The 576,716-nt window shown below is 38.9% G+C and overlaps 4 protein-coding genes across 42 annotated transcripts; 1 reads left to right on the top strand and 3 right to left on the bottom strand.

Annotated features, from left to right (window-relative positions):
* Positions 1-8,932: 8,932 nt before the first annotated feature.
* KIAA1586 (KIAA1586 ortholog) lies at positions 8,933-12,735 on the bottom strand. The gene is made up of 3 exons (XM_039326680.1): positions 12,513-12,735; positions 12,008-12,157; positions 8,933-10,449 (listed from the first exon to the last, which is right to left on the bottom strand). Exon 3 carries the CDS (start codon positions 10,433-10,435, stop codon positions 9,074-9,076), a length of 1,362 nt encoding a protein of 453 aa, XP_039182614.1. The 5' UTR covers positions 10,436-10,449; positions 12,008-12,157; positions 12,513-12,735; the 3' UTR covers positions 8,933-9,073.
* A 98-nt stretch (positions 12,736-12,833) lies between these two features.
* CUNH3orf14 (chromosome unknown C3orf14 homolog) lies at positions 12,834-39,841 on the top strand. Of its 5 annotated transcripts, XR_005554675.1 has the most exons (7): positions 12,834-13,010; positions 14,394-14,475; positions 17,619-17,742; positions 19,181-19,245; positions 36,186-36,272; positions 37,079-37,153; positions 39,237-39,266. XR_005554675.1 is itself a non-coding variant. In XM_039326656.1 (5 exons), the coding sequence occupies exons 2-5, from the start codon at positions 14,423-14,425 to the stop codon at positions 39,369-39,371; spliced, it is 387 nt and encodes a 128-aa protein (XP_039182590.1). In that variant the 5' UTR covers positions 12,834-13,010; positions 14,394-14,422; the 3' UTR covers positions 39,372-39,841. The 5 variants fall into 5 exon arrangements, 3 of the variants coding, with proteins under 3 accessions (XP_039182590.1, XP_039182591.1, XP_039182592.1); XR_005554676.1 differs by lacking the exon at positions 36,186-36,272 and having other exon boundaries at positions 39,237-39,310; XM_039326656.1 differs by lacking the exons at positions 19,181-19,245; positions 36,186-36,272 and having other exon boundaries at positions 39,237-39,841.
* Positions 39,842-71,313: 31,472 nt separating this feature from the next.
* Positions 71,314-76,023, bottom strand: FEZF2 (FEZ family zinc finger 2). 2 transcript variants are annotated; one of them, XM_039326654.1, is made up of 5 exons: positions 75,855-76,023; positions 74,273-75,189; positions 73,611-73,745; positions 73,286-73,418; positions 71,314-71,764 (listed from the first exon to the last, which is right to left on the bottom strand). In XM_039326654.1, the coding sequence occupies exons 2-5, from the start codon at positions 75,185-75,187 to the stop codon at positions 71,502-71,504; spliced, it is 1,446 nt and encodes a 481-aa protein (XP_039182588.1). In that variant the 5' UTR covers positions 75,188-75,189; positions 75,855-76,023; the 3' UTR covers positions 71,314-71,501. The 2 variants fall into 2 exon arrangements, with proteins under 2 accessions (XP_039182588.1, XP_039182587.1); XM_039326653.1 differs by lacking the exon at positions 75,855-76,023 and having other exon boundaries at positions 74,273-75,362.
* Positions 76,024-105,305: 29,282 nt separating this feature from the next.
* Positions 105,306-554,182, bottom strand: CADPS (calcium dependent secretion activator). 34 transcript variants are annotated; one of them, XM_039326616.1, is made up of 35 exons: positions 553,173-554,182; positions 456,459-456,572; positions 442,740-443,072; positions 355,593-355,673; positions 346,238-346,474; positions 345,170-345,291; positions 327,554-327,665; positions 324,608-324,747; positions 317,598-317,664; positions 303,361-303,469; positions 301,508-301,720; positions 296,022-296,033; positions 287,245-287,381; positions 278,420-278,607; positions 276,540-276,683; positions 257,489-257,590; positions 255,439-255,502; positions 253,739-253,862; positions 251,357-251,425; positions 250,469-250,486; positions 239,475-239,579; positions 236,443-236,549; positions 233,495-233,503; positions 227,862-228,018; positions 225,538-225,679; positions 211,090-211,236; positions 206,116-206,271; positions 203,929-204,076; positions 194,775-194,789; positions 193,252-193,326; positions 188,696-188,779; positions 176,658-176,690; positions 171,028-171,135; positions 113,706-113,810; positions 105,306-106,695 (listed from the first exon to the last, which is right to left on the bottom strand). In XM_039326616.1, the coding sequence occupies exons 1-35, from the start codon at positions 553,539-553,541 to the stop codon at positions 106,516-106,518; spliced, it is 4,326 nt and encodes a 1,441-aa protein (XP_039182550.1). In that variant the 5' UTR covers positions 553,542-554,182; the 3' UTR covers positions 105,306-106,515. The 34 variants fall into 34 exon arrangements, with proteins under 34 accessions (XP_039182550.1, XP_039182553.1, XP_039182564.1 ...); XM_039326619.1 differs by lacking the exon at positions 194,775-194,789; XM_039326627.1 differs by lacking the exon at positions 211,090-211,236 and having other exon boundaries at positions 106,516-106,695.
* Between the last annotated feature and the right edge of the window lie 22,534 nt (positions 554,183-576,716).

Below are 576,716 nucleotides of genomic sequence, written 5' to 3'. Positions count from 1 at the left end.
TGTTCCCTCGCCTGAGGAGAGTTGAGCCTAATGTCAGAAAGCCTGCCAAACTACAGTATTCTATTGGGAAACGCTGTATAGGTTATGGGGTGGGAATTTTAACTTCGTAATACAGTTGCTTTTGGAGGGAACTTCAGTCTTGGTTTCACTTTTGACCGTGCCAATACTTTGTAACCAATAAACTCATTTGCAAAGAGAGAAAGAGAGATGCACTTGTGCTTCCCTGCTTCTCTCTCTGTCTCTCTTTGTGTTTGTGTTTTGTGTTGTATGTGTGTGTGTGTGTGTGTGTGTGTGTGTGTGTGTGTGTGTGTGTGTGTAAAAGAGAGTAGACTCACAGTGTTCTCCGAAAAGCTGAAAAGCTTTTTGGGTGGGGCTCCTCCCTTTGCTGCATCTCTGCAGGAAGCAGGAAAGGCAGGAGAGAGCTAGTTAGCCCAGCTATGTGGACTCAGGAATTCTGGGAGTTGAAATCCATGAGTCATAAAACAGGTGAGGTTGCCTACCTCTGAGCTTGTTGGAGAACAGCTTGAAGCCAGCTTGCCAGGTGAGCAGAAGATCAGAGAGAGGGGGGAAGAGAAAGAGAGAGAGAAAGAGAGAGGGAGGGAGGGAGAGAGGAAAAAGAGAGGGGGGGAGAGGACTGGCAGACCAAGGGCAGAAACAGAGAGAGGGAGAGAGAGAGGGAGGGAGGGAGACAGAGAGAGACAGAGAGAGAGAAAGATCCTTTTGACATCTAAAATGAAGATAACACTGCTCCCAGTGTTTTGTTTTCGGTGGGAAATGGGTCCAAGTGGCTCTTTGAGTGTTTTCGGTTGCCTACCCCTGCTCTACCTAGAAATACACCACAATGGTCACGTAAGTTTTTGTTTTTTTCACCTTCCAGTCGGGGGCTGACAGTTATGCCCTGGTTCATAATTCCCCAGCTAGCTTCTGCCTCAAGTTAGGTCTAAAATCTAGGTCTTCTTGCTCCTAGTTCAGCACCTTAACCACTATACCACAGTATCTCTCCTAGGTCTTGATTAGTGACCTACAATGAAGCCTATAAAATGGTCGCATTATTTGAATTCACACTATTTGAAGTGATATTTCTCTATAAAATAAGGGAACTAGTTCCAGTTCAATGTAAAAAGGCAATGAAAATTTTTAAATGTAATTTTTATATGCATATTTATTTGTATCTGACCATTATAAAAGACAGGCGATAAGCAACTCAAAGGTTGGAAAGGAGAAACACATGCCTATTTCAGTAGCAGAGTTTTTGTAATAGGTTAAGATGGAAGCAGTTCAGGAAAAAGAAGGGTTAAAAGACTGGATACTCATCGAAATGGCCATTACTTTGATTTGGCAACTTGAAAGAAAGGCAATATCTGCAGTGCAAAGACAATTCAGAACAATTCATATAAGATGCTAAAACAAACCCAATAGCATTCAAGCCAATCTATGCTTTATAATTTAATAGAAAAACCATTGCAGTTATCTCATGAATAGGCAAGACCTCCAGTACCAGTATTTAGAAAGCACTTGTGAATTATTCTCAAAATTACATATGTGTTCACAAGCTCAAAAATGTTAGGCAGCCTTGTCTAGGCCAAACTTTCTATTTATCCACACTAGCCATACAACCTTAAAAGAAGAAGACAATAGATCTAACACCCCCTCTTGTTCAGACACATCAGCAAAATGTTCTTTCAATGTTAAATGTTGCCATATATTGTATTGGTTTTGCTTTTAATTATGCTTTTTTAAAATCTTTGCAGTTTTATCTTGTTACATAAACCTACCATTTGGTAATAAAATAACATTTAATAGGTACAGTACATATCCCAATGAAAGCAAAAGACATAAGCAAGCAATATGCTCAAGTTCAATTAATTTAAGTAGCACTTAGAATTTGGCAAGAAGTCATTCTACAATTATACCTGTTCAAGCTCCATACATTTAAATGTGCTGAAATGCCCATAACTCTATGGGGTTATTACTATTACATGCATATATCTGATTGCAATAATGCATTTAAATTAATATAAAACAAATGTATTGGAGATAGATGACCTTTAATATGAAATATTCATGTGCAAATTATTGATTATATGTTTTTCCAATACTCTTCAAATAGATTTAACAGTGGAACAGCATCCTATCTTAAGTTACGATCTTCTGCATATCTTACAGTCAAGTTTAAATAACATTAACTGGGATTAATAAATACAAGTCTCAGGCATGCATTTTCTTTCCTCCTTGTATAAGTCTTCTGCTACCATTCTATACAAACTAGCTTTACATTATACACAAATGCGGAAAGAGTAAATGTGATTTTTCCTGACTACAAATAGTTCAAACCAAGATTATATTGTAGTTCAGACATTTCATAACTGTGGTTTTGATAAACTGCAATTCTTAGCATAATTGGAAACTGCAGTTTGCTCAAAATAACTGGGCAACTTAAACCCCTTTATATATGAAAGATAGGATGTCGTATTTACATTTTTACTGCATTTTTACTTACCTCTCAAAGCTGTTCAGATATAAATACCTTGCCAGGTTCAAAATCTTAAAAATGCAAGGCATGGAGAAGATCTGGAGAAATTCAGAGTTTATTCACAGCCCAGGATTCCCTTCCTGTTCCGGCCTATTCACCTGATCGCTTGAAACAATCTTACCATAGACCAGGGGGTCTTCAATCTTGGTCCTTTTATGACTTGTGGACTTCAACTCCCAGAATTCTTCAGCCAGGCATGCTGGCTGCGGAATTCTGGGAATTGAAGTCCACAAGTCATAAACGGGCCAAGTTTGAAGACCCCCGCCATAGACCATAAATACAAGAAGTCTTAGTGTTATAGTTTCAAGGCAATTGGCAGTAGAAGATGAATGTTCTATCAGTGGGAGTACTAATCATCCTGCCCACAGCTGCTGCTTCTCAGAATGATTGGCATGAAATTCATCCTGAAAAGCAACTTTGCAGTAGCCTCCAATTCCTACAACTTCCCATTAGCAAGCTCCTTTGAAAAATGAGTGCCTTTTCTCTTTATTTCTAAGAAATAGCTCATAACTACCTATACAAAACTTCAGCACCCTTAAAGATACACCAAATAGCACTTGGTCAAAGATGTAAAACGGTCCAAATAATAAAATGCTTTTAAATATTAGCAAAAAATTAAAAATTCACAATCGCTATAAAGAATGGTAAATTCCAGATCCAACATTCCAAAAAGGTTGTGCATTATATACTTAAATATTTATTTCATTTTCTTATAAAGGTAGTCCACAATTTATAACCATTCATTTGACCAAAGTTACAGTGGCCCTGTAAAAATTGACTTGTGACCAGTTCTCACACTTATGACCGTTGCCGCATTCCCCATGGTCACATGATCAGACTTTGGGTGTTTGGCAATTGATATATATTTGTGATGGTTCTGGGATCTTGGGATTGTCTTGTGCAACCTTCCTGGGGAGCTTCTGACAAGCAAAATCAATGGGGGAAGTCAGAGTTGATTAACGACTGCATGGTTCACGTAACAACCTGTAGTGATTTGCTTAACAACCATGGCAAAAAGTCATAAAATGAAGGACTCACTTAACGAATGTCTTGCTTAGCAACAGAAATGTTGGGCTCAGTTATGGTTTTAAGTCAAGAACTACCTGTACTTTATTTCTATAATCTGAAAATATCAGGCCATGACATCTTTCAAAGAATACAATTAATAGCAAATTAAATGAGAGCATTTCACTGTTCTGTTACAGCAATTTTTTTTTAAATTGACTTGTATTCAACTAGCTGGATTCAACATTCAGTAGTGTTCAACTGCCCTCTAGTGTTAAAATTAAGCAATGGCTCTGTATTTCTTTTATTTTTTCCTTCTTTTTCTTGAATTCACTTGACTTTCCCTTTCTTCAGAGGTTGAATTACAGTACAGGAAGTCCTTGAATTACATTCATTTGTTCAGCTACCATTAAAAGTTACACTGCAGAACAAGAAGAACTTATGGCAGATCCTCAGAGTTCCAGCCTTCACAGCATCGTCCGGATGCTCAATGCCCAACTCATAATTACAATATCACAGCAAGCTGTGTTCACGTGATTATGCTTGTCAACATTCCTTGATGGCTTCCTACAAGCAACATCAGTGGGAAGCCAGCAGAAAGTTGGAACTGCCTGCATAGTCCTCATTTAATGGTGGCAACAGAGACTTCCAGAAGAGCCATCACTAAGCAATGCAGCCATGTGATGTCATGCTTTTACAACTGTATTGCTTAGTGATGGAGTTCCCAGTCCCAACTGCTATTGTAACATGAAGGTCACTTGTACCTCTACTCCTCTTGGGCAGTGTATGTGTGTATGTATGCATGTACGTATGTATGTATGTACACACACACACACACACACACACACACACACACACACACACACATACACATATAGTGAAAATGTTCCACTTTTCTACCTACTGGACATCCCTCTGGACAAACAACCCTCTAGACCTTAGCTGCCCTACTTTACAATGCCTTGGTAAGGCCACACTTGGAATACTGCATCCAGTTTTGGTCACCACGATGTAAAAAAGATGTTGAGACTCTAGAAAGAGTACAGAGAAGAGCAACAAAGATGATTAGGGGACTGGAGGCTAAAACATATAAAAAACGGTTGCTGGAATTGGGTATGTCTAGTTTAATGAAGAGATGGACGAGGGGGGACATGATAGCAGTGTTCCAATACCTCAGGGGTTGCCACAAAGAAGAGGGAGTCAAGCTATTCTCCAAAGCGCCTGAGGGCATGACAAGAAGCAACGGATGCAAACTAATCAAGGAGAGATGCAACCTAGAACTAAAACTTCCTGACAGTTGGAACAATTAATCAGTGGAACAACCTGCCTCCAGAAGTTGTGAATGCTCCAATACTGGAAGTTTTTAAGATGAGATTGGACAGCCATTTGTCTGAAATGATATAGGGTTTCTGCCTGAGCAGGGGATTGGACTAAATGACTCCAAGGTCCCTTCCAACTTTATTATTATTGTTATTATTCATTCAATCTTCTAAAATGACCCCAATTTATCAGGTTATTTAACTTTTTCAGCACCATACCCAACTGACAAAAATACTACATCATCATCATCATCATCATCATCATTATCATCAATTTACTAAACCTGATCATGAGGTTCTATTTCAGAATCATTTTTGAGACAGGCACAAGTATATACAAACCTTTTTTCAAACATTTTATCTTTTCCTATCTACTGCTTTCAATAATGTCATGATTAGATCTTGCAAAAGAACAATCATACTTTCTGCTAGTTGTCCCAGATTGTCAAAATTCTCTTGAATCTTCACAATGTTCTTGAAAGTGTTTCTATCACCCACATCTCTGAATTGTAGAAAATTTGGTAAATGTGATTTCTAATCCCTCATCAGTCATTTTAAAATATATAGAGAAGACTAGAATAGTACTCTTTACTATGGCATTCATTATTTCCTTCCAGCTTGATATGGAATCCTTGATATATGCAGTATTCACTGGACAAAATTATTGAATCAAGTCTGTATCCAACTAGTGATAATTTATTCACATTTTGCCATGCTCTCCAGTTGGATCTCATCAGACACTAAAGCAGTGGTTCTCAACCTTTTTAATGCTGTGACCTCCAACCGGTCGTAAGTTGAGGACTACTCAACCGGTCGTAAGTTGAGGACTACTCAATTGGTGCTGCAGCACCGTTTGCAGAATGGGACTTTTGGCGGGCTCAGCAGGACAGAGACAGCCTGGACAATTCCTACTGGCTTTTGAAAGCCAATAGAATTAGACTCTATTCAAGAGAGTCTATTCTATTGCCTTTCAAAAGCCAATAGAATAAAAGGGAGTAGCATAGCTGAGGAAAAGGGGAAAAAAATGGCGGACTGCGTTGTTTGGTGACCCCCGTGAAATGGTCGTTCGACCCCAAATGGGGTCCCGACCCACAGGTTGAGAACCACTGCACTAAAGAAAGGATTCATTAAGTCTACTACATGTCTAATCAACTTTTCAGGTTCATTTGATATGACTTGTTTTTGATAAACTAAAGCTGGCTCCCACCAAGCATTATATGCTTTTCTAGATACTTAACAGACTAATTATTTTTCCTAGTTCTTGTCTGGTAGTAATATAGGTCTAACTTGGTGATGGTTGACCAAATCTTTTTTCTCCTTTTCTTGAAGATAGAAATATTTGCTCTTCTGTAGATCTCTGGTCACATCTGACTTTCGTGGATTCTCAAATGTCTTGGAAAGGGGCTTCAAAATGACATCTGTATTTTTCTTCAAGATTTCAAAATATTCCTGGTAACCAGGCATTCCTATCATACCACTTACCAGGTCCCACCCTGCTTACTTTTAAGATTAGCCAAGCTCGGTTTAAGTGACTCAGCATCCAACACTGATCTGTGAAATAAATATAGGTAGTCCTCAAGTTACGAGTTTAGTGGAGCCTGCCCATTCCACTTGTAACTCGAAAACTCATGGGAGTGAATCTTGTACTTCAAACAAGATCACTCCCTTGCTCGTTAAGATGCAAACAAGATCACTCCCTTGCTCGTTAAGATGCACGCAGCTCATTAAGTCAGTGATTCTCAACCTGTGGGTCGGGACCCCATTTGGGGTCGAACAACCATTTCACGGGGGTCACCAAACAATGCAGTCCGCCATTTTTTTCCCCCTTTCCTTAGCTGTGCTACTCCCTTTTATTCTATTGGCTTTTGAAAGCCAATAGAATAGACTCTCTTGAATAGAGTCTAATTCTATTGGCTTTCAAAAGCCAATAGGAATTGTCCAGGCTGTCTCTGCCCTGCTGAGCCCGCCAAAAGTCCCATTCTGCAAACGGTGCTGCACCAGTTGAGTAGTCCTCGACTTACGACCGGTTGGGGGTCGCGGCATTAAAAAGGTTGAGAACCACTGCATTAAGTGAACATGAGGTATCTCAGGGTGGGAAAGGCCATAAAGGAACAGGCTCCTAAGACCATCCCGAACGATACCTCACGCTTCCTCCTCCCTTCCTGTTGTGCCAGACTCACCTGGAAAAGATCTGTCTCCTCTTTGCCGTGGTTCCTGCTGCCACCCAGATCTGAGGCTGGGGGACACTTCCACTGCACTCCAGCCAGCCTTCTCCAGGCTGCTGCTGCCCGGATTTGAGGCCGGGGGATGCTTCCACAGCCCTCCGGCAGCCTGTTTTCGGGCAGCAGCAGCCTGGAAAAGGCATCCGGCACCCGGATCGGGCCACCAGAGGGCTGTGGAAGCATCCCCCGGCTTTGCAGCGAACAGAAACCTTGAGATCATGCAAGATCAGTAGCGTGAGATCTCACCCCACTGATCTCACACGATCTTGCAATACTTTAGGCCTCCATTCTCTGCAAATGCACCGAAGGCCTGGAGCAGCCAAGAAAGCAAAAGATCTTGATCTTCGCAGGGTATTGAAGGCCTGGTGCCTAGGTAGACCCAAGGCGGGGGTGGAATAACCAGGATGAATGTTGCAGTGCCACTGCGGTTGTTCATAAGGGCAAACAACTTCTATGGTGCTGCAATATTCATAATTTCAGGACTTGCTCATAAGCACTTGTTGTTAGTTGTGAAGTCATGTCCGACCCATCGCGACCCCATGGACGTTCCTCCAGGTCTTCCTGTCCTCTACCATCTTCTGGAGTCCATTTAAGCTCACGCCTACTGCTTCAGTGACTCCATCCAGCCACCTCATTCTCTGTCGTCCCCTTCTATTGCCCTCCATCTTTCCCAGCGTTAGGCCCTTCTCCAGTGAGTCCTTCCTTCTCATTAGGTGGCCAAAGTATTTGAGTTTCAACTTCAGGATCTGGCCTTCTAAAGAGCAGTCGTGGTTGATCTCTTCTAGGACTGACTTGTTTGAATGCCTTGCAGTCCAAGGGACTCGCAGGAGTCTTCTCTAGTACCATAGTTCAAAGGCCTCAATTCTTTTGTCGCTCAGCCTTTCTTATGGTCCAACAGCCATACATTGCAACTGGGAAAACCGTGGCCTTGACTATACGTACTTTTGTTGGCAGGGTGACATCTCTGCTTTTTAGTATGCTGTCTAGATTTGACATAGCTTTCCTCCCCAGGAGCGTCTTTTAATTTCTAGGCTGCAGTCCCCATCATAAGCATTAGGGGCGCTTATTGTGTAACTTCTAATGAGCTTTAAGTGAACGCTGGTAAGTTGGGGATTACTTGTAAGGGAAGTTGTAAACAGGACATGGAGGGGGAATATAATGGAAAAAGAGGTGGCAAGCTAGGAGAGTCACGTTTTGCACAGGACTAACCCTCTACAAATTTACCTTCATTTTGGAGTCTTTTGAAACATAAGCTTTTGACAAAGGAAGCACACAAACCTTTTCCAGCACTTTTCTTTACCATCCATTTTCTAAGGTAAAGTGTTACATAGAATTTTAGGGTTAGCATTTTAATAAAGGTGATATTGGCACTACAGCTCCCTTTGTAGTTTATATCTATGGCTCCTTTTGTAGTTGATGAAACCATGGTTTTCCTTGGAGTGGAAGCCATTTCCTTTGATTTACAAAAACTAGCCCTTTCAGGGACCCTCAAATGGGAAGACTGCATTCTGAAGTCCTCCAGCATTGTAAATTACAAGAAAATAGTTTTTATTTTGAAAAGGCAACTGGACTGATTTTATTGAGAAAAAATGCAACATTTCGCTTCCTATCCTGGAAACTTCATTGGTTATTTCAGTTACAAGAAACAAATCCGAGTGGGAAATGAACAGATGCACCGTATTTTACGGGCATTTGTCTTTTCTAATCAATTGTCTTACTTGATTATCTGACACATCACTTTATCAAATGGATGTTTTGTTTGTTTCTGTATCCTACAGGACAGTGGTAGGATTCAAATAATTTAACAACTGGTTCTCTGCCCCAATGACTGCTTTAAGTATAAAATAACGATATGCCGAAAGGTAGTTTATTATTTCATGCATTTAATACTTAAATAAGAACAATAAAAGAGGTACACAAAACTAGATTGTTATAAGTTTTAAAATACTAATGAAAAATATTAAAAAATACTCGACAAAAAAACTATAAAACTGTTATTTAAGATATTTCCATATTGCTTCTTGATTGGCATCCTCACTTGCAATTTTCTTGACTTTTATCCGAGCATCATCGGCTGTGTGGTTTATCCTTAACCATCTTTTCACTGTAGGAGTAGGATCCCATTCCTTTAGAGGCAGGCCGATTAGACTAATAGTCATTGTGTTTGATATATTAGAAACAGTTAGGCAACTTCTCTTGGTAAGTTCAATTTGGTTCTTATTGGATTGATGAAAAATGGTATATATCTTATTAATACATATTTTAAAATGATTTACTTGCTTTATTTCTTTTATCGAATCATCTAAAACAAGAGGGAGGCGATGGTTTAAACAGTGCCATATTATGATGTTTGGAAACTCTTCTGCTATCCTAGTGCTCACTCCAGATTTTCTCCCAAGCATAATGCTGCCACCATTGGAGCAAAATCCTATTAAATTCTTTTCTAGGTAGTTCTTGGTAAGCCCAACATTATTTAAACTTTCCATAACTGAAGAACATATTGTCTCTGCATCTTGTTTTTCCAATTCAACTAGCTCAACAAAAATTGTTGGTGATGTAACTGAATCCTCAACTTTTAAGAAAAGTATAATAACTGGTTTGCAAGATATCGTTGAGGCTTCGTCAATAATCAAACATATTTTCAGATTCTTTTCAACAATTTTAGTAAATATTTCTTTTTTAATTTCCTTTGCAATGAAATCAACTATTTTCACAGCAGTTTTACGTGAATGTAATCCTATTCCCATATCTAATCCATTTTTAATTTGCACTTCTATCTCAGCTTCTATGTCTGAAAACGGTTTACATCTTTTTGCCAGGCTGTAAACTGTATTAAATACTCTACAAGTGGTACGTAAATATTTTTCATCCATCGTATCTATTACTTTTGTTACCGAATCCTGCTCACATTGTTTTAAATTCTCTTCACAAATGTTATGAGCTTTTGATGAAAAATGTTCTTTCATTTTTTTTCTTAGAGAAGCTTGTTGTACCTGTTTATTTTTTCCTGATGCCTCAATCTGAAAGCATTTCCATTCTTTTGACACATGAACACTTTTCTCTTTTGTGAAGTCATATTTTGCACAATACTCGCAACCTAACTTTTTGTTAGAAATTACCAGTCCGTCATATTTTTCTTTAAAATTGTTATATTGTTGCACTGTCCAGCATTCAGGAAGACTATTTTCAATTTTGAAGTTATCGTTTTTTATTTCAATAATTGACGTGCTGCTTCCTTCAAGATGGAGTGGTTGTGCTCGTGACTGTTTTGTACAATCTAAGGCCAATTCTGATACAACTGGTTCTGATTTTGGTTTCTTATTGAACGAATCTGTCAAACTCTGTTGTCTTTTCATCCTTTTAAGGGTTACTGCAAAAAAATTAAAAAAAATGTTTTAATATATTATAATAATATTTATTTATGGACATTAATACTCTTTATCAAAGATAAAGATATTGTACAAAACCTATTAAAAAGTGTATGCATCAATAACCAGGCAAGGACATGTAACGAAGAATGCAAAGTTTATAACATATTACTACAATCACCAGAGAAAATTATAGAATAAAGAGTAGCCAATAAATAGAATTGAAAGAAAAAGAAAAAATCATAAAAGATAAGCCAATCGCTGGGACAAGATAAAAATATCACAAAAATAAGCTGGTATTGCGCAAGTAGAAAAAATATGATTCAAACAATATGTATAAACTATATCAGTATCAGTATTTAGAAATAAGGTATTTCAAGAATAAAGAACAAATATATAAGGGAACAAAAGACTATATAATCACAGAGCGTGGAAAAAAAATATAAAGTACCAACAATGAAAGTTACATGCCAACACATCACAACTATGAAAAATGGTCATAACTTTTTTCAATGCTGGTTATTAAATGAACAGTTGTAAGTTGAGGACTACCTGTATAGAAGTGATCTGACTAAATCAGTGTTTAGCATATGCCAGTGATGGCGAACCTTTTAGAGACCGAGTGCCCAAACTGCAACCCAAAACCCACTTATGTATCGTCGGGTGCCGGGTGGGTGTGGCCAATTGGGTGGGCGTGGCTGCAGTGGTAACGGCAGACTGGGTGGGACTAAAAAGTTCAATCAATAAATTCCAACTTTGCAAGATCTTTTTTTTCCTGCGAGGTTGAAATTGATTTTTTTTTTTTTGCACACGGTGGCGGAGGCCTAAAGCGAAAAGGTTTTATAAAACCCAGCTGAAGGCCTAGGACTGGGGCGATGGCGCACATGCCCATAGAGAGGGTTCTGCGTGCCACCTGTGGCATACGTGCCATAGGTTTGCCACCACAGGTATATGCAATTACCTATCTCTGGGCTAAAACCAATGTTTCTGGAATAACAGCTCATGAAATCTTTGCTACCTATAAATTTACTCCACAAAATGACAAAATTGCTTAACTAAGCATTTGCTATATGAAATCACAGGTTGATGCCACTGAACTGCTATTTGCCATCTGAAATAGCACCTGTCACTTAAACAGTGCTTATTATATTAAAAGACTAAATCAGGGGTGTCAAACTGCCAGCCCATAGGCCGGATGCATAATAGTGAAACTGCGCCCACCCCATTGCTGGCAATGGAAAAAAAGTCGGGACATATCACGACACATTACGAGTTTAACACCCCTGCACTAAACTAAGGTTTGATATATGAAATTGAAATTCTGCTATTTAAACTTAACTCATAGGCCTTGGTATAAAATAGGAAAGCCCATCCTGCTACAAAGAACTACATTAGAGTTTAATGCACAAAATCACAGAATCCTTTAAGAGCTTTCCTGTTCATCATTAGTTGCACTCTCTTATATAGCTAGACAGGAAAAAGTTCCAGAGCCTCGCCCCCCTTTCCCATATGCAGCAATCAGGGAAATTAGAGAGATGAAGCATCTATTTCTGAAATTACCTTCAAGAAGCACCACCTAGTTTTCACCTGAGTGACCTGATTGAAGACACCGCGTCTCCTGTTTGGTTTCTGTAGCTTCTCTCTTGGACTTTTGGGGAGGATTTCTCCCCCCCTCCCACTGCCTGGAAGGAAGTTGAATGAAAACCAGACCTGTTTTGGAAAAACACAGATTTATCATGACGGGTTCACCGAACTCAACAAAAAATTAGATATCAGTTCTGCTGAAACCAGTGCTAACCGGCTGAATCCTCAATTTTTTTTTAAAAAAAATGTGAGTATAGGGCGGCCCGCACAGGCCATGCCCACCGTGCTCCGCAAAAGCAAACAACAACAACACATCACGATACATCACATGACGCAAAACGAGTTGGACACCCATGGTATATAGGGGTACAGAAAGTGGGAAAGGCTTGACCCCCCCCCCCTTAATAAAAGCCCTTCCACTTCGCCTGAAGTGCTTGTGATTCGTATAGGAGCGGCGGGGAGACGAAAACAATCACTTTACCAAGGTATGAAGTATTTCTCAAATTCAGGAACTAGGCTTTTTCCGGCTCCACCCTAACTCAGGAGTTTCTCTTCCCACACAGTCCGGAGAAGCCCTTAACAATTCCGTTACTGAGCATCCGACGCTTTCCTTTCAAAATAACAAGCGGGAAGCCCCGCCCTCCTTACGTCGTTCCGTTACCACACCAGGCGAGCAGATTCCTAAACTATTCCCCCCCCACACTCCAGAACGTACACCAATCAGAAAGCAGCGATGGTTCGGTTTCTGCCACTCGTCTCTCTCTCTCTCTCTCTCTCTCTCTTTTCCCCCCCCCCTCTTCCCCGCCCCATCCCCGTTTATGGTACCGCGATAACAAGTTGCCGGGAGTGAAAACGTTGGGTTAGCTTAATGGCGGTAGTGAGCTAAAGACGAGGCCGTTGAGATTGAAAAGCCGTTCCTAACTGTGGCAGGGTCCTAGCAAAGGTAGTTTCACCACCTAAATTCGCAGCTCGCAGAAATGTACGTCTGGCTCCTGTTGTTTTTTCTTTTTCTGTTTACCACCCCCCCATCCGTCCCGGAATAGTACGTTCCTATTTCCCGATTTCCTGAATGGGGTCTCCCGCGCGTCTTTTCAAAATACTTCCATTCCCCCCTTCCCGTTTGTTAAGTTGGAAGCTCCCGAGCTGTCGGGAGAGCCGACCATTCTATTCGCGGTGTTTTGGAGAGGGGGGGAAGAGGAGGTACTAAAAAAGTAGGGTGATACAGCCAGCCTGGGTGTTTTTTCGGGAGCTCAGATGCAAATGGAAAAATCTGTTTTGTGCGATCCATGTTTCGTACAAAGGAACGCTGTACTAACCGGACATACTTAAAACCGTTGGCTCAACTCGCTTTCCGCCGAGTTTTCCTTCATGAGCGCCAGATCCTCACAGTAGAGATGTAAGAGCCAAGAGACTTTTGGGCTTATGCGCGTGTGCAAGAAACGTGAGAAGGAGAAGCAAGCTCGTAGCATCCCTGAACTGCTCTTCCCAATTGCCTTTCAAGCGAGCTGCGTTCTGCAAAGTAATTTGGCAGGACTGTTACGTGGCATAAATCAATGCAAGTAACATAAAAATAGCTATTGTGGAGTTATGCAAATGATACAAGTGTGGGATATTATTACTGTTTACAGAAAGAACTGACTTTTCCATTATTTCAGGGATGACATCCACGTTCTCTGATCTGGCCCCATTGCATCATAAGCCCATTAGACTTTGTTCGATCAAAGGTTCATTGTATGTGTTGCTTTTTCAAGTTCTACAAATAACCTGCACAGAGTTTGCTCTCCAAAGACTAATTATGTCCTTGAAAAGACTTTTGCATTAGTAAAGAGTTATTTAACAACAACAAACAATCTGAATCTTTAGGCATCTGAACATTTTTTCTAATATCGAAAAGATAAGGGTAGATGTTAGCACTTGTTATGATGAATGTGGCAAGTCACACCTTTATATATATTCATTTTTCTATCTTTTTTAGTTGTATTCTTAATTACAGTATTTAATAAAATTATTATAAAAAAGGTTTGCAGATACTTTTTTTATTTTATTGGACAATTAAAAACTGACCGACCAAAGCTAAAAATTGTAGAATTAAGAAAGAAAATAAACCAAGTGCAAAAATAAAACTAAGCAAGAATGAAGAAGAAATATCTACAGGTGGATGCAGTACTGAACTTTTGTCTTAAATATTATTAAGATGTACTCTAATGCTGTTAACATTGTTAAAAGATTTCATCTTTTTTACAGCAAAATGTTCCCATCACTAATTCAACATTTATATTTAGGATTATTTCTTAATAAATATCATAAAAATATATATATCTTTCTGAAAGATCCATATTTTACCTTTTTTTCCCTTTCATAGAGTAATTGAAATTATTAATATGATCAAATATGGCATCCTATTTGGCACAAGAAATTCAGCTTGCTAAGCAGCATGAAGAAATGTAAGTAGTTTTGAAGATGTCCTGTTTTTGGATGTTAGAAAAATACAGTAAAATATATTATGAATGCTTAGGAATTTGAAGCACTATTCCCAAATCTATGAACTGATTTATCAAACTGAAAACAACTGATTATTCTAAATTTAAGATAACCATCTTTTAGAAAAATAATAAATATTAATAACAGAAAAATACCATACTATGTTGCCTTTTCTTAAGAAGTGCCATATTTTGCCTCTAGGGGGAGCTGTCCACCAGTGCTGTTTTTCAAATAAACCATAATGTGAAAGTCCTTTTCAACCTTGAATTTTCTGATTTAATTCCAGCCACAGCTTAATGATTTGATACGCCTTTTCTAAATTCAGTATAATGTCCCGTTTCATTGAATTTCTCTCAGTCTTGCAGCTAACACTTCAGATTCTATCCAGATTACTAAAACATTTTTTAAAAAATGATCATTTAGAGTTACTGCAATATCCTAGCTTTGTTTTAAACATCTCAATTTTCTTGTTCAAAAGGCAGTTGCAGAATTTTGATATGTAGTCCAAAGTCAACCTATTCTAGCTTCTTGCTTCCGTAGTTAACAATCTGTAGGAAACATGCTGACTGGATTTGAAGAAAATAGTTGTATCCTATAATAGTTTCTCAGTGACTAATAGCATAACGTACTATCTGTATATGTGTACAAATAAATATGTTATTGGTAACTTATCATTCACACCCTATGAACCCTACCTTGACATTTACTTTTTAACAGGGATTGCATATCAGCAAATTTCTGATCAGTTGTTGTACATGCATACACTAATCAATGTATGCTTTCTGTGGGTTAAATTTCTAGCATTAATACACACATTTTCAAACTATCCTAGGATGAACCTCAACTTGCCATTTTGTTCTATTCTCTCACTTTGAGGAGATCTTTTTTGTGTGCATCTCTGTATTTAATAATTTGATCTCATCCAGATGTGATCCCTCACTATTCAGAGCTGAATCCAGATCATTTGTGGAGATATTAAATAGGCTGTCCCAATTTATATCCTAATGTGAAATTATTTATTTATTTATTTATTTTATGAGACTTATATACCGCTTTAAGTGCAAGCACTCTCTAAGCGGTGTACACCAGTAAGCAATGTGTATGTGTGTGTGTGTGTGTGTATATATATATATATATATATATATATATATATATATATATATATATACATTGCCCCCAACAAACTGGGTCCTCATTTTACCTACCTCGGAAGGATGGAAGGCTGAGTCAACCTTGAGCCGGTGAGATTTGAACCGCTGACCTGCTGAACACAGTCAGCTAAAGTGGCCTGCAGTACTGCACTCTAACTGCTGCGCCACCTCGACTCCAAATCTGTGGTACTAGGCCCTCCTAGAGCTCCTCAAATGATCTCATGTGCATTTCCAATCTTTCAGTCTGGTCGGAGAAAAATTATTAAATATATGGAAGTAATTAGAATAGATTTCTAAGGGCAAATATTCCATCTCCATTTGTTTCTGTGGTTGAAAAAAAAAATTATTTATTCTTGGGGGGAAAAGCTTTTGAAAAGTGCCGAAATTGTAGTAAGTGTAATGCCCAGATCTGTGAAGAATCTATTTCTGCTTCTGGATTTTTTCTTCTCAAAATGGAAATAGTAGAGCTAATATAACAATGCAATCTAAATTGATGAAGGTTTAAAAAATGAAATAATGACATAATATGTGGAAATAATGTAGAAAGTAATAGGGTGACAGTGTTATTTAATATAATCTCTGAATAGTTTACATAAATCTGAATGTAGCTGATATTTCTTTAACTTCAGTTGAACGGGTATGTTTGATGGAGGGAATATAGCCCAATAGTGGAGCCTCTACTTTGGATGTGTTACTTTTTAGATGTAATCTCAGATTTTAACCATTTTTTATGAAGATGATACAACGGGTAGTAGTAAAGATTTCTCCCTAAGACTGTAGTCATTTGCCACACAGCAATTAATAAAGAAAATGAAAAGAACAGCTTGTGTACAAATCTATGCACATACTAAGTCCAAGTTCATAATACTTCTGTGCCAAAATAAGCAAAAACAGTCTCCCCTCTTTATTATTGGTTTAATATATACCAGTATTCATTGCACAGAGAACTGACCCAGCAACCCCCCCAAAATTGATGAAAGTCTTGTTTTACTTTGGCATTAGTCTATTAAGAGTAATAAGCGCCTTATTTCTTTTGCATATTGTATACTAATATAGTTTTCTTCATCTCTCTGAGACTATTAAGATAAGATAATCTTTATTGTCATTTTTTTTTACTGTGGGCACAACAGCACACATCAAAAATGAAACACATACATGACACACACCTAAACATACTATATACAACGTATTCTTCCAACTCCTTTCTAAAGAAACTCTTCCCCACATGTAAGATTAAAAGGCTGCTGAGCCCCATTTTATACCCTCAGTTTACAATTTTCAATTTGTGTATGTAGTGTATATACAGAATCCCATTTCTCGGCAAACTGCAGTCTATTGCTCCCTCCCAGGGGAGTTTTCTTGAAATCACTGAATATTTTTTCCCAAAAGCCTTTTTAAAAATCTATGTAGAGAACAGAATAGAACCTCATTACTATAGGAAAGGTTTGGAAAGATAGGTTGTTGGTTTTTTTTTGAGAGGAAAAAAAAACTATTTTCAACGAATCTGGTTTGGGAGGAAAAGTCGAATCTTTTTTTTTTTTTTTAATTGTGCAGAGGGATGTATAACCAGGATGAGAAACATGACTGTTTTTCTGCTGAACGCAGCATCTTTAAAATGTGAAGAATTACCCCTAGTAACAGAATGCAACTAACTCCTAACTAGTGCCCTAAGAGAGCTAACTGAGCCTTGCAGGCCCATCTCGTTTGAGGTGTTCTGTGCCGATTGTCTCATTTATGCAGAGACTGCTTGTTGTACAACATGATGGTTACTTTCTCCCTGGGAGCACAGCACGAAAGGGACTTTCTGTGCTTTCCCCCCCCTTTTTTGTTCTCCCACGCTGTGTTCAACATAATTAGAGAAAAATTGGGTGAGGGTAAAAGGTTGTTGTTTTTCTAGGTGGTTGTGCAAGAAAAAAAAATGCCTGCCCACTTATCATAATGTTTCCCTTTTGTAGACTCTCTCGGAGATTGGTGTTGCTTCAGCAGATGGAGAGTCATCTAAGAGACAAAGACGCTGAGCAGGCATGGCACACGCAAGAAGCTGATGCAGCTCATAAAAGAAATGTATCACTTTTAAACGTAAGTTTTCATGGCTTTGAAGTGGTAACTTTGCTGCAAAATAACCGTGTAATCCATCTCTTCTGGATGAATTCTAAAAATAGTGATTAACGCTTTCAATTGGATCCAGCCAAAAGTGGAGAAGCATAGTCCCGCAACATGTCAAGCATATACATTTCTAACCAAAATAAAAAGATTATAGAGATTCTAGGGTCAGGAGAATCAGCTTTCTCTGAATCAGAATTCTGTTTCATTGCACCCAATGGGGACTGTTCCTGAAAAGCCTTTTTCCCATTATTTTGATGATTGTCCTTAGGAATATGCTGATCTGAACCTATCATCTCAGCTGTTCTGTGTAATCATAACCAATAGCCCTTTTCTTAATGTGTTCATTGGGTCATAGACAAACGCCACAAAAATGCTCACTAAGTAGGCTATTTCACAAATGGTCTCTTAAATTGCCTAGTACAGGGATTGAACGAGGCAATAAAGTATTTCCTTCTGCTTTCAGCTATAGGTTTGAATTGGCCAGAACTTGACATACTGCTAAAAATATTGTTCCTAAGACAGTGTGCTGGCTGTTCTTAGAATTACTGAATTGCCATCATTTTTTATTAAGATGTCAACTAAGGCTTTGTTGCATTATTATTGCTATCAGTTAAATTTAATATCTGCATTGTTGGCACCTTAATTAAAGCAACAACTTTCTCTCTATTCTTTCATTAGCTCCCGAATTCATATATTTAGCATTTGGCTTAAAACAATTGTCTTTGTTGTTCTAACAACATAGCTCCCATTGTTTACACATTTTTTTTCAGTTTGCTTTTAGATCCTGCATACATTCATCTTTACATTCAGTGCTGCTTCTGATTTTGACCTCTCTTCCTCTCTCCATTCTTACAAGTTAATCTTGTGATTTTTTTATGCAGTTCCACTTCTCAGCTATGCAACAACCTCTTACTTTTCCGAGATGATGCCTTTTCATCCTTGTTGCTCCTTTCACCTAACTCCATCTGTGGGTTTCTTATTTTTAATTTATTTTATTGTGCCAAGCCAATCAACAGAATAAAAATGCAAATGCATACAGTAATATTAAAGGATTCATATAATTTAAACATACCAATTAACAAGGTTGGGGGGGAGGGAGATCCTATTTGTTTGTCAAAAAAAGACTAATTCAAATGTTGATGAATAGTACATATTCTTTGCTGCATCTCAGATGCAGATTTATCCTTCCACTATTGCATAATAATTCTATTAACCAATTCCCATGCTAAGAAAATTCACAGAAATGTAATACGTGTTGCCTAATTTTTATGTGTTATTTTTTTATTGTAATTTCTTTTATTATTGTGACCCACCTAGAGTCATTATTTCTCTAAGCCAAGTGTAGTGGATGATTTTTATGATAGTCATAATTGTATTTTAAAAAAATAAATGTTTCACATTTTCTTTATAGAAAATGAAGGAACTTTCTTCTTCGCAGTTTGCAGTTCATTTATTTATACACAAGAAAGCAAAAAGGTACACTTGTGGTATTAATGGGATAAGAGCTAAGCCTATTTGATACATCTGTGCAAATAGGACTATCTGTTTTCCAGTATGGAGAATGAAACCAGCTACTTGGGAGACATAACTTCATTCTAGATGATGTTTGTTAATTTGACATAATAAGACAATAATTCCATAGAGCATGGATATTGTGTTATATTGATCATGAATATATCACATATTTTAAGTCCCAAATTCCTCTTATAATTAAATCTATAAATATGATGGGATCCCATTGATTTTGTGATTTGCAGTCCCACAAAACTATTGTGTTTGACTCCTAGCCATTAAAGATTACCTACTACAGTATGTGGAGAACTTTAAAGCCTTTTGCTTTATCCAAGCTATTTTTTTAAAGCACTCAAAAAGTCTAAGGTAGGATATGCGCAAAATGTACTGTTCCTGCCCTGAAATAGATATCTTTTATTGGGTTACAGTACAATGAATTTTCACTTGGAAAATTAATTTCTGAAAAATCACAGACTATCCTCAGAATGATTAAATAATAGCACTAGCACTTAGACTTGTATATGGCTCCACAGTGCTTTACAGCACCCTGTGGGTAGTTTACAGTGTCACAATATTGCCCCCAACAATCTGGGTCCTCATTTTAACGAGCTAGGAAGGATGGAAGACTGAGTCAACCTTGAGTCCTGTCAGGATCAAACTCCAAGCTGTGGGCAGAGTTTGCCTACAATACAGGTAGTCCTTGACTTACAACCACAATGGAGCCCAAAATTTCTATTATTAAGTGAGACATTTGATAAGTGATTTTTGCCTCATTTATGACCTTTCTTGCCACAGTTGTTAAATATCACTGCAGTTGATAAGTTAGTAACATGGTTTTTAAGTGAATCTGGCTTCCCCATTGATTTTGCTTGTCAGAAGGTAGCAAAAGGGATCACATGACCTTGGGACACAACAACGGTCATAAATATGAACCAATTGCAAAGCCCCTGAATTCTGATCACATGATCATGGGGATGCTGCAAAGGTCATAACTTTGAACAGTTATTAAACGAATCTAGAATAAAATGGCTAAGGAGAAGTATGATGCAATTCTTAACTTCTTTTTTTAAAAAAATATTTTTTTGCCATTGGAAATTACTACAATGTGCAGATTTACTGCCATTATATTTTAGTCTACAGTACTGAGACAAATCACCTTAAGTTTCTACACTCCAAATACAAAGCAATCCTTACGTGCTTCTACGGGCCTTTCAGAGAAAGTTTGATGGGCTCATTATATCGCTTTCACACTTGTTCACCCGTGCCAGTAAAGGCTATCTCCGTAAATTTTATGACCAAACATTTTTCTAGGAGCAAGCCAAGTCATAAGAAATCTTATCATGTCTTCTTTTTCTTCTGGCTCAAAGTCAGCAAGTTTTACTGTCTCTAAGGAAACCATTTCCAAATGGGTGATTACTGACTTAGTTGAGCATAAACACACTGATCTTTTCAGATAGAAAGGGTTTTTCTTATGTTATGGCAGGTTAATCTTTTTATTCTTCCAGCAAGATGCTTACTTGTCAACTGCCTTATAGTCTGTCATGCACTCATGAATCACTCTGTGTCTTGCTCTAACTCTTTAGAGCAACTTGGATTTTGCAAGAAAATTCTCCCCCATCTGGTTTTAAAACATGGACGTACTGTATGTACTTTATCTTTCTAAGTATTATTTTTTTCCCAATTATGCCTTAATTTTCATGTTGTCTTTCCATTGGAGGTTCAGTGTGTTGTTTGTATAGTGGCAGTTATCATTATTTAATTGTTCTAGAGCAGGTGTCCCCAACCCCCGGTCCGTGGACCAGTACTGGACCACGGCATGCCATCAACCGGTCCACACAAACAGGCAAAGCTCTATCCGTGGGATGCAGGCAGCACACAAAACCACGTACCCTCTGGTCTGTGGAAAAACCTCTCTCCATGGAACCGGTTCCTGGTGCCCAAAAGATTGGGGACCTCTGTTCTAGAGTTATCCCATGGGGCAGTATGGCTTTGAAGAACTAGAAATGTGTTACTTTTTCATTTGGAAAAAAAAATGGGAAATTGCTTCCCTTTAATTGATTTGTTCCAAACATGTTATGACAGATCACCCACTCACCCACTCTGCTCTTTTTGGAGCTGAGGGTTCTATAACCTTCTTGTGCATATTTCAGTAGACTGCATTTGAGATTATTTCTGGCTGGATCAGAAAAGAAAATTTGCACATAGTGGGACTCGGAGTTCTTCACAGGAACTGGGATTTGGCTACATTTGGCAGAATGAGCAGTTAAAAGCCTGGAGAAATTTCACTGTGATCTTTAAAAAGAAATAATTGCAAAGAAGGAAGAAATGATGACCATCCTTTTCTTAATCATTTGTCGATCTATTTTATAGCGAAGCTAGCTAATTAATGGAGACCAATGGTTCATTGATATATAGATAATTTACCTTATACTGTATATTCTTCTTACGTTCCAATTAAGTCCTGCATTGTTTCTATCTTACTGGGGAAAACTGAGAACCTATGGGAGAAAGATTCAAGTTTTATAGGCTATTTCTGCCATTGTATTGTGTTCTGAGTCTGAATTCCAGAACTATCAGAAAATTCATGAAAGAAACAGAAGACCATGAAAACAAATTGTCTGGCAGGAAAGAACAGCATTACTGATTTTAGATATATTTGTTCTATTCTGGTTTTAACAGGCAGGCAGCACTACAGATGCTTTCTTATAACAAAATAAAACAGGAATGAGATCTATGCAGAACACTATATTAGAACCTTGAAAATAAGGTTCAGATTTATGTGCCAACTTTAGAAAATTGTTCCCAATAACAGGCATTGTACATTTCACAGTTACCATGTGGAGGGTTGTTGATTTGGTTTTCTTGGAAAAACACCGATGCCATGATGAGGTGTCATTGTATTTGCCTCTATTTAAATTAAATTGAGTAAAATCATTTCAGTTTTGCTTCAGAGCTATAAAAAGAGCTGTTTTTCCTCTCTCCGTTGTAATTGAAACACACTTCCAAAACAGAAAAATGGCTGAAATTTCAATCCATGGAATCTTGTTGTTTGCTTTTATTAAGCAAAGGATAATACCTCAAAATTTGAAGGAGTTGATTCTTTGAAATTTGCAGTTATTTTGGCAGCAGTGCTATGTTTACTTACTTTGGAGCAAGCAGCACTAACTTCAGTTAAGTCCTGTTTCTGAGTAACGATGAAGCATTTAATCCAACGTTTTCTTTATACGATTTCTAGAAAGGGTTACTATTGGAATGTAATAAAAAAACTACTGACACATTCTTATTTTATCCCCTCCCCTCATTTTACTAAAACTAATAATCCCCTACTCTACAACCCACCTTTCATTGATAATGAATAAATAATGTGTAATGATTAAAAAAATGAAATGTAGTCATTTTGGCACCTCATGCTCTCTAAACTGGGGTACAAATAGCATCAAAACAATTAAGTTTCATAATACCAGATTGTTACAGAAATTGAAATCCTTAACCATTCTTGAAAAGATCAAGACAAGTAACATGATTGAAGAAACTGGTTGTATGCATGAAAAGCCACACATACCAACTGCAGATTTACATGTTAAAATCCTATTAAGTTATACCTTTTTAAGACTAACTTTATTTAAAAATCATAACCCCTGATAGGTTTTGTGCATCACTCCCTATAATTTGCGTATTTTCCCAGAAAGAAAGGACATAGCATTTCCTCTAAATAATTTTCAGCTAGACAATGCTGTGTTATCTTTGAATATTTACTGTCATGCCACCAGTACAGTTAGTCCTCAACTTACAACAGTTCATTTAGTGACCATTTAAAGTTACAAAGGCACTGGAAAAAATGACTAATGACCATTTTTTACACTAATAACCATTGCAGCATCCCCATGGTCACATGGTCAAAATTCAGACGCTTGGCAACTAATATTTATTAGTTGCAGTGTCCCACGGATATGTGATCACCTTTTGTGACCTGCTGAAAAACCAATCAACGGGGAAGCCAGATTCACTTAAGAACCGTGTTACTAATTTAACAACTGCAGTGATTCACTTAAGAACTGTGGCAAGAACGGTCGTAAAATGGGATAAAATTCACTTACCTGTCTTGGTTAGGAACAAAAATTGTAGGCTTAGTTGTGGTCATAAGTGGAGGACTTCCTGTAGTAGAATGGATTTTTTTTTCATTTATTAAGTTTAAATGTTGATGGCAGAAGACTTTGCTGTTCTCTGCTGCATTCTTATCCCATTGCAGACTTTAATATTGTTTCCCACAAAGATGAGGTAAAATCTTGTGCAATGTTTGCTATCTAATGGCTGAATAACATTTGATCCAAGAGGTGATTACAATAATGGTTGATGCTTTGACACTTTGGTATTCAGATGGAGTGGGAAGATGCTGGGCAACATTAGGCCTGTCATTTCTCTCACCAAACAACTACTTGGAGACAAACAAGAGGAAAGAGTTACACCATTTTGAACTCTTGTACAAAAGGCAGCATACACTTCTAATAAATAGATAAGTTCTGCAGCTATAAAGATTTGTATTTTTAATTCTCATCATAGCTGGGTAACTATAGGTGGTCCTCAGGACCACAGCTGAGCTCAACATTTCTATTGTTAAGCAAGACAGTTGTTAAATGAGTTGCTTGTCATTTTTACCACAGTTGTTAAGCGAGTCACTGCGGTTGTTAAGTGAATCATGCAGTTGTTAAGCCACTCTAACTTCCCCCATTGACTTTGCTGGGAAGCCGGCGGGGAAGGTGACAAACGATGATCACGGGGGTCACCAGGACAGTGCAACTGTTATAAATACATGCCAGTTTCCAAGTGCCTGAATTTTGATCATGTGACCATGGGGATACTGGAATGGTCATGTGAAAAACGGTCATATGTCACTTTTTTCAATGCTATTGTAATTTTGAACAGTCACTAAATTGAGGATTATCAGTATTCAGGAGTCCTGGTAGTGCAGTGGTTAAAGTGTAGTATTCCAGGCTAACTCTGCCCACAGACTGGAATTCGATCCTGACGGGGCTCAAGATTGACTCAGCCTTCCATCCTTCTGAGGTTAGTATAATAAGGACCCAGATTGTTGGGGGCAATATGCAATATGTAAACTGTCTATAGAGCAGGGCTTTTCAACCTTTTCACCCATTGTACCACTTTTAGGATATGGCAACATCTGAGTACCACCAGTCGCCTAGCAAGGTGTCAAAAACATGATGACCCCAAAAAAAAAAAGGGAACAAAGTGATAAAGTACAGGTAGTCCTCGACTTACAACAGTTCACTTTATGACTGTTGGAGGTTACAATGGCACTGAAAAAAGTGCTCCCCAAGCCACAGCTGAGCAAGACACCTGCCTGCCCGCCTGGCGGCGCTCTTCCTCCTGTCCAAGGTTTTCATTGTTATGAGCATTTCTGTTGAGGATTGGTGGGGGGGGGGTGTTTGGTTTTTATTCCATCTGCTGGGTGGTTGCAGCAGGTTTTGGTCACTTCACATGACCCTGGGACACTGTGACCGTCATAAATATGAATCAGTTGCCAAGCATCTGAATGTAAATCACAAGACCCTGGAGATGCTGCAACATTCCAGCTGATCGGGGCTTCGTCTGGGCTCAGCAGAAGCGCCAGGATCAGCTCCGAGATCCAGCTGGAGCCTGGCGCTGATCCTGGCGCTTCTGCTGAGCCCTGCAGCTCCAGCCGTCTCTCGCTCAGGCTTGTGTGGTGCTGCCACTGGTTCAGCTCATTCCCCTCCCCCACTACCACTTTTCTAGGATGGTCGCATGCCACCCATCAGGTGCCAATGTATTACAGGTGGTACCCATACCACTGGTTAAAAAGCCCTGCTATAGAGAGTGCAATAAATTGCTATGGGCAGTAATTCTAAATGCAGTTGCTATTGCTATTCAATTTTTCAGATTCAGCATTAGATGAGGTGAAAACAGGCTGCTTATTGGAAACATTAAGAACAAAGATAAAGCTTAAATATTTGAGGCACACAAAATTTTATTGATTGGTTGATTAGATTTTTTTTTACCCTGCCTTTATTTCTCTGTAAGTAACTAAAGGTGATGGGCATACCTAATATTCTCCCTATTTTCCTGACAAGAATCCTGTGAGGTGGTTAAGCTGAAAGAGAGTGAGTGGGAAAGTTAACAGCCAGTGAAGAAGATCTTGATGCCTAAAAATAGAAAAAGAGGGTGTCAGAAGTAAAAGTGGCTTGATAGTATCACAATTATATAAGCATGAGTTTTGAAGAACTCAGAAAAGTACTTACAGACATATTACTGACAGACAGATGTAGCAAAATAAATTGAACATGAAGTAAATTAAAAGAAAGAGGAAGGAAGGAAGGAAGGAAGGAAGGAAAGAAAGAAAGAAAGAAAGAAAGAAAGAAAGAAAGAAAGAAAGAAAGAAAGAAAGAAAGAAAGAAAGAAAGAAAGAAAGATCCAGTTGGTCCCAGTGAGTAGGGAGTGACTGAATGAATAAATAACTTTCTGTGGGAATCTCAAAAGTCACCTTTGAGTGCCTTTGTTGCTCTCTTACTCTAGCTGTCTTTGATATTTTTATAAATCCCCAATGCCTTAGATTAATATACAAAGAGCCACTGCCACCTATCTGAATTTGCAGTTAATATGCTAAAGGTGTTTGTCCAATTGACCATTATGGATTAAAAAGTGTTGCCAAAAGTAAACCTTGTCATTGAACCTCAAAGGAAAACTAAAACCGGCATGGCTGCCTCCAGCTATTAGCAGTATACAAAAAAAATGCCATCAAATCTCAGTGACATCATTTTCCTCCCTTAAGGCACCTTTCAGCTTCCAGCAACAATTTTTGTCAGTTGGCTGTCATTAAATCAGTATTCTGGATGACAATAGACTTCGGAATATGCTCTAACTAGAGAGGAGCAACAAAAAGACACATCTGGTATGTAGGCCTTGCCAAAGTGTCCTTCTCAACTAAAATCAATGCAAGGCAGCGCTTTTTTCCCCCCCTCTTGCCCTAAAGTATTTTTCTTTCCTATTATTATAAACAACATTTTGAAGGGGGGTAAAAAAAACAGGCAGTCATTGAAATGATGTGAGCTGGAATGTTCCTAAAGGGATAATATATAGACATAAAATGCTGGGATGAAAATAAGTTTCATCAACCAGATGAAACTCTAGTAAACTAGGAATGAATTGGACCAGAGAACAACTTTTTCTGTTCAGGCTGCAGCAGAACTTTTATTTTGAACTCCAGCTGCCCTGTCATGTTGTTTCTGGACTTCACAATGCCTATTGTTGCAAACCATCTTCTTAAAGCAGACATGTCAAACTCGTGACGTTGTGCAACGTATTGGAGCTTTTTCGCCATTGCCGCCAATGGGGTGGGTGTGGTTTCCCGATGACGTGTCCAGCCCATGGGCTGACAGTGTGACACCCCTGCCTTAAAGAAATACCAGGAGCTCAATATTGCTCTGATTATATTATGTGGGAAAGAGAACTTTTAAATTCCTCCCATTCCAGTCCCTCCTCCCATCTCTGTACATTGAAAAATCTCCCTGAGAGTCATCTTTCATTCCCAGCCAGCTTTTGATAAGCAAAATGGGGGAAGCCAGATTCTCTTAATGACCGGGTGATTCACTTAACCACAGTGATCTGCTTAATAACCATGGCATTAAAAAAAAAGATCATAGAATCAGGTGTGACTCCATTAACAACCGCCTTGCTTAGCAATGGAAATTCTGGTCCCAATAGTTGTTGTAAGTCGAGGACTATCGGTAGATGAGAAGGAGGAACATTAGGAGAAACATTAAATAGAGGGGTCCTTGGTGCCCTCTGAGCTTGCTTGTTTTCTTGCAGACGTTTCATTACCCAAATTAGATAGATAGATAGATAGATAGATAGATAGATAGACAGACAGACAGACAGACAGACAGACAGACAGACAGACAGACAGACAGACAACCTTTATTGTCATTTTTTACTGCGGGCACAATGGCACACATTAAAAATGAAATTTAGTTGCTTGCTCTCAAAGTGTACACATACATAACACATTTAAACATACTATATACAACATACGTATAGATCTACATCCTTACATATAAGTAATATATAAATATTAATCACTATCTATCTTGAATACATAATGGAAGGAGGAAGCTTTAGTGTTCACAAGGTTAATACTGTAACTAGGTAACATGATCAGTGCTACCGGTAGTATGGAGTGCTGTTTGCTGTTGGTTTATATTCTGGTGTCTTGCCTGCCTGTGTGGGTGGGGAGAGTCTTAGGGATTCTTTGGTTGGGCTGTTTACTAATGGCTCTTCGGCAGTTTCTTGACTGGGCTGTTGCTTACTTGATTGTTGGTTTGAAGTTGACCGTGCTGATCTGAGTGCTGATTGCTGGTGGAGAGGTGCTGGAGTCTTTTTCTCTTTTGGGCTGGTTGATTGTCTCTTTTGCATAGTCTATAGATGTTGTTAATTTCTAAGTGTCTATTGATGGCTGATTTGTCAGAGTGCCAGGCTTCTAGAAATTCCCTGGCAGTTTTGGATTTGGCATGGTGTAGGATTGTCACATTTTCCCAATTAAACATTACATTTCCCCCACTCCTGCCCCCTCCCTCTGCACACTGAAAAACTCTCTGACAGACCCATTCTTTCATTCCCACCTGTAATAAATTTTCTCCACATCCCTAACCTGTATTTACATTAGAGTAGCTTTTCTTTCTAACAGTGCTCCAAGTTGCCCTATTTGTTGTAAGAATCCCACTTTTGTACTATTTCTTTTTTTAAAAAAAAAAAATGTCTGAGGATCTGTATTCTTTGGCACTGCCCTGGTTTGGAAATTATAGGAAGTCCCTTTGGGAATTTCTTCTTTCTGGTTTCTCTTTTTTTTCCCCCCTTTAAATGCCTTATTCTTCACACTCACTCTCTGCTCTTGATGATGCCATCTGCTATATTCCCCTCTTCCATTTCTGTTCAGTTTTGGCTTCTTCACACCCCACTCCCACACCCCTTTCCGCGCGCGCTCATTTTGCCCAAAAGGCCTGCGCTTGAAGCTTGGTGTTTGTGTATGAAAGCCCACAGAAAAAGGCAGGGTTGTCACCGCTTCGGGGAGCGACAGCTCCCCCCTTTTCTTAAATCTAGTCTAGTTCTCTCTAAACAGAGCACATGGAAGTGGGGAGCCCATGTGCCGATTTCCTAAGAAAAGTGAACAGAGGTGAGTTTGCATTGAAGTTCCGAATGTCTGGTGAACAGCTTGCTGTGTTTCTTCATCTTTGTGCACATGTTATGAATGCATTATTAGCAAGTCATCTTTGTCTTGAGCAGGGAAGAGCTTCAAGACTGCTGCCTCTCTTGTAGCTGTGCTACTTTGGTAGCTGGCTTTACGAGGGAGTATTGGCTTCATCACGTATGCACAGCGAATGCTTTCACTCCAAGCTGTGAATCGGCTTCACTGTAGCTTATCCCAAATTCAAAGCCTGCGGTTCGGATTTCCAGAAGAAAGTACTGCATCTCAGTAAGAATAAGGAAAGGGATTTATCAGACTACAACGGTTCATTTAAATTCCTCCATTGGGTTAATCTTATTCCTAACATTTTCTTCATGAAGATTTTGCCTTGTAAAGTCAATGAGGGTACTCACCTTTGGGTACCTTTGTAGATTCAGGTATTTTCTGGAAAGTAAAGACACCCTGTTTATTGGGTTTGGCAGACTTCTTGAGGGGATTTTGTTGGCTACGTAATGCAGCCCCTTTGCTTGTGGCAAAACATTTAAAGCTACTGTATCATTCCCAGAATTGTCCAATTCCCCCAGCAAGGGAGATTCCTCCTTTTTTTTTCTTCTGGGTACAGCAATTGGCTCCATTACTGAACAAGGCCTCCTGTCAGGACGTGTCTCCTAATACAGGTGGTTCTTGGCTTTTGACCACAGTTGAGCCCAAAGTTTCTGTTGCTAAGTGAAACATTTGTTAAGTGAATTTTGCCCCATTTTCTTACCACAGTTGCTAAGCGAATTATTGCAGTTGTTCGGTTAGTAACACGGTTGTTAAGTGAATCTGACTTCCCCATTGGCTTTGTTTTTCGGAAGGTCACAAAAGGTGATCACGTAATTCTGGGACACGGCAACTGTCATAAATGTGAACCAGTTGCCAAGCATCTGAATTTTGATCACGTGATCATAGGAATGCTGCAACGGTTGCAAGTGTGAAAAACTGTCATAAGTCACTTTTTCCAGTGCTGTTGTAACTTCGAACAACCACTAAACAAACTGTTTTAAGGACTACTTGTATTCAGCTGAAATCTAGACTCCTGTGATTTGTCTATTAAATCTAGGCCTGTCTTATGTTGCAGAAGAGAAATCTATTGTATAATAACCTTGAGGTGTTAAAACAGCTCTGCCATGTGATGTTTCTCCTCTATCAGTTCCTTTATAATTTCTTTGACCAGGGGTAGGCAACCTCGGCTCTTTTATGACTTATGGACATAACTAAGCTGACTCGGGAATTCTGGGAGTTGAAGTCCATGAGTCATAAAAGAGCCGAGGTTGCCTACCCCTGTCTTTGACAATGGAATGTCTATGGAGATTCTTAGTCATCCAGGTTATAGTTATCTCAAAGGTGCTTTTTTTTATAAGGCAACTGGACTTCCTTTTTTTTTCTTTGAAGATGTTTCGCTTCTCATCCAAGAAGCTTCTTCAGCTCTGCCTGGATGGTGGGGAATGGAAGGAATGCAAATGACCAGCTGTCTGCAAGGAGTATAAATCCTTCCATTCCACACCATCCAGGCAGAGAAGCGAAACATCTTCAAAGAAAAACAAGGAGGTCCAGTTGCCTCCTGAAAAAGCACCTTTGAGATTTGACAGTGGAACTTGTTTTCCATTATGATGGCTACTATTCTCCTCTGTATTGTAGTGTATAATCATCCCAGATTTAGATTATTGCAGTGATGCAAATAAGGCCCATTTTTCTATATAGCATGGTATAAACACAACCTTTCCAAAGGTACGTATTTGGTGTAATGTTGCAATTGTTCCCCGGAAAAGGCATTTACATAATGCTGACAAGAGATCATATGAAGCACACCCAAGCAGAGCTGCCTTCTGGCCACCATTATATACAGACAGATTGCAGCTTTTGTCTTGCAGTTATGAAATTAGCTTCTAGAGCAGTGTTTCTCAACCTCTGCAACTTTTAAGATGGCTAGAATTCATCTCCCAGGGTTCCCTAACCAGCATACTGGTTGGGGGATTCTCAGGGTTGAAATCCAGACTTCTTAAAGTTGCCTAGGTTCAGACACATTGTTCTAGAGCAGGAGTAGGCAACCTTGGCTCTTTTATGATTCGTGAACTTCAACTCCCAGAATTCCTGAGCCAGCCATGCTTCAATTCTGGGAGTTGAAGTCCACGAATCATAAAAGAGCCAAGATTGCCTACCCCTGCTCTAGAGTTTGACCCTTAACTACATCACTGACATAGTAATGTAGTAACTTAATGCATATCATTGCAAACCCTCCCCTTTTAAGAGATACCTTAAGCCCAATGTGGGTTGAATTGTATTAAAAGGTAGTCCTTGACTTACAACCATTCATTTAACATTCAAAGTTACAACAGCATTGAAAAAAGTGACTTATGGCCTGTCCTTGCACTTATCATTTATCCCAGCATCCCTACAATCACTTGCTCAAAAGGGCAATGGAAATATATTTACAATGGTTGCTGCACCCTGTGGTCATGTGATCACTATTTGCGACCTTCCTAGCCAGCTTCCAACAGGCCAAGTCAATGCAGGAAGCTGGATTCACTTAATGAACACACAAATCATTTAACCACTGCAGTGATTTGTTTAACAGCCATGGCAAAAAGGTCTTAAAATTGGCCTCTTAACAACTGGCTTGCTTAGCAATGGAAATTATGGTCCCAATGGTGTCATAAGTCAAGGACTACCTGTATATGGGAAGGAGGAAATCAGTTTGCATTTCTCCCACTCCTGTCCCCTTCCCCCACAAACTGAAAATCTCTCTGGCAGGGCGGTGTTGTTGTTTTTTTTTTTTTTTTCCATTTCCACCTGCAGTAAATTTGTTCCACATTCAACGTCTTTACATTAGAGTAGATTTTCCTTCTAACTTCCAAGAAGTTACCCTATTTGTTATAAGCATCCCAGTTTTGTACTTTTAATATCTGTATCAGTATCTATATTCTTTGACACCACTATAGTTTGGGAATTATAGGAAGTCCCTTTGAGAATTCTCTGAATTATTGTGACATTCTCCTGGTGACACCCCATTATTAAGCACCTGTTCATTAGATCAGCATAGCCATCAAATCCAATAAAGTTACCATTTATAATTAAACGTTCTATTTTTTCCCTCTTCTGATTCTGTGCTCTTTTCCAACTGTACTAATTCTCTTGTTGACAGAAGAGATCTGAACTCTGAAACATGTAATTATTACATTTGAGGTTTAGATCAGCTGTATGAAATCTCCAAAGTCCATTTTTCCTACCACCGGAACACCGTTTGACTGCCCTGCTAAATTTTGATTTCCCACCAGTAAGAGATTTATGAAAACTATGGTGGAAGTTTAACCTATTTTTAAAAAGTTGGTTTTAACTTTGTTGGATGAGCAAATCCACCGTTGAATTAGAGCAAAAAATTGCTGCTTGTACACTTAATGATGTGTTTCTGAAGCTGCATTAAACTGCAGGGAGTTCAGAATTACATAATTATAGCTGAATTTGTTCTCATTTATTTTCTGTAGATATTTTATTTCTTAGCATTTATATTTTCACTCTTCTGAGGCGGTTTGTTTATTTAATTGCCTTATATGCCCCCTCAGTTGCGGAGGCATCATTACTTAATTATCCAATAGAAGAATTCAAAACAAAATAAATTTCTTAACAAAAGCATAAATACAGGATACAAGATGAAAAGAATTTGACAACAAACATTGCAAGTGCTTCTCCATGCAGCCTCTCAATGGAATTAGTTTCAGATTGTAAAGGTGCCTGCAAACCTAGGTTGAAACAGGGATTAGATAGGAATACCAGATTTTTATTTTTTAAAAAAAACTCTTTTTTTTTAAAGTGGGAAACTAGTAAATTATTTATATATTTATGTTATGCCAACGGCGTTTTAATTTTTTATAAGCATCTTTATGGGGTTAGTGTCATGTAAATTCAAGAAATAATTAAAAGGACCAGCCTCAAGCCTAATAGTTAGTTCCAAGAATTCTTTTCATGCTACATATATTTCAGCAACATTTTCGGAAAGCAAAAATGAAAGGGGACTATAGCCCTGTGTTTTGTTGTGTGTGTGTGTGTGTGTGTGTGTGTGTGTGTGAGAGAGAGAGAGAGAGAGAGAGAGAGAGAGAGAGAGAGAGGGAGGGAAAGAGAGAGATTCCTTGGCAACCCATGTGCTTTGTGTCTTATGTTATGACTTGTGTTTCAAGTAAATGTTTACTTACTTACAGGTGGTTTGTGGGGAATGGCCAAGATAAGAAGTGTTTTGTGAGAATACATGTAATGTGTAATATTTCCTATGGGTGTGCTGATTCCAATAGATTAGGCACCCTCGAATAGCTTATTTTGTTTATTATTGTCATACCTGCTGTAAAATTGCTTTGCTTTGCAAGATGTCAGTCTGCCATAGGCAATGGGGAGAGCTGCTGGGTGGGATAAAAAAGAGGAGGCTAGCATAAAGGGAATCGAAATTAAACTTTGTACCATCCCAGGCACCAGCAGATCCATGGCATGCACCACCAATTTGCCCGCCGAGCAAGGGACTGTTCCCAAAACCTGGTGGGCAGTTTAGTTGAAGATTAAATCACATTGTGGAATGAATTTATGGTGGAGTTCTTTAAACCATGTTGCTTTCATTTAGCCTTCCAACCCCTGGGGGCACCTTGATTCCCTGAAGAACTAACAGAGATGAAGCTTTGGACAGAAAGGTTTGAAAGAGGGGTCAATGAGGCCATCTACTGTATGTCAAAACTGAACAGCCTTCTCTCAATAGAGAGAGGGATATGACATCATCTATCTTCAGTCTATAATACAGTCCTTTCAACAGTTCTAAGAAGGCTCCACACCCATTTGCACTACTCAGGTGGCAGATAAATCTCCAGGTGGCCTCAATGACTCTCTAAAAGAATACAAATGACCAGCTGTCTGCAAGGAGTATAAATCCTTCCATTTCCCCATCATCTAGTCCAGGGGTTCAAACTCGTGATGTCATGTGACGTTGCGCAATGTATCAGGATGGTTTTGGGGTGGGCAATGGGGTGGGCGCAGCTTCAGTACAATGAAACCGGCCCGCGGGCCAGCAGTTTGACAGCCCTGATCTAGTCAGAGCTAAAGAAGCTTCTTGGATGAGAATCAAAATGTCTTCAAAGGAAAAATAAGGAAGTCCAGTTGCCTCATGAAAAAGCATCTTTGGGAGAACTATGACCTGCATGACTGAGGATCTCCATAGACATCTGGGAGATGAAGTGACAGAAGAGGCCCTTGGAGCACCATTGGAAGCAGATAATCTGGTTGAACATGATTGGGATTACCTTGTGGCAATAAGAGCATTTTAATGTTATTTCTCTGCCTTTATCACATCTGCAAACAGCTGTAAAGGAGTCTTGTTTAGGGTGACCTGCTCTTTGCTGGAACTTCAGGAAAGGCCACTGTGAAGAATATTTGAGCTAGCTGGCAGATAAAGATTGATTGGCAGGTCTAACTGAGGTTTCTAGAACACCATCTTTGGGTTGCCTGTACTGAGTTTGACTTCCAAATGCAATTTAGGTTATCACCTATTAATACCTTTCATGGCATAGGGCCTGGTTATTTGAAAGATCGATTATCTCAGATAGTTTCTGCTCTCTCTGTAAAGTTGGGCAGAATAGAAATATTCCTGGTCCCTTCAATTGAAAAATGTCATCTATCAGACCTCAGAGACTCACCTTCTCTATTGCAATGCATGTCCTTTGGAACAGTATCCTCCCACAAAATGGGATGGTGTAGGGCAGGGGTCTTCAAACTTGGTCCTTTTATGACTTGTGGGCTTCAACTGGCTGAGGAATTCTGGGACTTGAAGTCCACAAGTCATAAAAGGGCCAAATTTGAAGACCCCTGGTGTAGGGCTTCCATCTTGAAGGTGTTCTATCTTTGAAACCTTGGCTTTGCCTCCAGGCCCAGAGGAAGGGCGGTTGCTGTGTTATTCCAGACTTCATCATTTTTGTTGCTCTGTTTTGTTTTGTTTCTATTTGTGACTTTTAATATATAAGCCACCAGAATTAATTGGAATTGAAGGGCCTCTAGATCTAATAAAATAATGAACGGATATGTCCTATTGCAGATAATTTATGCTAAAAACATATATTGAAAATTCAAAAACACTGTGTAGCTCAAATGTAAAATAAATTACAAAATGCACATCCCATATTGTCATTATGCAATACCAAAGTCCAGCAGAGCTGGGGTACAGCTATTAACACATGCTTTTTGTTTACGCCTGCCATTTTCAGAAGAGGCTCATTTTAAAGGAAGCAATCCATTCAACCTTTTCTACATTAACTGCTGAGAGTTGTACTGATGACAGAGACATAGCACTATGCTTCATAAGTTAATACATTTAATAAATATACTGGTCCTAAATCATGGGGGGGGGGTAAAGACTTAGAAACTTACTGAAAGGCTTTGGAACTGATCTAATAAATATCATGCTGATGAACCAGGAAGGAGAGGATTTTACCCATTTTTTTCCCTCTTTAGCTTGTAAGGAACTTGGAACTGTGAGAGGGATCTTGGAGTCCTAATGGACAATCACTTAAATATGAGCCAGCAGTGTGCTGCAGCTGCCAAAAAAGCCCACACAATTCTAGGCTGCATTAACAGAGGGATAGAATCAAGATCAGGTGAAGTGTTAATACCACATTATAACGCCTTGGTAAGCCCACACTTGGAATACTGCATCCAGTTTTGGTCACCAGGATGTAAAACAATGTTGAGACTCTAGAAAGAGTGCAGAGAACAGCAATAAAGATAATTAGGGGCTGGAGGCTAAAAGATATAAGGAACGGTTGCTGGAATTGGTATGTCTAGTGTAATGAAGAGAAGGACTAGGGGTGACATGATAGCAGTGTTCCAATTTCTCAGGGGTTGCCACAAAGAAGAGGGACAACCTATTTTCCAAAGCACCTGAAGGCAGGACAAGAAGCAATGGGTGGAAACTAATCAAAGAGAGAAGCAACCTAGAACTAAGGAGAAATTTCTTGACAGTTAGAACAATTAATCAATGGAATAACTTGCCTCCAGAATTTGTGGATGCTCTAACACTGGAAGTTTTTAAGAAGAGACTGGACAGCCATTTGTCTGAAATGTTATAGGGTTTCCTACCTGAGCAGGAGGCTGGACTAGAACAAATTGTACCACTTTTAGGATATGACAATATTCAAGTACCATCAGTGCTTAGCAAGATGTCAAAAATCTGATGACTAAAAAAGAGGAGGGGGGAATTTTGAGTTTTACTGATTAGATTGAGTTGTTTTTATTGAAGTGGCTAGTTTATTATCGAAAAGTAAAAAGTTGAGGTTTGATGTTAATGCTTCATTCTACTGCAGCAGAGGAAGTTGGAAGTCAATGCCTTTTCTTTTCCCCTTCTCCCCCTCACTTTTCTTTCCCTTTTTCCTTCCCACTATGTCATACTGTTTGCGTTTGTATTTTTGTATTTTATTGTATAATCTAATAAAATGTTACAAACCATTAAAAAAAAGGAAAAAAGTACCGGTTTTAATTTCTTCATTGGCAGTTCCTTTGCTGAATCACTTTCCCTTTGCACTGACGAATGTATGATGAATTTATCCATATTTATTAATATTCACCACTACCTTGGTGCTCTTCCTTTTATATCATCTCCTCTGTCTCCCTCCTCCTCCTTTTCCAGGTGCACTGGAAGCGCTGATCAGCTGGAACTGCGTGCACCAATCCAGGGCTTTTAGGAGAGCCCCTGCAAAACCGCACACAGCTCCAGGTGAATCTCACACAGGCCTGTGCGGCGCTGCCACCGGTTTACCTCATCCACTTTTAAACTTTTTTTTACACTTTTTACAGTGCTTTTCAACCCATCATACGCGTACCATTTGCCAGCTGCCAAAGTATCACCAGTTGTCAATGCTGCAAATATTGTATATTCTTGCTTTTGACAATATGCAGAATTGTCTGGTAAATATGGGATTAATAAAGAGCAGAAGGGGTGTTGGGGGTAAAGCCCGGGAAAGAAAGAGGAAGAAAACATTTGACCTTCACACTAATTTGATAGTGTGAGATATGACAGCTAATTTAGGGAGGGAACATGCTGATAATTTAACTGCTCAGAGGAAGAGAACTTAGATCCTAGCATCCCTCCGTTGTGCCTGTGCCGACATTTTGTAACAATAAAAGACTTTTAGGAAAATAAATGCCTGGAAGTTCTTTGGAATGTTTCATTAGCCAGAACCACAACACCAATGGTACGCATACCGCGGATTGAAAAGCCCTGGACTAGAAGACCTCCAAGGTCCCTTCCAACTCTGTTATTCTATTCTATTCTATTCTATTCTATTCTATTCTATTCTATTCTATTCTATTCCATTCCATTCCATTCCATTCCACTCCACTCCACTCCACTCCACTCCATTCCATTCCATTCATAGGTCTGTCTCTTTTTGTCTATGTTTGCTGGTGTGACTTATATCAGTTGCAACTTGCATGGCTAGAATTATTACTTCTATTTCCATAGTTGCGAAAAAGAAAAATGAATTCCTGAAGTCTTTTCAAAAGATTCTGTGTATGTTGCAGGATATAGAGGCAGAAGCCAAAAAGCTACAATCCAGAGACCACTTGCTTCTCCACCCTGAAATTGTTAACCTTGAAGTAAGTCTAAAACAATTTCTCAAGTATGGCTTGAATGCTGATATTTCAGCTCTTTTCTTCATCTTGCTGTTAAATGAAATCTGTCTTTAAAAATGCAATGATTATTGTGCCTTCAGTATACTTTAAGGTCCCTTTTATCAAAATAAAGGCTGTTATCCAGTTTCAGTTTAATATCGGATTCTATCATTTCAGTGTAATGTAGTACAATGTTCATTTCATTATGAGAACTGAAAGCTTCCAAGCTGTTTTTCCATTCCCTCATTTTAGATACAGGTAGTCCTCATCATATGACCACAATTGGGATCAGAATTGTTCTTGCTAAGGAAGGAGATTCTTAAGCAAATCACACTTGATTTTATAACCTTTTCTGCCATGGTTGTTAAGCGAATCACTGCAGCTATTAAGTGAATCATGGGGTCACTGAGAGAATTCGGTGTCCTCCATTGACTTTGCTTGTCAGACGCCGGCTGGGAAGATCCCAAATGGTGATCACATGACCCTGGGATCCTGCAATCATTAACTACACGCCAGTCGCCAAGCGCCTAAACTTGGATCACCTGACCATAAGGATGCTGTGACAGTCATAAGTGTGAGGACTGATTGTAAGTGACTTCTTTCATTGCCATTGTACCTTCAAATGGTCACTATATGAATGGTTATAAGTCAAGGACTACCTGTACTGGGACTTTTTTCACCCAAATAAAGAAAATACATTCTTTAAAAAAAACTTATACCATAGTAAAATGGCTACGATATTTGTTTCAGCTTTGGCCTCTCATGAAGGTCCTCAAAATTGTCCCAAAGTATCATATGAAAGTGGTACAATTCTCTGCCCTCTCCCACATTTCCAAGTTTAGAAACAGTGCTAAAATTCAATCATACCATACTAAGCAAATCTGAATAAAAAATAAATAAAAAGAGATGGATCAGTTCCGTGTTTCCTCTGAAATTCAGAGCTATAGAGAGTAGAGGAACATCATCCCGGCCCACCAGCTCTAAATACTTCAAAAGCTAAAGGCAATATTTGAAGATGAATCAGCATTTTCACAACTGCAAACATTGGGTGGGTTTTGCACAAGAAGTATGAGAGCAACAATGACGGACAGGAAGAAAATGGAATCAGAATGATTGACAATGGAGACAGTTTAGAAATGGGAATGCAGGTAAACAATTTTTTAAAAAAACAAGTTATTGAGAGAGGAAGGATGAGACCGATGGCTTGGGTAATTCTTCAAGGAAGAAATATTTATTAGGTAAAACATTAGGCTATTGAACATTTGTTTGGGCTACTTCCACAAATAATTATTAAGCAGAAATCTGAATTAAGCAAGATTTTTTCCACCAGTGCCAATGCTCTGGTTTTGAGATTTATATATAACTGAGATTATTTTATTGCCCTCTGAGAATGAAAGAAGAAAAAAGTGAGGTAAATAGGTAATAATAACTTAATTCAGGGGATAGTAGGGCAAGTCTGAATTTATTGGACAATGGGACCTATTCTTTAATATCAAGATCTGCATTTTAACAGTGAATCCCAGAATATCACAGTTTTTAATGCCAGAAAACCTCATGGAACCTTGAACAGATTTCTGAATTTGTTCTATTCCCTTGACATTGTAGATTTAAAGAACAAAAACATTCTTTAAACCAGTAGAATTCATGGTTGTGCTTATGTAAATGTCAAGCCATTTTTAGCCTCCGAATGTTTTGGACAAGGTTTTTAAAAATGAAAATGTTCGCGAATAACACCGTGGTTAAGAAAAGAAACTATCTGTTTCAAAGAAATAATTATGAAATTGAAGGATTACCTTTCTAATACATTATTCACCACAAGAGGGCACATCCAATTACTGCATATTTACTTTAGTAGTGAGATCCTTCCGATCTCCATTATATTGTATAATTGAGGGATTTAAGATTTAGCCACTAAGTAGTTTGGCCTTCTCTAAATTACTTCAAACATAAAGCAAGCTGTAATAATGTTTCATATATTCAGATCCTTTCGCTATTGTGCTGATAAATAATAGGTTTTATTGTGAAGCAGTTAAACTGCATGTCATGTTTTATTTTATTTTTTTTCCAGACTCTTTACTGGGCCAAATTAGAAGAATCCATTCCTAAATGGGAGCCATTTTTTTTAGGAAGAACACAAGTCCCAATTGGTTTTAAAAAAAATATCACATCATCAATAAAGCACATAAGATCAGCACCAAGATAAACTGGAAACAAAGATGGAAGCATGTCCATGGGGGAATTTATTCAAGCTTCAGATTGGTGGATTGTTAAATATTTTTTAAAAATATTTGTTGGATAAGATATTCAATTCTAAATCTGCATTGAAGAGTTCTTCCCTAAAGGCCTGTTAGCTACATGGAAGTGACTTTGATCTCAAATATGAACAACACAGTGCAGGATGTACATTCTGCTGTTCAGTTACTTTATTAAGATGAGAAATAATGTAATCTGTTACTCGTCCTTCATTTTTGCTATGGTGAGATGCCTTTTTCCCCAATAAAAATGTAGAAAGTATCGTTTTGGCTTATTGTCCCATAAAAGGATTTTCTTGTGGGATTAATTGCACAAATATGTCCATGGGCATTCTCCCACAAGGTCCTTGAGATAACAAATGGACTGCTCCAGACACAGGATACATTCATCAGCCATTTGGACAGAGTCCGATAAGAACACCTGCGTAGCCTTGCACCTGGAGAGTGTCTGTTATTTGATACATTGTAACCACCCCTATATACGTCTTTTGATTACTCTGTGTGATGTAAAAACGTTAGTAACAATAAAATAGGGTGTTGGAGTCAGCTCTGGGCTCCCATCCTGAGATACCTGCGTGCGTGTCTCATTCTCCATGGGAGACCACCACATCTGGTGACCCCAACGTGATCCACTGAGGGATACGTCCCTGCTGACCCTTTACTTATCGCCTGGAATAGGCTTGATGCACCCAACGAAGTTGCTGGCAACTGACTCCTCTTCGTAAGTATGGGGGGTGGAATGTCTCACGTTCAAAAGCAGCATGTGGAAGAGCTGAGGCTACTTGGCAGGAAAAAATATCTTACTGATCAGGAACAGAAATTAACCCGTCACCTTTCTAAATCTGAGGCTGTTAAATTGCTTGCTTACGTATGGGCTAACTGCTCATCCTATCCAGAGTCTGGATCTTTAAAAGTAGATACATGGAGGAAAATCGGCACCGTTCTCCAAGAGCCCCCCCCCCCAGAGATTTTGTGCCTTTGGAAAATTGCCTATACCCTGATTCAAACCCATGCTGACTTGCCTCATCAGCCTTTATTAGACCCTCCACCGTACAAAAGTCCGTCTGTTATGTTGGCCACTCCCTTGCCCCCTGGAGCTGGTTTCAACCCTCCTTCTGCCCCTGCAAATTTTATGGATCCTGATAAACAACAAACAGCCTCTCCTGTTCCTGCCACGTTGCCGCCTGTCTCCCAGCCCGGAATCATCCGTGGTGCTTTTCAAAAGGCTTTAAACAATGGTGATTTAAGCGTTTCTGAACTATCCGAGACAGAGTTGTTCCCTGTTACTTACCAAAAGACTGCAGCAGGCATAGTGGTTGATTGGGAAGCACTTCCCCTGGCTATGATCCGAGAATTGAAAAAGGCTACAAAAGATTATGGCATAACCAGTCCCTATACTAGAGGACTGATACATTCAATTGCTAGTGCATATCGAATGTTGCCTCAAGATTGGAAAGATCTGTTCCGCATGCTTTTTAACGGAACGCAATACGTAGTTTTTGAATATAAAAGAGAGGCACAAAACAGAGCTAATCACCCAGGTTCACAATGGACAGCAGAACAACTCTTCGGAGAAGGCAATTTTGCTACCCTTAATGCTCAGGCTCAAACTTTTACTCCCTTTGCATTTCCAATTATTAATACTTGTGTTCTTTCTGCCATGGCTCGTGTTGATGAGTCTGGCACCCCGATTCAATCTTTTTCTGCCATTCGCCAAACTGCAACTGAATCCTATGCAGACTTTGTGAATCGCCTGCAAGTTGCCATTGAGCGTCAAATTTCAAACAGAGATGCAGCAAATGAAATCCTCATAAAATTGGCTTATGGACATGCAAATGCAGACTGCCAGTCCATTCTTAAACCACTTGTTTCCAGTCCCACGGCCACCCTAGCAGACTTTCTTAAAGCCTGCCGCATTGTGGGAACCAGTGCTTTTCAAATGGACACTCTTGCAGCTGCAATCCAAAAGGGGAATCAACCCCAAGGCATTTGCTTCAATTGTAAAAAACCTGGTCATTTTAAAAAACAATGCAGAGCCCCAGGAGGTGGCGTGGCTGGACCCGCTGCCATCCCCGGAGCCAAGCCCAAAACTGTGTGCCCAAAATGTAAAAAGGGTTTTCATTGGCCAATCAGTGCCGTTCCTCTCAGTCCAATCGGGGAAACTAACAGAGGGGTCTGCAGCTAACCCATCTCCAAAGGCTGCATCCTTTTCAGACCTTACTTCTTCTGCTTCGCAATATTTTTCTGGCATAGATTTAAAATTGGCTTCTGATCTTTCTGTTACTTTTCCTAACCTACTCACGGTTGCTGAAACCCTTTATTCTGGACCCTTGCCTCCGGAAACGGAGGGAATAATTCTTCCCACACCTGTTGCTCGGGAACAAGGAGTGTTTGTGCTTCCAGGTATGATAGATCCCACGTATAGAGACACCCTAAAAGTCCAATTTTATACCAATCTCCCTGTCACAATGAATCGGGGGGATACGGTGGCACGCTTGGTCTTATTACCACGTGCAGCACCATCCATTCCAGAGGCTGCATATGCACCTCACTTTGGGAATTCTTCCTCTGATTTATTGGCACTAACAAAGCAAATTACTCCCCAAAAACTGGTGATGCCTTTTTTAATCAATGGCATTCTCTTTTCTGGTCTTGTAGACTCTGGTGCGGATGTCTCAGTCATAAGAACAGCTGAATGGCCCTCTAACTGGCCCCTCGAATCCTCACCAGCAGTCAGGGGAGTGGGAGGACTTCAACAAGCAAACTCCAGTAAAAATTGGCTTACTGCACAACGAATCACAAAAGGCATTTCTGCTAAATTTAAACCTGTCATCCTGCCTCTTCACACAAATTTATGGGGCAGAGACTTACTCTCTCAATTTAATGCGAAGTTAACTCTGGAAGACTAACAATGCCTCCTTCACCCATGAAGCTTACGCTCCTTTCTGACACCCCCGTGTGGGTGGACCAATGGCCACTCACTTTAGAAAAACAAGAAGCATTGCAGAAACTGGTATATCAGCAAAGACAATCTGGCCATTTGGAACCAACTACCAGTCCTTATAACACCCCAGTATTTGTAGTCAAGAAAAAATCAGGCAACTGGAGAATTATTCATGATTTACGCCTCATTAACATAATAATTAAACCCATGGGTCCGCTACAGTGCGGAATGCCCAACCCAAATATGATCCCCAAAGACTATGATTTGGCAATTATTGATTTAAAAGACTTTTTTTACCATTCCTTTACACCCTGATAACAAACAACTTTTTTCCTTTTCTTTGCCTCAAACTAACATGTCCCGCCCTACTCCTCGCTATCAATGGACTGTTCTTCCCCAAGGCATGCTTAACAGCCCCACCATATGTCAAGCTTTTGTGGACGCTGCCTTGTTGCCTTTTTGCAAATCCTATCCTAACTTTTTGCTTTATCACTATATGGATGACATTCTCCTAGCTACCCTGGGTCCTCCTGGCACAGTACAAACTGTCCTTCCCCAACTCATTCAGCTTTTAGCTTCTTATGGCTTTATTGTCGCCCCGGAAAAAGTTCAAACCCAATCCCCCTTTTTATATCTGGGACACAAAGTCCTAGCCTCTCATTCTGTTCCAGTACTCCCTGCCATCCACCTTCCTTCTCCTCTCACTTTAGTTGCTTTACAACAAATCTTGGGCACCATAAATTTTGTGCGTCCATTTCTTGCGCTCACCACTGCCCAATTGGCACCCTTGTTTTTGGCTTTGCGAGGCCACACTTCCCCCTCCTCTGTTGCTGTTCTTAACCCTACTCAAAAACATGTTTTTGCCTTAATCAATAGTGCCCTTTCCACCCGATGGGTGGACCGAGCCATTCCCAATGACCCTTTGTCTTTGGCCATATTTAATACTCCTTCTATTCCTACAGCTGCCCTTCTCCAAGATCAAAAGGGGAGGGTCTCCATTGTTGAATGGATTCACCTCCCCAATACACCTCGCAAATCTATCAGTCCACTGCCATATATGTTTGCTCTTTTAATTACAAAGGGCCGTTTTCGAGCAAAATGTTTAATTGGATTTGATATTGTTTTTTTATATGTCCCCATGTCTCTTACTATATGGGAACCTTTATTTGCCTCTTCAGATGTATTGCAACTTTCTCTTGCTGACTGGGCAGGATCTGTTTCCTGTCATATTCCCTCTGACCCTCGCTTCCAACTCCTTAATAATGTTTCAATTTCTCTGCATTCTCCCATTTCCTCCTCTCCCATTCCTAACGCTGTAACCCTGTATGTTGATGGCAGCAAGACTTATGTTTCATGTGTATGGAAGGAGGGTGAACAATGGCACACAAAAATTACTCCTCCTCAAACTTCTGCTCAGCGTGCTAAACTTGCCGCTACAATTCTGGCCTTACAAACTTTTTCTTCTGAACCTTTTAATCTTATTTTAGATAGTCTTTATGTATATAAAGTTCTCACTTCTTTATCTGATTCATATGTGTCACCCTCATTGGATGACTCTCTCCTCAGTCTATTTCTCACACTCCGATCCCTTCTTCATTCCCGCTCTCTACTTGTTTTTTTCCTGCTCATATTAGAAGTCACCAACCTTTCCCTGATATTATCTCTGAAGGCAATGCCAAGGCGGATGCTGCCGCTTCGGCCGCCTCCACTCACCAGAACGTTTCTGTCCTTGTTTTATCTCCCATAACCCCATGGGACAGCCATTCATATTTTCATCAAAATAAGAAGGCTTTAATGAAACAATTTTCTTTAACAGCTACGGAGGCTGCGGCTATCATACAACAATGTCCCACCTGCACCCTCCAAGCACACTCTGTTCCTCAAGGGGTCAACCCAAGAGGGACGCAGAGCTGTCAACTTTGGCAAATGGATGTTACGCAATATTTGCCATTTGCCCCCTGGAAATATTTGCATGTTTCCATTGACACCTATTCAGGTTTTATTATGGCCACCCCTCAAAGGGGTGAGTCTGCTAAACATGTTATTAATCATTGTATTCGTACCTTTTCTACCCTGGGCAATCCAAAAGAAATTAAAACTGACAATGCTCCTGCTTATACCAGCACCTCCTTTGCACAGTTTTGCTCTCGCTGGTCTATTGTTCATAAATTTGGCATTCCATATAACTCCACTGGTCAAGCGATCGTGGAACGAGCCAATCAGACCGTAAAAAGGGCTCTAGACATGCATGCAAAAAAGAAAGGGGAAAATACCCCCGGCTTGCCTGGGATACAAAACACTCTTAATCTTGTACTTTTTACCTTAAACTTTTTGAATGTTTCTGGCACCCCTGGCTCAACTGCCGCAAGCAGGCATTTTTCTGCTTCTTCCACAGATTCTTCACGCCCCCAGGTATACTATCGACGTTTGCCTGATCCCACCTGGAAAGGGCCTGCCTCCTCATTACCTGGGGTCGAGGCTACGCTGCAATAGATGACCATGGCGAGATCATTTGGACTCCAGCTCGTTGTGTTCGTCCTTATATGGCTCAACGTACACCACCTCAGCCAGGCATATAAGGATCAGGGACTGTGGGCTTTTAATGCTTTTGTACAGGATGCCAGGCGCACTGCTCTTACACTTAACATCACGAACCTGTTGGATCTGCATGCAAATTCCTGGTGACAGTCGTGGTGGCCTTATTTTCCATGCCATCCCGTTCAATGAAACAGGATGGAAGCAGCTGTGGGGCATAACTACAGAGACATTGAATATGACATATGCTGTGGGCGTTCGTATAATGGAACCTGCCAGATTTTGTTTTTATAGCACAGGACTATTCCGTACTGCCATTTATTTGGGAACTTATAGTAATTGTCAACAAGTTATTATATGGAATTCAGCAAAGAAATGCAAATCCATCAAAAGCAACCTTACTAAGATAAATGACACTTATCAAAGCAATCAATGGACAAACATCAGTACCTACATGGCTTGCCTTGACATGGAATCCATAATAACATTTGCTAATGAGTCTCACCAGGGTTATTATGAGTTACCCGATATGTGGCTACTATGTGGCCGTAGAGCCTATCGCCAGGTGCCTAAGGATTGGAAAGGCACCTGTACACTGGGCCTTTTGACCCCTGCTGTATATGCCTTGCCTCATCTCCCTGATGGACGCCTGCGGAACAAACGTGATACTGGTTCCTCGGATCCACCCCTAACATTGGGTGGTAGTTTAGAGACTCAAATCAGCAGAGGAATTCTACCCAATCTAGGAGTTGCCATGTACTATAGGGACCTTCATTTGCTTAACAATTGGACTGTTCATATGTTTAATGAAACAATCAACAGCATTAAAATGATTAATCAAGAAATGGGGGAAATAAGGGAAGTAATTTTGCAAAATCGGTATGCTTTAGATATTATTTTAGCAGCAAAAAGCGGTGTATGTGCCTTAATTCATTCTCATTGTTGTATGTATGTACATGATTTTCAACCTAATATTTCTGCTACAGCCAGGAAAATGGAATTTATGCTACAAAATAATCCCTTACGCAGTGATGGATCAGGCACCGTGGATATCTGGGGTGCCCTTTGGTCCTGGCTACCGGATGGATCCTGGCTACGATCTTTGATTTCTATTATAGTAACCATTTTGATATTATTTGTATTGCTATGTTGTTGCATTCAATGTATTCCCTCCCTCCTGCAAATGTGCAAAAAATGTTACGCCCTCCACTAGGAAGGACGCCTTAATCAGTGAATCAAGATCCCTTCTGGAACTGGAAGTGAGTAACATTAAAAAAACACAAAACGAGGAGATGTGGGATTAATTGCACAAATATGTCCATGGGCATTCTCCCACAAGGTCCTTGAGATAACAAACGGACTGCTCCAGACACAGGATACATTCATCAGCCATTTGGACAGAGTCCGATAAGAACACCTGCGTAGCCTTGCACCTGGAGAGTGTCTGTTATTTGATACATTGTAACCATCCCTATATACGTCTTTTGATTACGCTGTGTGATGTAAAAACGTTAGTAACAATAAAATAGGGTGTTGGAGTCAGCTCTGGGCTCCCATCCTGAGATACCTGCGTGCGTGTCTCATTCTCCATGGTAGACCACCACCTTTTCTCAATGAGGGGGCATGACATTTATAGATTATTGATATATAGCATAGGCTTAACGGCTCAGTAGGAAATCAGGTGATGAAGACTCAAATAGGACCCATTGAATTTGCACATCCTGTGTCAGATCTGAATGGAAATATAAATTCTATGACTAAAGATTTGAGTGCTTTCTTAGAATATTTCAGGTTGAATCCAGCTTACAATTTGATTTTGTAGGCTTGTTAGGAATTAATTATTAATCATACAACAAAAGTTTTCATATCAGATTGTGGAGTTATTTTCTCAAATTAAATATTTAGAGCAAATGAATCTTGAAATTATTCACAAGCCCTTCATTTTATACACTTTTCTATAGAAGACAGCAAGGGAATATACTTAACAAATTACTATGTGTTTACTCTTTCTATACTGTGATGTTAGGGACACAAGATTTCTGGTTGTCAGGTGAGCATCTTAAAAATAATACCTGGTAGGTGGGAAGCACGGAGCTCCTTAGAGCTAAAATTTAAGGGAAAGATCGGATTCCTTTTTATTTAGTGCTAGAGACTTAATCTGTACCGTAAATACTACCAATAACAGAACTGCGTAATTAAGCAGCACATTGACACTTTGAAACTTTGTTGTTGAAGAAGATTCCAGAGAATACCATAGACAGCCAAGAAAATCAATGGATCAGCAAACAAAGCAATCCAGAGTTCTCACTTGAGGCACACATTACCAGGTTCATACTATTCTAAGTTGGACCTATTATGCAAAGATCTATCTCTCTGGAAAAGGCCCTCATGCTAGGAATGGAGGAAGAGAAGAAGAGGACAACCAGAAGCAAAATGGATGGACTCAGTTGCAGTGGTGGAATGAAAGACCAGGTTAGGGATAGATCATCATGGAGAAAATCTTCTGTTGTTGCTAAGAGTTGCAAATGATTTGATGGAACATAATCAGTACATTCCTATGTTTTTATTAGTAGTAGTAATGTGAGCTTTTTAGCATTGCTGATACATCACCAATCACTATAATGGGAGCTAGATACCAGACTTTGAGAAGATTTGGAACCTATTTCCAAGAAATAAATAAATACCTTTGAATTTTATTGTATTAGAGGTGTATTACTTCAGAGATATGGTAAGCATTTACTGGGGTGTTTAATGTTTTACCATAATATGGATGAATTTGTTTCTAATCAATATGCTTGGTTTGGTCCTTGTATTTTGATGAAATGGGCATTTTCCTTTAGCTCATTGTCTGAGAAAGACAAAAGGGGGCATATGAGCAGCTAAGCATGAGATTGTAATAAGCAGATAACAGTTCCCCTGAAGACAGCAATGGGGATAAGATAGGAGTAAATTGTCTAGAGTAGACAGACAAGTTAATGACCAGCAGAGGGAGCAGGCGGACTATTGCCACTTTTCTTCAAAAGATTTGAGGAGAACAAATTTAACCTTCAGACATTTCAAGGCCTCAACATTTATGGTGGTTACTGTTTCCTGACTATGTGAATTTCAATTCTAAAACGTGTTAACCAAAAATCCCCATTAAACTGCTATTACACCAAATATTTTCATTTTGAAAGATAATTGCTAGAAGTTGCTATCAACTTCTTTTTCTTCACTGCTAAAGTGTCCATTAAACAAATCAGGTTTTCTCTCTCTCTCTCTCTCTTTTTTTTTTAACAGAAACTGCCATCTTAGAACTATCCTGTTGAGTGGGTGTTGGTGTTTGTAACAATAACGTTGTTTTCATAATATGTGATGGCAGATTAGCACGCTTCTCTGCAGTGTTGTTAACAGTTCTAATTAAGTAATAAACAGTAAAGGGTGTCAGTCCGATGACAATTTCATCTATAGTGTCACAATACAAAATGTCACAAAATATTACTGTTATATAACTACAAAAATATCAAATTAAGCTTTTATCTTAGAAGCAGGGAAGATTTTTAAAAACAAAACAAAACAAAACCTGGCATAGAGACCATTGCAATTTTATACCTACTCAATGTTCTGTCACGAAGACAAGTTGGTAATGTTTTCTTCTGTAAAGATTTGGTTCTTTGCCACCCAGTTGAATTAAAAGAAAGGAGGAAGAGCTGCATGTCTTGAGAGTTACATACATCGTTGCTCGCATGAGCTTGGAGACAGTGCGGCATGTTCCTATGTCAGCTTGCTCCAGCACATAGGAACACAACATGCTATCTTTACAGAATCTAGATTATTAGTCCATGTTGCCAGCATTTTCAGTGCTGAGTAGTAACAGTAGTAAGCTTTCAGTAAATATTTTCCCTTCCTGAAGTTCCTGGGGATTGAACTTTGAATCCACATACAAAGTGTGCACTTTTCCATCGAGTGTTTTTGTTGCCAGAATTCTGTAACAATGCAGATTCCTTTCCCCATGGCACCCATTTTATGAGAGTCTCTTGCAGCATACGTTCACCTTCCAATTATGGCCCTTGGCCTAAAATGATTGCCTATTTTGTCCTAGGAGAAATTCATTTATTTATATCTTGCCTTTACAGGTATACCTCGACTTAACAGTCATTTGTTTAGTGAGCGTTCAGTTACAACGGCATTGAAAAAAGTAACTTGCGACCATTTTTCATACAACCATTGCAGCATCCCCAGGGTCATGTGATCAGATTTGGATGCTTGGGAAGTGGCTCATTTATGACGGTTGCACTGTCCCAGGGTCATGTGATCCCTTTTAAGACCTTCTGACAAGCAAAGTCAATGGAGAAGCCAGATTCACTTAACAACTGTGTTACTAACATAACTACAGTGATTCACTTAACAATTGTGGCAAGAAAGGTTGCAAAATGGGGCAAATTTACTTAACAACTATCTCATTTAGTAGCAGAAATTTTGGGCTCAGTTGTGGTCGTAAGTCGAGGATTACATCTATTAATTTTTATAAACAAGGCAGTGAACATATCTAATACTCTTTCCTCCTCACGTTCCTGATAAAAACAACCCTATGATATGAGTTGGGCTAAGAAAGAGTGTCTAGCCCAAGGTCACCCAGCTGGTTTTCATGCCTAAGGCCGAACTAGAACTCACAGTCTCCTGTTTACTAGGCCAGCACTTTAATCACTACAAAACTGGCTATGAGTAATAGGTAAAAGTAAGAAGAAAAAGAAAATAGGAAGTCATGAAAAACAAAGGGAAGAAAGGAAATTGGTATAATTATTATTGTTTATACTATTATAGGTGCACCTAAATAGCTTACCTTTATTGCATACACATCCTGTACACACCTCTCCCTGACCCATATTCTACATCACAATTCTACTATGGGAAAGGGAGACTTAAGTGTGATTTCATAAATATATATATGCATTTAAAATTACAAAAATAAGCTGGTGATACTCTTATTTACTTCTAACTAATCTTATAGATGCGTTTGGCTATAACAATAAACTATAGTTTATCATAGCAAGAACAAGCTTAGGCTTACATATACCTTCTCTTGTCTCTCATGGCAGCAAAGATTGGAAGCTTTTGTTTCTATTCTTTGCTTAATAATAAAAATTAGTTAATTTGAAGTATCATCACTGAAATCCAGCACATTCATTAGGAGATCCAAGGCAAAGCTTGGTTCATTTGCATGCCAGTCCATGCTTTAGCAAGTTACAAGTCAAAACCAGATACATTTGGTCTTTTGCACATGTATGAATTTAGCTACTTGCTATAGCTCCAGAACCAAAATAAACTTGAATTGCTTACATTATTCTCTTCTACTTAGTTAGCCCTCAAAGTCTAGGAACCGTATTCCCCCAGCCCATAGCAAATTTGCTTCCTTCTCACTTTAGTCAGATTTTTCTGCAGTTTGTGTTGACTAAACAACTATTTAGCAGTAGGAAAACAACCTGGAGTGTATTGCATGAATAATAATAAAAGGTGTGCATCACTTCTATTCAAGAGTGTTCTCCACACGGAGCATTCTTTCACAGCCATCAGTTATGAATAAAAAAACAGAACAAGGAAAATACAGATAGCCCACTCTGCCCAAGGAGTTAAAAAAATAGTTGCTCCACCAACGTCATCACCATCATTACAGAATCCTCTCAACCAAATGAATGATGAATCTAATTAATTGTGTATTTCGAATGCAGGTATGTACCAAATAAATGCATTTATTTTGAATATGAGCATGACATCAACTTATAAAGAGGCAACATACAGGTAATCCTCGGCTTACAACCATTCATTTACTGATTGAAGTTACATGACTGCTGCAGCACCCCCATGGTCACATGATCAAAATTCAGATGCTTGGTGACCGACTCATATTTACAACAATTGCAGTATCCCAGGGTCATGTGATCACCTCTGATGACCTTCTGACAAGTGAAGTCAATGGGGAAGCCAGATTCACTTAATAAGTGTGTCATTAACAACTACTGGGATTCACTTAACGGTGGCAAGAAAGGTCGTAAAGCAGGGCAAAATTCCCTTAATAACTGCCTCACTTAGCAACATAAATTTGGGGCTCAGTTGTGGTTATACGTTGAGGACTACATGTATAACAAAGACAATGGATGGATTGTACCACCATCCACCCATCCTCGACTCAATGGAAAATTACATAGGTATAGAATGTGTCACTCCTTATTATCAATCCCTCTTTTGGGGGTCACTGTAGTTCCCTGATTTTCCTTCAAGGTCACTGAAGCTGCTCTATGACTCTTAAGCCAGCGTCATGGGAAAATACTACTCTTATACCAAAACAGCAAAGGATAACTTAAGCCTGCTTCACAAATTGCACAAAGCAATGCCATGTGGTCATGAAGGGGAGCTAATTGTCATAATATCTTTATGCTACCATAGTTTGGTGGCAATGGAAAAAGGCTCATCTATTCAGCCAGCCCTCGGGATGTTTTGATTTTCAGATATCTATCTGTGGGGCACTGATTGTGTCTTCTCTAAAAGTAGCCTTTTTCGCTTTTTCACCCATGCTTAGCTGCACCGTTCAACCTTTTCCTCAGGTTTTAGCAGACATTAACCTGAAACACTACGTCAATTAATAAGAGAGAAAGCTAAGCATTTTAAGAGGCATTGCACATTCTTAATCACTTAATAATCTAAAGGAAACGAGCTCAACTTTAGGCTTTAGGTTTCCTTTAAGAACAAAAACTAGAATAGGAAAAAATGGGGAGACCTAATGTCCTCAAACTGGTTTGGTCCCTGACTGAAATGAAGTCTGTCGTGGTTCTTCTGTGTCGTCTATGAACTGTGTTTAAAGCGTGTCTGAAGAGTAAGCTTTGCCCTACCATGTGCCGTTTTCTCAATGCTTCCTTTCCCCCCCTCACATACTCTGTTTTCTGGCTACTGAGCCATTCTTGGGTGCAATTTGGCTATTTTGCCTGAGTCAGCCTCCGCTTTGCCTGTTGTCTGAATGTCTTCTGCGATGGCACCATCCAAGGTAATGACATCCTTGGTTTGTTAACAGAATGAATCAGAAGGAAGAGGCTGTTGCATACGTAAAAAGCTTCCATTTCTGCAGAACTACTTGGCAAATGCCAGAAACAAACAGGGAAGGAAGCAAGGAAGAATCATCTTGGCAATTCAAAGACTTTTGAGGAATATTGTATCAAAAGGTCTTGGGCATTCTTCCTCCTGTTTAGTTGGCCCTTAGAATTGCTGGTTCTCCCATCTCTGATTGCTACTAAAATCACTTACAAATAATCCTCAGCTTATGGCCATTTGTTTAGTGACGGTTCAAAGTTACAATAGCACTGAAAAAAGTGACTTATGACCATTTTTCACATGACCATTGCAGGTCACATGATCAAAATTTGGATGCTGGGCAACTGGCTCATATTAACGATGATTGCATTGTCCCAAGGTCATGTGAACTTCTGACAAGCAAAGTCAACAGGGAAGCCCAATTCACTTAACAACCCTATTACTAACTGCAGTGAGGGAAGCCTAAAGTCTACTTGAGCTCACTTAATAACTGGCAAGAAAAGTTATAAAATTGGGCAAAACTCATTTAACAACTGTCTTGTGCTTAGCAACAGAAATTTTGGGCTCACCTATGATTGTAAGTCAAGGACTAGCTGCATTCTATTTTTCTAAAGAAAGTGCATCTGCTCATCACCATGGATATAGAGTAGAGGTCCCCAACCTTTTGAGCACTAGGGACCAGTTCCGTGGAGAGAGTTTTTCCACAGACCGGAGAGTGCGTGGTTTTGTGTGCTGCCTGTATCTCACAGATGGGGCTTTGCTTATTTGTGTGGACTGGTTGCTGGCATGCCACGGCCCGGTACTGGTCCACGGACCGGGGGTTCGGGACCCCCAATATAGAGGATGAAGAGGAAAGACATAATCCTAATATTAATAAATATCAATACCCAAACCCACTGTGCTGCTTGTTTCTAATTATCGGATACTGCCAAAGCGGGGGGGGGGGGAGAGAAGGAAACTGACATGGTGCAAAGCATCATGCTAGCTTGTAGCTTTATTTTTACCCTTCAGAGGTTTCCAGAGCCTTGCCAAGGAACCAAGATGATAGAAGTCACTTCTTAAGGAAAACTATTTGGGATTCAGATTACTGAAGAATGGGAAGTAATTCTCTGTGGAAGCTTCTAATCAGGATTTAGCTTTTGGCTCCCATGTTTCACATGTACAGGTACAGAGAAAATTTCAGTGTTTCCATGCGCTCCAAATGACATCAAAAGGTTGGTATCACCATTATAGTAACGATGTGCTGTTCCATCTCTTACTCCATAATCTCATCCAAGAACTTCATGGAAATATTAAAAGGTATAATCAAAATGATGGTGCTTTGAAGGAAGTTCTATGGGATCAAGTAGAAGCCCTAGTTCTGTTTCTGAATCTATCCCTGCTGATAGAAACAAAACTATAATATCTTTGTGCCTTCCTCACCTTTAGTTTTGGCTAAGGATGGCAACAGAAACCACCAGCTAGTCAAATAAAATAAACAGAATCTCCATCTTTTTCCTTTTAAGTTCCTTAATCAAGGTGATCACAAGGAAGCTGTGTCTAAATGTAGATTGGATTTGCGTTATATAATCCACACAAACATGCCTGGAGTTGAACTACCATAGCCTTCTCTAAGAATTTGTTCCTACCAGTTCTTTTATCACTGCAATATGGTTGTTAGGATCTCCTGGGTCTAAAAAGGGTTTTTGTGAAGTAGGGTAATGAAGAGGAGCTACTTCTTAATTGCCACACTCTGCCTTGTACCATGGTGTCCCCAGTAGAATGCCTAATATTTGCAATGGATCTTGTGTGGCAAAGTACCTATTCTCCAAAGCACCTGAGGGCAGGACAAGAAGTAATGGATGGAAACTTATCAAAGAAAGATCCCCTTTAAAATTAAGGATATATTTCCTATCAGTGAGAACAATTAACCAGTGGGATGGCCTGCCTCCAGAAGTTGTGGATACTCTATCACTGGAGGTTTTAAAGAAGAGATTGGATGGTCAGACCTCCGAAGTTCCTTCCAACTCTATTAAATATTCCATTATTCTGTTACAGCTAATAGAGGATTTTACCTCAGAATCTGAAAATTGGTCCATTAAAGTAGAACTAATAGACCCAACAGATAAAATTGTTAATTCAGTTGAGTTATAAGCAATTCTCATCTACCTGTTAATGATTTAAACAGCTGAATGGAGAGACAGACAGACAGACAGACTGATTTGTAGATTCTTTGTTGGATTTTTTTAAATTCTCCCCTTCTTTTGCTTTCTGCTTCCTCTTGTCAACTTCCTGTGTTTTCATTCCATGCTACCCAGTCTGCATGTCTGGGAAAAGAAAAAATGCTTCAGGGTAGATTTTGTTATCTCTAGGAGAAAGGATTGACTAGTAAAGAAACTGAAGCTCACCCTCTTCTCACTATCTATTAATCCAAGGACCAATTTCCACAATAGAAAGACATACTTCAAAACTGATAAATATATTACTTTCAGGGATAAATGAATCAACAATATAATCCACCATTGCTTGATTAAGGAAATTGTAGGAAACCAATAAAAGATAATAGAATGAATGATTGAATGATCAAGTACATCCAGAGAATTATTCTATTTTTTTCAGTACCGATATAAATAAATGTCAATCTGGGATCATTCTCCAGAGAACTAGTAAGCATTCTTCAATTACCAAGTCTTCTGTTGCAAAAAGCACTCCTGACCTCTTAATAGTACGTATTATGTTATGGTCACGATAGGAGATGAAATAGCTGCTTCTGGACTGTGGTTCAGTTGTTACATGTAAGTTTTCTACTATAAGAATGTGAAGATGAAATCTTGCTTGTTTATTGGACTGATAGGAAGACATTACTGTTTTTCCTACCAGATTGATTAGATTAACTGATACCTTAAGATATTTCATATCCTTTATGGCATTAATACGGCTTCTTACTTCAGTGCACAATCCTCATCATCATGGAAGGACAACAATAGATCCCATGGAAATAATGTCATGGCTGGTCTGATGTCTCATCTTGTTGAGAAAAACACCATTCCTCTCTCATCATCTTCATTGTGCCTTACATCTTTCTTCTCCTCAAAGTTCCAATGCAATTAGTTATCATTCTCTGTTGACAGGCAAGCAAAGAACTTCTGTTCAAAGCTGCCATTCAGTCATGTTATGGTTATCATATCTTACTTTTGCAAACATGCCTTGATATTTCCCCCAACTTCAATTAATGGCTTTTTCTTTCTCTCTCTCTCCACTTTTATTGGAATTTTATTTTAATAATTATTGACTGATTAAGTGTCACTAAGACGGTGTTAACTTATGACCATATGTATAGATTTTCTCCATGACAATCTGTCTCTAACCAGGTCTTTCAGGTTTTTCAAATGTACACTCATTGCTAGTGTAGTTGAATCCATCTACTTTGCTATTGGTTGTCCTCTTCCTCTCTTTCCTTCCATTTTTCTGTCCATTAGAGTCTTCTCCAAAGAGCTAGGCCTTTTCATAATCTGTCCGGAATAGGATAATTTGAGCCTGGTCATTTATGCTTCAAGTGAGAATTCTGGGTTGATTTGTCTGTTGATCCATTTGTTTATTGGTCCATGATATTCTCATGAGTTTTTTCCAAAACAAAAATTCAAAAGCATTAAACACTCTTCCTATCCTACTTCTTTAAAGTCCATCTTTCACTTCCATAGAGCATCATAGGAAATATCATGGCTTGCAAAGGGCATCACAGGGATTTACATAATTAGCATGATGGTTTCATCTCAAAATTACACCAATTACATCATTTGTGTTGATTTATATTATTAGCGTGTTGAAGTCATCACCCAAAACTAGTAAATTGACTAAAATTATGGCATGTATGTTATTTGTGTAATGAATTTACCATGCAAATCACAGAGGAAATACGGCTAGTGGTATGTGAGGTCTGTTTACATTGAAGTTCATTAAGCATATATTTCACAGAATGCAAAATTTCAGAATTTATTTATGTGTATACGCTCATCTCAAAATAGTCTCAGATTTCATCAACTCTCTAAATTCTTTTTTTGACTCCTTCTAAGTATACCCTGGACTAATGTATTGTTACAACAGGTCCTAAATACCTGCAAATTTTGGAAATGTATAAAAATAGCTATCAGATTTGACAGATATCATCCATCTCTGTTCTTTCATCAGGCATCACAAGTCAGCCCAGCATGAAGATCTCTTCAAAAGTTGGCATCCTTGTGTGCATCATCATGTATCTTTGTGTGATTAGTTTCTCAAGCAACAGATATAAGACAGCAGTGCAGAAGGAGAGAATTTGAAGAGCAGGAAGAAATTCCAATTGTGATGATGCCATCAGGCCATGATTGTATTAAGTCAGTTTCATCTCATATGATTGTAGATGCTGTTTACCCGAGCAATAGAGTACAGCCTCCTGATGTGATAAATACAGCTTTTCTAACATGGGGAGAAGGTGCCACCACTCCTGATGATTCCCAGTAGAAAATATAGGAGAACTCTCTAGACTCCATGTCAGCATACATTTTGTCTCTTCCATAAGGACTTCAAAGAGTTGCAGACCCAGACAATCTCCTTTGGAGGAGAACTCAAGCAAAGCTGTCATCAGAAGCCTGGGAAAAGCTCTACAGGGTTCTTAAAAACTTCCAACTTTTCCTTCTGTAGAAATTCTACACAGCAAGTAGGACTACAGTTATAGCTAATAAGCATAAACCAGAGATGCACAACCTTTTTCACACTGAAAGTTAAAGTGCATAAGTGCAAGCCAGTAAGGAGACAGTGCCCTGACGAATTAAGTGCTCTAGGGCAGAAATTGGAACTGATTTTATTTTATTTTGATGTAAAGGTGATACCCATAACTTGAATTAAATGTTATTCACCAAAGTGTTGTTACTGTCCCATCGCTAAATGATGTCTCACTCTTAGTGAACCTATGGACCATAGCATGCCAGCCCCCCTACCAATGGTGGGATTCAAATATGTGAACAATTGGTTCTCTGTGTGGATGCCGCTTCTGGAAGTCCATTCTGGGCCTGGGCAACAAAAAAATTAGCTTCTGGTTCTGCCAAAATGGTGCAAACCGGCTGAATCCCACCCTCTATTGTCTCCTGGAGTTTGCCCAAACCTACACCCACTGATTCGATGACACTATCTAATTGTCACACCCTCTGTTGTCCCCTTCTCCTTTTGCCTTCTATCTTTCCTAACATCAGGATCTTTTCCAGTGAATCCTCTGTTCTCATTTGGTGGCCAAAGTATTTGACCTCCAGCTTCAGTATCTGTCCTTTCAAGGAACAGTCAGGGTTGACTTGATTTGTCCTCCTTGCAGTCCAGCTGACCAAAAGACTTCCTCTCATTTAATAAGCCCCCCTTCTCCTACCTTTCATTGAACACTTTGGGATTTGGTGTACCTCCTGCTCACCTGATTTCTCATTTTGAGAATCCCCACTTTGCCAGCTCAAACCTGCTATCAGAACAAAGGAGTGAGCGGTGGTTATTGATTGATTGATTGACTGACTGACTGACTGATTAAATATGTTTTCTACAATTTTCAGTTACATGTCTGGTGTTCACAGGAGAGATTTTATACATTGCCCAATACACTTTACAAACAGGGAACACAGTTGGCCCTTATATGCTCAGTCTGCAACTATTCATATTGACTGAGCAATGCGCACAACCTTACACATACTTAATCTACTTCTGGCTGTCCTTTGTCATGCCTTGATGGGGATGGATGCAATTATTCACCTATAGCTAGAGATTCACCAAATGTACATAATGAATTCACATTTGCCCACTCCTGTACACATACGTGAGCATGCATGTTTATGTACATGTAAAATATGTATTTCTCTGACGGATAAACAAACACTACACACAAACATTCCACGTTTTCCTGGGAAAACCTTACACTTCACAAATTTGATAGAAGCTCTTCCCTGAATTGCAGCCAACACTGTCTGAAGCCAGAGATGGATCCTGTTACCTTTTGGGCTGCTTCCAAATTGAGGCTTTCCTACTGCTATCGTTACCCTTCTTCTCTTAGCAAATATTTTATGGAAAGGAAAAAGATAGAAGAAGCGATGGGAAAATGAGGCAGGGTTAAAAATGGGGACCAGTAACATCTGGAGCCCCCCCCCTCTCCCCCCCAATGGGCTAGGACTATTTCTTGATCAAAGCAACCAGCTAAAATTGCTCTGGCTGCAACCGAGAGCTGAAAAGTATTTTCACCCATGTCAACAAAGTGTTGTACAATTGCTGAGTTGTTCTATTATTATTTGGCAGATTTAACTCCACTGCCCCCATACCAAAATCTGGATGCTTGAATATCTATCTACCTATCTGTCCTCTAGGAAATGATAGAACAAACATCAGGTCCAGCCAGGGGAAGATGGCCGTTTTGGCTGATCTGTCCTGGAGCTCTTGAAATAAGGACCCATCCCTTAATCCAGCTTACTCAGCCTGAGATTAACCTAGATTAAGGTGACCTCCCAGTTGGTCCTGCCCCTTGACCCTGCCATGCTTAAGAGAACCCAGCAGCCCTAAATGATGGGAGGCCTCCCAGAGGCCTCCTTCTAATCTCCAACACTTAAGAACAGTTTGAAACACCCATGTATGAATTTTATTATCTCTCCCCTCCCCAAATGTAGTGGGTCTGTAAATCCCCATTCATCGCCTAATTGGGAAGCTTTGCAGTGTAGCTTGCCGGGAGGGAGGAGCGGGAGGAGTGTAAGGATTGGCCATTCGGCAGGGGGGGGGGGCAGGGGGCGGGAGGGGAGGGGAGGTGGATGAGATGCCAAGGCATTTCCCATTCTGATCGGGGCAGTTGAGGGCTCCACTCCATCCCCGCAGCGGGGGCCTTTCTTTTCTTTCTCCCCACCAGCTTTGAGCAGGCCTGTTTCAGATTGGCCTTTTTATGTTTGATCTAAAGAAAAGTTGTTGGCCAATTCCATCTTTTCATCACTCTTCTGCCAAGCCTAGATCCAAGCGGCTTGTCAGATGCTCATTAACTCCCCTTTTGGCTCTTTGCAGTGTGTCTCCTAAGCTCATTGTGCCAAGAACCCGCGCTTCTTTCTCTCCCTTTCTCTGCTCCATCAGGGAGACAAATTACTTTCCAAAAAGGGGATCGCCAGGGATGGTTTAATGAGAATTTCTCCAGGGCTGGCTGTGGAAAGCGATGTAGTTAACATTCGGTGGACTTAATTGGACTTTTCTCTTCTGCCTCCTTCAAAAAAACTCTGAAGCTATCCTGTTAATCTCTCATTTGTAATCAATTGTGTTGACTCAACAAAAGTCTAGGTCGTCCTTTCTTCCTGTCCCAGACAATCCTTTGTTGCCTCTAAATGCCTCATTCTTGAGTGCTCCTGGTCTTGTAGATGGGCTCAGTTGTTGACAGTTCATTATTGCGCTTTTGTCCATTTAATCTCCCTTGCTGTGTTTTGCATGTGCATGCCTTAATGAGCTCTGTTGGCAATTAACATGTTTCTAGCAGCAAACTGGTTGCTCAGACATTTGGAGAGTGAAGTGCAGGAAAAGGGCAACGCACGTTGCCTTGAAGGTTCCCTGCTTCCCAGCCCAGCAAGTTAAAAAGCATCTCCTTCGGATTCCCTTAGGATGCACCTGGGATAAGCCTTCCTCCCATCCAGGCACGCACACACCCCGCACCCCAGATACTGGTCTCTGGCTCCCTCCGCAAAGGAAAGAGAGACAGGAACATTTGGCTGGTTGGGAGGGGACGCTTGGAAGTCTCAGCCAGGCAAATGGATATTATACCCAAAGGGATTTCATTTATTATTTTAGGATTCCAACCCTCCTCTCCCCCTCCCCCCCTTTTTTAAAAAAAAAATCCAAACGCCTGCAAATGCTGGCAAGTTTTAAGTGTCATTCTTTACATAAAGGAACCTCTAACCCCCCCTTAGGCACTAGGCCTGTTCAAGCTGTTCATGTTCATGACTACGGCTTTGGAAGAGAATTCCCCCCCCTTCTTCTCCTTATTTTTTGGGGGGAGGGGTGGGGGAAATTACATTATTTGAAGCTTGCTGGCAAGATTGCTGAAGTGTGAGCAGTCATGGACAGAAGAAACATCTTGAGAGGGAAAAGATAATTGGAGCCTTTTGTGCGTGTGTGCCTGTGTGTGCCTGTGTATATGTGCAACAGAATTGCTATCCCCCCTTGACTGAAGCATTTTTAATATTTACAAGAGTTGCACGGGAGGAAATAATGAATCGATGGAAGAACCCAGTTTGTTGCTGGGAAAAGCTGAGAAGCAAGACATTGGTTACAAAAATGTAAGCCTTGCGTCTACAGGAGAAGAACAGCTGCTGTGTCCCCCATCTATGGTGCCCCCCTATCCCTTTAGGGGGTGTCCCCAAGGAAGGGATCAAAAATCCAAGATTTGGTCATGTAATAAAATCCTGCTTTTTTTATTGCACAAAGAAAGGGATATGTTGTGGCCACCAATCTTCACTTTTTTATCCCTCTCCCGATGCAAATGCACCTGAACCTATGTACCCAGTTGATAAAAGACTACCGCTTAATAAATTCCTTCTTGTTTCCCCCTCTAGCTGGAGTTGTGCCCTTTCATAAAAATTTGCAGAACCTTGATTGTGTTGTTTTATAATTTTTTTGGGGGGGTGGGAGGGTAGAAAGTTCTGGTTAAACCACTCGCCATCAATCCCACCATTCTATCATGTTAGAAGAAACAGCGTAGGATCTGCAACCAAATGCAGTCCTGTTTTCCTTGGGTTGTGGTGGGATTGGGGGACACTTGGAATAACAAATCTAGGTAGGCCAGGTTGAAATCCAGAGAGGGATCCAAATGTGGCAGAGTTAGTCATTATAAAGAGTGCCTCCAACTCGGCTGAGATTCTTCCAGTTCACATAGAGAGTGTCCCCCAAAATTAAAAAGCAATATAATCTTCCAGTGCATGTATTGGGGGCTACAATTCTCAACCAACAGAATCAGAAACTAATTTCAAGACTTTGGAGAATCCCAGGATGAGGAATGCTGGTCTAGAGCAGGGGTAGGCATACTGACTCAGGAATTCTGGGAGTTGAAGTCCACTGAGTCATAAAAGAGCCAAGGTTGCCTACCCCTGCTAGAGTAATGCAAGCAGTGTAGCTCAGGAGCACATACCTACTGCAATAAACTAGAGTAGCATGAAGTTTAGATGTTGCTTTGGGGAATTCCCAGCATATCTCAATTGACTTTAAGCCTCTTACTTGCAGGACCACTTATCCGTGAGAGTTTCTCCCCATTCCACCAGATCCCAAGGTGTATTCTAGGCACCTCTATTAACCAACATCATCTTCTGGGAGTGAGGATCAACATCATCTTCTGGGATCTTCTCTGTCATGGCGCCTTCTTTTCCTCCTGCTGGCTTCCAGAAGGTTTTGAAGACTTGGCTTTTCTGTGAGATGCTGGGCCAGGAAGTTAGGGGAGCCTAATATAGGTGTGATTAAGTTTGGTTATTATCGTACTTTAAGTTCTGCTGGGTGGATTTTCTTGGTTTTTTTTTTGTTGTTGTTATTGATCTGTAGAATTTTTTATTAGTTTGTTCTTATTCATTGTCACTGCAGAGAATTCCAGTGTAATATGAGCAGCTACGTTAACATTTCTAAACAAATAAATAAATCTTGGTAGGCACTAGAGGCAAAAAACCTTTTGTACAGCAGCTCTTATATTGCAGAAACTTTCCCCAAACAATTTTCAGTTATACTCCTTGTGTGCAAATTTGTTCTGAACAGCACTAATGGTAGTATTTTATTTGCTATATTGTTTAGGAGATGCAGCTCTAGAAGATGTTTTATATATATACAAATGTGCTAAATTATACGTTACATTAATACAAAGGCTTGGTCAGTAATATACTTTGTGTAGAATAATGTTCAATAATAAGAAATGAGTGGATGAAAATATGGTAAGATCTTTGGATTTAGACTGATATAATCTTGGCTCATAACACACCAGGTTTAACTGCGGCTGAAAAGAAGAAAATGTGAATAACTGATGTGGCAATACCGGGCGGGCGATAGTAGCAAAGAGGACAAAGAATTAGGGAAGATCACAAAAGTACCAAATTCTGAAAATCAAAATGGAAAGATTAGGGCATAAACCAGGCAGGGTGGTCCCAGCGGTTATCCGGTTATCCACACACTGCTTGGCATACCAAAAAATCCTGGATCCCAATTAGAAAATATGCGCATTGACAAAATTTCCATCTGTCAATAACAAAAGGCCACACGGCTTGGATCTGCACATATACCCTGCCGATACATCTAGGCATCCTAGGTTCTTGGAACAACTTGATGCAAATAAAGACCAAAACCAATTAAAGAACTGGCAGCTGTGATTTCATATTTTTATCTGGATAAGAATAATGCAAATCCAGTCTAAACATCTGACCAAATGTGTATAATAATCCATTGCATTTTGTTCACCACTTTGAGTAAACCTGGTTCAAAGCGATCATTTATAAATTCAGATGAAAGCTACATACAATTCAAAACTGCACTGCTGTAGTTCATGGAAAGTTGCACCTCGATTGTGACCTTTAGTTCCTTGTTGAGTTGATCATAACCTTGAGTTCTTTGTAAAAAAAAAATAAAGGCGGGATACAAATAAATAAATAAATAAAATAAAACAGCAACAACATTAAATATTTCCTTTGTCTGTAGTGTTCAGGATGAACTTTGGCTAACCGTTCTACAGTATGTACAGGTTAGCATAACACACTTAATTTAGTTACCAGTTTTCTGCTTTTCACAATGCACGAAAGGATAAACTAAGCAAATGGGCTGCATATGCACATTAAGCCACAATACACAAGCCAAAGAACAACCTAATAAAAATTGTTGTGAGTGTAGCTGCTGGGTCTTTCACAAGTTAAGTGTGTTGTGAATTCAGCCTTTGTATGCCTTTTTTTCTTCCCAATCTATTTTAAAGGGCCGTTGTCTATATAAAGGAGGCAATTTGCATACGTGTAGGGGAAAATATGCCAATCAGCACAGGCAGTGAAAAAAGAAAGAACTGCAAATATAGCAACCTGTAACTAATAATATTCTTTAAGTAAGAGAGTGTCTACAGCCAGGTCCTCCACTTACAACTTGAATACCTATTTATGAAGGTGCTGGATAATGATGACCAGTGTATACCAGTTCCACCCCCCCACACACTGCTCAATACTGTTAACTTTACACTGCTACAGTGTAGGTTTATGGATAGTTTTTTCAGGAATAGCGTATAGGTTTGGGACATTTCACTGTTCTTCATTCAGTAGCTTCTGACTCTTGGTGATCTCCTGAACAATAGTTCTCCAAGTTTGTCTATCAATAATTGTTTCTTGAGATCCTTTTTAGATTCCCCTTGAGTTGTCAATGACCACATCTAATCATGCTTTGTTCAGCTGGTTTCTTTTTCAATTACTCTTGATTTTTCAGCGTCCCCTCCCTGACTTTTACATTTTGTGTTCACAGAACCTAAGCCTTAGCTTCATTCGTAGTGCTTTCAGTAAGGAGTCTAGTTTTTACTTTGTTTAGTACCTAAGAACTTCTTCTGTTTGTAATCCAAGATAAAACCTCAGAAACCTGGAGTTTTCCTTATAGACCAGGGGCTAATGACCCCTTCCTTAATGCTGTATAGGTTGCCCCACAGATATGCACCCTTGTGAAGTGAAAGGGGCTTATTTCAGAATAAGCATGTAAGGTTTCAGCAGCATGTTCCTCAATAGTGTCATCTTTTAAATTTTCTATAGATTTTGAGCTAAAAAAAGGGAAGAGAAATGGTGTGAGTACTGTTTTGAAATCCTGATTCAAAGTCAATGTAAATTTCAGAATCTAGATATACACATGTAGAAACACATCCTGTTCAAGCAGAGTGTAGTCTAGCCTTGTTTTCACATCTAAGAAAGCACTTAGGTCTAAATCTCTTATTGCTCTGTATATAAATGGGTTCAGATTTCCATTGGAGAAACTAGGAAATAGTTATGTCTGTATCATGCTATTATTAGCCATTTGCTAAATTTGGCCTTATAGAGTGATACGGAAAACACAAGGGATGGATTATCCATGTTTGCTTTGTCTTCCCTCTGTATGCTGTGGCCCATGTTGTACTATTGACATACACAACATCTCATTCATCTGGATGTCTTAAGGTCCAGTTATCTGAGATAAGATGTAATCAAGCCAGAAGGAGCTGGAGGACTTCTGAAAGCAACAGGAAGGGCATAATAAACAAGACAGTCTAAGGTGATGCATTAATATTACTTGTATGTAACCTGTATGCAATGAAATTTCATTTTAATGTATGCCAATTAGTGTACATTCGAAGTGACAATAAAGTATTCTGTTCTATCCTATCCTATCCTATCCTATCCTATCCTATCCTATCCTATCCTATCCTATCCTATCCTATCCTATTCTATTCTATTCCACTGTACTCCACTCTACCCTACCCTACCTTATCCTATCCTATCCTATCCTACCCTGCCCTGCCCTACCCTATCCTATCCTATCCTATCCTATCCTATCCTATCCTATCCTATTCTCCCTTAAGACCCTACTTGCAGAATTCAAAACCTACCCAATCTCACATGGACTGAGAATAAGCTACTTCCACTAAGCAGCTCAGCCTAAAATGGCATAAAATGTTTCTTCAGTTCTCTAGGAGATTGCTTATGTTCCTGACAATGGAGAGCTGGATAACTATACCAGAGGTCAAATTTGGTAAAAGGCAGTTTTGTATGTTCAATGTAAAGCCTTTGGGCATTTCTGTGGCACAGTCTATGGGAAGAATGTAAAAGGAATAACCTGTGAATCAGATGAAGACCTCACTTTGGTTTACAAAAAGTTGCTGATTGCCTTTTTGGGAACATATGACGGGTACACTCTTAGAATGGTGACTAGGGACGACTTCCTTGTTCTTAAAATGATTGACCAAGTGAGTATGGGGAATCATAAAATACTAAACACCAGTCCCACTGCAGGGATGATCTCAACCATTTCCATAGAATTTGGAAACAGAGACAAGGGCATTGCTGTAAATCTGGTGTTTTGCTTTTTGGATGCCAGGTTTCTACTTAATTTTAAAGTTAATATTCAAAGAACCTTCTCAAAAGAAGTCATCTGGAACAGCAATCTGGGAGCCAAATGAAGGCATCTGAGGGTAGATTAAGAGCTATTAAAAATATCTAGTTTTGCGTGATCTTCAATCCCCTTTGCCAGGTTTATACATGTTGGGGTTGGCTCTACCCAAGCTTTCAACTCAGGTTCTTTTATCTCCATTCCAGATTCCAACCAGTCTCAGCCATGGACCAGATGCAGAAGAAAAGAAACCTTGCCCATCCCTAGCTTAGAAGAAGAATATCTGAGAGGATGTATGAGCCATGAACTCATTTTGGAGAGGTCTCCTCTATGTGAAATTGCATTGTGCTCACACTAGTATATGCATGATTGAAATACCCCATTTTTCCAGTACTTTGTTCAGTGTGATGAGATATAGGCACTTTTGCCTGATCTCTCCTATTGTGATTGAAGTGTCGGCATTCAGTTTGAGTTCCTGCAATTACAGCCCCATGTGAAATATCACCTTACCAGGTGTAAGGGAGACAAGAACTTGGTGTTAAAAAAAACACCATGGAATGAGTTATCCTTTTTCAGACCCTCACGAGGCAGAAAATGCTGTAGTAGCACCTCTGGGAAGTCTAAAAAGTTTCCAAATGGAAGCTTCCAAATTGCCAGCCAACTTTCCAGATGCAATATTCTGGCTTTATTGCACTTAATGGGAATTTTGCCACTGAGCTAAGCTTGTTGTTCTGATAAAAATCCATATTTTTATACAGAGGACTGCCTAGAAACTGGCACTTTATCCTTTAAAATAATCCAGGGGATCATGAGAGTTCCTTTTGCAGAGTGAAAAATACTCACAGGACGATGTTTTCTAAAAGCATTTTACACACAAAAACATTTCCAAATATGTATATGCACATATAGATAGATATATGATGCACTGACCAACACGTTTGTTGGAGAAGGTTTTACTGCGAAATCAAAATCTTTCCAAATTTGAAGGTAATTCTAGAGCTGTCAAACTTGAACTGCTGCATCTTTTTAAAAATAGTTGTTTAGCAGCACTGATAATTGTTTTCCAGAAGGCTACCCTAATATGGCCCCAATCTAATATGAACTGTGAAAGTTGCCCTTGTACAAAACAGCATGGCTCTTTACATGTTGTCCAACTAAAGGTATATTGCTGGGTTGCAAAAACCTAGATAACCACTAGAGGGTATCAATGAAACAGAATATTCCAACTCTTTACTGCCATCTGCTGGTCATCTGAGGTTTTGTAACCCAGATACTGTAGCTAACCCCACTGTAGGTAAACTACAATTCTTAGCAGCCCAGCCAGCTTTATTAAGGGTGAAGAATATCATTCACTAACATTTAGAGGGTCACAGGGATTTTGTTCCAATGTAAAAAACTGAACACATTTCTCCAGGAATCAAAGGAGAAATATATAGAAGCTGTACTCCTAGATGAACACCCTGAAAGCTTCCAATTCGTATTTTGCCTGATAGTGTAAATTTCAATCTTTCTGGATGGGTGCATGTGACTTTGTGCGGCTCTTTCTCTATTTAAAATTAGCACTTTTGGAAAGATATAGTAACTTGGATTCTGATTATGACGAATAAGAAGTTACTGATTCTTATGATACTACCTGCTGTAAGGAACAGTTGGAGAACAGCTCCCTGTACACTTGAGAAAGAACAAGTCTCATTAAATAAAATACAATTTACTTTAGAATAAATATATTCATAACAGCAAGATAGTTAATAAAAACAATATTTTGGATGGATAGATCCTTCAATTCCACAATTCCAAAAGCTTAATCTATCAAATAAAACTTCAGGTTTTTTTTTCCTTTTGGAAAACAAAAGTAATTCCTTTTTCTCATTTACTTGACAGGCAGGCAGGGTAACGAATACCAGAGATTTGAACCGGTAGAAGGAATGAGTTGCAAGGTTCTAAAGCCATTCTTATGAAGAGGTGAAAGGATGCTTTGAACAGGAATTATTTTTTATTTTTTGTTCCAGAAGTAAATAGAATAGAATAGAGCTGGAAGGGACCTTGGAGGTCTTCTAGTCCAGTCCCCTGGTCAAACAGGAGGACCTATACATCTCAGACAAATGACTGTCCAGTCTCTTCTTAAAAATCTCCAGTAATGGAGTGCCCACAATCTCTGTGGGTAAGCTGTTCCACTGGTTGGTTATCCTCACTGAAAGGAAGTCTGTTAACAACACAGTCATTTTGGATGGTGAGTTAGGCAGCATATAAATGGAAGAAACAAATCCCATCAACAAATAAATGTCCTTAAGAAATACGTGGTGCAGGGTGCGTATAATGTTTTCTCTTTCTGCCCTGCTCCTTGTGGCAGCCTGTTTTATTTGATCGCATCTCAGGGCACCACATATTCTTAAATTATCTCTCAAATTTACCCTTGTTGACCATTTGATCAAGAAGCAGATGTAGAAGAGTTACCTAGGTAGGAACACCATCATTATATGCTGCCCAAAACAATCTTGAACAGCCTTTTAGAAAACTGGTCCTTAAAGAACAAGGAAAACATCCGGAGAAAAGGAGGAGAGCTTGTAGTTTTCTGAAAGATGGACTTCTTGTTTTTGATAGATAGAATTCTGAGGTCCATCAAGTGGAACCAGGGGCAAAGACAGAATCCCAGCAGCAAAGCAACAGAACCTTATGAATCAGACTGGGATGCTCTCTATATACCCGTTACTTGTTTTTCTTTGGGTTATTACTGGATTTTAACATGCCATTTAGCTCTAACTCTGCCATTCTTCAACATTTTCCAAGATGGAGAGCCCTACTAATTTTACGGTTCTTGTTGTCCACCCTTAATCTATCATTGTTGCCATTATTTTTTCCTATACTTTCAGAGCTCTGTTGCCCACTGCTACACCAAGCCCAGTTTCTAGCAAGATCACATAATATGGATGGAATATATTATGGAATATATGGAAGCAACATGGAGAGGAGTCTGAGAACAGGGAACGCAAATCCAGTTTAAAGTTTTATTTACATATTCTAACTTTAAATGTATTTATTTATTATTAAATGTATATGCCACTCATTTCACTATTGAGTGACTTTCTGTTAGATTTTCTCCTCTCTCCTGAGAAGACCAGGCAAAAGCAAATGTTTGAGGAGGGAAATCTTGCCATTTTGCTTCCTTGACCAGGCTGAATACGGATCAGTTATCTATTATGCAACCCATCAAAGTGAGCAATTTATCCATTTGCAAAGTGAGCAAATTATCCCTCCCTCCAGCCAAATCCCTCCATCCCTCCAACCAACCATCCATCCCTAAAACTTGGAAATATTGACATCCACCTGGATGTTTGATTCAGGCCACATCAATGCGCATCCCCGTGGAAGCGTGCAAAAGATCATTTCCACCCTTCTAAATAAAGCTGAGGAGATTGCACTGCACACACACACAAACCCAGTTTACATAGCCGGATGACATAGCTAGCAAACCAGGGGTGGAAATGGCTGTCCCTTTTCCCTTCCCCCCTCCCCGAAAGATTTTCTTCATCTCTGGTGGGAGGCTGGCTCTGACGAGCTGGAGGGAAAGTTTTGAAAATTGTGATTGCCTGCAAAGGATGGTGGCCAATAAACGAGGCCCGAGGGAGAAGTGAAGGTGAGTGAGATTAGCCAGCGAAGGAGGAAGCGATACTGGGAAGGTTTATGGTGGAAACGAGGTATGGGTGGGAACACCAAGCTGCAATAAAAGAGAAATAATAAGTAAGAGCAGAAGGAGAAAAAAACCCTGTTGCAGGACCTGAGGCTTTGCAGCGGTGCTTTTTTTTTATCTTGAAAAAGGGAACGTAAATCAAAGGCCTGGAAAGGAAGGAAGAGGCAGAGATAAAGACAGGCAGAGATACTTCCGCGTTATTTCCCTGGTGGGCATTTTCGTTCAAAAGTGGTGGGTTTCCCCTTTCTTTAATCAAACTTTTTAACTAGGATTGGGTTTGTTTTTCTCTAACCTGGTTGAGTGTGTGTGCGCGCGCGCGTGTGTGTTGTCGTCATTGGTGTTCCTTTTCAGTGGTGCTAACTTGGACTTATCGGCCTGCCTACTTTTGCATCAGCTGAACAGACCTGCACAACTTATTTTGTGACTCTCACACAGCCGCCGAAGGAAGGAGCCGGATCGAAGCGGCCTTGCCCGCTGCTAGCTAGGAGACCGCCCTGCGTTCAACTCGGTCGCTTCTGAGCATTCAAGCACTCAATTAAGCAGAGGAAAGCTGAACAGTCCCGAGGACGTTGTCCCCAGACGCCGGGGTGTCCGGCTTAATTCCCGCTTTCCTTGGCCGCTGGGCAGAGGCGACGGGAACTGCGTGGGCAACCGCTGCCTGATCTTGTGGGCGGAATAGACATCAGCGCATTAGGAGGAGAACCAGGAGCAGCCAAGCATCCTTCTTCCCTTAATCCCAGCCCTTGAATTTTTTTTTTTAATGAACATTTCTGGAGCCTGCTGTGGATGATTACATGATTAATATAATAGGTTTGGAGGGTCTGTGTTTCCCCTCTTAATTTGGGTCATTACTCGGAAAGCAAGCATGAGGTCGTTTCCTTGGCGTCCGGGGATTAGAAGACGGGCGAGGATGAGGAGGATGATAACAAACCACCCGCCACATTTGGGGAAATCGCTTTTTAGGGGAGGGAAGGGGGGAAAAAAAGAGAATTTAATTGAGGGAGACCAGAAGGTGGCATATTATAGCTTCCAATTTCGAGATGAATATCCACTTTAAAGAATAATCGTCACACACACACACACACACCACCCACTCCCGAGTCTCTCCCTCCCCAAGCAAGGATGGAAAGATGCCACCGAGCGGAGAAGCTGTTTTCTTTTCTAACCCGCCGACGAGAAAATAAAAACAAAAACACAGTCCTCCCCGCAACCCACTCACCCACCCACCCAGGAAGGAAGTAGCGGTGGGTGTTAGTGGCAGACGCCTGTAAAGGGGGGGGGGAGAAAGGGAGGGCCCCGGTTTTGCGCTCGCAGGTTGCCGTCGGTGATCTGCTGGAAGCCAGAACGTCTGCCTTCCTCTGTAACTGGAACAAATAAATACGTAATTAAATCTGAGCTGTTCATATTTCCCCTAGTTAAGAAGGGGAAGAAGCAAAGCCTGGGGAGGCTGCAAAAATCTCTCTCTTTCTCTCTACCAACGGGCCTCCCCATCCCCAAAGGTTGGTTTATCGGAATAGCTAGCGGGGGGGGGGGGAGGTGAGAAGGGAGTGGGGAGGCTGGCCACCGCTGGGCTGCCCAGGGCAAGGAGAGAGGCCCGGCCTGGCCCGACCAGGGGCTTTTGAGAGACGAGAGCAGCGGTCCTTTGGCTCGTCCTTTCTCGCCAGCCTCGATTCGCCGACTCCCCCTTTCTTCGGCTTCTTTAAGATGCGTTCCCATTCAATAGAACAGCCGGGAAGCGGGGGGGGGGGGAGAGAAATCATTGGAGTAAAGGCTGGAAGTAGCCCTCCCCCTCCCCTTCCTCAAAAGTCCCCGATGGAGGTGGGGGAGGGAGGAGGCTTCTCCTAGTGGTCCCACCCTCTGCTGGGAGCCCCCTGACCCGGCCTGGCCCGGCCGCTGCACTTTTAGCCTTTTGCTCCGAATCGCTCTGGGTTTACACAGGAGCTCGGCGTCACGCGACCCGCTTCGGAATCTCCACTCCTGTTTAGCTCAGACGCTTCTTGGGGCAACCATTTCTACTGAAATTGTTGGTGGGGGGAGAAATTGTTGGGATGGGATGGGGTGGGGGGAGAAAGCCCCGTACCCACAAAAGGGAAGGTTTTTCTTTTCCAGGCCTTGGAGGTGGGAGGCAGTAGCCTTGGGGTTCTTCTGCTATTTACTACGAATAGAATATATGTCGCCGAGGGTTGAATGGTGGAGCCCACCACAAGTATTACTTAATAAGTTGGACCGGAATTGTATTATTTCTTTTAAAAATGTAGCTCCGGGGGGGGGGGCAACCTGGACATACGACTCACATTAAGCGATTTTTATTGCCTGCGAGATGATATATTCCTTAATTAATCGAGTGGACATTAAAATTTAATTTTACAGTCCTCTATATACATATTTTATTAACCAATCTGCGGGTGTATTTTGTTTTTACAGTCCTGGAAACACTCATAAGAATCGGTAGCAGCAACAGAGAATTAAATTGGTTTTTTTTCCCCTTCCTTCCTTCCTTCCTTCCTTTCCTTTCCTTTCCTTTCCTTTCTTCTCACAAGGATATGTATACATACATACATATATACATATATGTCTGCATGTATGTGTGTATCCCTTTTTAAAAATTTTTTGACACGCATACCCCAAAAAAACAAAAACAAAAAACCCACCCCTCGGTCGTTTTCTCGGCTTTGTTTCGGGCCTTTCTCGGCCTTTCAATCTCTCCCAAGTCTGGCCGAACAAGACCTCCGCTCCGACGGCCGTGCCTAGCGCGGGCGCTGCGCTGGGCCACTTTTAGCTGGGTCCGGTCCTGGACAGCTCTTTGGAGGAAGGCACGGCGGCGGCGGCGGCCGGGTCGTGCAGCTTCCGCACGTGTTTCTTTAAGTCAAAGTTCCGGCAGAAGCCTTTGCCGCAGGTGAGGCACGTGAAGGGCTTCTTGTCGTTGTGCGTGTGCATGTGGAAGGTGAGGTTGTAGATCTGGTGGAAGGCTTTGCTGCAGACGCTGCACTTGTACTGCTTCTCGCCGCTATGGGTCAGCTTGTGGTTTTTGTAGTTCCCTGCCGGAGGAAGCAGGAAAGGGGGGCGCAGAGAGAGAGGGGGGTGGGGGGGTCAGCAAAAGAGAGAGGAAGATCGGAAAGCCGCGCAATCGCCCGGCCTTTCCCCGAGAAAGACTTTTGCAGTGCTTGGGTCTGGAGTTGGCCCTGAACCAAGGGACTCGGCCGCGCCACAAAGCGAGCGAGCGAGCGAGCCAGCAAAAGCCCAAGTTCAAACAAGCCAAGTTCAACCCCCCCCAGGTTTTTGACATCTCAAGAAATGTCCGTGGCTCTTGTTGACTGAAGGGGGGCTGCGGGCTCGGCGTCGGATGCCAGCGTCAGCGGCAGCTTTCTAGCCCCCCCCCCGCCCCGCTTTCTTGGGCCAGGTTTTTCCCCGGCGTTGCAGGCAACCGCCTCTTTTGCGCGGCTTCATTAAGAAAGTGTCCTGCAAGGGACAGTCGAGAAGTTGTCAAACTCAATCTGCGTCACGGCCACGCCGCGATGCCAACTAACGAATTAAAAAATTAAGAGGCCGGGGTCAGCGTCCTGACCCGGAGCAAATGGGAGAACCTGGATGGGGATCGGCCGGAGAGGTGGGGGTGGGGGTGGGAGAGGAGGGAGAGGCCCGGGACGCCAGACGCCTTAACACAACTTACAAATTGTGGGTCGCTGAAAGCGAGAGGAATTCCTAGCCAGTCAGGGAGAAACCGTGCTGTGCTCGCTTGAAAAGTTGTTATTTCCCCAAACTCTTCCCCAGTTTATGAGAGTTTGGAGAATGGCGAAAGCAAGCAAGCAAGCAAGCAAACAAACAAACAAAAACTACAAAGACACCGGCGAGCAATTCTTCCCGCGGCGCCCTTCGGAAAAAGTCACTCTCTGCCGATTCAATTTCAGGCAAAGAAAAACGATTCAGTCCCGGTTCAGCACTTTCTCCTTCGCTTGATTAAACTGGGATGCGCGGAAAACTCTCCCACTGACGCCAAAGGAGTTATTATTTTTGAAAGTGCTTTCGTTCTGCTGGATCGTGCCCTAAGAGGACCGAATTTACTTCCCCAGCTTTAATGACAAACGATAGGACTGAACTAGTCCTTCGTTGCAGCCCAGGCTAAGCTCTCCCTCCCCCCCCCGGACGTTTGAGAGGGGTCACCTTCTGGTAACCTCAAAATCCGCTCAATTCCGCCGCTACATTTTGGCATTGGCAGAAACTCCCAAGATTCTATGCCGAACGTTCGCCACGTTCTATTAAGAACGTTCGTCCCGGCTGGAAGCCGAAATTTGATCGGGCGCTTAAAAATCGGCGGGAAATTATTTCCCCAAACCTCCTTCTCTTCTCCCCCACATGCATCCACGCCGACCTCCCTTGGCGTTCTCCCAGAACGAATTTGTTTCTTCCAATATATGTATGTATGTATGTATGTATGTATGTATGTATGTATGTATGTATGTAATAATTCTTAAGAACGTTTCTATCCTCTTCCAACTCCCATCCCCAGTTAGCTCTTCGGCGATTCAAATGAATAGGTGCGCGCACAAAGGTCTAAATACCTTTTTGATGAAACCCTTTGCCACAAAATTCACAGACGAACGGTTTGTAGCCGGCGTGGATCCTAATGTGTGTGTTCAGCGTGGAACTCCTATTGAAGGCTTTCCCACATTGGTTACACTTGTGGGGCTTTTCCTGTTGGTGGAAAGGACAGTTAAGCCGCTGCTCTGAAATTACTCACCGCGCTTTTGCCATCCATCCAAGACCGTCGCCCGAAAAAGCGTGGCGCTTACTCAGTTTCTCCCCTTCCTTTTTTGTTTTTGCTTTTTTTAAGGCAACGGAAATACACACCAATCGGACGGGTATCTCTTCTGAGGCCCGGCGTACCTGCGTGTGGATGATTTTATGCCTACAGAGCGTGCTGGCCTGGCGGAAACCTTTCCCACAAACTTTGCACACGAAGGGCCTGGCTCCGGTGTGAACAGGCATGTGCCGGGTTAGGTTATAATGGGCGTTGAACACCTACGAAGAAAGACAAGGCAGGGAACTTTTTAGGCCGAAGTACCGGAGTTCTCGCCACGTTTAGCCTCTTTAAGCCGGCCAGTCCGAAGGGAGCTAAAAGGCTGGGTCTGCGGTTTCGTTTGAATGAACCTCCCCCCCCCCACGACCAGGCTCTTTCCCCCTTAACCTCGGGGCCGCCTCTCACCCTTTGTAAAACGGAACCACGCATGTTGTTGCGGAGCCGGGGGTGCCAGTGTTAGGCGACCCAACTATGAGCTTTCTGGCGGCTTACAAACCGCCGGCCCGCCGAAGATTGCAAGGCGGCCAGAACGACCAGCCAGAGTGGGTTGGGGGGGGGACGGGGTTGAGTTTGCAACCTTCTTTTTGCACAGGATGGCCTGGCAGACCAATGCAGGAGGCATTGCCCCCCCCGCCCCCAATTCAGTCCTCAGCACCACCGCGTAATAATTAGAGAGCTATTGTGGGTCTCGCAGGAGTGATGGAGAAGCCCAAGGGTGGCCCTCTCTTCCCGTTAAGCGCCTCCGTACCTTGCCGCAGACTTCGCAGGTGAAGTTTTTGGGCTTCCCGTCGGCCGAGGTGCCGCCGCCTCCTCCTCCTCCTCCTCCGCCTCCGCCTGCGCCTGATCCCCCGCCCAGCTTGGCGTGGTGGGCTTTCCCGCTGGGCCTCTCGCCGGCCAGGCTGGAGTTCTCCTTCATCACCTGGTCCAGCTGTCCCGGGAGGCGCTCCTTCTGGGGGTACTGGGGGTTGGGGAACTTCTCCGGCGGGGCCAAAGCGGCCAGCTTGGCATTTTCCAGCAGGAAGAGTTTCTGATGCGCTGACAGGGCGGCGGCGGCCGCGGCAGCCACCGGGCTCGGCGAATGCAAGAGGCCGGAGGCGAAGAGTTGGCCCTGTAGGATCTCCGACGGGTGATAGGAGGAAGAGTCCAGGCAGTTGAAGTAGTAGAGGCTAGATCCGTTGGCCGGCAGGGCCAGAGTCTGGTGGATGACCTGGGGCTTAATCACCCGGCCGGCGGCCGGCAAGGCGGCTTGGCCCAGGGGCGGCGGAGGCGGGAGCTCCCCTTTGAAGCAAGCGCCGCAGTTGCTCTTGCAGAAAGCGCCCGTCGAGCTGCCCAGCGCCGCGGCGGCGCCGCAGTGCCGCAGGCTCCCTTTCCAGAGCTCCGAGTAGTTGAGCAGCGCCTTGGAGGGCACCTCGTAGGCCGGCAGCGGCTGGACCGGGATCACGCCGGGCAGAGGCGAGCAGAGGCTCAGCAGCTTCTTGGCCGGAGACTCGCTCGGCCTGGCCTCGAAGGCGGCGGCGGCGGCGGCGGCGGGTTTGTGATGGGTCTCCGAGCCCTTGGCCATGATCCTCTCGATGGAGAAGGCCAGGCTCTTGGCGGGGTTGGCGGCTCCGGTCCGGATGCAGGCGGAAGGCATGACCGTCTCCAGCGAAGCCGACGAGGCCATCTCTGCGCGGAGAGCAGGGAAGGGAAGGGCGGCAAAGGTGGGGATCCGCAGCCGGAGGTCGCCCATAAAATTGACACAGCCAAGAAGACGAAGAACCGGCAAGAAGAAAAAGAAGAAGAAGAAGCGGAGAAGTCAAGCCCAATTACTTCGGCTCGGTCCTGAGCTCAGGAGAGGAGACAAATCCATTTAATCAGCGTTTCCTTCCTTCCTTCCTTCCTTCCTTCCTTCCTTCCTTCCTTCCTTCCTTCCTTCCTTCCTTCCTTCCTTCCTTCCTTCCTTCCTTCCTTCCTTCCTTTTTCTCCCTCGCTCGTTTTCCCTCATCCCCGCATCTCCTCCTCCCCTTTACATTCAAAGGAACCGGCTGAGCGCAGGGGGAACCAGACCGCTGCTCATTCATTCAGGAGCAGAACGCGCGCCAGAAAAAGTCGCCGGAAAACTCCGAATGCCTTTCCGTGCGCGGAGCCGAGACGGCCTGGCCTGGGATATTTTGCGCGGAGGAGGCGGAGGGGGGGGGGAAGAAAAGGCAGGGAGGCAGGCTACCCACCCCAGCCTACCCCGCGACCTCTTTTCGCTCAAGAGTGACGGCGTGACCCCCGAGAGGCGGTGGGGCGGAGAGGGAAAATGGGGGGGGAGGGAAGAAGCCCGGCCTGGGGGGGGAGTGAGTTACCTTTGCCCGACGCATCCGAGCCCCGCCGTGTAGCCGCCGCCCGGTCAGACCCGGATAGCGAGCACCTTCCCAAACGTCCCTGGCATTTCAAGCTGACATCACATGAAGTCACTTCAAGCCGAGCGACGCGGGATTTTGGGCCACCGTGCGGGCAGGCGGGAAAGCGAGAGGGCGGCAAAAAAGCGAGCGAAGCTTTTTCGTTTTCTCAGCCAAACGTTCAGCCCAGGTCTGGAGGGATGGGAGGGGTGAGCAGAATAAAGGAACTCCCCCCCCTCCCTTTCCAATTTAAGGCACACCCTGGATTTCTTCGGGCGAGAGCCTTTCCAAAGGGAAGAAGGGGGTGGGGGGAGGGGGGAGTCGGAGAGAGGCGGGCGGCGGCGGGGGGGGGGGGGAATGGAGAGCAACTTGCAAACGCCGAAGAGTCGTTTTGCATGTGGCAAATTAAGACGGAAAGTGCTATTCGCAAGTTGGGCGCCAAACAAATCGCGCAGAGGGGAGAAAAAAAAGAAAGAAAGAAAGAAAGAAAAAAGCCGCCCAGGAGAGGCGAGCGGAGCTTGTATTTATTTTAACCAAAAGTGGGAAAAGGAGGAGAGGAGAGGAACGAGGGTTCGGGAGCTGAGTTCTCTCGCTCCTCGTTCAATCGGGACAGCAGCGCGTCTTTCCAATCAGATCTTTTTGCAAAAAAGAAGAAAGAAAGAAAGAAAGAAAGAAAGAAAGAAAGAAAGAAAGAAAGAAAGAAAGAAAGAAAGAAAGAAAGAAACCCAGTCTCAATTTAAGGCCGGCCGGCCCGCCTCCCAGCTTTTGGAGCTCGCCTCGGCCGAAAGCAGCTCTTTTAATTAGGTCCTGGAGGCGTAAATACGAATTAAACGCCGTTGAAGGCTGGCGCCCAAAGTCTTGCGTTTCTATAGGCCGGCCACCTGCTTTTGCCAAAAGACGAACGGATCCAGTCAAACCAGCGAACAAACAAGCAAACAGTAAACAAACAAACACACGCCCAAGATCTTTCCAAGGGCGAGGTGGGTTCCCCCCCCCTTTTCACAAAATGCAGGTCTAAAGTGACACTGGTCCCTCGCTCTCTCTCTTTTAAAATTTCTTTCTTGAATTCTTTGTGCGCGTCGTTGCATATTTGTTTCCTTTTTTAAAAAAAAAAAAAATCCTAATAACGCACCAGAGGTTTATTATTATTATTATTATTCTTTTCCTTTCTCAACTTCAAATAGGGAAATTTACAATTATCAAAGGGTGTGGGGAAAAAAAAAGAAACCGAGAAGGAAGGGAACAGAGAGAACTAGAAACTTGAATATGTTTGTGTGTGGGGAGGGGGAGGTGCGAAGAAATTGTCCACGTTCCACCTAGCGGGGGGGGGGGAGGAAGGGGAGACTGCCCCGTTTTTCGGGGATTCGCCCCCCCTCCCCGCGATTGGGAGCTGCCTCAAAACTCCTTCAATAGGCGAGACTCTAAAGCGCTGCAAGACACCTGATTTTTCCTTTTCAGCAATACAGAGACGGATTATTGGGAAGGGAAGGAGGGAGAGAGAAAGGAAGGGGGGGGGAGAAGAGAGCCTTCCGCAGTAGGTAAAGTAAGGCCTGAGTACCCTTCTTTTAATTTTTCCATGTTTTTTTTTTTTAAAGGGAAGGGTACTTCGAAGGAATCTCGCTTTTATTGTAGCGTTCACAAAAAGGTGTCCAAGGGACGCCCAGCCATCCGAATCCGAGCGGCTGTTTGCCCTCTCTCGCTTTCACCTGAGGAACACAACGAGCCCCCCCTTCCCCAAAGAGCCACAACGCCAACTTCAGGGGGGGGGAGAGAAGAGAAAGGAGCAAGTTCCCCCTTCCACCCCCCCAGCCCCGTTTTGTTCCCGGGTCCTAGACACCTTCCAAAAGGGCGGCGGACGCCTCGGGCGAATTAGAAACTGCCCGAAGTTTTTAAAAAAGCGGAGGGACTTTAATAGTTCGAGCAGGCGTCTAGCTTACTTCAGCAGGTTTGCTCCCCTTCGGCTCCCTCCCCGGGTGTTAGAAGGGAGGAACAGCTGTCTGGTTCTCTTAGGCTTCGTCGGGATACAACATCAGCCTTCTCCTCTCTTCCCCCCCCCTTTCCAAGCAACAACCCCCCTCCCCAATTTGTGCTGCTAGTGCAGCGAGCGTTTGATTGCTCTCTTTTTAAAGCCACGTTTCTAGCCCTTATGGTTGAGGCTTGAAAGAAGCGGTCGAGCTTTCCCCCAACAAGCATGCTGGGCGACAGCCGCAATCTCGGGTTAGCGCTTTGCAAGTCTCCAGTCCCGAGTCTTGGGTAAGGCTTGTGGTGTGCAGGAAATTCGGCTTTACTCGCGAGAAAAACCCTTTTCGGACGAATGGCTTTGGAGCCCGGTGTCAAAATAAGCCGCCGGAGGTCCTCCGGATGGGCCAGACCCCGAACAGTGTGGTCGGTGAGACCCAGTTTCTAGTGAAACATCTCAAGTCTAAAGTGACTTTTAGAGGTCACATCTCAGCCTCTTGGCCAAAAGATCTGGGACGGGGGGGGGGGGGCAAAGAACGGCCAGAATCTTTCCATAAGGCCTTCGGCTACTCTGCAACGGATCTCCGTTGCTTTCTCCCCTCATTTCTAGAGCCGAAGCTTCTCTGAGCGGTGCTGAGGATTGAGGTGGCCTTCCTCATTCGCTAGTAACGCAGACCACAACTCCCAGAATCCCCAGCCACGGCTGAAAGGAATTGAAGGTGTATTATTACAGTCCATTTCCTCAGAGGCATGGATGCTGAGATCCAGCGTGCAGGGGAGATGATCTATGCTAGATCCCACCGCAGAAGGAGTGAGCTGCATACCGCAAAGGCTTCCTGCTCGTGGGGAAGAGCAGCCAAGCGCGGATCTTGAGTGTCCGAAGCCTTGCGAGTTTAAATTCAGTTCAGGGCCTGAAAAGACCTTCAGGGCGAAGAGTTCAAGCCCCGGAGGTGGCACTTTTAATTATGGTCGGCCAAAAAAAAAAAAAAGACCTCCAATTGCGGGGCCTCTTTTGGGAATGTTTCCTTCGAGCTGCCGGGAGAGTAAGATTGGGGGGGGGGCTAGTAGCTCCGGGCCAGGAGCAACCGAAGCGGAAGGACCCTTCCCACTGAAGGCGGCCAAGCAATACTTGTTAAAGTTGGGGGCAGCGCCTGGTCCCGGTGTGGCCGCGAAAAGGTGCGAACGGCCCCTACCGAATCTAAGTCTCGGAGAACCGAGTTGAGGGCTACGATGAAGAGTTGGAGAGGGGGTGGGAAGGGGATCCCGGGCACGGGGGCGCCAATCGCAGGGCCTCCTCGGCCGGGTCAATTGGAAGAAGCTGGTGCAGTGGGCGAGGCCCGCTCTAGGGCCCGCAACCCAGGAGGGCCCGAAACCCAGATCGGGGACGGGGGGGTCAAGGGGGCCAGACCAGCAAGACCCGACCCCCTCGGGTCCGGCACCCCAAGAAAAGTCTGCCGCGCCCCGGGCCTCTGCCGCCGCCTGGTCCGAGACCCAGACTAGCTAGGCGGGCCTCAGCCGGTCGGCCCCTTCCAAGACCCTCTTTCTCCGTGTCACTCCCGTTGTCCGGTCCGCGTCTGCTCCCGAGGCGGCCCGTTGGCGAGCGCCCCCGTCTCCGTCTCGGCGCCTGCGGGGCGGGCAAGCGAGCGAACCGGCGGCGGCTTCGGGCTTCGGCAAGAGAAGATCTGCGCGTTTCATCAGCCGCCGCGGAGCTCTTCTCCCCCGCCTCCGCCGCTTATCCCGAGTGGAGGGTTGAGACCCCTTTTACACCTCGGCGCTCGTACGTTAATTAATCTCCATCTAACCCTAATTGCAGCTTCGCCGAGCGCCGCTCAACAAGCTCCCCCACGCAATAAACAACGGCGCGGACTTCTTCTCCCGATTACTCCCCGCTAACACGTTTGAGTCATTAACTTCAGGCCCAGCGAAGGAGGCGAGCAAATATTTGCTGTAAACGAAGGGGAAAGCGAAGCAAAGGGAAGGGCGGGCCAGGCTAGCGAGCCCGGTCCCCGGCGCTGAGTCCCCCGCAGGGCCTCCTGAAACCTCTCCGTTGCGCTCGGGGGGGGGATGGGAAAGGAGCTCTCCTCCCTCGGCCTGCCCCCCGCGCCAGTCAGACCCCGGTTTGGCTTGGCTTTCTTTCCAACCGGCGGCCCCTCTACGCCCCCTTTCCCCATTCGCGTCGCTTAGGTCCGCGTTGCGGCGGGTTCAGCCTTTTCCTTCGCCAAGGAAGGGAAGGGAAGGGGCTGAAAAAGGGACTTGATGTCAGTCCTGGCCTAATCCGGATTCCCCTTCCTGTTATGTACGCTGAAATTTGGTTAGGGCACCAATAATCCAGTACAGCAATCGAAGCTCTTTTAACCGGATTCGGTCGAGACTAGAGGATCTTCTTGGTCTCTTCCGGCTCCTTGATTCCTTGACTGGTTCCTAGTCTCTCTCCCGGAGCGCCCCGCAGCTCTGATCTACTAACAGCAAACAACGCGCAATTCTTTCCCTCACCGGCTGACGCTGCCTGCCTGGAAAGTCGTATCTAGCACTGATGATGTTACCTAGTTTGGGTAACGAAACGTCTGCAAAAAAAAAAAAAAAAAAAAAAACCCAACCGACCTCAGAGAACACCAAGAACCCCCTCAAACCGTATCTTCTCCAGCGTGGAGACACCCACCCGGAAGCCCGCTCCTCCGGGGCGCCTTAGTATCCACCTTAACTTTGTCTGGACCCACTGCTGGGGACCGCTCGCTCCCTGGCAAAGGATCCCCCCGCTCTCAGAGATCTGGTGGGCTCCCAAGAGTCATTTCGGGCCCTTTCACACGATCAGGTCGGAACACGATTGAAAAGTTTGGGAAAGGTTGTGAATCACTACTCCCCAGTAATGAATGGTGCCCGCGGGGGGGGGGGGAGAATCCGGACAGTACAATGTTTGGGAGAGAAAGTGGGATTAAGTGGGTCGTTGCGTTGGAACCCGTGTTCTTTTGGGGGATGTTTGAAGTGCTGGCATCCTATAGGCTGGATCACAGGGGACGAGAAAGCAAGGGATGTCGCGCGTGAGAATCCTCGTTAAGTATCCGAAAGGGGTTTAAAACAAACCACCCTCGGAAAAAACAAACCGCAATTAAATTTGCGCCGGTTTACGTCGACTTGAAGGTAACCTCCGTCTCTTTCTCGCGAAATACACTTTCGTCCTTTTACTGTCTCGTCGGGGTGAGTTCTGCCGTCCCTCACACGTGAAGCACACACGACGTTTTGGTAAAAAGGTCGACGTCTCCTAATAAAGGTTCCTGCCCCGCAAAGAATATTTACAAACGGTGCTGTAGGTTGGGGTTGTGGGGCAGAAGCGACTTTCAGAGATTGCCGTTTTGTCACTGGATGGAAGGGGGGGGGAACAGAGGCGGGGGTGTGGGGAGGCGCAACAGCAGACTGGAAAGAAAGTAAGGGGGGGGGGGGAGAAAGCGAAGTCCGATGCCTCCAGGCGGGAGAAGCAAACGCCCCTGAACGCAGCAGGAGTTATTCGGGCTATAAAGTAAATGAATGCCGGGACAAGGGGACATCTAAAAAGGAACAGGAGACGCTAAAAAGGGGAGAAGGAGAAGACAAACGAAGGGGGGGGGGGTCGAAAAAAAACGGGACGGGGGAGACCCGCGATTGATTTGGGTGGGCAGACTGGGAGCCTCCCTTTTGGCTTCTTTTTGGGGAAGCAAGCAAAAGAGTTTTCCTTGCCTGTGGACTTGCGCAAAGAGTGGGTTTGATCCCGCAGTGGGGCCTTCAGGGGGGTCTTACACCAGCTCTCCGCGCTTATTCTTGATTGGCCCGATCCAATCCGAATTGGGCGGAGGATGCCTGTGCGCCTGCCCTTTGCTGCCAGGTCGCGTTTTGTCTTTCCTTCTCCTCCTCCTCGCCCCCCCCCCGCGTCTGATGGAGAAGGTGGGGAAGGGGGACCTCTTCGCTGCCATCATCCAGCAGGCCCCCAGCAGGGCAGAGAGGGAACCCCGCCTCCTTCTGATCTCTTCCTATTGTTTGCATACGGCCTCCCTCGTCCCTCCTCCCCCGCCTCTCCTCGACTTCTTAAAACCCCATTCAGAAATAACAACAACAACAACAACAACAGAGAAGATAACAAAATACAAAGACCTACAAATAGAAATAGAAAGACTGTGGCAAAAGCAAGCAAGGGTAGTACCAATAGTCATAGGCTCCTTGGGTGCAATCCCAAAACAACTGGAGCACCACTTGAACACCATTGGCATTGACAAATTCGCTATTAGTCAATTGCAAAAGGCGGCCTTACTAGGAACTGCTTCCATCCTGCGACGATACCTGTAATACCATCAAACATCCACATCTGCCTATCCCAGGTCCTGGGTAGACAAAATGCCAAATCCAGTCTGAACATCTGGCTGACTGTGTGATGATCATCATCAACAAGAACACGAACAAGAACAACAACAACAACAACAACAATAATAATAAAAAAGTTGGAAGGGACCTTGGAAGAAGAAGAAGAACAACAACAACAACAACAACAACAACAATAATAATAATAATAATAATAATAATAATAATAATAATAATAAAGTTGGAAGGGACCTTGGAGGTAATCGAGTCCAACCTCCTGCTCAGGCAGGAAACCCTACACCATTTCGGACAGATGGTTGTCCAGTCTCTTCTTAAAAACTTCCAGTGTTGGAGCATTCACCGCTTCTGGAGGCAGGTTGTTCCACTGGTTAATTGTTCTAACTGTCAGGAAGTTTCTCCTTAGTTCTAGGTTGCTTCTCTCCTTGATTAGTTTCCATCTGTTGCTTCTTGTCCTGCCTTCAGGCGATTTGGAGAATGCTTGCCTCTCCTCCACTAAACGCTTAGGGTCCCCCGGTCCCCCGAACTTGTCGCACCCTTCACTTTCTAACAGGATTGCTCGCGAGGAATCCAGGGAAGGGGACAACCGGACCAGAAGAGCCCCGGTTTAGCATCTCCAGCCCTCGAGCGAGGCCCAAAGAGATCAGCTGGCCAACATTTAAGAGGAGGGCCGGGAGCAGGCCAAAGTTAGCAACAAAGATGATTAGGGGACTGGAGGCTAAAACATATGAAAGATGGTTGCAGGAACTGGGCATGGCTAGTCTAGTGAAGCGAGAAGGACCAGGGGAGATGTGATAGCATTGTTCCAATATCTGAGGGGCTGTCACAGAGAGAGGAGGGGATCAACCTATTTTCCAAAGCACCTGAAGGCCGGACAAAGAATAACGGATGGAAACTGATCAAGAGAGATACAACCTAGATTCAACCTAGCAATAAGGAGAAATTTTCTGACAGTGAGAACAATCAATCAAAGGAACAGCTTGCCTTCGGAAGTTGTGGGTGCTTCTCCTCCGGAAGCTTTCAAGAGGAGACTGGACAGCCACCTGTCCGGGATAGTAAAGGGCAGGGGCAGGCAACCTTGGCTCTTTTATGACTCGTGGACTTCAACTCCCAGAATTCCTGAGCCAGCCATGCTGGCTCAGGAATTCTGGGAGTTGAAGTCCACGAGTCATAAAAGAGCCAAGGTTGCCTACCCCTGGATAGGGTCTCCTGCTTGGGCCGGGGAGGAGGGGTTGGACTAGATGACCTACCAGGTCCCTTCCAACTCATTTGCTATTCTGCTATTCTGTCATTCTGTTATTAACTCCAAAGGGATTTCAGCCTTCTAGTGAGACCTGCAAACTTTCCGCTAAAGGATCAGGCCCTTTATCTGTCGTCTCCAGGTTCCCGCTGAGAAGGAGAGATTGCCCGGAGAGCAAGAGCTTAAGAGGCAAGATCTGAGGCATTTCGGGCCCCGATCCCCCTGCCCGCCTCCCACCCAGCGTGGGGCGCTTTCCTCCACGGCTTACCTGGGTGCGAACTGCGGGCGAGACCTAAAGCTACCCATCTCCGTCTTGGAACGCTCTTGGGATGAATCCGTCGCGTTCCTGAAAGTGGTTCTTTTATGGCCCGTTTAAGTCAGACCTAGACAGGCGCTTGGCTCGGGCCAGGAGAAGGAGCGCTGGGTAGCCACTTCAAGGAAAGCTGGGGGAGAAAGAGCTTCCTTCCTTATGGATTGCGGGAAAGGGCTTGGGAAAGAAGGGGAGAAAGTGGCACACCTCTCCCCATCTGTTGTCGTCAAGGTGGGCTGGATTCGCTTTTCATTTATCCATACTCTCTACGAGTTGAGTCGTGGCGAGTGGATTATTTCTTTGTAGTCCAGTCGCCGCGGCTCAACTTCCGTCTGGGTGACTGAGAATCTTCCTCGACATATTTCTCCCAAACTATAAATTGTCATTCTAGCCGGAGGATGATGAGATGCAAATCTGTTGACAAATCTGGCTAGCAAAACTCATTTTAGCCTAACTTGCCTATCATCTCTCTATCACTTCCTCAGCTCTCTCTTGGATCACCAAGCTGATCTCAGCAAATCTTTTTAATGCAGTGTTTTGAGAGTGTGCATTGCACCCTCCCCTAGAGAATCCAAAGGTGTTCACATAAACCCTTCTCTTTTAGAGTCTGCTTTCTATGGAATACCTTTACTCTCATAGCCTCTCTCTCTCTCTCTCTCTCTCTCTCTCTCTCTCTCTCTCTCTCTCTCTCACACACACACACACACACACACACAAACTGTACATACAGAGTGAGAGGGGGGAGGGAAAGAGGGAGGGAGGGAGAGGGGGAAATATACATACATACATATTTTAATTAAGTTTTGTCATCATGCATTAACTAACATAACAGGGAAAGAGAATGACAAAAGAATAACATGACAAAAGTACATCAAACAAACATAACAAAAGTGACTTCCACCTTTTAAAACTAGATATATACAATAAAACTACTTTTTATATTTTTATTGTTTATCTATGTTTTTAATCTCTGTACAGTTTTATTTTTTTATGATTGTAAGCCACCTAGAGTTACCCCAGGTAAGATGGACAGCCAATTAATTTTATAAACAAACAAACAAAGTTTTGACACTTATTTATTTATTTATTTATGAGACTTATATACCGCTTTAAGTGCAAGCACTCTCTAAGCGGTGTACACTAGTAAGCAATGTATATGTATATTTACATTGCCCCCAACAATCTGGGTCCTCATTTTACCTACCTTGGAAGGATGGAAGGCTGAGTCAACCTTGAGCCGGTGAGATTTGAACCGCTGACCTGCTGAACAGTCAGCTAAAGTGGCCTGCAGTACTGCACTCTAACTGCTGCGCCACCTCGGCTCATCATACACTAACTAACACAGCAGGGAAAGGGAATGACAAAACAATTACATGACAAAAAGTGCATCAAACAAACATAACAAAAATGACTTCCAACTTTTTTTTACTAGATATATACAATAAAACTACCTTTTATATTTTTATTGTTTATTTATGTTTTTATCTCTGTACAGTTTTATTTTTTTATGATTGTAAGCCACCTAGAGTTAAGAGGTAAGATGGACAGCCAATAAATTTTATAAACAAAGTTTTGACATCATACATTAACTAACATAAAAGGGAAAGGGAATGACAAAACAATTAGATGACAAAAAGTGCATCAAACAAACATAACAAAAATGACTTCCAACTTTTTTTTACTAGATATATACAATAAAACTACCTTTTATATTTTTTATTGTTTATTTATGTTTTTATCTCTGTACAGTTTTATGATTGTGAGCCACCCAGAATTACCCTGAGGTAAGATGGACAGCCAATAAAATTTATAAACAAACAAACAAAATAAAATTCTTCTCTCTAGGTTTAAAGAAATAGTACCATCTATATAATATCTTAAAATACAATCTACACACTAAAAATCAGTGTTTGTTAAATGTTCTCTTAATTTCCATTTAAAAGTCAATAAGATATCAAATGTAAATAATCTTATATTTAAAAAGTTGCAATATTTCTGTAGCCAAGTCAAATTCATGAGTTTTCTTGGCAAAGTTTTTGTCCTTGCTTCCTTCCTAGGGCTGAGAGTGTGGGACTGGCCCAAGATCACCTAGCTGGCTTCTGGTCCAAGGTGCGACTAGAACTCACAGTCTCCTGGTTTTTAACCTGGTGCCTTAACCCAGAGGTCACCAAGCTTTTCATGCTGGAAGCCCAGAGGGAAAGGGAGCAGCTGGGAAATTTTCACATGCGGATGCGCATACGTGCAAAAACGGGGTCGCGCACACCCACATGGCACTACAGGCCCGATTTACATAGGCACACAGGAGCTAGCCACTGCTGCTAGCCCTAGAGTAGACAGCTTATTTTACGTAATACATTTAAATTTAATTAAATATTAAAATGATTAATTGCATTTGGGGCTATTCTATTCTATTCTATTCTATTCTATTCTATTCTATTCTATTCTATTCTATTCTATTCCCCTGCCCTCTCCTGTCCTGTCCTGTCCTATCCTATCCTATCCTATCCTATCCTATCCTATCCTATCCTATACTATCCTATATTATCCTATTCTATCCTATCTTCTTATTGAAAAATTCAAATTATTTTGTAGGGCTTTCTGGGCTAAGTTTAAGGTCTTCATAGCCTTTAAGTGGTTCAGTCCTCTAACCCCCCCCCAGATTATTAGAATCATGTTATACTTCATTTTGGTGAGCTGCATCTAACATTCTGTATTTCTTTTACTTATGCTCCATCTTTTCTTCATCAGATGTTCTTGCTCTTTTGCAGGCTGCTTCCATTACAAATTACCTTAATGATACCACATGTAGCACACTTGTTCATGCATTCAGTTATTTTACAATTTTATTTTTTTTAAAAAATTATCCATTGAGAAGACTGGGCAGTGGACAACATAAGACATAAAATCATCTCAATGTAACTAACCTCTCAAAACTTGTAAAAATCAGCTTGAAGTGTAGTTAAAGGATGGCTGCCCAGTGACCATCAATTTAGTTATCAAAACCCCATTGAAAAAAACACACTGTTCAGTCGTTTTCAGAATGCCAAGACCAAAAGACCCAGATGTGTCCCTGATGGGGTGTGTGTGTCTTCATAGGATTGTGGAAAAGCACAAAAAAGATCTACTTACTGGTCCATTTTTTCTTGACCTCTCAAGGTCTGATGCTTTAAGCAGACCTTCCTTAGCTGACCTCACAAGAGAAGCGATCCTTAGCCTATCTTAATAGCAAGCCATATAGCAGCGGTTCTCAATCTATGGGTCGCGACCCCATTTGGGGTCGATTGACCATTTTTCGGGGGTCGCCAAAGAAGGCGATCCGCCATTTTCTCCCCTCAGGGGGCGCCACCGCGCATGCGCGGCCCTGCCCCCATGCGTGCGGCGCCGCGCATGCGCAGAACGTTTGTGTGACAGGGGTCGCCGTCACACAAACGTTGAGAACCACTGCCATATAGGGCTTTGCAAGTTATACCCCCCACTTTGAATTGGGTCCAAAGCCAACAAGTGGTCAGTGCAGTAATTGAAGTGTGTGAGATTGTCTTTCAGAAGTGTTCTGAAAGTCAAGATTTTTGACCACCTCTTCTCCGCAATGCCCGTGATAAAGTAGCTGTTATTCTGCAAGATGGTTTCCTGTGCTTGTAATCTGGCTATGCATTCTCTACCAGCTGTAGCTTCTGCATCATCTTCAAAGGAAGTGGTGTGCAGCGCCTGTTGCGGTAATCAGCCATGTCATGATAATACAGCTGTGTGCAGAAATCTAACCAGGACTTCCTGCCCTTGATGTAGTCTGTGGTGTTATTTTTTTTTCTGGATATACATGTGTAGACTGGAATGGTAACCACCATTATTAGCATGCAATGGTCTCTACAGGATTCCGGAGGAAGTAGTTAGTCTGAAGACTCCATCCTCTTATGAATGTACTGCAAATTCAGCAATACACTTTGTGTGTTATAAAAAGCAACCTTCTTGTCAATCTGATTCCATCCAACCACCTGGCTTGTCTTCCAGGCAGAAAAAAAATAAATCATAACATGTTTGTTTATTTCAGTGACTGTCTCTCTTGCATTGCAAATGAGCCAATGTGTCTATGATGGGCACAGCAAAATAATCTTGCCTTTTGCAATGCTTGCCCATCTCTCAGCTTTCGGCGTCTTCCCATTCAACCACTCTTATTTTTGTACTTCTGGCACCTGTTGTTGACTTAATCTTCTGACATGTTCAGATTAAAGTTTTCTCATCCCACTGTTGTGTGTATTTAATCAGTTTGATCTACATATTAGCCTGCTGCCTCTGTCTAATTTGTTGCTGAGTGTTTTTCTTTGTTTTGACCCAAAAGCCACTTCCATTCTGGCAGAGGGCTTCTGCAACATTGTATGTAATCCCTGCATTTCATTTCCCAGAAAATTTCGGTTATTGCAGCAAATACAGATTTAGAGTCTCAAATCACAAAAAGAGTAAGGATGGAGGATGAGACTCACTACTACTGCTTATTTGGAAGATGAATTAAAATGAATTAAAATTAAATTGAATTAAAAATATAACACCCTAAATGATAAAATTAAGACTGGGGAAAAATATTTATATAGGCAAATATATATAGGAGATCACCAGGCTGAATCCAAGGGAGGGGTGAAATGCGTCATAAGTCACGAGTCCCTGTGCACTTGCAAGAGATCTAAGTTCAGCCCACTTTGAATGTCTCTCTGATCTCCTGTGCATTTCCCTTAAGCTTAAGCCTGTAATAAATTTTTATATTCATTTGAACTGCACAAATCTCCTGATTTTCCCAGCGCTTGACAATATAGGCATTTATATTTGATTCTGAGAGTTTACTTATGGCCCAAAGAACTGAAAACTTCAGTTCATAAATTCATCAGCATTTTAACCTTGTAGACTTGCCTTAAATAATTTTCTAATTTTGTTCTCAAGAGAAATCAAAACCTTTTACTATTTATTGTGGGCATGCTAGGAATCATGGGACCTTAAATGCAAAAGAAAAAAGAAAATTGGGGTTATGCCATCACATCCCTTTCTATACACTTCTGTCAGGTGCAAATAATCAGGAGAATTCACTGAGTTCAAAGCACAGAAAAGTTTATTTTTGCTACCTGTACACAAGATTTTGGTCAACTAAGGGTCAAAGCTACCTTAGCAATAGATAAGGGTCAATGGAATTCATGGGGGTGGGAGTTATGTCTGTTGTGGGAATGCAAAGATTTCAAACTGATGACACATTTAACCCCACCCTCCTGTTCAACCTTCTATTCTCCCACAATTTCCCTTCAAATATTTAATTGACATCTACTTTCAAATATGCGACCAACCTGCATACCAGTTTGCTGCTAAAGCAGTAACAATTTATCCCCAGAATTTAAATAGCAAAGGCAATAAATTCATCTCAGCCCACGGGAAAACATCTAAGAGAGCTTCTAGATAGTTTGATTGGGTTAATACCCAAGGCCAAATTATTACCCAATGAAGACAGAATACATATTCTCAGTATCAAATGTTACATTGGATTTCTTCCCAAGAAGAGGCTGCTAGACAAATTGCTCCTTTGCAAAATTTCATTTTGGCTGGGCTACCTGCTTCTTGGAAGTAAGTATTTATTTTCTGAATGAAGTTCATTGATCCAAACATGCTATATCAGAGTTTCTCAATCTTGTCAACTAAGATATGTGGACTTCAACTTCCAGAATTCCTCAACCAGGGGAGTCTGGGAATTGAAGTCCACATATCATAAGGTTGCCAAAGTTGAGAAACACTGTGCTAGATCAGGGGTGTCAAACTCGCAACGTCACATGACATGTTGTGATGTATCGCGGCTTTTTTTTCAATTGCCGGCAATGGGGTGGGCACGGTTTTGCTATGATGCATCTGGCCTGCGGGCCTGCAGTTTGACCCCCCTGTGCTAGATGGTAGTGCTTGGCCAATAAATTTTGTTTCAGATGAGCAAATCATTCCTTGACACCATTATTTTAACCTGTTAGGAGGGTGATAATTCATGAATGGTCTATCCTTTTGATCAGAGCTTTGGATTAGCTACTTCAAAGATTCTTCTCAGCTTTACTGGCAGGGCCAAGATTTGAAATTATATCAATATTGTCAGGTCATGGAATCTTTGGAAAAATATCTTTTAGTTTAAATTTTTAGTTTAATTTACATGGCCTGTTATGAGTCACAGGTATAGTAACATCAAGCTTTGTTCCTTCATCCTGTAATGAGAAAAAGTAGGCACAGGTTGAAAGCACAATTAAACTTATAATAAATTATGGCATTGTTTTTCTATTGTTTCTCTCTGCAGGAAAAGATACATGCATGGAACTGTCTTGGCACTTTTTTTAATTCATAGCAAGAGTTGTCTGCTGTCTTCTCTTAACTTCAGGGAGGATTGCTTCTAGCTTTTCTGGCACAATAGAGAGATGGTATGCCATTGTCATTTTCTGGGATAAAGCAATGTGTTTAAAAATAACTTCAGAGCACAGTGTTAACAATAAGAGAATGTCAGAAAAATAACTTCTCCATGGCTTATACATTGTTAGCATTCACAGGGATGAATGAATGAATGAATGTTAGCATTTACCTTATTCTGTAGATTCCAACAGAGTAACTATAGATCCAATCAGTGTCTTAAACTTTAAAAGAGCTGATTTTAACAAACCCAGAGAGAGGCGGTGAAAAATTTCATGGATAAAAATCCAAAAGGGGAAAAGAACTCAAGAAGCGTGGGAAACACTAAAAAATATGATCATAAAAGCCCGGTCCAACACAATACCACTGAAAAAGAAAATCAAGAAACCCAAGAAGAAACCAGCATGGTTGGACAAAGAGCTCTCTGATAAACTGAAAGACAAAAAAGGATAAGTATAAAAAAATGGAAAGAACACACAACTAAGGTAGAATATCAGCAGAAAGCCCAAACCTGCAAAGATGAAGTCAGGAAAGCAAAGGCTCAGAATAAACAAAGACTTGCAACAAAAGTCAAGGATAATAATAAAAAAAAGTTTCTTTCAATATATAAATAACAAGAAAAAAGTCAAGGAAACAGTTGACAACAGAGAGAAGATGTCAAGGAAGTAACAGGCAGTAGAAAGAAGGCAGAGCTGCTTAATTCATTCTTTGCATCAATTTTCACACAAAAAGAAACCATAGCCCAACCTATCAAAAACAAAACTGTAAAAGACAGACTAGAAATAAAAATTAAAATAACCAAGCAAATGGTAAAAGAATACCTGTCTGACCTTGATGAATATAAATCACTGGGATCTGATGGATTACATCCCAGAGTTCTGAAGGAGCTGGCAGATGCTATCTCAAAACCATTGTACCATATCTTTAAAAACTACTGGAGCACCGGGGAACTACCAGAGGATTGGAAAAGGGCTGATGTGGTTCCCATCTTCAAGAAAGGGAAAAAAATAGACCCAGGAAACTACAGACCAATCAGTTTAACATTAATACCTGGGAAGATCCTAAAAAAGATGATCAAAAAAGAGATCTGCGAACAACTTGTTGTTGTTGTTAATTGCGAAGTCATGTCCCACCCATCGCGACCCCACGGACAATGTTCCTCCAGGTCTTCCTATCCTCTACCATCTTCTGGAGTCCATTTAAGTTCAGACCTACTGCTTCAGTGATTCCATCCAGCCATCTCATTCTCTGTCATCCCATTCTTCTATTGCCCTCAATCTTTCCCAGCATTAGGCCCTTCTCCAGTGAGTCCTTCCTTCTCATTAGGTGGCCAAAGTATTTGAGTTTCAACTTCAGGATCTGGCCTTCTAAAGAGCAATTGGGGTTGATCTCTTCTAGGACTGACGGTTTGAACGCCTTGCAATCCAAGGGACTTGCAGAAGTCTTCTCCAGCACCATAGTTCAAAGGCCTCAATTCTTTGGCGCTCAGCCTTTCTTATGGTCCAACTTTCACAGCCATACATTGCAACTGGGAAAACCATGGCCTGGACTCTACGCATTTTTGTTGGCAGGGTGATGTCTCTGCTTTTTAGTATGCTGTCTAGATTTGCCATAGCTTTCCTCCCCAGGAGCAAGCGTCTTTTAATTTCTTGGCTGCAGTCCCCACCTGAGATGATCTTGGAACCCAGAAAAATAAAATCTGTCACTACCTCTATTTCTTCCCCAACTATTTGCCAGGAATTGAGAGGGCCGGATGCCATGAGTTTGGTTTTCTTAATGTTGAGTTTCAAGCCAACTTTTGCACTCTCCTTCTTCACCCACATCAAGAGGCTCTTTAGTTCCTCTTCATTTTCTGCCATTAGAGTGGTATCATCTGCATATCTTAGGTTGTTGATATTTCTCCCGGCAATCTTAATTCCAACTTTTGATTCATCTAGCCCTACCTTTCTCATGATGTGCTCTGCATATAAGTTAAATAGGCAGGGCGACAGTATACACCTTGCCGGACTCCTTTTCCAATTTTGAACCAATCAGTGGTTCCGTGTCCAGTTCTCACTGTTGCTTCTTGACCCTCATATAGGTTTCTCAAGAGACAAATGAGATGGTCTGGTACTCCCATCTCTTTAAGAACTTGCCACAATTTGTTGTGATCCACACAATCAAAGGCTTTTGCATAGTCAATGAAGCAGAAGTAGATGTTTTTCTGGAACTCCCTAGCTTTCCCCATGATCCAGCGTATGTTGGCAATTTGATCTCTAGTTCCTCTGCCTCTTCGAAATCCTGCCTATACTTCTGGTAGTTCTCGATCTACATACTGCTGGAGTCTAGCTTGTAGGATTTTAAGCATAACTTTACTAGCATGTGAAATGAGTGCAATGGTGCGATAGTTTGCACATTCTTTGGCATTGCCTTTCTTTGGAATTGGAATGTAAACTGACCTTTTCCAATCCTGTGGCCACTGTTGAGTTTTCCAAATTTGCTGGCAAATTGAGTGTAGCACTTTTACTGCATCGTTTTTTAAGATTTTGAATAGCTCAGCTGGAATACTGTCACCTCCACTAGCGTTGTTGTTGCTCAGATTTTCTAAGGCCCATTTCACTTCACATTCTAGGATGTCTGGTTCGAGGTCAGTGACCATCTCAGTGTGGTTATCTGGGATGTTAAGCTCATTCTTGTATAGTTCTTCTGTGTAGTTTTGCCATCTCTTCTTAATCTCTTCTGCCTCTGTTAGGTCTCTGCCATTTTGGTCCTTTATCATGCCCATCGTTGCATGAAACGTTCCCTTCATATCTCCAATTTTCTTGAAGAGATCTCTGGTCCTCCCAATTCTGTTGTTTTCTTCTATTTCTTTGCACTGTTCATTTAAGAAGGCATTCTTATCTCTTCTAGCTACTCTCTGGAATTCTGCATTCAATTGGGTGTATCTTTCTCTTTCTCCTTTGTCTTTAGCTTCCCTTCTTTCCTCAGCTATTTGCAAAGCTTCCTGAGACAGCCATTTTGCTTTCTTGCATTTCTTTTTCTTTGGGATGGTTTTAGTTGCTACCTGTTGTACAATGTTGCGAACTTCCATCCATAGTTCTTCAGGCACTCTGTCTATCAAATCTAATTCCTTAAATCTATTTGTCACCTCTACTGTATATTCATTAGGAATATGATTTAGTTCATACCTGAGTGGCCTAGTACTTTTCCCTACTTTTTTCAATTTAAGCCTAAATTTTGCAACGAGAAGCTCATGATCTGAGCCACAGTCAGCTCCTGGTCTTGTTTTTACTGACTGTATAGAGCTTCTCCATCTTTGGCTGCAGAGCACATAGTCAATCTGATTGCTGTGTTGACTGTCTGGTGATGTCCATGTGCAGAGCCATCTCTTGGGTTGTTGAAAAAGAGTGTTTGTTATGACCATCGTATTCTCTTGACAAAATTCTATCAGCCTGTGCCCTGCTTTATTTTGTACTCCAAGGCCAAACTTGCCTGTTATTCTGGTTATCTTTTGGCTTCCTACCTTAGCATTCCAATCCCCCATGATGATAAGGACATCATTTTTTTGTGTTAATTCTATAAGGTGCTGTAGGGCTTCATAGAACCGGTCAATTTCATCCTCTTCAGCACCAGTGGTTGGGGCATAGATTTGGACTACTGTGATATTGAATGGTTTGCCTTGGATTCGAATTGAGATCATTCTGTCATTTTTGGGATTGTATCCCAGTATTGCTTTTCCTATTCTTTTATTGACTATGAAGGCTACTCCATTTCTTCTGAGGGATTCTTGCCCACAGTAGTATACCTGATATTCATCTGAGTTAAATTCACCCATTCCTGTCCATTTTAGTTTGCTGATTCCTAAGATGTCGATGTTCAGTCTTGTCATCTCTTTTTTGACTACGTCTAGCTTGCCTTGATTCATGGATCTTACATTCCAGGTTCCTATGGAGAAAAACTCTTTACAGCATCGGACTTTCCTTTCACCACCAGATATATCCACAGCTGAGCGTCCTTTCGGCTTTGGCCCAGTCGCTTCATTCTTTCTGGCGCTACTAGTACTAGCCCTCTGCTCTTCCCCAGTAACATATTGGACACCTTCCGACCTGAGGGGCTCATCTTCCAGCATCATATCTTTTTTCCTTTTAGTACTGTCCATGGGGTTTTCATGGCAAAGATACTGGAGTGGTTTGCCATTTCCTTCTCCAGTGGATCACATTTTGTCAGAACTCTCTGCTATGACCTGTCCGTCTTGGGTGGCCCTGCACGGCATAGCTTATAGCTTCATTGAGTTACACAAGCCCCTTCGCCACGACAAGACAGTAATCCATAAAGGGGGGCAGTAATCCATAAAGGGGTGCGAACAACTAGAAGCAAACAAAGTTATAACCAGTAGCCAGCATGGGTTTGTTAAAAACAGATCATGCCAAACCAATCTTATTTCATTCTTTGACAAAGTGACTAAATTAGTAGATCAGCAAAATGCTTTTGACATAGTATACTTAGACTTCAGCAAGGCATTGGACAAATTAGACCACAACCTACTTCTTGGTAAACTAGAAAAATGTGAGATAGACAGTATCACCACCAGATGGATTTGTAACTGGCTGACAAACTGTACTCAACAAGTAGTCCTTATAGTACTATATCTACAGGGAGGGAAGTAAGTAGTGGGGTACCACAAGGTTTGTGGACTTCAGCTCCCAAAATTTGCCAGGCTGCATGCTGCCTGGGGAATTCTGGGAGTTGTAGTCCACATATCTTAAAGTTGCCAAGCTTGAGAAACCTTGTTGTAGTCCATAGTGTTTGACCAATAAATGTTATTTCATTCCTTGACACAATTACTGCCTCTGAGTCTGTGAACCTGTCCTGATTCATTTCTCAAACAGTCGTGGAAGCAATAAGTCCATACCACTTTGAACTGAAAATAAGGAGCATAAAATTCTAATTTTAAATGGGGCTAGGGGTGGGGGTGGAATTAAGTGTATATTTGTGTCACTAAGCCTCCTACACTACCCAGATCCTACACTACCCACTTTGTGCAACAGAGAGCAGGGGAACTGCTGGGACTTTTGAAACAAATTGGACTAATAAATGGTGACATGTGTCAATTTGCTTGCATTTCCAATCTCCATGCCCCATGAATTAACACTGTTGCAGAAAGAAAGCCTAATGCAACTTTCAGAAGATGAAAGAGATTTTGACAGAGCGAGGCATGGTGCTACTGCCATTTGTGTGAGGCTGGATTCTTTTCCAAGTGATGCTGTTGCTCAGCAGGATTTCAGAGTGGAAGTCTCTGATGCCAGCAGTGGAAGAGAGAACCAGAGGCTGTTTAAAAAAAAAATAAAATCCAATTTTTCTACCCTCCAGATTCTGCAACCTGAAAAAAGCAAACATTTTGCACCAAAAGGGGCAATATCCGCATTCCGAGTGTACCAAACTAACTAGTGTGATTTCCTTAATTTATCTGAGGATAGTCAAAACTTCCGTGTTCTCTGGAATATTTTTTGTAAAGGAGGAAGAGAAACAGCCAGGCAATTGGGAAGCAGGCTCGATGTATATTTTTTTAAAACTTATATGAAGCCAGACAACACACTGTACACGAAGCACTAAAGATTGTTATTGTAAAAAATTATATATATATATATATATATATATATATATATATATATATATATATATATATATATAAAATTAATTTTTTACAATAACAATCTTTAGTGCTTTGTGAACAGTGTGTTGTCTGGCTTCATATATTTAAAACAGTCAACGATAATTAATTTTTACAATGAATCAATATGTTGGTAATATATTTCTTGATCCTCTCTTCTTCCAGTAATATTCTCCCTTTGTCTATATTAAACAAATATAATTCTTAATATTTTCAATATATACCAAGTTGAATGTAAACATTTTTTTAGTATTTATGCATATAATAACATCAACATATAACATGTTTTTTTAATCTGCTTGTGTTTCCATTGTATTTATAAAAGTCATCTTATTAAGTCATTGTATGTCCTGTTTTCAAGATTCTCATTGAAGCTTCGTTTCCCCTCAGTATTCAGACTACTCTTATCAGTCATAATTTTCTCAAAATTCATTACCTTTAAATGAAAAAAATTTCATTTAAATAGACCCTCTCAATGTTTTAATATTTCATATATTCTTAAAGTATTATACTACTTATATACTTTTTTAACTTTTAATGTTCAATGTTTGAATGTTTGAATATTTTATATTTCCATTTTTATGATGTTGTAAGCAGTCCAGAAAACTCAAGTACTTTGGCCATCTAATGAGAAGGAAGGACTCACTGGAGAAGAGCCTAATGTTGGGAAAGATTGAGGGCACTAGAAGAAAGGGACGACAGAGAATGAGGTGGCTGGATGGAGTCACTGAAGCAGTAGGTGTGAATTTAAATGGACTCCAGAAGATGGTAGAGGACAGGAAGACCTGGAGGAACGTTGTCCATGGAGTTGCGATGGGTCAGACATGACTTTGCAACTAACAACAACAACAACAAAGCAGTCCAGAGTCACTTGTCTGAAACGGGTGGCCTATAAATTTAATAAATAAATAAAAATGTAAAATTAGACACCACATATTTACCTATTGCACCTCTCTACTGGAGGAACATCAGACTACATAGTCCTTACTGAGAGCTGTAGTTTGGTCTTTGAGTAATGGCCCAGCAGCCACATTCTCCCCTGAAAAGAATTAGAATAGTAGAATAATTTTAGCTATACAGTAAATGAAGGGTCTGTCCAATCAAATCCAATTAATTCAATGTGATTCACTTTTCATTTGCCAGTTTACAACTGTAACTAATTGGCAGCCTTTGAAGGGATTCTAGGAGAGGGTTAGGGTATGATCAGCTTGTAAGAAATGAATTGGAACCAAATAATTGTTCTTTTGTTGCATGCACAAGAACACATGCTCAGTCCTGAATCCTGCTGACCCAATTCATTTTGAGGAATGACCATTATGAGATTATTGGGGGGGGGGAGATTGGTCACTTGCAGTTCTTATTTCTGCCCAGGGGCTAAACCTAAAGATCAGGCTGGCTGGCGATGATGGCAAATATCTGTAGCTTGGGTGAAGGATGAGGGTGGAGGTTCATTCTCTGAGCTTGTGGGCTGGTTTTCAAACATTTCCTCACCAGGCTAGGTAAATTTTCATTTGAGTTTAGTGTCAGTGTTCCTCTATTTATAAGTGCTTGGTGTGGTCAGTAGGTCTTGTGATGGGGAGGTCATGTCAGATGAGGGTCTTGTGATGAGCCAGGGGTCGAGCCTAATGATAGGGCTGGCTGTTGCTGGATGTCTCCTGATGAAACGAGCAGATAGAAATTGATGGAGAAGGTTAAGAAGCATCAAGCCCCACATAGATAATAAAGAAGCCAGGATCACACAGATTTCAGAAAAGTCTCTTTAATGCTAGCTTAATGCTAAAATACAATCTTGAAACCTCTGAAGAATAAATTCCCAGCCAGAATTAATTCAGCTCCCTTTGATATTGTTCTTACATCTATGCTGTGCTGCTTCTTTACACCTCCTCTGCTTTCTTCCTACAGTCTCTCTCAAGAGCTATGGGCAGTCAGAACCATGTTAGATGGGCAAGTGGACATATATTTGTACCTGCTTCAAGTAGCGCTTCACACTGCCAGGTGTGACAAATACAAAATAAAAATGGGTGGAACTTTGATCAGACTATTGTGGCTCCCACCTTGACTTTTTAAAATCATACCCTGTGGACACTCCTGTCCCATTCCTTGATTTGTAGGAATTGCATCTGAGACCTCTTTTGGTTTCCTGAGTTTCTCTATATCCTATTGTCAAGCTGAAAATATTGCACTACTATTTTAAAGCCAACAATGGTTTAAGGGTCTGAAAAATGGCAGTTCTTATAGCCACTACATTTGATGACTGATTTCCAATTCAACACTGGGCATGGAAAATACTAAATGCCAGCCACGCTTAAAGAAAATCACTGGTATATAATGTCTATTAATGTTTAGTTGACTCCTAGCCTCTTAGCATCCAATCAGCCCATTAACCCATGCCAGTTAATGCAAACTAATTGATGCTGCCGTTTCCTTAATAGGTTTAAGGAAATTATGAAAAATGGAACTGTTTAAGAGGGCCTTTGATTCTTAGCCTCTGTTTTATTTTTTATTGCTTACTTATTAGGATTTTTAAAATGATTTTTGTTTTAATGGGTTGACATTTTTTTGTAATTATTTGGATGCATGATTGCACCACAGAAATCTTATAAGCGATATAATAGTACCTTACTAAGAGTCTGTTGTCTGTAGTTGGTTAAAAAATGGAATCAATCAATTAACCAATCAGAGCCCTGACTATGAAAAGGATTGAGGGCATCTGGCATATTTGTAGGGGCAGTGCCAGAATCTGATAGGGAATATATATCCAGATGTGATCAGAGAGGTTGCAAATTGTCACAAGTGAGTCCTCCAAAACTAAAAGGAGGATAGCCTTTTAATGCTATACTCCCAGAGTACATGGGAAGCAGCCTCTAACTTTCTCTAATTTTAGAAAAAGCAAAGCAAAGCAAAACAAAACAAAACTTAACTCCTAAAGCTCTTATACTAGCACTACCAGATCATAGATGCAATGGTATGGAAGATGATCAGTGGACAGTATCTTCACAGGGACAATTTTAAATTTATTTTTAATTACACGAGAAGAGAACAGAGATCTCTGCCAGTTCCTGGCCTGATCAAGCACTAGTTTGGGGCATATCTAGGATTCAGAAAGCCTGTGAACATGTTGCCATTCCTGGAACCTCTAGTGTCCACTGCTCCTTTCCCACATACTTCCTTTCCCTACTTTCTAGGGTTCTTGTGCTCTGGCTGTGGAAAAGAATTGTGGCAGATGTTTCATAAATATTCAAAGCAGTTAAGGAGGTTGAACATTTCCCCTTGCCAATGGGTTTCTCTCTCCCATTGCAGAGGAGGAAACTCAAAGCCTCTCATAGGCTTTGGAAGAATAGGGATTATAAGTTTGCTGTCTTGTTTTAGTTATCAAAGTCTTAACCCTATATGTTTGTTTATTAAATTTATGTCCGTCCATCTCATCCGAGATGACTCTGGGCAGCTGACAAACATTGAAACTAGTATACATTAACATAATGAAACAATAAATAACAACAATAAATGCTGCTAAAAGAAGGGGAGGAAGGAAACACGAGGTCAACATGGGGAGAGGTGTGCTTGGGCGGGTCTTTCCTAATCCAATAGCCATCTTCTGTTGGGGCACCAGGCCAACCGACAGAGCCAATTCTTCAGGCCAAAAGATTGGGTCTGGATTTCACCTTACAATTATGTTTTTAATATTTTTTAAAATAACGCAACACTTGTTTCAACTTGAAAATTAGTATTTATGGTGAATTGTATTGCACGAGGTTCCGTTGCAATGCAAGGGAACAGCAGAGGAAAAGAAAAACAGATTAGGTCTTTGAGTTTGATTTCTTCTGATTTTCTGGTTCTCTTCCAGCTCTGGTTTTGAATGCTTTGGACATGAGTGAGGAGGGGTAGAGCTGGGTCTGATTGCTAGTATGGGTGCAAGGCCATATTTGCCTTAGGTGGAGAGTGAAATTTAATAATATCACTCTGTTAAATGAACATTCACTTTTTCAGAGATGAGAATAAAAGCAGTCCTCTGGGTCCCTAGGCTTCACCTTCCTTAGAATGCTTTATCCAGTAAACCGGGGGTAGGCAACCTTGGCTCTTTTATGATTCATGGACTTCAACTCCCAGCATTCCTGAGCCAGCCAGCTCAGGAATTCTGGGAGTTGAAGTCCATGAGTCATAAAAGAGCCAAGGTTGCCTACCCCTGCAGTAAACCCATCCCAATGAGGAAGCCACAAGCTGGATGAACTAGCTGAAGCAGAATCACCTTAAGGTGACCTGGGTGGGTGTGGGGGAACATTCCTGCATCCCATTTGTCCATGATGAACTTCTCAGCAGAAAAGATAATGCACTGGGTCAGTGATGGTGAACCTTTTAGAGACTTAGTGCCCAAACTGTAACCCAAAACCCACTTATGCATTGTCGGGTGCTGGGTGGGTGTGGCCCATTGGCTGGGCATGACCCATTGGCTGGGCATAGCTGCGGTGATAATGGCAGACTGGGTGGGACTAAAAAGTTCAATCAATCAATTCCAACTTTGCAAGATTTTTTTTCCCGCGAGAAGTTGAAATTGACTGAAACTTTTTTTTTTGCACACGGCGGCAGAGGCCTAAAGCGAAAAGGTTTTATAAAACCCAGCTGAAGGCCTAGGAGTGGGGCGTCGGCATATGTGCCCACAGAGAGGACTCTGTGCCATAGATTCGCCATCACTGCACTGGGGGAACCAACCCAGTGAGGATTCCAGTTCCAATAAGGGAACAAAAATACAGAACAATGTAGCTCCAAAAGAAGCTTAACAAAGATGCGCAACCCCCCCCCCCATAAGCAATAAATTAAAGATTCCCCCGTTCAATTGTGTCCAGTTCTAGGTGACACTGCTGATCTCTGTTTCTTAGCCAGGAGCCATCATTGTTTGAAGATACTTCGGTGGTCATATGGCCAGCATGACTATACATTGAAGCACACAGAATGCTGTTACCTTATTTATCTATTCACATTTACATACTTTTGAACTGCTAGGTGGGCAGGAGCTTGGGCAAGTAATGGGAGCTCACCCCAATGAGGCCAGTAAAGTAAACATAAGCTATAACAATAATGAGGCTATTAGGAAAATTAAAGCAAGAATGAGCACTGATTAGTGAAGGAAACTAGGAAAAATGAGAAGGGCTTTTTAAAATGTTTCCCAAAAAAAGACAAAAATAATCAGTGTGTGAGCTGTTCAATTATGGTTCCCAAATGCCAACAGGTAACAATGAAAAGTCAGCAAACAGTATTTCTGTTTTGGTTTAGCCTCGTCCATCGAGAGTTGTGTTCCACCAAGCAATTGTGTAGACCAAGATAAAGGGACAAAATTGAAATACTGGATTGACTTTGAGGTTAGGTCTCCAGGGCCAGAGCAATGGCATCTCAAGACATTAAAGTCTGACTGAATCCTATGAATTAACTGAGAAGTCTGGAGATGAAGTGTCATAGGATGGGAAGAGAGGAAATGTCTCTATCTTCAAAAGGGAAGCCAGAAGATCCAGTAAACTGAAGACTGTAAATCTGACATTGGTACTTGGGAGGATTCTAGAGCAAATCATTAAAAAAAATTGATTGGTATGATTTTGAAGCAATGCAATAATTACTAGAAGTCAGTATGGAATTGCTAAATTAACCTTACCTAATTTTTGGATTGGAAAATTTCCCTAATAGATTGTGAGACCACAATACCTGTAGAGGTAATTAATTGATTATGAAAAAGAAGAGAACTAGATGATATGTTTATTAGCAAGTTAGTTAAGCATGGGTTAGATTGCATGACAATTACAAGTGCATTAGCTTACATCAATTAAAATTTACCACAGCATTGAAAAAAATGGACTTACAATCAGTTCTGGCTATTGCAGTGTCTCCTCAATGACATGATTGCGAAGTTGACATTTTGATAGTTGATGCAACTTCCCTTGCTAGCTTCCCACAAGCAAAATCAATGGAGAAACCAGTAGGGAAGGTTGTAGGTTGACCTTATCAGTCACTTCCACTGCTTTTTCTCCTGAGGAGCCTTTTATTGTTACCCTACCGCAATCTGTAGCACATGCCTACCCTCCTGCTGCACCCTCCTGACTCACCCACCCTCCCTAGCACTAATGGTAGGATTCAAATATGTGAACAACTGGTTCTCTGTGTGGATGCCACTTCCGGAAGTCCATTCTGGGCCTGGGCAACAAAAAGGTAGCCACTGTTTCTGCCGAAGTGGTGCAAACTGGCTGAATCCCACCACTGCCTAGCACCCACTTGTGGCACCATCCCACCCATTTCTGCAGCCCCCCCATGTATACCCAGGCAGTTCTTGGCTTCTACTGTTTGGATGGAAGAGTACTGTGGATATCTAGGGCTACAGGCAAGATCAAAAAGATGAGGATCTTGATGATTATTTCCAGATTGAGACAATGGCTTATATATCACATGAGGTATCCATGTTTCTATCGGGTGCTGAGCTTGGTTTGGGTACATCTTTATGCTTGCCCAGCAAAATGACACCACCAAAGATGTCTTAGAAAGCTAAGCAGGGACAGAGGTCACTGGTGCTTGTATGGGAGGCTATCAGGCTTTAGGTTGGACTGGGAAGTAAAAAAAGAAAAACACTGTGCAACAAGGCACTGGCAAACCACTTCCATTTTGTTGCCAAGAAAATCATTTGAGCATATCCAGTAAGTCCACAGAAACTGAGCTTCATAGGAAAGTGCATGAACTAGAGTGTTGCATTGAATGTCATGGGTTTCTTGTCGTTTCTGTTTTTCTTGTTTGCATTATTTTTGGTTTTACTATTGTGGTGAGCTGCCCAGAGTTGTCTTCTACAAGGTAGGCAGCCATATAATGATGATGATGATAGTGATGATGACGACGATGAAGATGGTGATATAACAAAAACAAAGCAGTTGACTGCTCAGTCAAATGGCTAGTACGAACAAACATTTCATGGCTTTTCATACTAGCCATTTGACTGAGCAGTGAATTGCTTTGTTTTTGTTATATCACCACTATCATCTTCATCGTCATCATCATCTCATCACCCTCACCATCATCTTTTATGTTTTAGATTGCCCTATAAGTGTCCCTGAAATATTAACGTATATATGAATATTCTCTGTAAATTAAAACACAACACTGTCTGAATTTCCATTAAACTCCTGGAGCGTGTCATCGGCCCCAGCTGATCGAGTTGAGTCCCAAGCACACGCCCCACATCAGCACCTATCCTCTTTCCATTGCTAATTTGCATTCTGTCATACGTTACTCTGTTAGCTGTTTCAGGGTTGGTCAGGTTGGGGGTCAGGATCTTTTCTCCTCCCCTGCTCATAACTCCCCCACCATCCCATACATGGCTTCCCTTAGGGAGCGGGGGTGGGCAATTATTTAAATTGCTTCCAATATCCCTGCAAGCCCCAAGACTACTTTGATCTTGTTTATCTATCCCTCGGGGTTGTAACGCAGGCTCATAGTCACAGCCCATGCTATTCCTCCTCCCCTCCTCCTTCCCGTGAGTTCTCCTGAATGATCTACTGTTCGTTTCCACGCTCTCTCCCTTGCGCACACTCAAGATGTTTTCTGCCATTGTCCCATTGTCAGTGCCTTGTTGTTCCGTCCAAAGTCAGCTAGATGACGACAGCAAAGGTGTCGTCAACATACCGTGCCCAAAACTTGGGCTGTTGACGGGTCATGGCCTCATGTTCTAATTGTTGGAGAACCGCTTCTGCCACCACGCTGGATATTGGGGAGCCCATCGGTGTGCCCTTGACTTGCTCATATATACTGCCTTGAAAGGAGAAATAAGGTCTATCGGAAGCCCACTCATACGGATCGAATCCTCCACTACCATAGCAACCATCCGGCCTCCCATAAAGCCAGTCGAGCAGAGGAAGGCACCCCCCTCTGACATTCTCAACACAAAGCTGCGCAGTGAAACAGTGACTGCAATTAAAGGGGAAGAGCCCTGTACGGAGTGAGAATGGAGAATTGGGGATGAGTGGGAATGGTGCTTACCGACAATGGACGGAACAACAAGGCACTGACAATGGGACAATGGCAGAAAACATCTTGAGTGTGCGCAAGGGAGAGAGCGTGGAAACGAACAGTAGATCATTCAGGAGAACTCACGGGAAGGAGGAGGGGAGGAGGAATAGCATGGGCTGTGACTATGAGCCTGCGTTACGACCCCGAGGGATAGATAAACAAGATCAAAGTGGTCTTGGGGCTTGCAGGGATATTGGAAGCAATTTAAATAATTGCCCACCCCCGCTCCCTAAGGGAAGCCGTGTGTGGGATGATGGGGGAGTTATGAGGAGGGGAGGAGAAAAGATCCTGACCCCCAACCTGACCAACCCTGAAACAGCTAACGGAGTAACGTATGACAGAATGCAAATTAGCAACGGAAAGAGGATAGGTGCTGATGTGGGGCGTGTGCTTGGGACTCAACTCGATCAGCTGGGGCCGATGACACGCTCCAGGAGCCGGAAACAGGCATTAAACAACTGTATATAAGACTTCCCCTGGCGTTTGCCTTTTAACCCTGACGATGTCAAATGTATTTGACGAAAGCTTGGTGGATTAAATTCTATTTTTGATAGATATTCTCTTGGTGATCATTATTTTGACAATATGAATACTCCCAAGGGTCGCATTTTTGTTTTTATTTCTAATTATATATATATATATATATATATAGGTCTTTGGTTGTTCGGGTTTTCTCCCGCGTAAAATTGGAAGTGTCTTGGCAACGTTTCGACGAAGTCACATTCGTCATCTTCAGGCTGGTGTTTTTAGCTTCTTGCTTTGAGCAGCAAGGTGTGGTTTTAGCTGTTTCTTCCTTTTAACTGCCAGTGAGGGTATGAACTGAAAACACACACACATATATATATATATATATATTATATATATATATATATATATATATATATATATATATATATAGCAGTGGTTCTCAACCTTTTTAATGCCGCGACCCCCAACCGGTCGTAAGTCGAGCACTACTCAAGTGGTGCAGCACCGTTTGCAGAATGGGACTTTTGGTCAGCTCAGCAGGGCAGAGACAGCCTGGACAATTCCTATTGGCTTTTGAAAGCCAATAGAATTAGACTCTATTCAAGAGAGTCTATTCTATTGGCTTTCAAAAGCCAATAGAATAAAAGGGAGTAGCACAGCTAAGGAAAAGGGGAAAAAAAATGGCAGACTGCGTTGTTTGGTGACCCTCGTGAAATGGTCGTTCGACCCCAAATGGGATCCCGACCCACAGGTTGAGAACCACTGATATATAGAGAGAGCACAGAGAATCCATTAAGAAAGGTTGAAGAGGGCCTTCTGACTGGTAGCACTGGAGAACCATCTGTCTGAGAACATCCTCCCCAGCCAGGCTTCCTGAGTTCAGCGGTGCTTCTTTGGAAGGTGGTGGGCCTTGATGTTTTCATCTGCTTCAGACAGCAAATTGGAAAAAGAGCCCCTAAATTCACAAACTAATTTTTTTTTTTGTCAAAAAAAACACCCAGGTGAAAAGAAAATTCCTTTATTCTAGAAGATAGAGCTCTTACATGGATTCTTGTTAAATTGACTAATCTTTTTGTTTGTTTGTTTATGTTTTTTTTTCTTCTTCTTCTTCCTAAGGCAGACATAAAAAGACTCCAGTGTTTTATTAGCAGGACATCTGAACAGTTATTTATTGAAAAGCCACAGTCCCCACACTTTTACAACTGTCGGCTTGTATAAGGCAAAAAAGCAAGATGAATCCACTATATTACACAAAAAATAAAAGCTCCTGGAAAGGATTTGGGGGGGGAAACGCAAGGACATGCACGTTACTGATCCAAATACAATGTACATGACAAGATATAAAAACCATTATGAAAACAAAAGGAGATTTAAATGATGGATACAGTCTACGAAAAGAAATGGTCGTTCGTTATCATTATTGTTATTATAGCATCCTCATTATTATAAACACATCTGTATAGTCTAAGGTTGGAATTAAAGTCCTTTTTACAAACACAGTTATTGGAACTCTGAACAAAATGTAACATTGAGAGGGGCAAGACGCTGACATAAAGCAACTGCTCAGAATCATAAGGAGGACAACGTGATCAAGGTCAGCCCAAGGTCAACCCATTCTGCAGATGGATGACTAAGATTCCAGTGGTCAGTCACTTCTACAAAGTTAGCTGTATACTTTGGAAGAAAAGTGCTTGGGTACAATAAACAGGAATCATCCCAGCTTCTGGTTTATATTCCTCCTCCCCCAAATGTACAAAATAGGTGTCTTGTAGTAGCCTTACTCTGTTTCGAAGCAGTTGGCATCCATAGAAGAGAAACAAACATATGAAAGTACTTGTTTCAATTGTCTTCACAACAATTTACCATCAATGTATATACGTACATTAATGAAACGTCATTTATACTTTAATTATCATAGGGACACACCTAGTATGTTTTCTATGCAGATTTATTTTCCATTAACTGTTTTAAACAATGGTGCTCCATATTGCTTATAAACATAGAGATATGAAATCAGGAAACTCAATGAATCGAAACAGAGATGCTAAGTCTTAAGAACCACACAGCTAAAATGGGAGTTGTATTGGTAGACTTTTCATGGGCGTTTAGAGCAGACAGAAAATTTCCTAATGTGGCTAATTGAATAACCGACTAGATTACATGCACTGGTTTCCAGGCTACATCCAGGTTGGGGGACTCTAAATTTGGAGATCTAATCATCCTCTTCATCTTCTTCATCGCTGTCTTTCATGGTGATCCCTTGGAGTCCTCCACCTTCGCTTACTGAAGCTGTGGCTTCTTCTACAGTCAGCCGGTTTCGAACTGTGTCATAGGTTTTACTATTCAAGGTAGAATCCAGAACTCCTTGCAATCGGAAATCTCTGTATGTTTTCTAGGAGGAAGAAGTTGGCATTGTGAAAAACATGACCAAACATCCAAACCAAACCATCCCAGAAATAGCAGGAATTAGATTTCGTGCTTCCAAATATGTTTCAAGCATTTTTGCTTTTAATAGGAATAGATACTATCCTATAGTATTTATTCCCCAGTATTTCTCAACTTATTTCTGCAGAAATAGAGAAGTTGAAGTAAAATGATTTGATAGTGCTGGATGTCTAATTATGAATACACATTGAGACCAAGAGAAAGAGGTTTGGTTTCTTAATTTTAAACTGATGTATACTGTACAATATATTACTTTTAATATTACATCCTTAATATTAAATTAAGGAACCAAACAATTGTTCAATGATGTGCAATTGTTCAATGATGTGCTATTGAGATACTGATAATGGGCTTGTTAAACCTTTGTAGAGTTTTGTGAAATGGCACAAAGAAAAAATGAAAAGAAATCAAGTTCCAGGAAATTATTTGAAGGGGCTAAAGATCAACATTGTTAAAAGTATAAAGAAGGAATATAAAGTTGGTTTATTTGATCAAATTTAAAATAGATATGTCTACTTTGGTTGATCAGGACTAAAGCAACAAGGCTTTAGGGATTTGTTTATAGATAAGAAATGGGATATGGGAAGAAGAGGTCATTTGTTATATTTTAAGAGAAGGTGATAAGTTACTAAAACGGTTGATACTTGTGACGAAGATGGAAGTCATTATATATATATATATATATATATATATATATATATATATATATATATATTTGTTTTCTGAGGTTTTCGCGGGTATTTGTATATAGGTCTTTGGTTGTTCGGGTTTTCTCCCGCGTAAAATTGGAAGTGTCTTGGCAACGTTTCGACGAAGTCACATTCGTCATCTTCAGGCTGGTGTTTTTAGCTTCTTGCTTGAGCAGCAATGTGTGGTCTTAGCTGTTTCTTCCTTTTAACTGCCAGTGGGGGTATGAACTGATTGGGTGGGAGCTTGGCTGTGTTCTGATTGGGTGGAGGTGTGTTCTGAATGGTTAGGGGCTTGGCTGTGCTCTGATTGGCTGGGGGAGTGTTCTGTTTGGTTGTGCTCAGGTTAATCTGAGTTGCAGAGGGGTTTAAGATTTTGGGGTTAGGGAGTCGTTTGTCAATAAGGGCAGGTTTCCAAATGGCTGGTAGGCGGGAGGTATCATCTCGCTTGTTCATGCTGTGTGGGCGTTTTTCTATCTCGATGGCTTCTCTGATTATTCTGTTATTAAAATGTTCACTTTTGGCAATGGTTCTGGTATTTTTAAAGTCAATTTCATGTCCTGTGGCTTTAAGGTGTTGGACCAGGGAAGATGTTGGTTCCTCTTTTTTGACTGAGTTCTTATGTTCTTCAATGCGTGCACTTATTCTTCTGTTGGTTTGTCCGATGTATGTGGTGGGACAAGTGGTGCATGGGATTTCGTATACTCCTTGATTTTCTAATTCAATTTTATCTTTGGGGTTTCTAAGGATGGTGGATATTTTTCTGTTTGTGCAGAATGCTGTTTTGATGTTGTGTTTATGGAGGATCTTACTGATTCTGTCTGTGGTGCCTTTTATGTATGGGAGGAGGGCTTTGCCGTTTTCTTGTTCTTTGTCTTGGATTTTAGTGGGGGTTTCTTTTTGGATTAGGTTTGTAATCTTATTTCTTTGGAATCCATTGGATGTTAGTACATTGGTGAGAGTGTGTAGTTCGGTTTTAGGTGTTGTTCGTCAGCTAAGCGTTTTGTTCTGGAGATGAGTGTCTTGGCTACAGAGTTGATCTGTGCTGGGTGGTGGTGTGAGAGAGCGTGCAGATAGCGGTTTGTGTGTGTTTTCTTCTGGTAGATGGTGTGTCCTAGGGAGCCATTGGATTTCTTGTAGACTAAGACATCCAGGAAGGGAAGTTGGTTGTTAGCTTCTGTTTCCACGGTGAACTGTATTTTGGGGTGTAGGCTGTTGAGGTGTGTGAGGAAGTTGTCCAGTTTTTCTTTCCCATGTGGCCAGATTATGAAGGTGTCGTCTACATATCTGAGCCAGAGTTTGGGTTTGTGATCCGATTTTTCTAGAGCTTGGGTTTCAAAGTGTTCCATGTAGAGGTTGGCAGAGGTGGGACAAGTGGTGATGGGATTTGTATACTCCTTGATTTTCTAATTCAATTTTATCTTTGGGGTTTCTAAGGGATCTGCCAACCTCTACATGGAACACTTTGAAACCCAAGCTCTAGAAAAATCGGATCACAAACCCAAACTCTGGCTCAGATATGTAGACGACACCTTCATAATCTGGCCACATGGGAAAGAAAAACTGGACAACTTCCTCACACACCTCAACAGCCTACACCCCAAAATACAGTTCACCATGGAAACAGAAGCTAACAACCAACTTCCCTTCCTGGATGTCTTAGTCTACAAGAAATCCAATGGCTCCCTAGGACACACCATCTACCAGAAGAAAACACACACAAACCGCTATCTGCACGCTCTCTCACACCACCACCCAGCACAGATCAACTCTGTAGCCAAGACACTCATCTCCAGAACAAAACGCTTAGCTGACGAACAACACCTAAAACCCGAACTACACACTCTCACCAATGTACTAACATCCAATGGATTCCATAGAAATAAGATTACAAACCTAATCCAAAAAGAAACCCCCACCAAAATCCAAGACAAAGAACAAGAAAACGGCAAAGCCCTCCTCCCATACATAAAAGGCACCACAGACAGAATCAGTAAGATCCTCCATAAACACAACATCAAAACAGCATTCTGCACAAACAGAAAAATATCCACCATCCTTAGAAACCCCAAAGATAAAATTGAATTAGAAAATCAAGGAGTATACGAAATCCCATGCACCACTTGTCCCACCACATACATCGGACAAACCAACAGAAGAATAAGTGCACGCATTGAAGAACATAAGAACTCAGTCAAAAAAGAGGAACCAACATCTTCCCTGGTCCAACACCTTAAAGCCACAGGACACGAAATTGACTTTAAAAATACCAGAACCATTGCCAAAAGTGAACATTTTAATAACAGAATAATCAGAGAAGCCATCGAGATAGAAAAACGCCCACACAGCATGAACAAGCGAGATGATACCTCCCGCCTACCAGCCATTTGGAAACCTGCCCTTATTGACAAACGACTCCCTAACCCCAAAATCTTAAACCCCTCTGCAACTCAGACTAACCTGAGCACAACCAAACAGAACACTCCCCCAGCCAATCAGAGCACAGCCAAGCCCCTAACCATTCAGAACACACCTCCACCCAATCAGAACACAGCCAAGCTCCCATCCAATCAGTTCATACCCCCACTGGCAGTTAAAAGGAAGAAACAGCTAAAACCACACATTGCTGCTCAAAGCAAGAAGCTAAAAACACCAGCCTGAAGATGACGAATGTGACTTCGTCGAAACGTTGCCAAGACACTTCAAATTTTACGCGGGAGAAAACCCGAACAACCAAAGACCTATATATATATATATATATATATATATATATATATATATATATATATATATATATTCTTTTTCTTTATTATATTCTTATTTTTCTTTCTTTACTATTTTTCTTTCAATTTTTTCCTTTTCTGCATGTTCTATTTTTTCTTTTTACGCATTTATATTTTAAACATTTGTATCGCTATTGAGAGAACAGCTAATGGTAAATCTGTAGATATGCTAGAACAAGGTATGTGACAAAGAGAAGCCAATTGATAGTCTTCTCTTGCAAAATGAAATGAAAATTAGGCTTTGGCTGATAATCTGATTAAAGCTATATGCACAAAGCTTCATTTGCTACAAGAGATCACAGATTGATTGTATCTGTACCCATTTTGAGAAGAATTATTTGGACTGATAAAGCTGGACTAGCAGACGCCTGTTCTCATGCATGCATGCTCTTAACTGGATCAGGTTGGAAGCCATTGTGATTGATGAAATAGGACAGAGGTGTCAAACTCGCAACGTCACTTGATGTGTCGTGACGTATCACAACTTTTTGCCATTGCCGGCAAAGGGGTGGGTGAGGTTTCGCTATGATGCATCAGTTTTGCTATGATGCATCCAGCCTGTGGGCCAGCAGTTTGGCACTCCTGAAATAGGAGGTCATATGGGTGCTGTTGTTCAATGTGTCTGACTTCCTTCCATGAGGTAAATCTTAAAGAAGGATGTTGAGCCTTTCCTTTTCATGCATCTTTGATTTTAACAGTTATCTAGAGTTTGTATTCTACAGTAGGGGTCCCCAGCCCCTGGTCCTGGGACCAGTACTGGGCCACAGCATGCCAACAAAAACAAGCAAAGCTGTGGGAGGCAGCTTTGTGGGAGGCAGGCAGCACACAAAACCATACACCTTCCAGTCCATGGAAAAATCTTTCTCCACGGAACCGGTCGGGTGCCTCAAAGGTTGGGGACCTCTGTTCTACAGAATACAGTCTTCCTTCTGAAAGAATGGGACCTATGACAGTATCTTAAACCAGCATTATAGCAATTATTCTGACTTCTTATTGCCTAGGATTTTCTAAAAACAGTTTTCATAATGGGGGAAAAGCAACTGGAGGACTGAACAAGGCTTTTTAGAAGATTGTATTTTATGACACAGCACAGAATATTTCAGAATAATAATTATGGAGTAAAAATTGTGGAAATGCATATGGGAACGGGGAAGGCTGTTCCCATGTCACACATGAAAACTGGAAGTGAACCAAACAAAGGGAGGTCTAGAGTAGCAAACGTTTGTATAAAAATGTCATAGACATGGCAGGGATAGCTGCAGGGCAGGGCAAAGGGCAGAGGAAGGTGTGCTATGAAATCACGACACAACTGTCTCCCTTTCACACTTGTGTCGTAGTATCAAGTAGGTAAGGAACAAAATTTGCTTCATGATATTGTGATGCATATTTCATCACTCTGATAAAATTGTGGCTGCCTCCGAGTTGTTGGGGGGGGGAGCAATGGCCCCATCTTTCCATTTAAATAAAACTTCTTTGAGTATTATGAGAATAAATGGGGCTGTGAACTGTCTTAGGTGTCAAGAGCCATTTGTTTATCAAAATTTTGTCTAAGTTTGTGAAGTTTTTTGGTTTTGTTGGTTTCACAGAATTCAATGACATCCTAAAAATACAAGTATTAGTTAGATTCACGTACTATTTAACATTGTGTTTTGCATGTCTCTTATGTCTAGAGAAACTGTTATTTTTTTTTTTAAAAAGAGGCTTTTCTGTAGTCTAATAGTACAAAAGACACTTCCCGTGTTTTTCGGTGTTCCCAAGCTAACACATAATAATAACGTGCTAATACCTATTGCTTTTATTTTGAAAATTAAAAACCATGTTAGTAATTTATTCATGACTTCTTTTCTAAAGTATATAATTTTCCTCTTCTGCAAAATATATCACATGGAACCAAAAATGATCAAATATGTATTTACCTCCTCCTGAGATCTTATTATTTTACGTAAGCCACTGAGATTTCACACTGAAATAATTATCATCCATCCATCCATCCAACACATACACGCACTCGTACACACACACACACACACACACACACACACACAGAGTTATATTAAGGAGATCTTCTTGTTTTGTGTATAACCCCTTTTTAAATGTTGTCAGCATCTATTGTAAGAGAAATTGTTTTAATTATGTGTGCTGTTCTGATACGGCATGTGTTTTTAAGGATCTTTCAAGTCCCTGAAAGTGAAAATCAGTAGTGAAGTTTGTTACCCAACAATTTTGGGTAGTATCTTTTGCTCCCTTTCTACATATAGAAGGGGGCAGATTAAGAGATCCTTCTAGCTCTGCTAGAGAAGATTGCGCAGAGACTCACGGTAATCGTTTATCCTCATATGGTTCCCTGCCTTTGTCTAGGTTGGCTCCTGTTTCATTTGATGAAATGGAAGGAACTAGAGCAGTGATGGTGAACCTATGACACTTGTGCCAAAGCTGACCCATCATGATGTTTTGGGTGACATGGCAGCATTTATGCCAGTGTTCACCAACACCCAAGAACTATTCTTGAAAGCACGCCTTGTTCCCACTGAAGTTTTTGGAGACTGTGCAAGAATGAGGTATGCTCTTGTCTCTGAAGTGGCAAAAGTCATATGAGAAGGAGGCATGCTTTCATGCAGGTTTTGGAGGCTGCAGAGGCTACAAAAGAGCATATTTTGAAGCCATTTCAAGAAGGAAGGCCTTGTGTGACCCAGAGCAGTGTTCGGTAGGCTGCAGGGCCCTGTCAACACTTGAATGTTAGCAATGAATGGAAGATCCTGGGGCGATCCCAGCATTTCCTAAGGATCATGTGCTTTGGGGAATGGCAACAGCCAGTCTTTTTAAGTGGCAGTGGGGCTGCTAGGACTGAGTCAGGGCCTTGACCTCTACTTCACGTGAGCCTCAACACTGTTGCCAAATGCCACTGTTCAGAATGGTCTAAGTGGGAGGAGAGGGGAGATAGAGAATTGTTTCTTGTCTGTCTGTCTGTCTGTCTGTCTGTCTGTCTGTCTGTCTGTCTCTCTGTGTGTGTGTGTGTGAGAGAGAGAGATGCCAGCAGAGTCAAGTTAGTCTTTTTACAAATTTTTGACCTGCCAAGCTCAAAAGGTTTGCCATCACTGAACTAGAATAATGTTAGTGTGAGAGATATTACCCTTCTGGGTAATCAGGACTCCTGCCTTGGGCAGGGGGTTGGACTAGAAGACCTCCAAGGTCCCAAACCTAGTATTAGAAATATCCCAGTGTGACTGATTTCAGAGTTGTACAGAACATGAAGAATAAATGACGCTGATTCATGGACAAATTGCTACAATTGCCTGCTATGTTTCCTCCATCTTCACTCTCTTGGATGAATATTTTGTCAATATCGTTTTGACTTTGTTCAATATGGCAGATGGAGAGTAAGGTCCATATCTACAAATGGGCCTCATGCTTTGATTTAATTGGCACTTCCTTTCTGACTGAGAGCAGAATCTATTTCCAAGTAACACAACTACATTAGGCAAGCTTACCTTTACTATTCTAATAAGGGTTTTTAGTTGATAGATGTGAAGCTGAAGGTCCATGCGGTCTGTTAGCCAAGTGCAAACGATGTTCATGGAGCTGGTGTACCATTGCTGCAAAACAAGCAAGAGCTCTCCAGGGACATGTCAAGCAATACAAATTGTATATACTTATAAACACATTTTGATAACTATCAGGTCTTATTAGGTTTGATCTCTTCACTGTAAACATTCAGACCCAAAATTAGAACGCACACTTAAAGACAAAAGAAACATTTGGATCATTGATGTTTAACAATTCTCAGCATATGGCCCAATAGGTTTCCGTATCCATCCAATCTGGAATTAGGGTTTGATTTTTTTTCCTCCTTAAAATACATTCCCAAATACTAATGGTGCCTTTGCCTTATATGATACCATTTAAAATAACTTTGCTGTTTAATATTGACATGCTTCAGATGAATGGAGAGGCATGGATGTTTAATACCTTCTTTAGACTGGCTGCATCTGCATTTACTGTGGTTTTTGCTTCCAAATATTTAAAGAGTAGAAGTGGGTTATAAACATTAATCATAGCTGATTTTCATCTATTAGTTTCCCTTGTGGCTGTGCCACCTTTGAGATGGCCAAGTGGGCAGGGCAGAAAGTCACTAGTGCACACGTCCACATTTCAAGTTGCTCACACCAAGTTTTCCAACCAGAATATCTGCTCCTACAATTCATGCAGCCATAAATAACACTTGAAAAGATGGAAGCAACAATATCCAAATGTTGATCAGAAAAAGAAGAGGAATCACAGAAACTATTTCAGCTCGCCATTCTGTCCATTTTGCCCTAATCTTTTAAAATTGCTATGAAAATAAAGATGTCATAAAAATCAAGGCTCTCATAAACCTTGGTCCAAGAACTACCATGTATTTGGAATTCATGTGCTCTTTATCCCTGCTAATATTACTGTTTTTTCCCCAGCCTGGAGTTAAATCAGATTCTCGATGGCATCTCTGGATGAGGGAACTAGGTCTCTAATGATGTAATTTGGAGAAGAGCAGCTGTAGGCAGCGGAAGGGAAGAGCTTGACTTGGTGTTCATATCTAGTTAACCATGCTAGATGGGTGAGAGAAAAGTAGGCCTAAAAAGAGCATGCAAGGGAAGAACTTAACTTCTCTATCTACTGCTTTATCCTTCTCTCTTATATTATTATTTCAAACTCCAAATCTTTGGCATATGTGAGCTTGGCCTTACTAAGACTATACTTTTAAAGAAAGTCAGGGAAGTACATAGTAGCCATTTCTATTCAAGTCACTTTTTATTAAGGTATCCCAACATATTTTCTAGCAGAGTATCTGCACCCTGGGAAAAGCTTCACCTCCCACACTTCATCTAGTGAGTCATCTGTCGAAGATAAGAAAGCAGTCTTAAATCAATACTGAATAATGAGCTTGAGGTAGTTCTCTATATTAATGGAGCTGTGAATGGAAATATCTTCCCTGGCATGGATGAATGTTGAGGCAGGTCTGGTGGGGAAGCAGAGTTAGCATTTTCTTTGTGGATGGAGGGGTGCCAAATTCTCCATGAGATCCCTGGGGCAGAGGAGGAGGGGTGTGACAGCTTACGTTGTGAGGCAATCCCCCCACTTTTCTTATTTGTCTTGCACACCAATTCAAGAGGGTAAGTTTTTCACTCTGTAACTTACTCTAAATTACTCAGCTCTGCCTTTTTTTTTTGACCATCACAAATAAAACACTCCTCTTATCTTCAGGCTTTTGGACAGAAGCTACCTCATAAATATTTATCACTTCAGCTTTGCAGGGTAATGAGGGATTGCTTGTTTAATAGCTACTCATTCTTTTCCACCCATGTAACCTCATCACTTTTTCAATCTCAGTGACAGCTAATGGGTTGCAATTTAGGGTTAGACATAAAGATTTTCAGGAATTTGGTGACAACTCTGTTTGCTGTTAACATTTACTTTAAATAAGTTCAGATCAATGTGCTACTCTTTCCCCCCCAAAAAAAATATGTTTCTCTCTTAAACAACAATATTAGTAGTATTTATCTTACTCCCACTACCTGACACTTTTTTGTGAAAACAATTGTTCTCTGTCCAAATTAATGTATTCACGAAATAAAGCAATTAAGGCTGGAATCCTACACAGATTTAACTCAGCTCCAGTGGACACAGTGGGACTTCAGAATAATGTTAAAAGAAATAAGTTGCGCTGAAAATATGGTAAATTAAAATGTGTAGCTGGCAATGCAAGCCTAAATGTTTTTATATGGAAATAAGTTCTATTGCATAGATCTGAGTGAAGTGCATGTAGTATTGTAGCTTTAATGACAAAAGTTGAATACGGAATGCACTATTATACTCCACTTAACAGTAGAAAAGCTAGTTGCTGAGTGCTATTAATGTCAATTATCAAGGTCACCATCCTTAATAGACAATAGCTCTCACAGAATTCAGGAAAATATCTTCATGCACGTGCTTGGCATTTGTTTGCAAAGACTATTGATTTTGGGTGGATTATCTTTATTAACAAAATATATCCAACCACAGGACAATTTCCCTTTGGATACTTTGCCTCCTCTTAATTTTAAAGAGGTCAAATTTGGAGCCTTATGACCAAGGTGGTATCAATTTTTCTGCCAAGATAGAAAATTATCCCTTAATAAAATTTCAACAGATTTTAATGGTCATCCTTATCAAGGAATTGCCAATCTGAAAGAAAACAGGGAATTTTGCTAGTATAAATGGTGATAAAAGATTATTAAGTGCAAACAGAAATACGTATTATTTCAACAGCCAGGAAGATAAAGCAGTAATGGTTTAATTGGCTGTTCTATTCAAAGAGGAGAATATATTTACATTTTTTATTTCACAAGCACTTCTGGATTTTGTGCTTGTGATGAAAAAAGTATATGAAACTTTGACTTTGGTTTTGCCAATTAGATAGATTTGTTGTTATAGAAATGGCTAGTTACATACTAATGTGTAAAAGTAAAAAAATGAGGTTTAATGTTGTTATCTTATACTTAAAAAGTGTCAGAAGTCAACGTGTTTTCTTTCTTTCCTCGTATATCATATTTTCTTTCCCCCTTTCTTTTTTCTTTTCTTAATTTCCTATTTTTATTTTTCTTTGTATTTTAAAAATTGATAAAACAATAAAAGTTATAACAACAACAACAAAAAAAGAAATTGTCAATCAAAGGAGAACATGACTTCAGAGCCATTTTTTTTCAGAATGCACATTTCAAATGGCCCAGCGATATATCAGTGTAACACATAAAAAGGATAAAAGCCAGTTTACATAGAAGCTTATATGAATGAATAAAAAATAATATATTGCTTAAAGGAGATAGTATTGTCCATCAGCTTTTGTCTGTGAAGAAACACAGCAGCAGTTAAGATACTGTATATCTGCTGCCCTAAGTTTATAAAAAGAATTGGCAGTGAAGGCCAATATTATTTATACTGTACTTTTCCTTCCATACTCCAGTGACATTAATTAGCACTAAACTTGTATCCAAAGCATTATCCAGGTAACACCTTTCACCTTTTATTGTACACAGCCAATATCACACCTATACTGGTATTCAGTTTGGTTCAAGGACAATGTGGACAGATTATTGCCATATTCTGGATCCTGAAAACTCCTGCATGCATTCTCCAAGAGCTCAGGGCAGTTTATAAACCAGTGGTTCTCAACGTTTGTGTGACGGCGCCCCCCATCACACAAACGTTCTGTGCATGCGTGGCGCCGCCCCATGCATGGCGCGCATGTGTGGCGCGCCCCCATGCATGGCGCGCATGTGTGGTGGCGCCCCCATGCGTGGCGCGTATGCGCGGCGGTGCCCCCTGAGGGGAGAAAATGGCGGATCGCCTTCTTTGGCGACCCCCCAAAAATGGTCGATCGACCCCAAATGGGGTCGCGACCCATAGGTTGAGAACCGCTGTTATAAGGGGAATATGCCTACATTTTATACCCATTCTGAAATCCAACAATGAAGGTAGGGTTAAAAAAGAATAATTGACCTAAAGTCTCTCAGTGAATTTCTATGGCAATTTAAATATAGATTTCTCCAGTCCTGTTTCCATATCTTAGCTGTTCTATCATCTTGCATCTCAGATAGGAATGGCACAAAGCAATCTGAACCACTGATTTCTTATGCTATTTATTTGGGAGAATTGTTGGAATGAAGGGGTCTAAAACTGAAAGTGTACAAGTTATGCTTTTGTAACCATTTTAGAGGTGCCTTCTTTCCATTTGCCCATATATTATGACAAATAATTTTGATAAAATTTGATAAGACTCACAAGTTTGGTTGGATGGTTAAGGCACCAGGTTAGAAACTGGGAGACTGTGAGTTCTAGTTCAGCCTTAGGTAGGAAGGCAGCTGGGTGACTTTGGGCCAGTAACTTTCTTTCAGCCCAACCTATCTCATAGAGTTATGGTATGTTCACCATGTTGAGTTATGTATATATAAAAAAATAAAGAATGGATAACAATTATATTCTTTACTAGAATATAGGTTTCTAAAAATGACATTTTCCCAGTTCTCAGAATAATTCACTTGTTTACCATTTCTAACTAATTAACAATGTCGCTATGGGTGCTCATGGATCCCTAATATAATTATACCGAAAATATTCTAGTTTTACTATGAGTGATTAGTTCCCTTAGAACAGCTTTTTCCTCATTGGAGGCTCCCATTGGATTTTAGCTCACATAATTCTCAACCAACATGAACATGGTTGGAAAGAATAACTTTAACAGAATGTCACACACTTTTCTTTCTAGTAATAATATACAATGGTATATGACTTTTTCAACTTATGTCATGGATAAAATTCTGAGCAGCTTTTAAAACTCATAACTTTTGTTGTTTTCATTTTTAAAAGCTGTTCTGCCTTCCCTTGTGATAATGTAAAAAAGAACTCTACTTTATCTGAACTCATTCCTTATTCTTAGCAGTGGGAGTTATTTCTATCAACAACAGCACTGAAGCTTTAAATATAGTGACAGGCCTTTCAGAATTTACACATTCTTGGTACTACCTGATCCTTCAAAATGGTTTGAAGCAGGCGTTATAATTGCGTTCATTCCTGCCAAAGTTGGAAAGCTAAGAAAAGGTAGGAAACACACCATGAACCAATCTGTGCCCCCACCAATCAATCGACTGAAGAGCGCAAAACCTGAATTTATGTCTGTGCCATGCCACCTGAGCCGTAAAGTAACTTTTGGAATAATCAAAATCTCACACTCTAGGTCCCCAAACTTTGGGCACCAGGGACCGGTTCTGTGGAGAAAGATTTTTCCACAGACCAGCTCTTCCCAAACTAGCAGTTCGAAAGTGTATAATTGCAAGTAGATAGACAGGTACCATTTGATGGGCACATTAACGGGCAAATGAAAGGAGCTCCTAACTGGGCATCCACTGAGCAACAGTGATGTCACTGGTAAATCTTTTCAACTGGGAAGCATCTTAGGTGCTTCCGGCATGAACAAAAGCAAGTTTGTCTCCCATTCTTCTTTTGAATGCTTATAGCTGGTTTCGCCTGGCAAGTTTTAATAGAGCAGAGTCTCTTTCTTCTTGTTATTTTCATCCACTGGTTTCCTCCTCCTGTCTTCCTTAGGAAGAGTTGCTTGCCCCATTTCTGATGCACAGCTTTTCTTTGAACTGATAATTCCTTTCTTTTGTCATTGGCCAAAATATGGCCAAGTATTAGTCCAATGTTTTTACTTCTTCTTCAAGGACTGCTGCGAACTTTAATCTGCTGGAAATGTATGCTAGATTATTTTCAGCTAGGAAGGCAAACATGTTACAAGCACTACTGGTCACAGATTTAGATTCCTATTTCTTTTTGTTCCCTCCTCAAGTTCTTATGGTCGCCCAATACAAACACTTAACTGAAAATTTGTCGCAGATAACGATTTAAATTTATCTAGTAAGTGCAATATTAGGGGCAGCACAAGGGTGAATAGAGTGTGAAGGATGTGTGTATATAATGTAGGTTCTTATTTGTGGTTTTTACTTGTGTGTAGTGTGCACTATGGACAGCACTTAATTTTGTTGTGAGTTACACAATGACAATAATTCTATTCTATTCTATTCTATTCTATTCTATTCTATTCTATTCTATTCTATTCTATTCTATTCTATTCTATTCTATTCCATTCCATTCCATTCCATTCCTGATTACTGTTTCCAGTTCAGTTGCTTAGTGAGGTCCATTGCTGGAATTTGGTGTCTTATATTCCTCTTTATTTATGACAATAAAGGTTATCTTATCTTATCTTATCTTATCTTATCTTATCTTATCTTATCTTATCTTATCTTTCACACTCTACTTACTCGAAAGCAATTCCTCAATCACCAGCACCAAGCAACCAGCAGGATACAGATCTTGCAACCTGCAGCCATTCAATATATGTTTTTCCCAGCTTAGCATCACAGCTTAGCATGCCCTCTTTCAGAACACATGGTTTCTCTGATCTGTCCCTTCTCATCCTCCTGTTGAACTCTTCTGGCAAACTCCTGTTGGCTCTCTCTGTTTGCTTACGCAGAAAACCAGCCAATCAGAACTTTCTATGAAGTGTAGACAGGATGAAAGAGGCTTTTCTGTTTAATCTACATTCAGCTGGCAAATTCAGCACATTTAGCACAATGTGATTGTATTCTGAGATTAAGGTCTGTCTTCTTAGACTCTTTTTACTATTTGGTGAGGTGAAGGGAACATCTCTTCCTTGAGAGTAAGTTACGTCAACAGGGAATGCATTCCCCCCCCCCCAACTTAATGCTTGATGAGTTAAAAGACTGAGAGAAGAGGGCTGCTGAGGAGGGAAGGAAAGGAAGGACAAAGGGGACTCAAGAGGATAGTTGGGAATATGCAAAAGCCAAAGGAACTGCTGCTGGACTTCCTTACTCTGACTGGTAGAACACCCCAACTCTTGAAACAGCTCCCTTCCCTGGTGGAGAATTGAATGGGTCCTTCAATCAGGATGGCCAAGTGGAAAGAAAATGAGCTGGTTTCACTAAATTTTCAGGCATGCCTGTTAGAGCAAGAAAAGGCTATGCAGGCAGTCCTTGCCTTACAATAGTTCCTTTAGTGACTGTTCAAAATTATAGCAGCATTGTAAAAAATTAACATGACTGTTTTTCACACTTACGACCATTGCAGCCTCCCCATGGCCATGTGATCAAAATTTGGTGTCCTGAGGTCATGTGATCGGCTTTTGCGACCTTCTGACAAGCAAAGTCAATGGGGAAGCCAGATTCATGTGCTGCTAACTTCATAACTATAGTGATTTACCTAACAATCATGACAAGAAAGGTTGCAAAATCGGGCAAAATTCCCTTAACAACTGTCTTACTTAGCAATGGAAATTTTGGGCTCAGTTGTGGTCATAAGTTGAGGACTACCAGTAAACTACTTCTGCCATGTTATCTCATCACTTTCATTGGACATAACAGAATAGCATAGAATAGAGCTGGAAGGGACCTTGGAGGTCTTCTAGTCCAGCCCCCTGTTCAAGCAGGAGAACCTATGCCATCTCAGACAGATGATTGTCTAATCTCTTCTTAAAAACCTCCAGTGATGGAGTGCCCACGATTTCTGGAGGTAAGCCATTCCACTGGTTGATTGTCCTCACTGTCAGGAAGTTTCTCCTTAATACCAGGTTGCTTCTCTCTTTGATCAGTTTCCAACCATTGTTTCTCATCCTTCCCTCTGGTGCTCTGGTGAACAAAGTGACCCCCTCTTCCTTGGGGCAGCCCCTCAGATACTGGAACACTGCTATCACATCTCCCCTATTTGTTCTTTTCTTTAGACTAGCTAAACCCAAGTCCCGTAGCTGTTCTTCGTAAGTTTTAGTCTCTAGGCCTTTGATCATGTTAGTTGCTCTTTTCTGAATTGTTTCCAAATTCTCGACATCTATTTTGTGATATGGTGACCAAAATTGGCTGCAGTATTCCAGGTGTGGTCTTACTGGTGGTGTAATACTTCATGTGATCTTGGATTTAATTGTTTAAAAACTGAAGGTTCAAAGGAATAAAACTTTCTACTCCTTTGCTGGGTCCCAGCGTTTGCAGCTGCTTGTCTGCTCACCACTTCTCTATCTTATGGGGTCATGGTGACCTCCAAGGGCAATTGCCTTTTTTCTATTGGTAAAAGTAGCTTTTGCAATGTCTAGACTCCTAGTTGATATTACAGTAGTTGCTATCATGCTTTGAAAAATGGCTTTGGTACAACCCTGCATATCAATTGATAAATTCAAGGCCCATTGAAAAGTTTGGGCAGATTGACAGTTAGAAACAACAACAATACCAAACCATCCATCAAAGTAACTCAAGCATGCAGAATTGTCTCTCTCTGTCGATCTGTCCACCTATCCATCAATCCATCCATCCAGGTTTACTTCACTGTGTGTGTTATAGATGACAGAGATCAGAAAAGCCATACTGAAGATTAGCTTAAGTTCATAATTAAACAGAATATCTCTTATATCCTGGACTAGGCAATAAAGGTTTCAAATCCCAGGTTGGTTGGGTTGATAAAGCAAAAATGAACCCAGAAATCACCAACAAAGCCACAGCTACAGAGACTGTTTGGAAACTTACTAACACCCCCCCCCCCTTCCTATCATTGTGACATTGCTGTAGACCTCTGTGGTATGAAAGAAGCTAATACTAGTCTATTCGTATGTAGGCAAAGACAACTGCAGATAATAGCTAGAGCCATGTGGAGACATTTTATTGCCAGAGTTAAAGCTGTATTAATCTAGCCCCTATCCCAATGGCAGATTATGTAAGGTAGTTTGGTGTATGAGGCAGAAAATCTCATAAGCAGCTCTCTGGGTAATCAAAGTACAAAAACAATACATTAAATAAGAATCAGGTTGCTTCCCTCTCACGATACTCGGAATGAGCTCTGTGAGACAGTCATTCCATCTCTGGGAATGGAAGGGCAAGCTTTGTAATCTGGGAAAATCACCAACAAATGATTTTAAACCATCCAAAAGGTTGTTTAAAAAGTACACCAGTAATGCATGATCATCACAGCTTCTATCGCAGCCCAGATCGTTTGAGTTTTGGAACGTCACTTTCACTGGCCTGCGGTCTTATTGAAGTCCTAAATGTGCCTCCGAATTTACAAGGAAAAAAAATATGATATGAATAAATCTGCAAAGTAACACCCACTGATGGCAGGGCGGCACATTTTTTGAAAAGCTGTGCTGGGTTCTTGCACTCCAAGGGAGGTGGTGTCATTACACATCCACCAGAACATCTGCAAACTCCGGTTTCCTTTTCATAGATTTGAATGGAAGCCTGACCTCCTGTTCCTTGCTATGAACCTTGAGTTCACACTCACATTTTTACATGCTACAGGAAGCCAGAGCTCCCTCCAGGGGTTCTGCAAACAGAATCTCATAAGCCAGATGCAGCCCAGCTCCTTAATGCACCTGAAGGAGCTGTATTCTTCCTTGGGGGTGCCGATGGTGGGATGGACAGAAGCGGCTCACTCACACATTAGAAGCTTAAGGTCACTCCAGCTTTTGTAAAGAAGCGAACAAAACCAGGAATGCTTATGGGGCTGAATTGTCAGCAGGGTAGCAGAAGGATTACAAGAAACCTGTGACTCTGCCTCTTTCTGCCTTTGCTGGTAGCTTTTGTGTGTGTGTTTCTGTCTCTGTCTCTCTCTCTCTCTCTCTCTCTGTGTGTGTGTGTGTGTGTGAACAAGTGCCATACAACAGATTGAGGCTGGTATAAAGGCCTGGGACTGTGCAAGGAGTCCCCCGCTGGGCCTCAGCTGTGCTTGCAATTAGCAATAAGCATGAAATGATTATTGTTGTGGTGGCTGATGGCAATCTGAAGTGACAAGTTTTATGGGGGGAAGTTAAAGTAAATGTGTGTGCATGTGTGTATGTGTGTAAGACATAGAGAGAGAGAGAGAGAGAGAGAGAGAGAGAGAGAGAGAGAGAGAGAGAGAGAGAGAGAGAGAGAGAGAGAGAGAGAGAGAGAGAGAGAATATCAGACTCCTTCTTGCTCACAAACCATTAAGCAAAAGCCCCAATGCAGTTTAGTCAGACCTATTTTCCGCCATTCACAAAGGTCTTACAAAAGTTGGCTGAAAGAATATTTTTCTTCTCCCTGCCTCGGAATGGAGTTTTTCTAGGTCATGGATTCTCTGCTGCCCTATTTAGTGTCAGAAAAAAAAAATACCCATTTGCCTCAAATTAGCCAAAAGCTGGTAGGGAAGGGTGAGAGATTAAACATACAAAATTACTCAGCAGGCGGCTGCTCGGGTGGATTTGGGGGAAGCGAGGAGCCTTTAAAACGGACCAGAAGACATTATAGACTTCTGACAAAAGAACATAGTAATCCTACCTGCTCGCTTTAACCACTGCCGTTTGCCCATTAGGATGCGCTCTAATGCCCACGAGAGCTAAACTTTGGGTGATGCTGCTCCATAACCATAGTAACTCACACCCACGACCCTTGAGTTCAGTTTTGGGCTTTCCAACTAGAATGAATCCAGGCTGTTCAAACCTATTAAGCATCACCGAGGTAGACTCTCTGCCCTGGGAAATTGCAGCGATGAGATGGCCTAACCCTAACCCTTCTCCCTGGCCCAGGCTGCAGAATCTCTTTTTGAAAGGCTGAGAGGGGGGCTCTGTGACAGACTTTTGAATTAAAGGTGTTTTGAAGGTAAGGCATTCAGTGGAATGAAAGAACCTGGCATCCCGCTGAGAAAAGGAACAGAGGAGACATTTCTTCGTGAATGGTAGGCTTTCTGGGATGTTATAGAAAGCTCTCAGTTTTGACAGATCGGTGAAATATAAATCTCAGGCACATGCATGACCTATGTTTTCCCCATAATCCATCCATTAGGCTCTCAGCGGTTGCAGATATACTGTAAATATGAAAACGGCAGATATCCATCAGGATTTCATGTTAAGATCTTGAGATCTGCTGATCTTATGTATTTCTACCGCTGAGATTCTTGGGCACAGACGCTCAAAAAAGGGCTACAATGAATGGACCTGAGAGCTGAAGGATCTCTCTCCGTTGCTCCATTTCTATAAACCTCAACTTATTAAAGCCTCTAATTTTAAAGGTTGTCCAATGCATAATGGGGATGAAAGTGTAACATAACATTCTTAATCTCTCTGTCTCTGTCTCTCTGTCTTTCTGTCTCTGTCTCTGTCTCTCTCTCTCTCTCTCTCTCTCTCTCTCTCTCTGTCTCTCTCCCTCTCCCTCTCTCTCTCTCTCTCTCTCTCTGTCTCTCTCTGTCTCTCTCCCTCTCTCTGTCTCTCTCCCTCTCTCTCTCTCTCTCTCTCTCTCTCTCATTTATCTACCTATCATCATGATCAGGATCATCATCAATCTATGTCCAGGAAAGAAATCACTCCCACTCCCTTAACCACCCCATTCTCCAAAATTGCTGAATTATTTTGCATCCCTAGATGGGTTCCTGGAACCCTTAGAAGCTCAGGAATATTTTATAGCCAACCAGGTTCTCAAAGGATACCTAGCCTAGCAATAAGCTAATAAACTGTCCTATGTATTACATAGATCAGATTAATTGACTGAGCACATGAAAGCAATATTTTCAGTGCTGGTGTGAATAAAAATCACAGAAAGCAAACAGTGTCTTAGAAGATATATTCTCCAACTATTGGAACAGAAAAAGCAAAATCCTCTTCCACCATAACCCTCGTAAAGCAACATCTACATCCACTATTGGTGTCTGTTAAAAGCTACAGTTATGTCTCATGCATGATGCATGTTACTTAATCATGCCATTTCCATGATAATGAATTGCCTGAATCACTTGCTCTTTCCTTCCTTCCTTCCTTCCTTCCTTCCTTCCTTCCTTCCTTCCTTCCTTCCTTCCTTCCTTCCTTCCCTCCCTCCCTCCCATTTCTTTACCAAATTCAGAAGTTATATAGTAACATTTTAGAAGTTATACACTAAGATTTCTTTAATTGGGTAACCTCACCATAAATTACGAAAGCCTAGCAAATATATGTTTAAAATACACTTTTGAGCAATTTATCAATGCTTTCAAAGAAGATGTCCAGTCTGGTACGCACACCTGGACAGTGCCCTAAATCTCATATTGATCCTTGAAAGAGTAGTGTCTTTGAAATTAATAAGCACCCAACCTCTTCACATGCTAAATATATTTATCCCCATTAATGAATTATGAAATAGCCTTCCAACTTTTTCTTGTTTGAAATATAGTGGCTATCATAGCAAGAGTTTCTTATTTGAATTCATCTGAGTTTGGAACTAAAGGAATTTTAGAATCTTGGGGAAATTCCGATCACAACAAAGAGAAATAGCAAAGACAAATGATCACATTCTTGTTGATTCTAGTAAAGAAACAGCTCCAACTGAGTGTCGTTTGATTTCCTGCAACTGTCAGTCCTGATGACCTATTTTCTTTAGGGCTAAATATTTATAATTAGGCCAGAGGATAACAAAATGGCAGTTTCTGGGCATTAATTTATCCTAATTAATTTATTAATATTTATGCCATTTCTGTATGCAACTATCTTGGATGCTATATCATAACTGGCAGTACTGTTCAAGATCAAAGACAGAGATTAGCAATAAGACAATCAGTTTCTGGGCATTATCTGATGCTTTCAGCAGATACACTACTGGGTCAATGAATTCATAAAATCAATATCTAAATGAAAATGACAGCCCTTTGGAGTCTCTTCCTCTTTCCACCATAGTGTCTTCAAGTTCTATGCACTTTTGCACTTGTTTTCAGTATTGGTTACAGGGAGAGACGTTCACAATTGACAATCAAGAGAATCCTTCAAATATGTCTTAAGAGAATGCATTTTTACTAAAGAAATGCCAACTTTGCTAACATTACATCTCTCTGAACCCTTTGCTTTCTACCTTTGACCCAATGCGACAACATGTGCATTTTTTTAAAGAAAAAACACCATGCATAATGTTTGCATTTCAAAAGCTGGCACTGATGTCCAAGACTTGTTTTATCTTTGGAAAGACTCACATATGTTTGAATTCTCTCAGCAAAGCCTTGCAATCAAATCAAGACAGAGTCTATTGCCTTTTCCTTTTTTCTAAAATGTGGTCTGGAGATATGTCACTCATTTGCAGAAAACATTGTTTAACTCAGGCTTCTTATCCTAGCATATTAAAGAATATGCTGAGCACAAATTACTTTGTCACCTGTTCTCTGCTTCTCATTCTGTGGAGTCTAAGCAGCCTGCCCAAGATGGAAAGAAGGAAATTTAATAGAATTGCTTGATACTCATATTCTTATCTAGTTCATCTTTCCTCCCTATTATTATCAAACAACCTTCACATGTAGGAAGAAAAAGGTGTGTGTGAGCATCATCACAGGTGACAGTAGCTTCCCCAAATTTTATTTATTTGAAAAAGCATCTCCATCGGAAGATTTTTTCAGAGCTCTGGGATAAATAAAGTTCCTTATTGCTGATTGGTATTCTTCTGACTGTAAAACTGAATGTAATTTTGGGATAATTCAAATTGCTGCTGGTCAACAAATAATTGTGGGTCACTTTTCAGTTTTAAAGGAAAGCATTTTTTGTTCTTCTGGATTCCTTATTAGAAAGTATACATTTTCATGAATATTTTCATTTTTTTAAAAAAACAAGTTCTTATTGTGTTCATTAGCTCAACTTACTCTATTCAAGTTGCTGTCAGTAAATGACAGCTTTTGGATGCTGTTGGCATCAGTTATATCAGGAGGAATAAACAGATATCAGAATATATATATTAAACTGTGTTGTTTTATCTCCTGGTGAGTGTCTCTTTTATCAAAATGTATGTACCCAGGAATCGTTATTCTTCGATTTTTAATATTATTTTTATTATATATATATATGTAGGTCTTTGGTTATTCGGGTTTTGTAAAGAAACACGGGAGAAAACCTGAATAACCAAAGACCTACATACAAACACCCGCGAAAACCTCAGAATATATATATATATATATATATATATATATATATATATATATATATATATATATGTATATATATATATTAAATAATAAAATATACGAACACCAGGAAGTTACAAAACTATAAAAAGTTTTAATAGAATAAAACCAGAATAAAACCAAGCTGCTGATGATGCTGGCAGAAGCCAGCGAAAGCTTGGTTTTATTCTGGTTTCATTCTATTAAAACTTTTTATAGTTTTGTAACTTCCTGGTGTTCGTATATTTTATTATTTAACATGAGTCTACCCAGGAATCACCGTTTTGTTTTTAACATTTTTAAATATATATATATATATATATATATATATATATATATATATATATATATATTCTGTGTGTGTATACAGAATATGTATATTCTGATATACTATATATATATATATATATATATATATATATATATATATATATATATATATAATAAATATCATACAGAATAATAACTGACAGCATCTGAATAGGTCTGTGCTATATATATTTCATAGACATGTGTAAGAATATGTCTGGGATCTGGATTTTGTTATCTTTTACAGGAATTAAAGTCAGGATAAGGATATAAGGATATGGAGAGTGTTTTTTTTTCCCAGTAATGCCACTGAATTCAACACTCCAGTAAATTGAAAGCACATTGGTATTTAGCAATCTGACAATTTCTGTTTTCTGCCAAATGTTTGGGTCAATTGTATCTCAGGCAGAATAACCTCAGAGTGTTCATAACTTTGGATGCCGCCTGCTTACTTCGCCTCTTTTATCATTCAAATGGCCTCCTTTAAAATTTGTATGTTATTATAATTATTGTTACTACCAACTACCCTATCAGTCCCTACCATTTACAAGGCTCCTTTCATTTTTGCATTTGTGCTTCATAATGGGTATAACAGGAATCCACTTGCTTGTGTCAGTTGAAGGGGAAGCAGAGTGGTACAAGAGATTATTAAGATGCTCTAAATCCTCCTGGACCAGAACTTTAAAAATAGTCTTCTCTGTCCATGGAATAAATGTAATAAAGACACTTTCTATCCCAAAGGTGATTTTTCACAAGGCAACTGGACTTTCCTGTTTTTCTTTGAAGACGTTTCGCTTCTCATCTACTTTCTACCTTTAATGAAGACACCCACGTTTGTCTGATTACTTCTTACAACAGCATCCTGGACATGATTCCTCAAAAATGAATCTGGCTCCAAAATATTTGGACTTTTTCCCTTGGAGAGGAATATAAATGCCATTTCACCCAGGGAATTCTTGTCTTGAGGGTGATCTGGGATTCTTAAAATTCAATAACAACGCAACAATCCATGACAAATCTAGGGCCTTATTAAATTGCAGCAGCTCTTTTTGGCCTTTATCTTTCCAAGATAGAGAAGAGAAATTTCCACCTTTAGAATGGAAAACAAATCTTAAACAATCACTGAGAAGCTGACTTTGCTGCAGAGTCTTCTATTATTCCATTACTGTGTATGAAAAACCGACGAATGAGTTAATGCTGTGGATACTGATCAGCAAATCTGAACAATTAATGATAGTAATAATAATAATAATAATAATAATAATAATAATAATAATAATATAGTTTTGGTGTGTGTGTGTATGTGTATGTGTGTGTGTTTAAAAAAATCCAGGCTCCCTTCAACCTTTTATTCACAAGCATAAGAAATTAAACACTCGTTCTAAAGAGTGAATGAAATTGAATAAGCTACCAAGTACTTGAGTTTCACAGCAAGTGCTTGAATAGAGCAAACCTCCTATGTTGAATAGGTTGCCTTTTGGGACCAATTTGCCTCTTTTCACTCTTTAGTATTCCTTTTTTGCTGACAGATGTACAAAGGCGGAACTGCGCTGTGCGGCTTATCTACATACACCCTCAGCAGCTGTCACTTTTGTCGAGCAAGTTAATCAGCAAATGCCACCATATCCCACTTTCTATAAGGAACAACATGTTATAGACAGGAGTATCAGGAGAGAGGGAGAGGGGGGAAAAGGCTTTATTTTAACTTTGATTAGCTTGATTTTTTCCCCTTATTTCTTTTCAAAGCAAAGGCTCCTTTTCCTTCCATGTAACTTTTAAGTTTTTCTCTCTTTTTCTTTTCTTTCTCCCCCCCCCTTTTTTTTTTAAAAAAAACAACAGCTCAGTATCTCAAAGCCTGTTTTGGTTACCAATGAGGGTGAGGATTAAAAAAAGTTTCTAGACCTCATCAAAATATCAAAAAAAGAAATTGCAATGACCCATAAAGAGAAAATGAGAAAAAAAATCTGCTTGGGGAGAGAGAGGGAGGGAGGGAGGGAGGGAGGGAGGGAGGGAGGGAGGGAGGGAGGGAGGGAGAGAGAGAGAGAGAGAGAGAGAGAGAGAGAGAGAGAGAGAGAGAGAGAGAGAGGGAGAAGAGCTAAGTATCCACAGGAATAATTAAAAACAGAAGGCACCTTTCTAATGAAAGAGGAAAGCAGTTTGTGAATATTTAAAGTCCTCCAAGTTAAAAAAAAAATTGTTTTCTGCTTGGAAAGGTCTCTGTGCTTAGAAAGGTTTTATAACATTTACAAAAATGCACTGTTAGAACAGTGGACTTCCATTGTTAATTTTTCTGATTACAAGGTATTGATTGTCAGTTGCGTTCAAGGTAAGGGCAGCTAAGATGAGCTTCTGCACAGCACAAGGGAGAGGATCTTGCTTGTCTCTCCCTGTGACTTCCTTGTAATGGAATCAGAAGTACTGGATTTTACTCATATAGATAGTCCTTGACTTATGACTGGTCACTTAATGACTGTTCAAAGTTAGGACAGACTCAAAAAAAGTTACTCACAACCTGTCCCCAAAGTTATGACTGCCACACCAGCCTTGATAAACGTGATTGAACTTTGGGTGTTTAGCAACCAGCTTGCATTTATGACTGGTTGCAACGTGATCGAATTTTGTGAAGATTTTTTCTGTTTTCTGACCAAAAAAAAAAAGCGCATTGAATGAAATGGATCCACACTTACCACCACCACTTAACCACTATGGTAACTGGCTTAACAATTGTTCTACAAACAATCATAAAATCAAGTCTGATCACATGGCGACTTGGCTTATGACTACAACAATTGATGACTGCAATTTTGGTCTCAACTGTGGCTGTAATTCAAGGACCTAATTGTACCTGCTCTTTGAGAAACTCAACTTGTGTGACTTGTTCTTGTTCTTCTGTTGAAGATGTTTCCAAACTTCCAACATGTGGAATCAAATTAATCAAGAGGAAGTTGTGGTACAAATAATAACCTTTCACTGCTAATCAAAGATTAGTAATAAATACTTTGCTGTTGCAACAGAGCCACACTACCAAAATCAGCACATGGATTCCAATCTCTGAATTAAATAGAGCTAATATGGTTCTAATATTTTTCTCAAGAGACTGACTGACTTGTTTCTAAAGATCTTGGCCAGAGACAAGATCAAATTCTGCCATTTGAAGCACCACTTTCTAATACAGTACATAAAAATAGTTCACTAGAAGTTGTGATTTAGGTTACCTTGCTAAAAAGTACATTTCAAGAAGAAGAAACTCTATAGTTTCCTCTTATTCTCCTAGTACACACACACACACACAAAGATTTTTTTTAAAATGGAGATAAAAACTAATACAAAGTAATATAAAGTAACAAAAAAAAATAAAAAAAATTAAAACTAAGAAAGAGAAAGAAAAATAGAAAAGAAAGCAAAAAGGAATAAGTAGCTTTCAATCTTCTTTATAGCAATCATAAATACAATGATAAATTTGCCTCTTATTTATGGTTAAAAGTTAACTCTCTTCTTTCTATAACCTATTTTGTTTAATTATCAAATGCATAAATCATAACTTCATTTTTTTAATGTTTCATGCAAAAAGCCTGTAAGAGGTACACTATTTCCTTAAAAGATAACAGCTGTTAATTGATCTTTCAGGATTCAGATGGTGTTTGCCTTCATATATCATAAGAACTTTGATTTGATTGTGGCTCCAAACAAATCAGAAATATTAGGGGGTTGAGAACTGCATAACAGAAATTAAGGACCCAATTTAGCTAATTGCTTAATGATAAAGTATTTCTATCTTCAAACAAGTTAGAAATATCTACATTTATTTTTACTAAAACATACGTTCCACATTAATTCAGTGATTTAAAAGGTTTTCTTAACATTATCTTATAGGATCAAGCAACAGATAATAGGGATGGGTGATGACATTAAAATCCATTTTAATATTTAACATCTACATTGTAGTTCTCAAAAAAACTATTCCATAAACCCATTAGTATAGACTTTCACCCTATTAAGAGTGCCCACATATATTTAAGTGGGTTTTTAAAGCAATGATTCTGTTACCTTGACAATAACCTTTTATGCATCAATTCTGCACTAAGAATTTGTACACACACTGTGGTGTAATATTCATTACCAGCAAAATCTTAATCACCCTGAAAGTGCACCAATGTAGGTAGGTTAGATAAACAATGAGCTTTAAATTTAAAATCTTTTGCACTGTTATTTAATAAGGCTGCCATGTTGGTGTTACATAATAAAGCTAAGCCGCCATCCTTAACTATTAATAATCTCTCTAGTCATTGAATTACATCACCGCTCCCTTTTTTTCAGTGGCTAAAATAAACCATCAAAACATTATTGGAATTGTGCAAAAACTTTGATCTAGACAAAACAAGGAAGCAGGCTAAGAAGGAAGCTCAGATTTGCAAACACAGTTTTGTGCCTGTGTAATGCAAGGTTTTTTTTTTTTTTTGCAGTACATATGGTCTATAAGATCACCCACTGTTTAGGGACTTCTGTGATAGAGTGAGTTAAGGATGGAGTTTCATCCTTAATTGGGATTAAGTTTGACTCGAAGCAGTTGTATTGCATAGTGTTCCCTTCACTGCTAATGAAAGTTATGGGCTGAATGAAGTCCCATGGGTTTTAACAAGCCGGACTCCTTGAGCATAAATTTTCAGTGCTGAAATTATGGAGAGATTATTTCCAGCTCCTAAGGTTTTAACTGGGGAATGAAGGTTTATTAACTCACATGCAAAAATCTGTCCTCTGCATTTGTCTGTTCTACATTTATTATCTGTTTTACCAATAATGGCTGTTGTAACGTATTTTTTAATCCTTTTTGTTCTAAACAGTTAGAAGAAACTCCTGCTATTGACATAGAGGCTAATGACTGGGAAATCAGAATTATGGAATTTGTTTCTGGCAATGTAAACACGAAAACCCTGACTTTTGGGGGTCTTGCTAGCAGAAACTCCCTCCCAGATTCTTAAGCTTTGCATAGGACTGAACAGCAATAAGCTTATCGACCAAGAGCATTCAATGTAAGAGCACACAACAGAACTGTAAAAACACAAAGAGTAAGCAGAATTTTGGCACAGCTCAGTTTTATCTGGGATGTGTGTATGTGTGTAATAAGAGGTTACTGAGGGAGCAGTGCCTAGAGCTTCCCTTGAAGTAGTTATTTCTATGCGATATTTTGAGCCCAAAGCAAATCTTTGATTTGACTAAATTATTGTTTTCAGAAAATGGACTTTTTTCGGATTTGGCAAATGATTCCCCAAAGAAGGGCTTTTTTGTGGAGTCAAACTAAATGATACACAATTTGTATATTGTGTTGCCTTATTCCTGCTTTGTTTTCTCTGATGTAAATAGATGATGGTTTGACCCAGAATGGGAAGAGAAACAAGCTCCCCAGATCCCACTTTTCAAAGAAAAAAAAAATCAAGCTCTACAGCTGGATAGCTTTAAAACATTTCCATGGGTAACATTTTTTTTTTAAAAAGAAAACTTATTGAGTGTGTGTGTGTGTGTGTGTGTGTGTGTTTCATACAAAGGGGTAAAAAGAAAGTTGTTCTCCCCTTTCCCCACACCAAGTGGTCCCAATCCAGAGTTACAAAGCAAAGAAAATAAAATTAGTAAAGAAAGCAGCAGAATGAAATATTTATAACTCATTTAGTTTAGCTGATTCTTCCAAGAACAAAAGAACAATAAGTAAGCAAATAAATAGATATTTTCTAAATCACCCACTGAACATTGATATGAAGAAAAATGAGTTTTTTTAGGGGGAAACATCAATTTGACATCCCCAGAGTTTTTAATATGAACTGTAGATCCCCAAAGCTCTTTCAGTTTAACTGCTAATATCTGAATTATTTCAAAGTATACATTTAAATTTTCTTTTATACCATAATGTTTAATGACATTGACTCATGGGAAAAGTCTGATTGTATTTTTTTTTTTAGAAATACTTCTTGGTATTGTATTTTCTGTGGAATTAGAATTTATGGGAGTTTTAGTCTCTCTCACTTCTAAATTTATTCTGAATTTAATAGGTACCCAAATTGTATTTTAGTTGCAGGGCTGCTTTCTTATATAAAATGCAGGGCTGCTCTTTTTAGATAAAAATCTGGGGGACATACAACTCTTTCCCCCTTCCTCATCCCTTATTGCCCCTTTGGTGCCAGTCTCCATCAATAGATACATTGCACTATATCCTCCAAACTTCTTACGATTAGATGGGGATTATAGTCTGGACCTCTGCAGTTCTCTTTAGTTTTTCAAACAAAGAGATGAGAATTGTAGAGGAACAGGTAGGAAATTGTATAAAGCAATGGAGGACATTGGAATAAAAGAAAGGCAAATAGCTGCTCTTACATAAAATATCTCATAAACAAACTTATTCTGATAAGGCTTTTAATTTAATGAAAATAGGATCAACGTATGAGGAAAATGCCATCATATGTAGCTAGGAACTAGAATAGAGCTTGGTATGGCACAGTGCAAGAGGCAGCATCTGTGTGCCAGATTCTATATCTCATAGCTTCATCAGAGTGTATATGAACCTTAAGCATCCTTGGGAATTGCTACAGCCCAAGTCTCTGGCAGAATATACTGCTAGTGTCTGCCATCCTTATTGCCTTCCTTGATATGCCATCCTGAATAGTAACATGGAAGTTCATAACAGAATAACAGAGTTGGAAGGGATCTTGGAGGTTTTCTAGTCCAACCCCCTGCACAAGCAAGAAACCCTATACCATTTCAGACAAATAGCTGTTCAATCTTTTCTTAAAAATCTCCAGTAATGGGGCTCTCCCCACTTCTAAAGGCAAGTTGTTCCACTGGTTAATTTTTCTCTCTGTCAGGAAATTTCTCCATTGTTCTAGATTGCTTCTCTCCTTGAAGCAACCCCTCAAATATTGGATGACTGCTATCATGTCACCCTAGTCCTTCTTTTCACTAAACTAGATATATCTACTTTCTGCAAATGTTCTTCATGTGTTTTAACCTACATTTTTGTTGCTCTTTTCTGCACTCTTTCTAGAGCAGTGGTTCTCAACCTTTTTAATGCCGTGACCCCCAACCGGTCGTAAGTCGAGGACTACTCAACCGGTTGTAAGTCGAAGACTACTCAACTGGTGCAGCACCATTTGCAGAATGGGACTTTTGGCAGGCTCAGCAGGGCAGAGACAGCCTGGACAATTCCGATTGGCTTTTGAAAGCCAATAGAATTAGACTCTATTCAAGAGAGTCTATTCTATTGGCTTTCAAAAGCCAATAGAATAAAAGGGAGTAGCACAGCTAAGGAAAAGGGGGAAAAAATGGCAGACTGCGTTGTTTGGCGACCCCCGTGAAATGGTCATTTGACCCCAAATGGGGTCCCGACTATATATAGGTATAGATAGATATAGATATAGATATATCTTGTGGTGACTAAAACTGGATACAATATCCCAGGTCTGGTCTTACCAAGCATTATATCGTATTTTCATCTTTTAATTTATCACAATATCTAATACATTGTTCTTGGACATTAGGGGAAATTAAAAGGCTAAGTGGATCCAGGTGCTTGAAATGCTGCCATTTAACTAATAGATAGAAAAGGATACTTTCCCAGAGCTCTTCAATAACATTGAAGCTATCTAATGCAAAAGGGCATTTTGCTTTATTCTACAGATGAGCCACTTTCACCAAGACAGAGAAATGGATTGGGCATATTGGGAAATATTGTTTGAAGATCAACAAGGAGTACTGCCAAATGGAAATGTTAACCCGGGTCTTCTGAATTTTGCTATGACTCTTTGGCCATTGCCAGCAGAGTATAAATTAAGATCTCAAGATCACAACCAATTTAAAATAAGACCAATGCCAACTTTTGCATGAGTTTCTTGGCAGTCACATAACCACCGTTTTCTTACAGAGTAACTTTTGCAACTTCTCAGTCTCCGATCAATCTTTTTCAAACTGGGTAGCTTTAAGATGTGTGGACTTTGAAGCTGGCTGGAGGAATCCGGGAGTTGAAGTCCATGCATCTTAAAGTTGTCCAATTTGAAAAACATTGATCTAGATCAGGGGTCTTCAAACTTGGCCCTTTTACAACTTGTGGGCTTCAGCTCCCAGAATTCCTCAGCCAGGCATGCTGAGGTGATGTCCTCCTTCTATGATCAGGGCCTTGTGCGGATAAATGAAATTGTGGGCTATGTCGTCAGACATGTATATGTTCAGAAGGATCTCCCATGGCAAATAGGCTATGATAGATATCCCAGACTAACACTGATCACATCTGCCAATCTGCATTGGACCACCGTGACAGATTATGGTCTATTCCTTTCACATGCCAATCAGATGTGAGAATGAGTCAATCCACTATAGAGTGTTGACAGTAATTTGGGAGATCTGCATTTAAATTCCACCTCTGCTTACACCTTAGCAATATCGGAAAATCACTAACATTAACCTGAATTTCCTTACTTTAAAACAGGGGTGTTAAACTGCCAGCCAGTGGGCCGGATGCGTCACGACGAAACTGCGCCCACCCCATTGCCGGCAATGGGGAAAAGGCTCTGATATATAACGCAACATCAAGGGACGTCGCGAGTTTGACATGTCTGCTCTAAAATAAAAAAAGCTATTTTTTCTACGCTCTCTTGTTTCCATTCCCCTCCATCACATACATATAAAAAGCTTTTAGTGCTTTAAGGTTTTCTTTAATACCATAAATATAATTTAATACTATTATTTGTCTTTGAACCAGAAGCTACTGCAAAGAGCAGATTTGTTGTCAGTTTTATTTGAAAAGAAAATCTCATTAACACAAAAAGTCTTTATATCAACATAGATCTTTGAGACTGTTGCTAATATGTGTAATGCTCCCTCTAGTGGCTGGTAAATAAGCAGGAATTAATTATTTGCACCGGGAAGAGAGCAGCACTATGTCAGGAAAAGCAAATACATAATTTTGAGTATCTCTTTTACTACATACCCACAGGAAAGTGAAGGTAAGATCAACTACGTCTTCTCAGTGAGGTCACAGATAGCAAAAACATGCTTGCAATAAGCTGCATACAATTATTAGATGCTGTAGAGATAAAGAAATCTTGTACATTTGGTTGCTGAAGTTCCTTAATCTATATATTAATGTATTTTTTAAAACAACAACAACAATATTGTAGTTAGTTTTCCCATTGTATCTGTTTTGCCTTGGAGCTCAGTTTGATTAGCAGTTATTAAAGTTCATGTGCTAATGTCATCGATCCAACTTGTTTTAGGTCTCTTTCATGGACGCTTTTTATCGAGTGGGATCCATTCTATGACTGCCTGAGTCCACTTGCCATCAATTCTTCTTGCTATGTGACCTGCCCATTTCTATTTCAATTCTTTTACTCTCTCGATGATGTCATACACTTTCGTTTGTTCTCTAATCCATGTGCAAGTCTTTCCCTCTAGTTTTCCAATGCTGAGCATGTATCTTTCTATGGCTCTTTGCGCCACTTGTAGCTTTTGTATCGATTGTGAGGTTAGTGTCCATGTTTCACTGACATATGTTAGAGCGGTAACACACACTGATGGAAACTTTTCTCTTCAGGCATAGGGAAAATTATGCTTAGCTTGCCGAATATCTGCCAACCACATTTAAAATGTCGTTCAATTCCCTTTATTGTATCACCTTCCACTGAGATCCATTGGCCAAAGTGTATGTAGTGGTTTACTATGTCTAGTTCTTCTCCAGATCTAATTTTTTTTATTTGTTTGGTGAATTTATTAAACACAACCTGGCTCTTTTTCAGGTTTATTTTTAAACTAAATGGTTCTCCTGCTTTATTGGAATTAATTAATTATTGGAATTGGAACCTTGATTAAATATTGCAGCAACACCTCACAGGGTTTAGTTTGCCCAAAGTTCATCCCAAGATTTATGCACAATAGCGCTTGGTCCAACTGTGCAATTTTGTGGTGTGAAATTTAGACTTTCCATAATACGTGGACGCTTTTGTGCTGAGGATCCATGCAATTGGATACATGGAACCACAAGTTTTTAATTGTTTAAATTATTTTAATCGGCTTACAGTACTTGAGTACTTAATAATTTGTCACATTGGATGGATCCAGAAACCATAATGGCTTACTTTCAGACTGATTAATATTACTATGAATTTTACAGCAGCTCTTCAAAAATGCTCATATTATGAGAGAAACCTATGGTTTTTGCAAGTCTAACAACCAAAAGGAGCCTAAAGTTGAGAGATGCTTTCCTCATTGTCATCTCTTGGACTTTTCCTTTCAGAATACCTTTTCTGGCCTTCTCTCACTTCAGTTTAATCCCAAATCATTTCATCACTCTTGTTTTTCATTCATTTACCGTGTTGGAGGCTTCATGCTTTGTCCATTTTACTCCCTTCCAGCATATTTTGTGATTTCCATCAAATTGCCCTTTAGTTTCTTCCCCAAATTTATTCTTAACTAGTCCTTGTTCTGTTTGACTACACTCTTTGCAATTGTTTTTGATGTACATTATATACGTTCATTCTCATTTTTCTGGATGATGCTTTTTTTTTTTTACTTTTAGCATTAAGAAATCTTGTACATATTTCTCATTAGTGTAATTCCTCCGAGTCTTATGACACTCTGTAACATAGTCTTTTCATCCTATTCCAAATAGTTTCTATGCCCACTATTTTGTGCCTAGTTTCATTTTATTCCTTAGAAAGATTATCTTCTAATACGTTTTCATAACAAAGCTTGTAGATTCTTTTCCTGCAGTTTGATCTGCGTTCCCTCTTGGTTTCTCACTTTCCTTCTGTCCCCGTATCTGTTTTCCCCAAGAGACACTCTTGACACTAACAAAAATGTCTCTCTGGCAGTGGTGTCCTTCACTAATCGTTCATCAAAAACAACCAATCAATGATGTGTTCTAAATGTACATTCATCCCTTTGCTATTTATATTCTGACTGATTAACCTATGTATTGGTACTGTCCTATGTAACCACAATAACTTGATGAACCACAACTCATTCTGTCTGGCATATATTTTTACCTTTTCATACCTTTGCCTAATACCATACTTTTACTTCACCCCACCAAACAAAGCAATTTTTATTCTAATCAATTACCTCCTTCCCCATTTTCATAATTTCACGGAAACATAACATATGCATTTTTCTTTCACTGACTGTGTTTGTCAATTCATGTCCTTTACCATTTACTCTCTTATGTTCGAACTTCCAAACCTCCATACGGTATGCCCTGCTCTTCTTCAATGCCCACCAAAACTTTGATCAACTGAAGCTTTCACAGAACACTTTTTTATGAGATAAAGAAGCAGATGGGGTTACCAGTTTTAGGAGTACCCATGCAACTGGATTGCATTTACAATGGTTGCAACATCATGGGGGTGACGTGATAGCCATTTGTAGCCTTCCCAGCCAGCTTCCAAGAAGCAACATCAATGGGGTTAAGTCAGACTTGCTTAATGACTGCCTGAATCTCTTAACCCGGAGTTGCTTTTCAGAGTGAAGTAGGAGGCCTATAAATTTAATAAATAATTGCACCGATTCACTTAACAGCCATGGGGGAAAAAAGATTGTAAAATTGGGGGTGACTCACTTGACAATCAGCTGGCTTAGCAATGGAAATTTTGTTCTTGATTGTGGTCATAAGTCGTGGCCTACCTATAGTTCTGACGATTTTCTACTTTTAGAGGAATTGGAACCTGCCTACCTGCAAGGAGGTCCTGGTTATTTCAGGTGACCATGGAGCCAGTTCCATCCTAGCCAATTTAATCAGTTAAGCAGGGCTAGCAAAAAGAGATAGTCTTTCTTTTCCAATGCATCCATGAGATCCATAAGTTTCAAAGCAATAGCACAGGTATTCCCCAGAGTTATAGGTACTCCTTGACTTAAGACCAAAATTGAGTTCAAAATTTCTGCTGCTAAATGAGACAGTTGCTAAGTGAATTTTGCCCCATTTTACGACTTTTCTTGCCATGGTTGATTATTGAATCACTGCAGTAGTAACAGGGCTGTTAGGAGAATGTGGCTTCCCCATTGACTTTACTTGTCAGGAGATTTCAAAAGGTGATTGCATGTCGCCTGGGATATTGCAGCCAAACTGCCAAGCGTCATGTGATCACATGACCAGAGGGATGCTGCAATGGCCATAAGTGTGAAAAGCGATCATAAATCACTTTTTTTCAGGGCCATTGCAACTTTGAATGGTCACTAAATGAACTCTTGTAAGATGAGGACTACCTGTACATTTTTTCCCTCTATTCCAATATTGGAATCCAGATCGAGGCTCCTTGCTTATTGTCATTAAACCTGAGAGTCCCCCTGCTTGTGTCCCAGATGATGTTGCATTCTTTACTAAGAATAGTTCTCATAGATTATGACAATGGCTATTGGTTTTGAATCATCTACTTCTGGAGACACTTTGTCTTAAATGGTGAGAATGTCTTTTGTCAAATATTTCCCATGCCAACAAAGGAAAATATTTGTAGCTCAGGGTTGACATGAGGGATCCTTGGTGCTCTCTGAGCTTGGTTGTTTCTTTGCAGATGTTTCATTACCCAAACTAGGTAACAACATCAGTGTTAATGCTGATGATGTTACCTAATTTGCAAAATGAAACATCTGCAAAAAAAAAAAAAAAAACCCAATCAAGCTCAGAGAGCACCAAGGATCCCTCATATTCCTCATGATTAGTATCTCCAGATATGTTACATGGCAGCACAGTAATTAGATTTGGTGTCTGGTAAACATGGGAGTTGTAGTCCACCCAGTTAGAAAAGGTAACAGTGAGGCAATTGCATTTTAACGAGAGGGCATGGGAAAAAGAAAATCTACAGAGCTTGAGGCATGAATGGGAAAACCATTTGATTACTCTTCAAAAAGGTACCTAGCTTGATTATGAAACAGCAGTCCCCCCCCCATGCTTACCAATAATCAAGCAATTTATGAATTGCTACAGATTGCCCACTCTAGCATTTAGTGTAAATTAGAATTCTTAAAAGAAGAAACAAGATCATTGAATAGAATTGTGTGACTGATAAGACATAATGGAGGGCATATGAGTGGGCATGATAGGCTGCAGATTTTTTTTCCTTATAAGATGACAAGTTATTCATTATTTTAATGTTTCATCCCTAATTTCTCAGCAAGGAACTCCTAAGAATAACTTAACAAAATGTATTGAAGAGCAGGCTCGAGGCAACAATATTCTCTTCAGTGAATCTAAGGGGGTTGTCACTGAAACACTGCAGGTTACATCCAGGTTATTATCTAAATTAAGCAAACACCATTTTCAACAATCATTCATCATGCTAGCCCTTCAAAAGAAGAAATACCAAAATAATGAATAGCCAGAACATACTGACATATCTTAAAAATCTGTAGAACTTTATAAAGTTTTGGAAACAGAGTGAATCAGAAGAAATTCAGGGTCCTCAAACTTTGTGATGCTATGAACTATGACAATTTGTAAAAGGATTTACTTGTCCTATCACCTTGCTATCACACATTCATGAATCTCTTCTAAACAATACAATTTAACTAAGAAAATTTGCCAATAAATGTTTCAACCAGCAAATGGCAAAATCCTCACCTATAAATTCATTTAAAGGTGAGAAAATGTTTTCACTGTAGAAGTAGAACAGATCAGTATCAGTATGTAGGTTGCGATTTATCTGTCCATCCGTCCATCCATCCATCCATCCATCCATCCATCCATCCATCCAACCACATCTACATAGAGCTGTACTTCCTAAACCTGGGGTAAAGTAGCCAAAATTGAGTAGAAGTGATTCTTCTTGGAGTAATGACACATGGATCCATTCATGGTTTTCCAGTGCAAATGATTGAGCTTAAGTCAAATAATCAGTGCAAAATGTTACTTGAAAAAAAAGGACTGTTTGAGACTTTCTGCTTAACAAGTCACGATGAATATCCTGTGGTAACTGGGGATGCAATTATTGCTGCAATTATTGCTGTTTCCAAACACCCACATGTGTGAAGTAGGATTTCCCACATTTCCCTCCATAAAGAACACAAAATGAACCCCAAAAACAGTTTTGGTTATTGAAGGAAAATGTTTGTGAAGCACTGACATAGTATAAATAATCTGTATGTAAGATATGGTCACATTTGAATGTTTGATAGCTGGTTGCTTATTAATGGATGGTGCCTGCTTAAAAATCTGGACTATTTAAAATGCAAATTTAATTTTCCTGCAAAAGGAATTAACTCTTGAGAACATGGAAGCTGATACCTATTGTGGAAAAAAAAACCTTTAACGTGAGAGGATCAACACTGATCTGAGATACTGGCACCCCTACCTTATCACAATGAATATGGGCTGCTGGGATTGACAGCTGTGATCATACAGTACTTTGAGAGGAAGTGCAGGAGACGGATGGATCTTTGTGAAAGCCGGGAATGGCATAATAGGCATGTAGCTATCAAGACTTCAGGATATAATCTAGTTTTTGTAACCCTGCATAAACTCCACATTATTTAAGCCTTTTAAAAAAGACACCTGAAACAGTGAACTCTAGAAGGTTCTCAAAGGAAATGTATAGCCCTCCTATTTTAAGGCCTCATTTTGAATACAGTATTCTTGTTTGTTCACTTAAAAAAAAAGGAATGTTGATATTTTACACTCATTTTTTTTTTCTATAAAGGGCCTTAACTAAACAGACTACCTACATAGCAATTTTGTAAAGGGCCATGCCCTTTCCTAGTCAATGGATTGCAATTCAGTACCGGTATAATTGGGACGTAATGTTATTTTGCACATTGCAATAGAATAATGCCAGACATACAATACTTTAATTGTACGGGTATTTATGCTCCGAGACTAGAAGTGGAATCAAAAGACGTCACAAACTGGACTCAGTAACCTTAATTGAGTCCTTTTGGGTAGCTTTCACATTGTAAAATGAGCGTTTCAGAGCAGCCTACGTATTCACGAATAGTTGAATAAGCCCCTCCAATGCTTTACATGGGGTTGCAAATGGATCTACTGGCAATTTGGAAGTATTTTTGTAGGTTGATATCATAAGCGGAAGGGAGGTTTCCAAGGGTTAGTGGTTGGAAAAAATAAAGCAATGCGCTACAGTTCAAAAGGAAGAAGTGACATATAATTCTTTACCTAATAGGCTCTGCTAGTTTTCTTGCTGCTACTGTGCAACTGGGCAGTGGGCAAAGAGAGGGGCGTCGAGCACCGAGAAGGATATAGAAAACTGAATCATAACCTTTGCAGTTATTGACTAAAATCTGCAGACTAAAATCCTTGCTTTACAGCAAGGCTGTGTTCTTAATTGCATATGTATGGAGATATCTGCATGTGTTTCTGCGTGTTTTAGCATTTTGCCTTGCTTGAGAAATACAGGTAGCCCTTGACTTTTAGTGATCGTTTGACATTACAACAGCACTGAAAAAATGTGACTTATGACCATTTTCACACCAACAACCTTTGCAGCATCTCCATGGTCAGGAATTCGGATGCTTGGCAACTGGCATTTCTCCGGGGGTCACCTTTTGTGACTTTCTGACAAGCAAAGTCAAGCCAGATCCATTTAACTAACTTAACTGCAGTGATTCAACTTAACAATGGTGGCAAGAAAGGTCGTAAAATGGGGCAAAACTCACTTAACTGCCTTACTTAGCAATGGGAATTTGAGGCTCAGCTGTGGCCATCAAGGACTACCTGTGGCTTCTCCTCTCTCTAGGTGGTGATCAAGTCAGTGATGTCCACAGGAATCCATCAGTGACATGATGTTGCATTGCAAATGCTTTCTCTTTCGGTGACTGTAGCAATGCAATGCACACAGAAAAGAGATGTGGGTTTGTGTTGCAATGCTGTGATTCTTCTGATGTCAGTCTGATCCCATGAGCACTGCTGGAACCAATAGATTTATGTTATAGCGTAACTATCTAGTGCTCTGATTTAATTGTCCCTATCATACACATTGGATGTGACATTAATGGATACAATTAATGTAGATTTTTAAATTCCATAAATAGCATGCTCCTTTTAACTTTATGCTATATTGTGGGACTAAAAAAAAATGCATCTCTTTTTTTCCATTTCAAGGGAAACATCATTAATAGAAACTAACTTTGATGTGCTTATGGCTGCGTTGGAGAAGAGATATTGATTTGGGACCATGGCAGAATTATATTTGTTGTGAAGGGTTGTTGGTGCTCTCTAAACTTCGTTGTTTTATTGCAGACAAACTAGGTGACACCATTAGTGCTAGCAATAACAGCACCTAATTTGGGTAATGGAAAGTCTGCAAGAAAACAACCAAGCTCAGAGAGAACCCAGGACCCCTCATTTTAATTCTGAGCCATAAATATTTTCCCTATAATTGTTGTCCTTTTCTGTGTTTTCTCATGGCGAGAATTGTGTGAAAGACACCCAATGTACATAAATGGCCCATACTTTGGAAGCAAAGGGTGCCTGGTCCTCACAAATAATGTACCTTCCTTCTTTCCCAACCTGTTCTGAGATTCCTGAATAGGCTCTTTTCTATGCATGCATATGGGGAAAGCAGATAATTACAATGCTTTGTAATGATATCTGTGAATCATTCCTAAGAAGATCTATCTCACTATGCACTATGCTGAACTAAATCCAAACTTATACAAGCACCACATCAACTGGAAAGCTAGAACAATGGAAGATAAACAGTGAGATGATAGAAGTAGTTGAGAGTCATAATTTTCTAGGTTCCAGAATTGAAAAAAAAAATGGTGGATGTACCAAGGAGAATCATAGAAGAACAGCAATGGGCAAAAAGGCATTGAGGCATCTAGACAAGGGAAAGACGGAGACATTTCAGTCAAGCTTAATTCAGTGATATTTCCTGTTAAAATATACGGTATGGAGGGGAAGGATGGACTCTGTGCATGAGCAAGAGAAAGAAGAAAGACATCTCTGAGCCATTGCATTGAAAAAGGCTACTCTTTTCAGTACTTTAAGGAAATCAAACCAGAACATTCACTGGAAGAAAGGATCATCAAACAAAAATTGGACACATCATGAGTAATGCACCATCTGTGGAAATGTTGGGCAAGATGAGTGGAAGGAGAAGAAGAGATTGACAATGCAGGAGGTAGATAGCTGGAGGGTTGGAAGCCACAGAAAGGCATCCACAAAAATTGTATAATGCATCAAGAGATAGGACAAATTAGAGAGCTTTCCTCTAAGAAATCCCTAGAGTCAGCCCAAACAAACAAACAAACAAACAAGCTAATGTAACTCCTTAAATCATGATGTGGATCCACAACCCATGGTCTTTAAACCCAAGCCTTTGTTTGTTGCATATAAGCCTATTTTGAATAAGAGGTAAGATTCGATGAATTTATTTTAAGGAGACTGCAAAATGCACGTAGCAACTGTTATTACTAGAATAACTGTCAACCTTATACAGAAGATTCTTGAGCATTCTTAATAGTTCAATGGGCCAGATTTTTTTTATATTGTACAGCATCAAGTATTCATCATGTAATTGTCCATGATACATTTATCTACTTATTGTAATAATGGTGGAAAATATATTTATATTTCCTCAAGGAAGGGCTATATCTAGCAAGACCCTAGGAGCAATGCTGGAAAAGTGTCTTCTCAGCCTGGGGAAAGAAGTTTAAGAAAAAGTGTAAGAAAGATATGTGGGATAACTGATATTCCTGTAATTTAATAGTTCCGTATGTTAACAGACTATTTTACGGAAGGATGTATTAACCCCATTGTGGACCTAACTAAGTCACTTAAGGTCATAGACTAGGGATTTCTGGCAGTGGAAACAAGATGCCAATGGCTATTATTACCATTGTACTTTCTAGCAGCAGGACCTAACCACAGGAACCAATAGAATGTCATCTGCTTCTATACAGAATTTAACTCTGCCCAGATGTCTCAAGATAAGCAACTTGTCACTCAGACAGGAACTGAGCCCCCCCCCCCCCAAATAGTTCTTCTTGTTTTTCCCTTTGCTTCTCTGCTTGAGGCCTATCTGCAATCTGTCTTCCAGGAGTACCTGGTTCCTTGCAGCTTTATATTTCCTACCTTGACTTTATTATGCATGTTTTAGTCACTGTTTAGGACTGAATCACATGACATTTGATTAAAGCAGCCATTGGTCAGCAATGACCAAATACATTTGTGAAATATAATAGTCAGGAAATTGAGCAAGCAGGCAGGAGAGTATGCCACCATTTAACCAACACAAAATTGATCAAACAACTGTACCCAATAAATATTTACCAACACTTGATTCCATTTCATATCAGAAGGAAGTGTTGAGATTTTGGGATCTGTGCTTTTCAACATATTTATAAATGACTTTAATGAGAGGGTTAGAAAATATGGTTATCAAATTTGAAGATGTCTCAAAGATTGAGTGATAGCAAAGAAGTTAGAGGACAGTATCAAGATGTAGTAGGATCTTAACAAAATGGGCTGAAATCAGCAATATGAATTTCAGCAGAGACAAATGCATTTATTTGGATAGGAAAGAATCAAAGGCATGAATATAGGGAGAAGGAGACCATATTAGGCAGCAGCAGATGTGAAAAGGATTTGGAATGTCTTGGTGATTTACAAGCTGAACATGATCCAACAGCGTGATGCAAAACCAAAAGTGAATGCAATTTGAAGTCACATCAACAGAAATACAATGTCAAGATCAAGAGAAGTTATTATTCCTGGTCCTTAAGTAGATACTACCTGGAAAGAACCTTATGAGAATTAGTTAGAGACATTGAATATGGTTAATTTGGAGTAGAGGAGAATGCAGGGAGACATGATAGCTCTCTTAAATATTAGGGATATTATGTAAATGTTAGAGCAGAATTATTCTGAATTGAGATAGGACAAGAAATAGTGTGCTTTAATAGTGGAAGTAGATATTGATTAGCCATTAAGGAATAATTCATAATGGTAAAAGCTATTCAACATGGGAATACATTGTTTTGGGAGGTGATAAATTCTCCCTTGCTGGAAATGTTTAAATACAGACTGGATCTGTTGGGTATTCCATAATTGTTGGTTCCTGCACAAAGCAGGAAGTTGCACTAGATGATCTTCAAGGATCTTTCAAATTTTGCATTCTATTTTCCAGTAAACCCTCCTTCCATGGGGGAAGATACTCAGAAATGCCTGATACTGTCAGTTTCCCATTAAAAATAACCCAATTATTCCATGTAGAAAACATAAAATACGTCAGCAGGACATCGAGTAACAGTAATCTGTCAAATTTCTTAGGATGCACTTCAATTACAGCACTGTTTACAGTGGTCCCATTGACATATGAGAGTCTGCATCAAGGTAGAATGATTAGTGGAACAATCTTCTCTGGAAAGAAAACCAATTAACTGCCTTCACCAAATGTCTGCTGAAACATGAAAAGCTGTTCCAATAAAGATCTTTAGGAACAAGCAAAGCCAAGTGATAAATCTAGGACTTATTTTATTAAGGGTCGATCTAAAATAAATTAGACTAAATCCTGCTTAAATTAATACTTCAGGAGGGAATAAACCTCCTGACAAATTATAGATGTCAATTCTTTATATACATGTGATTCTTCCATAGAAATGGGGAAAGCATTTCCATTGTTAATCAGATCTTATTTTGCCCTTTTCTTGATACTAGAAATGCAGTTAAGTATAAGCTTAGAAAAAAAATGCCTTGTGAGTTGCACTAGATTCTGATGCTTGCAATGCTTCTCACTAATTCCACAGAACTCTTCTATTTCTCCCAACATTCTGTATGACCAAAGTGATAATTTATAGTGTTGGATTTGGGGAATCTTTAATGAAGCCCCAACACATCTGATCCATAAGGATTTAGTCCAATCATTACCATTTTGTAGCATTTTACCTAAATAGGACTTACTTTGCCTGCCTATATTTTGCTTACTAGAGTTTCCAAATATGTTCCATCTTAAATGACATTTTCCCTTTTGAACACATAGGGGTAAAGTCTGGGTAAAGGCAAAGGTTTTCCCAGTCCAGTCAGGTGTGAATCTGGGGAGTGGTTCTCATTTTTGTTTATTAGCCAAGGGAGTCAGTGTCATCCAAAGACATGTCCATGGTTATGTGGCCAGAATAACTACATGACGAGGTGCACAGAACACTGCTACCTTCCCACTGAAGTGGTACCTATTTATCTACGCATATTTGCATGCTTTCAAACTGTTAGGTTGGCAGATGCAGGGGTAAGAACAGGAGCTCACCCCATTGCCCGGTGCTCGGGTTACCAGCTTTCCAGCTGACAAGGTCAGATTCTTTAAATCTTGATATCTGGGTACAATTTTAATTCCTATTGCAAGTGTAAATAATAAATATAAGAGAAATACACCTCACACTAGTCGGGAACAACTGATTTGATAATTAATTTCTCTGTTAAGTCTATTACTTAGCTGTTTATTATCGATGGGTAACCTCAAATCCACTACCTCCCTCAATTTTTAATAGTTCTTTATTGTCTTTCAAATTAGGAACATCTTTAAATTAGTAGCATCTTTAAATAACAACTCTCTAGAAAAAAGATGATCACTCCTAACGTAGGAAACATGGCCTACCCTCTTGGTCTGTCCTGCAGTTTGGTCAGATGGGAAGCCATATTTGTTAGGTTGAGACTGAGACGAACTAGGAGTGTTGCTGTTGTTCTACATTACCACCTAGCTTCCCTTCACACTATGGTGTTACTTATGTTAGTTAGTTATGGATTAAATTAATGCTGGGCAACTTTATCCTTCATTTTCTGGGGCTAGAGGCGGTTTTGGAATTCATGGATGTTATTACAACTATAGAGCTGTCCCAGATATGATCTAGTACCATTGGGCTTTTCCACCAGTTTTTTTGACATGGATAGATCACTTATTATTGTCATTTGGAGTTACTAATCTTAGCAGAGGAAGGGTCAATTAAGATGGCTTGCCTGATGAACCCAGAGGGCTCTGTGTGACACCTAGGAAAATCCCCAGAGATCAGGAAGACAGTTTTGTTGGATGACTTGCTGGCCTCTGGAATATAGAGGAACCTAGGACTTGAGATATGATTGCTTTCAGTGGTTGCTCGTTGCTCACTGATCTTTGATAGCTTTTTTGGTCCTCTGTAGATCTTGGGAAGATGGAATAAAGAGATACCTGGAGCCACACCGGAGTAGGAAAACAAGAAATTTTATATGTGTGAGCTCAAATTCAAGCCTATGTCAGGGAGCTAATGACAGCAAAGCAGGTTTTTTCCCCCAACCCTTATTTCATCTATGGAATGTTAGTTAGTTACATTACTTATGAGAGACTCAAGCACCTTTTTATGGCAGAGTCTGATTATTTGGCTGAGCATTCCATGAATTAAATTGCTTATATTTGCTATTACACCTTCTGAAGGCTAGTGAAAACTCGGTTCTTTCAGAAGTCCTTTGGAGATTGATGGTGTGGAATCATTAATCTAAGAATGATCAAACTGTTTTCTATTGCTGTTATATTCATTCATCTTGTTTATTCTGTTTGGTATTTGTAAACTGCTTAGGGTTAAAGCTGTCAATCAGTCAATCAATTAATCAAATGCCCACTGTAAACTGAAGAAAAATGGGGACCTGACAATCTAGTCTTCTTTAACCTGGCACCCTTTAATTGCATTATACTACAATAGACAACATTCCCAGGGAATTAATAGTATGGTCAATTACCCAGTTGGGGAAGATTCAAAAAGCTATTTTTTTTTTTTTTGCAGAACAGCTTAATTGCATCTAAATATAGCCCTTTATTTTCTGTACTTTCATTAACTATGTCAGACTTTAGCAAGGTGTTTAGTTTTTTTATTTTACTTTATTTTGATCATGACCAAATTAAAACAAAATTTAACAAAATCCAGCCATGGAAGCATAACATATTGAGGTGTAAATAAAATAAGGCACACACTATTAACACTAAGACTAAAAATCAGAAGTTAAGATTAGATTTTATCATAAAATTAATTGCCAGCTCAGTCTAAAACTAGATACTGAGTGAACAGCACAATAAATGAATAGTATAGAAATAAATCATACAGTAAGGTCTAATAATCCAAAATACCTTTATTTTGGGGCATTAATTACAGTTGATTAATTAATTTATTTGTATCCCGCCTTTATTATTTTCACGATTAACATAATCACATTCCTCCTCCTATTTTCCCCACAATAACAATTGTATGAGGTGAGAAGGGCTGAGAGAGAATGACTTGCCCAAGATCACCCAGCTGGATTTCACACCTAAGACAGGACTAGAAGTCACAGTCTCCCAGATTCTAGCCTGGTGCCTTATCTCCTAGACCAAACTGGCTCTCTGATGCACAGTTTGCTAATAGCTCAAGCACTATATTTAGGCAAGAAAAACCAAATGCATAGGTACAGTTTAGGTAATACCTTGCTCAATATTAGTAGTTGTGAGAGGGATCTAGGAGTCCTAGTGGACTTATATATGAGCCAGCGGTGTGCTGCAGCTGCCAAGAAAGCCAACACAGTGCTAAGCTGCATTAACAGAGGGATAGAATCAAGATCACGAGAAGTATTAATACCACTTTACAATGCCTAGGTAAGGCCACATGTGGACTACTGCATCCAGTTTTGGTCACCACAATGCAAAAAAGATGTTGAGACCTTAGAAAGAGTACAGAGAAGAGCAACAAAGATGATTAGGGGACTGGAGGCTAAAACATATAAGGAATGGGTGCTAATGAAGAGAAGGACTAGGGGTGACATGATAGCAGTCTTCCAACATCTGAAGGGCTGCCACAAAGAACAGGGGATCAAGCACCTGAAGGCAGGACAAGAAGCAACGGATGGAAACTAACCAAGTAGAGAAGCAACCTAGAAATAAGGAAAACTTTTCTGACAGTTAGAACAATTAATCAGTGGAACAAGCTGCCTCCAGAAGTTGTGAATGTTCCAACACTGGAAGTTTTTAAGAGACTAGACAACCATTTGTCTGAAATGATATAGGGTTTCCTGCCTGAGCAGGGGATTCGACTAGAAGACCTCCAAGGTCCCTTCCAACTGTATTATTATTATTATTATTATCGATCATCGCACAGTCAGCCATGTTCAGACTGGATTTGGCATTTTGTCTACCTATCGAGTCCTTACCCAGGACCTGGGATAGGCAGATGTGGATGTTTGATGGTATTACAGATATCGTCGCAGGATGGAAGCAGTTCCTAATAAGGCTGCCTTTTGCAATTGACTAATAGCGAATTTGTCAATGCCAATGGTGTTCAAGTGGTGCTCCAGTTGTTTTGGGATTGCACCCAAGGAGCCTATTACTATTGGTACTACCCTTGCTTGCTTTTGCCACAGTCTTTCTATTTCTATTTGTAGGTCTTTGTATTTTGTTATCTTCTCCAGTTCTTTCTCTTCTATTCTGCTGTCTCCAGGCACTGCCACGTCCACTATCCAGACTTTTTTGTCTTTCTTATCGACAATTGTTAAGTCTGGGGTGTTATGTTGCAGGTGCTTGTCTGTTTGAATTCTGAAGTCCCAGAGCAGTTTAATTTTATCATTTTCTATGACTTGCTCTATTTTATGATCCCATCAGTTTTTGCTTACAGGCAAATGATATTTTTTGCAGATCTTCCAATGCACCATTGTTGCTATTATTATTATTATTATTATTATTATTATTATTATTATTATTATTATTACTACTACTACTACTACTACTACTACTACTACTACTACTACTACTAGAGTTGATAAAACTTTTTATACAAAACTGAACTTTACAAATTATAGGCAAGGAAAGTGATCGAATTAAACCATAGACCCAGTTCATAACTATTGTATATTGCTCCATCTTGCCATTTATGCACTTAGAAAAAATAAAGTCTCCTCTGAGTTGAGGTTAACTTGTTCTGATTTCACAGAAACATCCATATTATCTTGGAAAGATAATAAGAGAACAGGAGTCATTTGCTACTGCTTTGTCTCAGGACTTTTTTTCTTTTATTTCAGAGCCCTGATATTGAGTCATTCTGAGGGATGGGAGCTACATAATTTTGTCAAGCAAACAAACAAATAAACAAACAAAATACTTCCTAGTGGCCTCCAATCCAATTATTATTTAGGTTTGACTTTAAAAAAAACCACTAGCCATTGATTGAATACATGCCAGTATCAAACCAGATATAGCAAATATAATTTACTGATCCTAAACACTGAAGAACACTCAACACACAGTCATTTTGTTAGAATCAAAACTATGAAGCAATTCCAATAATGGTAGATAACATGACTCTGTAAAACAACTGTAGTCTGTAATTATAAAAGGGAAAGTGATCCTTGTGCATTTATTTACAAATAAATTTTGAAAGTCCTCACAAAATAGTCCTCACAAATAGCTTTCAGTATATAAAATGAAAAACATGAATAATCAACATATTTACTCATAAATCAATAAAGCAGCACATCGCTATTAATCACAATACCCCTCCCACAAATGTATGATGAAACCAATTAATATTGATTATTAATAATAATATTCTTGTCATTATTGATGAAATTAATAATTCAAATTATTTCGGGATCGAAACAAAAGCGCAGCAAAAAAGTCGAGCCAAACCAACACCTATAGAAGAAATAACATATCTCATGTCCTGTTGAGTTCTTCTGACTCCTAGTTTTGTACTTTAAAGTTCTACATTGATCTTAATCAACCAGACTTGGAATACTGCATCCAGTTTTGGTTGCCACAATATAAAAAAAGATGTTGAGACTCTAGAAAGAATGCAGAGAAGAGCAAGAAAGATGATTAAGGGACTGGAGGCTAAAACATATGAAGAACAGTTGCAGGAGTTGGGTATGTCTAGTTTAATGAAGTGAAGGATGAGGGGTGACATGATAGCCATGTTCCAATATCTCAGGGGCTGCCACAAAGAAGAGGGAGTCAAGCTATTCTCCAAAGCACCTGAAGGCAGGACAAGAAGCAACAGATGGAAACCAATCAAGGAGAGAAGCAACCTAGAACTAAGGAGAAACTTCCTGACAGTTAGAACAATTAACCAGTGGAAAAACCTGCCTCCAGAAGTGGTGAGTGCTCCAACACTGGAAGGTTTTAAGAAGAGGCAGGACAGCCATTTGTTTGAAATGGTATATGGTTTCCTGCCTGAGCAGGTGGTTGGACAGGTAGATGACCTCCAAGGTCCCTTCCAACTGTATTATTATTATTATTATGGATCATCGCACAGTCAGCCAGATGTTCAGACTGGATTTGGCATTTTGTCTACCTATCGAGTCCTTACCCAGGACCTGGGATAGGCAGATGTGGATGTTTGATGGTATTACAGGTATCATCGCAGGATGGAAGCAGTTCCTAATAAGGCCGCCTTTTGCAATTGACTAATAGCAAATTTGTCAATGCCAATGGTGTTCAAGTGGTGCTCCAGTTGTTTTGGGATTGCACCCAAGGAGCCTATCACTATTGGTACTACCCTTGCTTGCTTTTGCCACAGTCTTTCTATTTCTATTTGTAGGTCTTTGTATTTTGTTATCTTCTCCAGTTCTTTCTCTTCTATTCTGCTATCTCCAGGCACTGCCACGTCCACTATCCAGACTTTTTTGTCTTTCTTATCGACAATTGTTAAGTCTGGGGTGTTATGTTGCAAGTGCTTGTCTATTTGAATTCTGAAGTCCCAGAGCAGTTTAATTTTATCATTTTCTATGACTTTCTCTATTTTATGATCCCACCAGTTTTTGCTTACAGGCAAATGATATTTTTTGCAGATCTTCCAATGCACCATTGTTGCTACTTTGTCATGCCGCTGCTTGTAGCCAGTCTGTGCAATCTTCTTGCAACAGCTTACCAAGTGGTCCACTGTTTCTTCAGCTTCTTTGCATAGGCGGCACTTACTGTCTGTTGCTGTCTTCTCAACTTTGACTTTGTATGCATTTGTCCTTAAGGCTTGGTCTTGTGCAGCCAGAATTAGTCCCTCGGTCTCTTTCTTCAATTTTCCTGCTTTTAGCCATTGCCAGGTCTTGTTATTATCTGCTTTCCCAGCTATTTTTTTAATGTATTGGCCATGTAGTGCTTTGTCTTCCCATGCCTTTATTCTGTTCTTCATTTGGTCTTTCTTGTAGGCCAGTTTGGTCTCTCCAGTAGTCAGTAAGCCTTCCTGATATACTAATTTCAGTGCATCTTCATCATTGTTTTTCAGATATTCTTCCAAAGCCATTTTTTCTTCTTCAACCATCTGATGTACTTGTAGCATTCCACACCCACCTATTTGCCTTGGTAGATAAGGTCTGTCAATGTCACTGCGTGGATGAAGGGCATGATTCATTGTCATTATTTTTCTGGTCTTCCTATCCATTGCTTTTAGTTCTGCTTGAGTCCAGTCCACTATTCCAGCTGTGTATCTAATGACTGGAATTGCCCAGGTGTTGATTGCCTTTATGGTATTTCCTCCATTGAGTTTGGACTTTAAGATCTTCTTCACTCTCTTGATGTATTCACCTCTAATCTTTTTCTTGACTTCAGTGTGCTTGATGTTGTCAGCTTGAAGGATACCCAAATATTTGTAGTAATCTTCCTCATCCAGACTCTTAATGTTATTTTCGTGGGGCATCTTGATTCCTTCAGTTTTCACTACTTTTTCTTGTTTGATAGTAAGTGTGGCACATTTGTACAAGCCAAACTCCATAACAATATCTTGGCTATATATACGGACAGTGTTGAGCAGCGATTCTATTTCAGATGATGTTTTTCCATACAGCTTCAGATCATCCATGTAAAGGAGATGGGAAAGTCTGGTAGAAGTTTTTGATGTTTGATAGCCATGTCCTGAGTTATTCAGTATTGTTGACAGAGGAAACAGTGCAATAACAAATAGTAATGGTGACAATGAATCTCCTTGAAATATTCTTCTTTTGATATTAACCTCTCCCAGTCTCTGCAACTGTGTCTTCCATTGTGCCATCGATCTTTGCACAAATTTTCTGATGTTTCTACTGACTCCTGTTATTTCTAGGCACTTGATTATCCAGTCATGTGGCAGAGAGTCAAATGTCTTTTTGTAGTCAATCCATGCCACATTCAGTTTGGTCTTCCTTTTCCTGCAGTTTTCCAAGATCATTTTGTCTATTAGGAGTTGATCTTTTGTTCCTCTGCTATTGGGGCGGTTTCCTTTCTGCTCAGGTGGAAAGAGATTGTTCTCAACTAGATGCTGTTGTACTGCATCAGCTACCACACCAGTTAGTAATTTGAAAGTTGTTGGTAAGCAGGTAATTGGCCTGTAGTTGCCTGGTGTTGCCCCTTTTGCTGGATTTTTCATTATTAGGTAGGTTTTCCCAGTTGTTAGCCACTTTTCAATTTCTCCTCCTTGTAGTATATTGTTCAACTGCTTGGCAATGAGTGGGTGTATAACAGTTAGATGTTTCAACCAAAACCCATGCAGTTCATCTTCACCTGGTGCTGACCAATTTTTGATTTTCCTTGCTCTTTTTTCTACCATTTTTGTTGTTATTACTAGTTCTTTCATTTCAACTTCTGTTTTATTTGCATCCACCTCTTTTAACCAAGCCGCATCCTTGTTGTATTTCTTTGGGTTATCCCATATCTGCTTCCAGAACTGCACTGTTTCTTCCTTGTCAGGTACTGACTGATTCCTTGCAGTTTCTCCATTGATGGATTGGTAGAAACGTTTCTGATTGGATTGAAATTGGAGGTTCTGCCTATAGTTTGCAATTCAAATTTCGTATCTACTGATTTTCCTGGCTATAGCTGTTATTTGTTGCTTTATTATTTCCAGTGCTTCCTTGATCTTAATAATAATAATAGTAGTAAAGTTGGAAGGGACCTTGGAGGTCATCTAGTTCAACCCCCTGCTCGGGCAGGAAACCCTACACCATTTCGGACAAATGGCTGTCCAGTCTCTTCTTAAAAACTTCCAGTGTTGAGCATTTACTGCTTCTGGAGGCAAGCTGTTCCACTGATTAATTGTTCTCACTGTCAGGAAGTTTCTCCTTAGTTCTAGGTTGCTTCTCTCCTTGATTAGTTTCCACCCGTTGCTTCTTGTCCTGCCTTCAGGTGCTTTGGAAAATAGCTTAATTCCCTCTTCTTTATGGCAGCCCCTGAGATATTGGAATACTGCTATCATGTCCCCCCTTGTCCTTCTCTTCGTTAAACTAGACATACCCAATTCTAGCAACCGTTCCTTATATGTTTTAGCCTCCAGTCCCCTAATCATCTTTGTTGCTCTTCTCTGTACTCTTTCTAGAGTCTCAACATCTTTTTTACATCGTGGTGACCAAAACTGGATGCAGTATTCCAAGTGTGGCCTTACCAAGGCATTGAAGAGTGGTATTAATACTTCACGTGATCTTGATTCTATCCCTCTGTTAATGCAGCCTAGCACTGTGTTGGCCTTTTTGGCAGCTGCAGCACACTGCTGGCTCATATTTAGGTGATTGTCTACTAGGACTCCGAGGTCCCTCTCACAGTTACTACTATTGAGCATGGTGCCACCTATGCTGTACTTGTGCATTTGGTTTTTCTTGCCTAAATGTAGAACCTTGCTTTTTTCACCATTGAATTTCATTTTGTTAGTTAGTGCCCAGTGTTCAAGTCTGTCCAGATCCTTCTGTATCTTAAGCTATCTTCTGATTTTCCTGGCTATAGCTGTTATTTGTTGCTTTATTATTTCCAGTGCTTCCTTGATCTTCCTTGTTTCTAAGTGGTATTTCTTGATTAGGTATTCTTTGGTCTTCTTGTTCTTCAGCTTCTTTTCTTTCATCTGTTCTAGCTTGCTTGCATGTGATCTTAACTTGCTGATCTTATTTTCTAGTCTAACCTTCCATTTTTGTGGTGCACTGTTTGTTTGTTTTTCTTCTTGGTTGATTTTGCATCCCAGGTATTCAGTTATAACTGCAGCTGTGCTGTACATTAGTTGGTTTGTTTCTTGCAGTGAATTGGTGCTTATACTTGATATTGCAGTATTTGTATCTTTTAATGCTTGTGCTAGCTGTTTCTTTGGAACAAGCTTTAATGCAGGCAGCCTTATGCTGTTGTTTTTGTGCTGTTCTAGATGTTCAGTTATTCTTTGTTTCAATTCTTTTATTTCTTTAGTTAGAGGGTTTTGTTCTTCCTGAGGAAGAGGTGCCTGGTTTCCAAATGAGAACAGTTGTATATCTCTGCTGGATTCCTTCACTGCCAACTCCCCCTGGTTTGCCTCTACATTCTGAATTACTTCTGGTAAGGCTTTTATTTCTTTGCCCTGGGTAAACCTTTGCAGTTCGTCCAATTCTGTTTCTGTGAATACTTTATTTTGTATTATAAATCTGCGCTGATCTGCTAGTCTCTGTTCTGTTATTTCTGATTCTGGATGTTGTTCTTTCCAGAACTGGTGCATTCATTTTAGATATCCTCTTCTTGTTGGACTTGATCTGTAGTAACAGATCATTATTTCTTTGTTTTCAATCACTGTGTATCTGCGACGGGTAAACATCTTTTCTTCCAGTAGTTCTGCAGCTGCTGGCCATGGTTGCTCAGCCAACAGTCCTGAGTCCTGTAACCCATTTTTCACCAGATATCCAGGAACTCCAATATCTAGCGCGGACCTTGTTAACCCGGGCGACATCCGAGCCGGTATGGCATTCTGAAATTTACGTCTCACCATATTTTTTTATGGGAGAGACACTCTTTGTCTGACTCCTCTGATGAGACCTGTCCAGTATGGTTGAACCTCTGGCATAGCTCTCATCTTCCTCAGAGTACACAAGCCCCACAACCACATCAAGATATTATTATTATCATCATCATCATCATCATCATCATCATCATCATCATCATCATCATCATCCCCTGCTCAAGCAGGAGACCCTATATCATTTCAGACAAATGGTTGTCTAGTCTCTTTTTAAAACCTTCCAGTGTTGGAGCATTCACCACTTCTGGAGGCAGGTTTTTCCACTGGTTAATTGTCAGGAAGTTTCTCCTTAGTTCTAGGTTGCTTCTCTCTTTAATTAGTTTCCATCCATTGCTTCTTGTCCTGTCTTCAGGTGCTTTGGAGAATAGCTTGATTCTCTCTTCTTTGTGACAGCCCCTGAGATATTGGAACATGGCTATCATGTCACCTTTATCCTTCTCTTCATTAAACTAGACATACCCAATTCCAGCAACCGTTCTTTACATGTTTTAGCCTCCAGTCCCCTAATCATCTTTGTTGATCTTCTCTGTACTCTTTCTAAGGTCTCAATATATTTTTTACATCATGGTGACCATGGGGCTGGATCAGAAGACCTTCAAGGACCCTTCCAACTCTGTTATTCTATTAGTCAATTATACTTCCCCACCCCCCAGATGTTCAAGACTACAATCTCTTTTTGCACTGTTTGGAGATCATTGAGTTGTAATACAAAATATATTGATAACACTAAGTTGAGGGACATTGTTCTAAAAATTGCATTCAGCTCATTGACTTTTCAAATGCAGTTTTTATTTGATACCCTTGGCATGCTGATACTCTCCTTTTCCTTCTACATCTCTTTTGTTTTGCTAATGTGTAGAGATATAAAGGAAGGGAAACATTAATCTGCCTGAGCAAATAACAGGAGGGCAGAAGGTAAATCTCCAATTTGAATAGTATCTCTGGCAGGACAATGTCCTTTTATGCACAAAACAAGAATATTCTAAGCTTGGAACAAAACAGTCTCACTTGGTATGTTTTTTTTGGAACAATTCAAGCTGGCTGGGTTCTGACAAACTAAACTTAAGACAGTTCAAAGGTTTTGTATTCTAGTAGTATAACATTTGAAATGCTTTCAGTGTTGAGGTCATGGAAAACAATGACAATTTAAAACAGGTCTCTTGTCCTTTGTTTTGCAAGGATCACCAGAATAAAAGGGAGGCAATCTTTATTGACTACTATTTGCCACCCAATTTACAGAAAAATTGACTAAGAAAATTACCTCAATATTTTAAATATCCTTTTAGGAAACAATTGCTTACATTTCCTGCAGGGGAAAAAAAAACACAGAATACAAAACACTCATGCAATTTCATTACATAAACTCCAATTTCTGCACAGTAAAGAATAAAAAAGAATCTAACTTACCTATTAGATAGAGAGGAATACAGGTGAGAGCGGTCTTCTCTGCACAAAAAAAAGCAGCACAGAACAGCCCAATATGGCTTTTTAGCCCTGAGTCAATAACTAACACTCCACATATCACCCATCCTAAGTCAGTAGCAGCAATAATATGATCAGGCCCTGTGATTCTACTACCTAAGTGACATTTTTTGAAGCCAAAACAAACTAATTACCAGGCACAAAGCAAAATTCTAATGGCCATGCTTGGCATAATCTGAAATCCTCAAAACCATGCCTGCCAATCCTGAATTTGTTCCAAGTATGGGAAAAAAAAATCATGTATTTTTATGATCTCGCAAAAAACTTTCAGGACAAGCACATTTTTATCCTGAATTTGGAATACAGGATAAACATTTCAGATCAAGAACAATTTGTATACTCCTAGTTCCTAGAGTGCATTAAATGATAATATGTAGAGAAAAATGGTACAAACTGTGTTAAAGACATCCAGAACAAACAGAATATATGGCAAAGATATACTTCATCTGCCAAGCTAGTATTTAACAAGAAAATAAATAGAGCACAAGATTTAAATCTGACATTAATCCTTATTTTACATTTCCTATACAATATCTAAAGTTTACATGCTCACCTAGCAGACAATTCTTTTCCAGCAGGGGAGTTGTGCATACATGAATAAAAAAATTGGTATGTCCCATCTTGTCAACAAGTGAACGCCAGAGAGAATATATAATCACTAGAAATAATAAGCCTGCCCCCACCCTGTGGACTATAAATGTGGCAACCACTGGGCTGTCCTAATGTTTTACTGGTCCAGCACATGAAGCAAACCATACTCAATCTCAACCAATACTCAATGATGAAGAAAGCAGCCAGAGACTGAAAGAAGTTGTCACAGTCTGCCCACTTTTTGATGAGAGTTGACCATTTTAAGCTGTCTATAAGTGTGGGAGAACCATTAAGATAGCTTGTTCTCAAGAAGTATGACATCCAAAGGGTTTCATGAACTTCCACAGATAGTGGTGGCGATTCTATTGAAGCTCTAGTTTTCTTTCACATTGTGATAGAAATTATTGATAAAGTTATCACTAAGTTGCCTCTCCAGAAATGCAGAACCTGGAATCTGAAAGCCTTCTTGCCCTCAGAGGACCAATGGGACATGAAGCAGCTGGACATGGCTGACGTTTAGATGGTAGAAACCTTGCTCCAAAGATGATCAAACACAGACTAAAGCACATAACTGATTTTTTTTTGTTCCCCCTAAAAGAACTACCTAATCAATTTGTGCTGTTGAACGGCTTCTAAATTATACTCCCACAAGTGGAATGTTTAAGACTACAGATTCATGTCCAAGGCTCCTTAGAAATATGTCTACTGGCCACAGCTGATGCACAAATGAAGTATCCTTTGTCTTGTTTGGTTCAATTTTTGGGGATCAATTATAGCTTATTGTTGGACAACCACCTATCTGAAATGGTATAGGCTTTCCTGCTTGAGCAGGGGGTTGGACTAGAAGACCTCCGAGGTTCCTTCCAGCTCTATTCTGACTGATTGATTGATATCTCCATTAATTATACTTTATTTCTAGCGTAATTGGGTGGTGATGTTACCTAGTTTGTGTAATCAAATGTCTGCAAGAAAACAAGCAAGCTCAGAGAGCACCAAGGACCCTTCATGTCAACACTGAGCTGCAAATATTCTCCTTTAAAGTGAAGATTTTCAACAGCTCTGGATGAGAGTAGACTTGAATTTGGGTCAGATCCAACCTCTTAGCAATAAATATCTTCTCTTACAAATGTGAACCCAAAGGAATACTTCACTTTAGTCAAGTTGTTGTGAAGCATTGTTTCTACATATCTCTAGACAGCACTGTTTCTAGACACTGTTGGTTCCTTTACCACCTTCTGAGGGCTTCTGAGCATGCATTTATTTTTGTTAAAGGGAAGTAGTTTGGCAAAGAAAAACAGGCCACCTTGTTGTGGTACAATTTCTTTCTACTAATCCATAAAGCAGCCCCATTTTGTGCAGCCAGAAAAAAAATTCATTTCTGAAATAATAGCACATATACAACAAGATATCACTGTCACACTAAATTATCCCTTCCTTAAACACAGGAAACAGCTTTATCATCTAGGAAGGCTTTTGAACCAACTCATCCTCTCTATTGGACTGGTTATAGCTCTATCCTTTGTCTCATCCTCCTTTTGCTCGGTAAGGTGTTTTCCAAGCAACTCTTTCAAAAAAGAGAATGTATGAGTGTGCAAACACACACACATGGCACACACATTAATGGGAATACATAGCAGGTATGTCTAATTTAATGAAAAGAAGGACTAGGGATGACATGATAGCACTGTTCCAATTTCGAAGGGGCTGTCACAAAGAAGATGTGGTCAACCTATTCTCCAAAGCACCCTGAAGGCAGGACAAGAAGCAATGGACGGAAATTAATCAAGGTGACAACCAACCTAGAACTAAGGAGAAATTTCTTGATAGTTAGAACAATTATTCAGTAGAACAGCTTACCTCCAGAAGTTGTGGGTGCTTCAACATTGGAGGTTTTTAAGAAGAAATTGGACAACCATTTGTCTGTAATGGTATAGGGTTTCATGCTTGAGCAGGGCATTGGACTACTAGAAGATCTTCAATGTCCCTTCCAGCTTTGTTATTCTGTATGCATATCTAGGCCCATGTTATACAACTGTTTCTAGGAAGCAGCAGTGAAATGGTAAATCTATCCTTCTTTGGAAGCACAGAGCAGTTGGTTTCCTTGTATCAGCAGCCTATCATTGCATGATTAAGTTCTTACCAGACTTTTCAGTAAGGGCAACCTTCCTGATCTGGTAACTACTCAGAACAAGCCAAATACATGGAGTCAATCTATGAAAATTTAATCTCTGTAGAGAAGGCAGATTAAGGGTATAATTGACCCATATAATCCGCCTATCATCTCCAGTCAAATGCTTCCTATTTCCGGTTTAGGCAGACGGGCTGGGTGGGGGCTGTTAAAGAAAACAATCAGGGAGTGCATATTATGGGGACTGCAGATCTCATCAAAGTTCGAGATGGTTTTTTAATCACTGATCTCAGAGACTGCCAGATTTAAGCAGATGAGCTAGCTGGTAAGCACATCTGCCTTAATCCTGATCTTCTGCTTGGACAGGCTTGTGTCTTCAAGGAATATAAGAAGGGGTGGGGGAAATAAATTAATTTTTGTTTAGATCTTTGCATTCTTAGGAGCTTCAGTGGATGATTTGATTTCTCATATCAAAAAACATGCTCTTTTTTCTTTTAAGAAGTATGTTTGAGCAAGGGACAGGCTAGAGAATTAATCGTCTGTGCTGAGGAGTTAGAAAGACCATCTGCACCATTTGTGGATTCTGTAATCAATAACCTATGAAACCTAGGGGCTCGGCTTCATGACTTATTTCCCTGCACTTTGTTGTCTGTTTTCCATATTCATAATGCTATATATTCTGCAGTACTGATATTAGAGCACTGCAAATCGTTTGAAATAGGTGCTTTAGAACCTGTGAGAGTGCAGATCAAGTTTTCTTTTGTGAACGGTTAAAGATGTGTCTTTCTGGCTACCTCAGAAGCTCTCCTGGATTTCTCCAGTGTGTCCACGCATAGCTACTTCTCTTGGGGAGATAGTTAAGAGCACCGTTGGAAGCAGGTGTGTGAACCTGGCCAAAGATGTGGCTGCTTTAATGATTCAAATGCAGATGCTTTGCATGTAGTCAAAGGATTTACACTGCTCTAATGAACACAGTGGTTTTCAAGACAGGATTAGTGGTGATTGAGATTTCACAGAGTCAGGGGTGGTGCAAAGGCAAACTAAATGTGACAGTAATTGTACGGTTGGCCTTTAACCGTTAATTTTTCTTTCGTGAAAGAAAGGGGAAAGAGAGCAAACTGAATTAAGGAAACTCTGAATTGTAATGGTCTATGTTCAGAAAGGAAGCCTTGTAGCTGCTATTTGCAATGGGAAATGAACTTCTCTGGATGCTATAGCACTGCACTGTTCACCTACTCTTGGATTCTCCTAGTGCAGCATTGCTGGCTCAGGAATTCTGGGAGTTGAAGTCCACAAGTCTTAAAGTTGTCAAGGTTGCAGATCCCTGTCCTAGTGATTCTGTTCTACATTATGCATTAAAGCATAATGTAGCAATACACTTGTACTGGTATATGTATATGTGTAAGTATATACATCTGCATCATTGTTAGCATGCAGTAGCATCTGCAAAGCTATATTCTTTTGGTTCCCTCTATATAAACATAGGGAGATGCAATCTTGGTTTTTTTTAAAGATAAATTTTCTTTAGTGCCTTTGAGTCAGTATTGACTCTTGGCAGATGTCTGGACTAGTCCCTGTAGTTTTCTTGGCAAGATTTTTGGTAGGGGTCTGCCATTGCCTTCTTCCTGGAGCTGAGAGAGAGGGACTGGCCCAAGGTCACCCAGCTGGCTTTGTGCCCAGGGCAGTTTCTAGCCTGATGCCTTAACCACAACACAAAATTGGTTATAATATGATCTGTTATTAAATATGTGGCATGAGTCCAGGGTATCTGAGAAATCGTCTTACCCCAATGGGCCTGCCTGCTAAGGATTCCAGAGGATGAGGTCAAGGAGAAGAGCCCTTTCTGCTGTAGCCCTGATCCTGTGGAACTCCGTACTACTGGAGGTGAAAACTGCTCCCACAATTTTGACCTGCCAGAAGGTTATTAAAACTTGATCTTGCCTATTGGTTTGTGGACTCGAAGAGGTTGTTCATTGCTGGAGGTAGTTGATGGGGTGAGAAGACCTCTTCCCCGTGCTGTCCATCTCCTTGGTTCTTTTTTTTTTTTGCATAGTTTTAAAATTTTAATTTTCATAGTTCTAATTGTTTTTCTAATTACCTTTTTATGATCTGTAAGCTGCCCAATGTCACTTTATGGGGGATATGGGCGACATATAAATTTAATAAGTGAATAAATAAATTATGATTTATTTATAAAAACATATAAGCAGTCCACATTGGTTTATTCATGTGTGAATAAGAGATTAACATAAGCAGCTTCTGCATCTTACCACTGTGTGGTTTGGAGCTTGTTTGAAAACAACCTAGAGAATTACTGGGTCAGGAATTTGTGGTTTAAGCTTTGCCTTACCAATCAGGGTTGTCAAACAGAGTTCAATTTCACTTCCAAAGTAGGATTGTAGACCAGTGGTCCCCAAACTTTCTGGCTTGGTGGCCTGGCGGGCGGGGGGAGAGGGGATAGTTCAATAGTGGGATTCAAATACATGACAACAGGTTCTCTGTGTGGATGCCGCTTCCGGAAGTCCATTCTGGGCTTGGGCAACAAAAAATTAGCTACCGGTTCTGCCGAAGTGGTGTGAACTAGCTGAATCCCACCACTGGGATAGTTCCTTGTGAGTGGTAGGCAGGTGTTCTTGAGCATGCACAGCTCCATTTGTGTGAAGGAAAGTTTCACGTGTGAGCACAAGATGGCCATCATTCGTGCGAAGGGAGCTTCATGTGTGAGGGCAAGTGACTGCTGTTCACCCAAGGGAAGCTTTGCACATGAGGGCAAGTGGCCACCATGAGTTCAACATGGCCACTGCTTGTGTAAGGGGAGCTCTGTGTGCGAACGCAAGAAGCTGCTGCACATATGAAGGGAAGTTCACATGAGTGGAGGCATTGGTCTGCTGCTTGCATGGCCCTCTTCTGAACAGGCTGCGGCCTGGTAATGAGGCCCAGGGGTTGGAGACCCCCGTTATAGACAATTTCCTTGGTTTCTTTTTTTTTTCAAAAATAAAGTCTATACTGAATCTCCCTGGTTGATAGAAAGAAGGAAAGGAAATGGGAAGGGGGAAAACCAATGCTTGATGGATATTAGAGAGCAGGATGAACAAATATGATTTCAATGCTTAGAATTTAGTTTATACTGATAAAGTATATTAGGCTCCCAGTCTTGATGTTCAACTAAAATCAAAGATAGATAACATGATTATAGTTTTCTCCTCAATCTCTAGGTTTCATCAGTAGATGCCAAAATTCCTAATGGACCACAGAGAAACTGCAGCTCTATCAAATTCTGATTTCTTAACCACTTATGTAAAGTTATAGGATCTGATTTAAGATGAGTTCTTGTTAAGATAGTGGGATTCATTCTGTCTAGATAATGGAAGATGTTAAACTACCTTACAGAACTTAAATCATCAGGGAATACATTGAAAATACATCCACAAGGCAGCTTCAGAAGTAGCATAAAAATATGTGGGTGGACATATCTGGCACTAAACCATTAACTGTATATTATAAATGATCCTTTCTTTCTCATTACTCCTTCACTGTGGCTAGAATTTAATAGAATTTTAAAAATGGTTGTATTTCAATAAACAGTTCTTGGAGAATAAAATGACCCTTATTAGATGCTGATTGTAGACCTTCACAATGTCCTCCAGTAATCTGAACCAAAATTTTGATGGCTTTTTTTCCACAATAAATTTAAGTTACAGAACAAATGTCATTCAAGAGTGGAGTACAGTAATAGTTAGATACTTTCCTGCAGATGCTAATATTTATCAAGGAAAATAACCCTGCTATTCTAACCCATAGGAACAAGGCTTTATAAAGGAAATGAGTATTAAGCAGTATAAAGTGGATGATTTTAGGAATAGAAGAAAGAAAATAAAATTAATAGTTCAGTAAATGTATTAACAATAATATTAATAAAATGCCATTTAAAAAATATTCCAGGCAAGGAAGGGAAAGAATCAAATGGAAAGCGAAGAGAGAATAAACTTTTTTTTGTTGCTTTAGCATTTATGATTTGAATGCAAGCCAAGACAATTTTGTCAATTGGTCAGGTTCATAGGCATTAAAATAGCTTGATCCAACCTGACCCCTTCCAAGTCTTTGATCACTCAGTATGCCTTAGCAATAGCAATAACACTTCTTATTATATACCACTTCACAGTGCTTTACAGCCCTCTCTAAGCGATTTACAGAGTCAGCATATTTTCCCCATCAATCTGGGTCCCCATGTTACTGAAGAATGGAAGACTGAATCAACCTTGAGCCGGTCAGCATTGAACTCCTGGCAGTCGGCAGAATTAGCCTGCAATACTGCCTTCTAACCACTGGGCCACCACGGCTCATTGGTGAAACTTGTGAGCCAAATATCTGGACAGTCTGTTTTAGGATATCAAGAGAAGGATAAATTCTTGTATTGTGAAAGCTGAAGATGAAAATGCTTATGTCATCTTAAATAGTAACAGCCCAAATCTGTATGAAACCAATTTACCACTATATAAAGAATTTGATGATTAATTGTGCTTTCTCAAAAAGATGGTGACTGGGAAATGATGAGACCACTGGGATTTATTGTATTTACTATATTTCTGTGGAACAGACATCACCATGTGGTGTATGTGGGTTAAAAACTAAGGGCTTTGGGCAAAAAAGACCTCATCGTTTTTGCAGGAAAATGGTTTCTCTCTAATGAAGGCTTGTGTATATAATGCAGACATGTCAAACACAAGACCCGGGGGCCAGATGCGGCCCGTGAAGTGGTTTCATGTGGCCTGCGAAGCCATCCTGGAAACAGTGAGGGAACGGCCCCCACTGCCTTGGCCCTGGCCCAGGCTGGCTGGGAGCCAATGTACAATTTTGTGGTGGCCATCTATGCTGAAACACATTCAGTCTTAGCTCCAAAAGGCCGTTTGGAAACAGCAAGGAACCAGCCCCTGCCACATCGACCCAGCCCCCTGGGTGCATGCTGGGGAAGTGTCACCCTTTGTGAGGAATGAAGAAATGCACCATCGCCTGGAAATGGCCAGGAATCACCTACTTCACATATCTGGCTTGGTGGGCTCTGGGGGAGGGGTTTCGGCAGGCAGCGGGGCACTCTTCTCACAGCACTGAGAGGCTGAACCGGGGAGCACGAATCCAGAAAGAAGCGCAAGGCCACCCAGCTCCCAGCCTGCCTGGTTTTGGCAGGCAGCGGGAGCTCTCCTCATAATGCCAAGAACTGAGCCAGGTGGCACGAATCTGATGAGAAGTGCAATGCTGCCTAGCCCCTAGCCTGCCCAGTTTCAGCAGGCAGCAAGGTGTAAAGCTGGCAAGCTTTGCACCACCTGGCGCAACCTCTTGGTGCTGTGAAGAAAGTGCCCCGCTGCCTGCTGAGACCGGGCAGGCTGGAGGGTGGGCAGCATTGCACAGGTAACGTTGACTCTCATGCTGCTCATAGCATCCCTCTCTCAGAGCCCACCAAGCCAGATATGTGAAGTAGGTGAGGGCCATTTGCTGGCCACTTCCAGGTGTATTTATTCATTCCTCATGAAGGGTGACACCTCCCCAGCTGCATTTCTTGCCTGTTTTTCTCCCTCCCTCATCTCAAATATTTCCCCACCACTCTGTACTTAGGAAGGAAGGAAGGAAGGAAAGAAGGAAAGAAGGAGAGGGAGGATCTGAGGGAAGTCCTGCCTTAGTTCTACCCTGCTGCCCTTTCACCATCCCCTTGCCCCCTCCTCCTGGCCTATCCTGGGGGTCTCCCATCCTATTGCTAAGGAAGCTTTGGATACAAAGCCGAGTATCCTCCCATGGAGAGGGAATGGGCCTCCCTCTGACTTTGCCCTTGTACCCATCATGAGCAACCTGGCTAAGGAGAGCAAGCACAGCAGCAGCAGCCTTGAGGATGAGGTAAGTGCAGCTGGGTACCCCCTTGGGGAAGTGGGGCTGGGCTTAGTGCCACAGGTGCTCGAGGGCCAGGCTGGGCATTTGACCTATGTTGCCCAGGCTCCGGGCAGCCTGCACCACCATCCAGTCCCCCCAACATGGCCTGAGAAGAACAGTGAGGGTCCTCCAGTGGACCATGCCTTGGCACTTGCCCTGGTCCCACCCCCTTCTGCAGAGACCCTCAGATCTATCCCACTCCTGCCCAGGCCCCCACAGGCACCCTTGACGCAAATGATGTAGAGCTGGCCATGCCCACCCAATAGGCCACATCCACTCCATCCACATCCACCCAGTAGGCTGCATCCACCCTGGCCACACCCACTCGGCCCCCGAGGGAAACCACAATGCTGATGCGGCCCTCAATGAAATTGAGTTTGACACCCCTGAAATAATGGATGTTTTGGGGTTTTACAAAAACAAGGACCTGAATGGCCGAGGTGTTTATTCCCAAAAGGGAACATCAAGAATATTATAGGCATGGTTCTTAGTACAATCAATCCCTTACAATAGAGCTTCAAACAAAGCTCTCAGTGATCCTCACCATTGCCATAATGGGACACTTGGGAGTTTTCATTCAACCACATTCAGAGATGTCCACAGGATGGGAACAAAAACATCAAGATGGTCATCCCAACCATGTGATCAAAACTCCTTCCTTCCTTTTTTTTTTTACAATGTATGAAAAAAAAAAGATTGGGGCTCTGATTGCATGGTTGAGGCTTCCATTTTGACTTTATTTGACTCCCTCCCTGCAGACACCTCTAAAAACATTTCAAGAGCCACAGGTTCCCTTTTCTATGCCTTACCACTTTTTGGAAATGTTCCTCCAAAGTTGTGGCTCGAGCCCAGGTGTTGTCCAGTGTATACAGACCTCCTATGGGGTCTGTATGGTTTATAGATGTGCTTCAAACTGCTTTTTGTTATACAGTTCCTGTTCTGCCAAGAGGGTGTTAAAACTCATTTATTAATAAATTTATTAATATTTTTAAGAAGAGATTGGATAGCCATTTGTCTGAAATGGTATAGGGCAGTGGTGGCAAACCTATGGCACAGGTGCCAGAGGCGGCACTCAGAGCCCTCTCTGTGGGCACGCATACCGTTGCCCCAGTCCTAGGCTTTCAGCTGGGTTTTATAAAACCTTTTTGCTTTAGGCCTCCACCGCCATGTGCAAAAAAAAAAAAAAAGGTTCAATCAATCAGTCAATTTCAACTTCTCACGGGGAAAAAAGGATCTTGCAAAGTTGGAATTGATTGATTGAACTCTTTAGTCCCACCCAGTTTGCCATTACCACCACAGCCATGCCCACCCAATAGGCCATGCCCACCCAATGGGCCCCACCCAGCCAATGGGCCACACCCACCCGGCACCCGACGATGCATAAGTGGGTTTTGGGTTGCAGTTTGGGCACTTGGTCTCTAAAAGGTTCACCATCACTGGTATAGGTTTTCTTGCTCGAGCAGGAGCTTGCACTAGAAGCCCTCCAACGTCCCTTCCAACTCTATTATTATGTTATTATGCCCCTTCCAACTATTCTATTCTATTCTATTCTATTCTGTTCTGTTCTGTTCTGTTCTGTTCCGTTCCATTCTTGATAGTGATATGATTGTGATACTTATTCCATTTGAGGGGTTCAGGGCAATTGGCTGAGATACACACTGGAAAATGTTCAGTGCAAAGGCTACCCCTGAAAAGAACAATCCCTGGAGATATATTGCTAACTGGAGAATTTTTACAGTGATGGAGAGAGTGCTAACAAATGTATAACCAAGAGAAAAGGGCTGCCTCAAGTGGAAAGGTGATTTGCGTCTCACATTTAAATTCTCTTAAGAGGAAAGGAATCTCTGGAGGGCTTTATGCATGAATGAGGCATTCTCGGTGGATATGGGTCATGCTAGTAGATATACACAGGAAGATTATTTGACTCCAACTCATGCCACTTGATATAATGTGATAAAACATTTGACATGGGAGATAAGTTCCATTTTAATCTCATGGGGAAAGGAGGACTGAAGAAAGAGAATTGCGCAGTTGGAAGAGGCTTCAGTGGGAAGGAAAATGGGAATAAAGATGAGACTCAATCATAAGAGGAATTTGGAAAATTTTGGGACATGGCAGACACACAGCTTTTCAATCCAATGTAAGCAAGAAAAGAGGTAAAACAAACCTGCAGAGAATCTGAAGGTGTTCAAATTGGGATACCAGAACACAGAGGAGGGTAGAGAACTTAGAGCATGGAGAGGTAGGAGAGCAAAGACAAAGGCAGCTGTTGTACAATTTGCACAAACACATACACAAAGAAACATGCATTCCTAACAAGTGACGGGAGCAAGAATATTTAACCACCTGCCGTAAGTTGAAATGCTAGGCTATACAATTACTGCCAGGACAAAAAAAAAAAAAAAAGTATTCTAGAGAAAAAAAGCATCAGAAAGACAAAGAAACTAAAAAATGCATGACATTCAAATAAAATCTTAGATAACCCTTTAAAATAACTGGGTGCTACAGTCCTCTTTCACAGCTGGAATCGCATCCAACCTCAAAATTAACCTTACATATTCAGATTGGAAAATGGATACAGAAACATTCCAATATTTTCAAACTAATTTTTAATCGAAAGCCATACAACTATATTCAAAATCACAATTGTATCTATTAATAAGAATATTACTACTACTACTACTACTACTACTACTACTACTACTACTACTACTACTACTATTACTACTATTACTACTACTACTACTACTGATGTATGTTCATTTTTAATTTTTGAAAAAAATGGGTCGAATCATGGGTAAAGCTGCTGGTCCTTCAGAAAAAAGTTTTACTTGCAATCAGATCACAAATGCACTTTTTCTGAGTGTTCGCTTTCTCTCCCAGTTGGGAAACAAGACTTTAAGGCTAAGAAAAATGATGGATACATTCTTATGTCAGAGTGATAAAAATTGATTTAATGCGCTCTTATGTTAAAATCTAAACAGAGGGAAAGTAAGTCAGAGAAGCTTGGAGAAAGGCATTAGAGCAGACAAGTAGCAGATAGGTTGAGTATCACTCAAACAAGAAAAAAAGAAAAAAAAACAGAAATTTCCTTCAAAATTAAAGAGAAAACAACAAAAAAGAAAAAAAGAGACTATTATCATTCATCATTTCTCTCAAAATGTGACTTATCCTCCTGTCTCATTTTGTCACATTTTGCCGGTCTCCCTCTTGTTATCTCCAAGATGGAGGGGGCATTTACTTACATCAAATAACCTTTCTATATACATCTCCTCATTGACCTTATCACGCAGAATGTCCTGAGAATGGCGAACGAAGGTCACGTAGGCGTCAGCAACATCCATCCCTGGTTTCTGTATGGAGAAAAAGAGTGAGATGGAAAGGAAATTAAAAAGGAAAAAGGGAAGGAAGAAGCATGAACAAGACAGTCGGCTTATTCAGTGGTAAGCATCCTTCGCTGTATTCTCCTTTTTCTAATTCCCTTCACATTATGGCTGAGGGACCTATTCTAGTTGACACATTAAGACTTATTTGGGAATCAATAAAATCTTTCTGCTGTGTGTAGCAGGTAGCTAAAGCACCTAAGTATTGGCTTGCATAGTTCAAATCTTTTTTTCTGTCTCTCTCACGCCTTCCTTCTCTTCCTGACCTAATTAGCACAACAACAACCCATGTGGCTTCATTGTCACCTCTTTAGAATCATCTTCTCCAAGAAAAATCCTCTCTACTCTAACATTAAAAAGGGAACCTTCAGGCCTATTCAAATCTAATGTGCCAAAGTCCCAAAGGTGCCTTTTCAAGAGGCAACTGGACTGTCTTGTTTCTCTTTGAAGACGTTTTGAGAATCTCCATAGACATTTAATGTGCCAAAGGTTTTGGTTTTTTTTGTAAAAGATTTTTTATTTTCAATTTTTCATTACATTCATAAAGAATACTTCAGATAAAGAATAAAGTAAATTTATACAGACAACTTTCGGTATTGCTCACCCATTTCCCCCCAAACCGCATCCACCCTCTAGCCTCTTCTCTCACTTCCCTCTTTCCCTCTTCTTTCTCACTCTCCCCCTCTCCTCCTTCTCCTCAACCTTCCTACTTACTTCTCCCCTTCCTCCTATCTTCTCACTCCGGATGCGGTCCAGGGGAAATGCCAGAGCAATTCCTCTCTCCAGGTTAAAACATCAATATTATATACAAAAAAACCCAACTATTTCTACTTATCTGACCTATTTAACCTCCAACAAGGTTTTTGATAATATTTATATTCAGTTTTGAGTATCCAATCAAACATATATATTTAAAAATAAAATATTGTTTGGAGTTATCGCTATATTTTATTTCCCCCCCAAATCTATTTCCCACCTGTTAAAATCAGCAAAAACATTCAAGTGATAGATATAGGTTGCCAATGTATTGTTGCTGATGGAAATGTGATACTTTACATTAGCCCAATGAAGGTAACAAACCTTTAATTCTAGCTAATTTGGGTCAGATTGTACCATAAATGTATTTCTAGTGCATTTGCAACCTTCCATGTGGGAATAAGTCCGATTGAAAACAGCAAGATTGCCTTTTGAGTAAGCAAATATAAAACTGCTCCATTCATCTCCTGCCATCCCTGTGGCGCTGCCACACACCAAAGTCCCTTAAATCTGAATTTACAGTTTGCAAGATATGTGACGATTATGACAGTTTGTATTACGCTCACCAAAAGCTAATAAGGGAAATAATTTGGGGGGGGAAAAAAACCAATCACTAAGTAAGTTACACGCTTTGATATAATGGAATCAAACTCATCTCAAAGGAAACCCATTAAAATGCTAAAATAAGAGTCATTATAAATGCAGCCACACAAACCTTAAATGCTGGTGGTGCATGGGAAGTTTCTTAATAACGGGTGTCATTACTTTTATTACTGTGTTTTACTGCAGATCACAAAGTATCATTTCTCTATGAAATGTGATTGTCATCCACTGTAAATTGAAGTTAGTTAACACCCATTTCCTGGGTGAAAATTAGGAAGTTTGAGAAGCAGAAGAAGGTGTGTGCATATCTTGGTGTGCGTGTGCGTATGCACATTTTTGCATCTCTCTCTCTCTCTCTCTCTCTCTCTCTCTCTCTCTCTCTCTCTCTCTCTCTCTCTCTCTCTCTCTCTCTGTGTGTGTGTGTGTGTGTGTGTGTGTGTACATGTTTGTGTATATAACAGAAATACAATTATCAAGCAAAGGGCAATGATTGGCTCTAAAATGTCAGTAACATTTTTAACACCTATTGAAACATGACAAGGTATTAATTTAAAAAACAGCAACAACAATGAGAACAATATACAGTACAATATGATGGTGATATTTGTTTCAAGGCAATTTTCAGCAAGTGAACTGCTTGTTGTAAGGTTGTAATGCAATAAAATGGATTAGTGCTACAACTATTTAATTCCAAACAACCAACTTTCCAGAATTAGACAGGAGGATAGTTGGTTGGTTGGTATAAGAGAGCAAAGCTTTTGACTAAATTGTAACGGCCCAATTTTGGCTGCAGCGTGCTTCTTTCTGCAAAGAGTTTTGTTTGTGTGTGTTGGTATGTATGTTGGTAGGGTGGGGGAGAGTTTCTCTTTAATAATATTGGCAATTCAAAAGGTAAAATGTCAGGGCAGATGGAATGGTATAGCTAACCTAAAGATTGCTGTAAATCCAAGGAGTAATGATAAACTGTCTAGACTCATCTTGTAAGGGAGATGGATGGTATTAAAAATAAAATAAAATAAATCTAGCGGTGATTCTCTACTACTTTCTTCTTGTTTTCCTCTTTAGGGAAAAGATTTCTGCATCTATGCATACATAAAGGGGAGGATTTTTGATATTACAGGAAGAGAAGTCTTTATTGTCATTTTAAAAAATCTGCTGATCTAGAAAAATGGCAATATTGGAAATGTGATTTTAACATGCCTAAGCCATGGTGTTCTGGTATTTTTCATTCTACCTTCCTTCCTTGTATGCAAAGCAATTATTAATATTAGTTAATTGATAAGTTAAGATGTTTTTCCCCCCCTGCAAGATGTATCCCACCCAGTACTATTGTATTGCACCAGGGGAAAAAAATGAGATTGAATTAGAGGAAAATGGCTGCCAAACTTTGCTTCTTTGTAATGTTCAGTGGAGGGGCTTCCATCTCACATTACTTTAAAGAGTGGTTGTGAAGCTAAAATAGGATAATATCAAGAATATCTCACTGGGCTTTATGAGTCTGCAGGACATATTTTAGATGAACAAATATGTAATATTATACAATAAAAATCAACATTTAGGACAAGTGAAAATATAAAATAAAGGCATATAAAATATGTGTAACTTTTTTCCTGTCTTTTTTCCGTAAAGATATATTGAAGGAACTTTTACACTCAGCCACTGTCTATATAATTTATCTTAATAAACACAGATAAATATATATACACACAATTTGGAAATGAAAATTTAGAGCAGGGGCTCTTATCTGTAAATCCTCAAAATCAAATGCCTGCAATTGTCTCCTGCTTTAACCATTATAATCCCCGACTCCAACTTAAACTTAATTTAACTTGCACTTTAACTTAATTTAAATGTTAATTTCAGATATGTAAAGTGCTTTGCTTGAGATCTTCGAGGACTCTTTTCATTCTAATCCAAGCTCTAAATAAAGGGCTGCAGCACCTTTTTTTTAAAAAAAAGGAATAATAAAGTTTTTTTCTGTAGAAAAGTCTTCAACATGGTCTTTAATATATATATATACTATATAGTGTATATACCGCTTATCTACCATTTGCCATATTCCCCTCAAAAATTATTTTTGCCTTAAAGTTAAAAGGCTGGCCAACTTTTAGGAAAATAAATATTAAAATGACAGTTAACATGTTCAAGACTGGGCTGTAAAGGAGACAGAGAGAAATTCATACTTGCATGATTCTATCAATGTAGCTTTTCAAGAAAGTAGAATTAGCTCATGTGGTTGTGATTCCTATCTGGTTTACCCTGTGTGGTTGACATCACTCTTGTAAGCATGAAAGTACACTCCTCCATACACATCTGCTTTACAGTCTGAGAAACTAGGAAAGGTCTTTTCTGAGCTTCTTGCCCTATCTACTATCCATCTGTGGGCTATGCTATCTCTTATTTGTCTGTTCCCTTGGCAGTGTCTCTTTGCCCAGGCTCCCAAGGTCTTTCTTACATACCGTTACAGTCCCCCCTTATTCACTCCCTACAATATGCTTGTTCCTCACATTTCTCTAGGCACCATTGTCTTTCTTTCCTCATTCCCCAAGTCTTTGGAGATGGCCCAGCAACTCTGAAATCAGCTCCCTCTTCTACTTTACCTCTGGGAAAGTTGGATGGCCTTTGAAAAAGTTATTTTATTCTACTCTTACTAAGGTAGGTAGCTTTTAGGATATATTGGCTTTGGATTGAATATAGAGTCTGCTGTATTGTAGAGTGTTCCTTTCAGTATGTATGGATGTTGTGCTTGTCTTAGTTGTAAATATTTAATTTATTGGATTGGTGATTAAGTTGTTCATTAATTAATGCTTTCCTTTTGATCTGTACCAAGACTTTGCAACAGTTCAGAAATTCCTCCTCTTCCTCTTCCTTCTTTTCCTCCTCCTCCTCCTCCTCTTCCTCCTCTTCCTCCTCCTCTTCTTCCTCCTCCTCCTCCTCCCTTGTATGGAAACTTATAGCTAAGAGTTGTTTTTTGAAAATGATGGGATAGCAATGTGATTGATAAATAAATAATACTAATATAGTAATAATATAGTGGTATAATATATTAATAATAATAGTAACCGTGATAATTATTTCATTGTGCAACAGTAAAACAAGCTGTTGGAACTGTTTGCTGTGGAATGTAAAACAAACATAATTCCATTTCAGCCCACTCATTCTAGCTTTGTTTGTCTACTTTAAACATCTGAGCACCTGCTCATTCTGAATTCTGATGCAGAGCTTTTATTCAATCCAAACAATGTTATGTCAGGCTTTACTGTATTTCAGGGCCTCTCCAATTACTTGGTCACTCCTTGGAGAAAGGGCACAAAACCCAAGGCAAAGAAAGAGGCCCATCAGATTTGTACCCAGTAATAACAATGAGAATCGATCTAGTGCCAGTTTCTCTGGTTTTGAAAGACTAATTGAGTTGCTGTTCCTTGTTAGGAACTTGAGGATTCCCACATCTGCATTCTTACCCTCTGCCTAGATTTTTACACAGGAATGTTCTTTCCATCCAAAATGAAGAATTACCTTCCTCTTTCCTTCTTTGACCTCACATGCCTTTTCCTCTATGGCCTATGCTGATCCCATAATTAGCCTGCCTCCATGTCAACCTTGGAAATCTTCACTACTTCAAGATGTTGAGAATGACAATATGATTCAGCAGGAACTTCCTAGAGTCTCTGACACTGCATTATAAACTCTGCTTATTCTGATCTCCTTCCTGAGGTCTCTGTTCAGCAAAAAGGCCAGGTTACAGCCAATTTGTACTGGTCCTTATAAGTTATTCCACATCTCAAAGAGGAGTGATCATGTTTTGTGATCTGGGACAGATAATTTACAAAGTGACTGTGTCTATATAGCTATAATGAAAGACATTGCAAATTTTCATAATCTTTGTTCCATATTTTCACCGCATAACACTTATTTTTAACATATGCTTTATTTGACAGATAACCAGACTTTACAAAGATCACTGAGAAAGATCCAGAAAGGATAAGCTCTCATAAACGTTTGATTAAAATGCCCCATTATGATCACTGATTAAGAGAACAGCCAATCACTGTAATCATTGTAAAGAGGCATCACTTCTATTACAAAGAGGGTGGGAGAAAAAAAAAAGAGTGCTATATTTAAATAAAGCTTACAGGCACATCCACGTATTTGGAAGCTGCTTTCACCTAAAATAGAAACACAGCAGACATTAAAATTTGTTACTTTTACACTATAAAATAATATAGGAAACAAATTATGGTACTTGCAGCATTGTTAGAAAATAACAAATGACAAGTTTAATTTATATGGTAGGCACATATACACATATATATCCAACATGTGATTCCCTTTTGAAGTAAGCTGCCTTGTGCAAAGTTCAGAAATGGAGTAAGAATTTATGAATTGAAGGGATAAAGGCATTAAGAGAGGAAAAGGAAATACAATTGTATCTAATTTACACCAACACCATTAACTATACCACTCCAGATACAGGTAATCCTTGAGTTAGAATCACAATTGAGCCCAAAATTTATGTTGCTTAGTGAAACATTGGTTAAATGAGTTTTGCCCACAATTTATGACTTTTCTTGTCACATTTGTTAAGTGAGTCACTGGAGTTGTAAAATTAGTAAGACGGTTGTTAAGTGAATCTGGTTTCCCAGATTCTGACTTTGCTTGTCAGAAGGTTGCAAAAAGTGATCACATGACCCCAGGACACTGCAACTGTCATAAATGTAAGTCAGTCGTCAAGCATCTGAATGTAAATCACATGACCATGGGGAAGTTGCAATGGTCATAAGTGTGAAATATGGTCATAAGTCACTTTTTTCAGTGCCATTGTAACTTCAAATGGTCACTAAGCAAATTGTTGTAAGTTGAGGACTACCTGTATTTCTACCATGGGTGCCTGCAGTGTTGAGATTTTATTGAGATGATGAAATGTGCATTGTGACAACATAATGCAGTGGTGGCAAACCTATGGCACAGGTGCCAAAGGTGGCACTCAGAGCCCTCTCTGTGGGCACGCGCACCATCGTCCCAATCCTAGGCCTTCAGTTGGGTTTTATAAAACCTTTTCGCTTTAGGCCTCTGCCGCCGTGTGCAAAAAAAAAGAGGTTCAATCAATCAGTCAATTTCAACTTCTCATGGGGAAAAAAAAGATCTTGCAAAGTTGGAATTGGTTGATTGAACTTTTTAATCCCACCCAGTCTGCTGTTACCACTGCAGCCATGCCCACCCAGTGGGCCACGGCCACCCAATGGGCCACACCCACCCAATGGATCATGCCCACCCAATGGGCCACACCCACCCAGCACCCGACGATTCATAAGTGGGTTTTGGGTTGCAGTTTGGGCACTCGGTCTCTAAAAGGTTCGCCATCACTGTCATAATGCAAGCTCCACCCCTCATGTACCTATATATGAAAATTTGATGCAAGTACAAAAGTTGATATAATGATACACTTTTTTGTCATTTACCCTCTTTGCCCAACCTTCCATGACATCCATGCTTTTTATTCTTGCCAACCATCCTTGTTTCTACTATTTTTATCCACCATTGGTTGCATTCTATCCAACCAGCATTTCCCCAATCTTCCTGTTCCTCTCTTTTCCTATTCACGTACTTTCACATATTTATTCCATAATTCAATCCTCATTAATTTTCTAGATACGATCAAACTGCCCAAGTGTAATTCTTTCATACCATTCACTTACTTTTATGATCAACCCACATCCATTCATTTTACCCTGTCTCTGTTCCAGATACAAATCTGAAGCATCTATTCTCACCACACTCATCTTACTATTATGTTTCTCTTGACATACTGTACATCAAAATTGGTCTGTATTTTCATGCTTGTTTCTTAACTTTTGATGATATTCCTTGCACCTATCTTTTTCTCTCTAAACATATCTTTTTCTAATTCTAATTTTTGAAGCAAGCATTCTCTTTAATGCATTTTTTACAATTCTGCTACCCTTTATTTTTCCCAACACATGTCATTTTTCTAATTTCCAGTTCATATAACTGAACTTTCTCTGGGACACATACTTTTTTAAAAACTCTGTTCCAAGCAGCTCCCATTTCACCTTAGAGTCTGTTAAATGTATTCTGTTGGGAGATTAATCTACTTACTAATAATATGCCCACTCAAGATTCATCCTTTCTTTTCCTCCAGTTGCTCACCATTGTCTTCTATATCCATTTTTCTCTCAAGCTCTTAACTTTACCAAAACATGGACTGTCAGAATCTGTCAACATCCCTTTTCCTTCCTTAATTCAATCTTCCATCAGTTTAATTGTGCTTTTAGATACATATTCATACTCTCACCTGAAGAGATTTATGCTTAATTCACATGTTCAAAACAAACTGATCTTTTTCTAAGCAGATACAGTATGTATCTGTCACTATTCTCTAGTGCAGTGGTTCTCAACCTTTCTAATGCCGCGACCCCATAATACAGTTCCCCATGTTGTGGTGACCCCCAACCACTTATACATCACCGGGTGCCAGGGGCGTGGCCAAAGAAAAGGGGAAAAAATGGCGGACAGCCTTGTTTGGCAACCCCCGTGAAATGGTTGCCAAACAAGGCACAGGTTGAGAACCACTGCACTAGTGACTATAAATGGCTGGATCACTTTTTTTTGCATTTTCTTGTTTTGTTCCCACCCATTCAACCAGGTTATGCATGAGAATAATTTCTGAATCCCATTCATTCAGAAAGTTTACAATTCCCCCCTAAAATTCATATGTGGTTCTTCCATTCACCAAAGTGCTACTTGCATCTATCAATGGATATCCACAACAACTTAGATAACACCAGTTCATACTTTCTGCAAAATTTGTTGTTCATAATCAAAATAATATCTTCACTTCCCTGTATGTATTTATCAACTAAATCACATGTTCAGACAACCTTCACTGCATGACAAATTAGAATCTTCTGCATTCCATGGTCATCACCAGATGATCACCCCAAATGATCTTCACCCCATGGCCATCATGAGATGGGCCCCACATATATTCACCTCTGCCACCTATCACAAGTCTTAGTCAACCAAGACTTTTGTTTAATGCTTTTTAGGAAGATGTAAAGGGCTATCCTAAAATACTAGCCTTAGTCATACCTCTGCTAGATGCAGCATTTTCTACTATTGGTAAGGACTATGTTGATGAGATTGGGCTCATTTTGGCCAGTATGTCACCAGTGCAACCAAAGCCAGTTTTGGTCCATGCATGTTCATTCTGTTCAATGTAGCATCTGCAATCTAGAGGCTACCTCACAAACCAATTATGGACAATAAACTATTGTTCATATCCCATCAATCTGAAGGCATCTGCAGTGTTTGACATATGCTTGGGATGCATTGAGAAATAAATGTTAATTAAAGAAAATGAAATTATTCACAGGGAAAAAAAATACAAAACAGCACATGCATTAAGCATGCCTTTAAACCAATCAAAGGATAGGTTAGTAAATGAAAGAACACCAATTTATTATATGGCCTTTGCAATGTTAGATGAATGACGTCCCTATTATTTGTTATAATGGGAATCAGAGCTCCTGACAAAAGAAATACTAGGCTTTACAATATTCCAAATAGGCTGCAAAGAAGATGTGGAGCCCTTAAGAAACATTCCAGATTGTATACAAATTTGCAGTGATTACATTGCCTATTTCATTTGTAAAGAACACCATCGCTATTTCCTAAACGCAGGACTTAAATAAAACTAAATCAATGCAACACGGCATAAGCGGTATCTCACTTGAGCTGAGCTGGGATTTATACCTGAGAACTGGATGCTTTTTATTTACCTCCTTATCACCCACAAAATTACGCCGAGAAACAGTATGTGAAAAACAGTTGTGAAAGAATCCTACTTGTCAGTACCACACTGGGATTTCTGTGAGCCGTGTGGCTTCAAAAAGGGCAGCTGTGATTGTGAAAATAGCAGCAGCAAAAGCATCTGTGTAGCGAGTGATGCTTTACTGGGGTTTTGCACATCGGATTCTTCCATGCGAATGCATGCCATGAGACATTCAGGACGATTATCTGGAGTAAGGGAGCATCTGATTATATGTGAGAATTAGTCTTGGCATGCCCAGTATCCCAGGAGCTCTGAGGTATATGGCTCCCCCCCCATCTAATGCACCTTTCTGAAAGCAAGGAGCAAAACTGCCTGTGCTAACTTGTCCATTTTTGGGGTGTGTGTGTGTGTGTGTGTGTGTGTGTGTGTGTGTCTGACAATGCCAAAAGCTGTTTCTGCTCCTTTCCCTGTTAAGTAATATATACAACTGGGCTATTTCTGCAGCTGGCATCCAAATATATGTGTGTGTATGTGTTTGTGTGTTTGTGTGTGTGTGTGTGTGTAGATTTCAATGCAATTCTGAATGAACACAGTTAACTGAACAGCTTCCAGATGGACAGAGAGGCCCTTTGATGAGGGTACCAGAATGCATTCCATCTGCAAGGCTGTGAATTTCTGAAACAAATATGCATTTAATTAGAATACATCACTGAACACGACCCTTGTTTGGGTTTTAAAATACTCACCTGCTTCTAAATATTTCTAAAACTCCAGGTAAAATTGTTTAAAGACAACACAGATGCCTGGCTCCTCTCACAGATCCACCTCTTCATGTGAGGATTACATTATCCATTCAAGTTGAAAGAATAAAGACTTCAGCCCAAGTGTGAGCAAACTGACATTGTTTACAAAAACTTACTGGCATAGTGGCAAAAATTTACACAGAACTATACGTTTGCTGCTGTCGAGATTAGGCTCAGTAGTACAATTCCATTTGGGCAAAAGACAGGTTGTTGACTGCCATAATCTGCACTTTAACCTCAGATATTCATGGAAAGTCCATAGGCAAGTTTAGATGTTTGTAATTCTCTAAGTAAGCACCTCATGATTGACTTAACAAGTGCAAAAAATCATTCCAACATCCTAAAAGATCCTGCAGTCAGGATTTCCATTCACACTATTCAGCTGATTTTCATTAATTAGCTATTTAATATTTTGCCCTTTCTGCACCATCCAATTCGTCAGCAAAAATCATCAAACAAAATGGAAAAGAGGGCTAAGAAGAGGAGACAGGACCCAAAGAGATAAAGCTGGTGAACTTGGTGAAAGTTTCTTGATCCTAAGTACAAATTAGATATCCTAGTAATAGAATGAACTAAATTATGTCATCAATGCATGTACAGTACTGTATTAGCTATTGTAGTGGTCATAAGAATGCACTGCTTATTCCTTAGTTAAAATAAAGTCAGAAGATACTATAAATTGGTTAATGAATAACCCTGACCTGAAATAACAGCAAAATGAAATAAATATTTGTCATGATAAATATGGATAAAAGATAAAATACAGCAATAATTTAGTATGTGCTCCATATTCCCTTGTCAATTGCCTCTACAAACTTTAAAACAACAACAACAACCAATCAACCACAACTGCTTGTTTTTCTTCAACGCAAACTTTGGTTAGATGGATGGCAGTTTCCACATGCCAGGTGTCGTGTGATTTCCATTTTTTTTTTTGGCTAGGCTGCAGCACTTTGGGAACAATGTGATTTCTTTCCCATGAAATTTCTCAGTTTATGGCAACAATTTGTACAGCACAAAAATAAGATTGCTTGTACCCTCTCCCAAGGGTAAAATCCATTCTCTGGTTTAATTAATGTAGGAAATCATTTTTTTCCCTCTTCAAATAGAAAAGACTCTTCAGATTAAATGGATCCTTGGCAGGTGTCATAAGCTTGGTGTAATTCATTTTGTAGGCAAAGATACCTATTTAATAACTGGACTGCTTGATCCAAGGAACATCACTGACTTTAAAAAGCATCTTTCTTCAGCTATCAACCAAATATGGAATGATGTCTCATACAGAAAGGAGAAAAAAAAACACCCAGGAAGTACTTTATAATGATGTGGTTAGTGCGAATGCTATTAGGAAAACTGATGTATTAATTTTAAGATAGATTTCACAGCAAGGATTGAAAATGAAGGTATCCTACTAGGTGATAAAACGACTTGTCATAAGAGCCCTGGTGACATGTCATTTTCTAAGAAACTGAACAATGTTTGATGAAAGAACTTGGTAGAAAGCTGCTTGTTTTGAATTTTTTTAAAAAAATGCTCTAGCTACATTTTCCCTCCATTATCAAATTATATATTTACCTTTATAATAGAAGACTGACTAGATAGCAGTAGCATAATTTCTGATTATTTGCCAAGATAACTATGAGAATTAAGCTAACACGTTCAGCTTTTTTTAGGAATAATATCATCAATGTATGGGATATTTCTCAATAACATCTTTTTGGGGGGACCCATTCAATGGTTCAGTGCTAAATCATAGTTTAGTGGGTGTTAAAAAAGTTGTAAGACCACATGCCTCATCCCCCCCCCTCTCTCTTTCTCTTATTTCTGGATAAATTAAAACAAGCTACCCATTCCAACTCAACAGGGTAAATAGTCTAATGTAAATATATTAACCAATATCTCATTCAGTGTTCAATTCTGGTTCTGGACCCTGTTTATTAACATTTATGTTCTGGTTTACAAAATGTGCTTGCAGCAGAGGCAACACTTCTCTTAATGAGGCAACTAAATTGGAATGGCTATTTTCACAAGTGTCTTCATGTTGTAGGATGTGGTCTCTTTGTTTGCAATGAAATCTATCAAAATTAGTGTTTAGTGTTCAAGTGTCGCACGATATCTGGAGAGAAGCTCCACATGTCGTGCATTAAAACTAAAACTGCTACTCACAAGGTTCAGCAGACATATTTTGCTTCTGTAAAATGCTTTCCAGAAGTGCTGAAACATCCAGCTTGAAGGTTAAAAGAAAAGATTAGAAAGTTCATTGGGACATGATTTTTTTTTTAGTACGTGGGATATATGTGCCTATTGCAAGGCACAAAATAAAGTAAGAGCTGAAAATCTTATGCTATTGACGTCTGCATACATTTTCTGTGACTTTCATATTAGATTAATTAATATACTGGACAATAAAAGAGATGGTTTGATGACCTTTGAGGATGATGATTGCTATTTCTATTTCTACTATTGCTATTGTGTCTTTTCTACCAATTAAACAAAAGATGCTTGATTCATGGGTAGATGTAGCTTACTTTACTGAAACTTCTATAAGAACTAACTCTGATGAATTTGGAAAAAATACAAAATATACAGGCAAACCAACATAATTAATTAGCTGTCACAGGCATACTTATTAAGAAAGACTCAGTCCCTACACCTTTCTCTGCCAAGATGCAATCTACACAATGTAGTGGTTTTTATATATAAATTGGGTAAGGTTTGTTATCACGAACAAGAATGTTTGGTGTGTCCAAAGCTACTGGTGACTCTGGAGCAGGGGTCTTCAAACTTGGCCTTTTTATGACTTGTGGACTTCAACTCCCAGAATTCCTCAACCAGGCATGTTGAAGTCCATGAGTCATAAAAGGGCCAAGTTTGAAGACCCCTGCTCTGGAGCAACTATCACTTGTATGTCTCTCTAGATTGATTCTGCAAACTATTATTTCTTATCTCTAGCTCATCAATATGTGTCTCCATATATTATGAGGAGCAGTTTCTATGATACAAGAGAGAAGACCATTTGTTTTTTTTTTATCAGTCTGGTTCTTCTTTATAGTCTTTTGCCAACCCAATAGAAATTGTTATCTTTCTGCCTGAGAGGATTGCTGAACTTGCTGCATGACAAACTTGCTTGCTTGTCCTGAATGCTTCTTCTTGAATTAGGCTTCAGAAGGCACAGCCTGGAATGTAAGGTTTAACTAAAGCAATATTGTTGGTGCTTTGTGTGTTGGATACACTGTGTTGCAATAGAAAGAACAAGAAGTCTGAAAAGTTTTGATTCAATATGACATTTTCTCCAAACGTCTGTTGCAAAGCAATCTTGAAAATCTGAACAATTTTTTGGGTCATCCTATTATAGTTTGCTGATACACTGCTGATGTTATAGGTTGGATTTCATTCCTTTTCAGAAGTCTTTGAACTCTTCAGTTACACATTATTGTGTAAGTTATATAGTCATCAATTGTCATGGTGCAGCTGTTCTCATGGGCATATATTGCAATGGATCTATAATATGTGGGTGTTGTTGAAGTCATTAGAAATATCTGTGGCTATTCTGAACATGCATCCATAATTAAGAAACCCTTAAATGGTCCTACAGAGTTTATATGAAACATACCTCACTCAGGAGAAGTGCATTTTCTGCTGCTTGCTTTATGGGATCTTCCAGAAAAATGAACCCCACTGGATCTACAAGAGTTACAACATCTACAGGCAATCCAAGAATGCTGGATTATAGCCACGCTTAGTCACTCAGTAGTCCTAGTAACCCGATCTACTCTCATTACTATTTGTTAGCATTCATATACTGTTTCCTGGTGGAAAGATGAGGTACTGTATGTTGTTGTAAGAGTCACTTCAACAAACTTAAAATGTTGGTCAATGACGTTATTTCGATTCTGAAGTATGGGATAGAACTGCCTCTAAAATTACAGTGATTTTCAATGACTAGGGTATCAAGGACTTGCATACGACAACTCCCAACTTCTATAGGCATGTCTGCCAGCAGTGTTTTAAGTTCTTGGTTTGGCATCACATGTAGGCTTAAAAAAAATATCTTTCATAATGCCTAGATGTAGAAATTGAAGGTCAGGCTGTGCAACTCACACTAATTGGTAGTTGCTGTGTTGATCAGCAAAGGCCAAAGCATCCTAGGTTTTTGGATTATCTCCCTGAATTAAGAACTGGTTTGATGGTCTCCAAATTCATTGACCCAGGGCTTTTTTTTGTCATAGAACGACCAGAATGGAGTTCCGGCACCTTTTTTGGATGGAACCTTGTAGGGTAGGCAAGGCAGGTTGTATGATGTGTGTGAGTTCCGGCACCTTTTTTTTTTTTTTTTTTACACTGCACTGCATTGACCCATCTGCGCCACACTGGGATATCCCTTTATCACCATTCAGAAAATATTATGGGATACCAGAGAGGAAGAAACTGGATCCAGAGAAAATAGTTTAGTAGAGATGATGCTGTTAATTCCAAACTTTCAAAAGGAGCACTTCTATATCTCTTGCTGCTAATTATCTCCAAGAAAAAGCAAGCTTAACCATCCAATACCTTATTTTTTAACTCAGATTGAAATCGGACGTTGAAATTGGAGAAATGAAATTGCTGGCTGACGTTCATTAGGTTTTCTCTCGGTGTTTCTTTCCTTAACACACAAAGATATTTTCATCTCAGTGACCTTTCAGTAGGTTATGTCTCTAATTTTAAGTGGCAATATCTTTTCCTTCAGCTGCATTCTTTATTGCTTTTAGTTCTGTGGAAATGTCTCCTAATTCTGATATGCAGTTTTATGATTATGTGAAATGCAGCAAGGGCGGCTTTCAGTGACAGTAGTAGAATATCTATTCCTCTTCTGATGTCGATATTTTTATTTCGTTGTGCCACGGAACAGAACAGAGGGACCAGAAGCGGAGAATGGGCATGCAAGCTATACGTCTCGAACTTGAAAAATTAGACTCTACTCTTTTCTTTGGACTTGAGAAAGAAAACATTCAATAGCCATTTTATTCTCTTAATCAATCTTAACCTGGCATGCAGGGAAGGAAATGGCAGCAGATGCTCTTCCTAAGACCACTTGGATTAGTTTCAAAAATTAAGTTGCAATTTTCCCTTGGTGGGGGCAGAAATTCTAAGATAATGGCTGGATTAATTTGAAATTAGTTTGAATGAGCTTATGTGGCTCTATTTTTTCTCTCTGCAAAATTCTCCACGATAGTATGCAGCAATAAAGAAACGTTGGTTTTGCCAGATTTAATGGAGTTTTATTTTTCATCTTGATTGCTTCTTTTAGTTATATTTTAAAGCCATTTAACATGTACCTTGAAAGGCAGTGAATAAAGAATCCAAATTAATTAGACTATAACGTAAGGTAAAATAATGCAGACCCACAGTACAGTGGCTTAAGTGACAACCATTCGCTCAGTGACTGTTCAAAGTTACAACAGTATTGAAAAAAGTGAGTTATGACTGGTTTTCACACTTGTGACCATTGCAGCATCCCATGGTCACATGATCTAAATTCGGGTGCTTGGCAACTAGCATATATTTATGATAGTTGCACTGCTTTGAGATCCTGTGATTACCATTTGTAACCTTCCTAGTTGGCCTTCGACAATGGGGAAAGCCAGGTTCATTTAATAACTGCAGCAATTTGCTTAACAACTGTGGGGAAAAAGGTTGCAAAATGAGGTGCAACTCACTTAAGAACTGCCTCACTTAGTAATGGAAATTTTGAGCTCAATTGTAGTGGTAAGTCAAGGACTACCTGTACATCACCCAACTATATCCATACACCACATAAAGCCCCATTTACAGCACTTGAATTCTTGGTGCTCTCTGAACTTGGATCTTTCCCCCATGATTTTCAATCAGTTCTTCTTGTATTCTACTTTCTTGCCCATCCCAGATTCCCCTCTGCCCAGTTTTTTAAACTTCTCCAAGTCACATAAGAGGTGTGATGGCACAGTGGTTAGAATGCAGTACTGCAGGCTAATCCTGCCAATTGCCAGCAGTTCAATTCTCACCGGCTCAAGGTTGACTCAGCCATCCATCTTTCCGAGGTGGGTAAAATGAGGACCCAGATTGTTGGGGGCAATAGGCTGATTCTGTAAACTGCTTAGAGAGGGTTGTAAAGCACTGTGAAGTGGTATATAAATCTAAGTGCTATTGCTATTGCTATCCTTCCAAGGTTGGTAAAATGAGGACTCAGATTGTTGGGGGCAATATGATGACTGTATAAACTGTTTATAGAGGGTTATAAAGCACTATCAAGTGGTATATAAGTCTAAGTGCTCTTGCTATTATTATAAGCACTCCAAATATTTTCGTTCTGCCAACTATGCTCTACTTTGCTCTGCTCTACTATGAGGCACCTCCTCCAGATGGTAGCTGTTGGAGATCAACAATGACTACCCTCCAACTTCACCCAAGCTCCCTAAGCCTTCTTCTCTGCAGCATAAAGGTATTCCTCAACTTACAACCATTAGTTTAATGACTGTTCGAAGTTACAATGGTACTGAAAGAGGTAACATGAATATTTTTCACACATACAATTGTTGCAGCCTTCCCATGATCACATGAGCAACCGGTTCTTATTTATGAAGTTTGCAGTGTCCTGGGGTCACGTGACCACCTTTTGTGACCTTCTGACCAGCAGAGTCAATGGTGAAGCCGGATTCACTTAAGGACCGTGTTACTAACTTAACAACTGCAGTGATTCACTTACAACTGTGGCAAAGAAAGGTCGTAAAATGCAATAAAGCTCACTTAACAACTCTTTTGCTTAGCAACAGAAATTTGGAACTCAATTCTGGTCATAAGTTGAAGTCTACTTGTATGCTATGTGATCTTTCTTAAGCCAGTCAAACATCTCAAAAATGGAAGATGCTATTACATCAGCTATTATTCCAGTCACATTCTTGAATAGGGAAAGAATGCCACCTAGACTTTTGCTCCAAGCATGAAAATATCACCAGTTGGCCCTGGTAATAGAGCCATCCTGTCTTGCCTCCCCCCCCTCCTTTTTTTTTTTAAACCAGGTAATCATAAGTAGCTGAAAGCAAATGTTGACCTCCAATGATCTTCTAATTCTTATTTTCTGAGCACAACAGTTAGTCCTCGACGTACAATAGTAACCGTTCAAAGTTACAACGGCATTGAAAATGGGACTTGTGACCGTTTTTCACACTTACGACCATTGTAGCATCCCTGAGGTCATGTGATCAAAATTTGGACACCGGGCAACTGGTTCATATTTAGGGCAGTTGCCATGTCCCAGAGTCCTGTGATCACCTTTTCCCAACCTTCTGACAAACAAAGTCAACGGGGAAGTCAGATTCAATTAAAACTGTGTCAATGGCTTGGCAACTGCAGTGATTCACTTAACAGCCAGAAAGTTCATGAAAGGAGGTAAAACTCATTTAACAACTGTCTCACTTAGCAACAGAAATTTTGGGCTCCATTGTGGCCATAAGTCGAGGACTACCTACATATTCAGAGACGTGTCAGGGAATAACAAGGAAAGATTGCCAGAGTACTCCAGCTTATTCCAACTCCAAGTGTCAGCAAACCAACTTACAGTAAATGAGAGGAAAGAAGAAAACAAGGTCCCTTCATCATATCTTGATAGCTTGGCCAGCACACCTTCCAGGATGGTGACAAACTGAAAAAAAGAAAGAAAGAAAGAGAAATTTCAACCAGAGATAAAAGAAATAAATCCTAAATCTCTCATGTTGCATGTGCGCGCGTGCACACACACACACACACACACACACACACACACACACACACGACAAGAAGCTCTTCTTCATCAAATCATGACAACTGAGGAAGCCAGCAGTCTATTGGTGTAAATGGGATTTTATAAATCTATCCTCAGTTTTCTAAGTAGGACAATTGCTCAAATGGGTGTTAACTGATACCCTTAGATTAAAAAAATACTCATTCTCTAATTAATAGAGTAATCAATTGCAAAAGAGAAGCCAATATGTCCTTATTAAAGGAACGTATTGATTATTATGGGTTTTTCTGGCATTTAATGCTATTATTGCATAAGATTATTTAATTGACCTTTAATAATAGTTCCATATAATTGGAATGACTTCATAAAACAAAGGACAGTCAACCCTGTTTTTTTGGCATCAGTTCAAGTGCACATAGATTAACTGTTACTATAAACAGACTTTGAAGAAGACAATGTGGGGCATTTGTAACACCTATTAGTTTATGAGATTAATAATTATAAACAAAGTAAATAACTTTTTTTTTACCTTTAAAGCAAAACACTGATGAAATTAAATGGCTTGTCATGACCTGATTATACTTGCCAGTATAAGAATTTTTTCAAGCAATGGTTTTTCCCAGTAACAATTCCTGATTGGAATTAGAATTAGTATACGAGGGGTCTTTGCTGTTCTCTGAGTTTGGTTATTTCCTTGTAGACATTTCATTATCCAAACTTGATAACATCATCAGTGCAATAGTTTGGGTAATGAAATGTCGGCAAGAAAACAACCAAACCCAGAGAGTATCAAGGACCTCACAGTTCAACTCTGAGCTATAAATATTCTTCTTTATTGGTAGAATTAGTATATGCCATTACTGATATAAAAACTGCCTTCTGCTCTACAGATGGTTGTAGAAGCCTTACATTTATTGATTTCCTAGAACCCTTTTACCTTTTTCTCCCACATGACTTTCATTAAGTTCAGCCACATTATTCCAATGTAATGGCAGAATTTATAAACTTCTACTAATGTGGTAGACATGGCAAATGGCTAGATCTGAATTATGGGGGTGTTCATCAAGCATTCCTCTTTGATGGCTTTAAAATAAATGTATTAAAGATTCACAAGGAGCATAAAGAATGCATTGTTTTAGAACAATGATGACGAACCTTTTAGAGACCGAGTGCCCAAACTGCAACCCAAAACCCATTTATGCAGCGTTGGGTGCTGGGTGGGTGTGGCCCATTGGCTGGGCGTGGCCCATTGGCTGGGCGTGGCTGCTGTGGTAACGGCAGACTGGGTGGGACTAAAAAGTTCAATCAATCAATTCCAACTTTGCAAGATCTTTTTTTTCCCACAAGAAGTTGAAATTGATTGATTGATTGAAACTTTTTATTTTTTGCACACGGCGGTGGAGGCCTAAAGTGAAAAGGTTTTATAAAACCCAGCTAGGACTGGACTGGGGCAATGGTGTGCGTGCCCACAGAGAGGGCTCTGAGTGCCGCCTCTGGCACCCGTGCCACAGGTTCGCCACCACTGTTTTAGAACATCTTAGTATTTACACCAGGCCCATTTCCTCTTGTGACAGGGTGAAATTACTGAGGGAATTACCAAGTACTGGGGAATGAATAAGTAAGAGGAACAAAAATTATACATATATCACAAAATGGTCCAAGCCTACAAAACATACATACACTGCAGTACACTAGAATATATACTTTAAATCCAATCAATAAAAGGATACACTAAATCTTAAAAGTCATAAATAATATTTTATAAACCACTGGTAGTGGATTTTGAGGACATGGACGAGATGCCCAAAGAGGTGAGATCTACAACTTGTCAAATTTATTTATTTACTATTTCAATTTATATACCTCCCCATTTCAAATATATGACTCTCTCTGGCTCGCAATTTCTATTGATTTTTTCTGGCTGACTAAATCAGTCTAAGTGGCTCTATGATTAACGAATGTCTTCCTATGGGAAGGGATTTTTTCCCCCATCTTGCTTAAAGGAAGCAGTAAAGAAAGCAAAGTTCCTTAAGCAAATACTTTTGCTAAAGTTTTTGAAAAGAGACATCACAACTGCAGAATGTAAGTATAAAACTACTGAAAGTAAAAGTGAATAAAGTCAGCCACACTGCCTCAAGAACTACAGTATTTGGGGGGGGGGGGGGAATCCCAAATAAAACTTCTTCCAGAATTGTAAAATGTCTTGCTTCATTATCTTGGCTGCGAACCTTGCTTCCCCTAAACATGGTAATTGGAATGAGCTGATAGTTCATGAGTTTTGGGGACCCAAAGAGATTTGTATGGATTTATATGGAAAATTCAGTGTGTGTTCAAGTGAGAAGGTAGAGAGAAGTGGTAGTTTGAGTTGGAGAAAAAAATTGTGCAGTTTTGTGTATTGGGAAGTTTAGGGGAACACCCAAAGATCAGGGATGTCCACTCAGAGGTCAGGTTCTCCACAGCAACCTCAGCATTTTAAGACTGTCAAGGACCAGTGAAGAACAAACAACCAGCAATCTTGAAGATATAATCTAAAACTACAAGTTACATCTATATTGTGATCCATTAACTGTAATTGAACACAGTTAGTCCTTGACTTATAAACAGTCACTTAGCCCCCCCCCAAAAAGGCATAACTTGGATTCAAAGTTCCGATGGCCAGCACCCACATAACACCATGGTCACATGATCACATTTTGGCAACCAGCCCACACTTATAGCCATTTGCAGCATGACTGTCATTTATGCATTTTTTTTTTGCCGGAAACCTATATCTATATCCAGTTTCCAGAAAAAAAAGCACCCATGGTGGACAATGGATTCCTTTAAGAATTGGTAATATTAATATATATATATATATAGAATAGAAATAAGATTACAAACCTAATCCAAAAAGAAACCCCCACTAAAATCCAAGACAAAGAACAAGAAAACGGCAAAGCCCTCCTCCCATACATAAAAGGCACCACAGACAGAATCAGTAAGATCCTCCATAAACACAACATCAAAACAGCATTCTGCACAAACAGAAAAATATCCACCATCCTTATAAACCCCAAAGATAAAATTGAATTAGAAAATCAAGGAGTATACGAAATCCCATGCACCACTTGTCCCACCACATACATCGGACAAACCAACAGAAGAATAAGTGCACGCATTGAAAAACATAAGAACTCAGTCAAAAAAGAGGACCCAACATCTTCCCTGGTCCAACACCTTAAAGCCACAGGACATGAAATTGACTTTAAAAATACCAGAACCATTGCCAAAAGTGAACATTTTAATAACAGAATAATCAGAGAAGCCATCGAGATAGAAAAACGCCCACACAGCATGAACACGTGAGATGATACCTCCCGCCTACCAGCCATTTGGAAACCCGCCCTTATTGACAAACGACTCCCTAACACAAAAAATGATACCAGACCCACACTCACAAAAACCACACAGGAGGTCACCACCACACATCCACGCAAAAAGCAAACCCAAAGCCACACCAATGATGAGGCACAACCACAAACCAGAAGCCAGACCACAGCTGCATCATTAGCCACTTTAAACCCCTCCAATCCATACATGAAGCAAACTGACACCCTCCATGAAGATGAAGCACGACCACGAACGCGAAGCCAAAAAATAGCAAGGCAGCCCAAAATCTTAACCCCCCCTGCAACTCAGACTAACCTGAGCACAACCAAACAGAACACTCCCCCAGCCAATCAGAGCACAGCCAACCCCCCAGCCAATCAAAGCACAGCCAACCCCCCAGCCAATCAGAGCACAGCCAAGCCCCTAACCAATCAGAACACACCTCCACCCAATCAGAACACAGCCAAGCTCCCACCCAATCAGTTCATACCCCCCACTGGCAGTTAAAAGGAAGAAACAGCTAAGACCACACATTGCTGCTTGAAGCACGAAGCTGAAAACACCAGCCTGAAGATGACGAATGGGACTTCGTCGAAACATCGCCAAGACACTTCCAATTTTATGCGGGAGAAAATCCGAACAACCAAAGACCTATATACAAATACCCGCGAAAACCTCAGAATATATATATATATATATATATATATATATATATATATATATATATATATATGCAGGTCTTGGCGTATTCGGGTAATGACTGGCATGACTTTCAGTCATAATTCTGGATTCAATTATCATAACAAGTTGAGGACTACCTGTACCTTTTTCCTGCTCCATTTTAAGCACATGACAATCATGAGACATTCAATCTATCAAGACTAAGTAGAGTTAGATTTCTTTCATGACAAACAACAAATCACCTATTTGTCTTAAATGTGTCACATTTGTATGGGAATGCGTGTGCATTCCCTTTAAAGGATAATTATTAACCATGAATCCCTTCACCTGAGGTTGAATGTTACCTTTGCTACAAGAAGTGTTATCATTTCTTTGACGGTTTCTTCAATTAGTTCATCTATTTTTGAATGGTACTGGTGCTACGGATGGAAGAAGAATGGAAGTAAAATATTATTAGTGTAAATCAATTGCAATACACATAGCTATTTACTTTTATGGCAGATATTGACTATGGTACTTCAATGTTGATTAACATGTGTTCTAATGTAGTGGCCAGTAATGAATTAACATATACACAATGCCTTTGACTAAGGAGCCTCTGACAGGAATTTGTGAATGTTGGTCAAATCCTAATTTTGATTTCGTGCATGCAGCTGAGCCAACATTAAGGAGAATCAAATGCATGCAGGATAAACATCTAGCATCTCTTTGCTATACGAAAATCATGAAAATAAGGAAGCGCCAGTGGAAAAACAGCATATTACATCTGCTGTTCACAGTTTACGGTCGAGATGCTCGTTCTTTAAGTCTGAAATAACAACTTGAAATACAGCTCAACACTGGCTAGCACACGGCAGCTATTTTGGGGCACAGAGCAAAGCTGTTGTGTCAGAGGAAACCTATAGATGAGTGACACTGAAGCAGAGAAGCTTCAGTATATGGAGCCATCGAGTATGAACTACTGGAAGCAGAACATCAGTTTTAGAATCCACCTTTGGAAAGGAAATTAGATAGGTACGTAGCATTCCAATTCAGGTGCTGGTTAAGCACTCGAGAAAATTGGGGCCTTTATGACCAAGTGTAACAATGATTGAGACATGGGTGTTCTGAGTCATGCAAAAGATGGCAAATGCAAGTACTGGGACCCCTCCAGTTAGGTCATGCTGGGGCCTTCGGTCAATGCCAACTCATAGAAAAGATTGACACCAACAAAACATCCACGTCACTTTCTACACAGAGTTCCTCCCCCCCCACACCCACCATGTTCCTCCACCCAAATACTGACCAGATCAAACTTACTTTGTTCTGAGTTGTTTTCAAGGAAGATAAGAACATTTTCAGCTAATTTGCAATAAACATACTTCCTTTTTCTTAAAAAAAGTAAAGTCTTTGGGTGACTAAACAAACACTATGTCGTATTCTTTTGTTTTGCCAAAAACAGACAAAATATTTAATATATGATGATTTTCTTCCACATCGCCTCTCCCCCACATTAAATAAAACATTGAAAGTGCTGATCTTAGTCACTGTATTTATTGCCACTTGTTTGTGCTAATGTTATTTTAAAATGTTAATATACAAGCAAAAAGAAATCTAAAATACGAAAAGAAAAAAAAATCAAACCAAAACAAAAAAGCATTAGAATAATAGATCTGCGGTAAATACTAAATTGTGCTTTAGGGAACAAAGGAGTGTGAGGGGCAATTAGAAGTGTCAGACCTTGGTCCCTTAGCATTGACTAAAGTTCCTTTGCTAGTTTGAGCTGCTCAGTGTTTGCTTTTTTTTTTTTTTTTTCCTTAATGGAACAGTCACATTCTACAACAGGAAGTTGGAAGAAAAAAAAAACAAAACGTAAGGACACACTTACCCACTCTTTAGCAAACTTTCAGATGATTGGGGACAGAAATAAAGAGGAAGGTGCAGAAGACAGGAAAAAGAACATATGAAGGTAAACAATAAATAAAAACAAAACCTTCAAAAGAATGGGACCGTATAAACAGGGGGCTATGAAAATGCAGCGGCATGCACAGAAACAATAAGCAACAGGAAATGAAATTATGAATAAATTCCCTTTTTTTCCTGAAATACCAGAGAGATTGCTACTGGAGAGAATCACGCAGAAATTCAAAAAGGGTTTTTGAAAAGGGAACAGGACACATACATAGAACATCCTAGTGAGACAGAGAAATATCATTTTGTTACAACTGAAAACAAAACAAAAAAAAGACCATATGAACAGTGCAGTGGCGTGGCAGCTGCTTTTTTTTTTTTTTTGGAGTTTCAACGGGCAGACTTATTAAGCTCTCTTGCTCACTGGATTTTATGATAATGACACTTGGAAACAGAGATGCTCCCAAAATGAAAGGAGCTTTCCTGACTCACTTTGTACTTCAAAATCAAATCGGTTCTTGGCTGTTCTAGTTACCAGCTGTAATTAACATTTAAGTCACCATCATAGCGTAATCTTACACCAATTGAGTTCACTAATGGCTTAGTTGTTTTTAGGGATTTGGTGGCTTATCTGATGCATAATCTCCAGATCTGAGATATGGCTAAAGGAAAGATAAAACTTTCTGTTCAAATGGGATGCAGAGCACCCAATGCCATACTTTCACTGATGGCCCCTTCATGCTTTGTAGAACTACACAATTGGGATGAAAAAGAGGAGAGATGTGTCAAGAGTCCAAGACTACCTTTTAGGCTGTATCTATAGCAGGGCTGTCCAAACTTGGCAACATGTGGACTTGTGGTCTTCAACTCTCAGAATTCTGGGAGTTGAAGTCCACAGGTCTTAAAATTGCCAAGGTTGGATACCTTCATCTACACATTCAATAGAATCAGATGGTAGAGATCCAGATAATAGAGCAACCAACACCACCTTACTCTGAAGGGGTTTTTATATGTCTGCCTAATGAAATAAAAGAAAAACCTGCAGGTAGAGAACCAACTGAACTGATCAAGAACCTTTGCTCAATAACAGAACAGATACATTTTATGCAAAAGCTTCCAGGTTTTAGTCTTTAAATTTCCAGTAAAAGGAGAACCAGAAACCCTGGGAAAATCCCTGCCAAAAGGAAATGAGCGGAAAGAAAGGCTCCGTGTCTGAGTTCCTCTCAGCTGCCACCAAACAAAATGGCAAACTATGTGATTGGCATAAGGTGCTTTCCTGTCTATCTTTTCTCCCAATAAGGTGAAGCAAAGATCTCTTTTACTTACAGGTTAAAGCTGTAGAGCTCGTTCTACCATGGTAGGACTCTACCACCCCATTCAATTGGCTGTGTACATTTGGACTAAACTGCACAGGTGTGTTCTAGATGCATTGGGGCATGGAAGTGTGTGTAGAAATGGGTGGGGAGAAGCAAGTCAGCATTATTTAAAGTGTGCCTGGGCACGCATGCACCAATAATGGCACAGAAGTGCTGGAGAGGTTAGGAAAGACAGTGCTTACAACCTACAGCAAGGTGGGGAAATCAACAAAGGATGCAAGGAAAAGCAGCAGCAATTTGAAATCCCACCTAGTGCTTGCTTCTGCCTCCTTTCTTTATATCAAGGCCTAAAGACAGAGACTTGGGGATTGTTCCCATCCATTCTTTGAAGAAAGCTGCTAGGTTGGTCCAAATTAGCTGGGAAGCACCGACAGACCTCCTTTGGCACAGGAGCGGTGAGGACAGTCAGGAAGCAGCCTTGCTAGAAAGGTACTTTCCCAATTTGTGCTAGGATTAGAAGCCCACATACATCCTCCTTGGACCCCCATCTTCTAAACAGGTTATTTCACGTGCAACCCCCTCCTCCTCTTTCTCTAGCAGCCACAGCCACTTTTGCAGATATTTCCCCTGGAAGGTGGGATGCGGGCAGTGCTGCTGGGAAGTCACATGCCACATCATGAAGAACGTGCTCAACAGAACAATTGCTGAGACCCACAAAGCCATATATGTGTTCTGCCGAATGGGATCCTTTGAGAGACTGAGACGTACTACCCACTAAGTACAGAATGAAGCTTGCAACTGGACATCATGCACACTAGGGGAGCTAGGTTGGCCAATTCACCATTTAGAAAGCACACCAAGGCAAAACTATCTTTTTGGGGTACAATACTGTATACACCCAAATCTGGCACAGTCTGCCCCTAATGCATGCACGGGAATGGGCTCCTTTTACATGCATGGTAGGCTGAGCAGAAAGACATCCAAGAACGTGCAAGTTGGACATTTCCAAAAATGCACCAATGCTTTTGAAAATGCAGTCCATGAGAAATGGTGGCAAAGTGTAGAATTTAAAAGAAAATATTCTCTCAACTGGTTCCTAGCCCCCTCCCCATCGGGTTTTGCATATAAGTCCAAAGACATGCTTAATTTGCCACATTATCATATTGTTTTAATCAAGAACTTTTGTTTGTTGGAGATGAGGAAGGGTGACAATTCTCATGCTAGTGTTCATTTTTGTTGGATAAATTATGAGTTTTAACTAAAATGATGGCCAGGTGTGTGCAAAATAATACAGTGTGAAATGTATTGACAAATATATTTTCAATTAAAATCTTGTTTACAGTGCAAATAAGAATGGCAGCAGGCACAGCAGCACTAGAATGGAGCCAGAAAGATTAAACCTCAAAGTTCCTCATCCTGGCAAGTACTATTGAAACAAACAGAACTTATGCTGGTGGAATTGAACAGGAAGATTAAATCTTTAGGGAGAGAAATAGCTCTGACCTTCGGAAAGCAAAGCAAGCACTACATCTTGTCTCCAAATATTTCTTCTGAATTAATTGAGAAGATGGGCCAACAAGTTCATGTTCACTGAAGTTAAATTTTACTCAGAATTAATAATAATTAATCAGAATTATTATTAGAATAAAATAGAGCTGGAAGGGACCTTGGAGGTCTTCTAGTCCAGCCCCCTGCTCAAGCAGGAGAATCTATACTATTTCAGACAAGTGACTGTCTAGTCTCTTCTTAAAACTTCCATGATGGAGCGCCCACGATTTCTGGAGGCAAGCTCTTCCACTGGTTAATTGTCCTCACTGTTAGGAAGTTTCTCCTTAATTCCAGGTTGCTTCCCTCTTTGGACAGTTTCAGATTCTATCGTGTTATAGAACAAGATTACTGTCTTCCATATGTTTCTTTACACTCACTTATAAATCAATATTTAAATCAGTGCTGTGTCCTTTCGATTTATGGGATTGTAGTATAAAGATATTGGGTTTCTGGCTAATCTTACAGCAAAAGATATCTTAAAAGAACTTTGACATCTTATTCCCTCTCTAGTTTCATCACAGTTTAATGTGGATGATAGGGATTAATGTATGGTGTGGATGTGGATTAATAAATGGAAGATTTTGTTGTTGGCAGACATTGAAATGGTGAATGCCTAATGATTGCTTTTCAGGTTCCCATTGACAGAGATTTTATGGCTGTTCAAACATTCCTGCAACTAAGCATCTATTGCTTCATTTGGCATTAGTACACGCTCCCATCATATTGAGCACATAACAAGTCAGCTTCTTCACACGTGTTGGAGAGGTGGCCTGCAAAACTCTCATTCCAATATATTGTGACTATTTTGGCTAGACTTTGATAGGAACTGGGAAATGTCACAAGAAAAGGGGAAAGCTGTGGCAAGGCAGACGGACTCTAACTTGCATATGCTAAACTAACTTGGTTGTCAACAAATCCATAGAATTCACAGTGGGGAATTCAGACACGTTAAGAACATGACTGGTTCTTGTGTTTTGTTTATTGAAAACAGTGAAGGAGGAAATAAGGAAACTATTTAGTTTGACTGAAGACAAAGGGGTTAAACTTGTCTTAATCTGAAAACCTCCTCTTTTATAAGACACCGCCATGAAAAGGACAATCATTTAATGCCATATCTATTTTGATTCTTAGATTATTTGTCCAGCTCCATGTGGTCTATTTGTCGCTCCTAACTTGGCATCCTCCAGATGTATTGTGACAACTTCCAAACTGTGCAAGTCCCAACATATCTAGGAATTGGGGAATTAGGGAAGGTTACTCTGGCCTTAAAATATCTCCTTCAGAATCTTTCCATCATATACCATCTGATCACTGTCTCTAGATGGAGCAGGGATTGAATTTGGGATCTCTGAATGGCAAGCATCTGCTCCACCCTTAAGCTATAGATAAGCTCTAAGCTTCCTAAGTCTGGATGACAGTATTTTAATTAGAGTAAGAACATCCTTTTCCATGAGTGATTTTCAAAGATACATTAATGGCAACCCTGCAGCAGAGAGTTATATAACATACTTGTCTCTGTGGAATCAAAGTCTCCAGTGAAAATATGGAACAAGTCATTCAGGAGAGGTGGGGAACCTAAGAGTTGTGCAGTGAATTGGTAAATGCTAATACTACCTTCTGCTGTGTTCACCTAAGAGCACCCACACAAGAAACAGCATAAGATGGGAGAAAGTCAACAAGCATAGCCGTAGGTTGTCCATGACCCTGCCACTCCTACATTGCTATTTTACTCCAGATATCTGAAAATGAATTTGTTGAGTTTGCTCTGAATTGTGGGATCCTTGGTGCTTCCGAGCTTGATTGTTTTCTTGCAGATGTTTCATTATCCAAACTAGATGACATCATCACTGCTGACTAGGTAATGAAACATCTGCAAGAAAACAATGAAGCTCGGAGAGCACCAAGGATCCCCCATTTTAACCCTGAGCTACAAGTATTCTCCTTTAGCATTGGTGCTGCCATCTGCTTCAGAATTGGTGACCTCGTATGCTGATGTTTCCCATTGTGCAGGCTAGCTTAAACAGCCAAGCATTAACCATACTGAGCCATCAATAGCATTAATTTCTTGGAATACTTTCTCTTTCCAGCATTTCAAAAGTTTCCTTCTACTATAACCTTATAGTTGCCTTGTAGATTTGTTTCTTCATTCATTCACATTTCTCTGTGTGAATTCTATTCTCCCCCTGCTTTTATACTAACTCCTAATGTTTTTGCAACTTTGTTTTCAATTCAACATTTTCTTTACTTTAGGGTGATTCTATTTACACAAAAATATAGTACAAAAAAACAAATGAGTAAATTAATATGGAAAACTGGACTCAGAAGGTACACTGTACCATGATAGGCCCTTGCATTAGCTAAAGCTAAACTGCTTTGCAGGAGTGGCTTGCTCTTTCAAATTATCCCAAATTATTGGAAACTTTAGCCTTATTTGTTGATAGATGAAGTTTCCTAGGCAGATTCCATCTGATTTGAGTAACTGTATGTGAGAGACACTATAGAACTGCTAACAGATTGTGTATATGCTGCATTTTCATCAGTGACCAAATCTGACCTTGGAAATGAAATGAAAACATACCAGATCAAACTCAACATGTTTTAAACATACATTTCTGCCTGTCCATACATTAAAAATTCAGAGGAAAAATATTTAAGGGGTAAATTATGTCTGCCAAATGTCTGAACAGCTGCCTTTAAATACAAGGACACAGGAGAATATGGGCATATGTGTTCAGCATAATATTTTCCCTAAAATGTATTTAATTATTCTATTTCTGATCAAACAAAAAAAAACCTGCAACAAAGTTTGTGGGATCATTATGGTGGAAAAGCCTTACGGTGTAATACTTATATTTTTCTCAACTTAAAGAAACTGTGAATATTTCAGAAACAAAGCGATCATATGAAATGAACTCTTTCTGCTCTCAAATTGTTTTGGAAGTAAGGAAATTTTGTTTAACCTTATTAATCAAATTTCTTTGTTTGACCAGCCAATTCCATTACCTGCTGAGAAGAGAAACTACTGCAAATTGATTGTTGCCATGTAGGGTAAACATTTGGATCAGCTTTATGATGAGTAAAGAGGGGAGATATTTATTAAAAAGAAGAACTGAAAAATGTGAGAACCACTGAGGAATTCCACTGAAAAGAGACTGGGGTATTCAGGACACCCTGGGAGTGATAAAATCAATCCTTAGATTGGGAACTAACAAAACATCCCCACTGCACCCAACATGGATGGCAGGAGGTTAAAATGCAGTAAAAACAAGCATATCTTTTTCTTTTGAATTACAGATGGACCTAGTACAATAGTTAAAATACAGTATTGCCCTTCTTATTTTGAGGAAGGAATAGGAAGAAAATCTAATATAATTGGCAGGAGTTATTCTTCACACACAGCTGTTGATTTAAGTGTGAATTTTTTATCTTGAAGAACAGGGAAAACAAATCAAAGAGAAAAGGGGCATGAGTAACTGAAATTAATAAAAGAGCAAACAAAAGAGAGTAAAAAACAGAAACATATATGAAACAGTAACATATGCATTGATAATTCACATCTGATCCATGGGTCTATTAGATTTTGCTATTTGTTTAAAATATTTCACTACAGCAAATGCTACTTTATGTAATCACTGTGGCATCTCTGCATATGTTCTCTACGAAGCGGACATGGATGTACTAAAATGTACTAAGGCTAATTCTTTGTACAACTCAATTTTTGTCATCAGTTTATCACCATGATGGTTATAGCTTTGCAAACATGAATAACAAATCATATTGGCTATTGGGTATGGCAAAGTAGTTGATGTGACTTTTGTCTATGTTGTACCTAGTGAGAAATAAATTTGATAGCTAGTTAAAATTAAAGACTATCGTATAAAATTTGTGAGTCAAGCCTACTTTTAGTTGTAGTATAAGGATAACGCTATACAGATAGCGCTGAGCATTAGTTAATAGCTTTACTTACTGATGGGAATTATGAAATACAAACTAGGAGTACTGAAAAACAGGTACCAAATGTTTCAAGAGAAAACGTTTTAAAAATAAACTGTGTTAACAGAAAATCAAATGATTATGGACAACCAAATCATCTTTTTTTCTGGGGGATCATATTCTCCAAAGCTTGTTTTGTAGCTTTTCACATGTCTGTAAACTTTTTTGCTAACCCAAAGTGCTTTTTCAAAAGACAACTGGACTTTGTTTTTTCTTGAAGATGTTTCGCTTCTCATCCAAGAAGCTTCTTTAGCTGTATGTGAAGCGAAGCATCTTCAAGAAAAAAACAAGTCTGGTTATCTTTTGAAAAAGCACTTTTGGGGCAACCATGATTGGGATGACTGAGAATCTCCATCGGCTTTTTTGCTAACCTTTTTTTAACCTGCTTTAGTACTTTCAGAAGCTTAGTTTAACTACTACAGTGATCATAACAGACGTTGGGTGAGGAGATGCAACATTGAGAAGGAGATGGAAGGGAAGTGGCTGTTCTTTGTGGTTCTAAATATCAAGGATTATCACGGAAGCATTTTTTTATTTTCCTCCCAACTTACAGTGAATGGAGTGAAGATGGCATGTGCATGTTGGATGAGAGTTTGTGATAGTGGTTTGTAGCATGAGGGGTTGGTGTGAGTTGTGTGAATGGTGTATATGAACAACTATGAGAATGTGGTCCATGTGTATTGTGAATGGTGTATTTTATTTATTTGTTACCTGCCATAACTGAATAATCCTCGGGCACTATCAACATAGATGTGTTTGCGTATGTATGAAATGTGTGTATATGTTGGCCTCTTGTTCTCTGAGCTTCTCAACTCAGAATATTCTCTGGGTTGCCCACATTCCTCATTAACTTGCAGTAAATCATACAAAACTCTAGCAACTGTTTGGCCAAAGGTTTTTTTGCTATAGTGATTGGAACTTTATCATGCTAAATCTTTAAAAGAGCTTTCTGCAGGGCTCACATCTTTTCTTCTGCCCTCTTCTCAGATCAAGAAAAATCACTGAAAGTTTATGGTTAGTTCTTATCCCTCTCTCTCTCTTCCTTTCATACATATGGATTTAAAGGCAGAACTTGGAATGATCTTGGAATGGGAGAAGCCTAGTCTGATATTTTTCATGGGGTATTATCTGCAAAAGCAGAATGAAAAGCTGCACAAATTGAGATGATGTAAGAGAAAGCTTGAGATTCTTGGTATTGAAACTATTTATGGACCAAAAAGCATAGGGGGTTTGTTACAAATTAAATTTGGATTTTGATGAGGGAAATGTTTTAGTACCCACAACAGTCAATTTGCATCTTGGAATAAATCACAAAAAGATAGCTAAAACAAAAGAAACATAAAGAAATGATAGATTAAAGCAAAAAAAAAAAAAAAAAAGAAATGTGAACAAAAGGAACTGACTGGTTAGATGGTGAGTCCAATCTCACCCTGCATCCAGTCCCTCTTTCTGGACCTTTAAAGTATCCAGATTAGATATATATTCAACAAAACAAAACAAAATTGAATTGGAACACATAGGAAATAAATTCTGCACATGAAACATTCAATAGCTTGCTTTACTGAAAATGTGATAGAAAAATCCAAGCCCTGGATTGGTCTTAAATGAAGATGAAAAATGTTGAACATTGTTTAAAGTCTTCTGAGCAAAACTGATTCAGATGATACATTTCATCAAGCTCAATTCAGCATGTCTTTCTACTTCTTCATATTATATTAGAATTAGAAAACCTCAGGTTATAATGGTGTCTCTTGAGAAGGAAAACAAATTAGACCAGCAGATGATAAAACTGGACCAGTTTGGAGCAGTTGAGTCATTAAGGACCTTGAAGTATGTTAAAACATAACATCCGGAGATTGCCTTTTTTAAAGCAACAGATTAGTTGAATAATTTATTTCCCTTTAAAGACTTTAGTTTCACTATTTATGTTTTTTTTTTTAAGGATAATCAAAATAATGTCTTCTTTTCAACTTGGACAGATTAACATTTTGAGGAAAAAAGATTCCAAAGTTGAGTTAATGACTCAATATTGCATACTGTCAAGCATAAATAGGCTATGTTGTAGGTATGTTGTGCACATCAGTCTTTGCCAAAAGTCACCACTAGATGACCATGGACCACTATGTAGACTGATTTGATAGAGTAATCCAGGATTTTCATCTGCACAGCTTCTATAAGACTAAATCCACAACAGTTAGAACGTTTCTGAATCTAGCAAAAATAAGCAGATCATTCTTCTCTCAAAAATTACATTTTTTTCATAATGCATTTTACCTCTTGGCCCATTTCCATACTGCAAAGTTTTATTGATTGAGCTTTGGCATCAACCATAACATTAAACATGGTGCATATTGACTGAGGAACTCGGAAATCTGTTGATCGGCTTGTTTTCTGTAGCTTTACTTCAAATGCAATCCGGGTTCTATGAAGCATGATTAAAAAAAAAGGAAGATGTTTGACTATGGTATAAATATACTGCATTAAATAATCCTTGTGATCAATGCAACACAATGTGAAGGCTTCAGAGCAAAGGACACCGCAGGCTGATGTGAAGGTCAGAAGAAAAAAGAGATGTTGGTCTGGCCAAGACTGTCCACAGGGTGTGATTAAAAAAAAAAGTTAAGATGGCAGCCATGGTGGTGTGGCCAAACTTTCACCTGTTTTCACTCATTAAAAAGGTGGAGCTTCAATTGAATCATAGTGATTGCTATCTTGACTTTTTGACCCACAGTTTGAGAAATGCATTGATATCCTGAGTGTCCTTCATAATGTTTCTTAAACATTATGTTTATGCAATTGTTTATTTATTGATTGATTACATTTATATGCCACCAATCTTACTGATAAAGTGACTCTGGGCTACTTGTGAAATAGCAAAAAGGTAAATATAAAACCAGTTAACATTAATAAGATTTAAATAAGAACTAAAAACAAGGAGATGGATGGCATGAGGGTGAGATCTTTTCTCCTATCCTGTCAACCACCTCCAGCCAGCAAAACCATATTTTTAAGGTCTTTCTGGAGCACCAGAAGAGTGGGGGCAGATCTCCCCTCCTGTGGCAGAATGTTCTAATTGGGGGCGGGGGGAGAACACTATGGAAAAGGCTCTTCTTGACTCCATCAGCCAAAATTCATCAATGGACACAGTTAGCACTGGAGCGAGCTGGGCAGGCCAATCCCACTGGGGCAAGATGGCTCCTCAAATAACAGCCAACACCTTGTGTTTGGTGGTATCAAGGAAATTGATTAGAGGGACATTTTACTTGGCTTCCACCTGTTTTGAAATCAATTTGGCGAACAATTTTTGTCACTTTTTTAGTCATACTCCTCAGACTGTTTCTAGTTCTATATCAAGAGACAAGAAAATCAGTAACTACCTTCCCATATTAATTAAACAGTGTGATGATGTTATCACGGCAAGCGATAAAAATGCATTCCTATAATATGATTGGTATTACCTAATCTGTAGCTGAAATATAGCAGGGACCACAAAAGAAAACCCACAGAATGAAAGGAAGCTGAGGAATGCTCTGTTTTAAGCACAACTTAAACAAGTCTATTAATTGGTTGACTGCACAGTGACTTTATATTTAATATTTTTCCCACAATGTTTCCTTGCCTGTTCTCTTCATAATTGTCACATAAGCAATTGTAAAACAGATTTTTTGCGCACAGACACACCAGCTCCATGGCAAAACATAAAAATGATGCAGAGCTCCACCAACCCTAATAAAGTTGCTCAGTTTAAATTTCATTTTCAAACATGACAAAATCGTGCGGCGAAGACAGAGTTTGTATAATTAGGAGCTCCCTGTTTATACTTTGGTTCTTCCTTGTAATCCCATCTTCTCTAGCAGTAACCCAAGAGACACAATGAAGTAAGGTAAACCCAGTCTCTTGCAAGTGGCTTAAGTGCATCAGATAACATGTGATGAAAGGTGAAAATGAGAAAAAGCACTCTTATTTGGGCAGTAAACTCATGTTTTCCATTTTGTGTAGTTCTGTTTGGAAGCAGAGTTAGGATTTGGAAAAGGCTGTCTGACAGAGAAGGTAGCCACCATTACTGATCTTTTCACAATAAAATTTATTTTTAATTCCACCTTTATTATTTTTATAAATAACTCAAGGGGATGAATATAATACTCCTTTCTCCTCCTATTTTTCCAACACAACAAGGGAATTGGGAGGAGAGAGAATGACTGGCCCAAGGTCACCCAGCCAGCTTTCATGGCTAAAGTGGGATTAGAACTCACAGCCTCCTGGTTTCTAGCCTAGTGTCTTAACCATTAGACCAAACTAATTTCTGAAAACTCTGTATCCCCCTAATCCAAAATGTAGTAAGAACTGGTATTTAATTTAGAGTTGGGCTTGTTCAAGCCTTAAAAAGATGGCCAAAGAACAATGTGTAAGTTCTAGCTACTAGGATCATTTCCATAAAGCTATTTTCATATTTCAACCCACCTCTTTACACAGGATTCAATCATATCACTAGCCATAAGTTTTAGTCGTTGTTCTAAGTGTTTCCCAAATTCTTCCTCAGGCCAGTGTAGATCCCTGATGAAGGTCTGTAAGGCATCTAATTTCCAAAACAGATCTTCTGATGTTCCTGATCCATTGCTGCCAGGATAAAATGAAAAATAAGAAACAATCAGGTTACAGCAGGCTCACTGATTTTGGAATCCTGATGTGGAGATTGTTCTTGCACACATGGAACGGAGTGTAACAGTGACCGAAGACACAGAACAATGCCATGGGGAATCTCCATCATCAGGCTTGTAGTGTTTTCTAGTCTACCTATCTCTTACAAGTCTTTCCAGATCAGACGGAGAAGACAAGTCATGTAAGAAATGGACATTCATCTGGAAACACTGCGTATGGGAAAAAGAACTCAGCCCTTTTCAATAACCACATTTCCTTCTGTAGTTGTTGAACTGAAGGCTCTACAAAGTAAAGGGACATCTCTATTTGATAATAACCGCACTACACAATTGCGTGCGGTTATTTTTAAGTTCCATGCATTCTATTTTCACAGATTGCCAGATCTGTTCTCTTTCCTTTTCTCCCCCACTTCCTTTATCGCAAGGGTTTCGAGGGAGAAAAAAAATAGTGCTAACAAGTGGTGAGCGAGGACATGATTTTTGAACAGCTGGAAATAAATCAGGGCAAGGCAATTAAATTATTCACAACGAGACATTTTTAAAAACTTAGCTCAGAAAGGGTTGAATTTACTAACCAGTTGACCTATTTTTGTTTTTGAAAAAAAATATTTTGGAGAAGAAGGGATCAATATACTTCACCAGGTTTCTGTAAGGTTTTTGTTTTGCTCCGTTTTGTTTTTTTATTCAGATTTTTTTCATATATTTGGAGCTATCCTGTCTCGCTGCTGTTAGACTTCTGTTCAGCTAAAATTATGCCTAACGCCTCCACTCACAAGGTAAGTTTTACATTATGTTTTACGCTGAGAAATTTATATATCTATTTATTACCTTTCTTCCTTCCTTTTCTTATTTTTTTTCCCATAATGGTTATGACCAAGGAAGCTTCAAGACATTATTCCCACTCCTCGCATACCACTAATGCTAACACAGTGATTGATATTTGACACACCATGCATTGTCATGTCACGCTGATATCGTCTATAGAAACAAATGAGGAAGAGTGTTTCTATTGTAACCGATGCCAGCTGCATTGAATTAATGCTACAGAAGGGAAGATAAAGCTAAACGCACACGTGGAAACCATATTCCCAACATGCCAAGGGGCACTTTGAATCCTAGGCCAACAAAGGTAATTATTCAAACAATGCACTGACTTAGTTGTAGAAAACAGACATATCCATATAAAGGTGGGTGGGTGGGTGAAAATACCGAAGCATGTTCCTAAATGGGTAGAAAGGAACTGGAATCAATGAAAAGATAGAGAATCAGGCATTTTCTTGAAGAACTGACCATCAAAGAAATACTATCGCATACAGATAGTCCTCAACTTGTGACCAAAATTGAGCCCAAAATTTACGTTGCTAAGCAAGAAATTTGTTAAGTGATTTTTGCCCCATTTTATGATTTTTCTTGCCACATTTGTTAAGGGAATTGCTCTAGTTGTTAAATTAGTAACATGGTTGTTAAGGGAATCTGTTTTCCCCATTGGCTTTGCTTGTCAAAAGTTTGCAAAAGGGGATCACATAACCCTAGGACACTGCAACCGTCATAAATGTGAGCCAGTTGTCAAGCATCAAAACGTAAGTCAGGTGACCATGGGGATGCTGCAACGGTTGTAAGTGTGAAAAAGGGTCATAAATATTTTTTTTCCAGTGCCGTTGTAACTTCGAATGGTTACTAAACAAACTGTTGTAAGTTGAGGACTACCTGCAGATAGCAGTCAGAAACTATCATTGGTTTGGGTTAGTTTCAGCTTCTTCTGCTTCAGATATACATTTGAAAATGTTTAGCTTTTTTCTTTTTAAAATCCATTCTAATCCTCCTTTTGGAAACAGAGTGCTTTTGTTTGAAGCAATTAGGTAGCCAGGAATGCAATAACGGTTACTTATTATTACGACAGGATGATACCCCTCTGCTTCTAGAAATTTCAAATAAAAAAAAGAATGCTAGGTTGTTTTTGGATTTTCCTTTTCAAGAGCTCCTTGGATTTTTAAAAGAACAATGAGAAAAGCCTGATTTCAGACTGGGAAGTTTAGTGGCGTATTCAGCAGCGTTCAGCTTCACATGGCTGCTCCATTGCAATGGCTGGGGCTGTGAGCTCAAATATCTGTCCTCATGAGTATGTGTCATTTTCAGTGAGACTTACTTTGAGGGAGCATGTCTAAGATTAAAGCCTTGATTCTTATCTTTTCAAAAATAAAGTAAAATGGAACAATATCACACAGCATGCACAGAGCAAAGTAGGTTTTTTTTCAATTTACATAGACTGCCTAATCTAATCTAACCTTTCATAAATCAGCTTAACATGAATATGAATTGCAAACATTTTTTTTGAACAGCTACTCATTTCATTTGCAATTTAAAATCATTGTGGTTTGAAAAAAAAATCTCAAGTTGGAAGTTTAAAAATGGATTCCTGTTCCTGAATGATTGTTAAAAAAGAAGAAGCAATCTTTTTCAAAGTAACATTCTTATTATAATTTGACTTTATTATCATTTATTGCCACATGGGGAAATTTGATTATGATCAGAATATGTTGTAAGTTTTAAAAAAATATTAACAAAAGATAGAGTGATGGTGATTGACTAGATTGAGTTTGAAAATGTCAGTTGAAAAGATACATTTCCTCTGAGCAACATTAAATGTCCCAGTCGGGACATCATAATCACTTTGTGATTTTTCTGAACCATAGCTTGTTGTTGTTGTACATAATACAAAGACATAAGCTTGGTTTGATGTCACAAGGGTGCACTTCTACATCATCTTAATTTAAACACTGAATAAACCATGGTTTGTTATTCCAGCCATTATTTGCCTGCAAGAGAATACATATGCACGATGGCTACCTTGTGACTGAAAACAATAATAATAAAATAATAATATACAGCTGTTATTAACTTTATTTCTGAACTGGGGGATTCTTATTTCTAGCATTATATTTCTGCTGGTCCTTACAAATGAACAAATACACTGACACAGATATGCCACCAAAAGCAACTTTAAAATGTGCCAGATACCTCTGTCATGATGCATGACAAGAAGGGATCCAGAAAATGACATTTCATTACCATGCATGTAAAAATAAAACAAATTGTTTACAAAATTGTCATCCTGTATCCCTATTTCCTTTTGTGTGCATTTGTCTGGTGAAAGAAAGAAAGAAAGAAAGAAAGAAAGAAAGAAAGGAAGAAAGAATGAAAGAAGAAAGGAAGGAAGACACAAAGAAAGGAAGGAAGAGGGAAAGAAAGAAGGAAGAAAGGAAGAAAAGAAAGGAAGAAGAAAGGAAAGAAGGAAGGAAGGAGAAAAAAAGAAAGAAAAGAAAAGAAAGGAAAGACAGAAAATCTTAGCATTTCCTACTTGGAAGAACAAAGATTTCCTGCAAATGAGGAAATGTATTGTGGCAACATTAAAAAAAACAACAACAGAACTTTGATATCCAATATTTGTCCAGAAATAATTGGCTCCATTGTTAAACAAAGCTGATGTTTGTAATCACAGAAATTCAAAACTCTTTTTAGTAGCAGATGCAGAGATTTCCAAGGAAATGTCCTGAGTAGACTATGTAGAATATGCTGATACAGATGTCAGTAACGCTAGTGGCGTAGTTTGAAAATAATCATTTATGTTATAATCTGTAGGGTCCATGGGCAAGTAAACCGTTGTGACATCTTTTCTGGATTCCATCTTTTTTTTAAAAAGTGCATGGAAGAACAGTATTTTAACAATAATAGAGGCAGCAGGACTGGGGAGAGATGGTTTTAATCTCAGGCTATTTAAAATACAAAAATGTTCTCCATATTGAGATAATCTCTTCCCTTTTGCCAAGATGAACTATAATTTCCACAGCCAGAGATGAGGAGTTACCCTCTTGGGTCAGTTTGCTCACCCACAGAATAAAGGTTAATTAACTATGTTATTGGAATCATTAGGACCCCATGGCAATTCAACATAGGCCACACGTGTCAAACTCGCGACGTCATGTGACGTTGCACGATGTATCAGAACTTTTTCTCCATTGCCAGCGGTTTTGTCATGACACATGTGGCCCGCAGGCCGGCAGTTTGACACACCTGACATAGGCCATCGGTTTGCTCTCCAGATGTACAGGACTTCAATTCCCACTATTTCAAGCCAGAGTGAACTTTGACAGTTGAGGTTCAACACAGAGAAGGCTGTGATCATTTTGTTTCCCATGTAGCTATAGGACTAATGTGACTGATTATTATCCAAGATAACCTGGGAAAATTAACTAAACAAGAATAATTGGGCTAAATTTATATTTTCTAGAGGCCTCCCTTCCAAAAATGAGAAGATTTTTATTATTCTGGACAATCATTCAGAAAATTAGGAACGAAACAAACAAAAACAGATTTTAGATTCTGAAGTAGTTAGTGAGAACCATCTCTCTCTTTTTGAATGCATAATGTTTTGTTTTTTTTAGACCCCCCCAATACATATTTCTTGCCTCACATTTAGAAATATATACGACCGTGGGATCCTGGAAAGACCAATTTTAACCAGAAAACAGAATTTTTTTAAAAAAAGATCTTTCAGTTTCGTTCAGTTTTGTCAAATAATACGAAAATGCCCATTCTGCCCAATTTCAAGGCCTGCTGTCCACCTTTCGGGAGATTTGCAGTAGGCACATGTCAATTAAGGCAGCTCCTGCAATATTTCTCTTTTCAGATCTGTTGATTCGAAATGAACAATTCATATTCATGCCAAGATTTATTTATTTATTTGCTTGAAATGAGATCTCTTGAACTGAATACACACTCAGCATCATAGATAGCCGCCATCCATGACGGTGCAGAAAAGGCAGGCATTTGAGGAATGCCTAGTGGGATGTTAACTGGTAGATTTGGAACTTTGGGGAGGTTCACATTTGGTAGGTTCACATTGGGCAGATTACTTGTTAAGCTCCTGTGGAAGAAACAGACAGAAAGGAAAAAAATACCATCACGGTGACGATGCTGATGCGGCAGAAGCACAGTGGAACTCAGAAAGAAATCTGCAAAGTTCACAGCAAGACAACAATAAAAAAAAAACCCAAACCAAAAACATTTCAGAGAGAAGCATGAGTATGGAAGGCTTTAAGTGTGGGGATTAAGGGCTTTGCGTTATTTCAGCACTCTGCAATCACAAGTTGCTAAAACAAAAAGAGAGAGAAAAGAGACTGCAAGGACAAAAACAAAAGAAGGGACATTTATAAAAGAGCAACTTAAAACATTGATACAGAAAGACAGAACTTAACTGTTACCACATTTTAAAAACTGTAGAGTTTAACTAGGTCTTAGATGAAAGACAAGGAACACAACTCAAATGATTTTAAATGATCGGCATGTAGACTTGAAAGACAAAATGGCACAGCTATGCTAAAAAAAAAGTCTAATAGGACTATTTTGTAGATTTGGTTTAGCAAGTGAATATATGGCCAGGATTTTTCTCTATGTAGGCATTTTATTCCCAACACCATACATTTTATATGCCATAGGCAGGTCCCATCCACGTGAGGTGGGTGGCCATATAAAATCTATTTAATAAAACAAACACATAATAGAGTGGCAACATATGGGATAGGGACCTGCCTATGACATATCCCATATCCATACAGGGAAGGCCTTCCCAATAAAAAATGGGATTCCCTGTTTTTCAGTTCAAAGCTTTCTTTTCCATTCAAACAAACAGAAAATGTACATATGCAGGTGATCTTGGGCCTCCCTAAGCAATTGCTATGAACAATTTATTGGCAAAGCTATAGGACTCCGCTGAAGGGCAAAATTGGTCTCACTCACATTGGAACTGAGCAACTATGAATCTGGAATCGACAATGACTTGGTGGCACATGAACAAACCAATAAATCAAATCTTTCTAGATATTATGGGCCTCATAATATAGCACTGTACAGAGACTTTGGAGAAATTGTACAATTTTAAGAACCTAGAGGAGTGTGTAACTTTTATAACAAAATTGCAGATTCAAAATCCATGTTGGATGAAGTACATGAGGAATTTGATGGGCTTCCATAATTTGCAAATGGAAGCATGCAGTCTAATCTTGTGCATATTGACTCAGAAATATTTTGCTTTGAGTTGAATCACAATTATGTCCAAGTACGTTGACAGGAGAATGGGCTGCACAGAGAATATTATATATGTTTGTTCAGATCAAAGGAGTATCTACTATTCATAAATAAATATACAAAATATTTAACTTATTTTCAAATGTACAGCAAAATAGCATGAAATTGACATTGCCATGAAATCTAGACTCTGTGCAACAAATCCTGATACCAACAGAAGAAAATATTTATTTCTTTGCTTCTGCTTCCCCACAGCTCTATTCTGATCTTCAGAAGATTATGCAAACATTGTTTCTCTGTAGTTGTTGACAAAAACTTGGTGAATGCATCTAATATCTTATAGGAGCTCACTTTGATTAAGTGAGCGATTATTGAACATATATACCACTTCAATCAGGATGACTCTACAGTGTACAGCAGTGTTCATCAAGTTTAAGATGTGTGGATTTCAACTTCCAATATTCCTCAAGCTACATGCTGGCTGGATAATTCACACATGCTGAGGTTGACAAACACTGGTGAACAGTATACTGTACATTCCCCCAAAACACCACTATGCAAAATAAAATAGATTGAAAATCTCTGCACATAATACTCTAAATGCTGAGACGAATAGTCTGCTGAGTTCTAGTCTTCTGGACATATCTAGCGCTAATGAATTAACTCTTTGTTTCTCTTCAACATCAAGTCTTCACTTGTAGTGTGTAGACTGGCTCACAAATTGGATACAACTTGCAAAGAAGCTGTCATTCCTTAGTTTTGCCCAACATAGCAGTTAAGCTTAGAAGGAAGGCAGAAAGAAAGAAAGAAAGAAAGAAAGAAAGAAAGAAAGAAAGAAAGAAAGAAAGAGGAAGGAAGGAAGGAAGGAAGGAAGGAAGGAAGGAAGGAAGGAAGGAAGGAAGGAAGGAAGGAAGGAAGGAAGGAAAAAGGGAAAGAAAGGAATAAAAATAGAACTAATTATATGAATATGAAAGAAAGTGTGAGAGGACCTGGGATAATTTGTATTATGCTGACTGATTATGCTGAGATAATTCTGATTATATTCTCACTTTCCTCCCAGACCAGCAAATTTTACCAAAGGATTTTTTTTCCCCTCAAGGAATGGGAAACTTGGGAGAAAGGGATTGCCTATTCCTATAGAAAATTGCAAATATATGTGAATGTTCATCTTTAGGGTGAACACTAAGTCCATAATCTTAGGTTATCGATGTTTTCTGCAATAAGATTTGATTGATTTTCCCTTTGAACATATTATGATTTAATTAAGGTGAAATTAAATTACAATTAACCTACACATTATAGACTAGGCTCACTACTTCAAAAGATGCCACAGACATAGCCACAAAACAATAACCTTGTAAAAAGGAAATTTTCATGTGGTATTGATATCTAGAAATACATTCTCTGAGCATTATTACTATGCTAACAGGAAACAAACATTTGAAGACATAAACAGTGCTCACTGAGGACAGCTGGCTACAGCAGACATATTCCAGCAAAGACAGTAAAAAAATCACATATCATCCATCTCTTATATGAAATAAAATGATTTAAGTACCATCTGCCCAGTTTAAGAGAAGCAAAACTCCTATCTATCTTGCTATATTTATATATTATCTGTCATACTATGTCATTAAGAAATTAGTTTTAACTTCATTCTGAAAGCCAGTCTAGACAGAATCATATTCCAAATTATTAATCTATGTTTATGTACTTTATAATTATTTCAGAGTAGCAAACACTTCGCAAGCTTGGTTTATTTTCCTCTTTAATTGCATCAGTTTCCTGTCCCTATGTTAAAAAAAAATAGTAATTTGACACTGGAGAGACATTATAAATTCTGCATTTCGCCTGAAATGGCACATTGGGAGGGAAGGGGCAACAATACATAGTGACACAAAGAAACAATTCCCATGTGCAAAAAAGAAACATATTCTACATTGAAATTAAAAATAAAACAACTCTGGCCGAACATACCATTTTTCCCACTGATTTTCAGGGATCCCAACCATTGTATGGAAACAGATATAAATTGGTTTAGCATCAGAATTTACTACAGTGAACCTTTTAAAAAGACTGCTTCAAATCATGTTTGTCCTAGAATGTTGTCTTTAACGCCTTCAACTTTTTGTGCTATAAATTGGATATATCATAGTTGGACCATTTTTTTTCAGTTTTCTTATATGTAATACAAAATAGTCATCATTAAGTGGAAATCTCCTACTCCTACCATAATCACAGTTAAAGGCCTTAAACTTGACCCTGGTGGCTGATAATGACAGTAACTGAGAAAATGCAGGCTACTCTGAAGAGTCTTCCGCAGCAACAACATTTTCAAAAATCTTTTTAGCTCCTTCTACCTAGTTCAGTGTTTTGCAATCTATGTAACTTTAAGATATGTGGACTTCAACTCCCAGAAGTCCCCAGTCAGCTTGCTGGCTAGGGAATTCTGGGACTTGACATCCACCCATCTTAAGGTTACTCAGGTTGGGAAACACTGATCTTGTTTATCCATTGCTTTTCATTTCTACTTCCTACAATTTTGTTAAGTATAATATTTTTTAGTCCATTACCTGCTCATTACACATTTCCCAAGTATGTGAGTTACTGCTCGCTGATGATCACATCAAGGAAATAATCTTTATTTCATCCAGGATTGATTTTATCTTTTTAGAGTCCATGATACTTACGATAATTGGCTCCAAATCTATAAGATCTATCTTCTTTCTCTTCCTCTTTCTCAGAATCCAACTTTCAAGACCTACTACATCACTAAAAAAAGTCCTATTTTTATATACTGTTATCCTTCATGGTCTTGCCGAAGTATACTCTTTATCTAGAAGAGCATTAAAGCATGGTTATATACTGTATAATCTTCACTTTTGACCATCAATGAAGAATGCAGACTGATGTTACTTTTGCCTACCGGTACTTCCAAATTTACATTAATCCAGTTTTTTAAAAAACTTTTGAGTTCTTACTTTAAATCTTCACTGCTACATAATGATGCTGCCTGCTTTTCTCAACTTGTTCATATTTCAACCTCTGACATCGATTCCCATTGTGATATTTTCCAATCCTGCCATTCTTATACTTTAGTCACTGTTTAAGTTAAATGGATATGGGGACCACATGCATCTTTGCCTCATTTCCTTCCCTAACAGGAACATCTCTGTTCCTCCAAATTCAATTTTTATAACGGATTCCTATTTACTGTTCACATCCCTTAGGGGAAAAAAAAAATCAAGTCTTCTGGTATGGCCAATGAGACTTAATATATATCACACCCTGGCAATATCTTCATAACGAGCTGGTACAACCAGTGAAGGGAGGATGAACTTGCTTTTATTTGCTCTCTCTATTCATCCTCTATTACCCCCTGTTCTGCTGCCCCTTTGCTTTCTCTAAAACAGGTCCATTGATTTGGCATTTCTCTTTCCACTGATGGTCCTATTCTTCCATTGTTAGATATTAAGTAAACTTTGTTTGAATAAAGAATAAGGGCAATGCGTCATTCATTTGTATCTCACTTCTTTGTTATTGGCCTAGACCAGGGGTGTCAAACTGCCGGCCTGTGGGCTGGATGCATCATAGCGAAACTACGCCCACTCCATTGCCGCCAATGGCAAAAAAATCACAATATGTCGTGACACGTCATGTGACGTTGCAAGTTTGACACCCCTGGCCTAGACAATGATGTTTCCCAGGCCACAGAAATTTGTTACATATTGTGTTCCTCTTTTAATTAAGGTCACAATATAAAACTACAGAAAAGATTCAGGAGTAAGAATTAAAGCATTAAAATTGATGAAAAACTAGATAAAACTTGCTGTTCCTTTGTTGATATTTCTGGCCACTTTCTTTTTCTTTAAAAACTAAGGCTACAACCTAGAATATGGTTATGGGCTTTGGGTCTGAACATTTCCTTCCTTTTTTGCCACTTAAAATATCTCTAATATTTTAACAGGAGTGGCTTAGCAATCTAAATTGGAAATCATGACACGCTTTATATTACAATTGAGAAGCTGTTAAAGTTTTCAAGAACCTTGCACTCATTAATGAAAAATAAAGACACATACATCTTGACATAAAACAATCAGATGTAATATATCAAGTACTTATTATAATATTCATTGTTATTTACTTTGTTTACCATTCTGTTTTTAATCTAATAAAGATTAAATCTAATAAAGATTCTTTATTTATTTTTTTCAGAATCAGACAAGATAAATACTGGACTAAAATAACACAATGCAGATTTAAAAAATGATTTTGACTTTTATGTTTTTGCTGGGTAAACTGATCTTATTTATGTGAATTGCTTTTGGCCACTTGTATGAAATAAATAGCACCTTGTCATTACTGTAGAGCATTGCAGAACAGGAAAAAAAAGCTTCTCTATATAGTACTCTGTAGTTTCCTTGGCAGGATTTTTGGGAAGTGACTTGCCATTGCCTTCTTCCTAGGGCTGAGAGAAAGAGAGTGGCCTAAGATCACCCAGATAGCTTCATGCCTAAGGCAGGATTAGAACTCTCAGCCTTTTGGTTTCTAGCCTGATGCTTTATCCAATACACCAAACTAGTTTACTTCTTCTAAATATTACTCTGTTTACCTGTACATGAAACAGTAAAACTCTATCCCTTTAGTGGAATTCATATTTGAGTAAGATAGTATAGAATATTGCTATGGGTTCTGTATTACCTTATACACTGCTAATCAGTAAAGCTCACTAATGTTTTACACACAGTCAATATTATCTGAGACTTTATGGAACAAAGTTCCATTCTGCATTTGTTCTTGAGCTGAGGGGCCCTACTCATAGTCACTTGGCTGTAGTCATCTCTTGAATGGATTACTGCAATGTGCTCTACATGGGGCTGCCCTTAAAGAATACTGAGAAGCTTCAGCTGGTGTAAAATTCACTGGTGTGAGCAGTTAAGGGTGTCTGTGGCTTGGCACATGTAACACTACTGCTCTATTAACTGCATTGGTTGTTTGTATGCTTTGAGGTACTTCAAGGTGCTGGCAGATACCTTTAAAGCCCTTCAGCCAGTGTCATCTGTCCTTCTTCTTAGGTCTGGCAGGAGAGGCATTCTCTAGTTCAGTGTTTCCCAAACTTGACAATTTTAAGGCATGTGGACTTCAACTCCCAGAATTCCACAGCCAGCAATGCTGGCTGTGGAATTCTGGGAGTTGAAGTCCACATGCCTTAAAATTGTCAAGTTTGGGAAACACTGCTCTAGTTCATGTCAGTATGGAAGTGCCATCCGGAGGGACCCAGGACGAGAGACATTCTGTTGTGCTGCCTATCCTCTGAATATCACCTTCCCCAGACATCAGACTCACCCTGACCTTACTGGCTTTTCACAAGGTCTTAAAGACCAGGCTGCATTATTCATCCTAGGGCCCTGATGGTATTGATGAGCCCATTAGTTGACAGCATTAATTGTAGTTATTATTAGCATTGCTCTGGGTTGTTGTTTTCAGCTACTATTCGTATGATTTATACTATTGTTATATTGTTTTTATTCTGTTTTGGTAGCTGCCCAGAGTCATGGATTCGAGATGGGTGGTCATACAAACAAAGAAATAATTTCTTTTCTATATCTAGTCTTTCTATGGTTGGGATGCATCTCTCCTCACTCTTATTACCTACATGAAACTATTGGCCATCTATCTTATGGAGCATTATCCATTTCCCATCATCGTTTAGATGGCTCTGATTCAGATGGCTCCGATCTTACTGGCCTTCTCTTGAAGACCTGGATTTTCCCCTCAGGTATTGGGCCAGGAGGGTAGCTGAGCTTGGTATATAACAGTGTTTCCCAAACTTGACAATTTTAAGGCATGAGGACTTCAACTCCCAGAATTCCACAGCCAGCAACGCTGGCTGTGGAATTCTGGGAGTTGAAGTCCACATGCCTTAAAATTGTCAAGTTTGGGAAACACTGGTGTATAATATTGATTGGCTGCTTTTTTAACTGGATTATTAGAAAATTGAGGAGTCCTTGGTGCTCTCTGAGGTTGGTTGGTTGGTTTTTTGCAGATATTTTGTTATATAACTAGGATGACATCTTCAGTGTTGGGAAGAGAGTGAGGTTTACTCTCTATTTATATACAGGGAATCACCTTGTCAGTACTGGTGGGACTGTTCTTTTTGGTTCCTTGATTAGGCTGTTATTTACTGTTTGATTGCTTGTATCAAAATCAGAAAAAACCCAGCAAATTCCACAGCTCAACCCCGAGTTACACATATTCTCTTCTATCAGTATTAGGAACCTCTGTCACATTACACAGTGTATGTATGCATTATTATGGAGGTGGGAGGGATTGGTTACAGATATGTAACTTGTTGCTTTTATTCAGATATTGTCATGCTTTTATATATTGTTAGCCAGCCACAATCACTATGTTCAGATGGGTGACTATGTACAGTAAATCGTTTAAATAAATACAACCTACATTGAATTGATGTGGAATATTAGTCTGAGCTGAGCTTTCCTTATGCACATTCTATGTCACGGGTGTCATGTGACGTGTCACGAAGTATCGTGACTTTTTTTCCCACTGCCGGCAATGGGGTGGGCATGGTTTTGGCGTGATGCATCCGGCTGTGGCAGTTTGACACCCCTGTTCTATGTCATATAGCTTAAAATCAGATTGGTGCTCTATTAAATATATATACCACTATAGCTAGACTTATTCCAAGATCTATCTTTTCAAAAGCCTGTTACAATAATCTGAAAACCTTATTCTTCCAAGAAAATCAAACTAACTGTAGAGACCATCAGTCTAGAACTGAATGAGAATCCCAGATAGCCTTCTTCAGAATGAATGGCCTGCAATGAGCTTTGCTGGCTGAGGAATTCTGGGAGTTGAAGTCCACAAGTCTTAAAGTTGCCAAGGTTGAGAACCCCTGATCTACAGTATCTTCCTAGGAAATTATTTGGAAGAAATATCTTGATCCTTGGGCAAAACCAGTGCTTCTCTGCTATTCCTTAAAGCAATCCAATATTTTTCCCCTTTCGGTTTCCATGTGTAATTAAAAAACAAAACAAAACACTGAGCTGATTTGTAAAAATGGCAGCATTTTTTTTCCAGCTCACACAGAATCATTTTTGAAGTGTTTTGAGGAACACGTCTACCCTACTACTAATACAGGTAGTCCCCGGCTTACGACCACAATTGAGCCCCAAATTTCTATTGTTAACTGACACATTTGTTAAGTCAGTTTTGGCCCGTTTTTATGACTCTTTTTTGCCACCGTTGTTAAGTGTATCACTGCAGTTGTTAGTAGCAAGGTTGCTAAATAAATCTGGCTTCCACATTGATTTTGCTTGTCAGAAGGTTGCAAAAGGGGATCCTGTGACTCCGGGATGCTGCAACCGTCACAAATATGAATCAGTTGCCAAGCATCTGAATTTTGATCACGTGACCACAGGGATGCTGCAAAGATCATGAATGTGAAAAATTGTCGTAATTCCCTGTTTTCAGTGCCATTGTAAACTTTGAACGGTCATTAAATAAACTAGTGTAAGTTGAGGATCACCTGTATTTGCTGCAATTGTATCTTTGAAGCCTGACCAGCAGCCAAGCTGGAAACTAAAAGCTTGGCTTCTTTATCTTTGGCCTTATTGTAGCTCTAAACTTTCTTTCCTTTTTCCTTTCTTTTTCTTATCCTTGGGTCCATAAAACTCTGAATGCTTGTACGTTACTCTTACACTTGAATTCTCCTTAAGTCTACACACAATAGCTTTGCATTTGAACGTGAAGTTGCTGGATTTTAACTTTTCTAAGTTCTGTATAAAACGAAGCCATGACTTTTTGCAATTGAACTTCAATCTAATTTGGAATTGCGGTTATTTGTTCAAAAGATGGTGAAAATATACATAATTGAGAACTATTCATGCATTACTGTGGAGGAAAAATATGTTAAAATGCATACGTTACACAAAGCAAGAGTCAGTTTGGCAGAGTAGTTAAGGCACCAAGCTAGACTGCGAATGCTACAGTAATTCTGCCTGAGACACAAAGCCAGTCACCCTCTCTCAGCCCTAGGAAGAAAGCAGGGGCAAAACTTCCAAACAAATCCAGATAATTGACATGAGTCAAGAATGACTTGAAGCCCCCACACCCAAAAAACCTGGGAATAATTTTATTTAGAAGCAATATATACAAAAACATATGGAAAAGCACTTGGAAAAACCACATTAAATCATATCACAGTGTTTTGCAAATCTAAATTGGATTTATTTTTCCCCAGTGATTCCTGCAAAGAGGAATAGAAGAAATCCCGAAAAATGCCTGATACTGACTCAGAGTGTTTCTCTCTCTAGCTCAGGAACGTTTATTTTTGAGGATATGGGATAGGTCATCACACTTTATTCATTTTTTAAAAATGTTCTCCAAGGAATGCGAAAGTCATTGCCAACAAAAAGTTAACATCTTTGGAATTAGGAATGGTTAATTCCTATATATTTTGAAAACAGAAAAATATAATTACTTTATAGCTGAAATCGTTTTAAAAAAAGAGAAAGAAATATGCCTGAAAATCACTAGATATATGGATTTTTGTTTAAAATTACTCATCAGCCTACTGAAAACGGATATGTTGCCAAGAAATTTCGACAAGTGCAACTTCGGCAGTTTCTGGCCTGCAAGTGTCTCGCAGGCTGTTCGCCCAATCTAGTTATGTCTTGTCAAAGCTGATTTCAACCCTAAATTCCTGTAGGTTTGAGGCAGAAATGTTTCTACTCGGAGATGCCAGGGACTGAATCCAGGACCTGGATGCAAAACCAGATAGGGTGCAATTGAACTATCTTGTCTCCCTCATCTTTTGAGGGCCCCTGTTTTACAATCTTGTGACATTTCTGTGAATCTGACACTCTTCTTCAAGATGAGCTGCATTCTGCCATCAGTGTTCTTTAGCGCATCGAGATCTCAATGGCGTAGAATTGATTGAGCACGGAATGCAAAGGCGACGCTGGCATGATCTCTTCTTTCATGCGCCTGTGTATATTCAATCAGCCTAGGAACAGATTTAACTTGCATATTCAGTGTTTTGGAAAATTGTGTTAGGGCTGCTGTCTTGCTTTGATTCATTTTCCCTGCACAGTTTTGCCCACACTTACCAGCTGTGTAACCTTTTGAAGAGCAAGTTAACTCATTTGGGTGAGTTTTACAGCTCTTGCCGAGCGAGCGAAAAATAAAATAAAACAAAAAAGAGAACATATTTGTTCGGCATTTGTGAAAATCTTCAAGGCTTGCAATGTTTATCTGCTTGCGTGTCTCACATTATTCCTTAGGTGATGCTCAGCATCTAGCAAAGAAAATACATCTTTTTTTTTTTTAAAAAAAAAGTATGTTCTAGTAGACAGCCATCTGGTAGTTCAGGAAAAGACCTTATATTTCAACCTTGATTTTCAGGCAGGCATCGTGGAAGGTCTGTTTTCAAATTTGTATATTGTGACAGAACATCCTGTGTACACAAGATAATGCACTTTCATCCACTTGACTTGACTTAATGATTTCAAGTGAGATAGGATCACCCATTTTCTGCCTGCTATCTCCAGGTAGTTGAAGAAAAGACAATGTTGAAAGTGTCCACCCCCCCCCTTCCCAGAAATAAAAAATGTTTATGGTGATGTCTTACTTGTTTTTACCCTGTGCAGAGATCATGTTAATAAATATGTGGCTTAGTGAAACGATATATCAACAGGATTTGGTGTCCAGGAATTTCCTCCAACAGTTTATAGAACCATATTGTACCTTGTAGTGGGATCCTGAGTTTTTGACTGCATAATAAGGGGGAAGAAAATCACAATAGCGATAAAACTGCTCTCTGTGCTGTGTTGAAGGATAATAACCGAGGCTGTGGAGTGCTGTGAATGTGAAGGGGGAAAAAAAATGCTATGGGGCATATTTGAAGGGTTTGTTCTTTTTTTTTCTTTTGGCCTTTGAATGAGTTCTGACTATAGGAGAAGTCCATATAATTTTCTAGGCAAGATTTCGGAAGTGGTTTGCCCTTGATTTTTCTTCCTGGTCCAGGGAGAGAACACAATTCCTTGGTTTCCATGCCTAAGACAGGACTGGAATTCAGATTTCCCTGCTCCTAGTCCAACTCCTTAAGCACTAGACCAAATGGGCTTTTGTGTAGTGCCTGTTCTGTGGGCAATTTCTTAAAGCAGACTGAGATCATGCTTTTGGAAACATCCCTTTGAATCCAATATGCTGCACAGACCTAATAAAAACATAAGGAAAGCATGGCTGAATCAGACTAGATTTTTATCTGGCCAATTTCTTGTTTCCCATCCATCCAAGAATCTGGTTTTGCAAAATATCTCTAGGAGGTGTTTGCAGATTCATCATGAAGATAGTACATAATCCTCACAATCAGTTTCCTTTAAAGTCTTGTTACTGACACCACAGCTATCCTCAGGCTTAAATGACTGCATTCTATATTTGAGTGTTACATTATTCAAAGTTTTCATGAAATTATATAAATTAGAGAGAATGTGATGGCACAACTATTGGAGGTTGAAGAAATGCTGGCAACCCACCAAGAATATTGTGATCTCAAGCAAATGTGTGAGCTTTTATGCTAGTTATATGATCAAGCCAGTAGCAAATAGTTAAAAATTGAGTAAGAATTCAGGGTTTTTTGTGAAATTGTCATACAGTAGCATGATGACAAGAAGCTATACTGTAGGTAGATATTAAAAACTTATCTAAGATGAATAGAGTCCTTAAATGCCAATTCTGCCTTGAACGTCCTTCCTTGAAATATAGGAAGAACTTGGAAACTTCAGTCTTCAATTTCCAATCTTAATATGCAGATGAAATATGCTTGTTTATATGTACATTCACTATATGAGATAGACAAAAAGCCACCTACATTTGCTTAGAAACAGAAATTGCTATTCAAAAGACATAAATCAGTACTGGAGTGAATTCTTGTAAAGAAGAGAAAAGTGATGGCAATCTATACCTTTCATTCCTATGAAGACAATGGGACTACTTTGGAATATACACATTATATAAACTAGCATGGAACTATTTTACCAGGTACCACATTAACAAAGTTTTAATTAATTTAAAATTAATAAGTGTACACACAATTGATTAAATATACATTTAGTATCGTATTTAGCCACAATATAATATAAAACAAGACATTATTTAGATTTTTTTTCCCTAGCATTTTTCTCGCAAATGCTAAATTTGCCTTTTTCTGACCAATCAAGTGTTGATCCATTGGTTACCACAGGAATTGACTGGCCAGCTTGTTGCATGAGTCTGGCTAAGAGAGAGAGTGGCTGGCCCAAAGTCACCTAGCTGGCTTTCATGCCTAAGGCAGGACTAGAATGCACAGTCTCCTGGTTTTTGTCTTAGTGCCTTAAGTACTCGATACAGTATATCAAATAAGTGGCATTTTATCTTTTCCCCTCCTACTTTTAGCTGCAGATCTTTCTAACCTTTGTTCGCGTATATCTAGATCCATCGGAAGAGAACCAATGTGGAAAAATGGCAGCAAAATGGTGACCAATGGGAAAGGAAAGGAATAAGAGATTTCACCCTTTTCCTGGTCCCAATACTCTCCTTTTGAAATAAATTTGCCACTGGAAGTGACTGCTGAGATTTTATTTTATGATTTGGAAAATAATATTCCAAAATATTCTCTTTTGGAAGTCTCTTTGTCCAGATGTGTTTTGCTTATGGAGATTTTTATAGAACTTCCTTTTGAAATGAAGTTCAGTATTAAATTCCATGAAAACTAAAAGCAAGATAGCTTGTGGAACACCTTTCACTGAAATTGCAGAATTATGATGTCACATCTTGTTGCTATTATTATTCAACCACAGCCTCAGCCAGTAGTTATTACTCAGGCACAAGAACTGACTGAATAATAGCTACAAGATTTTTATTCTTTGTCAGAAAAATGGTTGAATTTCAGACTTGGGTTGGATGAAGCCTTGGGATCATAGTGTTGGGATAGACCAGGGGTAAGCAACCTTGGCTCTTTTATGAGTCGTGGACTTCAACTTCTAGAATTCCTGAGCCAGCATGGCTGGCTTAGGAATTCTGGGAGTTGAAGTCCATGAGTCATAAAAGAGCCAAAGTTGGGATAGACGGATCTTGCATTCCTACGAAGAGTAACAATTTATTCTATTAATTATTCTATTAACACTTTCTGAACCCAAATATAAACCAAAACTGCAGGCTGAAAATTTCACTTTTTATATTTTGCCATTTTAAAAGAGGGCACAACTATGTATGTATGCTTAGAGGAAAATGTGCACTCATGCCTACTCCTCAAAGGATGGAAAACTATTATAAGAAAATGTATACCATTACGTATATGATGAAATTCTGCAGAATTGTATGCAGGTTTTTTTTTGTGCAGATTAGTTCCTAACCAGTTTGATAACTGAAATGTTGAGAAATGGGATGAACTGAAAAGAAAAGGTTAGAAAAATTAGAAACAGAGGAAATTTGCTATTCTCTAGTTATATGGGTTGGGCCTAAGACCAAAGAAGCAAAAATATTTGTCAGTAATATGGAACCTGCTTCCAGTGCCCCCCCCCTCTCTTAGACAACTGAGTAATACAATTTTTGAAACCTGAGCTGAAAGGCAAAACAATAAAAAGAAATACTTTTGGAACCATCTCTGAACTAACAAGATGATCCTTTGGGAGATAAGATTTTCATACTTGAATGATTTGTCCCAAAGTTGCTTTTCCAAAAGGCAACTGGACTTTCTTAGCTCTGGAGCACAAAAGACAAGAAAGTCCAGTTAACTTTTGGAAAAGCACCTTTGGGACAACCATGACCTGGATGTTTGAGAATCTCCATAGACACTTGAGTGACTTGTTCATTTTTATCATGCTACCAAGTGGAAAATGTGTCATCTACTGCGTTCTAGATACCTCTATATCAGCTGGGTAGAAGATGGACAGACTCCTAAGGTCAGAACATGGCTTATGATGATAACCTTATGAATGCCAACAATATGGCTATAGAGTCTATTAAAAGTTGACTTAGATTAGCAGAGGAACAATATACCTAATATTCTCCTAACTCATCTGTGCACGATTGTTCTTGTACCCCAAAACTCCAATTGTATCAAAGGAGATTTTCTTACTTTACTGGCTCCCATGATTCCCGCTCAAAGCCCCTGTGAATGGACTGGGCAATAGAGGACTCCATGAGATCGACATATCTAACCACAAGTGGAGCAAAGAGATCTTGGAGGTGTTTGTGGTATTTTCCATTGCACAAATTATCTAGAAGAAACAAACAAAAGCACAATAAGACACTTTTAGCAGCATTCCACAATTACCCAGTGTAATTTTTTAAAGGTCACTTTTATTAGGACAAAAGAACTAAAATCGAAGGCCCTGCCAATGAAAGAATCTCATGTCAATTTATTTATTCTAGAAACATTTTAATATAATCAAGGAAATAATACAACCCTGGCACTGATTGTTTTTGACCAATACTTAAGAATCACTTGAGTAGAATTTTGGCTACTCCATCTAAAAAATTAATATGCTTTTTAACATTTTACATTAAAAATAAATGTTAACATAAATGTATGTATTTAGTTTCAAGAAGCTCATCCATTACAAAGATATTTAGTTCCAAGTAGCTCATCTATTACAAATATAAATAAATAAATATAAACCATAAATATATGGTTTCATTTAGAATTCTAAGACCTCTTGGAAACTTTAATTTTTTTTAAAAAATGAAACTTTTACATCAATATGGAAAACTAAAGAAGAAAGCCCAAACTTATCAGAAACATCCTTTCTGAATCTTTCTGAATAAGAATGCTTGGATACATGCAGTATAGTCTTGTGCAAACTTATTTGGGGGTAAATCCCAGCATATTCAATAGGAGTTAATTTCTATCAGTTGAATCTATTACTGAAGATTTAAACTAGTTTAAATTATTATTGCCAACCCACCCATAATCCCAAGAGATGATCTTAGGAAATCAAGCAAGTATTTTTAGGCAGACTGACATCTGTGCAAGGTAATGCTTCAATTTTCTCACAAGTCTATTTGTCACATTGTGTTCCATACCGTTTGCTTCCGAAACCGTGAGAACAGTGAAAGAAGCCATAGTGAATAAAATTAACAATCCAACTAATCCAATAATCCAAAAGAAACTTCTGGGCCATTTTTTTCAATAAAAAACTGCTCTTTGCCTTAAATTGTCAAACAATACTTCATGTCCACAGTGAAAACATTGCCTTCAAAAGTACATTGTAATATATTCCTTTAAGGAGATGGTGGTAGATAAGGAAAACTAAAGTGTTTGTGTGAATCCAACACATCAAGAGCACTTAAGGGGACCCTTTTGAATAAATCCATGTCATTTAGTTTGGCTCAAAACTTATCTTGATTGCACCTTTTCAGAAAAGTTCCATTACTTTTTTTTAATTTGGTTCTCAGAAAACTTCCAAAAGTGACAATAGTGCTGCTTTTGTTATTCTTTTATATTATTATTTTTAGATATCTATGACATTTTAATAGTTTTTATTTATTTGTTATTGTTTAGGATACTTCAGATATTAGGGTATTTTTTCCTTTTTTTTAATTCATCTTTCTATGTGTGTTTGAATTCTATTCTTAAACAACAAAGAAAGCTCTGCTTCACTTAAACTTAAATCTTTTTACGTAGACTTCTCAGTGAGGAAAAATATGTCTTTCTAATCTGCATGTTTCCCAAGTTATTATGGCTCTCGCCTATCTTTAAAAAAAAAAGACAAAATTTTTGTTTTACTGTATATAATGCTAAAAAAACCAACAATTTGTTCCTAATGCAAATCTCCCCATTTGCACACAGATGAGTAAAGCTTTGTATATGCCACAAGTAAGTACCAGAAGCGGCTGGCACAGTCTTTTCTTTGGTCCCCTGGCTTTTCTGATTTTTGAGGTAACGGAAGGAGGTAGATTCTCTTCACAAGTCTGCAACCATTTCTGCAGTCTCCCCAAATGGGTTTCATGCAATTAACATGACCTATCAGCTGATTGAAGGAGAAATTACAAAGCTGGTTGGTATTGCTTGTTTATAAATTGAAGAACAAGGACTGGACATCTTTTTGCAGGAGTATGCATATGCTCTGAGGTATGGTTGTGGGGTGCTTTTGTGTGTGTGTGTGTGTGTGTGTGTGTGTGTGTATCTGAATATACAATAAAAGTTTTCTTTCATAAACATTCAGAAAAATGAGGGCTCCTTGGTACTCTCCGAGCTTGGTTGTTTTCTTTCATTACCCAAACTAAGTAACATCTTCAGTGCTAGTCCATTCAGAAAACCTCAGCAATTTGTGAAGTCACTTTAAGTGACTTACCTAAAAGATTAAGTGAGGAAGAACTAGAAATCAGTCAAAAACAGCATTAGCCCAACCCTTTTATCTTCACAGAGAATAAATTAAATGGCCAAAGTGCAATACATACAGTCACTTCGAAGGGAATCATTTAGAAGCTGAAACAGTGGAAAGCTGTCCCAGGTATCTGGAGGCTGGACCTCCAGCGCAGCATCCATGTCTACCGCAAACAATGAGAGGAAGGTTTCCGCGTGTTCAACCATTAAGTCTGACCACCAAGCAAAGGCCTTGAAAAGTTGTAAAACAAAACACAATTTAAAGAAAATAAACAGAAGTGTTATCAAATTAGATTTCACCTTTGGGAGGCCTTAAATAGTAAACCTAGTGGATATCTTATATAAATCGAGCTTTATTGTAAAGCAAACAGTAGTACAAATGCTAGCATGTTGCAGTCATAATGCAACTAGGGTGCAACACAGCATCTGCTTCTCAAGAAGTAACTTGTCAAGGAGCAAAAGAGATGTACAACCTTCCATGTCTGCACTTCTAATAATGGAAGTGCACCTGTTCGGCTTACAATAAATCACTTAATTCCTTGTGGATCATGCTCTTTCTTAAGAGTTCCTTGTATAAAATATATCACATTTGGGAGTTTCTTCACTGTGTTTGTAGGTTTTATGCTTATTTTTCCCAAGGAACCCTCGATAATTATTACTGTAAATTACCAAGTATGAACATTAGGGATTTAATGGCCACAAAATACCCCACATTTCCCATTCAAACTCAGCTAGTGGGTTAGTTTTCAACATAAATTAGTAAATCACAATGAAAAAACCTCCCGCATGATATTAGAAGAGCTATCTAAAGTCAAGCTATGATAAAATGACTAATAAATAAATAAAGTTGAAAACCAAGAAATATCAGTGAAGTAACTCATGGTCATGCGCACGGTCCTCAAGAAGTCACTGTAGAGCTTCTCTGAAATGACATTCACATCATACATGTCTCAGATGTGAATGTGCTAGGAACACATGCACGCGTGTTTAAAATCACTTCTGGCTTAGGAACATGCAACATGAGTGGTGTTTTCAATAGGACCTTGTGCAGCAATGACTAAGCAATAAAAAAATTACTAAGAGCTCAATGCCTATGTACAGTTAAAAAAAATCATTGTTATTTTCTAAAGAGGTAGAGTATTCTGACAGTCGAGGCAAGGGCGAAGAATATCTGGTTAAATATATATCACTGAAACCCTGCTCCATAATCCATGTTCTTGCAGGTAATCTTCCTGGTGATTACCTCTGAAATATAGAAAATACTCTCTTGAAAACATATATGTATTAGTCTTGTTTAGCCTCTTTTCGGAGACAGATGAAGACTTCTTAATTTTTCCGGGCACTGTAATCTTAGCTGGAAATGATTAATTCTATTTTTCTAAAATTTTTATTAGTTTACAAGAGAAGCACAAATGAATAAACTTTGCATATCCATTCCCTAGAACAGGAGTAGGCAACCTTGGCTCTTTTATGACTCGTGGACTTCAACTCCCAGAATTCCTGAGCCAGCCTGTTGGCTCAGGAATTCTGGGAGTTGAAGTCCACGAGTCATAAAAGAACCAAGGTTGTCTACCTCTGCCCTAGAATGAAAAGGACAAATCAGTACATAGGTAACATAAATTCTTCTGATCTCAAGGAGACTGAGGTATATATCTTTCTCTGAATCTTGCTAACGTTTCATTGGCAGAACATATTTCCAAGAAGAGAGTTTTGTCTTTCATGTTCCCTAGTAAATAGGACAGGGGTCTCTTGAACACAGTAGACAGAGGACTAGAGGACTTACTTGTAGAAGGGGAAGGGGGATACTCCACATTATTCAGTGGAATTCCCATATGGGTCAGATGGCACTATGTAATGTTAGGGGGATCTCCTTAATTCTCCATTCTAGAGACCATTCCTCTCATTTGGGAGCTTTCTGCAGCTTGTCAGGTGAAGAAAGCATTGAAGAAGTTAGCGTTTCAGAATTCCATTCTGCCAGCATGACATTGGAATTTGATGCTTGTGAACATTTTGGGGTTGGTTTGTTTAAAGTACTTGAGATATTTGGAACATAATATGAGCTTTTAAACTGAAACTGAATTATTAGTTATTTATATTTAATATCAAGAAAGAAGACGGTGAGAAAAATAAAAGAAGATTCAACAGAAATGAATGAATAGGCATTATAATAATAATGATGATAAAATTGCAAGGGACCTTGGAGGTCATCTAGTCCAACCCCCTGCTCAGGGAGGAAACCCTATACCATTTCAGACAAATGGCTGTCCAGTTTCTTCTTAAAAACTTCCAGTGTTGGCGCATTCACCGCTTCTGGAGGCAGGTTGTTCCACTGGTTAATTGTTCTAACTGTCAGGAAGTTTCCCCTTAGTTCTAGGTTGCTTCTCTCTTTGGTTAGTTTCCACCCATTGCTTCTTGTTCTGCCTTCAGGCACTTTGGAAAATAGCTTGACTCCCTCTTCTTTGTGGCAGCCCCTGAGATATTGGAACACTGCTATCATGTCCCCCCTCGTCCTTCTCTTTGTTTGTTTCTAAAACTGTTTTAAGTGAAATCTAGCCATGGATATTAATTTTAAATGTCAGTTAAAAGATATAACTGACATTATAAATATATCAATTCCCTTTTATAGAACAATTCCTTGTCAAGTAACTGTCTTCTATTAAACCAATACTATTTTGGTAATTTAAGAACTTTATTCAAGAAGTAATTATAATATGGATGAGATTCATTACCAACACCATATTTTGACAAACACAGGCAAAGGCATATTAGAAGCAATGAACTGAGACATCCTATATCCTACATCTTTATTTAAATAATGCTTTTGGTCCTTCTGTTTTCACTGGCAAATGTTGTCGGTACGGATCAAAAATGAGAACAATTCTAGTATAATTGAATAAATGCCATCAAACTGTAGATTCCCTCAAGAATTCTGGTATAGCTAATGTTTTCCTAAAAGCAGGAAAGCATTTTTATCTATACTGGTCATTTATATATAGCTCCTAAAGATTAATATTAATGTCATAAAATGTATATATTATAGGGAACTGTATAATATATACATTTTATGACATTAATATTAACTTTTAGGAACTATATCAATGGCGATAGAATTACTTTCCTACTTTCTATAACGTCACCTTTATACATTACAATGAATGATTCCTATAAGGTCTAAGTTTTAAGAGAAAAATTCTTCTATACTATTGAAAGTTATATAAATTCCATAAGAAATGAGGGGAAAATTGCTATTCGACAGTTTTATTTTGTCTAGGAACCTTGTTTCCATAATAGCCAGTATTAGAGTTTCATGAGACTTCTAGAGATTCAATCCAAATAATTCTGCATGTTCTCCAACTAAAAAGTTTCCAACAAAGGTTATTAATAATTCTGCCTTTATACATTGCATAAATCCAGTCTAGCGGAAGAGCAATGTAATTGCATTGGCATTTTGAGACAACACGAACACATTTATTGCAATCCTCTATAATGTTAACTGTTATATCAAAACCAATAAAAAATCTTGTGGCATCTAATGATTAACTTTTTAAATCTTTTAACATTAGTTGTGGATTCTAGATTGCAAAATCTCACCGTGTAATAACTTTATGCTGCTCAGAATCTTTTTTGAGATAATTAGTCTAGAATTCAACCATTATATACCATTTTCATAAGTGAGAAAAAGAGCCAGTGCTTTTGAAATTCAAAGAAAGAAAAATGGTCTGGATTATTTTATTGTTTTATGACTGTTTTTAACCTTGTACGCCGCCCTGAGTCCTTTGGGATTGGGCGGCATATAAATATTTGTAAATAAATAAATAAAATAAATGGTCATTTATGTAAAAATGTTTTTTTTTAAATTTTGTAAATAGCACTGAATTTGCATCTAATAATAAATCTGCTTTCTCAGGTCCAAGCTATCATCCTGAAATCTCTTTCTGAAAACGAGAAAAATCACATTGCTATTCAAGAATATCATTTCCCAATAATAAAATTTACTTTGCCTTGACTTACCTTCTTTATAATAAACATATGAAGGAAATGAAAATCCTACATCACGAAACCTATGATTTATTTGACCATACCCATGAAAATTCATGTATATATGCAAGTTTTCAAGAGATAAGTACATATATACATATTCATACATATATACATATGGAGAGAGAATGATAGTTTCAAAAGCCTGCAGTAAATAATGGTTTAAGGGTCCCTGTATGTGATTTGCAAAATAGATCCCCCTTCCCATTTTGAAAAAAAAGGAAAGTCAAAGGTTATAGAGCTAAAAGGCTATCTGCTATATTATTCAAAACTGCTTAGATCATAGCATGTCCCACAGACTCATTTAGAATTATTTTAAACAGCAGATTTTTACAAAGTGTTTTCATGACTCAGGCTTTTTTGGAATTAATTTCATATATCTTTGTATGTCATATATATGCATACTAAGCAGCTTCTTAATTGTTTTCTGGTAATGCTTATTATTTTTGACAAACTGACTTTAAACTAACTTAAGATAACATTTTTCCTGGTAATTTTTTGGTGCCCCCTTCCCCTTTTTTCTGATTACTTCTTTTTGAATGCTGTTCCAAATGCTCCTAAGGTATTTTACATAATGTGCCTGTTGCCTGTATATTTTCATTAATAATTTCAGCCTTCCAATGGCAAATCATTTTGGGGAAGATCTTTAAGGTCTGAGAATGACTTATATAAATACTTATAAAAAATAAGCACACCAATGTGTCTCATAAGGTACAAAGCCAGTGACTTCCCCCCTACAAAGTTTGGTTATTTTCCCCATCAACCTTGAAGGATAAAATGAACAGGGGTTTACTTCCCAATTGTGTTTGTTTCCTATCAGAAGATTACTGACCCCAGGGGTCTCTCCTAAGCTTTTCAGATAATGTTACCGCAAATGAGGTTGTGTGAATGTATTGGAGATGGCAGGAATTTCCTTTGTTAAGATTCTTGCAGCAATTCAGGATCTGCATTTTAGGTCTCATGGCCATTAGCCATGGAATGTGCACTTTGAAGTCATCACCACTTGCCTTTCCAAAAGAGTAATGATAGAATAAGACTTTTCTTATCTTAACACAAGATGATTTGTACCAAAGTGATCGTGTAGTTGGAAACAACATGGTTTCCCTCAAATAGCCTATTTCCAGAAAAATGCCCTTTCGGAGTTACACTGCTATTCTCTACCCACAGCCATCTGAGAACAGATCTTGCTACCTCCTCAAACCTGTATAATCTCTCTCCATATATAAATATTGTATATACTAAAACAATACACACAATGAAAAAAAAAAACCAGAGGGCAAAGTGCTGTACTCCTAGCTACTTCTTTCCCATTCATAGATATTATCAGCAAGGTGAATTATAAATCAGGTGTGTGCTGAGCAACAGGGGTAAACAACAGGCTGAGGAAAGAGCCCAGGCAGGTAAGACAGGTGTTGGGATGTAACTGCAGTGCTTGTAAAAGTATACCCATTGCTACATGCAGGGCTGGAGAGCCTCCCCAATGTTGACCTGCGATGTAGGGCTACAGTTCCACAAGCAATTGAAACTGAAGTTGCTGTTACATTCCTTGAATCCAAAGTTACAAAGCAAGGATTACCCAGGGGAGATCCCATTAGGAAACATGGCACTGAGAGGGCATGCACGAAATATGACAGGAGGCAACTCAGTTCATTCAGGTTGAGTGACATACCTCTTTCCCCTGCCAGGATCATCCAAGATTGAATAAACAGTAGAAAAACAGGGAGGAAATTTAAATAGGCAATCAGGCATTAGTTGGGACTGATGGTGTGCTACGCGCTAGAAATAAATTAATTTTACATTGTTTTTATTAGAGAGTTATTGTAGGTTTTATTTTAAATGTGAAATTATTTTCCAAAGGTTTTTTTAATGCAAGATAAAAAAAACCCATCAGTGATAAGGAAAGCAGAAAAGAGGGAATTAATATTATAGGATTAAAATGTATAAACAAAGGTTCATTTTTTTGGAATAATTGGTTCAATTATTTTAAAACGGTGATTTATAAAAGCTATATCAAATCACTGCAATTTCACTGAACCCTGGAATTAATTTATGTAGAATTATGTCAACCTATGCACTCAGTATATGCAGCATGCACTGTGTGTTACATGGGTGCCATATAATAGCAAATCCATTCTAATCACAAAGCGGTCAGAATGTTATATATGGATTTGTTTAGGCTGAAACAGGATTGTTCTTAAGCTACAATTACCATTAAGAAAAAGGGTTGCCTGCCACTTTATGTAATCATACAGACCACCCTTCATCCACTTGTGTTCTCCAGATGTATGAGGTCTACAATTTTCAGAATTGATGACTAATATTACCAAGAAATTTTGGGAGATGTAGGGACAGTATATCTGAAGGGCATCATGTTTGGGAAGGGCATGATACACCTTTAGATGTAAAGTACAACTAGGAATGATTCAGTATCTGCCATATGAAACATGTCATCTCAAACTTTATCCTGGTCTGCTAAGTTATTTTCTCACTGTTTACCTCTAGGAATGGCCATCACGGGTTTGTCTAGCATGTTGCTAGGCTCTACAGCTGATATGAAAATGAACTGGAGGAGTATGATGCTACTCCTGGCCTACAAGAATCCAGAATGGACTAACCTAAGGGTCAGGTTGCTCCTCCAATTACTATAAATCAAACAGTGTGAATAAGCTAGTACCTAAATCTGTGATCTGAGATTATGAGAAACCTTAGTACTTGTATTTTATGATATTAAATTAACCATCTCCTTCCTGAATGGCTTACACCTAAAATTTATGTTGTTCAAGATTTCTAGCACCCCTAACTCATTACAAAGCTGCATACTCATGAAGTATGCTTCATTTCACAAGGCATAAGAAATGTTTAACTTCCTAAAATGTCTCAAAAGTTGGATTTCCAGAAAACCAGCAGTAGAAGATGACATGGGAGAGAGAAAGGAGTTATAGCAATATTTGCAAATTCATTTCAATAATATCCATGGCTTTATATTTATTGGCTGTCACAGCTATCTTCCTCTGAGCAATGGCTTGTTAATGACACAGTCTCATCACCTTATTATGTCTTCTTAGGCAGATTCACATCCCTGTTTGTAAAGCATATGGAAATTGTGCTGCTGGCAATTGTTCACGGAAGCCATCTTGCAAGGAAAATATTATTTCTCGCAGATCTGGACAACATCTTTTCTTCCATGATTTTACCTCCCTAATCTTCATCAGAGTGAAAAGGTGATGGAGGAAGAACTGTGCCTAACGTGAATTAAAACTATTACATTGGTTCTCAATATAGTTGTTTGTAGTTATGGTGTATTGTGGGCTCCTGGGTACAAGTAGAGCTACAGATCAAATTTCTCTTGCATTTACCTCATGAGGCAAGTGACAATCTTATCTGTTTCTGAAACTCAGATTAATCCACAGAACTCCACCTCATCTGTACAATCCACAGAACTCCACCTCATCTGTACAATAATTTCATGATGCTGGGGCGATTTTAAAATGGTCTTCCTGAAGCTTTCACTGTCCTCTATACCTTTTAGTGATGATCTCCTTAGAGAAGGCAGAGAAGTGGTTCAAGGTGGAGATTCTCAATCATCCAGGTCATTATTGTCCCAAAGGTGCTTTTCCAAAAGGCAACTGGGCTCCCTTTGTTTTTTCCTTGAAAATGTTTTGCTTCTCATCCAAGAAGTTTCTTCATTTCGGATGAGAAGTGAAAAGCTTTCAAGGGAAACAAAAACCAAGAAAGTCCAGTCACCTTCTGGAAAAGCACCTTGGGATGCCTTGAAGTAGTAGCTCTCTGATGCTTTGCTCCCTTATTTCTTTGGGCGGGTTCTAACTTCCCTTTTCACATGTTAACATCTTAATATATGACTTTACCATCTCCTGCAAAATCCCCTCTGAAATTAAAAGAAAAATATCAAACTTGACTCCTATGACTTCCATGTAGACCTTTTGGCAGCAACATGGACATATTTTACCCCTGCCTTCTTTCTTTTTCAACTTCCCGATCTAGCCTACAGCTCTGGGACTTCTGACTTTGCTTAGCTTTTTCGAGATACAAGCTATCTGGAGGTTTGGTATCTTTTATGTTGTAATTATTCAGCTCTTAAAAGCACATGGCCCAAATCTGCCTCATTATCAGTCACGGATAAGTGCATACAACTATCATGGAAAGCTGAATCTAGAAATGATGATTATTCAAGATGACAATCTCCGTCATAGAATAAGGTTGTGGGACTTTTGTATAAAACCAAGAAGACATTGCATTCTAGCACAACGTATTTACACAAATGTTTTCATTAGCCATCTTCTGTGAAAGTTGATATTGAAGCAGTCCTCAGGAACACAGTTTTTGTAGGGACCCACACAAGAGGAATTTTCTTGATAAAATCATAAAATCACACAAAAAAAAGTGAGCTTGCATTGTGCCCCTGTTACTTGATGACATTTTTCAAATATATTTCCACGCAAAGTTGTATTTATTGAAATTCAGAGATATTTTGGGGAGAGAATGGATTGTCTTACTTAAGATTCACCTAGGACATAAAGCATTATGTCTGCAGTTTGCAGAGGTACACCCTTGCTTTAATAGTTCTTGATTGGAAAATTTTAGCTGACTGCTGCTCACCTCTGCGTGATGTTCTTCATTTTGCTGCAGAACTTCAATCACCAATTCCGCCAAACGAATTGTATCTTCTAGCTTTTTGGCAGGCGTAATTAACCGACCTACATTTTCTGCAGTACAAGAACTTGAATTAAAATGGAGTGAGACAGAAGAAGCTCAATATAAGGCCAATCAATTAGGTAGTTAATTAAAAATTGTAATAATTGCAATCTGAAAGAAATCTACATCATGCAAGGATTAAAATGCTATATAGTTAGTACTGAGCAAACTATGAAGCAACATTTGTTGTTATATTAAGAAAACAGCGCTCCAACATTGAATTTAAAAGATATATAAAGATTGCTTTCCTTTGTACTGATAGCCAGTATTTAACTTGAAACTGAGAAATGTAGAGAAATTTCCTAGAGACAGCATCTTTCTGGTATCTACATTAGGACTATTTAATTTCACAGTTGATACATACATATATCTGTGCTCTAGATTTGAAATTTTCACAATTTGTGTATTGTATAAAATAATCTAAGAATTAGTAATGTTGAAGTGGCAGATTAAAATGAACTCACCCTATTTTGCATGAATGAATTTATATTCTTTGAACTTTAGACTGGCAAAAACAGAAGAAGTCTCTCATGTTTATTTTTGAGAAATCTAAGGAGCTGGGAAAGGGGGTGGAAAAGAGAAAATGCTGACCAGCGACAAGTTAGATGGATTCAATTACAATGGTGATAGTATATTATTAGAATACTTAATGGGTCCGGTTTGGGACAGATCACCCTTCTAACTATGTAATCTCTTAAATCTGATACCAGACAGATGGCACGTAATCAAACCACATCTAAGCCAAATCATTTAACTGAAATGGTTGTTCCTGTATCTTGATATAATGTTTGAATATGGCATGACTGTGTACAAAAGTATTGTTACATGTAATGTAAAAAAATCCCTTCCTAGTTCATGTACAATTGTCCAGAATATTTTCATGAGAGTCCAAAGAACAGAGGGTGGTTTTTTTTTGACATTCTCCAAAAGCCAGATCAATTATACATTAGGGATAGCTGAATCATATTATTTTCCTTCCTTCCTTCCTTCCTTCCTTCCTTCCTTCCTTCCTTCCTTCCTTCCTTCCTTCCTTCCTTCCTTCCTTCCTTCCTTCCTTCTTTTAAATATTTATAGTTGCCCACCTTATATCAAACTCTGGGCAAGTCCCAATCAAAAATTAAAACAATATCCATATTAAAACAACACAATGCCATATTCAATATATTAACCCTTTAAACATTAAATTCTTATTGTGTGTTTAGTCCATAGGGAGATTCGTGGGAGTCCTATTTCAATTTTCTGGTTTTCTAAAAAAAAGAGCTCTGCTTAAAGTCACATGTAAATATAAGTTTAATATTTAATAAATATAATTGTTTATTCAATGTGGCTTTTTTTAGAGAAGAAAAGTGTAAGCAGACAACCTTTTCATTCTACATTCCACTCCAAGGTCTCTGTCTCCCTCTTCTAGATTTTCAGGAACCTGGCCATATGATTGTGTAATAAGCTTCCTCCTATCCTTGACCTTTGTGAAAACTTCATGGTCTTTAAAAGACATTAACACAGTGTTTCTCAACCTTGACAATTTTAAGGCATGTGGACTTCAACTCCCAGAATTGGAGTGGAATTCTGGGAGTTGAAGTCCACATGCCTTAAAATTGTCAAGGTTGCAGATTTCTCCCCCCCCCTTTTTTTTTACTAGTAGGTGATTGTGTGGTCTCTTTCACCTGTTTAATTCTTAGCAATGTTGTCAATTCCTTAGTTTGATTCCTATTTTATATATGCCCTTAAAATTTTATTGAATGGAAGTTTGTAATTATTGCATTTCCTTGAATTGTAATATAGCTGTTAAAGATACTTCATAAATACAAATTATTATTTTTGCTATTGTTGAAATTTGTTAAAGCAGTCCACTTCAGCTATTTCAGACATGTGAGATTGCTTGTATATCTCCTTCCTCATGTCATATTGAAGTCTTCCATGACTTGTAACCAAGCTGAGAAAGTATTGCAGAATTGCTGCTTATTAGAATAAGAAACCAAGAACTGATCATGTGCACCCAAATTAATCAAAGTTTGCTGGCTTAGTCAATCAGAAACTGATTGACTGAATCACAACTTAAATGTCAAATTCAGGCACTTGACAAAAGAGCACAGAATCACAATTGTCTAGCAATTGGTAGTTTATTAGATCCAAGTGATTTTATCTGAATCCAACTAAAAAGGATCAATGCATTTAACCATTCTTCCTGCATAGATTTGATTCAAGAGCAATAGTCCATTTGTGAATCCTTCCTTCATCTCTTCTAAAAAAACCAACAAGGAGAAAATGAAAAGCACTCTGTTCTTATTATGTAGATTGTGCAAGTTTTCCAACAGACAACATTTTTCTATGAGGAAGAAATAAAAAAAAGGAAAGGTGCAAGAAAGAAACAGTTCTGACAACAATCTTCCAATACGTTTTGGCTTGCTACCCAATTTGTGATATGCTAATTACTAGACTTTGGACACCCTTTAACTTGTGGAGGGAATATGTAGTAAATATTTTATAACAAGTGATTTGCAAGATTCTGTCTCTAGGTAAAATGTAAATCCATCTCATACTTGATTTTCTTTTTAATAACTTTTTTGAGATGACTCCTTCAATTTATTGCATTGTATAAAAATAGTGGAGCGCTGCTCAATGAAACAACAGAGTTTTCAATAACTTCATACATCATTAAAATCATACAAATTCACAGGTCTCATGCAAAATGTTATGCAACAACAATGTTATTTTGTGCTGACGTTGATATTTGAAAATGTTGCTTATGTCAGACATTGCTAGACAGAAAATGTAGACATTTTGAAACCAAAGCTATTTCTAAAAGCATTGCACTAGCCATTTCTGGATAAAAGCTTATGGTGGGAATTAGCTTCATAGAATCTACGGTAAATTAAATGGGAAATGACTAAGCTAGCAGTTCATTGAATTAAAAAAAAAGAATTTTTTTACAGTACTTGATTCTTGCTTAGGTATGCCTTTCAGCATCAGATTGATCATGTTAGCTTGTGTATTAATAGATGGAGTGGGCCCAACTGGGGCTTTGGGCACTGATGATCGAGCTGTTTGCGAATGATGTTGAAAGACAGCAAAAATAAAGACACACGTGATTTCATAAACAGTGACAAAAAAAGATGGTAACTTTGAAGGAAAAGTAAGCAGAAAATGATAAAAGTACACATGGAAGAGCTGCTGTTTTGCTTATCGTCAACTCAAGTACTACACAATTATGACAACAAACATTTTTATCTCAAGTTGACAGATTCCACTATGCGAGGAGAGTTCACAATCTAAGATCCTTAAAATTCAGTGTGAATGCTAATTGTTATTTCATGTAGCCAAGTGCAAAAAGCAAGATTTTAGTAGAATCAATTAGGTTTTTTTTTTAAATCTGCATGTGTCAAATGTGAAATAGCATTGCCAGCCTTTTGCATCCATATAGGGAGAAATATTCTCTCTATAGATTGCTCCCAGACATAGTCAGTATTATTAGTTGAAAAAAGAAGGAAGTTCCCCAAATAAATTATTTTGCAGACACCAAGTTTTTTTTAAAATAACAACACAAATTTGGGCTGAAGACAAAGCTAAAAAATTCTTAGTGCAATTTAAATATGTACTCAGATCTCTCACTCCCCCCCTCCCAAATGTGTGGTATCTGATAGTTTCCAGCTTGTTATTTTCTACTTGGAATTCTAGTGTCTTTTATACTCTGGGTTGAATCATATATAAAAATTTGCCAGTTCTATCAAATATGTTACTTTGCCATTCCAAATGTTAGAATACTACAGATCAGGACTTGACCCATCTGTCATATAGTTTGTGATATCAGTCTAAGGGATATATATATATATATATATATATATATATATATATATATATATATATATATATATATATATATATATATATAATGTATAATATATATTATATATGTATATAATGTAATATATGCATTTTATATTATATATATATGTATATAATGTATAATATATATTATATATGTATATAATGTAATATATGCATTTTATATATATAAAGGATTCGCATTTTTAGCATAATTAGGCATCAGTATATATATATATATATATATATATATATATATATATATATATATATACTGATGACTAATTATGCTAAAAATGCGAATCCTTTATTTCTACGATATACATACTATATATATCTATATGTAAAATATTCTTCTGTATTAACACACAACATTCTATATGATGAATGTATTTGTCCTATATTTTATGTTATATTTAATTCAATATTTTAATAGCCAAAGCACTTTTCTAAACAATTCTGTCTCTAAAGATTTGGCATATTTATCTGGATGAATTACTTCCAGAAGTAAGTCTCTCTCTCTCTCTCTCTCTCTCTCTCTCTCTCTCTCTCTCTCTCTCTCTCTCTCTCTCTCTCTCCCTCCCTCCCTCCCTCCCTCCCTCCCTCCTTGCATTTCCAAGAAATAGAAACCCAGGTTTGGTCATTTATTTTAAAAAGCATTAATTTTAAGTGTTATAAAAAGAATAAAGGGAATACAAGTTCAAGATGGTACAGATACTTATCTATATAAGACAGGATGTCATTTTCCCATGCTATTCTTAATTAATTCTTAAGTTAAGAAGTTACGTTTTTTGGGGATTCTTAATTAAGAATTAATTAAAAATCCCAATATTCTTAATTAAGAATCCCAATAAACTTCACCAGTTTAAACTCCATTTAAATCCAATGTCTGTGTTCTGGATTGTAATCTTATTTTAATTTAACTACCAATCCCATTGTGACATACAATTGAAATGTTTCGAGTTGAATTTAGCTTGGCTGGCCAACCAAAATGTAATGGAACATGTAACTAGAGATTGGATAATGGATGCTTTTAATCATGCTTGTTTTCATTTTATTGATTTATCACACTACTTTTTCTAAGGTGAATTTACAGGATTTCTTTTGCAGTATTGAAAACTAAATGAACTTTCTGGGAAGGGGAGGGCGAAGATATAATGTGGGGAACATGTAATGCTTGTGTCTTAGGTTCAATTCTTGCCATTGTGGTGACATATCTGAGCAAATCCTCTGCACAATGCAGATTTTTGAGCCCCTATTCAAACTGCCACATAAACAAGGATGCCCTTTCTATTCCAAGATATTATTTTATTTAAATTTATTTAGGGTATTAGGGTTTTGAAGGTAGAATGCGTCATTCTACCGTTCTATCTCCTTCCTTACCATTCTCTTAGGTTCATATTTGCAAATGAGTAAACATCTGAAAAATCTATTGTAAAACAGAGATGAAACTAGTGGTGGGGGGAGCTTTCTGGAGTACAATGGAGGCAAATTTCTTTTTGAGCAGGAGAAGGTTGTCACCCACTCTTTTGAATTCTTTTCATCAAGTTCAGATTAGAATGATTCGGCTGGAGCAGGGTTAGGCAACCTTGGCTCTTTTATGACTCAGGAATTCTGGGAGTTGAAGTCCAAGAGTCATAAAAGAGCCAAGGTTGCCTACCCTTGGGCTGGAGCAATTGCTCTGGAGGTTAAAAGAACTGTAGGGTTCCCTGACAATTTACTTAAGAACAAAGCCTTCCAACAAGCAATCTGTACACTGCATATTCATAAAAAAGGTAAGTGAACCACAAAACAAAGATACAACTTATTCTCTTTGGAGCTATGAACAAACAACTGAATGGCACATCTACTATAAGAACAAACAAACAGCAGATTCTAGTTTTCCAATTCAGGTTATTCTTTAACTGGGAGTAAATCTTTGGATGCCTATGGGCATATCTTTGTGCAGATATTGCTGCAAATATTCTGACAACCTCTACTATTCAAGATAACTATTATGCCTCTATTGCAGAACAACGTTCAAGTCTCAATATTCCCATGTGTTTAGATTGTGATGAACGTTTCAAATACATATTTTCTATGCAACATATGCATTAAAGTTAATGACAGGTTTTGTAGCTTAACCTATTTTTTCTTCTTTTTTTGCAGCAAAAATAAGCTTATATTCCAAATAAAGGAAATCTCATTTTTCACTGACTAAAGAAAGAACAGTGAAAAAGTTAAACACTATTTCTACTTCAAAACAATCCCCATAAAAACTTTAGCAATTCAGTCTTTTGGGCTTCTTCTCCATAATATTGCTTGAGCCATAAAACAAAAGGCACACCCAGGTTATAAGCAGGAACTTGATTTAGCAAAGTTTTCCTACGCTTGACTAGGCAACTGGAAGTTTGTTAAAACCTATTTCACAAGAAACTAAGATTGATAAACCAGCATCCCTGGCCTCCTAACATTCCATTTCATTTAGTAAAAGAAGAAATGAAAAGCTGCAGAATCAAATAGGTCAAGGTAGGCCTTTAGCTGTAGAAGGCAGTTCACATTTATTCTGCCTTTATTTGATATAATGGGAGTTGTAGTCTTTTCTACTTTATAGTATATTAATTATGATCAAATAGGATAGATGACTGCCATAACTATCTAGTAATCTGTATAACTTCTAAGAAAAGAACATGTTGAGATAAAAGTTTTCTATCTCCTCCATTCTGCCATTCTGGAATCTGCAAAATTTGGCAAGGAGGTTGACCAAGTTCACTAAGCAATATTAAAATTAAGCGGCCCACTGCTAGTTTTACATTGGTCTCTATAAGTCATCATAAGAAAAACAGGTTTGCAGATTTAAACAGCACTGAAACAGGGCACCTGATCTCTGCTCTTTGACAATCCTTTTAACAATGACAAAGCACAGTTTCCATTTTGCTCTCATAATCTCCCTGCTGAATCAGGTCAAAAACCCATCTCACACTGTTATTTTCTAATAACTGCTATTCAGAGGAAAAATGCCTCTAATCCTGGAAAGAGCATACTAGCATGACTAATAGCTACTCTTATCCTCCATGATCTCCTTTGGAATTCACCTAAATTAATGGCCAAACTCTATCTTCTTGTTGAAGACTTCCTGTTGCTTCAGGAGTCGGCAAGTAGCGCTGTATTTGCAGACTCTTTTCCTGGACAAATTGACTGAATTGCAATAGCAACATTTCATTTGAACATGGAAGTGAAAGTCATAGGAATCATAGAATTACAGGGCTGGAAGAGACCTTGGAGGTCTTCTAATCCAACCCCCTGCTCCCATGGCAGGAGACCTTGAATCGTCCCAGACAGATGACTTCCAATTCTTTCTTGAAAACCTCCAGCAATGGAGAACCCACAACTCAAGGAGGAAAATTGTTCCATTTTGTTCTCACCTTCAGGAAGATTCTGCCCCACCTCTCTCTGGCAGCCCCTCATGTACCAGAAGACAGCTATTATGTCACCCCTAATTCTTTCCTTCATTAGGTTAGACATACCTAGTTCCCTTTACCTTTCTTTGTATGATTTATCCTGCAGACCCCTTATCATCTTAGTTGCTTTTCTCTGCACTCTTTCTAGAGTCTCAACATCCTTTTTGTATTGTGGTAACCTGTGGTGGGATTCAAATATGTGAACAACCAGAGTTGGGTGCAGTTTCTGGAAGTCCATTCTGGGCCTGGGCAACAAAAAATTAGCTACTGGTTCTGCCGAAGTGGTGCAAACCAGCTGAATCCCACCACTGGTGGTGACCAGAATTGGATGCAATATTCAAAGTGTGGCCTCACTAGTGCCATATTAAGTGGTACTATCACTTCTCTTGATGCTATCCCTCTGTTGATGCAACCTGGAACTGCTCTGGCTTTTGGGGCAGCTGCAGCACACTGCTGATTCATACTCAGAGGTCCCTCTCACAGGTAGTACTGTTGATCCAAGTACTATCTATCCACTATCTGTGCATTTGATTGTTTCCTCCCTAGGTGCAGGCCCTTACTTTTCTCACCACTAAACTGCATCTTGTTATCTAGGGCCCAGTGTTCAAATTTGTCATCATCTTTCTGAATCTTTAGAATCCTTCTGAATCCTCCAAAGTGGTAGCAATTCTCCCCAACCTGGTGTTGTCAACAAGTTTAACAAGCTCTCCTTTTATCCCCTCATCAAGATCATTGATGAAGATGTCTGAAGAGCACTGGTCCCAGAACAGAGCCTTGTGGTAGCCCACTGCATGCTTCAACCCTCCCCCCCACATAGTTGTAGTTCCATTGAGGACTGCAATGGTTGGACAGCCAACTGCGAATCCATCTGGTGGTGATGCTGTTTGCTACATTGTTCTGTCTTATCAAGAAGGAGGTTTTGGTCTACTTTGACCAATGCCTTACTGAAGTCTAAGTATGCTATATCCACAGCATTTCCCTGACTAATTTACTCACTTTATCAAAGAAGGCAATAAAGTTTGTCTGGCATGATCTGTTTTTAACATGCTGGCATTTGGTAATTGCTTTCTATATGCAACAATGCTGATTTTACTTGGGATCTCTTATTTTTCTTTCTCTGTGCTATTGTGGGCCATTGGGCTTTTATGATTTCATTTTTCAGTTTCCTAAGCACCTTGAATTGTTTTTCCAATTCAAGTCAACCTAAAGTATCTAGAAAGTCAATCCAGACCTTAATTAATACTTTAAAATTGGCTTGAAAAAAACAATTAAGGGTATTTTGTAAGCTTTTGAAAGAGTTTTAAGGGTAGGGAGGGACCATTTGCTCTGCTCTTTCTGCTGAATTCCCCCTGAAGGACAGGAGACCAATTGCCCACCCCTTGAACTACTGATATTTACTGGAGGAGATTAAAAAGATCAAGATGGCAGATGAACACATGACCAAGGCCTCATGCTTTTGTATGTCTACAAAATGATGTATGTAACAAAGGGCTGGAGCTTTGGCCGCACAGTTGCAACTTCCCTCTTGACTTTTTTGAGTGCCTCCCACAGATGTCCCTGTTGAAATATTCAGCTATCTCTGCTGCAAAGCAAAAGTATGCAGAGGAATACTTTTTGTCTATCTCGGTCTCTCCTTATTCAAGACTCAGGCTTGACCCAAAATCTGAGTATAACTAGAAATGGAGGACAATCTCTCTCTAGTCACCTTCTGTATAATATGGATAAGAAAAGGACAGGTTGGAAAGAGTGATTCTCCTTGACTTTTGTGGTAAGATCTATGCCTTTTTAGAAACACAAGCTTTGTGAAAATTGTTATCAATACACATCCCACACTCACCCAAACAAGTTATGGATATTGAAACCTACTGAGGGTTCCAGTGCACATAAATGGAACCCTCAGTTGGTGTATTAGTAACTATGGAATCCTTCTTAGGAGAGCATTTCTTTGAGTGAGTCCCAGGTGATTGGTATTCCACAAAGAGACATTTTTCCGAGGGTGCCAAAACCAGAGAACAATCACAAAGCCCAAGAGTGCAACTACAATCGAACTGTGCCACCATCTTTAAATATGTTTTAGCATTTGAATTTGCCAGCAGCTGTGCATTTCTGCCAGACATCTGTTGCAACCTGGACAGAAAATAAATTTTGAAGCTGTTTGGCATTTCAGTGCTACACCTATCCAGGGGGCCTGGTTCAATTCAACTTCCGTTGTGATGTCTTTAGGCAACTTCCACTGTCTACGTCTTGTGCATCAAGAAAACCAGAGAGGAGAATGAAGAAGACGGGGGTGTTGAGAAACAAAACATCCCCAAAGCAAAATGGCTGCAGTGGCTAGCCTTATCAAGTTGCCCCTAAAACACAGAACATGTGACTTGTAGATTGGATTGAGCTGTTGACAACAAATTGACAACTTCTATCCATTTTTGGCTGTTGTTATTTTTTTCTAACTGAATTTGTAGAATACAGCAACAAAAAAAGTATTTTTGAAGGCAAATGGGAGGATCTGTGCATTTTTCCTGCAGTCTGCACCAAGCACCACCACAATCATTAAAATACCCCTGCTGATTCCCTGCTGATGCCAGTGAGTGCATAGCGATATCTCCTGCCAAACACTGGCAGGAGACATAATTGCTGCATGCTATGTTACAAAGGCAGTGGGGAGTAGGAAGAACATCAAATTGCTACATTATTGAAAGTCCAAATTTACGCCCATCCTTATTGCTTTGAAGATAAATTTACTCGCTTTGATAAAAAAAAAAGTGGAGAACTTTGCCTTTTTATTTATGCGTGTATGTGTTTCTAAACAGATCTAGCTTCCTAGGGCTGATTTACATTAGCTGTTGGCCTCAGTGTCAATAGCTTCAAAAAGCACAGGGCTGGTTGGCTGGCTGGCTGGCGTACAAGAGAAATGGGTAGTGCTTCTGCAGAGGTAGATGTGAACAGGCAACTCCATAGAGGAACTGTCAATTGAATTGCTGCGATGTTTACTGGGGGTTTTCAAGCATGTCCCCTGTGATTGCAAAAGTCAGGGCTGCTTTGCAGAAATCTCTGTCCAGAGGGAGGGTTCATATCTGCAGCCCTGTAAGGTATGAGGAGGTGTTGAAATGAATGGAGCTGTCCTGACTTCCAGTCCTGTCACTGAGCCATCCAATTCTGAGAATTATCCAGCCATCCATACATTTTACCCTGAAGAATTACTGATGAGCTGCTAGCATCCTGACCACTCAGGGCACACTGGAGGACAATTAGGAAATGACAACACCTCTGGGACATTGATTTCACTTGCTAAACATTATTCATTACTGTCCTTTAGTAGAGATTCCCCCCCCCCCAGGTGACTGGCAGAGTTTAACATGCCAGGCACTTTCTCTACTCTTATTTCTTTTCAGTTTTGTGTTTTGGGTGTGGATTTCTGCTGGAGCTAAGGAAGGAGAAACCCACTTCGAGAAACCCACAGGAGTTTTGTACTCTCAGTATGCCATAGCATCACTGAAATTTGGGACTGCCCTTGACATGGCTATCCTTACAACTTGGCCTCTGCTTCTCTTTTATATTATAAATTAACGCATATATGGCATTTGTGCTACCAGAGCGGACTCTTTTTCCTCAATTCATACAGAAGTCCACACTCCAAAATACAAAACTTAGTTAAAAATATCCTTGTTATGATTATGCCTACAACTTGGCTCCTTTATTACTGGAGAAATGCTGATGGTTTCTATAACACAGTGGTACCTTTCTTCTGACTGTAGAACAGGATGTTAGGAATGACACCAGTTATATCTCCACTTAAAAATGGCCCCAGGTCAAGTTAGTGGAGGTTTACTACATTTTAGATTTCTGTTGCATCCTTTTTTTCAGGTAGCCTTTGGGCAGTGGGGGGATTCAAATACCTAAACATCCAGTTCTCTGCATGGATTCAGGCCTGGGCCTCCGAGGCCTAGAATGGACTTCCGGAAGTGACATCAACATACTTCCTGTGGGCTGTTCTAGGCCTGAGAGGCCTCCTCCAGGCCTCCAAGGCCTAGAACAGGCTTCTGGAAGTGACATCAATGCACTTCTGGCGGGCCGTTCTAGGCCTGGGAGGCCTCCATCAGGCCTAGAATGGACTTCCGGAAGTGACATCAATGCACATCAATGCCTGGGAGGCCTAGAATGGACTTCCAGAACAGCATGGGTTCAGCCAATTCTCCAAACTCAACAAAATTTAACTACTGGTTCTACTAAACTGATTCGAACCAGCTGAATCCCACCACTGCCTTTGGGTTATGATCATAATGAAGCTTGTCCATCATGATCAAAAGTGGTGATAGTCATAAAACAGGTCATCACATAATTGGACATTTTTAATGACCTGTTTTGCTGGTAGAAGTTAAGCAAATGTCATGCTTGCTAAGTGAATGCACAATGAACCAACAGTCATTAAGCAAATCAATGGTCCCCTTGGACTGGTTTTCCCCAAAACTGGGAGGAAATGCTGGTTTTCAGCAAAAATATTGTAAAATATGTCTGCTGGACATTGTAAATGTGGGTCGGTTACCAAGTACTTGAAGTGGGTACGCATTCACAATTACAAACAAAAAGTACTCTAATTTACAAATTCTAATTAGTATAAACCACTATAAAATCACTCATATCAAATTTTGATCAATCCAGAAGTACATTCTCAAAATCTGTTAAACTTCAGGAGGAAACTTTGTATTTTTTTTTGAAAGAAATATAATCAAAATTCAAATTACTCTAGAATTTTAGTCACTATGTTATTTAGTGGCATGAAATATTTTATGACAACTCCCATAAAGATGATTGAAATGAAAAAAAAACCCTGCAAATGAATAATATTCTCCAGATTTAGAACAGTGTTCTAACATATGGAAATCTTCATATGTTTGTATGATGTCCACAAAAAGAGGTTGGAAATAAATGCATGAGGGATGTAGTTTTATAAATCCACACAGCCTTCCCTGATGTTAGATCCAATTCTATAACTTTTTAAAGGTTTTCAGTGAAGAGGCTTCTGGACTAGAAAGTAATCTAACAGGTGTGACCCCAGGGCAAGGTCAAAAATATCAAGATGGTGCCTGCAATGGCTTTTTTAACCATAACCTGCAAATAGCCCTGAAAACTAAATATAATGCTGACAAATAAATAATGTTTTATTAATGTCTCAAGACTAGTAATCCAGATGAGTAATGCAGCTTCCATATATTATTACAGACACCCAAATGCTAGAGACAGATGAATCTCACAAGCATTGTTGATATGAACCACTGTGGACATATCCAGTGATTTTTTTTTTTCAGAAATAAAAATAGTCTAGTGACTGGATATTCAGGTTTCTTGGCATGTTTACGATTCACAGCAACAGCACCATTATTTTAGTCTTTTCATTACGTTTGCCTGGGTAAAGGCTATTTCTTCATAATTGACTATTTTTGCCAATGTGCATCCATATCCAGTGCCAATCCAACAACATTTAATCAGATGGAGGCATTTTTACAAGTTAGGATGTCTAATCCTGTTGGGGTCACCACTAATCATGTGCAGTGTCTCCATCTAGACATTGATGACGGCCAAACACCTGGCACTTTCTTTCCTTGACACATATTAACAGTATAAATTGCACATAGCTGTGGACACTTGTTTAAAATGTGATTGCTTATGAGAATGGCGAGTCAGAGCGCTTTTATTGTTATGGCCTTTTGAGAGGGATAAGGCATTGCTCAGTTGAATGGGGTATATTACTCTTCATTTCAATGACCCTGTACTCCTTGTATGATACTGTTTGTTGTGGTGTCAGGGAATACTTGTGAAATTAAAAATAAAATTCATACTAAACAAGTTGCAGCTATTTCCCTCAAATGTGACCTGAGGAAAAATTGGCCACAAAATTCTGTTTAATTTTTCTTTCAAAAAGTGATTCCTGCCAAAACAGTTCAAAACCAAGAAAACACAAAGAAAGGCTAAGAGGAGATGCTAAAAGTAACAGTTAAGATTGTAAGACAGTTCAAAAAAATGATAGTTACATACAGAATTCATGACAAAGGTCTAAGAGATTTGAGGGAGTATTAAAATTTTTTTATCTGAACTGTTTCCTTGCTTTATTACACCACCACATTACAAACAAAAAAATTATGACAAACATGATTTCTCTGTATTGTTAGTTACACATTAACAAGAAAACCATTCTACCCAAATGGGGCCAAAACAGAAGATGTGAAAAACAAAAATGAGAATTAGTTTATATATCGAACAGTGGTTTGAACAAAAAGCCAGATTGTTAATACTTTGGGGCATCAAAATGTAAGTGGCTTTGTGCGTTAGGGTTTGTCTATATGTACGTGTGTGTGTGTGTGTGTGTGTGTGTGTGTGTGTGTGTGTGAACAAATAATTTCTTTGTTAGACTGCACCTCACTGCTAAGAAAATTGCATTGTTATTTCTGTTTAAATTTACTTGGCGGAAAAGAACAATACTAGTTACATGAAGTAAGACAGCACAAATTAACTCCTTAAGGATTACTGCAACTCCAATGTTTCTCTATACGGAGCACATATCTTAAGGAGCTTTGAAAAGAAAACAAAGATATATATATATAACTCAACAAAGATATATATATATATATAACTCAACAATCCTAGCAATTTATAATGCATATACAGATGTTCACCTGCATCCTTTTGATTCTCTATATAAAAGAGAGAGAAAGCAACAAGGAGAAAAGAGAGAAACAAGAACAGATATGCAGAATTAATGAGCAAGTGGATCAAAATGCCCCCAGTTATGTGTGATATATGACATTCATAAAGAAAAGAAGTTGCCCAATCTCTCCCACCCACCTAAAAGCATGGAGATCATAATACCATGTGTCTTGCCAAGAAGGAATTTAATCATTGTGCAAAGAAAAACAAATGGGTGTTGAAGTGGTTTCACTCTGCAAACACATATTGCGAATTAGATCAGCAAATGAATATACATAAAATATGCTCTATTCAAAGGTTGCTATTGAAAGAAGCTTAAATAGCATTCTGCTTGAGAAATAACAGACAAGAGACGTGAAAGAGCTGATGTCCAACGAGGATGTTTTTCGGTGGTTTTATGCAGAGGTTGTTACAAACTTTAGAAAGCAAAAACTTTCGGGAAATGTTTCGTAGCTGAACTGTAACTCCGTGCTCCCCGGTGCGGTAACTCCCTTTTGATTGTGTACCAGTGACAAGTGTTTACAAACTGGGGTTACACATAAGCAAAGTAAAAATGCATTCAGGTCACAGACAGAAAGAAAGGAAAAAAAAAAAAAACCTTACAGACAAATTGGAGTTTGTCACAAACAAACAAACAAAAAAAGAAAACCGGCTGAATTTTTCTAACCTGGTTTTTAGGCTGATTAAAAAGTGACTCGACTCTCACACTGGGACTTTCACAGACAGAAGCAACAGACAAGCCAATGCTAAAAGACTCAAAGCGAGGAAAATGGGTTGGTTTGGCTCTGGATTGGACGGAGGAAATGACAACGGAAAAGAGCGAAGGTGGCATGGAGAGGTGGAAGGAAGGTACTCACGAATGGTTAAATCCATCACTTGAGAGGCCAAGCAGAAGACAGGATGCTCATACATTTCTCTCTTTTTCCCTATAAAAGAGGATTTGGGCATGCAAGAGGCTTAGGTCAGAGGTAAAGAGGTTATAGGTCATAGGTCAGAGGAAAACTTTACGTTAGCTTTAAAGGAAAGTAGCTGTAGAGTATTTGGGGATACATACAGGAAAGAAAATTAAAATAAAAAAGGAGATTTAAAATTGGGTGTTTACTGGATTAACCATTCAGCATGCTCATGAGTCACAAAAGAGATTGTGCCCATGATTCTAAAGGTTTGTTCTGAATTCTTGGTAGGAATATAATGATCAGAACATCACAAACAGAAGGAAATAGAATTCTGTTGATTTAAGGCTCCGAGATACTAAGGAGTTTAGCCTTTAGTATCTAAGGTTTTCACAGGTATTTCTTCATAAACATAGCCTCAAATAGCATTGCTGATTATCGTTACTTATCTTAATTTTAATGCATTCTAGATATTGAGATGGAATAAGGCATTTCATTTCCAAATGATTAGACTCCTTTCAGGAAACAGGTTGCACAATATGCATATAAATATACATATATATGTATTTAAAGTTAAAAAACAATTTAAAAAAGCAACTCCTAGTGAGTGGACTATGCTCATGAGAGAAAACCTGAGGCATGCAACTTGCTGATGTTGGGTTGTTTGAATTAACAATCCCAGCATGCTTTGAAACTGATGCAACCACTTTTTCTAGAGGCAACATAGAAAAGTGGCTGAACCAACCACAAACAAAGAAAAGGAGAAGCAGAAGAGAGCAGGTAGTGTGGGATGAAGTACTTCTCTGAAAACAACAGCTGGATTTTTTTTTAAAAAAAAAAAAAGGAGAGAGAAAGAGAGAGAGAGAGAGAAAAAAACTTAAAAAAAAAAGTTTGTTGCTTCAAAGTTTCCCAGACCTAAAGTCACAGTGCCAAAAAAAGAGGGCAGAGAATTAACACAATCAAGAAGAATTGAGGCACAAAAGGAAAATACACGCTAACTGTTCTATGTTTTTGGGAAATGAATGCATTTTTACTTACAGATCATAAAGTTTGTTTTTGCATAGATATATCTGAAAGAAGAGAGCACAGCTTACCGACAAAGTTAGTGAGGGTTATACAGAGACCTAGGTAGCCCAGGGTCTATTCAAAAGGAAAATAACAAGCCCAAAGCTGTTTTTCAACTGGAGTTCTCCCATGTCTTCATGAAGCAGATTTAAACATTGAAATTTGTAACAGAGTTCACCAATTAAAACCCGTGAAGTAGAAAGCTTGGATAAATTGCTTGATAGCTCAGCACTCAAGAGACCTGCTTTCCTTCTCTATTTTCACTGCTCATTACCGAGTCAAGAGTTGATAAACATCCTTTTAGTGCCCAATTCTTAAGTGTTTCTCATTGGATGCATAACAATGAATTCATTACCACTGGTACACAATTTGCATTGTCAATGGGGGGGAAAAACATTGAAAGAGAGAGGAAGTATATCAGTGTACAGACCCTGGAAATATGTGACTTATCACAACAGACCTTCTGACAAGCAAGGACTAGAAGAAAGAAATTGAACAGTGATATTCATTCTGCTAGTGTTATTCCTCAAAGTGAACACAGTAAAGCTTCACGGCTCATATAGGACAAGAAACCACAATCCATATTGCATGATTCCAGTTTCACATTTCACAGCAAGATATTTAACCAGAGTTTTACATTACTATTCAGCAACAACCGAGTAACAATGAAAGTTGATGAATGCATAAAGATCTATTCGCATGTATAATTAGATTCCTGCCAAAAGCGTATCTTCAAGCAAGTTTTAAAATGTCTTTTTGATGGCTACATGTGTCTTTGGTCACTAATTGTTATTCTTTCCTAATGTAAAAGGTCAGCAATATCAGCTGCGGCAAATTTAGAGTGACAAGAATGAGATCTGAAGCCAGCACAAGGCCAACTGACTTGACAGGAGCTGCTATACAAAAAGGGAAGGTGGCAAACATTATCCAGGGAAAAATAGACATTTTTAATTAGCTTCTAAAGAAATGAGTGCCATGCAAACATTTCTGAGTTTCTGCTCATTCAATTGTCCAACGAACCCATTGTCACAAGTAGTGATATGTTGATTCCACTCTCTTTTTTGGGGGGGGGGGATGGAGAGAAATATATGCTGGAGTTTGATTACTGCCCTACGCAAGATTATTCTATTCTCTATTTTGCTTTATGTTTTAAAAATCTATTTAAGTCTGCTTATCTGAGAATGATATATGCAGATAATCTTTGTTTTTAATGCAGCTTTTAAAAATCATCTTCTTTGAAAGAGGACGCTAACATTGAAGTTAAGAATTAAATTACCTTACCTTCAATTTTTGCATATTCTGATAGCCGAGTATAGTTAGTCAATGCCGCTTGTTCTAAGCATTTACGGATGACAGCTTTTACCTCCTCTTGAGGGACAGGAGTAACTATGTCTTTCATCAAAACCTTGATATAAGGAAGCATTGATTTATTATGTCTTCTTAATTATTATTATTTGTAAAATATATTTTATATACCGTCCCAATGCCCTTTGTCTCCCTCTTCTGGCCAGAAAAGAAGACAGCAGTAGCCTTATCCATTGGTCTTTGAAACTTTCGGACTTGGTCTCTGAGGCCCACAATCTGATTTTTTAATTTATATTTTGAAACACTGCATGAGATGATGAAGGATGTGCAACAAATTTACATAAGACATACATTTTATAAAATGTCTACGTGGCATCTCAAAGTCACAATTTTCTTTCGTCTTTACCAAAATCAACTTTTGACCTCATTTAGAAATTAATTATCTTCTTCTACTGCAACACAATAGAGCAGTATCATCTGATTTTACCACTTGATGAAACTCAGCCACAATAAATAATATAGCTCTTAAGATGCTATGGGATTGCACGGTTTTTAAACCTAATGTCTCTGATATTTACAGTTTCAAGGAATTTTATGACTGTGAAATCACCCTGCATATGGCATTAACACACATATACCAGTAAAGAAGTCACAGCTCCATAAGATAAAAGACCACAGATTATGTGATAGGAGTACAGATTGATTTTGTATGATTTATAGAATGTTTTAATTATATGCAACCATAAATTAGAATATCAAGCTTCCAAGTGTAATTTCCATACACTGATGATTTGAATGAAATCCATAGCTGTGCAAGCCAAAGACTTTTTGTGCAAACACCAGTCTCCTCAGATCAGCTTTGGAGGATCTCCTCAACCTCTAGAATGGGTTTCTGTAGATGGAAAGAATTGTTCTCTCCTTGGTATATTGCTGAGCAAAGTAGCCTTCAGTCTCCACAGTGAAATAATGGCTTTTGTATTTAAGAGAAAAGTAGCTCAGTGTTCCATGTACTATCGTAACTCAATCTCTATATACAAAGGTTCATTGAAGGGATAGGTTGATTACTTCAGATACTGCGGAGCTAATGGAAGGACCATAACTCCTGGAAGGACAACTTGAGTCAGCCTAACCATGTAAACTAGTGTATACAAGGCCTAAGGTGAAAGTAGGATTAATAGAATTATGCACAGTAGGAGAAAAAATATTTCTCCCAATCATTGTTTCCAAGAAGATGGAAAGGCAAATTAACTTCCTCTCTTCAACCCAATATAATCCAAACCAACTTAAATTCTACTAGATGAAGACGGCCAAATATGGAAACTAAGTCACTGCCTTAGCCTTTCAATAATCTTAACAAAATAATAGAGAGTTGGAAGAGACCTTGGAGGTCTTCTAGTCCAACCCCCTGCTCAGGCAGGAAACCCTGTACCATTTCAGACAAATGGTTGTCCAGTCTCTTCTTAAAAACTTGCAGTTGTGGAGCATCCACAACTACTGGAGGCAAGTTGTTCCACTGATTAATTGTTCTAACTAAGAATTCCTTCTTAGTTCTAGGTTGCTTCTCTCTTTGATTAGTTTCCATCCATTGCTTCCTTTCCTGCCTTCAGGTGCTTTGGAGAATAGGTTGACCCCCCTCTTCTTTGTGGCAGCCCCTGAGATATTGGTCTTATGCTTACCCGTTCCAGGAGTGATAAAGTAGCTTTTAAAGCTCCTTCTGGTCGGCCAAATGGGAAGCAATACCTAGAAATAATACATGGTTTTTTAAAAATATTTTTACTACATATTACTTTATATATTTACATCAATTTGACAAAAAGAGTAACTTTCCCTGCCTACTTTCATTTGAATTCCTGTGCCAATAAGCACTGGCTTAAATGAAACTACAGTAATCGAGTTGAACATTTAAGTTAATGCACGCTTTAAAAAAATCAAGAATTTTTAATAAATGAAAAAGATGTGTAAGGCTCAGATAAATTGAAATCTTGGTTAAACACATGAAATGAGTTATGGCTAGATCCAGCATTACTTCACATATAATTTATACCATTACAATTTTATTTGTTGAGACTGTGGAGTGCTACTATCATTCCAATAAATGTGAGCAATGTTGATTAATTCCCAGATTAGCTGGGGGATGGGTATATGTTTTGTACTCACAAATATTCTCTTGATATGATACTTGGAGTTCTATCAGGAAAGCAACTGAGACAACTGAGGATTTCAAACTGGAAATGATGTTTAGAGTAGAACAGAGGGAATACCAATCAAGAGAATTGTACCGGCTTTCCTATTTTGTATAGATCTCTTTTGATTTCTTCAAATTAATAATTTGATGATTGCTTTTGGAAACTGGATTTTGTATCATGGCTCATTGCTACATGTAAGATGAGTTAGGAGCAGGGATACCTATTAGTCCTGTAACTGCATGACTGTTTCAGAGAAAATGGGCTTCTCCATGCTTGAATCAAAGAGAGGAAAGGGCATGAGGAAAAAGAGTAGAGAATTGCTAGTAGTAAGGAAATAGGCAAAAGGAAGTAAAAAAACAACAACAGAGAATAATATGGTATAATATGACCACATCATGTCCCAGTCACTGTCCCTAGATAAAGAAAACAGCTGTTTTGGATTTAAACACAAAATGTGAGCCAAAGCTTGCTCATCATCATAGCATCACTTTTAATTAATATAGGTAGTCTTATGACTGCAATTGGGACCAGAATATCTTTTGCTAAGCACAGTGGTTGCTAAATGAATTGTGCCTGATTTTACCACCTTTTTTGCCTCAATTGTTAAATGAATCACTGTAGTTGTTAAGTGACTTAGGCGGCCATTAAGCAAATCCAGCTTCCCCATTGACTTTGCTTGTTGGAAGCCAACTAAGAAGGTAATCATATGGCCCCAGGATGCTGCAACCATTGTAAATACATGCTGGTTGCCAACTGCCCACATTTTGGACATATGACTGTGGGGATGCTGTGATGGTCACAAGTGTGATGACCAGACATAAGTCACCTTTTCCAGCATCATTGTAACTTTGAACAGTCACTATATGAATGGTTATAGGTCAGGGGTCTTCAAACTTGGCTCTTTTATGACTTATGGGCTTCAACTCCCAGAATTCCTCAGCCAGGCCCGCTGGCTGAGGAATTCTGGGAGTTGGTCCACAAGTCATAAAAGGACCAAGTTTGAAGACCTCTGTTATATTTCAAGGACTACCTGTATCTGTATATGGATATGATCACAAAAGTCAAGATGATGGCTCTGATGGGATGATTGAAGTTCTAGTAAAAACATTTGGGTTATTTCCTCTGAGGGAATGGCTGTCATCTACTGATTCAAAAAGCAAGATTTCCCCTTCCTTCTATATTCCCTCTTCTCAAGATACATCCAAGAAGATCACAAAACCCTCCCAAGAAGAACTTTAGGTTAGGAGACTTTAAGGAGGAAGAGACAGTCTTAAGGACTCTCTTTTTTAGGAAGCCCTCCATTCCTAAATGGAATATTACTCACATAACAATATATTTCAACCATTAATAAATTTAAGTGGAACTGGATCACCTTGGGATAATGATAAATTTTAAACTTACAATTGCAGTTCTTCTATTAAGCATTCTGCTGCAACTCTTAACTAATTGCTACTAATTCATTAAGCAAGCCATGACAACTCCAATGGTGGAAACTTGAGGACATGACTCCAGATTTGGAAACTGAAATAGACATTATTACCTAAAATGCGTGATTTGATTTTCCAATAACAATCGCAGCCGCTCTTTGATTTCTTCAAACCGCTCTTTTTCTTCTACTGTTACTGTTCCTATTCCATCAGGCCTGAAGGAAAAAACACTATGAATAACTTGAAAGCTGTCTTATGAATCATCACCCCTGTAATCCAGAGCGTGTATTTCTTTACACTCTTAATTAAAAAATAGTGTGAATAAATAGTATCATTTCAATTACAAACATTTGAAATTGCTGATGTGTCCTGCAGACTTTGTTGCATGTATGAGCCTCTGAACAGAGAATCTACTCCCTTATTTTGATCTTCCCTGAACACTACTTAATCCTGCTGATCAAAACACCTGAATTGTGTGGATTACAACACCCAACTTTAAATCGAAGCTAATGAGCTAAGAGGTTCTGGCTGTGCCTCTGCCTTTGGATGGAAACCATACAACTTCACATATCATTATTTTAGAAACCATTGTGGAGATATTTTGTTATCATAAACACCATTTTTCACCAGGACGTGCTTAAACTACCCACATACAGATCAAGAAATACTTGTGATCAGGGCTTTTTTTCTCATAGAACACCCAGAACGGAGTTCCGGCACCTTTTTGGGATGGAACATTATAGGGTAAGCAAGGCAGGTTGTATGATGTGTGTGAGTTCTGGCACTTTTTTTTTTTTTTTTAGAAAAAAAGCACTGCTTGTGATCATTCATGGTGGAGGTGCAAAACTAAAGTTACTGAATATTGTAGCTTTTGAGGTTCATCTACTGGGAGTATCATTAATCTTGGTAGACTTTTGGAAGTGCAGGGGGGTGGAGAATGGCTGCTTGTGTGCTTCTGAAACAAGCACATGCCCAGTCAACAATTCAGATGAAAAGAACAGTACCCCTGAGTCATGCTTGACTCCTATCGTTTTCTTGATAGATTTACTAAAGTAGGTTTCCATTGTTTTCTTCCAAGATGTTTTCTTTAAATTCCCATCCCAGTCTAAACCTTGGAAACCCCATGTGTTCATCAATTAGTAAATTAAAGGTGAGAGGTGACATATAAGAAATATGAGGAACAGTAGCTTTAATAGAAATGATATTTTTTTCCCTGGGGAAGTATCAAAGATCTTGTTAAAGCGGACAAACAATAACCTACTGTATCTAGATCACTACCAAAAGGATGTACTTTCTTTTAACATGAACAATCACTGTTGCTAATATTGAACTCATTAAGTACTTATCTGAACAAGTGGTAGATTTCCCCTGATTTGCAAACAATGTAAGCATAAGACCAGCTTAAATCAAAATGCTTCATATTTTAATAAACAGTCACCAGAACCAAAGATTATAATTCTGGATAAGGATGTTTGACACCACTATTATAATATCTAATTTATTTATTCATTTAAAACACTTATATAGCCACCCAGCCCCAAATCCATTAGCCTAGGACACAATATTGTATCAGCTTTAGTGTGTAAAGAGATGAGATACTAATAGTCAAGAAGGCAATTTCCTAATGGCTTTTCTGCAAAGATCTTATTCAAGATTGAAAAGAACGATCAACATCTTTTGCCCTCCATAGTGGGCAACCATTTGCAGGGACTTTGAAACTCATCTACTCCAGATGTCTATTCAATCCGCCTTTATAGCTTCCCTGACAGTTGTGTATCCATCTATTCTCTGTTTAAACACCTCCAATAAAGGAGAAACCATCATTTTCCAGAGCAGTCTCTTTCCCTGTTAAAAATCTCTTATCACTGGAGGATTTTTCCCAGTTTTTTTTTTTAAATCTATGTTCTTATATTTCCTTTTGAAAGACAAGTGCTTTTTTTCTCCCTAATGTTTATCTATGGATCTTGTGCCTATAAAGTAGCTAAGTTAGTCCTTTGCTGGAATAAATATTAGGCATCTCTATTATTTAGCATCTCTATTTATGTAACAAAGAGGAAGGGCCCAAGAGTGTCAAAAAACATGCTTTTGTAGCCCTATTCATTGCTGCCACAATGTGTGTGTATGCGGTGTGTGTGAGTGTGTGTGTTTCTATGAAATTTCCTGACTGCCCAAACCTGCTCTAACTCAGATCAGAAAATGAGTCAATGAGGAATGTATTCCTTTTTTCTACGGGCAATCAATATCACAAGCATTTGTGTATTTGTGTGTAGGGTGTAGCTAAAAGTACCTGCTTCGAAGGATAATGTAAGTCTTAAAACTGAATAAATGTTTTTTTTTTATTTAACCTCCCCCTCCATGTTTGGATTAAGCTTTTTAAATCCTTGGTACTAGGCTAGTTTCGCTACACAAAAGACTTGGCAAGGGATTACAAAGCTTGTAATGAACCTCCTGTCAAGGGTTAATTGGGAAGCTTTATGTTCCTTTTAAAGACCCAAAATGTTCCCAAGATTTTTTTTCCCAACTGCAATCTGTATAGTCAATTTATGATCTAAAGATGCAAAAAACTCAAACTACAAATACATTAAAAAAATATGAATAAATAAATATTACTAGCAGGGTATATAAGCTCAACATTTTAAAATGAATTCTTAACTTCTTTTAAAATAATGAATATTTGGATTAAAAAAAACATTAAATGGGGAAAATAAATTGTAAATCGTACACTGAGGCTTAATGCATAAGTGCAATGAAGCTTTCTAGTCTTGTCTTCTTCATATGCTTTCAGGGCAGATCACCAGAGGAGATCCCATAGTGCCTGCAAGTTACAGGAGGGAAATAAGAGTCGATTTCTTCCAGATCTAACCTTGATGTTAAATTCCATTGAAATGAATTGATCGAGGCTGTAGTAGCTGTCAGTAATCCTGTACACAAATGCCTCAATGATATCAGGAAGATTCCCATGCACTTAATAACTTCTGGGCTTCTAACTCTTGTTATGCTGTTAATATCATTAGAAGACTGCTCATAACCCTAGAAAAACAATTTGGGCTTCATTTTGATTGAGTATATGCCACAATACTACCTATTGTATGTTCTACCATAATATTACCTATTCGGTATGCTATTTAACCTTTCCCAAAAATTGGTTTAGTTTTGATAAGCAAGCATTCCTATGATCAGAAAGTGAGACAACAGCCTACTCTTTCAAACTATGAGCTTGTTTAGCATTGCTTCACCAAGAGTCAAATAGAACGACTCATTTCAAATAGAAATAATAATAATAAAAGCCTCAGTGTTAATTTCCAAATCCTCTGCTTATTTTAAAGAAGTTAGTTTTCAAGACTAATTATTCTAAAATATAAAAACACATTGTTTACTGATAACTCAGTAAGTATACAATATGTTATCAATGTGATAATTGCAACGATTGCTTGATAACGTGAATGTGTAAATCTGTTACCACTAGTTATTGCATGATCAGTTCTCACAGATCACTGCCTCTTAATGTGTCAGCCAATTGCCCATTGAGGGAGAATCCAAATAGGAGGTGATATAGTTGCCCATCTCATGTTCTCACACTATTATTAAATGAAATGTGTGAATTTTTCCTTGACTGAAGCAATAACCTACGAAGTGTTTTACTGAAAAATGTCTTGACATGAGTAGAAATGTAAAACAAAGCAAAATGTGGCTAGAAAACTTGCTCTTTTATGCTACTCCTTCCTTAGTTCAAGACATCAATTTAAAACTTATGGCAAACTTGACATGCTTACTACAGAGAAAGCTGCTGATTCCAAGAAGACAAAATGGTAACCAATGGCTACAGATGGCCATGGCTGACACTTAGATTTTGAACACATTGCAAGATAAGTTGCTTCCAATTGTGCTGAGGATCAGAGCAGCAGACTGCTGCTTATTTTGCTGCATTCCACAAAACACTCCCCAATGAAAAGTTTTAAATGCCAGGGAGTGGAAATAGGGCATTCTGCCCATCCTTGGTTCAACACAGGAACTATTCTATTTCCATCTTGCTATTTTCTGCTGACTTCAATGGGAGCAAATTTTATCATCGCTTGCAGAAATTGCCAGTGCTAGTCTGTGGAGGCAAATGAACAAAGGCTCTTTATTCCATTTTGTTCAGTTTGTCATAATAAGGTGGGAACCTTTGCTTTGGAAATGGCCTCAACAAGCTCAGTAGGGTATGTTTTCAAGCAAAATGGAACTGGAACTGTGTTAGTCAAAACAACTTGTAGATTTGTCAAATTCAGACCAAAGGCTCTTACTCTAGAAGAGAGCCACTGGGTTAAACTGACTGTCATTTGCCACTGTTCTTTCCAATCCTGTGCTTACTTAAAATAAAATACCTAAAAACCAGCTTTAGTTGGTAGCCAAGTCATACTGTCAGGGCTTTTTTTGTCACAGAACGCCCAGAACAGAGTTCCGGCACCTTTTTTGGATGGAACCTTGTAGGGTAGGCAAAGTGGGTTATATGACATGTGTGAGTTCTGGCACCCCTCCCCCCCCTTTTTTTTTTTTTACAAAAAAAGCACTGCATACTGTAATCCTTTCTCTTTTTGGGATATCCTAGCTACTGTCATGGAAATATAATATTTCGCCACCTATGCATAACCCCTGCATTTTTGTAATTAGCTTTGGTTTTACTATTCAGTGAATTTTCATTATTATTTAGGATGATCTTTCTTATGTTTCTATTAAGAATTAACTGAGAGGAGCTGAAATGTTCACATCTCAAGGTACCTCCATTGTGCTAGTATGCAGATCCTTGAGAAAAAAGAATCTGGCAGTTGAGAGTGCTGACTTGCAGAGGATTTATTAACCTTCCTATTATCCTTATGAGATTTTGTATTCCACCCTCTGGTAAGTGTGAAAAAAATATTAAGAAAGATGGGGCACTCCTCCAGATTTTCAGGAGCATTCATTGCTGCTAGAAGACAAACCAGAAAATTGGGTTATCCGAATTTAAGAATAAAGTCATCCATCCTCAAAAATCTTAGTACAAGGGTTCATAATGCAGAGGATCATATTCAGTCCAAACATTACCTTATGATAAACTTGTAGTATAGGTTCCTTACTAGATTAGATGACAAATCAATCCCCATCATGCAATGACACATGAACAAAAAAATATTCATTTTAATTGTGAAGCTACATTTTATCTATTCCTCAAATTATATTTTCTTTATGCCATACTGCGCCTGGAATATTTGGTCCAGTTTGGGTCACCACAATTCAAGAAGGATGCTGAAAAACTGGAAAGACTCCAGAGAAGAGCAACAAAGGTGATGAGGGGCTTGGAAGTTAAGTCCTATGAAGAGTAGTTAAGGATTTGAAATATTAATATAAAGATGGGAAGGCTAAAGGGAGATATGAAAGGGAGACAATCCTTAAAGGAAAGAGGCTATCATAGCGGTTGATGGTAGGATAAGAATTCTGATAATGACAGCAGTCAATCAGTGAAGTTGTGCTTCATCACTGATGGTTTGCAGGTACATGTTGGATAGTCATTGGACTGGGATAATCTGAGGGTATCTTTTAACTCTGTGATCCTATGAAATCACATCACGATCACCCATCCAATATTGGACTACAACCTTTGTATTTCCATCGGCCATGCTGTATATGGCTAATGGACCTTGAGTTGTTTGGAGGTTCTAGCAGGGGAGTGCAGCTATCGTATACCCTTGACCAAAGATTGGTACACTCCTTCTATCTGGGATGGTCGTCCTCTTCCACTGAGCGTGCAGTTTTGGGAGGGATGCACATGGAGCAGTGAGGGAGAAAGGGGACACCCACCTAGCCAGCCAGATCAGCCGAATCAACTCTGGCGATCAATGGGGTAACAGATGTCACAGCCAGATCACCCTCACAGCTAATAGAAGCTGTTGTCTACATTTGATATAGCCTGAAGAGTGGCTGGTGACTTTTGTTAATTTTTGAATGATCCTAATAAGAGCATTATTCTGCCATGTTGTATTAAATTAATTAATAATTTAATAATCATAATAATTGGACAGGTGCAAACATTTTATAAAAACAGTATTGAAAGCTTTAATCTTTTTGGTCTTTTTACAGCAAAGCCATGAATCATGTGCACAGTGGATAGCCAAATTAGAATGATGATTCTACTAATAGAACACTGTAAATGCCCACAGTGTTCGATATGTGCTAATCTGTTTGAAAAAAATCTTTCTGCTGCTGTGGAAATCACTGATACTACTATACATATTTCACTGAGCATTAATGAAAAAAGTCTCTGTGGGAATCTTATGTACTCTTTTCCAAAAATAGCCTGGTATTTTCTTTTTCAGATGAAAAATTTAAAGAAAAATCTCAGAATAAACAGAGGGCATGGAACCTAATATTTTAAATACTGTATGCTTCAAATTCTTCAGTTGCTTGTTTATAAAACCAGAAGTACTGAATGAAATATAGTTAAAGCAGTATGGTTGTGAGATTTAGACCATAAGGAAGACCGAGTGCTGAAGAATTAAGGCTTTCAAATTGTGGTGTTTGAGAAGACTCTTGAGAATCCCTTGGATGGCAAGGAGGTCAAATCAGTGAATCCTAAAGGAAATCTACCCTGACTGTTCTTTGGAAGGACAGAAGCTGAAGCTCAAATATTTTGGCCATCACATGAGAAGAGAGGACTCACTGGAAAAGGCCTTGATATTGGGAAAGAACAGGAGAAGAGGACAGCAGAGGATGAGTTGGTTAGATAGTGTTGTTGACCCAGTGGGCTTGAGTTTGGAAGGACTGTGGAGGACAGCGCAGCTTATATACTATGGCCCATGTGGTTGTGAAGAGTCAGACACAACTTAGCAACTGAACAATAACTGGATGAAAAATATGATTTCTAAATAAACACTGGCATGGCTTTGCATGCCAATAGGAAGAGTGAGGCAATCAGGCTAGGTCATAATCCTGAAATATTATGATGTGGAAGCTTAGACTATAGTTTTTTGGGTTCTTCCAATGCCTTCTAGGGGTCACAGGAGGAATGAGATTTCCCTTTTAAGATTGAAGGAGGGGTTTGATCTGGTCATGGAAGCTCTGTGCTATGTTCTGATAGCCTCTAAAGCCATCTCTTTCCAAAGCTGACTCAAAACAGGCAGGTTATGATTGGAAAGAGACGTACAAAGCTGACTCAAAACAGGCAGGTTATGATTGGAAAGAGACATACAAAAACTGTTCTCCCTCACAAAGTTCTGAATAGGTTGAAGACTTCTCTATCGGGTAAGGAGAACAATAATTAGTTCTGGCTATGAATTCTTATTGACTTTTATCTGTGCAACTTGGGTGGTAGTGGAAGAGATCCTTTTATTATTTCTGATTCAAATATCTTGATAATTTGGCAGGCCCTAGGGGTTGTGCATGTAGACTTGGTAAACAGAGAAGGACCTATATGATATTTGAAAAATATTTTGGATCTAGCATTTTAAATTGGACACGGAAGTAAAGAATCTCATCACCCCACTCTACACTCCAAGTTTTGTCCTTTTCACATTGTGAGTGTGTCAGTTTCACATTAGTCCTTCCTAATTTCCTAAAAGAAGAAATATAGAAAAAGAAAACAAAAAGAATATAAAAACATTAAGTCTAAAAAAATCATTTAGTCCAATGTTTAGGTGCATCAATAAGCCTTCAAAACATAAAATAACATGGATCAGTTTTTCCATTCCACTGATCAAAAGCCAGTTCATAGAAACTGAACACATTCCAGGATTTCTAACATGGAAGAGTAGTTATTTTTGCTATTCCCGGCATCCTTGAAATATCCATAAATCTTGCTATATTGTAGCAATAAATTCCAAACTTTGTGTATAGAATTCAAGGATACATTCATTCCCTTGTTTTTTATTTATTGATGGGTTTCTATGCTGCTAGTTTTGAAATTTTTGGGATTTATATGGTGAAAATTATATTTTGGTTCCAACACGTTCCCAGTGTGTATGCTTGTAATAATAGTACAAGCTATAATATTATATAACAGTGATATTGATTGCTGTGCATCATAAATTGAGAAAACGTAAGGCTTAAGTCTCCAGGTCCACTGTAACCATTTTCAGAGCTATTTGGATGTCTGGGAGGACCTGCCAACTAAGAGCCATCACAACTGCAAGAACTTCCTTTCTCAAATAGCTCTGGACTATATTACATCTGACATGAAGAACATCTCTTGAATCTACCTTTCAGATATTCGGCAAACCGTTTTCTCACTGTCCTTCACAAAGTTGACATTTTCAGCAGTATGATAGGAAAGATGTCATGTCAGCTGCTTTTCAAGTTCTTGTTAGAGTGGTTAGCACCAGTTCTGTCATCTTTACTCTCCTCACAATCCCCAATCTTTATCCATGTCAGAAAGAATAATACTTCCAATTTTTTTTGGTCAGATTTAAAACACTATCATCCAGCTGCACATCTTTCGATTTCACTAGTGATGCTAAATGCTGGTACTCATCTATCCAGAAGGAAAACAATACATTCAGCAATTAACTGCAGGGATTAAGCTTAAATTAAAAGTATTTCATTCAGTATTACATACTTGAAGATGCGGATATGTGATCATTACCATTCAGGGGCACATAATCTAAATGTAGTTAAATGATCACCATTAACTGCAAATTTAAGGGTATTCTGATCTTTGATTTTTTTCTCTTTTGATTTGCACTTTCTCTTGCTGAAGGCTATTCACAATCTTTTGGGGAAAAAAATCCTTAAATTGTCATTCCTATTACTGGCCAGTACCTCCTGTTAATATAATAATTTGATCACTGAAATTTTATATTTGTTTTCCATATGGAATCAGAAATCTGTGCTTATATGGAATTTCAATTTTACAGGAGTAAACAACAGAAGATATATATATAGTATTTACATGTGTATATAATCAGAGTCAGAATCAGAAAAAGCACACAAAAGCAAAATCAGATAAAATAATATATAACTTCTAGTGTCTCTAAACTGCCATTCAATCACATCAATAATTAGAGGAAAAACAATATAGGCATCTCACTAAGAATTTAAGTCACCCTGTATAATAAAAATATGACATATTTCAACAGTAACAGATTTTTTTTTCATTTCATATTGCTTGTATCCTGCCAAAGAAATTAATATGACAATGTACAGATGAGGGTATGGAGGAAAAAAGGAGGAGGAGGTGTTATGCTAAAATACGGTAGCATTACAATTGATAGTGAATTTCTAATATAGGTTTTTAATCATTGATTTTTTTAAAAAAAAAACAATATAGATATATTACAGATGAGAAATGAATTCTAGTAAATCTGTTCAATTTTATAGCCTAATTCTAATAACAGAATGGAAACATGCTTATAACAAAGACTGTATTTTCTTTAGACGAGTTCTTTGTGCAAATCACAAGGTTAATTATAAATTACAATTAGGATCTGGGGTCCTAAGGCCACTATTTCTTTTGAGAAACTCCATTTCCCCCACCATGCCCTGGTCTAATTGTACTTGGATGCCTTGCAGAGTTAGGTATGCAGCTAAAAGCAAATAAATCAGAATCATTTCTTTTAAAATTAAAAATAAATCAAACCATTTGCCATTGGAAATAGACAGTATAGGTTAATTCTTTTGTCAATACTTTGTCCCAGTATGGCTTTGAAATAATTATATAGTGACTTTTGTACTTTTCATGATAATCTCTTCCATTTTTGGATGTCCCACTCAAATGAATACCTAGTTTAGAATAGATTTAAAGGATAAATTCTTGGGTTTTTCTCCTTTCCACAAATCTTTACCCCCTTGAAAATATTTTATGGCATAAATGATTTACAAAACCTCTGACTATTACAATGTATGTCCAGATAACTGCTTTGTTATATGCCCAGCCATATTGTTTGGGTTAAAAAAACCACATCACAGGAAGTTGTTAGTGGGAAAAAAATGAAAGCGGATTGCTCCTAATATGCACAACCAAATCTGGTTTAGCCCAACTCCTGTCCAATGTATTGCCATTGTATCACCATGGCAGACAATTCCTGCAGGCAATTGTCACAGTGCTTATTTGTGCTTGGCTTTTAAGATGGCTTCTTTTTGATTTGTTATTTTTGCCAAAGCCAATGATGATCTTTATCCAATTTTTTCTGCCTTGAATTATTTAGGATGCCCATGCTATTTCTGTTATGTACCTTTTCATAACTCAAGTTGAATGGAAGAACCTTGCTGAATCCAATCAAACCTACATTCTGTCCAGCACTTTGATTCCTACAATTTTCATCTCTGATGTGACTTTCAAGAAATAAGCAAAGTTGATACACAGGAGTGTCCTAACATAAAAAAGAATCTAGTATGATCTAAATGTCACATTAGGTATGCATGTACATTATGTGTATATGCGCATGTCTGTGCACTTAACCAAGAGCAGTGATGGCAAACCTTTTGGGCTTAGCATGTGAAAAATTTGGATGCTTAATTTGACTCTGCTGGCATGCCACAGCCCCAACTCCCCACTGAACAAAACAGAAACACTTCCTTATATATTAAATTTATTTTTAAAAATTACAGTCCATTCATTTGTGTGATCCCCAGCCATACATTGCTTATCTTCAGGCAGTTTTCTGTTGATAGGCCCCTGTCCCTTTGTTCTTGAAGCAGCTTTGGAGAATGTTCTTCCATGGTCTCTGTAGCACAGTGGTTCTCAACCTGTGGGTCGGGACCCCATTTCACGGGGGTCCCAAACAATGCAGTCCACCATTTTTCCCCCTTTTCCTTAGCTATGCTACTCCCTTTTATTCTAGTGGCTTTTGAAAGCCAATAGAATAGACTCTTTTGAATAGAGTCTAATTCTATTGGCTTTCAAAAGCCAATAGGAATTGTCCAGGCTGTCTCTGCCCTGCTGAGCCCGCCAAAAGTCCCATTCTGCAAATGGTGCTGCACCAGTTGAGTAGTCCTCGACTTACGACCGGTTGGGGGGCGTGGCATTAAAAAGATTGAGAACCACTGCTGTAGCATCTAAAACCCACATGAAATTTTTTGGAGGCTTTGAAGGCATGCAAAAGCTCACCCCATTCTTGCTTAGACTCTGCAGCCTCTGAAAATTGTGCACGAACGTAGCTTCCTTTCAAGAATAATCGTTGGGTGATGTTGAATGCTGGTGTGTCACTCAAAATGTTTTGGCGTGTCACCTTAGATATGTCATAGGTTCTCCATCACTGGTGTGGGTTAAGGCAGGGGTCTCCAACCTTGGTAACTTTAAGACTTGTGGACTTCAACTCCCAGAATTCTGGGAGTTGAATTCCACAAGTCTTAAAGTTGCCAAGGTTGGGGACCTCTGGGTTAAGGCATCAGACTAGAAATCAGGAATCAGTAAATTTTAGTCTCACCTGAGGCACAAAGCCAACTCAAACTTTGGGACAGTCACTCTCACTCAGCCCTAGGAAAGAGGCAAAGGCAGACCACTTCCAAAAACATTGCCAAGAAAATTGCAGAGATTTGTCCAGACAATTGTCAACATGTCAACACTGACCCCAAGATACAAATTCATTCATATTTTCTCTCCTAGTCTCAGAAATGTACAAGTAGAAAGGAAAGGAAAGTATCTGTGGTTTAGGTATTTTTTTTTTCAGAAGTTTTGACCAAAAGAAAGAGAAAAAGTACTAGTACAAAAAGGAATGTATGTCTGTATGTACGTATATTAATATATATACAGAGAGAGTATATCTATACAGTGTGTGTGTATGTGTGTGTATTTCAAGAACAAGATACTACATTTGTTTTAATCAAATAGAAGAACAATCAGAATAAAGCCTATTCAAGTACCCACTGGAAATTATTATTCTACTTCTCAGAGCAAAACTCCTAAATGATGAAGTTGAAACACTCTATTTGCAAAGTCTGAATGCATCCAGTGCTCTGGGTTTGGTGTACTATTCAGATAATATGGCACACAGTCCACAGAATTTCCTATTGGAACTATCCAGAGGGGAATTTCAAATAGAAGCCATTTTCTCCCTGTTCTGCATTGATAACTGGGCTGTATTCATGAAGTAGGACCTTGGACAGCATCTAGTTAGTTTCTCTCCTCCAATTGCCTGTCATTCATTCTGTCAGTCCTGACCTTCGGGCTGTCCTGCACCATGTGAATCACACCCTTTCTGCACTTTTTCACTGACTGCAAGCTACTGTCGTCTCGTTGTCTGACCTTACACACAGAGAGCAGAAACAGACAGACCACCTCAGCTCCGTCACTGTCTAAGGTTTATATGGAGAACTGATACCAAGCCACAAAGAACTGTTTCTCTTTAACCATCACTACTTAAAGCAGCATATTCTGATAGCAAATCTTATTTTTAGGAAAAGCCATATTAATATACTTTTACCAGAGAAAACAAGCCTGAAATTTAAAATACAGATGGAAAGAAAATTAAAAATAATTAATGGAATATGGAAATTGGAATTTAAAGAAATCTATAAGTGGATCTGTGCATAAGCACTTGTTCCCCCACTTTTTTTTAAAAAAAAAAATGGTACCTTTGCCTCTAAATGTTGTCAGAGCTTCATATGGAATGTACTGATATAGAAGTCAGAGTGAAAAATAATGCCAGGTTTGGCAGAATTTAGCTTATTTCATAAACAAAGTCATCCAATATGCAATGTGCTGGCATTTTAAATGTACATCCCACCCTGAATTTGAAACAATTCAGGTGTATATATATTATTAAGAGCAGTAGTGTAAATACTTCATTAACCAATCAGAGCCAACAATTAGTGCCAACTTTGCCTTTATATAAATCTTGGAAATTTTGGTATCCCTCATTACAGTAAAATTTGCATCAGCCAGATTCTAGATTATATCCATACTCTGCTCAGGTCAAACACCCACACACAAAAACCAGGACAACATTCAGGGATTTGCAGATCTTTCTTCCCATAGCTGAAGTCAACATGATCCCACCCATAGCAAGATGAGTCATTGCTCACTAAGAAGACTATAGATTACATGTCAACTTTGCCCACAAAGCATTTGGATGATCCTTCAAATTCCTGGCAGAAACTTTCACTGTATAGTGTACAATTACATCTTCTGGTTTCAGGGATTTCAGGGAAACTGTAGCATGTGCAGAGAATGTTGTTCCTTTCCACCCTCTGCTCACTCCTTTTGAAGTATGTTTCTCTTCCATGTAGCTATGAGAAGTAACAAAAGCACTTTCCATCTGTATGTCTCCTTTCATACTGGAATCACCAACACAGCTACTTCTATGCAATAAGGATAATGTGTTTTTTTTTGGCTCACAGATTGGGCCTGTAAGAGATCACCAGGCTGAATCTGAGGAAAGGGTCAAGTGCGCCATCAGTTTAGAGTCTCTTCATACCAACAAAAGATCTAAATCCAGCCCTTCTGGAATTCCTTTGACCCTCTTATCTGCCACTAATTTGCCTTGCCCATTTAGTAGTTCAGATTCTTGTTTAGAGGTAGCATGGAATAAACTTGCACTCATTTGAACAATCCTAGTTCCTAACAAGGCCATAAAAGTGATAGTTTAACTAGTAAATTAGGCTTTTATATTAGAGCCCCTTTATATAAACGACTCCAAATAATAATAATAATAATAATTACAAATTCAGAATGTAGAGGCAAACCAGGGGGAGTTGGCAGTATAGAAATCCAGCAGAGATATACAGCTGTTCTCATTTGGAAACCAGGCATCTCTTCCTCAGGAAGAACAAAACCCTCTAACTAAAGAAATAAAAGAATTGAAACAAAGAATAACTGAGCATCTAGAACAGCGCAAAAACAACAGAATAAGGCTGCCTGCATTGAAGCTTGTTCCAAAGAAACAGCTAGCACAAGCATTAAAAGATGCAAATACTGCAATATCAAGTATAAGCACCAATTCACTGCAAGAAACAAACCAACTAATGTACAGCACAGCTGCAGTTATAACTGAATACCTGGGATGCAAAATCAACAAAGAAGAAAAACAAACAAACAGTGCACCACAAAAATGGAAGGTTAGACTAGAAAATAAGATCAGCAAGTTAAGATCACATGCAAGCAAGCTAGAACAGATGAAAGAAAAGAAGCTGAAGAACAAGAAGACCAAAGAATACCTAATCAAGAAATACCACTTAGAAACAAGGAAGATCAAGGAAGCACTGGAAATAATAAAGCAACAAATAACAGCTATAGCCAGGAAAATCAGTAGATATGAAGCTCGAATTGCAAACTATAGGCAGAACCTCCAATTTCAATCCAATCAGAAACGCTTCTACCAATCCATCAATGGAGAAACTGCAAGGAATCAGTCAGTACCTGACAAGGAAGAAACAGTGCAGTTCTGGAAGCAGATATGGGATAACCCAAAGAAATACAACAAGGATGCGGCTTGGTTAAAAGAGGTGGATGCAAATAAAACAGAAGTTGAAATGAAAGAACTAGTAATAAAAACAAAAATGGTAGAAAAAAGAGCAAAGAAAATCAAAAATTGGTCAGCACCAGGTGAAGATGAACTGCATGGGTTTTGGTTGAAACATCTAACTGTTATACACCCACTCATTGCCAAGCAGTTCAACAATATACTACAAGGAGGAGAAATTGAAAAGTGGCTAACAACTGGGAAAACCTACCTAATAATGAAAAATCCAGCAAAAGGGGCAACACCAGGAACTACAGGCCAATTACCTGCTTACCAACAACTTTCAAATTACTAACTGGTGTGGTAGCTGATGCAGTACAACAGCATCTAGTTGAAAACAATCTCTTTCCACCTGAGCAGAAAGGAAACCGCCCCAATAGCAGAGGAACAAAAGATCAACTCCTAATAGACAAAATGATCTTGGAAAACTGCAAGAGAAGGAAGACCAACCTGAATGTGGCATGGATTGACTACAAAAAGGCATTTGACTCTCTGCCACATGATTGGATAATAAAGTGCCTAGAAATAACAGGAGTCAGTAGAAACATCAGAAAATTTGTGCAAAGATCGATGGCACAATGGAAGACACAGTTGCAGATCAATGGTGAGAGGCTGGGAGAGGTTAATATCAAGAGAGGAATATTTCAAGGAGATTCATTATCACCATTACTATTTGTTATTGCACTGTTTCCTCTGTCAACAATACTGAATAACTCAGGACATGGCTATCAAACATCAAAAACATCTGCCAGACTATCCCACTTCCTTTACATGGATGATCTGAAGCTGTATGGAAAAACATCATCTGAAATAGAATCGCTGCTCAACACTGTCCGTATATATAGCCAAGATATTGTAATGGAGTTTGGCTTGGACAAATGTGCCACACTTACTATCAAACAAGGAAAAATAGTGAAAACTGAAGGAATCAAGATGCCCCACGAAAATAACATTAAGAGTCTGGATGCGGAAGAGTACTACAAATACTTGGGTATCCTTCAAGCTGACAACATCAAGCACACTGAAGTCAAGAAAAAGATTAGAGGTGAATACATCAAGAGAGTGAAGAAGATCTTAAAGTCCAAACTCAATGGAGGAAATACCATAAAGGCAATCAACACCTGGGCAATTCCAGCTGGAATAGTGGACTGGACTCAAGCACAACTAAAAGCAATGGATAGGCAGACCAGAAAAATAATGACAATGAATCATGCCCTTCATCCACGCAGTGACATTGACAGACTTTATCTACCAAGGCAAATAGGTGGGCATGGAATGCTACAAGTACACCAGATGGTTGAAGAAGAAAAAATGATTTTGGAAGAATATCTGAATGATGAAAATGCACTGAAATTAGTATATCAGGAAGGCTTGCTGACTACTGGAGAGACCAAACTGGCCTACAAGAAAGACCAAATGAAGAACAGAATAGAGGCATGGGAAGACAAAGCATTACATGGCCAATACGTGAAAACAATAGCTGGGAAAGCAGATAATAATAATAATAAGACCTGGCAATGGCTAAGAGCAGGAAAATTGAAGAAAGAGACCGAGGGACTAATTCTGGATGCACAAGACCAAGCCTTAAGGACAAATGCATACAAAGTCAAAATTGAGAAGACAGCAACAGACAGTAAGTGCCGCCTATGCAAAGAAGCTGAAGAAACAGTGGACCACTTGGTAAGCTGTTGCAAGAAGATTGCACAGACTGACTACAAGCAGCGGAATGACAAAGTAGCAACAATGGTGCATTGGAAGATCTGCAAAAAATATCATTTGCCTGTAAGCAAAAACTGGTGGGATCATAAAATAGAGAAAGTCATAGAAAATGATAAAATTTAAACTGCTCTGGGACTTCAGAATTCAAACAGACAAGCACCTGCAACATAACACCCCAGACTTAAAATTGTCGATAAGAAAGACAAAAAAGTCTGGATAGTGGACGTGGCAGTGCCTGGAGACAGCAGAATAGACAAGAAAGAACTGGAGAAGATAACAAAATACAAAGACCTACAAATAGAAATAGAAAGACTGTGGCAAAAGCAAACAAGGGTAGTACCAATAGTAATAGGCTCCTTGGGTGCAATCCCAAAACAACTGGAGCACCACTTGAACACCATTGGCATTGACAAATTCTCTATTAGTCAATTGCAAAAGGCAGCCTTACTAGGAATTGCTTCCATCCTGCAATGATATCTGTAATACCATCAAACATCCACATCTGCCTATCCCAGGTCCTGGCTAAGGACTCAATAGGTAGATAAAATGGCAAATCCAGTCTGAACATCTGGCTGACTGTATGATGATCCATAATAATAATAATAGTAATAAAAAATAAAGTTGGAAGGGTCTTTGGAGGACATCTAGACCAACCCTCTGCTCAGGCAGGAAAACCTATACCATTTCAGACAAATGGCTGTCCAGTTTCTTCTTAAAAACTTCCAGTGTTGGAGCATTCACAGCTTTTAATTCCACTGATTAATTGTTCTAACTGTCAGGAAATTTCTTCTTAATTCTAGGTTGTTTTTCACTTTGGTTAGTTTCCATCCATTGCTTCTTGTCCTGCCTTCAGGTGCTTTGGAGAATAGCTTTATTCCCTCTTCTATGTGGCAGCCCGAGATATTGGAACACTGCTATCATGTTACCCCTCGTCCCAGAGTCTCAGCATCTTTTTTACATCGTGGTAACCAAAACTGGATGCAGCATTCCAAGTGTGGTCTTACCAAGGCATTGTAAAGTGGTATTAACCCTTCACGTGATCTTGACTATCCCTCTGTTAATGCAGCCTAGCACTGTGTTGGCTTTTTTGGCAGCTGCAGCACACTGCTGGCTCATATTTAAGTAATTGTGCACTAGGACTCCAAGATCCCTCTCACAGTTTCTCCTCTTGAATAAGGTACCACCTATACTATACCTGTGCATTTGTTTTTTCTTGCCTAAATGTAGAACCTTACTTTTTTCACCATTGAATTTCATTTTGTTAGATAGCGCCCAATGTTCAAGTCTGTCAAGATCCTTCTGTATCTTAAGCCTATCTTCTGGAGTGTTGGCTATTCCTGCCATCTTGGTGTCATCTGCAAATTTGATGAGTTCCCCATCTATCCCCTCATCCAAATCAATAGGATAAAAAGTCTTAGAAAAATACATGACTCATTGGCTCAGATCTTGTGAATATGAATGATATTTAGTGACTCTCTCTAACTCATGTCATAAATATGAATCTTATGATCTTTTCCAGCAACAGCAATGATGTATACACAGTGATTTAGACTTCTACTCATGGGATTCTTCTTTCTGATTAAATTGAAGAGGTCTATCATTTGCACAAACTTTTGTACAATTTTTTTTTGTAAAAGTGTTTCAGCAAGTCCTTGTAACTCTCCACTATCCAAATTTACCTGCGACAGCCTTATTTAACAGGCTTTTCAATCCTGCAAAATAACAGCTATGACATTGCTATACTGTGAGAAATCTTGCACAAGAGCTCACACAAAAGCAGCTCCAAAACATTTTATTCACACATCTTTGAATCCAAGCAGATAGGCACAGTGTTTTAAATGTGTGTCCACAGATGAAATAGGGTGGCACTCACACGAGGGAGAATTTTCTAAACACACATCCCACTGATATTTGTTGAGTCATTTTGGTTATGCATACTGTATATTATGTTGCTTAATTTTTTTTTTTCATTAGATTTCTGAACCACCACAATCATGGGAGACTTGGTTAGTGTACACATAAAACAATTACAGAAAAATAATATAAAATCAAAAACAGTGTAATGAAAATAAACAAAATAAAACATGGTATAGTTATATGAGATACCAATGGCATTATCTAATTACTTAACCTGCTGCTAGAATTCCTAACAAGGTTGGGACAAGTCTAATTTCTTAGGAGAGGCCATGTCAGGTCAAGAGAACCAAGAACTACATGTGAATAGTATCTTTATTGTTGCTCACTTACTAACAGAAACTTGCCAAAATAAAGCAATTATCTACAATAACTATAGATGAACTCTGTGAATTGCTAGGGAGGGTTCAACCTTGCTCTCTTCCTGCCCACCAGACCTTCCAAGCTCTGCTGTCTCTTTGCCTTCTCTCCCCTCTCCTGCAACTCCTGGCTACATTCCACTACAGGCTATTCTTTAACATGGGGACTATTATAAGAAGTATCTACTCCTGGGCTCCTCTCCACTTAACAGAATAACAGAATTGAAGGGACCTTGGAGGTCTTCTAATCCAACCCCCTGATTACAAGCAATTTGTGTCAGGTAAGTCAATCCTAACTAAAGAAGCTGGTCCTGAAGATACCACCGTGCCAAATATGAATTGCATTATGCTGGGCTAATTGTTATTTGATCTAAATTCCTAACTTTTGGGTTAAGAAACTTGTGCATTTTATTAAGTACTGCAATTTTGTAAATCTTTCTACACTAATCTATCTCCTATAAGGCTGAGCTGTCCCAGTATTTCAAATCAGTAAGACATAAATTCCTCTAGATCAGTGGTTCTCAACCTGTGGGTCGGGACCCCATTTGGGGTCGAACGACCATTTCACGGGGGGTCGCCAAACAAGGCTGTCCGCCATTTTTTTCCCCTTTTCTTTGGCCAGGCCCCTGGCACCTAGTGATGTATAAGTGGTTGGGGGTCACCACAACATGGGGAACTGTATTATGGGGTTGCGGCATTAGAAAGGTTGAGAACCACTGCTCTAGATCCTGTATTAAGGTTCTATCCACTAAACTACTATTTCTTACCTTTTTTGTTCTGGAGGTGGCTGAGATTTGTTATCTTTCCTCTTTTTGGACTCCCTTTTGGAATCCTTTTTGGCCTCTGCCTCAGAGGCTGGGGGGTTATTTGCAACTGGCTGTATGCCACCAAGTATCTTTTCCATTGTTTGACTTTGGAGATGTTGAGTTTTAAATTAAGACATAAAAAAAGATAAGGATAGCGAAACAGAAAATGAAAGCAACAAGGTGTTGTAACAGAAGAAATGAAAGAAAAACAAGCTAAAAATTAAACGTTAAACAATAAAATGATAACAATAGATGCCAACAATTTGTCAGCAAAGGAAGAAAAGGAAATCAGAACCACAAAGAAAATAAGGCAAGCCGAGTGCTTGTAACCTAACGAGATGGATCGAGTGAACTGTGACTTGAGTGGCAGCCATACAATGTAAAATACCAGCAATGTGTATAATAATTCATGATGATGTTTACCAGGGAGCTTACAAAACACTTCATTATTTTATAACACTCTGTTATGCAGTAGCATATGTAGAACAGAGTGTGAAATCTCACTGTATAGAATGCAACTTCCAAAAAAAATAAAACCATCGGTGCACGGAATGCTATACCAGTCTATATAGTTTCAGATTTAAAATGGACGTGATTGTCAAACTATGAAACAAGTTTGAAAGTATGAAAGTTTTTTTTTTTAAAAAAAGCAGTCTCAGTTTGAATTTAACTCTGATCTGTTACAGCAAGGTTAATTGGTAGAACAAAGCAAATGTTGAGTCTATAAGCATGCAAGTCTCAATACAAAGGGAATCTGATGCAGCCTAAAACATGGGCCATTATTGCTAAGGCATTTAGAAATGGTGGCTTTGGGATACAATGGCAGCTTCCTCAGTACAATCAAAGTAGAGAGGTATATAAAATTGCTGCACACCATTATGCTGGTGTGGAAGGAATTCTATGTTCTCGTTACTCTGTAATCATAATGTAGAAGCTTAAGAAGTAAGCAGAATGAACATATTGGATTACAGAAGTTAATGCATTCTGCAAGTGTTTATACCCACACAAAGAAGGGGATGGGGATAAGGATATGTCTTCAAAACCCTGACTCTAAAATCTTTTTCTTTAGAGAGTCTTTGTAATTCTGTGTCTACTATATATTAAACTGTGAAGAGATTTTATGAGCATTTAGTTGATCTCCATGATTTAAGATCTCATAAAGTATCATTCCTGTTGGCAAAGCCCATGCAGCACAAAATGTTCTTGTGTAACTTCATTTTCTCTCTTAAGTCCTGCAAAGGATTTGAGAGAGTCCTTAAATTATTGCTAAGGATCTGAAGAAAAAGAAGACAGCTACTACATCTCATTTACCTTTTGCATCTTATTGTGATATAATCAAAAGATTCAAATGTCTATACATTCTTAAGTGATTGAAATATTTTTTCAGGTTTTGAGTTTTTCTCCATCATTCTCAAACCTAAAATATAATTATTGAACCAATTGCAGTGCAGAAATTATTTACACGAGCATCAAAAGTGATCATTTGTTGTACTTCCACAATTACTAAAATAGAAAAAAAGATGAGAAGTTCTTAATCTGCATTTTATATTGACTTAGCACATCCAATTCCTTATCTCAATAGACGAATTTATTCAACTGTTTCTTCTTTGGCAGAATTCTTTAATTTATGGCCTTTTCAAAGTGATGCAAGCATTAAAAGGTCTGAATCCAAATGGACTTCAGTTTTGCTTGGTTACTTTTTTTTTAAGACAAGAACTAATTGCTATTTTCCATATAGTAAAGAACATAAATTATGAGTATAGTTATGCATTATCCAAAGAAACCAGCATTTCAAAAAGCAACGTTACCAAAATGGCTGAGACACACCTGGTCCACCTTACCTGTTACCATGAACATGTGAAGCACAAAAGGCAAAACTGTAGTGTAGTAAGGTGGGGTCAATCATTGCTCCATTTTCTGCTCTTTCAAGCAAATCACCAAGGTAGCAAAGATGCCTGTGGCAGCCTCTGACTCCATTACGTGCACAGTATTCATCTAGGACAAAGACTTGGCCAGGACTAAACCAGCCCTGTAGGTAAATAGAGAAAGTTTGTGTCAAATGTAAAAAAAAAATTTTTTTTTAAAAAAGACACCAGACTACAATTTACGAAAATGAAATTAGGAAATGAAATATTTATGTTGAATACATAAATTAAAACAGGAATGTTTAGAAGCCATCCAACTTTGTACAACTAGATTTTGGTTTGAAAAATCAGCCTTGTCCTTTTCTTGATATCATCATGTAAAGGACTTAATTTTTTATAGGTGCACCACCATACCCAACTGAGATATGGAATTTGTGCTAGTTGTGCTATTTGCTTCTCCTGCCCCTTCAGACTATGGCTATCTGTTTTTGTGGACAATTGAAGTGGTGAGTCAGTGACTTGTAAGTGGAATATCTACATTTCAAAGGCAATCTTGACCAATCTACTGGAAGAACCTAAGTAAAAAGTAAAATATCATCTCACCCAAACAATTCCAGAAGTTTTAAACAACGAAACATGAATTATCTATGTGAAATAAATACTGAGATGGATATTGCAGGGGCGATTTTAAAAAAGGACTCAAATAGATTATTAATCAACAATCACATACCTATGTATGAAACTGTGCTGTTAATGTACAAATACTCAATTAGAACAGAGCACTCAAATCAACAGATCAAAATAATCCAGCATATTGCTTAGCTATGAAAGAAGAGATATAAGAATCTTTTTCTTGTTACAGAAATAAATTCTCTAGTAAGCGGCAATAGTCACAGCACATATTTGTTCCCTACAGATAAAGGTGCTTTTGTGGGAAATGGGATAGCGCCTCTGCCCCTAACACTGTTCTTCATGTATTTTGATATCTTGTTCTGTATGGAAGTCTGCAAACAAAAGTGCACATATATGGTTGCATGATAGTCACTACAAAAGTGGAAGGTAAATATCTTAAATAATATCTATCTGGAGTGTGGAGTGTGAGAATGGCAGATATTCATATATGAATGGGTTCTGGAATACATCAAGAATGGGGATTAGGTTAACAATTGGGAGACAAAATTTCATAGAAAAAGTTGGTCGAAAACTAATGCAAATATATCTCTTAACTTTAATGGCTCAAGCTGTTTCAGCGTTTTATATGCCAATGTGAAGACTATAGAGTATAGCTGAAGGATGCCTGGAAGTTGTTTTCTACTTTGGAATATTATAAACAGAGAGTCATTATAACCTCAGCAGCCCGTCCTGTTTATTGTTTTAGCTGAACAATCCACAAGGGCAGTTGCACATATTACGAAGTATTAGAATAGTGAAGTTTCAAGGTTACACAGGAACAAATTAATGATAGCGTATCCTTATGGATCTATCCTGGTATGTCACAGCACCAGACTATCATTTTGTAAAATGGGAAGCCTAATTAGAAGAGACTGCCATAACAGCTTATCAGGTAGATTCTTTCTCACCTAACGTGAAACTCTGTAGATAGAATTCAAAAGAATTCCAGGAGCAGATTGAAAAATAATCAGTATTGATAGCGACACTGAGCCATTGACAAGACATATCTTTCTAATGCTTCAAAACTGCAAACTCTTTCTTCTTTTAATTGAAAAGTTCCTGCGGCGATTAGATCAGTGCCCTGCCCCTTTAGGCAACTTCTTTGCCACCCCATCTGGCACCCCAAATGCTACGTCTTTGAAATGAAGCCGCTGTGAAAAGATTAAAATATATTTTCTACCACTCAGATGACACCAAATCCTTTCTGGATGCCAAAATGCTACTGTTGAGGAGAGTCGAAGAAATATCAATTAAGAACTCCATCGAAGGATTTGCTTATCGTTGTTGGGCCAACTCCAGAACAGATTGAAAAGGGATTAAAATAATGAGGGGCAGAATCAAAGGCATGGAAAACAGACATAGTTCCTTTTATTACACCAATTGCCAGAAAGCGCATGTGTGAAAGAAATGAAGATGCTGACGGAGGATAAGTCAGGCTATGGCTTGTCAAAAACAACCTTTTTTTTTCTTTCTTTATGTCATCTCAAAAGAACTCCTGGAATTTTGCATTTGGGTGAAGGCTCAAACAAAAACATTTTCCTTACTTAAGAAAAATTCAGTTGGTTTTGTTTTTCTCACAATATTTTGGCAAGGAAGAAGGAGGGGGGGGGGTAAAATAAAAAAAATACCCCTTCCCTCTCTGCAAGTGATTTCCAGAAAAAAAAAAAGAATTGAGTATTCCAGAAAACTATGGTAGGGAAAAGCTACAACTGAAGGTGCACAAAGACAAAAATATTGCTAAAATTGCAGCCAACTGTATTTGTGTGACTATTCTTGAGCAAATGGTAGTACAGCAACATTTCTCACCAATTCCAATTTCCACCAGTGCCTCCTAGTTAATCTAAGGGGGAATTCCCCCCTTAAAGAGTACCGTACTTCAAAATCACGTTTGAAGATGGTTTTTTTGCTTTGCTTTTTTCTAAAGCATAGGGACAATTAGGCAGCTGAATATACATTTGATCTAGTTATGGCTATACTGTGAAATAGATCCATGGAAAACTGAAACTTTTGTCAGAATTCAAACTAAATTATGTGAGTTAAGCAGCCAGCTGTGAAAATCACATCAAAAGAAAAAAAAGAGGAAGGAATAATAGCAAGCCCATTGGTTGATCAAAGTGCCTCAAGTTGATTTTTTGTTGTGTTCTGTATTTGTTAATCAATGCCGTTCTTAGTTTTTGTTTTCTTCTTGCTCCTCACTGCAAGCTTTTTTTGGGGGGGGGGGAGTTGGTGGCCTGCATTGAATAATTTTCAGTCTACCCCTTATTCACATTTTATAACCCTGCTCTCTTACTCAAATTTATATCTGGGACATTTTCATCTCTCATCAGAGACTCTGACAAGTTGGTCTCATCACAAGATGCCATATGAGACTGAACTGCATATTTATCATGCAAAGTAGCCTAGAGGCAGTTATACACCCACAGGAAGGGACTGCTTTATTTACTTATTTTTATTTAATCAAATTTTACAATCACCCATCTTCGTCCCAGAGGAACTCCGGACAATGTACATATAAAATATTTGTACAATAAAATATGAAGACACAAAACATCTACATAAATTTTTAAAAGGTAAGGATGAATTAAGAATCGGTGTTAAAGTTACTTAAAAAGTGGGGGAAAGAGTGTTCAGGGTGCCAACCAGCCTCATGGCTGTGTGGACCTCTATGAGTCCCAAGCAAGACTAAAGACCCATATTATTATACATTTCTGAAAGGCCAGGAAAGTGGCGGGGCCCTCATATCTAGGGGGAGAATGTTCCACAGGGCAGGGACAACAGCAAAGAAGACTTTCTTCCTGGACTTGGCCAGTTAGAATTCTTTAGCTGATGGAATCCACAACATACCTTCCCTACCTGACCAGTTGGGATGGGCTGATTTATTGAGATAAAGACAATTCTGTAGGTAACCTGCCACCAAAACCCCAGAGTCCAATAATCTGGCCCTGCTTTCATACCAGAAGCCAGGGCTAATGGACTCTATTTTAAGATTAAAATAATTTAGGAAAGGAGTGGTTAATTTGCAACTTAAGAGCTGCACACATCAACCTGCCTAATTTCACAAGGACCCAGGTCTGTTTTCCAAAGCCCTTTGTGAGCTACTAGTTTCAATCCTTGAGAATGACGTGAGAGAAAGAGAGAAGTGATTGTGAAGAAAATGAACAGTAGGTGATCCTATCTACCTACTTGCTATTTACAAATCACCCCCCCCCCGAAATACACAGGAACCTATTAGAAACCAAAAAGGACATTGACATGACATTACATTGACATGGCATCATTTTCCATTCTGTGCTTATGCTTGCAGATTATCTCCAGGGGGTTAGGGGCCTTGACAATCCCAGGGATGGGGTAAACATAACTGAATTACAGCCACAGCAATTTATGGGGTTCACAGATTGTTAACTGCATTGCCAAAAGCCAACTTGGAACACAGCATCTCGAGCAAATGAACTTTATGCTAGTCAACAATTCATGTTCAATTAAAAAAACCCCTCTCATTTGATGCAAGCATGAAGTCATTTTAAAAAGAAATCATAGCAAATTTCATCTTCATGACATCCCTAAACATTGAAATATTGTTTGAGTTCTTCTGTTTCTCAGTTTTTATTTAGAGTAGTGTTTAAATACAGAAATTAACAACAAAAATCATGTAAAGTGACAATTTAGTTTTCGACATCCTGCTTCCCAATTAAATTAAAAAAAATCACATATACTTCTGAATGAGTAAATTAAAACAGACTCCATGGTCCAATTTTCTAGCATTTCCGTTTGAGTATTGATGACTTTCTTCATTTAAATGGAGACTCTAGAAGGTGCAGAAATCATGATATTACAACAAAACCTGCATTCTTCCAGTCTATAATACAGTTAAATTCAGACTATTTCAGGGTAAATTTTCATAAAATCTTATTATTTTTATTTGATTTAATTATTAAAGAGAGCCACCTGATCTCTGCATCTTCCAGAGCAGCAAAATTGAATACACCAGTCTTGCATGGCAAGTCTGTAAAGCGTAAAGGTACAAATAATACTTACACAGAAAGGGAGCAAAGCCAATGTTGGACAGCATAGGCCTTTTCTAAATCATTGTTTGCAGAGAGCAACTCAAAGAACCCTGTGGCTATAAAAACTGTGGCAGGAAGTTTCAGTCAATGGTGCCAACAACACCTCTGCTTCCCCTCCCAAATGCTTTTCCTTGCCAAAAACTGTTGCCTTTATGTTATCTGTAATGAGTCAATTTCTTTGTTTTCATAGAGAATTCCGCTTCTGTCAGACTGTGGGAAATCAAGTCAGACTGTACATCATGGGCTTGAGAAGGAGAAACGATGCTACTTTTGGGAGGTCTATCAGTCTTCAATGAATGACTTATGATAATAAGAGTTGTCAACAACATGAACCACAACAAAATGAACCAAGGCACAGTTTGCAATTTATATGGAGGGAAGTTAAAATGTGTTCATCTTTAAAATCCCACACAATTCTTTCCTTTTTGAAATAAATTGACAAAGTCATCTTCTATATTCTAAATTCAGGATTTTAAAGCCACCCCTAACCCTTCAGCTGTTCCCTATATAAATTCTGCACTAAAAACTGATTTGCAGAAATTCCCTTATATGTGAGCAGCTGTGATCTCTAGCAGGAAATGGCAATCTGGTCATTTTGAGTGAACAGGATTAGAGTTAAAAGGAACAAAAGGAGAATGCAATGTGAAGCAGATTGCTCCAGAATCAGAGACCTGGGATGAAGATTGTGTTGCTGGATACCAGCTTGATGAATGAGGGAAAATTGACTGGGACTTGAGACCCCCTGAGATGTGGGAATCAATTCAGATATTCCATGCCAGGAGACTGATAGAAAAAAATGGCTGCCAAATGCTGAAGGTTCCCCCCTCAAATTAAATCCAGGGAAAAGCAAGAACTTCTTGGTTACCATCCCATTGATCAGTCTCCCACTAGAAATTCAGATGGCACCATCATTTCTGATCTTTAGAAAAATCTTTAAAAAATAACTGGTTCTAAAGAGCATGCATTTATGCCCCCCCTCTCTCAATAAACCTATTACCATTGTTCTGCCTGTTATAAAATTTTACAAAAGGTTTTGAAAGTTTAAAGGATTATTATGTTTTGTGTTTTTTGTGTTATGATCAGTTTGTTTGTTTTATTGTGTGAACAAACCAACCAATGAAATTAAATCTATGGGAATTGATATAACATAGTCCTGATAGGTGCCAATCCATGAAATGTCTAAATATTGATCACAGGCAATTTTCTCACATTAAATGCTAATTAGTTAGGCCCACTGAATTGGGCTTGGCACTTGAGGGCTGCTACAACAAATTTTCATCATCTCAATCTAATTCCAGCTACACTTCTGTAGCTCTTCCAATGAGAATAAGGTAATCTCTTTGAAACTATCTTCTATTTTATCTGCCATCTTCACTTCAATCTCTGTCAATCTTGTGAAGCAAAATTGTTTTTTTCTAGACCAGGGGTAGGCAACCTTGGCTCTTTTATGACTCGTGGACCAATTCCCAGAATTCCTGAGCCAGCCATGAATTGAAGTCCACAAGTCATAAAAGAGCCAAGGTTGCCTACCCCTGGTCTAGACCATCATTGGTTGCATTACATGGCCAAAGCAGAGAAATGGGATGCTATTAAGGTATATGGCCAGATCTATTATTTCTAACTGGCACAACTATCTATAATGATGGATATGCACTTTTATTGATGGTGATGAAAAATTAGTGCATCTCCCTAGAGACACCCAAAAACAGGAAGTTTATATCCTAATTGATGACTGCTAGACATCTTAGCTGTTTCCATTTTTGCTGTAAATTACTAGCTAGAATTACTCGCAACACGATACATATTTCTGTGAATGTCACTGTTTAACTTCTACTCAACTAATTCAGTTAAGAGGAGCTATGTGTTTCCTCTATTAATGAAAAAAGGATTTGCGTGGGGATTTATATGAATGTAACAACTTCTCATGGAATTTTCTAAACTCCAACAGTGGTTTCACTTTTATTTTGTCTTTCCATCATCAATCCCCAAACTGCAATTCTAAAGTTAGTGTGGGAAACTTACAGAACGGTATTTCTCAACCTTAGCCACTTTCAGATATGTGGACTTCAATTCCCAGAATTCCTCACCCCCCTCCCCGGCTAGATTCCCTAGTTGAAGTCCAGATAATTGAAGTAGGCCAAGATTGAAAGACATTATTATAGACATAGACCTTATGTGATTTCTGAGGCTTTGATATTGTTCTAGGACTCTTATTGACAGGTACTGTACTCCTTGACCTACGACAAGTCACTTAATGACCATTCAAAGTAAATATGGACCCCCAGTTACAATGTTACAACCCAGTTCTGAAGGCTGACCCCCACATGGTCACCTGGCTGCATTTTGGATGCTTAGCAACTGGCCTGCAACATCTTGCAGTCATGTGACCATGATTTACAACATTTCAAAACAAAACCTAGCATTTACTTCTGGTTTCTGGCAAACAAAAACTCCATGGTGAACAATGGGTTGGCTTAACAACTGGGGCATTTGCTTAATGACCACAGCATTCACTTAACGAATGCCTTCACTGCAAAAAAAAGTTACAAAATCCAGGCCGTCACAAGATAATCTGCTTTATGACTGTTGCAACTTGTGGTTGTAAGTAGCAGGCTTATGAAAAGTTTGGTCTAGTGGTTAAGGCAGATTTTAAGGGAGAATGTATTTAGTGTTATCTTCTTTTGTTATTTAATTATATTTCTACTGTATTTTTGTTTTCTGTTCTTGCTGACAGCTTCTAAACATAAACATCAATATCTTTCATCCTATGAATGGGCAACATTTGAACATTTGTTGAACAGAGGAAATATAAAAGTTGCAATAGCAACTTATGGCAAAATGTAGGTAACCTCTTGCTCCATGAGTGCTTATGATTTAAAATCTCATTTATTTTACAGGTTAAGTAATTTTTTAAACTTGGAATAAAAGAACTCCCAACAATAGCTCTTATATGCATTACTGCACTTTCTCCAGAATGTGTTAAGTCTACCCTGCTGCAGTTGGGATCCTTTTCTCCAAAATCTCACTGCTGACACCAGTGCTCCTCCCCCAGTCACACCAGTATCCACTATTTCAGACTTGAGAAATGAGAGGCAATCCTATTTAGATATTTTTAATGCTAACATGTGAGGAACCAGAGCATATAGTCCAAACCAAACCAACAGATCATAGAACTAAATCTAAGCATCCATCTAAATCAAGTTGTGAAAGAAATCATCATTCACTTTAGTTCATCTCTTCAGCTGTTGAAATAAAACTGTTTTGTAGCTTTTACAATGACAAAAATTAAAAAATATTGTTTTTGAAAATTTAACTTTCACCACAAAAGTACAGGGTTTAAAATTACAATTCCCTTTACTAAAATAATTAAGATTATAATAATTTGTTTATAAACAACAAACATTTTAATACTGGTACACCAAATATTAAGTAATTTGCCAATATATTTAGGGATTCCAAATAATGTTGATAGATAACATTGCATAATGTTGAATGGCCAACATAATGATCTATTATCTTCTATTATCACTGAAATCTATCTATCTATCTATCTATCTATCTATCTATCTATCTATCTATCTATCTATCTATCTATCATCTAATCTATCATGTCTACCAATACCAATAAGAAATTCTGAGTTTATTTGTTTTTGAGTTTATGGGTTTTTGTTGCAAGCTAAATGGGCTGATTTAAGGTCTAAAAATCAAATAAAGATTGAATGTATCATAACTGCAAACCATATTTATCCTTTTCAATCTTTAAGTTCATGTACAGGAAGACTCGATCTGAAGGATCTCTCCAGTTAGAACAGTCTTTCTAATAAACATATTTATCGTGGCCAAGATCTGTTGATTCTGCCAGATATTTTGCACTGCACAAAAATAGTTGCCACTTTAATAGAGGGTATTTTTGAAATATGAGATCTCTCAGGACCAAATTCAAACCTGAAGGAAGCAGGCACTTATTTAAACTGACAGCCGTTTCCACTGACAGTTGCACACACTATCAGAGATCAGACATTAGTGCTCAGGATTTATATCGCATAGACCAAAGAATATACTTGCCAGACAAGAATAGGAATCATTAAGTCTGTGGTCCAAAGTGAGGCGCTGAAGCATCTCAAAAAGGGCAGCGTGGTCAAAATTACAGGGATTGGAAGAGATAAATTCATCCATGCCATGCTTTTGAGCTCTATCTGCATCTGTTCATTTATACACATAGAGAAAGACACAATTTAGAAAAAACATTGTGTTTGATGTACCAAAAATATAACATGAAGCATGAGAACTAAGTTGCTCTGTAGCATTTATTTGAATTTCAGGCTCACAAGCCTTAATTAGATTAATTCTTCAACTTCCATTGTCAACTTGCAACACTTATGGAATGGCTTATATTGCCAAAGGTACTAGAATCATAATCTTATTTCCCAATTACTGGATTGCATTTACTTCATATTTTGACAAAATAACAATGAAAGTTATTAAATTTTCTGCTTCAAAAAAATAAAACAACTCTAATCAAAATGTATTGTCCATAAAGCAATGTTGGGATTCCTTATATTCCACAAATTCCTATTTTTCATTTCCAAATAATGAGTAGAACCTGTTGCAGATCCATTCTGAGTCGGTCACCAGGACCAGAGGTTTAGTCTTCTGAGCTTTTGGATTTGTGCTGGATCTCATCCTCAGGGAACTTCCTTCTCACCAGAATGTGTGCCTTGGGTTATTCTGTGCATGGTATTTATATGGTGCCCAGCTTTAGTACAGGGATCTTCAAACTTGGCAACTTTAAGACTTATGGACTTCAACTCCCAGAATTCCTCAGGCAGCAGAGCTGGCTAAGGAATTCTGGGAGTTGAAGTCCACAAGTCTTAAAATTGCCAAGTTTGAAGACCCCTGCTTTAGTAGAACCTGTCTTTCTAAGGAAAGGAAGATCATTATATTGTCTTAAATTTAATATATTTGACTAAACATGAACCCATTTCAGCTTTAGGGAATCAAATAGCACCTATTAACTGTTAACTAAGTGCTAAATAGTTACCTGTTGATAAACCTAACCCAAGTTGCACTTTTCTTATTTTAGGCATCAAGATTTACTTTTTTCTTGAAAAAAATTAAACAGCAAGGAAGGGCATTCCTCCATAAGTATGAAAGTATAATGGCAGCACATAGCTTATTTTTCAGTATGATTAACAATTGCAATGTATAAATGGAATGGTTGTAGAAGTTGAACACTAACTTCTGCTTCCTTTTTTTGGAAGAGGAAAAAAAGAACCAACATGGAACTGGGTGTGGTTTAAGCCTATTGGGTGTCAAGTCAGGTATCACTTAATGGCACTTAGGAGTCTAAACTTTGGTTTATGGGGATTTCTGGGAGTTGAAGTCAATACATTTTAAAGTTGTGATATTGAGAAACACCGATCTAAATTATTACCGTACAAGAATTAATTTAAAAGAGTAAACAATTCAGGAGAGGAGTGCAGACAGGAACGTGGTTTCAAAGAGATGTTCCAATCCTGATTCAAATGTTTTATTCAGTTATGAAGGAGGAGATCCAAAATTCCTTTTTCCCATTGACTCTGCTACTAGAGATCTTTTTATTCTTCTTCTTCTTGTTGTTTTAAAAATCCTTAATAAATAAAGGAGGAATTAAATCCCCACTTTTTAAAATCAGTCTTCTAGAGTCTTAAGAGCAGTAGACAAGGTGATACCTAGCATGAAGAACTAATGTTCCTTGGGAATGGCTTTCATCTCAAAATCACAATAACATCAAAAATAAAATTCTGGATTTCAAAGAGTAAGTGGAGAGCTGGTAGAGTTTCTTAACTAGAAATATTGTCCATTTATGAGTTGCTTTGAGAATGCCTGTTTCACATATTGTATTAAAGATTTCAAAGAGCCTTTTAAAAGAGAAAGAAAATGAATAATCTTTATACTATATGACTTATGAAGTATCTAAACCTACCTGGCTTTCTAAAAAATCACAAATGCAAAGAACAAAACCTGAACTGCTAGAGTCAACAATAATATTTCTTTGATAATGAATCTTTTGAATTAAAACTTACGGCTGATCCTGTGCATGGTTAAAAGAAGTCATAGCTGAAAGGATTTAACTGGATGCTGTCAATAGATTTTTATATAAGAGAGGAATGGATCCCCATGTAGGCATAGAATCTCCATGCACAGAAGCCCCAGTGACATCACATCTGTCATGATGTCATCGTCCAACTGTCATCATTTTGTCAGTTTTCACCACCCACCTCTGGATTCCCCTGTATTTGTACAATCTAAACACCAATAATGATAAGGAAAAAATTCTTAAAATGTCTTCTTAGAATTTAGCCTCTGTGTGTGTGTGTGTGTGTGTAGGATTTCAGCCTAAATTATCATGGCTTAATAGAATTAAGGTTGCAAATTTACTCTCCTTTCAAATGCAATCATTTCAGCATGATCCATTCTAACCTTGGGGTTCCAACTACCGTGCTCTCTTCAACAACCAATCAGATGGTTTCTATCTGTTTTGACAAATGATACCCTATCCCCCTTGTCCCTCTGGGACAACTTCAGTTGAATTAATACAATGCGCTAATAAGAGTCTGCGCTGCTCCCCTACAATCTGTCTCCTTCCGAATTCAAGCCCTAAATACATAAAAAAATAGCTTTATAGCTTTAATAAGCTGCATCAATCTTTTTATTATTTTTTAAATATATTTTGAAGTCTGTAATGTTCAAATTTCCCTGAGAAGACTGCAAGCTGACAAATTGGCTGGAGGCCTTCTTTTGCCAGTTATGTTCAGATATATTTCATGACTTTTTCAATTATGAGACATGGTGTCTTGACAAGCCTGATTCCTTAATAAGGAAGTTGGAGTTAATGGGTTATGAATTTAAAGGGCTCCCTCCTTCTCCAAGTGGAAAGAATGATGACCTTAGAGGTATCACACTTCTTGAACTATGCTTTCCTTATAATTATTCTGCCTTTTTTAGAACTCATTAAAAATAAATGAAGTGTTCGACATGCTTTTTTTAAATAATAAAGAAAAAAAAGCATATACAAGACCCTTTATCACCACATATGGAACGGAGGGGTACTTTTGGCTTCAAGTATATGTGGAGTCACATGATCCTTTTCCTTTTGGCAGTAAAAACAGGACTTAAGAATGGAATCAATGCAAGGAGTGGCTCAATTTCTTCAGGCTAAAAAGACCCAGCCTTGTAATGCTTATGCATGTCAATTAATCTAGACAGCCACTTGTCTGAAGTGGTATAGATTCTCCTGCTTGAGTAGGGGGCTGGACTAGAAGACCTCCAAGGTCCCTTCCAGCTCCATTCCACTCCATTCTAATCCTTAACCCAGTGTTATTCTAGACTCACTGGTTCTGCCTTCCTTTAGAAGAGCCAAAGGATTACATACAAACTGGCTAATAAGCAAAGTTGAGGCTGCCTGAAATAATTCTCTGCTATTTCTATACTTTCTCACATGTGTGTCTTGAAGATCAAGATCAGTGCCATCATGCCTTGGCTCTAGAAATGATCTTAACTGTCTCAAGGCCCCGATTTCAGGCAAAAACTAGACAAGCACCATATTATGTGGCAACACAGCAGTGAGTTGATGAAGTCTAAATCAAAACTAAATAGCTTATACAGAGCACGGATATGTGTGGATCATGAAAGCAACTTTCCTCAGCCTGCCGAATTGCAATAGATGTAATTCCCAGATTCCTGGCCATAACCCATAGTGCCATAGAAAAAGAAATTACAGTGTTTTGGAATATTTAGAATTTTTGTTGGACAATAAAATATTAATTAGCAACCTAAATGAAAAGTGCTCATTCTTCTTGTCCCACCTTTAAATTTATTTATTTATGTGTTTATTTATTTATATCCTGCCTTTACTATTTTTACAAATAACTCAAAGCGATTATCCAATACATCTTCCTAATATAAGTATAAATAATGAACATGTTGTTTCATGGTGTTTCTTTGGCTTACATTTGTAGCAAGTGGTGATTTGGATGGAATGGAATAAGAGCCTTTCAATCAAACATTTTTCTATCTAAGAAAAACAAGAAAAATATCTAATCCAGACCTCTGTCTCTTTTTACTCTTTATTACATGTGGAACCAGTGATTTTAATATACTTCCTCACAGCTATTATTCACATATATTCAGTAAAGTTTAAAAAATATTCTAACCAAATGTCAAAAAGAATTAGATCATTTTTGTCAATATAAAAATATATAAATAGATTATAGACATCTTAAATAATTACTGATCACATCAAATGTTTTGATTGTTCTAAAAAAATCCTGAAACCATGTTTTTGACAGCATACAGTATATCAAAGTATACTTCTAGATTATTTATACACTTTTCCATTGTGATTTTCTTATTTAAAACTCTTTAAAATCTATATGGCTTAAAGTTTTTTTTCTTTCTGTATTTATGGAAAATGTTTAAAGAAAAAATATATTCATTAGAATACTTTTTGTTTTATAAGCTGAATGTATCTCTAGTCCATATAATAGAAGAATGATGTTGTTCCATTACAACTTCTAATTATAGCTATAGATTTAGCTATTCACTCTGGCAGTGTTCCTCTCTATAGTGATGCTGGGTTAGTTATGTGGAATTTCTATTGCTAGAACAAGAGAAAGAAAGAAAGAAAGAAAGAAAGAAAGAAAGAAAGAAAGAAAGAAAGAGAAAGGAAGGAAGGAAGGAAGAAGGAAAGAAAGAAGGAAAGAAAGAAAGGAAGGAAGGAAGGAAGAAGAAAGAAAGAAAGAAAGAAAGAAAGAAAGAAAGAAAGAAAGAAAGAAAGAAAGAAAGAGAATTCTATTTAGAATTTGTTTCAACAGGATCCAGATGGAAAGGCTCTGTAGCTTTACATTGCCAGCCAATGAAACATACCGATAAATGATCTGATTTGGTATAACACAGAGAATATACAGAGTATCATTAATGATGCTTTGTGTACTAGTATGCAACTGGAAAGCTAAACTGTTTTCAAGAAGATTCTTTAAAAAAGAATGAATACCTCCAACCATGTATTATAAAATGGTTCTAGAAGAGCCACTAATTTTGTGCGATCTATTCATCAAAGTAGACATAAGTACCTTTCCATTAATTTTATTGATTTCTGATTTTTTGTTCAGGTTAGCCTTAAGAATAGGTGCAAAACCGTGCACAAAACCTGTGTTCTGAAGCCTACAAAATGCTTATTTCTCTGAGAGCTTTTTAATTTGTAGCTTTGTTTGAGATGAAATGGCAAATGAGCAGCCAAATAAATTTTTGGAACAGATTTGTTTATAATAGAATGATCCAAAACACGACCAACAATCGTCCAATTGTAAAGTAAAAGGTGACTTTGTATTTTATTCATCTGGAAAATGTGTGCTTGTCATATCTGCTTGACGTTAAAAGAATGAACTTATGGCTTGGACAGTAACAAACAATGACACTAGTCAACCTCATCAGGAGACATGAAATAAAAGGATGACAATGATTGATGGCAGTTACTCATTTAAAGAGATCTCCAGAAGATACTTTATTGGCAGAAGGGAGTATGACAACTTTTTTCCCCAATGTTCTTAACTCTTTGTTGGCTCTGCACATTTGTGGATGAAGGGGTGAAAAAGTGAAGGCTAAACCAAACCTTTTGTAGACACAGTTGACTCTTGTTATCTTCCTTTACAGTATTTTAAGCGAATAGATATATAGAAAAGTAACCGCTGGATAATAAAATATTAGAGCAAAATATCTGAGAACGCTTTTGCCTATTGCAACGTTTGCCTACTGTTAATAAAAAGTCAAGTCTTGTAATCCCTAAAATATTAATACATTTATAATGTTATAATAAATATTTTGCTCTATTTGAAACAAATAGATTTCCTCGCAAATCTGTAAATCTTTACGGTAGCATGTGTGGTCCTTACATTTACTGGTGAATACCTTACAATGTTCAGATTTTGAGAGGAAGGAATCTAAGTTGTAGGTAAACATTGCATCTAAAATACCACATGTTACTTGGGGTTGGGATATTGAAATAAATGTAATCAAATTCCTATTTCTCTTGCTGTTTTAGAGTGCACTATAATCTTATCTATTTATTCTATGTATTATAGAATGGATTAGTATTCAGTTTTGAGGTTTTAATAAATCTGCCCATGTTTTCCAACCCCCTGCTCGGGCAGGAAACCCTACGCTATTTCGGACAAATGGCTGTCCAGTATCTTCTTAAAAACTTCCAGTGTTGCATTTACTGCTTCTGGAGGCAAGCTGTTCCACTGATTAATTGTTCTCACTGTCAGGAAGTTTCTCCTTAGTTCTAGGTTGCTTCTCTCCTTGATGAGTTTCCACCCGTTGCTTCTTGTCCTTATAGAATGGATTAGTATTCAGTTTTGAGGTTTTAATAAATCTGCCCATGTTTTTCTACTCCCTATGGCAGGGTTTCTCAGTCATCATGCCTGGACTTCAATTACCAGAATATCTCAGCCAACATGCTGGGTGGGGAATTCTGGAAGTTGAAGTCCAGACAACTTTAAAGTTGCTAAGATTGAAAAACACTGCCCTGTGGTATAAACAAGTATGCTGATTTACACTATATTTGTTTTGAAAGCTTTTTTTTTAAATAATGAATAGAGCTATCAGTTACTAAATTATAATCAAATTATATTCAAGTGGCTAATAGTTTTAATAGTTTCTAAATGAACAAAATAATCCATTCCAAAAAATGGATTTTTCAGAAAGAAAATGTATAGCAGTTGTCACATTTTAAAATGTTTGGGGATAGACAGTTTTCTTTTTTCTGTACTGCTATTTAAAAAAAGGCCCAAAGAATGATTTACAATATATTTCAAATCCATGGAAAATATATGCAAACTGAATTTATGTTTTAATACTGTATTATACTATAATGCTGTAGTATTTGCAAGTTGACAATACAAGAAAACATAGCAATGTTCTCATGAAAGAAAAAAATATAGACCTGAAGCAACTAAAAGCAGAAACATTGTTGAAAATAAAACAGTTAAGAGGATAGGAGTGCATTCTAATGCAACATACATATACTGCGATCAAACCAGAATTCATTCAGTCATTTAAAAAAAAAGGAAAAGGAAAGGAAAGGAAAAAAGGGAAAAAAAAGAAAGAAGGGGAAAAGAAAAAGAAAAAAAATGAAGGAGGAAAAAAAGAAAAAAACAATTTAAAAAAGAAATAATATATTCTATCAAAAATCTGCACTATTCCTCCCCTCCAACTTAAAAAAAAAATGATTTAAAGAAATTACATTTGCTAGAAGGGATGATGAAATTCTGCCTGGGGTCCAAAGTATGAGAAAGAAAGAAAGAAAGAAAGAAAGAAAGAAAGAAAGAAAGAAAGAAAGAAAGAAAGAAAGAAAGAAAGAAAGGAAAGAAAGAAAGAGGGAAAAGGAAAAAAGAAAAAGAAACGAAAGAAAAAAATAACTGGAGTATTTTTTTCAGGGTCAGGAGGAATGAATCCACCTACTCCATTTCATATTCGCATTCAGAATACTCCAGATACATATTTGCCAGCTCTTGTGACCAATAATACTATAGTTTCAATTCCCTCTTAAGTAAAGGTGCACTCACCATTTGTTTGAGGAACAGCTTTTTGAATATGAATAAAGAATTAGTACAACGTATTGTTTCTTTAAAGGTTAACCTAGAGGTAAAAAAAGTCCCAACTTTGCTTAATTAGAAAGCATTTTCAGCTCATCTTAAAAACAAAACAAAAAACAAAACAAAAAAAAACAATCAAAACCAATCCTCCAATATTACTGGGGGGGGGGGGAAACCCAACAAAGAATAAAATGACGGATTCCCTACTTTTTTTTTTTCTTGCTTGGCTATGGGTGATATATTTGAAATTGCATGCTATATACATTCCTTTCTGAATGAATTTTCCTGGAATGGGAGGGAGGGGAAGGTGAAAATGGGGTAAAGGAAGAAACCCTATTGTGTCTAAGCTATTTCACCATTAGGCAGCTGTGCGCATGTGTGCATACAGGTACACACACACACACACACACATGCACAAACACTCACCAACCACAATGGGATGTTCATCCAAAAGAACATCTCCCTAGTATACTTTTTTTTTTTAAAAAAAAATGTGTGGATAAATGGGTCCTGTTGATGAATAAGGAATCGTCCTCTCACCCAAAGGGAATTTTTGTCAGTCTGCTCCTTTCGTATTTTTCTCCCTTTAATGCACTGCACCTTCCCTTATCAGGTTTATGCTATCCTACCTTTCTACTCTCAGATGTGTCCAGTCTTAATATCATTCTGCTGTTGCATTACATCATGCTAATAATTGGAACAGGGATAAAGCAAAAAAAAAAAAAAAAAAAAAAGGAAGAACGGTAAATTGCTAAAGTGCAGAATGATCTGTTGTCAGGCATTAAAGCAGCCAAACTAGATGTCAGTTCCATGAAAACAACAGCAAGGTAGGAGTTACAGTCTCGTTGTGATGCTAATTCATGTTTACAACCTTTGGATGAAAAAAAAAACCAAAACCAAAACAACCCCCCCAAAAAAAAAATCCAAAAAAAAAAAATGTTAATGGTTGACTTTTACTAAGAGGATCAGTTGATGCCAATATGAAAGCCAGGGAGAGAAGGCAATTATGCAAACAACACATGCACCCTAATTTTCAGTATGGAAACTTATATTTCAAACCTAAATTCAGGAAAATAATATGAAAGTTTATGCTACAAAATCTAAACATGAGAAAGATTTAAGAGGAGGAGGAAAATAAAAGCACATTGCATATGTCAGATAATCGAGTGATTATCTGAGCTGTGCTAGCTATAGGGAAGCACTTACCCTTCAGTCCAGCTAGAAGTTAGCAGGGTAAGAAGGAACAAACCAGAATAACATAAAGACTAGCAACAAGGCTCAGGAAAGCAGACAGGAGTTCTAACCTAGCAGCTAGAATACTTGGGTTCAAGCAAAAAATGAAATACAAAACAAAAGGAAAAAAAAAGAAATATATATATATATATATATAAATTAAATACAAAGAAAAAAAAGAATATCAACAACAACAACATTTAATAGCTGAAACTGTTATGAAGCTTGAGAAACCTAGCCATAGAAATATAGAGATAAGTACATAAAAGGGTAAAAGAAACGATCAAACAACTTATCAAAAACAACAGCCCATTTTTGCACGAGAGGTGATCAAGATAATTAAACAGAACATATACAATAAAACAAATGGAATAGGGGAAAAAAAAGAGAAGCACAAATGATATGAGAAACCATCGCTGATCAATCTTTCATGTTTAAAATAACTTTTAAAAGTAATAAAAATGAAAGCTTGGCTGTGTATATGTATATATATATATATATGTCTGTATGCATTTTGACTAATGCCAGTAATAAAATGAGACAGACAAATATTCATATCTCCAAATAAATAATTATTTAATGAAAATAATGCCAAAAAGGGTCATATATTACTTCAGAAGTAAATAGCAAATACTTTGGAAAACTTTGTGTTCCTTTTAATGAAAAACATATTTAAAGGGTAACTTCTAAGCTCTTACCCCATGTGCTCTAGGGGAAATAACCACTGAATAGAGCAGAACCTTAAAATAACACCACAGGACTGCATTGTGAAATTTTGTTTTGGTTTAATATAAAAGCAAAACCCAAAGCAAAACAAAACCCAAAACAAATCCAAAAACAAAAATAGTTGCCTTTTTCCCCAAAGAAGGTTAAACCCCCCCAGATGAATAGCAAGTTGTATTTTTGTATATTTAAAAATACATATTTTTAAATGCATACTATATTTAAAAATGTATGCTCCCCTTTCTATAAATAACAGTAATAAAAAAAAGATGTTTCATTCAGGCTTGGAAATCAATATTGAAGGGGACATTAAGCACTGCATAAAGTTTATATCTGTTAAGGCAATTTAGAAAGGAACCAAATGAATTCAGTATTATTCCAAATTTTCCCAACTGTAAAAATGTGTTGTTCTCAACTTTCTGTTTTACAGTTTCAGCTTAACACGGTTTATTATTATGTTCCCCCTTCTGGCTGTTAACACAAAGCAGTTCTGCCATCTTTAGGCAATTTATGTAATCTATGGAAATATTAACCACAAGAAAAATATTAGACAAATGGAAACCGCTTTCAATATGTTCTTCCTTCAGAGTCTCCCATGTATCCAGAACTGAGCTAGAAAAATAAATTAAAAAGATGTGCACATTACAGTGCAACGCACATTAAGGTATTTTTCCACCACCATTCTTACCTTTCTGTGGGTGAGAAAGAAAAAAACTTGAAAATGCAATACTTGATTTATATGGGAAAGGAACTATGGTTTCTATTACCCTGGAACATCTGATAACAGCCATCATGTGTGCATAAGAAGGACTCACTGCTTGCATTGATACATATATTTTATTGTCCACTGATGTGTTTATAAAAGGAGCTTGGTATTCTGACACAAAAGCAATAGATGTAAATATACAGGCATCAATAAAGCGTGAAATTTCACAGCCTGAGCTCACAGATATTCCACTGAGTAGCCAAGCAGCAGAAATGCTTGAGTTTAGACTAAAAGGCCTCTGCACAGATTATGCATTTGCAAGACTGGATAAAATTTCTTCATATTTATCTCTTGGTGTCTTTTCTATTTACGGTATTACCTATAGCAACTTCTAGTGATGTGTTTGCAGCTATTCTGAGCTACTTATCAGATGTACTCATAATAACTCATTTATAAGTTCTTCATGATAAGGACCATCTACCCCATGGTCCTCAACCTTTTAGGCATCAGGGAACAGTTCTGTGGAGAGAGGTTTTTCCATGGACCGGAGGGGGTGTGGTTTTGTGTGCTGCCTGCATCCCACGGATGGGCCTTCACTTGTTTGTGCAGTCTGGTTTCCGGCATGTCACAGACTAGTGCCAGTCCACAGACTCAGGGTTGGGGACCCCTGAGTTACCCTTTTCTTCCTTCATCACTTTTGCCTTCTATTACTTCACAAGACAGCAGAAAATAAAAGGAAATAACAGTTTATAAACCAGTTGCATCAATTTATGCCTCTTCTGCTAGAACTGGTGCTTGTGACCAACCTTGGCAATGTTAAGACTTCAACTTAACATGAATTCAGGGAGTTGAAGTCCATGTGTCTGAATATTGCCAAGATTGGGAAACCTTGCATTAAGGACTTGCATGTAGATTCTAGAAGGAATTTCTAGAAGGATTCTAGAAGGATTCTAGTTCGTTATTAAAGCATATGAGAAACATGAGGAAATCGAAAAGAAAACTTTCGCTTGCAGGCTTTCTCTAGTTCCCATTTTTTTTTATTCAGAAAGTAAGGGATTAAAGACCCAGCCTAGAATAAGAGGAACAAAGCTGTATCTTTATACAAAACTGTATACAGCCATTTCTTAATGGTTCAGTTTTGTGAACCATTATGAACAGAACATTATAGCTACTCCAACAGAACCCAAATAACTCACTTTTATTCTGTGCAACTCAACAGGTCAGTATCTAACACATAATATGCCTACAAAGAGGTAAATACATAATTGTGCACAAATCCCCTGACTTGCTTCTCTGTCTTTTTCTTTTATCCCTGCTCAGGCTAGGTTGCTCAATGTGGAATTAGAAATGTGGATTTAAAACAATATAAAACTGAAAGTTTTTTAATCATATGCTTGGTTTAGCCTGAAGCAATGAAAAGAAGAACAAAACTGGTGTAATAGCTAATCGTGATTTTCTTTTACCTAATTTGGAATTTTCTTAAGAATTCTGAAATTTCTTCTGAAAACTATCTACTTTTTAACTTAATTTTCCTTAACTTATTTTACTTTCTCCTCTGAGTAAATGATAGTCTCCCTGAGAAAGTGGCAAGGATCTTACTGGTGGGAAAAATATATAAAAAACAAGGATATGAGACATATGTTTATGAATAATTATTAAAAACACTAATACTAACAAAAGCAATTCTGCAAGATGAAAGTCTTATTGATCAATCTTCTTGACTTCATCAGCTTGGGATTGAAATGAGACAGAACATTCTTTAAAGAACAGCAAGAAAAAAAGACAAGTTAAACTTCCCAGAAGATGCATTTTTGGCAGTCTGGAAAGGTAAAAACGAAGCAAATGGAATGGCTGGAATGGAAAATGCATTACTTCAGGAAAGAATGTTGGGACATGGAAAAGAAAAAAAAAATTAAATGAAACTCTTAGTCCAGTCATAGAGCTAGGAGAGGCCACCCAACTACTGCATAATATCCTTGGGCAAGCAACCTAGAAAAATACATTGTTATTACTTACCTGACCTAAATTACAAATGCGCTGTACAATTTGGACCATGAAATGGGCTTTTCCTCACACTTTCTTCATGTCATTGGGTCTAATAAATGTTATTCTAAGGCCCAAATGCTGCAGCCATCAAATGGGTCAGTCAAACTGCCAATTAATTCCTTGTGTAATGTATATATGCAACCAAAAAGGAAAATGTGAAATTAATATCCTTCAACCAATCTGTATCATGCCATGTTTTAACTCATACTGAAACGAAGACCAAGCTTTGCTGGATAATAATAAAGGTTAAGTATGAGTCGAAGTTATGCACAAATGTGAAAAAAAAGAGGAAGTTAATTTCATCGTTTTCAAAGATTATAAATTTCTGCAGATGTGGTATGTTAATAAACAAATATTTCCATTACAACCAGAATATACCAAACTAGACCCAAAAAATATTCCAGAAAACTATGAATAGTTTGAGATTTTTCAGATTAATCAGCCTTATCAAATGAATAAAAAAAAACAATGAATACATGAATAAATAGAAATAAAATAAAATTAAGGGCTGATGTATTTAACCTCATCAACCCGGTGAAATCTTTCATAGAAATTAATGTAACTAGATTATTTTTACCCAAATGTCTCAGCAGTTCAACAATTTATGTCCAAAAGGATATAGGTAAGAATATCAGTATAAGTACCTTATACCTTTTGTGCCCATTAAGATAATGTAGGGACTCTGACCTAACATGAATTCAAACATTAAATTGTGTCTGTGAGGATGATGTTCCAATTCAAAAGTATAACTTATGTGAACCAATTTCTTCCAATTTCCCTCCCTGTTAACCTTCCAAATCCAGGATTGGAGATTTCCCAAGATCTCTGCAAAAATATTTTCCAGACGCAAGTGCAAAAAATACTTTTATCTATCAAAATACAAAATTGCTACTGGCTATAAGTCCACGAACTAGTTAACCCATTAACTAAATTGTAAATCTAGCTATATTACATTGGGATTACGTTAATTTATGGCTATAATGCCTTGATATAGTGTTTGCTGGGATAGGATCACATAATCATATATACGTCCCATACTACCCTTATGTACACATGCAACGGGTGAATATTAGTCTATCTGTCCTTTGCCAGTAATCCCTGGGCTATTGAGATTGCTACAGACTGTAAGTTAGAGGTTGTATGTCAACATCATTAAGCCCTTATACTTTGGATGCTGCTGTTCTGGGGGCTGGTAGAAAGAGACCCAATTGCATTTCAAAAAGCAATTGAACTTTGTTTTTCCATGAAGATGTTTTGCTTCTCATCCAAGTTCCAACTGAAGAAGCTTCTTGGATGGAAAGCGAAACGTCTTGAATGATTGAGAATTGATAGACATACTTCTTGAGTAGGTTCCATGTAAAGCAATAGAACCTGCCTAGAGCAGAAAACCAGAAAGTAGCCATGGTAGGACAACTTTAGTAAAGTAGAAATGGACAACCAAGTGGAGAAGAGGTAGATGATGCCCCATATTGAACATAGTGAAGGGGTCAGCCTATTCCATTTCTAAAACAAGGCACTTCGTAGATTTATAACTTCCCTCCTTTCATTGCACTTTGGAGCAAGCCAAATTAGAGCAATAGTCTTTAATGGCTAATTATTACACTGTTCCTTATGCTGAATTGTTAGTAATCAATTTTATAAAGGGCCTTTTATACATGATTGTCCCCCAAAGAGGCTTTTTTGTTCCAAAAATACTGAAAAGGAGAGTGCGATAATGAAAAAAAAAAATGGGCAGAACAAGTTAGGAGCTTGCAAATCCTAGAGTCTATACATCAAGTATTGCATTTTAGGTTTTCCTTTGCATTTTTATGGAAGAACATTTTTCCCTTGATCCTTTGCATATATAATGAAGAATTTTCAAAATGTAAAAATAATGAAATACATAATCTGAGCCCTTCTCTCTCCTCCCCCCCCCTGCAATATCTATGAACAAGCAACTTTTAAGTCCAAACTGTTTGGTTTGGTAAGAATATGTTTTACTTACAAAATTGAGAAATGGGGGCATCTAGCTGGGGCACATTTCCTCCTTTAGCGTTAAGCTTCTGAACTTGAGTAGGTGGCACAGGTTTGTGGGACTGGCCTGTAGCTCGGTACATGGCTTGGACCCAGAGGATACGGTCTTGCTCATCGTCACTTGCAAAAATCACAGTGTCTCCTTCTTTCACTGCATTGAAAAATGTTCGGCCGCCCTCTAAACCTGAAAGATAATCAAAAAGCAATTGTTTAGAAACAGCTGCATTTGACATTCCGGGTCATGGATGCCCAAAACAAAAGATGCAGTTATGGTTGCTTAAGGAGACCTTCTCAATTCATCTTATTTTTTTTTATTTTCTGCAAAGTCTCTCTAGGATTGGGGAATCTCATTAGAATGAAGGATGAGAAGGGGTAAGGCATTGCAAATTGAAGGAGTAAGATTTGCTTCTGGAATGAGGACTTTTGCAAAGGATTCTTTGAATTCAAGGCAAAAAACACAAATGCGTGTACTGTGGGGGGAAGAATTTGCTGAGCTACTGAATTCCATGATTTTTAAATATTGTCAGGAGAATGACTTTCTTTTGCTTACCTGGAATTTTTCATTCTTTATATAAGGGCACTTTTGCAGTAGTTTTGTAAGAAACAGAGAAAGACTCCCCGTTATTTTTTTGCATAACTTCTATGATTTTTCATGAGAACATCTATGCTTTTGTAATGATCACCAACCCAAAATTTGTCTTTTGTGTTTTTCACTTTGAGCTAAAGTATTAATGAAGTATAAAAAGCTGTGTTGGTGCAGTGGTGGCACAGTGGTTAGAATGCAGTATTGCAGGCAAACTCTGCCCACTGCCACGAGTTCAATCCTGTCGGGCTCAAGGTTGACTCAGCCTTCTATCCTTCCGAGGTCAGTAAAATGAGGAATCAGATTGTTGGGAGGAAATATGCTGACTCTGTAATCCACTTAGAGAGGGCTGTAAAGCACTATAGAGTGGTATATAAGTGTGATTGCTATCAGATCATTCTATTTCAATATTATATATCCATTTAATCATGTTTAACTCAGATCCTTTAGCGTACATTGTATGTGAAGTTAGTTTTTTCTTTGCCTCATATAAAACTATATTTGTCACTTCAGTGTTCAAACTAAGATCATTTTAAAGTTATCCATTGCACTTTGGTGCTATCAATTAACTTATCCATGTCATTGCTCATCCTTAATTCCAGTTCATTTAGGAATGAAACAAGAGCACTAATCCTTGGAAAGACCAACTGTTTGAAACTCTATATCATTAAAGTAATCCCATTTACTTTACTTTCTACATTTTCTGTTTTTTAATTTGTTACTTCTTCATAAGAATCACAAAATAATTTATCTTATGAATCCTTGGTGAAAGATTTTTTAGTCAATGTTTTCTGAAACTAAGCAAATATATTGGATTCCTCTATCATTCCCTTTTTGCTGATATTGACAAAGGATGGCAAAAGGTTTGTGATGAAGGTCTTAGCTTTATTGAACCCTTACTGAAGCTGTTCAGCCCAAATTTATCTGGAATAATGTTTTTCACCAATATAATCAATAAACTGGTTTGTAACTTCCTGAATTCCCCAATGATTGGTAATTCACTCTCTACTGTCCATAACACTGGTGAAAAAATTTACTCTAGGGATATGTTCGTAAGTTCCTTCCTTTAAGACGGAGACCACCCAATTGTTGTGTTTTTAATCATGTTGATCATTCAATTCACAAAGAACATAATTAAGTAATTTGAATAAAAATATACAGAAATGTCAGTTAAGCCTATAATTGAGGAAGTTGACTCTCAGAAAACAAGCAAACAAACCTCAGCTTACCATCTTACTTACCGGGTTGTGGGTCTGTATAGTCTACCGTGTATCCATCAAGCTGCAACAGCTCTTGAGGTTCAGCTTTTTTCTCTCGGTAGCTGCACATGGCAAATGTATATTGGCTAACCTGAAGAAGATCATACAGCTTAAGGAACATCAAGTGATGAATGAAGAACACTTCCAACTGGGAACCTTTGCAAATAGTTCTATATTTACCTTCAGCTAAATCTTTCCATAGGTTATTATCTATTTTTAATAGATCTATTTTAATAGATAATAGATATCATCTATTTTAATAGATGATTCCTGTAATATAAAATCTCAAGATTCTCCTGAAAAGAAGGGAATTGTAGGATACTACAGTCAATATCCCACAGGTTTATTTAAACATTCTATAATCTTCTGATCAGCAAATGCAGAACAATCTCTTATGTCGTGTACAATCTTGTCTCCTTGAAATTGGGTTCGAAAATTGGACTACTCAGTATAATATAAAGATACAAAAACTGAGAACTTGCATCAGAAATGTTGTGAAGAACTCTTCACCTGCTATATTTTTGAAATACACTTTCAAAGGATGCACGGAATGTGACCTGTCATTATATTTCAAAATAAATTAAATCATGAAAGTGTCAGAGAGACATCATTGGCTGCAGCCAGTGGTGGAATTCAAATAATTTAATAACTGGTTCCCTGCATGGGGGAAGGCGGGGGGATGTGGGGGAGCACTACCACAAGGCAGGTGGAGAAGCGGGGAGCTGTCCCATGCACCCCACAACTGCTTACCATGCTGAAGGGCCCACACAGCCAGACCTACCATGCCCCGACACCTGTCACACCTCGCCTGTTCGGTAGTAACTTCTCCCACTTTCTCCTTCTTCCTGCTCCTTTGAATAGCCCTTTGCTCCCCTTGCTGCTTTTTTTAGTCCTGGAGTTTTGTCCAGAGACTGTGCAAAGATTCTTTAGAAACGAAGCCCCACAGTGATCGGGTAGGGTGGGAACCATTCCTTCACTTATGGACCAGCTCCGAAAAAGGCTGGAAGGAGCAGCCCAAGGACTTCAATCTGGCTTTGCAGCAAGCAAGGGGATTGGAGCAGTGGTGGGATTCAAATATATGAACAACCGGTTCTCTGTGTGGACGCCACTTCCAGAAGTCCATTCTGGGCCTGGGTAACAAAAAATTAGCTACCGGTTCTGCCGAAGTGGTGCGAACTGGGTGAATCCCCCTATTAGATGGGAGGCACCTGAATGCATGCTAGTCTGGCGTCTCAAAAAACTGGAATATTTTTTCCCCGTGCTGGATTTTTGCTGCCATACTGTTTAACTTTCTTTAACGTTTGCCTGTTCTGCATCAAGTAAACTTTAAAAAAAGTTAAACAGTATGGCAGCAAAAATCCAGCACGGGGAAAAAATATTCCAGTTTTTTGAGACGCCAGATGCATTCACGTGCCTCCAATCCCCTTGCTTGCTGTAAAAGCCAGATTGGACTCTTTGGGCCGCTCCTTCCAGCCTATTTCAGAGCCAGTCCAAAAACGAAGGGAATGGTTCCCACCTCACCTGATTGCTGCAGGGCTTCATTTCCAAAAACCCTCTGCCCAGGGTCTGGACAAACTGAGATCCAGGACTGTAAAAGCAGCAATGGGAGCACAGGGCTGTTCAAAGGAGAAGGAAGAAGGAGAAAGTAGGAGAAGCCCAAGGAAGACTTCCTTCATCACTCTGCAAGCAGAGGCGGAGGGGGGGGGAAGCATGTGATTTGGATGTGCTGCACAGTTGCAGCAAGCAGAGGTGGAGGGGAAGCCTTCCCTTCCCTGCCTCCACTTGCCACCATGCAGTACATCCAGATCGCCTCCCCCCCCCACACCTCCATTTGCAGGGTGATGGAGGAGGTCTCCCTTAGGCATGGAACAGGGTGTCAACTTCAGCCAGTGCTTTGGAGAACCTCCTTCATCACCCTGAGGAGCGTGAGAGCAGCAAGACCCGAATGGCTAAAGGGAGGAGCCAAGAGAGAAAACCACAACATCGGATTGAAAAAAACTTGGAAAAACTGGATACGGGAAGGCCAGGAGTGGAGACTCAGATTTATCATAACCGGTTAGCCAAACTCAACAAAAATTAGATATCGTTCTGCTGAACCAGTACAAACTGGCTGAATCCCACTACTGGCTGCAGCTATTTATTGTATCTACATTCTACCCCCCCCCCAAACTTGTTATTACATACTAAAACACCTGAATGGAATTCTAATTTTAAAAAATGGCAGAGATATAATATTTTTGTCTCAATTAAATATTAGTGACTTTCTCTGTCCCTTTACTACAGTATTGGTAAAACTACAGTAGTACTATCCGAAATTCTGTTTAATGGCTATCGAATAGAATTCATCATGTTATCCAAGCATCCTTATCAGAATTTATACCAACTAAAATACTAAAAGAAATTTGAGGAATCAAAGATCTGGATTGAAATGCAATGAATGATCCAACAAACTAAGGTATATTTGATAAAGAATAAACACTTTTCTCTCTTCTTTTGTACACCTTAATGCAAAATCTTAATGTTGTGCAGAACTGGTAAACAGTGATTTAAATACTGCATGAGAATTAGTACTATAGCATCTAACCCAAGTATTCAACTACATAGTTATGAAACTGCAACTAAGGATATAGGGTGGGTAAATCTTTAGGGCCAAGGAATTGCAGTTCACACTGCATGATCACAGGGAAACTATTTGTTACTTGTAATGTTATTGCAATGGGGGAGGGAGGGGAACTAGGTGAACCAATGAGCCAGTTTGGTCTAGTGCAGGGGTAGGCAACCTTGGGTCTTTTATAACTTGTGGACTTCAACTCCCAGAATTTCTGAGCCAGCATGGCTGGCTCAGGAATTATGGAGTTGAAGCCTACAAGTCATAAAAGAGCAAGGTTGCCTACCCCTGGTCTAGTGGTTAAGGCAGCAGGCTAGAAACCGGAGGCTGTGAGTTCTAGTTCTGTCTTGCACATGAAAGCCAAATGGGTGACTTTGGACCAATCACTGTCTCTCAGCCCAACCCACCTCACAGGTGGTTGGTTGTGGGGAAAATAGGATGAGGAAGGTGTGTTGGGTATGTTTGCAGCCTCGAGTTATTGGTAAACATACTAAAGGTGGGAAATAAATAAATAAAAAATAAAATAAAACTAATATTTTGACCTATTTTTTCCAGGGGAAAACACTTGCACTTCCATTTCTGCTCTTACATTACAAGTTCAGCTGAATAGCGCACTTCCAAAACAAAACAGAATTTTACCACAATAATTTTGACCCCAAAATGGAGGATGGTGAAAGTGGGATGCCAGTAAAAATGGGCATGCTTCCTTTGCCAAATGGTCTTGGGCTTCCATTCCCATCTTTATTTTTCCATTTTTTAAAAAATGGAACAGATGTAGTCAAAATTGAGTTTCCTTGCCACTGAGTTTCAACGGCTAGTCAGATAGACACATAAATAGGATGTTGTTGGTCACACACACTTTGTGGGTTGTCTGTGCCTGATCTTGGGTTCCAGAAAATTAAATCAGACTTTGTCCACACCAGGGGTCTTCAAACTCGGCCCTTTTATGACTTTTGGACCAACTCCCAGAATTTCTCAGCCAGGCACGCTGGCTGAGGAACTCTGGAAGTTGAAGTCTAGAAGTCATAAAAGGGACAAGTTTGAAGACCCCTGGTCTACACCAACATCTGAGATATGGCTCCAATTCTCTCATTCCTTATAAGATAATGAAATTCACCAGAGAAGTTCTAACTATCCCTTGTGATATCTAGCAGGAATTAGTTTTTTTTTCAAGTGATGGGTATCATTTCTCCTTTCGAGTCTCAATTGCCTCGATTGACACATAATCACTGTATAGTTTCTTGTGTAACTAATCCTATTGAGTTCTCCCCATTCAACATCAAGGACAAGTCAGGACTTTGTAGAATGTTAATGGAGACCGCACTAGCACGGAGTAAAAATGAATATGATGATTGATGATGATGATGATGATAATACCATTGACACAATTTTTTTTAAAAGTCTATAACAATTATTTTATAGTGAGCTGTCAACTCAAAGGCTCACAGCTTTTTTTTTTTTTTTTTAAATAGCTATTGTCCAAAGAGAGGAATGTGCATCCTTTGAAAACTCTCATCGTTCATTTCACATAATGTCAGACTGACACTCTGTCAGAAACAATGTGAGCTAAATTGCTGGTTACCAATCATATTAAAGCAATCCCAACCTCCCCCCCCCCCATAGTTCTGTATAGTTATTGTCACTGATCTTGTAAATGGTAGCTTTCACTCCTCCATCGATGTGCATGACATGCCACATTCAATGTCAAATACTTGATGGCAGTCTTCATTGGCTGAAGGGGCATTTGACATCGCCTTTAGGTGCCCATCAGGCTGCATTAAGACACAGCTTGTATTTAATACATTGTCTTTTTAAAAATCAGGATAATCTGGGAGGAGAAGGCAGTTGGAAAGCAAGGGATTCTCCTGTGCTCTGGGCTAGGAATAGGGAAATTTATCATCAAATGATTGAAAAATGCCTCTGTTGAGGTTGTGTCACATTCTGGATTCCTTACATTCTTATATTGGTTTAGACATTTTCTTGACCTCTTTAAAAAAAAACTTTATTTTTCCTTAAAATTCTTGCATTAATGGGTGATGCTAGTCATTTTGGGGAAACCAGGGAAGGAGAAGAAAAAGGCTAGGATATCTTCTCTTTGGACTTTAATGTCATCCCTGATTCTTAAAAATGCTTTGGATTTTTTTTTTGCTGTTAATTAATTAATGATACTTAACCTTCTTCAGGGTTCTGCTTGCATCTGCATTCCAGATCTAGTGTAGCTTCTAGTTCTGGGGCTGCAGATTAATCTCTTTTTGATTCCCTGACTGTAAAAAGCAAGAGGAGGCAGAATTATTGCCCTGATTCTCCAGCACAATCAACCAATCAAGCAAGAGACCGGAAAAAAAAAAAAGGAGATAGAAAGAGCATTGCCAAGAACTGTGACTGGCAGAGAGATTCCTTTTCAAGTCTTTGGGGGGGGGGGGATTCTTACTTTTTACTTTGGTGACAGAAGCATCTCCAGGGATGGGTCAAAAATTCAAGATGGTGATGTGATTGAAACTGCACCCTCACAATTTAGATGATTGTAAGCTGCAAAAAACAGACAACCCCCCCCCGTCCCGCTTCTCCCTTACTTAAATTTAATCAATGGATGCCATAACACAGTAGCTTCATAGAAAAGTCCCTTGAATGAATACCAAAAAGTTGTCCTTGCTCAAGGTCCATAAGTACTCATAGCACTGTTTTCCTATAAACTAAATCTAAGACTTAACTGGAATTCAGTTCTATAAAGGAATTGTAAATGTATTTAAATGAGAGCTTTCTGAGAGCTTTCAACTCAGCCAGAATAATACAGTACAATGACATGCCGCCCTCCACTGGTCTCAAATTGGTATTAACCTCTCCGAAGAAGCTGTCTAGTTTTTCTGCCACTGATTTCCATATTCCCCCATACAATAATTCAAAGTTTCCTAAGAACTTTTTCTCGCTCTTCAAAAATGCACACAAAGGAAACTTATTTCGAAGGAGGTATATTATATCTATTCACAAGACTCACCCAAATGTCTTTATTGCCATCTCACATCTGGTGTGAGGTCATCAGTATGATTTATAATCCTATATTATGATTTAAAATAATATTATGGAAATTTATTTACATTTATAAGCCGCCTAGCTCCAATGGACTTTGGGTATTTCCCTCAAAGATTTCCAAACTAACAAGTAGGTGTAAATAAAATATAAGTTTTATTCATAAGATCTAGTTGGAAATTGTGCCATTACTTATAGTATACAGGTCCCTCCGTCCATTTCCTCAGCTATTTGCCCTGAGTCTGCTGCTCATTTAAATCTTCTGAAGTAGCATACCATAGTAGTGTTTTTGCCTGTTTGAACTAACTGACTGGTTTTCACTCAGTTCCTTGTTTAGAACAAGCAAATCTATTGCTGTTAGAAAAGGGTTTAAGCCAGTGATGGCGAACCTGTGACATATGTGCCAAAAGTGACCCACCATGATGTTTTTCATGACACACCAGCATTCACCAACACTAACATGCCCATTCTTGTGCAATTTGAGGAGGCTGTGTGAGAAGGGGGTTATGCTGCCATGCAGCCTCTGGAACCTCCCAAAATTGTGCAAGAATGGGACATACTTTCATGCAGTTTTTGGAGGTTGCAGAGGGCGCAGAATAGCATTCTCCGAAGCTGCTTCAAGAAGGAAGGCCTCATGCAACCCAGAGTGGCCTTGGGTATAAGCCATAGGGGCCTGTCAACAGAAAGAGAACAGCGCCTGGAAGTAAGTGGTCTGCAGCAGATCCTGGGGAATAGTGGGAATCATGCTGTTCCCCAAGGCTCACATGTCTTGAGGAATGGCATGAGATGGCTTTTTTGAGTGGCAACAGTGGTGCTAAGACTGAGGTTGACTTCAAGACTGAGGTTTTGAATTCAGGCCCAGTCTCATCATTGCTACTGAGTGCTGCTGTCCAGGGTGGGCCTAAATGGGAAGGAGGAGAGAGAGAGCGAGAGAGAGAGAGAGAGACAGAGACAGAGAGACAGAGAGAGAGAGACAGAGAGAGACAGAGAGAGAGAGAGAGACGGAGAGAGACGGGGGGAGAGAGAGAGAGAGAGAGAGAGAGAGAGAGAAGGAGAGAGGGAGAGAGAGAGAGAGAGAGAAGGAGAGAGGGAGAGAGAGGAGAGAGAGAGAGAGAGAGAGACAGACAGAGACAGAGAGACAGAGAGAGACAGAGAGAGACAGAGAGAGAGAGAGAGACGGAGAGAGATGGAGAGAGACAGAGAGAGAGAGAGAGAGAGAGAGAGGGAGAGAGAGAGAGAGAGAGAGAGAGAGAGAGAGAGAGAGAGAGAGAGAGAGAGAGAGAGAGAGAGAGAGAATTGGTTTTATTTTTGTTTGAGGGGATGAAAATTAAGCATATTCTAAATTTTTACACACCAAGCCCAAAAGGTTTGGCATCACTGACCTAGAGTGAACATGACGCAGCCCGTAACTGAATAATTATAGAACATGAGCGCAAAATATGTGCTATACAATTTGCCCTTCACACCTTATAGTATATTCCGTAGAGATACTGTAATCAACTTTTTCTCTCACTGGTTAACTCTTCTTTTCCTATGAAAAAATATAAATGCAAAGTGTAGTCCCTGAACTTTGTTTCCACACCTGGGCATGCGACAAAGGGAAAAGATAAATCTGGATAGAAAAGGAAAGCAAAAGAAGAGAGAAGTGTAACATTTATGGGGCTAACAGATCCACCCAAGCATTAGTTAATCTTCAAGCTATTCTTCAATGACATCCAGGCCAAATCGGTAAGAAAATGGGGGTACCTCCATCATTCCCATGGTCTTCTATTCTTCTGAGAAATGTAAGATTCCCTCCCTATAGCTAGATATTTGGGGAAAGAAACTTTTCCTTCCTACTGGTAAATATAGTACATTTTGAATGTTCTGAATGCTCTACAAGTGTAACACAACAAGGCTAATTCAGCCGGTTCGCACGAGTTCGGAGAACCAGCTGAATGCACACTGCTTCTGGAAGTCCAGTCTAGGCCTGGGAGGCCTGAAGGAAGCCTCCCAGGCCTAGAAAAGTCCACCGGAAGTGCAAGAATGCCACTTCCGGAAGTCCGTTCTAGGCCTTGGAGGCTTGGAGGAGGCCTCCCAGGTTTAGAACGGCCCACTGGAAGTGCATGGATGCCACTTCTAGAAGTCCATTCTAGGCCTCGGAGGCTCAGGCCTGCATCCAATAAGAGAACCGGTTGTTCAGATATTTGAATCCCACCACTGGGCTAATTCCTGAACCTGCAAGGATTGTGGTTGAAAAATACAACTTCTAAAGAATATCTGAAGAATATCTATTCTGGGCACTATTTGCCAATAAGTAGTATGTTGCTGCCACCTCCTGGGTAATCATTGAAATTATTGTTGCCATTTCCTTGTCTCCAGCTTCCAGATGCTGAAATAATCAGAATCCAAATTACTACACAAAAATGAAATGAGAGAATCAGCATATTTCACATTTTCAGGCAATGCTGTGAATCCTTTGCAATCTGGTTTTAACCTTTTAAAAAAATATCTCCCTGCAACTCTTTTTTAAATATTATGTTCTCTAACTCAGCAATCAAAGTCTTAATTTTTCTTTAAGCACAGTTTATTTTTGCAGAAGCAAAAAAAATTTCATTCTCAAGAAGAGCCACACATCAATCACTGACACCTAAATCCAGAGGTTTCTGGCAGAAATCTAGCGGAGATAACGGCAGAGATAACAGAGGTACAAGCCCTGTTTGATACACAAAGCAGAGGAAAATAGAGGAAGTATTTATGGCTGTTAGTCTCTAGGACAGTGGTTCTCAACCTTTCTAATACCGCGACCCCATAATACAGTTCCCCATATTGTGGTGACCCCCAACCACTTATACATCACCGGGTGCCAGGGGCATGGCCAAAGAAAAGGGGGGAAAAATGGTGGACAGCCTTGTTTGGCGACCCCCGTGAAATGGTCGTTCGACCCCAAATGGGGTCCCGACCCACAGGTTGAGAACCACTGCTCTAGGAGCTGACACTTATGGATAATCAGTATCAATGTGAAGGGATCCATGTGAAATTAAGTTTATAGTAACATTTTTTCCCCACTGAGTTGGTCAGTCTGAACATCCATCTCTGTGGATTGAGACTTGTGTGTATATAATGTAGTTGATGCCAATTTAATGTTATTTGATGGTTGAGGGAGTACGAATGGCCAGAAGACGGAGCTACCTTGTACATTTTTTTGTACCCTCTTTATATTCTTAGTACTCATAAGTAATCATCTTCTGAATACAGATGCCAGAGTAGTTATGCTTCATCGGTATTCTCTACCCTAGTAGTTAATATAATGTTTGACAGTTTCTAATTTGTGAACATGTTGAAGCCAGTTCAGATATACACCTTGCTGGTTCATGTCACTCTGTTTGCCTTTTTAATGAAGTCATTCATGAATTTTCCACTCTGAAAATTTATGGAGATCATGCATACTAAGGAAAACATAGTCTTAGCCATTATGTGCATCTTTATTTATTCTGGCTAGTGGAAAAATTGGTTTTTTTTTGTCTGAACTCATCACAAATCAATCTAAGTAAAAAAACACACCAAGAGTTCTAATATGGAGGCAAGAAAAATGACTAATTTCTCCAGTTCATTCATAATTTTCTCAACTTTCCATCTTCAACATTTTGTAGACTTGGAAGCTTAATCTTTTCTTAGTCTGGGGGCACTGTTGTACTTCACCAACTTCTAGTATGATCCCCAAAGATTTCCAAAAATTGCTACCAAATGACATCATCAATGAGGCAGAATGGGAATAAATGCATACATACATAAATAAATAAATTTTATTAACTACATTGAATTTTGTTTACCTGTAAACCAGATGCTGGAGTCAATTTGAGTTTTTAATCTGAGCCTTCCCCATTATTTTTTGCTTTGTGGCTCCCAATTGACAAAGTAAAGTTTTCAGCCCAAGAAAAGATAGGCAAACCTGTTTTACTTCAGCACCATTCTTTCAATCGTGCCCTTTTCTGTTCCCTTTCATTTAGCCTTTTCAGGTATTTATTTTTTTCTACAATGGAAAGGATATGTTTCTGCCAGGATTGTCAAAGTAAACAAATAAAGCAAAGCTAAAAAAAAAAAAAATAAGCATTGATCCAACAACAAAGCACAACAGATGATGGGACAGATTAAAACCATATGGTTTAGAACTACTCAAGAACAAACAAACTAGAAATAAAAAGACAACAGATTTGACTGCTACTTAAAAAGAAGAAAGTATTGGACTGTGCTTGAGATGAAGGGTATCCCCCTGATTTATTAATAATCACCTATAAACATATATAAAACTGTCAAAAGGTTCTCTGTATTAGATCAAGAAGATGAATCTGTGATGAAGGGATTGAAACTATAGAAGATCTCCATGTACAGAAAAAGAATCAAGCAATTTAAAATTGAGAATCATTGGCTGACTGAAACTATAGACTTGGTACCAGCAAGTGGTTGGTAGCACTATGGAGATAGGAACTGGGTTGTCTATCACATTTAACCAAGTCAGTTAAAGACGGAGGTGCTATTTTGCCCAATAGGCTATGCTTTATTAGTTTTAACCTTTTCTTTGTAGCCTAGCAAGGTATATGAAGTCAGCCAGTAGTTTATGATTCAGCATGTTGTGTTATCCTACAAAAGAGTAATCAGTAAACCTATGGCCATGTTGAGGACATCAAAATGGAATGCGACTACATGCTTGCAGGATGCTGATTGAATAGTACTTCAATACATTTCCCCAAGTGTTATCTGGAAAAGAGCCTCCATCTTCTTCCTCTTTGGAATGGCTGCACAGAGCTAGTTTTGATTCTTGCAGGAGAATGTCCCTAAAACATGTCTGTTCTCACTTGTATCGGTGTCATGATTTCACTACTACTTATATGATTAACTAAAAGCAAATATGAGACAGCAAAAAAGAAAAGCCTATTTTTTTTTTAGCCCTCAAAGCATTTGCTTTTGATATAATACCTTAGAAGGGCAATATCTATCATTTCTACTGATTTTAAAGGTTAACAATACATTGCATCTCAACTACAGTTTTTGTTTTAAATGTTTAGGAGAGGAGTTCCTGAGATTCTCAGCATATTGATGTAAAGGAAAAAGTGAGGAAAGATCAAACAAGATCATAAATGATTATTGGCTTATGGCCTCGAAATTCAACCCTTACATTATCTACCTACTTGTGTAATTTAAAAGCTTTTCTGAGGTTCTCTAGCCAGTTAGGAGCACTTAGAGTGACTTTGCCATTCTTTTTCTCCTTGATTTATGATGCTGTGGATAATTTTCATTCTTAACCTTGAGGTCATATTCTGCCATGGCTTTCACACTGCATATTTCAGAATTTACAATGAGGTGAATAACAAGTCTCTGCCTTGAAATTTGCATGCAATTAACATTCTGTTCCTCTCAGAGAGTAAATTTGCTATTAGAATGGTAAGTGATATACAGAAGACATATAGTAAAATCAGAGCACTCTGTGTTCCAAGCTTGCTTACATTACTCAGTCTAAATGTCCACATTACTTTCAGAAAACAGTAATGGTATTGCAACCAACACCCACCTAAATCATTCAAGATTAAATAAACAGCATTTTAAAGAAAAAGCCAGGTGAATTTTATGGATGAGGAAGTTGAGCATTGAAGCAAAAGTTTCATTTCTAATTATAGAAACATTTTAAAGCAAGGGAAGGCTCTAAATCACTGCCAGCTTTTATGAAAAATTTAAATATTTCTTTATTTGCTCATGCTTTCTGTGTAATGAGTGTTAGTTTCAATTCTGAGTTCTGTTTTCTCTTTCCTTCTACTACTGTGAAGAGTCTTTTATTAGTATTCTCTTTTGTTGGTTTTATGGTGCTGATCCTGAAAGGCAGCATAGAATGATCTGAAATAATCTGGGTAGCTTTCAGAACAGCTTTGCCCATGCTGGCATTCTGGATCTATCAATAACAGTTTTAGAGTTGTAGTCTCAAAATTCTATAGGGCAGTGGATATAGAAAACTGCTCTAGAAAAATGCAGGCAAAACAAAGAAACAATGAAAAAAAAAATAAACCTATTTCTAAATACTATTCTGTTTTGCACGAAGCAATTACGCAGTGTAGAAAAGAGGTAGAAGTAATAAATAAATAAATAAATGACTGGAAGCAGGAGATAAAGAAAAGAATGAATCTAAAATTATCTGGAAGTTAACTTCCATGGCAATTGGACTCCTTTTCTTTTTGGTTTGAAATTTAAGCAGCAAAAAGTTTCAGACCGAAAAGAAAAGAAGTCCAGTTGCCGTGACTCAACCTCCAGACAACTCTACCTGGATGACAGAGGATCTTCATCAACATTATCTAAAGTTAGTTTACACCGGTATCAATTATCATAGATCACTCGCATACATTTGTTGACTGTTAGAACAATCAACCAATGGAATGACTTGCCTCCAGAGGTTTTGAATGTTCCAACACTGGAAATGTTTAAGAAGAGATTGGATAACTATTTTGTCTGAAACCCCCCTAAGCAGGGGATTGGACTAGAAGACCTCCAAGGTCCCTTCTAACTCTTTTATTCTCTTATTCATACCCCTCTATCTTTGCAAACCATCCTCCCTTCTACCACTATATTTCATCCATAGCATTTTTTTTTTTAAAAAAAACTTCTCACCTCATTTTTTTGAGGATCTCATCGGTTCCTTCCAACCACAGCCTCCTTGGTCTCCCCCTTCTTCTTAGTCCACTCACTCTCCCTTCATAGATTAATTTAACAATTTGATCCTTGTTTATTCTTTCTGTATGACTGACCCATCTGCATTATCTTTTTGCAAGCTAAGATTTCTACACTAGAAACTAAAGCAGTACTGTTACCTGCATGCCATCACTAGAAGAAACAAACTGTCCTGACAGGCACTCAGGATACAAGAGACTAATATAAAATAAACTCAGCTGTACTTGAATTTTACCTACAGTGATTCTAATTTTAATGAACCAGAAACTTGTTAAACTGCATGTTATCCAAAAACAAAGCAAAATAACAATAGCAACAAATTAAGAATTAAGGAAACCGAAAAACTGTTATTTCTCATTGAAACTATCATTATTCTCTTTTCAACTCTGTGGGTTTCAAACAGTGACAGTATTAGCTGTAGCAGAAGTAGAGATGTGAGTGCATGCTGGTCCAGAGCTGGTTCTGAAGCTGTACAAAATGTTCGGGTGGAGGTGCCCAATGAAGCCTAAAAGAGAAATCATGTCTTGCACCCACACCCCAAAAGCAAAAGGAAAAAAAATGTGGTTTTCAATGTGAAGTGCAGTAGTCACTAGTAATGGAATTGCTGGTTCCAATTGTGGCCAGTAAGCAAGGACTACCTGTAGGTAGTTTGGACATCATACTAAACTTACATACTTATGTATTGATTAAACCTCACTAGTTCACACATAGCATTAACCCATAAAACACAAAGAAGACGTTTATTTGGAACTGAATCCAAAATAATCCAAAATAAATTAATCGCTCATTATGACCTAGAATGACATGTTCCTCTAATAATTCTATCAACTTAACTATAACCATTTCACTTATTGCTATTTGCTAATATAAATATTGTTGCTTACTGATTCATTTAAATGTATACCTCTATGCCCTACCATCCAGACAATCTTAAGTAGGTCACCATTTCTTAAAACAAGATTAAATAATACAAACATGTAAAATAAAGTTGTTAATTAAAGAGTCCACTGGGTAGAGGAGAAGGAGAAGGAGGAAGAGAAGAGGAGGAGGAGGAAGAAGAAGAAGAAGATGAAGAAGAAGAAGAACAAGAACAAGAAGGAGAAGAAGACATGGATACTGAGAACCCCACACAATAGTAATTGTGATACTATAATTAGGCACTTAAGGCATGGATAAGAAGTCCTGGCAGCAAGAGTAAAATGCCAGGGCTTCTGGTGTCAGACACAAGAAACAGAAGCAGCAACCTCATCTCCAAAAGAATGTCATAAAAGAAAAAGTTTCTCCTCCATCCTCATTTTCTAATTCACGAGTAGATAACCTTTCTTCAGTTAAATTTTGTGCATCTTTCTTCCTGGGTCTGTGTGCTTAATGAGCACTCATTAAGCTACTTCTTTACATGCAGAATAAATCTAAAGCAGAAGGGCAATGAGGACATTGCAGTCCTTCTAATTTTCCTTATATATTCAGGATGGAGTCTGTTGAAAGTTAAAGAGCGGGCCGGTTGCATCATGCTGAGGCAGCGCCCACCCCAGCTCCGGCAATGCAAAAAAAGTTGTGACACATCACGTGACATGGCGAGTTTGACACCCGTGTTATAGAGGAACTGCTTGTCTCACTTGTCCCACTGAGTTCCTCCATAAACTGCCTAATATTTACAATCCTAGAGTTTACACTTTACAATTCCACAGCATTTACATGTCATAAACTTTGTTCATCTGTAAGCCTATGCTGTAATGAGCTTGGTTATATTTACTGTAAGGTGTGGTCTCTCACTCATAATAGTTTCGGTTTTTGTGTGAACCAGAGCAAAGTATCCTGCACTTAGAGCCTAATTGTATTACAATATGGTGTTAAAGCATAATAAAAATATAAGTTTTAGTTGAAGCATTACCTGCACCAGTACAAAGAACCTTTTCTTCCATCTCTTCCAGACATTTTTGCCGATGGCCCACAAATATCTATAAAAACAGCAAGGAAAACTTCATTAGGATTTTTTTTTTTTTTTAATAAGAACCTCGTTTGCATCGGGCAATTTTTACTGGAAACTGCAACTAAACACTGGTTTTAGAAAAAAAAATGTTGTAAATCGTGTTGTGACTATAGGATTCTGCAAACAGCCATAAATTATCAAACCAGTTGCCAAGCCCCCAAAATGTGATCACATGACCACAGGGAGAGGGGAGTGGTGATCTTTTAACTTGATGACTGGCTTAACTGCTACTGTGGTTTGTGCTATGGAAAAGAAAAGAACTAATCTTTTAGTATTCTCCTATAGGAGAAGGAATGGCAGAATTTGGGGGTGGAGTCAAAAGAATGACATCGTAGTAATAATAATAATAATAATAATAATAATAATAATAATAATAATAATAATAATAATAGTAATAGATGTGGAAGTGCCTGGAGACAGCAGAATAGATGAGAAAAAACTGGAGAAGATAACAAAATACAAAGACCTACAAATAGAAAAACAACAAGTATGGCAAAGGCAAGCAAATATAGTACCAACAGTAATAGGCGCCTTGGGTGCAATCCCAAAACAACTGGAGCACCACTTGAACACCATTGGCATTGACAAATTCACCATTAGTCAATTGCAAAAGATGGCCTTACTAGAAACTGCTTCCATTCTGTGACAATATTTCTAATACCATCAAACATCCACATCTGCCTATCCGAGGTCCTTGGTAAGGACTTGATAGGTAGACAAAAATACCAAATCCAGTCTGAACATTTGGCTGACTGTGTGATGATCAGTAAAAATAATAATAGAGTTGGAAGTGATGTTGGAGGTCTTGTAGTCCAACCCCCTGATCAGGCAGGAAAACTGTACCATTTCAGACAAATGGTTATCCAGTCTCTTCTTAATAACTTCCAGTGTTGGAGCATTTACAAGTTCTGGAGGCAAATTGTTCCATTGATTAATTGTTCTGTCAGGAAATTTCTCCTTAGTTCTAAGTTGCTTCTTTCTTTGATTATTTTCATCCATTGCTTCTTGTCTTACTTTCAGGTGCTTTGGAGAATAGTTTGACTCCTTCTTTGTTGCAACCTCTGAGAAGTTGGAACACTGCTATCATGTCACTCCCAGTCCTTCTCTTCATTAAAGTAGACATACCCAATTCCAGCAACCATTCTTCATGTATTTTAGCCTCCAGTCCCCTAATCATCTTTGTTGCTCTTCTCTGTATTCTTTCCAAAGTCTCAACATCTTTTTACATCATGGTGACCAAAACTGGATGCAATATTCCAAGTGTGACCTTACCAAGGTGTTATAAAGTGGTATTAACACTTCATTAACACAGAGTGACTGTAGACTGATTCCTCTTTTGACTCCAACTCCAAGTTCTGCCAATCCTTCTTTTACATCCCGCTAGTCTCCATCTCCAATAATCAGTTGTTCTACATTAAGAAAGGGACATCAATATTCCTTCTTTTCCTTTGCTCTAAAAAAATAGTTCAATTTATTTGTCTGGAATCTACCACAATATTCTTTCTGACAGGTACTATTTCACTTGCAAATTTCATTAGATTACATTCTGTCTCAGACAAGAAAAAATACTGGCATTTCTTAAAAATCAAATTGTAAAGGACCATAGTTGGAAAATGCCAGCAGTAAACAGACTCTGATTACAATTTTGTCCAGCACCATCAGAATTCGACAACATAGCTGGTGTTAGCTAAGAAAATATGAGTGATTAAATTTAATTAGAATGTGCTGATGGTCATTTTAAAACAGATAAGACAAATTTGTGGAACATAAACGTATGAATGGCTATTAATCCTGAAAGACCATATGGAATCTTCATGATGGGAAGCCATTGTACATTTGCTTCCTAAACATTATATGGAAAGAATAGAGCATGGCTGTTGCATTATATCCTTCCAGTAAGCTTCACCTTTATTTATTTTTATTATGTATCAAATTTTTGTATTGCCCATCACAGTTGCATCCCTCCGGGTATTTTACAAATAAAATGGAAAAATCATATAAAAGCTGTATGATTTGGCACAGTGGTTAGAATGCAGTATTTCAGGCTAACTCTGCTCACAGCCTCGAGTTTGATCCTGATGGGGCTCAAAATTGACTCAGCCTTCCATCCTTCTGAAATTGTAAAATGAGGATCCAGATTTTGGGGGGGGGGCAATATGCTGACATTGTAAACTGCTCATAGAATACTGTTAAGGCACTATGGTATATATATACATCTAAGTGCTATTGCTATAGTTAAAAACAAAGTTAAAAAAACAGATTAAGCCAAAGTTAAAAAGAACAATTACAGAGTTAAAAGGCAGAAGAAGAACCTTCAGCCGATCAACTACCCCTAAAGTTGCATGGTATTCTTGAATTGCCAGGCAACTTGGCAGAGCCTGGTCTTAATGCTTTTCCAGAAGGCCAGAAAAGCAGGGGTCTGTCTCTGGGCAAGCTAGGGGGATGCAACAGGGAAGTCTTTGTTCCTACAGTAGTGGCCAAAATTGTGGAAACCTTTTGGGAAAAGTGTATTTTTGAGATTTGATGGCTAATAACACCATTTTTTTTGGAGTAGTACCATAAAATTATATATCAGTGGAAAGATAATTTAATCAAGAATGTAATGCAGCATAGTTTGTTCAATTATCTGTACTGTGTTCTACGAAAAGTTATAGCCAAATAACCAGAAAAAGGAAACACTACTTGCTTAGGTTGAGACCAGGTGGCTTTCCTTCATCTGATTGTAGCGAATGAACATGAGTTTTTAGAGAGCCAATCAGGTGTCATCTTGTTTTGGCAATGAGCCAATCAGATCACAGTAGGATTCAGTTATTGATGTCATGTATTGAAGCTGAGAGCAGGACATAGGTCAGTGTGTTATGTGATCGCTATCAAGTTGGTTGGGGTTTTTTGTTCTTTCATTTAGTGAGCTTGTAAAATGTAATACAATTAAAGTAATGGTGCAAAGAGTTGACTGGTTACCCAGAAAGTGATGTAAAATAGTATTATTAAGTGAACAAGGCTACAGTTATAAAAAAATTAGAAGAAAAATTGGTGGAAACTTAACCAAAGGTGGCATTTCTACTGTACACTTTTGGCCATTACTGTAGACTCCATCAGTAAGATTCTTTAACTGACAGGATTTGTAATATGCCTTCCCTCTCTGATTTTGTGTGATGGGTCAAAGAAATCGGGACAAGATGTTTCCTCAAATAATCTGGCCTTATGCTTTAAAGTAGGGATCTCCAATCCCTGGTCCGTGGACCAGTACCGGGCTGCGGCATGCCAGCAACCGGACCGCACAAACAAGCAAAGCCCCATCTGCAGCACACAGAACCACACATCCTCCAGTCCGCAGAAAAATATCTCTCCAAGGAACCGGTCCCTGGTGCCCAAAAGGTTTAAAGGTTTAAAGCTTTAAAGGTAATAACTAACACTTTAAATTGGACTCAGAAGCAAATTGGCACCCAGTGCAGTACATGTAGCAGAGGTTACATCATAACTCATTGGCTGTCATTAGTAACAAAATGCTGAACAGATGATCCAGAAAAGTAACACCTATGTTTTTATTGCAAGGTGGGATAAAAGAGACATACTAATAGGGCTGGATTAGATTAGAATCCCATGAGGATGTATATTATATCTGATGAGAGATTGGAATATTATTTTCATACTGCTCTCCATTCCACCATACATGTCTTACCTTCAGTGCTGCTCTTTAAAATGTAGGGATAACATTTCAATGGAAAAGATGCATAAATACAGACTATTGCATGTAAGGGTAGATTATGCAGTCAATGATTACGCAAAATGTTTATGTGAATAAAATTAAATTTAATAAACCAATAATCCATTCATAATTTACAATTTGATAACAATAATTAATAATAATTAATACTTCCCCTTTAAGACTTACAAATGCAACGTTGGAGGGTACATAGGTATTATAAGTATGCCCTTTTGCTCTATGTAAAAAGGCTGAGTGTGAGTAAAGCTTTTTTCTAACAGGAACAATTCAGAAATATTATTTTATGTCTGTATATGGAAGATAAGAAGCCATAAAGAGTGAAACACTATTTCAATTTGTTAACTCATGTGAAAAGTAGCAATGCTTACACATTCCACTAAACAATTTTAATTGAATTTCTCATAGGAAATGTAGAAACAGACTACATAAAGCCAGTCCATAAACTGAGCACATTTTACTTAAATTACCTCTCAAAAAAAAACCCAAAACCCTGAAACAATAACTACAGGAAAGCATAATTTAAAAAAAATCTCATATGCCCTCTTTTAAATATTAAGCATTTCTATTTGTGAAGCTGTTTCTTTTGTAGAATCAATGTGATCTTTCTGTAAGCAGATTTCTTGTTATATAATATAATATGATTTACATTTATAAGTTGCTCCATGATGCTGGTGGTGAACAGTATGAATTTTAAACAGTCCAATACAACCAAAAGCTAATATTTGAAAAAAAATAACACAAATTGCAATGAAGAAATTGTCTCCACAGGGGGTTTGTCACCCACTGTAACCCAAGATCTGGATTTTAAGAGCTCGTCTGAATAACGTCTGGATGGAGACCATACAACACAGTGCTAGGCTGCATTAACAGAGGAATAGAATCAAGATCACGTGAAGTGTTAATACCACTTTACAATGCCTTGGTAAGGCTGCACTTGGAATACTGCATCCAGTTTTGGTCACCACAATGTAAAAAAGATGTTGAGATTCTAGAAAGAGTACAGAGAAGAGCAACAAAGATGATCAGGGGACTGGAGGCTAAAACATATAAGGAATGGTTGCTGGAATTGATTATGTCTAGTTTAATGAATAGAAGGACCAGGGGTGACATGATAGCAATGTTCCAATATCTCAGGGGTTGCCACAAAGAAGAGGGAGTCAAGCTATTCTTCAAAGCACCTGAAGGCAGGACAAGAAGCAACGGATGGAAATTAACCAAAGAGAGAAGCAACCTAGAACTAAGGAGAAATTTCCTGACAGTTAGAACAATTAATTAGTGGAACAACCTGCCTCCAGAAGCTGTGAATGCTCCAACACTGGAAGTTTTTAAGAAGAGACTGGACAGCAATTTGTCTGAAATGATGTAGGGTTTCCTGCCTGAGCAGGGGGTTGGACTAGATGACCTCCAAGGTCCCTTCCAACTTTATTATTATTATTAAATCTTTGGAGGGATGTCATTCTAGAGGGCAGGAGCTGTGACATAAAGGGTCTGCTTCTTGGGTTTTATCAGATGATACTTTAATTGATAGGACCAGGAGCATGTCCACCTGACTAGATCATGTGTAATGGGCAGAAACTATGGAAGACAAGTCCCTTGGATAACCAGGCTGTATGCCATGAAGGCCTGTACAGGTAATATTCAGCATCTTGAACTGCACCCAAATCCTACTGGTAACCAGTGCAGCCATGTAGCGGAAGTGTTATGCAGGCCTACCATATGTGAGAGAATGAAACTGAGGTTGCTGTCTTCAGCCAAGCCAAAATGCTTCCCACACCCACTTGCCCAAGGAATGGCTCAGCACATTGTTTCATTCATTTCCTCCACTCATGGTTGACTCATAAGCATCCATGCCAGTGTTCCAGGTGTCTAGCTAATTGAGCCACAACCTGGCATTTTTAGGAATGAACTGACATCAGTATGCAGCTTAACCCTCTATGGAGTGGGGTAAAGCTACAATGTATGAGAGAAAAAGAAAACAACAAGCAGATTAGGAAGCAGGAAGTGATGTTTGAAGTGTATGATTCATACAGGCAAGCAAATTGTGGTCAACTGCCGGGATGATACAGCTACAGTAAACAGCCAATTGTGGTGTGATTCCTGCCTGAAGCTTGGCATAGAACCAGAAGCAGAGCAATCACACTTAACCCCAACGAGATTAAATGAGGTCAAATCCATTTTACAAACTTTAAGACTTTTATTTGTTATAAGGGCTAACAATCAAAGACTTATTTGTATGGCTATATCAGTTTACAAAAGCTGGGAGCATGAAGTCAACCCAATAGGAAAGGTGTGTGTTACAATGAAGTGTTTTGTAGACTTATATTCTACACGGTGGTGTGTCCAGTCTTAGAAAACAAAGAACCCTGACATAATTCCCCATTCAGAGCCAGCTGCAGTCTCTCAATGGTCTTCAAGGGCTGCCCCATGTATTGAGCATTGCAGTATGTAATCATGAAGTGATCAAAGTATGAATGGTTGTCTAAAGTGCCTCCCAATTATTGTATGGGCACAACTGGTACACTAGTTGAATTTATCTGAAGATCTCCCTGGCTGTTGTGTTACTCCAAAAAGTCCCCTAAATTTTGGCCCAGTCCAGAAGGGGAAAGTGTGATCTTATTCAGGACTAAAGAGGGCCATCACTTGGGTTTGGGTGTGAGCTTGTTCCTTTCCCTCTAGACCTGCACAGCCTCTATCATTATTTCAAAGACCTTGATAACTTGTTCAGAATATTATATGCATAATTATCACAGCACAATCAGGATATTCAAAGAAACAGGTTATCATTATTATGAATACTCTGATTATGCAGTAAGGAATTTACTACTGCAAAAATGCAGTGCAAGAAATAAAATATAGGAAAATTACACTGATTTATATTTTTAAAAATCCTTTATTGTTCATTTTTGAGAATAATAATAATAATATTCTTAGTTCACACGCAGAATAGACAGGAGTGATTATTTTCAGAGGGCATTTAGTTTGAAATATTAAGAGAGATAAAATGTGCTAGTAAATAACATGTCAAACATTCCCAGCAGGATGTAAATTAAATCTCATTGATTCAGTTTTTAAGTTCATACAATCTGGGAGAAGAAGATGACATTTTTCAATTATTATAATACTGGAAAATATGGTAACATGCAATCACTGTAATTTGCAAAAAAACCCCAAACAAACCACTTACCCAGAATGTTTCATATTCTGAGGTTTATCCATTCGGACAGCAAGCTTGATTTTCAGGTCTTGATCAGGACAGTTTTTGGAAACAGCCATTTTGTGCCATTCTGATTGTTTGGGGCTATTTGGTGTTGGATGAAGAACAACCTGAAGACAAAGTTTTAACATGCAGAGATTTGGAGTGCATGTATCCAGATGCTATGGATATATATCTCTCAGAATTATTTTGCTCCCAGATAAGATTTCCTACAATAGCATCATCATAAAAATGATGTGAATTTTCATTGTTGCCATATCCATCCAATGAGAGGTAAGGTAAATGATATATGGAACTGTCACATCAGTCCAATGACAGGTAAAATAAATAAATGTGCTACTCCACCAAACAGCATTATATAGCTTTGCCACCTTCTTTTTAGGATCTACAGTGTAATTCTGTGTCTGGGCAGAGTGATTGCACCAAAACAAGGCCTTGTGTGAAAGTAACCTTTTCTCAGCATTATGAACTCTGCTGCTACTTATTGGTCCACTGTAAGCCTAATGGTTTGTGGTTTGACTTCCAATGCATAAGGTGAGAAGTAAACTTCTGTGTCATGGCATGTCAAGGAATATATGCATTTGTCATTTGGAGACAGTTGCATAGCTGTTGCATTTATACTTCTGCAAATGCTAAGGTTTTAACTAGGGAGGCATTAGAAAACTTCTCAATAGGAAGTCGGGAAACACAGAAAACTTCCCAACAGGAAATTGGATCAAACGATTATGGGTGCAAGGACTGGTTGTAAGTTCCCTTTTTCCAGTGCCATTGTAACTTTGAATGGCCGCTAAACAAATGGCTGTAAGTTAAGGACTACTTGTAACTTTACTTATTCTGTATTTGTAGGCCAATCAGAATCTCTGGAAGTAGAATAATATATAAGCTAAATTAAATAATAATTTAGAGAAACATTCCTTTCAGTTAAGATTCTAATAGACCTTTTTTAAAAAAACTGGTCTACGCAGTTATAGAATAAAAACCATACATCCACGCAGACAGTTCTCATTTCTCATCAGCGTATACAATAAAATTACTTCAAATTAGAGCTAGAATTTAATAACTTATACAAAAGAGAGAGGCGGGGAAATAGGTGTTTTTAACTGAAGAACAATGAGTTATCTGGCACTCTGCAGTTAAAGTTATTAAAGTTAAATTCAAGCCTTATACTTAGATGTTTTTTGTGTCCCATGTAGCAGTAAGTGAAGAGCAGAGGAAGCTGAGTAGAAGCAAAGCAGAGCCCAAAGGGAATTTATTGGCAATTATATCTGTCACCAAGATAAATGCTGCTGAAAGCGCTATGGGGAAAAAAATGATATCGACATAGAGAAAAAAAAGAAGAAACGCTCAGGAGCGTGATGTTATACAGCTAATATTACTGGGAACCTGTTACATAATTAAAAAAATGAAAGTTGGCATTATTATCAGCTTTAGCAGCTGGTGGAAGAAATGGACAGGCCACAGTTAATTCAACTGCAGCTGTGCTGCTAACCTGAATATGGTGAATTATCTACTGATCGGAGAGATGACAAATGAAATTCATTCCATAGATCCAAAGTTATTCTGGCAACCTTGCTCTACCTGAGGTAGATTGTTAACAGCCTCAGCAGCAATCTCATCTATGCTCTAAAATGAGATCAGCGTTGATTTGCACTCATCTCTGGGAAATAAATTATTGGAATCCTCCCCTCTCCCCTCCTCCTCCTCATGCCTTGGCTTGGCCAATGGAAGAAGACACTAATGCTTCTATTATTGTTAGTTTTCATGTTTAACCCACCTTTATTATTTATAAAGAACTTAATGTGGCGAATATAACTAATACTTTTCCCTCCTCCTATTTGCCCCACAACAAACCTGTGAGGTGGGTTGGGCTAAGAGCAGTGGTGGGATTCAGCCAGTTTGTACCAGTTCGGCAGAACCGGTAGCTAATTTTTTTGTTGCCCAGACTTCCAGAAGCGGCATCCACACAGAGAACTGATTGTTCACATATTTGAATCCCACCACTAGCTAAGAGAGAATGACTGGCCCAACCCAGCTGATTTTTCATACCTAAAGCAGGACTAGAACTCACCGTCTCCTGGTTCCTAAGCCAGCACCTTAACCACTACCTAAACTAGCTACGGAAACAGGGGAGGATCTTTCTCAGGATACACGATATAAGGTTCACCACTCAGCCACAATATTTTAATTTCCTTTTGTTAACTAAAGCAACATTGTCATATGTTAATTAATTAGAATTGATTTTGCAACCTTCCCCTCCCCCCCCAAATTTTTCCAATAATTTAATTATGTTTATTTCAGGGAGGAATTGTTACTGAGATGAGATGTTCCTCTTTTCCCTATCCCTTTTAACAGTTATTTATTTTCCTCTCTGATTTCTTTGGAACTCTGTCTGAATTTTTTGGGACTGTGTTTCATCAGTCTGGGAAAAATATGCAATCCCTGTGGTTCTTTTTCATGCAAGATTCTTAGTCAGCCTTCTCTTTGAAATGCTTTACCAATGGGGAAATTGCAGAAATGCATTTCAGGCCCAACTTTCAGCCTCCACAGGGGTATTTTGTGTGTGTGTGTGTGTGTGTGTGTGTGTGTATGCATGCACGTGTTCACTGTGTCTTCAAAATTGAAAATCAACATTTGAGTTTTTCAAAGACCTGTCCAACCTTTCTTTCCTTCTTCAAGAAATGTTTTGGCAGTTGTAATTTTATCACAGCACATTTATTTATTAAATTTCCTGTATGTGTTGCCATCTTACCAATAAAGGGACCCTGGATGGCTTACAGGTGATAAAAAGCTAAATGTGAAACAAGTAAAATTAAGAAGACTTTTGTAAGAATTAAAACCAAAAATAAGAGATGCAATGTTGTCATTCCCATCATTGCATTATTTGCTGGTGAGGTCAACAGCTGTGTCTGTCCTTACCCGCCCAAGTTCTTTGTCTTCCAAAGCCAGGACACCAGTACTCTCCGTAAACAGCTTCACCTTCACAGCTGGAAGGGCGTGTGTCGTGGAAAAGTCACCCTGAGTTCCCCAGCTGTGAAAACATCCACAAGAAAGACATTAGGAAGAAAGACAGAAGCAGCAGCAGCAGCTTGCCACCTCAGCTCTGTCACCTTGGAGGGGAAAAGGTTACCGCAAATGTCACCAACTGTCATATATAGAAAAAGAAAAAAGCATCAGGAGTGCCATTGTGCTAATTAATTAATGTGGTAAAAAACCTGCAAGACAACAACTCAGCAATGTTGAAAAACTCCCTCTGGAAAGGCAAGATGCTAACACAAAGCCAGTGGTAGCAAAAGGTATGCTTGCACTTGGGTTTATTTTGCAACTCAGTAAAAAGAAGGCTGATGAAAACATTGTTGTACCAAAGGTTTTCGTGTAAGTTAAAGGCCCATTGCAGTTAGATAGTGATCACCATGATCCATAAAACTGGAGAAATACAAACGAATACAAATACTACCCATTTCCAATGTACAGGATTTTTATATTCTGGATTCAAACCCTAGAATTAGACAAAAAGCAAATTTCTCCATGTATAGATTCCAATAATTGAATAGTTTGCTGCATTTCATTAAAGATTCAAAGCTTTATTTATATACAACATGGATTATTTTGGTGGTATAGCTAAGGGACCGTGGGGTCCTTGGTGATAATAGAACAGAACAGAACAGAACAGAATAGAACAGAATAGAATAGAAAGTTGGAAGGGACCTTGTAGGTCTTCTAGTCCAGCTCCCTGCTCAAGCAAGAGAACCTATATCATCTCAGACAAATGGTTGTCCAATCTCTTCTTAAAAATGTCCAGTGTTGGAGCATTCACAACTTCTGAAGGCAGGTTGTTCCACTGGTTAATTGTTCTAACTGTCAGGAAATTTCTCCTTAGTTCTTGCTTCTCTTTTTGATTATTTTCCATCCATTGCTTCTTCTCCTGCCTTCAGGTGCTTTGGAGAATAGAGCAACAAAGATGATCAGGGGACTGGAAGCTAAAACATATAAGGAACAGTTGCTAGAATTGGGTATGTCTAGTTTAATGAAGAGAAGGACGAGGGGGGACATGATAGCAGCGGTTGCCACCCCTAGTCCGTCTCTTCATTAAACTGGACATACCCAATTCCAGCAACCGTTCCTTATATGTTTTAGCCTCCAATCTCCTAATCATCGTTGTTGCTCTTCTCTTTCTAGAGTCTCAACATCTTTTTTTACATTGTGGTGACCAAAACTGGATGAAGTATTCCAAGTGTGGCTTTACCAAAGCATTGTAAAGTGGTACTAAACTTCATGTGATCTTGATTCTATCCGTCCGATAATGTAGCCTAGCACTGTGTGTTGCCTTTTTTGGCAGCTGCAGCATACTGCTGGCTCTCTGAGCTTGATTGTTTTCTTGCAGACTTTTCATTACCTATCTAGGTAACATCATCAATGCTAGAAGGGAGTAAAGTTTGATCTCTCTTTATATACTAATAGCTTGTCCTGTTGGTGGGCGTATTCTTGGAGGTTCTTTGATTGGGCTGTTGTTTACTGTTAGCTTGTTTGTCTGAGATGTTATCTGATTGGATAATGAAATGTCTGCAATAAAACAATCAGTCTCAAAGAACACCAATGTACGAACAGTTCAACCCTGAGCTACAATATTTTCTTCTATCAGTAGTTAAGGGGGCATATGGATAAAAGAAAGGGAACAAGTGTCCCCAGATCATTGAAATCAGTGTTCATTTACATAAACTGCCCATTTTGCTGTTCTGTTTTTGAAAAGAGATGAACCTTAGCTCTAGAAGAGAACATTGGTTGATATTAATTTTTCATTTACCATCCCATCTGCTGATTAGTGCTATTGTAATGATATACATCAACGTTTGCTTGATGTTTTTGATATTTATTTAGGAGTCATTTAGGAGTAAAATGGTTAATAAACTGTAAGTAATGCAGATAATCTGACAAAATCAGATGAAAGAACAAACTCATACAAAACAAGGAGACAAAGATACAAATGAAGAGTCTTTGGGAAAGTTCACAATCTGTAATTGATGACTGAGGGTTCATCACAGACCATTTCAGAATCTATCTCCTTAATTATGTCTAGCAGGCTGCAAAATAATTTGCTTTCATTTGTACTACTTTTCCTTAATATTCATAAAATATATAAAATACAGAATATTTAAAGCACAAACAAAAGGAAAAGTAAAAATAGCAAATCAGCAACATTATTAAACTATCAGCAAGAAAGAAAGATAAAAAGGATGAATTGGCTTAAGAAGTAAAATGTCACAGCAGGAGCTTAAAAAGCCATGACTGATTAAAAAATGCAGTGAAATAAGGATTTTGCCTTCCCCATAAACCTCAAAAAAGAGAAAACAATATGTGGATGGGGACATGGCTGAATCGTTGATTTGAGAGAACCCATTATTGATACTGGGAAATAAAACCAGATCACTTTTTTTAAAAAATAGTACTGTGATTATTGTTCCATGGTTTTTCTGCCCCTCATCATTTTTTTCCTAGGAATTTTTAATGGCACTAGCAACAGCACTTAGACTTATGTACCTCTTCACGGTGTTTTATAGTCCTCTCTAAGCAGCATATTGCCACTAACAATTTGGGTCTTAATTTTACTGACCTTGGAAGGATGGAAGGATGAGTCAACCTTGAGCTGGACAGGATCAAACTGCTCACAATTGGCAGAGTTAGCTTGCAGTAGTGCATTCTAATCACTGCACCACCAGAATAGTTTCTAAACTATTCTAAACTATTTGAGCTGTAAAATGGGAGAGCACATAAGATCCCAATTTAGAACTTTTTTGTTGTTGTTGAATAATTGAAACTGAATTTATTAAATCATACCAGACTCTTTTTTTAGCTTTGGAGAGAACACAAGGTACTTTTCATTACAGCTCGGATAGATTTTCAATAGTCTTCACAGCTCATTTAATTTTGTTTCTCGAAATTTCAAGCTGTGTTACCACTTTTTTTTAAAAAAGTAAATGGCACATTTGTTCTTGTGAAGGTGAGCTTGTTCTCTCCTCTCCCCCACTTAATAAAACACACATAGGGCTTAATAAATTGTGAGAAAGTAGCCTTTGCACTGCCATTTTCAATTAAAAAAACAGCGCTAGATCAAAATGCAAGAAGTTCTATGTTGTCTGCTGCTATCTCTAAATCCAAAATGTACCACTGAGGCACACCTCTGCATGAGTGGCAGCCCAGTTGCAATGCCCTGTGGACAATGGATGGATCAACAGAATCAGACTCAACTGTGCTATAAATGAAAATGGAATTAAAGCTTGATGAACAAAGATATTTCCTGTCTACTAGCAGCAATTAAGCATCTGAAATCAAACAGATAACTCCATGGAATGTCATCTGAACTCTGCTGGTAAGATTGATCCAAGAGTTTGCATTTGAAACATTTATTTCTGACCATAGGTTTTGGCAAAATACCTAGGAGCTGGAAGATGTGCTTCTCTTTCTAACATTTTCACCATTTAAAAAAACCCCATTACTTAATTTTCGGATTCAGACTGTCTTGTCACTCAACTCTTACTTTGTATTAATCTCTTTGAACTCAGACCTGTGAGAAAGACATTTGAGATCTGATCGTACAGTTCAAGACCAGTCTTGATTTCCACAGTACAATGCTCTTTTAATTCTTTTCTCATTCCCAGGACCAATCCTAGCGTAGTGCATAGCCTATGCTTAGTCCTTTTTTGTGATATGCACAGACACAAGGCATATCAAGAAGGGTAGGCTGCACCATTGTAAACACAGGGCTGACTGCAGTTCCTGGAGGTAAGAAAAGACATTACAGTTCTTTGATTTAACTGTAGCCTGTGATGAAAGCAAATCTAATTTGTGTTTTCCTGCTGCAAGTTGAAAATCATCTTTTTCTGACCTAAGGCCTCCTAAGCTGTTGTTTGATCTCTGTGAATGTTTCGTCTCCATTCAAGGGGACATCTTTAGTGCACTTTGAATTGTGCTCATCTGTCAGAGCACTAGTCTCCTCATTTGGGCAGGGGGCTGGACTAAAAGACCTCCAGGGAAACCTTCCAGCCCTATGTTTCTACGGACAGATGCATAATGATTGTTCTGATTTATAAAAATTCAGAAGTTTAAATGTCAATCTCATCTGAATACAGCTGATTAAAAGTAGAGGAGCTTTATGGTAATATGGAGAGTTCAAAGAATTTGGAGGTAAGCATGTTTTGGATGCACTCAGAATAAACCACCAATGAGGGAATTTCTCCCAATAAAATGGTCCTAATTAATAGCCCTAGCATGAGTACAGTAAAAAGAGTCCTAATGAGCAGTAATCCAATAAAGCAAGTCAATCAAAATATAATAACTAAGGCACAAAGGCTTAAAACTGAAGTTCCTCTACATGGTAAAATTGGGCTTCTTCAATCAGAAGCAGCATAATTCCATCTAAGTTTATTTTGGTATTTATGTTTGACAAGGAAAAAAACTGCTTAAAAGTGAGAGGAAGTAGATGAACGTAGATTCATAGAGAGTGAATAGATGCATTTTGGCAGAATATTTACGAAAGATGAGGAAATAGATTGAGAAATCTCAAGTTGTCCAAATGTTGGTAGAAAGACAGAAGTACTTTGTGGGCCGTTGTCAGGAATGAAAGTTTGTTGAAAGAAAAAAAGATGGCTGAACTGAAGAGCAGGTTTACACCCTCTTAATAAAATAATAGAACAGAGTTGGATGGGATCTTGTAGGTCTCCCCTTATTCAAGCAGGAGACCCTATATCATCCCAAACAGGTGGCTGTCTAGTCCAGTGGTTCTCAACCTTTTTAATGCCGTGACCCCCAACAGGTCGTAAGTCGAGGACTACTCAACTGGTGCAACACCGTTTGCAGAATGGGACTTTTGGCGGGCTCAGCAGGGCAGAGACAGCCTGGACAATTCCCATTGGCTATTCAAGAGAGTCTATTCTATTGGCTTTCAAAAGCCAATAGAATAAGAGGGAGTAGCACAGCTAAGGAAAAGGGGGAAAAAAATGGCAGACTGCGTTGTTTGGCGACCCCCGTGAAATGGTCATTTGACCCTAAATGGGGTCCCAACCCACAGATTGAGAACCACTGGTCTAGTCTCTTCTTAAAAACTCCAGTGATGGAGTACCCACAACTTCTGAAGGCAAGCAGTTCCACTGGTTAATTGTTTTCACTGTTAGGAAATTTCTCCTTAGTTCTAAGTTGCTTCTCTCCTTGATTATTTTCCACCCATTGTTTCTTGTCTTGCCTTCTGGTGCTTTGGAAAATAGGTTGTGGCAGCCCTTCAAATTCTGGAAAGCTGCTATCATGTCATCCCCTAGTCCTTTTTTTCACTAGACTAGATAAATTCAATTCCTATAGCTGTTCTTCATATGTTTTAGCCTCCAGCCCACTTATCATATTTGTTGCTCTTTTCTGCACTCTTTCCAAAATTTTAACATCTTTTTTATAATATGGTGACCAAAACTGGATGTAGTATTCTAAGTGTGGTCTTACTAAAACTGTATAAAGCATTCTAATACTTCATGCAATCATGGGATCTTGATTCTATGCCTCTGTTAATGCAGCCTAGGATTGCTTTGACTTTTTTGCTGCTGCTGCTCATTGCTGGCTCATATTTAAGTGATTATCCACTAGGACTCCAAGAACCCTCTCCCAATTAAAATTATTGAACCAGGTTTCCACCTAATCTGTATTTGTACATTTGATTTTGCTTGCCTAAGTATAAAACCTTATTTTTCTCTACATTGATTTTCATTTTGTTTGATAGGACCCAGTGTTCAAGCCTGTTGCGATCCATCTGGATCTTGAGCTTATCTTCTGGAGTGTTGGCTATTCGTGCCAGTTTATTGTTGTCTTCAAATTTGATGAGTTCCCCTTCTATTCTCTCCTCTAAATTATTTATGAAGAAGTTGAAGAGTACTGGGCCTAAAATAAAACCTTGAGGTACCCCACTACTTACTTCCCTCCATGTGGATGTAGTTCCATTGAGGACTACACATTGAGTGTGATTTGTCAGCCAGTTACAAATCCATCTGGTGGTGATACTGTGTATCCCACATATTTTTAGCTTACCAAGAAGTAAGTTGTGGTCTACTTTGTCAAAAGCCTTATTGAAATCCAAATATTTAAGTATATCCAAATATATTATATATATTATATATTATAATATATTATATCCAAGTATGTTATATTCAAGTATGTCCATTGCAATGTATAAAAACAATGTATAATGTTGCATCTGGTATGATAGAAGCAAATAATATAGAAATAAAGATTGGAAAATATGAAGAGTGAAATTAGTGTAAACTAGATTTGGCTATATTTCATTTTCATTTTTTTTAACATCATGTTGCAATTTATTTGACTTGCTATTTCTTATTGTTACATTCTTATTCTTTTTTATATTTTATGTAATATTAGCATACAGAAACTAATTTTAGATTAATATTATAGTATAAATATAGTAAAACTTTGGTTTAACTTTTCATTCATTGTTTACTCTCCCTAACAGGACTACTGTAATGTTTATTAAATTGGGATTCATCCCTTACATTTATAATAGTAGTAATAGTAATAATAATAACAATAACAATAACAATAATAAAGTTGGAAGGGACCTTGGAGGTCATCTTATTTTTTAAAAAATGTATTTTATTGGTTTTTTAATTTTAAGAAAGAATACTTTAGACACATCATGGTGTTTGGGTAAACAAACATTTCAAGGTAAAAAACATACATAAACAGCTCAACTTAGTACATTCACTATCATCTCTCTATTTCTCAGAAATAACATAATAGATTTAATATATTCCATTTCTAGCTTAAATTTCTATTACTACTCCACCTGTTTTAAAGCTTTATCAATTTAAAATTACCATAATCAAATATTGTTTTACATCAACAAATTATCACTTCAAATATCTCTACCAAGTATATTAAAGTTTTTAATCTCTCTCAACCCTTTTCTTATCACCAATCTCATTCATTTCTTCTTCCAATGATAACTAACTTAATTAAAAAGTTAGGGTCCACCGACAGAGGGAAACCTAGTCGACGAGGAGAGAAGTCTTATCGTACGACTAGTGACGCCGCGAACCGGAACTGGAAGGAGGTCATCTTATTGATGGATAAATTGATTGCATTACTTTTACCTTTATATTTTGTTTTTATAATTTTTAATTCTTGTGTCTGTTATTTGCCCTCTACAGTGTGTTAGGGTGAGTTATAAATCTCATTAAATAAATGAATAGATAAATAAAGGTTTTACATAAATGACACCTTCATGTGATGTATACTTTGATTTAATTAAAGTTATTAAAGAATTAAAATTTACAGATAGCCCTTTCCCAAATAGTTTATTAAACTGAGGTTTTATTGTAAAAACATATTTTTAACAAATAATGGTATTAAGTTAACAAGGGAAAAGAAACAGTTGAGTTGTGGTTTGCAATTCAGAGTCACAGGGCTTATAGTTTCTTTTGAATATACTGTACAGTAATATCTTTTCTTTTTCTGGCTGACATTTCAGTCGCTCTTCAAAATCCATGTCCACTGAATAGACTGGAAACCAGAACTTAGTGTGTGAAAAGTGTTTGTAAAAGGAATTAAGGAGAAGAAAAAAAATGCCCTATAATCTTGTGCATTTTGATAGCATCTGCTTTGCATGATGCCTATTTCTGTGTACTATTAAAAGACTTTTATTTGCTGAAGCATCCAGAGACCACATGTTATCAACAAATATTATTATCCAAATGCAAACAGTAATTTCCATTAGGTTTTCCTTATGAGAATCACACCAGTCACAAAAGGAATAAACCAAATGAGAGTAAACACATATAGTAAACCTTTCACAATGATGTGGTGATTATAAATTCATACTTAATGACACTGTGAAATATTTAATTATATCATGACAATTTAGCAATGAGATTTAGGGCAGGTTTTATCTGAGGATGATGTAATTAGTTGTCATAGTGATATTCAGCATTAGGACATACTCTAATTCAGGGCCACCAAATTATTATTTACATTCATATTAAGTGCCCCACTTCCACACACAAGATTTAACCTTACAATTTAATTAAAAATTACTGTAACCACAGAAAATACTTAAAGAGTAAGTATGCCTTGTTTAAAGAAGAATTAATAATGCAGCTGGATTCCTTTTTATTAAACATTATTATTATGTTTATTAAAATGTTGACATAATTAATCACAAATATTAATTTCCAAGCTCTCTTTTGTCAACCCACTTTCAGCGTGCTTTTCATATGTGATTTATTTAAAGACTGCACTTTTCATTTTTCATGGATTTTATGAAAAATGATAAATCTTTGGGGGGACTGACTTTAAAATACAAAGTATTTTTGATTAATCAATTTGCATACTCACACATTTTTTAGTATTTGTAATGACCAATATTCAATCTGCACTAACAAATATGTAATTAACTATACAGCTTCTGAAACTCTGGGCAAAAGTATTGACATCTACTGGTTTCTTTTATGATTTGACTAACAGATATTAAGAAAATCCCAATAACCCCAACAGGTCTGATTCTTGCTTTATTCTTTTAAAGGTGATTACACATTTTGATAGATAGAACCCAATGTACGTCAAGATCCTTCTGTATCTTAAGCCTATCTTCTGGAGTGTTGGCTATTCCTGCCAGCTTGGTGTCATCTGCAAATTTGATGGGTTCCCCATCTATCCCCTCATCCAAATCGTTGATGAAGATGTTGAAGAGCACTGGGCCCAGAACAGAGCCCTGGGGCACCCCACTACACACTTCCCTCCATGCTTGGCATTAAAGTTTGTTTGCCTAGTTAGGTGGCCTTTAATTGATTTTGTGCTGTTCAGGTAGTTTGTTAATGTGCCATCCATTTTGTTTTAATTGCTTTCTTTCACGTTTCACTTTTTTCAGTTTTTTTTAATTATTATAGTTAATGGCTTGGATAATCATTTTTATTCTTTCATGGAAGGAATGGAAGTAATACCAGCCTTCATTACAACGATTATATTTTCTTGGAAAAAAACAATGGGCAAACCTGAAAAAGGGGCTAGTCTGAAAGAGGTTCATTGGGAGAAAGCATATGTATCTTTATAACTTCAGTTTACAAAGAAAAATTCAAAACAAAACCAATAAAATGTTTATGCATCTTCTAATAACAATACTTACAACTGAACAGTATATGTAAATTTGCTTTGAAAAGACAACTCAATCTCATATTTTTTCACATGAGATGAAAGACTGTGAGTAAGTGATACTATTTGTACAGTAAAATGCTAAAGAACCAAACAGACAAAAATGAGTTTTCAAAAAATAAATAAATCTAAAGAGGTGCCTTCTGAAATAAAGGACTGTCCTTTATCAAAGGGCACATAGTTACTGTAGCCTCTGGAGAACTCACTTCCAGCTTCACCGAATGGCAATGAACAGCTAAAGTGACACAAACAAAAAGAAAATGTATTGACAAGCGATTTCTAATGAAACATGCCATGTTGCTTTTCAGCTACTAGATGGCACTAATAAGCTTTCAATTTGTTCTTCTCAGTATTTAAGCTAATCTCAAGTAGTTATGTGGTAGTCTTCTTTATGACTGAGATTGTTACAGGAACATTCTGTGCAGCACTGACTTTAGAGCGCTGTTGATCATTTAAAATCTATTGGGGGTTTCAAGAAAATAACATGCTATGATTCAGAGTCGTTAGCTTGTTGCACTACTTCTGAATTCAATCTTAGTGCTTGTTCATTACATTGGAAAGGCACAGAACTTAAGATAGAAGGGTAATGCTGATTTGATTTGGAAAAAAAAGCTATGATTTATAATATGGCTTCTCTTTTATAAAATTACAAATACTGATGATGATGTGATCTTTATATTAAATCTGCAGCATGTTAAGCAGTGCCATTGATATTTGAACAAAAAGATAAATAGAAAGATAATTACTTTAGAGAAATAGAGGTTAATGTTTTCCAGAATACAAAAATGTTAGAAGAGATTTTTTCCAGCTTACTTGCTTTTCACAGATGACATCTATACTTATTTATATTTATATTATTAAGCATTTATAATTTAGCAAACACTTACTAAGTATTTTACCAGAGTACTTTATTGATTGCTTATTACAACCCAATTAAAAAAGTTACTAACTCAATGTTAAAAATCAGAAAGTGGTGGAATAATTTGCCAAATGCTATTGACAATGTAGCTGAATCTCAGAAGAAAATGTTTAATGCTTCTAAGATTGGAAACTTATCCCTTGATATTAATCAACCCTAAATGAGAAAAGATTGCCAAGTCAAGCAAATAAGTACATGTAAATTAAGTCCATAAGATTAAACAATCAGATAAGTATCATTCATTTTGTTATTCCTGAAGACTAAGATACATCAATCATTCCTCACAAAATAAGTTCTCTCCTTATCAGTTAAACTTTAGGTCTGCTTTCTTTCTTTGCTTTTTAGTATTTTGGTCACATTTTTCATAGGAATCGACAGGGCAACACAGCTTTAAAAATGGAGGGGGGGGGCTAATACAATTTTTGATTGAATTATAGAATCCCGCTTTCCAGGTTAAAAAATAATATGTTCATGTCATTCTAAATGACTCAGAAATCACTCTACTGGGTCCATATCTGAATTTTGCAATTTAAGAGGGATCTAGACAATCGATCTGGGATTAAGGGAGGGCAAGAAAGATAGTAACAATAGAAAATTAAGCCTTGGAGGAAAGTTGATTAGCCTGCGGAAGGGAAGCATGATCACATTCCTCAATTTCTTGGACAGAAGAAGGCAAATGCAGTCTTTGGAAATGGAGCACCAAGAAAATAATATGAATTATAATGACACCAATGTTGATGAAGATATTACTAACATAATAGTAACTTTTTCTTTGTGGCACCGGGCGGGGGCAGAATAAAATCTAGTGAACTTAAGCAATATGAATATAGATTTAGAGCAGTGGTTCTCAACCTTTTTAATGCCACAACCCCCAACCGGTTGTAAGTTGAGGACTACCCAACCAGTCGTAAGTCGAGTACTACCCAATCGGTTGTAAGTCGAAGACTTTCCCTGCCCGGGAGCGCCGCGCATGTGTGGTGCCGCCCCCTGCGCCGGCCGAGGCGTAGCTGGCAAGCGGCAGAGACAGAGCTGGCTGACCACTGGCTGGGCCACCAGCTGGCCCAGCCCAAGGGAGGTAAGGCACCTGCTGGGCCTCACGCACGCCAGCAACCCTCCCTGCACCCGCCGGCCTCCCACCTCCCACCCCTGGCCCTCTTTTACTTACATTTTTAGTAGTTGCTCAGCAGGGAGGAGTGGAAACTTCCAGACGCTGCAGACAACTTGCAGCACCGTTTGCAGAATGGGACTTTTGGCGGGCTCAGCAGGGCAGAGACAGCCTGGACAATTCCTATTGGCTTTTGAAAGCCAATAGAATTAGACTCTATTCAAGAGAGTCTATTCTATTGGCTTTCAAAAGCCAATAGAATAAAAGGGAGTAGCACAGCTAAGGAAAAGGGGAAAAAAATGGCGGACTGCGTTGTTTGGCGACCCCCGTGAAATGGTCGTTCGACCCCAAATGGGGTTGCGACCCACAGGTTGAGAACCGTTGATTTAGAGGAAGGAGAACATTACAGAAAGTTTGAGCAGTTGTTTGGCAACTGAACAGCAAAGCAAATCTAAATGGAAATTTTCAAACAAAGGCTGCCAGCCCTTGAGATGTTGACTTGAGATGTTCTACTTTGGAACCTTTTGCATACAAAAGAAAAGATGAGAAAAGGTAACATATAACACTGCTATTCAACACAGATATTTGGGGGCAATAAAACTGTGGGCTGGAAGTAGACTGTCATCCCTACTTTTCCTTTAGGGTTAGCTACCTAGGGAATTCTGGTTCTCCTTTTTTTGACCTCCCAGGGAAGAAACAAGGCTGAGATTTAGAAATGAAGTTTAGAAATGAAGAACAGAACAGAAGTCGTCCTTTGAATCCTGCATATCCAGTATGATGAAGAAGAAAGCATGGATATATGGTTTGGGATGATGAGTGAATCCTTTCACCTGTTCCAAGAACAAGATGGGCAAGGAAGTCTTTTATCAGCCTTGCTGGATGATTCTATAGAAGCGGCTTGCCAGGTACAAGTACAAAATCACAGTCAGTCCCTGTCCAGTTGCCAAAAAGTACATTATGAAACACACACTGCCTCCAAAAATGCCAGCAACAATACAGACCAAGCGATACAGCCTGAAAGGCCTTTGCTGCTTGATTGACTGTGGTTGTGAAAGCCTATACTGCTATATTAAATTCAGAGGTCTTGAAGGATTTTTGATCTACAGATAGGGATTGTGTTAAGACTTGCATTATTGAATGGTTTGAAATAGTTAAAGGAGGGGGCACTTTTAAATGCAGGGTGCATGAGTCTACTTCATATGCTGCATAACATTTGCTTATTTTTTCATTGTTACTTCCCTTTCCTCTTCCCCTGGCTTCAGTGGTGGGATTCAAATATATAAAAAAACGGTTCTTTGTATGGATCCCACTTCCGGAAGTCCATTCTGGGCCTGGGCAACTAAAAATTAGCTACCGGTTCTACTTAACTGGTGCAAACTGGCTGAATCCCACCACTGCCTGGCTTATATTCTTTCCCTTTCATGTGCTATGAAGGAACAGATACAGTGGAACAAGTTATTAGGAACCGAAGCTAAGGGAAGACCCTAAAGTGAAGCAAATAAAAAATCTATATAACAAGCAAAAGCTAATGTAATTGGATTTTTTTTTTTTGCTCTAAAGCTCAAACAAAAAAATTAATCCAGATAATAAAGAAAATGTCTCCCGAAGTGGAAGCAGTATTTGACATTGTGGAAATCGTTTTTCCCTAAGCCCAAATCAAGAACTGTAGATTGTCCTTGACTTATGACTTATTACTAAGCAAGGTGGATGTTAAGGGACAGCCAATTTTATGACCTTTTTTAGTACGGTTAAATGAATTACCCTGGTTGGTAAGTGAATCATGTGGTTCTTAAATGAATCCAACTTCCCCCATTGATTTTGTTTGTCAGAAACCAGCTGGGAAAGTCACAAATAGAGATCAGGAGACCCCAAGACACTGCAACAGTTATAAATACGTGCCAATTGCCAAGTGCCCAAATTTTGATTATGTGACTACAGGGCTTTGAGGGTTATAGGTATGAGGACTGGTCTTTAGTGGCTTTTTTCATTAAAGACCAGTCGTAACTTTGAACAGTGGCTAGACAAATGGCTGTAAGTCGAGGACTACCTGTATATCCTGAACAGCACTAATGTATTAATTTCAAAATTAATAATCACAACAATTATGAAAAAGGAAAGCAAAAGAAAGGTGTTGCCTAAAAGTTAGGTTATGGATAGAACAATTCTACCTACTTTGACTAGAGAAATCTTTGACCACATGACTAATTGCTCTGACTGTCAGGAAGTTTCACCTTAGTTTTAGGTTGCTTCTCTCCTTGATTAGTTTCCATCTTTATGGCAACCCCTGAGATATTGGAACACTGCTTTCATGTCACCCCCTCATCCCTCTCTTCATTAAACTAGACATACCCAATTCCAGCAAGCATTCTTTATATGTTCCAAACAAAGAATGGGAGGTAACAGGGCTTAGCTGCATTTCAGAATCAAAATTCTTATGAAACATTCTACTTCCAATTCCCAAAGAAATCTCTATATTCTCTCTGGAAGATATGAAATGAGTGGCATGCTAATCAACCATGCCAGTCTCCCTTTGTTCTACCCTTGATCTGCCTTTTTCAGCCTGTCTGTTGCTCACAAAGAGACCTTCTGAGTAACAGGAGAGACCCCACTATCATGTATTTTCATTCTGCAGAAACCCAGATGTTTTATATTTTGAATTCCCAGGCAGATGGAGCACTTAAAGATTGAAAAGAGGATGCATGGCAGGGGGAAGGGGACCCAGATGTACGGTAATCCTAGATTGTATTAGATGGCACACTGTGCCTTTTGCACACTCCAAGGTGAATTTGGGAAAGCAGGACTTGCAATAAATCACACACACACACACACACACACACACACACACACACACACTATACAAACTCCTGAACTTCCTGAATATTTAATGAATAAAATGTGTCCAGAGACTTAACCATGAAACACATTGTGCTAGATTAGGGATGGACCAAATTGCCGTATTAGATTTCACTCCATTGTTTATAAATGGAAGTTTGGCTCAAATGTATGAAACTGAATGGAAATCTGTACGGATTATCATAGTCTTATCTCCTTATATATACAGTTGTATATGAATTATTGTAATATATACATTTTTTCCTATTATATCATCTCTTGTCTATTATTTTTCACCAATATTTACTTTCTCTATATATATATTTACTTAGAAGACTACATAATCAAATTTTAAGAGTCCAAATATTAAAAGAATAATTGATTTTCATTGCAGATGGAAGACTGAATTAGAAAGTTCACCTTAAAATGTGATCCAATTGAATCTCTTTCCTCCTATTTCTCATAACAATACCAGATAAATTTAACTGATTTGGGAGCAGAGGACAATTTTATCTGAAATCTGTTTTGTAGAATTCAGTTAAAGCAAAATGTCTTTACACAACATACAATTACTGAATCTATTAAACTGGCATATTTGAACATTTCCCATTCAAATAATTAACTAAAATCCTGCCAAGCATACAGATGACTTAATTTTACATTTAAAACCAAACCAGGAATGTTGTACAATGATATATCAGACAGACTGAATGTCAGCACAAGAACACTGAACCTTTCTTGTTGCAAGACATATAATTATTGAATTATTTTTTTCCTCAGAATAGACTTTAATAGAATAGGGACTCATGGTCAACCTTATATTTCACATATTTTCACATTTCAGTGGGGCAAAATGCACTAGGAGCTGCCCTACTAACTTGTGCCTAGACAGATTATTGGTGTGCAGGAGAAATTATAACTGGGATTTATCTGAAGACTCCAAAATTATTCTTTACTCCATTATGTTAATGTGTGTGGGTGAAGAGCAGCAAAATCTGACACTGAAACAGAAGAAAATGACTAGACTAGAACCAATACTTACTGTGTTTATGGCAAACTGGATTGGCTGTAAGATTTAAGCAGGTTAGTAGTTATTTATAGCCACAGTTAAACATCTAACTGTTGCTGCTGTAATCTTAGGATTTTCATCTGCAAGTAAAATTTTTACATACTCAGATGTATTGCTTTCTTGTTTAGATTTTAAAATAGGCCAGATAACTTCTTGCCAAAGACTCGTATAACATTCACAATACAATACAATACTTTTTTTCAATTTAAATGTTTAACTGTGGTTATAAAACCAAGGTTTTTAGTAACCTATCAGTAGGTTGGGGTTTTAAGTGTATCATGTAGTATTTATTAAACATTTTACTTGTTAAATTGTTACATCTAACGCAATCCAAGTTTAGATTGCATTGGTATCTTGTTTTTGGCCTTTTGGCTATAAATAAAATTGACCGAAGTTTGGAGTAGTTATTTCTAGACCAAAATAATTACAGCACACTTAAGATGTACCGTGATGTAAAAAAGATGTTGAGACTCTAGAACAGTGATTCTCAACCTTTTTAATGCCGCGACCCCCAACTGGTCGTAAGTTGAGGACTACTTAACCGGTCGTAAGTCGAGGACTACTCAACTGGTGCAGCACCATTTGCAGAATGGGACTTTTGGCGGGCTCAGCAGGGCAGAGACAGCCTAGAAAATTCCTATTGGCTTTTGGAAACCAATAGAATTAGACTCTATTCAAGAGAGTCTATTCTATTGGCTTTCAAAAGCCACTAGAATAAAAGGGAGTAGCACAGCTAAGGAAAAGGGGAAAAAATGGCACACTGCGTTGTTTGGCGACCCCCGTGAAATGGTCATTCGACCCCAAATGGGGTCTCGACCCACAGGTTGAGAACCACTGCTCTAGAAAGAGTACAGAGAAGAACAACAAAGGTGATTAGGGGACTGGAGGTTAAAACATATAAGGAACGGCTGCTGGAATTGGGTATGTCTAGGACGAGGGGGGACATGATAGCAGTGTTCCAATATCTCAGAGGTTGCCACAAAGAAGAGGGAGTCAAGCTATTTTCCAAGGTGCCTGAAGGCAGGACAAGAAGCAATGGGTGGAAACTAAGCATGGAGAGAAGCAACCTAGAACTAAGGAGAAACTTCCTGACAGTTAGAACAATTAACCAGTGGAACAACCTGCCTCCAGAAGCGGTGAATGCTCCAACACTGGAAGCTTTTAAGAAGAGACTGGACAGCCATTTGTCGGAAATGGTATAGGGTTTCCTGCCTGAGCAGGGGGTTGGACTAGATGACCTCCAAGGTCTCTTCCAACTTTATTATTATTATTACTATTACTATTACTATTATTATTATTATTATTATTATTATTATTATTATTATTATTATTATTAGGATGTGCACATTTTGTTAAGCCGTACAATAAGCATGTTTAGGTGTGGTATGGTATTCTGAATGAATTCGCTCACTGAGCTTTATAAATCCTGCTTTATAGCTTAATAAATTGTAGGAGGCCAGCAAGTCTGGTTTATAAACATGGTTTATAGCTTATCGTGTTTTATGAATCAGCCATTGTGATTTATTCAGCAATCTATCAGTTAAATAAACTAGGCTTAGCATGATGTGTGAACCCAGCTCAATCACTCGGCTTTCTTTCATAATGAAAAGATGGTAGTTTGTGATTTGTTCATTCAGAATTAAGAGTGTGTAGGATATATTTTTAGCATGATAGTCAAAATTGTGTAAATATCTCTTTAATCACTTGCCCCTTAGACAAATGTATTTAAAAAAAAATGAGTTCAGTGATCTTGATTTTATATTTTCTTTTTTTGACAGAACTGCAAGTAACATGCCAGTTTTTCCTTCTTTTCCCCAAGATTAATGTTTTTTTAAAAAATAAAATGATCTTATCTAAACAGGTTAGATATTATGGTGGTTGGTTAATTGATATGCTTAGAGAAACTAAATAAATTTCGTTATAGTTACTCCAGGGTATGAATCCAGCCCAGGGTGCCACTCTTCACTTATTCCAATGTATTTCCACCAACAAAGTTGTAGTGAGTGAATTGGGCAGCCATATAATTTTTCTTAATAAATAATGAATAAATATGTCCAGTGGATATCCGGGTCTGGCACCAGTTGACACCCCCAGGGAAGCAATAGTGGGGGGGGGGGGGCTGCAGTCATCTGAGTTGCCTAGTGCAGAGGTCTCCAACCTTTTGAGCACCAGGGAAAAGAGGTTTTTCCTCGGACCGGAGAGGCTGTGGTTTCATGTACTGCCTGCATCCCACGGATGGGGATTTACTTATTTGTGTGGACCGGTTTCTGGCATGCTGCGGCCCAGTGCCAGTCCACGGACCAGGGTTGGGGACCCCTGGCCTAGTGGACATCCAAGGGCCTTGCTCCTTGGATATGCCAGCTAGATATCTGGAATAAAGGAGGAAATATGATGGTGGTGAAGATGGACACTTACGTTGGTTTGGATGCCTCAGCCTGGTCAGTCTGTAGTTTTTCTCCTCCTTCTACTTCCATAGTGCAATATACAATCCGGTTGGGTGCTAAAGATTTGAGACCCTGAACTTCCATGATGACAACCTAAAGGAGAGAGGGGGGGAGGGGGAGGGAGGGAGACAGAGAGAGGGGGGAGGGGAAAGAAGGAGAGATAAAGAGGCTGTGACTCTTGGGAATGTTCTTTATTCAGGAATCAATTCCAGAATGAAGCACAAGTTATAATGCTTTGAGGAAAGCATAGAAAAATCTACCATGTAGGAGTACAAGGGTAAATTGGAAGGTTGTGGGAGTTGTTATTGTGGTTTGAAATTAGAATCCTCACATTAACCAAAAACATTGGTAAGAGCAACAGGCAACCACTTCCCCTTTAAGAGCCTGTTAGGCTCCTTATCCCACTGGAATATTAACTTTATTTAATTAAATATTTAATTAATTTAAACATTTTCCTTAAAAAGCAAGAACAGACAAAAGCTGGCCTCCAGCATTGTCTTAGACTCTGACCTTCCCTGCTACAGCTCTTCATCCTGTAACCCAAGTATAACACCCGCTTGCTACCCATGAGACTCTAGCTTCAATCTCCAGCATCTCTCTGAAAGCGTGGAAAGACTCCTGCCTGAAACCCAGGATTCAGTGGGAAACAATCTGTCAATTAAGAACTCGAGAATCTAACTTATCAGCCTGTGAAAAGCCCTTCCTGTGGTTCTTGTGAGTTCCTTAGTGTCTCTACACTTGGTATTACTCCCTCAATATATTCCCAGACTATGCTATGCATCTACTATTTTTCATGTTAAAAATCCATGCAATGGTTAAATATGGTGGTAGCTTGGTTCATAGTTTACAGGTGGACCAAGGATAAGTTAGCTGTCTCTCTTCCTTACATCCCAAATGAAAAGAGCAATTGCCAAAACTATAAAAAGTTGGGATTCCATTTTAAGTTCTGATTGCCAAGACATTGATCTGCTGTTATCCAAATTTTGAACAGTTTTTTTTACAACACCCTTCTATTTATTTGATGAAAACTAGATGTTACCTCCAGGGAGAAAGATAGCACAACATCTGATTTGGAGAGCTGGTTTTCGTTCTCTTCTCCCATGTCAATGATGGAAGTGTTGTGGCTACGTTTTAGTTTTTGTAACTTGAACTCGGAGCCCCCTTTGGACACTGGCATGCTTTCCAGGTTTGCCATGAGTAAATTGACTGAGGACTTCAACTCTTCAATGTACATGTTTTCCATTTCTTTGGACACAAATTTAGGAAATTTACGCTCCTGTGATGGAAAGTTAAAAAAAAAGAATTTATGATTGACAAGATTGCATATATTTATACATACTGAATTCAGTTCTCCAATAGGTATTTGTAGTGGCAATGCAGAAGACTAATGTTTATTGTGAGGAGTTTAGTTACTTGTCTTGATTTCTCCTTCATATTAAGAAAAGTCTAGAAGTTGAGAGCTCATTCTGAGCTGACCTGTTTGTTTTTTAAATTCTTGTTTACTGAATAAAGGAGGAAATTTTCATGTAGCTTCAAAGCTGTAAAAGTCTTGATTCCCATCCCAGAGTCAAGTGCCACCCAGTCGAGACCAGATCTTCAGTCTCATGACCATAGCATAACCATGTGGTTATGGTGCCACCTTTTGATAAAAAAAACCCTTGGGCTGTTGTTTTGGGGAACTTCAGCACCTAGTGCTAGGTACTGTGGAAATTGGCTACCCTTTACTGACTTTCAGAGTTATATGTGGGGAATTGCCTTCCCATCTCTTTATTTGAGGAACATTGGTTATTATATGAGATGATGAAATATCTTAGACTATAAAATCTTACTTGACAAACGACTTCTACTATAAAGACTACCTATAAACATATGAAATAAAGGTCCCATATCTAGTTAAAAAAATATTTTTAACGTCTGATTTTAAAGTCCTCAACTTAACACATTATTAAGAGAATATGGATGAAGACCAAGAAAAGATCCTTTCCCTGAAACCATTCTTTCAGCTTGTGACAAAATAAGACCCAACATAAAAGAACAAGATGCCAGCTTAGATACACAAACCCAAATTTTGACTACAACCAAAGAACTAACAATGCGGAAGATAACAGAAGAAGTGGAACAATCAAATACTAAGACAGAGGACTCAATTGTCCAACAAATACAGTTAATGGGAAATCCAGGAAAGGGAGTGACAACACTCAAAATGGAAAAGACTTTCTATATAAATCAGAAGAAATTTGAGAAAGAAGAAGAACAGATTGAATGGAAGATAAACATATCAGGACAATCATGGGGTTTTGGAATAATAGGGAGATGATTTAATGAATACAAATGGGCTAGCCCAGGGGTAGGCAATCTTGGCTCTTTTATGACTCATGGACTTCAACTCCCAGAATTCCTGAGCCAGCCATGCTGAGGGGAAAGGGAGAGGTTTCCAAGCTGAGCCATGCTGGCTCAGGAATTCTGCGAGTTAAAGTCCATGAGTCATAAAAGAGCCAAGGTTGCCTACCCCGGGTTAAGGCATAATGTGATTGGTTTAATGTGGTGTCTAAACCCATGCCGAAAGCTAAATTGTGGCTGAGGAATTCTGGGAATTGAAGTCCACGAGTCATAAAAGAGCCAAGGTTGCCTGCCCGTGGTAGCCTTCCCAAAAAAATGGCAAATAAATGGTCTCTCTTATTTCAAATAGTATATTTAACAATAGAGGGAGATCTATTTTATTATCTAATAGCACTGACATGGAATGCTAGTTGGCATAGGAAGAAGGCCAGAATAAGGCTGAAGAAAATTGGGGTTTTTATTTATTAGAGGGGATTTCATATTACTAATTAGAGGGTTAAAGGAAGAAGTTGAGATGAGGGGAATTTTGGTCATTAAATTTAAAATATTTGGAAACTAGTTGAAAATAAGGATTTTATTTGTTTAATATTTAAAAATTAGACCCAAAAGAAAAAAATATTATTAATAAGTTTGATTTATTGATTAACCCAGACAATATATATAATGGTTTTGATTTATTAAAGGGGATACTGTATTATTAATTAGATTATTTAATATGGTGGGAAATAGATAACTTTTAGGAAATAGAACAAGACTATATTCAAACAGATAAGATGTGTATTTTGAATATTAGATTATGTTATGAATTGAGATAAGGGAAACTTCGCTTACCTAAAGCTTGGAAATTATAAATGTCAAATGAGGATGAACCAGAATGTTATGTTAGCAAGGTGGATTCCAAATTGTACATTAGGGATATTATTGCAAAATTGCTCTGCATATAAAACCATCTGTTCCGATGGCCACACACATTACTGGGGAAATATTTCAGCATTTTGTGCCTTTGGGCTCCCAAAACCTGTGATTTGCAACTAGAGTCCACCAACACTTTTTGCTACATATGTAGATGAGATCAGAGGGAGCGTATGATTTTAGGTAGGAAGTTTTAAAGTATAGGTGCCTCCACCCCACCCCCAAAGTCGTACTCTATGCTTTATACGTTTGACAGTAGCCCTTGACTTATGACATTATGACAGACTCCCAGAAGGTATTTATGACCTGGTTCTGATGTTCTGATGTCTGGACTCTCCATGGTCCATGATTGCATTTCAGGCACTCAGAAAACAGCCCACTTTTGCAGCTGTTTGTAGCATCAAGAAGACTGAGATTTATATTTTTGCTGAAAACAAGTGTTTACTTTGAGTTTTCAGCAAAAATGCCCCAAAGCAAATAATGGGTTTAGTTAATGACTATGGCATTGGTTAACAACCACCACATTCATTTAATAATTACCACATGTGATGACCTGTTTTACGACTATCACGACTTACGACTGTAATTGGCAGGCTCCATTATGGTCGTAAGTCAAGGAGTACCTATAGGAGCAAGTGGAGTGAACTGCATATTGTGATCTCAAGGCATGGAGGAATAGGTAGAAATTGTTTATAGGTAAGAATAGAACTTCAAAAGATTCAAAAGCAATTAAAATCCTTAGAAAATGGGTCAGTATTGGTCCATGCATAGGAGTGAGACAGATGGATGCAGGATGGATTTGTTACAAAATAAAACCAGCAATTTAAAATATTACTAGTTAATACTGAAAGAATTGCACAAAGAACGGTAATAATTTGTTGTGATGAAGCTCTTAATTCAAAGAAACAAAAAAATCCAGACTCTGCTATACTGTATATTCTGATAGATTCTATATACCCTTTCCTTAACACTATTTAACTGAACGGTAGGGCCTGGATAATTCCCAAAGCTACTGGGTTGCATTAGCTAAAGTGCAAGGTCCCAGAGTTCAAATCCAGAAGAATGTCTGAACCCCATAGTATAAGATTTACCAACTCTACCATTCATGTCTGATGTTACCCGATAATGATGAAACTGATCATGTAAAGTTTCCTGATGATCAGTGAAAACAAAAGCTTTAGCCATTTACTTGAAGAAGTGGGAACTTCATCTCCCCAAATTACCCTCAAGAAGTCCACCCATCTTCAAGCTGCTCAGGGTGAGAAGCACCGCTCTAAAAATACAAGCCAGAAGAGGTGTGGGATCTGGTTTGATCTCTGATATTTGCCTGAGGCAACTGCTACATGTAAGTTTGCATCGGATCCCCCTTGCATGAAAAATCTCTCCTATTGTCTCTTGGATAGGGAAATTCTTCTAATGTGGAGAAGAACTCATAGAGAACATGGAGAGGAGAAGCATTTGTTTTTTAAGGCACAGAAGCATTCTGCTTAGTTCTGCAGTGTTTCAGAAAAGAGTTTGAATATTTAAGTAGCTGCAGAAAGAAGACAGACCTTGATATTGAGTCTGCCCTTAAGCCAGCAGGTTTGACATGAGTATTACAAGACAATGACCACAAGGATCAAAGTAGTCAAGTCTTGCCCAGAAAGAAAATAAGCAAGAACATCAAATAAGGCTGAAATTCCAGATATCACACATAGCTGCATTGAATAGGATGCTGGATCAAGGAACTGCATAGTTTCTTTACTTCATTTGGTCCTTTATTGCAACTGTGCGATAAAAGCCCTTATGTACAATAATATTCATGAAGAGCTATAAAGCATCAAGGAATCATACAAAGCCAATATCAGAAATGCCACCTCACACTCGCCTTACTATTTTGCTTCAGTGCCAGTCTGCCATGAACTACAGGGAAACTGAATGGAAGTGGGGGAAGAGGACTCTGCTGCTGGCTGTGCTGGCTAGAGACATGAATTCAAGGACAACAGCCTACGAAGAAATGTAGCTGCATCCCAAGGGTGATCGTTCCAACAACATATGTAGTTTGAATATGATTCAGACAATTGAGGACAACAGGGAGGACGTTCCTGGAAGGGAGGAATTATGCTTGGGGATTTGGCATGTGAACTTTAGATCTGGCTTTGCCATATTGTACTTCACTTGACCTTTAGTAAAATATATCTTTCTCATAAAATGGAGTCAAGGATCGTTCTTGCCTAAGGTCCAAGTCGAGGCAGACATTAAGCCAGATCGAAGGCCTGACCAAACTCTCCCACCAAGAAACAGGCTGCATCTTTGCTAAGCATGATCTCATTTTACATCCTCTCAATCATCAGCTGATGATTGAGAGACAGCATTTAAAAAGGTTATTCTTGGGGAATTATGTGTGCTGCACCCCACTTTTGCTGCAGGCACAACTCATTTCATTGCTTCCCATCTTGAAGAATAGACTTCGAGAGAAAAAAGATGACTGGTTCTGTTCAAGACAGGCTACAGATAGTCCTTGAGGTACGACCACAACTGAGCCCAAAATTTCTCTTGCTAAGCGAGACACTTGTTGAGTTTGGCCCCATTTTACATCCTTTCTTGTCACAGTCATTAAGTGAATCACGGCACTTGCTAGGCTAGTAGCACGGTTGTTAAGTGAATCTGGCCTCTCCATTGACTTTGCTTGTCAGAAGGTCACAAAAGGGGATCACATGACCCCGGGACACTGCAACTTTCATAAATATGAACCGGTTGCCAAGCATCTGAATTTTGATCCCATGGCCATGGGGATGCTAAAATGGTTGCTAAGTGCAAAAAATGGTCATAAGTCCCCTTTTTCAGTGCTGTTGTAACTTCAAACAATTCTAAATGATTGGTTGTAGGTCAAGGATGACCTGTATTTTTTAAAAAACAACTTTTGAACATCTTTGTGGCCAAATCTCTTAGCCCAAGAGTTTAAGAAACTTTTAACTGAAATCATTCCCACCAGTAATTCTACGCACCTTTCACTCCATAACACTTTGCTATGTTATTTTACATCCTCTCCAGTTTTCAACATGAGGCATAAAACCTCTTTCTACTGATCAGTCTTTAACAGGGGTTCTCATACTTGGCCACTTTAAGACTTGTGGACTTCAACTCCCAGAATTCCCCAGCCAGGCTGGCTGGGGAATTCTGGGATTTGAAGTCCACAAGTCTTAAAGTGGCCATATTTGAGGACACCTGGTCTTTAACTTATGGAAATGTGCCCAGGGCCAGAAAATTAAATGCTTCCTCCAAGCAAAATTTTGTTGTAATGAATGGGCAAGTACATAGCCAAATGTCTCCGCTGGGGCACTTTGAAAAAGAGTTAGATTTTGACATGAAGGCTGCGGAACAGATTTCTCATTAAAAGGTTATTTAGAAAATGAGGAACAGTCCAACCATTCCATACTTTTAATGACTGGTATAAATTCATGATCTCCTGCATAATGTGCAAGAGAAGGAAATGTAGTAAGCTCATGGGAGAAAACATTTATTTATCCTTAGGTTTCTTACAATAGATTGTAAGTAAGTATACCAGATCCAGGCTGATTGGCCACTAAAAGGCATCAATGTATACAGAAGTTTTCATTTTTTGCTACTTACCAGTGTTCTGACCTTTTGCCATCCAGACATAATGTATCTACTTATTGGATCATATAATTTACATATTTTATAACCTCCCTTATCTGTTGGGGTCTTCTTGCCCAAGCAACACCAACCTTGACTGTGTGAACTCTTATTGTTAAGAAGTAATCTAAGTTAAAGGCTTTTCTTATTTGGATGGCACCTTATTACTGCTGAAAAGAATAGATTGGCTGCAGCTGCCAAAAAAGCCAACAGAGGCTTAGAATCAAGATCACATGAAGTTCTGGTAATGCTTTAAAAAGCCTTAGTAAGACCACACTTGGAACGTTGCATTCAGTTTTGGTCATCATGATATATAAAAGATGCTGAGACTTTAGAAAGAGTACAGAGAAGAGCAACAAAGATGATTATGGGACTGGAGGCTAAAACATATGAAGAACAATTGCAGGAATTGGGCATGTCTGATTTAATGAGAAAAAGGACTAGGGGTGACATGGTTAGCAGTGTTCCAATATCTAAGGGAATAGGTGTGAATCTATTCTCCAAAGCACTTAAAGGCAGGACAAGAAGTAATGGATGGAAACTAATCATGGAGAGAACCAGCCTAGAACTAAGGAGAAATTTCCTGACAGTCAGAACGATTCATTATTGGAATGGCTTGCCTTCAGAAGTTGTGGGTGCTCCAACACTGGAGGTTTTTAAGAAGAGATTGGACAACTATTTGTCCAGAATGGTACAGGGTCTCCTGCTTGTGCAGGGGATTGGACTAGAAGACCTCCAAGGTCCCTCCCAACTCTGTTATTCTTGAAAGATTTATTATTAATGTGTAAAATATTTTTCCCCACATGCTAGCATGTGTGAAATAAACATAAATATATGAGCTGTGCTGTGTTAATTTTTACATCTACTTTGGTCTTTTCTGAAGTGCCTGCTGTTACAATTTTCTAGATCCAACCCCCTGCTCAGGCAGGAAACCCTATACCATTTCAGACAAATGGCTGTCCAGTCTCTTCTTAAAAGCTTCCAGTGTTGGAGCATTCACAACTTCTGGAGGCAGGTTGTTCCACTGATTAATTGTTCTACAAAGATTCACTTGGATATCTTGGGAGTATTTTGCTAAAATAAATGTTTCCCAACAAAACAGCATATTTAAAGACACCCTCCCCAATAGGATACATAAACATTGAAGCTATTATCCTGTCTCCTTCAGGGAGTGATGGCTTAGTTTGGCTGGACACTTATATCTGTGCTACTTGAAGATGAACTGAAAGGTCTGGAACTGGTAATTGATACAACTGCATGGGCTGTCAGGTACAGTAAAGGATCTGTGTATCAAGACAACACAATATCCATTAAGACACAGACTCAGAAGAACAACTGGAGGTACTGAATGCCTGGCAAATTCTATATCTGAGTCCTCAGCTATTTTGATATTCACAATTTACAATACACAATCTAACCTCCTAAGGTACCTCACCATGCTTGATGTAATTAGGCCCTCATATTTTTTTCCCCTACTAGCGTTGCTGTGGCTCAGTGTGGTTAAACAGAAAAGAAAGAAAAGAGAAAGCGCACGTTTGTAATATGTTTAATTTCACAATGCTTGTGGGTATACAATATTTTTAGTTGTTCCATTGTGTGTTCAGATGTAGAGATTACGTCCAACAGATGGCGCTGTTTTTTTAAAAAAGCATGTTTTTACCTGTCACAGGTGTGGCATCTATATAATAGTAGGTATATAAAAACATGTGTGTATTCGAATGCAACGTTGTGTCAAAATTTCAAAGCAATCAGTGAAGAACTTTCGGAGATTTAAGATTTTGAACAAATGAACATTTACATTTTTATTTATATCGATTTCTCATCCTCCTTAGTTCAACTGGATCCATGAACCACTGCATACTCCTTCTGTATCTGCCATTTTCTCAGGGTCATGTTAGGTCTTTGTGTGGGGGATATCTCTATGTTTTGTACTGCAACTCCCATACTTCTCAACAAACACCACTTAAAACAGGAAAGCCGGCAGCCCAGGTCCAGGACCCAAATGTCATGCGACGGGGTGAGCTCCCGTCCTCGCCCCGGGTCCTGACAACTTAGCAGTTCGAAAGCATGCAAATGGCCAGAAATGGCACTTCTATGCCAAACCAAATAAATATTCTACTGTATTCCAATGGTTTCCTTCTCTCAAACAAACCAGCCAAGAATGTAACATCCTGCTCCTTTGATACGTTAAGAAATAAATACTGTAAGCATGTGATGTTTAGCACCATTTTTGTTTTAATCTGCAATTTTCAATTTCCTTTTCAAATGCCATTATATTACATTTTGATTTCATTTATATCTCACTTTTTTTTATAGGAACCTAAGGCTTTTATGAAACTCTCTCACCATTTTAGTCACACAACAATGTACCTGGTGACTAGTCTAAGAACACCCATATAAACAAATAATACCCCCCTCCCCAAATTTAAATCAGGACCCAGTATAACATAGTGCATCTCCCAAGGGGTGAAAGTGGCTGGCGTTAGAATTAATTATTTAAATTATGTTCCATCTTTCCTATGGGAGACCTGCATGGTTTTCCTGGAGATCTCCCTTAATTTTATCCCTATGAGATGGCTGAGAGAACCCTAGTATTCTGGATTTTCTCAAGCTTAAGTTAATGCCTAAACCAGTATACAGAGAGTCCTTGACTTACAACTGTCACTTAGCAACTGTTTGAAGTTTGAATCTCCCCCACCAAAAGGCTATGCCCCCCATGATATGATTTCGGGAGCTTAACCATGGCTCTCATTTAGGGCTGTTGCCACATCCCACAGTCAAGTGACTACAATTTCCTTTTTTGTTGAAAGCCACTGTTTACTTTCAGTTTTCAACACCCCACAGCAAGCAGTGGTTTTGTTTAATGACTGCAGTGTTCACTTAATGACTTTTGGAAAAAAAAGTTGTAAAATTGGGTTGGTCACATAGTCGATTCACTTTACGACTGTTACAATTTACGTTCATAATCAAGTTCTGTGACAGTCATATGTCGAGGACTATCTGAACATCACTGGCTGTTTTATGTCACTGAAACAACACAACATGGTCTTCAAATTTATTTGCCTTTAAATCTCTAGTTCCTTAAATATCTCAGCAATTATTTATTTATACATGCATACAATTTATAGGCCATCCGATTTTCAATAATTTAGGGCAGCTTACAATTTTAATCCTTTTAAAAATTATAGGAGATGAAAAAGAAATTGGGAGCAGCTAAAAAATATCTATCCATCAGGGGCTCAACCTTCACTCTGCCCCAGAACCTGGGAGAACAGCCAGATCTTCATAACATCTGGAACATTATTAGGGTAGATGGAAGCCATTTTAATCTCTGGAGGATTTCATTCCAGAAGGCAGATCCCATAACGGAGAGAGCATGTGCTTCTCTGACAGAAAGTGTCAACATGCAAATACACAGGCAGCTTTTGATAAACACTGCCACTGCCTGAGCCATAAAAAAAGGAGGGGACTCAAACCCAATAAGCAGCCCTCCCTTCCTCTCTTACCTTGGCAATCTGGTCTGCCATTTGGAGTCGACCGTCAAGTTCCCGCCTAATTTGTGCTGCTTGCTCGTCAGGATTGTCCAGCTGCAGAAAATGAGAACAAAATCATTAGCAGCCATTCAGCAACAGTAAAGGAACAAACATGTTACTAACGAAAAATCAATATTTTAACCTCCTCTGCTTCTTATCATATTAGTATTTCCTTTGAAAAAAGCTGGTGATGTGAATCAAGGCTAATATGTAGGCTGCATTTCAACTTTTCATATAGTCATGTAGATAATATGTAAAATATGCAAGAAAAAAAGAGGAAAACTAGTTTGGTATAGCGGCTAAGGTGCTGGCTTGGAAACCAGAAGACCATGAGCTCTACTCCCACTTTAGGAATAAAAGCAGCTGGGTGGATTTGGGCCAATCGTTCTATGTCTCAGCCCAACCCACCTTACACAGGGTTGTTGTTGTAGGAAAAAGAGGAGGAGGAAAGAATATTAGGTATGTGTGCTGCCTTGAATTACTTATAAAGTCATAAAAATGGAATAAAAATCAATCAATCAAACAAACAAACAAACTTTGTTTCTTTGTTATTTTACCTGACAGCACATATTTTCCTTTACAAGTGGCCCTTGAATGCTTAGTAACCATTCATAATTATGACAGCCTCCTCCCCCAAAAAAGCGTACTTATAACCTAGATTTGAATTTCTGTTAGCTGCCTTCTCCACGTAATCATGTGATCATGTTTGGCAACCGACCTGCATTTATAGCTATTTGCAACATGACTGAGATTTATGATTTTTTTTTGCCAGAAACTACCATTAAGGCCGTTCATTGTGGACAATGGGTTCGCTTAATGACTGCAATATTCACTTAATGACCACTGGGGAAAAATTGCAAAATTGAGAGCAGTCTCATTTCGATCCGCTTAATAAATGACACGCCTCAATTATGTTCATAAGTCGAGGACTATCTATATTATCTTATTGTAACTTTCGAATAGCAACAATAAATTCTCTTTTTAATGCTTAACCTCTAATGGTATCCACTATTCTAAAACTCTTCTTCCCCAAACTCCAATCTATGACACCTCCTTGGTTTTGCTCACAGGAGAATTTTACACCTATGACTATACACTGAACTCCTAAAAAGCATCTACATGCAGATCTAAGATCTGCTCGGTCTAAGCCACGTATAAACCACACTGATTCATGACCAGGAATTATATCCATTCTAGGTAACATGGATGTACCACTACCAGAAAAAATATGTGTGTAATCATATTAATCAGACTCTATTGAAAGATACAAGTTGACTCTTTGCCAAGATTTTGTTCATCTAAAACACATGAGGGCAAGCTGTTCAGTCTTTTTCATCTATCAGAAAGGAGGGCAATTATCATTTAGGCCTTTGTTTTTCTTCTCCAGGCAAAAAGGAAAAAAAAAGTCAATTGAGTTTGCAAAGTTCACAAAGACCTTTACTCAATAAGAATAGATGTACTGCAGTGTCTATATTTTGTTTGGGATCGGTGTATGTCTTGCTCTGACAAAGAAACATAGCTGAAAATACTCTTAAGGCAAGTCTGAATTTTTTGCTTGCACATTAAAGGCACAGTTCCATGATTTGCTTACAAAATCGACAAGACCAGTATAGAGGTATATACAGTAGTGGGATTCAGCCGGTTCACATCACTTCGGCAGAACCGGAAGCTAATTTTTTTGTTGCCCAGGCCCAGAAGCGGCATCCACACAGAGAACCGGTTGTTTACATATTTGAATCCCACCACTGGGTATATATGAGAGTGCGTAAGTGGTTTATTCTTTTATGAACTGGCTTATCTCCAACTCGGTTTATTAGCAGGGCAGGGAAGATAAAAAAGATAGAGATATAGTCTGCTTGCTTACTGGCCTTTCCTTTGCCTAGCAGAAAGCTTCACTCCCCAGCTAATTCCTTCTTTTGCTCTTTCTATATTTTTTCTTGCCATCTGATCAATTCCTCTTCCTTCTCTTCATGAGTTTAACTATATGACATTACTACAGCCAAGTGTTTTCCAAACTGACCACACAAGAATCAGCCAGCAAAAGGAGATCAGTATTTATTATTTATTATTTATGAGACTTATATACCGCTTTAAGTGCAAGCACTCTCTAAGCGGTGTACACCAGTAAGCAATGTATATATATATTTACATTGCCCCCAACAATCTGGGTTATCTTACGACCATTCAATGATCTTACGGCCATTCAAATGATTGAGTCACCATTCAAAGTTACAAGGACCCTGAAAAAAGTCCTCACTCTTATGACCATCACAGCATCCCCATGGTCACATCATCAAAATTTGGGAACTTGGCAACTGGCATGTATTCATGATGGTTGCAGTTGCCCGGGGTCAGGTGATCACCATTTGCGATTTCTGACCAGCAAAGTCAATGGAAGAAGCTGGGTTCACTTAACAGTCATACGGTTCACTTAAAAGCTACAGTGATTCACTTAACAACCATTGCAAAAAAAGGTTGTAAAACTGGGTGTGACTCACTTAACAACCGCCTTGCTCAGAATGGAAATTCTGAACCCAGTTGAAGTTATAAGTCAAGGACGCCTGTAAAGAGGCTCAGTATAAGTTCCTGCATAACACCAGAAGCTGGTAAGATGCTGCCATTTACCTAAGACTTTCAAATTTTAAAAACATGTTAGCATCAGAGCTGATGGGTTCACATATTTGTAGCCTACCAGATGAATTTGGGAAAAATGTATCATCCTTTTTTGGCACCAAGTATGACTACAATATTACAATACATTTCTATCCAAATGATACATACATCTCTTGGCCAAGCAGTGAAGTTCTGTGTCTAAATTAGTTAGCTGCCCCATTATAGGGAGCCAAGTCCCCCCCCCCACTTCTAAAAGCTGATCTTTAAAGCTTGAGTCTAATTTTACCTGTCATATTTTTTTCAGCAGTCTTCTACAACTAGCCTTTATCGTTCAATAATGCAGGCTACTTTCAGTGCAAATGTACTAGCTGATTGAATGTTTGGTATTCTAATATTACATTGTTAAAGCATGTCTTTCTGAAGGTAGCAGAACACTTTGTTAGCAAGTGACCTTTTGTAAACATTGTGAATACTGTAAATAAATAATAATTGCTTTACAAGCATCCTGAGCATGTGCCTGTATGCTGCACGTAACTACTAGTTCAGTGGTGGCAAACCTATGGCACACATGCGAAAGGTGGAACTCAGAGCCCTCTCTGTGGGCATGCATGCCATTGCTCCAGCCCCACTTCCCTCCATGGCCCCCTCCTCACCAGTAGCCCCTCAGAGGAGAGTTGCCCCCGAGCGCAGCCTATACGGAGCAGCACAACCAAGGAAATGGCAGTTTGACAATGGGGACAAAACTCCACCCTCGTGCCTCATCGCGCACAGTTGATGCTGCGGAGCATGGGCAGAAGGCGTGGCTGCCATGGCACTGCTGGGCTGCCTGGGCGAATTGCAGTGGGCCATGGAGGCGGTGGGTGGCCCTGTGGGTAGGTGGGGCAGGGCAGGCTGAGGGCAGGGCAGGCATGGTGGGGGGTGAGCAGGAGTGGCGAGGGGGGCAGGGACAACCCGTATGCTGCATGTAGTACTTGGTATCTAAAAGATTCACCATCACTGTACTAGTTGGTGGGATTCAGGCAAAGGTACACTGATTTACAAGAAGTTCTCTCCATTAGAGGCCCTATTGTGCATAGAATAACATAAGTGGATGTCAGCCCTTCAAGGTAGCCCAGACGGAAAACCCAACCATGAGTACTGATAGTACTCTTATTGTAAGACTAGAGTAACAGATTCTTGCAAATCTAAAAGCATTTTCCTTCTCTTTGCCTTTACTTTTTGGAGAATTAGAGAGGTTTTTTTTCTGTGATGCTTTCTCCATCCCCATTCCTGTTGTGGGCTGAGATATCCCTAATCTCACTGTTGCCCTGGCTGTGAGTCTTCCTCCTGTCTCCCAAGGTTATTGTCACAATCTGTCACAGTAGGCTTGGGGCAACACTGGGCTTTGGTTGTACTTGTGGCATACTAGCCAAAACATGCTAAAACTGACTGGTAATGTCCTTATGTAGAAACACAGAAAACTGACAGCAGAAAAAGACCTAGTGGTCCATCAAGTCTGCCCTTTGAGTTTTTGTTCATTTTTCCTTTTAATTAATTATTTGTTTTATTTTTTATTTTTTTCATATTTTTTTTTTGTCAGATGATAGACATGTGTTCATCCCAAGCATGTTTAAACACAGCTGCTGACGATTGACCCACTTCCTCTGCTGGAAGTTGTTTTGAAGCTTCCACCTTTCTTTCTGTGAAGTGATGCTTTCTAATATTTCTTTTGAACTTCCCTCCTGTCCTTACTTTGAAAAGAGAATGAGAGAATGCTTGAGGTGTCACAGTGCAACCTAGACTGCATTTACCTTATTAAAAGAAAAGTTATATGAAAATCTTGATGGATTGCATCCTATGCCCTGGGCTGCTCAGCCCGTTAAAGAATGACTTGGTTGGGTCAGTTGAGGAAACACTTCAAAGGGTTCTGCATGCCACAAAGCTGGGAGATGTTAATACTTTAAATAAAAGGGAGGAGATTCAAAAAGAACAAGATAGGCTTGAGCAGTGGGTAGAAGCGAAGAAGGAATTTGATAGGGAGAAATGCCAGAATAAGGAAAATGCAAGACTCAAGAAGAAGATGGGGGAGGCCTGGCTTGGCAGTAGAATACATGGAAGGGATCTGGGTGTCCTTGTGAACCACAAGCTAAGCATGTGCCAGCAGTGTGATGCAGCTGCTAAGAATGCAAAAGCTATCTTGGGATGCATTAACCACAGCACAGAGTCCAGATCACAGGAAGTAATTGTTCCACTCAGTTCTGCTCATTTGGAATATTGTATACAAGACAGTTTTTAAAAAAGACAGTTATAAACTGAAGCAGGTGCAGAAGAGAATTACCAAGGTGGTGAACTGTCTATGAAGAACAGTTTGTATATTTTAGCCTACTTTTAAAAAAATATGACTGAGAGGAGATGTAGCAATCTCCAAAGGGTTTTCACAGAGAAGAAGGATTCTCTGTTGGTCCAGGTTCAACCAAAGCATCACAAGAGGAATTTCCTGACAATAGAAGTGATGGCTTTATCTTTTGCTAAAGGTCTTCAGACAGAGCCTGGATGCTCATTAGACAGGGATGCTTTCATAGAATAGGTGTTGAACAGATGGCTGGAACAGATGATCTTTAATGACCCTTCCAATTCTATGTTTCTATGACCCAGACAATATGGGCTGTAGAAGTCAATATTATGGTGATAATCTGGACATATGGAAGATTGTGAGATGGACTGCAAGAAGAGTATATGGTAAATACCATAATGAAATGAAAGAAAGAAAAAATAGATACATTGTGCATTTGTGAGAGTAAAAGAAAGAGAGAACACAATAGAATACACGTAAGTGTTTTGAGCTATTTTATCTATTTATTTAAATAGATTTAATTAACACCTAGCTCCAGCTTACTGTGGGCGCTTTACATAATATAATATTTACATAATAAAAGACCAGAACAATGAAATATACTTGCATGGAAGTCAATGCATATATAACATATCCACTGAGAAAACAACCACAAATACTGTCTTAAGTAATACACAAACACTCCGCAGGTGATACTGTAGTGACAAGTTGTGTGTTTCAGTGAATTATAATAATGGAAGATCCACTTCTCAGTTCCGAGAAAAACTTTGAACTGTTCTGAATAAATGCAATCTTGGGGAAATTATACTAATATGTGATGTGAATAAATGACTGGGAAAAAGATTGGAGTACAAAAAAAACATTTGGGCTATTTGGCTACCCATTAATGAATGACAACAAAGATAGTTAGAATTTGTTTAGGAAAATAACCATTTGTTCAAATATACTGTATAGCAGGGGTCCCCAACCCCTGGTCCATGGACCGGTAACGGGCTACAGCATGCCAGCAACCAGGCCTCACAAACAACCAAAGCCCCAACTGCAGGATGTAGGCAGCACACAAAACCACGCCCCCTTCGGTCCATGGAAAAAGGTCTCTCCACATAACCAGTCCCTGGTGCCCAAAAGGTTGGGGACCTCTGCTGTATAGTTTAGGCATTCATTTATTCATAAGTACCCATGGCTGAGGAATAAACTAAAAAAAAATTGTTGATTTATTTATGATGAAAAACCGAAAGCATTAGTGAAAGAGGCACGAGTGACGAGAGGTTCTGAACATGGTACTAACCATTATTTGGGGTAGGCAAGGGTGGATCTTGAGAAAAATAGACATGGAAGAAAAGAAGTGAAAGTAGAAAGTCTGCAGAAAGAGAAAATAAGAGGAAGTGCAGTATAGATGAGGGACAAGAATGTGTACAAGTAATATAGGTAGTTCTCGACTATTGTATGACCACATCTGAGCCCAAAATTTCTGTTGCAAGGCAATTGTTAAGGGAGATCTGTCCCATTTCATGCCCTTTTAAGTCACAAGTTGTTAAGCAAATCACTGGAGTCGTTAAGTGGATCATGGGTCATTAAGCGAACCTGGCTTCTTTCCATTAACTCTGCATGTCAGAAACTGGCTGATGGTAACAAATAGTGATCACATTACCCAGGGACAGTGCAGCTGTCATAAATATGGTACACGCCAGTTCCTAAGTGTCTGAATTTTGATCATGTGACCATGGGGATGCTGCCATGGTCATAAGTGTGAAAAAATGGTCACTTTTTTCAGTGCCCTTCTAACTTTGAATGGTCACTAAACAAATGGTTGTACAGTAAGTCGAGGACCACTTGTATTTATGTAGCAGAAAATGTACACTTTTGCTTGAAAACCTGAATTATCCCAGGGACCGTTAGATTACATGAGGCAGTGAGAAATTTGGATCTGAAAATAAATGAATGAAAGACCAAAATAATAGTGCATTGAAAGGGAAAATGGAACAAATTTTATATAAATAGAAGGAGGAGGAGGAGGAGGAGGAGGAGGAGGAGGAGGAGGAGGAGGAGGAGGAGGAGAAGAAGAAGAAGAAGAAGAAGAAGAAGAAGAAGAAGAAGAAGAAGAAGAAGAAGAAGAAGAAGAAGAAGAAGAAGAAGAAGAAGAAGAAGAAGAAGAAGAAGAAGAAGAAGAAGAAGAAGAAGAAGAAGAAGAAGAAGAAGAAGAAGAAGAAGAAGAAGAAGAAGAAGAAGAAGAAGAAGAAGAAGAAGAAGAAGAAGAAGAAGAAGAAGAAGAAGAAGAAGAAGAAGAAGAATGCTTACTGCAAATGGGAAAGTAAAAGATGTGCCAATGCTGGTAAAAGGTAATGGTCCTGTATGTAAATATTTGTCCAAGCAAGCAAAAATGGCTGTGTATCAGACAGTGTTTATTCCAGCTGTGTTGCATAGACATGACAGTTGAGTATAAACTCTGTGGGGCTTCTTTTGAAGACTATCAGGAAGCATCTTGTCCCCCCCCCCCCAGTGAGGTTTGCTCCAACCTTTCTGATCTTCCATAAGAGCCTAAAGACCAACCTTTGGCAGCTGGCTTGGGGCCCCAAAGGAGGAATTTCTTGTTGGGAGTGGCTCAGGGTTAATATCATATCCCACCTCCCTTGCTCATCCTACTCTCTTTATCTCCATCTTTTAGCTATTGCATTTTGTATTTTTATTCTTTTGTAGTATTTTACTTATATAGTTTCATTTTTTTTAAATATTGTAAACTGCCCAAAATTACCCTCTGGTAAGATGGTTGCTGATAAATTGGATGGTTGGATGGATAGATAGATAGATAGATAGATAGATAGATAGATAGATAGATAAATAAATACATTTAAATAAGGTGGAGAAATCTCAGGTCATTTCTTTTATATGCTATCATTTGATAACATCTTGGAGGTTCATCTTCTTTTTAGCTGCCCTGGGCCTTTGGAATAGCCTCCCACAGGAGATTTGCAAGGTCCCTAATCAGTGATGGGATTCAGCCAGTTCGCACCAGTTTGGCGGAACTAATTTTCTGTTGCCCAGGCCCAGAATGGACTTCTGGAAGCGGCATCCACACAGAGAACCGATTGTTCACATATTTGAATCCCAGCACTTTCCCGAATGTTTTAGCCTTCTGGAAGGCTCAGAACTCAAGAACTGGACTAGGATGGAGTTGAGTCAGAGATCAATAGCATGGCTGGTCAGTTAGAGGGTGGATGCGGTTTGGGGGGAAATGGGTGAGCAATACTGAAAGTTGTGTGTATAAATTTATTTTACTCTTTATCTGAAGTATTTTTTATGAATGTAATGTAAAATTGAAAATAAAATTTTTTTTTACAAAAAAAAAAATAGCATGGCTGGTCTGATGTCCGGTAGAAAGATTTTGTTCTGTTTTTTATCTTGTTCTTTTTATTAAAAAGAGCTGCCTAGGGTTTGTGAGCCGCTTAGAATCACCGGGTGAGCAAGACAAACAGATCAGTTCTTTTAATAAAACAAACAAACAAACAAAAATAGCAGTGCCCAGGGAATGTGTTTGGAAAAAGAAGAATATGTTGTATTGCACCAAATTCATTAATCTCATCCCTGAAGGTTTTGTGCAGAAGGATATATGCCTATGGTGGGAAGTCTGGAATCCTAAGTAAGTGAGCTAGGAGCTTCTCAGCCATTATAATCTATAAAGCATAGTTAAATATTACATGTGAACAGGGCAGTTATGGCTTGTTTGTTTATGACTAAAATAAATGGGTAGAGAAGGTTTCCTTCTCTCCCAAGCTGCTCATCAACTTGATTTTTAGTTTCTCTATTTAATTCTTCCAATTTTAATTGTATTGTAGTACTTTTTTTTTTTTACTTTTTAGCATACTGTAAGCCACCCAGAGTCACCGTATCATAAATAAATAAATGTAGAGTCAAGAATGAACTGAATTATTATGGTTTAAATGCAAAGGCAAATGAAGTTAAACAATGTTTAAAGAACAAAAGGCAATATATAAATCAGCATGTGACTGTGGGAGAATGACATATTACTTCAAAGACAAAAGAGTAATATTGGCATAAATTAGCTTTAGTTATATATTTTTTAATCTCGTCTCTTTCCATTTTGGGGTTAATATATATTTTTTTACTCCTTTTCTTCCGTTTATGCTTGGTCCAAAAGAGAGTTATGTGATAGGTATGTGTGTATACATCCATGCACATATAGACCAGTTGCTCTAATTTCTGAAGGGAGACACTGCTAGTCTAGTATAAAATACCAAACAGAAGTTCTTGATATTTTAGCTTGTGCAAAGAAACAGTTAGCAAAATGGGCTGTTAAGACATTACTACTTAAAAGCATCGCTTCCCCACAATGTTTATTTACATGAGAGGTTTTAAAAGAATGTAAACTTTCCCTAAGAACTTGCCTGGTGCTTATTTTGGGATCTGACACTGTACAGATAATTATGGTCTATATCACATTCTATTACCTCATGGTAATGGGCAAGATAATTACAGCAGTGGTGAGAAAAGCAGAAATGTGCTTCTTCCCAAAACGCAAATATTTATTATTGCATATCTGCAATAATAGGAAGATGAATTGAGATTATATACAGCCAGGTTTCCTTTCCCTCTGCTTGATGTTTCTCTGCCAGCTGTCGAGTATTGAAAAAGTCTATACTTTTTTTTGCCCAACTTTTGCTATCCGTAATTTTCTCTTCCAGTTTTTGTTATCCTTGAGTGGCATCCTTGAGTGGGATGGCTGGCTCAGGAATTCTGGGAGTTGAAGTGCACGAGTCATAAAAGAGCCACGGTTGCCTATCCCTGGTATAGGTAGTCCTCGACTTACAACCATAACTGAGCCCAAATTTTTTGTTGCAAAGCAAGTGAGTGGTGCCACATTTTATAACCTCTGTGCCATAGTTGTTAAGCGAATCACTGCAATTGTTAAGTAAATCATGCAGTCGTTAAGCGAACCTGGCTTCCCCCTCATTGACTTTGCTTGTCGAAAGCCAATTGGGAAGGCTACAAATGGTGATCACATAACCCCGGAACAATGCAACTGTCACAAATACATGCCAGTTGCCAAGCGCCCAAATTTAGATCATGTGACTATGGGGATGCTGCAATGGTCATAAGTGTGAAAAATTATCAGTGTTGACCATTTCAGTGCTCTTATAACTCTGAACGGTCACTAAATGAATGGTTGTAAGTCAAAGACTACCTTTAATGGTATCAAAATGATCCTTTCCCATCACTGCAACTCCAGTGGAGAGGAAAAAAATGCATTTTGCACTTATTAGAATGACTGCTTGCTTGATGTTGTAGATGATTTATTCTCCCTTTTTATCGGGGATCTGGGTTAGGGCTATCCCAGCCAGGGTCATAAATTTGAAAGGTGAAAAACATAATCATAAATTGCAACCTAAATCCTGCATATCAGAAGTCTTTGTTCCTCAAGCTCAATACAGGAGCACATGGTTTGCATTTCAGCTCAATGCACTATGCATTGTACCACTGCTCTATTTAAAATCAAAATATTTAGATTAATCTAGAAGAAGTCTGGTTTCAACAAAAGTCAGGAGACTTCCATGTTTCCCCCATCAGGATTTGCCAGTAATTCAAAATTATGCTATACAACGTATATCGTTGGCTGGATGTAATAGTAGACTCAAAGCTATAATTTGGGTGAAATTTCAGAGTCAATGATGGAAGATCACTAGATATGGGAGATCCCTAAAACCACAAACACTCAGTTTCAGAAACTGGTTTCAGACAGAATCCAGGTCCTGGGAAAACACATTAAAGGCATTACTTGGGGGGCCTGGGGCAAGTTTTTTTTTTGATGTGACGCCTTATGGCCTCAAAGTTGAGTTGCATCTTTCTGACCTAAGAATTACTGGCTCCTTCCTTAATCATTGTCCCAATACAATTTCATTTTCCTGGTCACAATCTCCCTTTCTAGTCTTCATAACAACTTATTTCTTCTAGTACATAAACAGCAGAGACAGAAAGGATTTAAAGTGGAGGGGAACAAATAGGTGATTATTTTGGTTGGTTCAGAAATTAGACATATACTCTTCTTTTTGCTTAGTAGTAATTTATGGCTCTGAGAGTTGGGCCATAAGGAAAACTGAGCACCTAAGAACTGATGCTTTTGAATTGTAGTGTTGGAGAAGACTGCAAGGAGATCAAACCAGTCAATCCTAAAGGAAATCAACCTGACTGTTCTTTGGAAGGAAACTCAAATACTTTGGCCACCTAAGGAGGATTCATTGGAAAATAGCTGATGTTGGGAAAGATTGAAGGCAAAAGGAAAAGGGGAAGGCAGAGGATGAGATGGCTAAAGAGTGTCGTCAATGCAACAAACATACATTGGGCAAACTTCAGAAGTGGAGGACAGTGGTGGTGGAGCTGGCATGTTGTGGTCCACGGGGTTGTGAAGAGTCATTCATGACTTAACAGCGCAACAACACCACATTTTTTTTTTCTTTTAAAGGAATGGTTATGGCTATATGGTGATCTCCGAAATGCTGGAAGTGAAATTAGCAACAATTGTTGCATTGAAGCAATTCAGTGATCCAGATAGTTTAACACCTGTCATTGCTGAATATTTTTATTGTTGGGGGAATGAGGGGAGTTTCTTGTTTGTTTGTTTGTTTTGGCATGAAAATTAGATCACAATGCTCCACCAGGTGTATTGCTACTGCTATTATGCTACTACTATTATCACTGCAAAAGATGTAATCTAATTCTGGAAGCATCTGCTTCTGACTGTGACATAGAGAAATCATTAAAGTTGAATTAAATTATAAATCCCATATGGTGATGAGGAATATATTGCATTGTACTTGACATATTTTTCTAGTGAATTATATTCCCTAACTTATTATGTTAAAACAAGAACGGTTGGTAATAATTACAATACATTGCTCATTATTGACTGGATTTGCATTATCCCCTTCCTCCAAGTCATTCAGTGACGCATATTTCAGTGCATCTCATTTTTGCAACAAGTTTGTAAATCCTGAGATAAGCATGCTGACATTAAGTGGAGCCAGCTTCAATTTGTCACAAAAAAAGCTAACTTGATCTCTTTCTTTGATGGAATTACTAGGTTACTAAGATCAGAGGAATATCATAACCATGGTTTCCTAGACCTCAGCAAATTTTTGATGGTACCTCAGAATATTTTTCTTAATATATGGTAAAATAAGATAATGCTACTATTAGCATCCATGGTTGTTTGGATGAATGCACAAAAAGACTGCTTATTAATGGAATGCTATATGGTGCTGTTCAATATTTACATTTATGACTTGAATTGAGCTTGTGAGGAGCTTATCAAATTTGCAGGTGACTCAAGACAGGAAAAGACAATGGTGAAAAGCAAATGCTATCTTTGAGTATGTGAACAGGAACATATAGATCACAGAAAATAATTGTCCCATTCTATTCTATCCTAGTCAGAATACATTTGGAATATTATGTCCAATTCTGGGCACCAATATTCCCCAAAAAGAAAAGAAAAAGGGACAGTTAGAAATAGGAGCAATGGAAGAAAATACTCTGTGAATTTCTTGGTCCCCTCTGAGCTTGGTCGTTTGCTTGCAGATGTTTCATTGCCCAACTAGGTAACAATGCTACGGAGTGTGGGGTTTGCTCCCTGTTTATTTACTATATAGTAGCTTCCCTGCCAGTGTGGAGTGAGGGTTTGGTTTTCTATAACCAAGTTCCTTGATTAGAGCATTGTTTTCTGCTTGATTGTTTGTCTGATGTTAAGCCCTGCTTATCTGGGTGTTGATTGCTGGAGGAAATGTGTTCTGGTCTTTTTTTTTTCTTACTTAGCTTTTTTCCTGTTTCTTTTGTATGGTCTGTAAATGTGATTTATCTCTAGGTGTCTATTGATAGCTGATTTGTCTGAATGCCAAATTTCCAAGAATTCCCTCGCATTTTGGCAGGGATTTGATGTTGTGGGATTAAGGAGTTTTCATTGTGTCTTCAGATTGCTAGTTGATGTTCATGGATGTGCTATTCTTCTGCCTGGCTATTTTATACAGTGGCTGAAAAAGTCCTTATGAGTGTTGAAGAGGAGGAGGAACTCCCAGACTATTAGAGCTGTCAACCAGTGGAACCTGCTACTATATGTCTTGTCTGTTTTTCTTTATTAGAGGTTTTGGTCAGTCATCTGTTAAGAGATACTTTAGTAGATTCTGCACTAAACAGATGGCTGGATTAGAAGACCTCTGAATTCTATGATTCTATGGTCAATCAGGATTACATTGAAGTTATATAACTGAGATCTAAAAGCAGAACATTATCTAATTCTCAGTGTCTCTTCACTGTGGATCTCTATTAACTATGAATCAATTCATAATTCCTTTTATGAACTTTCCAAATCATGGGTCACTTTATGATCTCTTCTAGTTTCAGGGGGAGGGGGAAATTCAGTCATAAGATATTTTGTCTGAAATAGAGCTTCCTCTGATGACAGTTCCCTATAAAGCATTTTTTTAAAGATAGCTTGGTTTTGTTGTAAATGCCATCCTATATTTTATCCATCTCCAGTGAAAAATTGTTCCATTCAGGAAATATTTGTTTCACGCAGTACATTTCGGAAAGTTGCAATTGTAGCAAGCATTGCTATTTCAGTTCCCAATTTGACTTGGTAGAAATGTTGGCTTGCAAATATGGGTTAAGCCACACAATTTGTCCACATAGCTATTGCTGAACCTGCAAACTAATCAAATTGCCCAGAAAATATTTTCCTCCTAACTCAAGTGTCTGTATCATCATGGAGGGTGAATTTAGCCCCTATTCCACCTGAATGGTTACTCTCAAAACATCTTTCCAGCATAAGGAATAATTCAGCATTCAGAATTATTAAATTTGTAAGGATTTAATACCTTGCCTTTAAAAATAGCATAACATTAGAGGTATCTCCTTGGAGCAGGGTCGCAGTTCCATTTTGACTCAGGATTTAGACTAATGGAAATTCCCCCCCCCCCCTCCAGGATTAAAATGAAAGCAGGGAAGAAAGGTCAGGAGGAAAAAAAAACATTTTGGGGGATTAAGTTGTAGCTGGTATCTTGACTTTTTCTATGTTCCTGATGGTATTAAAAAAAAGTCTTCTACTATAATCTATGTTCGCTGTATTTTCAGTAGCTAAAGTTCTGCAAAATTCTGTGGTTACAATTATTTTCTTGCTTTGATCATTTAGTAATGGCTTATTATGTGAAGGAGTTGATTGAAATTAACTGCATGACCTGCAAATAATTAGCAGCTATATTTGGTGTTTTCTGACTGCATTTGGAGCTCTCCTTGAACATTATATGTTGGTTTTCCTTACAGGAGTACCTGTAGTTTAAACCCTTTCCAAGGGAGAAGAAGGAGAAGGAGAAGGGGGAGGAGAAGACATGTACAATTAGAATCCCATATATTAATAATATCAGCACTGAGGGTGTGGCTGAGAAGTCCTCACAGTGAAAGTAAAATACCAGAGTAATATGTCAGACATATTATTTGTAGTTTAAAAGTTTTCCAAGGGAGAAGGAAAAGCAGAAAAAGAGGAAGGAGAAGGAGAAGGAGAAAGAAGAAGAAGAAGAAGGAGGAGGAGGAGGAGGAGGAGGAGGAGGAGGAGGAAGAAGAAGAAGAAGAGAAGAAGAAGAAAAAGAAGAAGAAGAAGAGGAGGAGGAAGAGAAGGAGGAGGAGGAGGAGAAGGAGAAGGAGGAGGAGGAAGAGGAGGAGGAGAAGAAAAAGAAGGAGGAGGAGGAAGAGGAGGAGAAGAAAAAGAAGGAGGAGGAGGAGGAGGAGGAGGAGGAGAGATTCTGTCAATGGGATAGCTTTTTAGCCGTGCTTCATGGCCTACAGAGATACTGTCCTCCTGGTTTCAAGGGCATCAACTTTAATTATTGGCAAATGTCTGCCTTAAAAAGAAAGCAGGATGAGAAGCATTAATGTCATCATGTAATCCAGGATTACATAGCCCCATCTGAAAGGCTCAATTAGAAATTCACTATAGCATAACATTAGGGGTACCTCCTTGGAGCATTGCCACAGTTCCATTTTGACTCAGGAATTAGACTAATGGAAAAAATCCTCCCCCCCCCCCCAGGATTAAAACCAAAGCAGGGGAAGAAAGGTCAGGAGAGAAAAAAAAACCCCACAGGCATCCATAATTGCTAAAGAACTTCAGCATGTTTTGTTCCCTACACACTTTTTAAAGTTACAGATGTGTACCTTCCCTGAAACCTTGGACAAACCTTCCTTGATATGATTGAAGGTAAATATTAGCACTCAGACATGGGAAGAGAAATTAATCCCCATCTTTCAGACAAAAGCTGTCCCTAGTTTTAGTAAGAATGATGACAATCTTTCAAATGAAAAATTAAAGTATTCATACTGCTTGTGATTAAGGCTCAAACTTTAATTAGACTAATGGATGGATATAAAGATTTGCTTAACAAGCAAGAGGCTATTTTAAATGCTGATGCTAATACTGATCATGGCTAGAGTTTTGAATTATTGTTTTCCTCTTTATTTTTAATAACAATAACAATAATAGCAACAACAACAACAGCATACTTAATGGCCATTTGAAATTACGATGGGCTGAGAACAGGTGCTTTATAAAGCATTTTGGACTGTTTTAAAATAATGTGCCATTCTCTGCCATGCCCAGCCCTGTAATCACGTGACTGAATTTCACCTGTTATCTGGCAACTGGTTTGCCTTTACAACAACTTGCAATGTCCCATGGTCTCATGACCACAATTTGTGGATTTTTTCTTGCCAGTATCTGGCAAAAAAAAAAAAAAAAAAAAATCCATTCAGAAGAATATGTTCGGGCTTACGACTATGGCCTTTGCTTAATTACTGTGGTATTTGCTTAATTCAGTGCAGATTCACTGAACTGTCATAATGATTTGCTTAACTACCTCCACACAAAATGACATAAAATTGGATCCGGTTACATGGATGACTCAGCTTGCAACTGTAATGATTTATGACTGGAAATCCAGTCCCAAATGGGGCCATAGTTGAAGACTGCTTGTATAAAGAAACTGCAATGATATACCCTCATATAGCAAGAAAAACATCTCAGGAATATAGAGATTATTTTTTTAAAAAAATCTGCTACATTGCTTAACAAAAAAAGTGCAAAAAGAAAAGAAACAAGGGTGATTGTTGTTGAATTATAATTTATCCTATATTTTGTTTATTCAAAGTTTGGTAATATAAATGCAAAAAATACCGATTAGTCAATCAGTTGAAAAAGAGTTGATTAATATTGGTAAAGTCTTTCATATTTAATGGCCAAATATTGCTAAATTATAAACGGCGAAGCTATAATTCATCCTCACCACTTGAAATAGCATGGATTAAATAGCATGGATTAAAAAACCTCCAAGGTCCCTTCCAACTTTATTATTATTATTATTAAATTATTTTATGGGGAAAAAAATCACCTGAATAATCTCATTATATTCTTATGCCTCCTGAAAATGTAGTGTAGTACTTAACGTGCTAGAACTGAATGAGGAGAATTGAGGGAAAGACCCCATTCAGCTGCAGAGCTTTCTAAATGACTTTGGGCCAACATTATCTCTTAACTCAGCCAAACACGTTATTCTGGGGAAGATATGAGAGGACAAATGTTATACATGTCAACCTGGAATTAGGGAGAAACTTCCTGACAGTGAGGACAATCAACCAGTGGAACAGCTTACTCCCAGAAATCATGGGCACTCCATCACTGGAAGTTTTTAAAAAGAGACTGGACAATCACCTGTCTGAGATGGTACAGGTCCTCCTGCTTGAGCAGGGGGCTGGATTAGAAGACCTCCAAGGTCCCTTCCAGCTCTATTCTATTCTATTCTATTCTATTCTATTCTATTCTGTTCTGTTCTGTTCTGTTCTGTTCTGTTCTGTTCTGTTCTACTCTACTCTACTCTACTCTACTCTACTCTACACTACTCCTTAATTTTCCATAGAAAAGACAGCATATAAATGAAGCAAAACTAATAACTATTTTATGATGTACAGGTAGTCCTCAACTTATAACTATTTGTTTAGTGTCCATTTGAAGTTACAAAAAAGGTGACTTATGACCAATTTTCACACCTACAGTATGACCATTGTAGCATCCCCATGGTCATGTGATCAAAACTCAGATGCCTGGCAGCTGGCATGTATTTATGATGGTTGCAGCATCCTGAGGCCATGTCATCACCTTTTGCAACCGTCTAATAAGCAAAGTCAATGGATAACCTCTTCAGGGGGATGTCAGGGGGTGTCACTGTCAGTATTATAAAATCTCTACTACTACAATTTCTATTAATGTAGAAAATAAAAAGGACATTTCTAGATATCTACTTCTGATAATACCTCTGGTACTTGGTGGTGGTTCCACATATTTTCTGTCAGTGTGGTATGCCAGGTTCTCATAAGCTAGCTATTCCTGCCAGCTTGACATCTCAGGTATCTGATGGTATCAGGGGTCTTCAAACTCAGCCCTTTTATGACTTGTGGACTTCAACTCCCAGAATTCCTCAGCCATCTTATTGCATTCTTTGACCAAGTGACAAAATTAGTGGATCAGAGGAATGCTGTGGACATAATTTACTTGGACTTCAGTAAGGCATTTGATAAAGTAGATCACAATCTACTACTTGACAAGATAGAAAAATATGGGGTAGACAGCACCATCACCAGATGGATCCGTAGCTGGCTAACCGGCCATACTCAGCATGTGGTCCTCAATGGAACTTCATCTACATGGAGGGAAGTATGTAGTGAGGTGCCCCAGGGCTCTGTTCTGGGCCCAGTGCTCTTCAACATCTTTATCAATGATTTGGACGAAGGGATAGATGGGGAACTCATCATATTTGCAGACGACACCAAGCTGGCAGGAATAGCCAACACTCCAGAAGACAGGCTTAAGATACAGAAGGATCTGGACAGACTTGAACACTGGGCACTATCTAACAAAATGAAATTCAATGGTGAAAAAAGCAAGGTTCTACATTTAGGCAAGAAAAACCAAATGCAGAGATATAGTATAGGGGGTACCTTGCTCAGTAGTAGTAACTGTGAGAGGGAAAATCACCTAAATACGAGCCAGCAATGTGCTGCAGCTACCAAAAAGGCCAACACAGTGCTAGGCTGCATTAACAGAGGGATAGAATCAAGATCACGTGAAGTGTTAATACCACTTTACAATGCCTTGGTAAAACCACACTTGGAATACTGCATCCAGTTTTGGTCACCGCGATGTAAAAAAGATGTTGAGACTCTAGAAAGAGTACAGAGAAGAGCAACAAAAATGATTAGGGGACTGGAGGCTAAAATATATAAGGAACAGTTGCTGGAATTGGGTATGTCTAGTTTAATGAAGAGAAGGACGAGGGGGGACATGATAGCAGTGTTCCAATATCTCAGGAGTTGCCACAAAGAAGAGGGTGTCAAGCTATTTTCCAAGGTGCCTGAAGGCAGGACAAGAAGCAACGGGTGGAAACTAAGCAAGGAGAGAAGCAACCTAGAACTAAGGAGAAACTTCCTGACAGTTAGAACAATTAACCAGTGGAACAACCTGCCTCCAGAAGCGGTGAATGCTCCAACACTGGAGGTTTTTAAGAAGAGACTGGACAGGCATTTGTCTGAAATGGTATAGGGTTTCCTGCCTGAGCAGGGGGTTGGACTAGATGACCTCCAAGGTCCCTTCCAACTTTACTATTATTATTATTATTATTATTATTATTATTATTATTATTACTATTATTATTAACCTTGGCTCTTTTATGACTCGTGGACTTCAACTCCCAGAATTCCTGAGCCAGCATGGCTCAGGAATTCTGGGAGTTGAAGCCCACGAGTCATAAAAGAGCCAAGGTTGCCTACCCCTGGCTTAGGCTCAGAATGGGACAACTCACTGCAGCCAACTTGCCACCGTCAACTCACCATGGCCAATTTGCCGTAGGACAACTCACCACGGTCAACTCACCTCAGGACAACTTGCCATGGCCAACTCGACATGGAACAATTCAACAATTCAATGTAGTTATTTAAAATAATTAAAAATATTGTATTTTTTGTCATTCATGTTTCATTTTACCCCACTCCCCTCTTTGACCTCCTTTCTTTAATGATTCTATTCCACTAGTTCTTCGATATTGATGTCATTCTTGTCCCATGGCAAATTGTCCTGCAACAAGTTGTCCATGGCAAGTTGCCCATATGGCAAGTGGGCTGTAGGGAATTGACTATGGTGAGTTGTCATAGACCTAGTTTAGACTTATGGAAGTTTGATGCATCTAGAAATCACCAGGTAGAGAATGCTTTCCATAGTATACATGCACATGGAATGAAGAATAGCACAGGCGGGAAGGAACCTTGGAGGTCTGCTACTCAATCGTTACTTAAGCAAGAGACCTTATACCAGGGGTAGGCAACCTTGGCTCTTTTATGACTCGTGAACTTCAACTCCCAGAACTCCTGAGCCAGTCATGCTGAGGGGAAAGGGAGAGGTTTCCAAGCTGAGCCATGCTGGTTCAGGAATTCTGGGAGTTGAAGTCCACGAGTCATAAAAGAGCCAAGGTTGCCTATCCCTGCCTTATACCATTCCATTCCAATCTCTTCTTAAAAATCTCCAATAATGGAGCGCTCATAACTTCTGGAGGCAAGCCGTTCCACCAATTAATTATTCTTACTGACAGGAAATTTCTCTTTAATTCTAGGTTGGTTCGTTTCCTGATTAACTTCCTTCCATTGCTTCTTGGCCTGCCTTCAGGTGCTTTGTAGAATAGGACAGCCCCCTCTTCTCTGTGGCAGCCCCACAGATATTGGAAGGCTGCTACCATGTCACCCCTAGACCTTCTCTTTGTTAGACAACACATACCCTACAACCATAAGGGAAGAAAGAACAATAGTGTGAAAGTATTCTTTTAAATTCAATGTTATTTATTTGAAAAGTTAATCCTTGCTTTTTATGATCTTCAGTCCAACATAGACTGCTGGAGCTATTTTGTAAAAGGCAATGCCAAATGCCAGCAGCCATTCTCTCCAGAGTGTCCTTGACATGTTCTCAAATTCTAATGTGTTCACTAGCCCATGAAAATGCCGGGGAATTTGGTAGCAGTAAAAAACAAAACAAAACCCTATTTATGCAAAAATCACAGAGCTAGACAACAGGAAAAAGAAACATTTTGCTTCAAAAATCTCCAGTTGTCAGCACAATCAAAGTAAGTTTTGGGAGAAACCTATTAATGTTTTCCATTTGTTTTCTGATATAATAAGGTCTCAGCGGCCATGGATTCCAATTGCTTCATTTAGTTTAGCTAATGATACAGTTTGCCTGGGACACTGCAGGGCCCACAGAGGCATGCAAATTTCTCTCTCTCTCTCTCTCTCTCTCTCTCTCTCTCTCTCTCTCTCTCTCTCTCTCTCTCTCACACACACACACACACACACACACACACACACACACACCACACCCAAACTCAGAGAGAGAGAGAAAGAGTGAGTGAGAGAGAGAGAGAGAGAGAGAGAGAGAGAGAGAGAGAGAGAACATGAATACATAAAGTAGCACTGAAAACTACCATACCGAAGAGCAGCCATTTGAAATGAGAGTTCAAAGAATCAAATCACAGCTCAATATGACTTACGTGTTAACACCTTTTTTTTAATCATCCTTACTATAGTTTGGGAAAAGCTACTTAACAGAATAATGGAATTGGAAAGGACCTTGGAGGTCTTCTAGTCCAATGCCCTGCTCAAGCAGGAGACTCTATATCAGACATGTCAAACTCGTGACGTCGCACAACGTATTGGAGCTTTTTCGCCATTGCTGGCAATGGGGTGGGTGCGGCTCCGGTAAGATGAAACCGGCCCACGGGCCACCAGTTTGACACCCCTGCTCTATATCATTTCAGACAAATGGTTGCCCAAACTCTTCTTTAAAAAAATCAATTGTTGGAGCACCCACAACTTCTGGAGGCAAGCAGTTCCACTGATTAATTGTTCTAACTGTCAGGAAGTTTCTCCTCAGTTCTAGGTTGCTTCTCTCCTTGATTAGCTTCCTTCCATTGCTTCTTGTCCTGATTTCAGGTGCTTTGGAGAATAGCTTGACTCCCTCTTCTTTGTGGCAGCCCTTAGTCCTTCTTTTCATTAAACTAGAAATACCCAATTTTTGAACCATTATTCAGGGCCTGCTTCTACTTCGATATTCAATGCCTCATCATAGGCAACATTTTGGCCTGATGCATTTATGTCATTTTAAAAACATGGTACAAGTTGCAGTTTCTGCAAGAACAATGGGTGTTGGGAAAGCTTGTCTCTGGAACTATGTTTCAGCAGTGAACCAGCTGACTCTTGAAGCACAACATTGTCAAATTGTTGTTCTTTGAAAGATGTTTAAAATTAAGGGGGAGGGGAGCTAAATGGTGCCAACTATATAGTGCCAACTTTTAGTTTTCCAACAGTCTTTCTAAGCCCCAAAAGGGTTCCAATGTTTTGTTTGGAAGGAATGATTGTCTACAGTACACTCTCCAAACATACAAATGCAAGGAATCACCTTTCTGTGAGTGGCATGTAAATAATTAAAAATAAAATGAAAATGGATTTGCCTCTTTTGTGCTATATTTTACTGAAGGGGAAGAGGAAGGTGTTTTGTATCTTTCCATCTTTTTCTTTCTTTTTGTCTTAAAGTGATGCCAACGTTTATCTTTCCATTTGTCTTTTCTCAGCATATTCGCATGCATAAATGTTTCCGGCTCAGGACTGTATTGGTTGGAAACACAAAGAAGAGGCCTTCATCCCACAGTGGATAGGCAGTGGCTAAAATGATGATGATAACAACATGTTATAATGAAGTTATCATGAAGGCAGGACAAGAAGCAATGGATGGAAACTAATCAAAGAGAGAAGCAACTTAGAACTAAGGAGAAATTTCCTGACAGTTAGAACAATTAACCAGCAGAACAACCTGCCTCCAGAATCTGTGAATGCTCCAACACTGGGAGTTTTTAAGAAGAGACTGGAAAAACATTTGTCTGAAATGGTATAGGATTTCCTTCCTGAGCAGGGGGTTGGACTAGATGACCTCCATGGTCCTTTCCAGCTCTATTCCATTCCATTCCATTCTATTCTATTCTATCCAGTGGAAGAGAAGCAGATGTGTGTCTGTGTATGTATGTGTGTGTGTCTCCCTCCTTCTCTCCATCTCTTGCATCAGGAATATGCATAAAGTAGCGCTCTGTAGTGTTTTCAAACAGAAACTATCCTGCTTAGCTATGTAGCAAGCTGCCTTCTGTGATAAATAAGGGCATCCACCCCAATGAAGGGCATTCACTCTGTCTGGGGCTGGAGAGTTATTAAATTTTCTTTATTATTTCAGCAACCAGCCTCCTTATTCATCTATGAAACTATTAAAGACTTAAGTATAAATATGCAGAAGCCATGAGATGGAGCTATTCATGGTAGTATTAAAGGAAATTTGAGAAGAGCCAGTGCTGTTTTTCCTTAGTTACCAAAATCTTATTTCACACTTCAGAGATTTCAGTCTTCCTCTGCCCAGGAGTACCAGAATAAATATATTCCCTGAGCTCAAGCGATTGGTGTCTCTTTCCAAAATGTTGATTTAAAATTAAAAAAAAAATGGGGGGGGGGAGCAGCTTTATGCTATAAATTTGTTGTTCTGTTTGTGGAACATATATTTTTTTAGGAAGCTACATCTTCAAATGTGTCATATCTGGATGTTCCCTGATAACTATGTTTACTTGGAAGGCATTCTCCTCATTTGTCATTCATTCATTCATTCAAATTTTCATTCTTCGTATGAGTCAAGCTGTGGTAAATGGCTGCAGCAGATACTTTGCATGCTGGTGGTCCTCTATCTTTTAACACCTCAAGGAAAAGTTGGGAAAAATCATTTAAAATATTAAAAAGTATTTCTTGTCACTATCAACAGTATTGGTTAGATGGATTTATGATTTCATTCATGATATTGCAACCTCAATAACAATAAAATAACAATAATAATAAAGTTGGAAGGGGTCTTGGAGGTCATCTAGTCCAACCCCCTGCTCAAGCAGGAAACCCTATACCGGTGGTGGCGAACCTATGGCACGGGTGCCAGAGGTGGCACTTAGAGCCCTCTCTGTGGGTGCGCGTGCCGTCGCCCCAATCCTAGGCCTTCAGCTGGGTTTTATAAAACCTTTTTGCTTTAGGCCTCCGCTGCCGTGTACAAAAAAAAAAAAAAAGGTTCAATCAATCAGTCAATTTCAACTTGCGGGAAAAAAAAAGATCTTGTAAAGTTGGAATTGATTGATTGAACTTTTTAGTCCCACCCAGTCTATTGTTACCACCGCAGCCACGCTCACCCAATGGGACATGCCCACCCAATTGTCCACACCCAGCCAATGGGCCACACCCACCTGGCCCCCGATGATGCATAAGTGGGTTTGGGTTGCAGTTTGGGTACTCGGGCTCTAAAAGGTTCGCCATCACTGCCCTATACCATTTCAGACAAATGGCTGTCCAGTCTCTTCTTAAAAACTTCCAGTGTTGGAGCATTCACCGCTTCTGGAGGCAGGTTGTTCCACTGGTTAATTGTTCTAACTGTCAGGAAGTTTCTCCTTAATTCTAGGTTGCTTCTCTCCTTGATTAGTTTCCATCCGTTGCTTCTTGTCCTGCCTTCAGGCGCTTTGGAGAATAGCTTGACTCCTTTGACTCCTTTGTGGCAGCCCCTGAGAAATTGGAAGACTGCTATCATGTCCCCCCTCGTCCTTCTCTTCATTAAACTGGACATACCCAATTCCAGCAACCGTTCTTTAGATGTTTTAGCTTCCAGTCCCCTAATCATCTTTGTTGGTCTTCTCTGTACTCTTTCTAGAGTCTACACCTCCTGTGGAAATACTGTATACTGGTAATTCTCCATTTACAACAGTTCATTTCATGACTGTTCAAAGTTACAACGGTATTAGAAAGAGGGAGTTATGACCATTTTTCACATCTTCAACTGTTGCAGCATCCCCATGGTCACGTGATCAAAATTCAGTCACTTGGCAACTGATTCATATTTGTGACAGTTGCAGTGTCCCAGGGTCATGTGATTGCCCTTTTGTTGAGCTCCTGACAAGCGAAGTCAATGGGGAAGCCAGATTCACATAACCCCTGTGTTATTAACTGAACAACTGCAGTGATCCACTTAGCAACTATGGTAAGAAAGGTTGTAAATTGGAGCAAAAAATCTCTTAACAAATGTTTCAGTCAGTAACATAAATTTTGGGCTCAATTGTGATCATAAGTCGAGGATTACTTGTATAGTAAAAAATGGGCACATTGACTATTTAATTACCTGGAATAAACTGCCATGGTGTCAGAATTAGGCACTGCAATAATGTCACGGTGAGATCATCAAACGAATGAACATAATTAGGCATTTCTGTCATGACATCATGGGACACGAATATGCAAACTTCAGCATTTGCATTGTGAAATCCTCACACCCATATCGTCTGCTCCCCTTTTCTCACTCACATTCAGTATTGTTTGTCCAGTGTGTAGAACAATACCCCAGTCTCATTGTTAGACATTGTACCCATTCCGCATCTCATTCTCAAAAAGCACCACTCCATACAGACTTCTCAATACTGATTTTAAAAAAAGCAATCTTTGTTATTTGTTTTGGCAGCGTATGCCAGAAACACACTTAATATGGCTTGCAATTAAAATAAGTACCAGGTAATGAGTACTATGTGAGCTAAATAAATACAACAAAACAAAAAGCAGGTGAAGGACATTGTGTTTGTGATGCTAAGTCCTCTCCTTTAACAGCCCACTTCTTATTTTTTTTTCAGCCAGCTGTCTACTTGCATTATTCCCTCATGCGTGATTTCAAGATAGATTATACAGTAAGATTCACAGAAGGTAATGCACAAAGAAATCTTTGGGAAATGTACTGTAGCTCCACTTCTTAACAGAAATGGCATTTATTGGTTGGTTTACCAACAGGTGCTTGTTGCCAGTGGCATAAATTTTCATTCTGAAAAGCACAAACTACTCAAGTGTAGTTTTTACTACAGTGCAGTAAATAATGAAATTCTCTTTTTTGAAATTCTTTCCTCTGCTCTTTTCACACTCATTTGTTATATATTACAGTGGACCTTTCTGGATAACCACACAGATCTGCATTCAGCTTACCTATAGCAGGGGTCTTCAAACTTGGTCCTTTTATGACTTGTGGACTTCAACTCCCAGAATTCCTTCTCCAGGGTGTCTGGCTGAGGAATTCTGGGAGTTGAAGTCCACAAGTCATAAAAGGACCAAGTTTGAAGACCCCTGCCTATAGCATGTTAAAAAGAAAGCAGGAAAAAAATACCTAAGAATCTAAATGCTATCTTAGCAAGAAAGGCATAATTTGCCTTAACATTGCAGAGCTAATTCACAGAAGGGTTTTTAAATTTTAATGTGTATAAGCTAAACATATGTGTAAGAGAGGATTAGCATGTTCTGGCAGTAATACTGAATTTTAATTGGAAAATCAGGTATAGGATTAAAGTATGTAAGCTTACTTGGGAATTTGATGGATTCTTTGCATTCATTTTTTGTTATATTACATTGAAAACTTGATTTCCTGGATCTCAGTGCAACAGGCCAAATTTAACTGATTAAAAATCTGTTCCTGACCACACTTGGAATGGCTGGTTTAAATGGTTAATGACAGAACTTCTCTCATACGAAAATACTATATAGGTAGTCCTATGACCACGATTGATTCCAAAATTCCTGTTGCTAGGTGAGACAGTTGTTAAATGAGTTTTACCTCAGTTTACAACCTTTCTTGACACAGTTGTTAAGTGAATCACTGCAGTGGTTAAGTTAGTAACATGGTTGTTAAGTGAATCTGCCTGCCCCATTAACTTTGCTTGTCAGAAGCTCAGCAAAAGGTGATCACATGACCCAGGACATTGCAACCATCATAAATATATGCCAGTTGCCAAGTGTTTGAATGACCATGGGGATGCTGCAATGGTCGTAAGTATGAAATGTGGTAATAAGTTCCTTTTTTTCAGTGCTGCTGTAACTTCGAACAGTCACTAAATGAACTGGTATAAATCGAGGACTACCTATAGTCAGAATCAACCCCATTTAGAGACCTTTAAGGGAGAGAATCTTACAGTGAGGCTCTCATAGATAACTCCATGTAAATAGATGTCTTTTTCTCTCTTAAGTACTTACGCTTAACATGAGGTCTGGGCAGTCCTTACTGAAAGAGGAATAGGAACTGGCTGCCTGTGCAATCACTCTAATGTTTTGGAGAAACACTGATATCTGAGATCTTTTGACAACTTGACATTGCTAGCCAATTTTTAATTATAGTCTTTGATTTTTGTTGATGTCTAATTTTGATACTATTTTTAGAAGGAGGACCCCAGCCATTGGAAATGAAAAGAAATGGATTAATGAATGTAAATGAATTCTGCCTTCCATACTGTTTCAACAGCAAAAAATGAATAATGTGCTTTTCAGATACAACTTTGTGGTCCAGAAAGTTTATATTTGAAATATTATGACATTATTGGTTAAGCCTATTGTTTAATTGACATCTTATATTAGACAACTTGAGTTTTTTCAAGATTTTGCTTTAAAATACATTTCAGGTAGTCCCCTACCAACTACTCACTGTATTTATTATATAAGGAATAAACAGTTCTACCAATTTAGGAGAATACAATCCATTGTTCAGAATACTTTAAATGTAATGAACTGTAACATTCTGATGTTCTTGGACCTGTTTTTCTTATTTACAATGTTCCATCTCTCAAAATAATATATTTTAAAAAAGGAAGGTTACTTAAATTGATACTTGGGGTCACCTTGGAGATTTCAGGGTATCCTACCAAGATTACTATTGTTGTGCAATGCCCAGAGTTGGCTTCAGTGAGATGAGCAGGCATATAAATTTGATTAACAAATAAAATAAATTAGCGAAGCCTCAAATAAAAGCAACAAAGAGAGTTGACAAATTGTGCACTGTGTTTAAGCACTCTATCAACCAAGTAACCCTTGATAGGATTTTTCCATTCCAGGAAAAATTCCTTTTCCATTCCAGGAAACAACTTCAAATAGAGAAACTGGGCCCTGTGTACTATCTGTGCCAAGCTTCTTGATAGAATTTGAATTCTTGGTGAATTAGAACTAAGTGTTGAATCTTTAGCTCACAGCCAAGACTGGGATAAAAATCCTCCTCTGAACTTTCACTCTCACCTTCATTTTGAGTTGTTTAATCCATACTTCCATTTTGTAATCTTTAACCAGTTAGATAAAATGTATCACTAGTATGGTTTATTGTGCTATCAATGTTGCAAGATCGAATCTGGGTCAGTTACTGGGACTAGAGGTTTACTCTTCTGAGCTTTTGGCTCAGGAATTCTGGGAGTTGAAGTCCATGTCATAAAAGAGCCAAGGTTGCCTACCCCTGGACTAGAGGTTTACTCTTCTGAGTTTTTGGACTCATGATGGAGCCCATCTTCAGGGAACATGAGTCCAAAAGTTCAGAAGAGTAAACCTCTAATCCCAGTAACTGACCCAGATTCGATCTTGCAACATTATCCTGGGACACATATATTTGCCTATCCATATTTTGTTTAACTATAGTTTATGACGTAGATCACAGCTAGCTATTTTTACCCAACATACTAAATTACAAACCATGCCTAAGTTCACATAATAAGATACAGTCTAACCAATCATATGAGATTGCATTTTAATGGGATTTGTAAGTCAATGGATGACTTACATTGCTAAATGAATACTGCCTAAATTATCATTCAATTTTATCCAAGGTCATGGAACTTTACTTTTTTGGTAGAGTTTCTGTAACTGCAAGAAACCTAACAGGATGAAAAATAAATACATACTCTGAGCAAAAAATGTGCAGTATAGCTCTTATCTTAACATTGGTCCAAATGCAGAGCTGTTTTATGATGTAGGTGTCAAAAGAAAGAAAGAAAGAAAGAAAGAAAGAAAGAAAGAAAGAAAGAAAGAAAGAAAGAAAGAAAGAAAGATCAAAGTTGATTGCTTATCTGGGTAAAATTACATGACCCATTAAAACACTATTTTATCTGAAATTGCAAAATCATTTTAATGCACCAACAAGGTAAATAATGTTCATGATTTGATATGATTACAAATAAATCTGGCAACCTGATGTGAAAACCTGGCAACACCAGGAAAGAGATAAATTTTGGCTTAGATAAAAGCTAAATGCATCAGTGTAAATTTAATTTTAAAACATGGGGGCATATTATATTCTTGACTATGATGAAAGACAGGACATCTACAGTGTATTTTAAACAAGTCTCCTTATGTGGATTATTATGAGATCCTTGAGTAGACTAATATCATTAATTCTGCATGGACCTCCCAGCACAAACACACAAACCAATCTGTAATATTGTGAGAAATCATCTAACATTTGATAAGAATTAGCATCAGGTTTGCTATAACAGAATAGCTCTGCATTTGCATAACTTTCTAATTAAATTGGAGGGTGATGCTTACAATGTACCAAAATTACTACTGCTTTTGGCCATCTTCCAATCCTTGTCATTTTTACCAGATGTGATTGTGCTGTTCTAGATAGCACACTTCTGTGCCTTCCCCACTTTCCCTCCCCCCCCTCACTCTGTTTATGTTTGTATCTGGGATGTGTTGCAGAATCTGTTCCCTTGTTTCCTTGTTGCATAAAGGAAAAAAAATGGATCATGGAAAGATGGAAATCTGAAATTTGCGCAAGCAAGCTAGTTTATGATGGAAAAGTACAGTAATCCTAGAGCTTATACTTTCCCCAGATGAAAAAAATCTCTTATCTTATTTCTATTTATATATGTATGTTGACATGTGAGACATACAATAGATCAGAGAGCAAAGCTTGCATAGAAGAATATGAGCAGGCTTAGGATAAAACTGGGCATTGGTTGTGTTTATAGCATCCTGGGCAAAATTGATTGGTACTACTTAACATTAGCAGCCATGCTGCATGTAGCACAGATTCATTGAAAGCCGGTGACCTAATCTGCATCTTTTCTTTATTACTAAAAATCAATGTAGGAAAACCTTGATTGATCCACCCTGTGATGGGCAGTAGAGGTTATTATATCTAGTGCCCCATTTGTACAGGTAGTCCTCAACAAATGACCATTTGTTTTGAAACCATTCGAAGATATACAATAACAGCCCTGAAAAAAAGTGACTTACAATTGGGCCTTGTGCTTAGCAACTGTCACAGAATCACAGGGTCATGGGATCCCCATTTGTGACCTTCCCAGATGGCCTCTGATGAGCAAAGTCAATCTGGGAGGGAATTGACTTTGGCAAAGTCAAAGTCAATTGGCAAAAAGGTAGCAAAATAGGTGATGACTCACTTTAATGGCTGAATTGCTTAGTGATAGCGATCCTGATCCCAATTACAGTCATAAGTCAAGCACTACTTGCAACTGGGAAAAGTAAGAGAAACAAGTCATAGAATGAAATGAAAGAAAGAATAGCTATGTTGTTTGTGAACCATACATAAAGGGAAAGATGTAATCAATCTGAATGAAGGTCATTTGATTTTTTATAATGTTGATGAATAAGTGCAAGTTCAGTTGGCAATGAATTGGCTAAAATGTATGTCAAAGTATGCTTTGGGTGCTTAGGAAAGCAGGAGTCTATAGGGGAAAGTTACAAGCTATAATCCAATGAATGGTGATAGTGGAAGGGATGGGGATAGATTTTGTGAACAGCTGTGGTTCTGAATGAATGTGACCAGGGCAAAAAATCCCTTAGGATATCAACATGAATAGATGATAACAAGAAACTGTAGAGAAAGTAATTGGGCCACATGGAAACCTAAGAAATAATAAGAACAGTAACGGTTTAGTGAGCATCTGCTTAGAAAAATGCCTGTTCAAATATTTGGTATAAATATACATGTATTCATATGCCCACATGGCAAAGGAATGAATTAAAACATGATTGATTTGATTGTTTATGAGAAAAGATTGAGAAAAACAGTGAAGTCTGTAAGAGTGATGAGAGGTTTTGAATATGGATGTATATTAGTTAGCATTGAATTATGCAACACTTTGCATACATATGAAGTTAAAGGTAGGTTGAAGAATTTGATACCAGCAGGATGGGTTATAGAAATAAAACACTCATGAGAACCAATGAATTGCTTAATGAGATGTTGACCACAGCTGCATCATTAGCCACTTTAAACCCCTCCAATCCATACATGAAGCAAACTGACACCCTCCATGAAGATGAGGCACGACCACGAACGCGAAGCCAAAAAATAGCAAGGCAGCCCAAAATCTTAAACCCCCTGCAACTCAGACTAACCTGAGCACAACCAAACAGCCAACTCCCCCAGCCAATCAGAGCACAGCCAACCCCCCAGCCAATCAGAGCACAGCCAAGCCCCTAACCAATCAGAACACACCTCCACCCAATCAGAACACAGCCAAGCTCCCACCCAATCAGTTCATACCCCCACTGGCAGTTAAAAGGAAGAAACAGCTAAGACCACACATTGCTGCTCGAAGCACGAAGCTGAAAACACCAGCCTGAAGATGACCAATGGGACTTCGTCGAAACATCGCCAAGACACTTCCAATTTGACGTGGGAGAAAACCCGAACAACCAAAGACCTACATATATATATATAACAGCACAGGGAGGGGGAGACAGCACAAGGATGACAAAGCAGGAAAATACAATGTTAGAGTGTAAAAAAGAGAGGGCGGAACAGGCAAGGTTGTCACAGGCAATCAGAAAGAGTGGCCCTGTCACGAGGGCAATGAGTAGGCAATTGGATCAGCAAGGGGATAAAAAGAACTTCCCACCCCCTAAGCCCCACTCTGAGGACGCTGGCAGAGGACCAGCGAAAGCTAAGTTGTTTTAATTTTTGTATATAACTGTTTTTATTGTTTTCAATGTGGTTTTAACAATAAATAACTGGAGTATACTCTTCCCGGAGATCGAAGATTGTATCATTGAACAAATATGCCCGGGATTCGTATTTTTATAAAAATCTGTTAAATTTCCTCTTGACAGCTTGGAGGCAGAGATGATTGGTGCCATCCATAGGAAGACCTTGCTTCTGACAACAACATGATTTTGAAGAAGCATTTGAAGAATATGGATAGTCAACAGAATTTTAAACACAGAAGAGAAAAGAAGTTCCATAGACTATCCATACAAATTGTCATGTTCCACAAAATAGTTGACGTAATTCATGCCACAGTGAAGGTTCTCTGAAAGAATAGACAGTGAAAAATTACAAATAAGTTGAAAAGAATCACATTATGAGCCAAATAAATTATAGGGGAAGGCAGAAACCCTCCAAGATCACTAGCGTAAAAGAAGAAAAATAGATTCCCAATCTGAAATATGGGAACCAGTCCTATCATGAACAGAAGCAAAAAATCACCATCTGTTTTATTTTTTTGTCTGCATACTATCAAACCAGTAGAAAAAAAGGAGGCAAATATTCATTTAATGCAAATATAACAAGCTATATTTCTGGATATAACTTGATAAATGGAGAAATGAATATCTTTCTGTAGAAGGTATAAATAATGAAAAAATAAAATAATGTATGGTTCTTTGGTGCTTCTGCTTATATTTGGCATTGCTTTTAAATGCAGATTAGGGTAACTTTAATGCAATGTAATGTAATGTAATGTAATGTAATATAATACATTATAATAATATAATGCAATGCAATGCAATATAATATAATATAATAATAATATAATAAAATATAATAATAATATAATGTAATATAATATAATAAATATAATATAATATAATAATAATATAATAAAATATAATAATAATGTAATGTAATCTAATATAATAAATATAATATAATATAATATATATATATACACACACACATGCACACATACATATATATAGTATACACAATATTATTTTAAAGTTTTACAAGTAAGAATAAAAAGTAATAAAAAACAGTGTTACAAAAAAATGGAAGAAATAAAAAATTAAGCTGAAGTGCAAAAAAAAAAAAAAGAAAATAAAAAGATAGAGAAAAAAGAAAAGAAAGAAAAAAGGTATAAAGAAATAGCTTCCAATTTTTTTAGAGCTGTTGTAAGTACAATTGTAGATTTATATTTTTATTCAGAGTTATACTGTCTTTCCATAATCTATCCTATCTAATCATCAAAACCAGATCAGTATAACTTACATTCATATTTTTCTTTATGGCTACCACTGTATACCCTTAAAAGTCTATCCATCTGTTCGAACGTGTGGGGGAAGTCCCCCAGCAGATGCTACAGGAAAACTATACATAAACACTAGTACATTAAAAAAAACTCAGCAAACTTAAATGAAGTCATTAAAATAAGTTTAATGGACCATACTTTTGACATACACATTAGTTTAGTTATGCTTGACTCGTTTTCACAGAAGCTATTGATCAGCTACTGTTGGGAAAGATAGCCTTATGCTATATCAAATTTTTGTGGCTTAATGGAAAAGCTAAGTGCTCTAAATTTAATTAGAAGAGCCAACATAATTTTACTTTAGTTCTCAAAATATGATTTACTCAGAAATCAGATGGATGGATTGATAATCATACATATATCAACCAAATGTCTTTTGGCACACATTTACCCTACTCATATGGAAATGTATTGATAGATTACATCAGTGGTGGGATTCAAATATGTGAATAACCAGTTCTCTGTGTGGATGCCGCTTCCAGAAGTCCATTCTAGGCCTGGGCAACAAACAATTAGTTACCGGTTCTGCTGAACTGGTGCGAACTGGCTGAATCCCACTGCTGGGTTACATGAATAGAAACATGTTTCAAAATTTCAGGAGCAAATTTCTCTGTGGTTGGAATCTTAGTGGACGATCACTTAAACATGAGTCAGCAGTGTGCGGCAGCAGCCAAAAAAACTAATACAATCCTTGGTTGTATAAACAGAGGCATAGAATCAAAATCATGCGAAGTATTAGTGCCACTTTACAAATCCTTATAAGACACACCTCTAGAGTACTGCATCCAGTTTTGGTCACCATGTTACAAAAAAGATGTTAAGACTTTGAAGGAAAAGTGCAAAGAAGAGCAACTAAAATGATTAAAAGAACAGTTGCAGGAATTGGGTATGGCCAATCTAGAGAAAAGAAGGACTAGGGGTGACATGAAAGCAGTATTCCAATTTTTGAGGGGCTGCCCTAGAGAAGAGGGGGTCAACTTGTTTTCCAAAGCCCCAGAAGGCAAGAGAAGAAACAATTGATGGAAACTATTCAAGGAAAGAAGCAACCTGGAATTAAGGAGAAACTTTCTACCAGTGAGGACAATTAACCTGTGGAACAGCTTACCTTTAGAAGTTGTTTTTAAGAAAAGACTGGACAGCCACCTGTCTGAAAGTAGGATCTCCTACTTGAGCAGGGGGTTGGATTAGAAAACCTCCAAGGTCCCTTCCAGCTTTATTTTGATTGATTGATTGATTGAGTTTGTGTCACAAAGCATGTTTTGTCTTTTTTTCCCTTGTACCTCTATAAATGCACGTCAATATGCATTTAACAGAACATAATGCAATGTGTTAAGTGGATACATATAATTAAAATGCTGTGGCAAGCAGGAAAATTGGCTCAGGCTTTCTAAATGTTTTGATATACATACTTGCGCATTTCTTGTGTGTACATTTGTATGATATATTACAGAGTTTGCTGCAAATCCCTGCTGGATTTTTGACATATAGCTGGTAAAAGCAGATCATTTAAGTTAGCTGTTACTTGGCAATTAAACTAAGAATTTCACTGGAGATGAAAGCCTGCATTGCACAATATCGTACAAAGGCAATATAAACACAAAGGGAGATTAAAAAATGAATTAGCAAATGTCCACCTCTGCAATACAATGGGCAGCATAGGGGACTTGAATTCTCTTGTATTTCATTTACTTTGATGTCTGAATGGTAGGAAAGATACTACAAGAAAGGTCATGTCTCTAACTTTAGCTTATAAACAGTTTCTGGGAGATACTGATTGATTTCAGTATAATAAGATTTATTTTTATGGGGGGGGCAGCTTAGTTTGAGTTTGAAGCTTATCAGGTGTTCACTTTCAGGTTTCACCAACTGCAATTCCACATTCTATTATTCTTATCCAGATTTCTCCTACAGTTGCCCTTCAAAAGTGTGGAGCTACAGATTCCATTATTCACAGCCATCACAATCATTAGTGCGGCTGTCTGGGGTGACCAAAATTATAGTCGAACAACCCTGTAGCGCGTGAGATTAGAGGAAAACTTTTACTAAAGCAACCTAAAATCTGGATTTTAGCTAAGGTAAGAAAAGTAACGATTTTCTTCGGGGTGAGCTCAGTTTTTGGTGCTTATATGGATGAAGCCAAACACTGTTTTTAAATAAGCAATTACAAATTAAATCTAAGCTGTGGCTGATCAAAACTCATCCCGAGGAAAATGCCATTGTTTATTATATATATCTGATGCAGCACCTGTTTTTTGTTTGTTTTTTTAATCAAAGGACCATTTTGAAATTTTAGAAGCTATTTCTTGGTCCTAGTGCAGGGGTCCTCAAACCTGACCACTTTAAGACTTGTGGACTTCAAGTTCCAGAATTTCCTATGCTGGCTGGGGAATTCTGGGAGTTGAAGTCCACAAATCTTAAAGTGGACAAATTTGAGGACCCCTATCCTAGTGGAACAGGAAGGTACAAGAATACAGACAATTGTTGACTTACATCCACAACTGGGCAGAGAGGTTCCATCAGATAAGCAAGGCAGATGTTAAGTGGGGCTGCATCCAATTTTGTGACCTTTTTTGCCATGTTTGTTAAGAGAATCATTGTGGTTTTGAAGTGAATCACAAAGTCATTAAGTGAATCCGGCTTCCCCCCATTGACTTTGTTTGTTGAAAGCTGGCTGGGAAGATCACAAATGACAATCACGTGATCCTGGGTTGTTATAAATTCATGCCAATGGCTAAGCGTTCAAATTTTGATCACGTGACCATGGGGATCCTGCAAGAGTCGTAAGCGCAAGGACCGGTTATAAGTCACTTTTCTCAGTGCTGCTCTAACTTTGAACAGTTCTCATAAGTTGAGGACTAACTGAATTCTTTGATATTAATGTCCAAATCTTGGGGCCATTTTGCAAGTTTCATTCAAACGGATACCCAAAAGTGCTTTTTTTTCCTAATGGCAACTGGACTTGCTTTGTTTTTCCTTGAAGATGTTTTGTTTCTCATCCAAGAAGCTTCTTCAGTTCTGACGGAGCAGTTAGCACAATGACCAAATCAGGGCAAGGAATATAAATCCTTCCATTATCCGCCATTCAGTCAGAACTGAAGAAGCTTCTTGGATGAGAAGAGAAACATCTTCAAGGAAAAACAAAGAAAGTCCAGTTGCTTTTTTAAAAAAGCACCTTTGGGATAACCATGACTGAGAATCTCCACAGACATTTAAAAAGGATGGTTTTGGCTACCTCAGCAGCTGAAATGCTTCAGTGCCCTACCTCAGTCACTTGCAGCGGCACTGAAGGAAGGATCAGGACAGGCTACATGACAGTACTGAGATATACCCCACATCCATTTTGTACATAAGTTGATATAAGCACATACAAAAGTGGCAGAACTACGATTGTGAACGTCACCTCATCTGACTTGAACCCACACATGTATCACACTGTCACTTGTCTCTGTCTGGTGGTGAAACACAAGAATACTTGTTGAATTAATTTTAGTTAAGGTATTGTTTATTGTAAATAATTCACATAAAGCCATACTGAAGAGAAGGACGAGGGGGGACATGATAGCAGTGTTCCAATATCTCAGGGGCTGCCATAAAGAAGAGGGAGTCAAGCTATTCTTCAAAGCGCTTGAAGGCAGGACAAGAAGCAATGGATGGAAACTAATCAAGGAGAGAAGCAACTTAGAACTGAGGAGAAACTTCCTGACAGTTAGAACAATTAACCAGTGGAACAACCTTCCTCCAGAAGTGGTGAATGCTCCAACACTGGAAGTTTTTAAGAAGAAACTGGACAGCCATTTGTCGGAAATGGTATAGGGTTTCCTGCCTGAGCAGGGGGTTGGACTAGATGACCTCCAAGGTCCCTTCCAACTTTACATTATGGATCATCGCACAGTCAGCCAGATGTTCAGACTGGATTTGGCATTTTGTCTACCTACTGAGTCTTTACCCAGGATCTGGGATAGGCAGATGTGGATGTTTGATGGTATTACAGGTATCGTCACAGGATGGAAGCAGTTTCTAGTAAGGCCGCCTTTTGCAATTGACTAATAGCGAATTTGTCAATGCCAATGGTGTTCAAGTGGTGCTCCAGTTGTTTTGGGATTGCACCCAAGGAGCCTATCACTATTGGTACTACACTTGCTTGCTTTTGCCACAGTCTTTCTATTTCTATTTGTAGTTCTTTGTATTTTGTTATCTTCTCCAGTTCTTTCTCGTCTATTCTGCTGTCTCCAGGCACTGCCACGTCCACTATCCAGACTTTTTTGTCTTTCTTATCAACAATTGTTAAGTCCAGGGTGTTATGTTGCAGGTCCTTGTCTGTTTGAATTCTGAAGTCCCAGAGCAGTTTAATTTTATCATTTTCTATGACTTTCTCTATTTTATGATCCCACCAGTTTTTGCTTACAGGCAAATGATATTTTTTGCAGATCTTCCAATGCACCATTGTTCTACTTTGTCATGCCGCTGCTTGTAGTCAGTCTGTGCAATCTTCTTGCAACAGCTTACCAGGTGGTCCACTGTTTCTTCAGCTTCTTTGCATAGGCGGCACTTACTGTCTGTTGCTGTCTTCTCAATTTTGACTTTATATGCATTTGTCCTTAAGGCTTGGTCTTGTGCAGCCAGAATTAGTCCCTCGGTCTCTTTCTTCAATTTTCCTGCTCTTAGCCATTGCCAGGTCTTGTTATTATCTGCTTTCCCAGCTATTTTTTTAATGTATTGGCCATGTAGTGCTTTGTCTTCCCATGCCTCTATTCTGTTCTTCATTTGGTCTTTCTTGTAGGCCAGTTTGGTCTCTCCAGTAGTTAGTAAGCCTTCCTGATATACTAATTTCAGTGCATCTTCATCATTGTTCTTCAGATATTCTTCCAAAGCCATTTTTTCTTCTTCAACCATCTGATGTACTTGTAGCATTCCACGCCCACCTATTTGCCTTGGTAGATAAAGTCTATCAATGTCACTGCGTGGATGAAGGGCATGATTCATTGTCATTATTTTTCTGGTCTGCCTATCCATTGCTTTTAGTTCTGCTTGAGTCCAGTCCACTATTCCAGCTGTGTACCTAATGACTGGGATTGCCCAGGTGTTGATTGCCTTTATGGTATTTCCTCCATTGAGTTTGGACTTTAAGATCTTCTTCACTCTCTTGATGTATTCACCTCTAATCTTTTTCTTGACTTCAGTGTGCTTGATGTTGTCAGCTTGAAGGATACCCAAGTATTTGTAGTACTCTTCCTCATCCAGACTCTTAATGTTATTTTCGTGGGGCATCTTGATTCCTTCAGTTTTCACTATTTTTCCTTGTTTGATAGTAAGTGTGGCACATTTGTCCAAGCCAAACTCCATTACAATATCTTGGCTATATATACGGACAGTGTTGAGCAGCGATTCTATTTCAGATGATGTTTTTCCATACAGCTTCAGATCATCCATGTAAAGGAGGTGGGATAGTCTGGCAGATGTTTTTGATGTTTGATAGCCATGTCCTGAGTTATTCAGTATTGTTGACAGAGGAAACAGTGCAATAACAAATAGTAATGGTGATAATGAATCTCCTTGAAATATTCCTCTCTTGATATTAACCTCTCCCAGCCTCTCACCATTGATCTGCAACTGTGTCTTCCATTGTGCCATGATCTTTGCACAAATTTTCTGATGTTTCTACTGACTCCTGTTATTTCTAGGCACTTGATTATCCAGTCATGTGGCAGAGTCAAATACCTTTTTGTAGTCAATCCATGCCACATTCAGGTTGGTTTCCTTTTCTTGCAGTTTTCCAAGATCATTTTGTCTATTAGGAGTTGATCTTTTGTTCCTCTGCTATTGGGGGGGCGGTTTCCTTTCTGCTCAGGTGGAAAGAGATTGTTTTCAACTAGATGTTGTTGTACTGCATCAGCTACCACACCAGTTAGTAATTTGAAAGTTGTTGGTAAGCAGGTAATTGGCCTGTAGTTGCCTGGTGTTGCCCCTTTTGCTGGATTTTTCATTATTAGGTAGGTTTTCCCAGTTGTTAGCCACTTTTCAATTTCTCCTCCTTGTAGTATATTGTTGAACTGCTTGGCAATGAGTGGGTGTATAACAGTTAGATGTTTCAACCAAAACCCATGCAGTTCATCTTCACCTGGTGCTGACCAATTTTTGATTTTCTTTGCTCTTTTTTCTACCATTTTTGTTGTTATTACTAGTTCTTTCATTTCAACTTCTGTTTTATTTGCATCCACCTCTTTTAACCAAGCCGCATCCTTGTTGTATTTCTTTGGGTTATCCCATATCTGCTTCCAGAACTGCACTGTTTCTTCCTTGTCAGGTACTGACTGATTCTTGTAGTTTCTCCATTGATGGATTGGTAGAAACGTTTCTGATTGGATTGAAATTGGAGGTTCTGCCTATAGTTTGCAATTCGAGCTTCATATCTACTGATTTTCCTGGCTATAGCTGTTATTTGTTGCTTTATTATTTCCAGTGCTTCCTTGATCTTCCTTGTTTCTAAGTAGTATTTCTTGATTAGGTATTCTTTGGTCTTCTTGTTCTTCAGCTTCTTTTCTTTCATCTGTTCTAGCTTGCTTGCATGTGATCTTAATTTGCTGATCTTATTTTCTAGTCTAACCTTCCATTTTTGTGGTGCACTGTTTGTTTGTTTTTCTTCTTTGTTGATTTTGCATCCCAGGTATTCAGTTATAACTGCAGCTGTGCTGTACATTAGTTGGTTTGTTTCTTGCAGTGAATTGGTGCTTATACTTGATATTGCAGTATTTGCATCTTTTAATGCTTGTGCTAGCTGTTTCTTTGGAACAAGCTTCAATGCAGGCAGCCTTATTCTGTTGTTTTTGTGCTGTTCTAGATGCTCAGTTATTCTTTGTTTCAATTCTTTTATTTCTTTAGTTAGAGGGTTTTGTTCTTCCTGAGGAAGAGGTGCCTGGTTTCCAAATGAGAACAGTTGTATATCTCTGCTGGATTCCTTCACTGCCAACTCCCCCTGGTTTGCCTCTACATTCTGAATTACTTCTGGTAAGGCTTTGATTTCTTTGCCCTGGGTAAACCTTTGCAATTCGTCCAATTCTGTTTCTGTGAATACTTTATTTCGTATTATAAATCGGCATTGATCTGCTAGTCTCTGTTCTGTTATTTCTGATTCTGGATGTTGTTCTTTCCAGAACTGATGCATTCGTTTTAGATATCCTCTTCTTGTTGGACTTGATCTGTAGTAACAGATCATTATTTCTTTGTTTTCGATCACTGTGTATCTGCGATGGGTAGACACCTTTTCTTCCAGTAGTTCTGCAGCTGCTAGCCCTGGTTGCTCAGCCAACAGTCCTGAGTCCTGTAACCCATTTTTCACCAGATATTCAGGAACTCCAATATCTAGCACGGACCTTGTTAACCCGGGTGACATCCGAGCTGGTATGGCATTCTGAAATTTACGTCTCACCATATTTTTTATGGGAGAGACACTCTTTGTCTGACTCCTCTGATGAGACCTGTCCAGTATGGTTGAACCTCTGGCATAGCTCTCATCTTCCTTAGAGTACACAAGCCCCACAACCATGTCAAGGTAGTGCCTCACTGGGGGTTGTTGTTGTTGTTGTTGTTGTTATTATTATTATTATTATCTTCTTCTTCTTCTTCTTCTTCTTCTTCTTCTTCTTCTTCTTCTTCTTCTTCTTCTTCTTCTTCTTCTTCTTCTTCTTCTTATTATTATTATTATTATTATTATTATTATTATTACTATTATTATCGAGCATCGCACAGTCAGCCAGATGTTCAGACTGGATTTGGCATTTTGTCTACCTATCGAGTCCTTACCCAGGACCTGGGATAGGCAGATGTGGATGTTTGATGGTATTACAGATATCGTCGCAGGATGGAAGCAGTTCCTAATAAGGCTGCCTTTTGCAATTGACTAATAGCGAATTTGTCAATGCCAATGGTGTTCAAGTGGTGCTCCAGTTGTTTTGGAATTGCACCCAAGGAGCCTATCACTATTGGTACTACCCTTGCTTGCTTTTGCCACAGTCTTTCTATTTCTATTTGTAGGTCTTTGTATTTTGTTATCTTCTCCAGTTTTTTCTCTTCTATTCTGCTATCTCCAGGCACTGCCACGTCCACTATCCAGACTTTTTTGTCTTTCTTATCGACAATTGTTAAGTCTGGGGTGTTATGTTGCAGGTGCTTGTCTGTTTGAATTCTGAAGTCCCAGAGCAGTTTAATTTATCATTTTCTATGACTTTCTCTATTTTATGATCCCACCAGTTTTTGCTTACAGGCAAATGATATTTTTTGCAGATCTTCAAATGCACCATTGTTGCTACTTTGTCATGTCGCTGCTTGTAATCAGTCTGTGCAATCTTCTTGCAACAGCTTACCAAGTGGTCCACTGTTTCTTCAGCTTCTTTGCATAGGCGGCACTTACTGTCTGTTGCTGTCTTCTCAATTTTGACTTTGTATGCATTTGCCCTTGAGGCTTGGTCTTTATTATTACTATTATTATTATTATTATTATTATTATTATTATTATTATTATTATTATTATTATTATTATTATTATTATTATTATAGTTTTAGTGTCTCAAATATACTGAAATTAATTTTTCCCAAAAGCTGGCCTGATTTTGCTTTATGTTTGGGGGAAGTTGTGAGTAGGGTTGGTGGTGGGGGAGAGAATTACTATTTGCTTTTCATTACAATGCTGCCAGATATAAGGGGACATTGGGGGTGTTAGATAATTATCCTAAAAGAAAAGGAAGTACTTCAAGGTTAAGTCCCAAAAGGAATTCATGTGAAACTAAGCTAAAAATATGCTTTTACTACAGGTGGTCCTTGACTTCCAACCACAACTGAGCCAAAAATTCCCATTGTTAAGTCCGTTTTGCCATCGTTGCTAAGTGAATCACTTCAGTTGTTAAGTGAATCCTGTGTACCTTAAATGAATCTGGCTTCCCCCATTGACTTCGCTTGTTGGAAGCTGGCTGGGAAAGTTGCAAATGGGGATCACATGACCTCAGGACAGCACAATGGTCATACATACAGTACATGCCCGTTGCCAAATGCCTGAATTTTGATCATGTGATCACATGAAACCTATAATCACAAGTGTAAAAAACTGTCATAAGTCACTCTGCTCAGTGCTGTTGCAATTTCCAGTGGTCACTAGATGAAAATCAAGGACTACCTGTAATTTCAGAAGGAAGTATTAATATTTAATCTCATATACTGATAACATCAGACTGCATTGTGGCTTGGCTTTTTTTTTAAAAAAATGCAGTTTATATTTTAAAAAATGCATATCGTGAAAATTAATATTTAGATATATGCAGCTGCAGGGTTTAAGAAAAATAAAAGGAAGGCTAACAGCAATAAAATAGGATTTATTCTATTTTATCTAGCTTTCCAACTTGTGCAATTCTATCTTTAGGCAGCGATACGTCCAATTTATGCTGACTGCACCCAATTCTGCCTCTTGACCCTTGGCAAATTAAGCAACAGTATGTCTACCTTGGCGCCTGGAGGCTGTGTGAGTTTGGATGGGATATAACAGGTTTCAATGGAACTCTGGAAAGACTGACTGGCTGTGGGTTCGAGTCCACCTGGATCTGGAAATTTAACATTTTGGGTGCTGGATGGGGTTGCACGACCCCAAACAGACTTGGTTTGCAATTGTGGGGTCTTTCTGCCTGGAGGGGGCAGTTATGACTAGGAGGGCCTTCGATAATACAATATACAATTACATCCATTTCAGAGGCCAAAGCAGCTCCCGAAGGTAGCACTGATGACGTTACCTAGTTTGGTAATGAAATGTCTTCAAGAAAACTACCAGGCTCAAAGAGCACTAAGGATGCCACAACTCACAAATTGTATAAATGAAATAGGCTCATTTGCCTCTTCCAATTCAAAATATGGATTTTGAAACTTACACATTGTTAAAAATGAGTTTTATTTTACACAGAAATAAAATTAAACAAGCAAAACAAATGACTTATATTAATTTTCCTAGGAAGATATATTTTAGCATTGTCTTTTAATAAAATAATGAGACTAGTTAGCTGGAAACAAATTACATTAGTTTTTTTTTCTACCAAATTCTAGGGCTAAGATGGTCACAGGAGAGTCATTTTTCTTATCATCTAGTTAACATTCAGAGTGACATTGCTCAAAGTCTCTAGCATCCATGCTGGAGGAGCAATGAATGTTTACTTTTAGCCCTCTGAAACTTGCAGAAGTAATTACAGTTCTCCAGAAGGACTCCAAGCTGTTGCTTTGGTTACTATGGCAATAAATGCTGATTTTTCCAAAAATATATGATTGTGCTTTATAGACTTTGCAACTTTGGCAATTTTACAGGCATTTCAATCAATTTCTCAAAACATCAGTACTATAGGCAGCACTTATGCAATCATCTTGCTTGGTTTAACCACAAAAATAAAATTGTTGTGCTGCTCTAGGCCAAAGGTGTGTTTAGTTTAGCACTGTGCTTCCCATCGTGGCAATATTTCCAGACAAGTTACAGGTGGATGGTTCCTTTTACTGGTTGTACCTGGGCCACCAGTCATGTGAAAGCCTACTTTGAAAGGCAGTGGGGAATTCTATTTTTTTTTATCTTGGCTCAAGCTATTGATACTATTATTTCTTTTCTTTTTTCTTTTTGGTCTTGTCTTATCTTGTCAACTTCATTGGGTGTTAACCTGAGTTCAAGAGAGCAAAATTCTGCTCTGCTCTGACAATATCAAACGGAAAGTGATGGGCAATAAATTCCGAAAAAAGACGAGGTGTCTAGTTAGATCCATAAGAGAGATGATAAAATGAAAACAAAAGAAAATAAAAAGAGAATCAGTTTGGTCCAGTGGATAAGGCACCAAACTAGAAAGCAAGAGACCATGAGTTCAAGGTCCGCCTTAGGTGTGAAAGCCGGTTGGGTGACTTTGGGCCAGTCACTCTCTCACTCAGCCCAACCCCATTGGGGTTGTTGTTGTTGTAAGAAAAATAAGAGGAGGAAGTTGTGTTGAATATGTTTGTCACCTAGTGTGATGACTCCCCTGGGTGCTTCCTCAGATGCCTCTCCAGATGCAGTTTGGAGGAGGATGAGCCAGCAGCTGAGGATTACAAGCCAGGAGTGGAGGGGTTGAACACAGGGGAACATCCAGACAAGCAGCCAACTGAGCTAGAGACAGGAGAGTCTCAGCTGCAGCTGGGAAACCCAGAGGCTTTGACTGGAGAGGGCACACAGTTGCAGCTGGTCAGTGGAGATGAAGAAGAACTACCTCCTTCTCCTCCTCCAGATCCAAGAGCACACAGGGCTGAGAGGAGGCAGGCACAAAGAAGGTCAGTCAGGCTACTTGCCCCTCTTGGTGAGCTGCACTAGGAGGCAGTTAATTAGCCCAGTAAGTGGAGTAAAATTATGCTGGGAACAACTTGTCTGTTTCCTTGCTGTGTGCTCTTGCTTTGAACTTCAGATTGTGTTTCTTCAGCTATGACTATGACCTTCCCTTGCCTTGCAGCCTTGCCTTTGCCCTGTGGATTTGCCTCATCTTGTGGTCTTGCCTTTGCCTTGGGAACTTGCTTTGGCTAGTGGACTGGACTTGCCTTTGCCTTGAGGACTAGTGCTAGCTTTATTTGAATAGTAACTCATTGGGGTTGAGCTGGTCCCAGCACAGGGAATTGCTGGGGAATGCCAATTCAGGCTGGGAAACCTTAATAAAAACTCTTTACACCTGATTTTGGTGTGTGTGCATGAGCAGGACAGCACACCTTGAGTTATTTGTAAAAATAATGAAGGTGAGATTCAAATAAAAAAATAAATAAAGCTAATGTCAAGCTGTAGTTGCATTGCAAATTGTTTAAACTAATTCACAGTTACATATTGCTGTTTTATTATTTCAACCATTTGTAAAATTTGGAAGATAAAACAAAGAATGTATTGGGATCCTAGAGACCAGCCATCTGGGTTACTGTTCTTTTCCTCTAGATCAGCTTTTACTTTGGACTTAGGAATCCAAAACCAGTGAGTATCTAAAGCTCTCTGACACACATTTTGCTCTTAATTCCTAAACTCCTTTGCACCCTGTATTAAATAAAATCAAGAATACTGAGCAGATCAATCTGGCTCACTGAATACATTCATTGCCTCTTTTCATCCAACGCACCTTCTACATATGTTTTTACTTACTCAGACTCTGCTTAATATAATAGACAATATTGTATTTTATTAATACTATTTTTCTGTAATCTTTATTACTGTAAGCTTTGGCCCTCTAGCTTCCATTGAAATATCTCTGCTGATGAGGAGATTAGCAAATTAATGTCTAAACAGCTATTTTTTTTCTGAGCCATGCATGCATGGCCTGTAAAGAAAATGTTTTAACAGCTTTTAAATCTTGTAACAGTTCACACAAATACACTCAGCAACAATCAGTAACCTATGGTAACCATGCAAAATAATCATTTTCACAGCATTTGCTGGAAGTGTCACAGACAACTCCAGATTTGCAAGAACAAGATAATATTGTAGCATAAAGAATTCCCATGGGCTCTACAGCAGCGGTTCTCAACCTGTGAGTCGCGACCCTTTTGGGGGTCGCATGAGCCTTTCACAGGGGTTGCCTAAGACCATCGGAAAACACATATTTCCGATGGTCTTAGGCAGGGTTTGTCAACTGCCTTCTCTCCCTCCCCCCCTCTGCTCTACCTCATTTGTTTGTAGAAAATATGCTACTTGGCGGCAGTCTGCATGAACTCTACCAAATGTGCCCTGCAGGAGGCGCATGAAGAGCGAAGGCGCAGAGCAAGGCCCTGCCCTCCCCAGGGACTCATTGTGCAGCAACCGGATTGACTTCTCGTGCACGCAGGTCAGCAAAGGGGAGGCCACCACAGCACCCAATTCCTGCGCCCGTCAGCTGGCGACCCCCAAACTTGCGCTTGTCAGTCGGGAGGTCTGGCGACGGCCTCCGGTCTCCTTTGCCACCCTGCCCGTCCTCGACTCCTCCTCCGCCCGTATATGTCAAGCCCGCCGGGGCTTGACAGGGAGAGAGGGAGGGAAGGAGGAAGGGACTCCTCCTCCTCTCCTAAACTTCAAAGCACGATCGGCTTCCCAAGGGCGCCACAATCCTCATGAAAGCGGGGAGGGGGGAGAAGCAAAGGGGACAAAAACGCTTGCGGTGGGCTTGAAGGAGCACCTGTCAGCGTTGGTGATGAGAAATTCCCCACAAACCCAGGGAACGGGTGGAGAAAAGAAGCCCCCTTTGGGAGGAAACCGCCACCTTCTTCTCCTTGGCTTTCCACTCTTCTGTTCCTCGGCAGCCGGGCTGGCAATCTTCTCCTGGCTGGAACTTCCTTTCCTTCCTCCCTCTTGGTCTCTTCCTCCTTCCCTCCCTCTTCCATTGTCCCTTCCTTCCTTCCTTCCTTCCTTCCTTCCTTCCTTCCTTCCTTCCTTCCTTCCTTTCCTTCGCCTCCCTCTTTGTCCCTCCTTACTTCCCTCTCCCCCTTGTTCCTTCCTTCCTTCCTTCCTTCCTTCCTTCCTTCCTTCCTTCCTTCCTTCCACCTCCCTCTTTGTTCCTCCTTCCCTCCCTCTTTCCCCTTGTCCCTTCCGTCCTTCCTTCCTTCCCTCTTGTCCAGGATCAGGGCAAGCCTCTACAGCTGATCCGCGCTTCTGCAGCTGTAGCTGCTCTCCTTGGCTCCTGCCCAGCAAACTTGCTTGAGCTTTGCTAGAAAACATGCTACTTGCTAATTTAGCATAAGCGTGAATCAGCTGTAGCCTGGCACTAATCCTGGAGCTTCTGCTAACTTAGCAAGCGGCATGTCTTTCGGCAAAGCTGAGCAAGTGAGCTGGGTGGAGCTCTCCTCTGTCTCTGCCTGTGCCCAGGCAGGTTTGCTGGCAGCAAAGCCTCCAGCCACGCTGGCAGCCTATCCCCCTCTCCTTGTTCCTTCCTGGGCATGGGGGGGGGGAGGAAGGAAGGGACGAAGAGGGAGGGAAGTAAGGAACAATGAGAGAGGGAAGGAAGGAAGGAACAATGGAAGGGAGGGAAGGGAGGAAGGGACAAAGAGGAAAGGAAGGAAGGAAGGGACAAGGGGAGAGAGGGAGGGAAGGAGGAAGAGACTAAGAGGGAGGGGAAGGAAAGGAAGGAAAGAAGGAAGGAAGGGAGAATGGGAGAGAGGGAGGGAAGGAGGAAGAGACTAAGGGAGGGGAAGAAAAGGAAGGAAAGAAGGAAGGAAGGGACAATGGGAGAAAGGGAGGGAAGGAGGAAAGGACTAAGGGAAGGGAAGGAAGGGAAGGAAAGAAGGAAGGAAGGGACAATGGGAGAGGGATGGAAGGAGGAAGAGATTAAGAAGGAGGTGAAGGAAAGGAAGGAAAGAAGGAAGAGACAATGGGAAAGGGAGAAGGAGGAAGGCACTAAGGGAGATGAAGGAAAAGAAGGAAAGAAGGAAGGAAAAAAGAAAGGAAGGAAGGGACAATGGGAGAGGGTGGGAAGGAGGAAGAGACTAAGAAGGAGTCGAAGGAAGGAAGAAAGGAAAGGAAGGGACAATGAGAGAGGGTGGGAAGGAGGAAGAGACTAAGAAGGAGGAGAAGGAAAGGAAGGAAAGAAGGAAGGAAGGAAGGGACATTGGGAGAGAGGGAGGGAAATAGGAAGAGACTAAGAAGGAGGTGAAGGAAGGAAGGAAGGGACAATGGGAGAGAGGGAGGGAAGGAGGAAGAGACTAAGCAGGAGGTGAAGCAAAGGAAGGAAGGAAGGAACAATGGGAGAGAGGGAGGGAAGGAGGAAGAGACTAAGGGTGGTGAAGGAAAGAAAGAAAAGAAGGAAGGAAGGGACAAGGGGAGGGAAGGAAGGCAGGCACCCACCCCAGTCCCATCCCAGAGACCCACAGATTCCTCCCCCCACAGGTACTCTGCAACCTGCGTGATCAGCTGGCCATGCCCCCTGGCCATTGATCACGTGACCCTGGGACACTGTGAATGTCATAAGTATGAATCAGTTGTCAAGCATCTGAATGTAAATCACATGACCCTGGGGATGCTGCAACAATCATAAGTGTGAAAAATGATCATAATTCGCTTTTTCAGTGCTGTTGTAACTTCTAACAGTCACTAAGCGAATTGTTGTAAGTCAAGGACAACCTTGACTATAATTTCCCATTTTTTCCTTTTTTTTTTGGTCAAGTTTTTGATACCCCCCGGCCAGCTGGATGGGGAGGTTGGGGGTCACCACAACATGAGGAACTGTATTAAAGAGTCGCGGCATTAGGAAGGTTGAGAACCACTGCTTTAGAGAATAGGACAATCCAAACAAACAGCAGGAGGTACAGTCAATTAGATCAGAACATTCAGAGATTAATTTCTACAGTGTGTAGGTGTGTGTCTCTGTGAGTGAGGGTGTTTCTTCCTCCTCCTCAGCTGTCTGAGCAGTAGACTGTAGTGCCCACTTTGTACTTAATGTTTCTGGGCTGGCAATGTTGGTCACCTTTTTTGCAATTATGCTTCTGTGAAGATTCTCCTAAGTGAACGGACCGATAGTCCCACTGAATTTTGATCAGAGAGGGACCTTATCTTGGAAGACATTTCACTGGAACTAAGGCAGCTAAATGACTTCTATGGATCACAGTAGGAACTGCTGATAGTAAAATGGCTTTTTAGGAACTACATTACCTTCCCCAAATGATGCCCTTTGGATGCCTAAAATTGCTTCCTCCAGACTGTTCTGCCATAAAGTTGAGGATGCCAGGATGGAGCAGACTAGGCTAGACAAATACTTACATTTACATCGGCATCATCAGTAAATTTCTTGTGATTGTAATTTTATGCCAGTTCCAGAATGGGAAAATAGCACTTTAATTTCCAGAGGGAGAAAACCCAGACACACGCATTCTAATAGCTGCAAAAGGCATCTATCCAAAGGCAAAAAAAGAAGGTGGCAAAGTAGTTTATTTTACTTGCAATCTTTCCTGAAGAAATGGGAAGAGGCATTTATACTAGTATATAAATCAGCAAGATATTGCATGGGGATGTGACATACCAAACTGTAAATGTTATGAAGTGCATATTTATATCATGTACTTATGCCCCTTTTTCCTTTTATGTATCTCATGGCTTACAGATTTCAGTCTGTCTATTTCCCATCCAGTTACATCACTGCTTAGCAGCAATCCTGTTTGCCATATTATATGTCTTCAGATCTTGATCCAAGAATTTCCTCTTGTTGCTACTTAGAACAACTTACGAATGTGCAGAGAAGATAGAGGTATACGGTAGGTCTTCCTGAAAAACCATCTTATCTTTCTCTAATTTCTTTCACACATTTCTGCTTCCTCCCCAGCATTTCATTTTCAGCAGACTAAACCAGTATGTTCATCATGCTTTCTCTTAGCCCCACTTAATACTGTTCCTGTTGAATCTCACACATTGTTCTTCATAGCCTTGCATCAAGTCCATAATCTCTGAGTGCTAGTATAAATGTGCAGGTGATTTTTTTTTCTTTTTAGTTGCATCAAGAGTTTATTTCTGATTTGCAAAACAAAATAGAAATCCAGTAGTATTTTTATGGATGATTATTTTACTTCGGAGAACCATGGAGTACTACTTGGCTATGCAAAACACATTTTGAGCAGATATGAAAGGAAGCGCAGACCTTCATTCAGCATTTAATGACAGAACAAGTGAAACAGGATGAAATAAGTAATTGTTACTTAAAAAACAAAACAAAAAAATTTGAACAATTGTAATCTTTTCCTTTCTGATTCTCCCAGGAGCTTACTGTTAATTATAACTCATCTTATTCCAGTGGTGATTTCCTCCAGATGTTAGGGACTTCAATTCCTCCACCTATTTAGGTATTATAATAATTGAAGTCCAAATTCATTTAGCATGTGCCACATCAGAGAAAACTGCCTTACGCAGAAGACCAATAATTCCGGTGATTTGTTACCTGTTTGAGAATTCATCTGTTTAAGAAAACCACTTTTGGAAACAGTGCTTTTGAGAAGTGCTTTTTAAAATCTATTGCTCCATCCAGACTATTGAACAGAAATCTTACAGAGAGCCAATGATACCATCACTCCATTTTCACTTGCAACTTCTTATCAAATTTTTTTTCTAAAAGAGTTTTCTCTATTCATACTATCATGTACCTAAAGCATCTGAGAGTCAAGAAAAGGAGCATCTTGGTGGTAGGCCCCTGGCTCTAATATTCTTTGATAATAGAGGCTGGTCAATCTCTTTCTGTGGCATCTTTCAGCCAGAACAATATTTTAATCAGAATTTAAGCCTGTGAGGCTGACTCTACTATGTGTATAAGCACTATTTGCATACTATTTTGCTATTTTTGTAATCTATTTTATTTCATTTCTTTTTATGTATTTTTTTTAAGTAATACTACCACTGCTATTGTTTTGTTCCCTATTTTATATCAGATAAAAGATGGTGTTTGGTGAAAAATGTAAAAAACAAGCTTAACAATTTGTCCTTGCTTTTAACGCTCAGTCCTATGTCTTGATTTGAAATAAAATACTGAGGCAGCAGGAGCCATACAGTTTGGCTACTGATGATGTGGAAGAGAAGAATATGAGGATTATCTGTACACACTCTTGATTGTGAAAAGGACTCCACAGAAGAATTCTAATAATGCAAGGCAGCAAGTGACTCTCAAGAGCTTAAGGACAGCTTTTCTGCTGGCTTGCAAAGCAGCTGAGTCTCCAAGCTGATTCTGAGACAGCTGGCTACATGTGGGATACAACATGTATCCCACATGTAGTCCTCTGAATACAACAAAGAATGTGTACATCAGGCTTTTACTCGGAGCAAAGGGGCCAGCAAATATATACAGCCCTCAGAAAGTAAGGACTAAATGCTTAGGAAATGTAAACACCGAATAACAACATTTCCAAACCAAATCAAGGGTTTGTCCAGTCCTGTTGCGAAGTGTGTTGATTTTCTTGAGATAGGTTTGCTGAAAGGTTTTTAAAGCCATCTTGGTACAGAGGACTTTGTCGAAGGCTGAAAACAGGTGATTCATTTCATACAGTTGCACATATTCAGAAATGATTCAGAATGAAGTCTCTGAACTGACCTGACCACAGCACTCTTTTACCATTAAGCTACCTCTATATCTCTCAGTGAGCCTGGGAAAAAAATAAAGACATCACTGAATAAGTCAGCTGGTCGAAACACTCACAGCCCTCATGTTAATGACTCATTGGCCTTTTCTTCTGGATCATCCCGAAATTTTCATTACCTAAAACAAGGTGCAAGATGGCTTTCTCTCCTAATTTCATATACAGAAGATAGCTGATTTCTGACAGCGGATTAAAGTCTTAAATCACAGAGTCAAAACAATTCTAGCGTAGGTGCACCAAAATAGATTGTGTGATATATGTACCCCTGTCTGTACATGCTGGGGACAACAACAAACTCAATAAGACAATCTGGGAGAATATACACCCAACATCTGCCCTTTGGGGTTAGGAGCTGAGAAGTGAAGGGGTCAGGTTTGAAGGTCAGATCAAGATTTAATAACCCAAATTAGTTGCAAATAACCAGGACTGTCTACCAGGATGTTGAGACTTTTTAAATATATGATACATGTAAATATATGTATATGTACATACGATACATATAAAATGCATGTATTGATACACATGATACATGTAAAATGCATGGGCCGATACATGCAATGCCTATAATCCATGTAAACAAGAGCTGGAATTTTGATAGCATGGTTGCAGTTACCATACTGACTTTTTTTTTTTACTTTACTCCTGTACGATCCTCCTGCCTATTTCCTCTGATCTGACTGTTTACCAAAACAAGCAATTGTTATTTGGGACTTTGACATCCTTCTTCTACCTACTAGAGCAGAAATGAGGTAGGTCTGTCATTTCAGGCTGCTTCCCTTACCTCTTCTCTTGGACTCCATTCAATCAACCTCAAGCTGAACTTGGTGGGGATAAAATAAGTCCAGCACAGTCATGAATGGAGATCTAGACACAAACAACTAAATGTCTATGGAGATTCTCAGTCAGCCAGGTCATCATTGTCCCAAAGATGCTTTTTCAAAAGGCAAATGGACTGAACTGAAGAAGCTTCTTGGATGAGAAGTGAAATGTCTTCAAGGAAAAACAAAGAAAGTCCAGTTGCCTTTTGAAAAAGCACCAACTGGACACAAGCAGCGATTTTCCTTATGTCTTAAATCCATTTCTCTTCCTCTCGTTCCCCTTTTTTATACAGACAACAAATCCCACCTTCCAAATAGCTCTTCAGAAGACAACAGTGATAGGTGATAGCCTATTAACACTGCTCCACTGATATGCCATGTCTTTGGTAGTGGTTGTTCTTTATCCTGCATTAAATTGTAGGAGTCATTGAGTTAAAGAATTAACACAGTGGTGGGATTCAGCCAGTTTGCACCACTTCAGCAGAACCGGTAGCTAATTTTTTGTGGCCCAGGCCCAGAATGGACTTCTGGAAGCACCATCCACACAGAGAACTGGTTGTTTACATATTTGAATCCTACCACTGAATTAACAGTCTTGCTAACCGGGCAGTCTAGTCCTATTGTGCAGTTTTGATGGTCTCCTAGCTTGGCCCTGCTCTGTCTATTATGAAAACAGACTGTCCAGGGACCGGAGGGTAGAGGTCAAGCCTGCATAAGCCACCCTCAGATCCCACCCAGGACTGATTTTATCTCTGAAGTAATGGGTAGTTGCCTTGGGATATTGTTGGCACCAAAGAGAAAAACACTATTTTTGCACCAGTACAGCTTAGAACACCAAGCTGATTTAAGTCATACCCATTAATACTTGGACTGGAGATAAGATAAGGAGATCTTTCTCTTGTGGTTTGGGGTAAGTGGGCAAAAGCCTCTAGAGATCTCCCTGCTTTAGCTATATGTCCTCAGATGTGTAGATGCCTTAGCTGTAAATCTGCACCTGTTTGATTGGAAGAAATATTATTGACAAGACTAATTTCTAAGTACATTTACAACACTGATTTACAAATTCTGATGATTGGATTTGTCATCATGATTCTAACCTAAGTCATATATTTGTTAGTTCATTTTTTCAAAACATTTTTTTTCTTTAGGAATTCAGGGCTAGCCTAGTAAGTATTCTCATTTTTTCTTCCAAAACTGTGAGATATTTCAGTAAAGAGAGAGTCACTGGTCTCAAATCATCCATGGGTTACCATGGACGAAAGTTGAACTAGAGCCAGGATCTATCCAGCATACTCTTTCTTCTGTTCAGTATCGTCAAAACTTCCTCTCTTCATAATGGAGGGGTTTCATCTATAGCTAATTGTGCTCAGAATGAGCAAATCAATTAGAAAATAAGCATTCCATAATTCCATCAAGGAAGTCTTTTCATTGACTGCACATTTAGAAATGAGTGTTTAATACACAGTTGCAGAATTGTCTTTTCCACCCAGGTTAGTTTTATGCCTTGGGAAACTTACAAGCACATCATCCTTTACATAGAGAAGATTTCTCACCAGAAGATACTGTGATAATTTATTTATTTATTTTCTTATTTATCATATTTAAGAACCACTCATCTTTCTCACAGCAGGACTCTAGGTGGTATACAATTCATAATGAAAATAAAATTGTACAGCATCTGAGCATGAATGATTTTTTTAGGGGATGTGTTTACATGACGCTTACAGTCCATGAATGACTTTCTCTCTCTTTGAAAAAAATGTCTGTGGATTGGCAATCTCTCCAGTCTTTTCAGAATTATGGAAACTTGGTGCTACTTTGCTACTGAATATTTGGCGGGGTGCTGTGATTAGCTCCAGTTGCTGGAAAATGTCCTTAAATGTACATGTGTCAGTGAGTCAGTGGATATAAGGACACTTCAAATATCACATTTTTAAGTTGATTAGCTAGAATACTTTATATCAAAACTAGGAAAGTATTTTTGACTATCACAAAAGATCTTTCTTTTCTAGATCTCATGCTCCAATTGTACTGGGATAGAGAGAGGAAGTTTTTCACTTCTTTTTCATCTATTTGTTCTTCCTTCCTTTTGAATCCCCCCCCTTCTTCGTTTTGTTTTCAACTTCTGGGGGGGGGGGGAGATCTAAGCAACTGTGAAGAGATAAGCAAAAGGATCATGTTTACTTGCAGATCAAGATGGCTGCAAGATGGCCTTGCACTGGAGCCAAGAAACTAAATTGGTGAAGGGAGGAGGGGGGGGGAGGCCGGCTGAGATCCCAGACTCAATTTTTATTTTTAAAGCTTGCTTGGATAGAACTAACTGCTGCTTTTAAAGGTTATAAATTCACAGCAGGGGAGAGAAAGAATAAATGCAAACACAGGGCACCCTCTTGGACTTATTTGGATAGTTAAGGTATGAATCAAAATGGTTTAAAATGTGTTCCATTTACATATCTGTATCTATCTATAGCATATTCCTCATAGGAAAGTATTCCCGATTACCAGTATTTATAATCAGTTTTGGGCAATTCAGCTGCCCTCTCCTATTAAATCCAGAATTCTGTTTAACTAAGAATGGTAAACAATGAAATGGAATCAGTTGAAATCCTTATCCCTAGTAACGGAAAGAAAGAGAACCAAGTAACCTGAAGCCTTTGTACACTTCTACATAATCCATCCATACACCATTAAATCATCATCTAGTATTTATGAATTAGTTTACAATGACAACCAAATATGATCAAGGTCAGGGATTTCTGTAATGAAAGGTCAGAAAAGATAATGATCTGGGTAGAAAAACCACACACTTTTTTGTGCATGTATTTCCTGTTTAATCTATTTTCCTGAAAACATCATTGCTAACTTTGCAGAAATTGTGCACAGTTGAAATTCCATCTGAAAATAATTAGCTATCAATGGACAATCCTGCTGACTATAAACAGAATCTTCCACATGTTTGTATGTGGCTTTTCAAGCATCCAAATGGGATGAGCTGTAATACAGAGCAGTAGATAGGTCTTTGATGGCTGAAGTGATTAATGAACACAAGAGACTTTATCTAGTATTGTATATATTGCTATTAACCAGTTAAACCCTTCTTAAGTAAATGTACCATTTTAGATGAGAGAGGCTACTGAGTGTACCTTAATCTGATGAGTGGTCCTTCCTTCTACCCTTGAAAAGAATGTCCTTTATTACCTGAAGGTCACTACTGAGAAATTAAATAGACAACCCTTTTTTCATAGGAGACAAATGCCTTTGTTCTTCCTACACCAGATACAGCTGGTTTGCAACAGCTTTATATTGTTGAGAACATAAAACAGCAGCTCTGAAAATGCACCAGGCCTGTGACATTTCTCTTTGCTATGTTTAATGTTGGCAATTCTATCACACGCTTTTCCTGGTAATGATAGGAAGACCCTCTGAGTTGTGTGAGTGACTGACTATGTATGCATGTAGTACATAGTCTACTATTACCTATTGTCATGGTAACAAAGATATAGATGGAAATCTTATTAGCAAAAAGTTGGTTTCAGATTTCAAGATCAAATCCACACAATGCTGAATGTCCTTTAAACTTTCCTTTTCCAATTTTTTTAAACCATTATATGTTTCACTGCTATTGGAAGAAACCTCAGCAAGAATCTGTGACCTGCACAACCACCATAACAAATTCCAACAGAAAGTAGTTTAAGTAGTAGGAATTTTGGAGCAGTCTCCTAAGGCAGAACTTGCAGCATTTCTTACGAGTTTGATACAAGAATGGAGAAGGGAAATGGAAGAATGGAAGAATGGAGAATGGAAAAAACTGGAATGTGAATAATTAATAATACTAATATAATTGAGATTGATAAGGATGTAGTTTTTTATGGATGGAATTAGTTATTGGTGAAGATTGAAATGTTTAATGTGTTTATTAACTTTGTTGTTTTAAGTTTTGAACCTTTAATGATAATATTGTTTAAGTTTGTGTTTTGAAGGGATTATAATTTGCTTATTTTAGTGAGTGGATTCTAATGTTTTAAATTTTAAAAATTTGTGGTTTTGGAGGGAGTTTATATAGAGTGATGATTGTATTTAGATTTGTTTAGGATTTAAAAGTGTTTTTAGTTTTTAAATATTATTATTAATATTTTTAAGACAAAATAATTTGTTTAATTAAATGTGCTTAGATTTGTTTAGGACTTATAGGTTTTTTAAGTTTTTTTTTTTTTTTTTTTCTTTTTGGATAGGAGAGAAGATTATGAAGATTGAAGGAAATATGTACTTACTTTAAGTTCTTTAAGAGTATTTAGCTTTAATGGTATAACAAAGATTTGTATGTTTATTTTTTCGTTTTAGGATAAAGAAAGAGGGAGAAATTAGATTTTATATTATAGATATAGATATTCAAAGAAAGTAATGTTTAAATTTGTGTTTTTGGAGGGAGCTTATATAGAATGATGATTGTATTTAAATTTGTTTAGGTTTTAAAAGTGTTTTAAGTTTTTTTTTTTTTTTTAATTAAGCCTGTACTCAGCTCTGGGAAGTCCAGGGGAGGGTTTGGGAGCTTGGGAAGGGGGGGGGGGTGAGGTAGGGGGGGGTATGGGAAGGGGATTTGTTTTTGTAAAATGTAAAAATTTTCAATAAAAAAAAAAAAAAAAAAAAGAAAGTAGTTTAACTTTCCTCTAATCCCAAGTAATACACAACTGCCAATATTTAAGTAGCCTAACACATGCAGGAGATAGCAACAGATTTCAGGAAACTCCAAAATTTGCAAAAGAAAACACAATGTGGATACAAGGTTAATCAGTTTAAAAAAAATAAACTGGAGCAAGAATGGATGACTCCAGCTGATTGGCTGGAAGCAGCCCCAGTAGCACAGAAATCCTGAATAGGATTCAGCTACTAGGGGAAAACAGTGGGAAAAAGAGAATGAGTGTGCAGATGGGAAAGTGTAGATATTTTTGGACATTTCTTCTTCAATTGTCCTTTACTCTATTACTCACATTCTCATTAATCACTCTAGTCTAGCCCACAATTATTGGGCTAGACTAAAGTGTTTTGATTCATAGATTGTTTTGATTCAGAAATTAAAGCAAAACAGTGCTGGGTGCCATCAGCACCCTTTTGACATCTAATTTCAAATCTCTGATGACCTCATAAGCATCTTCTTACAGACATTAAATCACATTGGTGATAAGATGGTGCCTTGGCTGCCTAGGAATTACTGTAGTTTGCAAGTAACAGTGAAAATACTGCATAACCACTGTTCCAAGTTCCAACTCATATAATCAAATCGAATCAAATCTTTATTGTGGTCATAGACCAGCATAGCCAAGTCACGTATAGGCAGTCTATATCCACAGAATCTATTGCAGTGGTGTCAAACTGGCGGCCTGCGGGCCAGATGCGTCATATGGAGGTCACACCTACTCTGGTTCAACAAAAGAAAAAAAATGTCACAATACGTCACGTGATGCAATCGAGTTTGACACCCATGATCTATAGCACAATTCAATATGTGGCTAAAGGAGTGGTGTAAAGGGGAAGGCTTTGGATATATTAGTCACGATGTCAGTAGCTGGTCCAATGAAAAAATGTACAAAAGAGATGGTTTGCATCCATCAAAGAAAGTTACTTGGCTATAAATTCACAGATTTTCTGGAGGAATATTTAAACTAAACAGCGTGGACAGTGAATTAATTGATACAGAACATCCCTGTCCCTGGCAATCTAAAAACTATAGGGCTATCAGTGCATGTAACATAGATGTGTGTGTGTGTGTGTGGACAAGAATACCAACCTTGCTGTCAAGCAAAACCAAGCTTTCAATAACAAATGCCACATAAAGTGCACTAACCAAATAGGTGATAAGACAATAGAGGAACTCAGGCACCACACAGGTTATGTAGAAAGTAAACACAGGGTCGATCATAAAGGACTCAAATGTCTATACACCAATGCAGAGAGTATCAACAGCAAACAGGGTGAACTAGAAATTCAGGTTAATGAGGGCAGATATGATATTGTTGCCATCACAGAAACATGGTGGGATGAAACCCACAAATGGAACACATAGCTAGAGGGATTTAAATTATTTAAAAGAAACAGACCAAATAAAAGAGAAGGTGGAGTTGCTCTCTATATAAGAAATAACTACATCTCTACAGAAATAGAGCACAACAATGATGAAAACTGTCTTGAATGCATTTGGGCCAATATAAAAGGGAGAAAAAAATGACATTGCCATAGGTGTATACTATAGGCCACCCAACCAAACAGAGGAAATAAATGAACTTTTTGCTAGTCAGCTAACTAAGGTATGTAGCAAGCAAATCACAATAGTAATGGGGGACTTTAACTACCCTGACATCAACTGGGAGACAAACTCTGCACCAAGTGGAAGATCAAATAGATTCCTGACAAACCTAGCAGACAACTTTGTCTCCCAAAAAGTAGAGAAGGGAACTAGGGGATTAGCCATTCTGGATCTGATTTTCACTAACAGAGATGAAATGATAGAAGGTGTTGAAGCCACAGGAACCTTGGGAGGTAGTGATCATACAATATTGGAATTCAACATTATGGAAGCACAAGCAATAGAACATAGTCAAACTAGAGTCTTGGACTTCAAGAGAGCTAATTTCAACAAACTTAGAGAGGGCTTGGGAAGGATTCCATGGATGAGAATCCTCCAGGGGAAAACAACTCAAGAAGCTTGGGAAATTCAGAAAAGCGAGATAATAGAAGCCCAGTCTAGCACAATACCAACAAAGAGGAAAAATAACAGCTCTCAAAAGAAACCAGCATGGCTGCATAAAGAATTCTCTGATAAATTGAAAGATAAAAAGGACAAGTATAGAAAGTGGAAAGTGGGGCACATAACTAAATCAGAATATCAACAAGTAGCCCGAGACTGCAAAAATGAAGTGAGGAAAGCTAAGGCTCATAATGAACTAAGGCTTGCGACCAAAGTCAAAAATAACAAAAAAAGCTTCTTTCAACATGTAAAAAACAAGAAGAAAGTGAAGGAAATGATTGGTTCATTAGTTGGAGAAAGTGGCTTCCATCCTGCGACGATATCTGTAATACCATCAAACATCCATATCTGCCTATCCCAGGTCCTGGGTAAGGACTTGATAGGTAGACAAAATGCCAAATCCAGTCTGAACATCTGACTGACTGTGCGATGATCAATAATAATAATAATAATAATAAAGTTGGAAGGGACCTTGGAGGTCATCAAGTACAACCCCCTGCTCAGGCAGGAACCCTACACCATTTTGGACAAATGTCTGTCCAGTCTCTTCTTAAAAACTTCCAGTGTTGGAGCATTCACCGCTTCTGGAGGCAGGTTGTTCCACTGGTTAATTGTTTTAACTGTCAGGAAGTTTCTCCTTAGTTCTAAGTTGCTTCTCTCCTTTTTTTTTATTAAAATTTTTTTATTTTTTAACATACAAGCATTTATAAAAATACAATAAAATTTTAAAGTAGAGAAAAAAAACCTTACCCTCCCTCCCACCCCCAACCCCCCTCCCTTCACTTCCCAGAGCAGAATACAGGGTTAATAATAACAAAATTTATAATAATTTAAAAAAAAGGGAAAAGAAAGTTTCCATCCGTTGGAAAGTTTCCATCCATTGCTTCTTGTCCTGCCTTCAGGTGCCTTGGAGAATAGCTTGACTCCCTCTTCTTTGTGGCAGCCCCTGAGATATTGGAACTATCATATCCCCCTCGTCCTTCTCTTCGTTAAACTAGACATACCCAATTCCAGCAACCATTCCTTATAAATAGGTACCATTTTCATTGGGAAGGTAACTGCATCTGTGCTCCTCAGCATTTAGTCATGCCCAGGGTCACCTGATCAAAATTCAGATGCTTTGGCACCTGGTTCATATTTATAATGGTTGCCATGTCCTGGAGTCATGTGATCTGCTTTTGTGACCTTCTGACAAGCAAAGTCAATGTGGAAGTCAGATTCATTTAACAACCATGTTGCTAACTTCATAACTGCAGTGATTCACTCAACATCTGTCGCAAGAAAGATTGTAAAATGGAGCAGAACTCACTCAATAAATGTCTCGCTTAACAACATAATTTTGGGACTCAATTGTGGTCATATGTTGAGGACTATGTGTAATGTCCAACCCTTCAAGCCAATTATGTATGAGAGATAAATATCTGACACCCAATGCTGCCTTTCTGGTTATTAAAAGGGGAAAATAAAGGGATAATGTCATCATCAATAGGGAAATAATTGCTTTACCTCTTGACTGTAAAGCGTTCAGGTAACAAGCAGTTTCATCCTTTCCTTGGGAAATAAATCAATCTCACAAGAAATAAAGAAATAAAATGTAGATGTCATGTGTCTGATTAACGAAACACTTCAAAGAACTTTCAGGCATTTTTTTAACCTAAAAAGCCTTGATTAGTGCTACAGAGTGTCAGTACGGCATGGTGGAAATGCTAAGATCTGAATTTCCCTTCCTTTGCACATAACATTCCAGGCATTTCCCCTCCCCTATTTTGGGGTCATGATTCACATCATCAAATAACTTGGAGGGCAAAGATTCACTTCCGTTTCTTTTTCCCGAGCTTTCCTTATATTCTCCTCCCCTTTCCCTGTCACCTGATTTAACTCTAAAAATACCAGACAGTTCTGCATATATTGTCAAAGCAAGAATATTCAATATTAGCAGTGTTGACAGTAATATTAAAAGACTTGTAATAATACATTTCAACTTTCCCAGTTGAAGGTGATAAATACAGAGCTGTTCAAATCAAGGGAAAGTAATTGTTTTAGAAACAAATTATATAAGAAAATACAATGTTCCAGGAAGACCATGAGCTTTATTAGTTTGCTACTAATAAAAAGGATTTGCTGTAAAGAGACTTTAGTAGGATTCCAATATATTATACCACTAAAAATTTGAGAGAGAAACTGTTTCCTCATGAACAATCTACAATAAAAATAAAGGGGCTGAAGTACATACCATTATGCACAACAGACTTTCATAACACAGAGAAATAAATACAAGCACTTTGATCCAAATTCCTTCCTAGATTTATTTACTTATTCCTTCAGAATCAGGACCTGAAGTATCTGTTCCTGTGTTTTAATTTCCCTGGAGTTTCCTTCTTTCTAGAAATTCCAAACTTTAAGATTCTGCAGAAACAATGTTAGTCTCCTCTGTTCTTAGCCACGCTGCAACCATTTCTACCTTGGTTTTAAGAGGGCTATTTTTTTATCATCTAAACCAGGGATAGGCAACCTTGGCTCTTTTATGACTTTTGGACTTCAGCTCCCAGAATTCCTGAGCCAGCATGGCTCAGCTTGGAAACCTCTCCCTTTCCCCTCAGCATGGCTGGCTCAGGAATTCTGGGAGTTGAAGTCCACGAGTCATAAAAGAGCCAAGGTTGCCTACCCCCGATCTAAACCAAACAAAAGTCTAGACAAGCATCTCTCCAGTAGGAAGCTGTGCATTCTGCCTCTGCCCGGTAGGTTGGCCAGCTGTGAATGGTATTGTATTATGAGACATCTTGCAGAAGACGGAATTCTGATAGATCAGTGACAGTGTGGAATGAGGAGACGAATAGAAAGAGAGAGGAGGGATACATCAAATTGTTTCATTTTCTTAATCTAGAGCTTGTAAAAGAAGGGAGGCTGTAGCCATTTATTTTGCACTTGGTCATTAGTTGTCAGTGCCAGAGGGAACACAATTTCATCCACTGAAAGATTAAAAAGAGTGGATGAATAGGGAAGATGCCACTAGAAGTGGTCAGCTTTGATTAACTGCATCTTTTTTTAACAATTTGTGAATGAGGCACCTATTAGTGATTTCAACCCTATAACAAGTGGACTGCTGATTGCTTTGAGACAAAGTTATTTATATCTATTTGGATTGATTAAGCTCCATGGGCTGGGGCGCTTCTTTAATCTTTTTTGCTCCTTTTTTGCCACAAAAAGCCTTTGCTGGCCTACTTTAATGTCTTCTTCCTGTCTTTTAACCCCCCCCCACACAACCATATCAGTTATTTTAGCTTTGCATAAATCAGCTATGTATAAATCGGCTCAAAAAAGGCAGCAGCTCATTTCTAGGGCAGGGGTTCCCAACCTATGGGCCGCGGCCCATTACTGGGTTATGGCCTACTAAACACTGGGCCATGGGACAAGCTGGCTCACCCCCACTCACGCTAGTGCCTGCAGGGCTAGGGGTGGTGGCTAGTGCCTGCGTGCTTGAGCACCTGCACAAACAGGGCTGCTAGTGCCTGCATGGGTTGCACAGCCTGTTTGTGCATGTGTGTGGGGCTAGCTGCTGCAGCTAGCACCTGTGCACATGTGCAAATGGGCCGCTAGCACCATGCAGGTTCTGTAGCCCGTTTGCGCATGTGCACGGGAGCTAGATTGCACGGCCCATTTGTGCATGTGCGTTGGGCTAGCAGCAGCAGCTGGTACCTGCACACCTATGCAAACAGGGATGCTAGCACTATGTGGGTGTGCATGGCCCTGTTGCTGCATATACATGCACACGTGTGCACAAATTTCCCAGCTGCTCCCTTTCCCTCTGGGCCACCAGCATTAAAAGGTTGGTGACCTCTGTTCTATGGCATTATATTAAGGTGCACTGCTATTTTTGTTTTTTTAAAAAAACCTATCTTTAAAATAATCCCATGTCTTGATTTTTAAAGCCCTTCCCTTAAATATATTGGATCTAATTGTCACACTGAAATAAACATCAATTGAAATAAGCCTCAATGGAGTAAGCCAAGCACAAATCAAATGTATTATATTCCTGGATTAAAATTTACCACTAGGATGAGTTTTTCATTTTCTTCCTTAACCTGAAAATAAAGCTTTTTGAATTTAATGGGAATATTCGTATTTTGGAAAGCAGCTTTGCTTTCAAGTCATTGTTGACTTGAAGCATGGACCCAGAAATGCTCAATTTCTCATGGTCTTTCTCTTTGAAATTTTTCCTGGACAATATTATTTAAGACATAAAGAGAACAATAAGATCTTCCTACGTCTTTATAATCAGGGTAGAATTAATGAGACACAATGCAGCTGCCAGGATGAGTCAACAGGCACCAATCAGCACCCGCACAAAAGCCTTAGGTAGACCTCCCATTAATTGGGAAATCCAATGATTGCCCTTCCCTTTTTCTCAGCATGTTGCATTGCCAGCTGATTATCTTCCACCTTTCGTGGGAAAGTCAATTCCACCCATTCATTACTGTATAATTAATATGATTTCCAGAGCCATCTTTTTTTTTTTTTTTGCACATGCCTTGATGTTAAAGTAGAAAATCCCATCTGGAGGAATTCTATTACTCATAGGCATTTGTTTTTACCCCAATAGATAATGAGCATGTCACCCTTGGCTGTAATCCTTATTTTGCAGAACATGTAAAAATAGCTGTGGCAGGATGGAAGAGCATTTTTTAAAAAAATAAAATAAAAAACAAATTATGGTTCTTAAAACTGTTTCCATTCAGTAACCACAGGAGTCAAAATTTCTAATTCCATGAAAATCTACCTGTTGTCCCATCTGAGAACATGATTGTTCACTCAGCGGTAAGGTGGAAGATGGTGCTTAGGGGAGAATAAGACAAGCCATAGATTCTAGCATTTATAAGTGTATGTTCAAAGGAGAACAGGAATTTTGAGGAAGTTAGAGCTAAGTTGAAAGAAAGCATGGTAGGCAAAGAACCAAGTAATCTCAAGCAACATCACTAATGGTAGTTATCATGTCAAATGGCTTTTCTTCACATTGTCTTATTTGTTGTGGAATCACTGCACACATATACAGTGCTTTCACACAGAAATAACCTTTCTTGGCTTAAAAAAACTCTGTTGCTCAAAATTCAGATGATTCCTGAATCAAATCTTTTTTTAAATCAAGAGTTCTTTATTAATATAAAATAATTGGGAAGGAAACTGGCTTCATGCTATCCTATGGCTGTTGAGATTATAGATAGGTAGATGGGTAGATTATAGATAGGTAGGTAGATAAGTAGATTATAAATTGGTAGGTAAGTAGAAAGATAGCTTCAAACTGTCCTACAGCTGCTGAGATTATAGATAGATAGGTAGATAAGTAGATTGTAGACAGGTAGGTAGATAAATAGGTAGGTAGGTAGATAACTTTATACTATCCTACATCTGAGATTATATATAGAGATGTAGGTAGATAGATTATATATAGGTAGATAGATAGATAAATGATAGATAAGTGGGTAGATAAGTAGTTTGTAGATAAGTAGGTAGATAGGTAGATAGCTTCATAGCTGTCGAGATTATACATAGGTAAGTAGGTAGATTGATAGGTAGACAGAGATCTATCTACCTACCTACCTATCTGTAATCTACCTATCTACCTATAATCTCGACAGCTATAGGATAGTATGAAACCAGTTCCCCCCCTTTGTCATTTCAGAATTAATAATTATGGTCCCAAAGCAGATGGATTATCTCAAATTTGTTTCATTTTAAAATAAAGAAATGTTTCAAACTCTCTATTTGTAAGAAAAAAAATCTGTTAATTCTTCTGAAGGGATATTTCCTATCTTGTCACTTCTAATGCTTTTCTTGTTCTTGTTTGTTTGAGTCTCTGAATCAATTAGAGATAACTCTGTTTTCACTAACGGCACTGTCTGTCATCTGTTGATGTGGATGGAAACATGTTCTTCAATAATGAAATTAAACGACTGCATTTCTAAGCCTCTATTATTTTACTAAAGCCTCTTTCAAGTCAAGTTTAACTCTTGATGACATCCATGTGGTTTTACTAGGTGCAGAAGAGAAATAATTTGCCTTTTTTTCTGGGATTAATTTTTGCTTCCCCAAACAGGCATCAAATTTGGTATTCCCTCATGGTTTCCCATGCAAGCCCAAACCAGGGCCATCACTGTGAGCTTCTATTCCAAATTATGTTGGCCAAGTACTACCATCTGCTGAGACTTTTACTAGCATGAGAATTTATGGTAGAGGTTTTAAAGCACGTAAACTTCTATTCTAGCTCTTCCCTCTTCATTTCACTATGATGGTTATTTTGATTTTCCAAATGTCACATCTGAAGCTTGAAGTTCTGAACATGTTGTACCTAGACTTCTACTTATCGTACTTTCTCTTGACAGAACCTAGAAAGAAAAACATTGCAAAAATTTTCCTTTCCAGTGATGGGAATATAGTAAGGAGAAAGAAATTATACCAAACTCCCTTTATACAAAATGCACACCTGAAAATGTTTTGGAATGTAAGTCACCTTATCAGCAAGACAGAGGCATACATATTTAAATAAGCAAACAAACCTTCAACATAATATTTATTTATTTAAATGTATATGCCACTCATCTGACCGATAAGGCAACCTATATACTGAAACATTTTCAGGCCACACAGAATTGGGAAATTGAAATCCTCATAATCATATACAGGTTGTCCTCGATTTATGGCCGCAGCTGAGCCCAAAATTTATGTTGCTAAGTGAAACATTTGTTAAGTAAGTTTTGCCCCATTGAATGACCTTTCTTGCCATAATTGGTAAGTAGATCACTGCAGTTGTTCAGTTAGTAACACGGTGTCAACGCTGCTAATGACAACAGATGAAAATGTAGCCATCTTTTCTCTTTTGCTTTTAGAGTTAGATGATGCTGGGAGGGGGGATGTGGAGGAGAGTCCAGTTAGTCATAACAACAATAACTCAGCCATGGGAATCAAGGATATTGTGCCCAGAGTTTATAAAGATTTGGTGGGCTGTAGAGCTGGGGAGAAAGCCCGCCCTTCAAGCTAATTGGGGAATGTGATTTATGACTGTTAATTGGAGGAGGAAATTTGCTTTGCTACTTTGTGCTGGGGGAGGGGAGAATTCAGTTTTTAGCTTTAACTATGTAGTGCTGATACGTTGTTTCTCGAATAAAAGACTATTTAAGGTAAACAATACCTTGAAGTTTATTTAAAGAGTTTCATCTGTCGGAACCATGACACACGGTTGTTAAGCGAATCCAGCAATCTTCTGACTTTGCTTATCAGAAGTTTGCAAAAAGGAATCACGTGACCCCGGGATGTTGCAACCATCATAAATATGAACCAATTGTCCAGCATCTGAAGTTTGATCACAAGACCATGGGGACACTGCAACGGTCGTAGGTGTGAAAAATGGTCATGTCACTTTTTTTCAATGGCTTTGTAACTTTGAACGGTCACTAAATGAACTGTTGTAAGTTGAGGGCTACCTATATTCTCACTACATTTAAGCAGCTTCCATGCATGATATTGATTAGGAAAGCACAGGGCACAATCCGACATGAAATAAAAATCGAGTGTCAGTTCTTTCTCTTTTACATTTAGAAATCAGTGAAAATCTCTAATGTTTTGAAGCATTCCTGAAATATTTTTTAAGGGCAGCAAAGGGCGGGGAATAGCATTTAGGAAGGTCCCGAAACCTACACGTAAATTCTATTTGTGGCATTCACTCTACAACAGCGGTTCTCAACCTGTGGGTCGCGACCCCATTTGGGGTCAAATGACCATTTCACGGGGGTTGCCAAACAAGGCTGTCTGCCATTTCCCCCCCCCATTTCCCCCCTTTTCTTTAGCTCTGCTACTCCCTCTTATTAGAGGGAGTCTAATTCTATTGGCTTTCAAAAGCCAATAGGAATCGTCCAGGCTGTCTCTGCCCTGCTGAGCCCGCCAAAAGCCCCAGTCTGCAAACGGTGCTGCAAGGAAAGCTTCCCTTCCTGCTGAGCAACTACTAAAAGTAAGTAAAAGAGGGCCAGGGGTGGGAGGCCGGCGAGTGCAGGGAGGTTTCTGGCACATGTGGGGCCCGGCGGGTGCCTTACCTGCCTGGGCTGGGCCAGCTGGTGGCCCAGCCTGTGGTCTCCCTGCACCGTCGCTGCCGCTTGCCGTGGCTGCCCAGGAGTTCCTGGGCCTGCCTGCCACCACCCCAAATGGGCAGCAGCCAAGGTAAGGCTAGCGGGGCAGCAGTGGGAGCAGGGAGGGTTTCTGGTGCGCGTGGGGCCTGGTGGGTGTCTTACCTGCCTGGGCTGGGCCAGCTGGTGGCCCAGCCGGTGGGCGCCCTGCAATGTCACTGCCCCTTGCCAGCTAGGCCTCTGCCGGCGCAGGGGGCGGCACCATGGATGCGCGGTGCTCCCGGGCAGGGAAAGTCCTCGACTTACGACCAGTTGAGTAGTTCTCGACTTACGACCAGTTGGGGGTCACGGCATTAAAAAGGTTGAGAACCACTGCTCTACAACAAGATGTGACCATTAACAATGCAGTTTGCTGTTGCTTTTCATCTCTTTGCAGTTTTGCTTCAGGTGTAAGTACACCTAAATAATGATGCAGCATGTTTTTCACTAAACCTAAAAGAAAGGTAGGATGAAAGGAAATCTGGAATTTGGATTCTGTCTGGAATCTTTACCGCATATCGGATACTAATACAATCGAGCAAGTTCAGAAGTATTTTACAAAAAAAGTCTTGCATTCTTCTGTCCATAATAACCACCTTATGCTACCAGGCTTGAAATTCTCAGCTTGGAAAGTATAGAACTGCGACACTTGTGGTTAGATATTGTATACAAAATTGTACATAGCAACACTTTACCTGTAAATGACTTTTTTCTAGCTTTAATCGTAATGTAACACATGTGAACAACTGCTTTAAAGTTAATGTAAAGCTCTAAATCTGACTGTAAAAAAAAAAGATTTTTCTAAAAGAACTGTCAAAGTCTGGAATATTTTACCTGATTCAGTTGTCTCAGCCATTAACTTTTACACAGCTTTATTTTCACTCCATATTTTAAGAGATCCCTAGCAGAATATTCGTAAGTGCACTGGTGGGCCTATCACTCCCTGTCACATTTTGATTTTCTTATTTTCTTTGTTTGAATTTGTCATTTTTATTTGATGAATAAAAATAAATAAAATAAAAGGAGGAAGAAACTGATTCTGTGGATTTTTTATAAGGTAATCTCTAGCATGGGGAGCATTTGCCTATAAAGTCACCAAAAGTCGGACATGACTGAATGGTTAAAACAACAACATCTAGTGACACATCTGCATTAATCATGAATCTCTTGATGACAAAACTCTAAATTTGCTTAAGCTAAATACATTTGTTAACTTACAGAAACCCCACCACCATTAATACTATGATATTACTACCCAGATTCTGAATTTTCTAATTACAGATGCTGAAAAAAGAGCCTTGTTACTTTACTGCAAAATCTCAAACCCAATTATATTAAACTCCAAAACTTAGACATCTGCAGAATCATTTGAAGGGGAAAAAAATTAAATGAAAATGGAAGGAATGCTTATCTAACTGAAAGCGATGGGCGGATTAGCTGTGTTCACAGCTCTATACTAAAAGCTGTGTAGAAGATCAAGACTTTCAGAATGATAGTCAAGGAAAAGTATACTGTTTTCTTACGCTGGCAGGAATAAATCATGTGGAAATAAAATGAGATGATGAAAATTAGATGATTCCAGAGTATTTACATCAAGCCACTTCAGAGTTCCATCCATTCTCAAAGGCAAGATATATTTTGATGAAATCTTTCCATTGATTTATAAACTATTCCAAGCTGTTTTACATTGTTGCATTTTCCATGTGTTAATAAATTATAAAAAAAATGTTTTTGTGGAAGTCAGCATTATTTAATGCTATATGTTGCATTGTCTCAGCACTTGCTTAGAGTAATGGATTGTCATTCTGTACTTTGCTATTCATGCTGGCTCAGTAGAGCTTCATCTAGCGGTGTCTGCACAGCTTTCATTTTGATTTCATTTGTCTCCTTCCATAGAATAGCATCCCCACTTCTAGTCAACCTCTTTTGATCCCTTCCTCCAGTTGAATTTACAGGGTATTTTGCAAAACTTGACTTGACTCCCACCTACTTACTTTAACTTTATTTTGCCAATAAACTCGCTCATCTCTGGCCATTATAACACATTTATTTATATACCTCAATTATTGTTTACCTTCTGTTGAAAGGACAGTATGCCTCCTTGATGTTTCCTTGATATTAATATGAACTGTTTATTACACAATCTTAGAGCTTGTATTTCCATTTATTAGAGGGTGACTCAGTGCATGGAAATGAAAAAGTGGACAGTAATTGAGTAATTTAGAAACAGAGAGAGATGGATCACCTAACTATCTGGACATTCATTTATGTCTGTCTGTCTAGATCAGTGGTTCTCAACCTGTGGGTCAGGACCCCATTTGGGGTCGAATGACCATTTCATGGGGGTCGCCAAACAACGCAGTCCGCCATTTTTTCCCCCTTTTCCTTAGCTGTGCTACTTCCTTTTAGTCTATTGGCTTTTGAAAGCCAATAGAATAGACTCTCTTGAATAGAGTCTAATTCTATTGGCTTTCAAAAGTCAATAGGAATTGTCCAGGCTGTCTCTGCCCTGCTGAGCCCGCCAAAAGTCCGATTCTGCAAACGGTGCTGCACCAGTTGAGTAGTCCTCGACTTATGACCGGTTGGGGGTCGCAGCATTAAAAAGGTTGAGAACCACTGGTCTAGATAGCTAAATAGCTAGCTATCATCTCATCATATCTGTCTATCTGTCTGTCTGTTCGTCTATCTGACTGCCTGTTGTCTGTCTGTCTATCTATCTATCTATCTATCTATCTATCTATCTATCTATCTATCTATCATCCTTAAAATTATCAGCTTCTTTACCTTATAAAATTTTAGTTCTGTGAAGTGCTTGGTGTTAATGCAAATATTTAGGTTCCGGATGTTAGAGGAATGAGTGTTTCCCTATGTACAAACAAGCCTTTGTATGCATATTTTAATATTGAATGACTTCAGCCTTTCATTCTCTTTTTTCCCTCTTCCTTCTTTTAATACATGGGTTATTTCTTCCATTTCAGGCAAAGGTGTCATGGAACTGGAAGAGGAATTAAATGTTGTTGTTGTTAATTGCGAAGTCGTGTCCGACCCATCGCGACCCCATGGACAATGTTCCTCCAGGTCTTCCTGTCCTCTACCATCTTCTGAAGTCCATTTAAGTTCACACCTACTGCTTCAGTGACTCCATCCAGCCATTTCATTCTCTGTCGTTCCCTTCTTCTATTGCCCTCAATCTTTCCCAGCATTAGGCCCTTCTCCAGTGAGTCCTTCCTTCTCATTAGGTGGCCAAAGTATTTGAGTTTCAACTTCAGGATCTGGCCTTCTAAAGAGCAGTCGGGGTTGATCTCTTCTAGGACTGACCGATTTGAACGCCTTGCAGTCCAAGGGACTCGCAGGAGTCTTCTCCAGCACCATAGTTCAAAGGCCTCAATTCTTTGGCGCTCAGCCTTTCTTATTGTCCAACTTTCACAGCCATACATTGCAACTGGGAAAACCATGGCCTGGACTATACGCACTTTTGTTGGCAGGGTGATGTCTCTGCTTTTTAGAATGCTGCCTAGATTTACCATAGCTTTCCTCCCCAGGAGCAAGCGTCTTTTAATTTCTTGGCTGCGGTCCCCATCTGAGGTGATCTTGGAGCCCAGAAAAATAAAATCTGTCACTACCTCCATTTCTTCCCCATCTATTTGTCAGGAATTGAGAGGGCCGGATGCCATGATTTTGGTTTTCTTAATGTTGAGTTTCAAGCCAACTTTTGCACTCTCCTTCTTCACCCGCATCAAGAGGCTCTTTAGTTCCTCTTCACTTTCTGCCATTAGAGTGGTATCATCTGCATATCTTAGGTTGTTGATATTTCTCCCGGCAATCTTAATTCCAACTTTTGTTTCATCTAGCCCTGCCTTTCTCATGATGTGCTCTGCATATAAGTTAAATAGGCAGGGCGACAGTATACAGCCTTGCCGGACTCCTTTTCCAATTTTGAACCAATCAGTGGTTCCGTGTTCGGTTCTCACTGTTGCTTCTTGACCCGCATATAGGTTTCTCAAGAGACAAATGAGATGGTCTGGTACTCCCATCTCTTTAAGGACTTGCCACAATTTGTTGTGATCCACACAATCAAAGGCTTTTGCATAGTCAATGAAGCAGAAGTAGATGTTTTTCTGGAACTCCCTAGCTTTCTCCATGATCCAGCGTATGTTGGCAATTTGATCTCTAGTTCCTCTGCCTCTTCGAAATCCTGCCTGTACTTCTGGTAGTTCTCGATCCACATACTGCTGGAGTCTAGCTTGTAGGATTTTAAGCATAACTTTACTAGCATGTGAAATGAGTGCAATGGTGCGATAGTTTGAACATTCTTTGGCATTGCCTTTCTTTGGAATTGGAATGTAAACTGACCTTTTCCAATCCTGTGGCCACTGTTGAGTTTTCCAAATTTGCTGGCAAATTGAGTGTAGCACTTTTACTGCATCGTCTTTTAAGATTTTGAATAGCTCAGCTGGAATACTGTCACCTCCACTAGCTTTGTTGTTGCTCAGATTTTCTAAGGCCCATTTCACTTCACATTCTAGGATGTCTGGTTCGAGGTCAATGACCATCTCATTGTGGTTATCTGGGATGTTAAGCTCATTCTTGTATAGTTCTTCTGTGTAGTTTTGCCATCTCTTCTTAATCTCTTCTGCCTCTGTTAGGTCTCTGCCATTTTGGTCCTTTATCATGCCCATCTTTGCATGAAACGTTCCCTTCATATCTCCAATTTTCTTGAAGAGATCTCTGGTCCTCCCTATTCTGTTGTTTTCTTCTATTTCTTTGCACTGTTCATTTAAGAAGGCATTCTTATCTCTTCTAGCTATTCTCTGGAATTCTGCATTCAATTGGGTGTATCTTTCTCTTTCTCCTTTGCCTTTCGCTTCCTTTCTTTCCTCAGCTATTTGCAAAGCTTTCTCAGACAGCCTATTTTGCTTTCTTGCATTTCTTTTTCTTTGGGGTGGTTTTAGTTGCTACCTCTTGTACAATGTTGCGAACCTCCATCCATAGTTCTTCAGGCACTCTGTCTATCAGATCTAATTCCTTAAATCTATTACTGTATATTCATCAGGAATATGATTTAGTTCATACCTGAGTGGCCTAGTGCTTTCCCTACTTTTTTCAATTTAAGCCTAAATTTTGCAACGAGAAGCTCATGATCTGAGCCACAGTCAGCTCCTGGTCTTGTTTTTACTGACTGTATAGAGCTTCTCCATCTTTGGCTGCAGAGCACATAGTCAATCTGATTCTATGTTTGACCGTCTGTGATGTCCATGTGTAGAGCCGTCTCTTGGGTTGTTGGAAAAGAGTGTTTGTTATGACCATTGTATTCTCTTGACAAAATTCTATTAGCCTGTGCCCTGCTTCATTTTGTACTCCAAGGCCAAACTTGCCTGTTATTCCGGTTATCTTCTGGCTTCCTACCTTAGCATTCCAATCCCCCATGATGATAAGGACATCATTTTTTGGTGTTAATTCTATAAGGTGCTGTAGGGCTTCATAGAACCGGTCAATTTCATCTCTTCAGCAGCAGTGGTTGGGGCATAGATTTGGACTACTGTGATATTGAATGGTTTGCCTTGGATTCGAATAGAGATCATTCTGTCATTTTGAGGATTGTATCCCAGTATTGCTTTTCCTATTCTTTTATTGACTATGAAGGCTACTCCATTTCTTCTGAGGGGTTCTTGCCCACAGTAGTATACCTGATGGTCATCTGAGTTAAATTCACCCATTCCTGTCCATTTTAGTTCGCTGATTCCTAAGATGTCGATGTTCAGTCTTGTCATCTCTTTTTGACTACGTCTAGCTTGCCTTGATTCATGGATCTTACATTCCAGGTTCCTATGGAGAAAAAATCTTTACAGCATCGGACTTTCCTTTCACCACCAGATATATCCACAGCTGAGCGTCCTTTCGGCTTTGGCCCAGTCGCTTCATTCTTTCTGGCGCTACTAGTACTAGCCCTTTGCTCTTCCCCAGTAGCATATTGGACACCTTCCGACCTGAGGGGCTCATCTTCCAGCGTCATATCTTTTTTCCTTTTAGTACGGTCCATGGGGTTTTCATGGCAAAGATACTGGAGTGGTTTGCCATTTCCTTCTCCAGTGGATCACATTTTGTCAGAACTCTCTGCTATAACCTGTCCGTCTTGGGTGGCCCTGCACGGCATTGCTTATAGCTTCATTGAGTTACGCAAGCCCCTTTGCCACGACAAGGCAGTAATCCATAAAGGGGAGGAATTAAATAGGGTGAGGAAAACACTACATGTCAAAAGCTCCAGCATCAGAATAATCATTATTCTGTCACCATTGTTCTAGTTTCACAATATTTTACTCTGAGTTTTTTTTGCTTCCTGGATTTCTAAACAAAAAGGAACACCCAGAGGTGGCCTTCCTGTTAGGCAGAGTGAGGTGGTTGCCTCAGGCATTATGTCTAGGGAGTCGCAAAAGGACAACAAATTGTTTTATATTTGTTATTATTGATTTTTTACTGACACAGATGGAAAGATGTCGGATTTTCTAGCTTGGATGGCAAAATAACCTGTCTTAGTTTAAATACAGTGTGTATGTGAACATGGCTAGATGGATGACCCCATTAGCTTCTGGGCCTCAGGCAACAAAATCCCTTGACTAGGACGTTAATTCTTTGGAATCATTGTTTCTCCTACACAGTAAGAATTGGTGATTGTGGTCATGGCCAAGTCCCTTTAAGCAGGGCATTTTCCTCAGAAGGAGTGGGAAACAAAATTGCTTGGATGATTTGAAGTTTTCTGCTCGGAAATACTCTTTTGATTAAGGAAGGAAAGATCAGCCAATATGGAAAAATAAAAGAGGTGGAAAAAAATCTAGTAGCATTGAGTAAGGGTAAAATAGGTACAGTGTATCTACAGGATCAATAATTGCACATCTATGGTTCCTGAGATAGCATGAGAAGCCACGAATTATTTGAAATTCAGCTTCTCAGCTTCCAATTACAGGTAGTGCTTGACTTATAACCACTTGTTTAGTGACCATTTGAAGTTATAACAGCATTGAAAAAGGGACGTATGACCGGTTTTCACACATATCACCATGGCAACATCCCCATAGACCAGTGGTTCTCAACCTGTGGGTCGGGACCCCATTTGGGGTCAAACGGCCATTTCACAAGGGTCGCCAAACAATGCAGTCTGCCATTTTTTTCCCCTTTTCCTTAGCTATGCTACTCCCTTTTATTCTATTGGCTTTTGAAAGCCAATAGAATAGACTCTCTTGAATAGAGTCTAATTCTATTGGCTTTCAAAAGCCAATAGGAATTGTCCAGGCTGTCTCTGCCCTGCTGAGCCCTCCAAAAGTCCCATTCTGCAAACGGTGCTGCACCAGTTGAGTAGTCTTTGACTTACGACTGGTTGAGTAGTCCTCAACTTACGACCGGTTGGGGGTTGTGGCATTAAAAAGGTTGAGAACCACTGCCATAGAGCATAATTCAGGTACTTGACAACTGGCATGTATTTATGATGGTTGCAGTGTCCTGGACTTAGGTGACCATCATTTGAGCCCTTGTCAGTCAGCTTCTGACAAGCAAAGTCAATGGGGGAAGCCACTTGATGATTGCATGATTTAACAACTGCAGTGATTTACTTAACAACTGTGGCAAAAATAAATAAATAAACAAACAAATAAATAAACAAAATAGGGCAAAATTCAGTTGACAGCTGCCTTGCTTAAAAACAGAAAGTTTGGGCTCAGTTATAGGTCAAGGACTACCTGTACAGCACTGGAAGAAAAGTTCACCTCCAAATTCTTTCTTCCCAAATTTGATGCCATGTTTTTTCTGAGGTTCAGAGAACTTGAAAAGCCTCCTCAAGGAGGCATGGTTAGAGCTTAAGCAATAGAGGCAAGAGCATTATTTTAAATCCAAACACCAACTAGCAGTTAGAAGACAAAAATAAAAACTCCTTAATTTCACAGCACATTGTCAGATCCCCAAAGAAATATATCACTCTTCTTTCTACCCTATACATGTTTCTATATCCATTTGGGGGGGGGGCTGCCATTCTACTGGGAGAGGGGATGTTTTGCTTTGCTTTGCTTTGCCACACTGCCTTTCCCCCACAGGAAGGAATGCAGCTGAATACCATCCCCCTTATCTTGGAGCCAGAGGGAAACGAAACTGAGAGAGATCTTGAGGAGTGCGCCAAAAGAGCCAATTACCAAAACAATATACCACCTGTGGATTGGCCAAGATTCAAATGGACAGTGGGACCCTGGGGGAAAAGTAATGAATATTACTTTTGATATACTGCTTGTGCGTTTTTTTTTCTCCAGACCTCGCTTTGCTTCCTAGCTATTACTAACTCCCAATAAAAGTTCCTTTTGAGACAATGCCCGTTTCAAGAGTTCTGCTTTCTTGGGAGACCTAGTTGAGGCTGGTTCTTACAGACTTAAGCACTCCCTCCACCAGCAATCAGCATGCAGATCAGCATAGATTAACTTCAAGGTTGACATCAGACCAACAATCAAGTAACCAATAGCCCAATGAAGAAACTGCCAAAGAAGCCAACAGCAAACAGCCCAACCCAAAAATCTCTAAGACTACCCTCAACAACTCTGACAGGCAAGCCATTAGAATATAAACTGACAGCAAACTGCACTCCTTATTAGCATCAATGATGTTACCTAGTTTGGGTAATGAAATGTCTGCAAGAAAACAAGCAAGCTCAGAGAGCACCAAGGACCCCTCAGACTTAACCATAATTTTTCAACTGGAAAATGTGAGCATCCTAGATCAAGCTAAATCCAAAAATGCTAGATAATTTTTGAAAGCTTGGCATTCAGACAAATTAACCATCAACAAACACATAGAGATAAGCTACATTTACACACCATTCAAAAGAGATGATAAAGAAGCTAAAAAAGAACAAAAGATTGCTCACCAGCAGTCTGAGCAGAAACTAATCCCAGGATTAAGACCAAACAAGAGATCAAGCAATAAACAACAGCCTAATCAAGGAACTACCAAGGAGAAAAATTCACTCCCACCAACTTTGACAAAGCAAGCTGTACAAGATTCCCACCAATTCTGACAAAGCAAGTTATTATAGAAAAAGAAAACAAACCCCATTCCCTTTTAGCACTGAATATAACCTAGTTGGGTAATGCAACATTTACAAAACAACAACAGCAACAACCAAGCTCAGAGAGCACCAAGAATTCCATAACTAGTTTGCTGCAAGATCTCAAGCCCTAGGAGGCCAGACAGTATGAAAAGGAACAATATCAGCATTTTGTTTTCCAATAAGCAGCTATTTTGTGACTGGCAAACTATTTTGTAAACAACCAAGTCCTCAATAATGTGTTTAAGAATCCGCAGCATGCTTATAAACTATCAAATGTGTCTACTGACTCCAAACATTTTAGCATCCTTAACTCTTTCTAAATTCTAAATAACTTCTAAATACCTTGGGAGAAGTTCCAGAAATATTGGAAGTTCTCACTTGCAAATTATTGCTCTATTTACATACTGTGTGATATGAACAAAAGGGACTTTGTCTTGAATACATGCCTCACGTGTAGAATTACATGTGAAAAGAATACTAAACAAAGAATTGGACTGAATCATATTTATTTGGAATGCCAGGTAGTTCATAATTAAACATCAACCACAATATGATAAACATGATTATAGCTTTACATCTAGTTCCCTCCTCCATCTTTTGGGTGACAAAGTTGTCAGCTAAGTTTACATCTAGTTCCCTCCTCCATCTTTTGGGTGACAAAGTTGTCAGCTAAGTTGGTTAGGAATCTGTTTGTTCTCCCGCTCACTGCAGAGTTTGTCCCACAGTTGATATCTGGATAGTTGAAGTCTTCTATTACTACTGTGGTATGCTTCCCACATACATTTGTTAACTGGTTGGCAAAGAGTCCATCTATTTCTTCTGATTGGTTGGGTGGCCTGTTATGTATGCCACACTTTGATTGCACTGTCACTGGACCTTTTTAACCACACCCTGTGATGACCCTTTTTGTATTTAAAAAGTTTTATTAATAATTAACAAAATAACCCACCCATCTCCACCCCCTACCCTCCCCCCCACTTCCCAGAGCCAAATACAGGGTATTACAAGCATATTAAACATAATCTAATTAAATTTAACGAATATATTAAACATAATCTAATTAAATTTAACAATTTATACAACAATTAAAATCATACTTAACCCTTAACTTCCTTTAAACCTTAATAACATATTATAAACAAATCCATTTGTAAGCAATTATTACATCTTTTTTAAAGATTTAATCATAAAATAAATGGAACTTTTTAGTTCCATATTTAATCTGAATATAATCTATCCATCTTCTCCATACCATAATATATCTTTCTTGTGTATGATCCTTTAAATAAGCAGAAATTTTAGCCATTTCTGCTAAATTAGAAACCTTAAGTGTCCATTCTTCTAATGTAGGCAAAGAATCTTTCTTCCAATATTGACCTATCAATAACCTTGCTGCTGTAATTAAATTCAACATTAAAATAGTTTCTTTAACATCAAAATCCTCAAAAATCCCTAATAAAAATAGTTGAGGAGTAAAGTTTATCTTCCTTTTAAAGATATTTTGAATGTTCCACCAAATCATAATCCAAAAGACCCTTGATGACAAATTATTTGTCCGAAATGATATAAGTCTCCTGCTTGGTTGGGAGGAGAGAATTGGAGGACTTCTAGAGTTCCTTCCAACTCTATTATTCTGTTTTGTTATTCTGTTAATTGTTCTATGATTATGTGTATCCATTCCATCAAACCCAAAGAAAGTCCAGAATGGTATACGATCTCCTGCTATGAGCGGGGGAGGGGGGGGTTGCACTAGATCTCCAAGGTCCCATATTCTATGTTCTAAAGCAAAACACCAGCAAGCAATAGAGAGAGGAACAAATACAATATCTATTTCATATACTCAGTCAGGATGGGTCAAAAGTCAAGGAGGGCACCAAAAATAGTGGGGAGAAACAGATCCAGGCCTTTCAAGACAAATTAACATTTAGAAAATTGGGGAAAAAAAGTCTGTGACCCTGTACCATCTCCAGCAACTGAGCTTGCCTTGAGTATAATAGAAACAGAGTAAACCTAAAGTCAGTGCTGTTTTCCAAGCTTTGAGCTGAATTTCCAAAACTGCCAATGCGGCGCTTTCATCAGAACTGTCTGCACTAACATTTAAGGGGGTGAGAAAATGATTTCAGGGGAAAATGAAATATGTGTGTGTGTATGTGTGTTTGTGTGCACGTGCTCGTGCTTGTGTGTGGAGTATTAGAGGGATGAAGAATGGCTTAGAATGAGAAATAAGTATCTTCACCCCACTTCTGAATCTGGTCATCCCCAGGGCTTGCTTCTGTCCCAATCAACTCTGACAGAGGTCATCTACCACAATGGCAATGATAAGGTTGTCTGTTGATGCTTCATGGGAAGAAATTCCATTCATTTCTTTCTTTCTTTCTTTCTTTCTTTCTTTCTTTCTTTCTTTCTTTCTTTCTTTCTTTCTTTCTTTCTTTCTTTCTTTCTATTCAGCTCCCTTGCTGGTAGAAGAGTGTGCACTTCCGTAACAAAAGGCAAAGTTACTCAGGGCCCAGCTGGCATATCTCTATAAACCCTTGATTTCTAAAAATAATCAGTAGCTCCAGGAAGCCACACAGGAAATGAACTGAAGAAGATGGGAATAAATCTACTGAGAGACCTAAATGAGGGAGGAGAAAAGGTCTAGGTCCCAGACAAGCACTGATCACAGTAAACTATTACCACAGTTGTTAGTTTTTTTGAGCATTGTCATTTTAATCTCTACATGCAGTGATCTCTTTTCTCTCTTTTCTCTCTCACCACAGAAATAGATCCAAATCCTTACGAAAAGGTTTACCCTTCCACTACAAACTCTATCTTAGTTTATTCCAAAACTTGTCTTCTATAAAATGTCTTTTCTCCAGAGAGTCTTTGTTAATTATCGTCCTTCTCAGACACATATTAAAAATAGCAAAGTAATTCTTGCATTAAGCATTTGCATTTTCACTGAAATGTGTACTTCTAGCAAATTCCTAATTAATTGCTGGTTTGTGGTTTAATGAGCAAAAAAAGGAACATAAATAAAATCAGGCAGGGCATTGCACTCCAGCTTTGAAACTAGCACTGCAGATGTTATACTTGGAACATCTTACTCTACCAGAAAAGGGCTACTATGTACTTATTTAATTGTATTTATTATTTTTTATGCCACCTTGTAGGGGAGATGGGTGGCATAAAAACTTAATAAATACAATAAAATAAAGAAAGAAAGAAAAACATAGGTAAAATCAAATTTTGGATTCCTTTAAGGACTATTAACTATCAACTACCCATTCTTTCCTGAAAATAAATATTATGTAAAAAAAGAAACTTGTTTCATATAAATTTTGTCCTTTTGTGGAAGTAAAGATAGAGAGATTTTTAAAACAACTAAGAGAAGAAGCTGCATCAAGGGTGAAGTGCTTTTTTAAAAAAAACGTGTTTAATGAGAAACATCTAGCTTATAGATTCTTTTATACACAAGGTAAGATCACTTTGTCTTTTAACGTGTCACTTCATTATCACATTTCTATACAGACTATGAAAAAAATATATTTGGATTTTCATACCATTGCTGTACTGTGTTCAGCAATGAGATCTTACATGAGGATGAGATTGCCAAATTATTCATGAGATTTCAATCATTTTAAAAAATGAAATGGCTCCACTGTGAGATGGCATGATTGTACCCACAGCTTGGAAATGTTATTTATCTCTGCATTACAACAGCAAGAAAGAAAATGTAATTAATGCCAATGATATGCCTGCTTGTTGAAAACTTCATTCCCACAAACCACTAATGCTGTAATAACTCACCAGAAACATGGAACAGGTTCTGCCGATGTTTTGTCTTCTAGATCTAGCAATTTTCAGCAAAACATCAGATAGTTGGTGTGGTTTATTTTTTCCAGGTAAAGGTACTACTAATACATTAAGTGTCTAAAGAAATATCTCTGATTCATAACCACAATTTTTACATGTTGTATTTCATTTGCTCACAATATTGTTTCATGTCGGTGGAAAATGGCATGCTGTGTACACTGAAAAATATGGCTAAACTCAGGGTACTGATGGGAGTGGGCAATTCTTTCCAGCATAAATTACTGAAGGCACTGGGCAAACAGAATGTGTGAGTTGAAAGCCAGCAATTGATGAACTTAGAACCAAAAGTGAATTAAAACATCTCTCCTTTCTAACAAACCTTTCGCTTTTGTTTCTGTTTTTCTTTTTTCTTTTTTGCTGTTGCTGTTTATTCCTTCTTCCACCCAAAAATCGGTTAGCCAAGCTGGTGCACAAAAGGTCTTCCTATACTTGTGCACTGGCTGCTTCAAGAAGGCTTGTGAAGTTTGGTTGAGGGATACTTATGCCCAGGGGCTACGTTATTAAGTTTATTATTTTATTTATTTAATAAAGGAACTTAAATAGCCACCCTTTTCCCAGAAGGAAGGTAATGCCCATTTTCCTCTACATAGTATGTATGTATGTACTGTATGTCTGTATGTATGTATGTATGTACGTATGAATGTTTGTATGTATGTATTTGTTTGTTTGTTTTCTATTTATAACATTTATTAGCCACCCATTTTACCTCAGGGTAATTCTGAGCAGCTTACAATCATAAAATATAAAAATTGTATAAGCTAGAAGCATACTGTAAATAAGTTAATACAAAAAGCCAAACACTGTAACCCAATTAAAAATGGGGAAGGACGGAGAGGATGAGGGAGGGGGAGATGGGATCTGTTGTTAATCTATTGACCCTCTCCACTGGGATGCTCCCCCATTGGAGCCCCAAGCTAATTGGCCCAGCCAAGTCTTTAGGCTCTTAGGAAAGTTGGAAAGGTGGAAGCTGACCTCATTCTGGGGGGAGGGAGATGTTCCAGAGGGCAAGCACAACAACAGAGGCCCTTCTCCTAGACCATGCCAGCCAAACTACTCGGGCCCGCAGCATGTCTCTCCTGCCAGCATGGGTGGGATGGGCCAATCTCAGTGAGATGAGATGGTTCCCTCAAGTAGCCTGAAAAGCTTCAAAGGTGATTACCAACATCTTGAATTGCACCGGGCAGCAGACCAGCAGCAGACCATATGTGGTTATGTACAGTAGTGGCTAAAATTGTGGAAACCTTTTGGGAAAAGTGTATTTTTGAGGTTTGATGGCTAAAAACACCACTTTTTCTTTAAGTAGTACCATAAAATTATATATCAATGGAAAGATAATTTAATCAAGAATGTAATGCAACAAAGTTTGTTCAATTATCTGTACTGTATTCTATGAAAAGTTATAGCCAAATAACCAAAAAAAGGAAGCACAACTTGCTTAGGTTGATATCAGGTAGCTTTCCTTCATCTGATTGTAGCCAACGAGCATAAGTGTTTAGAGAGCCAATCAGGTTTTGGCAATGAGCCAATCAGATCACAGTAGGATTTAGTTCTTGATGTCATGTATTGAAGCTGAGAGAAGGACATTTGTTAGTGTATTATGTGATTGCTATCAAGTTGGTTGGGTTTTTTTGTATTATTTCATTTAGTGAGCTTGTAAAACATAATCAAATTAAAATAATGGTGCAAAGAGTTAACTGGTTGCCCAGAAAGTGATGTAAAATAGTATTATTAAGTCAGACATGTCAAACTCGTGATGTCATGTGACATTGCGCAACATATTGGCACTGCTTTGCCATTGCCAGCAATTGGGTGGGCGCAGCTTCCGTGTGACGCGTCCGGCCCACAGGCTGGCAGTTTGACACCTCTGTATTAAATGAACAAGGCTATAGTTGTAAAGAAATTAGAAGAAAAAATGGTGGAAACTTAACCAAAGGTGCCATTTCTACTGTACACTTTTCCCAAAAGGTTTCCACAATTTTGGCCACTACTATACATTCAGGTGGTCATCAACTTACGACCACAATTAACTCCAAAATTTCTCTTGCTAAGAGAGAGAGTTGTTAAATGAATTTTGCTCCATTTTACGAACTTTCTGGCTACAGTTGTTAAGTGAAACACTGCAGTTGTCAACTCAGTAACATGATTGTAAAGTGAATCTGGCTTACCCATTAATTTTGCTTGTCAGAAGCTCAACAAAAGGTAATCACAGGACCCTGGGACACTGCAACCATCATAAATATGAGTCAGTTGCCAAGTATCTGAATTTTGATCATGTGACCATGGGGATGCTGCAACAGTCATAAGTGTGAAAATCAGTCATAAGTCACTTTTTCCAATGCTGTTGTAACTTCAAACGGTCACTAAATGAACTGTTGCAAGTTGAGGACTATCTATCTATCTATCTATCTATCTATCTATCTATCTATCTATCTATCTATCTATCTATCTAATTTATTTTCTGCCCATCTGGTAACAAACAATTTTGGGCAGCCTCCAGTATTAAAAAATTAAAGATTAAAATCCTAACAAATAAATATCTTTAAAAGAATAAAAATAAAAATCAAGATAAAAGATAGTTAAAGATAGGGAAAGAGGGCGAGAGAGAGATGGGAGAGGAGGTGGGATTTCCTCTTAATTCAACAACCACCTCCAATGTGGTTGGACCCTGAGGACACAGATAAACCTCCAAGTGGCATCAACGACTCTCTAAAACAGTGGTTCTCAACCTGTGGGTCGGGACCCCATTTGGGGTCGAACGACCATTTCACGGGGGTCGCCAAACAAGGCTGTCTGCCATTTTTTTCCCCTTTTCTTTGGCCACACCCCTGGCACCCAGTGATGTATAAGTGGTTGGGGGTCACCACAACATGGGGAACTGTATTATGGGGTCACGGCATTAGAAAGGTTGAGAACCACTGCTCTAAAAGAATGCAAATGACCAGCTGCCTGCAAGGAGTATAAATTCCATTCCCCCAATCATCCAGTCAGAGTCGAAGAAGCTTCTTGGATGGGAAGCGAAACATCTTCAGAGAAAAATGAGAAAGTACAGTTGCCTCCTGATGAAAAAGCATCCTTGGGACTCCAATGTGATGTTACCCTGTTAGGGCGCAAAGTCATCTGGCAGAGCCAGGTCTTCAGGCTGCTGTGGAAGGACAGAAGACCAGGACCCAATCTCAGTTCAGGGGATAAGATGTTCCAAAGAGCAGGAGCCACAGCAGAGAAGGCCCTTCTCCTGGACCCATGAGCTATACCTGGTTACTTTATTTTTACTATTTTTAAAAATCTATTCCAATTCAAAGGGAGGCAGTAAATGCTTCTCATCCCCAGTGTTTGAGTCACAAAACTAAAGTGCTCACTGTAAATACTCCATTCTCCTGATAAACAAAATTATTCACTGATGTTACCTTAAGGATGCTGTGTTCCCTACAGGAAGCAGTGGTGCATTCAGCCCCTTGAGCCCTATAAAAACTAATTGACTTAGTTTTTAATGTGATGGGAGGAAAAATACATTGGGAGCAATTATTCATGTAAGTAGTTAAAGTAAATTAATACCAGTATTAAATCAAATCTTGTTTTCTTGTGACCCTACTCACTTTTTAGAATGTGGCTCCTGTTTGTTCACTTTTTAAAATATATCTACAAATCCATATAAATAAGAGATTTGTTAGGAAAAATAAACGTGAAATCGATGCAAATATTTACACAGACCTTTTAAAACAAAATCCCAGATTGACATACAACAAAATAGGAGGAATTGAAAAGGTAGAAATGGAGAGAACTAACAGGAATTAAAATGAATAGGAAACTGCTGTTTTGAAAATAAGAAATATTCCTAAAGGAGGAAGGTGTGTTGGATATGTTCACCACTATGAGTTATTTGTAAAAATAATAAAGATTGAATATAAATAAATAAATTTGTCATCTGACTTTTCATTTCTTGGATTTTTTTCCTAAGATGGGTCACTAAGTTATTAACCAGAGTAATTCCTGGTTAATATCTTCTTTTTACATCTTTTATATATCTATATCTTTTTTAAATAATGGGATGCTTTTAATTTTCATTTTTGATTTGGAGAAGGAGAAAGATGAAAAAATGTAAGAAAATTGATCTAGTCATGAAATAAAAATAATTTTTTTTCCTGGAACATGTAAATCTGAGAACCACAAAATTTCTGAAATTGCTCTAAAAAGAAATGCATTCAGAGGACAAACTCAAAGAATGTTACATCTCAATCTTTATAGACCAGCCTTCCTCAACTGCATGCTCTATATGCACTGTACATAAAGCATCCAGAACTGACAGCCTAAATTGCCAAACGCCTATAAAGACACAGATATGTAGATTCCAGCTGGCTATTACTATGATAATAATATTTAGTAACTAGCAGCTGACCATGGAGAACCAGTTTGGTGTAATGGTTAAAGGCACCAAGCTAGGTACCAAGAGACTATGAATTCTAGTCTTGTCTTCAAAACCAGCTGAATGACTTTGGGCCAATCGTGCTCTCTTAGTCCCAGGAGGAAGGCAAAATAAATCACTTCTGAAATCTTGCCAAGAAAACTGCAAGGACTTATCTACAAGACTGACTTGGAACCACATACAAACAAAAGACGGATGGCCATAGCACATCACAGAGCTGGAAGGGACCTTGCAGATCTTACAGTGCAACTCCTTGCTCAAGCAGGAGAACCTATACCATTTCAGACAAAAACCTCCAGGATGGAGCACCCACAACTTCTGATGGCAAGCCATTCCACTTAATTCTTGTTACAGCACCTACTTCTGTATTGTTTACAAAATGTGATTGTATCCATGTACTTATCAGGTGTCAAGGATGACTTAGGAGTTCTTATATTTTAAAAGTGTTCTGAATTTAATTGCAAGGGTGATAGAAAAGGTGCTGCTTCAACTGATGCCATAGACCCTAACCTGTCATCGCTATTTATCTCAAGACAATTTGCAGATCAACTTTTCTACTAAATGTCAATTGGAAACTGTGTGTGCTAAACAAGTAATTCCAGCAGTAACACTGTAATAGCAACAGCAGAGCTATAAAAGAGGTAATGGCAGAACAATCAGTCCCATAAAAATAATGAAAATGGAATGACTAAAGACAGATTCCACAGAAATCAACTATTAGCTTATGAAAGTGATGAAAGGTCTCAGCACAAGAAGTAATTATCATGGTGGAGTGAAGAAGAGGAGTTTGACTTGCTTTTTTGTTATTATTGCGTTCTTCTTCTATTGCACATTCATTTCTTTTGCCAGATAGCCAGCCTTCAAAGGTCAAACAACATATTGTACATTATAAAACCCATTCATTCTGAAGAGTTCTCAAAAACTCTTCAGGTAAAGGTGAAGCAGAAAATAGATGTGAACCTTTTGCTAATTCTATGGGTGATTTGCTCTAGATTGTCCAGGATTTCTGGCTTCCTATTGTTTCATGTGCACACACATAGAATTACAGAATTGGAAGGGGCATTGGAGGTTTTCTAGTCCAACCCCCTTGCAGGAGACCCTATATCACACACATCTCTCTCTCTCTATCCACTCCTCATGTTATACTAGTGAAATAATGAAAGCTTAGCATGTAATCAGAGTGGCATAACTTACCTGGGATGCTTATGATATACAAAACAGATCCTGCAAAGTCAACTCTGATCTAAATGACTAAAGATAAATTTCTTGATCCAGCCTAGCATATGATTCTCCAAGATCTTCATTTATCCTCCATCTGTCTTACTATTACTACTTAATCATACCTTGCTGTCTGACCCAGTGTAAATGTTAAGGAATCTTTGAATGTCACCAGAGGTGATCGCATTATTGATTGTTGATGCTTTAACCAACTAATGATCACATTCACCTTGCAGCTCCTGAAAGAACTTATTTTAACCTGCATTTCTGTGATGCTTGTAAAATTGTTTTCATTATTTTTAATCTAGTATTCTCTTGCCCCTTAAGAAATATCTCTCAATATCTTCAATTAGAATGCATTATAAAATAAAAGTTACAGACAGTGCCAATAAGTCACTATTTTGAAAGACTGTTTGGTCAAGTCCTGCAGATACTATGATCATTCTCCTAAAACTAGATTATCTGAGCAAGATCTCTGCAACTTTGAACAGGTGCAGAGATTCAGGGAAAAGCTGAGATATACAAAATGAAAACATCAGTTTTATTAATCTGTAACTATGGTAACCCCTCTAGTTTAGGATGAGCCAGTCAATTTCAAACTTGGCTCCAAAGGTTCAAGCGTTAAATGCATCAACTCCAGAATATTCATTCATATATTACTCATTCATTCATTCATTCATTCATTCATTCATACCTTCATGCATTCTCAATATTTGTACCTCTGGAAAACACTCCTTCCAGCAACAGAAAAGAATTTACTAAAAATATAGCATATGCCTCAAAAATTTGCATGAGATAACTACAGGTAATGATCTCTAGACTGCAAAAACAAAATAAATCAGATAAGGCTAACATATAGTTCAGGAAAGACAAAACAAAACAAATTAACTTGTTCAGCCAAAAGAGTGGGAGGAACCTTGGGTAAAAATTCTAGAAATAGATTTGATTGCACTTAAATGAGAAATCTAGTTTTCAATTACCAGCAATCCTTCTTGTAGTATGCATAAAGGAACACAATACAGAATACATATATTTCAGCTCCAGAATGCCATATGACCAGATACAGATCAGAACTTAGTTTATAACTTTGAATTAATCAAACTCAGCTGACTGTGTTTCCCTTTCATCGGAATTCTTTAACTTTCCCCTCTCGTTTTTTTCTTCTGTTCTTTAATATTCTGTTAACATTTTCTTGAAAACTTCTTAGAGTTGACATCAAGAAACTTTCTCCTTCTATTGCATCCTCCCTCAGATGCAACTTTATCTGAGGATGCACTGTCCTTTTTCACCTTGATGAATGTCATGAATCCCTTGTAAGCATTGTCAAGCATTTGTAAAACACTTTTATAGTCCCCTTGTCTTCCTCCAAATCTCCTCTGATGTCTCCAAAACTGTCTGGCAGCTCTCTTGTTTCTATGACCCACAGAGCCTTCGGGTCTCTGCTATGTCATTATCAGTACCATTAAATGTTCAAAGTCATCTAATTGAGATTTGAACCAACACATGTAACAGGTACTTTTTATAAGCTGTGACAACTCCCTAGCTTTTTTGTAGCACACAATTTCCTAAAGCCTCTGGTCATTGGTCTTGGCCTTGAGGTTCAAAGTTTTTTCAGATGGAGGAAGACTGGTTACCAGTTAGCCTAAGATTCTACCACTTTACAAGACTTAATTCCAAGGCTTAATTTTGCTGAAGACATCTAAAAGACTCTATATAAGACTCCAACCCAACGTCTCTATATCATCAATTCTTCGCCAACTGTTGTTAAGTAAAGGATGAAGAAAAGAGGTTCTCTTGTAATATTTTATTCAGCCATTCTATTCTGCTATAGTGAGGACCTCACAATCAAGCTCCCAGCACCAATAACATCCTGCATAATACACCCATACATAAGTAGGGTAGAAAATTGAATAATCAACAGATGCAAGTTATATCCTTCAGAGCATTCTTTCTCCATATTGCTAATTTATAAAGTATACATGGAAGAGTACCACATCCCTATTTCATTTGTTAAAAGACAAGAGGCAAATTGTCTAGGTTTTCAACCAAACCAAGCTAGGATGTCTTCCATCTGCCTGTGTCATTATGCATGGCTTTATGTGACTAGTCTGACTCCAAAAGCTAAGACTCCAAGGACTGTTCTGCCATGAATATTGGAATTGTCAATAAGATTGACAATACTCTGGATATCATTCAAAATGTTCATTCAATAAAATCCTAATCAGAACACAAGCACCCTACTTCATCCCATCCTGGTAGAGTCTGGTGGAATCACTCATACCTCAAAGTCTGCTAGCCTTTTGAATATCCCATCCTATACCCAAAGGCTAATATAAGATGTCATGTCAAGCATACCTTTCTGTGTTCCTCATAACAGAAAGAGCAGAAACAGAAGGAATAGCAAAGAACAGAGGCAAAGCTTGTTCATCTCCATCATATGCTTCAGACTAATGCCCTATCAGGAATAGATATTCTATTGTGTCCACAATTTCACAGTAGATGGTTCCCTGGACAATAAGCAGTCTTACCTGACATGCATTGTACAGGAGCTGATGTTCAAATTTCTTGATTCCCAAGATGTTCTGGAACATCTCATACAGCTGCTCCTTGCTGAGAATCAGCTCTGAAGCAGCACTTGCTGTCATTCTGGCTTGAGCTTTGCGTGGGTCTTCTTCCCCCCGATATATTGCATCAAATTTTGCCATCCAGGAACTCAGGACTGTCTCCTTACTGAGACCATCAATCTCAGGGAGGCTACGGACCCTCTTTTCGATATGTTTCTTGAAGACTTCTCGAGAGTCATTAGCTGAGAACCCACCACTTTGAACCATTCTGGCGACACGGTCACTTTTCAGAAATACCTGCAAGGTGAATAAAGACATAAACTTAACACTTCCTAATTGTGAAAGAATTGGAAATATATCTCATTATAAAACTCCATATGGGTCCCCATGTGCCACAACTATGTATGTGACATTCCAATCTGGGCATTTGATTGTGACATTTCTAGAATTCTAAAAATTGGAATAATAGAGCATCTACATTGTGAATTTGGGGGGAGATGGAGGGAGGGAAGAAATCGTCTATATGGCATTCTTAACAGAGCTTTCCAGAGCTAAATCTCTGTATTGTCAGTTAACTATGATCCTTTGTCACAGCACAGTTCAATAGCAGAGAATATCCATTCTATATGGAAGTTCAAATAGAATGGGAGAACATTGCATGAGAACACTGTCAAATTCTGAATATTTGAAGAAAAGAAACATGTTTTTAAAGGTTTCAGAAGCTTTATTATTTTGTTTTTAGACCATTCTCCACATTTCATGCTGACATCCAATCTATTTCACAATGTAAATGAGCCCTGGTCACACATACTCATTTCTATGCATTGGATGCAAATTAATATTATTTTGAATTTGCTTTCGAAGAATGTCATATTCTATGGTAATGAAATCATGTGCTGTTTCTTCCTGCATTCAGTCTCAGTTTTATGGGACAAATGGGCATCCCTAGATGACCTTGGCTGATTTTTGAAGAAGCTAATTTAGGTTCAGATTTGATTAGTGCTCAGAATGAAGAGCATGAGGAAATCCCAAAACTGTAAGCTAGTCAGAACATATCGTAGATGAAGACAATGGCTAATCACTTACTTCTGTTGCTAGGAAAAATACTATACCTATTTTTTTTTCCTGTAGTCAGAAATACCTGACTGTCAGTTCTATTATATCCATCTATGAGATTGTAAATGGGCATCATTTATTTTCTGTTATGATCTGTGTTTAACTCGCTTTCATTCATGTGTCTATGATTTCTAGGAAGTTTCCAGAGTTCCTTCTTTAATCCTTTTTTATTATGTTCCAAGGTCAGTACAATATAAGTTTTTAAAAAATGCAAGTATAATCCAAAAATACAATAGCAGTACGGATGTAACCATTATATAATTGTATTGTAACTAAGAGGGTATCCATTTTAGTGGCATCTGCAGCAAGCCACAAGGATGGACATGGCAATGCCATAAATTAAATGCTGGTGTCTGGTAGAAGTTGTGGCCTTTGTATGATGACACTGTTGAATATTTTTCCTTGTTTGCACCCTCATTTCCCTTGCAGACACCAATGAATTAATTACCGTTTTCCTTCCTTCATGCTCATATTTTATTTCTTATCTTATTTACACTTACATTGGCTCTTTGTGCTTTTTACAGCCTATGCCAACAAGACTCCTTCCATTCACGGATAAAGGAATCAGGATTGTACACCGCTCGAGAAAAATCTCCTAGCCCTTTATTTGATAGTGAAATAGCATTGTAACCATGGAAAAGAAGCCAGCTGGACTGAAGTAGTGGTCCCAAGGCAACAAAGTTGAAGTCTTTCCTTCAGCTGTTCCTGCCATTTGCTCATTAAAGAATAGACTGGATGCATAAAGTTTCTTCTATGAAATTAAAATTATCAAGTGTATGACCACAGTAGAGGTGTGTGTGTGAGATAGCTCAGCGGTTAAAGATGCTGAGCTTGTCAGCTGGAAAGCTGACCGCCTGGGGTCAGGGCCCGAGCACCATGCAACGGGGTGAGCTCCTGTTACTTGCCCCAGCTCCTGCCCACCTAGCAGTTCAAAAGTATGCAAATGCAAGTAGATAAATAGGTACCATTTTGGTGGGAAGGTAGCAGTGTTCCATGCACCTTGGCATATAGTCATACTGGCCACATGGCCACGGAAGTGTCTTCAGAAAATGCTGGCTCCCTCAGCTGAGAAACAGAGATGAGCACTGCCTCTTAGACTCCATTGGACAGAGGAAACCCTTACCTTTACTTTTATTTTATTTATTTATTTTATTTATGACACTTATATACCGCTTTAAGTGCAAGCACTCTCTAAGCGGTGTACACCAGTAAGCAATGTATATATATATATATATTTACATTGCCCCCAACAATCTGGGTCCTCATTTTACCTACCTCGGAAGGATGGAAGGCTGAGTCAACCTTGAGCCGGTGAGATTTGAACCACTGACCTGCTGAACACAGTCAGCTAAAGTGGCCTGCAGTACTGCACTCTAACTGCTGCGCCACCTCGGCTTATAATTTATGACCATGGGATTGAGCCATTTAATGTATTTTTCCAAAGCTTATGAACAATCCAAGGACAGTGAGATCCTCAATGTCACCTCATTACAATAATTCCCCCCCCCCAATTTCTGTTATTTCCCAAACTCTTTTTTTTTTCTGAGTATCTGCACTAGGTTCATTTCAGTAAACACTGAAATACCTTGCAGCTGGGCAGAAAAAATACAGTATGTTGTAAGAAAGATACATTACTTAAACAATTAACCTCATGGCATTGTGAAGCAAGTTGGGACTACCCATATACAGCAGCATAAATTTTCCAATATACTTTGACCAGCGAGGGGCATTGTGGCAGCGTTTAATTAAAAAGAAAATTGCAGTGAATGACAGGGTGCTATTTCAGAAGCAAACACAGTTCAGATCCTTGTTACTTGGCTGCATCTGGTGTGAGAAAGGCAATCTGTGTTTCTTGCTATCTTCAGGGTCTCTTTTTATCACCACTCACAAGCGTGGCAGAGTAAAAAGCACAGGTCAGATCTGGGGGATGAAAAGGCATTTGACACCATAAAAGCTACTTTGGGAACACGAAGAAATCATGTTTTTTTTTTCCCCCATCTCCCTAGCAGCCACTTGTCAACAATGACCTTTTTGCAACCACAGTGTGAAAAAAAAACACAGGACTCCATAAAATATGAAAGAGAGATGTTCACCTGGAAGATAGTATTATCCATAGAGTAAATAAAACATGATATTGCCCTTTTTTACCAAATGAAGTGAAGTTAATGGAAACCTGAAATGCTTTCATAGAAGCATAGACTCATAGGGCTGAAAGAGACTTGGGAGGTCTTCTAGTCCAGAGGTCCCGAACCTTTTGGGCACCAGAGACTGGTTCTGTGGAGAGAGGTTTTTCTGTGGACTGGAGAGGGTGCAGTTTTGTGTGCTGCCTGCATCTCACGGATGGGGCTTTGCTTGTTTGTGTGGACCAGTTGCTGACATGCCAGGGCCCGGTGCTGGTCCATGGACCAGGGGTTGGGGACCCCTGTTCTAGTCCAATCCCCTATGCCCAAGGCAGGAATCCTTATGTCATGGTTGTCCAATATTTTCTTGAAAACCTCCAATGATGGAGCACCCACAATTCTGAGAGGCAAGTTCTTCTCATTCTCACAACATTCTTCCTTATTTTCAGGCTAGATCTCCCACTGATAAGCTTCCCACCCATTGCTTCTTGTGCCCACCTTCAGATGCTATGGAGAGGTTTCCCCAGAGCTTAATATTCCATCATATAAGCACAGGACTTGTTCATACCCTGAATCCATCTGAAATGTTCAAATAAATTCTTGTTCTTATCTGTGTCTTTTCTAGAGGAACAACTTTATATTTCTTATTGAAACATGCAGGAAGAAGGTAGGTTTGGAAGGGACCTAAGAACCCAGCTAGTAGTTGGAAGCAGAATAGGACATATGCTTTTCAGATATCAGATACAAGAGGTATTTATGAGGACATTACTATCCATAGATACTTATCTCATAGTACGGAGGAACTGTATATGTGCTGCTTGGCTCCATTGGTCAGCATCCCAATGGAGAGGAGGATCACAACAGTTAAGATGGTGGCCAGCTTTGCTTCTCTTTAATGTGCATTGAGACTCACATTCATTTAACAAGTGGAACAAAATTGCAAGTGGAAATATTAAGGTTCCATCCATTTCTATATTTGTACTAATTGCAATTTAGTACAAATACTTTGAGGAAGCTGGGCAATTCAGAAATGTGAAAAATAAATAAATAAATTTCTTCAATCTCTATATTTTCACCTGTAAAATATCAGCAGTGAGAATTTTTAATAGAGAATTTTCAATATTGTTATGCTCAGTTGAGTCAACTGATTCCTGGTGACTCTGTGGTCCCCAAACAGTCCTGTCTCTTGCTGCATTATGCAATTCTTGTAATTTCATTTCTGGGGCATCCAGTTCTCCATCTATCGGCCTCAAATGCTGCCAGCTGCTTCTTCATCTTCTATCCACCTTGCCTAGCACTGTCATCTTTCCGATAGATGCATCATAATGTGTCCAAAATATGACACATGTTTGAAATAAATTAATAGTACTGAGTTGTCTTTGACCAAGCCAGAACTCTATGACTTATGAAGCCGTGTTTAAATCATTGATCTTTAATAAATCAGACAGAGAGAAAGAGAATGATGGATAGAAGCAGGGGCCAAGCAGGCTGTTATATTTAAAAGACTAGTTCATATTTCTGCAATAATTATAACCCGTCAGTGATTGGAAATAATCTAGTCCATGTGTATACAGTAAGTGGAAAAACTTGGCTGAGGTGGGCCCAGGAAAATACAACTGGGCCTTAACATCATGGTTGGATTGAATAATCAAAATAAGGCATTCAACATTCAATTGGACTTTAATACATACATTAATAAAATAAAACTTTATAAAGCCCTTCTTGGTGTCCAATGGAGAGGATCCTGTAAATGTCTGGAACCAATTTTGGAACCACTTTTTTTTTTTTTTAATCAGGCTCTGTTCACCCCCTCAGACACTTTTGTTCTCTCAACTCCTGGATATATGTCAGAATTCTAAGTACAAATAAAAAAGGATTTTGCAAGAGTAAGTTTTGCCAAACTTGCAAAAAGTGTGCAAGAGTTGCTCCCCCTATACATTTTCAAAGAATGTGGAAATTTCCAGTACTCCATCCTTCAATATAGGGATACCGCTCCTGGGAGATTTCACTCATGGGGAAATGGGAACTACTCAAAGCAGATTAAGTGGCAGAAGAGAAAAGGCTATCACAAACCAAACCAGACTAACAAGTAACAAGATAGATGCATTTGTCTACTTAGCACAAAAAGGAAGGATTATTAATAGGTTAGAGGGTCTAGAACAGGGGTGTCAAATTGCCAGCCCATGGGCCAGATGCATCATGCCAAAAACGTGCCCACCCCATTGCCGGCAATGGAGAAAATACATCGCAACACATCACGTGATGTTGCAAGTGTGACACCCCTGGTCTAGAATATTAATGTGTCTGAATACTGAGAAATGTATGGATACAGCATGTTCAGAAACAGCTGGGTAGGCTGTAGAAAAATTTGTTTTACATGGAGTTGAATGTAGTCTTGAAGACCACCCAGAAACTTCAACTCATGTAAAATGCAGTTCCCTAGTGCTTATTGGACAATCACAGTATTGTGGTGTCTTTACAGGGGTGCCATGGTTAGGTTAAAGACACTGAGCTTGTCAGTTGGAAAGCTGACAGCCCAGGTTTGAGACCCAAGTGTTGTGCGATGGAGTAAGCTCCCATTACTTGCCCCAGCTCCTGCCCATCTAGTAGTTCAAATGTATGCAAAAAGAAGTAGGTAAATTGGTACCCCATTAGTGGGAAGGTAATAGCATTCCACTAATGTGTCCTGGCATATAGTCATGCCAGCCACATGGAAATGTCTTTTGACAATGCTGGCTCCCTCGGCTAAGAAACAGAGATGAGTACTACCCCTTAGAGTTGGACATGACTGGATAGGGAAAACCTTCATCTTCTTCACCACTATTACAGGAACTACCTTGTCTGCACAAGCTGGTTTCTTTCTCAATGTAATTCAAGGTGCTGCTTATTACCTCTCAGGTACTATAAGGGAGGCCTGGGTATCTTAAAGACTGCCCATCCCAAATAAATTCTGCCCACCCAACCCAGGTGAATAGGGAGAAGTTGCTGAAGGTCCTTTCATATCAGAAGGTATGTAGGGGAAGGGTACAGAGGTGGCCCTAACCATACTTTGGAACAGCTTAATCATGAGACAAGAATGCCTCCAACTCTTACAATCTTCCAAAGAATAATTAAAACCATTGCCTCTGGAAAGCTTTTTTGAGATTAAGCAGCTAGAGGAAGATCCAATTATCATTATTATTAGTGATAGTAATATAGCAGCAGTAGTGTCAAGCTATGAAGATTTATTGTTATTAGGACTGCCATATTGCTTCTAGCTTGCCTACAGTGGTGAGGGGGAGGGAAGAGCTTGAGATCCACAGGTGTTCCCTATCAATCTGAGAGCCGAAGCTGTGGAAGAGATGTTTTGGTGAACCAAGGTTTTCTTCTTCTAACAATTAATGGAAGATTAATTGGACAATGTGTCCTGATTTGTCAGAGAGGGAGGGAAAGTTTTACTCTTTTAATTATCTGTTTCCCACCATATTGCCAGAGCTAGCTTTTTCTTTTATCGTACCAGTATGCTATGTCTAATAAAGTTTACATTAGAGATCACCATGTCTCTGGTGTTTTATTTCATTGAGCTTTTCAGCCAGAACTTGACAAGCAGTTTACAGATTTTTAAAATATATTATAGATTTCTTGTACTGTGTTTTGCTTTAGTACACTGTCTAAAGCCTCTGTAATGAAGTGGTCTATAAATTTCACTATGCCATCCCATAGGTTCTTAATAAATACGCAACTCAATGTTGTCCTAAGAATGTAAAAAGAAACCAGAAATGTATAACAGAAATTTAATTTTAAAAGAGGATAATTTTTATCATCTCTGATGAACTTGTGATAATGCACACAAATAGTGGGATCGGATTTCTATCCTAATTCAGAAGAACCTGAAAATAAATATAAAAATGATACTGGAATCCCTCCTCTTGGGTTTGATGAACAACTAGCTTGAAAGAAAATTTAGAACTTTATTACTAACTATGTTAACAGTGGCGAGAATCTTACATGCAGAAAGATGGAAAAATACACTAATTCTCAAAATGGAAGAATGAATAAAGGTGATGGTCTGGCAGAGATTTAATTAAAGAGAAGAATTTATCTAATTGTGATTCTATTTGGAAACCACTTCTGGATTTTCTACTTAAATGAAATTCTAACTTTAGGTTTTGATGATTAGAATGATTTTGTTGTTTATAGAAATGGCTTGAAATATTTAGAAATGTAAAGCAAAAGCTTGAGGTTATAATTCTCTTTGTATGCGACTGCATTGAAATAACTCCAGAAATCACTACTTTTTTCTAGTTTCTTTTTTTTAATCTTATTTGGTTCTGAATCCTTCTTTTTAACGTTCTTAACTTGTTGGGTATTTCTATTTTATCGTACAATAAACTTCAATAAAACTTTTTTTAAAAGATGACCTTAAAATGTGACAGATTTTTACACTCCACTGGGAGTCTCAAATCTGTAAAAGCTAATCACTTTTCTTGATTGAGCCTTCCACTGGCAGAAGAGATTTCTATACCCAGACAAATAACAAATTGCAAGATGACAGAAAGAAAAAAAAAAAAACAGCAACAGGATTCACATTGTCACTGCACAAGCAAGTGAGGAGAAAATTTCATCTTATCCTTTTATTGTCTGGACAACCGAATCTCCCGGCATGATTTTCTAACCGTCAAAATAACAATAACAATAATAGAGTTGGAAGGGACCTTTCATGTTTTTTAGTCCAACCCCCTGCTCAGGTAGGAAACCCCGGCCTATACCATTTCAGACAAATGGCTGTCCTGCCTCTTCTTAAAAACTTCCAGTGTTGGAGCAGTCACAATTGCTGGAGGCAGGTTGTTCCACTGGTTAATTGTTCTAACTGTCACGAAGTTTCTCCTTAGTTCTAGGTTGCTTCTCTCCTTGCTTAGTTTCCACCCGTTGCTTCTTGTCTTGCCTTCAGGTGCTTTGGAGAATAGCTTGACTCCCTCTTCTTTGTGGCAGCCCCTGAGATACTGGAACATTGCTATCCTGTCACCCCTAGTCCTTCTCTTCATTAAACTAGACAAGTGTTTTCTATATGTTTCAGCCTCCAGTCCCTTCCAGTTTTTCAAAGGACATCATTGAGAGATTTGCTTCCATAAACTTCCTTCATGCACATCCTGGGAAACAGCAGCGTTCAACAGTATGTTTGCAATAGACAAGTAGTAAGTTATGCCGAGCATGATTCTGATTCAACAGGTAAACAGTTGCATAGATCACATACAGGCAGTGGCAGACACAAATCTTAGCATGCAACAAAGTCCCATGTAGTTCTCACAGTTTTTTTCAATTAAAGGAAGAAAACTCTGTCTCACTAATGAGAAGATGAAATTCCAACTGTGTGCAGCTGCTATGCATTTTAGTTTTTGAAAATTCCACTTTAAAAGATATCGGGGAGACACTGGATCAAAAGCAGCTTTGAGAATATCTCCAAGACTTCCCATTAAACTGGGACGTTTATAGTTATAGAAGATAAAAATAGTAAAAAAAAGAAGTTGCTTGATTGGGCTGTTGTTTGCTGCTTGATTGTTTGTCTGGCGTCAATTGCGGTGCTAATTTCTGCTTCTCTGAGTGTTGATTGCTGGGGAGGAGAAGTTTTTGTTTCCCTTTTAACTTTTGTATTCTCTCTTTCGAATGGTGTATAAATGTTGTTTATCACAATGTACCTGTTGATGTCTGATTTGTTTGAATACCAAGCTTCCAGGAATTACTTGGCATTTTGAGATTTAGCTCGGTTTAGGATGCTTACAGTGTCCCAGCTGAAACTGTGATTAAATCTATCCATGTATTGTGAAGTTAAGGAATTTTCATTGTGTCTTCTGACTGCTAGTTGGTGTTCATGGATGTGTTCTGCTAGTGTGCCTGTCTGTCCTACACAATGACTGTCTTTACACTGTATGTAGTAGATGACTCCTGTTTTAATTTTTGGGCAACCAGATCTTTTGGTTTACTTAAGATCTTTTGGAGGGCTTTAGAAGTTTTGTGTGCTACAGTAATACCACAGTGTGATTATAATAGTTTTTGATTATTGCTTAGATGTTTTGGATATATGGCAGTGTTGTCCTTTGTGTTGGTTGTACTTTTGCATGAGTATCCACTTTATTGGAAGATGTTGTATAGGCAGCCTGGTGTTTTGGGTTGTTGCCGTGAGTTTTTGCTTCTCTGAATAATGTTCCTCTTGTGAGAGGTTGAATTGTTACTTTGGTAATGAAGCACTTAGTGTGGGTGTGGTTTTTTTTTTAAATAAAGGCATTGCCTTTATTTCCTTTGCTAATGTGGATATCCAGGAAGAGATGTGCTGTTGTTTTCTTCTTCCTTTGTGAATTTTATTCTTTTGAAGATGCTGGTGATTATTTCATATGTCTTTCCCTGTTGTTCCTTTTTTATCATCACATACTGTATAATTGTATTTAGTTATTTTACATTTGAAGTCAGTTTCTATTCTGCCTTCCCTATTTTATTTATTCCAGTATTTGATGACAATCAGGATTTAGGGAGAGCAATATATCAAAGATCCCATCTACCAATAGCATTAAAAGCCATAGGGGAAAAATAGATCATGAAGTTATTAAATTGAGCTGTGGGCTGTTAGGCCATCAAATCTAAATAATAGCTTGAGGTCCATGATAAAACAGTGTGGACAATAATGGAGTTGATCAAGAGTGGACAATCTGTGTCCCTAAGGTGATATATGGCCTATGCATTTTGAGGCAGGAAGTAGAATGAATTTTTGTTTAGCGCATAGCAGCTAATGTAACAAACCTCCAAACAGATCTATGATATGGTTTCATCACTTTGCAACTGTTCAAATAAGCAAAGGCCAGTCCTTGGACTGATTATATAGATTAACTAGATTATATAGATTAACTTCTAACTCAGTATGACTTCCTGTGGCAATAACTTCTGTAAACTTGGAGTTGACATCTACAAAGAAATTCAACTTTCTGCACATCCCTGACATATATAGGACAGGGGTCATTTCACACTGAAGGTGTAAACTTTATTGCATTTGTGTGTTGAAAACTTTGAAGTGATATGAACCCATCCAATATAAGACGATGTCAAATAAACAGTGTGGGATGCTATGATGATCGGTAGCACAAATTAATTAGCACACAGAAGATGTCTTTACAATCTAATTACATGCCAAAATATTTATTCTTTTAACGAAGATATATAATTGGAAAATAGCATCTCCTAATTGAAATATCTGACCTTTGAAATGAGAAAATGGCACAAAATAATTTAATGACTAAGTAATGGAAAATACATACTTCCCCAATTCCGCATTAGTCTTTTTATTGCCTTCCAATAGTTGGCTAGTTAGTAAAACAAGCTTCTGAGCCAATATAAACTGGCTGAGAGGCATCTTCAGATACTGTTTCTCTGTATCTTCAAATTCCTTCTCTGGAGTTGTTCCATTAAAAGTATTCCAGAATAAGTGGCATACGAACACGTTCCTTTTATCAGGAGGGAAGACGAGTTGGCTACCTGGGAGCTCTAACCTGATAAAAATTAAGATGAATAAACAGAGCTTAAAGTCCAGGAGTCAAATAAAGAGGTAATCTGGAAGACAGACAGTCTTGATGAGAAACACACAATGCTAAAAAGAGGCGACAGCTGAGAATACTGGGGAGAGCCAGGCATTTATTTCCTCCCTTCAAACCTGGCATGAAGGAAGTTGTTTCCTTTGGATGAAACCAAGATTTGAAGAAAAGAAGAATCAAGAAGTGAAGAAAAGTAAACACTTTGGCAGAGGAGAAACAGAAAACAGAACCTTGAAAAAAGATGGGAAAGAGCAAAGTAGCAAAACCAGCATAATAGGATGGAAAGTGATAAGAGAGATACAGGGATTAAGTTAACTAAAATATAGAAGTTAGCTACAAACAGCTACATCAGAGATGTAGAAGAGTAAGATATAAGAATACAGTATAATGCAAATGGACTTTGAAGAATACAGTGTAGAAAAAGATAAATTAGAAAAGTTTATTTATTTATTTATTCAATTTGTATAGCTGCCCCTCTCAACAAGTGACTCTAGTTAAAATCGTTTTATTAAGATAAATTTCTGAACCAGTTGAAGGCATTTATAATTTTCGAATCCTTCAGGTTTGTTTTTTTTACTTGTAAACTTTCTTTTTGTAAAATAAAAGTCTCCCATCAGTTACTGAAAAGATGTATAAAAAAAACCTAACCAACTGTCCAAGTTTCCAGTGTTTTATGTGTGCTGAATCTGGGTCAATCTGGTTATTGGTGGGAAAGAAACAAAGTACCAGGTCATATTACTTCATCAACTCCAGGAAATGCTTTTTTATGGCACCTGCATCCCTTACTTGGGATCATTGATGTGCAAAGCAGAAATTCTACTAAGGTTTGGATGTTCTGTCCAGTTTACTGATCAAGAGGTTACCAGCTTTATGATATGGTGTGACAATATTGATCATAAACCCTTCCAGCTCTGAGGGCCTATTGAATTCATTATATGCATTTATTTTAGAGATCAATAAAATTTTCCCATCATCTAATAAATTTCTAGGAGAACCAACATCATGAAGCCCTGATGCCAGATTTTTCTCATTCAAAGGAGACAAGGAAAGCGGAGAGAAAAGACTGGAGACAGGAAAGATGGAAGAGGACAGAGGGGAGAGAGGTAGGGAGAGAGAGCGAGAGAAAGAGGAGAGGGTCTAATTCTCAAAAATGTGCTTCATTGCATTATCCATTTAAGCAGCTTTTTACTCTGACACGTTTTTGTAAGGATGACGAAAGGAGGAGGCAGCAGCAGCAAACAAAATATTCGAAAAGCAGATGAAATGGACAGGAACTGTACTTACTTTTAAAAATAAATAAGATGTCTAAGGGATGCATTCTCATTTTTTTAAAAAAGAAACTTTTTAAAGTTCCAGAGAAGAGAAGTAATCTTTAAAAACAACAACAACAACAACCAGTTTGGCACTCTTTTAAAAATGTCAGCCTTTTAAAATGCCAGTGCACAAACTGGAAGAAATCCCTTGGCCATCTTCAAATGTTCAAAAAATCAAATGCAATTCTCAAACCACTCCATGATTATTTTGAGAGAGAAGTCTGAACAGTAGCCAGACTTAGTTTGCAGCTAGCATTTAGCCCACCATGAATTTCTCAAAAGGAAAATCTCCAAAGCCTCCCAGAGAGGCATTCATAGTGATTCTTTTTCTTTTCTTTTCTTTTTTACATTCTTAAGGAACAATCCTATTCCTTAAAAGGCTTGAATTTCAGGACTTATCAAACAGTGGGCTCAATCCACTCTCAATTAACTGTGCTTGTGGTAAAACGAAATGTGGATGCAGACTTTCTTATAAATAGTTACATTAATGAAACCTTTTAAAAAGCTTAGAGGAACTGGTGCCTCTTTTCCCGACACAGTTAAGATTCCATTGAGAAGGAATTCCATGAATATAGTAACATAACTGAACATTCCTTTTGTTCTGGGTACCATTTTTTGCTTTAGGAAACCTAGATCCTATTCATGAGAATGATTATGCTAATTTGCTTAGAGGTGTGAGGAGAGGTGTTGTGACTTCTAGACCCATACCTGGTCCTGTAATAGCACAGGAAAGAACTTATATCATAAGCTGTCATGTGAATTATGCCATTTTCCCATTATGGATGTTTATATAATTCATGCCAAAGATAATAATAGTAGAGGTGGTACAACAATTACTGTTACAATAGTTCATTTAGTGATTGTTCAGAGTTACTGAACGGTATTGAAAAAAGTGACTTATGGCTGTTTTTCACACTTACCACCCTTGCCATATCCCCATGATGACATAATCAAAATTCAGACACTTGGCAACTGACTCATATTTATGATGGTCGCAGTGTCCCGTGATCATGTGATCACATTTTTCAAACTTCTGGCAAGCAAAGTCAATGGGAAGTCAGATTCACTTAATAATTGTATCATTACCTTAACGACTGGAGTGACTTACCTAACAACTCGGGCAACAAATGAGGCAAAATTCACTGAACATCTGTCTTGCTTAGGAACAGAAATTTTGGGCTCAATTGTGGTCGTAAGTCAAGGAATACCTATAATCAGAACCTATTGGTCGACTCTAGAATGTACATGCAAAATACCCCAGGTTCAATTCTAAGCTTCTCCAAATAGGATTTAAAACAGACTGGGCAGCCCATGATAACACTCATTAGGGATAATGGATTAGTCCAGATGAATCAACAGTCAGATCACGTTTAGGTTAGCTTTCTACCTTCAACTTCTAGTGAAGATCCAGGCAACTGGATGATGATGTTCTCTTACTTAGACTACAGTTTGTGAAGATTTGTGCCTAAATTAAGTTGCACTGAAAAGATTGAAGGATGTATACTTTACCTTAGAGTAGTTCAGGGCTATGAAATACAAATAGGTTGCTCTGCAAACATCTAAGGCTCATGTTCTTACCTCATAATAACTCTGGACAGCATTCATAAAGGCTTCATCAGCAACAATCTGAGTTTCTCCATTGAGAAAGGCTTGAAAGCGATCCTTGACAGTCTGCAATTGCTGTTTACTTATCTGCAGGGGAAATAATAATAATGAAAAGGAAACAAATATTTAGAACCACATAAATGAAATGTTAATATTGACCATAGACTGACTGACTGACTGGTTTGTTTGTTTGTTTGATTGATTTCTATAGCCGCCCATCTCAATCCAGTTGATATGGCTGGTGAACAATAGCACAACAATTAAAACTATTGAAGTTCATGATTGTCAAAGCAATTTTAACCAAGCAATAAAGGTGGGGGCTTCTTTTTTTATAAGCAGCACAGCTGTTTATAAATTAATCATATTGCATACATCTACATCCCACCTAGGGTACACATTTGATCTGATTTTATTTGATCTCCACTCCAACAACTCTGCGTGGAGGATTTGGGCTGAGACAGCGTGACTGACCAAAATCACTCAGTGGTTGAGTAGGGACTTGGCCTGAGTTCAAGTCCAACACATTAGCCACTATAATATACAGCTTCTCGATTCCCATATTTCAAGTTGATTTTCATTACTCACAACCTCTTAAAGAAATAACATTTACGAATGTGCTGAATGCTGAAATGTTAATCCGGGGACATTTGACTATGCATACTTCCACCTAGCATTCCTTGCCTAAGAATATTTTAGTATAAAATCCATATTACTTGATTCAGTGGCATTCAGTGAAATATTTTATGCAAACGGGAATTCTACCTATTAAAATTACTTAATCATCCACATGAAACCTTTAGTGTGAACAAGAACATCCTCAACTATTATGACAAGTATGTCTAGCAGAATTTGGGAAGGTTTTGTGGATGAACTAATGCATCCTAAACTGTCTGAATTGAGAGCAACATCTAAGTGTTGCCATTTTTTTGTTCCATATGAGTTGAAAACATATTATATCACCTTACAGGGATTGACAATATTTTATGCTGAAATAGGAATGTGATACTTAATTGCCTTCTATATCTTTCTGTTTTCTACTGATTCCACTCATACATCTATGAAATGATTTATGAGGCTATGCAATTGGAGATCCAGCACCTCCAGCCAGGTTTGCTGATCAGGTTTCCAAAGATTTCATTTATTTTTGTCACTTGGAGGCAGGATTTATTATTCGGTTTCATGCTCCTTGGCCACAGATTGATATTTTCATTTCTCTGTTCTTTATTCCATCTATATCAGTTCCAATCCTGATCTCTTATCATAAATGCATATTTTTGTCTCATATTTTAGCTGACTTCATTGTTTTTTTTTTTACTTTCCTTGGTTGCATTTAACCTGTGACTTATCCCAACTGACATACTCTATTTTAAGATGCTCCTGTCTGAATATTTTGAAGACAGTTTCTTTGTAAGTGTGAAAATATTTCTGTTATCTCCATAAAATATTTTAAGATGTTACAGCCAGCGGTGAGATTCACCAGTATGTACCAATTCGGCAGAACTGGTAGCTAATTTTTTGTTGCCCAGGCCCAGAATGGACATCCGGAAGTAGCAACCACACAGAGAACTGATTGTTCACATATCTGAATCTCACCACTAGTTACAGCATTCAGAGTTTATATTGGTCTAAAAAATACAAATCATATAAAACTCCAGTTCAAATCTTTGGAGGACTTTCCTTGACAGAGAACATATCCCAACATGGATTGTGTGTATGTTTAACTATCCATAACAAGAAACAAATATTAGCTTCATCAAATACAAATCCTTAACATTTGATATATTCTTACTCAATATAGTCTTAATGAAGAGATTTGTATTATTTACCCAACCTTATTAGATACTGTATCCAAAGAGCCAGCAAACATATATATTACTCACTCCTACTTCTTTGAAACCATTCTTGGCCAAAGACCATAGCTAATAGACATTTAGAGAAAAAAAAAACATTTTTAATTAATTTCCTAAAGTATCCTTTAAACACATGATTCCAGTTAAAACCATTGGCCTCTACAGTAGTGGCCAAAATTGTAGAAACCTTTTGGGAAAAGTGTATTTTTGAGGTTTGATACCTAATAGCACCACTTTTTTTTTTTTTGGAGTAGTACATAAAATTATATATCAATGGAAAGATAATTTAATCAAGAATGTAATGCAACAAAGTTTGTTCAATTATCTATACTGTATTCTATGAAAAGTTATAGCCAAATAAACAGAAAAAGGAAGCACAACTTGCTGAGGTTGATATCAGATAGCTTTCTTTCATCTGATTGTAGCCAATGAGCATGAGTATTTAGAGAGCCAATCAGTGTCATCTTGTTTTGGCAATGAGCCAATCAGATCACATTAGGATTCAGTTCTTGATGTCATGTATTGAAGCTGAGATATTTGTCAGTATGTTATGTGATCGCTATCAAGTTGGTTGGGGTTTTTTGTGTTCTTTCATTTAGTGAGCTTGGTAAACATAGTAAAATTAATGGTGCAAAGAGTTGACTGGTTACCCAGAAAGCAATGTAAAATAGTATTATTAAGTGAACAAGGCTACAGTTATAAAGAAATTAGAAGAAAAATTGGTGGGAACTTAATCAAAGGTGGCATTTCTACTGTACACTTCTCCCAAAAGGTTTCCACAATTTTGGCCACTACTGTAGTTACAGATACTCTCCAAGAAAGTGAAATAATATTTTCAAGAGATAGTCACTTGATCAAGTATTTTTGTAATGTGTTTTATTATTGATTTGATATGCTGATGACTTCAAATAACTCTGACTGGCTTACAATATACCAGACAGTATAAAATCAGTATAATTCCTGGGTGTGCAGCTAACAAGTAGGCTGACTTGGTCATTCAACAGTGAGAAACTGGTGAAGCGGGCAGAGCAGCGCCTGCATTTTCTGCGCCGGATGAGAAAAGCACATCTTCCTTCCCCTGTCCTGACCACTTTCTACAGGGGACAATCGAGAGCATCCTGTCATATAGCATCACAGTCTGGTTTGGAGGCATCACTGCTTCAGATGGGAAGGCGGTGCAGAGAGTGGTGAGAATGGCCGAAAAGATCATTGGCAGTTCCCTCCCTCCCATCCAGGACATAGCACAGAAGTGCTGCTTGAGCAGGGTCCGCAAGATTGTCTGGGACACTACACATCCTCTTCACCACCTGTTTTCCTTGTTACCTTCTGGGAGGAGGCTTCGTGGAATCCGATCCAGATTCAGCCAGAGTTACATTCCATACAGCATTAACCTTGCGAACTCTCAAGCTTCCTCCTTCCGTTATATACTCAAGATGGACAATATTTAATATTTATTGCTACGTATATGTAGGGATGTGGGTCTATACATATGTTGTATATGGTATGTTTAGGTGTGTGTCATGTATGTGTTTCACTTTGAGAGCGGGCAACTAAATTTCATTTTTGATGTGTGCCATTGTGCCCACAGTATAAAAATGACAATAAAGGTTATCTTATCTCTCTTATCTAATAAGAAGCAGCTAACTGCAAACTCAAACTAGAATGGAAGGCAAAGAAAAAGGAAAAAACTGGAGAGCCCAGCAACCACTCCCAACCCTCCTGCCTTCTCACATCCAGAGAAGCAGCCTGGAGGCACCATACCACAAGGCTTAGGAGAACAGCCAGGTATTTATGGCCCTCTGGAAGACCAACAGGATAGAATGACATCGTAGGTAACTGCTCCATGAAACGAGTTATATAAATTAGATTGGAAAGCATCGTCAATTGTTTGCTCAAGTCATCTCTTTTTAAAAAATGTTTTTTAAAAAAATGACTCGATGGGGCAAAATGCGGGCCTCCTCAGAGCACGGTAGTGACCTTCTTTATGCTGGATTACAAACCAAGAACATTTAGGCCTCTAGAAATAAAACCTGGCAGCTGGGGAAACACCTGGTAATTAAATCAATATTTCTCAGTCACTACACAGTAAACACTGATAATTTGAATGCCCTTTCCATAGATCAAAGTCCACTTTCATCACCCTTGTAACAAGAACAAATGCCACATAACACAATCCAACTTTTCTTTTCGTTGTCCTTCCTCCACTCTATAAAAAACAAGGTCCGTTGACTTCTGCCATGCTGTTCATGGAGCAATGCACTAGGTCACAACCCAGCAAGGCCTTGTCTTCTTCTCACAGAGGTTTCAGTAACTGAAATCCATATATTAAATAAAGGATCTTTGCGCAGGGGTAGGCAACCTTGGCTCTTTTATGACTCGTGGACTTCAACTCCCAGAATTCCTGTGCCAGCCATGGCTGGCTCAGGAATTCTGGGAGTTGAAGTCCACGAGTCATAAAAGAGCCAAGGTTGCCTACCCTGATCTAGGCCATGTTATTTAAGAGCCGTGGTCGTGCAGAGGTTAGAATGCAGTATTGCAGGCAAACTCTGCTCACACTGTCAATGCAGTATTGCAGGCAAACTCTGCTCACACTGTCAAGCCTTCCATCCTACTGATTGTTGGGGGCAATACGCTGACTCTATAAACCCATTAGAGAGGTCTGTAAAGCAGTATATAAGTCTAAATGCTATTGCTATATTTAAGAAATGGCCTGAGCTAAGGTCTGTTTAAGAGTCTATAAGGGACAATATGTTTTACTTGAGCCTTCATGCATAGAAACACACAATTTCTCTCTACCTTTTATGCTGGCGTAATTCACTTTTTTTTCCCCACCAAAGTCAATGGCACATTAAACAGAAGGGTGAATGCTTCTGCTTTACATGGAAGTCCAAGAAACACGGCATTCAGCAAACTAAGAGAGAGGAGAAAAGCCAGCTTCTCCCTTGCTCTTCCTTTCCTTGCATACCTGTCCCTTAGCCAGGGGCCTTCTTGGCCAAACCTTTACACCAGAATGAGAAGGAAGGAGACACGATCAGAAGAAAGGAGGAATCGTTTGAGTGAGTAGTCTCTCTCATCACTGACCAGAGTTTGTTCTTTAGTTTGTCTCTGTTGTTTGCAGGGTTTTTCCTTCTTGATTCTATGCAAGAAGAACAGTTTCACTCAAGATGTTTTTTTTTTTAGCTGTTGTGAAATTTATAACCACTTGCCAAGCTTGGAGAGCAAACCAACAGCCCAACTACCATCCCAAGCTACTAATATACAAACATTTCATTTATAACCACATCTTTTGCTAAATTGTAGTATACTGAAAACCATCATGTTTAATAATAATAATGATGGGGATAATATTATTATTAATAATAATAATAATAATAAAGTTGGAAGGGACCTTGGAGATCATCTAGTCCAACCCCCTGCTCAGGCAGGAAGCCCTATACCATTTCAGACAAATGGCTGTCCAGTCTCGTTTTAAAAACTTCCAGTGTTGGAACATTCACAACTTCTGGAGACAAGTTGTTCCATTGATTAATTGTTCTGACTGTCAGGAAATTTCTCCTTAGTTCTAGGTTGCTTCTCTCCTTGATTAGTTTCCATCCGTTGCTTCTTGTCCTGCCTTCAGGTGCTTTGGAGAATAGCTTGACTCCCTCTTCTTTGTGGCAACCCTTGAAATATTAGAACACTGCTATCATGTCACCCCTAGTCCTTCTCTTCATTAAACTAGACATACCCAATTCCAGCAACTGTTCCTTATATGTTTTAACCTCCAGTACCCTAATCATCTTTGTTGCTCTTTTCTGTACTCTTTCTAGAGTCTCAACATCTTCTTCACATCGTGGTGACCAAAACTGTGTCCAGTTTTGGTCACCAGATATGTCGAATAAGCCAAAGTGGCTGAGTTCACAAACAATGGTAAGCCATTAATCCTGTTGGAAAACCATACTAAGTCAAAAGGAAACACATAACTTGGAATCCTGCCATGATGTCGAAAGCCATCCAGCAGAAGCAAACACTCTGTGCTGTTCAGGGATGTCCACAAGAAGATCAAAAAAGTTAAGATGGTGACACAACTATGCAATCAAAGCCTTGGCCTTTTTTTTATGGACATCTGAACATCTGTTTGAAAAAGTGAAGCTTTGATGGGACCTCCATTATGAATTTTTTTGGCACTCCTTCATGCGGGTACCCCAAGTGCACTAGGATGAGCTGACTTTGCATGTTAGTTAATGCTCTAATTTTTATTACTTTATTTTAAACATCACTGTGTGGTTTATATTGCAGAGTGATGGTTTCAAAATAACAACCAGCAATTCAGCTCTAAGTAATTCTCCTTTGTGGATCCAATTTTACAGCAAGCTGCTTTCAAAATGAGTGATGTTAGATGACATTTCTGGAGACTGTCACTAATGAATTTAGTGCTTCTGGATGCAGCCAGTAAAGTAAGACCAGGAATTTTTCCGATAGTCTTTTCATTCATCTAAAGATATATACTATTTGAGTAATGTGGGGATTAAACAACAGCCTCAAATGAAAAATCCTTCTTCCAGCCTTTAATGTAATTATTTTCCAGGCCGCAAAACAGCAGTAGTTTATTGATCTTCAGCATTTCCATGCTTCAACAGCTACCAATGTTGTTAAGAAAGAAAGTCAATTCCTAAGAGAAAATTAAATTGCTCTTACTGTATATTCCATTTAGATTTCACGGAGCCCCCATAACAGCTAATTGTCAACAGCATCCTGTGTGCCATAAGCTTACGTAAACAAGGGTATATCTTTGCATTCAGTCATATGGATAAAGAAGCAAAGCAAAGACATTATTTGTTACTGATACCACATATTTATCCAGGGGAGAGGGATGGTGGCTGTTGCATAAGACTCATTTGTTGCAATACTTAACTACTAGTTCTTCTGAATAAGTGCAAGTAACTATTTCCTGAAAAAATTTCAAGATTTACACCCCTGTGAAAGTACATTCTATATTGCTGAAATCTGCTGATCTGTTTCTATGGGCAATGCCAGCGAAATGAAGCATGTAGAATCCTACCTTTCTGCATAGTTTGGAAGCACTTATTGAATCTAAATCTAATCAGCAAGATGGGAACCATGAACCTAAATCTAATCAGCAGGATGGGAGCCATTTTTCTATGGTACTGTTGAAAACTAAACAGATCAGGTGATTTTAAAAAAAATCATGTGGAATGTATCAGTGGCCACATGTTGATTGGGGCAAGGTTGAAATCAGATGCAAACAGTTTTTTCCACTTTAGGTTAATTTCAATATTAACTTGAAAATTTTCAGGCAGTGTTTGAGGAAGACTTAGGGCTACAAAAGTATCTTGAGGGATTTTTATTGCCTGTCCACACTGTAGCAGCTACAGTAGTGGCCAAAATTGTGGAAATCTTTTGGGAAAAGTGTACAGTAGAAATGCCATCTTTGGTTAAGTTTCAACAAATTTTTCTCCTAATTTCTTTATAACTGTAGTCTTGTTCATTTAATAATACTATTTTACATTGCTTTCTGGGCAACCAGTCAATTCTTTGCACCATTACTTTAATTTTATTATGTTTTACAAGCTCACCAAATGAAAGAACACAAAAAACCCCAACCAACTTGATAGCGATCACATAACATACTGACAAATATCTCAGCTTCAATACATGACATCAAGAACTGAATCCTACTGTGATCTGATTGGCTCATTGCCAAAACAAGATGACACCTGAGTGGCTCTCTAAACACTCATGCTCATTGGCTACAATCAGATGAAGGAAAACTACCTGATATCAACCTCAGCAAGTTGTGCTTCCTTTTTCTGGTTATTTGGCTATAACTTTTCATAGAATACAGTACAGATAATTGAACAAACTTTGTTGCATTATATTCTTGATTAAATTATCTTTCCATTGATATATAATTTTATGGTACAACTCCCAAAAAAGTGGTGTTATTAGCCATCAAACCTCAAAAATACACTTTTCCCAAAAGGTTTCCACAATTTTGGCCACTACTGTAGGATAATATTACAGCCCATAATCTAAACTCAAGGACTTATTTTTCTACACTTACATTACTTGTAGAGTTAGAAATTTCACTACATGTCAGCTTATAAGGAACACTAACATTCCTGCCAGATGCATTCAATTAAGATTTTGAAGGAACTATAGTAGCACATCTTTCAAGCTGTTGCCTTCCATAGGTTACTTAAAAATTGCATCAGTGTAAGTTAATGGAAAGCCAACTTCAAAAATTTCCATGAAATCAATGTAGTAGCTCAACATTCTCTCCATTTCTTTTTGATAAAAGGGAGAGTCAAAGGCAAGATACTTGCCTGATAAAATAACAATAGGAATAGCACTTAGATTTACATACCATTCCAAATCTGGGTGGTTTATAATGTCAGCATTTGGCCCCCAACAATTTGAGTCCTCATTTTACAGACCTCAGAACGATAAAAGGCTGAATCAACCCGAACCCTTTTAGGATCCAACTCGTGGCGGTGGACAGAGTTAGCCTGCAATACTGCATTCTAACCACTGCGCCATTAATTGAAATGACTCCCTAAAGTAAAAGAGAATTACAAGACAGCATTTGGGCATGGCTGATTTTGTATGTCACTCATTACCAGCATCAGATTAAATAACTGCATAATGTTCATTTTGGAACTATAAATTTAGTTGCATGTTGAAAGAGAAAAATGCCAACATGTAAAATACAGAAATCAAGATATGGAAGGCCAGGGGCAAGAGTTGTGAACTCTTTTTGAACTTTTTTTCTTATTTTTAAATGTGTTATGTCTTCTTCAGTAACTTTATAACATCCTTTAATATATGCAGGCTTGGGAGTCAGCAGAACTTAAAATCAACCTGAGATAACTTTATAAAGAGTAAATGAAAGTCTGTAATAGTTACAATATATTGTCCAAACTACGTGTATAGTCTGCTCACTGATTTTAAAGCATAGCAGTACCAAGCTATAATTGTAGTGGTTTTATTTAAATAATGGGAGATAGATAGATAGATAGATAGATAGATAGATAGATAGATAGATAGATAGATAGATAGATAGACAGACAGACAGACAGACAGACAGACATAGTTATGTGTGTGTGTGTGTGTTACTTAAGACAGTGTTTGTGATTGTTTTCTCAGTGGCATTTTCACAGAAAGCATATTTTGGGGAGTAATAATAAAAATACTGGTGGCTGCTTTTTTATGTGGAATGCTCTCAGATTTCATTGTGTGGAGCTGAAGTTGAGTTCTCTTGACTTGATTGAAACCATATTAAGAACTCGGGCTTGCACTCAGGTGGATGGTGATCATACAGGAAAGACAAAAAATTGTCATGAGTGTTATTGATAATAGAATAGAATAGAATAGAATAGAATAGAATAGAATAGAATAGAATACTGTATCTATGTCTATGTCTATATCTCTATCTCTATATCCATATCAACATATCTATCATCTGTCTTTCTCCATCCATCCATCCATTTGCCCACCTACCTTCTATAGCAGTGGTTCTCAACCTGTGGGTCGGGACCCCATTTGGGGTCGAACGACCATTTCACGGGGGTCGCCAAACCACGCTGTCCGCCATTTTTTCCCTTTTCCCTAGCTGTCCTACTCCCTCTTATTGGTGGCCACACCCACTTGGGGGTCACCACAACATGGGGAACTGTATTATGGGGTCACGGCATTAGAAAGGTTGAGAACCACTGTTCTATAGTTTGTTTCTAAGACAACCTGTTAAGTTGAGAAAATAAGTGAACCTCTTTCTGCTCCCTGATTTGATTTGCTGAATTTTGTTAGATTTGTTTAAATGATTGATTGGAATGAATATTTTTGAATTGGAAATTTGTTCCCCAAAACATATAGTAAAATAAAATGGAGCTATGCTGGTCTGTTAATTCCTAATGGATTCTGGGCACATATGTCAAAGCTTCTTGCCATCTGTTTCTTGTTTTTAATATGTGTATGTATTCTAAAAAGTCACAATAGGCTGCTTCTTCTCAGAACACGTACAACTTGAATACGTACAATGGGAAGCAGAGGAAAGTGGGAGAACAGACTGAAAGTTGACATTTGATATTCACATCCTTATTTCTAGGGAAGAATGTTTTGGGTTTTTTTTTTTACATCTCGCCTTTAGACATTTCCAATACGACTTCTATTGCAGAATGGTCTTATTAAATTAAAATTAGTAGAAAACAAGCCAAGATGTATTCAACAGGTGCAAGTTTGCATGACTTTCTTCTTTGAACTCCTGAATCAATTTTGGGTTGTAGAAACAAACAATTTAAGCAATAGCAGTGACATAATGACAATACCTATAGCTAAGATAGGATTGAATATCTGTGGGAATACTGCAATCCTACACTTGCACTTGGAATGGGACATTTTCCACTGATAGACAGGATAAGCTATATTTATAAGCAGACACTCATAGGAATATTTCATATACATAAAGTGTTTATATGAACTGTGGTGGCGCAGGGGATAGAATGTAATATTGCATACTGACTATTCCCACTGCCATGAGTTCAATCCTGACCAGCTCAAGGTTGACTCAGCCTTCCATCATTCCGAGGTCAGTAAAATGAGGAGCCAGATTGTTGGAGGCAATAGGCTGACTCTGTAAACCACTTAGAGAGGGCTGTAAAGCACTATGAAGTGGTATATAAGTCTAAGTGCTGTTGCTATTCCTACATATTAATATTCATATAAATATAGACCTTTTGAAGATTAGTATCTCTTATAACAGTCAACCAAGCCTCTATCAAATTAGAAATGAAGCAACACTTAAATGCTGGCAATGTCTTTAGTACCAGTACCAGCATAAGGAAAGGAGGATCTTCTCATTCACCTTTCTTAGCCAGCAATTTTGTTACTGCTTCCCATTTTAATTTAGTTTGGAAAGTCTCAAGAAGATTACAAAGAGATATTTGGCAATTTATTTGGATTTTCTCCCACATCCCTTCCAGACAAATTCCACTGGGGAAAAATTATCTTTTTCCCTTCCAAACTTTTGTTCCAACAACTGGAACCAAATTTCAAGGGAAAAACTCTTTTATTCTGTCTCAAGGTCAAGCCTGACTATACACACTACAGAGGTGAAGAGTTTAAATAATTTTCAGAATAATTCTGAGTTTGCATGAAAAGTTATATGAACTGTATTTATCAACAAATAGAAAAACAGCTTTATATATGTCGAATTGCAAAGGAATCAATTTATAAACTCAATTTATTCCAGGTTAGAAGAGGCTGGAATAATTTCAGTGATCATCATTCTACCTATTGGAACATACTAATCAGCTGGCTAAAATCCATATAGTTGCAAAATTAGTTTGTGTTGTAGAATAATGCCATATACTTGCTTTCAAGGGGATCTCAGACTTTTAAAACTTTTGTTTTGTTGAATATTTGATATATCATTTTTTTTATTTTGAACCTATGTGCTCTTGTTGATGAATTTTGTTGTCATACAGGATGTATGTCTACCTCTATATAGTTTCGTTTGTAGATAACAGGATGAAATTAAAGTTTTCTTCGCAACTTTGATTCCTAAGAGATCCTGCCTAATAATAATGCCAGATGTGGAAAATTAGGTAGATATTTAACTGAACAATTCATTAAGAATTCTGAGATATCCCGCACACTGTCGAGTCTGGCCAACAATTAATCTTAATATGCAAGCCAAACATATTCATTCTATATTTTGGAAGCCTTAGTCTAAAAGCATTGGCTCTGAAAATGTGGTCAGTTATTTCCTTTGCCCTACCAGAGTCAGCTTGGAAAGTATTAGAGTAGACCTCACCATCCACAGACAACAGTGGAAGAACAAAAAGTTAAAATGATTGAGCATCTATATAACATTTTAAAAAATATAGAATTCTGCAGGGGGTTGGACTAGAAGACCTCCAACGTCCCTTCCAACTCTATTATTCTGTAGATATTAGATTTACTTCAATATTATCTATGGAGATTCTCAATCATCTGGGTCATAGTTGTCCCAAAGACGCTTTTCACAAGGCAACTGGACTTTTTTTCTTGAAAATGTTTTGCTTCTCATCCAAAAAGCTTCTTCAGTTCTAAAGAACTGAAAGTTCAAGAAAGTCCAGTTGCCTTTCGAAAAAGCACTTTTGGGAATAATTGAGTACTGATTTCTATTTAGAAGCCCATTAAAACTCATGTAGAAATAATTTCTGAAAAGATCTGAATCCATTGTGTTTAGAACTTCTTTTAAAATTAGCATTGCATATCCACCTGCCTTTATTATATTTGCTAGTCTTTTAAAATTACTAAACAGTTTTTACTATTCAAGACTGCAAGAGGCATACTTATAAATAATTGTTATAGCCGAGATGGCTTGAGACATTTCTATGTAGCCTTCAACAAGGTAGAAAGCTCACATTTGAAATACAGCAGTCATTGAATTGTTTCTAATGGCTTCATAGTTTTGCTACAATAAATCTATATATCTGAGTCTCCAAGTCTCAGGAAATACAGTATATTCTACATCATTTTGCCTTATTAGCTGAGAGAGACTTGACAGTCTCTCACACACTGGAAAATGCAAATACAGGAAATACAGGTAGTCCTTGATTTATGGCCACAACAGAACCCAACATTTTAGTTGCTAAGTGAGACAGTTGTTAAGTGAGTTTTTGCCCCATTTTATGACCTTTCTTGTCACAGTTGTTAAGTGAATTCCTGCAGTGGTTAAGTTAGTAACCCAGTTGTTAAGTAACTCTGGCTTCCCCATTGACTTTGCTTGTCAGAAAGGGGATCACAGGACATTAAAACTGCCATAAATATGAATCAATTTCCAAGCATCTGAATGTTGATCACATGACCATGGGGATGCTGCAATGGTTGCAAGTGTGAAAAACGGTCATATCACTTTTCATTGCTGTTGTAACTTCCAACCGCCACTAAACTTACTGTTGTCAGTTGAGGACTACCTTAGAGAAACACAGCTGTAATTAGATGGGGAAAGTACAGTTTTTTTCCCTTGCCTAATGCTTTGCGAAGTAGACAAGTTTTAAAAAATCTGAGTTTTTCCCTGTACATAAATTCACAAGAAATGGGAATCTTTCTCTCTTGTCCTGCCTATTTGTTGAACATTAACTGATAAACAGAATTTGGACAAGATGGCTGAATGGCTAATAGTGCTGGAGGTTGCTGGATGAGAGGTTGGAGTATGTCAGCCTAGAATGTACCAGGTTGTCTAAAAAAAACCCCATCATATGAGTTCATGAGTTCATGATTTGGAAGAGAAGACAGGAGGAGAGTTAGCTGAGAGCCCTATGCAGCCAAACAATGGTGATAAGTGTCTCGGCCAGGGGTAGGCAACCTTGGCTCTTTTATGACTCATGGACCTCAATTCCCAGAATTCCTGAGCCAGTATGTCTGGCTCAGGAATTCTGGGAATTGAAGTCCACGAGTCATAAAAGAGCCAAGGTTACCTACCCCTGGTCTAGGCTAAATAGGCCATGGTCTAATTATTTGTTATTTTGTCAGCAAATGTGGTTGACATCTTCAGAGGTGTAAGTGGCCTGCCTTTTAGCACCCTTATTGACAGTCATAGGAAACAGATTTTACTCTTGGGTATGTAACAGAACTAATCTCTAATTGCATCATGCCATCCGAATTTTGGAAAACTAATTTCTGATGGGTTCTGCCTCCAGGTGAATTTGTAATTGGCCTAAAGTCTGAGAGAAAAATGTGAAATTTGCTTCTAAGGCAGCGTTTCCCAAACTTTCTAGGTTAGCGGCCCGGCATGGAGGGGAGGGGGAAGAGGGGATGGTTTTGTGTGAGGGGTAGGTAGGAATGCACACGTACAGCTTCGTTTGTGTGAGTGGCAGGTGCAGCCTCACGAGTGGGGCTGTGAGCATGCTGGCCACCACTCACGCACCATGCAGCACTCACATGTTAGTTTGGGTTGGGGACCCCTGTTCTAAGGGATACCCCCCCACACACACACACCCAACCCTGGGAACCTCCAAGAAAAAGAGAAAGGGTCTTCTATAACATGAGCCAGAAAAAGAAAATAATGTGGGAAAATGCTGCATAAAGAAGGAAGGAAATAGTTTAGAGAGAAAAATTAAAGGAGCATTTAATTAAAGTTAAAGGAGCAAAGGTAGAGGTCAAGACAGAGATGGTGTGTAATTTGATTCAGTTAGGAACAAAATTGGGAAATGAATTAATAGGCTTATAAGAAGCTATTTGTGTATACATTATGTATAAACACAGGATTAGGACTTTATATTCAATCATAATCTTGAATCTGAAGTGTTACTTGTGCTTCTGTGAAGCTTTAAGTACTGTAGAACACCTGGATTAATTTGGGAGGTGGCTTCTAAAATTGGTTTTAGTACCTGGCCTATAATGATTCCTTCTGCTTGCTTAAATTCCTATGAATGAACCATGAACACATTCTGTCAGAATCCAATTATATTTCATCTTTAGTTATCAAATATAGAAAACCCCAATTCTACCTTCTCTGGATTCTGCCATAAGAGGGAGAGAAGGGGGAGAACAAAGGGCTTTATGGCCCTCACTTCCTTCAGCATACTTCTAAGGAACTGAATGTGTTTATTGCAACCTCAAAGAGTTTGAATGTGGTTAGCACCAAAAGACCTTATCATAACAAAGGAGGCTATTTACCTTTCATGTAGTTTATCTGAAGTCTCCATCCAGACGGAAGAAAGGAAAAAAGGGGTGGGATTGTGAGGCCTGAAACTACCACTGGAAGGGGGAGGTGATTGGGTGGGACTACTGGGGAACCCCTTAAAACCTCAAATGGGAGAGCTTGAACCCCAAGTCCTGTCTAGCATGCCTGCAACCACTTTTTCTTAATAAAGGATTCCTGTTGGAAGAATTATTCCAAGAGTTCTGTCTTCTTAAGATGCAAAGTGGGGTGGGTCCTTACATTAGACAGGACTTGCAAAATTAATCCACCTGGAAGGGAGACCCTTGCCGGGGGATTTTGCAAAAAATTACCATGTCAGACAATGGAGCAAAAGAGGGGGAAAACTCCCTGGAAAGAGAGCCGCTGACCCAGTTGGAACCTTGCCAGATGTTGGGATCCGAGAGGTCAGATTCCTCAGGAGAAGAAGTGGTGAAGACACAGGACCACAAGCCTCGCTGGTCAATGGGCGTTGGAAAGAAAAGTGAGTGGAGAAAGGAATCAAGAAAGGTGACCCTGAGACGGGGGACCAAGCAACCAGAATGGAAGCAGGAGATGGAGAAATCTCTGCACGCAAGTGAAGAGGGAGAAAGCTGGGCACCGTACTCAGACTGGATCCTAGAGAAAGCTATTGACCTGATGAAGAGAACTCTCAGCTCCCTAGGAGAGGAGAATCCTGAGCCCTACGGCCGCCCCAGCTCCTGGAGCCGCAAAGGGAGAGACACCCCGGGGACATCTGCTGATCCAGTAGTCCCCACCCCCTACCGGACCACAGAGCAACGGAGGCACAACGGAGGCCCCGATCCATTCCAAGACGTCCGCCTTTGGAGGTAAAATTCAAAGGGGAGCCAACACGCTTGGGGTTTTTCCTAACCCAAGCCCTCAGCTACATGGAGGAATACGGGCAGGACATCCCCAGCGACAAAGCGCGCATCCGGATCGTGCAATCTGCCCTGGATGGACCGGCTGCAGATTGGGTGGTGAACTTGCATGACTCCAATGCCCTAGAACTCAGTAACTTCAACCATTTCATGTCCTCTCTGAGAAGACGATTTGAAGACCCCTGGCTGATCGCAAAGCCCGTGAAAGGATAAAGACGATGAAGCAAGGCAAACACCCGGTGGCTGAATATACACAAGAATTCTGGGCCATTGCCAGCAAACTGAATTGGCCAGAAGACATCCTCCTTAGCCATTTCAAAGACGGACTAAATTATGATCTATATGACACTTGCCTGCCCCGAGGGGACCCACACCAAATTGAGGAATGGTACATCTTGGCAGAGGAAGCAGAGATCGACATATTGAAGAGACACCACCGAGGAAAACAATGGAGCCGCCCCCCGCCTGAGCTGATACACGAACCGGTGAAATCATCAGCTACAGCCAAGAAGCAAATGGGGTGTTTCAAGTGCGGAAGAGAAGGGCATCGAGCTGTAGAATGCCGCTCCAAAGCCCCCCAGCACAACCCAGACAGATCCCCAACCAACAAATCCGGAAAGTCTTCAGCTAAGCCAAAAGAAACTGCCATGAGAATGATGGAAATTGCGGAACCCCCCACGTCTACTCACCAAGGGGAAAAAACTCCAGCCTACACCACAGGGCCGGTGGATGCCTCAGATGACAGCTCGGAGGGCGAACCCCTGGTAAGTGGACACATCACACCCATCCTCAAGACAGTGACTATATTAATGCCCCCCATGCCCGAGGCTGTGAAGGTGAAAGCCTTAATAGACTCTGGCTGCACCCGCTGCCTCATTAGCCCAACACTAGTGGGGAATCTGGGCATCCCATCGAGGAGACTGGAACAACCAATCTCCTTTGGCCAGTTAGATGGATCCATAGCAGGGGGGGTGCCAGCTACCCTAGCCACTCTACCAATACACCTCTCCCTGGGCAAACATGAAGAGGACATAACGTTTGTGGTGACCCCAGGTATGGAATGCCCAATGATTCTAGGGATGGAATGGTTGAAAAAATGGAACCCCTGGGTAAATTGGAGGACGACAGAAATCAAATTCCCGAAGGGGGACCCTATGGACTTAAAACCCCAAGGGAGGCTACCAGAATCAAGAATAGAAAAAGCATCCATAGGAGAGGAAAAAAGATTAACAGAAATACCAGAGGAATATAAGACCTTGCTGAAGTTTTCAGTGAGGAGAGGGCGAATGAGCTCCCCCCCCCACCGACCCACAGACTGTACCATTGAATTCAAGCCTGGGGCAAAACTCCCGAAGCCCAGATTATACTCCATGAGCCCAAAGGATAAGGAGGAAATGGAAAGATTTATAAAAAAAAAACCTGGAGAGAGGTTTCATTGAGCCAGCCAAGCCTAAAGTGGCTGCCCCGGTCCTCTTTAGAGAGAAGAAGGATGGCTCTTTACGCTTATGTGTGGATTATAGGGCCCTGAATACAATCAGTGAAAGCAACCTATACCCTCTACCCCTCATGAAAGACATGCTGTCACACTTATCGAAAGGGAATTTTTTTTTCTAAACTAGACCTAAGGGAAGCTTACTATCGTGTGAGAATTAAGGAAGGGGATGAATGGAAGACTGCATTTAACTGCCCCATGGGGTGCTATCAATTCAAAGTCTTGCCATTTGGATTATAAGGGGGCCCTGCAGTCTTTATGCAATTAATCAATGACGTTCTAAGGGAGCACCTGTTTAAGGGGGTCCTGGTTTACTTGGGCGACATTCTTATCTTCACTGAAACAAAAGAGGAACATGTCAACCTTGTCAGAGCGGTTTTAAAGAAGCTGCGAGCTGCCCACCTATATGCCAAACTCTCAAAATGCGAATTCCACCAGGAAAGGATAGACTACCTAGGTTATCGCATATCCCCCCAGGGCATTGAAATGGACCCAGAGAAGGTCAGAGCAGTATTAGATTGGGCACCACCCCGCACAAGAAAGCAACTACAAAGTTTCCTGGGCTTTGCAAACTTTTACCGCCAATTCATCCCCTCATTTGCCCAGATAGCCTTGCCCCTCACGAACTTACTAAAAACGAAGGGAGCATCCTCAGTAAAACCTAGCCAGCCACTAACATGGACAATGGAGTGCCAAGCAGCATTTGAGAGACTAAAGAGACTTTTTTCTGCCGAACCAGTACTAAGGCACCCAGACATGGACAAGCCCTTCGTAATACAGGCAGATGCAAGTGATGTGGCAGTGGGGGCTGTTCTATTACAAGAAAACAATGAAGGGGTATTGCAACCCTGTGCATATACATCCAAGAAACTCACGGAAACAGAACAGCACTGGCCCGTATGGGAGAAGGAGGCTTTTGGGATACGTTGGGTATTACTCACGTGGCGACAGTTTCTGGAAGGCAACAAAATCCCCTTCCAGGTGTGGACTGATCACAAAAATTTGTAAGCCCTGAAAACGTCCAGGAAACTCAATCCCAAACAAGCCCGCTGGTCCCAGCATTTTCACCAGTTCCAATTTAAGCTCAAACATTTACCAGGAAGAAAGAACTTCCTGGCAGATGCACTATCTCACATGCCTCAATATAACAGTGCACGAACCACAGACTCTAGACCAATAATGGCAGAGTCACAACTGGCAGCACCAGTAACCACAAGAACCCAAGCCAAAATAAAACCACAACTGGACAGCCAAACTGGACTTGAATTCAGAAAAAGTTTGGAAACAGATGAATGGTTCCAGAAAAACAAAAATGTGTGCACAATGAGAGACGGGTTGCCTTGGGTAGGGGAAAAGTTATATATACCAATAACTCAAAGAGTAACTTTCATGCAGCTTTGCCATGACACAAAATCAGCAGGGCATTTTGGATTTGTAAAAACTTTACACTTAATTAAACGGCAATTTTGGTGGCCATCAATAAAAAAGGACCTAGAAAGTTATGTTGCCAGCTGCCCAACATGTGCATCTGCAAAGAGGTTGCAAGGGAAATCGCCAGGGCTATTACAACCAGTGGCAAATCCCTCAGCCCCCTGGAGGGAAATAGACATGGATTTTATAGTGGAATTGCCAGAAAGCAATGGGAATACTGTTATCTGGACAGTCACGGACTTGTTTTCCAAACAGGTGCACTTTATCCCTTGCCAAAAGATTCCCACTGCAAAGGCCTTAGCAAAACTTTTCATCCAGCACATTTACAGATTGTACGGGGCACCCGAATGCATCATCTCTGATAGGGGAGTGCAATTTACATCTGCATTTTGGAAGGAATTTTTATCCCTCTTAGGGACCATTCAGGGACTGACATCTAGCCATCACCCTCAGACAGATGGACAAACGGAACGTTGTCATTCAGTACTTGAGATGTTTTTTAAATTTCCAACAGAGTGATTGGACGGACTTACTTCCGTTTGCAGAAGTTGCCTACAATAATGCAGTCCACTCCAGCACAGGCTACACTCCTTTTCAAGTAGCCAACGGTCAAAGTTTCAGCCCCATGCCAGAATTAACCCCAAACGAACCAACGATCCCTTCACTGAAAGAATGGATGGAAAAACTACAAAACACCTAGCCAATAGTTAGAAAAGCACTAGATGAAGCTAAGCAGGCATACAAAGCACAAGCCGATAAAAAAAGGGTTGAGCCTACACCATTCATTATAGGAGAAATGGTGTACTTATCTACAAAATACCTAAAGTCCCTACAGCCCTGTAAACAACTTGGACCAAAATATATAGGACCTTTTCCAATTAAAGAATCATAAATCCAGTAACAGTAGAATTAGAATTACCCAAAAATCTCAGGCAAACACACCCAATTTTTCATTGCAGCTTGCTGAAAAGAGAGCATCAGTCACCTCTACGGCCAAAAATCCCCCCCCCACCATCTCCAATCATGGTGGAGGGCGAACAACACTTTGGAATAAAGGAAATCCTTGACTCTAGGAGATATCATGGAGCAACTCAGTACCTAGTTGCCTGGAAATACCTCCCTCCCTCACAAAACAAGTGGGTCCATAAACGTCATGTCAGAGCTCCGAAGCTATTGAAGAAGTTTCACACCGAGTATCCTAACAAGCCTGACTAACTTTTATACCTGTTTTGATTCTTCCAGGTGGATCTCTCTTATTTTGAAGGGGGCGGATGTCAGAATCCAATTATATTTCATCTTTAGTTATCAAATATAGAAAACCCCAATTCTGCCTTCTCTGGATTCTGCCATAAGAGGGAGAGAAGGGGGAGAACAAAGGGGCTTTATGGCCCTCACTTCCTTCAGTATACTTCTAAGGAACTAAATGTGTTTATTGCAACCTCAAAGAGTTTGAATGTGGTTAGCACCAAAAGACCTTATCATAACAAAGGAGGCTATTTACCTTTCATGTAGTTTATCTGAAGTCTCCATCCAGATGGAAGAAAGGAAAAAAGGGGTGGGATTGTGATGCCTGGAAGGGGGGGTGATTGGGTGGGACTACTGGGGAACCCCTTAAAACCTCAAATGGGAGAGCTTGAACCCCAAGTCCTGTCTAGCACGCCTGCAACCACTTTTTCTTAATAAAGGATTCCTGTTGGAAGAATTATTCCAAGAGTTCTGTCTTCTTAAGATGCAAAGTGGGGTGGATCCTTACACGTTCCTTATTTTTCCTACCTGATCAGCTTTTATCCCTGGTTATTGGCTTTAATGCTGCCCAAAACATTATTCGCTATGAAAGAGCAAGCTTTCTCTACAGCATTTTTATAAAGAGAAAAAGTATTTTTGGAGGAATGAAGCCAGCAGGCTCTATTATCTTTTCTTTACTCTGTTCTTTTTTTCTCTCTCTCTTTAAAATGTCATTTAGAACAGCACAAGAGGGCATCTCCTCCATCTTCATTTTTTTTTAAGACTGATCACTTGACCACACAATCACATTTTAGCTAACTGGATTATGCAAGGCTCTGTGATTAGCTCAACATTTGGTGTGTTGGCAAATTCAGAAAATTTAATTCATTAAACCATGATTCATTTAACCAGAGGTAAGTATATTCTCCGTAAAGAGATAATATGTTCTCTTCAGTCCTTCTAACTTTATTTTTTATATCAGTATAGGAAATAAAGTGCTGTTATTAGATAAAGGGAACTGAGAGCATAAAGGTTATGATTCTAAATGATGATAGTGTGAGACGATATGTTCATTGGATCTTTTCCCCAAAGAATGAGAGTTAAAAACTAGAACTTATTCATGCTTGCATTTGTGTTGGAAGCATCAGGGCACTTCTGGATTGAAAGGATTAGCTAATAACATCACTGTTGCCTAGGGGACACCCGGGTGGTCCCCACAGAAGTGGTACCTATCTATTTTCTTGTGAATGTTCACTTTCAAACTGCAAGAATGGCAGGAGCTAGAGCGAATGACAGGAGCTCATCCCGGCATACAGTAGCACTCGGATCTCAAATATGGGCTTACCAATTGTCAACCTAGTGTCCTAACCATGTGAGTCGCTGTGTTCCTTTAGAAATTACTGAATGTACAAGAAACAAAACATCAGTATCAAGATATCGAAATAAGGTAATAAAAACATGATTAGAATGCTGGCAGGGAAAAGCATTATAAGAGGAAAGTGGAAAAAGATAAACCTGGCAATAGCTTACAGCTGGGACAATAATAAAGAAAGAAACTGAAGTCTTGATTTGGTCTGCTCAAGAGCAAGCTATTTGAACAAATGCAATCAAAGCCAGAATTGAAAATTGTCAAATGGCTCAAAGTGCAAATTGTGCAAAGCAGCAGAAGAAACAGTAGATCATATACTCATCTGATTATAAATGATTATAAATGATGACATAATACAGTCACCAAAATGATTCACTGGAATATCTGTAAAAATTATTATTTGCCAGTGATGAAAAATTGATGGGAGCTTATAGTTGAAAAGCTCATTGAAAGTGAGTAGGTTAAACTATTGTGGGATTTTTGAATAAAAAGTATTGGATTATTACTGGTTTAACTGTAGTTGAACAGAAATTATGGTTAATTGATGTGGCAATATCAGAGGACAGTAGAATGGAGAAGATGATAAAGTATCAAGATCTGAAAATCAAAGTTGAAAGATTATGACATAAACCAGCTGTGGTGGTACCAATGATTATCAGTACACTGGTTACCATACCAAAAAATCTTGGATAGCACTGTCAATCTATGCATTGGCAAAATAACCATTTGTCAATTATAAAAGCCACACTGCTTGGATCCACACATATATTATACCAATACATTATAATATCCTATGTTCTTGGGAAGAACTTGATGTGTATGAAGGCCAACCCCAGCTAAAGAAGTGTCAACTCTGATTTCATATTGTTGTATATACAACGACAACAACTGCCTATCTCAGATTATGGGAAGGACTTGATGCATTGATAAAAAATGCCAAATCCAGTCTAAACATCTGACTGACTGCAACAAATCATTATAATTAATCAATTGCTTTACCTGGGACATCTTATATCCTGCGATGATACTTTTATCATCAATGGTGATCAAACAACATTTTCCTGTCCCAAGTCCTTGGGAGGACTTAATCATGGATAAAAATTCCAAATCTAATCTAAACCTCTGGCTGGTTGGCTGATGAACCATAACAACAACAACAGCAACAGTTACTTGGAATAGCTTAGATCAAGCATATCAAATTCACAATGTCATGTGACATCACGTGAAGTATCAAAACTTTTCCCCCATTTCTGGCAATGGATGGGCGTGGTTTTGGCATGACGCATCCGGCCTGTGGGCTGGCAGTTTGACACACTTGGCTTAAATCCTGCAACAATTCCTTTAAGACCATAAAAAATCCACATCTGCTTATGCCTGGTCCTTGGAAAGGACTCAATAGGGGGACCAAAATGCCAAATCCAGTCTGAACATCTGGCTGATTGTGCAACAAACCATAAGAATTTTTTTTAAAAAAATCTCTTCCCCTTAAATAGTTTTCCATTATTCTTTCCACTTCACTTAAAAGGTTAGAAATTCTCTTGGTAGACAACATTAATATTCATGTATGCAAGGCTATAAATCTGTACAGATTTATTACTGCTTGTCAAAATTTTGGAGTCGAAGCAGCTCTGACACAAATATTATTTGCAGGAAAATAATCCAGGTAGAAAAGGATAGCCATGAGGCAGAGCTGAGCGGGCAATCACAGCGAGCAGTTAGATTAAGTTCAGGAAAAAGGAGATGGAAGGCAATGAAATTGGGAAATCTGGTACCAAAGACAAGAATTGTGAACCAAATCATAAGGAAGTCATTTTTGTACAATATAAATTGATTGTGGAATAACCTAATTTCAGAATCCTGAACTGTTATATTCACCAGGTATATATTTATGTGAAGATTGGAGTCAAGTTACTTTAATCTTTCTGGAAGATCTTTCTGGAAGATTTATAGGAGTAGATTTTCTGTGAAGTTCATTGTGTTAATGTAAATCCAAGCTAATGCCATTGTACTAATGCATTTTACATTTCTTACATCACATTAAGTGCAGGCTACCAAATGTGGATGGCAAAAATCCAAATGACCATTAAATAGTGGCTAATTCTACTGGTCATCTGGATTTTTCCAGCCTAGACAGTCTAGCTTTTACATTAAGCTATAATAATCCCAATTCATGCACTAATGTACCCACCACTCATTTTATGGTACTCTAATTAGCAAATCCAAGTAATTAGGTGACTTCAGCAATTATCATTCAGCTAACCATTATTAACCATTATGCAACAGACATAGCTTGGAGTTGCATGATATAACAAACAGAAATCTTTATTAAAAAGAGGTCCCTATCTTTAACTGATCTTTGTGGGTTATTACATAATCCTTATCTGGAATAGCCACAAGTTTGAGTTTAGTACAAACTTGTAACCTACTTGGTTACAAGTTCTCATTTACTTAAATTTCCAATCACAGCCATTTCAGGTTCAGATCACAACACGCAAGAAGCTTTTATTGACCAGCCAAGCTTGATGCATACTTCAACTACTAAAGAATGCAGCTGCTTTGAATGTTGGGGTGTGATGTTGTAAGTTGATAATGATGATGATAACTGTAAGTTATGCCTAAATTGATAGGAAAGAACATAATCTTCATACTTTTTCCTAAGCTAAACACAGCATTTTGAATTGTGCCCAGAAATAAACAGAAAGTCAATTCAGTTGTTTCAAGACCATTATAATTAAACGTCAAACGCTTTTCTAATAAACATCTGTCTTTTCTCACAATCCAATATTTTTTGCTTCATGTAAAGTACTTTAGAGTAATCTAAACTATTGAGGAAATTAAAGCATGAATACAAGGCCAAGTTTTTTTTTATGACAAGGAGCAGTACAACTAGCTCACCAAATAATGCTGAACTTGGCCAGCTGATTATTTCAATTATTTTTTTAGGGGAATGGCTTTCATGTGCTCTTCTGATCTCTTAATAGTTGCATAAAACAGAGATGTTGACACCTACAAATGTTCAAATCCCAAGCAGTTGCTACTAAATTCCCTCTTGTACATAATAATTAGAAATGCGGCTTTATTGATATTTAAAAATTGCCCCGTCTTGGATTTAAGTGATCAGGAAGAAAAACAGATTTGTTCTCCCTATTTCTATCCAGAGTGAATTGTTTCCTTTTTTTTCTGAGATGGCCTACCAAGCTATCTTTAACTCTGAGTCCTTCTCCTTCCTTATATTTATCCTTTCTTTGTGAAGGATTAATTAATAAGGCAAAACTTTCCATGACTCTCCTACTTCAGGGATTTAAAAAATTGCATTATGTGATTACTGTGAGCACACAGTGATCAAAGTTTAACCTAATGAAAGCTCTAATGATGCTGTCCCCAAATGCAACTGCAAAAAGCCTACAAGGGAAGTGAGGATCATAAAAGCAGTGCCAACTCCAAATTGGTTCTGCCCATTGTCAAAATCTAGGCTTATGTGATAGTACGAAGATCTCTAAGAGCGTCTTTAGTCCATGGTCAGTGAAATTAATCATAATTATAGCATCCTCAATATATGGTTGATCATGATCTGCTTTAAGGTTTCCAAAGAATGGAAGTCCATCATCACTGGGGCAATAAAACAATACAGGTAGTCCTTGACTTATGACCACAATTTAGCACAAAATTTATGTTGCTAAGTGAGACATTGGTTAAGTGACTTTTGCTTCATTTTATAACTTTTCTTGCCACAGTTGTTAAGTGAATCACTGCAGTTGTTAAGTTGGTAACAGGTTGTTAAGTGAATCTGGCTTCCCATTGATTTTGCTTGTCGCAAAAGGTGATCATGTGCAACTGTCAGAAATATGAGTCAATTGCCAAGCATCTGAATTTTGATCACATGACTATGGAGATGCTGCACAGGTTGCAAATGTGAAAAATGGTCATAAGTTACTTTTTTTCAGTGCTGTTGTAACTTGGAACGGTCACTAAACCAGGGGTAGGCAACCTTGGCTCTTTTATGACTTGTGGACTTCAACTCCCAGAATTCCATGGCTGGCTCAGGAATTCTGGGAGCTGAAGTCCACGAGTCATAAAAGAGCCAAGGTTGCCTAGCCCTGCATTAAACAAACTGTTGTTAAGTCGAGGATTACCTTTGGCAGAATTTGATTGGGATGGTTTTATTTATTTCTTCAGTTTTGAAGTGCACAACAAACATTTCTCTCCTCCTCATTCCCATTATCCTGATAACCTCCACAACTGTTATCATGTGCTGGATGCATTACAGAGAAAGGACTATTTTGAACATGAGCAGTTTTTTGCACTTAAATGCCCTTTTGCATTTATTACATGCATTAATGCATTTCATGCATGACTAAAGATAACATGAAATTTGCTTCAGCTTACTTGAAGCTAAATGCACTTATTTGGGATAAGCACTGCTTTTTTAAAAAGTGTGTTTTATTTTAACACGTATATTAATAACAAAAATTTTAACACCATAAAACATCAGCATCTGTCTATCCTACATCTTTGGAAAGAACTTGCTAGGTGGATAAAATCCAGTCTAAACTTCTAGCTGATTGTGACGGATCATAACAACAATAACCACAACTATCTGTATTTTCCATTATCAACCTCCAAGCCTAAAGTATGTTTTTTTTTAAAAAAAATGTAGATTGAATGTAGGATCATATATATGGACAGAGTTATGACATTGAGTTACCTCATTCTCTTCCAATCCAATCAGACCTGTTTATCTTTACCAACCTCACTCCCCACCTTTGTGACCCCATTAACATAACTTTGCTTTCAATAGACAGCAGGAATTATGAAAATGTTTTGATTCCAGAAGAATCAAAATAACAATAATCTAAATTTATATAGTGCCCATTTCCCAACAACCCTGGGATCATAAGCATATGGTATAGATCAGATATGTCAAACTCGCGACGTCACATGACATCACGCAACGTGTCGGGGCTGTTTTGCCATTCCTGGCAATGGGGTGGGCACTGTTTCTGCGTGATGCATCCGGCCCGTGGGCTGGCAATTTGACACCCCAGTTATGTACTATGTACTGAACTATACATAGTACTGCACAGTAGGTGTTAAGCTTCCCCAAGAGAATGATGATTTATCTATATCCTCGATATCGTGTATTAATTCATTTAGTTGTAAATGCTAAGATACTAAATCACTAATGTTCTCCCATCCTAAGAAGCTAGGGGACTTTCATTAGCTAAGCAGAAATAACTAAAATATGGTCATTCTTCATTGTTACATTTAGTAAGTTATGTATAAGCCCATGGAGCATTTCAGATATCACTAAATCTAAGCAGTGTAATATTAAAGCCAGAAATAGGCCCTGTTAAAATACATTGCAATGTGGATGCATTGTACTTTTATTAAAGCTTAATAAAACTAATTAATCAGCCCAGGTTATTCCAAAGGAGGTTGCTTCGAAGGATAGCAGTGCTCAACCTATGATTGGGGACTGGTAAGCAGAGCAAGAACTGTGGGGAAGAAGTGGTGAATGAGTCAAATTGAGATGCTTACAGCAATGAAGCTGCCGAGTGTGGTAGATAGAAGCAGCTTGGGAACATTGCTGGTTGATGAATGAAGGAACCTATGGGTTGGATGGTAGTTTTGAGGTATCATCTCACCTAACAAAAGTCAGGAATGGCCAGGTATGTGGGGATGGGGGCAGAGGGTAAGGATTTATGTTGGACAGAAGGCAGGCAGTAATATCCGGGTGGTGATGGGCAGAGGGAAATATGGTGAGAATCTTAGGACAGTCTATCCACAGGAAATGAGGCACTCATATTTGAAACCAATCCTGTTTTCTGGCTCCCGGTATTCAGTCCTGATGTCAGACTACTAACTCATTTAACTCTGACCTTGTAGGAGATGGACCAGGTTCAACCCAAGGGCGTGGTCAAATACATCATCAGTTTAGAGTTTCTACACTCCTGTAAAGGATCTAAATCCAATCCCCCTTGAAGTCTGTTGACTCTTATCTGGTGTCAATTAGCCTTAATGGTTAATAGTTCAGATTCTTGTGTATAGATAGAATGAAATAAATTGGTACGGTAGTACTTTTGAACTCTATCCTGGTTCCTGACTTCTTGCACCTGACATGCCTCCAGTTATGGCTGACAAATGGCGGGTCTGTTTTCTAGCACCTCTTTCTTCACACATGATCTTATTTTGGAGCAGCCCACCTGGTATGTGTAACCAAGATATTTCCTATCAAAACCTGGGCTTTGAGAGGGTTTTTTTTCTCCTTCTTGTCAGATGAAGCTTTGTGATCACATTCTATGGACTTAAGTCAACGTTTCATTGCCTGTGAAGAAATGCCTCACCTTCATTCTCAGAGCAAGACAACAATTTCTGTCAAACTTCAACTCTTAGAGTTTCCATTTCACCTTCAACATGCAAGGAAACCATCACATACGAAGTATTGAAGAACAATGTGACTCTCATGTTAAAAATCTGGGTTCCTTAGTAAGTGTGCAAGCTACTCACTGGTAGATAAATATGTGGATTTTGTATTAAATACAGGCTGTGCCTAACGTGCACTATAGGCACAAAATGAATACTGTGAAATGTGGTGATGACCCGAGATCACTGCATTGTATGAATTTTGCATTAGGATATAGCTAAGATAGGATGGGGGGGGTGTGATGGCCTAGCAGTTAAAATGCTGATCTTGTCGACTGGAAGGTTGGCAGTTCAAACCCGAGTACCGTGTGACAGGTGTGTTCCTGTTTTTGCCCCAGCTCATGCCAATCTAGCAGTTCGAAAGCATGCAAATGCAAGTAGATAAATGGATACCACTTTAGTAGGAAGATAATAGCATTCCATGCATCTTGGTTATAGTCCATAGCCACATGACCACGGAAATTTCTTCAGACCATGCTAGCTCCCTCAGCTAGGAAACAGAGATGAGCACCACCCCTAGAATTGGACATGACTGGACACCTTTAAGATAGGATGGTCTTTAAACATAATGGAAAATCCCTGCCTCCTCTTAACAAAATCTATAACATTTCCCTTTCTGTCCATTCTGATAAATTATACACTACTGTATACAGATTATGGTTGGTTATGTACCATCAAGCTGTTGTCAGTTTTTAGCAACTACAGTACATAAATATATTTTGTCCAGGTCAATCTAGCTAGTATTTTATATAAACTGTATATAAACTGAAAGGGAATTTCAAGGCATTAGTTCCCAAGGCCAGATAGTTCACTATGGCAGAATAACATTCTTGTTTTCTGCACATGTGAGATAAGGTTCAAACAATTAGTTATCTGGATATTTACCCTGAATTGGACCAAAGAAGAAAGTCAACAATCCCTCATTATCTCAAGAAGCACTGTCCTCACATTCCACCTGCTGCAGCCAAGATGCTCCAGTGAGCAAACATTTATTCACAACCAAACAAAGCACAGCCCCACAGCCTCACTGTCCGAAGCTAGAGGAAGCCATGATCCAAGCCTCATTTATGCATTGCAGTTAGAATACATGTTGGGCCAGCTGCCAACTTTTTCTGTAATTTGCAGGAAATTCTCTTGAGAGAAGCAGACTATATTTATTCAGAACCTTTCGTTGAGAGGCTTTAATCTGTGTAATCGTCTCAGGGAAGATTTCAACTGATGAGGAGAAAGCAATTACCATTTCATCTACAACTGGATTTGTCCATCTGTCGGTACTATGGTGTCCTTTCAGTCAATATACCTGAATGGACTTTTGTTAATCTATTCGTTCCAATTTTTTTTTGGGGGGGGGTGGCCAAATTGATTCATAGTAGTCTTTAATGAGCATCTTTTAAGGTTTTTTTTTCTTCCCATAATGACATACTGATGTAATATTTATTAGATGTTATATAATGCATGGATAAAACAACTTGGATATAATCCTAGATTAGAAGGATTGCAACATGATGCATGAAATTCTAACTCACTCCTAATACAGCCTGCCATCACCATTCCAATACGTAGACTGTAGAATGGAAAAAGAAACAAAAACAAAAAAAGCAATTGCACAACATTAAGATACAACTATGCCAATTTTCTAGTTAATTTTCTGAAGATTTAGGCTCAGATACAGGTATTTTGCTTCTTAAGATGGTTCAGAAAATGATGTCCTCCACCTGTAAGGGAGGAACTAACATTATCAGGCATTTGAGCCAGAAAATCATGCATTTCATCAGATAATACATACTGTAATAAGAAATAAAGTGCATTTTACTGCCTTTTTTCATGATGCTTCAAAATACCTGTCTGTGATGATTATGTTCTGTTGCTTATGGTAATGCTGATCTTAATAATAATAATAATAATAATAATAATAATAATAATAATAATAATAATAATAATAATAACCCCCAGTGAGGCACTACCTTGAGGCACTACCTTGATGGTTGTGGGGCTTGTGTACTCTGAGGAAGATGAGAGCTATGCCAGAGGTTCAACCATACTGGACAGGTCTCATCAGAGGAGTCAGACAAAGAGTGTCTCTCCCATAAAAAATATGGTGAGACGTAAATTTCAGAATGCCATACCGGCTCGGACGTCGCCCGGGTTAACAAGGTCCGCACTAGATATTGGAGTTCCTGGATATCTGGTGAAAAATGGGTTACAGGACTCAGGACTGTTGGCTGAGCAACCAGGGCCAGCAGCTGCAGAACTACTGGAAGAAAAGGTGTTTACCCGTCGCAGATACACAGTGATGGAAAACAAAGAAATAATGATCTGTTACTACAGATCAAGTCCAACAAGAAGAGGATATCTAAAACGAATGCACCAGTTCTGGAAAGAACAACATCCAGAATCAGAAATAACAGAACAGAGACTAGCAGATCAACGCCGATTTATAACACGAAATAAAATATTCACAGAAACAGAATTGGACGAACTGCAAAGGTTTACCCAGGGCAAAGAAATCAAAGCCTTACCAGAAGTAATTCAGAATGTAGAGGCAAACCAGGGGGAGTTGGCAGTGAAGGAATCTAGCAGAGATATACAACTGTTCTCATTTGGAAACCAGGCACCTCTACCTCAGGAAGAACAAAACCCTCTAACTAAAGAAATAAAAGAATTGAAACAAAGAATAACTGAGCATCTAGAACAGCACAAAAACAACAGAATAAGGCTACCTGCATTGAAGCTTGTTCCAAAGAAACAGCTAGCACAAGCATTAAAAGATGCAAATATTGCAATATCAAGTATAAGCACCAATTCACTGCAAGAAACAAACCAACTAATGTACAGCACAGCTGCAGTTATAACAGAATACCTGGGATGCAAAATCAACAAAGAAGAAAAACAAACAAACAGTGCACCAGAAAAATGGAAGGTTAGACTAGAAAATAAGATCAGCAAGTTAAGATCACATGCAAGCAAGCTAGAACAGATGAAAGAAAAGAAGCTGAAGAACAAGAAGACCAAAGAATACCTAATCAAGAAATACCACTTAGAAACAAGGAAGATCAAGGAAGCACTGGAAATAATAAAGCAACAAATAACAGCTATAGCCAGGAAAATCAGTAGATATGAAGCTCGAATTGCAAACTATAGGCAGAACCTCCAATTTCAATCCAATCAGAAACGTTTCTACCAATCCATCAATGGAGAAACTGCAAGGAATCAGTCAGTACCTGACAAGGAAGAAACAGTGCAGTTCTGGAAGCAGATATGGGATAACCCAAAGAAATACAACAAGGATGCGGCTTGGTTAAAAGAGGTGGATGCAAATAAAACAGAAGTTGAAATGAAAGAACTAGCAATAACAACAAAAATGGTAGAAAAAAGAGCAAAGAAAATCAAAAATTGGTCAGCACCAGGTGAAGATGAACTGCATGGGTTTTGGTTGAAACATCTAACTGTTATACACCCACTCATTGCCAAGCAGTTCAACAATATACTACAAGGAGGAGAAATTGAAAAGTGGCTAACAACTGGGAAAACCTACCTAATAATGAAAAATCCAGCAAAAGGGGCAACACCAGGTAACTACAGGCCAATTACCTGCTTACCAACAACTTTCAAATTACTAACTGGTGTGGTAGCTGATGCAGTACAACAGCATCTAGTTGAAAACAATCTCTTTCCACCTGAGCAGAAAGGAAACCGCCCCAATAGCAGAGGAACAAAAGATCAACTCCTAATAGACAAAATGATCTTGGAAAACTGCAAGAGAAGGAAGACCAACCTGAATGTGGCATGGATTGACTACAAAAAGGCATTTGACTCTCTGCCACATGATTGGATAATAAAGTGCCTAGAAATAACAGGAGTCAGTAGAAACATCAGAAAATTTGTGCAAAGATCGATGGCACAATGGAAGACACAGTTGCAGATCAATGGTGAGAGGCTGGGAGAGGTTAATATCAAGAGAGGAATATTTCAAGGAGATTCATTATCACCATTACTATTTGTTATTGCACTGTTTCCTCTGTCAACAATACTGAATAACTCAGGACATGGCTATCAAACATCAAAAACATCTGCCAGACTATCCCACCTCCTTTATATGGATGATCTGAAGCTGTATGGAAAAACATCATCTGAAATAGAATCGCTGCTCAACACTGTCCGTATATATAGCCAAGATATTGTAATGGAGTTTGGCTTGGACAAATGTGCCACACTTACTATCAAACAAGGAAAAATAGTGAAAACTGAAGGAATCAAGATGCCCCACGAAAATAACATTAAGATCTGGATGAGGAAGAGTACTACAAATACTTGGGTATCCTTCAAGCTGACAACATCAAGCACACTGAAGTCAAGAAAAAGATTAGAGGTGAATACATCAAGAGAGTGAAGAAGATCTTAAAGTCCAAACTCAATGGAGGAAATACCATAAAGGCAATCAACACCTGGGCAATCCCAGTCATTAGGTACACAGCTGGAATAGTGGACTGGACTCAAGCAGAACTAAAAGCAATGGATAGGCAGACCAGAAAAATAATGACAATGAATCATGCCCTTCATCCACGCAGTGACATTGATAGACTTTATCTACCAAGGCAAATAGGTGGGCGTGGAATGCTACAAGTACATCAGATGGTTGAAGAAGAAAAAATGGCTTTGGAAGAATATCTGAAGAACAATGATGAAGATGCACTGAAATTAGTATATCAGGAAGGCTTACTAACTACTGGAGAGACCAAACTGGCCTACAAGAAAGACCAAATGAAGAACAGAATAGAGGCATGGGAAGACAAAGCACTACATGGCCAATACATGAAAAAAATAGCTGGGAAAGCAGATAATAATAAAACCTGGCAATGGCTAAGAGCAGGAAAATTGAAGAAAGAGACCGAGGGACTAATTCTGGCTGCACAAGACCAAGCCTTAAGGACAAATGCATACAAAGTCAAAATTGAGAAGACAGCAACAGACAGTAAGTGCCGCCTATGCAAAGAAGCTGAAGAAACAGTGGACCACTTGGTAAGCTGTTGCAAGAAGATTGCACAAACTGATTACAAGCAGCGGCATGACAAAGTAGCAACAATGGTGCATTGGAAGATCTGCAAAAAATATCATTTGCCTGTAAGCAAAAACTGGTGGGATCATAAAATAGAGAAAGTCATAGAAAATGATAAAATTAAACTGCTCTGGGACTTCAGAATTCAAACAGACAAGCACCTGCAACATAACACCCCAGACTTAACAATTGTCGATAAGAAAGACAAAAAAGTCTGGATAGTGGACGTGGCAGTGCCTGGAGACAGCAGAATAGAAGAGAAAGAACTGGAGAAGATAACAAAATACAAAGACCTACAAATAGAAATAGAAAGACTGTGGCAAAAGCAAGCAAGGGTAGTACCAATAGTCATAGGCTCCTTGGGTGCAATCCCAAAACAACTGGAGCACCACTTGAACACCATTGGCATTGACAAATTCGCTATTAGTCAATTGCAAAAAGGCGGCCTTACTAGGAACTGCTTCCATCCTGCGACGATATCTGTAATACCATCAAACATCCACATCTGCCTATCCCAGGTCCTGGGTAAGGACCCGATAGGTAGACAAAATGCCAAATCCAGTCTGAACATCTGGCTGACTGTGCGATGATCGATAATAATAATAATAATAGTTGGAAGGGACCTTGGAGGTCATCTAGTCCAACCCCCTGCTCAGGCAGGAAACCTTATACCATTTCAGATAAATGGCTGTCCAGTCTCTTCTTAAAAACTTCCAGTGTTGGAGCATTGACAGCTTCCAGAGGCAAGTTGTTCCACTAGTTAATTGTTCTAACTATCAGGATGTTTCTCCTTAGTTCTAGGTTGCTTCTCTCTTTGGTTAGTTTCCATCCGTTGCTTCTTGTCCTGCCTTCAGGCACTTTGGAGAATAGCTTGATTCCCTCTTCTATGTGGCAGTCCCTGAGATATTTGAACACTGCTATCATGTGACCCCCTCGTCCTTCTCTTCATTAAACTAGGGGTCAAAAGAATATGGGTCAAAAGAATGGAAAAAAGAATAACATTTGCTTGCCTCTGAGCATGTCAATCAGTCAAACAGAATAGAGCTGGAAGGGATGGTCTTCTAGTCCCTCCTCCTACTCAGGCAGGAAACCCCATACCATTTTAGACAAGTGGCTGTCCAGTCTCTTCTTAAAAACCTTCAGTGATGAAGCACCCACAATATGTTTCTTGTCTTATCTTCTGGTGCTTTGGAAAATAAATTGATCCCCTCCTCTTTGTGGCAGACTCTCAAATACTGGAATACTGTTGTCATGCCCCTCCCTTAATCCTTCTTTTCTTTTCTCTAGACTGGCCATATCAAAATCCTGCAACCATTCTTCATACGTTTTAGTCTCCAGGCCTTTAATCGTCTTAGTTGCTCTTCTTTGCACTTTTTCCAAAGTCTCAACAGATTTTTTATAATGAGGTGACTAAAACTGGATGCAGTATTCCAGGTGTGGCCTTACTAAGGCTTTATAAAGCGGTACTAATACTTCACGTGATTTTGATTCTATGCCTCTGTTTATAAAACCAAAGATTGTATTAGCTTTTTTGGCTGCTGCTGCACACTGCTGGCTCATGTTTAAGTGATCGTCCACTAGGACTCCAAGGTCCCTTTTACAGTTACTGTTTAGTACAACACTGATATGGCTATTTTGCTTTCCCTATTAGAGTCACATTTTTATGTCTCTCTATCTCTCCATCCAGTCAACTAACCAACATGCATCTTCCCTTCCATTCACTAACCTTACTCTTCTGCACAGAAGGTGAAATTTTGGATCCAGCCTTAGAGAATATGAATGCTTTTAGTAAGTAAAGTTTCTGTGTCTTGTCTATAAACCTACATTCTATGAATTGATAGTTTTAAAAGACATGCAAACAATCTATCAATTTTATTAGCTAATTCTGAACTATTAATGCTACAGAGAAGGCTGGATCCTTCCTTCCTTCCTTCCTTCCTTCCTTCCTTCCTTCCTTCCTTCCTTCCTTCCTTCCTTCCTTCTTTCCTTCCTTCCTTCCTTCCTGTCCTCTTGTGCTTATTTTCTTAAGTCAAAAGCCAGAAATATCTTAGGACGTTTCTTTGCATATAGAAAAAGGTATTTTTGTCACCCTTTTGTGCAGCATTATTTAGTCTATTTATTTTTATCCCATCTTCATTATTTTTATAAATAACTCAATATGATGAACATACCTACAACTCCTTGCTCCTTCTGTTTGTCCCACAAAAACCCCATGACATGAGTTAGGCTGAGAAAGAATGACTTGCCCAAGATCACCCAACCAGCTTTTATGCCTTAGGTCAGGGGTAGACAACCTTGGCTCTTTTATGGCTTGTGGACTTCAACTCCCAGAATTCTGGGAGTTGAAGTCCACAAGCCATAAAAGAGCCAAGGTTGTCTACCCCTGGCCTAAGGCAAGACTAGAATTCACAATTATCTGTTTTCTAGCTTGGTGTCTTAACTACTAGACCAAATTGTCTATAATAACTTTTTGGGGGAATATAGTGACAAAACTGTGCACAACATTCCAAATGTGGCTTCATTACATAAAGGTATTGCAGAACTGACAATTCTATTTTTGTTTTCTCTGCCCTGCTCACAGCTACCATAAATGAACAGATGTTTATATTGAGTTTCCATTTTAATCTACTGTAATCCTAAAATCTCTATCTTGGTTAGTCACTACCCATCCAGGCCCCATTAGAGTTTGAGTAATGATAATGGACCAGATTTTATGCCTACTTATAATGACATCTTATCACTGTTCACTCACTTAGGAGAAATCCTTCTGAGCCTCTTCACAATCTGCCTGGTATTTCAGAATTGAAGGAATATCATTCACAGTAATCGTTCATGGCATCCTTTCACTTTCCCTTGTCGTTTCAACTTCATTCACATTTATTATACAAATTGAAACTCTCTCTCTCACACACATACACACATACACACGCAAACACAGACACTCACATACACATATTTATTGATTAGCCTTAGCCAGATATTCAAAATCTGATAAGACACAAATAGAAGCCCATTTGAATATAGATTATGTTTGAAGATAGACTATGCTTCTTCTTAAGGAAGGCCTTTTAAATTCATAATTATTCTGTTCTTAGTCATGTTTTCTATGAATTTAAGATAGATAGATCGTATGCTGTTTGACTAGTAATCCCCTGGCTCTCATCTCAGTTTTGTTTTGAGAACTTGGTATTATGTTGGTTACTTCCCATGTTTCCTGTAAGATAATTGATCTTAATAGCATTGCACATTTTGTAAAGAAGTCAACCATGCCATATCAGAAGCCTTTAAAAGTACAGGTAGTTCTTGACTTACCACCACAATTGAATCCAAAATTTCTATTGCTAAGCAAGACAGTTAAGTGAATTTTCCCCCATTTTATGACCTTTCTCGCCACAGTTGTTAAATGAATCATTGCAACTGTTAACTTAGTAATAAGGTTGTTAAGTGAATCTGGCATCCCCATTGACTTTGCTTGTCAGAAGGTCACCAAAAGTGATCACATGACCCTGGGACACTGCAAATGTCATAAATATGAGTCGGTGGCTAAGCATCTGAATTATGATCGCATGTCCGTGGGAATATTGAATGGTTGTTAAGTGTGAAAAATGGTCATAAGTCACTTTTTTCAGAACCATTGTAACTTCAAATGGTCCCTAAATGAACTGTTGAAAGTTGAGGAGTACCTGCATTTGGTATCTGTCTTTCGGATCCAGTGGTTTATTCATCTTTAATCTATTACTCCTTAAACCTCATTGCTGGTCAATTTTTGTATTAGCTCCATTTTTTTATGATGGTAAAGACCATTTCAAAAATTAATTCAGTATTTACATTAAGAATTTATATTTAAGTTACAATATTTTATCAATGACCAGACATTGAAAAGAGTAGGATTGAAAGGGAGAATTAAAATCTGAGGCTGATAGAAACATAGCCAGGAAATAGTTACTTTCGCCGAATAGAAAAGCAATTGAATCAAAGTCTTTATTCTGCAATAAACAGACTATACCTCTAGAATATGTCCAAGACTTAAGGATCAGACAAATGTAGACAGATTCAGAGAGAGAAAGGCAATGAGGATATCAGAGGATGGGAAACTAAATAAACAGAAACTAGGAATATTTAACCTTGTGAGGACTGATAGTGGAAATTATAGCACTGTTCAAATACATATAAGAAGATTACATGGAACAAAGTCAAGAAAGTTAAAGGAAGATCTATCATCTCACATCTAACTGGAAAAAAAATTAAGATACAGGAAGGTAGAGTTTGGGAGAATATTAGAAAAATATTCCTTACTGTGGGATCCTTGGTACTTTCTGAGCTTGGTTGTTTTCTTGCAGACATTTCATTACCCAACTAGGAAACATCATCAGTGGTAGAAGGGGGTTTACTCTCTGTTTTTATACAAGTGTTTTGCCTTTCAATGTTGGTGGGAGTATTCCTGGTGGTTCCTCGATCAGGATGTTGCTTACTGTTTGATTGTCCAAGTTGTTTGAGTTCCTTGAATCGGATATTGCTTACTTCTTGATTGTTGGTGTAGTATTAATCTTGGTTTTAATCTCTGCATTCTGGGTATTGATTTCTGGCAAAGAGGTATTCTTGTCTTTTTGTTTAATCTTTTTGTTTTCTTTTTGGCACTTTGAATGTCTCTTTTGAATGGTGTGCAGATGTTAGACTCTAGCAGGAACTACCAGCTCAGACAAACAAGCTAACAGTAAACAACAGCCTAATAAAGGAACGCTCTTCAAAAATGCTCCACCAACATTGACAGGGCAAGTCACTAGTATATAAACAGCCACCATTTTCTTCTGGCACTGATGATGTTATCTGGTTGGGTAATGAAACGTCTGCAAGAAAACAATCAAGCTCAGAGAGCACCAAGGTCCCCACAGTTCAGGACCACTCTGAGCTACAAAGCTACAGAACTATTTCTATTGGTATATTCCTTGCAATTAAATCAGTTCAATGCTGGTACTAAATACTTAGAGATATGATGCCATCTCCATTATTGTATGTGTTCAGTTAGACAGATCTCTGGAGTGCTATAATTCAGTTTACTGTAATTTGAAATGGCCTATTGGATTCCCAAACCCTATATGGCCGTTCCATTTCTATAATTCTGTCACTGTTCAGGCAGTATCAGGAACACATGTAAGAGAAACAACAAGATGACAAGAAGGTGGACAAGTTGCTAGTTCATTGTGGGAAAAAAATAATGTTTCTGCAATGCTTTAAAGCTTTCACAGGTTCCTTTGAAATTAAATTATGCATACCAACAAGTTCCTTTTGTAGCCTAGCAAAGCAAGTTTTGCCATTGGAAAAACAAGCTGTTACCGATTTGCAAGTCATATTGATTTCTTTTTCTTTATACTTTCTTTACACTGTGTATTTTTTTCACAAAATACTTTACGAACTGCTCTTTAGCTTAAAAGAAAGATTACTCACTAACCTTTCTGTTAATGACAACAGCACTAGATCTACACACTTGATTTCTCTCAATGCATATGTCTATGTTCCTGTAACAACACTCTACTCCACAAAGTGGAGTCATTTAAAAGGAAAAACCTAAGAAAATAAGCACCAATATATAGCTTTGCCTTATGAAAATGGTAAAACATTCCTACACTCCAATCAATCTTTTAGAGAACTCAAAAAGACCATGAAACCTAAAAGTTAAACCTTAATTGAAAGATAGGAAACCTTCAGTGCCCAAGGATTATATTTAATGCATTTTCAGGTGTTGAAAATTGCACTGGACAGTGATTGATTGATTTTGTGCCATCAAGTTAACAGAAAAACAGAATTGGAAGGGACCTTGGAGATCTTCTAAGTCCAATCTCCTGCTCAGGTAGGAAACCCTGTACCATTTCAGACAAATGGTTGCACAAGCTCTTTTCAGAAACCTCCAGTGTTGGAGTACCCACAACTTCAGGAGGCAAGTCGTTCCACTGATTAATTGTACTCACTTTCAGGAAATTTCTCCTTAGGTCTAGTTTGGTTCAATCCTTGATTAGTTTCCACCCATTGCTTCTTGTCCTGCCTTCAGGTGCTTTGGAAAATTAGGCTGACCCCTGCTTCCTTGTGGCAGCCTCTCAAATATCGGAACACTTATATCATGTCACCCCAATGCTTTTTTTTTTCATTTAACTACACAATTCCTGCAACCATTTATCATTTGTTTTAGCCTCCAGCCCCTAATCATCTCTGCACACTTTCTAGAGTCTCAACATTTTTATATCATGGCAACCAAAACTGGATGCAATATTCCAAATGTGATCTTACTAAGACATTATAAAGTGGTATTAACACTTCATGTGATCTTGATTCTATTCCTCTGTTAATACAGCCTAGGATTGTGTTGGCTTTTTTGGGTAGCTGCAGCACACTGCTGGCTCACATTTAAGTAATTGTCAACTGGGACTCCAAGATCCCTCTTGTAGTTGTTGTTGACTCCCAAAAAGATAGATAGATTTTGTGCATGATGACCTGTCCATAACCTGGACTTTCAGCTCTTCCAACTGTGTGGTTATCACTACTGATGATGAGGATAATACTGATTTTGTCATTTAGCTTAAATGAAAACTATGCATTGATTTGTTTGACGATTCATTTGTTTGTAATGAAAACTAAGTGGGCTCTCACTGTATGTTAGCTGGACTAGGATTTCCTATTTTGAACTGGCAAATTATGTTATGCCTACTTTACAGTTTTCACTGCAAATCTGTGTGTTTCCCTGAAGTATATAAGAGGGGGCAGAAACACTGCTTGTCTATTGCACCCCTTTCCTCTGGAATGCCTTCAGAGGTTCAGCTTACCCCCTCTTTTGCTTATAAAATAGAATAGTTTAATAGAGCTTTGGTTGTTTCTGCTGAGGTATCTTCAGGAAAGGTGTCTTTGGATTTGTTATTTTAATTATTTAATTAGTTCAGCTCTCTTTTATTCTGGTAGACCCCTTGGAGTCACAATGGAGTGTGGCACTATGTAAAAATTGGAGTAAATAAATAAACAAAAAAAATGCATGACTTCTTTTCAGTCATTGGTGTTGGGAGTTCTGAGAGCCACCCGTTGTTTTTTTAAAAAAATATTACAAAATAAGTAACATTTTCAATAAATATCTTTGTCTTTAAGACACAACAACACTTGTGATTGTTTTTAATGTTTAGCTGTTCATCTATAAATGTATACAGGTTTAGAGCCATAATGGAGTCTGCCTGTTACAATCAAAAGTCGTGATGTCATAAAGTGGATCGTCACATGACCAACCTGATTTTTACAAACTTCTTTTGCGGCCGTCATTAAACGAACCCAGCACTCATAAAAAGTGAATGTTCAGAGTACTTAAGCAAACCCATTGTTTTCTATGGGCTGGTTTTGGGCAAAAATGTTGTCAATTGTGGTTATGTCACCGTGGGATGCTGCAAATAGTCATAAATGGTGGGACGGTTGTGGAGCATCTGAAATGGTACATGGTAGGTGCCATTTTCAGGATGTGTTGTAACTGTGAATGGTTGCTAAGCAACTGGTCGTAAGTTGAGGACTACCTGTATTTGATTATTCTGATTATGATTATTCTGGTGTCTTAACATTTATGATGTTGTTTTCTATTCTAGGTCACTTTTGTGTGAAAACAGAAAAATAGCTTGCAAATACATATAACTGGGAGTTAAGATTGTGAAGCCGCTCATCCAAATCTCTTCATTCAAGGTTAGACAGGGGGCCGTCACACAAAGGGCCTGTAATGCTGCTCAGATAATAGAACTACTTCCCCAACATTCGAATGCTGGCAGGTGTTTTGTTGTTGTTGTTGTTGTTGTTGTTTTTAGGTGCCAGGCAAAAGGCTGCCCTATTCTTTAAAGGATTTTAAATTTCAACTGCATTTGAGTCTCTCTGCAGAGCCTTTACTCTGGCTTACTGAAGTTGTTAATTGGATTCTTGTAACTATCTGGCTTCATAATCTGGTGTTACTTCTCTCTCACACACATACACTTCTTCCCCACCCAGCCCCTTGTTTTAAAAATTGTGTGTACATTGCTTGATCTTATTTGTGTTTTAAAATTTGCTGTCATTTGCCCTAAAGCTTTAATGATAAATACACAAGCAAGCCTATTATACAGGCATATTTAAGGTGGTCTTTTTTTTCTCTTTTGCCAAGATCAAGTAGTGCCTAATTTATAGATTTCAACAGTATTACAATACTTTGAGTGAATAATGTTGCTAAGGGTGTTTAACTCTTCTCTGCACACTGACCGTGTTGGATATTTATGAAGAGTACGCTTACAAACATGGCAGAACGTGCTAGAAGCCCAGCCACCTCTTTCACGCTCCTTCACGTGTTTTCAGGACTGTGAATTTTAAGCTGTTTTAAGAACCCGCTTGAGATGAAAGCTCTTCCATATGCTTTGGAGTTTGTTATCTACTTAGAGGCCGTTTAGCTGCATGAGTCCCAAGAATCCGTGCCCTGCAGAGATAGAGAATTAAACCCTATATAGTCACTCTGCAGCTTCAAAACTTTTTCTGAACTAAATATATTTTCTCCAATAAAAGTAAAATGGAGCTGGGAACTTATATACAAGGGGAAGCAAGACGTCTCCAGATACTTCCCTTGTGCCAATTAGACATCTTGTTTCCTCTGAATTTTTAACGGGTTCTTTTAATTAAATAGGAAGCTAATGTGATACAAAGCAAGGCAGCAACTTCTAACTCATACTTATTTACCTCGGGGTATCACCAAGGTGTCATTGGGATTTATGAGAATCCCCACCACACACGCTTGGAATTTTTTTAAAAAACCTTGCTTTGGCTCCTGTTCTGATATACGATACAGTACATTTCTCTATCCTGTTCCCCACACTTACTGCCCTGTGGCTGAAAGCATGTAAATAGAAGGGGGAAAAACCCTCCATTTAGAACACACAAGATATAACCATATAGCTCTCCCTCTTTCACACATATATACATATATACTTCCCAAACAGAAACATGGCAGGTTGACATTTTTTTCCTTTAATTTTATTGATCCCATCCTTGAGGGTTCATCTCCAAAGAACATTCAAAGAAAGCTGCTTACAGGTGAAGACATCAGCATGATTTAATCAACATAATTTAAATTAGCAATAGCAATAGCACTTAGACTTATATGCCACTTATTTACAGTCCTGTCTAAGTGGTTTACAGAGTCAGCCTATTGCCCCCAACAATCTGGGTCCTCATTTTACCAACCTCGGAAGGATGGAAGGTGAGTCAACATTGAGCCTTTCAGAATCAAATTCCTGGAGTGAGCAGTGAGTTAGCTTGCAGGACTGCATTCTAACCACTGAGCCACCACAGCTCTCATGCCAGCCTCTGCACACCCTTGTTCATCCTAATTCATACCATACATTTAATAATCTCCTTTCTAATCCCTTAGTAAGTATAGAGCAGCATGAAAGACTGTTTGACAGTTAGGTCTCTTCTTCTTGAAAGCTATCAGGAAGCAATGCAGTGGATGCGTTTTGTATTTTTCTTTTCTTCTGTTCAATTGTGTTCTATTTTTTGGAGATTGCTGCAGTTTTCTTGGCACAGCTTTCCAGAAGTAGTTTGCCATATTCTCTTCCTTGTCCATCTAAATTCCTATGAGACGTCCAGATCCAGACAGAAAGGCAGGGACTGGTCAATCAGCCAGACATCATGATAGTAGACAAGGGCTAGAGCAGTGGTTCTCAACCTTTTTAATGCCGCGACCCCCAACCGGTCGTAAGTCGAGGACTACTCAACTGGTCGTAAGTCAAGGACTACTCAACTGGTGCAGCACCGTTTGCAGAATGGGACTTTTGGCGGGCTCAGCAGGGCTTTTGTACTGGCTTTTGAAAGCCAATAGAATTAGACTCTATTCAAGAGAGTCTATTCTATTGGCTTTCAAAAGCCAATAGAATAAAAGGGAGTAGCACAGCTAAAGAAAAGGGGAAAAAATGGCGGACTGCATTGTTTGGCAACCCCATGAAATGGTCGTTCGACCCCAAATGGGGTCCCAACCCACAGGTTGAGAACCACTGGACTAGAGGATTTCTCTCTCTCTCTCTCTCTCTCTCTCTCTCTCTCTCTCTCTCTCATCTATCTATCATCGTATTCGAGTATTTGAGGGGCTACCACAAAGAAGAGGAGATCAACTTTTTCAAAAGCACAGAAAACAAGACAAGAAACAATGGATGGAAACTAGCCAAGGAGAGAAGCAACCTGGAATTAAGGAGAAACTTCCTAACAGTGAGGACAACTAGCCAGGGGAATAACTTGCCTTCAGAAGTTGTAGGTTCTTCATTATGGGAGGTTTTTAAGAAGAGACTGAACAGATAGCCACCTGACTGAAATGATATAGGGTCCTTGTTTGAGCAGGGGGTTGGACTAGAAGACCTCTATGATCCGTCCCAGCTCTATTCTGATTGATTGAATCTCTCTCTCTTCTTCTTCTTCTTCTTCTTCTTCTTCTTCTTCTTCTTCTTCTTCTTCTTCTTCTTCTTCTTCTTCTTCTTCTTCTTCTTCTTCTTCTTCTTCTTCTTCTTCTTCTTCTTCTTCTTCTTCTTCTTCTTCTTCTATGTCCACTTTCTCTCCCCTACTGGTACATAGCTGCATCTATCATCGCCACTATCTTCTGGTCCTTGTCTACTATCATGATGTCTACTTGATTGACCAATCCCTCCCCATCTTCTATGTCTCTTTGCTAAAGACCATTCAAGCTACCTGGCTAAGTTAAGTTAAAGATCTTTATAGATAGGTAGAATTTGTGAAAACCTCTTAGCAAAACTTCTCAAAACCAATCTCAGGAGAAAACTGGAGATTGTCACACAGCAAGCAAATGCATTCTAGAAATAGCATAAATGAGAAAGAGGTAACTTCTCACAGTCACTGTGTGGCTGTAGCCAACTTTAGTTAGTATGATTCAAAGCCCACTTAAAGTTAGGCAGATATTTTAGATTACAATGCCCACAGTTTTTAAAAAATGATTTCAACTGACTTAACTTACAAATAAAATATGAGGAACTACAGCTTTAATTGGCAAAATTTCAGCCTTTCCCTTCTCCATTTTTTTCATGTTTTGCAATCATTAATTTTTCATTTGCTGGGATTATTTTTCCAGCATTTCACCGTATAGCTTTAATTTATGTTTTCTTTTTACCAGAGGTCTAAAGAAGAAAACACATTTAGTGAACTTGGTTTAAAAATGAATTGAATCTAGTTGTACTGAGTACTGTGCCATCTATTCACCATATCTATAGATGGGGCAAGTTGTTGTGAGACAATTGGAAGCTGTACGTAATCAGTCCCCAAACTGGTATTCATATAAAGAATCTGAACTATAATTCCCTAGAATGTATCTAGAGGGGGTAGCTATTGTAATGGCCAATAAAGAGACTCCTTACTGAATGATAATATCAAATACAGAGCTCTTAAAGACAAATTAATGTAAGTATGGGCAGCATTTCTTGCAGCAGGAAAAGCTAAAGTAATGCAGAGCAACGTTAATAGTAGGATCCCCTTTAGAAACTTCCTTTATATGATTTCAATTATCATTAATATCTTGCTGTGAACTATGAGGGCCCTTCGGAAATAAATATCCATTTGGTTATCAATGACAGACACTCGCAGATACAGAGCTTTTATTATACACATTAGAAAACTACAAATTACATTACTTTCTGACATAATTGCCATTCAAATTGAAGCACTTGTCATAACATTTTACAAGGCTTGAAATTTCTTAGTCGTAGTCGCTCAGCGCCAAATCTGGGCTATGGGGGTGGTGGTGATCAAAAACATCCCAACGGAACTGCTTCAAAAGTTCTTGGGTGCGTCTAGTGGTGTGCGGATGAGCATTATTGTGAACCAACACCACACCAGAAGTCAGCATGCCCCGGCTCTTGTTCTGGATGGCTAGTCTGAGTTTTCATAACATTTCACAGTAGACTTCTGAACTGATGGTTGAACCACACTCCATGAACTTCACTAGCAGTGCTCCTTTGGCATCTTCACATTTGGTGGGATTTTCTATGATACCACTTCCGGTGTGGTGTTGGTTCACAATAATGCTCACCTGCACACCACTAGACGCACCCAAGAACTTTTGAAGCAGTTCCGTTGGGATGTTTTTGATCAAAACCCTCCCTCCCCCATAGCCCAGATTTGGTGCTGAGCAACTACTACTAAGTAATTTCAAACCTTGTAAACGTGATGACAAGTGCCTCAATTTGAGTGGCAATTATGTCAAAACGTAATGTAATGTTGTAGTTTTCTAATGTGTATAATAAAAGTTCTGTATCTGTGAGTGTCTGTTTCAGTTTATTTCCAAATTGCCCTTGTATTTGCCTCAACAGTTTGAAAAATATAGGAAATAGAAAGTACTTTAGATGTTCTGCGCCTTCTCTGATAAATCCTAGCTCCTGTAAAAAAATACATAAATAAGAAAACATAGCTAGTCCTTGTCTTGTCTTCATTGAGTGGCCGTTCAAAAAAGGTGAGAAAAAGATGACTTAGTATGTTTTTTCACACTTAAAACTTTTGTAGCATTCCCCACAGTTACGTGATCAAAGTTCAGACACTTAGCAACTGACACGTATTTATGATGGTTGCAGTGTCCTTTTGCAACCTTCCAACAAGCAAAGTCAATGGAGAAGCCAGATTCACATACTAACTTAAGAACTGCAGTGATTCACTCAAGAACTGTGGCAAGTAAGGTTGTAAAGTGGGGTAAAACTCACTTAACAACTGTCTTTCTTAGCAATTGAGCTCAATTGTGATCAAAGCTGTATTTGTGCTGAAACTCCTGCTGTATGACTCACAGAGCTTCACTGATTGGTTCCTGGCTCTTCAGATGTTCCAGATGGAATGATCAAATTTCTGCACACAATCAAGGAAAGTGATTGTAAACATGAGGACAAACTTCTCACCTTCCATCATTTGGCAACAGCCTGATGTTGTCACAATGCAGGGTTTATAGCAGTGGATAATTGACACCATTTTCACATATTTAAATAACTGGATGACAGTTTCAATTATCATATGGGGGAAAACTAGGGAAATGCTTTGGCTTTTCCTTGGCAATACCTTCAAATGCCAACAAGGCAGAAACTTCTGCTCCATCTCATCTGACAGACAACATTATAAAGAAGTAGTATTAAGTCCACTGAGAGCTAGTTTGGTGTAGTGGTGAAGGTATCAGGCTACTCTGTTCTAGTCCTGCCTTGGGCATTAAAACTGGCTGGGTGATTTTGGGCTAATCATCAGGAGACTGTGAGTTCTAGTCCCATCTTAGGCATAAAAGGTGTCTGGGTGACTTTGAGCCAGTCACTCTCTCTTAGCCCAACCCACCTCACAGAGTTGTTGTTGAGGGCAAGGTAGGAGGAGCAAGTAATATTAAATATGGTAAACTGCCTTGAGTTATTTGTAAAAATAATAAAGCTGGAAAACAAACAAACAAACAACTAAATACTCATTTGTTCAGAGAACCTTGTCCCTGTAACACAGAGGTCTCCAAACTTGGCAACTTTAAGTCTTGTGGACTTCAACTCCCAGAATTCTCCAGCCAGTATGGATGGCTGAGGAATTCTGGGAGTTGAATTCCACAAGGCTTAAAGTTGCCACGTTTGGAGACCCCTGCCATAACAAATACTGTATTGCAGCCTGGTCTTTTGTAAGAATAATCTGGTTTCTTTGATTTGCACAATTTTTCATGTCAACTTCAATTGAAAACAAAAGGGAATCAGATTGGCATTCTCATGAACATTACAGTATGGCATTCTCAGCCAACTTCATGGGCTGCCATTGCATCTGAAAATACTTCTCTCTGTCCTCTTTCATTTTCATGTTAATTAAAGTACCTTTCCTACAATTAAAATGACTGAGATCCTACAATGTGATGATTTGGGATATTCACCTCAGAACTCATATAAGATCCTCTGCAAAGCCATGAAATTTTCTATATCTTATAAGTGTATTGTTTCTCACATAAGGTTTGGGAGAATGCAACAAGTTTGTGGAAAATGGAAGATGGGCTGATGAGAATTCAGGGTGATAGTGTGAAAAAGTGTTGACCCTTAATTATGAGCAAATACAACAGGATTAGCAAAGGAATTGGACCATAAATTACACGCATCAGTTTTGCTTCAAGGGCTCAAATATTTAAAGGGGCATTTGGAAATTTTAACAGAATAAACCACAATTACATGAATTAATTGTAAATTAGGTTGAGATTTTAAGTGTTAGAAAGCACTACTTAAAAATACTTTCATCTCTTTAATCTATCTAATGGCTAATTATTCACCCGCTTTAAATTAATCAGAAAAATAAGTACTATTACAGATATCACCAGAAGAAATATATCTGAGATCATGCAAAAAGCCTAATCCTAACTTAGCATGGTAGGAAAAAAAAAATAGAAGGAAAACTTTATGATTCATAGGCCCTGTTTCAACCTTGCAACAGGATTTCTTTCCATTTGATGAATGGTATTGAATTCTAAAAGAACGACAATCAAGCAAGACCTGTTTCTGGAACAATTTATCTGTTTCAGAGGCAAATTGTTCAATAAAATTCCTTACAGCTTCATAGTACTTCCATAGGCATGAACACCTCAGTCTTTTAATTAGTTTGGCAGACCATCAGAACCAATTACCCTCACTGTAAATCTATCACCTTAGTTAGCTTTAAGTCATTCTTGTCCCTTGCTAATGAAAACGTGAGAAGAAATGAATTGGTTTATTATAAACAGATATGTCCGCCTCTAGAGATCAAGCACTGATATGGAAATAAAATGGGTAATAAGGTTGTATTTGGTTGGGATAGCCAACTGGTATATTCCCAGGGCTATTTTCAAAACAGGGAACTGGAAGTACAAAGGTGTCCATATGTGCATGTGTTTTGCTTCACAAATTTATCTTACATTAATCCAGTGGTAGCTAAGCTCCATATCAAAGTAGGTGTGGCTCAACCAAAAGATCAAACAATAATAGAATATAGACTTAAGTCATGGAAATATAAATAAAAGACATTTATATGATTAAACACAGAATTAAATCCTCCTTCTAAGCATGACATAATTAATCACAGTGTTGTTTTTAGAGTGTTGATCTAAGTCTACAGAGGTTTCAATTGAAATCCCCAGTCAGCCTAACCATACTTGACAGGATTCTTGCTGCAACAAAACTGGAGATCTCTTTAAGTCTTGACAATAGTGAGAATTGATTAAGACTAGTTTCAAGACATGGCTGACTTGGGTTAAACAGAATGTGGAGAGTTCCATGTAGTTCAACAAATAAAATTTATATTTTATAATATAAAATATATATAACCATAGAGGATTGAAACCTTTTTATGTATAGTGCAGGTATGATGCGCATAAAACAAGTGGGGTTTCATTCACACAATCGTAGCCCCATTGTGAGTTTTTTTAAAAAATTATCCCTATTACAGGTGCTCTGACTGTACATGTACAAACTGCCTCCCTCCATCATGCTCTCTCTCTCTCTCTCTCTCTCCCCAGCATAATAACTATCACAAAAATCAAGCAAGTCACTCTGTTGCTCTGAACTCCTTGGGAGGAAGAAGAATGATAAACATAATAAAATGAATATGGAATATCTGATTATAATCATAAATTATTCTTTGCTTTACTGATGAAATGAGAAGGGCCAAAAATTTACTTCAATTAAAACTTAATGGGTTGCTAGCACGAAATAAAATTGTTTAAGGAATCCAGGTCCAGCTTGCAAATGGCTAGTTTGCCATTCCTGGTACAACAATATCATTAGCGACTGAAGCAGCTAATGTGTTTGCCTCAAGCTAGAGATCCCACTCGTCACATTAGTAGGCCAGGGCAGCCATGATGACTCAGAAGCTGCCCTGATCACCCAGCTGCTCTAACAGTCCCTTTGTCTCCATTGCCTTCTTTGGTCTGCTATGGAGCAAAACCACAAACGTCTGTCCACACTCTAAAGAATGGTACTGCCAGAGATGCCTGGAGGGAGAAAGGCTGAGTAGACAGTGAGCACATCCTTTTATCCCTTCTGAATTAAAAATCAACAGAATGTGTAGTTCAACAATTATGCACACATAAAATTATTGCTTAGCATTCTGAAAGTGCTTAGTTGATTTACCACTGCATCTGTGGAGTGATCCAGCAATCTTTATTCCCTTTTGCTAAGACTTGTGAAATCTCTAACCTTTCTAAGAGCTGATCAGAAAAGACAAGACAGTCACTCTTCCAAGATACAGAATCCAAGAGGCACACTAGGAAAAATATATGGGAAGGAGTAAGCAGGCAGGCAGAGGAGCAAAACCCTATGTCCCATAATGTTTCTATGGGACATCAGTCACCCAGAGATAAAATTGCCCCCATATTGCTATTTTTATGAAAGCCCTGAAGATATGCTTTTGTCAGGGGCCTCAGAACCCTGCATGGAGATGGAGCCAATCAAGTATTGCTGCTGTCATGGTGTATTAGTGAGTGTGGTTATGGTTTTTATGTTGTAAGCTGCCCAGACTTACTGATTTGCGACTTGGGTAGCCACATAAATTTGTTACATAAGTAAGGAAGTACACTAAGAGGGACATTTGGAAGGTGTCAACCTTATTCTATCATGTTGCTAAATTTCAGTGTTACGATTTGTAGGCTGGGTTATGACTTGTAATGTCTTGGGGACACTGGGTGGAGATATTACTTTTTTTAAAAAAATGTCAGCCATGCCCCCATTTGCATTGTGACTCCTCCCACTTTGGCATTATTTCACTAGCATTCTTGCTCACCATCCCCCTCCAGTGTGAGAAAAACAGGTTGGCCCTCAGACATGATTGCTGAGCTATACTTTTTTGGGGTCACAAGATGCCCTTCCACAATGGCAGCCTTCCACAATGGTAGCAATCCTCCAGCAAGTGTGAGTCTAAGGGAAATCTTTTTCGGTCAAAAAAGGTTGAAGGAAAAGATGGAGTTCTTGCTGGCTGATGTTTTGAACTAGGATGGTCCTGCCCAGACATGCTACATGGGATTAGGGAAATACAGCTCCTAAGTATGGGCACTGGCTAGCCAACATACTCTTTCTGGGCTACTGAACAAAGATGGAAAATAAATACAGGGGGCTGAGTTCATATGTTGCATTATGATTTAATCATGGTTTGTTGAGAAAGTTCCAATGAACTGGATTCATATACTGTACTTCCCCAGAGCCTATATTTTATTGGTCACAATGATTGAGCCAAAACCAACAAATCACATTATGGCTTAGTATGATATCCAACCATGTGACCCAATTTGAATTTCTTTATGCTGTTATTAATGGGGATTCACCGGCCTCAGTGTAGTCTAAACAGAAGTGAGAATAAGAGCATTTTTGTTTTAAAAATAGGAAGCACCATCAACAGTTGGTCTCGGTGCTCTTGATCTTTCTTATCCATGGCAACTCTCTAAAGGGACTACAGGAATATTAATTATCCACAAATATGAGTAAACAAGCTCACAATTTCCTTGAAAGAATAATAACACATTATTAAATGATTATATGGTTTAGAAAGATGGACGGGAATATTTTGAATAATATACTATAGAAACCTCAGCCTTCTAAATTCTACTAGATTATATGGTCTTTCTAAATCACACAATAATTTAATGTGGTTTTTTTTTATTTCTAAGGAACTTGTAGACAAGAAAATGAAGCTGCACTCATTGATTGCTTCCATTACTCTTTCCTTTAAGGGAAAAACATCACACAAAGTAGGAATCACTTTGGGAATGCTGAGGATGCCTTGTCACCCTCTCACAAATGACTTCTGATTTGCCTATATGTCCCTTTGTGATACTCTCCAACATCATGCTTCCCATTACTCTTCTCTCTCTCTTGCCTTCTCCATGCAGGGTTCTGAGGCCCCTGACAAAAGCATATCTTCAGGGCTTTCATAAAAACAACACTATGGGAGCAATTTTATCTCTGGGTGACTGATGTCCCATAGAAACATTATGGGACATAGGGTCTTGCTCCTCTGCCTGCCTGCTTACTCCTTCCCATATATTTTTCCTAGTGTGCCTCTTGGATTCTGTACTTTGGAAGAGTGACTGTCTTGTCTTTTCTGATCAGCTCTTAGAAAGGTTAGAGATTTCACAAGTCTTAGCAAAAGGGAATAAAGATTGCTGGATCACTCCACAGATGCAGTGGTAAATCAACTAAGCACTTTCAGAATGCTAAGCAATAATTTTATGTGTGCAGGTTTTGCCAATTGTTGAACTACACATTCTGTTGACTTTTAATTCAGAAGGGATAAAAGGATGTGCTCACTGTCTACTCAGCCTCTCTCCCTCCAGGCATCTCTGGCAGTACCATTCTTTAGAATGTGGACAGACGTTTGTGGTTTTGCTACGTAGCAGGCCAAAGAAGGTATTGCATCATTCCTCACCACTTTGGACACCTTTCTATAACTGTTGCTTGAAGATCCAAAAGGCAACTGAAGAGATAGTCATTTCCTGGTTTCTCTTCCAAGCTTTCAAAGATGGAGTTCAGATTTTTTTTAGCATGTTCTGGGTATCAGGGCAATAAGGTGGCAAAACATTGAGCCTGAAGACAGTTTTACTGTTTTTATTGGTGAAAGGGCCATAATAAATTCATTTATTCACTCTCACCCTTCTTTTTAGCAGCTATTTATGTATCTTTGAAAATCAATTTGATGGCCCTGTGAAGTGGTAAAAAAATAAACCTCCGCTCCTTTTACCATCAAGGGTGTACACCTCATAATTATGAATTTTACAAGCCAGGATTGCCAGGCCCACTGTTAGAAGTAGCAGCTGCAGGCATCCTTTGGAGAACAGGGATGTTACAAAAGGGATATGGAGATAGGTTATTACATTTCAAATTTTACAGTGAAATCAAATTCAGTACCAGCAATCCCTCAATTGTTTGCAGAAAGTATATAGAATGATGACATTTCACATTCTTCCTTTTGAAGAATATAGAATCACAGAGTAACAGAGCTGGAAGGGAAGTAGTTAGAGGTCTTCTATTCCTGCATGCTTAAGCAGGAGACCCGACTTATGGCTGTCCAATCTCTTTTTAAAAACTTCCAGTGATGAAGCACCCATAGCTTCTGGAGGCAAGCCATTCCACTAATTAATTATTCTCACCGACAGGATTTTTAACAAGGGCCATGTAATGTCATGAGCAATGTAATCTCAATGACAATGTCAAGATTTTAAGGCTGGTCTGAAACAGTTCCACCCACTTCCTCACTGCTTTTTCATAAGTGTTTTGGAGGAACACCAGTGATGTTAGGGTGCAAAGCATTGCTGCAGCTGGTTGATGGTGACAATTGTCTCCTTTCCACCAAGCCACCAGCTTGACAGAGCCTTGTAGCTTGGCTATCCCTCAAACCATTATTGCAGATAACAGAGGTGACTGGATGGGAATTTAAATCCAGCGCTTCTAGGAAATACCCAATTGCTCGATTCCCCTAAATTGGAGAGAGAGAGAGAGAGAGAGAGAGAGAGAGAGAGAGAGAGAGAGAGAGAGAGAGAGAGAGAGAGAGAGAGAGAGAGAGAGAGAGAGAAAGAAACATACAGGCAAATCAGAAGTCATTTGTGAGAGGGTGCACAAGTGATACCTACTTTGTTTGATGTTTTTCTCTTAAGGGAAAGAGTAATGGAAGCAATCAGTGAGTGCAGCCAGTAAGATAATTTTCAAAGCAAATGTTTACCGAAGAGTCACCATTCTAATTCATTCTTCGGCCTCCGAATGGCCTAGTCACTTTTTCTGTACTTTCTCTTCTCCTTTCCACTCTTCCCTTTATAGTACATAGCTTTTATTTTTTTATTAAGACACATTTATTCAACCAATGAATGAGAATATTTGCAGCTCAGGGTTGAGATGAGGGATACTTGCTGCTCTCTGTGCTTGCTTGTTTTCTTGCAGACTTTCATTACCTTAGCTAGGTAACATCATCAATGCTAATAAGGAGTGGGATTTGGTCTCAAGAGAAAGAAAACATCCAAGCTCACAGAGCACCAAGGACCCCTCATTCATTCAACTTTTGATCAAAATTCACTCCTAATGTTGGCCAACCAATCACCATTCTTATTAATGCATGGGTATTCAAATGGCCCAATCACTTTTTCTATACTTTTCCTTCTCATCCCTTCATATCAGAAAGCATTTTTCCATTACATTCATTTAACATTTGCTCAAAATTTATCCTTTATTTTCCATTAGCAACCTTCACTGGAATGTAATATACAACCATCACCAATCTATTGTTTTCTACTTTCATACACTCCTATAACAATCAAATGAATCAATTCGTTTAACATTCATTTTACCCTTTTCATTCATAATTACATCTTCATTTCTTTGCCTGCAGTCATCACAGTTGGTGTACAAACTTCTCTGTAGCTGATATCGTGTTTTATTCAATCCACCTTTCTGAGTTTGCATGACATAACTGGGCCATAGACTAACCATATTTGATGGGCTTGTGCAAAATGTTGAGCTAAGTGTGGCTAAATTATGGTTCAGTGTTTTCTGCAAATTAACCAATATTTGGATCCAGACAATATACTGCTACATTGTACAGCCAAGCCCATATTTGATCAGGATGAGTAACTATAATTTATAAAGCTGGGAAGCATTTTAAGATTATGCCCAGAAGGCCATTACCATTACCACAAAAGACTTTATAAGATGAATTTTGCTTTGTCTCATGCATCCTTTGCTGGAGCAGATAAAATAATAAAAAAATGATTAAATTTGTCAGTGATTCAGAGCTCTGTGTGGGCTACTTAGTGCGAAACAACAGTTCATAAAACTAAGAATGACAGAAAATATCCTAGAGGATGACCCAGGGAATAGGGTAGAGGAGACAGCTGTAAACAGTCAAACTGGGAAAAAAATAGCATGCTCAGATAGAATGTATAGATATACTCTTAGGCCGCTAAATACTGGCACAGAAAAAATGCTTTGAAATCCCTTTTCTAATGGGATTTTTATTATACCAATATGATAATGACTAATTGATTATAGAGTTCATCTTTGAAAAAATTGAAAGGATATAGACTGAGATTAGACTGAATTTGTATCAGTTGGCCATTTATAGCAGTGGTTCTCAACCTGTGGGTCGGGACCCCATTTGGGGTCGAACGACCATTTCATGGGGGTCGCCAAACCATGCTGTCCACCATTTTGTCCCCTTTTCCCTAGCTGTCCTACTCCCTCTTATTGGTGGCCACACCCACTTGGGGGTCACCACAACACGGGGAACTGTATTATGGGGTCACGGCATTAGAAAGGTTGAGAACCACTGATTTATAGGAACTTGAAAACTTAGTGTTATTCCCAAGCCTGGACCCCCAAATGTGGGATAGAGCAGCAATGAAGAACCTTTTAGAGGCCGAGAACCCAAAACCCAACCCCGCCCACCCCTGCTCTGACCTAGCCCCAACCCGCTCCACACCCCGCCTGCTCTCAGGGCCACCACCGCCTCCATGGCCCGCCACAGATCACCCAGGTGGCCCAGCAGCACCATGGTGGCCACGCCTTCTACCCATGCCCTGCAGCATGTCTTTGGCTGTGCTGCTCCATGTGGGCCACACTTGGGGGCAACTCTCCTCTGGGGGGCAGCTGGTGAGGAGGGGACTGTGGGGGGGCAGCACGCATGCCCTCAGAGAGGGCTCTGAATGCCACCTTGGCACACGTGCCATAGTTCACCACCACTGGGATAGAGCCTGTCTCCTGGCTATGTGGATGATTGATTAGAAAATGCCAAGTTGCTGTATGTTTTATTTTACTTTCTATTTCTCTATTGTGTATTTTACAGACAGTCCTTGACTTATTTAATGACTGTTTGAAGTTACATCGGCACTGAAAAATTACAAATTATTGCTGTTTTTCACACTCACAACCATTGCCACATGCCCATAGTGGTGTCAACAAAATTGAGATGGTTGGCAACTGGCTCATATTTATGACTGTTTCAGTGTCCCGGGGTCATGTAATCACCTTTTGTAACCTTCTGACAAGCAAAGTCAATGTGGAATCCAGATTCACTTAACAACCATGTTATTAACGTAACTGCAGCGATTCACTTAACAACTGTGGCTTAGCAACAGAAATTTTGGGCTCAGTTGTGATCATATATATTTTAGGGCCTTGGCTCAACTCATATATCAGAATTAATGTTTCTTTTTAGGACTATATTTTAATGATTTCACACAATGCAAGGTACCCATCTCTCTCTCTCTCTTTGGTTGTCTCCCTTTAACTCTTTGTTAGCAATCCAAAAAATTAGCATATATGTGTGTGTGTGTGTGTGTATATATATACACACACACATGCACTTAAAGTTTATTTTATTGGCATTCTTGCAGAAGGAATATGGAATGGCCTTGAAGCACAAAGAGAAAGAGCCACTAACCAAACCATGGGACAAGCCTGGGAAAAGAAAACAACATAAGGCAATGTCTTCAGACTTCCAAGATGTCAGCCCAACAAGGTAGACCAGGCTAAGCAAATAACACCATTAATACTGCCTGGTATCGAGAGCTCTAGGGCACTGGTTCTCAACCTGTGGGTCGCGACCCCATTTGGGGTCGAACGACCATTTCACGGGGGTCGCCAAACAACGCAGTCTGCCATTTTTTCTCCCTTTTCCTTAGCTGTGCTACTCCCTTTTATTCTATTGGCTTTTGAAAGCCAATAGAATAGACTCTCTTGAATAGAGTCTAATTCTATTGGCATTCAAAAGCCAATAGGAATTGTCCAGGCTGTCTCTGCCCTGCTGAGCCCGCCAAAAGCCCCAGTCTGCAAACGGTGGAAGTTTCCATCCCTCCCTGCTGAGCAACTACTAAAAATGTAAGTAAAAGAGGGCCAGGGGTGGGAGTTGTGAGACCGGTGGGTGAGGGAGGGTTGCTGGTGTGCATGGGGCCTGGCGGGTGCCTTACCTGCCTTGGGCTGGGCCAGCTGGTGGCCTAGCCGGTGGTCGCCCTGCACCGTCGCTGCCCCTTGCCAGCTACGCCCAGGCAGGGAAAGTCCTCGACGTATGACCGGTTGGGTAGTCCTTGACTTACGACCGGCTGGGTAGTCCTCGACTTACGGCCAGCATTAAAAAGGTTGAGAACCACTGCTCTAGGGGAAATGCCCCCATCAGAATAACAGAGTAACAGAGTTGGAAGGGACCTTGGAAGTTTTCTAGTCCAACCCCTTGCCCAAGTAGAAGACCCCATACTATTTTGGACAAATGGCTGTCTAGTCTCTTCTTAAAAATCTTCAGTGTTAGAGCACCCACCACTTGCCTTTTGGAGGCAGGTTGTTCCATTGATTAATTGTTCTGTCAGGAAATTTCTCCTTAGTTCTAAGTTGTTTTTCTCCTTGATTAGTTTCCATCCGTTGCTTCTTGTCCTGCCTTCAGGTGCTTTGGAGAATAGCTTGACTCCCTCTTCTTTTGGCAGCCCCTGAGATATTGGAACACTGCTATCATGTCCCCCCTCATCCTTCTCTTCATTAAACTAGACATATCCAGTTCCAGCAACCATTCTTTATATGTTTTAGCCTCCAGTCCCCTAATCATCTTTGTTGCTCTTCCCCTCTTTTTAGAATTCAACATCTTTTTTATACTATGGCGACCAAAACTGGATGCAGTATTTCAAGTGTGGTCTTACCAAGGCTTTATATAGTGGTGTTAACACTTAATTAATATTTAATTGCTATATTTTAAGTATAAAGAAAATATTCAGAAAAAATGTTTAAATATAGCCTATACTATACAAAGAGAAAACTAAAAATGCACCTATAACTGTCTCTAATATACTGTACCTAGATAGTTTTTCAAGCTGATTACAATTTTCGTGTTGAAAAGATTTCCTAGTACATACTATATGGGTGAATTTTCTAGATGCAATCAATGCATGTTAACCCTATTTTAATAAGAACTCACTTAGGTCCATTGCTGGAGGTCATAACTGGCCAACAACCTATTAAGAGCTAGTGTTTAATAGTACAACTAATTAGGATTCCTCGTGTTTTTCAAAACAAAAACTGAAGTCATTTTGAGAGAACATCGATTCCAAAATATGTTCAAAGGCAGCAGAGAATTTTTTAAAGGGAAGGGTTCCTCCCTCCCCTCCCCCCAACTTACAGAAACTACTCATTGAGAAAGTTGGTAGTAAATAATTTCTGTTGCTTAAATGTTTGGAGTTGTTTTAAATCTGATTGATTTTATTTTTATTTTATTTTCAAGCTAAGTTCATGGTTTTGGCTATCTTCATTATTACTTGACATGTTTGTGCATTGAAGAGGAGGAACTACCATACCCAGACCTTTTAAATAAGCAGAAGGTCCTTCATTGTTTATGAAAAAGCTTTCTTTTTAAATGATGGTTTCACATTCCCTATTCACACTGATTTTTTTTTCTGGCAACAGTGAAAGCACATGTATTCCAAAAACAATCTCTTTCGCTGAAGACTACTACTATTTCCAAATTTGCCAGAGAGGTCACGGATAAAATAATGATACGTACCATTTCTCCCCGATGGACTTGGCAATAACAATTTTTTATATCAAAAATTAAATGCAGATTGCATTTAAAACAAGGATGCATCAGAAAGCCACCCACTTTGGGTGCATGTCTTTCTTCACATAATATTCACAAGTATACCAATAGGGTTAGGGTTAGGCCACTCATCTTATTCTGAGTAAGAGGCCTTTAGAAGCCTTTACTAAAACCAGCACTCTCCTACTTGAATTACTAATTAAGGTGACCAACTTTTTTACAATGAGAAGGAGGACACAAATAAATTGAAGAAAAAAAGTGAGTCTAATGTGTGCGTATGTGCTGTGTCGTGTTTCGGTAAGAAGTAAACAAAGCCACTTGAATATGGTGCACTCTTGCACACGGCGTCTCATAATCGCGTCTCGCCGCACTGTGCCGAGCCTTGATGAATCATCATGTCAAATACAAATATGTCACATCACATGCAACGGATCAGATCAGCATCGATCGAATACGGAGATTTACAGATTAGTCTTCAAATATCGAAAAGGAGGACATGTAGGAGGACACTTTTCGAGAGAGGACAGAACTTACAAAAGAAGGACTGTCTTCCCTAAAGGAGGACGATTGGTCACCTTGGAATTACCCAGCTGGAGAAGGGTTTTTCCCCCCTTTCTCTTTCTTGTTTTGCTCTGTATGCTACTTTGATTTATTTCTGTATTCAACCACAAACTCTTAACAAGTGTCCTATGGGCCTTTTTGTCTTTTATGTTTGTCTTTATTTTCGAAGGAGGCAAGCAGGTGGGTTAAGGAATCTCTGCAGCTGTTGTGAGTCTGAAAGGCAGGGATGATGGTTAGGAGATACCTGTGCCAACATTGCCAACTGCAAAGAAATATACGAGAAATGAAGTGTGGATGTGTGGATGTGTGGATGTGTTTGTGTGTGTGTAGCAGGTAGGAGTATTAACTTCTGTTTCAATTTGGGTGCCCAATGAATATGCATATATATGCATTCCCTGTCCATATTTCCCACGTCCAATCAGGGATACTTGCCAAGAAATCTCAGCCTCATGCAGCTATATCCCTGGGTGGGAGTTGAAAAGCAAGGGAGATGGATGGCAGTGTGTGACCCATTATCGGAAGAAGTGTACAATAAGCTATCGACCTCTCACTGCACATAGTATATTGAGCCAAGTGCATTAAAAAGTAAGGAGATTGGAAAGCTGTTTGTGCCTCAATAGGCTGCAAAAAAGATTGTCTATAAGTAGATATCACCCTGCTAGGGTATGGCTTACTTTGTAAGTTGGGTTGTACCTTGGAACTATAGCATATAGATTTTCCTGGATGTTCTTGACAAGAGGGACCAGAATCTGGCTTTAGCTATTTTGGATGAAAGTTGCTTATTGATTTATTTAGCTTCAGGTCACATCCAAACTTACTTGCAGACTAATACTGTCAGTGCAGCCCATTTGTCCACAATCCCACAATATTTATTGAGCAAGGCAGCAATGAAAGGAAATTGGGCCCTCCCTCACCTCAGTGGTGGGATTCAAATATGAGAACAATGGTTCTCTATGTGGATGCCGCTTCCAGAAGTCCATTCTGGGCCTGGGCAACAAAAAATCAGCCTCTGGTTCTGCCAAAGCAGTGCGAATCAGCTGAATCCTACCACTGCTCACCTCCATGTCCAAAATGCTTTCCTTAGACTGCTGCGGTGTTGCCATTGCAGCAATTGTGCATGTGTAGTCTAGAGAAAAGAAGGAGCAGGAGAGACATGATAGCAGTGTTCCAATATTTGAGGGGCTGCCACAAAGAAGAGGGGGATTGACCTATTTCCCAAAGTACCCGAAGGCAAGACAAGAAACAGTGGATGGAAACTAATCAAGGAGAGAAGCAACCTAGAACTATGGAGAAATTTCCTGACACTTAGAACAATTAACCAGTGGACTGGCTTGCCTTGAGAAATTGTGACTGCTCCATCACTGGATGTTTTCAAGAAGAGACTGGACAGCCTCTTGTCTGGAATGGTATAGGGTCTCCTGCTTGAGCAGAGAGTTGAGCTAGAAGACCTCCAAGGTCCTTTCCAATTCTGTTGTTCTGTTATTCAGACTTGGATAAATGATTTTACCATTTTTGGAACCTTCCCAGTCATAACAACCCTCTCCAGTGGACAGAGGAAACAGTTAGTAATTTTGCAATTATGAAATGCCCTGCCTAACATTCTAGTTTTGGAACTGACCATTTGTCATTTGGTCTATTGCTTAAGGCTCTGGACTACGATCAGGGAAAACTTGAGATTTAGTCCTGCCTTAGACACAAAAATCACATGGGTGACTTTGCACCAGTCACTCTCTGTCAGCTCTAGGAAGAAGGCAATGGCAACTGATAATGTTGCTAAGAAAAATCTGCAGAAAGATTGACATACATATGAAACATCTACCCATTGTTCTGTCATGAGCAAAGGGGGTAACCTCTGGTTACAAATCCAGTACTTGGAGACCATCAAAGACCACTGAGATGCTTTTCCTATAAACATGATCCAGTTGCACAATATTTTTCCCTTGCCACTGTTGCTGCACTGCTAATTCAGACCATTTCACCATTGTTGCTTGGATACCTTCTTACAGTGACAGTTCCACCTACTGTGATTACTCACTTGGTTCATTCTCAACTCTTGCCTGCTTTGGCTGCTTACCTGCTAAAGTCTGATATGTTACTCATACAATCTACAGGCATTACTGTAATTTACTCTCCATCTCTGAACCAGCCATACTCCTGCCTTAGTTGGATGCAATGCAAGGATCTGGTGATTACTGTAATCTAACTGCCATGACTACAAAACCTAGGGTTGATTTGTCCCCCTTGCAAAATCCAGATTTAGAACTGCATGTTGGTGGTTCTGCATTTGTGATTCCCGAAGGCAACCTCTTGCTTTGCAATTTCAGAGATTGAAAAGCTGTCATCTTTGCAAACAACCAATATTTATGCCCTCCCCTTATCTGCCAGTACAGACAAAACAGGAGTATTTATACTGACTCCAGGTACATGTTCAAGGGTTTACAGTTTACATTTATAGTTTAATGTATAAGGAACTAGACTGCCTGACGCCTGTCTTTTATCAAGCAAGCTTCTCTCATATTTGCTTAACTTGATGCTCTTCATTTCCAAAAGCCACTGCAGTGTTAGGGCACTCTTTGCTTCCAAGAAATTACTTGGCAGACTTTGCTAAATCACTGCTTCGAGGTTGCTTTGGAAAGTTTTTGATCTACCTCCCTTTCCTTTATGGACTTGACTTTATTACAGTCAGACACTGCAATCCATCCCACTTAGTTTAACTAGCAAAGAAAGACTCATGGCTCATTTTTTTTCCAAGAGTGTACTTTACTGAGAACAAAATGGTTACAGATTAGAGCAAGGCAGAATCTCTTGTCTTGGTGTGAAAAAAATGCAATTAAGTTCCCCTTTTCCCTGGCCAACCCCCCTGTTATCAGTCAATGTCCAATCAAAAATTCTCAAGTTGTTTTGTAAACAGACCCTGTGTTTGTGCCTTTCCCATTTCCGTATTCCTTTTGCTGAGGAATTGGTGCAACTCACAGTCAGGGCCAGCAACAGTTTCAATCCCATTCCTTCCCCCTCCACCACCCACATTCCAATTTCTCCCTCCCCCCCCCCCAATTGCAAATGTCAGGCTGGCAAGATGCGATGTGATGCGAAGCAAGAAGCAGAATGCAGCCATGACAGACACATTCTCTGGAGAATAAACATTTTGGACATTGAAAGGATGGAACACAGATGCAGACAAATTGTGAGATCTCTGAATGGATGCCTGTGGCCAGGGGAAAAATGTCCATACTTCCCCATATAATACACTTGTTTGTCATCCTGGAAAGGCTGCCACATGACCCCAAGGAAGGTCGGGTGACCTTAGGCCAATCACTTCTTCTCTGCCTTAGGAAGGGGGCAATGGCAACCCCCTTCTAAAATCTTGCCAAGAAAACTGCAGGGACTTATCCTGGCAGTTGCCAGGAGTCAACACTGACTAAAAGCCCCCCCCCCCAAAAAAAACCCTACAAACCATCTGTACAATAAACTCATGGTTTGTGCTTCTTATCTGGACTATCACAAAGGGCTAACAACTACTGAACTATCAAACACCAGTTCTTCTGATGTTAGTGTTGTTCCCACATTGTCATCTGGGGATTTTCTATAGCCTATTCTAAAGGAGAATGGAGATTACATGACTCACAAGTATTGTGTCCTCCCACTTCTATTAATCCATCAACTGGAGGCTCCATTGTAGCTTAGCTTGTGTGAGAACTCAGCCATCTTGATTTAAACAGCAGTGTGAGTCTAGTGTGTTTGGTTAGCCTGGCTATACTGCATCCATTACATTTTCATTCTGCACATAATGGCCGAGCTTAATCATAGTTATCCAAGGCCAATGACTTCTTTGGGAAAGAACTGTGTTAGCCATTGCAGATAATCAGAGGCAGCCTCTTCAGCCATAGCTAAAGGCTTCTTTAAGTGTCACTGGCTTAATAAAAGGGATAAAAGAAAAATAGGGAAGCTAATTTATTTGGTTCAACCTTTCTGAAACACTCCTTTTCTCCACAAAAGATTTCCAGGTGGCTAATAATACAATGAGGTATGCACAACCTTGGAGCAACAGAGATGAAAAGTGCTGTCAAAACAATGTTCAATAAAACAATTAAAACAGATACCAACAAATTTAAGATTCTTAAACAAAAGCTGTTTTAAACAAAGGAAGGAGGTCAGGATGTTTAATGGCTATGTTCCCATGATCCACTGCTGAACTACCCCCTCATCAGCCACATTTCAACCTAAATTGTTGTGCAATACTCAGTCTTTGCAGATTTCCAGAATTAGACTATTGCAGTATGCCTGAGTTTAGGATAATCAAAGGTAAGTATCTTTTGCAGCCACAACCAAAGATCAGAAGGCCCAGCTTGGGGAAATTATAGTTCATGATATCACATTATTCTTAGAACCAAAGAAAAATGACAGAGCATCCTTGAAACTGTTGAATATGGTGATTAATAAGCTGAACTTCATTTTGTAGTTCTATGCACATGCTAAAAACAGGACAAGTAGTTTTTTTAGGGCTGCAATTAACATTTGCAAAGTGAAGGGCAATGAGAGACATACTTAGTGGATGATACAAAATGGGCAGAGCACCATTACTTAAGCAAGAAGCTATGGGCTCTTTCTCCTGGACTGGGGGTAGATAATAATAATAATAATAATAATAATAATAATAATAATAATAATAATAATAATAATAATAATAACTGGAGAAGATAACAAAATACAAAGACCTACAAATAGAAATAGAAAGACTGTGGCAAAAGCAAGCAAGGGTAGTACCAATAGTAATAGGCTCCTTGGGTGCAATCCCAAAACAACTGGAGCACCACTTGAACACCATTGGCATTGACAAATTCGCTATTAGTCAATTGCAAAAGGCGGCCTTACTAGGAACTGCTTCCATCCTGCGACGATATCTGTAATACCATCAAACATCCACATCTGCCTATCCCAGGTCCTGGGTAAGGACTCGATAGGTAGACAAAATGCCAAATCCAGTCTGAACATCTGGCTGACTGTGCGATGATCAATAATAATAATAACAACCAACAACAACAACAACAACAACAAACAACCCAGTGAGGCACTACCTTTTTTTTTGTAAAAAATTTTATTTTCAACTTTACAATATATAACAATCTTACAAATATTTCAGATAAAAAATAAAACAAATTGATACACACCACATTCGGTCTTGCCCGCTCATTTCCCCCCAAACTGCATCCCACCTCAAACCAACTTACTTCTTTCCCTCTTTTTCTTCACTCACCCCTTCTCCTTCACCTCAACCTTCCTACTTACTTCTCACCTTCTTCTCCTCCCTCTTGATGCGGTCCAGGGGAAATGCCCGAGCAGTTCCTCTCTCAAAATTAAAACATTAATATTATATACAATAAGACTATTTCTACTTTATCTGAACTACTTAAACTTCAACCCATCCACCCCCACCCCCCTCCCCCCAACCCCTCCCCCCTGACTTCCCAGAGCAAAATACAGGATTATGCAAACATATTAAACATAATCTATTTAAGTTTACTAATTATACAATGAACAAAATCATAAAAACCCTTAACTCTCTTCAAACTTTAACATCATAAGTTTATAAACAAAATCATTACTCATAGAATAAGTGAAACTTTGTAGTTCCATATTTCTTCTGAACATATTCTATCCATCTTCTCCATACATTAAAATATCTCTCTTGTGAATGGTCCTTTAAATAAGCAGAAATTTTAGCCATTTCTGCTAAATTAGAAACCTTAAATACCATTCTTCTAAAGAAGGCAGAGTATCCTTCTTCCAATATTGACCCACCAGTAATCTTGCTGCTGTTATTAAATTCAACATTAAGATAGTTTCTTTAACATTAAAGTCCACAAAAATTCCCAAAAGAAACAGTTGGGGAGTAAACTTAATCTTCCTTTTAAAAACCTTTTGAATGTTCCACCAAATCATAATCCAGAAGGCTTTAATAACTTTACAAGTCCACCAAACATGAAAATAGGTTGCATCCAAGCAACCACATCTCCAACATTTAGGTTGCAGGTTCGGGTACATACAGGACAACTTTTTAGGATCCAAATGCCATCTATAAAACATTTTGTAAAAATTTTCCCTCAAATTCTGGGCCTGCGTAAATTTAACATTTCTAGTCCAAATTATCTCCCATAAGTCCAACGAGATCGGTTCTTGAATATTCTGGGCCCATTTAATCATACAATCTTTAACTAACTCTGTTTCTGAATCCAATTTTATTAACTCATTATAAATTCTTTTAATATGGGCACATTTCTGATCCTTGATCTGAATTACCAAATTTTCATCTACTAAAGTAATTCCCACTTTTTTATCCAAAGTCCATCTCTGCACAATTTGCAAATATTGAAACCACGATTGTAAAATGTTTTCTTGCCTTAACACATGAGAAGACTTTAATTGCCAATCAGTACCCGACCAAGTAAGTAACTCTTTATACGAAATGTTGTCAAAATTCACCCCCTTAGAAACCCCCTGGATTGCTTGTCCAGGGATCCCCCAAATAGGTATTTTATAATTTAACTTATAATAATATTTTTTCGAAACTCGAAATAAAGCATATCTTAAAATATGTGACTTTAAGACCAAATCTACTTTCTTATCAAAAATTAAAGTGAGGCACTACCTTGACGTGGTTGTGGGGCTTGTGTACTCTGAGGAAGATGAGAGCTATGCCAGAGGTTCAACCATACTGGACAGGTCTCATCAGAGGAGTCAGACAAAGAGTGTCTCTCCCATAAAAAAATATGGTGAGACTTAAATTTCAGAATGCCATACCGGCCCGGATGTGACCCGGGTTAACAAGATCCGCGCTAGATATTGGAGTTCCTGGATATCTGGTGAAAAATGGGTTACAGGACTCAGGACTGTTGGCTGAGCAACCAGGGCCAGCAGCTGCAGAACTACTGGAAGAAAAGGTGTTTACCCATCGCAGATACACAGTGATTGAAAACAAAGAAATAATGATCTGTTACTACAGATCAAGTCCAACAAGAAGAGGATATCTAAAACGAATGCACCAGTTCTGGAAAGAACAACATCCAGAATCAGAAATAACAGAACAGAGACTAGCAGATCAACGCCGATTTATAATATGAAATAAAGTATTCACAGAAACAGAATTGGACGAACTGCAAAGGTTTACCCAGGGCAAAGAAATCAAAGCCTTACCAGAAGTAATTCAGAATGTAGAGGCAAACCAGGGGGAGTTGGCAGTGAAGGAACCCAGCAGAGATATACAACTGTTCTCATTTGGAAACTAGGCACCTCTTCCTCAGGAAGAACAAAACCCTCTAACTAAAAAAATAAAAGAATTGAAACAAAGAATAACTGAGCATCTAGAACAGCACAAAAACAACAGAATAAGGCTGCCTGCATTGAAGCTTGTTCCAAAGAAACAGCTAGCTCAAGCATTAAAAGATGCAAATACTGCAATAGCAAGTATAAGCACCAATTCACTGCAAGAAACAAACCAACTAATGTACAGCACAGCTGCAGTTATAACTGAATACCTGGGATGCAAAATCAACAAAGAAGAAAAACAAACAAACAGTGCACCAGAAAAATGGAAGGTTAGACTAGAAAATAAGATCAGCAAGTTAAGATCACATGCAAGCAAGCTAGAACAGATGAAAGAAAAGAAGCTGAAGAACAAGAAGACCAAAGAATACCTAATCAAGAAATACCACTTAGAAACAAGGAAGATCAAGGAAGCACTGGAAATAATAAAGCAACAAATAACAGCTATAGCCAGGAAAATCAGTAGATATGAAGCTCGAATTGCAAACTATAGGCAGAACCTCCAATTTCAATCCAATCAGAAACGTTTCTACCAATCCATCAATGGAGAAACTGCAAGGAATCAGTCAGTACCTGACAAGGAAGAAACAGTGCAGTTCTGGAAGCAGATATGGGATAACCCAAAGAAATACAACAAGGATGCGGCTTGGTTAAAAGAGGTGGATGCAAATAAAACAGAAGTTGAAATGAAAGAACTAGTAATAACAACAAAAATGGTAGAAAAAAGAGCAAAGAAAATCAAAAATTGGTCAGCACCAGGTGAAGATGAACTGCATGGGTTTTGGTTGAAACATCTAACTGTTATACACCCACTCATTGCCAAGCAGTTCAACAATATACTACAAGGAGGAGAAATTGAAAAGTGGCTAACAACTGGGAAAACCTACCTAATAATGAAAAATCCAGCAAAAGGGGCAACACCAGGCAACTACAGGCCAATTACCTGCTTACCAACAACTTTCAAATTACTAACTGGTGTGGTAGCTGATGCAGTACAACAGCATCTAGTTGAAAACAATCTCTTTCGACCTGAGCAGAAAGGAACACCCCCCCCCCAATAGCAGAGGAAGAAAAGATCAACTCCTAATAGACAAAATGATCTTGGAAAACTGCAAGAAAAAGAAGACCAACCTGAATGTGGCATGGATTGACTACAAAAAGGTATTTGACTCTCTGCCACATGACTGGATAATCAAGTGCCTAGAAATAACAGGAGTCAGTAGAAACATCAGAAAATTTGTGCAAAGATCAATGGCACAATGGAAGACACAGTTGCAGATCAATGGTGAGAGACTGGGAGAGATTAATATCAAGAGAGGAATATTTCAAGGAGATTCATTGTCACCATTACTATTTGTTATTGCACTGTTTCCTCTGTCAACAATACTGAATAACTCAGGACATGGCTATCAAACATCAAAAACATCTGCCAGACTATCCCACCTCCTTTATATGGATGATCTGAAGCTGTATGGAAAAACATCATCTGAAATAGAATCGCTGCTCAACACTGTCCGTATATATAGCCAAGATATTGTAATGGAGTTTGGCTTGGACAAATGTGCCACACTTACTATCAAACAAGGAAAAATAATGAAAACTGAAGGAATCAAGATGCCCCACGAAAATAACATTAAGAGTCTGGATGAGGAAGAGTACTACAAATACTTGGGTATCCTTCAAGCTGACAACCTCAAGCACACTGAAGTCAAGAAAAAGATTAGAGGTGAATACATCAAGAGAGTGAGAAGATTAAGAGTCCAAACTCAATGGAGAAAATACCATAAAGGTAATCAACACCTGGGCAATTCCAGTTATTAGGTACACAGCTGGAATAGTGGACTGGACTCAAGCAGAACTAAAAGCAATGGATAGGAAGACCAGAAAAATAATGACAATGAATCATGCCCTTCATCCACGCAGTGACATTGACAGACTTTATCTACCAAGGCAAATAGGGGGGCGTGGAATGCTACAAGTACATCAGATGGTTGAAGAAGAAAAATGGCTTTGGAAGAATATCTGAAGAACAATGATGAAGATGCACTGAAATTAGTATATCAGGAAGGCTTACTAACTACTGGAGAGACCAAACTGGCCTACAAGAAAGACCAAATGAAGAACAGAATAGAGGCATGGGAAGACAAAGCACTACATGGCCAATACATGAAAAAAATAGCTGGGAAAGCAGATAATAATAAAACCTGGCAATGGCTAAGAGCAGGAAAATTGAAGAAAGAGACCGAGGGACTAATTCTGGCTGCACAAGACCAAGCCTTAAGGACAAATGCATATAAAGTCAAAATTGAGAAGACAGCAACAGACAGTAAGTGCCGCCTATGCAAAGAAGCTGAAGAAACAGTGGACCACCTGGTAAGCTGTTGCAAGAAGATTGCACAGACTGACTACAAGCAGCGGCATGACAAAGTAGCAACAATGGTGCATTGGAAGATCTGCAAAAAATATCATTTGCCTGTAAGCAAAAACTGGTGGGATCATAAAATAGAGAAAGTCATAGAAAATGATAAAATTAAACTGCTCTGGGACTTCAGAATTCAAACAGACAAGCACCTGCAACATAACACCCCAGACTTAACAATTGTCGATAAGAAAGACAAAAAAGTCTGGATAGTGGACGCGGCAGTGCCTGGAGACAGCAGAATAGACGAGAAAGAACTGGAGAAGATAACAAAATACAAAGACCTACAAATAGAAATAGAAAAACTGTGGCAAAAGCAAGCAAGGGTAGTACCAATAGTCATAGGTGCCTTGGGTACAATCCCAAAACAACTGGAGCACCACTTGAACACCATTGGCATTGACAAATTTGCTATTAGTCAATTGCAAAAGGCGGCCTTACTAGGAACTGCTTCCATCCTGTGATGATACCTGTAATACCATCAAACATCCACATCTGCCTATCCCAGGTCCTGGGTAAGGACTCGATAGGTAGACAAAATGCCAAATCCAGTCTGAACATCTGGCTGACTGTGCAATGATCCATTATAATGATGATGATGATGATGATGATGTTGGAAGGGACCTTGGAGGTCATCTAGTCCAACCCCCTGCTCAGGTTGGAAACCCTATACCATTTCAGACAAATGGCTGTCCAGTCTCTTCTTAAAAACTTCCAGTGTTGGAGCATTCACTACTTCTGGAGGCAGGTTGTTTCACTGATTAATTGTTCTAACTGTCAGGAAATTTCTCCTTAGTTCTAGGTTGCTTCTCTCTTTGATTAGTTTCCATCCATTGGTGCAATGTGTATATTAGGGGCTCACCTTTTCTGCATAATGAAATCATGCAATCAGTTTTCAGAAATTACAATCAGAGAAGAGATCAAGTACCCAATCTAGGAGATGATCAGGCTGAGTGTGAGGGTAGGGCCAAACATGTTATCAGTTTGGAATCACTACACTCCCAAAGAGATCTAAATGCAGCCTCCCTTTAGCTCTGTTAACTCTTATCTAGCATCAGTTTGCCTTGATTGTTAGTAGTTCAGATTCTTGTGTGTAGGTAGCATATAATAAAGTTGATGTGCTTTGAACTAAACTCCTGTTCCTAGTTACTTGTGCCTGATTCCCAAGCCCCCACAAAATGTGGATGTGACCCTAAGGCAAGATTGTCCATCCCTATCCTAAAATCTATCTGTGCTGAGATAAATGCAGACCTGTAATGTGTGTCATCATGCAGGTGCATCAAAAAAGACAACCTAGGATTTCTGGGAAATAAATATCAAACTGAAGACAGCTCCACTAAAAGCTGACAACCAAGGTGGAATGAAGAGCTGGTGCCTCTTCTAAATTCCTGTTCAGACAAGGAAATAATTTCAGATTGCCCACAAAGGCTGCATACAGTTGCTTCTTGTGAGAAGACCACAAGACAGCAGTCTCCAGCAGGTCTAACTCTGGAGACACCTTGCTCAAACTACAGTGACAGTATGTTCACATACTTCCTTTCCTAATCTCCTTTGTAAATTGCTTGTTAACTGCTCATCAAATATTAGGAACCTTTGGATTGGTAAATTTTACAGAACCAGCTGAGTTTCCTTCACTCCTTAGTGAAAATAAGTTTTAAATACAAGTTTAATAACTTATTTTTTCCTTTAGAGTAAACAGCAAAAAAGTTATTAGAACTTTGATTCTGGTAAGCTACAAATGGTCTAAGGCTCCAGATGGATTTGAAATAATATTTTGGAATTAATTATAAGAATCCTTCCCATGAGAAAAAGCTTTTGCTTTGTATTCTTTTAAAAAAGAATAGATAAGACTTTGAAGGTTGGACACTAGAGGGAACCAGAGGGAAATAAAGATTGTAATTAAAGGAAATGGCGGTTTAATTTTTACTTACTTACACAGAATATATCAAAATATGCTACTGAAGGATATTTTTGAACAATGAGCCAAGAAGTTAATTTTAAGAACATCTGCCTCTATAGACAAACTGCACTTAAAAGATGTTATGAAAGAGGGGCAGTTTTATCTGATAAAATTGAGATTAACTTGAAAGTGGATTCAAAAGTGGAAGGCTACAAGAATGATATGGAAAAAGATGCTACACTGGATATACAGAAGAAACCATTTGATGTAGGCTTGAAGACTAAAACATACGAAGAACAGCTGCAGGACTTGGGATTGGCTAGTCTAAAGAAAAGAAGAAATAGTAGAGACATGATAGCAGTGTTCCATTATTTGAGGGGCTGCCACAAAGAAGCGGGGGTCACGTTATTCTCCAAAGCACCAGAGGGCAGGACAAGAAACAATGGTTGGAAACTGATCAAAGAGAAAAGCAACCTGGAATTAAGGAGAAACTTCCTGACAGTGAGGACAATCAACCAGTGGAACAGTTTACCCCGAGAAATTGTGAACGCTACATCACTGGAGATTTTTAAAAAGAGGTTAGATAGTCATTTGTCTGAGATGGTATAGGTTCTCCTGCTTGAGCAGGGGGCTGGACTAGAAGGCCTCCAAGATCCCTTCCAGCTCTATTCTATTCTATTCATAGGAAACAGAGAGCAACTTGGATAATTTTCCCATATTAGATTTTCAAAAGAGGCTCGTTAAATCCTTGAAGAATTTTGTAAGAAGGGACAAAGAAAAAAAATGAAAAGAAATCAAGTTCTAAGACATTATATGACAGGACTAAAGAGCAAGACTGTTAAAAGGAAAACAAAGTTGTTTATTTGATCAAGGTTTAAATAGATATCTTGTTATTTCTGGTAACCCTTAAGGGACGTCTGCTGATCAGGACTGAAACAACAGAGGCTCTAATGATTTGTTTATAGATAAGAGATAGGATATGGATAGAAGAGACAATTTCTTTACCTTAAGAGAAAATGGTATGTTCCTAAAATTATTTATACTTGTGATGAGGGGAAAAGTCGTATCTTTATTTCTTTTCTTTTTCTTTATTGTACAATAAAGGTATCTTATCTTATCTTATCTTATCTTATCTTATCTTATCTTATCTTATCTTATCTTACAGTATCTTATCTATCTTGCCTTGCCTTGCCTTGCCTTGCCTTGCCTTACCTTATTTGTCTTATTCTTTTTCTGCTATTTTCCTATTTTTTCTTTTCTATTTCATTTTTTTCCTTTTCTGAACATCCAATTTTATACTTTTATTTTTAGTTGATATTAGTTTTTATCTTTTTTAATTGTACCGTACTTTTTAAAATAAAATTACTATTATAAAAGGGCAAGACAGAATGCATTTTTCTGATCTGCATAAGTTCATTGACAAAACCTGACTTGCTCTCACATAATCCATAAAACTGAGAACCAGCAGGCAGAAGTAGTTGAGGGGTTGAACTAGAACTTGAGATACCCAAGTGCACATCTATCCTCAGCTACAGAAGCGAGTTTGGGTCAGTCATTTTCTCTCTAACCAACCTACTTCATAGGCTACATTAGAGTACATTATATGTACACTGTTGAGCTACTGGAGGACAGACAGGCTCTGAGCTAATAAATAAATGCCTCTTATATTGATCTGGAAGATCAATCCTTTCTCCGAGGCACAACAGTGCTTGGCTCCTTGAAAGGAGTTCACCATCTGCTCAGAATAAAACAGCAGACTGTAATATTCATTGTTTTGCACTGCACCTCAAATGTGGGTCTGGCAGCCAATTGTGCAAGAGTTCCTTTGCAGAGGAACCAACTCAGCAAAAAGTTTGCCCATAATCTGCTCTTCTCTTGCTATAGCAGAGCGGCAGTCCAAGCAGGGCATGGGATAAATTTTAAATCTGACTCCAATTTCACAAGATTGCAGCAGCCACATAGCCTTCACCTCTGGAGAATAATTGGGAGGTGGGTCTTCTTTGGGTTCTACTGTGGATTATTTCACCTCAACATAGGATCAGTTAGTCTTGTGTTATTTAACTTATACTCCTGATTTTGATCCTGGACATTTGCCTCAAAACCCTACCCAGCCACAGTAGGTTCCCATAATTCATGAAGAGTACCAAGACATAGATAACAACTCATTTGAACAGAAGATTCCTTCTATTCATGCAGAATTTGAACCAATGGAAATATAGGCATGAAGAATGGGGACCACATGTTAAGTTCCTGTTAAGCTGATTTATTGCTCATGCCTATACACAAGAATCTGGTCAACTAACAGTCAGCACTAAATTGGCACTAGATAAGGGAATTCAAGAGAGGCTGGACATGGATCACTTGTGGCAACATAACAACATCAGGCTGATTCCTCTCTTGATTCCAGGCTCTGTCTTTCCTTCTCCTATAAGAAGTATCCATTAATTAAGAAGGAAGACATTTTGTTGATTCCTTCTTGTAGACTCCTGCAACTCTCCCATTACTTCCAAGCATCCTATATTCTAGCAGTCTCCAACCCTGTGGATGGGGCTTCACTTGTTTGCAGGGCCCAGTTTCTGGCATGCTGTGGACTGGTGCTAGTCCACGGACTGGGGGTTGGGGACCCCTGCTATATTCTTCAGAACAAGGAGGCCATAGTGAGAAACCTCTTCTCCATTCCCAGTGGGACCAGTCCATCATCATAGTTCTGTCCTTAGGTTCTCAGAATTCAGGCTTTCATTTGTTAAACTTTTTTCTGATAGCACCTTTATGTCAACTTTCCCTGTCTTGTCATGAACAACTCTCATAATTAAGTGGGATTATGGGAACTGTAGTTCAACACATCTGGAGAGTAGAATCTTGTCTGTGGAGCTCCAGATGTTACTGAACCAGAGGCCTTTCATCATTAGCAACATTTGCCAGGAATTCTGTGACTTTTATTTGAGCAATATCTAGAATGTCAAGGATTGTGTATCCCCACTGTATACTTTCTTTTCAAAGGTTGTTCTTCAATTCAAATTACTCATGAAAATTTTGTAGTTATTTTATATATTTCCATATGGTTGCATTGGTTGATTTTGAAGATGCAGTCTTAAGAAACAGATTAACAATAATGAATCTATTATGAAATGCAATAAAACTCCATGTTGCTTTGCACAGAACAAGAAATCTTTAAAAATGGTTTGTTTTTTTATGCAACTACTTAGCTTGCCTAACTTAATCTGAGCCTTCCCTTCACTTTGGTACAGAGTTTTCTTTTTAATATTGCACAAATGAAAGCAGAGATATAAGTAAATCACCATACCAAGCTATCTTAAATACCGTATATACCGGCGTACAAGGCGACCCGGCGTATAAGACGACCCCCGTCTTTGTCGCTGAGCCGCATTCCTAGAACGTTGTCTTATACGCTGGAAACTACCAGTATTTCCGGCGTATAAGACGACTCGGCGTATAAGACGACTCCCGTCTTTGGCACCGATTTTAGCGCTTGAGGAAGTCACCTTATACGCCGGCATATACGGTAAACAACCTTTTTAGGGAAAAGACATCTTTTTGTAATATCTTAATCACAGCACTTAGACTGGGATTACATATTTTGTTGTATCATGGTTACTTGATCATAGCTTACTAAATCAACCTCAAATAGGTAAGTTTCAAATCATGGATCAAATCACCATAGTTGTGATTTAACACGACACTGTGAGGCACATCAGACACACCACATTACAATGTAATATGATGGGTGAACGCACACACTGTTTTCCTCTTTCACTAGGAAGAGAAGTTTAAGTACTGTGTTTTACTTAATGAATATATGTGTATGTCTCTACTTATACACTTTGTTGCCTGATACATTTTTCACTGGCAGTTTCCTTGGGGCACAGATTTATCTTCTTATACAATGTAAGATGCAAGATGTATTAATAATGATATATAAAGAATAAGGATAATTAAAGATACCCTTTCATGTATGCTCCAAGCTACCTTTAACTAAAAGCTGAGATGGTCAGGAATTCACCTTTGGATCCCATACAGATTTCTGTGCATGTCAGCATTCACCTGGCAAAGGTGGGGGGGGGACTAGATCTGCCACCTAAAATGGGAAAAAGACCTACTCCCTGACCAGAATAAGGAGCCCCCACTCCCTTGAATGTTTGGCCTTGTGCATCTCTTCCTCTCTATCCACTCGTGAATAGGCCCAACTAGATATTTTGTTGTTGATCACCTATATTACAAGGATCACTCCAGACTGTCTGCTTTCCCCTTGGAAAACTGCAAATATAGACCTAAGGATTTAACCTCAGATATTTCCTTTCCCGGATTGATTCCAAGCTGAAATATCCCTTTATTCCCTCTACAAGGGCTTCCATTCCTTTAGTTGGTGATTCCACCACACTTTCCCTGCATTGTATGGTGGAATAATGCTATCAATGCAGTCAACTAGCCAAACAGGCACCCTGTATATCGCAGTCTCAGGTGATGGGGTTCACAGAGCTATATAGCCCAAGTGGATATTACAAGTGCCCAGGCAGGCAGACACTACTACAACAACATCATATTTGAGCATTCTGAGGTCTCCTCTTATAGGATGGCTACTTAGGTGTAAACAAATGGCTATTTGGTACAGTGGGTGGGAAAGACTGAATCCTGTTTTTCATCTCAAACTCTGCACCTAAAGGCACGACAAAAAGCAATGGATAAAAATTAATCAAGGAGAGAACCAACCTAGAACTAAGGAGAAATTTCCTGACACTTAGAACAATTAATTCAGAAGTTGTGGGTGCTCCAGCACTGGAGGTTTTTAAGAAGAGACTGGACAACCATTTGGGGGTTGGACTAGAAGACCTCCAAGATCCCTTCCAACTCTGTTACTCATATTTAACAATGTTAATTTAAAAAACTCTTTCAAATCACAGATGAGCTGTATCCTCGGTCTTATGATCACAAACAATTATCAATCCTGCAGCAAGTTTTCGGATGCTTTTCCTTTTCACCATTGCAGAGCCTCATTAACCTTACACAATATATAAACAGGTTTTTTTTTTACTAGCCTCCTTCAGTTCTCACATTTCAGACAATACCGGCCAGACTGTGATAAAGGCAAAATATATCACTCAGAGCTGACAAATCCACACCTCCATCTTCGTCTCATAGATGGCTGTGGCTATCTTTTCTGCTCAGCTAGATTCATAATTCTTGTTTTCTCCTCATAAACTGAGCAAAGCTTTTGGCTCACTAAGTTTGGGAGAAAAAACATGGCAGGGGCTTCTGTATAAGTTTCATCTGTCCAATATTGGAAAACCAGCCAGGACTGACTGAGGTTCTGATCCTGCTTTTGTGATCTGAAAATGATGCATCACTGCTGCCAACAAAACTGACGCAGTAAAAGCCTATCCAGAATGAACCTGCTCTTGAAATCAGGCAGGACCCTTCTTACAAATTTTCTCTGCAAGTCTACCAACCTCAAGAACATTTCAAAGGCATTTTCAAGCTCACCATTTAAAGGCATCGCAGGCACCTCAATGTTCTGAAGATGCATCCTTTCATTTCTCGAAGCACACACCCAGACTCATATTCCAGAAATGCACAGCATCCAGATTTTGTTTGTCTCACACTCCAAACAAGAACTGCAGCCTTTTTGAAAAGAAAATCAATGCAATCCAATGCTGTGTTCTGGAAGTCTTATTACTTGCTCAGAACATGGAAAAGAGTAAACAGGATGATAGGCAGTGTCCTACCAAAAAAAAATGAGGAAGAAAGGGAAGCATTTATCATTATGACATACTGATCTCGGTAACTTGCTCAGTGCCCTTGGAGACATTTTGGGATTAGCTCCTCCACATACTGCACAAGCTCCTTAAACAAATTCCCAAATTCCAGATGTGTCCACTGGCAGGGAAAAATTAAAGAGTTCTGGCTAGGGGTGACGTCCATAAAAAAAACAAGCAGATTGGACACCATCTGATGGACTGTTTGTACCACACTCTCTGGATAGCCCTGAGCCAAGACTTCTGAAATTATCCTCTTCCAGGCCAAATTTTATTCTATGGCAGAAAAGAAATGAAACTCCCAGATTTCCTTTGTAAGGAGTAAGGAGAAAGAAAGCAGGGAGACAATTCTCTTATCTACAAACTTATTCCTGCTGCTAGCAGTGGCACATAACTATAGTTAAAAGTCCACTACCCAAAAGCCTGAGGAATGACATTTTTAATGGAAAATTAGAATTTGGGAAATGTAGTCAGAATGTTATCTAATAGACAGCAACTCCCACAATTTGCGATATGGAGGGCACAATTTTTGAGAATTTGGGCTTAAGAGAATCAATTAGTCTTCAGTATGGTAAGTCTGGTTTTTCTGGATAATATTGTCCAGAATATTACCAAGATAATATTCTTCCTTGCTACAAAACTGCTGCGATCAAAGGCTAAGATCATTTTAATGCTATATAAGGAAATATTTGTTGCAATGGTCCAGAATGGTTCAGCGTGCCACCAAACAGGGAAAATAAGTGGATTCAGATCCTGTGGATATTTTTTCTTAGGTGAATGTGTTCACCTAGGTTTCTGGAGTAATTTATCTTAATTAGACTGTCAATGGTTCACACAATCTGCATTGATCCAGATTTTAAGAACCCCTTCTCAATTTGCTTTATATGCATTTTTAAAAGAAGGTAGGAGTTTCTAGCAGGGACTATCACATGATGACTAATGATTCAGATGTCAACGCTGCTAACATTGGATGTTCTTGCTTTGACAACATATGAAGATGCAGCCTTTTCCTTTCTTATGCTTTATTCTTAGAATTAGATGATGCTGTGGGAGGAGGCGGAATGTGATGGGAGTTAGTTAGACCTAACAATATTGTACTAGTGTGTGAATTCAGAGCTTGAAATAAGAAATGATAAGAATTGGCCGGGTTAGAGAACAGGAGGGAAAGCCTGCAATTCAGACTAACTGGAGAATGTGATTTATGACTGTTAATTGGAGGGGGAATTTTGGTTTGATACTATGTGCTCAGGGGAGGGGAATTCAGATTTCGGCTTCGACCATGCAACTTGAATAAAGATTCTTTAAGGTAAACAATGCCTCGAAGTTCTTTGAAGAGTTTCATCTGTCGGAATCATCATATCAGCTTTCTGATGTCTATGCTAGCAACCACTGTTATCAGTTTAAAAAAAAAACACCAATCTTTGAAGGATAATTTTATGTCATAAGTAGCAAAATTTTTTATACTTTAGGACAGTGGTGGCGAACCTATGGCACGGGTGCCAGAGATGGTACTCAGAGCCCTCTCTGTGGGCACGTGCGCCGTCACCACAATCTTAGGCCTTCAGCTGGGTTTTATAAAACCTTTTCGCTTAAGGCCCCCGCCACCATGTGCAAAAAAAAAAAAAGGTTCAATCAGTCAATTTCAACTTCTTGTGGGAAAAAAAAAAGTTGGAATTGATTGAACTTTTTAGTCCCACCCAGTCTGCCGTTACCACCGCAGGCACGCCCACCCAATTGGCCACACCCACCCGGCACTTGACAATCCATAAGTGGGTTTTGGGTTGCACTTTGGGCACTCAGTCTCTAAAAGGTTTGCCATCACTGCTTTAGGATGTTTTTTTCATCACGATGCTAGATGTTAACTTGAATAGACCTGAATCATGGCGCCAGCATTCTGATTGTTGTACTTCATCTCTCTCTTTCAATATAAAAATCAAGGGAAAAGTAGGGAAAGCCACACCCATCTAAAGTTAGACAGCAAGGGGGAAAAGGGGGATTTTAAAAAATAGGAGGTGGAAAATGGGAGCAGAAGACTCACAGAGTATGCATGTTCAGATTAAGCATGTGATCTAGTCCTCCCACCGTCCAACTTCTACACACTATAGATAGTCTTCGACGTACAAAACCACAACTGAGAGCAGAATTTCTCTTGCTCAGCAAACTGGTTGTTAAGTGACTTGTTCCAATTTTATGACCTTTATTTGCCACAGTTGTTAAGTGAATCCTGCAATCTTTAAGAGCCCTGATGGTGCAATGGTTAGAATGCAGCACTGGAGGCTACTTCTGCTGACTGCCGGCTGCCAGCAGTTTGGCAGTTCAAGTCTCACCGGCTCAAGGTTGACTCACCCTCTTCCATCCTTCTGAGGTCAGTAAAATGAGGACCCAGATTGTTGGGGGCAATAGGCTGACTTTGTAAACCGCTTAGAGAGGGCTGTAAAGCACCGTGGAGAGGTATATAAGTCTAAGTGTTATTGCTATTGCTATCTTTAAGCAAATCTAGCTTTTCCTGATTACTTTACTTGTTGAAGATGGCTGAAAAGGTTGTAAATGGCAATCACATGGCCCCAGAACACCACAACTATCATAAATGCATGCCAGTTGCCAATCCCTGAAATTTGAGCACGACTGTGGGAATTCTATGGCAATCATAAGTGCAAGGACCGGTCAAAAGTCACTTTGTTCGGTGCCATTGTAACTTTGAATAGTTGTATGTTGAGGACTACCTGAATCCTAGCAGAATCGCATACGGAAATGCCATAAGTCCTGAGCTAAACAAGTATTTGCACTCTTTTCTGAACTAGTATCGATACACGTCATATTGATATAGGGTTCTTACAAGACCAAATTTTATGAGCCAGCAGACTGCTGGCCCACTTAAACCCCGTCATTCCTCCCCTTGTCTAATTCAAAACCTTATTATTTGGCTTCAAACTTTATTTATTTAACCTCATACTGGATGTTTTCTCTTCATCATCCTGATGTACGTGATGAGCCACAGGCTGAACTGTAAAATGCAGCTAAAATTATTGGCATGGCACAACATATTGGTACCTAAGGAGGTCAGAATGGCAGTGCTCCTAATATCCAGTATCTTTGCACTGGTGTAATGGTTTGTTTAACAGAGGTTGACTTAAGCCTGTATGACTTAGTCATTTTTTTATTTTTTTGAAAAAGAGACATCTTAATGCTAATTCCCAATTCCCATTCTAGGAAGACTTGCTGTATTGGACAAGTTCATTAACTGGATTAAAATGGATCCAGTGGCAAATAAAAGAAAAAGGAAACTTGAAGAAAAAAGGCTATGAAGCCCAGTTAAGCAATCCAATAATAACTCAGTGAATAGACATGCTGTCTCTTTAGTCTACAAAGAATCCTAGTGTCCTGACCCAGTTTTGAGCAGTAGCCAAGAAGCAGAAATAATGGAGAAAGATCCAGTTGGATCCTGGCTCCTGAATTCACCCTACAGATGTAATATAGACCCTATTTGCTGGCTAAACTTCCTGCCTTTAGGAAAGAGGAAATCAACCAGAATTAATATATGGAATACAGACTATAGAAATCAATTGTTAAGGAGTGTTTTTACAAATGTAACCCAGACAACACACTGTTTACCAATTATTGAGTGACTTATGTTTGTGTAAAAAATTAATAAAAAATATAATAATAAAAAAATAAACTTCCTGCCTTTGTTTTACCTGTTTTATTTTCCAGAATTCCCAGTGAATCTACAACTGATTTCCATAGGAATGGTTTGAGTCTATTTTGAGTAGGGGAGCAAGTCTGGTTGATTTAAGACAACATGAATTTGCAAGGGAAGGAAGCTAACGTGCAAAAGATGTTTCTGCCAGACCGCTTTTAAGTCTTTTAGAAGAGTGCTCCATACAGTATTCAACTGAACCTGCACAGCCACTAAGCTGCTATACAGGACTCTGAGAAACATCCTTTTTATCTGTCACTGAAAAAAAAAAGGTTACCATGTACTTTGCAGGCTACACTCCTGTGAATGTAAATGCTTCAAACTTTATGTCGGAGCTGGTGTGTTTCTAGGTTTGTTGAAAAGTCTCTATAATTCCCTGGCAAAATTGTGAGTGCAGATCTTACAAGGTCATCCTAGACTTTGTAAGAACAGAGAAGAAAGGAACCCTATCTAGAGTCTGTGATATTAAAGAGATACAGTGTGCGAGTGGCCTAACCAAGCCACAATTCATGGCTGCTGAGTTTTATTAACTCACAAGGTCTCAACCCATTCACGTCTTTTTCATCGTTCATTAAATAAAGTAATTTAGCATCACATGTTCAATAAACACTTGACACGAATTTAAGCATCCAGTTGCTCATTTTCCAGCTTGCTATACATGGCCTTTCTCTCCCTCATCTTCTAGGACAAGATTGGTTCTCATATGTATAGGAAGAAACATCATAAATCTTTGGATGCTTTGGCAAAATATTATCCTTCTGGAAGGCTGAAAAGATGACCACAACGGTGTTAGAAAAATAAAACTGGCTCATATTTGTGATGGTTGCAATGTCCCAGGGTCACCTTTTGTGTCCTTCTGACCAGCAAAATCAATGGAGAAGCTAGCTTCTTTTTTAAACAACCGTGTTTTACTAACTTAACAATTGCAGCGAATCATTTAGCAATTCTGGCAAGGAAGGTTGTAAAACTCACTTAACAACTGTCTCACTTAGCAACATAAATTTTGAGCCAGTTGCCCAGCGCCTGAATGGCTGTAAGGGTGAAAATGGTCATAAGTTGCTTTTCTCAGTGCCACTGTAACTTCAAATGGTCACTCCACAAAGGGCTGTAAGCCGAGGACTACCTGTATCACTATGTTACTAAGAAAGACCTGCAACAGAAGGATGGACTGGTTTTATTGAGGCAAAGCTGGGAAAACGCAGGAAGGGAATTTTTACTTTAAAACCAATTGTTGTACTTTCATATATCTGCATTTTTTAATAATTTTTTTTGCTCTAAGTCAGTGGTTCTCAACCTTTTTTTTCTGGCGACCCCGGCCATAAGGACGCGGTGCGCATGTGCGGCCCGCATGTGCGGCAGCGTCCCTATGCGTGGCGTGCATGCGCAGCGGCACCCCCATGCGTGGCACGCATGCACGGCGGCCATGCGCGGTGCCGCCCCATGCGTGGCGCGCATGCACGGTGCGGCGCGCATGCGTGGTGACGCTGGCTGACAAAAAAAATGGCGGATCGCATTGTTTGGCAACCCCTGTGAAATGGTCGTTCGACCCCAAATGGGGTCACGACCCACAGGTTGAGAACCGCTGCTCTAAGTGGGCATATCTTTGGATTTAGTAAATTTCCATGGCCTTCCATGGCCGTCTCATATGCGTGATTCTGTATTCCTAACAATTAAAAATAAAAATAAAAACAGGCTAAAGCAACCAAACATTTAATACATACATTTAACTTAAGTTGAGCATTTATTTAACATATCTGTAAGGCCATCCGTCTTTAGGACACTGTAGAAGACAATGAAAACAAAACATGAAAAACAATCAATCAGGAAAAGAACAAGGCTTCAACCAGAGGGGGAAACCCACATTCAGCTTTCTGTGCATACCAACCAGAAGGGTTCTTCCACTGATCCTAGTTCAAGGCCTGTGAAAGATCTTTGAGGCTCCTTTGAGTTGGTGCTGGTTGAATTTCTGGAGGTGGCTATTCCAGAGGCAGGTGTAGGGACAAAGAAGGCACACTTCCAGGATCCCATAAAATAGCGCTGTTTAATGAATAGAACCTGAAGCATGCCAATTTTGTCAAAATGGACAGGACATCAAGACAGAAAGAGAGAACAAACAGTCCCTCAGATAACTAGGCCCCATGTGTCTTTATACATGACCTTCTTCATTTGAATCCAGAGGCTTAATGGCAACTACTGCAGCAGAATTATTTCACATACCAGTAAATGAAAATATATGCAGCTCAGGGTCGAAATGAGGGGTCCTTGGTGCTCTCTGAGCTTGGTGGTTTTCTAGCAGATATTTCATTGCTCTGTCCTGAGGATGTTACCTAGTTTGAGTAATGAAATGTCTGCAAGGAAACAAGTTCAGGGAGTATCAAGGATCCCTCAACTGATACATGAGCATACCAGAGTAGGTCCATCATTGCCCATGACTTCTGGACCAATTGCAGTTTCTAAATGGCAGCCTCCAATACAGTCAGTTGGATCAGGAGGTCCGCCTCATGTGCAACCATGACGGGGACCTCCTGATCCAAGAACAGGAAAGACATCCACACCCTAGTTGGATCTGTGTAAAGACCATCCTGGCCACAGCTGCTGCCTTCTCTTGTTTGGGAGCTGAAAGTTAAGAAAGACTTCCAAACTTTATTCTGTTGGTTGGACATTGTGGATAAACCCTGCCCGCCTGCACCACCCTTAATTCCTGCAGATGGTTCAGTAGATGATGGTATCAAAAGCAACTGAGAGATCAATGGTATCTCTGTCCTATGTTCCAGCTTAAAATCTGACTGAAAATGGTCTAGACCAGGAGTAGGCAACCTTGGCTCTTTTACGACTCGTGGACTTCAACTCCCAGAATTCCTGAGCCAGCATAGTCCACGAGTCGTAAAAGAGCCAAGGTTGCCTACCCCTGGTCTAGATAATCTATTTTCTCACCTTCCTGACAACCTTATCCAAAAAGTGAAAGCTAAAGGCTGGATTTAAATTATCCAGAGGTGGATAATGAACTTCTGAGTCCAGCAATGACTTCTTGAGGAGAGAAAATACCATCACCTCTTTCTGTCAACTTTAGAATGAGCATGGCTGCAGCCATTTTTTTCTTCTCATTTCTAGTTGACACATAGCATGGAGGGAGGGGCATTGCCGGGTGTTGCACTAGAGACAAAACAGACTTTCTCTCTCTCGGATTTTCTCTCATGGGAGCCAAGGTCATTGGCTGCTCCCGAGACTGCAGGCTGGGCATTTCATGAAAAGCCCGCCAATGAGCTGTATGGAGAAACATAGTTGCTTGCGTAGCCTTAGGGGTGGGATTTCTTAACGTTGTATTGGGGAATTGTTATGCATCTCTTCAGACTTGGTTTCACTTCTGAAGTGCCAATACTTTGTATCAATAAACATATTCTTCGGGAAATTTGCAAGCCTCGGAGTTCTGCTTTATTTGTCTCTGTCTATCAGAACCATGACACCTTCATTGCAGGTGGAATCACATCTTACCCTTTCAATGAAGCTACCCCTACTGCATGATCCCAGGAAGTCTTCACTAATTAAATGGAGCATAGATCTCATCCACATGTAGCTGGATTATTCAACCTGGATGATTCAACTTCCTGACAAGGCATATAATCAACCTTATCCCAACTAATCAAGAAGTTTACTCCTGTCACTTTGAATGGACCCATCCAGTCAGACATCAACTCTGAGCAAATCTGAGTGACTTTACCCACTAGATGCCTAGAATAATCTTCACAGCAGCCCCATAGATAGTCTTGTGCCCATCATTCCCAGCAATGAACAGGTCATCATAAAAAGGCCTGGTAGATTACTGTGTGTTGATGTAACAATAGCTGTCTTCGGATGCATTTATTGTCCCAATGTAATCCCAATCATATTTTTTTATCTGCTTCCAATTAGATTCACTCTTAGTTTTCCTCCAATAGTACTCTGGGTATCTCTTCCATCATTTTATCCCCTGAAAACTGCTCAGAAAACAAAGGAACCTCCTGTGATTGACAATAAAGATGAGGCCAGATAGGAGAGATTTGATCAAAGACTTTATTATTTGTCCATTCCAGCTGAGACTAAGGCCTTTTTTCCCAAGATCCTTGGGGAAAACTTTATCCTCCATCTGGAACTCTGGAACCCTACATGCCTTGAGAGGAGTGATAGTATCAACAAAGCCAAAAAGCAATAAGAAAATGATCTATCTCAGGGGTCTTCAAACTTATGACTTGTGGACTTCAACTCCCAGAATTCCTCAGCCAGGCACACTGGCTGAGGAATTCTGGGAGTTGAAGTCCACAAGTCCTAAAAGGGCCAAGTTTGAAGACCCCCTGATCTATCTGATCATGAGAAAGAATTGGTCTCCCACCTTCCAATCACATGACAGCTGTCCTGAGTTCAATATATGTTGGGCACTCTGTGACTTGAGTCATGAACTCCTCGGCTTGAACCAGTCTCAACACTGTCCAAGGGCAGATTGAAGGACTCTCAGCATTGGTGACTGCACCACCAACTCAGCTATGAAACCAAGCAGCTCAGGCAGAGATGTTGCTAAGCAGCAGGGAGGCCAATACCACAGCAACAAAACTGGCTGATCCCTAAAGACCAATGGCAACCGTAAGGTTTCACAACTGATTATCTGCAGGGCAGGGCCTCTGAGAGCTGACAAGGTTTTTTGAATGACAATACCCATTCCATCTCCCTTGCCCTGGGATCATAGCTGATGAGAAATACAAAACATAAATCCTAGAGGAAAGTCTCTCTGGGCCTTGCAGATCTCAATTATATTTTCCAGGTTCCCTGCCTCCTCCATAATAATTGTGGTATTATTGCAAACTGACCTGTACGTTAGGACCAAGAACTGGAGACCTAGGGCTATCAAAGTCTGGTGACCTAGTATCAGGAATAAATAACAGAATAACAGAATTGGAACGTCTTCTAGTTCAACCCCTTGCTCAAGCAGAAAACCTATCGCATTTCAGATAAATTGTTGTCCAATTTGTTCTTAAAAATCTCCAGTGTTGGAGCACCCACAGCTTCCGAAGGAAACTCATTCTGGAGGCAACCTATGGCTGAAATGTGAGATCAATCTCAACCCACACCCCCTTCCCTGTGAGCAGCCTGCCCTTGTATCTCACAGGGATAGAATCAAGATCATGTGAAGTGTTAATACCACTTTACAATGCCTTGGTAAGGCTGCACTTAGAATACTGCATCTAGTTTTGGTCACCACGATGTAAAAAAGATGTTGAGATTCTAGAAAGAGTACAGAGAAGAACAACAAGGATGATTAGAAGTCTGGAAGCTAAAACATATAAAGAACAGCTGCCGGAATTGGGTATGTCTAGTTTAATGAAAAGAACGACGAGGGGTGACATGATAGCAGTGTTCCAATATCTCAGGGGCTGCCACAAAGAAGAGGGAGTCAAGCTATTATCCAAAGCAACTGAAGGCAAGACAAGAAGCAATGGGTGGAAACTAACCAAAGAGAGAAACAACCTAGAACTAAGGACAGTTAGACAGTTAGAACAATTAATCAGTGGAACAACCTGCCTCTAGAAACGGTGAATGCTCCAACACTAAAAGATTTTAAGAAGAAACTGGACAGCCATTTGTTTGAAATAGCATAGGGTTTCCTGCCTGAGCAGGGAGTTGGACTAGATGACCTCCAAAGTCCCTTCCAACTTTATTATTATTTTGGATCATTGCACAGTCAGCCAGATGTTCAGACTGGATTTGGCATTTTGTCTACCTATCGAGTCCTTACCCAGGACCTGGGATAGGCAGATGTGGATGTTTGATGGTATTACAGATAGCGTCGCAGGATGGAAGCAGTTCCTAGTAAGGCCGCCTTTTGCAATTGATTAATAGCGAATTTGTCATTATTATTATTATTATTATTATTATTATTATTATTATTATTATTATTATTGATCATCGCACAGTCAGCCATATGTTCAGACTGGATTTGGCATTTTTGTCTACCTATCCTTACCAAGGACCTGGGATAGGCAGATGTGGATGTTTGATGGTATTACAGATATCGTTGCAGGATGGAAGCAGTTTCTAGTAAGGCCGCCTTTTGCAGTTGACTAATGGTGAATTTGTCAATGCCAATGGTGCTCAAGTGATGCTCCAGTTGTTTTGGGATTGCACCCCAGGTGCCTATTACTATTGGTACTACCATTGCCTGCCTTTGCCACAGTCTTTCTATTTCTATTTGCAGGTCTTTGTATTTTACTATCTTCTCCAGTTCTTTCTCGTCTATTCTGCTGTCTCTAGGCACTGCCATGTCCACTACCCAAACTTTTTTGTCTTTCTTCCTCTTCTTCTTCTTCTTCTTCTTCTTCTTCTTCTTCTTCTTCTTCTTCTTCTTCTTCTTCTTCTTCTTCTTCTTCTTCTTCTTCTTCTTCTTCTTCTTCTTCTTATTATTATTATTATTATTATTATTATTATTATTATTATTCCTCTGCCCATCATCACCCTGATTGTATTGGCTACTCTCATCTGATGCCTCTTCTCAGTCTCACCCCAACCCCGGCTGTTTCTTTCTGCGCCAAAAGACCCTCCCAACAACCACTGACATTCACATGCTTAAATGCAACCTTTTTATATACAGGTAGTTTTTGATTTATGACCATTTATTTAGTGACTGTTTGAAGTTACAAGAGCACTGAAAAAAAAGCAACTTATGATTATTTTTTCCCATGACTGTTACCGCATCCCCAAGATCACGTGATCAAAATTCAGGTAGTTGGCAACTGGCATTGACTGATGGCAGTTGCTGTATCCTGGGTTCATATGATCACCATTTGTAATCCTCTCAGCTGGTTTTCAACGAGCAAAGTCAATGGGAGAACGACCACATGATTCATTGCACAGCTACAGTGATTTGCTTAACAACTGTGGCAAAAAAGATCATAAAATGTGGCAAATCTCACTTAACAACTGCCCTGCTTAGCAACAGAAATTTGGAGCTCAGTTAGGGTTGTAAATTGAGGACTACCTGTATATTAAAGTATAAGACCCACCCCACAGAAAAGAAAGAGCTTAGCAATTGCCTTTCTGGCATGGAAAATTGAGAAGTCCCAGCAACAGGGAAATTGTTTTCTCTCTCTCTCCTCTGTGTGTGTGTGTGTGTGTGTGCGCACGCGCGCGCGCGCGCATGCACAATAACTGACAATCCAGACTGAACACCTGGCAAGTTGCTTGCTGAAGCATCCCAATCCTGACAGTATTTTCTTAAGACGGCTTAAAATTAAAGTGGCATTAATACCGGATAGGAGAAGCTTAAGAATGCAGTGCAGATATGCAGTATGTGGACAAGAGCTATAAATAATCTTCTACAAGAGAGAAGTCTGTTCCATGGATAGAAGGATAGGGTAAAGAAATGTTTACAGTGCAATTGTTTTATTGATTATATCTCTAAGACAATAATTCACGATAAATGATTAACTGCTAACCCACCACACGGGCATCTTAAAACAATTCACCAGAAACTTGGATTGAAAGGTAATTTATTTGCATTCCCCATTTTGTTAGTTGCTTTCTCAAGATGGAGAGGGGTAAATATTTAAAGTGCAATTAAATTAAGCTGAATAAGGCTGCTATTAAAGGAATGGCTGAAATATTTTCACCTTGTTTATCTCCAACATAGTACTTCATGCTTAGAATGCTTTCATTCAACATAAGAGAGCTGAATTAAATTGGCTCTGCTTTAAAATGATACATCACTAGTTGCATCACTAACTTTGTGTGGAATTTTTTTTAAAAAAGATGAAATTTGGCATATGTATTTAAATTCCAGCAAGAAAACCAACAAAAGTAATCCAGGCAATACTGCCTGAATACCATTTGTGAATGATTTTTTTGCCAATTTCTCTAGACACCCTATTTTTCACAACTGATTACAAGGAAAATCTGCTTCTTGCCATGTGTAACCTACTCTCTTATATATTGTGTTGGCATAACATAATTTCCTGATGCCACTGCTAATATCTTCCCTAAAGCAATCTAACTTCTTGGCTACAAGTTCTGATTAATCATCCACTTTGATTGAGTGGTTCCGATCTCATCTCAGAGGGAAGGAAGAGATGACTCAAGTTTTATGTTTCAAAAAATAGGGAAGAAGCTTTACTCTCTGAATAATAATGTCAAACCCAACTCGGATTTCCTTGAAGTCTTTAGTTTTACAGAAACGGCACCGAGGGCATTCTAAAACTTGTTAAGACATTACTTTATATCAAACTGAGAGAGATAACACCCCCAAAGATATGAACTTTTCTCGTCCTTTTCAATTTCATTGAGAAGCTGTGCAGATAGTGCTCCCTCAAATTGTGGCATTGCTCAATTACTCATCCCAAAAAATGTTTTTCATTGCAAGTCTTGTCAATAAATGAGGATTAGTGTGTATTTAATATATATTTAAAATGTTCCCTTCATTTTAAAAAAATGAACACCTGATCCATTATTAAAGACGTTCGGCATAGACAGTTGTTATTTTGCGTCAAGGAACCAGTATCTATTTTGAATGCCCTGAATTACTAGAAAAGTAATCTCTCTAGTACGGTGGCCCCAGTGCTGGGATTCAAATATGTGAACAACCGGTTCTCTGTGTGGATGCTGCTTCCGGAAGTCTGCTCTGGGCCTGGGCAACAAAAAAATTAGCTACCGGTTCTGCTGAAGTGGTGCGAACTGGCTGAATCTCACCACTGGGTGGCCCCCAATCTTTTGTGCACCCAGGGACCGGTTCCACGGAGAGAGGGTTTTCTTCGGACCAGAGGGGGTGTGGTTTCAAGTGCTTCCTGCATCCCACAGATGAGGCTTCACTTGTTTGCACGGCCCAGTTTCTAGCATACTGAGGCCCGGTATCAGATCCATGGATCCCTACTCTAGCAGACTACAAGAAATGAACATTAGGTTAAAGCTGACCCATCTCCTGTGCAACAACCTTTAGGTGATAAGGTGAGGTTCTAAATATGAGGAAATGATCCCTCCTAAGAAGGATTATCTGTCTATATATGTCACAATCAACAGATCCCAGCAGCAACTATGAATATGAAATCAAACAGGGTGAATCATTATTAGGCCATCAGTCCCAGGGCTTTTTTTCTCATAGAATGCCCAGAACGGAGTTCCGGCACCTTTTTTGGATGGAACCTTGTAGGGTAGGCAAGGCAGGTTGTACGATGTGTGTGAGTTCCGGCACCTTTTTTTTTTTTTTAGAAAAAAAGCACTGATCGGTCCACTTTCCCCAAAAAAGTTTAGTTCATTCACTTTCCACACCCTAGAGAAGCCTCTCAATTCAGATCACACAACTCTGTAAATAGGGAGTTGAGGCCTTCAGAGCAAAACATTTTAAGTCAACCAAGTCATAAATTATAGAAAACTCTCTCTCTCTCTCTCTCTCTCTCTCTCTCTCTCTCTCTCTCTCTCTCTCTCTCTCCCTCCCTCCCTCCCTCCCTCCCTCCCTCCCTTTTCCAACCAGCCCCAACACACAGACAGGGGAGGGGAGACAAGGAGAGAAAGATACAGAGCAACATCCAAGGTATCTTGAAATTATTTTATTCTGAGGAAATTCATCCCCCAATTTTGCAATGAAGCAGATCACTAGCAGCTGAATGAGCCATTTGAGGAGGATGTTGCACCTCTGTGTCTCACAATTAATTAAATAGTTCAGTTAACTATATGCTTTCAACATCCAATTCTGGATTTTGAAGAAGAAGAAAAAAACCCTACATCATTAACTATTAAGAGTCACTGCAAGTTTGCAAACTGTCCTTAAATTTACAAAGAAACTAAATTCCAGGAATCAAACCATTATCAGTTGTCAGTGCTTTGGTACATTATTTTGCCTCTTGCTATGCTCTCTGATATTTTTTTCCTATAGTCTATTTATATTTTTATTTAAGTAAATCCCTTTAGAAATGCATTAGTGATGAGTGTAGAGTTTAAGTGCTTTGATGATTATGACAATTAGGACGCCTATGAAAATCTTTAGTGATAGGTTATTTCAACAGCCTACAATCCCCTTGCTGGCTGCTGTGTTTTCTCTTTGAAGGCTCAAGACAATTGTACACATTGGTAAAGTTCCCGCATCTATAACCAATCTTGCCTATTACATATTTTAGGGTGGATTATCCTTCTTCAAGTAAAAAAAAAAAAACATTCTCAGCAGATCAGAAATCTGCATACTTTCAAAAGCAAGTCCATTAAAGAAACAGCTTTTCCTATTTTTAAAGGACAAATTATGATTATTACAAAGCTGATATAAGTGGTAATCTCCAACATTTCCACAATCCTTTAATATTTGCTGTCAGCATTTATTCAAAGTGCATGTAATTACATTATTGCACTGCTAGTATTTTATGTTTTGTTCACCTAACATCTTGTAGTTGGGAGAGCAAGCCATTTTATAGGGGTCACAAAAGAGAATGGTATGTGGCTTTATAAATATGGCCCATTAGTACCTAACAATGCTTTTGTAGAACCAAATTAAGGTCCATCTATTTCAGCTTTCACATTTCAGGAACGATTAATCTGATGTTTTCAAGAGGTCATAAAATATATGACTCCCAGAAAGCATAATATTGCTTACATCATTTACCTACATTGCATCTTATTTGCCCACTAACTCCATATGGAAGGATTGTTTGCAGAATATGTGTCATTTTGCTGGAATATGTGTATCATCTGCAACATGACTATTAGCCTCTATTCACTCCTAATACAAGTTTTTATTAGAAGATAGGAACGCTATATCATGTAGATCAGTGTTTCTCAACCTTGACAATTTTAAGGCATGTGGACTTCAACTCCCAGAATTCCACAGCCAGCACTGCTGGCTGTGGAATTCTGGGAGTTGAAGTCCACATGCCTTAAAATTGTCAAGGTTGAGAAACACTGATGTAGACCGATAGATAAAGAACACGGCAATGGTATTCCAATAACACCTGGAAGGTCAGGGGTTACTTATGGGTGTGCTGTAAATGTCTAATAGCAATAGAACTTAGACCAAACTGCCGGCCGGATGCATCATAGAAAAACCACGCCCACCCCATTGCTGGCAATGGCAAAAAAGTCATGATACTCGTGACATTGCGAGTTTGACACCCCCGACTTAGACTTATATACTGGTTCACAGTGCTTTACAGCTGTCTCTAAGCAATTTACAGAGGCAGCATATTGTCTCCAATAATCTGGGTCCTCATTTTACTGACCTTGGAAGGATGGATGGCTGAGTCAACCTTGTGCTGGTAAGAATTGAACTGCCAAACTGGCAGTCAGCAGAAATAGCCTGCAGTACTGCATTCTAACCACCGCACCACCATGGCTCTTACGTATCCCTCTGTGGTGGAGAATGAAGGCTGTCATATGACAAAGCCAGTTTGGTCTAGTGCAGGGGTAGGCAACCTTGGCTCTTTTATGACTTGTGGACTTCAACTTCCATGCTGGCTCAGGAATTCTGGGAGTTGAAGTCCACGAGTCATAAAAGAGCCAAGGTTGCCAACCCCTGGTCTAGAGGTTAAGGCAGTGGGGTGAGCACAGGTAGCTCTTGACTTACAACAGTTCATTTAGTGACTTATGACTGTTTTTTAGAGTTACGATCTTTGCAGCATCCCCATCATCATGTGACCAAAATTCAGAGGCTTGGCAACTGGTTCATATTTATGACTGTTGCTGTGTCCCAAAGTTTTGCAACCTTCTGATGAGCAAAGTCAATGGGGAAGCCAGATTCGCTTAACAACCGGGTTACTAACTTATCAGCTGCAGTGATTCACTTAACAACTGTGGCAAGAGAGGTCATAAAATGACACAAAACTCACTTAACAAATGTCTCACTTAACAACAGAGATTTTGGCCTCATTTGTGCTTCTAAGTCGAGGACTACCTTGTAGGTAGAGACTGTCCATTCCATATTTTAGCCATGAAAGCCAGCCAGTCGACTTTGAGCCAGTCCCTCTCTCTCTCTCAGTCCAACCAACATCACAGGATTGTGGTTGTGAGGAAAATAGGAGGAGGAAGGTGTGTTGGAAAACATTTGCCGCCTTGAATTATTTGTAAAACAATTATTATTATTTGTAATAAAGAAATACAGTAAATAAATAAACTATGAACACATGCTGAGCCGATGAAGTAAAACGTTTAAGAAATCAATATTACAGAACAAAACTGATAATTCAATATGACTTTTTTTTTTCAAAGCATACTATGAGAAAGTTTTATTATCCATGAAAATTCGTTCTACTCTTCCAATTTCAAATCTGAGAAAATTCCATTTTCTGCTGAAAATCTAGCCAGAATGTCAGTTTGGGTAGTGATGATGACATTCCATGATGACATTCCCTGGGATTCAGAGGAAGCTACAAGTGCCGTCTCCTGCCAGAGCTAAGCTTAGCAATTTCATAAAGAGAATGTAGTTCTTCTACTGTAGCTGGACATCTGTAGAAAAACACCTGGTTAAATTGATATGAAACTTGTTTTTCCCACTTGGTTGCCTTGCTTCTCAAACAAACTATGAAGTGTTTCACTCTGGGGTGGAGGGTGTACCTTTATTCAGTTTGTTTGTTTTTTTGATGGAAAACTACTTCGGTTAATTCATCAGGAACAATGATTCATAACATGAAACAAATGTTTCGCTTATTATCATCATTTCAATCTATCTCATCATCCCTTCGCCTGCCCATAGTCCTTTGGAGGTGCAATTCATGTTTATGACTAAATTGCACAACTTAAAGCATCATGTGGTTCTTTTGAAGGCAGATGTCTGCTCAGGGTTAACCTCCCAAGAATTTAAACCAGGGGTCTTTAAACTTGGTCCTTTTATGACTTGTGGACTTCAACTCCCAGAATTCCTCAACCAGCGTGCCTGGCTGAGGAATTCTGGGAGTTGAAGTCCACAAGACATAAAAGGGCCAAGTTTGAAGACCCCTGATTTAAACCCTTCTTTTGATTCCACCATCTGTTGAGTCACATTTGGCAGGAACACAAGAAAGGACCTTCTTGGTGGTCACTCTCTAATCCTGCAATTTCCTTCCCTTTCTCTTTGTTGTTCTTTTACCTGAAGGAAGAAACTGCTTTATTCCAACAAGCTGTTGGCTTTTAAAATGTGTTTTTTTTTTTAAAAAAAAAAAGCAAACAGCTTTTAAATAGGTGTGAATGTCTTTTTTTAAATTTATTTTCTCCTGTATTTCATTAACATGTATTTTTATCAGCACTGTTTGGCTGTGAGCAATACAGAGTGCTACTTATTGGGATAGTTAGAACATGAATTTAGTAAATGTATGATAAATTAAGAAGCCTGCAACTAATTCAAAGGACTGTAATCCTTGTCTGCCTCAAGGAGACAAGAACTTAAATTGTACTATTCAGTGGCATGTTCCTAATCAATAAGCACCACGGTGTAACTGCTGCTTAGCAATTGTGTGCTCATGTGTCAAAAGCTGCCTTCCTTGGGAGAAACTGTTTAATTTGGGTGGGGAAGAGAAGAAAGCAATGTGTAGGAGAAAAAAAAAACCCTGAATAAAACAGAGCCAAGTTTTAGTATTCTCAGAATACTAAAATCCCTGTCAACAGTTCCAAGTGGATCTGGAACAAATGAGTCATTTTACTGTAGCAAATATATTTCTAAAATCAATCTGTTTGAAACAACACATGAGCTCTTATCACAATCCCTATTAAAATATCTAAAAAATGCCATTCAGCTTGTCCAAACTTCGATTGATTGGTATAAAAGAAATGTAACACTGGGAATACCATAGAAAAAACACAAAGTAAACTTATTTCACTTTTTAATTTGTCAGTAAGAAAGACCGTCTGTCTTAAAACAGAAATTAATACATTAGCATCTCTTTTAGAGCTGTGCTATTGCTTTGGATTTAAAAATAGTCTTGTAAATGCATGAACATAGTATCTGCCTGCAACTTATTAAAACAGCTGTATCTTTTCCCACAGTTGGCTAGCTGACTTCTGTCACTTGATCCCAAGGAAAAATGTGGGCATTTTAAAGGAGTAAAGATAGATGCTCTATTTGTGCTCTTTTGCACTCCAAAGGAATTTTGGAATCAAATTCAAAGTACAACCCTTATGCATATTTTTATAAATAAGTCATGTACATATGCATCATGCATGCAATGTTCTAAAGTCAATCTCTCATTTTTCTAGTTAAAAGAATCCCAGTGCTGGACCTGAAGAGAAAAATATTTGAAAACCCCCTGAAGAACTACTATTAGCTAGATTAGACAGCACTTTGGGATATGAATTGTATTATTGTTGTTTTGATTCAGTACAAGGATACATACAGTACATTCATGTTGTTCAACATTGCTTCCCCCACCCCCGCCCCAGTCTCTTTTTCCTGGGCTCTTTGCTTCTGACAATGCTAGTTCTCATTTCACCATAACTTGGTTGACTCTTGTTGAACACGACTGTTGTTCAGTTACAATGTACATGGTGAATAAAGCATTTTCCCCTCCTCCTTTTAAGAACAGCCTGGCATAACAGGTAACATTTGACTTTACAGATTGCAAGTCAAGACCAGTCAGTGATTGTGGCTTATCAGAACTTTGAATCAAAGTCTTCCAAAATATGGAGGCCAAATTTTCTGATCCATTTTGTTCATCACCACATTATTTTTTCAAAACCTAATGAATGTTCCACATACAAATGGGGAAAATATAACTTTGCCATCACGTATTACTGTATAATGCAGGAGTTCCAAGGCAAGGATATAGAAATCTAATCGGAGTTATTATCAGTCTTGACACACAGCTAAGAAACATATGTAGGAATTTGACTTTCTGTCCACATCAAAATCTTCAAACTGTGTTGACCTGATATGCTTTTCCACTTCCTCATGCTTGAATGGACTAATAATAGCTTTGTGGCGTGACAGAGCTGAATGAATGTCATCCTCGTCAATATGTCCTAGAGTCATTTTGGTATATAAAGGTCATTGGCAGAAATAAAACTAATATACATTCCTCAGAATTGGACTTTCAAAGAGTAATTTAATCTAAATGTGATCTTTTTGTATTTGGTATGACAATAATTACAAAGAAACCCCAAATGCATCAGAAATTTGTTTGACTGGAAAATAGGAATAAGGGAAGAGGCAGCCATAACTAGCTTTTCTGGGTTTCTTTGGCAAAAACATTCACCCAAGTTAATCTGTGACGGATAATTGTATTTTTGTCATGTTAATATATCCTGTCTTTCCTCAGGATGCTCAATGTAGAGCTCTTGTGAGTCGCCATTTCTTTTCATCTTATCACCGTGTGAATTGGATTGAATTAATGATTGAGGTGTAAGTTCCATAGTTGACTAAAGAACTTCCTGATTCTCCTGGACCCAATTCATTTCCTCAAACATTCCTGTAAAACTGACAGGTGTCCTTTTCATTGGTTGCCAAATTAAATCAGTCAGTCCATCCATCTGTCCATCCGTCCTTCTATCTGTCTGTCTGTCTATCTATCTATCTATCTATCTATCTATCTATCTATCTATCTATCTATCTATCTTATACAATCACCCATTTCACAAAACTAGTGACTTTGCCTGTGTCAGACTCCACCTGAGTGCCTCTCTCTTTAATTCTTAATTAGTTTTCTCCATTTTAAGACATCGTTTTTTTAGTAGTTTCCTGTCAGTGTATCCCATCAGTCATGTTAGTATTATGACTGGAAGAAGAACATTTCTGTATGCCCTGACAGGAAGCTGCTATTCATTCAGAAATACACATGAGCACAAACATACTTTGCAGGCCAACAGTAGGATTACTCAGCTTTCTGCCCTGTAAACACTTATGCTGATACCAGAATATAAATCAAATGTGTGCATGTCTCGGGCTGTTTACAAGGCAAAGATTGTGACAGAAGACAGAAGAATACGCTACATTTCTTAAATATAATGTTCTATCATTTATTGTGCATAGAAATTTGAAGGAATGTAAGCAATCATCATCCCAACATCTTAGTGTGAAGAGTTCATACCTTGGTCTAATTACATAATGCAACACTAAACTCTGAAATATGGCTTTGCAATATATCAGTGGAAAGTTTCCCTCATATTCCAGACTTTCTAAAAGTCACAATCTTATGGGTACTTCCTCCCAACAAAAATCCCATTTCACTCAGTGAGACTTATTGCCATAAGCATGATACAAATTGAATGTTACTTTGAATTCGGCAATAAGACATCCTAGGATAAAAATATGCCACAAATTCATTGGCTGACCTTGGGGAAAACCTCACTTATTTTTTTTCTTTATTTAAGTCTGATTTCAACTGGGAAAAAAAAAAAACCTCTCCATCATTGGTCTCTGTTTTGTTTCCAGGACATACCAAACAAACAGCTAATATGAAATCACTTTTTACTTTCAATATACCAACTATTCACTAGAAAATACACATCCTACTGAATATAGAATAAAATGCAGATATTTTAAACATGTTTCCCCCAGAAGGAATGGATAGCAAATGAAGCATTAAATACCTTTACAGTCCCTTTTTTGGATTATTCTAGTTTTTACAGCCTCTTCACTGTTCTTTAAACTAATGTATTTGTACTGTATGTTTACTACTATGAGCCGTCAAGATCACAAGACTTAACTCTGCAGACATTGCTGTCTCTGGTCATAGAATTTTGCAGGACCTATCTGTGCTGACTGCTTTCAAAGCAAGGAGATGAGAAGAAGTGAAGTGAACTAATGTGAAACATGTTCACCTATTGTTAGACATCAAACACTGCAGCAAGAAGTGTTATGGCCAGAGCATCTTCAGCAAAGACACAAAAACATCCCTGAAATAATTGGTCCTCTCCATGGCATGAGCACAGCAGGTGAGTGTATCAGCATAACCTTTGTGAAGATCTCCAGGAGAGCAGTGGATTGGCCACTTCTCCCAGGAAGACCCTTAGAAAAATGGGGAACTCTTGGGCAAGGCAGAGGACAAAGGATAAGTCTCAAAGCTCAAGACATACATCTCTCTCTCTCTCTCTCTCTCTCTCTCTCTCTCTCTCTCTCTCTCTCTCTCTCTCTCTCACTTCTTTTTGTCTCCTTTGGCATATGGAGATTGGAGCAAAATGCCAGCTCCCTCTTAGCATTAGCTGCAGTTATGTAAGGCCACAAGGAGAAAAGCAGCCAAGAAAGGCAATAGGTCATCTGACCTCTCGTTGACATAATTGCTGCTGATGCAGTAAACGCTTGGACTTCTTTGTCCTGCTGAGGATTCGTTTTACACTCCTCCCCAACTCTCGGGGTTCCTGCTTACTCTCCGCCTCTCCCAGAAGTACTACCTACTACTCCATGGAAGCAAGGCCTTGTGTCCCCCTGATGTCCTTCCAGCTTCCTTGGCTCCTGCTGCATTCTTCTGCTGCAGACGCCACCCAGCCTCTGCTCAAGTTCCATCTCCGTGGACAGACCAATGGACCTGAACCAGGAGAACTGCTTTCAGACCTTGATTTTTATAAGAGAACAGCTACTACCCAGGGGACAGACTTGGAGTCCCAGCAAATGTATGAGGTGTTTTTAACACCCAAGGAGAGAGATCTCACAGAAGTGCCAGGTGCATTTTTAACTTGGAAAGGCACCATTTACTGTTCCATACCAGACAGCAATCTCTCTCTCTCTCTCTCTCTCTCTCTCTCTCTCTCTCTCTCTCTCTCTCTCTCTCTCTCTCTCTCTCTCTCTCTCTCTCTCTCTCCTCTCTCACACACACTCAATAAATACAAGTTGCTTTTTCCCTTGAGGTTTGGGGACTGCTAACAGCCTTCCTCCAGAGAATCTTGTAAAGAGAGATGATCTCACAGCTCTGCATAAACTCTCTGGTTGCGAAGCCCCCTCCAGCACTGCCCCTCAACCCGCATGAAAACTTGCAAAGGGAAGGGCCCTGGACACAGCTGTCTGGGGAAACTTTCGGCAGCAAGATCAACCCACTCCTCGTCCTGACTCTGGACTCTCTGATGTATGCCAGGTAGTGTTTCTCCATACCCAGGTGCCTCGGACCCTCCCCAGATATTTCTCTGGGCAGGCATCGACCTGCCTACCTCTATTGTTCTCTTTAGCAAGACTTTACCTTTTGTTGCCTCCGGGCCATATCGGTGGGCTGCTTGGCATTGAAGGGATAGGCGATGCACCTCATGACGAAGACGTAAAGCTGCAGCTTCTTCTTCCTCTCTTCTTCCTCCTTCTGCAGCCTTTCCAGTTCTTCCTTCTCCTTCTCGCTCACCACGGAGGGGCTCGGGCTGGAAGGCCGGACGCTGCTCGCGCTCCGGCTGCTGGGCTGCAGCCCGCCGCTGCTCCCGCCACCACCGCCCCCAGAGCTCTCACTGGTCCGGCTGGGAGAGAGCCGAGCCCCCGAGGCTGCTGGGGCCAGCACTTCCTTACTGCTCTCCTCTTCCACGATCTCATCGGATTCTTCTTCACTGGACGACGGGTCCAGCATGTTGGCCGCAGACTAGTGGCCGCACTCGGCGGGGCGAACGACACGACTGGCAGCGGCACAAAGCCTGGACGGATTGCTCTGGCGCCCTTCCTTCAACGCCTCCCGGGCTCCTCCTGCCTGCTTTCGCAATCGCAGCTAAAGGAGCGGGAGGATCTCTAGCCGATCGGGGGGTGGGGGAAAGGAGCCTTCACGAAGAGCGGCGGAGGCAGCGGACGGCGGAGAACGCACCGCCGCCGTCTTCCCAAGCTTACGTGGGTTGATGGCTTTAACTCTTGCCTCCCCAGGCGGGCTCCGCTGCTAGGGAGAGAAGCAGAGCGAGATCAAAGGCTGCTGCCTGCCAGCTTACTCCTCACCCAGGGAGGCCGGTTCGGTCCCTCCAGCTCTCTCTTTCCTTCTTTCTCACTCACTCTCTCTCTCTCTCTCTTTCTCTCTCTCTGTGGGGATACGGGAGACCGAAGGGGCTCTGGCGCGCCTTATCCTTCCCTCTGGCTCCTTTCCTCCTTACAGTGATTCCTTGCAAAGGAATCAAGCCGCAGCGCCCGAGGAGCTCTCCAAGGTGCTGAGAAGCGAGTCACCAACTGCAGCGGCACCGGGAGCGCTCGGTCGGTGCAGCAGCAGCAGCAGCAACAAGCAGAACGGCCCACCCCTGACTGCGCAAGCTCAGTGCTGCCTCCTCCTCTTTTTCCTCCCTTTTCTCCGCGCGCGGCCGCCGCACATGACTATTTGCGAAAATGAAGCCCTCACCCTCCAGAGCCGTTTGCCCTTACCTCACCTGCTCCCGCCCTCCCCGCCCCACCTGGCCGTGGCGTGGCGTGGCGTGGCGGTGGCTCTTCTTGCCTTGACTCTTCCTCTTCTTGCTTAGCCTGGAACGACTTAGCAAAGAAATCGGAGGAGAAGGCGAAGAAAGGATGGGTATCCCAACCAGGAGGCTTATGGGGAGAGGAGCGGGGAGCAGAGCCTGAAATCCTGTCCAAAACGGGGAAGGTAAGGGGATGCCTGTCTCTTTCCCTCGGGATCCCCCGCTTAAGGTAGTTATTAGATTTTGTTTTTATCTCGCCTTTATTCCTTTATACAAGTAACTCAAGATAGTGAATATATACAATACTTCTTCCTTCTCTTTTCCCCCACAATAATAACCCTGTCGGGAAGGATCAGATAGATAGGTAGGTAGATAGGTAGATAAATAGATGATAGATAGATAGATAGATAGATAGATAGATAGATAGATAGATAGATAGATAGATAGATAGACAGACTCAAAATACCGTTTCTTCCAGCTTTCATGCCTAACAGTCTCCTGCTCTCTAGCCTGTTGCCTTTAATCAATAGATCGAACTGGCTCTTAAACTGAATAGTGGGAAATTTGGGATGAATGGAAACTGAAATTTAGCAAAACTGAAATTTAAGAGGGGGACTAATACTATGGGGGAATAGAAGGGGGAGGTTGGGTTACGACCTTGCAGCCCATCAAACATCTTTTGGAAACAACAATGCACATTAATTTCAAAGAGTTGATCAAAGAGAGGAACTCTATGGAAAGCAGCTTTCATGTCTTTGCAACCCCCCTCTAGCTCTGTTAGTGGAGACCAAAGACTCTGTCGTTTCTGCAGGGGCCAGACTGGGAAGAATTTCTCAGCCTCCCGCTGGAGATCAGAGACGTGAAGCCCCCAAGAGGGATTGTCTCTGCTGCTGTGATAATTAGCAGCCTCCTTCACCCTGCAGCTGCCTAATCGCCTGTAAGAACAAACTCTAACTTTTCTCTCTAGACCAAAAAGTTCCCCAACAAGCCAGGAGCAGATTTAAACAGAGATCTAGATGACAGGCTTATGAGAACATTGATTATTTATTTATCTGAACATTTATTGTATATTTATTTATTTATATCCCAGTCTACAAATAACTCAAGGCAGCACATATAGCCAACACACCTTCCTCCCTCCTCCTATTCTCCCCACAATAGCAACCCTGTGTGGTAGGTTGGGCTGAGAGAGAATGATTGGCCCCAATCCCCCAGCTAGCTTTCATGGCTGAGGCGGGAGTAGAACTCATGGTCTCCTAGTTGCTAGCCTGTTGCCTTAACCACCAGACCAACTGGCTCTCATGCACTGTCATGCACTGTCTTCACTCACATATACCAAAGAGATGTTTGTGATGTCTAAACTCTATGCTTCAAGAGCCATTTCAGACGATACCTGAGATAAATAGCAATAGCACTTAGACTTATACACCGCTTTACAGCCCTGTCTAAGCAATTTACAGAGTCATCATATTGCCCCCCAGCAATCTGGCTCCTCATTTTACTGACCTCGGAAGGCTGGAAGGCTGAGTCAACTTTGAACCGGTCAGGATCGAGCTCCTGGCAGTGAGCAGTGAGTTAGCCTGCAGGGCAGCATTCTAACCACTTCACCGCCATGGCTCCAAAATAAAATAGAGAAATGTTAATCACATTGCCATTACATAATAATGAAACTAAATGGAAATAACTACCATGACATGATGCAATGCTCCATGGTATAAATGTCTTGAAAAGGCAATCAGTGGATGAAACAAAAGTTGTTAGGGTAGATGTGGTGATGTAATTGTTAGGTGATGTCGATCACCAATGCACTAGAAATGAGAGCAATAGGAAATGTCGCAGTCTAATATTGTAGTGTTATGAAGTTTTTTAAAATTGTAGTTTATTTTCTCAGAATCCAAGTTACAGAGGTAGAATTGTACACTGCTCAGAGGTGACTGGAGCAGCCTCTAAGCCCTGTAAAATTAATTAATTAATTAAAAAAAAAAGTGGTGCTGAGTTTGCAACCTGATGCCCACTTAATTGGGATTCAGCTCCACTGCTTACTATTCAAATTATAAATGGATGTCGTATCCCATTGTGCTTTAGGCTTATCATGGTAGAATGATAAAATTGGTGGTTAATGGTCTATCAATTGTACATGCTTCTCTGCCTATGGTGCCTTTTGCACTTAATACTAAATTAATTACCAAAGTATTTAATTACTAAATGCTTAATAATAAAATCCCACTGATTTAAATAGGATTTATTTCTGAATACATCATTGGAGCCACCACTGTCAAATAGTACTCTATGCAATGTAATGCTGTACATGTTTAATTGGCTTGGTGCTTTTAATGTAACTTTTAAAGACATTTTTCAGGACCACGAAGAAATCTAATGTGCCCAATCTTGTCCCCAAAGTGTATGATGGAGGCTTTTTCCCTGTTGTATTAATGGTTGTTTTTTTTAATGATGTTTTTTTTAAAGTTTTTTATTTATAATACAGTTAAAACAAAGATGGACATAATGTAACATTCCAGTGTAAATATTCCTAACAATTTGTTCCTCATTATACATATAATTCTTAATCTCTATATATACATATTTTTCTATACAATACAGTCTCTAATTTTTTTCTCTATAAGCTAACATACAATTTTATATATTTCTATCTTAACACTAACTTAAAACCCGATTAAAGATTAAAGATTGTTGTAAGCTGCCCATGTACAGGTAGTCCTTGATTTACAACCATTAGTTTAGTGACTGTTCAAAGTTACAATGGCTCTGAAAAAAATGACTTATAGCTGTTTTTCACACTTATGACCATTGCAGCATCTCCTGATCTGCAGGTCAATTCTGGTGCTTGGCAACTGGTTCATATTTATCACGGTTGCAGTGTCCCAGGGTCCTGCGATAACCTTTGGCAACCTTCTGACCAGTCAATGGGGAAGCCAGATTCACTTAACAACCGGGCTATTAACTTGACAACTGCAGTGATTCACTTAACAACAGTGGCAAGAGAGGGCATAAAATGGGGGCAAAACTCACTTAACAGCTGTCTCACTTAACAGCAGAAATTTTGGGCTCAGTTTTAGGCGTAAGCCGAGGAGGACCTGTATTTGAGATGGCTGGCTATATAAAATGAATGAATGAATGAATGAATGAATGAGCTAAAAATGTGGATCCTTTAATAAATAATAGGAAGGAGCTGTGGTTACACAAGGTTGAAAACATTTTGTCCAAATCATTTCTGAAGTGTGCACAGCAATAGAAAAAGGTTTCACTGATGTCATCAGAAGCCATTCCTTATGAACGTGAGGAGTGTAAGGTGAAAAGTTTTACTACTGACGATGCAAAAGAATTTTAACCCTGGGATGACAAAGAGAGTATTTTCACACCGAATACTACTTCAAGGCTCATTGCCAAAACATGGTTAGGCAAGGAACTCCATAACTGATACCCATTAAAAAATAAAGGTCTTTCTGATCAGGCTCAACATGTAGGATGAAACAGAAAGAAAGATCAGGGCTACCTGTGGAGAGTTTTGTGAGTCCCCTGCAGAAAAAAAGGAGTCATGAAAATCATGATTCATCTGCTGAAGGTAAGAATGGTAGAAATGATAGGAGTTAAGTGAAATATTGGCATATTTTTGCCAATTTACACATCATTTGGTAAGTAGAAGTGCCTTGGGCAGTAAGTTGGATTCTTATCTTCCTATATGTTCCTTAAAGTAATGTTATCATCAGCTTTGCACATGTGAAGTTGATAGTTGTTGTCTAGAGAGTTATTAATATAACCATCCAGCTGTTAATCCCACTAATTTTTCATTTAAGAAACTTTTAAACATTGCCTAGTTATCGCTCTGCGGTAGTAGCTACTTGAGCAGCCAATATTTTAAAATGAATTCCAGGCTATTTTGCTATTTTAAAATAACAAAATATATTTACTGTCTCTGTTACTCAATGAATATGAATTGTTTTCACAACAATCAATAAAACACATGTTATGCTGCTACTATAAATTGGGCTTCCACTTCCATAGTTTCACTGGTGATGCTGGCTTGGAATTACCATATGAAAACTAAATCCCAATGTTGGAAGTAGTTTCCCAAGGGATATCGACACAAATGTTTTTTAATACAGATCTTTCTGCATTTTTATAAAACAGAATAAAGGTGCTTTTCTCCATATTTTGCAGCTTAACAGCGGTTGGTTCATAAAGCTCTTTAAAAAAAAACACAAAGTTACTTAAATGAAATGCCATTTTAGACTTTATGAAATTACTTTGTTTCATTGCTTAATGCCACCAAGGGCCTTAATTGGGGACAGTATGCGTTGTATCCTAAAGTTCAAACTTTGCTTGTCAATAGTTCCAAGCTCAATTTTGTATTCCCAGTGTAAACGACTCTACTGTTATTGACTTCATGTTGTATAAGGCGTGCTTCAGAGGTAACTCTAATGCATCTGCTGGACAGCCACTCCAGTGCTCATCAGACAGCAAGAAATAGTATTTCCAACTACTCACTCAAGCATACTACACCTTAGGTGCATTGTTCTTTGAAGTGACTTAACACTTAACACTGAACAACAGATCAGGCCTACTTACTATCTCATTTTATTCTTTTCTTTACTTTTCTTATTTTCAGCAAGATTGCTTCTTTGACGGCCTTCTCCAGATCTTTCTGCTAGACTGCTCAGATGGGTATCTGCCTACAACCTAGGTCAGGCTGTAGTACAGAGGATTTTCTTAACCTTCTAATATAAACTTGTGGAAGCTAGGGGCAGAGAAAGTAGAGTTTTCAAGTTTTTAGTGTACAACTCTAGCTTTTATGTTACTTCACAGGATCAAATTCTTTTTGATTCAGCTTTCTGACTGCTTTGTCTACTTCTCACACATTCAGCCAAACCAGTTTCTATCAACTACATCAGCAAAAATCCATGAAAGCAAACAATAATATTGACATACCTGGTTAAAAGATATGTAATTATAAAAGGCTAACCTGCTGAAAAAATGTACAGGATCATGATTTTATGATCAATAATCATAAAAGAAGCGGGACTTCAGTAGACATTGAAAAAAAAGCTAAATATCCATATTTGCCAATTTTTGCACAATGTTGAAAAGATATTTTTCATATAAATTCAATAAATAAATGCAGCATGAGCAGAATAAAGATTGCAATGATGTTTATGCAAAATTCACAAGTCATTACTAAAATCCAGTAGTATAACTGAGTTGGAAGGCACCTTGTAGGTCTTCTAGTCCAACCCCCTGCTCAAGCAGGAAACCCTATACCATTTCAGACAAATGGTTGTCCAGTCTCTTCTTTAACATCTTCAGTGTTGGAGTACCCATACCTTCTGGAGGCAAGTTGATTAATTGCTCTGATTGCCAGGAGATTTCTCCTTAGTTCTAGATTGATTCTCTCCTTGGTTACTTTCCACCCGTTGCTTCTTGTCCTGCCTTCAGGTGCTTTGGAGACTAGATCAGTTGCATTTTTTCTTTGAAGAAAAGACCAGTTGCATATTTTTTTCAAGGAGTAGCCCTCTTGGTTTCACAGTAAAAGCAGCAAATAATGTGCTGCTTAAAATCTGGATTTATTGCAACATAACCTTCATTAAACGTGTGCATATACATAGCAGGAATGTCTAAACTATAGGGCTCATGAATTCAAAGCATCATAACAAATCTATAGCCCTCCTGTATAAAGCTTAAAATATACACAGTCAGAAGGTAATGTCCCATTCTTGACAACTTAACTTTTGCTTTGCCACTAACTTTCTGGTACTAATGCAATATGTGCGATGCAATAATATCTGCCTTCATTGTTAAGTTTGAATTGATTATAATCAAACATAATTATAATTGTACTTAAACAGTTTCACTTTGAAATCTCCTATGGAAATTTATTCCAGTTTTAGTCATTTTCATACATGCAAAGAAATGCTCACTTTTAGTTTCTTCCCTCACTTCCCACAGAAAGTTTTTACATTGGAATTCTTTTTTTATCGTTATATCAAAATGACTGCCTGACTTTGGAAAAGCAAATGCGATTTCTGTTAGCTTTATATCCCCCTCTGCTTTGGTCCATTTCACATGAAGCTGAAAGAGGGGAAACTATGGTCTGCTGTCCAGGGTTGAAGATAGATCCAGCAACTCTGCCTTAGCCAGTAGTGAGTGAATACAAAATACAAGTCAACAATATCTGGAGCATAATATGGTTGCCACTTAAAACCACACACCTAAGAGACACTGCTACATTTTGCCCCTTTTTTCACCTTCAGTCCTGTAAATGACTTTAACAAGATTATGGCCAGTTGAGTCTTGAAGCTGGGTTTCGATATGGCAAAACTTGAATTAATTCCCTTTGTTATAACAAAGTCTCTTTAGGAAAGAGGGGTTTTTTTGGGGGGGGGGGTGATGAAGATGGAAAATTATATGGGAATTTCAAGTTGCTAAAATAGCTTCTGGTCCAGTGTCCTTTGCAGCATTCTTATTTTAGCCAGATAATAAATCAATTGCCTTTCCAAAATTTATATTGTCATAGCCCTGGGGAAGAATCACAAAATGTTAATAAAACAGACTGTCATGAATACTGGGGAATAATACCCACCAGTTTCATGGTTGTATAAGCTATTAAAAACAACCTTGGAAATATTTAATTGTTTTGTCATTGAACATCTTGCATTAATGAAGCATTCTGAATGGGAATCCTTGACCCGCTGTGATGATTGCTTTGATCTCTTCAGGGCTCTGCTGTGTTGCCATAGTCAGGCTTAAGAAAAGTCCTTGAAAATGCTTTTATGCCACTATGAATTCACATCTAATATGATTTTTAAAAGCCACTGGAAACCATTTGTTGTGCAATCTCCTCCCTATGTTGCCTACATTAAGGTCCTCATGAAAGGTAGCAGTATGAATAATCAGCATTGGCTGTCACATGACCAATTATCTTTGGTCAGGAGTGAGAAAAAGATTGATTGAACTTTATTTATAATTGTTCTGATAATTTGCAGTAAATAAGCAAGTATTTCTGAATTTTTAACAATAACTGGACATCCCGTGGGTCATCCTTCTTTGCATTTATAAAAGAGGCTGGCATGTTTTCTCCTCTGTTTACAGTTCTCAGGACATCACCTGAGAAGTCTCTTCCTCCTCCTCCTCCCCCTCCTCCCCCTCCTCCTCCTCCTCCAACCCATAGAACAGCCTGCCACTTTCCTGGGCAGAGAAGGAATTGAGAACCATGAGGAAAATTGCACCCCTGCTTTCCATTCTGGTGTATCCCCAAGAACCCACATCCTCCAAGGAGGAAGAGAGCTCGCCCAATGTCTGCTGGCACCCCTCCAGCCAGCCCTACCTCACCGAGCAGGCATCACTCCCTTGTCTTTCTCTCGTGACTCACCACTGTTAAGATATTTCAAATGTTGGTCTTGGTTTCAAAGCAACCAATCTTTGCTCACCCGTTGGGCCTTACCATCAGCCAATTGGGCACGGGACAAGAGGGGGGAAGGGACTCTATCTTCCCTTACGCCCCCCAGCCTATGGATTTCTGGGAAGTGTAGTCAGAAATGATGATCACATAACTGCAATTGACCGTGGCTGCATGGCAATGCAGAAGGGGCCACAGTTTTGTTAAATTTCAATCCCACAGGAGTAACAGGTCCCAAATTCTGGACTTATTCTTTAACCCACTTGAGTTTGTTGCCCTATAGTGTACTGCATTGCTTAATTGATGTTTACAAACAAACAAGAAGGTTTTAGTAGTATATAAATGGCAACAAAAATATTTTTTTCCTCACAGACCTGCTTAAAATCTAAATGTTTATACCTATCTGAAATGAATTTCTTCCCCTTATTACCAGCACCACTTGTACTAAATACTGATCAGGTGATACCAGAATTAAAGAAGGTATTAAGAGATTGATCCCTAGCCAGCTTCTGTTTGATTTAGGTCTAGTCTTATAACTTGCTTTTAATTTGAAGGCATATGGAATGGCAATATTAATACCTTTCATCACTAAGCAATTACAACATACTCCTGAAATGTCAATAATAGTAGATGAATCTCTAAGGCTAGGGAGCACAACTTTCTGCAGACGTGACCTTCATTAATTTTTATTTTAGAAATTAAGCATTAAGCAGAAAGATTTATGGCAAATGTTTTGACTATTTTTCCTTCTTCTAAACCTCTTCTAAAACCCCACCATTATTTGATATCAAATCACTTTAATTAGTGCAATATAGTCTTGAAAAGAACTTCAATAGAAGACAATATAGTGTATGTAGCTCAGGCTTGAACTATGAAATCCTTGGCGCTCTCTGAGCTTGGTTGTTTTGCTTGCAGATGTTTCATTACCCAATCAGCTAGCATCATCAAGGCTAATGAGTGTGCATTTGCTCTCTCTTTATATGCAGCAGCTTGCTCTGACAGTATTGGTGGGGTGTGGTTTTCTTCTCGGTAGTTCCTTGATTTGGGCATTATTTTCTGCTTGCTTGCTGGTCTGGTATTAATCCTTGCTTATCTGGCTATTGGTTGCTGGAGAAAAATGTATTCTGTTTTGTTGTTTCCTTCTTAGCTTTTTTTTTTAATTGTCTCTTTTGAATGGTTTGTAAATGTGGTTTATCTCTATGGGTCTATTCATGGCTTATTTGTCTGAAGGTCAAGCTTTTAGGAATCCTCAAGTATTTTTGGATTGATCTTAGTCTAGGATGCTCACAGCTTTCCAGTTGAAGCTATGGCTGAGTCTGTGAATGTCTTACGAGATTAAGAAGTTTTCATCATGTCTTCTGACTGCTCATAGGTTTCATGGATGCACTCTGCTAATCTCATACCTAGCATAGTGACTGTTATAGTCCTTGCACTGTAACAGCTTGGGCTCCTGGATCTTTTGGTTTACTTAAGATGTTTTGAAGGGCCAGTAGCAGTAATACTTTATTAATTGATTAGTCTTACAAATAATACAATAAAATATAGGATCTAATTTGCAGGTAAAATATATAAAAGAAAATACATTAAAAATACATCTGTGGTAAATGCAAAGGATAGACATGCTGATAAATATATCACCTTTACATGTTACCTCAATCTGTTTGATATAACAAGTTCTTACTTGAACTGCCTCAACTATAAACTTAGCAGTTCTCACAATGTATACATTAGAGCCCAGAAGGAAATGGGACAATCTGTGATTCAGATCCCAGCGGGCTGTTCTTTGAAGCAGGGATTTTAACCTATATAAGCCTGAAAAGGGCATACAATTAACAATCAAACAAAACATGAGCAATATTTTCAATAACACCATATATACACATCATCTCATGTTGTGGCCGATGATATTTGGTCATATTTGGCCGTGGAATCACAACTCTAATCTAGCTTTACAATAGGCCCTCCTTGAGAATTGTGTCAATCCCATTGACAAGTATTTTTCAAATTGGAAATGAGTCTTGTTCTTAGCCAAACAATTTAAAGGTATAACTGCCTGTTCCTTAAAAAAATTGTTGGCGTAAAGAATGGTGTAAAGAACTCTTGGTTGTGGATATGATTTAACTGGTTTTATGAAAACTTCGTCCTAACGTGGATTTTGAAGCACTTTAGCTTTTAGTGTTTGATTGAATAAGATTAATATATTTGTTGACACTAATGATTCAGCCCAGAGAAATTCAGAGCAGTTTGTGCTGCACCTAAGCAAAGAGTTATAGGATTGTAGAGTAAGCAGACAAGAGGCTAATTGCACTGTGAGACAAATGTCTTGGCCATTCCTGTTAAAACCCTGTCAAAAATCTGAAACAGCACTCAAACCCTGCACTTTCCCATAACTCTGACAACTTCTTTCATTAATGAGCTCTTTTTGTTAAATGTAAATATATTAAGTGGCCTTATGTTGAGCCAGCCCATTGATTTCTCTTGTGACCAATAGCGGCAAGCGATGTAAGATAAAAGCTGGCATGATTGCAGAGAAAGCCATAGAATGCAATCCACTGGAACGGACTCAGGAATTGCATCAATAAGCATTCATCAAAGCAATCAGTGCAACTCAGCATTTGTCACCGTGTGCTCCAAAATGCACACAAATCCTTGAGGGGGGGGGAGAAGGTTTTTTTAAAAAACAACCTGCTTAACACAAACTATGTCCAGCATTTTCTCTCACATAACAATTTGGAATTGAATAATGCATGATAGGAGATGCTGACAAGAACCAGATTTAAACTCCAAAATCCCAAGAGCTGCAGATTCTCAAGATCTCCAATGGAGGAATTTTTGCAGCATATTTGCTCTGGAGCAGCGTTTCTCAACCTTGACAATTTTAAGGCATGTGGACTTCAACTCCCAGAATTCCTCAGCCAGCATTGCTGGCTGTGGAATTCTGGGAGTTGAAGTCCACATGCCTTAAAATTGTTAAGGTTGAGAAACACTGCTCTGGAGAGAGATATCAAAGTCTAATTCAGAGATGTTCTATATACACAGTGTGTATTTTGTCTAGGAAGTTATTAATCCACCCTGGCTTGGTTTTATGTTTGTTCAACCAGCATCTTGTTCTCCAAACCTTAAAATATTTAAAAATTTAATATGGTAGACATTAGGATTTATGTACGTATGTATTTAGGTTTTTAATCCCTCCTTTATTACTTTATAAGTAGCTCAAGTTGACAGATATGCATATTTTTATTATTTTATTATTCCTCATAATTTCCCCACAACAACAATCCTGTAAGTTGAGTTGGGCTGAGAGAAATGATGGGCCTGAAGTCACCCAGTTGGCTTTCATGCCTGAGGCAGGACTAGAACTCACAGTCCCCTAATTTCTAGGCCAGCGCCTTAACCACTACACCAAACTGGCTCCCATAATATACATAAAGTTCTCAACAGACCGTTTATAATTTTGCTAAACCATAAGGTACTATTTTTCTCTCTCCTATTTGGTGACAGAAATTCAGTCCCCAAAAGCACCCAGAAAAATAATTTACTATACTTTATCTATACATAAAAATGCAGAATTAGGGGGGGAAATAGAAAACATTTGATCTGTCTCATTTCTTCATGGTGGCTAGAACTGCCTAAAGATCCAGAAGCTGGAATTTCTCTATTTTTCAGAGAATTTTACTTGACAGAAAAAATGAGACAGACATCTCTTATTTTCACTTGCAATAGCAACCGACTCATTGGCATTGCTGTAAAGTGCAACTATCTATCCAAGAAGTTAAGATCAAAGGAATTTAAATTATACTGTGTAAATATAATGTATCAGTTACAGTACATTGACAATGTCAGGTCCCCAAACCCTCATAGTTTCCCTTGCATGGTTATTCTACTTTTGGGGCCTGCCATTCTGCTGGGGGGAGGGGGATAACTTTCGCTTTCTACTTTCCCTCTCCTGCCTCTATCATCTTGAGAAAGGAATGTGCCTCAATTACCAGGGAGATAGTTACAGAGGAACAAAAGCTGGAGAAGACCTTGATATGCCCGCCAACTGTATCAGCCAGCCAGGCTTCGTGCCACCTTTGGATTGGCTGGATTTCAAATGGACATTATGACTGGTGAGAGGAGGAATATTGCTAGTGTCAGAAGTAAGTCTTCATCCTGGTTCATCCAAGCCAGGAATAAATAAGCAACATGGCGACTGCTTTGGGAAGAAGGTTACAGTTTATTGAAGAAGCAGAATGGTCCTTGCAGGAAAGAGCAGAGGAGAAGAAAGAGGAGTTGAGCACATGGGCAGTAGGTTTTTATACCCTCTCTAGCCTTGTTTGGAATAGTTTCCTGTTCCCGTGGCATGAACCTTGAGGCTGTTTCTGAGTGTTTTTCTAGGCCTTGATATCTTTGGTTTAATCCTATTATCATATCCTGCTTTTCAGGTGATAGGGCTAATGACTCCTAGAGTTTGGGTGGGGTATGCAGATTTTCTCTTTGTCTTCTTGATTGCTCTGGCTTCAATTCTCTGATGGTTTTACATCTGCATTTGTATGGGGCTAGCTCTTGCTTGGGGCAGAGAGATAGATTTGGGGCCAGGTTTGGTTTTTGCTTTTCAAAAAAAATACTTTTAAAAATCCTTTTGGTGAAAAAATATATTTTCCTGCCCTTTTAATATTTCCTTTTCTGGGCTAACTCCCCTCAATCCCTGCTTTGTGCCTTAAGTGTGAAAATGTCATACTTATTGGCACATTAAAATTGATCTGGTCAGGGAGACTTGGTAGGCAAGCTTTTACACTGTTAAGCAAAAAAAAAAAAACATTAATGGAGGCAGCAGAAAAAGATGCCTTTAGTGGCTCCCAAAAGGGGAGCTTGCACCCATAAAGTTCTAAAAGTCAGGGCAAAAATTTTGTTAAGTGGAAAAGAAATGTATAGTGTCCAATATTCTGTGCCAATCATTTTCAAATGTTGGATGTCACCTTTAGCTTCCAGTCAGGTTTGCATACCTCCCAAAATTCTTCACAGCCATGGTTTTCCTTAGTACATGACCACTGGCTGCCCATTTTCAAGGGTTGTTTCCTGCTTTAGCACTTAGTTCAGTGCATCCAGGTTTGTAATGTCCAATTGAGGTTAGCCAGTATGCCAGGCTATTAAATTTTTCTTTAAATTGCACATAATGTGCTCTAGGAATCCCAATCTGAGCCCAACAGTGCAAGATATTCAGGGCTGAAGTTTGGGATCTCTTTCCTGTTGCTTCCTTAGTCAAGGCATGTGAATTGCAAATCACCATAGGGGGCCTAGTTCCCCCCCCCCTTGGAATTTTCAGGAAGTTGTGCTTGCAAAGCTTTGGTGCAATAGAGCAAAACTAAGCCTGGGGAACTTTACTAAAGGTAGGTGGGGGGGATAGACTCAATGCGATTCTGAATGGTGTGTGTGTGTGCATATGCAGCTATTTCTACAAAACAGGCAATACAAACATTCTGGATAAATTTTCCCTCCCACCAGATAGAAGTCCAAGGTGTTCAGTACTTGTTCTGCCATCTATTCCCAAATTCCATCTCTCCATTAATACTTCAACTGGCTTGTTACAGTACAAATGGGGCAAGAAAGGAAAGTTTACAATGAGTGTCCACCCTCCCCCCACAGTCTAATTTTCTTTTCTGAGGCTTCACATGGCACCAGTGGCTCCAGGACTCCTTCCTTCTGCAGCTCTCACAGGCATCTGGGGAATGGTAGGACTTGAGAAGATGTTCCACTCAGATTGCATGGTGGCTTTTTAGTGGATGGCTGGATTCAAAACCCAATTCCATGGCTCAGATGGATGGAGGCAACATCTGGGTCTGTGTGTTCTGCTTCCAAAGGTTTGGGAGAGGATTGCAGGGCTGAAAGATACAAGGACAAGGTCTCCCCCCCTTTCTGGGTGGACTCTTCCAGGAGAGGCAGACAAAAGGTATGGAGAACAAAGGGCAAGAAAAGATTTGGAAGGGGGGGTAGCTTGCAGGCAGTTTGAAAAGGCATCAATATTGCAGTTAGTAAAGAAACAGATAGACAATTGGGGAACAACAAAATGAAATGTTTCACCTTTAAATTGACCATTTGCAACATATTAAGGACAAGAACTTGCAACTTGAAAGGAAAAAAAATGCTAGGCAGCTTGAGAATGCTGAAAACTCCAAATAATTTTAAAAGCCTAATATTTTAAGATGTGCAACTTGCTAAGGGCAGGAGGATCTGCCTTTAACATTTATTCTAAAATAGATCACATTATTTTAGAGATTGGAAAATGCTTATTTGTTTCAGAAAAGTTTCATAGTAGCTTCACCAATTAGTGATAGGATAAGAAAAGTAACTTAAGAAAATTATTTCCCCAAACAAGCAGACTTGAACTTCAAAAGGCTCTTGTAGATAGACACATTTTCAGGAAAAGGATAGATAGATAAAACCCATTTAAAACACAAATCATTTACAACATATTGCAGAATGATTTTCCAGAGCTTGGGGCAGGACCCAGCAGGCAAGATACCCCCTCCTCACTCCAAAGAGGAAATATCTTGGCAAATACAAGGAAGACTGGAGGAATATTTAAACAAGGGACAGTGAGTTAATTGATACACAACATCCCTGTCCCTGGCAATCAAAAATTACAGGGTTAGCAGTGCAAGTAACATAGATGTGTGTGGACAAGAATATCAACCCTGCTATCAAGCAAAATCAAGCTTTTAATAGCGAGTGTCACACAAAGTGGACTAACACATAGGTGTCAGTCATAAAGAATAAGGGCAAATATGATATAGTTGTCATTATAGAAACATGGTGGGATAAAACCCACAAATGGAACACTCAGCTAGAGGGATTTCAATTGTTTAAAAGAAACAGACCAAATAAAAGAGGAGGCAGAGTTTCTCTCCATATATAAGAAATAACTACATATCTACAGAATTAGGGCACAACAATGATGGAAACTGTCTTGAATGCATTTGGATCAATATAACAGGGGGAAAAAATGACATTGCCATAGGTGTATACTATAGGCCACCCAACCATACAGGACTTTTTGCTAGTCAGCTAACTAAGGTACATAGGAAACACATGGCAATAGAAAGTCAAACTAGAGTCTTGGACTTTAAGAGAGCTCATTTCAATAAACTTGAGAGGGCTTGGGAGAGATTCCATGGATGAGAATCTTCAAGGGGAAACAACTCAAAAAAAAAAACATAACCCAGTCTAGCACAAAGAAGGAAAATAATAGCTCTCACAAGAAACCAGCATGGCTGCATAAAGAACTCTCTAATAAATTGACATATAAGAGGGACCAGTATAAAAAGTGGAAAGAGGAGCACATAACTATAGCAGAATATTAGCAAATAGTCTGAGCCTGCAAAGATGAGGTGAAGAAAGCTAAGGCTCAAAATGAACTAAAGCTTATGTCCACAGTCAAAATAATAAAAAGCAAATAGTCCAACTTATCAAAAACAGTACCATAAAAAATAGATTAGAAGCACAAGTTAAATTAGGCAAGAAAATGGTAAGTGAGCACTTATCCAGCCTCGAAGAGTTCAAATCACCAAGACCAGATGGATTACACCCCAAAGTTCTCAAGGAACTGGCAGATGTGATCTCAGAACCACTGAACTATATTTTTCAAAGACCCTGGAGCACTAGGGAACTACCAGAGGACTGGAAAAGAGCTGATGTAGTTCCCCTCTTCAAAAATAAAAAAATAAAAATAGATCTATGAAACAACAGACCTATCAGCCTGACCTCAATACCTGGGAAGATTCTGGAAAAGATAATCAAACAAGAATCCGTGAACACCTGGAGCAGTGGTTCTCAACCTGTGGGTCGGGACCCCATTTGGGGTCGAACGACCATTTCACAGGGGTCGCCAAACAACGGAGTCCGCCATTTTTTCCCCCTTTTCCTTAGCTGTGCTACTCCCTTTTATTCTATTGGCTTTTGAAAGCCAATAGAATAGACTCTCTTGAATAGAGTCTAATTCTATTGGCTTTCAAAAGCCAATAGGAATTGTCCAGGCTGTCTGTGCCCTGCTGAGCCCGCCAAAAGTCCCATTCTGCAAACGGTGCTGCACCAGTTGAGTAGTCCTCGACTTACGACCGGTTGAGTAGTCCTCGACTACTTAACGACCGATTGGGGGGGTCGCGGCATTAAAAAGGTTGAGAACCACTGACCTAGAGGCAAACAAAGTCATTACTAAAAGCCAACATGGGTTTGTCAAAAATAGATCATGTTAGACACATCTTACTGCATTCTTTGACCCAGTTACAAAATTAGTGGATTAGAGGAATGCTGTGGATATAATTTTCTTGGACTTCAGTAAGGCATTTGATAAAGTTCATATAGGGTTTCCTACCTGAGCAGGGGGTTGGACTAGATGACCTCCAAGGTCCCTTCCAACTTTATTATATATTATTAAATGCAAGAGTGAAATCTTTCTAGCAGATGAACTTAAAACATTCCCTCCTGCTAACTTAAGGCTGTTCTTGAGAGTACACAGAGAGAAAGAGGAAAACAAACAAACACAATTTTTTCTTCACTCTGTTTGTTGGCCAGACAAACAGAGTGAGGTATTTCCTTTTTGTGGCTTAGTTTAAGCAGAATTTCTAGCAGAATTTAAAATTCTTTTTTCTTTGGATTTGAAACAGTTAACAGTCACATATACCTTTCACACATATATACACTAAGACAAGAGAACAGAAGTCTTAGTTTTACATATCCTAGTCATTCCCACCATAAATTTCAGATAACTCAAGTTAGGGAAGGCACACATTTTAAACATACCACGTGGTTGTATAGAGAAAAGAGAGAGAGAGAGAATCACTATTTCTTATTTTCCCTTTTAAGTACCTTTATTTAGCCAAATTGGTTTCCCAGCAAAGCCCTAAGCAAAGTCTATTTTTACCTATCTCTTTTTCATTCCAGCCTGGACAGGAAGCTGATTCCTGTCCCAGGCTTCGAGCAAGCTCTCAACTGGGAAACCTACTTTGGCCCTTGAATTGGAACCTTCCATATTTCTATGATGGGATTTCCCCTACCGCTAAAGGGCACTACACGTCGGAAGCCTCTTTGTGAGACTTCTTCCTACTACCACGGTTTTGTGAGTCCAAAAAAGGGACTCACGGAGCACTCTGGATACCTCAGAGTTCGTGGGCTCCTCTGAGGGATCCACCACGTTTTCAGACCAAAAAGGGATCTGCAGAGACACTTCTGGTTTCCCTCCTCAGAAAGTACAGGCTATTCTTCGACCGGCCAGCTTCACACCACTGTTTTACGGACCTCCAATGTCCTCGAGCACCTCTGCTTGCTCTCAGAGGTAAGTGGCCGCTCCTAGCCCAAGGCTTAATTTCCTAACTTTGCTTTGCTTACAGGGCCTTACCAGCTAGTTGCCCAAATCCAATTCTTTCATTCACTCATTCCATTTCATTTTCACACAGCTTCTCCCTTTTCCCTAACAAAAGGTTCTGTGCTCTGACCAAACCCCCATGCTTTCCAGGTTCTGCCAATTAAACAGATCCTTTCTGCGGCTAGGAAAGACCAGAAGGAGCAAAATCCAACTGTGATTGGGGAAAAAAAGTCTTCTCATTCACACAAACAGAAATACACACATTTCTTTGTTCTCCTGGGCTTTAAACTTAAATTTTAGAGGTACTCACCTTCACCTTCTTTCCAAAGCAGCCCTTGAGCTCAAACTCTCAAAACTCCCTTTACTACCCTAGCTCCACATGGGCAAGGCCTGAGAAACCCATCCACAGACACAAGGGGGTCTGCTGCCGGCAAGATGGGGCTTACCAGTATCAGTCCATTGGAGAGGTTAGCTTGGACTCCCATCTGGATCACCAAATTGTCAGAAGTAAGTCTTCATCCTGGTTCATCCAAGCTGGGAATAAATAAGCAACATGGTGACTGCTTTGGGAAGAAGGTTACAGCTTATTGAAGAAGAAGGAAGATGGTCCTTGCAAGAAAGAGCAGAGGAGAAGAAAGAGGAGTTGAGCACATGGGCAGTAGGTTTTTATACCCTCTCTAGCCTTGTTTGCAATAGTTTCCTGTTCCTGTGGCATGAACCTTGAGGCTGTTTCTGAGTGTTTTTCTAGGCCTTGATATCTGTGGTTTAATCCTATTATCATATCCTGCTTCTCAGGTGATGGGGCTAATGACTCCTAGAGTTTGGGTGGGGTATGCAGATTTTCTCTTTGTCTTCTTGATTGCTCTAGCTTCAATTCTCTGATGGTTTTACATCTGCATTTGTACGGGGCTAGCTCTTGCTTGGGGCAGAGAGATAAATTTGGGGCCAGGTTTGGTTTTTGCTTTTCAAAAAAAAAAAATACTTTTAAAAATCCTTTTGGTGAAAAAATATATTTTCCTGCCCTTTTAATATTTCCTTTTCTGGGCTAACTTCCCTCACTAGCTTAACTATACCGTTTGCACGGGATTTTCCCCAGATCTCGCCTTCGCTTCCCTACTGTCACTGACCCCTAATAAATGTATCCTTTTGAGACAATGCCTGTTTCAAGAGTTCTGTTTTCTTGGGTGGTTAGTTGAGATGGGTTCTTACAGACAGTCTAAAATGAGTTGAGGGATTTTATCATGGAAAAGAAGTATTATAAGGATTTGACCATGAAACAGAGACAAATAATATATGCATCTATTAATAAATAAAACATAATCTGAATGATTGTAAATTACATGCAAGAAATGGACAAGCATCAACCAATAACAGATTTATTGGAGACAAAAAATAAGATTTACCAGATAGAAATATATCACTAGAAATAATCTAATATCTATCTATCTATCTATCTATCTATCTATCTATCTATCTATCTATCTATCTATCTATCTTATTCTGTCTATTCTGTCTTTCTATCTTATCCATCCATCCATCTTATTTGTAAAGACACCCATTCAAAATGAAAGTAACTCAATAGTTAGGGATAACTGACTTCATAAAAGAATGAAATTTAAAAAAGATTAACATGAAAATTTTGATAATTTTGGATGATAGCCCTTTTTATATTTCTGCATGATTTAATAAGTAGGAGAAAATAACTACAATTTAGTCACATTAAATCCTGAGAACACTTTGAACATGTGGATCAACTTTTGGCAGTGGCTCCTGCAGCTGCCACTGAGAATTAAGGATCAATATACAGAATTGAGGGCTGGCCTGACAATAATAGAACGTTTTTAGCCAATGATTGCTGGTCCAAAGAGTTGCATAAATAATCCCTAACAGGCATAAGTATATTATAAAATTGTTTCCTGTTTTCAAGGATTTCAGGGAATTTAACACTTATGAGGATACATATGACATTTCAAAGACATTATAAGTACTTTGTCAACCATAAATCCCTGGATTTTTCTTATTCCCAATGAAGCAAAGACCTGTGCAATCAATGATCCTTCCAAGGCCTGGACAAATGTCCTATTTGGAACCTAAAATTTGAAGAAGTTATGCTGGGACATAAAAAGGAGAAACAGATTTTTCAGCCCCATATACATGGTTGAACTCTCTAAATGTTAAATAAATACTCATGTTTTCCTGCTTGGGTAGATGAATCTATCAGTTCCTCTTACCTTCAGTGGGTTTAAATATCAAATCCACCTAGAAACTTATGAATATTATTAGAGAAAACCCATAGTCAATTCTTGTCTATCTCCACTCAAAATTGCCATGGAGGTATGTCTTTAAGAGCAAAGCCACTGATAATCTGAGCTGATTACAAAAGAGGACCCCTTTTATAAAGGATTTTTTTTATGAAAACTGTTTGATTTCGATAGAAAACCCCATTTGCATTAAAATGATCTCTCATTCCTTCTTTTTTACATTTAGTTAAAGAGATTCAACTAAATGTGTTCTCTAAAATGGAGAACAAATAAATTTCTTATGAAACCTTTTTAAAACTGAAAACAAAGAAAGATGGTGAGTCATTCAAAGGAAGCATACAGCAAACATTTTTCTCTTTCCTGACTTTGCCTCTCTCTTTCTCTCTCGGTGGCATCACATGATGCCTAATGGAAGAATACTGTACTTTATAAAGTTAAGATATCATCTTTTAAACAAGCAGTTCTTGGATGCTTGGCTAACTTCTCTCAGCCTTTTTATTTGATGTGTTGTCCCCAGATTCAGGTCTTAGCCTGGCACCAAAGCCAATGAAGACTATCAGACATGAGATGCAGGACTGATTTCTTTTTGAAGCACTTCAGCAAAAGGGGTCCCAGCCAGCAAAATGCCAGGACCCAAAACAAAGGATTGAACAAGCTTTTGTACAGTTTTTCAAGGTGGGATAAAGAAACATTGTCTAATAGGCTTTTTGAAAATTATCTATTGGCTCCATGCCATCCCTATTTCTAAGTCTTAACTAATAAACACTTCAAAAGTTATCTAACAAGTATTCTGTTGGGTGTACTTCAACCCTATTCCTAAAAGTTAACTAATAGGCATCGTAGAGGACTTTTAGCAAATCTTCTAATGGCTCTTCCTTAGCACATTCCTTATCTTAGCAATATGTCTTGTATAATATATCTTACAGTCAGCTCTTATTCTCTACATTGAAAGGGACTCCACTAGTCCACATTCCTTCTTCCTTTATCTTTGTTATGCAGGCTTTGCGAATACACATCTCCCTTCCTTCTATAGGGTTTCCTGCCTGAGCAGGGGGTTGGACTAGATGACCTCCAAGGTCCCTTCCAACTTCATCATCATCATCATCATCATTATTATTATTATCATCATCATCAGTTCATGCCATAATCTTGCATTTTTAGCAAGTGGCCCTATAGCAAATGGCTCATCAAATGCATATAATGATTCAGGTATAAACTGAAAACAGGTCTAAAGAAAAGAGTGTGAAAGAACCAAACCTCATAAAAGACTCAGAAAGGATCATTTGCTCTCCACAACTATATTCCTTTATCGACCTGACCAAGGAATTGAATTACTGAAGTGAATAATCATAACAATAAGTAATTGCAAATAAAGATTAACGTTCCACCCACTTAATTTTTTAAAATTTAAATAAATCTGTATAGCATCCAACTGCATAGCATAACTACAGTTGTAAAGTTCTAGTTTGGATGACCTGCTTGTCTTTAGCAAGTTATGATATAAGGATAACCCAGGGCAAGAGTAAACAAGTTGCAGTCCTCCATCTGTGGCTGAGTTCAACTCTTAGTAGTCCTCACCACTGGTTCTGCAGGCAGAATCTGCTAGAAATTATACTTCAGCACCATCTGGAGAAAAACAGAATCTGATATAAGGATTGTGAGACCTTCAGACCAAGGTGTTGGAAACAGGATTAGGCAGGAGGCAAGTAGTGATCTACTCACAGTTCTCTAGATCAGTGTTTTTCCACCTTAGAAACTTTAAGATATGTAGACTTCAGCTCCCAGAATCCCCCAGTCTATACAACTTAACATTCTCAAGGTTGAGAAATACTGATCAAGATCAATTGCTTAACAATAAAACAATATGAGGATTTTCTCCTGCCCCAATTTGTATTATTCTTCTAAAATAAAGGAGGGGTATGAAAGGATCACATCCTTTATTTACTTTAGCGCCTCAGAACAAGTTTTGGGTTGTAGAATTATTTGATTTTAAGATATCAAGGGGGATATTCAGCTCTGTTTGGTGGATCTTGGGGTTTCAGCAAAAAAAAAAAAAAAAAACCAACATAAACTTCGCAAACTTGAGAACTGTTCTTCAAAAAAAAAAACAAAAAACCTGACCATAATGATCATAATTCAAGGATTCAGGTATTCTCATTTTTTAAAAAGTTGAATAACTGATGACTGGAGATAGATTCTATGTATTGTTATAGTTGAAAAGAGGGACATTTACAAAATTATTTTTCAAGTAAAGCTCCACTTGTGCCCACTCTCTTAATTTTTTCATTATCCAAGACTCCTTTTCTTACTCTAGGTGTGTAGCTATTACTTACTCTTATTAATGTTGGGCAACCTGGGCAACTTTAAGACTTGTAGACTTCATCTCCCAGAATTCCCCAGACAATGGTTGGTTGTAGAATTCTGGGAGTTGAAGTCCATAGGTCTGAAAATTGCTGCTTTAGGGGCAATCCAGGAAAATAAATGGCTGCCAAAATGGATATATAAGTACAAATAATGAGATGAAAGACTTGCTCGTTTTAAAATAACAGTTGTATCTTTAAACAATTCCCATTCAGTGTGATTGGGGGCGGGAAGGTTTTGATGACATTCCCATAGGTGGGAATACACATTCTGAAATGTGCCACTAGCACCCGCACAACTCTTGGGGTGGTGCTAGCACCCATGTGACACAAACAAAGCCACTAGCGCCCGTGTGACACAAACGAGGCCACTATCACCCAGGCAATGCTTGGGGCTGTGCTCATGTCAGTGCTAGCACTAGTGGAGGGGTGAGTAGTGGCCCACAGGTTGGGGACCCCTGCTCTAGGTTTCTACAGTTAAGTTCCATCCAAGGCAAATATCATGTAGGAACTCTTGATTTGGAGGCTTTTTTCAAAGCAGGATGCTCTAGGGAGCCACTGTTCCTCCATCACCTTAGAGCAGGGGTCTTCAATCATGGCCCTTTTATGACTTGTAGATTGTAGACTTCAACTCCCAGAATTCCTCAGCCAGGCATGCTGGCTGAGGAATTCTGGGAGTTGAAGTCCACAAATCATAAAATGGCCAAGTTTGAAGACCGCCTTAGAGCAATCCAGTTAGCTTGAAAAGTACCATCAAAAGAAATTCTAGGACCCTCTAAATATAAGGGAGAAAATCCAAAATCTCTTTGGCAAGAGAAGATGGGAAAAACTCTTAAAACATCTCAGCAGAATTCAAAAAGACTTCTGGATTGCTCAATATTTCAGTGGTACCCCGCATCATTAAGATAAAGGCTCATTGGGATCTTGCAGGTCAACCCTTAGCCTGGAAACTTCCTGTTCTGATTCAGAAGGACTTAAGAGCAGCTGTGAGGTTGAAAAAAGGA

Source organism: Crotalus tigris, unplaced genomic scaffold (genome assembly GCF_016545835.1).
Source record: "Crotalus tigris isolate CLP2741 ecotype Arizona unplaced genomic scaffold, ASM1654583v1 scf7180000024342.5246164, whole genome shotgun sequence".
Taxonomy (NCBI): Eukaryota; Metazoa; Chordata; class Lepidosauria; order Squamata; family Viperidae; genus Crotalus; species Crotalus tigris.
The sequence above is the reverse complement of the archived record's forward strand: the minus strand, read 5'-3'. Positions and strand labels throughout refer to the sequence as shown.

Coding starts and splice junctions, on each gene's coding strand:
- KIAA1586 (XM_039326680.1), bottom strand. CDS start 10,435: ATGAAAAGACAACAGAGTTTGACAGATTCGTTCAATAAGAAACCAAAA.
- CUNH3orf14 (XM_039326656.1), top strand. CDS start 14,423: ATGGCATCCTATTTGGCACAAGAAATTCAGCTTGCTAAGCAGCATGAA. Junction 14,476..17,618: donor GCTAAGCAGCATGAAGAAAT/GTAAGTAGTTTT, acceptor TCCCTTTTGTAG/ACTCTCTCGGAGATTGGTGT. Junction 37,154..39,236: donor CTGAAATTGTTAACCTTGAA/GTAAGTCTAAAA, acceptor TTTTTTTTCCAG/ACTCTTTACTGGGCCAAATT.
- FEZF2 (XM_039326653.1), bottom strand. CDS start 75,253: ATGGGCGACCTCCGGCTGCGGATCCCCACCTTTGCCGCCCTTCCCTTC. Junction 73,746..74,272: donor CCTGCGAAGTCTGCGGCAAG/GTACGGAGGCGC, acceptor CTTTCTTCGTAG/GTGTTCAACGCCCATTATAA. Junction 73,419..73,610: donor ATAAAATCATCCACACGCAG/GTACGCCGGGCC, acceptor TTCCACCAACAG/GAAAAGCCCCACAAGTGTAA.
- CADPS (XM_039326616.1), bottom strand. CDS start 553,541: ATGCTGGACCCGTCGTCCAGTGAAGAAGAATCCGATGAGATCGTGGAA. Junction 303,470..317,597: donor GGTTCTTTGTACTGGTGCAG/GTAATGCTTCAA, acceptor GATCTTCTTCAG/GTTAGCCAATATACATTTGC. Junction 225,680..227,861: donor TGATTCCCTTCGAAGTGACT/GTATGTATTGCA, acceptor TGTTTCTTCTAG/ATAATTTGTGCAATGGAAAA.